The sequence below is a fragment of the Emys orbicularis genome, chromosome 16, assembly GCF_028017835.1.
Source record: "Emys orbicularis isolate rEmyOrb1 chromosome 16, rEmyOrb1.hap1, whole genome shotgun sequence".
NCBI lineage: Eukaryota > Metazoa > Chordata > Testudines > Emydidae > Emys > Emys orbicularis.
In genome coordinates, this window is record NC_088698.1 from 32844425 (window position 1) to 33421140 (window position 576716).

General features: G+C 45.4%; 5 protein-coding genes across 6 annotated transcripts; 2 read left to right on the forward strand and 3 right to left on the reverse strand.

Moving 5' to 3' along the window:
* Positions 1-1667: 1667 nt before the first annotated feature.
* TTC28 (tetratricopeptide repeat domain 28) lies at positions 1668-424122 on the reverse strand. Its single transcript, XM_065417993.1, has 23 exons — positions 424117-424122; positions 423794-424072; positions 157623-157770; positions 152959-153231; positions 149730-149860; positions 93177-93684; positions 71606-72947; positions 69520-70043; positions 67740-67849; positions 67228-67357; positions 64807-65025; positions 60754-60919; positions 44276-44416; positions 34530-34674; positions 22306-22485; positions 14064-14784; positions 12600-12724; positions 10873-11104; positions 10397-10473; positions 7682-7705; positions 6681-6810; positions 4941-5048; positions 1668-3292 (listed from the first exon to the last, which is right to left on the reverse strand). The coding sequence occupies exons 1-23, from the start codon at positions 424120-424122 to the stop codon at positions 1668-1670; spliced, it is 7344 nt and encodes a 2447-aa protein (XP_065274065.1).
* Positions 424123-448271: 24149 nt separating this feature from the next.
* On the reverse strand, positions 448272-497043 carry CHEK2 (checkpoint kinase 2). 2 transcript variants are annotated; one of them, XM_065417810.1, is made up of 16 exons: positions 496986-497043; positions 495833-495931; positions 495019-495273; positions 492678-492802; positions 483921-484068; positions 474181-474271; positions 465444-465552; positions 463975-464028; positions 462611-462672; positions 461683-461782; positions 459125-459211; positions 458118-458281; positions 457786-457901; positions 456325-456410; positions 451507-451587; positions 448272-448367 (listed from the first exon to the last, which is right to left on the reverse strand). In XM_065417810.1, the coding sequence occupies exons 1-16, from the start codon at positions 497041-497043 to the stop codon at positions 448272-448274; spliced, it is 1731 nt and encodes a 576-aa protein (XP_065273882.1). The 2 variants fall into 2 exon arrangements, with proteins under 2 accessions (XP_065273882.1, XP_065273883.1); XM_065417811.1 differs by lacking the exon at positions 495833-495931.
* Positions 497044-497104: 61 nt separating this feature from the next.
* Positions 497105-508478, forward strand: HSCB (HscB mitochondrial iron-sulfur cluster cochaperone). Its single transcript, XM_065417698.1, has 6 exons — positions 497105-497370; positions 497610-497706; positions 499592-499681; positions 500971-501115; positions 504448-504495; positions 508301-508478. Exons 1-6 carry the CDS (start codon positions 497138-497140, stop codon positions 508390-508392), a joined length of 705 nt encoding a protein of 234 aa, XP_065273770.1. The 5' UTR covers positions 497105-497137; the 3' UTR covers positions 508393-508478.
* A 2967-nt stretch (positions 508479-511445) lies between these two features.
* On the reverse strand, positions 511446-545576 carry LOC135890375 (solute carrier family 2, facilitated glucose transporter member 11-like). The gene is made up of 12 exons (XM_065417772.1): positions 545532-545576; positions 538950-539048; positions 536539-536699; positions 533592-533716; positions 531126-531255; positions 529579-529727; positions 519372-519559; positions 517134-517244; positions 516933-517034; positions 514958-515033; positions 513360-513487; positions 511446-511649 (listed from the first exon to the last, which is right to left on the reverse strand). Exons 1-12 carry the CDS (start codon positions 545574-545576, stop codon positions 511446-511448), a joined length of 1518 nt encoding a protein of 505 aa, XP_065273844.1.
* Positions 545577-555046: 9470 nt separating this feature from the next.
* On the forward strand, positions 555047-562871 carry CCDC117 (coiled-coil domain containing 117). Its single transcript, XM_065418012.1, has 5 exons — positions 555047-555407; positions 558265-558315; positions 558723-558953; positions 561133-561270; positions 562616-562871. The coding sequence occupies exons 1-5, from the start codon at positions 555049-555051 to the stop codon at positions 562869-562871; spliced, it is 1035 nt and encodes a 344-aa protein (XP_065274084.1). The 5' UTR covers positions 555047-555048.
* Positions 562872-576716: the final 13845 nt, after the last annotated feature.

Genomic DNA, 576716 nt, shown 5'->3' on the forward strand with positions numbered 1-576716 from the left:
GTAGGTAAGTATTACTACCCCCATTTGACAGATGGGGGCGCTCAGGCACAGAGGGGTGAAGTGACTAGTTCAAAGTCTCACAGTGAATTGGGGAGAGTCTAGAGCAGAAGCCAGGTGCCTTCACTTTGTTCCTTGCTCTAAGATTCTCACAGCACATTGCCTGTGTAATACTTTGCTTTGAGCTATATGTGCAGCGCGGCTGAGTTCATGTTGCTGTGTATGTCCTGGTTTCAGTGCACGTAAATTCGGTCTTCGTTACATTAATTCTGTGGTTTGTATTTAACGACCTTCTTTAAAAACCACAAGTGTCCCAGCCTGATTCCCAACTGCCTTAGCTCCGCCTCACTGTGTGATGGCTGTTGCCCAGCCTGTCTCCCCTCCTAGCTGCAGGAGTGCTCCTGGCTTTCCCACGTGGCCCAGGGAGAAGGCATTAACAGACCCAGGTGCATAGATTTTAATGTGCAGTCAGTTTGCACTTTCCATCCCACGTGCGGTCTGTTTGCACAAAGACACACACCTATTTAATTTGCATATATTGGCCCTGAAAGCAACATAACAGGGAAAGGGATTGTGGAATTCTCCATGGGAAGAGGCTTGGGAAGATCTAACAGTAATGGAGAGAGCTCCTTGAATACGTGATCACTAGATCACACGTCAATATCCGATTTCTGCATGCTGAGGAGCTGCACACTGCGTAACCCTTTCTCACATTCACTGTGCATCTGCCTCTCATTTTCAGAGTTAAACAGAGAAGTTCTGTGCTGACCAGCTACCTGCCAATATGAAAAAAGTACCCTTGTAAAATTATGTGCAACAAAGGTACCACTCTGTAAAACCAGAACTTGTATCTGTCACTCTCACGCTACTCAGATATGGGATTTTGTTCATTACTTACCAAAATGTTCTTTTGGGGTCAGACCAATCAATGGAAATTTCAGCCTAAAAGGCATTTCTTCAGAAAAAGTTAACTGAAAGTGGAATTAAGAATGGAACATCCGTTTCTACTTTATCGGCATGTCACCAGCACAGCACCAGAATGATGTGTTGACAATGTTGCCAGGGAGTTGTACATTGTTAGCGTTTTCTCACATATGCTTGCATTTGACTAACAGCAATTTCACCTAGTTACATTATCATCTACTCCCCCTGCGCAGCCCCTGGAAGCATAAAAGCAATGGCTTGTACTTCTGCTCTGTGTGCATTATCCTTGTGGCATAAAATGGAAGATTTGCCTCGTCTCGCCTCCTTCCCCAATCCCTGGATATGTATAAATTCTGTATAAAAATCCAACTGTAAACATCCTTTCAGGATAAGAAATACATGTAGGTGGTTTAAAGGCTAACATTTTGTGAACAGACATACAGATTAATTGAATTTGCTGCTGCACAGAACTAGCTGTGAACGCTACACAAAACTGTCATCAGGTGCATCTGGCCAAAGTACTGACAAGAGGAACTGAAACCTATTTGCATAAGGCCCTTGTCATACACTGTAATGCACTGCGCCAGGCTAATTTGTCTCATTACTCTGCACTGCTAATCATGGGTGTGACCATGGCTTCTCGGGTAATATTCTGTGGTTTTGTATTGATCAAGGCAAGTGGGTAGAAGCAAATACTGAGAACCTTTATGTGATTGCAAGTTGAATCAACTGGTATAAAAGACATTTCAACATTTGGAGGAAGGGAAAAATCTCCCTGGTGACAAAAATTTATAACCATTCCCAGATGGCAGCCTCAAGGGGCGTACTGTTCCCGGAATGCTATTGGAAGGTGGAGAATGGGATGAAGTCACTGCATTGGTAGTTTCAGGGCGCCTGTGTCCATTTGGAGGGTTCTTTTGTGGAGAAGCAAGGTGTTGCTGAATAGACAACTCCTTAAGTTCCAGCTTGTCTGCACTTTCATCTTTGCTGTGCCGTGGAGATAAGTTTAGCAAGCTGAGAACATCTCTCTTAGCAGTCATTGTTCCAGGAGCTCCTCGGAAAATCTTCATAGGGCCTGTGGAATGTTGGGGAGTGCTCTGCCAAAACATTTTCAGGTTGTGGATGGCCTGCACCTTTTCATCGATGGCAGCCATTTTTAATTTGTCTATATCTGGGGCATCAGCTGGGCTGGAGCGAGCAGAACCAGCTGAGGAGTAAGAGAGAGCAGGAGAGGGGGTGCTGCCCACAGGAGACTGATGCCCTGAGCTTGGGGAGATATTTCTGGGAGATTTAGAAATATGAGCGCTGTAAGGAGAGCTAGGGTACTTGAGTTTAAAGTGGGGGTGTTCAGTTAACGAGCCATGACAGTCAGAATTCGGAGAAGGCTGCCCACTGTATGGGCCTGTGCCGTCTTTGTTGGACATCTCCGATGTTGTGGGGCTGTTATATCCGGAACTCACTTTCTGAAGGGATGAGCTCCTTGTTGGAGGCTTTGGTTTAATTGTAACTGGTGAAGGATGACTCCTCTGACTAGAGCTCAGTGGCCTACTGAAGGCACTGGTCTCTGAGGCTCTGAACACAGAAGCACCAGCTGCTGCTCCATCTTCCGAGTTCTTCTTCTTGCTCATCTGACTGCCGCTTCTTTGAAGACGTTCAACAGCAATAAGGTGACTTTGAGTCTCCTCCAGAATTTTCTGGGCCAACTCTTGTGGATCGAGCTTTGGGTTGTTCTCCTCTTGGGATTTGACAGTGCTGTCAGTTTCAGTGCTAGATTGGTCAGATTCTCCAGTATCAGAACTTGCAAGTTTTCCAACTTTTTGGAAAGGTGAGTTCGGACTGGGAATAAGAGTCATTTTAACAGGGGAATTTGGGGTACTTATGCTCCCTTTGGAACTGACAGAAACTTTAATCCCTCCAGATTGACCAGTTTTGGATTGTTTGTGATCAGGGGAAAATCTTGTTTTTATATTTTCTTGATAAGTTGCCATAGGCTCATTGCTAATTATAGAAAATCCTTCATACTCCTCATTGTCTTTGCTGGCTGCAGCATTGGTCTGTGGAGACAGTTGGCTCCGTGGCACAGAGGACCTTTGCGGATAGACATTCTTAGGCCTTTCATAGTCCTGTCGCCCCCTGTGCCCTGCACCTTCTGATGTGCTCTCTGGCTTGGAAACAAAACTCATTGAAGAAGCGATAGAGCTCAGGCTGTACACAGAAATGGCGTCTGATGCAATACTGTCTGGACAAGTAGGAGAGAAGGGAGGGTTCTGATAGCCCAAAGGCATTGGGTTGGAAATGGACTGAGCAGAAGCCAGTGATTCCAGTGATGAGGAACTGTCCAGGCTAAGACGTTTGGGTAACTCTGTAGAATCTAAATAAATGAAAACAACAGCACTTATTACAATGAAAGCAAGTGGTGCAGTATGTGCACCTAGTCTCATTTGTTTAACAACTCCAGTGCTGCTTCCACTACACAATTGCTAATTATGTGAGAAACATAATGTATGCATCCCAGGAAAGGTGCATGCAGAAACTCAATGCTTCTACCAGAAAAGAACTTGGTAGAGTTGATATTTTAGTCCTCCAAATCACCTCTTTATACAAGACTCCAACTGCCAGCAGACCTGAATTCTATTCCTAACTCTGGCACTGACTGGTTATGTGACCACGGGCAAGACAAAACCTCTGTGCACCGATGTCCCTGTCTGTGAAATGAGGCTAGTATTTCCCCTTTCTTGCAGGAGTGCTGTGAGGTCTAATCCATTAACATTTAAAAAGCATTTTGAGATGCTTGGAAGGAAAGTGCTGACTCACAGAATCAGAGGGTTAGAAGAGTATTCCTGCATTGCTGAGCACTCTACAGCTGTGGTCATAGGACCATGGCTAGGGCAGGCTCATTTAGGACAAATATCTAAACATGCTGCTGGTGCAGTCACCTTACTCTAGCTGCCTCAGCCCTATATGGTACCATAAGGGAATGAGAACAAATCCAGTTTGCAGCCATCGTAGGCACACAAGGCAATAGTGTGAGAGCGACAGGACCACGGGACTGTTAAGAAATATCAAACCTTGCACTGATGGGACACCAAGTCACAGCCAGCTCAGGTCAGAAATGAGCTGGTATTTGGTGGAGCTCAATCCTGGTCCCGGTCTACAAGTATCCACAGCACAAAAAGATACGACTGCAGTTTGCACCCGTTGGCAGACTTAGCTGAGTGAAAGGCCAATTGACGGAACCTAAACTCCCCTCTCATCACTGAAGCGATCTCTCCAGATTGTAGCTGAGGCATGCTGACAGGTGACAGTCCATACTGCCCTTATGGTCTCTGTTTTATATAAATAGAGGACTTCAGTGCTGTCCCAGCACTAATTCATACGACAGAGTAGTAGAAAATGGGTGATGCCCCTGAACTGTGAAAGGGACACAATCCATATTCGCTTGACTGACAGCCGCTCTCTGTTTGTAGAGAACTGAATGCCCTTCAGTTTTACTCTAAAGGAGATTTAGCTCCAGGGGAACTAGTGACTTGATGAATCATATAAGTTAGAGATGGAAGTGACCAACCCATCTCCCAAATTTTCCTCGGAGAGACAGAAATCTCTCCAGTTTTTCTTTTGCTCATCCACACCCCCTATCCTCTGCCCAATCCTTGCCCATTAAGTGTCCCCTTCCCCCACGTTATGCCTAGTTCAGTGCACCACCCTGGGCCTCAGACACCCCACCCATAGTATTTGCCAAATAAACTCCCTCTCCTCCTTAAGTCCCCACTTCTCAATGTTTGCAGTGAGTCTTATAGTCAGAGCAGTGGTGGAGAGCTAGCTGCTCTCTGGCAGACCACTCACAGGCTTGGGAAATGCCACACACCCCGGTTCACTAGATAAGTAAAAAAAATTCACAGCAACTGTGTGAGATGCTTTCCTTTGTGCAAAAGATAATAATACTCCACCTCAATAGATACCATCATCCTCCAGCCATCAGATGGAGCAGGAGCAAATAATGTCACAGCACGTAGCCTTACCAAAAAGTGCCAGCAGGGACTGGAGAGCAAAGTGCATGGTCCTCCTATTAGCTTGTTTCCCAGTTTTCAGTATCACCTCCTCCTGCCCAACTTCACAAAGGTCAAAACCTGTAGGAGAACACAGAGCAGAAGACCATTTCTCACCCAAAGATTCTGTACCTTGAACTGGTCCCAGTAAGTGACTGATGCTGCACATAATCCCTGACACGGACCTTGCAGCGGCCTCGCTCAGTGCTGTCTCCTCTGTGCCAATGTGCTGTAGCTGCCTGGTTAGTATTTAATATTTCTATTCCAGTAAGTGCCCACGTGTCCCACTAATGACTGGGGCCTTACTGTGCTAGGTGCTGTACAGACACATAGGAAGACACAGTCCTTGCCCTGAGGACCTTACCTGGGCAGGATGGAGGGGAAAAAAATAACCAAAGGTGTTCTATTTTATAGATATATACACTAGCAAATGTTTTTCTGATATTTATAAATAGAGTCAGTGCTAATTATGCCCCATGTGCCCCCTCAAGCAGTCACTGACTGGCTGATCTTTTAGAGGGATCGTAGCAGCAGTGGGTCTATGGAGAGGGCAATGGCCTTGGGGCTCAGTGCAGGGAGGGTTCGGGGCAGTCTGGAGAAGGCATGAGAAGCTGACGCATGGAAGGATGAGGCTGGAGGGCAGATAGGAAGGCAATGACTTATCTTTGTCTTCTTTCCACTCCATTTCCTTCTAAGTGGCAGTACCCTCTCTTTGACTACCTACTTATATACCCTTGCCAGAAAATGGGGCCTGGGCAAAACTGGGCTGCTCTCAAATCAAATGGAAGTTGCCACTTGAAGTCAATAAAACCCAGGTCCTGCTGATTGAGGTGGTGTTAGGGTGCAGAAAGAAAGACACACACACAACTCTTGGGGGAATTTTGTGCCACTGCACAATGCTGAATTTTGCAGAAATTAATGTGCACGCAGAATTTCCCTTCCCCCACAGAAATGGGCTGCAGTGCTGCTAGCCACCACTAGGGGCCAGTGGACTCGGCAGACCCCAGCTGGCACATAAAAGACATTGCTGGGGAGAGGGGGAGGCAGCTAGAGTTCCCAACATGTCCTGAGAGAAGGAGAGGGTGGCATGCAGGAAACTCCGTGCAAGCCTGGAACCGAACATCAGGCTGTTTCTCCCTCTGGGTCCCTGGGCGGGGGAGAGGGTTCGGGTGTATTGACTGAGGGGGACCCCCGCAGGTGAACTCTGGGGGGAGGGGGTTTGGGTGTATTGACTGAGGGGGGCCCCCGCAGGTGGGCTCTGGGGCGGAGGGGTTGTGGGTATAGCCCCCGGCTGGGCTCGGGGGGGAGGGGAGCAGAGAAACAGGAACTGGGTTGTCATAGGAGGTTTCTTTAACTCTCTACTCCTGGGGGAATTTTTGTGTGTCTGTATTGTTATAGACATACTTGCTGACAGGCATTTTGAAATAAATTACCAAAATAATTGAATCTGGCATAATTATGTAGTGTTATTTTGACAAATAAAATTTGCAGAATTTTTAATTGTTTTGGCGCAGAATGCCCCCAGGAGTAACACACAGGGAGAGCAATCTCTGCTCACAGTGACCGGAGAAGGATTCACCGGGCCAGGTAACGAGCAGCCGGGCCATCATGTCCTACATATCAAATGATGTAAGCAACAAAGGTGCTTGTGAAGTATAAGGTGTTGGATGGCCACACAGACAGCAGCAATAAAACAAGGAAACATCATCTTACCTAAGGCTGCCAGAAACTCGTGGCAGCCAGGAAGCCTCCAGAGCTGGACACTGATGGAGACCTGGATCGGTGCAGAGGAGAAATCCTGCTCCTTCTCTCCTGCTTGGAGTTGAACCAAGACCTGATGTAGCTGAGGATGACAGAACAAACATCAGCCCTTCCATACCAACCCATTCACCTCCTGGCTGACATTCCCAGCCGGTGGGGTCACACCTAATCTGCCATTGTCCTGGATAGTCACTAGTACACTCTAGTCAAGGTGCTGCCCAGCCCTGAGAAGAGACACCCAATCAAAGATCACACTCTGCATAGAGGGAGTGGCCCTACAACTGGCCGGACATTCTGCTGGGAAGTCTCCAGCAGGGACACGTGAACCCCTGTGAGGTGAGTTAGAGTGGGGCTGTTGCCAGAGAAAGGGCAGGAGGGAAGCACAGTACGAAAACTTCAGGAAGAAAGAAAAGGAGGAGGTGCTTAGTGGCTGCTCATGGCCACTCAAAGGCTATTCTGTAACTGGGCTATTTGATCGGGCATGAAGCCAAACCCAGGAACGCCCCAGCTGCGCTAAACGAGACAAAGTCAGTCATGGGAAACAGCCAAAGGTTTCCCACGTGTTTCCAGGACCTCTAGGAAGCAGTTTGTCAGCTGAGCCCAAGAGACAGGAGTGCTGGGGTGAGAGCAAAGCACTTTGTTACCAAAACATGAGCTGGACCAAGGGGCATGTCCCCCTCTCACACCCCCACAGAACTGAATTCACACACAAAGGGGAAGGCCTGGGTGAGGAGGAGGGGGAAGGACAAACCTGCACTCCCAGCCTCACCTATACTACGCCTGCGGCACAGGCCCAACACCACAATGTCCTTTCTCCCCATTAGCAGTAATTAAGCAAATCCCAGGCCTAAAAATTTGGTGACTATTAAACCGTAACGCAGGGAAATGGTTTTCCAGAGCTCAGGGCGTGCCTCTGCAGAGGAGTAATGTTCCCTGGTATGTGGGGTACTCACCATTCCCACCATATTTTTAACAGCCTTCAGGTAGCAGATAAGAAGAGAGAAAAGGAGAGAAGGAAAGAAAGAACAAACATGGGTTATTCTGCATTATGGAGTGAGCATGGCATGAAGCCCTGTAGGGCTGAGTAGATCATCACAAGCCAGCCCCCTCCTGCAAGAGGCACAGCACAGAGCAGGGGGAGAAGGGAAAATGAGGGTAGGGAGTGAAGGGACCAAACAAGCAGGAACAGGCAGCTGGAATCTGGAAGTCCCTAAGCTGTTAAAACCAGAGCTGGCACTTCCCAGGCAGCTACAACCCTGCCAGTGAGGAGATGAGCCCCATCCATCTTTTGACAGGAGGTGGAACATAAACAACCTTCCTCTAGTTTCCTTTCAGGGGCTGTTTATTGGCATTTGATGCAATCTATACTCCCTAGCATTCCCACTGCACGTGCAAATGAAGGTTATGGCCCTTATCTCTACACACAAGCAGCCCAGAGAGAAGGGAGCACGCTCAGTGCTTTGCTAATTCGCTGTTCCCAGGAACACTTTCCCCTCCTCAGATAACTGCAGTGAACGCAAGTCAGGGATGAAGGCAGCGTGCATTACAGCAGCCTTGAAATCCACCTCCAGAGAAGCCTCCCCCCCAAAGCACCCTAGAACTGTGCAGCACCACCTAGCTCCCAAGCCAAAGGGTCTTTTCAGTGTGTGTAACTTTTAGCCCCGCGGGGTGCGCAGAGAGGAGAACGGATGCTGCAGCGGGGACTGTTTGGGCTGTTTCAAGTGCTGGAGCTGCTCTTTTAGAATTAAATAACCTGACTGAGGAGCAGAGCAACTCGCACACCAAGCAGCTTCAGCCGAGGCGCCTGGTCTCTGAACACGTAGGAGACTGGATGGAGCAGTCACCCAGTAGCAGTTTTGCAGGCCAGGTCATACTGGCCTGTGCAAAGTAGAAACCATTGTCTCCTTAATGATCATGAATGCTCAGTACTTACCAACCCCCATGGAGGGAGGCTCACTATCTCCATTCACAGATGGAGCAGCTAAGACAGAGGTCTCAGCACCACAAGGTCATAGTGAAAATGCCATGATCTGAGCCCTGGTACCAGAGGGTGGTAACTTTGGGATGTGGCTGAAGCAAGATAGCAAGAGATAGGACCCAACCTTCCTGCCCAGTTCCTGAGCCTGACAGGGAGGTTGGGGAAGTAGCATTACAAACTGGCTGCCTTCCTCTCAGATTGTGGGGGGCAGTAGGGTTCTGGGCTTTGCATTTCAAGGAGCCTAGCTTCCATCAGCCCCTGTACCCAGGCGTGGTGTCTGCTGTATTGTCACATTCATGCAAAATCCTGGGCAATGCCAGGTGTCCCCAAGGGAAAGGGATGACAGAAGCATTCGGGAGAACGAGCCCTGCTCCATCCATACTACAGAGGCACAAGCTGGAGCTGGGAAGGAAATAGTGTCCATGGGCCGTTGCTGTCAATCGTTCCCCTGTAGTTTTCATAGACCTGTAGGACTGGAAGGGACCTCGAGAGAATTTCTGGGGGGATGGGCTGCAGCAGAGGGGAGAGCTGGGCTGAACCCTAATTTCCAGCTAGCGCTATTCCTGTCTGGGGCTTGGCCTGCACAAGAACATCTGCAGAAACAATGCACATCTCTTCTGCTATTTGCTGCAGCAGGCAGCTGGGGAAATGGTGAATAAATCTTTTGTTAGCTGCATGCAGCCATCTGAAGCCTGCTTTTTCTTGGGTGATTTAATTGGCTGCGGCAAGAACACCAACAGGAAACAGTCGTGTGGACATTTTTATAGAGAATGTTAGATTGTTGTCCTTTAAACTACCTGTTCCATTTACTCTGGGCTGCCCTCCTAATGGTTGTCTGCACAGCCGCAGCACTGGCAGTGTGATTCCTGCACAGGGACTCTTGGCCTGATGATCCAAAGGAAGCCCTCTTAGCTAAAGTGGGAATGCCTGGCAGAGAGGGCACAGGTCCCAGCTGCCCACTGACTTATTTCTCTAGAAAACCTGATACAGGTGGTCAGGAAAATATCTGTGCAAGACACGGGGATGGTGAGCTACATGCCTGTTCACAATTCATTGTGCACCCACCTGCTGGGGCAGACAAATGGCCTGGTCTGAAGAGCACTCAGGAGATGAGGAACATGTTGAAGCATGCCAGCCATGCTGAGGGCACAATGATAGAGAGCTGGGTCAGGACGGACAGGGTGGAAGAGTAAGGAAGGCTAGGGTAATGGAGCTACAGGCAGTAGTGCATTCCCACACAACAGTGGATCTTACAAAGGCTGGAAACTTGTTTGGCAGAGCTGCAAGCTGCCCCAAGTAACAGCACAGGTCTGAGAGGCACTGGACGAAGCATTAGGGAATATCCTGAAGGGAACAGCCCAGTACAAGTTCTTAGGGTAATAGGCTGACTGGGACCTAATCAAGTTTTCCATCCCTCAATGCTAGGATCCCACCTTCCTCAGCTGTACTGAACAGCACGACTGGTGTGCATGTCACATGCTCTCTGTTCTGTCACTGAGCTGAGAAGTCCAGCAGCGTGCCTGCACCCATGTGCCAAGGCATTCACTCACTCAAGCAGACAAGAGAGACAGGTTTTGAACTTTGGACACAAAAGCCACTCTGTCTATTTGCTCTGCTAGTGGCTCTGGACTCCTTTACCCTAGGAAGAAGGATTTGTGGCATGGTGCTGTAGCGTCACCACCCTACTCACCCGGTTGATAAGCTGTTCTCCAGTCTCTGAAGCAGTAATAAGTTTGCAAAGTGCCTGAAGTGCCGGGTTAGGCAAACCTGAAAAAAATCAGAAACCATAAAGTTTGTTCAAACCTGCCTCTGAACTGCCTGAGAGAAACCATCCCAAAGCGACACATGGGCCCAGCTTCCCTGATGAGCGAACTCCCGTCTGGGAGCAGGGACAGAGGAACAATAATGCCCTGGCTCCTCGGGTATTGGGACCAGAGGGAAATGAATGGAATCTGTGGCTGAAGCAGCCATGTTCTCACTGCAAAGCCTGCTCTAGGGCTATGCTGGGAGCAACAGTCCCATTCTGTGATTTTACTTAGTCCCTGTAAAAGCACAGAACAACATCTGAACAGCGAGATTTCCCACTCCTCCCATCCAAGAGGCAGCAGGTGGACAAGAGCCTGCTAAGGCGGATGATGCCAGAGCCCCCTGTGGCCTTTTCCTTACCTAGGAGGGACTGGATGGTGGTGCTGCATTGCTGTAGCCGTTCACCGGGGTCTGAAGTTGGGAAGAAAACTGCAGCTGGAAGACCACTCGCAGGAGGGTCAAGTCGAAACCCCACAGCAGTGAGTAATGCCTGCCAGCCTGGAATGCCGCCAACTTTGTTCTCCACACTCTGCTGAGAGGTGTACATGGAATTGTGCTGCCCATTCTGGATTCGCTGCAGCGACTTCTCCACCTTCCGGGGCAAAAGACTGCATTAGCTTATTCTGCAGAAAGTTTATCATTAACCCTCTCCTCGTTCTGCAGTGTCAGGAGCAGAAAGGCATCTCAGGTCAAGGGGTGGGCTGGGTGACAGACTATATGGCAATCAGCCTCAGACAGGAGGTGGTCAGGGCCCTTTGGAACTAGAGGCTCCACTAATTCACGTATAGCTGTAAAATGAGAAGTCAGGCAGCCTATAGCAGCATCTTGGGCAGACGAGGGCCATGGAAAACTAGGCTACATGTTTGACTGGGAGGAGGAATCTGCCCATTTTCCAGCCTATCCTGAAGGGATGATTTCCCGTAAGCCAGGTGGCTGTATTTGTCCCCACAGAAACGCTGAGTTATGGTTTCCAGCCTCTTGGGTCTGCTGCTGACTACCAGGTTATCATGTTCCATGTGCAGACTTACCACTTGGATGGTAAATAGCAAAAGTAGAACCCTCCTCCCTTTCCAGCCTGATGCAGCTGGGATCATCATCCTCAGTCGACTAATGCTGCCATTACAACAGGACATTGCCCCTAAGGAAACTAGGAGGGTCCTTTCGGAGGAGAGGTGTTACACCGATGTGAGAGGATCATATTCTAACCATCCCAGAGTTTTACCTACAGATCACATCGGTCGCAACATTCACTGCTCCCCAGAGCTGGTTATTGGTACCTATGGGAACACCACTGTCTCGTTAAACTTCCATGTGTGCTGCTGTTTTGGGGTTAAACCCTGTGGATTTCAGTGTGGTATTTTCTGGTGAAAGCTGTCAGCTGAACAGAATGTTCTGCGTCATGCAGTATCATGGGAAGGACCCAAAGAGTCAGTTCTTCTGTCTAACAAACCTTGCTGCTTTAGAGCTTGCTCTGTTCTGAACTGCGGTGTTCATTCTTGGCTCGAAGCCATCAGTCCTTAACATCTGTACAGAGAGCGTGGTCACTTGGCTAGCAAGGAAGGAGACACACTACCAGTGTCTTCATTCTCACCTCCCTACTTCTTGTCTAGTTCACAGCAATTCTGTCATAGAAACAATTAACCTTAGTGACAATCTCATTTTCAAAGCACAGACCCGCTCAGCAGCATATGCAAATCAGCTGGGTCGGAGGGAGGGATTTTATTTGTCATGCTAGCAAGGTGAATCTCTGCCTGGTGTCCCACTCTTCTCCCAGGGACAGGGCGTAGCTGCAGGGATGACACAGGCTGAGGGAGGAGAAGGAGGGTTGGGGGTTTACTCCTGAAGTTGAATTGAAACGTTTCCCCACCCATTCAACATTCAGAGACACCTTGCCACAGATGACATCACCTTCCAAGCGTTAAGAGGAGGCGTCTGCCATACTCCAAGGCAGGGACCCACATTTCGATGGAACTTTCCAGGCTGCAGGAAGGGGCCTTCACAGCCTCTCCAAAGCAAGACTGCAAGGCTCTTATTGCCACCACTCTGGGGTGCAGGGGATACTCTTATGGCAGCTCTCTCTCGCTTACCAGATGTAACAAGACTCTCAGGGCATCTCGTGCTCTCTCCGGGTGCTGCAGAATCTCTGTCAGGGCCTGTCCAATTAGCGAGGAAGGGCTGTTCAGCTTCACATCACTCCCAATGAGCATGAAGCCTGCAGGATTCAGACGAAGAGCTTCTTAATCTCCTCTTGTCCCAGAAAAACAAATACTCTGCCTCCCTCAAGCTAACAGAAATGAATAGCTCTTGGCCCCTTGCTGAGTTATTTGCCTACCCATGGAGAAGGGAGAATCCAGAACAGCTGCCTCCATGCCACCCAGGCACCTAACTTCTAGGATGCTTCTTCAATGCTCTCTGCTCTCCCCCTTTATGAAATCAATACTGTTTTCCTGTTCACGTATGTGGAAAAATGTGGCAATGCAGAGACTTGCCCTAGCATGCTCCTCATCTCCTTTACAGGAACAGAAATCAATAAAAGCTAAACACTGTCTGAAAATGGAGAGCTGTTCCTGTCTAGGGAAAGATGTCTGCTTTGCCCAGGCCGCTAGCTTGTGCACCATGCAAATATCAGCCTCCCCCATGGCAGTACAAGGAACTCTTCCTCCTGCCCCTGTACACTCGCATCCTCAACATGGCTAGGGTCACACGTCAGCTTTTGGTGGCAGGTCCACTAGTTTGCTCCACTATGATCTAACCCAAGTGTGCAGAAGACATGCACTGAGTGAGACTGTCAGTTCTAGAGAAAAATGCTGCTGTCATGGGAATACTGCCAGTATTCTTACAAACTCCGGAAAAGCCTCATCTCTCTGGAATTCTGGGACGTTCTTAGAGGTTCCTCATAGTCTCTAGTCAAGGTACAACAAGGGTGAATAGTCTCGGTTCCTTATTTCTCATCACTGAACTATCTAGCACATTTAATTTTAAAATGTTGAATTAAATACACATCCTCCTCAGTGGATTACAGCACTGTTGTTACAGTGCCATTCAAGAAACACCCTCCACCCCATCATTACACTAATGGGAATCAAATCTTTCTGCTGTACCGTGCTAGACACATATCAGTAAGAATAATGCATCCTGATCTGTAATCTGTAGGGAGAAAAGGAATCTTGTCTGTTATCAGCTGGGGATCCTGGGTAATTTCCTGCCTGCATGGCCCTTAGCATATCAGGTCTTCCTAATGATTAAACCTGCCTGATGAGACAGGTGCATTTCATACGCTGTAAATTATGTCAAACACATGCTCTCCCCATTGTTACATTGAAGAACGAATATTTCCCACTGGCCAGCCATTCAGCAACACTCATTAGCGCAGAATCAGGTCTGATGCACAGCTTCAGGCCGCTGTAAGGGCACATGGTGTTACTCATGCACTCTGCTGCTAGCACAGCTCCTTGTTCAACTCAAACACAAACAAATTGGTGTAATTGTTTCTCCTACAAACACTTTCCTGTTTATTATGAGAACAGCCCCAAGAAGCAGATTCCTCCTACCTGCCCAGTTGGATGGATGGGAGAACTGCTTGCTGCTCTGTACTGTTTTCATGGCCTCTCCGAGGGCTGCGCTGGCTTTCATTCCATTAAGGAGGGAGGCATAGAAGGCGTGCACAAACATTTTGGAAGCAGCCACAGGAACAGGCCAGAGTGACACCAGGACACACTGAGCCCCAGCAGCCAGGAATGCCCGTGTCAAGCCAACGACCCCATCAGCAGTGACTTTGCTGTTGGACTCTTGGTAGGAGCCGAGAACCACTAATTTGACAGGAAGCCGCAGATCCAGAACGTCGGCTGCTGTGAGCAGGAACTCCTGGAGAGGAGGGCAGTCTGAGATACTCTCCACATCACTGGCATCATCCTGCATCCGGAGGGATTCTGGAATTGTGTAGGGATTCCCAAAGGAGCTCTTGCTACTGGCTGGGTTGCTATCAGTGTTGGGCGTTAGGACCAAGGCAGCCAGCTTCCAGGAAACATGGGTTGCAAAATGGACACACTCTGCCTGAGTGAGTGCGCTCATGACCCTCTCTTTCGTTGCCACGTTGCCAACCAGAGGCTGGCAGCCAAGTAATTCAGATACCATATAGGCCTCCTCTTCTGCAGAGGGCATAGGCCCCCAAAGCCATCTGTCCATCACTGCTGCAGGGAGTTTGGGATTTCCTATGACGGCTGCCATTGAGGTAGAACTGGAATAAGCAGGAGCATTCTTCTTTAAAAGGGACTAGAAAGAGAGAGAGAGAGAAAAAATAGGGGTCAAAGAACGGTCTGTTGTAGCCGTGACCCTGCAAGCGTCCTGCCTCCCCACGGAATGTCTGGGGTGGCTGGGGCTCTGTAACAGTAAGATGGTTTTATCATTAGAACAATGCCTTGCATTTCTTTAGCCCCTTCCATCCAAGCTGTGCTCATTTACATACCAACTCCATTCAGGGGCAGGGCAGGATTACTACTTCCTTTTCTGGGGAGAGGAAATGGATCCACAGAGAAGGGAAGTGACTTATCCAAGGTCACACTGGAGGTTTATGGCAGAGCCAGCAATATTAACTAAATCTCAACTTCCAGCCTTGTGCTGTAACCACAAGCCCATGCTTCCTCCTCAGTCCAGTCACTCCGTACAGCACCCCAGTAGTTTAATTATCTAGTCTGGCATTGGTGAGCTCTGGTAACGGGGATTCCACAGGATGAAAAGGTCACTTATCTGGTGCAGTAACTGGAGTTCTTAAAGATTTGTGTAGTGTGGGTGCTCCATGTTATGATATGCGCACGCCTATGTGCTCTTGTTTGGAGATTTTCATCAGCAGTGTCCGTGGGTCCATGCCTGTGCCCTAGACACCCTTGTGCCCCGATCTGAGGGGAGAGAGGGATGGGTGGACCTGCCACCACTCCCAATCCTTCTCAAGCATGGAAGTAGAAAGAGTCAGACTCCAAGGCGGGGGGGCACTCATAGGGACACACATGTCAAAGAACTCCCATTGCCATACAAGGTAAGTAACCTCTCCATCTTCGAGTAATGTCCCTATGGGTGCGCCACGTCAGGAGACTTCTGAGAAGTACTTCCATCATGGAGAAGGGTGCCAAGGACGTGGATTCAGTTCAGATTGTAGAACAGACTCGCCGAAAGCCATGTAACTGCGTCCAGACCTGACAAGAGTGTACTGCTAGGAAAACATGAACCCAGGACCAGGTGGCTGCCCTGTCAGGATAGGTATGTTTTTCAGCTTGGCTACTGTGCTAGATTGATCCCTGGTGGAATGAGCAATGACTCTTGGAAGGGGAAGCAAGGGGTGGACATGTCAACACTTTGTCATGATGAAATACCGTATATGGTGAGTCAGCCATCAAAGCTCCAAGCTCCCCTATCCTCCTCGCTGTGGTGACGGGTATGAGGAACTCAGTCTTAAGAGACAGATGAAGGCGGGAACAATTCAACATACGTTCAAAGGGGGGTTTTCTCAGGGCATTGAAGACTAAGTAGAGGTCCCGTGGTGGAGTTGGTTCCTTGATGGGAGGGAAGAGGTTGAAGAAGACTTTGATAAACCTTGTTGTGTTTGGGTGGGTGAAAACTGAAAACCCTTCCAATGTCACCTGAAAGTGAGACCAGCCATTCGCATGGCACTGTTGTAGCCGGTGTTGCAAGGTATTTACATACCAGATATGCTAAACATTTGTATGTCCCTTTATGGTTGAATCTGTATGCACTACAATTTTTACATTGTTTTGTTTCTGAGTGAAGTTATGTACAAAAAAATAATTTGTAAGTTGCACTTTCATGATAAAGGGATTGCACTACAGTACTTGTATGATGTGAATTGAAAAATACTATTTCTTTTATCTTTTTTACAGTGCAAATATTTGTAATAAAAACAATATAATAAAGTGATTATAGTACACTTTGTATTCTGTGTTGTAACTAAAATCAATATATTTGAAAATGTAGAAAAAATCCAAAAATATTTATACTAAATTTAACTTGGTTATCTATTATTGTTTAACAGTGCAATTAAAACTGCAATTTTTTTAATCGTTTCACAGTCCTAGTTGCCAGCATAACATATTATGTTGCTATGGAGGATAGCCTCCTGAGCGGTCCATCTTCCTTGAGCTGTGAGGTTCTGGGAGGTGCCTGTAGTGATGACTCTCATGGGAGAGGGTTGCAGGAACAGAACTCCTTTTGTGGATCTTCTCACCAATTGAGAGACTGAAGTACCCTCTGAAGAACCGACACTTGTTTGCACTGACTGTGCTTGTTGAGGGTATAGACAGTCATCAGCCAGGCCTGAAGACACCAAGACTGTAATCTTGCCAAGGGTGTCACAAATGTACAAGCTGCCATATGACCCAGAAGTTGTAGGCAAGGTCATCCTCTGGTTTGCGGGCTTTGAAACAAGGTTGGACATTGTGGTAAATCTGCGTTTGGGCAGGCAGGTATGCCCTGGCTGCGGAGGAGTCCAGAGTAGCCCCGATGAAGTCTCTGCACTGAGTGGGTATGAGAGTAGATTTTTCTGTGTGGAGATGGAGGCATGGAAAAGAAAAAGGGCTTTACTGTCTGAGCCTGTAGAAAATGAAAGGCCTTTCAGGAGCCAATCATCCAGGTAGGGGAAGACAATTATTCCCATCGGGCAAAGATGGGCTGTGGCGACTGATAGGACCTTGGCAAAGACTCTTAGGGTGAGGGAAAGGCTGCAGGATAGGACATGATACTGACAGTGATCCCTACCTACCACGAAATGTAGGACTCATCTGTGTGAGGGGTGCATGGCGATATGAAAATAAATATCCTGAAGGTTGAGGGAAATGAACCAATCTCCCAGATCCAGAGAAGGAATTATTATTGCTGTGGTTACCATTCTCAACTGCTGATCCTAGACGAAAGTGTTCAAAGTCCTGAGGTCCTGAATTGATCTCCATCCCCCATTGCTTTTCGGGATCAGGAAATACCTAAAGTAGAACCCTTTTTGGATGAAGTCCAGTGGAATGAGTTTGATCAGCCCACTGTTAGGAAGAATTGTATCTCCTTTCTCAAGAGATCCTTGTGAGAAGGGTCCCTGAAGGAGGACAGGGTGGGGCACAAGAGGGTGGTAAGGAGGTGAACTGAATGGAAAAGCCTGTGGAAACCACCTCCAGGATCCATCTCTCTGAGGTGATGAGCTCCCAGGAAGGTATAAAATGGGAAAGAGAGTTCCCATAAGTGTGGAGGTCGGGGAGGTGCAGCATAGACTCTGAAGCGGAAGGTAGGTTGTGACCCTTGATCAGTTTGAGGACGTCACTGGTGGGGAGGTTGCTGTAAAGGAGGGCCCTTTCTTATAGAATCTGGGCTTTTTCCTGAGGGGTTCAGCCAATCGTGTGGGTGGGTAGTGGACTGGTGGGATCGTTGAGCCATCTGCGACCTTCTGTTGTTTTCTTTTTGTCGCAGCTATATAAATGCCCAGAGATCATAGTGTCGCCTGAGAATCTTTTAGAGAATGGAGAGACCCATCTGTGGTGTCAGTAAACAACTTGGGTTCTGCAAAAGGAAGATCTTTGACAGTATTTTGGACCTCCTTGGAGAGGCCAGAGGACTGCACCCAAGAAGCTAGGTGCATGACTACTGCCATAGCCATGGGACGCGCAGCTCTGGTGAAATTGTTCTCTCTGATCCTGAGGCAAGTGTTCAGTAAAGGCTGAGAATAATTTGTGAAGACACACTTCGCCATCAGTGCTTGGTAATTGGCTACTCTGAATTGCAAAGAAGCCAAGGAGTAGCTCTTTGTCAGATGGTGCTGAATGGAATCTGTGCTGTGTGTTCCTCTTATTTGCAGCCTCAACAACCAGATTGTTGTATGTAGCCTGCGAGTAAAAATATTCTGAGCCTCTGGGTGGAACACAATATTTTTTGTCAGCCCGTTTGCATGTCGGCAGGATAGTAGCTTGATTTGCCATACCAGGCATGCTAGAGCTAACAACGTCATTGATGGGAAAGGCAATCCTGGCCGGGGGGAGATGTATGTCCACCAGGGAGTGTTGCAGTTCCTGTATCTCCTCCAACAGAATTTGTAAACTGTCCACTGTACATTTCATCAGGTCTTGAAAGGCCTTGAAATCATCAGGGTAAGATGATGGAGGAGACATGATCTCCACCTCCATCTGGTGAAAAGAAGCACTTGTGGGAGGAAGGTGTTTCTTCCTCATCAGCTGATTCCTCCTACTCAGTGAAATGCACCGGAGGGGCAAGGCTTGAGGTAGCTGGTTGTTGCTCTTGATATTTTTCTTATGAGACCGGACCGGATAGAACTGGTCGCTGTAGGGGGCCCACAGGTTCAAACATATCCTCTGAGGTGGGGCATAAGGGAAAAGGGGAGGGCCCCAAGGTTTTCCTTGCCAGAGTCTCTGGATATATTGCCTGCTGGGAGTTTCCTCCTCAGGTTGGGACCTCCAGGGAACGAGGCAGAGGACCCTACTATAGACACCTCAGAGTCAGATGAGATATCATCCCCCATGTTCATCAGAGGGGCAGAAAGTGCAGGTACCAGAAATCAAGTCAGTACTGGGCCCCAGGGAGGTACTGTACCTTTATCAGTACATACGTTTCATAGCTGGCTGGTTCATGAGGCAGCACCAGGGGAAATCATGTTGGTACCCACTGGAAATCTTTCTCAGAACCCTCAAAGAGTCTGTGTGGGGACCCTGGCATAGATAGAGGGTAAGTAGGTTCTGTAAAATGAGTTGGTGCCTGTGGAGAGTGTCTCTCAGTACTGGTCAATAGTTGTGATTCATGCTCTTCCAAGGTGGAACACAGGCCTGGACAGTCTGGGCACTGTAGATAGGGATCCTCAGGAGTCAGTATGTCAGGTGGAGACAGTATCGAAGAGTGATTGGTATGTGACGAGAATTTCGTCTGGACTCTTACGTTCTGAAGGTACCGGGTCCGGCGCCAAGATTGACGGCACTTTAGGAGGCTTCTCAGTACGCGGCTTCTTTGCCAGTGCTGTGGAATCAGTACTGGAGGGGATGGGCGCCTCACTGATGCCTGTAGTGGGATGTGAGGTCTCCTGGGGCACAGATGGGGGGTGGGGGATGAAGGGGACTTTTCCCTTCTCTGATCCTGTTCTGGAGAATGGGTCATGTCTTCTTTAAAGGTCTGGGTGGTGCTGCAGCGACTTCAGGGTCTTTGCTTACTGCCAGAACAGAGGTGGTGGGTGGGTCTGACATACAGGGGGATGATTTGGACCCTGCGGGTCTCAGCAAGCGAGCTCTCCATTAACAGGGGTTTTAGTCTATCCTCCCTCAACCTCTTAGATCTGTTCTTAAATCTTGAGCAGCTCTGACATTTGGAGGGGATGTGAGACTCCCCAAGGCAGCGGAGGCAGCTTGAATGTCTGTTGCTGCAGGGGGAAGACCTGTGGCAAGTCTGGCAGGGTTTGAAGCCTGACATGTTGGACATAAACGGCATTTCAGACCTCGGGTTGAGGCTCGAGAAAAATTGGGCAAAAGGAGTTAGGGGGACCCCTCCCCCCAACACAAACTGTGCTAAATAACAGAAAACATAAGAGACAGGAGTACCTGAGCCACATGGCCTAGCTAAGGGCAGCGCAGTGCTCCATCTCAAGCTGCAGGTGGCTTAGCAGGAACTGGAGTGGTGGCAGGTCTGTCCCCCATGAGGGGCCTGAGCGTGTCTAGGGCGCAGGTGTAGACCGCTGGACACTGCTGATGAAAATCTCCAATGAAGAGGACATGGGCACATGCGTATCTTGACGTGGAGCACCCGTAGGGACACTGCTTGAAAAAGAATCCTTTTCCCACCGACTAATCGTTTTTACAGTTAGGAAGTTCTTTTATCCCATTCAACATAGGTTTTTTCTGTTGACCTTGTTTATATTTGTCAGGTTATGAAATTTAAGGAATCTATTATGAGCTATTTCTGAAACAGTCAGTACTGTTAAGGGTGAATGAACCAATTCCTGCTTGTAAATCCCTTTGGGATGTTCAGGATAAAAAGTGCTTTACAAAGGATGAAATAAAAATCATTCCTTAGCTGGCAACAGTTGCAGATGACACAAAATTATGTAGGTTAGTCAAGACTAGAAAAGACTGTGAGGAGCTTCAGAGGGACCTAACCAAATTAGGCAATCGGGCAGAGTTCAATAAATATTTCTTTTCTGTTTTTGGAAAGAAGCAGGATGATATATCACATGAGGAGGAAATATTTTCCATTCCATTAGTAACTAAGGAGGATGTTAAACATATCTTAGGGATAAATACTTCTAAATCAAAAGGCCCAGATAACCTGCACCCAAGAGTCCTAAAAGAGTTGGCTGAGGAAATCTGTAGCCTGCTGATAATAACTTTTAACAAATCTTGCAATACAGGGGAAATTCAGGAACACTGGAAAAGTGCTAATGTTGTGGCAATATTCAAATGTGTGTAATTATAGCGTATAAGTATCTTCTTGGGGAGCAAATACCAGATACTGAAGGGATCTTTAAGCTAGCTGAGAAAGGCAGAACAAGAATAATGTCTGGAAGCTGAGGCCAGACAAATTAAAATTATAAATTAGGCTTTTTTTTTTTTTTTTAAACAGTGAGAGGGATTAACCATTGAAACAAAAAACTACCAAGGAAGTGGTAAATTTTCCATTTCTTGATGTCTTCAGACTGCCTTTCTGAAGACACGCATTGGTCAAATATAAGTTATTGGGTTCAATACAGGTGTAACTGGGTGAAATGTAATGGTCTGTGATATACAGGAAATTAGATGATTTAATGATCCCTTCTGGCCTTAAACTCTATGAATCTATATCTAGTGGCTGATGAAGTTCACTGCTGACAAACACAAAGTAATAGACACTGAAAGGAATTATGTGAATGATCCATATGCATTGCTGGGCTCTAAATTAACTGTAGCTGGGTGTCACTGCAGTCAGGTCAATGGAAACCTCTGACCAACAAATGTGCCGTGGCAGATCAAGTACTGGCCAGAGACAGAGACAGATTGACTCCTGGGGGCTAATCCAGAATAGGGAACTCCAAGTCATATACATCAACAGCAATGATAAAATCAGGCCCATCCTCCTATTTAGACAACTGTTTCACACGGCAATAATGCAGGATGTACCATGGGCAATCAGACCAAGAACTGTGGCATTCTTTGATGGTATGATGTTGGCCTTGAACTCCCCATAGACTTTTGGGCTTTTAGAAGCAGAAGGTTATTGCCATATATCAATGAAAATGGTATTTCCTCAGGATTTGCTTAAAGTATCAGCTTTGACCTGTGCCCTCAATGTCATGAGAAATCAGTGGCCAACGCCACAGGGGAACAGGCAGGCAGGCAAACGTATGAGCAGATTGCTAGGATGTGATTAATTCACCAGGGAAACTCAGTTTAAGGTCACTCAGTCTGCATGGGAGCTCAACCCACCCAGAACCTGCAGTCTAGCTAAGAAAGAAATCCCAACCACTGCCTCGCCATGATTTGTGATCTCCTTGGGGTAGGGACCGCGCCTGACTCTGCTCTGGAAAGCATCGAAGTACGCTGTTGATGCTCAGCTCATTCAGCACCAGTGCCCTGGAAGTTGGTAGGTTTGTGATTTCCATTTTTGTAGCCACTGCCGCTGGAAGAGACAATAATCCCTGCAGTTCAGTCTGGGGCCCTTGCAGGGTGAGCCTGTACGGCATGGAGCGCTTCAGCTCTCACATGGCATGGATGGGGCCCTGCATGTCTCATACCTCACAGCAGGAGCACTGGAAGCATGGGGCTGGAGCGGTACCTTGGAGTTGGGGTTCAGTGACTGGATAGATGGTACTGCGACGAGGCTGAAGCGCTCGTAGAGGTACTCATTCGAGGAACTTCCTTTCAGGAGAGCGAAGGGGATAAGGTACAGTTCTCCCTCTAGAACTAGTATCAGCTGGCGATGGCGGCCGACTGGACCACTGGAATGCATCAGACCCTGAAGAGGAAAGACACACAGGCAGCTCAGTCCCCTTGTCTATACAGCCAAAGAAACACTCCATGCTCAGGCCCTGCTGTAAGTGTCAGGCTTTCTAGCTCCCAGAACCAGCAAACCTGAAACATCGGTTTTAAAACTGCTATTCAGCAGAGCACATTTGACCTCGGATGCAACACCTATCACCCTGGCATGTTTGCACTGATAAACAATTCATTCATGAACAGAAGATCTCTAGCCAGATGCACTGGACTGGGTTCTACATCTTTGCTGCAAAGATCTCAGTAGGCACAAGCAGCTTTAGGAAAGTTAGTGAATCTCCAGCCTTGTCGTATTATAACTACCATTCCCACTTAAATTCAAACCTTCCTATCCATCGAAGGATGCAAAGGCTCACACTTGGTCTCTGCCTCATCACTAGTCTCCTAAGCCACTTCTGAAACTATTTGCTGGCTCACTAATCTGGACTTGGTCCAGAAGTTGGTCCAATAAAAAATATTACCTCTCCTACCTTGTCTCGTTAATATCTTGGGACCAATACCGCTAGAACAACATTGCATAATCTGGATCTGGTTCTTTGAAAGTTGCTAATCCCCTCTCTTGCTATGCATAAAATGACTAGCCGCCCCTCCCACCTCCACATACATTGGCCCTATGTGATGCTGTATGAAAGGACATGACCATTTATATCATTAATATTGCCACTGTTAGACAATTGCAACAAATCTTGTACAAAGTATACCATTTTAAGATGTCAATGGAAAAAGTATGATGATCGTGTTTGTATGCATATATCATCTTTGTATTTAAAGTTATGAATATTGACTATGTACCAGTATTTCAAATATGTTTGCTCCTGGGGTAACACCCACAAGGTAATTGACATCCAGTCTAGCCAGCACATTCTGAACGGCCCATTCAAATTGATGGCCCATTCCAGAACATAGTGGGCCATAGAGCTTGTTCCAGCCTGGTGAGCCTTCCTGTGGACACTTTAGCCAAAATACGGGTAATGGCTGCTCCTATGAGTCATCAAAGCACGCAAGGCCATGTGACTTGCTCATGTGACCCTGGACTCCATCTTGTGCCTATAATTTTCCACAAACTAAGACTAAGAGCAGTCCCTCCACATGGGAGAAGGTAAAAAAAATGTGTCCATTTTGCCTCTTTCCTGCTCTGATCTCTGGACTTACACTAAAAGGAGCATATTGATTATGGACTGAGGACCTTCCAATCTTTTGGAAGTTACCAGAGACTTTACAAGCCAGTGTTCTGTAACATCACTGCTTCAAACCTGATACAAACCTGCAATGATTGTATGTATTTGATTTCCTTAACCATTTTAACTCTCTCCGTATTCTTTTCTCTTATAAATAAACCTTTAGATATTAGATACTAAAGGATTGGCAACAGTGTGATTATTGGGTAAGACCTGAGTTATATATTGACCTGGGTATGTGGTTGATCTTTTGAGATCAGAAGAAACCTTTGTTTGATGAAAGTGGTTTTCAATGGCCACTCATCATTAAGTCTAGTGCCTGGGTGGGGATGCCTATGGACACTGCAGTTTGGACTTCTTTTTAACCATGTGGTGAGACAGAAGTTTACTTTAGTTTCTGGGTTGGTATATCTAGTAATAGAATAACCACCAATTTGGGGTGATTCTCCCCTATTTCTCATCAGTTTGTCCTGAATTTGGCATCTTCGGCTGTGACCCACTGAGGCACAGTGACACCCTCCACACAGAAAGAATATGTTCTTTTGTGCTGCACCACTGGAGCTTGTGAAGCACTTTGGATGAGTGAGTGGGGGCTGGGAGAGCGAAGGAGGGATCGAGGTGCACAGGGGAGAGTGGCATTGAGACAGCTGGTCAAAAAATGGAAAGGTTTTGCATAAACATGTTCCGGAAAGAATTCTTTTGCTGTCAAAGTTTGAAATTTTGATGAACATTTCAGTTCACTAGAGGGCAGCAGGTGGGCATCACCAATATTTTACAGCTGCTCATTAGTACTTCAGCTCAGTAAAACTTCTGCTTGCAGCCTGCATGCGGCAACTGGAGAGGGCACTGCATGTAATGGGAATTCTCGGTTTCTCATTCCCCTTGCTGCCCAGAGGCTGTGGCGCTCATCCTTGTTCGTTTCCTGCACATCCTCTCTGTTGCATTCTGTATGTTCCCTTAGCCTCAGTCCTCACATTTGTGACCTGTGTGCTGCAGGTTTCATCATTTACATTATTCCTCAGCCAGACGGCGACTGACACTGCCCCATGCAAGAGCCACAATGGTCTGCATTTTTAAATAGCTTTATTTTGAGAACCTTCCCATAAAGAATTGTAAAATCCATCACCCCCATAAGTGGGGGTGGATGGGTAAAATAAATCCTAGGCCTCACTTCCACATGACTGTTGTCAAGATACTCAACACTCCTCATTCTGATAGCACAAAGAAATGACACTATCAAATGCACCAGCAGTGGGACTCCCACCCAGAGATTCTGCAATTGCGTGCTTAGCAGATGTTGAAACAGTAGGAACAGAAAGTTACAAACCAAAGCACTACTAAAAATGTCAGACAGGCACTTTGCCCTTCTCCACAAAACTGGGCAAAGCTTTTCAATACTGGCTTAGAATCCAGCCCTGAAAAAATTAGTGAGGGCAGGCGCCACCTCAGTTACTGTTTCCAATGAACCCAGGTCCTCAGGGGTGCCAAGAACCTGGACAAGGCGCCCAGTTATACGTGGCCGTTAATTCATTATCCTAGTGCAGATGAGTAGAGCTGTTAGGAAGACAACTTTCTCTCCCCCACAGAGTATGGACTCAGCACATTTATCTGCTTGCTGTTAGTATCTCCTCTAATCTCCAGGTTTAAATGGAAAGAGACAGACAGGTTGTCCTCAAACATAAGAACATAAGAATGGCCCTATTGGGTCAGACCAAAGGTCCATCTAGCCCAGTATCCTGTCTTCCGATAGTGGCCAGTGCCAGGTGCCCCAGAGGGAATGAACAGAACAGGTAATCATCAAGTGATCCATCCTCTCTTGCTCATTCCCAGCTTCTGGCAAACAGAGGCTAGGGACACCAGAACAGACCAAGACACAAAGGGCACATACAGTAGCTGCTGCCTCTGGTCCTATTTAAGGATGTAAAAGTGAATTCCATTTTAATCTGTTTCATCATGTTTTATTGAACAAGACCAGAAACAGCACCCCAAAGTGAGCAGCTCTGTAGATCACATACAGCTTGGAACAAGAAGCACTGAAACAGCATCTACACCACACAAACCAAAAGCAGCAAAACTGATCTCAACCACAAAACGGACAACAAATTGCTGAGCAAACAGATGCCTCAATGTTAGAGCAGCAGGTTTAGTATGGGCCTTTAAATCAACATTTTATTTAAACTGGAGGCCTTTAGCACATGCCCAGATGGGACTTTAGCTTCAACTTGACCTGATTTTGGAATTAACCAGTTCAACATGTGTTGCTGTATTTCCCTTGAGACCTCTTGTTCTTCCCCAAGCGTGAGCCAGGTGTTCAGGATTCACTGGCAGGATGGAGACCAGGGCTCAGCACTCAGGACTATAATTTCTTTTGAGTGACACCATTTTAGCTGCCATCAGACATAGCGAACATCTGTTTTGACAGGAAAAAGACAGCTACTCATGCTGCTCAGCAAATGAAGATAAAACTGCCCCCATTCCATTCTGAGTGGAATTCTGAATTACACTCCAAGCTCTCCAAACATTTACCTCTTCCTAATGAAAATCCTGGCTCCCGCACAAGCAGCACTGGACATGGCTTTCTCAAACATTTTGACTTGATTTGTATAGGTAATAACCTAGAGAACCTCTCTGGCTCCAGACAGATATATTGTTCTTGGGAGGAATAACACTCACATTCTGCCTCTCTCTCAAATTATTGACTTACTTTGCCCCTTTTTAGATTCCTTGATTTAGAGCCAATTTCATTCTCCCATTCCCACTGAACTGGAGGATCTCCTTTCTGGAAGTGTCTCTTTCCCCTTTCTGAACAGTTCATGGCCTGACTTGTCAAATGAAAAAACAAACCCCTTTGAATAAAAAGGGGTTAGAGAAAGCAACCTGCAATGACTGGGCCTGCATGTGCTGAGTAACCAGGGAACCTGGAGGGAAAAGACTGGATGTGCGTACATTAGGAGAGATGGACTTGGTGCATTTTATTGCTTGTGCCAAGTTCTCCACAAACAGCTCGGATGATACACCTCTGTCCTGACCCACAGCTCCCCCATCCCAGGCCTGGGCCTCTTCTGAGCAGAGATTTCTAGTCATGACATGCAGCAATTTTTAATATTGATAGCTGTACTTCAGATTGAGACCCACTGATCTCACTTCATTGATGACTTGAAGAGTAACAGGAATCTCCTGTGGGATTCTCTAAGCTTAGCTCACAGACCACAGCAAAAACAGAGCAACATTAATAAGGGTCTTAAATTCCCTCTGGCCACCATCCACTGATGGAGGCAAAGCAACACCTAAGGAAGGGTAAGACACAAAGGAGGCAGGCTAGACACACAGGTAGGCGGTTAGAGAGAGAGCGAGAGCAAGAAACTTTCCCATGTGAAATGGGAATAAAACGGCAGAAGGAAAAGAAAGAGATTTTCTTTTAAGAGGAGTTAAAAATAGTCACTGACCTCGTGCTGTTTTTCCTGCCCTCCTTGCAGCTCTATAGCTCACCCTGCTCCACCGATTGGAGACAAAGATACAGGGTCAGTCACTCTGACATCCAGCTGCCTCAGGAGCCTTCCTGAGAAAAATGTCCTCTCCATTCTGACATATTGTTTACAAGCACCAACGGCTCCTTGAGGGAGGCCTCCCCCTGCACACTGCCTGTGGTGAACCAGCCTGCGTGCTCTGCAGCTAAATTTACCAGCCTCTGCTCAATCTTGCCTCTCTCTGCAGAGACCAAGTTGACAAGCAGTAGCTTCCCACCAGGGGGTTGTTGTTTTCCAGAAATGTTTTTTTTTTATATATTCCGTTTGACTTACTGCTCCGGGAGCTTTAGCTGCAGGCAACATAATGAGACTATCTAAGCCATAGTGACATGTGCCTAGCAGAATTTTCCATTTGTATGGGAAACCCCCAGGGTTTAATATTTTTTCATGATAGCTGCATGTGTGTTAGGGAAACAGAAATAAAATTATGAGGCTCATTTGCATTTCACATACCTCCAAGAGCTATTTTCAGGGGCGAGTTGAAACAAAAAGAAGCTGTTCAATGAAAGCAATAGAGGCAAAGGTTTGAACGGCAAAGCATGGGATCCCGTGCTCTGCATCAGGCCAACCTCATGAGCACCACTGGCAGCCATGGGGTTCCAGGTCCCAGCATATGACGGTGGCTGTAAAGGCCACATAATTGTTTGCCTTGGCGACTGATGAATTGCTGGGAGTATGACTGAGACATTGGGCACCGGCAGGGGGGTCAGCCGCTAAAATGCTGACAAGCTGCTGGTCTGGGTGGTCCCTCTGCTTAGCGGTCACTGCACTATGGACACCGGTGAGGCGCTGCCAGTAACAGGATTGGATAGCAGAGACGGAGCTGCCATTTGCTGAGGTGATGCATATATGGTCTGCCACCTCTGTCCATGCCCCATAGGATTAGTTATGTAATGCTGGGCAGCAGGCTCTCCAAGCCTTTATCTGCAGCCCCTAACCCCGGGGACAGCAGCCACAGGGTACCCCGAGTCAGTCCCATAAAATTACAACACAGGGCCCAGCCATGATGCTCCTCAGGCTGTAGGGAGATAGCAGGTGCCAAGAACACTGGAGATCCTGTTAGAGATCCACTCCCAGCCTAGCCCCAGTCCTTTGGACAAAAGCTGGAGTGCCGCTCCCAGATTTAGCTTATTCCAGGACCTCGCAGAAGCCAGTACAGAAAGCCTACCCAGCAAATGGCTCCTCTCAGAGCTCTCTGAAGGTTAGGAGCCTCGCACTGGAATCATCACCAGTAACGTTACTCCCCTCCATGAAAGCAGGTTCCGCCTTCCAAATTGTAGCCCATAGGGCTAGCTTGCCTTCATCATATTCTGTTTGCATTATATTCAGCGGTAATGCAAGGAATCTATAGGTCTGTACCCTGAGAGACATTACCTCCAGCAGTTAGCATAAGGCTTGGGGCCCATGAATTTTGGCACAGATAAATGATCTAATGGTCACCCCTGAGTTTTGGGGAACTGAAAATAAAGTGTGCAAGGGGGATTTTGACCATAGTGACACCTGCCAACCACAGAAACATGAGTAAACATCCGGAGATGACTAACCACAGGAGCATTAGACATGGTGGCATCAGCATAACTTATTATAAAAGTTGCATCCCAGCCTACGGGCAGTAGGAGAAAGACGTAGCCCCTGGGAGGTGCCAGAATGATGGCCGCTGATGATGAGAGGGAAGGTGATGGTGATGCGGAAGATGACGGCTGACATTTCAGGTTGTTCTACAGGAGATGGTGTGAGTATATGATGTGCAGATGGACATTCTGTAGTATCTCTATCTACCTTACTGAGTTGGGGTGTTTGTGACTGAGATAAATGTATTAATAAACTATTTGCAAATGCAGAAGAGCTCCTATAGAGAGAGTGTTGCTGCTGCTGTGCACATAGTGATTTGAATAATACTGGGCCTGATCTTGGGACAAATACCTGCCACCTTCAAAGTGATAACTCGGAATTCTTAAGTAATCAATGTAATTAGTACATAATCTATAGATCAGGCTACAGAATCCTGGCCATGTTCTCTAGGATTTACATGCATTGTTACGGGGGTACGGATGAGCTTAAAGTGGCAGGCACTGGGCCCAGGCTCATGGCAGTTACACCTCCAGCTATGAAACACTTTGTACAGGCAGGACCAATGTGCCAAAAAAGCCACTCTCTCTAAAATAACCCTGTATCCCAGAGACTCCCTAGGGGTGGCTGGGAATTGTTTCTCTTCTCAGACGGCCAGCATTGTGCTCCAGCACAATCACGTGTCTGTTCTCCCTGCTGTCCCAGCTTTAGAAAAGAGCATTAATGTCTGAAAAATTATCCTCATCTTGTCTGCTTAGAGACTCAAGAAGGGAGAGTTGGACCCTGTATTTGCCCTGTTGAGTTATTGCTTTGTGACACTGGAACCTGCTTGAGGATCTCAGACACCAGGTGGTCTGAAGTTCTGGGTATGATATAACACTTTGCACTTGGTAAAGCCTGCTATCAATTAATTACTAACTAGCTGTATAAAGAATAAAATCTACAGTTCAGACATTCCCTCCCTCTCTGTCGTGCTGCCATGCAACCAGATCCACACCTCCCTGAGGAACGTGGAATAACTGGAGTCACAGGAAAAGTAAACGACTTTGATAATCAAATACAACTTGATACAGGGACTTCCTGTGGACCACGGATGCCAGTGGACAGCGCATTTTAAGGTGCCTGAATTACAAAGGATCAGCAGCTGACCACAGTGAACTGATAGCCAGGTCTCTAGATGTCAAACAGCTCACTGGGAGTTAGTAGCTAGAGTGAGAAAGCTCTGGTGACACCTAAACCCAAACCATTGACATCTTCCCACAAGCCCTGATGGTGGCAGTGCTGGCTGCTTGGGCAGCTCCCCAGAAATGCTGTTTGGATCTTGGGAAATCTCATAGAGAATTCTTACCATTACTGTGCACCAAAGAGACAGCTTGCCAGAAATCACCTTCCCACCCCTGCCTAATCACTGCTGAGTCTGCACTCACCTCACCACAAGCATCTCAACCAGGGGCAAACCAGAAGCTTGGAGGCAGCTCCAAGCATCAGAACAGCACCCAGATACCACAGCAACTGAAAAGTGTGAGAGAGGCACAGGGTGGGTGTTCCCAGGGCTGTCAGACTGCGGCAGAGCCAGAGAATCCACTCCAGAGTTGATGTTCAGGTAGGGTAGCAGTGACCCCAGCAATCTGGAAACTCAGCAGGCCACACTGCTGCTCCTTGTAGCCTATTGTCTGTCATCAGCATTGCAGGTGCAAATGGCTCTCCAGCTCTTGTGAGGCTCAGACTGGAGCTGATGTGATGTTTCATGATGGCTGATATACGCGACTATACTATGCACTTCTTAAAGATCAGTCCAAGTGTGGCTGCCTTCCTGACAGCAAAGGACAGCATGTTTCAAGGAAGCCGCCAAGGCAGCGCTTTCCCCTTAAGCAAAAATTAAATCAAATAGCGGCGTAACGCCTAAGGTAAAATATTATTCCATTCCGCTTTTCAGATTCTCTGACCCAGGCCCTTAACAACATCACAGCTGCTAAACAAAGACAGTTGTTCAAATAATTATGAGCACTGCATAAAGGGGCTAATCTCTTTAGTCTTGAAGTGTCTGTGATTTATAATCTCAGACTTTTATTTTCAATATTTTTATTGAAAGGCTGAAAACACAATTTTGTATTCTGTCTAGGAAACCTGCAGCTGGCTTCCCAGGTCGGCTCACTTTGACAGTGCAGCACTGCCCCCTAGTGGACAGAATCACGTAGCAGCTGCACAGGGAAATCCGGGTACCAGCTAGCAAAGCTATCTCTCTGGCTTTCATATAAGGTGGGAGAACTAAGACCTGTAGGAAAAAGAAAAATGGGGAAAGAGGATTCTGACATTCACAGGCTCCCTGCATCTCTTAGGGAATAGGTGTCACTACTCTGAGTAACAAAAATACACCAATTAAATCCCTCCTGCAAGAGAGGTCAGGAATGTAGGTGAGATGACAGTGCCCCTCACTAACTCTTCCTGCAGTGAACCCCCAAAGCTTGTGCAGTCTGTCTCTCTCAGCTACTGCCCCCATCATGTACTATGCAGAATCACTGCAGACTTTCCTGATGCCTCAGCACAATTCCAGCTGGCAGATAAACCCAGACCTCTCCTCTCTGATAAGACATTGTTGTGAAATTGTTCTCAGCTCTTTAGGTCACTGTGATTCTGTCACATCTAAACACCCCACAGCAAACATCTCAGCAGGCACCTGAAGTCACTCCCTGTCTACAGCGGTGGTGTGTGCGTGATAAGTGCAGTCCTCTTCTTGAGCGATTTCTCTCCTATGCGCAGAAGCCCTGCCTTGTCCACACTCCGCATTCCCAGCAGGTGCTGCTCCCAAGCACCCCAGATTGGTTGGGCCCTTTAACAGCATGTGGCTGTAGCAATGAGACCATGTGGTGTGATTCTACTTGTCAGCTGTCTCCTGTTCTCCCCCCGCTCACCAGCACCAGCAGCTCTCCCTGCATTGTACACTCAAGATCAGCCTGACAAGAGTGCCCAGAAACCTCACAACCATGTGCCCTAAACCACCAGAGTGACAGCAATATCCTGTCTGAGCTCCAGCACAGCCAGCAACCCAACCTGTGCCCAGCAGGGAGCATGTCTCCTCACGGCCTGTGCCTAGGGCCCTGGCTAGCACTTTCCTACTGACTATGCCAGGCTCTTGTTGTAACACAGCATTGCGGGATGGGTGGGGAACGGAGAGGAGGACGAGGCTTTCGGGTCTCAGACTCACACCATTCGATATACAGAACCTGGGGTGAAAACACCCTTCACATGGCAGTGCACTGGAGAATGCAGGCTCTGGGCAGTCACTGACTCCGTCTGCACGTTGTTTAACAGCAGTAAAAGGAAATGAGAACTACCCCGTGGTGATATAACTTACATGGCTTTGCAATAGGTATGGAGTGTAAATCAGGACAAGCTAGTATGGCCTCAATAAGCCTCTAGTTAGAATGCTGTCTGCAGCTCTGGTCACCTCTTTCTCGGAAGTACAGAGCTGAGGTTGAGACGGCAGGGCAGGGGACAGCCAGGTTTGGGCTGGGGTGAGGGGAAAGGAATCAGCTTTGGTCTCTCTCAGCCTTGAGGAAGGGAATTCTGGGGGATCTAATGAGGGTGCAGGAGGAGCATCAGAAAGGAGAGTTGCAGAAAGGCTGGGGAGCAACCTTAGAGTCGGTCCTGGAAAGTACAAGGTCAGTGGGCTGACAAGCAGGAGTTAACAGCAGCGACTGGCTAGGAGTCAGCAATTCCATGGTGGCGTACTCCAGGGCTCTACAAACAGTAGCTATCCACCTGCACGGCCCAGGAGAGGGGTAAGGGAACATCCTCACTATGCAGATTGTCATTTATGTTTGAGGCAGCACCTAGACCTACCCATCCGGATGGGTGTGATACAAACACAGAGTAAAGCATGAGCCCTGCCCCACAGAGCTTATAGGCCAAATATACAACAAGCAGGCGAGGGGAGAGCAAAGATCCCGCACACATGCAAAGAGGTCAGGGAATGACTAGCAAAAGGCTTCTTTATTTCAAGCTTCTTTTACCCTTGGCCTGCTTGCTACATGTTCCGCATTTCACCTCGGGTGTCGATTCTCATCTATCACTAACTCGAGCCTCTTCACAGTTTGAAAAGGGATGGAAACCAGGAGCCCAGAGAGGGGACGTGATTTGCCCCGGTCACTCAGCAAGTCGCTGGTAGAGCTGGGATTAGAATCCCAGCCCCCGGACTCCTCACCCGGAGCTCAGGCACTAGCCCAAGTGGTGTCAGATCTGGTTAGTCTGGTAGAATTCCCTTCCATACCAATGGTGTGACATCTCATTACATCCGCTCCATGTGATGCGCTCCTGCGTATGACCACCGTGGCACTATGCTTCATGTGGCACCTTTCCGATTCTCTGCATGTGATTAACTGATACCTGGAACACCCCATCACACATCCAGCATGCAGCCAACCCCTCTGCATGAGACACTCCACACATCCCATACCTGCTGCATGGCACCCTGCCACAGAGCACCCTGGCTCTGAAAAGATGCAGCAGAAGTTCACAGGCTCAGAGATGGGCAGCAAAAACATTAAGAGCCCTGGAGAGGCTCTCTGGTAAAAACACAATATGGGGGAAAGCTGAGGAATCTAAGAAGATAGTAATAGTCAGCCCCTCTCCCGCCCCCTGCAGAGACAAGCTGCCTGGGAGTGCTCTGCACAGGACGTTCAGTCAGTCAGAGCTCAGCGGATGTCACGCTTACCAGCATCCTTAGAAAGGGGCGTGGGGACCCTCCTGGCAAGCAGGCCTGAGCTCTTGATGCTACCCACTGAGGGAGCCAGGACTGAATTCAACCTGCAGCTACTCCATTCTGCTGATCACCCTGTAGCCAGACTGCCCCCTTTTCCAGATCCCATCTCCTCGCCCAGCCCCTCTTCTGGTGGGTCAAGAAAAATGTTTCACTCTGCACACATCGCCCAAGACCCACCAGCACAGACCAAGATGAGTCAAACATGTGGGAATCCTACATGGAAACCCGCAGGCACAACCCCCACCCTCAGCATTTCAGACAGCGCCCCAGCCTGGGGTAAGTGAATGCATTAATGCAGCTGCACTCGCAGCCCCAGGCAGTGGAAAGCACAGAGAAGAGGATGGGCAGAGGGCTCTTTTATCGCTGTATGCGGGAACAGATACGCCGGTAGGGTTTGGGTTCTGTCTGGGAACAAGTCACAGGAGGAGGTAACAGTGACTGGTCCTGGACTGAGAGCCTGGGACCCAGAGGCACTCTTTATCCTAAGAATGGATACAGCATAGGCATTACCAGGGCAAGCTTCCCCACCAATGTGGCACTCCCTGAGATCCCTGTCCTAGAGGGATCTCCTTGGGGGTGAGAAGAGAGTTCACTCTTTATGAAACAATCCGCCCTTGGCCTCTCTGCTGAGGCTACCAAGTGGTGGTGCTGGACTTATGGACATGTCTCCCACTAGGAACTGGACTGAGATCCACCAAACTCATTTCACGTCGGGTCCACTGAACAGCCACCCATGGGAAGTACTTGCAGTCGCTATTTCTCTCCTGGATTCAACCCAGCAATGCTCCATATAACCAACTCCCTGAGCTATCCAGTCACCCAGCTGGCCCACGCTGGAACCAGGCACCCACCTGTGAAAGGTTCTGTGCTTTGTTCCCAAGCCATGAGTTATCTAGCCTCTTCCTTTCCAGGCCCCAGAAAGTTTTGGTAAGTTGGACTTTGCGACTTTTGCCTGTACCAAGGCACTTACCCCTTCCATGGGCCCTATCAACAGGTCGTAGAGCGCACGTAGCGGGGGTTTGGAGAAGTTGCTCTGCCTCCTAGGAAGAGAGGATGTTCCATCCTTAGCAGGGCACATGGTGCTGCTGAACAGACTGGTCATGCTCTGACAGCTCCTGCGGATAGAAGGAAAGCAAGAGGTTAACTGGAAAGGCATGGAGATCTGAAGTGGATTGCCCTGGCATCACCCTAGCTTCCCACAAGCCAGTCCCTATGCCTGCCCAGGAAAGGCTGGTATTCCAGGAGCAGCTTTCCTCCCTGGTTTGATTCTCCCATTCAGTCGCACACCACACAGAACAATGAGAGAAACCGCAGGGTGAACCAGCTGCAAACAACAGCTTACATTTCTATGGAGTTTCTCTACAGAATCAAATGTCCCAAAGTGCTGTTCAAAGCACTTAATTACATACTTGTGTGCAGGCGAACGTGAGACCCATTAAGACTCGCCTGCAGCCGCAGGAAGATTTACATTGGCGCTAGGCACCAATTAATCTGAGATGGCATCAAAAGGCAAACACGACAAAGGGAGCACTGGGCAGACACCTGTGCTTGCTGCCCTTAGTCGGCAAGGCCCCATACAGATGAACGCCTCCCTGAGGGGGCACAGCTCCCTCCCCTTGGGCTGGGAGCCAGCAAGGTGCTGACTGGGGGCTACAGCCTCAGTTAGACACAGCTGCGTCCTTCAGCCGTGAGAGTGACCCTGAGAAAGCCCAACATCCCCCTAAGCCAAGCGGACAGCACTGGGCCCAGGGTAAGTCCTGTGCACCCACGGCCAAAAGCGTCACACAGCATTTCTCCGTCGGGCCCAGTCAGAGCACTGGAATCTGACCTGAAACAGCCGCAGGATACGCACGGCCACACACACACACAAACAGCAGACCAAAGGGAATCAGGTGCTCTGGGACCCAGCCCTAGTGCCGGCAGGAGGGAGCAGACGCCGGACATGGGCATCCCGGGGATCAGTGAGTGGCCCCTCTCACACCTGTTACCCAAGCACTTTTCAGGGGGGAGTTCAGTGCTCAGCCTCCCAGCCCCAGCACTCAGACTCCAGCTTTCTCCTGAAGTGAGTGCAGGACAAAAACTCGGTGGACTCCTCAATCCATGGCCCTGCAGGTTCGTCTCCTGGCTGGTGTTCCATCTTTGCCACCTCATTTCGTTGCTGGGAGACACTCTGCTCCCTCGTTCCTACTCCCTGGGGGCAGCACAAACTGCTGCTTCTCCCAACCATCGCCTGGACATTTAGGGTACGTCTTCACTTACATCCGGGTCCGGATGTAAGCAATCGATTTTCTGAGTTCGATTTATCGCGTCTGGTTAAGACGCGATAAATCGATCCCGGATCGATCCCGGAAGTGCCCCGGATCGATCCCGGAAGTGCTCGCCTTCGACGCTGGTACTCCAGCTCGGCGAGCGGAGTACGCAGCATCGACGGGGGAGCCTTCCTGCCGCGTCTGGACCGCGGTAACTTCGGACTAAGGTACTTCGAATTCAGCTACGTTATTAACGTAGCTGAATTTGCGTACCTTAGTCCGAAGTGGGGGGGTTAGTGTAGACCAGCCCTTAGAGCTGCTCCCTCTGCACTAGCCGGCACTGCGGTTTGTGGCTGAGGTCCAGACATGAGCACTGCTAGTGCCACTGTACAATGCCCAAATACCAGCACCCAAAGCTGTGCCCCCACAATGCCCCAGTGCCACTGCACCAAACCCTTCTCCCCAGACCTGGCCCAAGAGGGGCTGCTGAGTTGGATTCCTGCCAGCCCCTTCTGCACGCAGCAAAGAGGTCAGTCGCCTCTAGCTCTGTTCTGAGTCAGCTTTCTCTGAGCATGCAGTGACCTCCAGCAGGCTGCAGCCTGACACGCTCCTCCGTGCCACTCAGACTTACAACCCGGGGCCATCCTCTGCTTCTCCCCAGCCTGCCGGGCTCTTTCCTGCACAACATGTACTAGTATTGAAAGTGAGACCCACCCCACTGTCCAACAGCTCCTGCAGTTATCCAGGCTCTAGCCATCTCCTGCCTAGACTCTCTTCCGGCCCCCCCAGAACTCAGCACATCACTCCCCCACTGAGCCCTCCACAGCCTTCCCTTTGTACCCTGAATCCAGTTCAAGATCCTCGTCTTTGTGACTCCTCCACCTCCACCTGGAGGGCATCTCTCGTCTCCCCTGGGCCTCTTCGCTCCAGCTGCACTGTTCCCGCAGTGCCTCCCCAGCTCCCATCGCTGTGGACAGAACAGCCTCCCAGCACCAGGGTGCCAGGCCCCATCCACATTCCCATCTTGGGTGAGGTTCCCCGCCCTCCGCTGCCCTCTCCTCCCCAGGATCAGCAGAAGGAAGGAAGTGGATGCCAGGGCTCCTGATGGCCAGCGGCTGGCCTGGGTGCAATCACTGGACTAGGAGTCTTTAGGGGGATATGAGCTCTGCCTGGGCCTTTACAGCACCCAACAGAGAACAAGAGGGAGGTTTTGAACTATTGGGTTCTGGCCAGGCCCGCCGGAGTCCCAGGAAGGTGTTTAAGCCGAGTGTGTGGCTCTCCCTTCCAGGCAGAGCCCAGAGACACGTCTGCCTGCAGCTGGCCAGCAGCACCTGCAGCACCCACCTAGTCCTCGGTCACTGGGAGCCGAGCCGAGCACGAACCATCCCCTTGCTGGAGTCCGGAGTGACCCCGCCCGGCGCGGCGAGTTACAACCCCAGCGAGACGCTCATGCTCCCTCTCCTGCTGGCGTTCCCACGCTGCTCCGTGCTGAGACCCTGGGGACGGACTCAACCTCCCCCGCACACGGGGCATGGCCCCTCCGCCGAACAGCCCCTCCCCCCACGTGCTGCACGGGCATACGGCCCCTCCGCCAAACACCCCTCCTGCACTTTAGGGACACACAGTATTCCTGCCAAACAAGCCTCCCCCCACCACGCCTGCAGGGCACAGGGCAGCTCTGTTGAATCCCAGTCCCCCCAGCCGTCCCCTGGGCAGGCAGCATCTCTGCCCAACAAGCCCCATAAACACCCTGTACAGGCACCCGGCGACTCCATCAAACACACCCGCATGCACCCCACGGCCATGTGGGACCTCCGCCCAAACCCACACTCCCTGGCCTCCTGCCAGCCCCCTGTGCTACATGGGCAGAGAGCACAGCTTCACACTGTTACTGTCAGGACCTGCTTTTCACAGTCATGAAACAATTGTTCTGAGGTGCTGTGAAGTCACCACTCAGCTCACCTCCACCCCTCTGACTGCTCTGGGACCCTGCCTCTCAGCCCTCTCACCCAGCCTGCCAGGCCTTTGGCGGTCTCTGGGCTGCGATAAGAAATCTGCATCCACTTATTAGGCTAAAAGTAAAACTATGCCACACACTTGGGCTGCAACGTCTTTATTCAAGCCCCTTGTGGAACAAAGAAGCTGAAGAGAGTTTGCCACCCTCTCTTCCCAGGGCTGCATGTTTCTATTCCTTGTGCTGAATGTCCCCATTTCTCTGTGCAGGTCACACCCACACCCACAGTGCTATCAACAGATGACAGAGACAAAAGCCAGAAGTGTGAAGTACTCAGAAACCCAGGAAATCAAAGCCAAAGTAAGTTCCTAATGGACAGGCCAATCAATCCAGTGAAATACATTAACAAAGCCTCTGTTATTAGCATAGATTTTTCTCAGTAGATTATATACCCTGCGAAGGGTGAAACATGCATCCCTGCTGTGTCTGTACACTTACACACTAGGCTAGTATGCTGAAGCCACAGAATCAACACATAACACTCCTTCTGCCCCTGAGAAACACCCTCCCATCTCATTGACTCTGACTAACCAGAGGTGGATTACTGCACAGGCCCATGGGGCTGTGCCCAGGGGCCCCAGGAAAAATCTCCCCCTGCTGTGGCCCCAGTGCTCTTGCTCCCCGCCGTGGCCCCGGCAGCAGCACAGAGCTTCTCCGGTCTTAGGGTCACAGTGGAGGGGGGGAAGGAGTGGGCGTGGGGCAAGGGGCAGAATGGGGCAGGGCTGTGGGTGGAATGGGGGCGAGGCTGCAGGCGGAAGGGGTGGGGTGGGGCCACAGTTCTGGCGCTGGGGGCCCCCCCAATTGCTCCGGCCCAGGACCCGAGGAGACCGTACTCCACTGTGGTGACTAACACCTCTCCCTCCCTAGCCCCCTGACTGTTGAGATCACAGCCCATGTCCTGGGGCGGGCTGCACTCCATTCCCGGAAGGAAGGAAGCTGCTCAGCATTAACTGCACTTTACATTCAGGGCCTAAAGGGGAGATGTTTCAAATGGCAATTAGGAGCCCTAATTTAGCACCCTAAGGCTCTCTGAGCCATTGAAAATTCCCCTTACATTTTTACAAAGATGAGAGGTCTGCTTGTGCCTGGAACTGCGCATGTATGCTCAGGCATCAGGACTGTGCCTGCAAGACGCTTGACTGTGCGCACAATTCCCCATTTACATGTGCAATTGCAACCACATACACAAATACAGATGCAAAACTGTGCACAGAATTGGGTCCTCAACATTCCACAGAAAGATGATCTAATTCATCCTCGCAGCCCCTGAACGAGGGAGGGAGAGATTATTCCCATCTCTGAAAGGGCCTGAGTCATGTGATGGGAGCTAACAGGAGCTATGCATGCTCAGCACATCTGATAATCTGACGGAAGTGACTTGCGCAAGGCCGCACAATAAGTCTGTGGCAGAGCTAGGACTGGCCCTAGCCCTGTGCTTGCCCCAGTGGACCAGGTTGCTCCCTGGCTCTATTGTGCTGGCTGAGAGAGCTGATCTCAATTCATGGAGTTTAACTGTTCTCATGCTTTGCAAAGTGCAGATTTTAAAATCAATTCAGGAAATCCAAGTGATATTTCCCCAGCTCCACCCAGGCCCCATCACTCCACTCCTACACCTCCAAGCTCCACAGGACTGGGATGTCCAATTGCTTCTTTGGGGTGGACGGGTGTAGAGGGCTATTCACAGGAGTAATGTCCCGGCATTGCAGAAAGCAGCTATGTGCCAGCAGGTGGCACTATTATCCTCTCTCTCTCTCACCATTAAATAATTATAACAGACATTTATTACAGGCGGCTTGATTACTCTAATCGGCAAAGTCTCCATCCTGAAAGGGTTTTGCAGCCAGGCAGACTTGGATTTATCAGTTTACCACTCAGATTTTTTTTATTAGTCCAAATCCAAAGCAGTAACATAAATTGTTCACTTTCCAAACCCTTGGAGCGGGAGGAGAACAAATCCGCACAAGGGGAGGAAGGACAAAGCTCCTTTGTGCGTGACATGCGAGACCTGGCACCTGCCAACTTCCCCCTCTCTCGAGTGCACACACTCCCCATCCCAGCAGCTCTCGGTGTCAGTGAGAAGGCCTGGCCACGGGTCCCATTTACAGGGTCCTGGGGCCGGTTTTCTGCCGATGCGCTTGCTGCTGCCTACCCGCAGGTCTGAGCCGCAGTGGTCCTGGGCTGGCTGTGTGCAGTGTGTTCTCCCCAATGCCTGGGACAATACCTCAACACTGCACAGACTCTGCAGTGTTGCTGAGCTCATCCTTTGCATGAGGGAGCTCCTGCCCAGAAAGGGTAGAGAACAGTGCAAACCAGGGTGTGGAGGTGACTGCATATCAGTGTCACTCTGCTCCCGCCCTCAAAGAGGCCCAAGAGTGACCCTGCAAGCTCCCTAGAGAAAAGGGGAGAGATCACGTGCTGCACCTCCCACTGATCTGGTCTAAGGCAGGCCCAATAGGGACTGCAGTGTGACCCTGGGTGGGGGAGAGGGTCACACAGGGAACACCAGAGACTAGGCTGCCGATCCCACCTCCATGCTTCGGGGCCTGGCACCACTCAGACAGGACTCTGGGGGCAGCAGCCAAGCTGTAGAGCTGGGTGGGAACTGATGGGAGGGAAGCTGGGAATGGGGGACAGGGGATGGATCACTTGATGATTCCCTGTTCTGTTCATTCCCTCTGGGGCACCTGGCATTGCCACTGTTAGAAGACAGGATACTGGGCTAGATGGACCTTTGGTCTGACCCAGTACGGCTGTTCTTATGTTCAGTGTAATGTTCTGTCCTTGGAAAGGTTTCTCAGGTCCAGGATGGAACTTGGGAGCAGAAGATGTGGCTGACGTCTCAGCTAGCTTAGTGCCTGCTGCTGGGTATCCTCAGGTTTTACAGCTTCCTGTTAAAAGGCATATAGTCCCCCTCACTTCTGTACAACACCCTGCCCTTTGCTTCTGCATCTCACAGGCACATACGCAACCAGCAGGGGGCGCTAACGTGCCAATGCTGCCTGGGTAGACTAGCAATCATGCCCTGGGGAAATAGACGGTGGCTTTCATTCTTGCTCGCTATTTGAGTCAGTCAGTTGATTTTAGTCTGAGAGCCTAAAATGAGAATGGACAGTGTTCCACAGTGTTCTCTGAGAGGCCAGACATCCCTTGTTCATTCTGGGCATCAGCAAGAGTGGGAACACTGTCCATTCCCATTTTCTCTCCTTCCAGCCTAATTCTTTGTCACGTAGAACTTAACCTGACTCCTTGCTCAAACTGGGGTGTGAGGAGCAAGCTCTCCCCGTTGTCCCAGGCTGTGTGTGTCACGTGGCACCAGCTGCACAGTCCACAACACACAGTACAGTAATACTGAATACAGAAAAGCATCACTGGTCTACAAAGCTCCCTCTGCCCTCCCCGCTGTGCACAACCCTTCGTTTAATTCTCTGTCAGGAGCTGACCTGAGAGAAGAGGCCTAGCCACGCCAGCACAGGGCAGTCAAACCCCAGCATTGGCTCCTACTCTCACTTCGCTTCCAAGCCTGGGCCAGGAATCAAATGGCTGTGGCAAGATTATGGCGGTCACTAAAACTCCCCTGGATTTCCCTAATTTCCAGGAAAAGTGATTCACATAGCAGGTGGGGTCTCACACAGGCCACAGAAGGGTAGTTTGCTATTCTACTGGATCTCAATATATTTAATGAGATCAGCAAGGAGATACAGATCGTTTCCAGTGCTCAAGGTGGAAACGCAGCCTCCTACTTCACATCTCTCACTAGCAGGAAGTTAGGTCAGCTCCTGGAGTCATAGAATCATAGAATATCAGGGTTGGAAGGGACCTCAGGAGGTCATCTAGTCCAACCCCCTGCTCAAAGCAGGACCAACCCCAACTAAATCATCCCAGCCAGGGCTTTGTCAAGCCTGGCCTTAAAAACCTCTAAGGATGGAGATTCCACCACCTCCCTAGGTAACCCATTCCAGTGCTTCACCACCCTCCTAGTGAAAAAGTTTTTCCTAATATCCAACCTAAACCTTCCCCACTGCAACTTGAGACCATTACTCCTTGTTCTGTCATCTGGTACCACTGAGAACAGTTTAGATCCATCCATTCAGTGCATGGGATTCTTCTGTCCTAAGTGCAGGACTCTGCACTTGTCCTTGTTGAACCTCATCAGATTTCTTTTGGCCCAATCCTCCATTTGTCTAGGCCTCTGTATCCTATCCCTACCCTCCAGCGTATCTACCACTCCTCCCAGTTTAGTGTCATCTGCAAACTTGCTGAGTGTGCAGTCCACGCCATCCTCCAGATTATTAATGAAGATATTGAACAAAACCGGCCCCAGGACCGACCCTGGGGCACTCCGCTTGATACCAGCTGCCAACTAGACATGGAGCCATTGATCACTACCCGTTGAGCCTGATGATCTAGCCAGCTTTCTATCCACCTTATAGTCCATTCATCCAGCCCATACTTCTTTAACTTGCTGGCAAGAATACTGTGGGAGACCATATCAAAAGCTTTGCTAAAGTCAAGGAGTATCATGTCCACTGCTTTCCCCTCATCCACAGAGCCAGTTATCTCATCATAGAAGGCAGTCCCCATGCCTCTCCCAGGAGACTCACTTCACACACCTGAAGATGCACTTGGCTTCCACGTGACAGAAAAGACATTGAGGTACCACATGACTGACTGGCAGTGAGCCCGGATATAGAATTGATGCGCATCGCCCTCCTGCAATCACAGGGCATAGCTAGTGTGGAAAACAGGCAAGTCCCCCAGCAGCCCCCAGGGAACGCCTTCCTGATCCCCAACTGGTGCCCTGGTCATCATTGTTGGGGAAGTTTGAATGGGAGCAAATGGAGATTCTGAGAGGGGAAACGGACCGATGCTGGTGCCAGCATTTCAGCCCCAGGCTCACACTCGGGGAGCCTCTGTCCTAGCTCACGTGCTCCAGCAGTCACATTAAACACTGCAAGCCGGCCTGACTCCTTTCCAGCTGCAAAGGTGTCGATGTACCCTGAACTCAGACTCAGTTTAATCAGCGCAGAGATGGGGCTGGCTGAGACCTGAGCTAGTTCCAAAGACGCAGAAAATGAACAAAGATTGGGCGGCTGGTGCACCGTGCTATAATTTCCCCAGCTAATTAATGACGTAGTTAAAATTAATGGGAAGCAAACATTTCCAGGAGAAACTACAGTCGGCAAACAAACAGAGAGCTCTTCACTCCATGCCTCAGGGACGAAGACACGAGCTCTATCTGCAGATTCTCCGTTAGTCCAGAACAGCGCACATGGGAGGGGATGGGGACAAAGGGCAGGGCGAGGTTATCAGAGTGCCTGCCACTGCTCCTTGGGACAGAGCCACACCTTAACCTTACTTACAATTCCCTTCTTGCTCACTCCATGAGCCTGAAAATCTCTGATCCCCTCCCAGAAACATGGTCCACAATGGCCCCAAAACCTAACTGCTCAGATGACAACAAAGCCCCGGCCAGCGTTGTATTTCTTGGTGAGCGAGGCAGTCACACGCCCCACTCACTGCCCCTCTCCTTACCTGGCTGTGCAGAGGTCTTGGGTTTCATGGGGATATGGCCATGTCACTGCCATAGCCCCTCGAGGACCTAGCAGGGCTTTCCCTCCTTTGAGTTTCTAGCAGCTATGCCAGACACCCCCCCTAAGCCGAATCTAGGATGGAAAGCAAGCCTCACGTACAATGGCCGCCTGCTCACTGACAGGCCACCAAGCACCCCTCCTTTGTGCTCCACGCTGGGCCAGCACCTCGCTGGGCATCCCTTCCCCACACGCTCCATGCTGTGCTGGCGTCTCCCCAAGCACTAGTTCCAATTCACAATTTCAGGACAAAGCACCCGAGCACCAAAGAAAACTCACTGAGCGGAACCAGCCATGGAAGCAGACTTATCCAGTCTGACCCATGTCAAGGCGCAGTGCAAGATCCTCCTCTCAGAGCAAGCCTTTCCCAGTCTAACTAAATTAACAGGGGAGGGAAAGGAAGGGTAGAAAGACAAAAAGCCAATGTGTATCCCAGGGAGGGGAGAAGAGCAGATTCCTCATGCGCACCAGGGACCTGCCATGCAGACCTAACGCACTGGGAAGCACCAGGGACTGCAGTGAAAGCTGCTTGGTGAAATGACAGACACACATGCACACTCACAGGCTGTGGAGTGCACGTAGCATTGACAAGCTCCTCTGCCACCCTTTTTAAGAGGCCTTATAGCAGAGCATCAGGGAGGTTACTGGCAGGGGCAGCACATCACAGAACATGGCTCCTACTCTGAACAGCTCTGTTCTCAGCTGCACCCCTGGGGAGCGAGTTCACATTTGTTCCATGACAGGAGGCAGAATCCTACACACCAAAGAGAAGCCCCTCAAGAAATGAAGCATCTCCCTGCTGTGCTGGCTGCACCCCTCGGCTGGCGACAGGGGCGTCCTGCTGGGTGCCGGGTCCAGCTCTCACCTGTTGAAGAGGTTATTCCTGCTGACCATTCGCAGGAAGCCGGTTGGATCAGTTACTGAGTTCAGCTTATTGTTCATCTCCTCAAACTGCTGGTCCATGATGTCCCCAGCTTCACTCTCTGTCTCGCTGCTGGCGCAGGCTCTGAGGAGGAAACAGCAGAGAAAGGTCAGTAAGGCAGAGCACAGCATCAGCTTCATTGTAAACACTGAGGGGGTGAGAGGAGAACCTGGGCCGAGGACAGGAACTCCCCAGCCTAAGGTCTGTTCTGTTCTTCCATGGCGACCCAGTGTCAAGAAGAGAATACCCCACTCCTCTGCCCTGGGGGCACTGCTCAGGGCTCTGGCTGCATGACTCCTACTGAATGGAACCCTGGAACCAAAATCCCACAGCTTGTAACAGGCACTGGGGGTTGAAGCCACAGCCTGAAACAGGAGCCTCTGCGAAACCCTGACTCACATCGGGGTGTGACTCACATCCTTGGGAGTCTTGCTGAGGCCCTCTTATCTAGCACTTCTCGTAGGCAGATCTCAAAGCACGTCATAAAGCAGGTCAGTATCATTAGCCCCGCTTTACAGATGGGGAAACTGAGGCAAAGAGCAGGGAAGGGACTTGTCCCAGGTCACCCAGCAGAACCTGGAATAGAACCAACGTCTTCGGAGTCCCAATCCAATCCTCTATCCACTAGGACACATTGCCTCACAGAAACTACAGGCAGTGCCAGTGGGACTTCAGCCTAATATTGACAGCTTGTCCACCATGTCTGCCCTGCGTGCAGAGCAATTCAGCCAGGACAGTTGGGGCAACTCCTCTCACGGCCTCTTCCTCATGTTTGGGAGGTCAAAGGTACATGCTCCGATGGAGGATTACACACAAATTATCCCTCCCCCCCACTCTCTTTCCTTCCTCCCACTCGTTCTGTAACCTCTCATGCTCCTCCCCCTCCTGGAGGATTGCCAATAGCAAGCAGAGCGTGACACACCTATGAGCCCATCCATGCCCCGGCCCTCAATCAATAATTAACAACCCGCTACCCTGGGCCAGTGACAAGCTACAACGTGGCACACGTGAAGACCTGCCGAGCGTCACACAGCTCCGCCTGCCTGCTGGTGTCAAAATTGGGCCCATCATCACTTCCTCTGGCTTTTTATTCAAAAAGACCTTTGGGTGGAAAATATGGGCACAGATGGAGGCCGATGCTGGCTGACTGGAAGACGAGAAGAGGAAGGAGTGAACTTCACCATCACGGCTGCCATCCTCCACCTCCTTCCTCCTGACCAGACCCAGATGACACTGCCACCTCCACTGGCTAGTCAGATGGGAGACTGTCTCTCTCTCCCCCAGCCCCCATGAAAGAAAAGGACTCCCCATCTTATTTCTTCTTTTTCCTATCCCTCTCCTTTTTCCTTCTAATAAGAGTCTGGCTTAGCTGGCCAAGACTGTATATTTTGCAACACTGTTGTATGCCTGTGGCTAGAAAGAGGTGGATAAAAGCAATGCCCTAAACAGCCTTATGCTGGTACAAGTTTGCCAGGTCTCGGAGTGGCTTGTAAACCATGTGGTGGGCCTGTGTTTTTCCAAGCAATGAGGTTGCAAGTGAAAGTCAACACCAGAGACAGAAACTGCATTTTCTCTTTCCCTTCCTTTCTCTTCTCTTTTGTGTGTGTTTGTATTGTTTTGTTTTCTCAGGAAACAGGATTGGACTTTAACAACAACAGCAATGATGGCAGCTCCAACCCATCTTAACTAACTTCTTCTCTTTTCTGATAAAAGAACAGTTCTTACCATCTTTGATACCACCTAAATGACTATCCAACAAGGGGGCTTTTCCTTTTAAAAACTCACTCCAGCTAAAGGGAAAGGGAACAAGGGATGCTGGTAAAATGAAAGCCTGACTTAATACTTTACATTTCAAATGTTTGAACTCTTTTTTCTGTCTTTCTTGTGTCTTTAATAAAAGTTTAAAAGAACTTTTACTGGTGTTTGCACCATGGTACCAAGCAGACTGAGGTCTCTGGATACCTCAAACCTTGTTTAGAACTGTTTAATGTTGGACAGTGACTGGGGCCATGTTAACACCTTTGGCCCATATGTTCTATCTAAATTCATTCAACACTGCATGCTGGGTAAAGCGTTGAGGAAACAAGAACCACACACAGTCCCCTGCAGCAGAGTGCACTGTGCCGAGAGGCAGGAGGGCTGAGTAGTAGCCCAGATTCTCCAGAGTGTACTGTATTTCTGTGTATTTCACCAGCCTTGTTATTAACCAAGGCCTCAAACCTGATCTCCGGAGAAGGAAACTATCACTCACCTAGTTCACAGAGAGGTCACTGTGGCTGCACAAGGACACTTAGTAGAGTTGGCAACAGAGCCCAAATCTCGCTTGACCACACTGCCTTTCAGACTGAATGTGCCAAATTCTTTATACTGGATAAACAACAGGGGCAGCAGTAATGTTCCTTACATCTGGCATTTCTTAACTTTCAAGTGTTTGACTTTGCGACCTAAATAATACTCCTTTAATATGTATTTTGGTACGTACTTTCCTAGGGTGTGTTGTGTTGGGGGGAGGGAATGGTTGAGGGGGGGTTAAGAAAAAAGGTAAAAACAAGTTATACTATGTGAAATTGTAACACCCCCTATACGTATTATATAATTTGCATAGATGTCACACAGAGAACTGCCCAAATCTTGGTAGCTATGCACACACACTCCAGAGTGGGCCTAGTCACTTGGAACACACATTGTCAGGTCACTGACGGTGGCAAACTGGATGCTGTTTGAATGCATCTGCCAGCTGGGGCTCTCCCCAGACATGAAACTGGCCATGAAAGCAGCCGGGAGGGAGGCTTTGCTAACCCATCTCACACTCATGGTACTTTGCACAGCTCTGCAAGGACCATCCTGATCTCTATGCAAAGCATTATGGCAGTCCCGACCCTCTGCCACAGATGTGCATTTGTGTGGGCACACGTGTTGTTTGTGCAAGGCATACAAGCACCCACATGGAAGGTAATTTAATGGTGCACACACATGCCTATCTGTGCAAATGTGTGCACATGTCTGCCTGTGCATGGGAATATATGTCTAATCTTGCTTTTCTTCCCCTGCCCCAATTCTCTCTCTCTGTAAAGGTTACATATTAGTGGCTTTAAGGACTAACTACAAACCAAGGAGCAAAGGCACATTGTGAAATCTGCCTGCAGTGTCAGACTCAGGGTGCCCTGCCGGGCCCAGTCACAACCGAGCAACACTATTAACAGCATCCACATGCGCCAGCAGTTAAACGGGAATTAGCTGCAGAATGCCAGCAAGAATTTTGCTATGGTTTTTGTACACTGGGCTGGCAGCAGAGAATGCATACGAAGTCTTAAGAGAGGATAAATGCTCAATAACTGACTGCTCTGAGGAGGCCAGTTATTCATCTATCCGCAGAGCAGCTGGAAGTGGCTCAGAAGGGCTGACATTAGGAAAATATTTATTGTGGCCAATAAACATGTGGAGCCAGGGCTGTAAGTTTCTGTATGCTTCTGCATCTCACTCCTGCTGCACTTTCTGAGTCTTCCCCACCAATTAGACTCCTTCATCAAGGAGCTACATGTCCCTGAAGTACTCACACTTCAAACACTGTTTTTGCAAAAACAAACCTCCTTATTCCAGAAGTGAGTGGTGTGTTTGCAGTCTACTCTCAGCTGCAGAAATAGGTGGCACTGCAGGCTCCCTAATTACTCTCCGTAAAGGTTTACTTTTAAGCAAAAGGGTGTCACACGTGCTCTCCCCCCCAGCCTGCGAAATGGCGCTTGTGCTGTTTCCAGTTCACCATTTCACTTCTGTACATCGCAACGGTGAAATGATTCCTGGATGTTTGTAGTTTTGGAAAACTGTTTTGGGCTCCACACAATGGAAGATGCTGCACAAGCACAGGAGAGTCTTATATTGTCAGGCTGATATTGCAATGACTGATTTGACTGTGTGGTCAGATGTGTTCCAAAGAATGAGAAGTGGGAGTCCCGAACCAGAGGGCTCTCTCAGCCAGTGGACTTGGAAAGACTGGAGGGTGTGAGCATGGCACAACAGCATCTCAGTAGCTTCATCCCACTCCTTAAATGCAGCCACAGCTCCTGTTTGCTCCAAAAAGACCACCCGCCCTTCCACACTTCACTCTAGTGGTCACCATGCCGCCTTTTGTCACTGAAAGTCACTTCATCAAACAACAAAGGGAAATTAATCTCACACCACGGATAGAAAAGGTTTTAGGGCAAATTTTCAAAATAAAGAGCACACAAATCCAGTTAACACATAACAGGATTTACAATGTGTGAGCGCAGGCACTGGCAGCTGGCGTCTCTCAGCATCTCTGCACTAGACAGAGGATGCCTTGTAAATACACTTCCAGGTCAATGTTCTTTCCACCAGTGAAATTCTATTTTAAGTCCAGACCAAAGCCAAAGAAACCCTTGAAGTCTAGGATGACCAAATGTCCTGATTTTATAGGGACAGTCCTGATATTCGGGGCTTTGTCTTATATAGGCTCCTATTTCCCTCCACCCCCAGTGTCAATTTTTCACACTTGCTATCTGGTTACCCTACTGAAGAATGAAGAAGAGCTGACTGAACAGCAGCACACAACTGACGAAGCTGGTTTCCCAACAGCCTCTCCTTCCTTGGGTTTTATTTCCGAGCTGTAGATAGAGGTGTTCACATCCCACAGTCCCCCAGCAGTTCTCAGTACGACTCCCAGAAAGGGGGGCAGAGCTCCTGGGAGAAGATAGAAGCCTGAATTCATTTGCCCTGCACAGCAGGCCCTGTGCATTCTTAGGAATAATCTGTCCAAACAGGAACACAAACAAATTTCAAAGTCCTTTCAACTGGATTTTTTGCTGTGAGGATCTTATTGAATGCAGAAATGATCCTCTAACGCCACAGGATTAAGGCATTTTATTCACAGAAATGCAGCTCCTTGATTAATGCACTGTGACAGTGTTTGAAGAATTATAAACACCAACAAAAGGATGTTTGGGAATCCCCTCCCAGCACAGGCAACCAGGCACTGCGCTCTGCCTTTAAACAGAATAAAATAAACATGGCCAGGGCATGAACTGGGGAGTCAAAATCAAATAGCAGTCTTTGGGTTTGTGTTAAACCCTTTGCTGTGTTTCACATTTAACCCTCTCTGCTCTTTGCTGGCAGGAAGACAGTAACTCCCAGAGAGCAGGAGCAGGGGCTCCGGGAGAGCAGATGCTCTAATCTCTTTTGGGGGCCTGGCACTCTCAGGTCTGGTGACAAAAAGCAATGGAGAACCCCACAGGGTACACGCTGGGAAGTATCTTCAATGTGGTGTATAAAGTTCCACATAAAGCCACCAAGTGAACAGAATCGGTCCATGTAATTCCCTGCAGTGTCGGGGGGGGGGGAGGAGGGAGGAAGCTTCCCCCCCTGCAAATCACACTAAGCCAGCTCTGAGACCTCAGGGCCAGACCGGGAGCTTCAGCCCCAGCCATTTGTACCTTGCTGCCCTCTCAATCCTGTAAGCCATTTAGTGACAAAGCTGCATGCCACACTAGGAACACACAGCGAGCTCACGCCTCCCTCTATGTCCCCAAATCCTGATAACTTTGTTTCTAAAGGACACTCCTTCCCAGTGACTGCAATGCGGTGCCCTGCAGCTGCCAAAGGCACTTTCTTCTGCCTCTACCTCCTAGGCACAAACGTTTTCCTTTTCAGTCATCATCAGATGCCCCCCATCAGATATCATGACCTGAGCCAGAGAGGATTATTTCCTCAGGCTCATGGCTTAGGTAAACCACTTGGCATGGTAGGGTGTGGCCCTGGGAGAGTGCTGAATGACAGCCTGGCTGCAGGAACGGCATAGCAGAGAGAGAAGCCCCTCCCTGCCCTCCAATGCGCGCAGACCCCCTGGGCTCTGACTTTAGGATGGTTTCTTTAAGCCCAACCTACTAAGAGAAAAATAGCAAGAAAAACAGAATGAAGCATAAACTCTGGCAAGTCAAGCGTAAAAGTATAATAAGGGAGGCCAAGAAAGAATTAGAAAAGCAACTAACTAAGGACACAAAAACTAACAGCAAAAGAATTTTTTAAGTGGGGTCCCAAAGGGGTCCATCTTGGGACCAGGACTATCCATTTATGACTTGATAATGGAGTGGAGAGTCTGTTTATAAAACTTGCGGGTAACATCAAGCTGGGAGAGGATGCAAGCACTTTGGAACATAGGATTAGAATTCAAAACAACCTTGACAAATTGGAGAATTGGTCTGAATTCAGCAAGATGAAATTCAATAAATGGGGAATAACTGGCTAGGTGGTGGTACTGTTGAAAAGGATCTGGGGTTATATTGGATCACCAACCGAATACGAGTCAACAATGTGATGCAGCTGTGAAAAAGGCTAATACCATTCTGGGGTGTATTAACAGGACTGTCATACATAAGTCATGGGCGCTAACTGTCCGGCTCTACTCGGCACTGGTGAGGCCTCAGCTGGAGTCCTGTGTCCAATGCTGAGTGCCACACTTTAGGAAAGACGCGGTCAAATTGAAGAGTGTCCAGAGGAGAGCAACTAAAATGATAAAAGATTTAGAAAACCTGACCTATGAGGAAAGGTTTAAAAAATTGGGCATATTTAGTGTTGAGAAGAGAAGACGGGGGACCTGAGAACACTCTTCAAATATGTTAAAGGCTGTTATAAAGAGGATGGTGATCAATTGTTCTCCATGTGCACTGAAGGCAGCACAAGTAGTAATGGGCTTTCTCTGCAGCAAATGAGATTTAGGTTAGATGTTAGGAAAAACTTTCTAACTATAAGGGTAGTTAAGCTCTGGAATAGGCTTCCAAGGGAGGTTGTGAAATCTCCATCATTTTTAAAAACAAGTTGGACAAACACCTGTCTGGGGTGGTCTACCTTTATTTGGTCCTGCCACAGAACAGGGAGCTGGACTTCATGATTTCTTAAAGTCACATCCAGACCTACATTTCTATGATTCTACTCAAGACAGTTAAGTCCAAAGCAGACTACGAAGAGTCACAAAGGAATCTCACAAAACTGGATTGACTGGGCAACAAAATGGCAGATAAAATTCAATACTGACAAATGCAAAGTAATCCACATTTGAATAAAGAATCCCAACTATACATACAATATTATGGGGTCTAAATTAGCTGTTACCACTCAAGAAGGAAACCTTGGAGTCATCATGGATAGTTCTTTGAAAACATCTGCTCAATGAGCAGTGGAGTCAAAAAAGCTAATGGAGTGTTAGGAAATATTAGGAAAGGGAAAGATAATAAAACAAAAATATCCTAATGCTGCTATATACATCCATGGTATGCCCACACCTTGAATACTGTGTGCAGTTCTCATTGCCCCATATATATATATATTGCTCCAATATATTAAAAGTGGAAAAGGTGCAGAGAAGAGCAACAAAAACTATTAGGCGTATGGGACAGCTTCTATACAAGGAGCGATTAAAAAGACCGGGATTGTTCAGTTTAGAAAAGAGATGACTAAGAGGAGATAAGATAGAAGTCTATAAAATCACGAACATGTGGAGAAAGTGAATAGGGAAGTGTTATTTAACACTTCACAGGATCAGAAAGGGTTACACAACTAGCAGGCTAACTGACCCATATTCAATCTTTAGAGACATGTAAGTAGATAATATTTGTGGTTTTGTATGTTTACATATATATTGTTAGATGTTAACAATGTAACCAAACAGTTCCTGTCTATCCCTGTATTCTGTTAATTCAGAGATCAAAAGGAGATATTAACATTTAAATGAACTGTGAATGAAGTAATATCACTGTCTTTCCATGTAGCTAATTAACGGTGATGTTTAGGAAATGGGAGGTTTCTTCAAAGACACTATTGTTCATTTGAGGACTGCATGCAGTCAAGAGGATGCCCGAATAATGTATAAAGGGCTTTTGGGACCTGATCCCTTCATCTCAAATCTGCTTATGCTTCATCAGGGGAAATTTGAGCCAAAAGATTGAGATCTCCAGTTTCATTCTGGGTCACCCTGATATCGAACACTGGATTGAACGAACCTATGGACTAATTCTGAAAGAACTCTATGCAACTCTAAAGCTCATCATCTCGACTATGAAACTGACCTAAGAACTCTTTCACGTATGTATAATGATCCTTTAACCAATAATCTCCCTCTTTTCTATTTTTAATAAATTTTAGTTTAGTTAATAAGAATTGGTTATAAGCATGTTTTTGGGTAAGATCTAAAATATTCATTGACCTGGGGAGGTAATGTGTCCTTTGGGATTGGTAGAACTTTTATATGATGAACAAGATTTTCAATAATTCTCATCATATTTGACTTGGTTGTCAGGGTGGGCGCCCAAAGGCTGGGTTGCTTTAAGGGAGCTGTGTTTTTGGCTTCTGGGTAACCAATAAGGTACTATACAAGATGTTTTGTTGGTAGCTTGGTGGATCTAAGTATTAAAATAACTACCGGTTTTTGGGATTGTCTGCCCCATTTTTTACACTTTTAGATACTGACTTTAATAGGAATCACACAGCCCAATCTCCAAGCACAGCTTGGACAACGTAACCCTAAGGGTCTGTCTGCAACCAACAGCAGCAAAAGAACTCCAGGATATATTGTCTATAAAATCTCCACAGCTCCGAAACCCTCCACACCACAGAGGATGAGGACGAGCTAGTGCCTATATTTCTTGTAAGATGCTGGTTGGGTTGGCATTAATCTAGTGATTATTTATTATTATTTGGATAGCAGGGATACCGTGGTTCAAGCTCGTCTGGGCTGTAGTGGGAAGGATGCCACCTCCACTCTTACATCTGCTCCCCTAGAGATATCTGAGCTCAGATGTACTCTCATCACTTCTGCCAGGAGCCATTTTTTTAAAAATTGCTCACATGCTGTTTGTTTCTGACAGCTGCAGCCTTCAGTGCAATGAATAACCTAATTGCGCAGCTGTGAAGAGCTCTGGATTCCCTTCAGGGAGCCATCCCTGGGTTCCTGGAAGGTCACAGCCCCTCAGCAGAATGAATTCCACTTTTATTCAAATGAGGGATAATTAAGAATTCAATAATTGTGGATTTGGGAATGTCTGGGACAGAGTCAATTGCTAGCTATAGTTTTCCTATTACTCTTCCCAATGCCAGTGTCTGTCGCTTATGTACATACAGTTCTAGCTACTTAAAAGTAGGGTGACCAGACAGCAAGTTTAAAAAATTGGGACAGGGGTCGGGGGTAATAGGAGCCTATATAAGAAAAAGCCCCCAAAATCGGGACTGTCCCTATAAAATCGGGACATCTGGTCACCCTACTTAAAAGACACCACTTTAGTTTAAAGCACTGAACTTTCATAATCCCACAACACCCCAGTGAGGTAGGTGGGTGAATATTAACCTCATTTTAGAGACAGGGAAGCTCAGAAAGAGAAAGGGGAAGTGACTTGCCCAAGGCCACATGGTGAGTTCAGTGGAAGAGACAGGATCAGAACTCAGGACTTCCCTGAATCCCAGTCCTGTGTTCCCTCCTCCAGATCATACTGGCTTCCACCATCAGCCAACTACAGGGCAAGCATGTGAACATGTGTCTGTGCACACAACACCACATGTTGCATTCACAGCCAGTATCCCAGGAAAGCATACATGATATGTACCCACAAGACACACCTGGATTTCTGCCTCATGTAGACCTGCTTCTCCTAAATGTGAACGCTCAAATCTCAATATCTGGGATCCTCCAAAGGAATTTTCCAGGCTTCTACTTTTATTTCATACAAAACATTTCACAGCTGGGAATTTCTGTAACCAGGTTTATACTCATTTTTCTTTTCTTTATAATTGTCCAGCAATATCCCAGAGCCAAACGTCTAACATTTTCTTGTATTTTGTTCCTTTACTTCTAACCCAGCCACGTTCTGGTCATGAATGAATTTACAGGTAATGGCTGCATAAGTAGCAAGGATGAGATTCCTGGTGCTGCCTCTGCACCCTCCAGGCACACAAACTGAGCCTCAGTCCCCACATGGATCACACTGACATCACCCTTCCCCCTCCCCCAGAAAACTGGGCAGCAAAGCAGAGAGTGGCAAATCTCAGTTTTCTCCTAGATACATGCAGTCCATCTCCAGCTAACTGATCCTGCCGCATGCTCGCTATTGTTCTCTTTAAAGCCTTTGAAGCCAGTTAACCTTCTTCACCCATGGGGGAGGCTACCCTCTTTGATCTGTTTCTCTTCCCAATCACCTCCCCCTCTCTCTCACACCCTGGCCAGGTAAATGTGGCTCCAGAGTTGTTTGCGTTGTGCCTGTCTGCTCCTCTTTAAAAAAAATGACGGGCTGTGAACTGCTGTATTTTTGTGCTACCGAGTCTCAGAGATTGGGCTGCAACCACCATACTCTTCAGACAGGAACACATTCCAGAGCTTGCACAGCATGTTTAGCTTTCACAGGATTAAGGTAATAATTTTCATGCTAACAAAAATGGCTGGAAAGTCTCAAGGAGGTGGAGGAACCATAAGTGATTTCTCTAGCAGAAGGGCAGGGTTTTACTTGGCAGATTTCCACTGGAAGGCAGATAGAAAGTGACTTGTTTTCACAAGGGTCCTGATATAGCAGCTATCCTGCTCAATAAGAGAAAGTTTCTTTTCTGTTTGGTAGTGCTCTGGACAGGCCCCTTCCTCATAATGCAGGTGACAAATATTTCTCTCACGCTGGACTTGATGCCAGTTATTACAGTCAGGCCGGAAGACTTTGCAAATGCAGAGAGCTGTTGAGAAAAGAATTTCATTCACAAACTGCTCATAAATTTCCAGGCAGCTTCCAAGAATCTTCTGAGCAGCCCATGAATATAAAGAGCCTGAAAGTTCCTGGGCTGTAATTTGTCTCTCTGTGTATGAGTGTTCTTGGCTGAAGTACCTGAGCTGAAGTCATTATGGGCCCAAATCGCTGTCTGTCAGGCTGGATTTCTGCAGCCCTGTAGGTTGTTTCTTGCCAGTTTTCGAAGTGTTACTACTCTCCTATCTCAGGTATTTCCAACCACTGACAAGAGCCCAGCTGCTTCTCAAGGCTTCAGACACTTGAATGGAGACACATTTTTTGTGTTCAGTTTTTCTCCTGGAGAGGACTGTTTCTTATGTTTGAACCATCATCTGAGACAGCAAAGGAAACATCCAAAGGTCTCTGGAAGTTCAACCCAGTGGTCCCCACCTTTGCAAATAACCAGCCACCACTCAAACTCTTGTCTAGAGAACAGTAGGGGAAATACACTTAGCTGATAGTTTAGTGGAATATCATGACATCCACTTGTACACCAACACTGGCGGATCCCATCAACACTGTCCCCAACCCTGAGAGGTCACTCTGGTTCACAGAAGGCCTGCAGCTGATGGAGCAATGAGGAAGAAGGCTGAAGCACCAGTGGTGCAGAACTCACTGCATGTCTGTTCATTTACCACAGAGAGCATTTCTGTCTCTCGCTACTATGGTAGGGACAGTGGCAAGGAAGCTGTTCTCTCTCTCTGGCAGAGTGTGCAACAAAGTCAGACCCAGTGGAACCATATGCCTGTTCTGTGCAGGCAGGAGAACTCCACAGCCCTCTTGCTGAGAGCAACATCCTAGCAAGTTGGCTAAGAAGACAGATTGGATTTGGGCTCTCTGGAGAATACCACCAGGCAGTATCAGGGCAAGAAGTTAAAAGTGCACCAACCTATATGGCAAACCTTCATGCTGGTGTGCTCAGTGATATGCTGGAGGAGAAGTTGTGTCCTGCCCTGCAGCAGGTTCATTATTTCCTCCCTGGTAGACCCCCACCCTGGGCCCCAGCTGCAGAGGGTTCCAGCCTTTTCAGTGCATGGGCCTGGCTACCAGGGGACACATGAGTCAATATGGCCTGCGCTGTCACTAGCTGTGAATGCCACACGACGGTGCAGACACTGAGCGGGAGTGCCTTTGGGTGTAGTGCAGGATGCCAGTCACAGCCACTGCATTTCTCGCTGCAAGGAGTTTGTATCGGGAGAGATATTATTTTGCAGGGAACTCCCTTCCCTGCATGTCTCTGATTAGCATGAGTTGGAAAACCAGCAAAGGGATAAAGGACAAAGCAATTAAGGAATGTTGCAATGAGATTGTCTTTGTGTAGCCAACACATTTTATTTGAAGTGACTGACTTTTTAAAAGCCAATTCCACCTCACATGACCTATTAAGAATCACACACTGTATTATTTGTCTGAGCTCATCAAACGCTAATAACAGGCCTTCACTGTCTGTGACAGCCCTAGAAAACCTGAGATTTTGTCACTTCAAACCCATCACCTTCATTATGCTAAATTATAGAAGTGGCTGCTGTAAGTGTTATGCCCATAGAGTTGGCTTGTGGTCCCTGAGTCCTCGCCTCTTATACCTGAACACGAAACTGGACACCAGGAGCCTTGTGGATACCTAGGGTCTTCGTAAAAGAGGCAAACCCAGCGAGGTTGGCAGTGTGGCTAGTCTAGCAGGTAAGTAAATGACATTCATCCCCTTTGCCCCACTGCCACATCTGATGTGTGGAGCTGGCTGCCGTGCACATAGGTGAAGCTTCCTCCTCCCATTACTATCTGCATAAGGAGCGCTTTGGGTCTTAGCGATAGGTCACATCTCAATACCCGAAGCAGACAGACCAGGAGGACTTTAGAATCCACACCACAGACAGATGACCAAACTAAATACATTGACTTCTGGCGGATGGAGTTTATGCTCCTGCCAACTGCCCTGCGAGTGCTCCATCTGCTAGCAGCTTCAATCTCAGCAGCTGCGTAAGGCTCCCTGGCAAAGTTTAAAAAGAAGAAGTAAAATCATTAGATTATTTTCCTCTTTCCAGCCAAGTCTGGTGCCCTCTGCTCCAGCTTGTGTTTGGAATAGTGGCCTAAACCGGGAAAACCAGAAGCAAAACCACTGAGCTATCCCCTCGATATGCCTGATGATAACAAACTGCTTCTAACCACCTCAGCAGTGTCTCTCTGTCTCCTTCTGACTAGGGAGGAGAGAACTCACTTGCTGAGGAGCCTGTCACACGTGTGTGCAGATTGAAGGGGACAGTCCCAGTAAGAAAAGGGGAAGTATGAAATCCATGGAAAGGCTGATCTAATGGGGGTTACACCTCCAAACTATGGGCAGGTGCAAACTTGACAGGCATGTCCAACGGCCTCAACTCATCCCTCCACCACAAAAGAATTGTCAGCTGCAACCCCCTGCACCCTCCGAGGGCACTGGGCCCAAAAGGGTGTTCGTCCAGGGGAGGCAAGCAGGGCTCAGGCCCCACCAAGGGCTAGAAAGAACAGTTTTTAATCTGAGTTTTGTGTGTCTCCTGCACTGCTTGGAGAAACCTCCTCTGACTCTCTGTGTCGTTGCAGCTACCATGTGTTAGATTGCCACCTCAATCTGCTATGGGCACAGAACTCCCCTCTTGTGTCTGAGCTGAGGGGTTTGTTTCATGCCTTCGGAAAGCATGACAGGAGCAATGTGGTTCAAGCAGCCTTGGATGTCACACACAAAATGAGCAATGCTGATCCCTTCCTCGTAATCCACTGCTTGCACTAAGCAGCTTGGCTGTAACTCTGAACTAATTCGTCAAGTCTGGACTGAATCCAAATTCAGGTAATCAAGAGCAGGAGGCCAATCTGCGCAGCACAGTCCATTCATTCCCCCGCCACTATGTGGCGCTCCCACGCCCAGGAGCACAGCAATGATTTAATCTTGCCTCCGTGTGGGGGAATGGTCAATGACCTCGAGGTCCCTTCCAGCTCTATATTTCTTTGGTTCTGTGACTTGTTGCCACAATTCCTGGACAAAGGTGCCTTTCCCCACTAGCTCAAAAATTAGGCATTTTTTCTAACACCTTTTAAAAAGCATTTTAGGTTGAGTTTTCTCCCCAGTCACCCGAAGAAAAAAGGTGAAGCTAAGCTAGTATACTATAGCGTCCTAGTCTGAAACTCTCTGCCTTGCAAACCTTTCCAACACACCCTCGTCTCTCTCTCTCGGACACTCACCCTTCAGTGTAGTTTGAGATCACACCAGGGTAAGTAGTTTCAGCAATGTTTAGGGCACAAGCTGAGAATTATCCAGGTCTTCCATCTTCCTTATAGATTCTGACACAGAGGGAAGAACAAGCTCCCTGCCCACACTTGGTAACAGAATCCACAGCCTCCCCAGGGATTCCTTTCTAAGCTGCTGACTGCATCTGTTCAGTAACCCCGCATGGCTTGCTAATAGCTGTCCACAGTGTGTCCCCAGGATGTCCCATCCTATCACAGGGCAGGGATGTCAGTGAGAAATCAGAGACAAAGCTGACGGGAAATTGATCACACTCCACACAGTTAAAACATCTCAGACAGAATTGCAAAAATCAGCCTGAACCTCTTAACACAATCAAATGGAAAATCCAGCTAAATCAGACTGAGGTGTGAACGCGGGGCAGAGCGAGTGCAGGCATCGCTGGGGAGAGGTCTCTGCAGCACCTCTTGGTTTTATTGCTACCTTCTGCACAGGAAGGTCTGACTCACGTTACTGCAGCATCAGGTACCCGGACTTGGCTGGTTCCTGTGGCAGGCACCAGTACAGCTATTAATAGAGATAATTTTTCTGCACCGTCCACAAAATCCTGAGCAAAATTTACTTTTTGGCTCAATTCCACAAAAATGAAATTTCTGTTTCTTTGCCAGAACTATTTGCATGAAAAATCAGTTTTCTGAGTGATGCCCCCTCAGCCGTAACTGCGCCCTGCCCCCAGAGGTCCAGGCCTGCGGCAGCTCAGTCAGAACAGAGCAGAGCCTTCCATGACCTAGCACATACTTCTGTGATGAAGGCAGCAACATAAGACTTCAAGATTACAAATGAGATCATTCCCACTGCAAGCAGATCCTGGCATGCCCCGCCCCCAGCCAGCAGGGGGCTCCCTACCTGCTAATATGAGAGTCAGACAAACAAATTGATCTTCAACACACAGTACTAATCACTGAAATCAGAAGCAAGACGAGCTCTGCAAAAAGTTTCTTATAGTGCAGCATCTGCAGTGCCCTGCATTACTGTTAGTGATCCAACCAAAGGAAAGTCACCCACAATTCTCAGTACTGCAGAAACAGTGCTATGGTTACAAGAGAATGTGGATTCAGTTTAAAGAAATTTAAAACACAATAAAACAGAACGAACCATTGCCTCCATTCCTATAGGTGTTCAGGGCCTAGGTAATGACCCAGGACAGCAAATACACTTGGCTCTTCTTTTCACCCGGGGTAAATTAGGCTTCCAAAGTGCAAGTCGGTTACTAAACTGATTCTTCTTCTGGCATATGCTTCTGACAGCACAAACAATGCATTAGATGAAACTAACCTGCTCAGAATATACAGTTTAGGACTGTACAGTGGGTTTCAATTTTAATTAGAAAATTACGTCTCCGTCTACACTAGAGAGCTTACAGTGGCACAGCGGTGCCAATGCAGCTGCACCGCTGTAAGATCTCGTGTGTACCGGCTCTGTGCCAGTGGGAGAGAGCTCTCCCGTCGACATAATTAAATCACCCTCAACGAGCAGCAGGAGCAGCTATGTTGGCAGAGCATGTCTTCTGCTGACATAGTGCTGTGCACACTACCACTTATGCTGGCGAAACTTATGTCGCTCAGGGGTGTGGTTGTTTTCATACCCCTGAGCAACGTAAGTTTTGCCGACATAAGTGGTAGTGTAGACATGGCCTAAGTGTCATCATATCCTTTATGGTAGAACCTCCTACCTGTTCAATTCACAGAGCAGGTGCAAGGATGGGGATGCCCCTAACTCCATCCTGCGGGCTTAAGTGTTTGCAGAAGACAAAGTGTATTTTGCATGTTCAAGTATCAGTACAGGAAGTACTTGAGTGCTCATCCCATCAGGGAACCAAACAATACCATGTGACTCATTAGACCAATCACAGCTAAGCGCACCGCTTGATTTTCAGATATTCATGTTCAAGCCACAGAGTAAAAATTGTGTAAAAATATTTGTGGAGTATATCTGTACAGTGGATAAACTGAAGGAAATCTCTACTTGTTTTCAGATAGCAGCTACATTAATCAGATGGATTGTTCATTGTGAGTTATTTGCTAGCCAGAAAGAGACATATTTCAAAAATGTTGTCCCCCAAGTTGCAACCGCAATTTTTCATGAGCAAATCTCTGAGGGGGAATTAATTACATGGGTACCTCTGAATAGAATCTGCCCATATATAGCAGATAATGAGACATCTAACTATCGAGTCTGTGGGTGCAAACCCCATCTGCATGCACATAATCTATTATTTGCAGCACAGATGGCTGTGGATACAAAATAGAGCAGCTTGGCTGAAGCTTATTTAAAATGTGGCCCAGAAAATCAGAGTTCTCAGCCATCAGCTCCTCCAGGCTGTTTGGATACATGACTTCCAGGTGGGAGCAAGAGAATCAGGATGTGAACTCCTAACTCACCGGGTATAGTAGGAGTCCACGCCCAGTGCCTCTCGTACACTTGAGATGTAGAGCTCCAGTGCTGAATTAGTAACCGTTTGGAAGCCCACGCTGCTTGCTTCATGGATGTCCCCGGCATTCTCTGCCATGCTGTCACCCAGATAGTATTCATGAAACTTCAGAATTCCTGCAAGGACACATTAATTGCCAGCATTATCGACTGTGTGAAGGGACTGCACTGGCAGCAACTGCCGAAGAAAGCAGTACAACTGTTACAAGTCCTGAGGGGTTGGCATCTCCAGCAGAAAAGGAGCGAAGCATGCTGTGCTGTGTCTCCAGAGGGCTTTCCAGGAGTTAGTCCAATATGCTATATTAAGATTTTGCTTTCAAAATCTGGTTTTGTACTTTGCAAATGATGGTTCAAGGGAAGAAAACTGAGCCGGGCTTTAATGAGATGTTCAGAAGGCACTTACTATCACAGCAGCCTCATATGAATCATAAAACAGATGTTTCTCGCAAGCATCTCCCAGGGAAATTCCAATAGCACATTTCAATAGCAGCATATGAAAAATGTCTATTAATAGTATCTGACCACATAAACTGGACACACAAGGGCTGAAAGGCTGAACAAAAATGTTATTCCTACAGCAGAATCTCCTTGTGTCACATGGAGATTTCTCAGTTCACCCTTACGCACAAAAATAAATACATGCAAAGAAGTAAAAGGTAGATTAATGCATATTAAAATACAAAAGCAAGAACATTACACAATGGGGCACCCAGAGAAAGGAAACATTCATATCAGGAGTGCAACATTTTGTCAAAGATTCAGCTGTTACTGCAGATAAAACCCTCCTCCAGTCAGACCAGCACACCCTTTCTGATATGATTAACCCTGCAGTGCCACAGCACCTGGTGATCACTCTTGAAAGATTACCCTGGGCACCCTGTTTGCAGTGGCAGCATAAACAACAAACGAAATTGGTGGGATGAGATGGTCAAATAAAAAGACTTAAGCAACCTATTCTGTAGCAACAGCCGCAAATGGATCCATTGAAATGGTCAAGGGGTGAGTGGGGAGCTCTGAGGGAATATTACCTATGCTAGAATGAGGAACCTGAGATGCTCTCAAAGTTTCTGCATATGTACTGGAGAAGGCAAGAAGAAAGCAGAGAGCTGGCGTGCTGGCGTCAGCGCCTGAGAACTCCCACATAAGAGCCCATAGTAAGGCAGCCAAAGGTGAAACAGCAACTAGCTACAGAATAAGGGTCTGAGAGAGGGAGACAGAGCCCAAGCAGACTGTAACCAGAACTGCCCCGCAGAGCTCGGTTACACAGAACAGCCTCCAAGGCCCTGGGCAGTTCCATACCCAAGTGCCCCAGGAGGTTGGTTGTGGCTGCTCTTCTACAAGCCCCTAACTTGTGGTGGGGATGGAGGGGCCGTGACTAAATCTTTATGAATCCCAGTGACAAACCCTGCTCTTCCAGCTGATACCATCTTACCAGGCCCAGTGCTGTCTCCAGTGTGGTAAAACCATCAACATTTTATTATGCAAAATGTCTGGTTTGAGAGGGCAGCTAGTGACCGTGTGTGTAACGGGACAGTAACCTCTCTTCACTCAGATCCATAAAGGATTTGAGTAACTCCTAGAGTAAATCATCAAAGAGATACATCTAGCGAAAAATACGTCATCCAAGCCAAAGTTGTTCATTTGTGTTTGCTTTCCTTGTTGAACCAATTAGTGCTCTTTATCTCTTTAGCTTTGTCATGGTGAAGAGTTACAATTATTAAATTATATACAAGAACTACTCCTGAAGATTTACAGTCATCACTTTATTAGATAATGAATAACAGTTGCCTGCAAAAAGGGATCCTCTTCAAATTAATCCTTCCTGCTCTGCTCATCTGTGATAAATGTTTCCACATTCATGTGAAGAAGATTCAGAGGAACAGACAGCTAGATGGCATATCAGGAAGCTGGGCTGCCCTCCTGTTATCTGGAATCCACTTCAATTAATACAGTACATGTCAAATGCGTTTGGAAGCATAAAACAGAGAAATGTAATTAAAGTGACGACTTTTTGTTACATAAAAGATTCTCTATTGGAGGTAGCGTGCTTGGAACCTCATTATCACTCTGCATTGCCCTGTGGGAAATCCAGACAGATTGGCTGTTGAAAAATGGGTAAATTAAGCACCTGAAAACTTTCCCATTTATGGGTGAATGTCTAAGCCCTGAACATGCTTCTCTGACTGAACTTTCCTTTCCTCTATTTCTGTGCATGCCACATGTGCCGGCCTATTTGGGCCCCATGAGCCAGCCTGATCCCCAAAAGGAAGATCAGTCCTCAAAACCATGAAGTCCTCCCACTCAACAGAGGGGAATGGACCAACAGAAACATGGGTATTGAGTAGTCATGGGGGACAAAGAATGAAAAATGCTGGAAGGAAGTGTAGGTCAGATGGACAAGTAAGGAACACTGAGCTGAGAAGCCCAGGTAGTGCCCACCTCTCCACAGCGGAAGCCACCCAGAGGAATCTGCCTGGATGCGCGGACAAAAAAGTTAACAGAAATTGGCTCCTCTCCACAGTCCCAGAGAATATCCCAGTCCAACTCCCTCTTTCTAGCCTGGTAAATAGCCATCTTGCCCAGCGCCAGGGGGAGGATGACAGGGAGGCGCCGAGATTTTGTGGAGCCACACATAGGAAGTACATAAATAAAAATGTGCAGGGAAAGGTGCAGCCAGAGCTTCAACAGGAGTTTCTGGAGGAGGCAGGAAACAGGCTGCAACCAAGGGTTGCCAACTCTGACTGAAGCTATTCCAGGAGATTTTCCCCCTAACATTATGTAATGTCATTAATTGTACTGTACCTATTAAAATCCCCTGGATTGCTTTCAACAGTCACTGGGCAATCAATGGCGATCCTGATAGACTCCCAGCCAGTCCAGGAGGGTTGGCAACACTACTGCAACCTGCTGCACTGAAATAAACAGGCTCTAGGGTCTCTCTCTTGCCACAGAAGTGACAGGTGTCATGGACTGCGTAAACTGCACCAACAACACATCTGTGCTCATGGCTCCATGAAGGAGCTGCCAACTTATGTTCCTAGTGGTCCCTGGAACCAAGGTGGAAAGGTGACAGACTGACAGCTCTGGGATCATGTCAAGACCTTCCCTCAAGTATGGCACCAGCACAGCAGTGTGAACCTTACACTCCCCCCACAACTGACCCACCAGCACACCTTAGCCCTGACCAGGGGAGGCTTCCCTCTCTAGGGTTACGAGAGGAGTCGAGTCTCCATGGCTGGCTCTATCCTGGCCTGCCCACAATGGTGCTATACAGCACTGGTTTCTGTAGAGAGGATATTTGTACACTAGGAACAGGACAAATCCCCCATCTCATTTTACCAGGGCCCCCAAAACAGCCGTCAGACGGAGACACCTTTTAGTTACTACCGTCTTCAGGCCAAATTCCTCCCTAGAGTAAGACCAGTGACTACAACGGATTTAGAGCAGAGATGAATTTGGCCTGTGGGTGTGCATTCAATCCAGTGCCCTCAAGGTGAAAGGCTGCATATCCAATTACCAATCCCCTGAGCCAGCCTGCCTCTTGATCCAGCTTACACGGATGATCCTATTTTCCTGCTTTCATGATAATATTAGATAAAGGATGAAAGAAAGTTCCCCCAGCAGCTGCCAATTCCCGTGTACAGGTGACAAGGGCTCCGTTCCCTCAGCACCTCTGCAGCTGAATTGCCACCAAGGCTACCAAGATTTAACTGAATTCCCAACAAGAGCTGAGTATCAGTCGCAGTAAAATGAGTTGTGGTGAGCAGCGGCAGAATAAGCACCCTGAACAGATGTCATAGCACTATCAGAGAGCAGGGAACGTAAGGATGTGGCAGCAAAGCACACTGCATAATCCAGGGCGTATTTCACATTACAAAGTGAGGCTTTGGGTGCCAGGCCCAGCCTCTGGGTGGTGGAACAGGACGAGACCCTAATGGGTCTGTCCCAACTCTGATTTCTAGGATTCCCCCTTTGCAGGCTTTTCCTACAGAAAGGAAACTTACCTGCCCCAGGAGCAAGCAACCAGCTGTACAGATAGCCGGCAGCCAGCGAGTAGTAGAGAACAAGTCCCCTCTGGCCATTCACAGTCTCCAGAACCTGGTCAATGGTGACGGGGGAATAGGGGTCAGAGTCCTGCTGTCCAGTCTGACGTTCCACCAGCAAGTCAGCGAACGCTCTCGTTCGCCCCCTTTCTGCCACAGCCAGGGCTTCGTCGTGGTGGCCTGTGAAGAAGAGCCACAAGTTAGGGAACAAAGATGTGTCTCAGGCCTGCACCAGACAGAGCATGACCAGTCCAAACCAGCACCACAGGTCACAGGGCAGCAGCACCTCTATGGGCAGACTGTCTTTGTTTCCCCAGCAACCCCAAGCATCCTGGCTGGCTGAACGTTGCTTCTTCCCAGGCTATAACCCAGTGCCCTTTGATGTGCCAGGGAGTCCCAAACATCCAAGATATCCAGTACCTCGGTCACAGATCCACAGGATCTGTGCTACACTCTGACTTGTAAGCTGTCCCTTCAGTGTGCCAGACCCCAAGAGGTCACACTTTTCCACAAGGGTAGGCCCCATGGCCTCCACACCTCTGAAATGGAGCCTCTGGGATCCTGCTTTTCACTGCGAGCTCTGCCCAGAGAGTCTGACTGAAGCAGACTGCTGTTCAGAGACTTTTATGCTCTTCAGGGATCAAAGTAGCTCAGCAAGTATCTGCAGTGACTCCAGGCAGCCTTTTCAGAACAGAGTAGGGTTCATTAGTCAACTGTAACACAGCCTCGGGAAGCCCTTCGGTGAGCTAGAGAGGCAAAGGTAAGACAGAGTTCAGACTGGCCAATGCCTGGGCTACACGGAGCCATGCTGCTCTAGAAACCATCCAGACTCTCTCTCTCTCTCTTTCTTGATCGCTTTGCCTGTCAGTCCCAGGGGAGCTTCTGTGTCTCTGAGAGCCCAGTTCTTATCACTGCCTCCTGTCACCTCTCAGTCCAGTGTCCTCCTGCTGCAAAGCCACGCTGAGTTCATGTGTTCACCTTGCCAGAACTTCCTGTTGTAAAGCGTCAATTGCTCAGCCCTCAGCATTCCCATTGTCTTTCCGGATCTGCCACCGATAAAGACTGGCTGAACCCAATCCATAACAACCCATTCCGATCACCCCAAACACATCATGTCTCCTGCTCTGCGCCAGGAGCAGAATTTTAACTCTTCTGCACCCACTGGGTAGTAATGCCAAGGCGACATGTTCAGAGTCCTACAGATAGTTCTTTAAAATATTATAGACAATTCCTACGTTCGTCACACTTGTCTCTTCTATCTAAGGTTTTAATCCCACCCTCATCTCCATGGGTCCGATCACCTTCCTGTTGTGCATTAAGCAAGGTGACTCACATCCAGTGTGTGTGGTTCACTCTCTCCCCAGGCCTCCAGAGGATTGTATGTGCTGAGAAGTGTTTTGCTTTGGCAGGGTTTTAGCCACACTGCTCTGTTTGTATTAGCAAAGGCAGCTGAAGAAGTGCACCTGGCACTGGGAGCAGAAGGTGCTGATTTGTGTACCCTGAGCAGGTAGAGTTCCTCACAGCAGGCTGGGAAGGGGAATCTCCTACCCAAGCCTGTAAGGGGTCTACACACAAATGGGAGGGAGATGAGTGCTGCTGTGGGCTCTGTGATGTGACCCAGCACAGCCCTGGGGGGCACAGGAGTGAATCATACACAAGCGAGGGGCTAAAGGAAGCGCTGCTGAGAGGGGAAAGCAATGAAATATCAGGGAAAGGACATCCTGAACTATGCCTCGTCCCAGGATCTCAGTGCTTTGTGCAAATGTTAAGTGCAGCCTCACAAGGCTCCTGTGAGGAATTAGCCTCACATTACACATGGGTAAGGCTAAGATTTTGTCATGGTTATTTTTAGTAAAAGTGACGGACAGGTCATGGGCAATAAACAAAAATTAATGGAAGCCTTGACCTGTCTGTGACTTTTGCTGCTGAGGCTCCATGGTTTCTCCTGCCACTGTGGTGGCTGGGAGCTGTGGGGTTCTCTCCCTACCCTACCCTCCCGCGAGGCTGTCGCCCATCGCTGGAACCCTGAGGAGGGCCCTCTGTCGCTGGAACCCTGCAGGTGGATCCTCCGGCAGTCCCGCAGCCCCAGGGGCTGAAGGAGAAAATGTCACAGAGGTCTCTGGAAGTCATGGATTCCATGACAAAAACGTAACCTTACACATTGGGAAACCGAGGCACGGAGCACAATGGGACTGGACCAGCTTGCCAGCAGCAGAGGCACAAAATGGCACAGAAGCCCTGATCCCGGTCTCCTGTTCGAACTACTAGACTAGAAACGCTTGAGAGGAACTGCACACCTGGAACTTGGGTCAAACCCTGGAGCCAGGGAAGAACTCAGACTCCTAGCTCCCAACAGCCACGGGCAGCACAGGTATCTCTTACCAAGGCTGACGAGCACTTGCTGCAGGGCCTGGTAGGATGATGTCTGCAGGTCGAAGAGCGATAGCTTGTAGTCGGTGCTCAGCTGCACCTCGTGGCGGATGGTTTCAAACAGTGCTGACGCCCTATAGAGCTGGGAGGGGAGAACAGCCCATGGTGACACTCAGAACTGCAGCTGGCCCAGCGTGCAGCCACTGGCACTTCAGTGAGGGGGACTGGGGAGGAGAGGGGAAGAAGCTGGGACCAAAATGCTCTCAGTTGGGGTCAGGTCTGCCCCATCCAGTCCTGGTCTGCAAGCAGCTCATCACACCCATTACTGCAGTGTCCAAGGCAGAGCGGCTGGCCACTCTGCAGGGGAAGAGACATAGCTGTGTCCAGGGAGAAGAGGTCAGGAGACTGCACCCAGGTGGGCAGTGACAAGTCATCTCTGAACAAGCACCATGTGTAAGAAGGGACCACACCCTGATGCATTACAGGGGATGAGAGATCCTACTACTACTGGAGCTGCTGCCTACCTGGTGCTGGGCCTCCTCCAGGTTCCCACTAGCCCAGAGGGAGAGGCCCAGGCCATGGCGGATTTTGGCTTCATCTTCTCTACGCCCCAGCTGTTCTGCCAGTCTCAGTCCTGAAAAAGAAGTGGAGTAAGTGAAGACAAGAGAAAAGATTCCCTGCTGCTGGATGATGGGAGGGTTGGGATGAAGGTGTTCAGGCTGCAGACAGGAGTAGGCTCACACTGGGTCCTGGCCCTGGGTAGGGCACTCATCCACGTGCAGGTGTAACTGATTTGCTGAGGCTGCACAACACCTTGAAGAGAAGTCAGCGGGTCAGCAGGAGCGGGAGTGACATTAACACAAGGGGTGCGCCAGCACAAGCGGCAGGGAGCTGGCTAGCAGGAGGGCATGGAGAGGACAGGGAGAAGGCACCAGAGCTAGGACACAGGCCCTTCCTCTGTGCCACTCCAGCCTCTCCCCACCCTCACCATAGCCGTTTGGCTTTTAACCCTTCAAACACTGCAGATGAGCAAAACTGCACTGAGCTGCCAAGTGCTGCTGGAGTCCTTCTCCCTCTCCCTCCTGACCTGAGAGGCCCTGCTAATACATCCAGCTAACCAGGACATGCTCAGCACCTCCCCTTGTCCCAGGTCTCCCAACACCTTCCTAGCAGACATGAGGGTTCTGTTGCAGCTAGAGGCGGGGCAGCGATTCTAATCTGACCTACCACAGGAACATTCATTTCAGTTCCAACAACATCCACAGGCATTTCCTACAATGCCCCAACATGTCACACCTCCATGGGCCCCAGTGATGTCAGATACATCCAAGCATCGCAGAGAATGTAAGGGAAAGGCCCAGGTGGGGTAAGGGCTGCTGGGCTCAGCTGCAGAAGAGTGGCCTGCAGGGATACCCAGCAGCTGGAGCAGCAGGAAGGTCACCTCCCATCAGGAAAGGGGGCTGCACTGATTTCCCCCCCACCAATTTAACTGAGATTCCCCCTACTATCCTGAAATCCTGCTCAGGTCAGTTTCCAGGAAATCCAGGCTAACTCGTGTAATTAATCTATCAGTCTGCAGCCCAGCTCCCCCCACACCATTCAATCCACTCAGCTTGTCCCACTCAGCTTCCTCACACTGCTGCCGCCATGCTGAACAGACGATGCTTTTATCCTGGGAGATGGTGCAGCAGCAGCAGCAAGGGTAAGGCGTGCAAGGCTGGACCAATGGGGGCCCTCCAGCTGTCCCCCGCTCCCAGCCGCTCAGAGCATCCCCCACAACACTGTCATGGTGCAAGGTTGAGAGGCCTGTTACTTTTCCAGCTCTCAGCCCCACCCCACTTTAATCTGAAGGGGAGAAACAGGTAGCTCCCAGCTGAGGCAAGCGCAGCCCAGGTGGGCTGCGGGGCTGTTTGTCCTCAGTACAAACAGGCTTTGTGGACCCAAGTCATTCCCTGGCCTGCCATGTCACCCACTGAGGAGATTTCCCTCTCCTGACTCAGGGCAGACTGGCTTTATAGAGAGACTTGGGGTGTTTGGAGTGAAGTTTAGTGATTAATCCTCCCCCCCGCAAAGCACTCACTGACCTTTAAAAGCTTTGCCATTCCCTTGTCTGTCACAATGTGCTGCTACATGAAGGTTTGGGCAGCCGGGCCGCTAATGAAGGGCACAGTGATAACTGCACAGGTCTGCAGGAGACTGTCAGAGCTAGCGAATGTCTTAGACACATACTCACATTCCTACATCTCGCTCCCTTTCACACGGACATGCCCTCTCCCCCATCCCCTGCAGAATTCATCCACTCACCTTCCTGCAAGTACATCACAGCCTGAGAGTAGTTCTGCAAGGCATGGTGTGTCCTCCCAAGGCTGCTGTAGGACACGGTTTTGGCCACCAAGTCATTCATTTGAGCTGCAATGCTGAGATGTTGCTCCTGATAAACCACTGCCCTCTCATAGGTGCCCAGCGACTCGTACGTTAATCCCAGATTCCCATAGGCCCTGCCCTGGCAGGTGGGATTGTTGGTCTCTTCGGCAATCTGCAGGTCCAGCTGGTGGTACTGCAGTGCCGTGTCGTACTCGCCCATTAGCTGATAGACTCCCCCCAGGCCGCAGGCCGCGTCGCTCTCCAAAGACCGGTCTTTCATTTCTCGGGCGATGTTGAGCTGCCGTTCCAGGCAGGAGATGGCTTGCTCATAATTTCCTAATTGGCTGTGCAGACTCCCCAGCTCCCCATAGGCTTGGGCTTTGTTGAACGCCTCCCCGAGCTCATGGGCCACCACTAGCCTCTTTTCAAAGCACACGAGAGCCTGCTGCAAACTTCCCATTGCCCTGCGTGGAGAGAAAAGGAGCATTTATCTTGCCTAGGCAGATGTAACATGAAAACCATCTTTCACTGTCACGTCCTACAGAGAACCTCTGCTCTGAAGCCGGCTCAAATCTGTCATGGCCCCGCTGCCAGATGTAGGGGAATTTCAGAGCTGCCAGTGAACCCTGGAGTCAATGGTAAGAGAGACCCTGAAGGCTACAATCAGGCCCAAAAAATTGTCCAGGCCTCCTCTGCATCCCCTGTAAAGAAGTTTCATTATTCAGGGTAATAGCACAGCCTGAATAACCTTCCCCCTCGCCATCCAGACCGCTCTGTCGTTCCACACTACCCGGTGTGTAGACACTGCCCTGCACAGCCATACACATACAGCCGTACAGCTCCCCTACAGCCGTACACCCCCACATCCCTCTCGCCATCCAGACAGCTGTTGTTCCACACCATCCGATGTGTACACCCTGCCCCACACAGCCATACACATACAGCCATACAGCCCACTACAGCCGTACACATACACCCCCACCTCCCCTTCGCCATCCAGACAGCTCTGTCATTCCACACCACCCAGTGTGTACACCCTACCGTACACATACACCTCCCACAACCATTCATCCCTCCATCCGTACACATATGCCCCACAGCCGTACATCCCCCCCACAACTGTACGCATATACTTCCACAGCCGTACACTGCCATCTGTACACATACACCTCCACAGCAATACATCCTACACACATACACTGCCAGTTTCCCATGTACCCTCCACTGCCACCCCCCAAATCTGTACACATATACCCCCCCAGTCCTCCACATACCCTTCACAGCCACTAGCCCCCACACATCCATGCACATACACCCCCACAGCCATACACCCCAGACAGATCTGTACAAATACACCCCTACAGCTTCCATGTACCCTCCACAGCCATACACCCCTGACACACGTGTACATAGACACATGCACAGCACCCCCATCTACCCTTCACAGCCACACACCCCAAATCCATACACATACACCCCCCAGTCATATACCCCCAACACACATCTGTACACACATCCCCCACAGCTCTACACCCACACATCCATACATGTAACCCCAACCCACACAAATGCATCTGTAAAGTTCCCCCTCCCCCCTGCACCCATACTCCTATCTCTCACAGACGTACACATACCCTGCCCCATACCCACCCCCACAGCTGCCCATCCACCTCTATTTACACACACACACACACACACACACACACACACACACACACACACACACACACACACACACACACACCCCTCTATCTCCTCCCAGCACACACACAACTTGCTAGCCAGTGACTGCACCATGTGAGAGAAATCCAGCATATTGTCTTGAATCTGTGTTCTCAGGTTGGTTCCCTGACACTAACCCCTGTTGGGAGCATGTGCACCCATACACTCGCTGTGACACTGCTCACCACTGAATCATGTGAATAGTGATGGTATAATCATCACTCAGGTATTTTCACTCATTCACTTTCAAGACATTTCTCATTACCAAAGGCCATGCAATACTCCAGCCTTTGGCATTTGTTACCTGTGCCCATTTCCCAGGCCCCGATAGGCCTTCGCCTGGTCTTGCATGCGATTTAAACTCTGAGCTACAGATAAGTACTGTTCATAATACTTTATGGCTTCTTCATAATCTCCTAGAGCCTCGTAACAATCCCCCAGGTTTCCGTATGCCCGGCCTCTGTCCAGCACAGCTTCGTTTCCGCTCAGCTGCTGTAGCATGGCCAGCTGCTGCTCAAAGTACCCAATAGCTTCCTCCATGACATTCATGTTCATCTTGGTGATGCCCATGTTGCCATAGACTTGGGCCTCTATACTGGGGTCCTTCAGCTTCTGTCCAAGTTCCAGCTGTTCTTCATAACACTTGAATGCCATGGTGTACTTCCCAAGGCACATGTACACTGCAGCAAGGTGGCCATGAGCTCTGCATTCACCCGGCACATCCCCTAGTTCCTGGTAAACCTCCAGTTGCTGTGTATGGTACCCCAAGGCCTTGTCATATTTCTGTATCATCTTGTACGCAGAACCCAAGGCTGCATAGGCACTGGCCTCCAATCTCCTGTCTTTGACATGATGGGCTAAGCTCAGCTGCTGCTCATAGGATTTTATTGCACCATTTACATCTTTTTTACATACAAAAATATCCCCCAGGTTCCCAAGAGCCCGGAATTTGGCTTGGGAATTGTTCAGAGCCTGGGCCAGAGACAGCAGGTACTTCTGGCACTCCTCAGCTTTGCTGAAGTCCATTAAGGCCTTGAATGCCAGGCCCAGGTTGCAGTAGGCCTTGGCTTGGCTCAACTTGTCATGTAGATCCTTTGCTAAGGCAAGATCCTGCTCGTAGTACTTTACAGCCTCCTCATAGTTTCCAAGGCAGTAATGGGCGTAGCCAAGGTTGTGGCAAACTTTCCCCTCCCCCTCCATGTCCTGCAGCTCAGGGGACAGGCGCAGGTATTGCTCATAGTAAGGGGCTGCCTGCGCGTACTCTCCTCGCGAGCAATGGAAGTTGCCCAGGTTGCTGAGGGCCCGGGCCTCGCTCTGTATGTCCCGCAGCTCCCGGGCAATGTTGAGGTGGTTTTGGTAGTGCTGCAGGGCCCGGTCATGGGCACCTAAGGCCTGATAGGCCACTGCTAAGTTCCCGTGGGTGGATGCCTGCGAGGCCCGATCATTCACTTCCATAGAAATCTGCAGCTCCTGCCGGTGGTATTTCACAGCGTGGTCATACATGCCCAGGGCATTGTACGCATTGCCCATGTTGCCGTAGGCCCTGCCCTGAGCACCATAGTCATTCAGCTCCTGGGCGATGGACAGGTGAGTCTTGTGGAGTTTCAGAGCAGAGTCATAGTCACCTTTCATCTGGTGAATGATCCCTGAGAAATAACAGAAACAGAGATTAAAGCGCTAAAACCCCACAGTGCCGCCCCCAGCCACCCCCCCAGCCGCACACGACAACCTTTCCCACACACCACCCCTCCCGCACAGCACTGCCTCTGGCCCCGACACCGCCCCTCCCCCACAGCCCTGCCCCTCTCCCACAGCGCTGCCCTCAGCTCCACACACTGACCCTTCCCCACAGCGCCCCTCCCCCACAGCCTCACACCACAACCCTTTCCCACACACCACCCCCACAGCACTGCCGCTCCCCGACAGCGCCGCCCTCAGCTCCACACACTGATCCTCCTCCACAGCGCCACCCCCAGCCCCACACGACAACCCTTCCCCACAGCGCCACCCCCAGCCGACACACTGACCATTCCCCCCAGCCCCACACACCAACCATTCCCCCCAGCCCCACACACCAACCATTCCCCCCAACCCCACAGCACTACCCCTCTCCCACAGCGCGGCCCTCAGCTCCACACAGTGACCCTTCCCCAAAGCGCCACCCCCAGCAACCCTTTTCCACAGCGCCCCTCCCCCACAGCCTCACACCACAACCCTTTCCCACACACCACCCCCACAGCACTGCCGCTCCCCCACAGCGCCGCCCCCAGCCCCACACGACAACCCTTCCCCACAGCGCCACCCCCAGCCGACAGACTGACCATTCCCCCCAGCCCCACACACCAACCATTCCCCCCAGCCCCACAGCACTGCCCCTCTCCCACAGCACTGCCCTCAGCTCCACACACTGACCCTTCCCCACAGCACTGCCCCCAGCTCCAGACACTGCCCCTCCCCCACCGCGCCGCCCCCAGCCCCACAGCGCCACCCCCAGCCTCACACTGCAACCCTCCCCTACCGCACTGGGCATGACCCCCAGCCCCACACAGGCTGGACTCGAGTCCTGGGCACGTGCAAAGAATGGATGGCAAACCCTCCACTAAGGGCTCAGGGAGCTACAGGATCCTCTGGAAAATGGACAGCACATGAAGGTGCTGGGAAATCAATAAACCAGAGACCTAGATGCCTCCATTCCCAACCCTTTAAACAAAACTAGAAGGCAAAAGCACAGCCACGAGGCCCTCACCGCTGGGTGCCTCTTCTGCTAGAAGGCGGTCTCTGCTCTCTCCAGGGGGCTCTTCCAAAGGGTGCCTGTGACTAGAGCAGGGGAGAGAACAGGCTTTCTCTGCTGGAGCTTAAGGGGTGGCTCAAGTACCCTGAATCTCTTAACACTGTCTTAGGTGAGTTCCAGGCTCAGAGTCATCGGATGCTGGGCCTGGTAAAGCAGCCTTCCCAGAAACTCTCTGAACTGCCTGGGTGCTCAGTGCCCAGGGCTGGATTTATTGTGCTATGGAGAAGAAGCAGCAATAACTGAGATGGCTCAATAAAGCAATCACAGTGATGGATGAAGCACCAGAGAAGCAGTGAAGCCATGCTACAGGGAGGGGGCCTGGCCAGCAGGGACAGCCTGGAAGCAGCAGAGAACCCCAAAAGCACAGAGAGCTTCCTCAGGCTGTCACACTAGCCATTATCCTAAGGAGCAGAAACCCACCTGCCAGTCGCAGCTCTGGCTCTTCATGAGACGGTTCCAGGGCACTAAACCCAGAGAGGCTGCCTGGAATTAGCTCTGATTTAAAACACTAATCACTGTGAAATGCCAGTTCAGTTGAGCATTTAGGACTGAGACAGCGGGGGTCTCGGTGGGGAGAGGAACCACATAGTATCATAGTATATCAGGGTTGGAAGGGACCTCAGGAGGTCATCTAGTCCAACCCCCTGCTCAAAGCAGGACCAATTCCCAACTAAATCATCCCAGCCAGGGCTTTGTCAAGCCGGGCCTTAAAAACCTCCAAGGAAGGAGACTCCACCACCTCCCTAGGTAACGCATTCCAGTGCTTCACCACCCTCCTAGTGAAATAGTGTTTCCTAATATCCAACCTAGACCTCCCCCACTGCAACTTGAGACCATTGCTCCTTGTTCTGTCATCTGCCACCATTGAGAACAGCCGAGTTCCATCCTCTTTGGAACCCCCCTTCAGGTAGTTGAAGGCTGCTATCAAATCCCCCCTCATTCTTCTCTTCTGGAGACTAAACAATCCCAGTTCCCTCAGCCTCTCCTCATAAGTCATGCGCTCCAGACCCCTAATCATTTTTGTTGCCCTCCGCTGGACTCTTTCCGATTTTTCCACATCCTTCTTGTAGTGTGGGGCCCAAAACTGGACACAGTACTCCAGATGAGGCCTCACCAATGTCGAATAAAGGGGAACGATCACATCCCTCGATCTGCTGGCAATGCCCCTACTTATACAGCCCAAAATGCCGTTAGCCTTCTTGGCAACAAGAGCACACTGTTGACTCATATCCACATTTCCTGCACCAGCTTTGATGGGCCTGCCTACATCTGTACCCCAGCAGCTTGCCCCTGAGTTCCTAACACGCTCACCCAAGGGGATGTTGCTACATTTTCAGATGTGGATTGGGAGGTTCAGACAGCCATAGGAGTTAACCCTAGCAAGTCCTGTACAGTCCATTCCCCCAACCCAGGGGCCAGTGCTGGTTTGTTCCTACAACAGACAATCAGCTTTCCAACCAATGCCCCAAACATATTGAGAATTACACAGAAACGATTTAACAATAAATCTGAACAGAAGAACTTTGACGTGCCAATGAAGTGTGCCCTACATAGCACAGCCACCCCCAGGAGCAGGTGTGGTGATGTGACTGACAATCACACCTGAGAGGCAGTGGAAGGCCATTGGCTCAATCTCCATGGGTCTGTCCTATGCCTGCAGGATAAGAAAGACGCCTCAGGTTTGAGTCTCCTTCCAACGACTGGTGCACTCTGCATTAATGGGACTAATGAGACTCTGCACTTTCTTCTAAGGAGTTCTGGGCCCTTTGCAGAAATTCACGAACAGGCCTGTGGCAGGAGATGGCAGGGCACTGCACAGCACAATATCTGGGCCAGGAGGACAAATGCAAATAGGTGGCAACTGTCAGCACCTCACCCCAAAGAGAAGTAAGCTGCTCACTCCAGAACACATGACAACAGGCATCCTGAGGGTGGAAGGAGAGAGGATGCAGTTGGAGGATGAGAGAGGGATGGGCTTCCACAAGTCCAGTAGACACTGGGAGCTACGATTAGGCAGCGCGTTTGATCCAGCTCTTGTTTTGTACTTACAAACACAAATGCGAAGACAGATGGCTTTACAAGCAGGGCTGGAATGCGATAGCTGAAATTTGCTTTCCTGAGGCAATTTGGAGCTTAACAGATTCATTTTGTAAATTCATATTGGATTGAAAACCGCAAGTCCCAATATGTACTCTGGCCAGATTAACCGTATTTCTATCAAAGCAAGTTGTTCTATAAATTCTAGTCATTTTCCTACCAACATGAGGCTTCAGGATAAGGCAATTGACAAGACGTGGGCAGAGTGAAATAGGATTTAAATAACGAGGCCTGGGCTGCTGCTGTGTGAACAAATTTAAAGTTTATGAAATTGAGGGACTGATGGGACTAGCTTGAGTGGCCAAGTGCCATGCAAGCTCCCCCCACAACTGTGCCAATGCCCCCCCAATCCTGATCTATCATACCCCTTACTGTTCCATTCCTGGGACCCACAACTGTACCGCTGCACCTCAGCTCTTCCCTCTAGCACCGCCTGTTATTCCTGTCCTGGGGCTCCTGCCCTTTAATCCTAACCTGCAGTTTCCAGCTATGCCAGTCTTGGGACAGCAGATCTGGATAAACATCACATTAAACTAGGATGGGTCTCACCTGTTTCACATGTGCCCTACGTGGGATCTGAAGCCAAGGCTCCAGAGCTCTCCCTCATTACACCCCCAAGTCCCAGAGTCTCCATTCTCACAGCCAAAGCATTGAGATGGGAAGACACCTCGAGATCCATGATAACTTGAGACTTTATAAAACAGATCTGGATCTGAGGCTCATATACTTTTAGAGACACTATCTTGCCCTCCTCCATCTGGGAGCTGGGAAGCTTTTACAAATACCAGCTAACACCTGCATAACCCCACTGAGAGGCAAGCAATGGAGACGTAAGTATCACTGAACCTACCACTGAAATGTAGCTACCTCTGGGGTGTAAGAAGGCAACTACTTAACTGCGCACAGCAGGTTATCACAGGAAGGAAAGAAGAATCACGTATCCAGCAGAAAGGGGAAGTTAGCTACTGGAGACAGTGTAACTACCAAGGTGGAATTTGACCAGGACATCACATTAATTAATATTGTGAAAGAACAATCCTTGTAAAGATACCACATTGTCCTTAGGAGCTATAAAGAGAGAAATGAACTAGGACATCTGCACGGGAAGAATAAGGGGTGGCCAGGTTGGGAATAAGTAGAGCCTCTGCTGGCTGTAAAGAGGGGCACACACTTCTCTGTTCAGTTTGTTAATCACTTTTTTTCCTTTCAGCCAGCTTTTCCATGTGCCTTGGCTCAGCAGAGCTTCCATGACATCAGTGTGAGAGCCAAGCCCATCCCAAAGTGACATAATGCAGCAGGCCCCACGTATGGAAAAGCTAAAAACACATAGCTCACTGAAAACCACAACTAAGAAAGATTTGGTTTCCAAAATAAAGGGACTGGTAAACATTTCCTAACCTGTTCCTGCTGCATGGACAGATTCCTCTGAGGTGCAAGACACGTAACCACTCTCAATCATAGGCAGTATAGTCACAGTGAACCCCACCCATCTCCTCCAAGGGAGCAACCATCAGATGGGGAGATCCTTCATATAATAGCTGCACGGAGGGCAATGGGAGCTTTGTGTGCAAAGGGTATGGGTGGGCGGAGGCTGTTCTAATGCACTGGAGAGACATTATTTGAGATGCTTTCAGTGGGGGTTATGAGTTAATGTAACTATATTTTGAAATAAAAACCAGAACCTCTGTCCTGGGTCAGGTGAAGAAGGTGGTTGGGTGTTGGCCTCATGAGGGAGAGAGGAAAAAATGCTCATTCCTCCAATGGCCTCGACCAAGAAATGATGACATCCTGAAGACATGTCTGGACATGACTCGCATGGAGGGGGGCTCACTTGAGGGCAGATTCTCAACATGCGACAGGCCTGGTGGGGGAGCTCCTTGGGGGGAGCCTGTGGACATTGCAGCGGTTCAGCCACCCACCAACTCCTGGAGGGGCCCCGAGTGCAGGGATTTTCAAAACCCAGGACAAAACTCAGAGTCACTGGAAGAGGCCATGAAAACACTCCCAGCTTTCTGGGGGACACCGTCATGAGTTACAAGTGGCTCTGAACGCTGCAGACTCAAGGGGAAACAAACTCATTCTATGGAGAGGAAACATTCCCTTGGACACCTTCTCCAGGTCAATGCAAGTTCACACTTATCCATCCAGGCAAGATCCCTTCTGTGGGATCATGGCCATCAAGACAGGAGAAGGAAGAAACAGAACCAATCACCAGGGAATTGCACCCGTCCCATATCTGCCCCAAAGCTGCAAAAAGCAACAAGCTCTCCTTTCTGTGGGATCAAGGTCAGCTGCAGGCTCCTTTGGCAGCTCTGAGCTGCCCTGGCTGTTCTGGGAGAGTAACTGCCAGTGACATTCACACCCAATGACGACTCAGTGCAGAATTTCCTAGGGACACTCACTAGAGTGTTCAGGAGATAGATGTGACTCTTCTGGCAGTTTTCTCCCCACACACCCCTACCTGCATATTCACCCCACATGTCCAAGACACTCCAAAGCCGCAAGACAATCGAATATACCTACCCACACAAACATTACAAAACCCTGACTATTCATCCACCTGAATATTCACCCACCGACAGCCTAGACCCACAGCCAACACCTCCCTCCCCCGAGCGACAGCACATGCTCTCAGATTGCTTCCCATGCACAACACACCAGCAACTTACCTGCTTGATGTATCGCATGACACCCTAGGCCATTCATTATCAGGCACTATACCAACAGCATTACGTTACCAAAGGGAAACCCTGCTCAGAAAGAGCAGCCACCAATCATTGCCCAGACTGAAGTGGCTTCTGCAGGGTGTTAATGATTTCATCAGTGAGACTTATTGGATGTAAAAGCACATTCGTAAATCGCTTCTTCACACAGCACAAATGCCTCATTAATCCTAAGGGCATCAGGCTTGGAAATAATACCAGCACCAACATTTCTGGGAGCAGAGCAAGAGCCACCAGAAAGGGGATAGGTGCTACAGCTCATCACTGTCCCGCCGAGGTTTTCAAAGGCCAGCAGTTTAGCAGCACCAGAGGGCTCGGACTGGAGATGTTTTCCAGGAAGGTAAAAGGAAGGGTAGACAGGCAGAGGGAGGAGGGGTGTGGAATGTGATCACACTCAGAGGAACTGGGAATTACATACGAATTCCAGCTTCATTTACATCACACAGATCAAAATGTTCACAAGAAACTGGACTCCATGACCCAGCACCACAGATCTTTGGAAAGAAGGTAGGGGCCTCAGATGTGCACACCCTATCAAACGTGTGCATGCACCTATGAAAAGGGACACACTTCAGCAATGGAGATCTTACAGCCTCAGCCGGGTTCAGTAACAGATCTCGTTTCGGTTCTGAACAGAAGGCCAAACTGTGCCATTTTATGCTCATTTGCTGTGTTGCCATTGGTGGTTTTGTCCCCTCCTCACACCCCTTTCCTACCACTGCAGCTCTTCAGCTGCCCAATCTGACTCCCCATACCCAATGTACTGCTCTGCCTCCTCCCTTTACCCCCCCCGTCCCCTCATAAACAAACTCCTGCTCTCCCACACTCCATCCTCAAGTGTGCCCTAAAATTAAGTTCTTCTAACAAATGGATACAGCCATGGCCCTAGCCTGCTGCCACCTGGATCACTCTGCATGGATGTCGTGTCCTGCTCCCCCTGCCCAGGGCTGCTTGATGTAGTTTTAGTTTGTGAGCAATCTGGAGCAGGGACTCTCTCACTACCTCTGTCTGTACAGTGCCCAGCACAAGGAAGCCCACTCCTGACTGGCATCTTTGGGTGCTACCACAACAATGGAACTACTCCGTAAACACCTTGGTGACAGAGGCCCATTGGTGGTTCACTACTGTGTCAGCAACTCACTACACCTAACACACTGTTTTCATAATCTGTATGTAAAAGGTGTCATGTAAGGAATCATATACAAATGCTGGTCCTGAAAATCATTGTTTGGTGTAACAAAGGGTTCTTAATAAGTGATAAAATGATGTTCTTAAAATGTCATTAGCAAGCAACGAGTAAGCACAGTCTGCCTTAGACAGAGGAATGTATATTTGCTTTTCTGACCAGCCTGCTCGCCAGGCAGAGACAATGAAGATACATTTACATACAAGGTACCAAAGCTATCAAGCTAATAAACAAGGGAGAAGACAGCATGGTGTCCACACCCCAGTAGGAGAAAAACTTTATCTGGATATACACTTCAAAGAATACATTTCAAAGTTTTACTGGGCTATAAAGGCAGGGGGTCTGAACCTCAAATGATAAGCAACTGAATCAACTGATTGTATACAATACTACCATATTATAGAAGTGTATCAAGTAAGGTCTTTTATGAAAATCGGTGACACCCTGGTGATAGGTATCATTATGAATTGTCTATTAACACTATATGAGGCATTATGGATACTCACTGATATTATGCTTTAGAGTCTGTGACCAAACACAGGGAGAAACAGGATTTCTCCCAGACAGAAGGGATGGCAGCTATCTATCTGTCTCCAACGTAAAATGAACATTATGGAATCAAAACAATGGAAGCCCCATTCACATATGAATCAGCAGGGGGATGGGAAGCCCACAGGAAGGGAAGAACAGCAGGAAACCTTTGGGCCAGAGCTCTTGCAGTCACAGAACATTTGATCCTTCAACCAAGGGGGTTGAAGTCTCTGGGAACTGAGCTTATATGAGAAACCTGCTTAGGCAAAGACAGTAACTTGCTGAAATTAAGTTTTAGTCTTAGAAGTGTAGTTTTACTTTTGTTTGCTTGTAACCCTTTATATCTTTATTCCTTATACTTGGTATCACTTAATTCTATGTCTTTTTGTTAAATGAACTTGTTTTATTTTTACTATAAATCAAATCAGTGCTATGACTGAAATACAAGGGTGTGTCAAACCTCAGGTTAAATTAATGAGCTGCAGTGTATTGTCTCTTGAAAGGAACAAGGAACTTAATAATGTCTGTCAGCGTTCCAGGAGAGGGCTGGGCACTGAGGGAGACATCTCTGGGGAACGCAGGAACTGTGTGTTACATCTAAGGTGAGGTTTGGACTGGCAGAGCCCTGAAGATTTTGCTGGCAAGGCAGACAAGCTGATGTGTCGGGGAGTTGTCACACAGTTTGGCGGTAGCAAAACTCTGATTTGCTGAAGCTGAGAGCAGAAACACAAACACAGTAACTCACAAATCTGGGAACCCCAGCAGACTGTCACAGGGCAGATGTTTTGGGGGACATTCGGGACTGGGAGAGTGTTAGGGTCACTGTACAAAAAGTAACTGGGCAGTGGATGAGTGACCTGCATGCTTGTAAGTTGACTGTTGGTGTCAGGGTTGTGAGCCACAGAGGCATAGTATTTATGGTACCCAGAGTTGCAGGGCAGGTGATGACAATGCCTTAAGTGGTCTGGGTTGACCCCAAAGCGTCACAGCCTAACAACAAAGCAGAAGCATAACGATGGGCTTTAGCACACAAATACCAGAGCGGAGAGAAGAGCTCCATGAAAGGTCCAAGCTTCAAGAAACGCTTCATGCCCAGGAGAGCTCCAAGAGAGCGTTCCAGGTACCACAGGCTCCGAACTAAGTGTGTGGGAGGTCAACACTGCTGTAGAAAAATGATGGCAAATCTAAAGGCATGGCAGTTCAGAAAGCCATTCCAAGCTGCTCTCCCGCACCTTACCCTGCCCTTGAGTCAAGCCAGCTACTGGCCCCATCACACACTGAGGAAAATGATGTTTTACTGACACATTTCAGATGGAGAGATCAGGTTCAAAATGATGGGGGTTTGTCACTGCTAAGAAATGGGTGTGGGCTTGTAGTGAGCTGTGCAGGAATGAAAGGTGTGCGGCAGCAGTATGACCAAGAGGCCCTTGTCGCCTAACTTCTGGGCTCCTGGAGTAAAGCCATCATCAGGAAGAAACTTACTCAAATATGCAGATGGCAGGAGATGCCCATCAGGCCTTTGAAGAGCAGCCAGAACTGGACAGCTGCAACTCCTGTCTCCCCTCTGCAATGTTCCTATTTCATGTACCACTGTGTGGACCGTATAAACTGCTCAGCTTCCCAGCCTTCAGCACCCGCTCTGCGGATGCAGGAAGCTGAAATTCCCCTCTGTGAATGGAGTGAGACATCACAGAGAGTTTATCTGTACACGAAAGGCTGACAAATATAAATAACATGAGATTAGGAGAGAGCTGGTTGTTCTGCGAATTCCTCCTGAGTCTGACATGTTTGAAGTTAAGTGAATGAGATAAAAGGCATCAAGGAATTTAAAAATAATTAATTCACTGTCCCCTCTCAGTCCCCCCGCCCCCACCACCACTCCTTTCCTGATCTGATGCATCCATGAGCGCCCCTCAATAACAGCCTTCGAAAAAGAGAGAGAGAGAGAGTGCGCGCGTGCGTGTGTGTGCAGGGAATGCTGGGCCATTTCAGGCCCCGTGGGATGTGCAGTCATCACTTCCTTTAACTTCCATCTCCCCAAAGCCAGATCAGCTCCTGTTTCCTGACTAAAACATCCCAGCTTCAGAACCAACGTCTGAGAAATTGCATGGGACTCCAGCAGGTCAGGTCTGTGGCCTAATGTCTCATCCACCCTTGTAGCACTGAGATGAAAAACTGAAGATTTAGACCAGACTTGCAAAGCTGGGTAACTAAGGACAGGCTCCTATTCCAGAGTGGCCAGACCATAAGGAGTGCTGAGCACCAGCAGGACACTGATTTCAGCTTCAGGTGTTTGGAAAAATCACAAGTCCAACTAGAGGCACTGTAGAAGGCTGTGGCCATGCCTCCCTGTCGGTGTCGGAGGGAGGCCATGCCCCCTTGCTACAGGCACCCATGTGTGAAAACTCTTGCCTCAGTTTACAGTTCTCAGACAGAGCAGCTCTTCTTTTACCGAAAGCTCACTTTCTCAGTGAAGACTGCTTGGAGCAGCATCCAGGTTTCTGGACCATTGCAGTGGGGCATCTACTAGCAGTGTGTCTCCTCTCACTGCTGCATGGTGACCACAAGGTTCTTAGTCAGGCTGAGATTCCTCTGGCTTCTGAAAAGCCCCTCAGGCTCGTGGTCTGAATCAGATTCATGCATTACAATTCTCCTCCCTGCTGTCCGGTTCTCCTCATTTCTCTGGCCTCACCCTGCCTTCACTCCAAAGCAGCACCACGCAAAGATCTAGTTTGTTTGCAAGGCTGGGGGGGAAATCATTCACCTTCAAGAATAAGCTCTCATAAAAAGCAACAGAGGGTCCTGTGGCACCTTTAAGACTAACAGAAGTATTGGGAGGTCCCAATACTTCTGTTAGTCTTAAAGGTACCACAGGACCCTCTGTTGCTTTTTTACAGATTCAGACTAACATGGCTACCCCTCTGATACTAAGCTCTCATAAGTAAGGCTACGTTTTAGTCATGGGTATTTTTAGTAAAAGTCATGGACAGGTCATAGGCAGTAAACAAAAATTCACGGCCCGTGACCGGTCCATGACTTTTACTATATACCCCTAACTAAAATTTGGACAAGGGCCCCCGTGTGCTCTGGGAGGGGTGGTGATCCGGGGGTGCTACGGGTGCTGGGGGAAGTGGCCCAGGACCCTGCTGGTGCTGAGGGGGGCAGGCAGTGGCGCGTGGCCCGGGACCTCCACTGCTGCTGTGGGGGGAGGATTGGCAGGGGCTCCCTACCCGGCTCTGCGTGTCCCTCCAGCTCCTAGGCGGCAGAGGGGCCCGGGGGCTCCGCACGCTGCTCCCATCATAAGCCCCAGCTGTGCAGCTCCAATTGGCCGGGAACCACAACCAATGGGAGCTGTGGGGGTGGGGCCTGTGGGCGCAGGCAGCACGTGCAGCCCCCTGGCCCCGCCTCCACCTAGGAGCTGCGGGGCCGTGCCAGTGGGAGCCAGGGAGCCCCCCACCCTGAGGTAAGTGCCCCCCCACACTCCCCAACCCCCTGCCCCAGCCCTGAGTCCCCTCCCACACACCCAACCACTGCAGAAGTCACGGAAGGTCATGGAATCCATGACAGACTCGCAGCCTTACTCATAAACCCTTTAAGGAGCGCCTGGTGCGCAGTCAGCAGGCCACAGCCCTCTAGCACCCCAATCTGGAGCTCACGCACCCCCAGAGATGCAGATTCCTTGGGAGGAATGGGAGGAATTAATTTAGATTGGTCGCCATTAAGAGTCCATGATTAGCCAGTCACCATCCCCCCCAGGCTCTGACTTTTCGCAGACTAGGAGATAGCTGGGTTCTCTCAGACACTACTGGTCAGTGCCTGTGATAGTGGCCACTGAACTGACCAAAGCTACAGGGCCTGCAAAATAATCTGCTCCTCACCCACCCCGTACCAATGGGCTCATTTGTAACTCGAAGCTGCACAAAGGCCGTGTCCAGTTTGAAGGTAAAATGTTAGCCTCCTGAATCCCCTCAACAGGCAGCAACAGGAGACATGTGGTGCTGTGTTTCAAGAAGGGAAGTAACTTCTTGATGGCAGAGTTGTTGACGAGGAGCCAGTCCTGAGCACTCTGCCCTGCGCAGGAAGGGAGGCAGAGAAGGGTGCCTGGGACTGGATTCCTAGAGCAAGGCTCTTCTGTGGGCCAGCAGAACTTGGGAACACACTGGCGAGAGCACAGTCAGAGTGGGGACACCACAGCCCAATCTAAGAAGCAGCATCCGCAGGCTCTGAAGGGAGTTTCATCCAGAGCACCATGTCCTCAGAGAAGGGCTGCTGCCTGCAATAAGGGGCCTTGAGCAGCAGAGATTCACAGAACATCACCTGGAAAACAGGCTGCTCCGGAGGAAACGGGAATTTGGCATACCCCTTCAGAGGCACAGGTGCAGCTCTTCTCCCCCTGACAGATGATGATTCCAAGGCAGAGCTTTGGGATTAAAGGCACCAGAGACACTAACAGGTTGCATTGACAGGGAACATCCTGCAACTTCTTGCTCTGCAGGTTGTAGAAAAGCCACACACTCAATGCAATTAGCAGGCTCCACAGCAAGATTAACTAAGATCAGGAAGGGGAAGTTATCACATACCAGAACAATTACATCTCTTTGCTTTCCTTAACAGCCAAAATTAAGGCTTGTAGGCAGATGGGAGATGAAGCCTGTGCAGCTTCAGATGTTCCAGTCGGTCTCTTTACTACCACCACAGGAAAAAACAAACAATGAGCAAATGTTTACAAGTGGTTACCCAAGACAAAGCTGAGAAACTGGCATAACAGAGCAGAAAATTGGAGTCTCCAATCTCCTCCTCCACAGCCCCTATCACTAAGCTAGCCTGGTGGGAGCCTGTCACCATCTGTACCTGTCACATGAGCGGGAAGGATCCAGAAACACACTGTCACTTCAAAACACAAAGCTACCGACTCATTCACACAGCTATAATTGTGTACTTCAAAAGGAAAGAAACGCTTTCTTCCAGGCAGCTAGCCAGCCGGACCCCATCCAGGAGTAGTATGCAAATGACATCAGGGAACAGAACCAAACAGAGTCTAGGGAGGAAGGGCAAGGAAAGCTAAAAAAGGCTCATTCAGCACTTGAGATCTGTGAAATTGGAGCAAAATATACACAACCTAGAAACAATGTGGACTTCTCCTTCCTTTGCTTAACAATTACTGCTAAGGGCACAGACGGATGCTAGGGAAACAGCCATCTGAAGCACCAGCTGTAGTGTAAATGCAACCTGAGCTACAAGCAGATCTTGAAGGGCACAAGCTTGAATGGGAACCATCAACCCTAAAGCAGCCAAAGTGCTGAAGCGGCACAGTGGATCAAGATCCTTCTCCACTCCCTTACCACAAAGCTAAGGGCAAGACAACCCTGAACAGGCAGCCTGCATTTCCAGAGAGCTCAGGAGACCTTACAAGTCAGCCTTCTTGGGCCTTGTCTAGTCTAGGACTGGAGGCATGATGTTTGCACAAATTAGCTAGGCTCCTGCATGGCTTTAACTGCATCATTTAGCATGTGTTAAAGGCACTGAGTGTTGTCAGCACTAGACTTTTTTAGTGCGTTAGTTAGCAAATATTAACATCACATTTTAAATCCTACTCTACACAAGACCTTAGATTGTGTTTGAACCCATCCCTGTCAGCCAGCACCCAGTCTGGTTAGCTGCATTTTATGAGTATCAGTGGAATTTTCTGTGCTATGTTTGTTATCTATTTAATTTCACATCACAGGTCTCAGTAGACTTCCTACTGGGTGTTCTGCAAACCTACAAAAATAATCCTGATGACATCAGGATGGTCATAACGAGCGGTTAAACCTCAGATGTTGAACATATAATCATGACATTTTCAGAAGCAAACTAGGGAAATGTGGTCTAGATGAAATTACTATAAGGTGGGTACACAACTGGTTGAAAGACTGTACTCAAAGAATAGTTATCTATGATTTGCTGTCAAACTGGAAGGACATATCTAGTGGGGTCCTCGAGGGGCCTCTCCTGGGTCTGGTACTATTCAATATTTTCATTAATGACTTGAATAATGGGGTGGAGAGCATGCTTATAAAATTTGCAGAGGACACCAAGCTAGGAGGGATTGGAAACTCTCTGGAGGGCACGATTAGAATTCAAAACAACCTTGACAAATTTGAGAATCGGTCTGAAATCAACAAGATGAAATTCAATAAACACAAATGCAAAGTACTTCACTTAGGAAGAAACATCAAATCCACTACTTCAAAAATGGGGAATTAGTGGCTAGGTGGTAGTACTGTTGAAAAGGATCTGTGATTATAGTGGATCACAAACTGAATATGAGTCAGCAAGGTGATGAGGCTGTGAAAAAGGCTAATATCATTCTGGGATATATTAACAGGAGTGTTGTATGTAAGACACAGGAGGTAATTGTCCTGCTCTACTCAAACACTGCTGAAGCCTCAACTGAAGTTCTGGGTGCCACACTTTAGGAAAGATGTGGACAAATTGGAGATAGTCCAGAGGAGAGCAACAGAAGCGATAAAATGTTTAGAAAACCTGACCTGTGAGGAAAGGTTAAAAAACTGGACATTTAGTCTTGAGAAGAGAAGTCTGAGGGGGGGACTGGTAACAGTCTTCAAATATGTTAAGGGCTGGTATAAAGAGGACTGTGATCAATTGTTCTCCATAGCCACTGAAGGCAGGACAAGAAATCATGGGCAGGAAGGGAGATTTAGGTTAGGTATTAGGGAAAACTTTCTAACTAAAAAGATAGTTAAGCTCCGGAACAGGCTTCCAAGGGAGACTGCGGACTCCCCATCACGGTCGATTTTTAAGAACAGGTTGGACAAAAACCTGTCAGGGATGGTGTAGGATTACTTGGTCCTACCTCAGCATGGAGGGGATGGACCAGAATGACCTCTTGAGATCCCTTCCAGCCCAAAATTTCTATGATTCTGATCATTTTGATGCGTTTCCAGGCCTTTATTATTGAACTAAATGTATTTAATGTGTGTAAATGTATTTAATTCTATTTTTAGTTACTGTATATTACACATTTTCACTATAACTGAAGTCATTCTATTGTTGAGTGTTGATCTGCAATATCAGGAAGGTCAGAAGAGTGAGAAAAATAACAGCTTAAACCACTGGCTCTTACTGAGAAGTCAGACAGTGTCAAACAAAATAAGCTGTTCTTTAGATATTTAGGTGCTAAAAAGGGGTCTGGGAAATCTCCTTAACCGGAGAGCCTTACTGGAGAACTGTTTTCATGCTTGTAAATCTCAAAAATGGTTACATGGATTTTTAACTACTTTAAAAAAATCACCATGGGCTGATGATAAACCTGAGACATTTTACCTGAGTCTTTTTTTATTTTTCCAAAAAGTTGCAAGATGCTTGAAAACATTGGGGCCTATCATTAAAGTGTCTCTTCAAATAGAGCCTCACTACCGCAACACTGTCATTACCATGCAACTTTGCCTTTATGATTAAAGACTGGGTTAGTGCATTTAGTTCTTTGGTGCAGTTACTTGTACTTACCTGGGGAAAACACTCTGCAACTCCTCAGCCTGAGACTGCACCCCGCATCCCTCTGAGAAATAGTACTTAAAATACATGCAGTACATGCACATGGGCAAAGTTCATTGCCTTCAGTGGCATCATGCCTGCTGCGTGTGCCAGTGGTATAGGTGGCATACGATGTATCTCCCATACATAATACACAACACACAATGTTCTATTGCTGAGTACATTCCATGAGGCTACTTTGGGATTTGAAATGATTCTCTCTCAAAATGAACTAAATCCCTTATAATCTTCCACTCTGTGAAAATAAAGCAGAACCCTCCAGCCCTAGCTGAGAGTGAAGTATACATTCCTCTCTCTGCTTTTGCATTTCAATACATGCAGCATATACAGGATTTAGTGGGAAGCAGATGCAGAGGGAAATAGAAGCTTAGCATCCATATGCAATTATTAGAGACTATAAACAGTCCTTTGCTCATAATATGAAGTGCCTTTTCTACATGGCAGTAAGCAGAGTTAAGAATTGCAGAGGCTGACAAGCCAGCTCTCTAGATGGGGCCTTGGAATCTGAAAACACCATCTGCTTTGCAAAGGTTGACAGTCAGAGTCCTGGTTAAACTCCACATCTCCTTGTTATGAAGGGCTTGATAACTTGCGACTTGCCCTCAGTCCATTACCTTCTGCTTACTAACGCTCAGAGCACAGCCTATCTCCCTGCAGAGCACTCCAGCAGCTGGGCTATGTTATATGCTGTCTCTGTCTCACTCGGCATTAGATAATACAGTAAGGAGAGCCTTCCATCTCAATCACTGAAACACAAACAACAATTTCTGTTGTTTCAGCAAAGAGGCCAACACTGACATTCTGGCTCAGAAACACATATTCAGATACATTTTTGGCTGTCAGTGTGGTTATTTTGATGAGGTTTTGTTTTACATGTGGCTTAGATGAAAGACAATTAAGACTTCACATTTAATTGGTACTGGATGCATTTTAAATAGCATTAATGGACTTTCTCAACAAGAACTACACATTTTGATTTCTCAAAGTAACAACTCTGGCAGAGAGGAGGACAGAGCGGTACAGCTGAAGTACCAGCTGATACGTGAGATCCTACGTTTCTCAAAGTAACAACTCTGGCAGAGAGGAGGACAGAGCGGTACAGCTGAAGGACCAGCTGATACGTGAGACCCTACATTTCTCAAAGTAACAACTCTGGCAGAGAGGAGGACAGAGAGGTACAGCTGAAGTACCAGCTGATACGTGAGACCCTACGTTTCTCAAAGTAACAACTGGCAAAGAGGAGGACAGAGCGGTACAGCTGAAGGACCAGCTGATACGTGAGATCCTACGTTTCTCAAAGTAACAACTCTGGCAGAGAGGAGGGCAGAGCGGTACAGCTGAAGGACCAGCTGATACGTGAGATCCTACGTTTCTCAAAGTAACAACTGGCAGAGAGGAGGACAGAGCGGTACAGCTGAAGGACCAGCTGATAAGTGAGATCCTACGTTTCTCAAAGTAACAACTGGCAGAGAGGAGGGCAGAGCGGTACAGCTGAAGGACCAGCTGATATGTGAGATCCTACGTTTAGACGCTAGAAAGGCTGTTTCAAAGTCAAGCGTGGAGGGGCTGAGTCAGCACTACTGACAAAGTTACATTTAGGCTTAAATCCAACTCGAGAAAAACATTTCTGCTGCACTGAAACCCCTCACAGTTCAACAGAAGAATGTCTGGAATCATGTGATGAAAGTATCACTAAATATAAAGCTGCTATAAGATTAAGAACGGTACTGAGAAGAACTTTCTAATCCAAACTTGCCTCATGGGGTTTTGAGCTGGCAAAATGGTGACAGCATTAAGAACCTAAGTGAGTTTGTGTCAGGTCTGCAGAAGAGAGAGCAAGCGTGCGTACACATGCCAATGGTGCATGGGGTCCTTCAGGGCCGAGGCTAAGCAGCCACAGTTAAAAGTTTTGCTTGCAGAGAATTGGTAAACCTGTCTCTTTGCAACATTTCTGTGCCAAGAGGGTTGTTTCATGGCTCTGACAAACAGCATCAGAATGTCTCTAAGGCTAGGTCCACACTACCTACCTGATTTGGCGGGTAGAGATCGATCTTCTGGGTTCGATTTATCGCGTCTCATCTGGACGCGATAAATCGATCCCAGAAGCGCTCCCCTGTCGACTACGGAACTCCTGCTCGCCGAGAGGAGGAAGCGCTGTCGACGGGGGAGCTTGCCTGCGCCGCATGGACCCGCAGTAAGTAAACTTAATTCGATCTAGGAAACGTCGACTTCAGCTACGCTATTCTCGTAGCTGAAGTTGCGTTTCCTAGATCGATCCCCCGCCCCAGTGTGGACCAAGCCTAAGGCACAGGCAAGTAAGAAGAAATGTTGTTCAGTTTCAGACCTGAGGTCTCCCCCCCAAGCCTACAGGGGACTCACTCTGCCCCACTGCATGTGTCACACAGGATGAGAGGGGATGCCCCCCAGCCCCCAACTGCCAACAGAGCCCAAGGCATATGCTGCCCCTGCTCATGGCCAGCAGAGCCCACAGCCGCACACCCACCAGAGCCACAGAAGCACTTCCACCCCAGTAGCTGGCAGAGCCCAGGGTGCATGCCCCAAACCCCAGCAGAGCCCAGAACATGCCTCTCCTGCCCTGTTGTCTGCCAGCAGAACCCAGAGAGCAGTTCTCATGCCCACCCACAGAAAAGACATCTCCCAGCACCTGCCAGAGACATGGGGAACGTAATTAGCTCTTTGCTAAATGTATTTGCATATGTATTTTGCTAAATCCCTTATACAAGGTCAGACTCAAAGCATCATCCTTTCCAACCCTCCTGGCCACCAGATCCCCTGTCATACTAACAGAAATGTTATCAATGCTCAGTACTGGCTCTTTAAAGGTCAACACCCCAAAGGGGTTCTTGCATCATAAACCCATTTAGCCTTACACATTTGCCATAATTTGAGTAAAGAAAAAGGAAACTCGATGCACTAATTAGAAAGCTGGGGCTGTTGTGTTTTCTCCAGTTCACCTTATCTTCTTTATTCAGCTCTTGAAGACTCAGCTATTAAAGGAAATTAAGTAATTCATCAAGCTCATTTCAATTACCTGCCACGGATAACATCAGAGTACAATTAGCATCTACAAATGAACCAAGTGCCAACTGCCAGGCAGAAACAGAAGCTAATTTACAGTGCGGGGCTGCCTGCTAGAACTGCACTTCTGGGGGCTGCCAGCATCTCATCATCCCAACAGCCCCTCTCTGTCCTTCCCACGCCCCAGCCACACCTGGCCTGCTGAAGGGAATTACAGCCAGGATACCTTCGCCTAGGACAGGAAAGTCCACAATGTCGAAAGTCACAGCAAAGGCAGCAAGAACTATCTGTGCTCTCTGAATTCCCACCTTGGGACCAGGGAAAGGGAGAAGCAGTAGAGCGGCATTCCCTCTAAACCAGGGGTGGTCAAACTATGGTCCGGGGGCGCATGCGGCTCTTCAGTCACTTTAATCCAGCCCTTGAGCACCCACTGGGGAGCAGGTTCCGGAGCTTGCCCCGCTCTGTTGCTCCAGTCGGGGAGCGGGGTTGGGGGCTTGCACCGCTCCGTGCGTACCGTGGCTCCACGCAGATCCTGGAAGTAGCGGCATGTCCCCACCCCACCCCCGGCTCCTGTACGTAGGGGAAGCCAAGGGGCTCCGCACGTTGCCCCCGCCCCAAGTGCCGCCCCTGCAGCTCCCATTGGCCGGGAATCACGGCCAATGGGAGCTGCAGGGGCAGCGCCTGGAGATGGGGCAGGATGCAGAGTTGCCTGGCTGCGCCTCCGCATAGGAGCCAGAAGGGGGACATGCCCCTGCTTCTGGGAGCTGCTTGAGGTAAGCGCCGCCCAGAGCCTGCCCCCCTCCTGTGCCCCAACCCTCCCGCCCCAGCCCTGATCCCCCACCTGCCATCTGAACCCCTTGGTCCCAGCCCAGAGCACCCTCCTGAACCCCAAACCCGCATCCCCAGAGCCCGCACCCCCAGCTGGAGCCCTCACCCCCTCTCCCACACCCCAACCCTGTGCCCCAGCCTGGAGCCCCTTCCCGCACACTGAACTCCTCATTTCTGGACCCACCACAGAGTCCGCACCCCCAGCCGGAGCCCTCACCCCCTCCCACACCCCAATCCCCAATTTTGTGAGCATTCATGGCCTGCCATACAATTTCCATACCCAGATGTGGCCCTTGGGCCAAAAAGTTTGCCCACCCCTGCTCTAAATCCTGCTTCTAGCGGTAACTGTAGGACATTAATGTCTCCTCCCCACAGGGGCAATCATCATCCAAAACTTATTGGGTTCTGTGCTTGCTTTGAAAATCAGCTCTGCCGGGATTTGGACAATGCACCCTTTGGGTTAGCGAGAAGGACGTGTGGAGTTGCATTCTGTAAGGTTAACGAGCAGAGCCACCCTTTGGTCCATGAAACGTCCCCACCCTCACACTTGAGTGCTCAGCTGGGCCCGATGTCCTGCATGGGTCCCAAACCTATGACAAGATGGCAAATCATGATGCCCTCATCCCCACTGGACATTATAATGCTGCCGCACCTGCTTTGCCCCTAAAACCTTCTCTTGGCTCAGCTTTGCAGCCCCCCCAAACTCATCTTCTTACCATTTCACTCCCTGCTCTGCAATCGCCTCATGCTTTTCACTCTGCCACTGGGACACATTAAAGGGCTGGCCCAGGGGCATATTGCTCTGGCACTTTGAACCTGCAAAGTGCCCACTTGCTGCTGGTATGAAGGCAGGGCTGCTGGAACAGTTTGTACAGTGGGGGTGCTGAGAGCCATTGAACCAAACTGTCAACCCTGGATATGATAAAAACCTCTTCAAGCCAGGGGGTGCGGCAGCCCCCCCAGCACCCCTAGCTCTAGCACCTATGGACGAAGGGGACTGAGATGAGGAGCTGGCCTAGTGGAAGCAGGGGATTTGAGAAGGTGACACAGAGCGAAGTTCCCGGCAGTAGACCACGGGGTTAGGCATTGTTACACTATTCCCCACATAGCCTGGGGCACTTACCTAGATTGGAAGAGGCTCTGCCCTCAGCGGCTCGGTCCTCCAGGCTCTCAGCAATGCCCAGCTGTTCTTCATGGTACTGCTTGGCCCTCTCCAGGTCTTGCATACACCTGGCAGCATGGCCCAGGCCAGCATAGGCCCGCATCTCAATGGCTTTCTCGGCCAGCTCCTGGGCCAGCTCCAGCACATAATTGTGGTAGGACATGGCCTTGTCGAAGTTCCTCCGGTAGTGGTAGGCGCTGCCCAGGTTGCTATAGGCTCGCGCCTCCTCCCGCTTGTTCCCCAGCTCCTTGGCAATCTTCAGGTGCTGCTCGTGGCACTGCACCGCGTTCTCAAAGTCCCCCATAGCAATGTACACTGCCCCCATGTTACCCAGCTCGCGGGCCTCCGAGAGCTCGTCTTTGGATTGCTTCGCAAGGAGGACACACTGCTTGTGACTAGCCAGTGCATTGGGGTAATCGCCAATGGCTGTATACACATGGCCCAGGCTGCTTAGAGCTGAGGAAGCTGCCTGTAAGACAAGAGAGAGAGGGTGAGAGTGAGAGCCTGTGGAAACAGAGTCAGGTCAAAGGGACACGCAACATTCACCTGTTAGCCTCTAACAAACTCTTCCAGGGAGACTCCAGCTCTGCTTCCTGGAGGGTCCAGTGGAAACCTGGCTATCTGCACATGCAACACGATACTCAGGAGAAAAATCCTCAGCTGCCGAACGGGTCATGTGCTGTTTGTGGCTCTCCAGCAGCTAGGGCATTTCTCTGAGGGCAGCTTGTGGCAATGAGGGGCTGCAGGAAGGGCACCCGCGGGCTGGCAGGGAGAACTGGACTGGGATTCTCTGATTGAGGGACAATTCCTTCCCATCCCCTGAGAGACAGAGTGGGGGAACCCCTGGCGCTGCAAAGCCCAGGGACTTTGGGGTAATACAGAATGTGGGATCTGCAGGAACTTGGCAATATCAGGAGCATGAGGTGAGACGAGGCTGTGTGAGCTGCCTGAGAGAGCTCGGTTCCCACTCTGAAGGCAGCTGTATCTCAGCCCATCTCTCACTACTACTTTAACACCTACAGTCATGCCAGTTATCACAGCAAAGTCCTGTCCACAGGGATCTTGGGCAGACAGATATGTAATGGCATTTCTCTGCAGAGTAACAACTAATGAATCGCTTGCTTCTGTGCCACTTCCCGCACAATGAGCTCCCTTCCAACAGCAGCAGAGGTCTCAGGCTCTGAATAAGGAGCCTAAGAGGATGTTCTGTGAAACTGCAGCAGCATGCAGCTCAGACTGACCATGTTCACACTGCAGAGCTTCCCAATCCCTCTGCTTACTGAGCCTGCAGCGATTCCTGCACTAGATTCATGGCATCTGCTTCGGTAGATAGTCCTTAAAACATCTGCGGTGGGAATGCTGACCCCTGCACAGGGAGCGATCGGACAGGGATACCTGCACAGTTAAGCCAGCATGCTCAGGATCACCAAGCCAGTCATGCTGTTTAGGGCAGAGATGTCACTCTCTTTGCTGCACTTAGGTCACTTTGGAGCTATGGCATTTGCTAATGATCCCCAATGGTGGCCAAACAAAGTTAGCAGGACAGCTTAGCTAAAGTGCAAGAGTTGGGCTTTCCCATACAGTGTGCAAGAAATACGTTTGTTCCAGAACAATCAACCTAGGAAATAGGTCTAGGTGCCAAGGAAGGCCATGTGCCTGGCTCAGCACTACTGAGCACACATGTATATTCATCCTGGTGCCTGTGCCATCCCCAAGCCCTCTGGGCGCAGGAGAGCAGTACCCTGCAGCTGCTATTTCTTTAGAGAAGTGTGTAAACTGTCCCCCATGCCCCAAACTCCAAGTCCAGGTACAACGATACCATACAAATAAACAGTGATCAGACTCTGCCCACCAACAGAAAGCATCAATTTCCACCCACCCACCCCTCTTGCTCCTTGAAAGCCCTGGGGAGCAGAGGGGCTTTGCAGCTCGCCCAAAAAGTCAGCTGACTCGTGCTTTGTTGGAGCAACAGGGGAAGCGAGTTCCAGAGTTAAGTGTTCAGTATGGAGACACCCTGAGACTGGCAGCTCTAGCACTCAGCCCTGCTCAATTCCCAGAGCATGAGCAAGGGAGACAAGTGTCTCCTGGACCAAACTGTTCAAGTGGTTGTAGATTAAACCCTGTCCCTTGAATTGCACTGAGCAGCTGCTGCATCAGTGAAGGCCCGAAGGACGACAGCAAGAGCCCACCGGATGGACTCACCCCAAGTGAGGTTAGGAGGAAAACCCTGATTCTTACATGTCCAAGGAGCATCATGGCGCCGAGTGTGTGCTGGGCTCTGTCCCCAGCCGCCCTGGAAACCTCTCCCACTCACCCCGCCAGCAGAGGCTGTTAGAACCTGCCATCCTCTCCCCATGGAAGCCATGTCTCCCCCAGCAGATACAGGCCTTTGCAAAGGCAGTTCCCTCCCAGCCTGGGTGCCACTTGTCCTTGATCTACTGAGATCTTCCTTATTGTTCTCTCCAACTGGGGCCCTACCTCCAGCTTGGACACATCCCGCAGGCGAGAGGGTTCAATTTCAGTCCCTGCCAGGCCATTAACCCCTTCCTGGGCACCCCATCACATGCACCCAGCTGTGAACACACAGCAGATGAGGCTTCCTCTCGAGCAGGAAATCTGGTTCAAGTCCCCTCATCGGGAGCAGCACTAGACTGTTACTACTAGCTACAGTCTCACAGCAGCAACTCATCTTTCAGGGCTTTCAACAACCGAGGCCAGAGGAGCCTTCCTAATGATTATTTTTATTAAAATTATATCACATGTGGAAGAATAATGCAGTGTCAGGAAGATCTATGGGCCTGAGCGAAGGGCAGATAGTGCAGACGATAAATTACTTCCATGCTTAGCAACATTAATGGACTAATGTTTCCAAATCAAGGATTTGTAAATGTGCTGTGCTGATGCAAATTAACAGATTAAAAAAGAAACCAGTTTTTCTGATACAAGAATCTGAGGCAACAGATTAGCTATTAAACACAATTTATAGGTCATAAGATATGAACGCTGGCCAGAAAACACTACCTTGGCCAGCTCCATAAATAGCAAAGCTGCATTTGCTTTCCCTGAGGGATCCTTGTAGGCAGCTTAATTATATCATAAAAACTGCCAGAATTTACAGTGACTTCATTTTTTTCCACTTGATGCTATTGATGAACCTCATTCAGCACAATAGGCAGCAAATATCTGAGACCAGCAGAGTTGCAGTTGATGTTAAAAACGTTATGATTTCCCTGGGAAGGCTGATGTACACTCCTGGAATAGGAAGTCAGATGATGAAACCTTCCCCCTTTCCTCGGGGTCTCTGAAGTGCTCCTGTTAAGAGTCCTGAGGATTCCCCTTCCACCGCTCCTGAGTCTTAGCCTTGGGCCTGATCCGCTAGCCAAGGAGAACAGTATGGATTGAAATTCCTGCAGTCCAACACTAGGGGCACAGCTGAGACAGGCTTTGGTACCGGTGCTGCCATCTAGGGTTCAATGCTCTCGATTCACGCTGTAAGGGAGGGAAAGTGACGTTGCTTTTCTGCTGTAACTTGCCCCAGAATGGAAAGGGTAGCAGCTAGCAGCAATTCCCCTAACCTGCTCTTACTCACACCTCTGATACTGTGGAGGTGAGGAGACTGAATGAGCTGGCCTGGGCTGGAAGTTACACTTGGCCGTGGGACATGCTGCTCCAATCCACCCTCTCCAGCTAGTGTGCACCAGAACGAGTCTAAAAGACATGCTTTGGCAGGGGGTTTGGGGCCTGACTGCACTCCTTCAAAAGTAGGTTCAAAAAGGGTTTACACTGTGCAGCAGGGAAGGCTGTTGAAAAAGGGAGAGACCATTTCTGTTGGGATCAGAAGGCTGGTGGGCTGCACCAATGCCCAGGCAGGACTGCTGGATGGACATGTTCTGCACAATGATAGGGCTTCTCTTCAGACATGAAGGCACCTGTCTCATGTGCAGAGGGAGTCTTGATAAAAAGGCAGTTACAATATTTGCTCAGAAAAATATTTTTTTATGGGGCACCCCACAGAACATTCCCGCACTGGCTCCTGGCCCCATCTCTAACTTCTCCCCACGCTGGAAAGTTTTAGGCCATTACCAACAGTTTGTCATCCAGCTAGCTGAACATAAGACGAAAGGTCTCAGCAGAATATTAATGCATCTGGGAATGGACTTGGATTTGTTGGGAACGGAAGCCCCACAACTAAGTGAGAAGGTGCAGTACCTCATTACCCTGGACATGATGGTGGACTCCCAGACACTCTTACTGACAGGCTGGCAGAGCGCTGCATGCAGGGTTATCCATCCAAGCAGAGCCCGTTTGTTTCCATACATTTAGCAGCAGCAACAAGCAGAGTTGGGAGGAGGCCCCATTCCATTCAAGTTAGTTTCACACCAGCTTGAAAGAGGTTTGGCTCTTTGGCCTGGTCCACACTAACCCCCCACTTCGAACTAAGATACACAACTTCAGCTACGTGAATAACGTAGCTGAAGTCGAAGTACCTTAGTTCGAACTTACCGCGGGTCCAGACGCGGCAGGCAGGCTCCCCCGTCAACTCCGCGTACTCCTCTCGCGGAGCAGGAGTACCGGCGTCGACGGCGAGCACTTCCGGGATCGATCCGGGATCCATTTATCGCGTCTAGACAAGACGCGATAAAATCGATCCCAGAAGATCGATTGCTTACCGCCGGACCCGGAGGTAAGTATAGACGTACCCTTTGGAAAGAGCTCTCAAGCAATTTAATGAAGTAACTATTTGGCAAACTCTAACAAGGCACTGCAGTTATTTGAGGGTGGGTCTGTCAGAGCCTGTTCTGAGGCTGCTACACAACTAGAGGTAGAAATCAGAATTTTTTGCTTTGTGAACTTTCATTAAAGTGAAAGTGGCTCAATGTTGTATTTAAATTCCCAGCCCAATGGTAAAACGTATGCACTTAGAAACCTTGTATATGCTCTATACAAAACAGTGTAAGGCCCTGCACAGGCTGTGACTCAATGAAATACACCTGGGCTCCCATCAGCTCTGGTGACATGTGACGTATCCATTACTGACCATGAGATGCTGGCAGCCTGTTCTGGACGTGGTTAAAGCCCAGTGCAGTGCAACCCCCTGCACTACTAGCACCGCAGCCTCAGTGAAGCCCAGGAGCTAGGCAACTCTCTCAGTCCCTGAGCAGCCATGACAGCAAACTGCAATGTCGCCAGAATCTCACGGTGCCACTCGGGAAAACTGACACTCGTGTGGTGGAACGAGGAGAACCGGCCTCACAAGGGTTGTTGTGGACATTTGTTTGCACATTAGTCAGCGAGAAGAGCCATGGCCAGGTAGTATCGATCACAGCTGGGAACAGACTCAAACTGTCCCAAGTGCAGTAGCTGGGGAGAAGAGGCATGACAGGGTTAAGATGAATCTCAGCACTGCTGCAACTCCAGAGACCTCTCACATTGCACACTGAGAAGCAGCATTTAGAAAGTCCCCAGATCATTACCTCAAAGAGAGATTTGGGCTATTGCAGTGATTCGTTCCCGGGGCTTGTCATCACTTAGTCCAACATTATCCCCAGGCGCAGCAAGAAGAGCTAGCCTAAGGCCTATGTGGTTTGGACAAGGCTCTTGGGGCATGGCAGAAGGGGCCTGACTTGCCCCACTGAATGCCCAGGGTTTAACTCTTCAGATAATGGAGGGGAAGAGCAGAGGAGGAAAGTCCTGGGGCGGGGAGGGAAAAAAGGAGGGAGAAATGGATGGAAGACTGGGAAGGGAAAGGATGGATTATGATCCTGTAACTTCCACAGATGTCTTTATTGCTAACTCAGGCGATTCCCTCACGCTCAGTGCAGAAGGGCGACCCCCTCACTCTCACTGCAGTGGTCACACTGGGATACTCCCCGTGTTTTATTCTGTTAAATGGAGTGATGTCTGACCCGTGTGCCTTGTGCAGTCTCAGAGGCAGATTTCGCCATCATTTTCATGGCTGCATGAGGAGAGCCCAGGGTGGTTTTGGCTTCTCCTGGGCTGGTTCCCTGCAGCATCTCTCCTGCAGTAAGAGAATTCTCAGTGCTCACACAGTACTCATGGGGGTCATTAGTGGGAAGATTGTGGAGCTTGACATAAAACTAGTGTTTGGGAACAATTTGGTGATTAAATCTGCTGAGGGACACCAGGGACATGCTGCCGGGGGCTGGTAGTAGGACTGGGGAAGATATAGTCATTGTATACTTAATAAAATCCTCCACATAATAATGTCCTCTGGGAACTCTAAGTGGCTCATGCACAGAGCTAACAGAGGAAGGGAATTCCATCTGCATTTGAAGGAGCCTCACACCACCACAAGGGGTGCATCAAGGCTGACCCCCGAGGTGTCTGCCTGAAGTGGGCTCCAGACGCACATTCAGGAGTGGCTTTGCTTTGCATCGGGGGATAGGAGACTCTGGCCTGGTATCACTGGGGTTTTGCTTCAGGAGACATGAAGAAAATTAATGCTTTATAAAGCTGACAAAGACAAATCTTACAGTGGAGGTTGCTTCCACCTGTAATCATGCAATTTATCCCTTTCATAGAAAGCAGACACTCCTGCCACCAAGCTAAGGCACAGAAGGGAGTTCTAAAGAAAAAAATAATTTCTAATTGTTCTGTGTTTCCTGAGAACAACAGCCAGATCAGCTTTTCTAGCTGAGTAAGGCAAAGAGCCCGATGCTAAACAGATGTATAATAAAGAAGCGCAGCTACAGGAGGACTTGATAACAGGAAAACACAGGGGCCTGGGCTGTTTCATCCAAGCCAGAAGGTGGCCATGTCATAGCTATACTGTTAGAAAGCAGTTATCTGTTACAGCTCAGCACCTATAAGCGTGAGAACACCATGCACATTAGCCACAAACACTGCCGTGTCTGTAGGGATTGTTAGAAGGCTCCTTCCAAGCCCGGTGCATAAGCACTCGCCAAAGATGATGTCTGGATAGCAGAAACATGGCTTCCAGCAGCGCAGACAGAAGAATTGGAAATAGATCAGGCACGCCTGGAAGTTGAGTCCCCAAGGGCAGCGCTGAGTGAGAGCCCAGCCCTCCCCCCCCAGCCAGGGGCAGCGCTTGGCAGCAGCCGGGGCTCACCCCATCCCCAGACACAGCTCTAGCAGGGAGCCAGTGGTCACAGTGGTTGAATTCCCGTGCATGGCTCAGGCAGTGGGTGATCGGGGGAGCTGTGTGGGAATGCTGGACTCAAAGAAAGCAAACCTCTCAGGACCCTGAGTTACAGAGTTACCAAGGCTCAACACCACCCTTTTAAATTGGTGGATTTCAACCGTTTTCTTGGGCTGTAAAGTACACACACGTCAGTGTGCAGCTGTCACTGGCCTCCAGGGGCCTGGATCACCTTCCTTCTCTTACTTCCCATCGAGTTCTAATGCTAAACAGAACCAAATACTGGGAGCCCTAACTATTCTGTCATCTCCCCTTCATATCAGCCCTCACCCGGGTGGCTTTGGTTCCCAAGCAGCGTGGTGGGGAGACAGGTGCTAGCTTACTTGCAAAGCCAAGAAGGTAGGAGGGGCCAGCCGAGGGGAAGAGAGGAAAATGAAATTCCCCCAACACAGGTGTCAGGTAGGCATCTGAAATGAGCCTTTCCTAGACCCTGGCGAAACAACAAACCAGGACTCTCAATTATACCTGCAAAGTCATGGTGCTGTCCACTTACCCGTCAGAACTTCCTCACCCGCCACTGTGGGCTGGCGTGTAGGGAGGGGGTTGGGATGGGCTAGGGCTAGAGACCTCTGCTACAGACTTCCTGGGCAGTCTCTCTGTGCCTTGCTTCCTCATCTGTGAAACGGCGTCAGCACTTCAAAGACTGCAAGTAAGCCAGGGCTCGTCTACCCAGGAAAGTTTTACCACTTGTATCGGTAATATACCACTATACTTAAACTGGTACAACACTCCCTGTGGACACTCTAATTTCAGAAGAAGAGTGGCTTTTTGGGGGTTAGCTTAATCCCCTTCCAAAGCAGTCTAAGGGCTTGTCTATACTGGCACTTTACAGCGCTGCAACTTTCTCGCTCAGAGGTGTGAAAAAACACCCCCCTGAGCGCTGCAAGTTTCAGCGCTGTAACGTGCCAGTATATACAGTGCACCAGCGCTGGGAGCTACTCCCCTCGTGGGGGTGGGTTTTTTTTACAGTTCGTGCCGCGACTACACAGCCACGTTAAAGCGCTGCTGTGGCAGCACTTTAACATTGCTAACGACGACATATCCTGAGTGTCTACACAGGGAGTTATACCAGTGTAGCTTCATCAGTTTAAATTCACACCTTAGCTTATACTGGCATACCTTTCCTCTGTAGACAAGCCCCCAGACAATATGGAAGGGGGGGCCATGAAGAGATATTTGTAAGGTGACCTCCTACCTACCCCCATACCAAGCAAACCAACTAGAGGAGGGGTAGGGGAAGGGGACCAGAGATAGATGAAAAGCAGGCAGAAATGGAGGAGGAGAGAGAGAGATAAATGGTTGGGGAGACTGGGACAGAGAAAACATGGCCATGACAGAAGAGAAAGGCCAAACCAGAAAAGTAAAACCTCTTGGAGAGAGAAGACTGTAAATAACAAAGTAAAATACATTTTAAAGGAATATAGGATGAGAGAAAAAATGAGGGTAAGAGACATGAATGAAATGCATCAAGATATGGAAGGAAAAGTGAAGACTGGTAAGAGAAAAGGGAAAGCAGAATAAGAAATGGGGGGAGGGCGCATATTCAAGGTGGATATTTGGGATTACCTGCAAGAAGTGAATTCTGAATTTATCCACCCGAGAGTCTATTCATCCAGTCAGGGTGCAGAAACAATACCCTAAAATGTGTATGTCTGATCAAATCGAAGCAACTGCTCATGAATGACTCTCGGGACATTTCTTAGCCTGGGAGACTTTGAGGATGTGCCAGGCTCATTGTGCAAGTTAAAGCTGCCAGTCTCCACATTAGCCCACATCTGTCAAGAGACCATCGGCTCTTGTTCTTGCACTTGTTCTCTGGGGAAGTCTCTGCCCTACACTCTATACACATCCTGCCATCTTTGTGCACCCCTTCCTCCAGTCTGTGGATCTGATTTTGAGCAGGAGGCTAGCATTCATGGCACACTCCATCCCATGCTCAAGAGCCTTCACGCCTTATTTCACCTCACCTGAATGCCCGCCCCACTCCATTTTTGTAGCCCTAATTAGCAGTGAAGGGCTTCTTTTCCCTTGTGTATCCCCCACCACAAAGGCAGCCTTAGGCAGCACCTAAGAGCAAGCCAGTCTACCCCAAGTCTTTAAAGCCTCAGAATCACTTTCTTTACATGCTTGGAGCTTTTGAAGGAGGCGATTTTGATTCTGAGATTGCACCTGTACAGAAATTCTTCCCACTGGAGTAAATTCCATAGCTGGGGGAACGGTGTCATGACCTCAGGGGATTACCCTGCTCCCCCAAGGTCCGTCTCCATTCAGCCAATCCCACAGCTTCAAACCAGTGTGTGTTTGCTTTCACTTGGGACACTTATAGTGAATCAAGTCTCAAACTCATCTGCATGAGAATTCCTCACCTGACATGGGCAAAGGCACACACCTCTCTGTGACCTTTGGTTGATTTGTAACCCACACACCTCCTGGGTGTGGTGTTCTGTCCCCTCACTTAGAGATTAATGAGTCTGCTACAGCTTTAGCTAAGGTCCGCATGGCTTTTAGCTCATGCACTAAGCTCCAGAGGTCCCAGGCTTGATCCCACCTGCCAAGACTGGGGTCTCTCGGTGTTACAGGTGTATGGTTCCTTTATGAAAGAGCTGTAGGAAAATGATATGCAGGGGGCTCAAGAGGCCACTTTTCATTACAGGCCCACTCCCTACAAACAAGCACTTAATTGGACCAGCACTAAGATGGAGAAAATATACTTCATCAACCTCCTTAACAAATCTGCCATTCCCAGGCCAAGGACCTAGGCCTGTTCACAAACACACGTCGATAAACTGAACCCAAGGGGGCAGCCGGGCTCTTCAGACAGGTTTTGAATGAAATATTATTGCAATTTGTTTTCCTTTCACATCTAACAAGTCGCAACAAACAAGGACTCTTATGTGCTGCAAGCATCGCCTTCAATGGAGGCTGTGCTAGGAAAGGGGCTGCTTTCAGGAGAGCCTACTGAGCACTAGCATTTCACACCTGTGATTGCTACACTTCTGCACCCTACATCCCTGCTCCATCTGGACAGAATGCATACCTGCTGCGCATCCACACACCTGCACACTTCACAGAAAAAAAGCAGGCAAGGCTCAAACATTCTGGGACAAGTGTGACTTTGCTGAGCAGTTGCAACATCATCTCATTTGCTGGGGCCTCAGATTTGTACAGAGTCCGAAACTTCAGGCCACAGTCACTTAAAAAAAAAAAAAATCAGGATTTTCCAATTGATCACAACACAATTCGGTGCAAATGGAGAACAATTTTAGAAGATATATGTAGCAAGAACAGGACAGATGTGGGAATGGACCACATACTAGTGGTAACTACATGAGAATAAAAATAAGAAAAAAGAAGACATCTGAACAGAGATGCTCATGTTATAATATCACCAAGCTAAAACAGATAACACAACAAGAGTTTAGAATTGTGGTAGCAAATAGCTATCATGTGCTTGAAGATGAAGATGATTGAACAGTAGACGGCAAATGGAAATGGGTAAAGGAAATTTTCACTAAAACTTGTGAAGAAGTGCTGGGATTCACGAATAAATGGTTGTCTGAGGATACATGGCAAAAAATGGAAAAAAGATGCAAAATTAAACTGAAACTAAATCAAGCAAGAAGACCATAGACACAACAACTCCAGGAGGAACATGCCATAAAAAATAAGTAGGCCAAAAAGAGTGCTAGGAAAGACAAACGAGACTTTATAGACAAAATGGCAACAGATGCACACACCACTGCAGCACACAGTGGTATGAAGACACTGTACATCATCATTAGACAGGTGTCAGGAAAAAAAACAAATATCAGCTGACCAGTTCAAGACAAAGCAGGGTGGATTTGATTTAAATCAAATTGATTTAAATCACCAGTCAGGAAGACTCGATTTAATCATGGGATTTCTACGTAAAAGTGCATTCTTTTTTGTTGTTATAACCGTAATACATATTCTTCACAACTCAGAGATAGATGTAGGTTTCATTTTTAGACGGTACACACTATACATTTTTAAAGTGATTTATTTTGAAAACTTTTCAGATTAGTTTTACAGCTATATCAGAAAATGAATGACTGTTTGGTTATTTCATTTACCCCAAGGTAATTGAAACAGATATTTATGAAGTCATTGGGAGGTGAACTATCTCCAATTCAACAGGTTAATCATTAATATTTGGAGGATTTTCTTGCCATGTTGTATTAGGAGGAGAACATCACCAGACATTTAAATTGTTTTATTTAACTAAAACAACATCATTATATATTCTTCAACAACAAACATATAATATTTTAACAAAACAAGCATATGAATTTTTGAATTTAGTTAAACAAAGTTTTTTAAAATCAGATTTGTTTTTGTTAAAATTGTTTTTAACTAAAACAGTTAAATGAAATATTTAAAAAAAATAAATAATAAAATTTAAATTGACTATGTCAGCCAGGTCAACATGAGAAACTTAAAATATTGGCTTCTGCAGTTAAGTCAGACGTCTTCACCTTCGTTTTCCTGTTTGTTCATAATTTGGAAAAGAAAAACAAGCTTTCCCACTTTTTCAGGTCCCAAACGATTTCTCAATTTGGAATGAATTAGTCCAAGAAGATATTATTGCTACACTGGCAGAAGAAGCTACTGCTGTTAAAAGTGAGATTATCACTTCAACAATCTCTGAATCCAAGTGCTTAAGTGACTTCCACCAGTTCACTGGTGTGACTTTCTTTAAAACATCATCAGCAAACATATATTTCTTGAATGGTTCACCCTTCGCTCTGAAGTTTATTATAGTTGGCATTATGGAGGGATGATTGCTGGATGTCCATGTCATAGCCAACTCCTCTTCTTCAGCAGTTAAGGTTTGACATTGGTACCGAGTATTGAGAATATTTGCAAGAAAATGAGTTGGAGATAGTGCTTGTCCTATTCGTTTTTTTAATGCTTGTAATTTAACTGTCATTGCATATTTCTCTTTTTAAGATCTCACTCAGTTCCTTCCAAATTTCAACAGCGTTAGCAATAAAACAACTATTTCCCTGCATTTTGTTCAAGGCTACAGAAATAGGCTTCAGGGCACTCAGCATGTATTCAACCTTTCTCTTAAGCCCAATGTTGAGAACTTTGGCTGTGACAGTGCCATCTATTTTTTCATGATTTTGTTCACAAACTGTCATCAGATTAGGCCAGTTCTTGATATAGTGCTCAAAACAGTCCACTACTGAGTTCCATCCCACGTCTTGTGGGAGAGTTAGCTTGGTCCTCCCACTTTTTTCAGAGCAGCTGCTATAAAGTGGTTGTTGTGGAAGTATTTTGCAATTTCAACAACATTGGCCTTTATTTCTGGAACACTGAATTCTCTGGCTAGGAGGTGCATCAAATGAGCACTGCAACCGTATGTTATCAGCTTGGGACTCTCTTCACTCTCTTCTAAATAATTTCTTCTCATTTTGAATACATTTGCAGCATTGTCTGTGACCAAGCTGCGTACTAGACATGTGAATTTTTTCCCCACAGTTTGTTATAGCTTTTGCTGCTACTTCTTGTAAGCACATACAACAGGATCATTGTGGACACTGCTCCACCCATCAAGACTCAGGTTAACAATTTCACCCTCTGGACCTTTTGCACACTGCTCAATTTCTCTTTCATACACTTTATCCAGCAATTTGTCTGCGACATCTGCTCTGTTGGGTGGACTGTATCCTGGTTTTAATGACTGAACCATGTTAATGAAGTGTGGGTTCTCAATCATACAGAAGGCAGCGTTTGTTGCATAAACAAACTGGGCAATTTTTTCATCAATTACCTCTTTCTGTAATCTGCTGGTTCTTATCACAAAGTTATCTATGGCTGTTTCTGGATGATGGAGATTTTTTTTTTCCTTTTTGCTACAGGTGATATACTGTGGCTATGTGACATACATGATGTGACTGAAACACTATCATTGGCAGATAACTCTGGAACTACAGAAAATGATGGTGATCCTGAAGGCGGATAGTCTTCAGAATCCTGTATGTTGAGCATGGATTCTCCTAAACAAAATAAGTCAATGCAGTTATTTAATTATTATTACCATACTGCTCATTTAGTATTACTCATTGCATTCACTGACACTCAGTACTACTTTAAAGGTGAAATTGTAAAAGGAAGATCTGCCTATTTCAACTATTTATTTTTTTTATCATAACTGCACCTAAAATGATAGTACCATAGAATAACAACTATATTTTTTGCTCAAATATGAGAATTCAAGAATAGTCCAGAAGGAAGACAGGCTGTTCTTACGAAAGAAGTATGAAATAAAAAAGTTTACCAACCTGAAGATCCTGCATGTTCAGACACGTTCCTTTCATCATCTTTAACGCAGCTTCCTCCTGAGAAGGAACACTTCTCATGATGCTTTTTAATTCAGGCAACCAGGCCTTGCATTTCTTTGTTGCACTGTTTGTATTTTGCACGCATGCCTGTCTTACCCACAGGTAGAGGAACTTCATTAAAATATTCCCAAACTGGGTCTCTTTTATGGCCTGCTGCCATTATAAGTTTTCTCTTCTAGTGAGAGAATGGTATGGTAGATCTCAAATCAATGAAGGCTAGACTCAGACACAGGCACCAACTTTTTTTTCCTCCAGTGGATGCTCGCACCCCCAGCCCCGCTCCCGCCCCGACTCCACCCCTGCCCCAAAGTCCCCGCCCTAACTCCGCCTCTCCCTGCCCCTATTGGACCCCTCCCCAAATCCCCGTCCCGCCTCCTCCCCCAAGCGCACTGCGTTCCCATTCCCCCTTCCCCCCCCCAGGCTTGCCACGCGAAACAGCTGTTTCGCGGCGCAAGCGCTGGGAGACAGGGAGGGAGGGGGGAGAAGCAGGATGCGGCAGCGTGCTCAGGGGAGGAGGCAGAGGTGGAGGTGAGCTGGAGTGGGGAGGGCGGGGCAGGGAGCTGCCAGTGGGTGCAGAGCACCCACCAATTTTTCCCCGTGGGTGCTCCAGCCCCAGAGCACCCATGGAGTCGGTGCCTATGGACTCAGAAAGACCTCAAGACTTCTGGAATATGCTGCTCAAACAGTTTCTACTGCCTGTCCCTCCTTTCTCACATTTATCTCCAGACTTCTTCTCCTTGTCCAGATCTATTCCACCCCCAACAATCTTCTATTCATTGAACTTTTTGAAACTTTGCACTTTTAGAGAGAGGTAAGGGATTGACTGTGTGAACGCAAATTTGCAGAGGGACAATAGGGTTGAAGTCTGTTATTTCTCACCTCTATATATTATTTATTTATTTAAAAACATTTTTGCTGTTAACAAGCATGTTATCTCTGGAGACACAAATCCACAGTTTGAGAACTGCAAAACTAAGCATCTCTGATGGTATCTTCTAGACTGAGCACTGAGTCCCATTGGGTAGATAGAAAGATTAACCTAAATAATCTATACAGAAGACCCTGGAACCCCATAAGAATGGGTCCCTAATCCATGAACTATTGGAACTCATTTACAAAACTTTTCTTAAACATTACATGAATATATTGTCTCATGCTGTAGAATTAGAATTTATAATCCCTATTCCATGATGAGAAATCTTTGAGCTATAATGTATCTTAATTAAAACTAACTTTAGATGAGCCAATCCTCCAGATAGAGGAAAGAGAAGATATGGACGTCAAACTAGGGACTATCACCAGAGCAGAAGTAGAAAGGGCAGTCAATCAGTTAAAAAGCAGAAGAGCACTAGGTCTGGATAACATGCAATGGAGGTTCTTAAGGCAGACTTGGAGAACACCATAGACATTTTGATTGACCTCTTACAAAAGATATGGGAATAATTAAAAATACCAAGTGAGTGGGGAAAGGGTCATATGGTAAAGCTGCCAAAGAAAGGAGACCTCACTCAGTGTAAAAAACGGAGACGCATTCAATTGCTGTCTATTCCAAGTAAGCTATTTACTGTTTTCTAGACAGAATAAAGAAAATGGTAGATTCAAGATTACAACAAGAACAGGCAGGGTTCAGATCGGAGAAATCAAGTATAGATCAAATAATGACCCCATGTATCATCGTAGAACTGCTGATTGAAAGGCAGTCACCACTTTATATGAATTTTATAGATTTCCAAAAAGCCTGTGATACAGTGGATAGAACAGTTTTATGGAAGTTGCTATGCCACTATGGAATCCCACAGAAATTTGTGGACATCATTCAGAGCTTCTATTAAAATACAACAGACCAAGTAATACATAACAGTGAACCAAGCCATTCAAGTTTACTACGAGCATCAGACAAGGATTCCTTATGTCACCCATAATCTTTATACTAGTGGATTGGCTAATGAGAAAAACCATAGATCAACCCGGGGCATAAAATGGATTTTCACTCAGAAGTTAGAGAGGACCTTCACACTGCTATTTCATACCTTTAGAGACCATGCATGTCAAAATAACTGATCTCCAGGCCTATACCCAACTAGTAGGGTTGAAAATCAGCATGGAAAAAGCTAAAAAAAGGAGAACTGAACATAACAAGAAATACCATAATACTTTCTGGGACTGACACAGAAGAGGTCCGATATTTCATATATCTTGGCAGTACTATAAGTACAAGAGGCGAATCAGACAAAGACATTAAAGCCAGAACAGCAAAAGCCCGACATGCCTTTGTAACTTTATAAAGGTGATCTGGAGTAACAGAAATCTTGCCTCCAAACTAAACTTTGAATATTTAACACCATTGTAAAGTCAATCTTACTACATGGCACTGAAACTAGGAGACTTATATGACACAGAAGATCCTCAGCAAAAGGGTCCCCTGTTCTTTGCAAACAACTCATCTCAGACCTCACAAATACGCTATACAAAACACGTCTTGCAGGGTATTCATCCATGAAGGGTAACATGTAAGGTATCCACAGAAAACTTGTTATTTAACAAGACTTATAATCACTGAAAGATGAATGTCCGGGTAATATTTAAGGAATAATGTGACTGTACTGAAAGCATGCTTTATGGGCTTGATGTAAAAGTCAGTCACCATGAGATAATATGGCTCAGTGATGGCCCATTCACTCAGGAGGGAGTTGTCACCCCTCCCCGCTTAGCCAGTGATGTAATGCAAGGCTCAATTGTCTAGCCTTGCTCCTCCCAAGACTATCAATAGAAAACCATCAGCGACAGCTCGAAACCACCTGGAGGTAAAAAAGGAACAAGACAAGAGACAGGTTTGCCCTGTCTATGCATAGAGACAGACTGTTTCAGTATAACAAAGGAGGGGAAGACACTTTTCAGCCTTTCACTGAGGGACACCTTGGGCAACAGGAATGGTCTCATGAAAAATCAGATCCTGGTTTGTTTGAAGCCAGCCAGCTCTATAACAGACTGAAGCTTGGGGGAGGGACCCCTTTATTAGATAGGGAAAGTAACTATTAATAAGTGTAGACCCAGGTTTGCATTTTATGATGTTTCCACCATTCTCTCATTTCTAGTTAACTCTCTATTCTTTATTAAATAAACCTACTTCTGTTTTATTGTAAAATGCTCACAAATGCTGTGTATTACACAGGAGCAATGATTTAAGCAAAAAAACTAGTAAGCCAAGATAACACTGCTTCTTTGGTGGCAGAAGATCTGGAATTTCTGTGTATAGCCAGTGACAGGGGCTAGATATCACAGGGGAGTGCTTCAAAGGGACTTGAGGACTGAGGTGCACCTCTTGTTAACCCCAAAGGAGTGTGCTTGAATGTCTAACAGGCTGGTGATGTTATGGAGCTAACACCCAGTTACCACAAGCAAGACTCTCTCAAGCTGGAGGCAAAAGGTAACAAGCAGCCTCACAGTTCCGAATACCCTGAGAACAGTCACAACCCATTAAGACCTTACTATCTAAACTCCAAGTTTTCATAAACAGCTGCCAGGAAAAAATAAAATCACAACAAATAAAAAAACCCTGGAGGAGAATGAAAGAGAAACAAACAGGACAGCAAATTATGGAATAAAAATGGAAATAGCTCGGACATATATTGAGGAAAGACCGGAATAACATAATAAGCACAATGGAAACAGAATTGAAAGCTATCACAATGACGTGGGAAGAAGCTAAGACTGCAGCAGGAGACTGGTAATGATTTGGTGAAGGTCTTATGTTCCGCGTGGAACAGAGAGGCACGGGGGAAGGAGGAGGAAGAGAGAGAGAGAGAGAGAATATCTTGCAAAATAATTTTACCCCAATGTTAGTCTCTTAGGCAGTCTGATGAGGAGGTGCAAGTCTGCAACCTGTGCACTACTGTGAAAATGTGCCCCTCCTGCTAATGAACTGGGTCTTGGAATCTTATCAAGGACAGAACATTGCCTGGGACTCTAGTTGATTGAAGAGTTTGCTAGTTTGTATTCTTACAGCAACTCCCAGGAGCAAACATGGAGGGATTATTGGTTTAACTCAACTTTGTTTGGTTCATTAAATTGAGGTAAGGGGTGGGGTAGCCACCAGCATGTGACAAGATCAAGCAACTGCTCAATGAGCTCTAGCTGCCTGGCAAGGATATCTGGTAATGGGGAAAGCACAGTTTAGTTGCCATCAAGACAAGTGAAAAAGTGCCACTAGAAAGTGCCCCAAAATGTCCCCTCTTTAGCACTTCCAGTAAAGCCCTGCCAGAGAGCAGCAAGAGGGAACTGGGACAGTGGCTGCAGAGAAATTCAGTGCCACTTTGTCCCTGCTGAGCTACACCTGCAGGTGGCGGTCACTACAACCCTTGAAATTATCAGCTCAGAGCTTTAGTTAGAGAGACACGGAAGGCTATCAAAGGCAACTGGTATTTAATGCTCACATCCACCCCTGAGCAAGGCTGCTTCCCAGGGCACAGAAGAGCAGCTCTCCACACCTGTCTGGAGACAGTATGGCATTCTCAGTGTGTCCATCACCAAACGGAAAAGTAAAATAATGAAGATGCTTAGCAGATACTCAGATCACTGGTGCTGGCCAGGGACTAAGCCGTGGGGATTAGCTAATGATGGATGCTCTCTGTTTGCTCTCCAGGCCCCGGTGGTAGTGAGAAGGGATGAGTGCTTTCAGGATTTACAGGCTCATTCAGAGAGGATTAGCGGTCAGTTCTGCCAGAAGGAGAGGACTCCCAGCGGCTGTCAGCAGCATTTTATTACACACATTTTTCCTCCAATTCTATTAAACCCGCTGATCATTTACTTAGAAATTACCAGCATTTCAGAACCAATCTCAAAGACCTGAATGTGCTCTAGGTACACATGTGAATTTAACAGACAATACACAAAAAGTGTCACCATCTCCAAAACTGCCCCCTGAAAGCCAGGCTGAAGTGCTGGTGCTAGACTTTGCGGGTTGTGTCTCATCTGAAGATGAGAAAAGACACAGCAGGCATGACTCTCCTTCCAGACATTATTTGTATGCAGAAAGGAGGAGCAGCTTTGCTTTAAGGTGATTCTATCTTGTGAAAACACACTGGAATCAATAACCCTGTCAAACCTAATTTATTTCTCAGTAGTAGGGGTTGGCCTTTTATTTCTATAGCATCCCCTAGTTTCAATGATTCTCCTTCTCAGAATCTGTATTTCATCCCTTCAGAACTGCAGGTTGTGCATTGCAGTAAATTGAACATCACTAAGGAGTAGCCGTGCCACTGAACCCAGACTTCCCAGTCTGGGATAGCATTACGCTTCCTGCGGCAGCAAGAAGGGAGTCTGCCTTACCATCAAAAAGGCATGTTCTATCACAGGTAGTGCCAACTGCAGTCTGGCTCCCAGTGTCACTGAGTGAAGCACCAACAGAGCAGACAAATGATGCATGTTTGGAGAGTTGCATCAGTTCAGTGGCAAGCGACCTGCCTAGCCAAACCTGCCCACACGTAACATCCTCATCTAGATGGGAGATAAACCTATTTTGTATTTCTATAGCATCTTCATCTGTTATGGGACAAATCCCTCACATGCCATGCCAGGTTCAGTGCCTCTCCTCCACTCCCAGGTGAGTCATTCCACTGCTACTGCAGCCTTCTGAAGCTCCAATATCTCCAGCTGCTCTGAATGCAGTGGCCCCAGCCCCCCTCCTCTCCCTGTGTGGAAGCATATGGAGAGCTCTTTGGGACCCAACTTTGCAGGCTCTTCATTCCTGCACAGCACCTCCACTACCGTGGGGAAGGTGAAGGAGAAGGACTTACCCCTGTATCCGTACAGCAGCATTGAATTGCAGCTTCCTCTGGGGTGCAGGGTGGCAGCCAAGCAGGTTCACAACATACAGCACAATGACAAGGGGAGAGGAAATTCTGGCTGAGGACACTTGGGTCAACTGTGATTAAAAGGCCCTGGCCCTGGGATGTTACTGTGCACTCAGAGCAGACAGGAGCTGCCTGTGTTAGGTCTCACTACTTGTAACTGGGGGGTGGGAGGAGAGAGACACACAGAGACACTATTTCTGAAGCTAGGGTTTTATATGGGAGTGTCCAGCCTGATGTCATTCCCTCTGCAAGTGGAATAAAGGCCACTCTCTAGATACTGGTACTTACATGGCCCCATCACCTCTGGGTTCAATGCCTTTATCCTGATAGCATGCCTGTGAGCAATGACCCCGTGTTACTGGTGGGGAACTGAGGCACAGAGAGACTTGGTGACTCGGCCGAGGTTACTCCAGAAGTCTGTGACAGAGCAGAGAATTGAACCCACGTCTATTTTCCTGGGTTACAACAGCACAGAAACAGTTCAGGAAACATCAACTTTAAAAGCAAACATAGAACAAGCCAGAGTTGTGGAACAGCAGAGCTAGTCTGTGCTAATGATTGCTGATTAAAACAGAGCAGCCCACTCCCAGGAATTAATGACACACTAGAACAATGTACAAATACAGCAGGGAGAGACAGCTCCAATTCCCAGTTGATTAATGGATTAAATTCCACAGCCATGCATGAGTAAAGGACTCTATGCTCATCAGAGGGATGCTACAAGGTGTGTTAACAATACATTTCTAGCCCTCTCTTTGTTTAATTATACAAAGGAATGACAATGCTTTAAAGCAGTGGTTCCCAAACTGGGGGCAGGGGTGGAGTGAGTGGGGATTGAGCACCCCTAGGGAAAATTAGAAGCCGGCTTGGGGGTCCGCAAAAAATTTTAAATCAAAGTTTGAGAACTGCTGCTTTAAAGCACTAATCAACTTTCCTCTTCCATGGCACCAGATGCTAATGACAGTCTAGGTATGAGTCCAGGCAAAGCTCAGCACCCACTGTCATCCGGCACCTGCTCAGCCTGTTGTTGAGCTGCTCCTTGCTGCCCCGTGAAAGGTTTCATGAACCACGGCTATAAGGAGTACGCCAGGTCTCCCAAAATCACTAGGGGCATTTAAACATCCCCCACTGTAATCTTCTGGTTTGGAAAGGAAGTCCCCGCTTGCAGCTTTCTGTAAAGGCCGGTGTTCCTGAAGATGCGTCATGCACCTTCCCAGACCACCCCACAATGATATCGGTGAAACGCCCATGGTGATCCACAAGCGCCTGCAACACCATGGAGAAGTACCTCTTCCTATTGATGTACTCTGTTGTAAGGTGGTCTGGTGCCAAAATTGGAATGTGTGCGCCATCTATCGCCACATCACAGCTAGGGAAACCGATTCTGCAAAGCCGCCCACTATTTCATGCACATTTCCCAGAGTCACGGTCCTTCGTAGCAGGATGCAATTTATTGCCCTGCACACTTGCATTAACGCAGCCCCAACAGTCGACTTTCCCCACTCCAAATTGATTCGCGACTGACCGATAGCAGTCTGGAGTCACTAGCTTCAACACAGCAATTGCCACACACTTCTTTGCTGAGAGGGCAGTTCTCATTTTGGTGTCCTTGCACCGCGGGTCTGGGGCGAGCTCTGCACACAGTTCCAGGTAGGTGGCTTTCCGCATCCAAAAGTTCTGTAGCCACTTCTCACAAAGATGCTGGGGTACACATCAAAGAAGGGCTGTTGCAAAAATGCTGCGAAAAAAAGCTGAAACCCCATGGAGTGCCGGAACAGAAACCAATACATCACGGGACATTTAGCCCGGTCCCAAGATGCATCGCGATCCACTCTGCCTTCCCACAACACCTAGCGATACAAGGTGTCGAGCTGGACTGTGGGATGGGTACAGGGTGGGTGCAAGGATGTTTCGCGCCCTAGGCGAAACTTCCACCTTGCGCCCCCCCTCCTCCCCGAGCCCTGTGGCAGCTTTCCCCCCCCGCCCCGCGGCAGCTCCCCCCCGCCCTGAGGCACCCCCCCACGGCAGCTCCCCTCGGCCCAGGGAGCCGTGTGGCAGCTCCCCGCCCCAGCTCACCTCTGCTCCGCCTCCTCCCTGAGCACGCCGTCGCTTCTCGACTTCTCCCGCCTCCCAGGCTTGTGGCGCCAATCAGCTGTTTGGCGCTGCAAGCCTGGGAGGGAGAGAAGCAGAGCGGGGCGGCGTGCTCAGGGGAGGAGGCGGAGCAGAGGTGAGCTGGGACGAGGAGTTCCCCTGCATGCTGTCCCCCCCTTACTTGCTGCAGGCGGCCCTTCCCGTGCCCCCCTGCCCCAGCTCCCTCCGCCTAAATCCGCCGAAGGACCCGAAATGCCGCCCCCCAAATGCTAGTGCCCTAGGCGACCGCCTAGGTCGCCTAATGGGTTTCACCGGCCCTGGATGGGTACCCACAATGCATTGCTCATGCTGTCGATGATGGTGCCCCCACTATAGACACAATCTGCCGACAGAGGGAGCAAGTGAGAACATAAGAGATTCCGATTTTTATTACGTCGACTTTTGGGTGTCAACATCACTTTTTTCGACAAAAATTGGTAGCGTAGACAGGGCCTTAGTCAATTCTCTCTCACAAGCTCTCATTTGGCTTAACCATTCCCAAAGTTACACATACCTGCAGAACTCTGTATTCCAAGGCCAGCTGGAAACACGCTGCTGCGTTGGTGTGAAATCTGGAGAACAGATCTGCCCCATTCTCACCTAACTTTGTCTTACCTTATTCACAGAGAGGCCCCTCTCAGAGGAGGGGTTCAGTGCCGCTGTAGATGGATCCCTCATGTACTTTGCTAAGCTGACCTGCCTGGATGGATTCTTGCAAATGGCCATTTTATCATCACTGTCTCTATTACTGTCCCATGAATCAGATCATCCTCCAGAAGGATCAAGCATGCAACCAGCCAAGGTTCTCTGAGGCACGACTTGTAACCTCCATCATCTTGGAATCTACTCATCACTTCTCAGTAGCTCTGGGGGCTGATAAAGCACCCTGAATTTAAAAGGGATTTTTCTCACTTGCGATACAAGGGAACATCCAGGCTGCAGTCAGTCTCAATACTGGATTAATGGAGTCACAGCTGTTCGGATTCCCCAACAGAGCATTGTTTGATGAATTTTCTCCTACCGCTCAGCTCACTGAGCTGCTCATTGAGAGATGTTTACACTCCAATTAGACACCCGTGGCTGGTCTGTGCCAACTGACTCCAGCTCATGGGGCTGCTGTTTAATTGCAGACTTCTGGGCTCAGGCTGGAGCCCGGGCTCTAGGTTCCTGCAAGGTGGGAGGGTCCCAGAGCTCAAGCTGCAACTGGAGCCCGGAAGTCTACACGGCAATGAAACAGCCCCATGCCCTGAGCCCGAGTCAGCTAGCATGGGCCAGCTGCAGGTTTTTAATTGCAGTGTAGACATACCTGAGAGCCCATCTGTGGCCCTTCCCTTGCAGGGTGCAACTGTAGGGAGCCTCTCAGTCTGTTCTGTCCTTGCATCAGCTCCATTTCTGATGTGCACTTCTGGAATGTCCTGGAGCTGTAGGCAGAATGATGAGTGACTCTCAGCAATCTGATCCGTATTCAAGCTGCTATTCAGTAACAATGAAAACATTAATTACAACCATCTTGAAATCAGCTAGCAGACTGTGAATCCACACTTCACAAGGCTGGGCTCACACAACAGCTTTTAAAAGAGAGATGGCGCTTTCCTTTCAAAAACCTTCAGTCCATGAAGGGCTCAGATCCTATTACCTGCCTCTGTTACATGCCTAACTTCTGCACAAATTGGTGATACCTGGTGAGATTCCACACACACCAAAAACCTCTTTCATTTCACTGCACATGTGGCTCTGGTGGAATCCTTTCCGTTGCTCACCAGGATGCCTTGGACATCTCAGGTGCATAATCTCTCCCAAGTACTCAACCACAGATCATCCATTGAATGAGGTGGACAGATCTGCAGGTTGGGATGCAGAGATTTTCCTTGCTTCTGAGACAGGATATCCTTGACTAGGGGAAAATGTATGGGTGACCGCATCCAGCTCTCACCACAGGCAGTAATAAGGAACTGAGGGGAGGTGACAGCCACACCCCTTATGCCCAGTGCACGAGGAGGGCAGGGTGCACTGTTTGTCCGCAGACAGACAAGAAGCAAAGTTCATCTAATGCACTATTAATGAGAATATATTCACCCAACTCAAACTCAAATGTAAACGTAGGGAGGCCCTTCTAATCCTGGGAAGCCACAGTATGGACCTGCAACAAACCCACATGCACCATCCAGGGAGATTGTGTTTTCCAGGGCAGTCTGTGTGAGTGTGAGCAGGGTCGCATTATTTTGCCACATTAAATTTCTGAGTCTTCAAACTGCCTCTCACTCCTTCACAAAAACTGGACCATTCCACATCAGGTGACCCACTTCTTGCTTTTAAACACCTCCTGCCACATTCTCCAGACTTTCAGGGACTCCCAGATGGAAAGTCAGAAGTTAACACTGCAGGCAGCGCTTTGCCACTTCTCCCTATTGGGCTGGAGTGGGTGAGTTTGTGTCTGTCAGGACCAGAAGCCTCCCTCCTGTTGCTCCAGCCACTTGTCAGCAGGCCAGGGGGAAAGAATAAAAACTATGAGTTATGGGGGGAATAACTTCCCTTGAAAAATAAATTCAGTTCTGAGTGTTTTCACAACACCCCATTGCTCTGCCGGAATGGGCTCTAATCCATGTTTGGATTGGGTACTGAGAAAGGGGTTTTGTTGGGTAATTTACTGACTGGATGAGTTCCCTTGGAGGCAGCCTTCAAAGAGGGGGAAAGCTGTGGCTGGTGGTCTCGAGTACTTTAGCTACAGGAAGCTTTTCTGGCTACACAGCATCTGTTACACTGAGAGCTGGCGGTTCTCCAGGGGGTCCAGGTGGAGAGGAACTCTGCCCCAGAATGCAGGGCTGGGCACAGGTATTACGGCAGCAACAATTCCTAACTTTCTGAGGCATCAACATGGAAAACTGTTAGTTTCTTGGCAAAAGAAAAGAGCCCAGAGAGCGAACGAGACTGAAAAGTGACACTAGAGCTGGGTAAGGCAGCCTTCCGTGCAGCATGGGAACAGAGCACAAAGGGCTACAAAACAGGACTCTCCAGCCAGCGCTCAAGCAGTTTCTTTGATCTCACACTATGCATCGCCCCCCCATCCACTCCACAGACCGAGATTGCGCTGATGGTTGTTTTCAGCATTCCTTGTCATCACAGCAGCCAGCCCTCCCCAAGGGAGTGAGGTCAATGGTCACCCCTAAAAAAGTAACATGGCAGGGGCAGAGCAACTCCCAGCTGAGACCAGCAGGCTCCAACCAGCTCGACCTGGGAGGAACCTTCTAACTCCCATGGCAACGCTCCCGTGGTGGTACAGCTCTCTCCCTCTGAATACAGCGGGCAGAGCTAGTGACAGAACGGCGTATGGAATCCTTGACAAACATGGTCTGGATTATGCCTGGCCATGGGCAGGCACCTTACCTGTATCCCCGGGAGTACAAGGCTGAGTGATCCTCCTCTAGCTTCTTGAAGGTTATTCAATCTAACTCTGGAGATCTAGACATAAGTTGATTAAAAGTAACTGATAGGATTGCGGCTTTAGAAGGTTGACCACTTGAGACAGGATAAGTCCTTTCTGTTTTATGCAGTCTAACTGTCCATTCTCTCCCCATCACTGGGACAATGGCCTGTAGTGAGATTATCCCACCATACTGCTTTCATCGGCTAATACTGCTAATCCAGTACTGACTACCTGTGTCTGACACACACTGTCACCTGAAAATGGGTCGGGGGGCTGTGCGTGTGAACGTCAGTGCTAGCCAGCAGAAGAGATAAACAGAGCAAGAGTGGAGGAAGCAATCTTCTGCATACACCAGTCAGACCTTTCAGGGGCATAAAGGCAGCCCTAGAACTCAGACAGCCCAGTTGCTCTGTTGTCTCACACACAGATTGTGTTTGCAATCTCTAAATATGAGGAGTTAATACATTTTCCTTACTCTGCTATGGGATTGGGCCAGAACCCAGGTTGGCTATACCTATCCCAAATTCACCCATTTAGTGAACACAGATGTAGGACTTACTCTGGGAGAAGAGAATGAAAATAGTGATGTATGAGAGGTAATGGTCTAATGAAAGGGAAAACTACTGTCAGCCTCATGCCAGCAAATCTACCACAGAAGATGTTTCTCCCACTTAACTTACATCAAAACAGCACACTCCTGTCAAGCAAACACAAGCGCAGAACTCATCCATGGACCACAGTCCTCTTGAGAAAACTGTCAAATACCAAGAAAACACAGCAACAATCCATGACACAATCACAGTGCCACTGTCAGAGAAACCACAGATCTGAAAGGGAGATGTTTTATAGCTTTAGCATCTAATCACGTATAAAACACAACAGAATAAAACAAACATTTACTGATTGCTGCTACTGCAGGAGGCAATGAACTATAATTATATCACACGTGCTCCATAAAACAATTATGTATTTATGAATCTCTCTTCTGATTGTAAGTCTGGATCTCTCCTTTTCCCTCAGCAGTTGGTATCAAGTTCCCCTCCCTTACTACAAAGAGTACCTGAAATGGAATTAGTGGGCAACTCTTCCAGTCAAGTTCCTCTTCTCAGTCAGTCAGTGCAGATGACACCTTGTCCTGCAGGAGCAGCTGTGTGAATGAGCAGGCACTTCTGCTCCCTGTGGGAGCCACAGCATGGGTCTGATGCCTAGCAGTGGCGTTTGGGGAGGTTATTTTCCAGAAGGTTAGGCAAATGCACAGCTGATTTATTATCCCACCACCAGGACTCAACCAGTGCAAACCACGGGATTTTTTTCTCTGACATTTGCTTAGGAATTCTATTTAACACACCACTTTGACAGGTGCCTTGATCTGAAGGGACATCTCAATTTTTTGTTTTATCCTTCTTGCTCCTACAGGAATGTGACACACGTCACAATCTAGAAATATCCCATCCTCTCAGCAGTGACATCGCTCCACAACCCCCGGGGGAAGGCAGAGAAAGAAACAAGTTATCACCTCTGGTAATTAACATATTGTTCAGTCTGTGAACATCTATCCACTATGAAACTGCTAAAAAAAAAAAAAGTCACAGGGTGATTCCAAAGAATGAAGACATAGCCAATTTATCATCAGTGCATCAGTCACGTGTTATTTACTGCATTACAGATTCAAACAGGACCACAGCTAATGGGCATTCTTCATCCTATTGCTTTGACTGGCTAGGTGACTGGAGAGGATCCTGCCAATTACAGGTGCTGAAAATCTCAGAATGGACAGTGCTAGGAAACAGGAATTGGACAGAGGGTATATCTATGCAGCAATTTAACACTTTGACAGATTGTATCCCTATATTCACCACTTTTACAAGTCCGTGATAAATTTTGTACGAAGTGTGCCTTGTATTATTTGAAAACTCATAATTTGCTGATCATTACTGTCATGGTAAAATATGTGTGGCAACACTGTATGTAAAGTTTTAAGATTACACTGTATGATGTTATTAAGGCATATTGTAAATCTGGAAGCAGCCCAAACCTGTTACTGGTTAAGCGGCCATTCTTTGGCAGGAAGAAGGGTGTGAGCGAGTAATTTCCATTTTGGCAAAGGAACAGGCTGGCTGTCGCCTGACCCTCAACTGGAAATGATTCTCAAAGAGGAGGAAAAGATTTTAAAATGAGGAACAGAGGCTGCAGATCACCTCTCCTCCATCAGCTCTACTCACAGCATCAACAAACGTTTGAAAGACAAAAAAGAGCACCATGGAACTAGGGGATCCAGCCAGACTGCTGTGATCATGTGGTGAGAGAAATCTTTTGCTTTAAATTCACTTAGCTTGTTAAGTTAGGTATTAGTTCGCATTTTACCTTTTATTTCTTTGTAACCAATTCTGACTTTTATGCCTCATTACTTGTAAACACTTCAAATCTCTCTTTCTGTAGTTAATAAATGTGTTTTATCTAGACCAGTGTGTTTGGACTGAAGTGTTTGGGATAGGGCTTTCAAACGATTACAAAAATTAATCGCGATTAATCGCACTGTTAAACAAAAATAGAATACCATTTATATAAATATTTTTAGATGTTTTCTACATTTTCAAATATATTAATTTAGCCTAAGCTCTCTTTCCCGTTCTCATTTGTGAGATATTTTTATCTTGTCCTTCTTTTCCCGGCTCCTTGTAAACCTAACAAGTGTAATGGGGTCAGTGGACTTTCCGGACACATTCCACCAGGAGCCTAAAGCCTAGGTTCCAAGTGGCTGGGATTCGAATTATTCCATTCTAAAAACTCCATTGCTCTGGGAGCAAACAAGCACCTTTATATGGGTCCTGCGTACATGCCCTGGGTAGAAAAATCATTAGGGGCTCCCTAGAGCTGCAGCTCTATTCCCAGGGTTGTGTGTGTGACTGATGGCGCTGAGGCACAAACAAGGAAGTAAATGAACAGCCATGTTCACTTCAGGCCCCATTAGAAACACTGGGAGATGGTGCCACTTGGCCCAGAGAGAAACTTGTACCGTAAAAGATCTGAACGGGCATTCAAGAGCAGACAGAGAAGCAATAGTCTTGTGTTGAATTTTCTGCAAACTGGTGACACAATGAATGCTCAAGACCTTTTCACCTGGATAAGACCATGCCAGCTTCCTCAAAAGTGGTCATGCTGCTCTCCTGCCCTCTCCTTAAATAGCCCAGGTGGGGAAAGTGACCTGGATGCAGGGAGCCCTGGCACTGCTCCTCACTCTCCCCCCCCCTTCCCCCACAGCTCCCTAGGGGTGCAGGGGGCAGAGGAGCAGCAATCCAGTGGGGGAATGGAGCGAGCAGGAGTGCCAGCTGCTTCATGCATCCAGGTCAGTTATCCCACATGGGAGCAGGAGGGGGATGCAGGGGTTAGGGTGCGGGAGGGAGGTGAAGGGGATAGGAGTGAAGGGGGTGCAGGGATTGGGGGCACAGGAGTTATGGGAACAGGAGGGGAGTGGAGGGGTTAGGGGCACAGGGGTTGGGGTGCAGGGGTTAGGAGTGAAGTGGTACAGGGATTGGGGTGAAGGGGGCACAGTGTAGGCGTTAGGGGTGCAGGAGGGAGGTGCAGGGATTAAGGGTGAAGGGGGTAGGGCACAGGAGGGGGCAGAGGTTAGGAGTGAAACAGGAATGCCTTTCTCCTGACAAACATGGCATTCAAGGCACCACTGTGACAGGCACAATGGAGAGTGTGGCTGTCCCATGTGCAACTGGCCATTCTCCTCCAGGATAACTGGAGCCCTGCAAAGCCCAGAAGGGCTGGGGGTGGGAGGATGGTGTATATTTCCACAGAATTGAAGCCAGAGAGTTCAGCTGTAACTGCAGAGATTAAAGCAATAAAGGCAAAAGGCTTTCCCCCGCTCCTCCCTAGGAGCATTTTATCAGCCTGGAACAGCTGAAGTCAGGAGGAGGTCACCTCCCCTTTGGAAAGCAAGGACCTGGCATCTCTGGCTGCTTCACGCTGCGGCTGGGTACAGCCCAAGCCCTTCTTCACTGCACTGCTGGACAACAGGGAGGAGACATGAGTCTGCACTGAAAGGACAAAGGACCTGGCACCAGCCTGCTGGCAATGGGGACAGACAAAACACTGGAGCCTCGGCTGTGCATGGAGCTATTCATTACACAGTTCAGTGCTTTGGGTTAGAAACACAGCAGGGGAATCACAAGCAACACAGACCCATCAAGTAACATCCTTTTGTGGGGAATGACATGCAAATTAATTGAAGCAATCGGGCGCACACAATGAGAAAAGATCCCCTGCTCCCTAAAGACAGATGGCAGCATGGAGGCCAGAGCATCTCTACTTACTCTGTAGGTCAGACAGGACTGCAATTCTGAGCTGTAAGGGAACTGTCAGCAATATAAAGCCAGGAACTGATCTCAAGAACCCTATGTCAAAGCCCAGACAGCTCCTGTGAGACACGCCCTCTCCGAGCTGAGCGCTGGCGGCAATGCAAGCTCTGACTTTACCGATGTACACCAACAGGACACGAGGTTTGGTTGCCAGGCCTCTGCTGAATGTGCTAGGAATCCCTATGGCAGGGATGGAGCTAGGAGTCTTCATCCATCAGGAGCACTGGGCAAGGTTAGCCCCTCTCCCCGATAGAGGCCACCTTTCTTACATAGGGGGCCTTGGCATCTTCCCTACTCCGTGCTCCATTTGACCAGGAAAAAGCCAGGCCTAAGCTCTTAGCAAAATCTTGTATTATACTTTATCTGGATGGTGGTAGCAGGACCCTCTTCTATTGAGTACTGCATACATAGCCCATGCCATGAAAAGCTTTTCGGGAGGGATGTTCATGAGTGTGTAGTCCACACGAACACCACGTGGCTCTGTCCCCCCAAGCTGATGGGCCACGGATAGAGGCTAATGAGCCTCCTACTGCCTCCCAGCTTAGAAACCTGGTCCTTAAGCTACTACCTGTAGATCCAGAGGCAGACTCCTAAGCAGGGGCAGTGGAGCCTTCCCAAAAGTGGGAGGGTCAGGTGCCCCTGGCTCCCCCTATTCCAGCACTCCTGCTCATAAGCCTCCCCTGTGGTCCTGCCACCAGCGGGGCACAGAGAGCCGGATTAGTTAGGATAGATCCTCACACCATTAGGCAGACAGCTACCAGCAGAGTCTCATGGGTGCTGGGGGAACATTCTTCATTTGAAAACCATTGAGGTAGTTAGGGGCCTCTCTTGGCTGGTGGGGCTCCCAGCAGCTGCCAACATGCCAGATTCCTGTGTCCGCTGACAGGGGGCCACAGCGCCAGGCATGGAGAGAACTAGCCCAGCTCTGTTAGCTCACTGCAATACCACGCGCCCGCTCCCCTCCACCAAGGAGTGTTTCAGCAAGCTGAGCCCAAGCCATCCAAAGGGCACTATAAAGTGCCTCAGCCTGCTACAGGGAGAACTGAAGTGACAGATTGGAACTGAGCTGTAGGTCCTACTTCACACAGGCACGTGCTGGAGTTCACAGACAGCTCTCACAGGCAAAGGGAGTGAGGCTAGAGTCAGAAAAACAAAGCACCTGCTTTCAGGCCTGAGTCCTGCTCCTGCGGCATTCATGGCCACACCAGGCTGGACTGGTGTAAACCTGGAGTAACTTCTGTGCAGTCAGTGGGCTGCATTTACACTAGCATAACTGAGAGCAGAATCTGGCCCCACAGCTAATCCACTGCACAAGTGTGATGAGCTCACTCCATGTTAACATGCCCCACGTTGGGCTCCCCAAGAGAGGGAGGGCCAAATATATTTCCACATCAAGCCAATTCTGCCAGTGAAGGCAGAGTGCAGGGACCCAGCAGTGGAAGAGCCTCTAGGACAGCAGTTCTCAAACTATGGGACAGGCCTCCCAAGGAAGGCGCAAGTCGGGTGCTTTTTAAGAGCTCTGGCTGTCAGCCCCAGGTGGCTGGGGCTCATGCAGAAGGGCCGTGCACACCCGGGAGGTGCGGATAAAGGGGATAGCCGGAACCCTGCTGCCCCAGGGCTGCCAGACAAAGCTCTGCCACATGGGCTCAGAGTCTCCTTTCCCCCCACCCCCAATCCCTCACTGGGAGGCAGCACAGACTCAAGCTCTCCCCCCACCCCACAATCCCTTACCTGGAGATGGGGGCGCTCCAGGTGGCAGCCCCAGGGTGGCAGCTGCAGTGCAGAAGTAAGGGTGGCACTGGAACCCTAAATCCACAGTGAAAAGTGCTATTGATGAATATCACTTTTCACATTGCCATCCTTACTTCTGTGCTACTTCTGGCGTGGCGATGCCTGCAGAGCCGGGCGCCCCAGCCAGCAGCCGCTGCTCTCTGCTCAGCAACCGCTGCTCTCCCCTCGGCCTGCAGAGCCGGGCGCCCCGGCCGGGAGTCGCTGCTCTCCCCTCAGCCTGCAGAGCCGGGCGCCCCAGCTGGGAGTCGCTGCTCTCCGGTCAGTCTTGAGAGATGGGTGGTGGTATATGTACTTTTTTTTTGGGGGGGGGGGGGAGATAAGGGGATAGGGGTGTGCATAAATGACTACAGACATAGAGGAGGAGCCCAATCAAATAAGTTTGAGAACTACTGCTCTAGGGAGAATGATGCAGAAACACAAAACAGCTGCAACGTTGCCTGTACCAGGAGCCTCCATGCAGCCAGCACAGCCCAAAAGTGAGTAGCACTGCAAGGAGGCGGTGTGGCCAGGCAGCCAGGGATGCACTGATTCAGGACATCACTGCTGAGCTCCAGGGGAGCCCCAAGTACAAACACCATCTGCTCTCTCCTAAGGATGAACTTCCCCTGGGGACAATAACTCTTGCTGGTGAAGCCTGCACTAACAGGGTGGATCTGGTGCCAGTTCAGCCTGGAGCGCTGGAAGCTACCGGACTAGGGTTCGCTCCGTAAGCAGGATCATCCTTACAGAGAGCGGCTCAGCATTCTGCAGTCACAGCTCACTAAAGAGTCCACAGAACACGTTTTGGGGAAGGGGCAATGGGAGTCGGTCCTGCAGCACCAGCAGTGGCATCTGTAACTTTGACTGGGAACTCAGTCTGGCTGTGCTCCAGCCACTTCCTTATCGAACTCAGCAGAGCAGGTATTTCTGACATGATTGGCAAGGAACACGAATAAAATATACGTTTCCTCTGAACAGGAAAACACACTGGGGGGTTCAGACGACAGGCCGAATATCTGGAGCGTTGCTATTTGTTAAAGACATTCCCCTGGCAGAGGCAGCCCAGCAGGGAGGACACCTGGAAAGCATTTCCGCTTCTCTTCAGGAAGAGACAGAGATACTCTGGTTTTGCAGAATTTACAGATTCCGGTACTAAGGCACTGACCTATCTTTCCTACGGCATCTTCTATTGGAAAGGGGAAAGTTAAATTTGATCTTTGACTTGTACAGCTGGAGCATAAGGAGCTACAGTTTGCAAAATGTAGGAAGCTAGAAACTGAGCGGCAGTGCTGGCTCAGATGTTGCTTTACAGGGGCTGGGGAAAGTACCAGCATTGCCTTATGGTGATAGTCTCAAGGAGCTCAATCTATTTAGCTTCACAAAGGGAAGATTAAGGGGTGACTATTACAGTCTATAAGTATGAAGTTTAACAAAGACAAATGCAAAGTGCTCCACTTAGGAAGGAACAATCAGTTTCACACATACAGAATGGGAAGAGACTGTCTAGGAAGGAGTATGGCAGAAAGGGATCTAGGGGTTATAGTGGACCACAAGCTAAATATGAGTCAACAGTGTGATGCTGTTGCAAAAAAAGCAAACGTGATTCTGGGATGCAATAACAGGTGTGTTGTGGACAAGACATGAGAAGTCATTCTTCCGCTCTACTCTGCGCTGGTTAGGCCTCAATTGGAGTATTGTGTCCAGTTCTGGGCACCGCATTTCAAGAAAGATGTGGAGAAATTGGAGAGGGTCCAGAGAAGAGCAACAAGAATGATTAAAGGTCTTGAGAACATGACCTATGAAGGAAGGCTGAAAGAATTGGGTTTGTTTAGTTTGGAAAAGAGAAGACAGAGGGGACATGATAGCAGTTTTCAGGTATCTAAAAGGGTGTCATAAGGAGGAGGGAGAAAACTTGTTCACCTTAGCCTCTAAGGATAGAACAAGAAGCAATGGGCTTAAACTGCAGCAAGGGAGGTTTAGGTTGGACATTAGGAAAAAGTTCCTAACTGTCAGGGTGGTTAAACACTGGAATAAATTGCCTAGAGAGGTTGTGGAATCTCCATCTCTGGAGATATTTAAGAGTAGGTTAGATAAATGTCTATCCGGGATGGTCTAGACAGTATTTGGTCCTGCCATGAGGGCAGGGGACTAGACTCGACGACCTCTCGAGATCCCTTCCAGTCCTAGAATCTATGAATCCACATGTGGCATAAATATTTAATCATGGGCTCTTCAGTTGAGTAGGCAAAGGTCTAACAGAATACAATGGCTGGAAGTTGAAGCTAGACAAAATAAAACGCACATTTTTAACAGCAAGGGTAACTAACCATTGGAACAGTTTACCAAGGGTTGTGGTGGATTCTTCATCAGTGGCAATTTTTAAATCAAGACTGGATGTTTTTCTAAAAGATCTGCTCTAGGAATTTCTCTGGCCTGGATTATTCAGGAGGTCAGACTAGAAGATCACAATGAACCCTTCTAGCCTCGGAATTTATGCATGTATTACAAAAATAAATAAGTCCCCATAGCTGTACTGTACCCGAGAATGTTCTTACAGTTGCATAATTCACAGTCCCTGTCTGAATTCAGACACACAGATTATGCCTGTTAGACAGCAGCTGTATTTCACTAACTCTCTTGCCAGCAAGTGTGATCTTTGTCACAGACTATGGACTATTATCCCTGGACAATGTTTCATCTTGACAATACTTCGATGTCAGCATGAGCCCCCGTCATTCCCTAGTGCTAGTGTCCTTTGCAGAGAAAGGTGTTCAGGTGACCTCTCTCACCTCCTGGGTAGGGAGCCAGGGAGCGTTCCTTCCTGCATTCTAAGATTCCCCAGCCTGTTGAGCCCTTTCACAGAAACCCAGAACTTTTAGGGCCTTTGGTTTTTATTGTTTAAGAAATATCCCAGACTAAATGATTAAGACTCTTCACCTGTACTATTAATCACTGTCAGTTCTGATCATCTTATTCCACATCCTCCTCCCCATATGACAGGCCACTTGCATCCCCTAATATAGTCAAGGGACTTACATAAGGGATGAATTTGGTCATGTATTTAGTTTGACTTGGAGAATCACAAGACCAGTGAGTTTCTAGTCACTTCCTGTCTACACTAGGGATGCTTTAAAAAAATGCCCACTGTTGCTAACTCTGGTTCAGCTGCTCTGGGGCTGACACGGGCTGTAAGGGCAAGTGATAAGGGAGAAGGGTCAGAGAGGAGCGAGCAGGGAGCGCAGTCTTTGGGGGAAGAGGTGTCTGGGAGCAGGGCCTTCGGGAGAAGGGGTGGGGCCACAGTTCGGGCACTGATGCCCCCCCACACACACACTTTTAGGGAGCTTCCACCATTCTTGGGCTGACAGCATTCAGCACGCCAGTGTAAGCAGAGCAGGCTGTCACAACCATTTAAGCACTGTGACACCTATGTGTAATCAGAGTAGGTCTACTTGACCTGTACTTAAATAGCAACAGTAGCCACTAGCCCAGCTACACCAAGGCACTGAATAGACCTTTGCAATGGGGAGAAAATGGGTAGAGAGGGCCTTACATGCTCTTTGTCATTGCAAGAACCCAAGGCTGCAAACAATGTGAAGCAAACACTCCTGGGGGAGATGTGAGAACCTCTTCTCTTTGCATTCTTCTCATTCACCCCCGGCCCAGCCTGAGCCCAGCCCCACTTCTCATTCATCCCCGGCCCAGCCTGAGCCCAGCCCCACTTCTCATTCATCCCTGGACGAGCCTGAGCCCAGCCCCACTTCTCATTCATCCCCGGCCCAGCCTGAACCCAGCCCCACTTCTCATTCATCCCTGGACCAGAGCCAGTCTTTTTTAAAAACAAAAACAACTAAATTTTGGTCCTAAAATGTGACTTTGCTCCTTTAAACTCATTTCACCTAAAGCTAAAAATAGAGAACTCTAATAATCACGAAGGCTAAGATTTGTCAAGGATATTTTTAGTAAAAGTCACGGACAGGTCACGGCCAATAATGAAAAATTCACAGAAGCCGTGACCTGTCCCTGACTTTTACTAAAAATATCTGTGACTAAATGGGGAGCCTGGGCAGCTGTGTCGGGGCTGGGAGCCCCTGGGGCCCCAACCACTGAAAGGCTCCCTGAGCTCCAGGGTCCTCCTCTGCTGGCGGCTCTAAGCTGTGGGGTCCCCCCTACCTCCCACGGGGGCCTGGAGCTGCAGGGGTTCACCTGTCACCAGCAGTCGCCAGGAGCTCTGGGGTTCCCCCATGCTGCCCAGGAGCTCCGGGGATTCTCCCGTGCCGAGGTTCCCCCTGAAGGTGGCAGGGGACCCTGCGATTCCCAGCCAGCGATGGCTGAAGTCACAGAGGTCTTTGGAAGTCATGGATTCCGTGACTTCCATGACTAAATCACAGCCTTAATAATCACTAATGGGCCTGAGTGCTGCCCCATGACGACACCAGACTGTTTCCTACAGAAAGGCGGGAAAAGCCTGGATGGAGGAGAATAGACTAAGCCACCAAACCATCATTTTATACTGTAGCTCTGAGCACCAGAACGCTGACTCTGGCCAGGAGGTTTGATTACGTTCAGTCAGTGATTTTGAGCACCAAGTGCTCCACAGAAGATGCTATGGTGGAGGATGACACCAACTTGGGCTTTAGCAGCCTACGTTTTTCTATAACCCCAAGAAGCAGATGTAGTACAAGGGGAACAGGGAAGGAGAGCAGCAGGTGGGAACATTAGGGTTAAAACTTTCTGCAAAGCATTAAAACATTTGGCAAAGCAAAACCAGAGGTCACCAGTTCAAGCAGAGAAGCCTCTGCAACTGCTGCTTATTACACAATGGGAGTTGTATGGCTTTGACTCTTACAATAGCTAACACTCCCTTGCAGTCATTTATATCTGACACAAATGTTTATTTAGCCCAGCTACTGACTTTGTAAATTAGGGATTTTATGCAAACAATAGTTCTGAGCCACTAAACTAGAAAAAGAGAATTTTCCACACTGCAGCAGGGCTAAATTAATGGATCCTTCAAAGTAATATGTTCATTATCCAATTTGTTTCTTTGATCTTTTCCCATTCACTTCAAAGTGTCTCTGTACTAATCTCCCACGCACACGAAGTTCCCAGTCACCCAGACGGAATGACAAGGAGCAGCCCTATGAACGCTGTGAGTTCCCTAAGCACTCTGTTTTGAGCAGTCTTTCACAGAACTTCTCTACAAACTACTGTGTGCACGAAAAGGTGCCAGATTGACAGCCGTGGAGATCCTGACCCTCTCTTTACCAACAGAGCAGCACAGACCTCAGCAATTTAGCCATCCTCCCCAGTTATTCACATCCATGCCTCAACCCCCGAGGCATGGGTCTGTGGGAGAGGGCAGGTCAGTTTCCATGGCCCCTTTAATCTGGGGCACATCTGTTGAGCATGTCAACAAAAGGGGTTCAACCGTGATGATAGTTTTACTAAACTGAACACTGGTCCATGTAAACAGATCCTAGACCCATCTACACAACACATATGGGTGCCACTGAACAGCCATCAAAGGGAAAGGACTGCTGGTCGCTACCTACCTGATCCAAATTGGCACCAGTGACCTGGAGGTGAAAGGTTCCATATGTGCCATCCCATCTCATCTTCTCTCTCTTCTTGTAAACCTAACTGGCCATATTTTGGGGATGGCAAAGCCCCAGCACCTACCCCATTCAAGCAAGCATCAGCAATCACAAGTGCGTAGCCAGACTTCTCTCTTTGACCAACAAGCACAAAGAACTATCAGTGGGAGCATGTTGATTCAACAGGCATGTGTGCAGTTTTGTGAGTGTTCCCACTGCCCCCCCATTCTGAAAATCTTGCAAATGGTATAAGAATTTTGCTGCCACATGAACTATCTGAGGCAGGTTCTGTTCTCTGGATAAATTCTCTCCCACCACTCAGGAGAGGGACTCCTATTTGCAAACATGTGGTTTGCTTTTGAACATCTGTTCCATCACAGACCAGAAGATACCATGTTTCCAACATGTGTATAATGGTCACTGGTTGTAAATTACACAAATTCTGGCATTTGAAACACATTTTGGGGCTGCTCCCCAAGGAACAAGAAAGTGTTTGACAATCCAGGATTATTTATTGTAGAACAGCATCTTGGACTGTTAAATCTAATGACAACTTGCACAAAATACACAAGAATACCACGTGCAAGAGGCAACCTCCTACACTGCACTATGGGTTTGCAAAGACAGAGTCTGCAGCAGGCTTTATTCTCTGTTTCAGTTTCACCAAGCCCCAGTGTTTGGAGATAGAACACACAGGGTGAGAGGGCAAATCCTTACACTATCATCACTGTCAGCATTGCAAAGGGGCACAGAAAAGACTGCCCTTTAGGAGTGGGCATTGCTCCCTTTCTCAGGCCTGAGGGAGTCCAGTGCACTCTGCAGTTGACTAGAACAGTGTGCAATGACCTCTGCCCTGCTTTTGGACAAATGAACAAGCAATAGAGCTGGTGAAAAACAAAGGCTCATTTGTGCACTCCCAAGGCCCCAGCTTCGCACCCATGCCTCAGGGGGTGTGCACACAAGAAGGTTTGAAAATTCAAACTAGAGCTTAGTTAATGCCCAGGATGGCCAGCACCATAGCAGAGGCCCACCAGTGCCAGCACGTTCCTTCACTACTTGCCGGCAAACTTCCTGTAGCATTTCTGAATTAACCACTTTTGCAGACGCTGGAAAGGGCAGCCTCTTGGTTCTCTGCATCTATCTGGGAATTCTACACCCTCCCCAAAAAATCATATTTGTCAAAAGCAAAGTTAAGCCCTGAGCTGGGGTTACAGGCCAAAGTGCATCACATTCTCTCTCACACACAGAAGTGATAAGCATGTTTTACAAACTGCTCCAAATGGATAAAAATATTCAATCTGAGAGGATGTGCTAAAAACAGCTGAAGAGAAGGGATTGTTCTGAGGGATATTAATCAGCAGTCAGCAATGAAAGCCCCCTAGAATCCAGCCACAGGGCTGTATTCTTGTGTGGTAATGCACATGGATCAGAGAAATGATCCAGTTCTGTGAGCAGTGTCCTGTTCTTGGGGACTACTACAAAGCAAACTGGCCCCCCGGTATGCCATCAAAAGCCAGCGGTATTACAGTGAATAGAATCCCTCTCTGTGGAAAGGTAACAACTGGAGTTTCTGCAGGTGAAACTCATCTGGCTTGTTCGGTCCTGCAACTCCTCACTATCCCCAGGTGGCTCTTCCCTATCAGGCCACATGTGCCTGCTGCCCCACCCCAGTCAGAGTGGGACACTGCAGAGGTTTCTGGCCAGGGGAGTGATGCTTCTCTGTTAAAACAGTTTCACCACCTCCTGGATTTTCAACCTCTTTGCTCCACCGCTAAAACCCAGAAAGCGCTTTCCTGCCTAACTTTGCTGTTAATGACTATGAATGTAACCTCAGCTGCGGGTGCCAAGAATAAGGCCGAGGTCTCAAAAAGCAGCTGAATTTCCCCACCAGCTCCTTGGCAAGTCCGCTTCTATGATCCAAGAATCTAATTTTGGCAAATCAAAGTAGAAAAAAATTCACTCTATAGAAAATCTGTCCAAAGGGAGTAAAATAAATAACCTGCCTCCGATCCTAATGGAGCCAGTTACCAGGGCAAGTCACACTGTAGGCACTGAGAACAGGCCCAAATGGCTCCAGAGACAGCAAACTCCAGAGCTGCATACAAGGGACTGACTGGCAGCTCCAAAATAAGCAAATCATTAGAGTGCCTCATAATTCCGTCTCCGTTACCCAGGGCATTTGGCGCGTGGCACAGAAACTCACTGGGGCACAAGGAAAACACAAGACTATCAAGATTTGCTGGGATTATGCACGTGAACGGAATGACTGGAGGCTCTGTTCAGAATGGGGCCTTTATTCCCCAAAACTTTGTAACTCAATGAAATCAGTTAGAGGGCTGCCAAATTACAATGTGTTTGTCTGGTGTGTCATTCATTACACTTGCCATCCTTCCGAAATGATCCATGTCCAACATGATCATGTAACAATGCAGGGGAGAGATCAAATCTCCGGGGGAATGAAGACTGTAATACTGTTTGCTTGGCTGCAACAAAACCCTTCCAAAATGATTCTTCTAAATTTGAGTTCTTGTATTTCATTCTGCTTGTACCAGAAAAGCTGTGTCCAATCCCAATTCCCCTCCAGAGCCCAGGGCAGACTCTGTCAGCTCAACATGTCGAAATCTACTGCACACTTTAGATATTTAGCCAGATTGGTAGGGATGACCTTTTCGGGGTGGTTTATTTCACAGGAAAGCAATGGGGAACCACTTAGTCTAAGACACAGACAAGATGTCCTTGCAATATTTTTAGCAATTAAACCCTCAAGCACATTCATTGTCTTCAAAAGACACACGCTGCAGATAAACTTGCTTCAGTATCCAGCAGGCTCAGAACAAGCACGCCCACCTCCCACCTCCAGTTGCCACCCCAGGGAGTCCAGGCTCTCTCTGGCTCAGCAACAGTCCAAGGCAAGCAGGCTCGTGACATTAGATTCTACAATGTCAGCCTGGTCACTGAAATGTGTCCATCTGGTGCAGAGGTCACTGAGAATCACAAATGGGAAGGAAGACATGTTGGCGTGGCAGCCCGTGATCACAGTAATGCATAATTAGCAACAAGAGAATGCTGATCTCCAGCTTGTTCTCTAGCCCTTTCCCTTGAAAATAGCTGCTTCTAGGGCAAACCCGGATTGAGAATGACTGGCCTCCTCCAAGGCAATGCAGGGATGAGGCGATCTATTCCCAGCCCCCAGGCCAGCCTGAAGGGGCAGATGCACTATCCTGGCATCTGGATGCTGTGTCTGCCTGGCCTCCCTCTCCTTCTCCGAATCATGCTAGGAAACCGAAGAAGTGGGTTGTAGCCCACGAAAGCTTATGCTCTAATAAATTTGTTAGTCTCTAAGGTGCCACAAGTACTCCTGTTATTTTTCTAGGAAACAGACTCTCTCAGCCAAACTTGAGCCATGTGAGCTTTTGTTTCCATTTTGCTCCCTGGGGAGAGGTCAGGTAATAAACAATCTTTTCTTCCTACCCCAGTTCCTTTCATTTCTTCACACCCAGAAGAGAGGGATACTATCGCTATAATAAAAGGCCCAATTCAGTTTTAAACGTGCTAGCCAGTAAATACACAAATGCTGCCAGCACCCAGTGGCTTTCTGGCAGCATTCTGCTGCCCCAAAGCGCTGCATTGGCAACACGCTTTCACACAAGCACTAATTTTATTATAGCTAGTTTATGATTTTGCCTCATTTCCCTTCTATTTTTAAATGCAGGGCTGTAATAGAAGGCGTCTGAAGGCCTCAGAGACAGAGGAGCGATTACACTGTGGAGCCTCTGTGGTATCAGTGGCCTTTGCAAGACAAGAATTCAAATGCCATGTCAGGCAGCATTTGAATCCTGAATCCCTGAGGGGAACTTGGCTACCCAACAAGAAACATACGGCTCCACAGTCTTCCTTTTCCTTTTAATTTCTACTTACAAGACCCTGTGGCTGCTCCACACTCTTTCCAGTCTGCTCCCGAGCAACAATTACAGACCGAACGGCTTGGAACAGACGGGCATCAGAATGGGCCCTTGAATGCAGAGCATGTGGACAGCTAGCGCAGCGCCCCAGCTTGCAGCATGACAGAGCAGCAGCAAATGCTGCCAGCAGGATTCAATCATGAGCAAAGGGAAACTGCTTCTCTGCATCACACCAAGTGCCACTCGGAGCATCAGCAGGGAAAATTCTGGATCCAGATAAGAGAGAGGCAGAGCCAGACAAACGGGGAGACACGCAGGGGAGGGGACAGTTTCCAGTGATACTTACACACCGAAGAGGGAGGGTGGAGCAGCACCAAAACCTTTCATAAGTGGTTTAGCCTACTGATCCCCAGCCCAGCTGGCCCTGGCCCTGCTTCTCACCATGATCATGTTTACGGCATGAGTGCTCAGACTGTGCCAGTGCTGCACAAACAGGGACGCACCCAGTCCATGCCCCAAAGGGCTCACAAGCCAAAGAAGAGCGGACAAAAGGAGGGGAGAAAAGGGTGCAACAAACATACATAATGGTCAGGTGATGATGGGCACACAGCTGGCTGGTTCCATGCTTTGATATGCACGGACACACACAATCAGTGGACATTGTTAACTGTAATAATTATCACTATAATTTCTTATAGGCATCACCAAAAAAGTCGATCTTAACAAGTAGATTTCAATGCGGGGCTGTTAGCGGTCTTGCGAGCCCATAAACCCGGCTGACTGTCCCAGAGCTCACCCAGTGTCATGAAAATACTCACAGCAGTTGTGTGCAGCTCCTGTTTATTATACCTCCTCCAACTGCAGTATCACAAAACAACCACCCTAGCACTTTGCATTACAGAGGCCAGCGGAGCAGGGGAAGAATTTGCTTTTCTGGTCAAGATGCAGCAGCCTGGGAGCAGGCTTCTGTTCGGTGTTAAAAATGAAGTAACCGAGGTAGTAACAGTTCAATAGGACTAATAATATGGTGAAAAGTTACAACACCACTTAAATGCGCCTCCAATCCACTCCACCAACACCCCAGTCCCACCACCCCAGGGAAGGCCCCTGCATGGCACAAGCTAGTAATAGAGGAGGTCAATTTAATTATTCTCTATCTCAAGGAAACCTGCCCCCTTCGCACTATTGGACAAATAACAAATTCAAATGCCAAACTTGGAAACCCATACTTGGAGCCCAAGCCCTGTCCACTACACCAAGCATCACACCGAGTGATACAAGCAAAACACCGACATGTCAAACACTCTGATAACCACAGGAACCCTAAATCTCTGTAGCCCACGAAAGCTGATGCTCTAATAAATTTGTTAGTCTCTAAGGTGCCAAAAGTACTCCTGTTCTTTTTGCTAAATACCTAGAGTGGACTGAAACATACTGGAAGAAAGTATTAGCTCAGAGCAGGTTAATATGCATTAACCATCACCCAACAGCAAATCCTACATGGCATGTAGTCTGAGTCAAGTATGAGAGAGCGGTACAAATGAAACAGGCAGATATGGGAGAGTACTAGCACGACCAGCACTCCTGTGATATCTCTGAATGCGGTAAGTGCATTCAACCGCATGTAACTCTAAAAGCAGCAGCCCTTGCTGCGGTTTTAAATCTGTGAAGAAACAAATGTACTAGTACAGTATAAACAATACATAACCTGTGTGCAACATTTAGAGCCAAACAAAGCCATATAAGGCACCCAGGCTGCCTTACGATTGAGGAACCAGGCTGAACTCTGGAAAGTAACATTTGTAAAACAATTCCTCCTAGCGTTAGAAACTTCAGTTGAAAACCTCCCCAATCAGCTACAGTTTTCTTAGTACAAGGTTGTATGCAGCTTGATTTATAGTCACCTTTCTCAAACCGTGTTACCTATCACAGGACATGGGAAATGGGCTTCATTAACAAACAGCCTGACTAAACATGTAGTATTTGGCTTTTCTCCTCCATAATGCCAGGCCCTGGACAGATGAGCTAGAGGTAGAAGGAGAAGCTTTGAAAGCTGAATCCATTGTTTCCACCAGCTACACTGGTCTGGGTCTTTATCTTCTTAATCCCCGGACACATATTGGCTAGTCTCTTTCATGGCTTTAACTAGACCAATTTAACGCGTGGCAATCAGTGTGCCTTATCTACCCTAAACTTTACACACGTTAGAGTGTCTTCACTGCCAAAAAAGTGTGTGTGTGTGTGGGGGGGGGGGGATCACACAAGATGAAACAATGTACATTAGCTATCTCACTGTAAAATCGTTACTGGAGACAAAATTCGGGAGGTTTTAACAACAGTGTAGCTTGGCGAGGTCAACACTATACCCCCCACCAATGGCTGACCTGGCCCAGATACACCGCAGTCATGGGCAGTGGGTGAACCCCCGCTTTGGGGAGGCTAGCCCACTGCCCCCCACTTTTGCCCGAGCGCCGCTCCCCCCACCCCTCCCCAGCGCCAGCTCGGCCCCAGCGCTTGGCCAAGCCGCCTCAATCCCCCACCAGACAACCCCCCCTCCCCACCTGCCCGCTCACCTCCTCATTCCCCTGCCAGGACCCCCCCCACCACCACCTGCCGCTGGCTTGCCGCATCCTTCCTCACTCCCCCGCCCCCAAGGAGGTGTAACGATTTTTTTTTTCCTGACCAGAAGACTTCGGGGAGCCTTACAATATAATGACTCTGAAACCTGTCATTATGCAAGGCACTGCATTTAGCCGTATGGAGTGGAAATCCATCAACTTCATGAAAAAACTCGTACAGATACAGACAGACATCATCTTCCTTTCCAAATGCAAGCAGATGGACATCATACCAAAAGGACTAAAGGTAAAAAATCCATTACAATCTACATATCACACAGACTATGCTGAGAGACTGTGTCACACACTCTCAAAGAAACTGCGAAACCACCTGATCAGCATCCTATACAACAAACAGGGAAAGATTAAGAATGAGCTCTCAAAACTGGATACTCTCATAAGAAACCAACCTTCCACACAAACTTCCTCATGGATAGACTTTACAAAAACTAGACAAGCCATTTACAAGACAAACTTTGCCTCTCTACAAAGGAAAAAGGACACTAAACTATCTAAACTGCTACATGCCACAAGGAGCCACAACAGTAGTTCCCTTAACCCACCCAGCAATATTGTTAACCTTTCCAGCTATACTCTTAGCCCAGCAGAAGAGTCTGTCCTATCTCGGGGCCTCTCCTTTTGTCCCTCCAGACCCACGAACATGATACAGTTCTGCGGTGACCTAGAATCCTACTTTCGACGTCTCCGACTCAAAGAATATTTCCAACATACCTCTGAACAGCATACTAACCCACAGAATCCCCCCTACCAGCACTACAAACAAAAGGATTCTGCGTGGACTCCTCCGGACGGTCGAAACAACAGACTGGATTTCTACATAGATTGCTTCCGTCAACGTGCAAAGGCTGAAATTGTGGATAAGCAACATCACTTGCCCCATAACCTCAGCCATGCTGAACACAACGCCATCTACAGCCTCAGAAACAACCCTGACATCATTATCAAAAAGGCTGACAAAGGAGGTGCTGTCGTCATCATGAATAAATTGGAATATGACCAAGAGGCTGCTAGACAGCTCTCTAACACCACATTCTACAGGCCATTATCCTCTGATCCCACTGAGGATTACCTAAAGAAACTACACCATCTGCTAAAAAAACTCCCTGACAAAGCAAAGGAACAAATCTGTTCAGACACATGCCTAGAACCCCGACCAGGGACATTCTATTTGCTACCCAAGATCCATAAACCTGGAAATCCTGGACGCCCCATCATCTCAGGCATTGGCACCCTAACATCAGGCTTGTCTGGTTATGTGGACTCTCTCCTCAGACCCTACGCTACCAGCACTCCTAGCTATCTTCGAGATACTACTGACTTCCTGAGGAAACTAGAATCCATCGGTGATCTTCCAGAAAACACCATCCTGGCCACTATGGACGTAGAAGCCCTCTACACCAATATTCCACACACAGATGGACTACAAGCTATCAGGAACAGTATCCCCGATAATGTCACAGCTAACCTAGTGGCTGAACTCTGTGACTTTGTCCTCACCCACAACTATTTCACATTTGGGGACAATATATACCTTCAAGTCAGCGGCACTGCTATGGGTACCCGCATGGCCCCGCAGTATGCCAACATTTTTATGGCTGACTTAGAACAACGCTTCCTTAGCTCTCGTCCCCTAACGCCCCTACTCTACTTGCGCTACATTGATGACATCTTCATCATCTGGACCCATGGAAAAGAAGCCCTTGAGGAATTCCACCATGATTTCAATAATTTCCATCCCACCATCAACCTCAGCCTAGATCAATCCACACAAGCGGTCCATTTCCTGGACACTACTGTGCTAATAAGCGATGGTCACATAAATACCACCCTGTACCGGAAACCTACTGACCGCTACACTTACCTACATGCCTCCAGCTTCCATCCAGGACACACCACACGATCCATTGTCTACAGCCAAGCTCTAAGATATAACCGCATTTGCTCCAATCCCTCAGATAGAGACAAGCACCTACAAGATCTCTATCAAGCATTCTTAAAACTACAATACCCACCTGCTGAAGTGAAAAAACAGATTGACAGAGCCAGACGAGTACCCAGAAGTCACCTCCTACAAGACAGGGCCAACAAAGAAAATAACAGAACACCACTAGCTGTCACCTTCAGCCCCCAACTAAAACCTCTCCAGCGCATCATCAGAGATCTACAACCTATCCTGAAAGATGATCCTTTACTCTCACAGATCTTGGGAGACAGACCTGTCCTCGCTTACAGACAACCCCCCAACCTAAAGCAAATACTCACCAGCAACCACACATCACTGAACAAAAACACTGACCCAGGAACCTATCCTTGTAACAAAGCCCGATGCCAACTCTGTCCACATATCTATTCAAGTGACACCATCATAGGGCCTAATCACATCAGCTATACCATCAGTGGCTCGTTCACCTGCACATCTACCAATGTGATATATGCCATCATGTGCCAGCAATGCCCCTCTGCCATGTACATTGGCCAAACCGGACAGTCTCTACGCAAAAGAATTAATGGACACAAATCTGACATCAGGAATCATAATACTCAAAAACCAGTGGGAGAACACTTTAACCTGTCTGGCCATTCTTTGACAGACCTGCGGGTGGCTATCTTAAAACAGAAAAACTTCAAAAACAGACTCCAACGAGAGACTGCTGAGCTGGAATTGATATGCAAACTAGACACAATCAACTCAGGGCTAAATAGGGATTGGGAATGGCTGAGCCATTACAAACATTGAATCTATCTCCCCTTGTAAGTATTTTCACACTTGCTTCTTATCAAACTGTCTGTACTGAACCATCTTGATTATCACTTCAAAAGTTTTTTTTCTCTTACTTAATTGGCCTCTCAGAGTTGGTAAGACAACTCCCACCTGTTCATGCTCTCTGTATGTGTGTGTATATATATCTCCTCAATATATGGTTCACTCTATATGCATCCGAAGAAGTGGGTTGTAGCCCACGAAAGCTTATGCTCTAATAAATTTGTTAGTCTCTAAGGTGCCACAAGTACTCCTGTTATTTTTACAATATACCCCCTCCCACTGGGTTCCCCCTTAAGCCCGTCTATCAGAGCTGGAACAAAAGAACCCACCACTCGAATATAAACTTACAACAATACTTTATTTACTAAAGGAGAAGGAAGGAAGTGTGTGGGTGGGGGGAACTGTATGACGGACTCTGGAGATTTGGTATAGAAAACACACACATGCACATACACTCGATAAAGCAAAGGTGTTCCTTTTCCAGGTGCTGATGACGGAGAGGCTGCAGATTCTGGATCAACGAAATCAACGATGAACACCAACGGTGGATCACAGGCGTAGAAGACAGGTCTGTAACCCTATCTCAGACCCCTCCCTATCCCTCGCTGCGTCGTCTATGGCTGTAAGTCTGAGCTAACTAACCGGACCGAGTCCGCGCATGCAGGTCTCCTTCCCAAAAGCAAACATCACACAAACCCCAAAACGTTTAGTGAGTGGCTACTGCAGTCAGTAACCAGTGTGCAAGGGGGTGCCACACCACGCAGAGAAAGCGAGCATTGGACACCTGAGCCCCCAAAGACTCAAGAGCCCTTGGCCCCTCCCCTTATCTGCCTTTATAGGAACCTGTCGCTTAGCAACAACAGATTCCTGCTCTTTCTACTTTCCTGCCCTTTCTACTTTTCCGCCTTTTGCTCAGCATAGGGGAACAAGAACCTGTCACAACATGGAGGTCACCTTGTTCTTATCCCAGACCAAGATGGCCACCTAATAAACAATACTTAAAACCCCACTTTGGTATGTATCTTTCCCAATAATTTGGCAGGGGTGAAGCTGTGACTAACAGAGGGATGCGGCAAGCAGCGGGGACCTCCAAAGGGTGGAGGGTTGGAGTGGAGGAAGATTTACCAGGCTTGGCAGTAGGGTGACCAGACAGCAAGTGTGAAAAATCAGGACAGGGGATGGGGGGTAATAAGAGCCTATATAAGAAAAAGACCCAAAAATCGGGACTGTCCCGATTGGTCACCCTACATGGCAAGCAGCAGCAGCAGTTGGTGGGGGCCTTGGGGAAGGGGCCCATGGCCCAGGTGTTTGGCGACGGCTTGGTGGCGGCTGAGCCTATTATACCTGCCACCCATGCCCACAGTAAAATCTACAGAGCCCTGTTTGCAGTAGGATTTACAGCGAGATGGTTCTGGCATGTTCAGTATCTCACTCAAAAACACACCTTTTATAGGAGTGAAGATATAGCCCTAATTAGCACACATTTAACACAGGCGAACATCACACCTGAAATCCCCGCCTAAACAAGGACTTAGAAAGTAGCAACCCTTGTTACTGCCCCTTGCCCCTGAATGCAAACAGCAGCACACCTGCTCTCCAAGGAACTACAGTGATCAAGGTCTGGTCTGCTCTACAGACTTACATTGGTGTAACTACGTTGCTCAGGGGTGTGAAAAATCCACACCCTGAGCAAGAGTTATACCAGCTTAACCCTGGTGTAGACAGCGCTATGTCAGCAGGAGAGCTTCTCACCGTGACACAGCTACCGCCTCTCATGGAGGTGGATTAACTAAGCTGACGGGAGAAGCTCTCCCACTGGCACAGGAGCGTCTTCACTTGAGCACCACAGCTACACCAATGCAGTGTCTTAAGTGTAGACCTGTCCCAAGAAACAAACAGCCTAGGAGATTTATCTATCACCTGCCTTTTCCTAAGCAGAGACCGCAGGGGATAAAGGGGGTCGGGGGCCAAATCTACCTCACCAGAGGTACACCAAAGATTAATTTAACACTTTAGTTACAAGCCTGCCTAGGCTCAGCTCCTTCCCACGTATTATCACTCCCCTAGAAAATCAGGCAGAATCATCTCCATTCAGGGTGGAAATCCATTTCAGTTCTCCCTGGGACACTGCCCCAGTCATTGCAGCTGGTCCCAGAAAATAAATTATATTATATTTCCATTAGCTAAATACGCTCAGCTATGACTGTCACAGGTAACCCCAGACGTGTATATTTAACCCTTAATTATTTCTGCCCTGGATTTTTAGGCCAGAAGGGACCATTATGATCCTCTAGTCCGACCTCCTGAAGAGCACAGGCCATAAAATTTCACAAGTCCTGCATCAAGTCCACAACTTCTGGTTGGGCTAGAGCTGATCTTTCAGAAAGATGCCTAGTCTTTAGAATCCACTTCCTTGGTAAGTTGTTCTAGTGATTAATTACCTCTTATTTCTAGCCTACATTTGTCTAATTTCAGCTTCCAGTTATTGGTGCTTCTAGTCCCTTTGTCTGCCAGATGAAACAACCCTCCTACTCTCAGATATCTTCTCCCCGGGTTCTTACAGACTGTACCCAAGTCACCTCTTAGCCATCTCTTGGATAAACTACGTAGACTGAGCTACATTAGTGTCTCACAGTATGGCAGTCCCCCTCCCCACACCACAACTTCTGTGATGTGTAACAGTCAAATTAAAATATTATTAATTTTAATGTAATAAAATAATAATAATATAGAGAGACAAGGTAGGTGGGTACGGTAATATCTTTTGCTGGACCAACTTCTTTTATTTAAGCTTAAACTTAAACTTCTTTCATATAAGCCTAAATTCATAACTTTGCTAGATACTAAAAATCATGGACTGAAAAGAGACATTGGATTTATGGCTGCTTACAACAATCCCCACCAGCTGCTTTTTTCCCCTTTCCCCTTCCCTGCCTCCCTATCACTGGGAAGGGTGTTAATGGGCCACATCACCTTGAATAGTCCCTTGAACTATGTGTTAACTACTTATGCTAAACTATCTGTTCCACTTAGCTGTGACTCTCATACACCACGCCACAGCCCACTTTGAGGAGAACAGAGGTGCTCATGAGACAGAGAAGCAACAAAAGAGGAAAGAAAGGGCACAACACTCCAGCCAACAACTATGTCTCCTCCAAGATCACACCTGTCACTTCTGTGGGAAAATCTGCAGGGCAAGAAATGGGCTCCCCAGCCACTTAAAACTCACCAATGAACCTCTTTGGCAGACATCATCCTCGCACTGAGGGATAGCCAAAGAAGACCTTTCCCAGACCTGAGGAGGAACTCTGTGTCAGCTCGAAAGCTTGTCTCTGGCTATATCTACACTACGCACCTTTTAGTGACACAGCTGTGCTGCTAAAAGGCGCACAGTATAGCCACTGTTTGTCGGCGGGAGAGAGCTCTCCCGCGGACAAAAAACTTCCACCCCCAAAGAGCAGCAGTAGCTTTGATGGCGGGAGCGCTGTTCACACCGGCGCTTTTCATCAGCAAAACTTTTGTCATTCGGAGGGGTGGGGGGGTGTTTTTTTTTACACCCCTGAATGACAAAAAGTTTTGTCATTCAGGTTCCAGAGTAGACAAAGCCTCTCTCACCAACAGAAGTTAGTCCAATAATAGATATTACCTCACCCACCTTGTCTGTCTAATATCCTAGGATGAACACAGCTACAACAACACTGCCTACAACAACAACAGACCTACATATATATGCACTGAGCTCCCCACTCAATCCAAACAAAGTGCCTGGTGCATGGAACTCCTGTTTGTAACCCTCCAGCCCTATGCAAAGAACAACACTGGAGGGCAGGGCAGGCTGGCTGGCGCTTGGTTATTTTTCTTAGCAAGACAGTCACAGTCACGGTGTGTATCCCTGCCTTACGAAGAGAAAACACAGGAGATGTGACAAAAAAGTGAAACTGTAGCCTAGGATTTGTGCAGCTACTCACCACTGAATGTTCTAACACCAAGGAAACAAATTCACGGCAGGCAGGTGGCTTAGAGACCAGTTCCTTCCTTCAGCCATTAGTGATCCCAGAAACATACAGCAGGTCATCTTTTCAAGGCAGAGGCAGTTAAACTCTAACTGCCCCCAGCTGGCTGTGAACTTGCCAGGAAATGCAAAGAAAGTCCAAAATCAACCCCCCACCATCTCAGGATGTCATATTTCATCTCTGTGGTCAATGAAACAGGTCAAGAGCTGACTAGTGCTAAAGGTGCTATCCTGAACTGAGCTCACACACTCACACGCACACACTCACACGCACACACACTAACTCAGTGCTCTGGGGCATCTGACCTTCGACACAGCCAAATGGTTCCCATGGCTGCTTGGTATTCAATGAAGCTGCACAGCCTCCGGCATGTCGGCTAGCTAAGTGGCCAAGCCATGTGCTATTTACCTAGAGTGGGATTTAAGCTAAGCTTCAGTAATTCTTCCTTTGCAGTCTCAGTGCTCACCTCCTGCGTTCATCTTTTCTCTGGAATGCGATGAAGAAAGAAATAACTGCCCTGCTAGATTATCCTGGCTGTTCTAGTTTTCCCACCCCAACTTTTCTGTACTGTGCATCTTTTTGAAGATCCAACTGATGCAGGGTGTATACTGCAGAGGCCTCTAATTCTTTATTCCAGAACCCTAAAAACACAATGCCCAAGCAGGCAAGGCAGGGTGAATAGGGTTTGCCCAGTTTCTGATTTACTGACTGTTTATACTTTTAAAATCTTTTATTCTCTTGATAAATCCTATAAAGAGTATTTCATAAGAACATAAGAATGGCCCTACTGGGTCAGACCAAAGGTCCATCTAGCCCAGTATCCTGTCTTTCGACAGTGGCCAATGCCAGGTGCCCCAGAGGGAATGAACAGAACAGGGAATCATCAAGTGATCCATCCCCTATCGCCCATTCCCAGCTTCTGGCAAACGGAGGCTAGGGACATCATTCCTGCCCATCCTGGCTAATAGCCATTGATGGACATGTACTTATCTAGTTCTTTTTTGAACCCTGTTATGGTCTTGGCCTTCACAACATCCTCTGGCAAAGAGTTCCACAGGTTGACTGTGTGTTGTGTGAAGAAATACTTCCTTTTATTTGTTTTAAACATGCTGCCTATTAATTTCATTTGATGACCCCTAATTCTTGTGTTATGAGAAGTAGTAAACCACACTTCCTTACCTACTTTCTCTACACCTGCCATGATTTTATAGGCCTCAATCGTATCTCCCCTTAGCTGTCTCTTTTCCAAGCTGAAAAGTCACAGTTTTATTAATTTCTCCTCATACGGCAGCCATTACATACGCCTAATCATTTTTGTTGCCCTTAATTCTGAACCTTTTCCAATTCCAATATATCTTTTTTGAGATGGGGCGACCACATCTGCACACAAGTATTCAAGATACCATGGATTTATATAGAGGCAACATGATATTATTTTCTGTCCTAATATCTATCCCTTTCTTAATTATTCCCAGCATTCTGTTCACTTTTTTGACTACCGCTGCACACTGAGTGGATGTTTTCAGAGAACTATCCACAATGACTCCAAGATCTCTTTCCTGAGTGGTAACAGCTAATTTAGACCCCATCATTTTATATGTATAGTTGGGATTATACTTTCCAATGTGCATTACTTTGCATTTATCAACATTAAATTTCATCTGCCATTTTGTTGACCAGTCACACAGTTTTGAGAGATCATTTTGTAGCTTTTTGCAATCTGCCTGGGTCTTAACTGATTTCACCTGATCTTGCTGGCCAACTCCAGCAGCAGAATCAGAGCCAGCAATTTTCAGGTTTATCTAACCTCACTTCACCCAGTTGCAGCCAAACCTCCCTGATGAAATTTGCTTCATCTGTGATCTCTAGTCACAGGATGTATGGCTGGCAGACTGAAGTGGAGGTCAGAAATGAACACTGAGAGGCAAACCTAACCATGCTACAGGACCAGAAGAGACTTTATAATTGTTTCTGATGATCTTGGTAAATCATGATATAATTATTGAGACCCTTAAATTACAGGGGGAGACAGATTTGTAACATCACATTTCTGAAACCCATGTCCTTTTCATCTGCAGCAGAAAGAGAGACTGTTCCTATAATCTGAGTGATTGTAATTCAGACACTTGCATCCTGTGTAATTGTCCAAATAGTGTGGGGGGGGGGGGGGATTTCTAGTTGTTAAAGAGAGTCCGTTCCTCATGAGTGGGACTCAAATTCAGATTGAGCACCATAAAGACAAATGTGGCACCTGTTTATTTATTCAACTGGAACCATGGAAACTCCAGACAACAGTCAGGACCACCCAGTGTACCTGGCTGGGGAGCCAGTGGGGCAGGCACCTGCCACCAGGGATGATGCAGTAACACAAGGCCATGCAAGAATTTCACTTCTTACCTTGGTGTCTATTCAATTGCCATAGCAGATATAATCCCTCCTCGTGAACACTAATGAGGAAAATAAACTGCTGGTAGCCAAATAGATTCTTAACCTGCTATAGATACAGTATCATTACTGGCAATGGAAAGTACTGAGCTCTACACACCACAAGCAACTCCCTCACACTTTCCATTACGTATTGCTTTTACATTGGGAATCTGAATCCTGCTAGGACAGGGTTAGTGAAACAGAGACTCCAGTCACCTGCTGCTGCTTCCATCCCAGTCACCTGAACACACAACCATGCTCACTGCTCTGGTATCTCAGGGGGAAATCCTGGAGGCATGTTAATCCCCTGCTGCTCTCTCTTCAGTTTCTGTCTGAGGGTCTACTGGAGTCATGTTAATTTCTAGTCCACTCTAATTCCTGACGTCTCTTTGGGTGCATGCTGGTGAAGACACGTTAATGCCAAGCCTTTTAAAAAAACAAAAACAAAACCACCACACACACGCACACTCTTACATGTGTCTGTTTGGGAAAACCACATTAACCCCAGCTTGTCCCTCTCCTATCACACACTGCCACCTCCAAAGGCAGAATCATCTGCTAACACATTCTCTTTGAGGGGGAAGAGGCCCTGCACTTTACGGGTCACAATATACACTGCTGTTAACAGGAGCTGCACAAACTCTCTCTCCTTCTCTAAAGAAGCTACTGTACGTTTTCCATCACCAGGGAGAAAAGTCTTTCATCCATCTCACTAGCCCACCTGTCCCCTGTCAGCTGATGGAAGTTTTCCTGACATCCAGGTTACAGGGAGAAGAGAGAGGCCCTGGATCTTGCAGATACAAAGCCCCCTGGAACTATTTTCTGGGCCGATGGGCTATTAGATCTAGCAGAAGCCTGTGGTGCACTCATTGTTACAGAGGCTTCAGAAGCCAATACTCCCTGTGAGGACAGAGGGCTCTGGTACAAAGGAGCATTTTTACCTTCTAAGCCAATTCCCTGTACAGCTGGAGGTAAAACAATTACCTCATTACAGTCACACACACAACTGCCTTCTAGTGGAATTCACAGCAACACCATTGCAACTTTAGAATAATATTCATGTTCTAAAAACGTCTGCAACGGAGGCCAAGAAAAACAGCTTTGTGTTCAGAGGAAGCTCTGTGGTCAAAATGATGTCATCAGAAAGCGCCAAATTAATTTCCTGTGGTTACATCCTACAGGAAATCCAAGAGGCTCAGCTTTCTCACAAACCCAAGTAGCCATTTGTTGTCAGTAACGGTTAATTATGTACCCAGATGTGTCATAAATTGAAAACTATTGTGAATAAGCTTCATTCCCCTGAATTCTAGAGCACAGGGTTTCAATACAAAACACTCTTGGATTCAGGGCATTAGCCTCAGACAAAATAAAACCCACCCAGCTCAGCTTCTGGGAATTGTTTCCATTACTGGTCTAATGTTAATGAAACAGAGCACTCAGCACTCGCTACTCAGGATCACTTCTCAGATGAGCTACTCTGTGTTCTAGCTCTCTCTCTAGGTTCTGACATGGCCTCCCTCACCATGGTGCCTGAGCCCTTTCCCAATATTGCAAAGTGTACACATCCGATGTAGTTCTCTTCCCCACCAGTCAGCAACGTCTGGGCTTTGCTTCTGTATTATGCCCTTTTGTTTGTTTTGGGTGGCAGTGCTCCTGGTGAGTGTCAGGGCTGGTCAGTGCGTTGCTCTGGAAGTGTGGAGGGCCCATTTCCAGCACTCAGCCAGCTACAAGACCAGCCATTAGCTCACTCGGATTCACACCATGGTCTCTGAATAGAACAAAAAACCCCAGTGAAGGAGCTGTCGTAGACCAAGAATTAGGCGGTCAAGCAAACGGTCAAAGCTGGAGTCAGTAGCCTGGGGTGGGCTGTAGAAGCAGGAAACTGAACAAGGCAGGACTCAGGAGTCAGGCGAGAAGGCAAAGTCCAGTGTAGCAGCAAGCCAGGGATCACCTAGTTACTCGGATATCTTCCCGTGCTTCCTTCTGGCTGAAAGGGTGAGTCTTAGCCAACTGGAGAGGCTGGACATCTCCAATTGGGAGCTTTGTGGGCGACACTTATGGTGAGCTAGGACCCACCAGCCCACACTCCCTGCTTGCTGCTGGGTGGTGGCTGCAGTCTGAGGACTGCCTGGGAGACCCGGGGACCCAGGTTCAAGATTTGCGATCCCTCACATGAGCTCTGCATCAGAGGCCAGGAAATCCAACCTGCCTGGCAGGCTCCCGTGTATGTGGTGAATGCAGTGCATACATTTCTAGGTAGCAGCCATTGGCTGTGTAACTCCAGATGACACCGAGCTGTCCTAGCAGCCTACCTAACATCTGGAGCATAGGTAGGCTTTGGGCGCCTGGCACTACTAGGCTGGGAGCCTGAGCTCACTCACTGGGGGAACCGTCAGAGACTTCCAACTCCAACCTCCTTTAGCACCCTCTGGCTCCATTAGCATTTACACCAGGCCCTAGACTTCCCCTTGATATCCAGGTGGCAGCTGCTTCCCTCCTCCAACAATCAGCATCACTATCTGCCCATGGTCCTCCTCACACCGCTCTTCCTTACATCTCCATCAGCTTCTGGGGTCAGCCCTGCAGAGCCCATGGGGCTGCTGAGAAATACCCCAGGAAGAGCTGCAGCTATGTAGACTGGCCACTTACAACGCACAGGGAGCCCTAGTCAGCACAGCTATAAAAAGAGGATGGGGAACAGCTTCCCAGGCATGTGTGAACGGAAACAGGGAATCAGAAAGTGATTGGGGAAATTTTCCAGATGGTAAATAATCATGAAATTATCTGGCAGCTCCCTGCTCCCAACCACAGATCCTCCATTACCCACTGCAGGATGCATTTCCTAACAGCTTACACATCAGTAAACTTGGCAGCCACCTAAAATGGGGCTTCACAGCCAAGCACTGGTATGGTCACTCTTACACCCTCAACTACATCTGGCCCCAAAGACACCCCTTTCCCCCCACTCACAGACTCAAACCTGGCCTCAAACACAATCTCACACACACTCATGCCCTCTCACCTACAATTTGCCTTCAACCATATCCACTCACCCTCAACCTCCCTTCAATTCCCCCCAATCCTACCCCCTGTAAACGCTCACTGTAAGTTCCTGAACTATTGGATACAAAATCTTTTGTTCCAGAAAGTACACTAAAATGATGCCTCTGTCCTTACAGTGAACTCTCAGAGGTTAGCTCTCGGGACATACACTCCTCAAAGATCCCTTAGCCTGCATACAGTACACTCCTCTGAGCTGGCAGAAGGCCCAGTTTAACACCTGAGAGGCTGTAGGGTAAATACCAAGGAGATTCAGATGAAGTAAATAACAGCCAGCAACACCAACACTGCAGTCATTTTATACTTTCTGGATTGCTAAATCAATCATACTTGCTTATTTACATATAACTGTTGTATGCTTTCTGTCCCCCCCTATCCCCGCGCTTTGTATGTTGCTTGTTTTATTAAGTCTGGGAGCTCCTTGGAGAAGGGAGTGTCTTGTATTGCATGGATGGAAAGCGCATAGCACATGGTGCGTGCTAGTGCACTCCAAATGAATAGTAGTAGTAGCAGCTAGAGGCCCCACCCAAGGCCAGGGCCCTTTGTGCTAGGTGCTGTGCATACACATAGTAAGAGCAGTCTCTGCCCCACAGAGTCTCCAGTCTAAACTGACAGGACAGACAAAGTGTGGGAGGGAACAGAGGCAGAGAGAGGTGACATGACTTGCCCAAGGTCACATAGCAGGTTAGAGACAGGCCGAGATGGGAACAGAACCAAAGTCTCCTGATGCCCAAGCCTATGCACTATCCACTGGACCATGCTGTCTCCATAATAGCAATCAGAGAATCACAGACTCGTAGGACTGGCAGGGACTCAAGAGGTCTCTAGTCCCGTCCCCTGCACTCAGGGCAGGATTAAGTATCATGTTACATGTCAGGTGGACAAGAAGTTACATAACTTCAAATTTCCCAGAGGGGCAAAGGGGCAGGCAGGGATTCTCGGGATCTCAAGGGGATGTTCTGTGCTTCTCCAGAAAGCCACACAGTGCCAGTTCCCAATCCAGTCTATTTAGCAAGGTTCCTACCTCTCTGTCCTTGAGTTTCATGGCGAGCACCAGCTGATGTCTGTGGTTAGTAAGGGCCTCCCGGTAATTTCCTTTGGAGAAGAATGCGGAGCCCAGATTCCCATGAGCTCGGCATTCTCCCGTCTGGTCACCTGAGTCACATGCAAACAAAACAAAAGTTAGCTAACGAAGGGTCTTTGGAAGATTCCAGCCAAGAGAGTGGAACACATCATGCAAGGGATGCTCCATTGGGAGAGCCAGGTTCAGACCAAACCTGGCCACAGACTCAGTACGCAGCCAAAGTTCTCCTCTCTTCCCAGTCCTTGAAGAGGGAAGCAGACAATTCTCCAAATTAACTCCCAGACTCCACTTTAATGTAACCTTAGACCCCTCTTTGGCTTAACACCTTGGTAACAGCCTCACTTTTTTTCATGTTTACTTGTTGTTGAAGATGTGAGCAATCTGTGTCCATGAAAATGCAGGTCTGGATTGGACAGGCTTGGTCCAGGCATAGTGCTGACAAGCACTGGGCCAGCTTTCTCAGCAAACACCCCCTGCTCACCCCCCACACACACACACACCTCTGCTAATGCCCCCAAGTCCTGCCCTGCAGCACACCTGCTATTCCATTTCGGAGTCCTCACATAGCTCGCCCAACTTCTCTAACCACTGATCTTCAGCAGTGACACCCCCAACCCCTGTGGTTCCACACCCTGCGGGCAATGCCCTCCAATCCGGGCCTATAGCACCCCTAAGTAAAGTACATCCCACCTGGCATGGTAACCTTTACCCAGGGATCTTCCCAGTCAGCCCCTCCATCTCCATCTCTGCCAATGTCCCTCCCTCGCGACCTGTTCTTTCTCTCGCTAGTCCAGTCCTGAACCACTTTGGAGAAGAGACTAACAGCCATGTCAAACTGTGCCACAGTGCTTGGCGATTTCACCATCAGACCAGTGTCTTAGCTCTGACAAGGGTCTGTGCCAGATATTTCAGAGAAATCTTTAAGAAACCACAAAAGAGGGAAATTCTATCCCTGCCAAGATTTTATGTTCAATCCAGTCCAGTGTGACTGTGGATACTCTCAGCCTTTCCTTTTCTGGGTTCTGCTAAGCTCTGTGCTTGAATTATATCTTGTAGCAGTGAGCTCAACCAGTTAAGTATACATTGTGCTAAGTAGTATTTCATTCTACCAATATTAAAGTTGTGGCTTTTCAATTTCACTGCATTTCCCTTCTTGTGTTATGGGACAGTGAATAGCAGTGTCCAATCTACCTCCTCTGCATTGTTTATTGCTCTGCACAATTCGCATCTCCCTTCTTATTTGCCCCCACTCTAACTAAACAATCCCAGTTTTTCCAATCTCTCTCCATATGACAGTCATTCTAGGCCTCTAATTATTTCTGTCATCCACCTCAGAACCCTCTCTATTTCTGCTTTATCCTTTGAGATAGGAAAACCAGGAACGAACATACTATTTCAGGTGACGGCATGCCATTGACTTACATAATGGGTTTAATTGTTATTTTCCATCAAATTCCTGTGAACACTAATATCTTGTTTGCTTTTTCGACTGCTACTGCACAGTGAGCAGTGGTTTCATTGAGCGGCCCACAATGATGCCCCAGTCTCTCTCCTGAGTTATTACAACTACTTCAAAATCCTGTGAGGTGCCGTTGGCCTAGTCCACATTACAAACTTTTGCCAGCATATGTCTATTGGGTAGGGATGGGGAGAAAACCACACCCCTAACTGACACAGCGATGCCAGCAAAAATACTAGTGCAGACCAATGTTCCCTCTAATTTTTTCCATCCCTGCGTGGAATGAATTTTATGTGCACCAATATCGAGGTAATGTGTATGTGCGCCACCAGTAGAAACAAAAAACCTAGATATAATATATATATTTTTAAAAGTTACCATAGGGATTACTCCAGCCAGGACAAGTTAGGCATTTTAGGGCTCACTACTCAAAGAATTAAATTTAAGCATAAGAAATAAAAAAAAATATGAAATGCACAGACCAGTCAAAAAACTAAAACAACAGCACTTCGAAAGAATAAAATTACAGAGAATATATGTGCATTGCAGGAAGTACCAACAACAACAACACAAGTATCTGTTGGGAGGTGAGTGTGAAAGACACTGTGTGTGAGTGCGTGTTTGTGTGTATGTGCGAGAGAGAGAGAGAGAGAGAGAGCATGCACGCGAGACAGCGAGCATGTGTGAGAGAGAGAGAGAGAGACCGAGACAGTGTGTGTGCGCGTGCGTGAGAGACAGACAGACAGACACACACACACAGAGTGTGTGTGTGTGTGTGCTGGCTTCTGGAGAAGCGTATGAGAGACCATGCGTTGTCTCTTTAAGCAGAGCGGCACTCGCCAGTCTGTAAGCTCGTTCAGACCGCAGCAGCCGCCAGCAGCTCCGTCTAACTCCCGAGCCCTGTCCGCCCCTCCCCCGTTTTGCGGAGATGGGGTACGTGGGCAAGGGGATACCCTGACATCAGCACCTCCCTTCCACCACCACCCCCTCCAGCAAGCAGGAGTGTCCCGGGAACAGCTGTCCAGGGGCTCCAAGGCAAAGGGCAGGAGCAGCAGAGCAGCGAGGGGGAGGCACCTAAACACAAGTTGCCGGATGTGCGCAGCTCAACTTGAGTGACTCTTGCGCGGCTGCGCAGCTTAGAGGGAACACTGGTGCAGACCCAGTTATACCAGCAAGATAGTCCTGCTGCCATGACACATCCTTTGGGGGATGTGGTTTCATTAAGCCAAAAGCAGAACTTTTGTCAGTATAAGCTGTGTCTCCACTAGGGCACGTTGCCAGCATAGCTACACTGGTTTAACTATGGCAGCAAAGCATTTGTAGTGTAGACAAGCCCTGAGTAGTTGAGATTATTTGAGCACACACCTCACTTTACCCTGCAAACGATATACTGTTAGGTTTATGACCTAATGAAAGTTGTGTGCCCAAGTCTCTGGAGGGGAAAAGCCAGTTCACAGACACACGATGCCACAAAGAAATCCCTTGAGTGTCCCTTTAGCACGTACCTGGGATCCCCATAACCCACCTCACACATTCTGTTGCAAGTAAGAACATTGTTTGCATGGCTCAGCAGCCTGTGAAATGGCGCAGCAGCTTCAGCACTAAAGATGCTTCCCTTCATTTATCCCACTGCCATTCCTGTTAATTTGCTCCATTTATATCAATTCAGCACTAAACCAGGGATTAAGTGAGTGAAAATGAGAACGCTACCTAATGTCTTGGCTACATCCAAGTCCTGCTGCATGTATCCGGTGCTTTTCTCTGTGTTCCCAAGAGACCAGTAAGCACTGCTCAGAGCAGAGAACACGGATCCCCTCAGCTTCAGGCTGCAAGTGCCGATCTTCAGGGCAGCTTCTAACACAACCACAGAGGCACCATGGTGGCCTGCAGTCAGGAGCTCCTGGCCAACCACCGATACCACCACAAAGGGGCTCTTGTCCAGCTTCATCTTCTGAAGTTGCTGATAAGTTGGCTCGAGTGACTCTAAAATAAGGAAGGAAAGGCAGAATTACTCCATAGGCCAAAGGTACACAAGCATCCTGAAGTCAGTCCATTAACACCCATGAGAGGCGAATGACAAAGTGACACATGAATTTTGTAACATGCAGCTATTTTGTAACATGTATTCAATGGCACATCTAGAAATATCAGCTATTTAGGTGTCACAGTCCTGCACTTTGCACATCAAGAGCAAGAGAGAAGGAGAAAATTAACTGGGATAAACCCACCGAAAAGGGAAAGCAGCAACTCAGCAACAAGGAACCCATTCAGATCGGCTTAACTGGTCACAAGAACAAGGAGGAGTATCAGGTGCCCCTGGACTGTAGGTGCTATGCTGAGTGGCCAAACTGGACCTAGGATAGCCACTGCTGCTGGAGTGCAGTTATACTAAATTGTTTTATTAGTCCCATGAAGCCTGCCATAGTATGTCCCTTAAAGGACAATAATAAAGCAGCTCTCTAGGCAACCATACGGTGTTAAAATGTAATTTTTAAAAATTAGGATGGTTGCACTTCTTGACAAGGCTGCTCTCGCCTGAATCAACATAACCATGGCAACCTGAGAAAGCCATTTGTGCCATACTTTTATTATTTCTGCCTACAATTATTAACTGTATGTACAGCAAGCAGAGAGCATTTTAACAGCCCTCTCAGGAGAGGAACAGGCTGTCTATGTTGTATATTACGAGTGACATTCCAGTCAGGGATGGGGATAAATACAGACATAAGATGATGATCTCTTCTGGTACTGCAGTTCCTGTGTAATACAGGATCCTGTCTCTGACAGTGGCCAATGGCAGACGATGCAGAGGAAGCCACAAGCATGTACAGATTAACTCTTATTTATACAGTGCTGTTGATGTGCAAGGCACTGTACAAACACGTACAAAGACAGGCCCTGCCATCAGGAGTTTACAGTTTGAGGGCTTGTCTTCGCGTGCACGTGAAGGCGCTACAATGCCAGCTGGAGAGCGTCTCCTGTCAGCATAGTTAATCCACCTCCCCGTCGACGTAGCACCGTCTGCTAGAGCGGGAGACTCTCCCCCGTCGACGCAGCACCGTCTGCACGGGGTGGGGTGGGGAGGGGATTAAATTGGTATAACTGCGTTGTTCAGGGCTGTGGATTTTTCACAACCCTGAGCGACGTAGTCATACCAATATAGGTCTGTAGTGTAGACCTGGCTTTAATTAGAAAATGTAACACACCGTGCGGGGGAGGGGTTCAGGGAGGAAAGACAATAGAAACAAAAGGAAGTGAAGACTGCTCCTGGAAAAAAAGAGTTAAGAGTGAGCATGTCATGTGAGCTGTTCCACGTGTAACATAACACTACAATCAGATGGGGGAACAGCATAGCCTGTGCTGGGTCTGTGGTGGAAAGTTGACATGAAGTACCATGCAGACTGAGAACCATTACACTGTGAAAGTAGTGCTGGAACCAGGGCTTTCCCAGCAGAGATCACCTGTCCAAGGTGTGCCACCCACTGAGGGAGGAGAGTGGTATTATTGTAGGAGGAGAGGTTTGGCCTCAGCTATCTGTATTGCAAACTTAAGTTCCACATACCCCGTCGTGAGCCAAGCTAAAGAGATTTAACTTTTAATCTTTCTTCAGAAGTCACTCAATGCTTCCAGCTCCTTTGCTCTTTGTTGCTCTTCTCTGAGCTCTGAATGAAAGAAATCCTAGCAATTACTATCCCTGTAAGTCTGACTGTAACTCCCATCTCTAGTACAATAATGGAACTGACTATGAAAGGAGAAAACTGTAACTCCATAGGGGTAACAGCACCATGACCAATGTACAGTGCCGTGGAGTTACAAGAACACATCATGTCACCTTTCGGTGACCAAATTATCAGAGTGGATGAAGGGAGTGAAGTAAATGTTACCTCTGTGGATATCCCAGGTCACAAGATCTTATCTGAAAAATTAGCTCAAAGTAGCTTGTATATAAGTACGTTTACATGGACTGAACAACTGCGGGAGGATTATAACCAATAAATAATAATAAAGGCATTGTATGAAGTTTGGGGGACACGTCCAGAAGGATACAAAAAGGATCTGTGCTCGGCTTGATCTTCTTTAATTATGTTGTTAATGATGTGAAGGGGAGGTGGGGATTAAATGACACACTAATGAACATAAACTGGGAGGTTCTGAACACCTGTGAGCAGGGAGATTTCATGTAACAGGGCCTAAAAGGGTTAGAAATGCAGTCAGGTTAACAAAGTGAGATTCAGCTTGGGAAAATGAGGTTCATATAGCCAAAAGCCTACTAGTCATTCCTTCAACTCCCTCTGCAAGACCCACCTCTGCAGCTAAGCCCATAAGAAATCACTGAGAGCCCCAGGGATGGTTGGGGTAATTGCCACTTAGGTTATTTATTACCACAGGAACAATGGCAAAAACAAAGAGGTGTGTGTGCAGGTCTATGGGTATTTATTTCCCTCCCCACCAACCCACTGCAGTTATTTCTCTCTCTCAAAGCTCTGTGGGGCAGGCACCGTACCCTGGTATGTATCTGTACCGTGCCCAGCACAAATGGGGTCACATCCTGAGCGGGGTTACTGAACATTAGCATAACAATAATTAATACTAATGAGGCAAAAATAATCCACAAGAGTCAGTGGAAGGGAGACACGTGGAAAGCAGTAATGCTGAGAGACTTAAGAGGTCAGACTGGACAGCAACAAAGACACGAAATTGCAAGACAATAAGACAGCAAGAAAGGCCGTCGCAGCTTTGGGCTGCTGACACAGAAGCATCACGTCCTGGAGCAGGGAGGGGATAGTCTCTCTGCAGTGTGATTGCTCCTAGAATATGGTACGTTCCTTTCCGGGCACTTCAACACCACAATGATATTTACAGGTTGGAGGCAGTTCACAAAAGAGCTACCAAATGTTGAAGAGCTGTAGAGTCTCCTAACTCTGAGGCACGTACAGGCACTACAGCCTGGTGAGAGCACGGTGTGCGCCATACGGACGGAAGGAGCTCACGGCTAATATCGAGGCATGCAGCAGATTGTCTCACTTATCAAAACAAATTACTACAAAGCAAAGAGAAGGATGAACCTGACGTCGTATTTATGGCAATATTCTAGGCAGCAGCAACATCGCAGGATAGAATAGGTGAAATTATCCTCATAAGGCATTTGCTACATAGAAAAAAATCCAAATTAATTCATTTTGGAAGATGACAAGAAAACACTGTGAAAGGGAAACTGCAATTTTTTTTTTCATATTTCAGCTCTGTTTGGCCCCTAAATTCCAAAGCTTCCTGCAGCGTCTGCTGAGAGTCAGAGCTGATCCGCTCCATGCTCCCCACTGGGAAATGCCATTAGACCACTCCAGCAAAGTGCATGCAACAAAACTGATTAGAAACAGTGCAGTGAGGGAGCTCCCCTTCAGGAGAGTGAAATTCCCACCCCTGGAAGTGGGGATGTTATATACAGGGCAGGCAAGACGCCATGGGGGCTGAAAGCATCAAATGCTCCAAGCCATCTCCATACTGGTCAAGGATAAAAGTGAATTAGCAGCCTGGTCATCTGCCTCTTCTGGGGCTTTGTTCTGAGAGATGTGAAAAATGAGCAAAAACTTCTGCGGAGTCCTGCTGGGTACCTAGGATTTCACAAAGCTGTTTACCCAAGTGCCAGAGCTCTTGCAGAGCTCAAGGGGCACACAGGTACCGCAGTATTGTGATCACACTGGGAGGGTCAACAGAGCCGGTGCTGCTGCGAAGCCTATGTTTCCAGTCTGCCCTTGCACTGAAACAGTTCCAGGGAGGCTGTGATCTGCTGCAGTTGTACTGGGAATACTTGCGAAACATTAGCACACTTGTGTGTGGAAAAGGAGAATTTCACAAGGGATAAGGTGTTTGACCTCTAGTAGATGAGAATGCGTGTGTTCCCCTGACTGGAGAATACCAGTTCTGGGTGGCCAGTTCAGCCTTTTCAGAGATGTTAGCCATGCATTAACTCCCAGGTAGCACAGCCGGACTTCACAGGAACACAAGAACTGCTGTTCTAGATCAGGCCATACCTATTCCAGTATCCCTGCCTCACCAGACAAGACCAAAGCCCCCCCTCTTCCAACATCCCCACCTCCCTGCCCCACTGAATCAGACAAGAGGCTCATCTAGTTTGGTTTCCCATCTGAGAGAGCCCAGCAGCAGGTGACCAAATGGAAGATGTAAAACGCCTATAATCTGCCCCTCATCACTTACACAGGTTTCCTCCTGCCTCAAGTGTGGACTCAGCATCAGCTTCCAACTGAAATCAGCTTCCTACCTTCCTCGGAAATGCTGACCCCTTAGCACTGCTGTCCATTCATGCTTGCAGCCAGCATAACTGCCGTGCCCTGGACACCGGTCACTTTGCTTACCTCGCATGGGGGATTTCATGGCGGCTTCCACCATCCCAACAAGAAGCTGCAGACTCTTGGGATCCTGAGCCAGCCCAGATGCAAATGCTGCCAGTGCGTCTGCATGGCGTCCAAGGTACTGTAGGGCAACACCCTGTCGGAAGTACGCCTGCAAGCCCAAAAGAAAGAGGCGAGTTATTGAACTGATGCGATCACAGAGCCCAAACATACATGACCAGGGAGCTAGTGCTGGGGAATATCGGGGCTGCAAGAACATGCTCAGGTTTCCCTGCTGCACTTTCAGGTCAGGTCAATATTGGCAATTCTAAAGCTGTAGTTTGGTTCCTGAATCCCCACAGAGCTGAGGAAAGGCTCACCCAGCCCACACTGACAATTCTCACATGTTCCTCTGGAGTCTAAAGCCAAAGTTACAATCATTTAAAATAAAGGTTTTCCCTCAGAACTGGCTCCCCCTCCTCCCCAAATGGCTGCTCATTTCTTTTTAATCGCCTGGCTCGCAAAGCTTGTGAGTGGAGATCCTCATCTCTCACTCCTGCCAACAAGACCCGAGCTTCACCACCCAACAAGAACTCTGTATTAACAGAGACCAAAAATCTCGAAGACACAATTGCAATAAAATCACTGCCCAGAGCATCCGATCAGAAACCTCTCCTTCCCTCTGTATGCACGTTCAGCCTACCTACTCCACCATCCCAGCTCAGTGGAGTTCAGGAGGCATGCCCTGTGTTCACTTCCCTTGCCTCCATCACCACCAGTGACATGTCAGCACTTTCATCGTTAATTATATTTTGTAATTTTCACTCATCAATGATCAGAGAATGATTCTATATTCAGATTCATTAGTAACTGACTCTGGAATTCACCCTCCTACTCCTCACCCAGCCTGGTAGCACTGGAGTCTGCTGACCTTCTGGGTGAACCTCAGTGACTACAAAAACAACGAGGAGTCCGGTGGCACCTTAAAGACTAACAGATTTATTTGGGCATAAGCTTTCGTGGGTAAAAAACCCACTTCCTCGTTGTTTTTGTGGATACAGACTACCCCTCTGACACAGTGACTACAGCATTATGCAGATGTTTTGGTAGGGGTGGGTTGAGCAGGCAGCAGAGAGCTGTGTCTGACTGCACTTAGATACTAATTCTGACAGGCACTTCCCCCCGCTGAACACAGACACTCTTCATTTTTAATATGTTTACAGACATTTTGCTTTACTTTTTCCATTTCACGTTTTCTGCAAGTCTCCCCAGAGGCTACAGTAGAAGAGTCGCAGCAAACACACCTCTGCCTCACTGACATTCAAGGGAAGTTGCAAAGCTTTAAAAATAAATCCAACACCCCCTCACCACTCATTTGCAGTCCCAAACCAACAAGTGCATCAATGTGCAGCTGCAAATAGTTCCCACTGGCAATTCCAGGTTCTGTACGTTCCCAGCCAGAGGTGCTAAGATCACAGACACACACAGTAGCAGGAAAAACCTGCCTTAACAAAGGGTTAGCAATGTCAGTGCCTCTCCCAGAGAAAACATGAAGCTCTGTGCTTGGGAGCTGGTGGGTAAGGGAACAAGGACTCTGCTGTCTAACATTCACTTATAAAATGAAAGTGTATTTGTAACTTTTATGTCTGCATGCTGATTGCGTTAATAATTCAGGAGCTTCAACTAGATTTTACAAAAGCTTCACTGTTCATGGATAACCCTTTATTGTCCTCTCCAGTAAATCTCTCCTTGCTGCAAGCTCTGCCACATTCACTGCACTGCCAAGTCTCTGGAGGGAGTTAAGCACAGTTATGGTAAGAGAAAACCCTCTTAAAAAGGCAACAACTGCTGTACGAACAGAATACTGCCCTGTCAGCTCCACTCTTGGCTTTGGCTCTTGAGGGCCTTCAGCCGCAGGCTCTCCCTGCACTCATAGGCAGGCCCCAGGCTGCTCTTCCTTCCCATTTGTAATAGAAACTAATCCTGTATTCAAGGTACATTAAGTAGACACACGTGGAAGTCTTTTTTACTTAAACTGGATAGATCTGCAATTAATATCCAAAACGACTTTTCATTAGGGCTTTCACGCACCTTCAGAACCCAGACCATGGAGGTAAAGATTAAGAAAATCAAAAATGACATGGGAAATTTATAGACATGAATATTTAATCTATTTTCCATTAGCAAGCATTGATTGGTTCTATAATTTTAAATGAATTAGATGGAGACAAAATTCATTTCATTAACCTTTAGTACAAACGTGTTCTTATTGAACCAAACAGGCAACTGTACTGGAAACCCAGTTCCGTGTTAATCAGATTACAGGCATGATGATTTAAATCAAAGAGAAACCCCAGGAACAAGGAGTGTGGGGCATGCAGTGGACACCCACTGTGTGGTCGCAGACCACTGAGTGCATTGTCTTGTGAAGCATGATGCACACTTTGGGATCTCTGTTTCCCACACTCTCATTTAGGCTTGGTCTACACCTAAAAATTAGGTCAACATGGTTATGTGCCCATCTTTAAAAAAGGGAAAAAGGAGAATCTGGGGAACTACAGACCAGCCAGCCTCATCTCAGTCCCTGGAAAAATCATGGAGCAGGTCCTGAAGCATTTGGAGGAGAGGAAGGTGATCAGGAACAGTCAACATGGATTCACCAAGGGCAAGTCATGCCTGACAAACCTGATTGCCTTCTATGATGAGATAACTGGCTCTGTGGATATGGGGAAAGTGGTGGATGTGATATATCTTGACTTTAGCAAAGCTTTTGATACGGTCTCCCACGGTATTCTTGCAAGCAGCAAGTTAAAGAAGTATGGATTGGATGAATGGACTATAAGGTGGATAGAAAGCTGGCTAGATTGTTGGGCTCAACGGGTAGTGATCAACGGCTCGATGTCTAGTTGGCAGCCGGTATCAAGCGGAGTGCCCCAGGGATCAGTCCTGGGGCCGGTTTTGTTCAACATCTTTATTAATGATCTGGATGATGGGATGGATTGCACCCTCAGCAAGTTTGCGGATGACACTAAACTGGGGGGAGAGGTAGATATGCTGGAGGGTAGGGATAGGGTCCAGAGTGACCTAGACAAATTGGAGGATTGGGCCAAAAGAAATCTGATGAGGTTCAACAAGGACAAGTGCCGAGTCCTGCACTTAGGAAGGAAGAATCCCATGCACCGCTACAGGCTAGGGACCAACTGGGTAGGCAGCAGTTCTGCAGAAAAGGACCTGGGGATTACAGTGGACGAGAAGCTGGATACGAGTCAGCAGTGTGCCCTTGTTGCCAAGAAGGCCAATGGCATATTGGGCTGTATTAGTAGGAGCATTGCCAGCAGATCGAGGGAAGTGATTATTCCCCTTTATTCGGCACTGGTGAGGCCACACCTGGAGTACTGTGTCCAGTTTTGGTCCCCCCACTACAGAAGGGATGTGGACAAATTGAAGAGAGTCCAGCGGAGGGCAACGGAAATGATTGGGGGCTGGAGCATGTGACTTATGAGGAGAGGCTGAGGGAACTGGGGTTATTTAGTCTGTAGAAGAGAAGAATGAGGGGGGATCTGATAGCAGCCTTCAACTACCTAAAAGGGGGGTTCCAAAAAGGATGGAGCTCTGGATGGTCTCAAGTTGCAGTGGGGAAGTCTAGGCTGGATATTAGGAAAAACTATTTCACTAGGAGGGTGGTGAAGCACTGGAATGAGTTACCTAGGGAGGTGGGAGAATCTACATCCTTAGAGGTTTTTAAGGTTCCGCTTGACAAAGCCCTGGCTGGGATGATTTAGTTGGGGTTGGTCCTGCTTTGAGCAGGGGGTTGGACTAGATGACCTCCGGAGGTCTCTTCCAACCCTAATCTTCTATGATTCTATGTCAGTCAAGGGTGAAGGAAAAAACACACCCCTAACCAACACTGCTATGCTGACCTAATCCGCAGCACAGATGCATTTATGTTGACAGTAGAATGCTTCTATTGATGTAGCTAATGTTCTTCAGGGAGGTGGCGTTCCTACACCAATGGAAAAACCTGTTCGGTCACTATAGGCTGCATCTACAATATGGAGTTATGCCAACATAGTCTCCATAGTATAGACACAGCCTCAGTTTCCCTTCTGTACAGCTTGATTACAGAAAGACCATGCAGGGATGGAGTCGTGCAGGAGCTTATACCTGGGCAGTTTGGCTCTGAAGGGGCACAGCAGCCAGAGACACCTTGTAAGCCAGTGTGGCTGTGTCACATCAACTGGACTGTGACCTTGCTGCATGAGTGAAGGGACCAAGAAAATGGCTTCTGTTTACACAGAAACCCTAACTATTGGCAGGGGAGAGAGGTTGTGCAGAAGAAGGGCAGATTGTTTAACAAGGTTTAGCAGAATAGTATGGTTAGACAGCTGGCCTGCGGATTCTTGTGCACAGACGTGTTTGTAGTGTGTGTGGGCTGAGGAACCCAGTAATAACTTGGGGAACAGAGTGCTGTGTGTGTTTGATAAAGAACGAGGCTGCCAGCCCAGGTCTGAATAGAATCACTTGACTTGTACTGAATTGTGATCCAGGATCTTATTGCAGTATCCACCCTCAGGACAATGGACTCACTAAATGCCTGCACACGCTCTAGCAAACATGCTGCCAGCCACAGCACTACAGCTAAATCAGGCCTCATCAACCCCCAGGCGTTCCACCTCTGCCCCACTTCTTGCTTACCATGATTTGACCCCTGGAAGGGAACCAGATGGTGCAGGACGCATGGGATCTCACACACACACAGTCGTCACACAGTTGAATTCTGTCTCAGTGAACCGACTCCTGGCTACTGTCAATCTGCAGGTGTGGCAGCCATTGTTCACGTGTCCCAGGGAGGGAAACAATGGGGAACGGAATGGGATGAACCAGACGGATGAGGCCTCAATCATTTCCAATTCTCAACTAGAAGTCCAACCGAAAACGGGATGGCCAGTGTCAAGGAACTAAGGAACCGTGGCCTCAAGGGAGAAGGACCAAGCTGCCCCGAGTGCTCCGAGAGCAACCAGGAGAAAGGAGAGTGTCCCACACTATGCTCCCCAGTGGCCTCCTCCAAGAGCTTCCGGAGCTGCTACAGTAGCAGGAAATTAGGCTGTTAAGAAGCTGCGCCTCCATTCTGCTATTTATGTTTACACGGCACTCCAGGAGAGAGAGAGTCCCTGCCAGGAGGGTCTCACGGCCCAAATGAGACAGAACACAGCAAGTGTGGACAACAGAAGAAAGTGGGGTGAGCACAAGTGTTACAAGCAATGGAGTGTAATTCAAACCATCCGTTATGAAAGTAATCCCACCTTGTCCTGTCTAGAAAGAGCTTTTTCCTAGAAGTCTTTTTGGAAGCCACTTAATTTTAGTGCCAACAGCACTCAGAGACCAGAAACAAAAACCCTATACATCATAATTTCAGAATGGTTTTCTGGATACATTACTCACTGTAACCCTCCTCCCTCGGCAGTCCCTAGCTCATACAGCACCCTTTCCACACGAAGCATTTGGCATCTTCTACTTCTTCCCTAAGCAGACACATTCAGAAGTTATTTCAGGGCTGGACTGAAGGCACCACATTGAGGGAAAATCTGCAAACAGGACATAGCATGAATCACATTTTGGGAGAGGACAGGGATGGGAAAAGCAAGGAGCCAGCAGTCACAGCTGAAGAAATGAGACAAGGGGCTATTTTCCAGTCCTCAAGCTGGAGAGAATCTTCCCATTTCTTTGTAATTGACTCATTTTTGTTAGGTTATGTGATGAGCACAAGCATGTTCTCTTTGTTACTACAAATAGGATGCTTTTATTTACCAGTGATCCAGGTGGAAATCCTATTGATTCCTTCCACCTAGCTTAAAGCAGCTACAGAATGAAGTGCTACAAAAGAATGAGTCAGTGGACAAACTGCAGGTGTTCTCGGAGCTGTGGCCCTGCTGGTCCCAACCCTGGGTGTAATACTGCTTCTGCTGCCAAGCTCAGCACCAGATTTTCTAGGAACATAGAGGCTGTCACATTGGATCAGACTAGAAGTCCATGCAATCCAAATCCCATCTCCAACAGCGGCCAGGGCCAGATGCTTCCTAGGAAGGTAAAAGAACCTGCCATAGACAAATGTGGGGTAATCTGTCCCCTGGGAAGATTCCTCCTAACGTTCAGTGGTCAGAGGGTGGCCCACGGCCTGAGCCAGGAGGGTTTAAATTCTTTCCAAAACTCACGTGTTGGTATTTTTATCATTAAAATGCTGCACACTTGTGTTACCCACATAAATGCCAATTCTTTTTTCAATCCTGCTAAGTTCTTGGCCTCAATGATATCCTGTGGCAGTGAGTTCCCTAGACTAATTGCATGTTTTTTATCTGCCACCTTTCAATGTCATTGATTGAGTCCCTGATCTTGTGCTGAGAGGCAGGATGAATACCAGCGCCTGGTCTCCCTTCTCTCTTCCATTCACTGGCTCGTATGCATTTATCATGTTCCCTTTTATTCATCTCTGAGGTAACCATTCCCAATCTTTTCAATCTCTTCACTTGAGGACTTTTTCATGGCCTTATTAGGGCCAGCCTTTGGGGTGGGCGCTCCGGGCGGCAGGGTTTGCCTGATTCCCACCTGACCTGCCGAGAGCCAGCTGGGCTGATGGAGATGGCAGGCAGGCAAGCAGCAGCATCTGGAGAGGGTGGAGGGACCGAAGCTGCAGGGGGGCAGCTGGAGGACCAGCCAGGTGACTCCTCCGGAGCGAGGGTGCCTCTCCCGGCTCCACTGCCCTGTGCAGCCGCTGCTGCTCCTGTCCCATCCCCCTCCGTTTCTCCTCGGAGCTGTCCCCGGCCATGCTGCTAAGGACTGGGAGCGTCCTCCTGTCTGCTGTGCAGGGGGTGCGGAGGCTAATGTTGGGGTGTCCCCCTCCGCCCTGCCCGTGTACCCGGTCTCCATTGAGCTGGGGTGATGGGACAGGGGGAATCGGTGTATGCTGCTGCTTCTGTGGGTCCAGGAGCTGTCAGCAATTGCTTGTGTTTGAACAAACCTTCAGGCTCCTGATCCTGAGTGCTTTCTTAAAGAGACAGTCCGCTCCTACACTCACACGCCCCCTCTCTATCTCTCACACACACACACACCAGCGCTCCCTGCATCCAGGTCACCTTCTCCACCTGGGTTGTGCTGTGAGGCGAGCATCAGGAGCTCCTGCTCTCCTGCCCTCTCCTTACCCAGCCAAGGTGGGGAAAGTGACCTGGATGCAGGGAGCGCTGATGTTGCTTCTTGGTCCCCCCATCACAGCCCCCTAGGGGTGTGCAGGGCAGAGGAGGCCAAGGGGGGAGCGGAGCGAGCAGCAATGCCAGCTGCTTCGTGAATCCAGGTCAGTTTTCCCACGTGGGTGCAGGGGGGGGGATACAGGGGTTAGGGCAAAGGGGGCACAGTGCAGTGGTTGGGGTGCAGAAGGGGGCATGGATTGGGCCACAGGAGGGGGCAGCAGTTGGGGTGAAGGGGCACAGTGCAGGGGTTGGGGTGTAGGAGGAAGGTGCAGGGATTGGGGTGATGGGGGCACAGTGTAGGGGTTAGGGACAGGAGGGAGGTGCAGGGACTGGGGTGAAGGGGGCACAGTGTAGGGGTTGGGGTGCAGGAGGGAGGTGCAGGGATGGGGTTAAGGGGGCACAGGGATTGGGGTTTGGGACGCAGGAGGGAGGTGCAGGGACTGGGGTGCAGGAGGGAGGTGCAGGGATTGGGGGTGAAGGGGGCACAGTCTGGGGGTTAAGGTACAGGAGGGGCCAGAGGTTAGGAGTGAAGGGAGTGTAGGGATTAGGGGCACAGGAGGGGGAGCAGGCATAGGGGTAGGGTGACCGGATGTCCCGATTTTATAGGGACAGTCCCGATATTTGGGGCTTTTTTTTTTTTTTTTTAAATGGGCTCATATTACCCCCCCACCCCCATCCCAATTTTTCACACTTGCTATCTGGTCACCCTATGTAGGGGCACAGTACAGGGATTAGGGGTGAAGGGAGGGTGGGGAGCCTGGGGAGCCCACAGGGCTAGGGACACCAAAATGCAAGTTTGCCCAGGGTGCCATTTTCCCTGGGGCCAGCCCTGACCCTAATCCTTGTTTCTCATCTCTGAATCCCTCTACTTCCATCATATCTTTTTGGGGTAGGGATGATTCTGCCCCCAGCCCTGCAGAGATTCCTACAGACAGCACTGTACTTTAATGGTAGCAAAACGATGAAATATTTAATAGTGAAACATTGCCTCTTTCTAGAGCTTCCCCTCAAGCAGGGCCCTGAAGTGCTTTATCAACGCTGCCTGCTGAACAAAGTCTCCCAATAGCCCTGGGAGGCTGCCCAGGTGGAGGGGCTGAGACATAGACATGATCACAGCTCCATCTCACCCCAGCTGACAGTCCTCACAGACAGAGAGGCAGGTTTTGTTCAAGACAGGATGCCCACACCAGAGGCTCGACTTCCCCACTGGGTTTGTCACACTATTTACACAACTGTCACTGTAACTAAATAGGCCAATCGGGGAATAAACCATTAGCCCATTTTCTTCTGTGTTTGGAACAAAGAGGTTTATTTCAGCACTGCGCATAACCTCGACACAGCTTGGGGTAATGATTAATTGAACAAGCCTCTCTCCTCCTCCTCCCCTGCACATTTCTTACCCCGGAGTCAACTGATTGTCTCCTGACAATTTGCACATATTTCCCTAATATCGCCTCTTACTCCAGAGTGATGCTGGAGGTCACTTGCAGCTTGCTCCTTAGTGCCTGCCCAGAGGAGAGAGGAGTGCTCATTAATCAGTGAAACAACCGACTGGCAATGCCTTCCTAGAACATCATGGATGTAGTGCTAAGGAAGCAGCAGCGACAGAGGGTAAATAAATGCTGCTTTACTAACAGGCTGAGAAGAGCTCAGTTGTCGATATAGAACTGAAACTCCATTAACAATTCAAATCTCCTTTCAGGAGATGCTGTGCTGGTAATGGAAACCAGTTTTAGAAGCTCAACACAACTAAAGATACAGACTGGACATGTCATTAGCTGATATACTAACCCCATTTTTATTGGCATCTCATGCAAGGAGTACTGATTATTTCCAAAAACATGAATTCACTTAAGTAAACACAGAAGACACACTGGATATGTTTGCAATTTCTCTGGTAAAAGTCAAATCACTTTCACCAGGTTGCAGCTGAGTCCATTAATATTCAAGACCAACTGTGCTGACTTTTTTCAAAAGTGTCCTGAACAACAGATATAATGATGTGTACAACAGCTGTGAAACATCCTACATCTCTACATTCTGATCACAAACTCCAGCAAGTCACACATGCACAGTGCTGGTGCCACAATGAACTGAGATGGAGAAGCAGAATGTGGAAATACAATGTATTCTAAAACCCCAAAACAAACTGCATTTCCACATGACTGGCTTTGGACCTTGATCTGAGGCAAAAACAAGTGCTATGCATTAACCATTTTACTTTTATTTATTTATACTTCTAATTACATACATAGACATTTTGTTAAAAGAATGTTATTTAGGTTGCAAAGTCAAGCACTTGAGAGTTAGGATGTGCTAGATTTTAGGGTTGACTGCGCAATCTTAATTCTTTGTGTGTGCACCCTGTGCACTGAATGAGGTATGGTCCCGTGGGGGAAAAAAGGTAATTGATTGTGTAATTAAAGACTGTATCATAAGATATACGCACCAGGGACAGAATTAAAATTGCATGGACAGTTATAAATCTGGTACTTCCTAACTTTCAAGTGCTTGACTTTGCAACCTAAATAATGTTCTTTTAATGTGCATTTTTAATGTAGCTTCCTAGCAGATGGGGTTTTTCGGTGGTGATGTGTGGGGTGTGTGTGTGTTTTTGAAAAGGATAAAGACTAACCCTATTATGTGGAACATCCCACCTCCCCAAATCATGCATCATCATCAGAGGTTGAACCTGGAACTTCCAACACTGAGGCACAGGCTGCTTTCACTTGAGCTAACGGACTAACAACTTGCCAAGCCAAAGCACTTCTGCCCTACCAGATAGAAAAGGCCTGTTGCAAACAATGGGGATATGAGAACTTTTTTTTTTTTTTTTTTTTTAAAGGAGGAGTGATAAAAAAATCTTTTATAATGAAAGATGTTAAGCAACCTAAATACAGGGATCGCAACCAGCTCCCTTTAGAATGAGTGACTAATTCTAATGGTTTAATTTGATTATTAGCAATTTCCTTTCCTGTATTTCTTCTGAATCTCTTATTTTAAAATATGCTGATTTTGATGAAAATAGCTACCATACACGTATGGCTAGCAGGACAAGAATACAGAAGAACAAATACTGGTCGCTAAGCAATAAACTAACAGCTAACATCTCTAATTGAAGATAAAAATCAATAGTTCTGACTGCTTCTAATATGAATGGTAGGTGAGTCTTCTAGTTTCCAATGTGAGTCATTCACACAGCAGAACAAGCGATAGCTTACATTATAAAACCAGGGGCTTGAATTTCAGTGCATGCTGCACTGTTTTCATTTGCCAGGATGTCCTTGTAAAAAAGACTCTCTTGATTGGAATGAGATTTACTAGAGAAATAGTTTAAATATAACAAGCAAGAGCCAACATAAAGAAAAACAAATCAAATTTTTAAGCAACATGAACAGTTACAGCAGCAGAACCAGCCCTACTGTTGGGAAACATAAGTTTTTTGTTTTGCTTAAAGCAAACAATTGGGATGAACAACAAAGCAGCAGACCTGACAACTGTAAATGTACCTTTAACAATAACAAAAAAGAAGCCCAGCAATTTTATCCCTTCCAGTTATTTCTGAGCCATCTGAGGGGATTACAGCACTGTTAAGTGCTTACTTTAGATCTGAATATAAACAGATATCTTAATATCCAAATATTAATGTACATCAAATCAATCTGGCAATGAGACTCCAGTATACACTTGACACATGACCCTTCATGCTGCTTTGCCTACGCACACCAGCTGCAAGAATTGTAAAAGGTGCTATTTACATTACGAAGTTAACACGTTCCTTTCTTCCTACATTTCTCAGTGGTCTAAAAGGTTCTATATGTAAACACATCTCGCAGTTAATGTGGGAAGGCTCTAACATTTGAGGGGTCTTCCTTACCCAGTCTATATTCCTGCTCTGAAATGGCTCATCCTCTGCACTGAAGAAATACAAATGAATGAAAGTGAGCCTAGCCAGTTCTCAGTGACTTCTCCATCACCTCTCCACGTGCCCTCTCAAATTTCTGTCAGGGCACCTCTCCTAACAGCACCTGCTACCATGAATAATACCCATATAACAGACCATAAAAATCCTGCTCTGGGCTGAAACTTGGCCTTGGCTTGGTTATAACTCTCCCCATATTAGCGTGGTTGGGTGCATGTTTGTTCATGGGTATCACTGCTTGCAAACACAATCCAAAAGGCTGTCACAGGGTCTTGAGACCAGGAAGAGTTTGGCGTTATTGCCTTCTTATTTGGGCAATAGTTTTTCCATCTATGGACTGGCTACTCACTGGCTGAGAAAGGATCATATGGCCCCTCCAGCCAGAGTCTGTGTTGCACATGGTGCCACTCCCCCCAACAAAGTGATGCGTGCAGGTTCAGTGTCCCAGAGATGCTGCAGCGGCATTCAGCTTAGGCACCGCATTGGGGCAAGACTACTGGAAATCAGTTTTCAACTTATAGGCAAAACTACTGGTCCTGAGTGACAGAATTTTCTTCAGTGAAATCCATGGCTTTGGGGAATCAGAGAGTATGTCCCAGTCTCACAGTGTCAGTCATTTTTCAGTCCACTGGGCAATTGTTCTCATCTCCAAAGTTCACCTCCAGTTAATGCACACATTCTATAGAGTGCAGTGGAGTTGAGCTTTGGAGACAATACAGGAGGCATTTGGTGCAACTAGTCCATAGCTGATGTTTTGTAAACAAAACAAATCAGTTAAATTCTTTCTTTTGGGGAAGCTGCTGTGGCACACGTGCCTTCAGAGAGTGGTCACTCTTTGCACAGCACTGGTCCTACAACAGAGACCACTCTCACAATGCGACACAAAGGCTCAAGACAGTATGTCGACCCTTGCTTTGTGAAATACCAACCCCACACAGAGTGAGGTAACCATCCTTCCTTCTCCACTAGGGCTTCCTCTGTGCCCTAGTGGTTCATCAGACTTGCCTTTTCTCACCCTAATCTCCACCCCAAACCCATTTTATTTTCCACCTTGGTTTGAAATTCTATGGGGTTCTTACTACAGTTTGTACATCGCTCCTTTCATCTCCCCCCCCCCCCGAAGTGAGTAAAACTGCTTTTTGCCTGACACACACAACTTTCTAACCATAGGCAAACCTGCATCTGACAAAGACTTGAGCCAGAGTCTGTTTCCTTAACATGCTAATTAACTTGTTATTGCCAAATGATGTCACCAAAGTTCCAAACTAGCAAATCCTGCTCTCCAGTGATGCAAACTGACTAAGTGCTAATTAAGGGAAACCAGATCCCAAGTCATAACTCTGTTAATTGGCTAATTACTATACTAATTACTGCTAAGTCATGTTGCCATTGGACAAAGAAAACATCAACACTGATTGACACATTTATAAACCCCTAAGAGAGAGAGCTCTGCAATCAAGGGTTTCTCTGAGGTGACTAGCATTAGTAACAGACACACATGTTCCCATTTCAGGGGTTTAAAGCTGCATCAGTATCCCCTCGTTTATTATTCTGGGCTAATCTTTCCCACAGTGTAACAGAACCTGAAATGCTGGAGCAGATACTGAGAATGATGGACAGATGAGGTTTCCATAGCACACACAATGAGCTTTTTAAAGACACACAAAGCACAACTATCCATGATACAATAAAACACGACATCTAATGATAGACACATCACGTCTGTGCCTAATGCCTTGTGCTGGACTGATGGAGTCCAAAGAATGCATCTGACTCATGGGCGAAGAACATGGCTTTTTGCTTTTTTCCTGAGCTGAACTGCTGCAATAGCACACTTTAAAGACAAGTGAGAAAGGATCCTTGTTGATCAGCAACACTAGTTCTGTGGAGAAGCCTGGCAGCTGGGCTAGAGCAGAAGCTGGAAGTCTGCCTCATGGGTTTAATGTCTCTTAATGATAATTCTACACACATACATGGCTCCTCTTTGATCTGCTCACATTATTGATTACAGTAGTTTCTATATGGGTTGGTATTTTTCAGCTTTTTGTGTTCATTACAGTCCATTTAACTGCATGCTGAGAATTTGTATCTTATTCTATTACCTATTTCTACCTGGACCAGTCACTACACCACCCAAACAATAAACACATGTATTAGGGGTTTTCTATCATTTGTTGAAATGCCCAGTGTAATAGGGATTCTGGAATTGTTCTTTACACTGATTACTTTAATGTCTATCTGCATGGATTGGTTTCAGACAGTACAGCATTAACTGGTTTATAACTTATACAAATACATGCAATAAAAGTACAATTACAGTGCAAGGAAACACAGCATTTATGAACCTGTTTGTTCTTCCTTGTCCTTCTGTTGCATAATTATACTTCCTGAGACTCCTGATGGACGGAAACTGAAGATGCCTAACAAGGGAAACTGGAGTTAATTGGGTGTTTCTCTGTCCAGACAGGTGGCCACATTAAAATTCTTAATCATCAATTTTTCTGGACCAGCGATCTAACTGTTTGGAGCAACCACCTTTGTTGTACTGGTCTCTGCAACAGGCCCTTTACTACAGCCACTTGGCCAAGTCTAAAACCTCCTCCTTTTCCACTGAAGCTTTCATGGCATTAGTTGGCGCAGGGCCTTCGCATGTCCTACATGTGACTCTTGTGAGAGTTATAAGAATGGAGCAGCTGGAAAGGTTACAATTCTTTCCTGACCTAGTTCTCCTGTTTCTTCTGGAGCACAAGCTGATGTCTGACTTGGTCATTCATTCACCAACAGGGATGACAGCCCTTCTCTGACGAGAGGGTATGTTAATTAACATGTATCCCTTGCTGGACAGGATGACTCTTACTAAGGCCTGGTCTACACTAGGAATTGACATCAGTATAGCTCCATCTCTCAGGAGTGTGAAAAATCCACATCCCTGAGCGACGTAACTGTACCAACCTAACCCTCAGTGTAGACAGCACTAATCCAAGGAAGAATTCTCCTGGTGACCTAGCTATCGCCTGTCAGAGAGGCTGAGCACCTGTGCTGATGGGAGAAGGTAGTGTCTCCACTGAAACGCTACAGTAGTGCACCTACACGCTGCTGTAGCATTTTAATTGTAGCAATGCCTTTAAGCAGCAGAGCACACGTTTGGAGGGCTAATTTAAGCAGAGACAGGGTGGCAAATTTTAAAAAATGCTCAGCAGCCAGAATACTCTTCACAGATTATAACCAGCACTCAGCAAAACAGATGGATTGCTCAGTTATAGTGAGAGCAGTGGAGGCAAACAGGAAACCTTTATTTCTCTTAGAAGCAGTTTAATCCACTTCAAGATGACAACCCGATTACTGGATTAATCCAGATGGAAACAGTTGGTTTTGAAATTTGTCTTAACGCAGAGATTTCTTTTGCTGTTGGTAGCCCTACATGATTGTTTGAAGCGCTAGTATTATACAGCTTCCAAAACCAAGCCTTTATTACGATTCATGATGTAATTTTGTCATCAAACTGCTTGCACCGGGGCTGACTCATTTACATAACTTGCTGGCCAGTTTGTAATTGGATAACAGAGACAGAAGAAGGTAACTGGAACAAGGTCAGAAGAATTTGGAGCAGAAAATAACTGTCAAACAAATCGGGGAAACTGAAAAAATGCCTCAATCCTAGACAAAGACTTTCCCTGTATGCAAGGGAGGTAAAACACCTTTATATTCATGTCAACTTCAGACCCTAGATCAGGGGTTGGCAACCTTTCAGAAGTGGTGTGCCGAGTCTTCATTTATTCACTCTAATTTAAGGTTCCGCGTGCCAGTAATACATTTTAATCTTTTCAGAAGGTCTCTTTCTATAAGTCTAGAATATATAACTAAACTATTGTTGTATGTAAAGTAAATAAGGATTTTAAAATGTTTAAGAAGCTTCATTTAAAATTAAATTAAAATGCAGAGCCCCCGGGACCGGTGGCCAGGCCCGAGAAGTGTGAGTGCCACTGAAAATCAACTCGCGTGCCGCTTTTGGCACCTGTGCCATAGGTTGCCTACCCCTGCCCTAGATAAACAGCTATTTGTGCAGAAAAGGCAAATGTATCAAAGTTTTTCTCCACAGTGCTCTCTTGATTTGCAGTATCTGGAGAGGATGCCAAAAACAGCGTGAATTATCTGTGATGCGTTTAAATCACTCTGCACCAACCCTGCAGAATACTATGATGCTAGATGTATCTGTTCTATAACAGCGTGATGTGGGTTAACGTTCATTAACCAGCTCCCTCGCAGCTTCCCAGGCAGACAAAAAGACAGCATCTGACAAACACAAGAAAGGGTGACTAAAAGAAAGGGACCAAAATTTTGAGCATCCACTAAGGCTTCTGGGACCAAACACTAGTCTGAGTCTTTCACTTCTCATCCTAACTAGTCCATAGCTTGAATTTGGAAAGAACACAGGACAAATCCCTGCGGTGGGAGTTCAGGAATGTGGGAGAAGGAGGAATGTACGTTAATGTAGAACACATGCAGCACATCTATAAATATCACCCGTAGTCCATGTAGGTTACACTACTGTTTTCACGGAGCTGTAGTTTGCACACTGGGCAACAAGTACACTTCAGAATCCAAACACGCGACTGGCACCTGAGCCACTAACTTCTACCTACTTTAAAATATAAACAGAGATTTAGCAAATCTGCTTTCTCTGTATCAGCTGCTCTCTACTCCTGTTGGCCATCAAGTTTAACTCCAGTTTCATTGGCTGTAACAATCTTCATCTCCTACAGAGACCATACTAATTAGAGATGGAAATATCCTACTAGGTCCCATTTTGTCCACTGTGTAAGGCAGAATTTCTGGCAAGATTTAACTATTAATACTGAGTGTGCTCTCACTACTTCCAATGGGAGAATATTCCACAGCCCAATTGCTCTTAGTAAGGCTTTTGATACTGATTAGGCCACATCTGGAGTAGTGTGTCCAGTTCTGGGCACCATATTTCAGGAAAGATGTGGACATATTGAGAAAGTCCAGAGAAGGGCAATAAATGATTAAAGGTCAAGAAAACATGACCTATGAGGAAAGATTGAAAAAACTGGGTTTGTTTAGTCTGGAGAAGAGAAGACTGAGAGGGGACATAACAGTTTTCAAGTACATAAAAGATTGTTACAAGGAGGAGGGAGAAAAATTGTTCTCGTTAACCTCTGAGGATAGGACAAGAAGAAATGGGCTTAAATTACAGCCAGGGCCATTTAGGTTGGCCATTAGGAAAAACTTCCTGTCAGGGTGGTTAAGCACTGGAATAAATCACCTCGGAAGGTTGTGGAATCTCCATCATTGGAGGTTTTGAAGAACAGGTTAAACAAACACCTGTCAGGGATGGGCTAGTTATTACATAGTCCTGCCTTGAGTGCAGGCGACTGGACTAAATGACCACTTGAGGTCCCTTCAAGTCCTATGCTTCTATGATTCTATCTCTGTGAGCAGATGACTTTCCCACCTGCTTTAAACATGGTTTCCACAATATATAGAGTGGAATCTCCACCTCACCCTTGGGTTGGTTTGACTAGCACAGAAATTAACAACAACACAGCTATCAGTTCAGCTCACACCTTCTGCCCCAGGCTTGCCTGCTCCTCAGATTCCTCCCTCCAGTTTGTTCAGTCCACACTCCAGATCCTCCCTCTATATAGAGCAGTGGTCTCCAACCTTTTAAAGCACAAGATCACTTTTTGAATTTAAGTTCAACCCAGGATCTACCTCAAAGAAAATGTAGAAATAACAGTAATCACACAAACCCAAACACTCTTGCCGCGCCCCTTCCCTGAGGCCACACACCTGTCCCGCCCCTTCTCTGAGGCCCCACCCCACTCCCTCCATCCCCACTCCCTCCATCACTCGCTCTCCCCCATCCTCCCTCACTTTCCCTGGGCTGGGACAGGGGGTTGGGGTGCAGGAGGGGGTTCAGAGTGTGGGCTCTGGGAGGGGGTTTGGGTGCAGGAGGGGGCTCAGGGCTGGGGCAGGAGACTGGGGTGCAGGAGGGGATGTGGGATGCTGGCTCCGGGAGGGGGCTCAGGCAGCAGGTTGGGGTGGCAGGAGGGGGTGCAGGAGTTTGGGTGCAAGGGGGCTCAGGGCTGGGGCAGGGGTGCAGGAGAGGTTCGGGCTCTGGCTCTGGCTGGGCGCCGCTTACCTCAGGCGGCTCCCAGGCAGCAGTGCAGTGGGGCTAAGACAGGCTCCCTGCCTGCCATGGCCCTGCGCCGCTCCCGGAAGCGGCCGGCATGTCCGACAGCGGCTCCTGGGGGGGGAGGGGCAGGTGGCTCCGTGCGCTGCCCTTGTCCATAGGCACCACCCCCCACAGCTCCCATGGGCCGTGGTTCCCCATTCTCTAACTCACTTCTCTTTAGCTAAAATAATGGCTGAATAATTTAACATTTTTCTTCCAAGGGGAATTTTCCTGCCAGGCAGAGAAGTATGAGCCACATCTTGGTGTGAGATTGCTGAAAACGGCTGCAATCTCAAACCCTGGAATTTAGAGTAAACAACAATAATACTGGCACCAACCACACCTGTGAGGATAAACATTTTACTAAGCCACAGAGAGGCTAAGTGACGTGGCCATGGCCACACAGGACGTTTGTGGTGGGATACGTTCCAAGTCCTCGGCAAGTGCCCAAACCACTGGACCATCGATCCTCACTCTCCATTCTGCAGCTTCATCTGTAGAGATCCCACAGCAGAGCACTAAAGGCATACCAGTCACCGCTAATGCACACACATATCCCACAGATGCTGGGTTCCTCTGTGGCAAAGAGCACAATCCTTCACTTTCATGAACATACCCCTCCAGGCAAGGAGGTAAAGGAGCAGTTCTACTAACTGTGGGTACGTCTATACTTACTTCCTGGTCCGGATGTAAGCGATCGATCCCGGATCGATCCCGGAAGTGCTCGCCGTCGACGCCGGTACTCCAGCTCAGCGAGAGGAGTACGCGGCATCGACGGGGGAGCCTGCCTGCAGCGTCTGGACCCACGGTAAGTTCGGACTAAGGTACTTCGAATTCAGCTACGTTATTAACGTAGCTGAATTTGCGTACCTTAGTCCGAAGTGGGGGGGTAGTGTGGACCAGGCCTTTGTCAGGTGAAGACTCTGGCAAGCAAATGAGACATAAAACCTCCACTAGGCTTCAGAAGTGCAGAGGCACACGACAAACCTGTAGGCGAGAGCCAGCTTTTTCACCCCGGGAACCAGTCACATATGTGAGTCAGTGACACAGTGACAAGGAAGGCAGTGGAGCCCCATCTCACAACAGTGGCCTAGCTAGGAGTGGAAATTTGTGTGGGCCCCGACTTCCGGGTGGGCAGGCAATGACAGACTGTGCTATCTCAGCTTCTCCCCTGACACCACGCCTCTTCCTAGCCCTATTGCCCCCAGACACAGGGCTTCACCTGCCGAGCTGGGGACGCACATGGGGCGGCTCAGACAGTGGCAGGGCAGAGCTGCCGGAGTGTAGCTTTCTGAAGGGCGGGCGCAGAGCTCCGTCCTGCATCTCAGGTGCCCAAGTGACGCTCCGAGCTGCTGTGGCAGCACTGCACCCCTGCTCAGATTTGGGTGGGCCTGGATGCTAAGTGGGTGGGCTGAGGCCCACCTGTGGCTACGCCCCTGGCTCACAAGTCACTGAAGTTGAGAAGGGCCCAGGGTAACATTGTCAAAAGCAACTAGCGCACTTTGGAGCCCAAGGCCCGGTCCACGCCTAGAAAATAGATCGATCTGGCTACTTCGCTCAGGGCTGTTAACAATGTTGCGCCCTGTATGACGTAGTTAGGTTGACCCAACCCCCCAGTGTAGACACAGCTAGGTTGACAGAAAAATTCTTCAGGGATTAACTACATTGATGGAAAACCCCCTGCCATAAAGGCAGGAAGTGTCGACACTACAGTGGGATGGCTGTCGTGCCATAGCTGTGCTGCTGTACTGTAGCTCTCTTGAAAATGGAACTTTTACCTCAAGTGGTTTTTACAGGCAACGCCTAGAAACTTCCCCTGACACCGCTCACCAACAAACACCTGGCTGTATCTGGGGAATGGAAACAAGGAGAGACTGGGAATATTTGTCCTGTGCATTGGATTGATATAATTGACAACTAAGGGTAGGACCTCATTGGCAGCCAATTAAAAAAAGGACATACATTTGAGCAATCCAAAGTTGTTCCATGTTATTTCCTTCAAAATTAATATACAGCCTGATCCTGCCATCTTTACCAGGCACAACTCTCACTGAAATCAGCTTAGGGACTGACTTTAGGATTGGTTGTGTGGAGAGCCATTGCTCAATGTAGTTAGGTCTGAATATCTGAGATGCACTAGGCCATGTGAAGTGCCTGTTCTAGCCAGCTTCTATTAATATTGCAGGAGCTAAAATTAAGAAGAAAAGCGTAAGAGTGGCCGCAAACACTTGGAATACTGCAGGACACAGGACAGTACTTAGAAGAGCCAGTAAAGTTTGGTTTCATCTATGCTAAACGACAGAAGTTTCAAATCAGGAACAAAACTGATTTCCACAAAGGGAGGGGCTGCCTCCCAAACACCAGTAAGATCCCTAAAATAATCTCCCTAAGTGGGGGGAGGGGCACTGAGCCCCAAATATGCTACATTTCCTACCATTCCCTGGGCAGAGCACAGCCCAGGGCAATTGCTCTGAAGGACCTTAGCTCGCTCTCTGTGCGCTCACTTGGAAGTAGCTTGGAGGGTTTGTAAAAGCAGCACATTTACAGTTCTGATTTTTTTTTTTTTTTAAGTAAACATAGTCCGAGAGACAGTGACGGCTCGGTTATACAAACATAACCTTTTCCCCAGCCATAAACTCAGTCTTAAACCATAAGCTTTAAAATAGCCAAAGCAAGAACTCTCTGAACACACAGAGCATCCTCTCCTGTGCACACTTCCTTCCAGTCCCTGTTCCAGTCTAAATAACCCCCTCCTTCCTCATTCAGTTATACAGCGCCCGAGAGACCTCACTGCTGTCTGCACGCTCCCCCTTCTGCTGTGAAGCTGGGGAAATAAAAAGGATCCCGAGTGTTGTTTTCAACAACATGCCCATTAACTGATTAACAATGCACACTACTTACCCCCCCCCACCCCACCCCGTGCTCATTAACACTACGTGACAGGGAGTAACTGCTGCCCTATACCCAGCCGGTGAAACCTAATTAAAGAAAATCAACTTTATAGTTGAAAGTGGACGTTTATTTCTGAGGATAGAACAATTTTAAATGTTCTTTGTGAAGTTTTGTCACTAGTGAAACATGCCAGAATAAATGCTCTGGAGCCAAGGCTCTTGTCTCCTCCCAATAGGTACCACAAGGCCAGCAGTAGGGCAAGCTTCCCTACGCGGTCTCCCCAGTGCACGTCAGTGCTGACTGGGAAGGGCCACCTCTATCGGTGAGGGGAGCAGGGAGCTCAATCTCCTTATCCAAGGCCATCTCACCTCTCTGCTGAGACTGCCAAGAAGGGGACCAATACGCACGCCTGTCCACCAGGTACCGGACTGAGATAAAAAAACTCTGTTCATAAGACACATGGAACATGAAGATAAGGACTTGCAAACTAGTGACCAGGAGCTGAAAAGCTCCCATCTTCTATTTTGAATCTGTGATGGATAACATGACTTTTTGCAGGAGCCCCTGGTTTCATGACTTGAGCTGTAACATTTGGACCTCTGGTTTCCTGAGTAGCCTCCTCATCAAGGGGGAATAACCACCCTCTAAGGCAGCCGCTCATCATCACCCTGCTGAAAAAGGAAGGGCATAGCGCCGTGGTCCACAAACTATGGGGCATGTGCAGAGGAACATTGGCGGTGTACATGGGAGAAGCCACCCAGCTCCAGCCCCATCTTCAGCTCCATTCCACTCCCTGCTCCGCCCCCTGCCCAGCTCCGACTCTACCAAAACAAGATTGTCTGCCCAAGCTGAGAGACTCGCTCTCAGCTGCAGTGTTGACATACCCTAAGTGTTACTAACATTTACAAACATATTCCAACAAATATCAATGGTAATAAAAAGGACAGCTTGTTCTTAGCTGAGAAGGGAGCTTCAGAGAGGAAACCCCAAGTTAGTATGGGATTTCTTTCTTAAAATTATACCAGAGAGATAATTAAGCTCCTTTAGAAACCATGCCTGCTCACCTGATCTATATGGAAACAAAAATGGCCAATAAAAGCTAGGTAAGATTTCTGACATATTACAAATGAAACATGTATGTCTATGCAATTCCACAGGAGGTCACAAAGCTGGTGGTGTGGATAGTTTGTTCCTATCACAGGACTGGATTTCAAAGTCACAGGCAGGGAACAAAGTTGCTGTGTGTTCTCTTATGTATCCCAGGAAGGTTTCTGGCTTCTTTCTGATTTGTTCATAAGAGGCGGGCAGGTTCTAGGACCCTATATGAGGATGCAGGGCTGACTTGTTGAGTTATCCTGATAACAGGGTGTTTGAACTCTGCACAAAGATGCAGAGTAATTAGTGTTGAATGGCAGGTCCATCTTGTTAGATCCAACTAGGATATGTGAAGGATGGAATCTCTCTCTGGAAAAGAGACAACAAGGAGTGGGACAAAACACACCTGCAGGGAAAATGCAAGGAACAACCAAGTTTTGGGGGGAAAGATTAAGCTAAAATTTCTGTTTTATTCATGGTTCGGTTATTAATAAAGCCAAGCCCCAGGGAGAAGAGAAGCTTGGTCTCTGGACAGTGTGTGTGCATGCTCTACTCCGAGAGGGTGGGAACCTTGCATGCTGCTGAAAGTAGCAGTTGTGCTTGAAGTTTGGTCACAATTATTCAGCAACTACAGAAGCAGATATTTAATATACTGGGGGTGACGTTCTCTGAGAATGTGCCTTCCTAAGGAAGCTGAACCAGTGCCCCTTTTCTTCTTCACTCAAGCAACTGTCTCCCATCCCCAAGCCCAGCTGCTAACCTGGAGTTTGACAAACTGCTTTTAAAACTAAGCAGGCAGCAGCTTCTGGGCCTAGAGAAGCAACACAGCTGGACCGCACAAAGCAAATGAGCAGCTCTGCAGGGAGGGGCTTGGGATATTGATACAAGAACAATGACAGATTGAGGCTCTGAAAGCTTTGACTCCGAGAAAGCTTTCTTCTCATTCAGTCTATTAAACACCACTGGCAAAAAATAATTTCTGAACAGACTGTGAACAATGAGCAACTCAACTAACAATGCTTGCTCAAGAACAGGAGAGGGGTAGGGCAGCATATTTAGGTCTGAAAAGCAGCTCTTAGATTTTATACCTCATTAGTGCTAGAATTTAATGTTGCCGCTTCTCATTTAGATACTATCTATTGAAAATGCATAACAATGATGATGTCAGACATTAATATTTTACGCTAACAGCTAAGTCAAAGAGAACGTTAAGGCTGCACAGTTAATCGTTCGGAAAATGAAAAAGCTAAGGATGCACACACAACCTAATTTGCAAATTCTCTCCAGAACCTCTAACACACTTCTCCCCAGTGAGGGATATTTCCATTGCAAACTTAGGGTATGTCTACACTACAAGCACTACCGCAGCACAGGTGCAGCGGCGCCAGTGTAGTGTAGACACTTACTACTGTGACTTTAAATAATTTTTCCATTGTTGAATCCATCCCCTTGAGAGGTAGTAGCTACGCTGAAAGAATTCTTCTGTCGATGTAGCTGCATCTACCCTGGGAGGTAGGTTGACCTAACTACGCTGCACAGAGCACCAAATTTTCTGTCGTGCTGGGTGACGTAGCTCAGTCAACCTAAGTTTTAGATATAGACCAGGCCTCACTCTTCTATCCCCACCTGCTTTGGCACTAGAGTTGCTGAAGAGCACAAACATATTTTTCATATACTAGAATGGTGAAAACCATATAGCTTTGCAAACACACATTTGGAATAGCACATCAAATCTTCACTAAATAGTGTGACATCATGCATGTTAAGGATAGACAGCTAGAGGGAGAGAGACAGACAACAGGAAGGGGACTAGAAACTGCAATGCAATGTTCATATGATTATACCAAATTGTTACAAAACATTAACACTAGCAAGACAGTCCTTGAAACCCTTGTTAAAAGTCTTTGCACTTTTATTATTCTCTTTGAAAAGAGCCCCGCTGTTTTTCCTCTTTACAATCCAGCATTCTGACTGCTGAGTGCAAGTCCTTCCATTCCCAGGGAGGAGAACACTGTTTATAAAATATAATTTCTGACTGTGCAACAGAAGATGCAACATTTTTGTCTAATTAATATCTTTCTTTGAGATTGCTGAGCTTTCTTGTTTCAAGCAGTGATTAAAGAGTTCTCTTAATACCCTACTGGCTTTTGCTAAGAATAGTTATGTTCTACAATATTCTAGTTGCATCAGGAGATTGCTTTATAACCTACAAAGCATTTTCTTCCAAAGTGTCTACTGTATAAACAACATGCCAAATCTCCATAGCAATGTGGTTTTCTTTTGTTTGTGGCAAAATTATATGCTTTCTATCTGGAATAGCGGAAAGAGTCATCGCCCCCCGCCCTCCACTACCCAATATGTCCACTTTGGGGTGTAGAATGTTAACCTGAGCTTAACCAATCAGGTTTTGAACACAGGTGACTGTCTCTCACATGTGCTGTACCTGTTACTTTCATTCTCCTTGGAATAGCTCTCAGCCTGCTCTATTCCCAAAAAGTCACTCTGTTTTCTAGATGTGAGCCAAACCAAATTTCTGCAAACTTCAAACACTGAACCACCAGACATAGAAGAAACCCAGCTTTCTGAGCCTTCAGCAGAGTGACTCCGAGTCTGGCCACTTCACCTGACAAACGTTTACACTTAACGCATATCGGACACTTAATCCAAACACATAAAAAGGAACATTAAAAGCCTGGCCCCATGACCCAATGGGGCCTACCAGTTATAGATCAAATCAGCCTATGGCCTCCAATTCCACGCCTCCTGGCTCAACTGAGCACTGAGAAACCAAATGTCAGCTTCTGTAAGCATTCCATCTGGAAATCCAAGTCAGATGCTAAAGGGGAAGTGACAGCTCAGCATTTCTCTAAAGTGCATATTTGCTGATGTTCCCAAAGCTTTCTTTGCTGACATTTCCTTCCAGAATCCAGCTACAGCATGATTTCTGAGCAATCACTGCAGAGCTGAAGAGGCACCAGGCTACTTCAAGGGGCATGTAAAGTAGCAAACAGGCCAATCATTTATCTCTCATTTCCACTTGGAAGTATTTCCTTTAAGTCTGTTGTCAGCACAGAGAGATGGGTGGATTGTTAGGTGTGTCATCCACCATAATGGAAAAGTGGAAAGAACGGACAGAAATCCTGAGAGATTTCACTAAAGCAGCCATGGCAACATATTGAAAAGAAAGGGTCACAGAATCAGAGGTCTCATCTTGCCAGTGTATTCAATTTAAGCGACTCAAAACCTCCATAATTGTATGAAGCCAGATGAACTCTGAGGTCTTGACATTTAAAGTGCTTTTTAAATTTGGTTAAAAGTCCTGATTCATGACAGCATTTTAAATAGGCATTTCACAATTTTACCACAGATTCTCTCCCCAGCAGACAACAGGCATATTCCACAGTGAAATAAAAGCACTGGATAAAATACCCCTTCCAGCAGCATGCAAAGACTTGAGCATGCACTGATGCACTCTAAGACATGTATAATTATGCTCCCATTTTGGTCCACGCAAGCTCTGATGACACTACCTCAGCATGCATTTTATATATTCTCTTTAAAGACTATCAGGAGCTCACTTGATTTATCTTCCTGCCTTATATGTTAAGTGCAGAAATGGCATTCCGCACTGTACAAGACAAATCAGAACAGTCCCAAAGCGCCAGGAGCTTAAGAGTCTAAAAGACAGAAATAAAATGAACAATTCACTGTGAGAAGCATAGGTTGGGTCCAGCCTAGAACACATTTTACATGTAGACGGGAGTAGTCCTCCATAAGAATATAATTGGTATGAATGGCTTGTGGAAGCAGCTAGTTTTCGGGAAAGATTTAAATGAAGATTGTGGAAGCCTGGGGCACTCTGCCAGGGAGGCCAAAATACATGCATTGCAAGAGCACATGCTCCCTGCCTCTGCACTCTCAGTTCCCTCCCCATCCCCTTTGAGCCAGGATGGGCAGGAATGGTGTCCCTAGCCCCTGCCAGATACTAGGAATGGGCGACAGGGAATGGATCACGATGAATAACTGCTCTGTTCATTCCCTCTGAAGCACTGTCAGAAGACAGGATACTGGGCTAGATGGACCTTTGGTCTGACCCAGTCTGGCCGTTCTTATCTATCTATGCTCATTCAGCATCATTTGCCAAAATCAACAAAGATGATGGGGAGGAGGAAGGTAGAAAAATAAATCAAACTTGCAAAAGCACTAAATTTACAAATCTCTTTGGCTAAGGTGAGCGTGGGAATAATTCTGCAAAAGGAGCTTCACACCTAGCAAGTTCTACCAGACACTCCTGCTCTATAATGCAAAGGGGGAAAAAGATCATCTCCATGTGTTTCCTTAAGATGATTTACTTCCTGTATCACAGATCTCTGAAGCACCACGTAATTTGGTAGCTTGCTATGGTAACTACTTGGGGGTTTATTTGTGTGTGTGCTATTGTTGTATGGGGGCGGGGGGGGTTAATAGCTCCGTAGAGTCAAGAAATATTGCCAGGCTGATCTTTCACAGATTCCTTACTGGCTGAAAATGTGCTTCATTTTAGCAGCCCTGTCACTTCTCTGCTTCATGATTAAAGAATATTCAGGCAGACCCCAGCCCAGGTGTCACTTTGCAGGATGCTAGTCCATAACTAGCAACTCACCGGCTTTAATTAGACACAAAATACTTCATCGTGAGAAATTCAGCCAGCTTCATTCTCACAGGCACACAGTCTGAAGGGGGGGGGGGGGGGGTCTAGTAACTACATTCTCCAAAGCATCAGTACTGAGCTTGGGCTGCTCCCTTGGAAATCAACATGTCGAGATAGTCACTGCTATGACACACGCTATCAGCAAACTGCTGCTCCCATTTATGTTGCATGGTGTGTACAGCAAGGTACCCAATAGGCTGGTCCATCTGCAGTATGGAATTCAGATCCCATGAGCTGTCATGGAGCTGACCTAGAGATTCCAGCTCCCCGCATCAGAGACACTGCCTCATACAGTAAGGCCATGTCTATACTAGGAGCACTTTAGAAGAATACCAGGGATGCTATATCTGCAAAGCGTTCCTAGAGCGGATGCCACTACACCAGCAAAGCTGCACTATGCCCCAGCATAGTAAAACCGCACCCCACGAGCAAAACAAGCTATGCTAGTAAAAGCACAGCTTTGGTGGCATAGCTGTGTCTACACTAGGGGTTTCTGCCAACACAGCTATGTCAGTCAGAGATCACAGCTCTTCACACCCGTCCGCTATAGCTAGGCCAGCAGAAGTCTGCAGCATAAAGTGCATCTCTTGTCGTGACTATATATGGACACAGTTTAGTTACAACATTTTACTGCACTACTCCCAGACAGAGCTGATGAAATCAGTGTTTCTTATTATGCAGTATCTTGGACTTTCCTGGAATATTCATGCCTACCTGCCCCCTGAGTCTCAGGGTCTGTTTAAATAGAAGCTTTAATTTTATCAAAAACTTACAAACATTTGAATGTGACTATGTGATATGGTGAGGCAGCCTGGATACAAAACTGGGCTAAACTAGGGCAAGAACAACCCACCCCTGGGTACAGCACCAGGCTAGCAAGGGGAAGAACACCCTGCTTGCTCACCCGCCCCCTCATACAGCACCAGGCTAGCAAGAGTGACTGAAATTGGTCTCATGTATTCCCCAATGGAAATTAGCATGTAAATTACATGTGCCAGGTAGTGGCACATGCTCCTCTGGGGAAAGAGAACAGCCAGGTTAGTGGCTAGACTTCTAAACTCTGGTCAGGGCCGGCTCTAACTTTTTTGCTGCCCCAAGCAGCAAAAAAAAAAAAGCGCCCCCCCCGAACCCCCCCGCCGAGCGCCGCGCCTCCCCCGAGCGCCGCGCCCCGCGCCGCCCCCCCGCCTAAGCCCGCCGAGCACTGCCGGAAACCCCCCTGAGCGCCGCGCCCCGCGCCGCCCCCCTGCCGAGCGCCGCTCCGCCGGAGCCCGCCGAAACACAGCCCCCCCCGAGCGCCGCGCCCCGCGCTGCCCCCCCGCCGAGCGCCGCGCCGCCGGAGCCCGCCCCCCTCCGCCGAGCGCCGCGCCCCGCCCCCCCCCCCCCCCGCGGAATGCCGCGCCGCGCTGCACTCCCCCCGCCGCCCCTTACCAGGTGCCGCCCCCAGCATGTGCTTGGGTGCCTGGTGCCTGCCCTGACTCTGGTAACAAACTCACCACACTTGCCCAGACCCAGGAAAGGGCCCTGTTTCCAATCAAACCCTGCATTAACCCACCTCTTTCCATGCAGCTTTCCTGACATTCCATACAGTTTTCCTTCAGAAGCTTCTCACCTGTCTCTGCTGTAAACCTACAAGCACCAGCCAAGAGTAACAGGAGAGTGTATGTGAAGCAAGGAGGTTTCCTCTCTGGAGGATAGAAGCACTTTTCCAATTCTAGGCCACTTCCTGCTTCCTTTCCAGGGACGAAAGGCAGCAGCATCTGGAAATCCCTATTCCAACACCTTGCACTTTTAAACTCTAATAGAGAAATAAAACCAATCTATTTGGGCTTGGATGGAAGGAATGTTTGAACACAGAACACACAGAAGCCCAAGAGCTTGTAGGCTCTCTGATGACAACCATGCCAAGGTCTTTTTTTGGAGCAGAGAAAGTAGAAAGGGGACACACACACACACACCTTTAAGTTGCTCCCCTCTGTATACACATGTTCTCGTCTCTCTCACATATCCTGTGAACTCCATTAGTCCTGATGTCTTAGCTTGAAATTAAATCTCCCGAAGTCTGAGGCATTTGGCATGTCTGGATATGGAGAGCCCAGCCCTTATTCAGACTTTCCATTCAAAGGGAGCCAGGGGGAAATGAAGACAGCTTTATTTCTCAGCCTGACCCTAGAGTAGCCAACATGCACAGGAAGGACGTGCCCCTTTCCTTACGTTAGTGCTGTTAATGTTGGTTCTCTTTTCTGAAATCCTCTACTGCACACCAAACCCTCCCCCCACCAAACTGCAGCACACAGGTTAACACTGCTCTGCTGGGACTCACTTGACAGGAAAGGAGGGTCAGAGTGAGCCTTTCAAGATTACTGCTGCCTGTGTCTAATGTGGGGCTGGTGATGGCCAGCGGCTGCTGCTGCTGTCATTGGGTTTTTCTGCTCAGGAAACAGGAGTCAGGATCCTTGAATGCGTTAACTCAAGATGATTTCATTTAGGTCAGACCCTAATTCCTGAGTGCGCACACTCAAATTTGTTGGTTTAGGGCTTAAAAGTGCCTTATCTAGTCCTAATGGCCATAATCTTTGCTCTGCAGAAGCAGAGGGGCTCACACAAGACCTCTAGACAGATTCTGGCCTCCCTTATTATTAACATTGCATTATCCCAGGGTTTAGAATCTCGCATTCCCTTATCTGAGGAAGTTATTTCCCTCCCCACCCAAATTTTAATTGACTGTTTCTTTAGATAGATTTGCTCAATACAGGACATTGTACGTAAAGGCCAGTGTCCCAGCTTCAGAGCTCACTAAACTCACAGGCACAACATTGCAAATGGGAACTGGAGAAAACAACTCCTAGTAGTCAGAAAGTCTCACCCACAGCTAAGTACAGAGATGATCAAATGTGAGTGCTCCAGCATACTTCTCATTTCAGCTCGTTATGCTACCTACTCCCAAGATACACAGCCTGTGTATGACAGGCATTGTCGAATTTCAGTTACACACAGAACAGGGGCTCTGTTTTAGTACCCACCAATGCAACCAGCTTCCAGTGGCCTACCTCACTTAGTGACACAGACAACACCTGGCCAATAATAAAGCAAGTTTCCCATGGAATGCCTGTCATTGGCTATGTCTACACTACAGCCAGGATCGATGCTCTGAGATCAATCCACCGGGTCTAGTGAAGAACCGCCAAATCAACAGCAGATCACTCTCCAGTCAACCCCGGTACTCTACCCCGGACAAGAAGAGTAAGGTAAGTCGATGGGGGTGTAGACCCCATGGTAACTCGACCTAAGGTACATTGACACCAGCTACATTATTCACGTAGCTGGAGTTGTGTAGCTTAGGTCGACTTACCGCGGTAGCGTAGACATAGCCATAGTCTCTCGTTCCTGGTTAAACACAGTCCATATTATCTGATCCTTTCAGATCTACCTCAATCTGAAAAGCAGATAAGGAAAAAGGAGCAACGTCTTGAGCTATCTGCTGTCTTTTATCTTGATGTACTCGGCTATTACTAGTCATTTCTGCAGTGCCTCTATCTACTGTGTCGTCTTTGCTGAGATCTCCCTGCATAAATAGCCCAACATCTGATGTAGTTATTTACCTGGAAATCATAGCGTAAGTAGGCACAGTTCTGTACAATAGCTGAACTGTTGTGAACACACAAGTCCCTGCCCTGGACAATGAGCAATATGGAACACACACTGAATCATGCATGGTCAATACAGATGATCGATCCAGGGGGAAGGTGGGTGTTTTCAAGGCAGAAAATGAGAGAGAAGGCATAGCGTGGAGCATGTATTTGCTGGGAGGCTATTCCAGGCATAAGGAGGCATACAGAAGAAAGTCAGACCTAGGGAGAACATAAGAACGGCCGTACTGGGTCAGACCAAAGGTCCATCTAGCCCAGTATCCTGTCTACTGACAGTGACCAATGCCAGGTTCCCCAGAGGGAGTGAACCTAACAGGTAATGATCAAGTGATCTCTCTCCTGCCATCCATCTCCACCCTCTGACAAACAGAGGCTAGGGACACTATTCCTTACCCATCCTGGCTAATAGCCATTAATGGACTTAACCTCCATGAATTTATCCAGTTCTCTTTTAAACGCTGTTATAGTCCTAGCCTTCACAACCTCCTCAGGCAAGGAGTTCCACAAGGAGGGACGCTAGGTGAAGCAAAGGAAGTGTGAGGGATGCAGAATGAGACAGAAGAGATTAGTTCTCCACAATTGGCCATAGAGTCACCATAGCGCAGGGGTAAATCATTCTTTAGGGCAGTGTAACAGGGCCAGCTGTTTACTGAGCACTCTCTCATGACCAGAGGGTAACTCTGCAGTGCCCTGCTACCAATTTTTCCCTCTGCAGGGCCCCTAAACTCACAGTCCAGTGATAATTACAACATTCCCTGCATGGGGTCCCTTACACACTGGCCCTCCACATCCAACCCCAGTTCAGTCACTCTCTCTCTCTCTCTCTTTCAGTAGGGAGTCCCCAACCCTTCTTCCCAAGCTGGGTCCCAATTCAAAGTCTCTCAGGCTTTACCTGGCTGGAGCTCTGCCTTCTTGAAGCCTTCTGGTTTCCTGGCCCCCAAACCCTCCTCCCAGGCAGGCTCTCTAACAGGAGCTGGGCCCAGTATTCCTGGACTTTACCTGGCTGACACTCAGCCTTCCTCAGCTCTCTGGTTCTGGCATCCAGGCCCAAACCCATCTCTCAGTCAGTCAATATCTCTAGCATGTGCCTCTTGCTCACTGCAGCTCCTCTCTGTCACAGCTTCCTTGTCTCAGGGTCTTCCTTGCAGGAACCTTTCACACTCTCTACAGTCTCTCTACCATTTCCTAGATGTCCCTCCTTCATTGCAGCCTCCTGCTGTTCTTTATAGGGTGATAACCCTGACCTTCCCGAGGTGTGGCTCATTCTGTAATCAGGGCTGGCTAGCCCCAGCCCTTAAGAGGCAAACCACCCTACTACAGGCACCATTATAAATATCAAACCCAAAGAGGATTTGATATGTTTTCCCACGCTGGTTCCAGTCATAAGAGACTCAGGCCTCCAGCTGAGCCCCCAGAGGCTCTCTCTTCCGGGACTGTTTAAACAATCTAACATCACAAACAGGGGCAGCACTAGTAATGGGAATTCATGATGCATGAATGCCAATGCAGGTCAGCTTTAGGTGACACCCTCTGCAATTTCATTGTATCAAAGTGAAATAAGCAATGGAAATAAGAACCATACACAGAGCATTTCCAGCAGCCAGGGCCATGGATGTAAGAACGCGCATCAGAGAGAATCATCCACGTTCCCCCATCAATCCCTGTCTTTTGAAGATATTCAGCAACAGGATGATCTAAAAATATTACCACTTTCCTATATATTTGGCATTTTAATTGTCCCAGTAAAGCTACCATCCATTCAGTTTTCAGTATGTGAAAATGATTCCAGCTGACATTCAGTGCCCACATACCATGTGAGGGAAAAGCTAGCAACGCAGCTGGTCCATACCTCCCTAGTAACAGTTAATAATGGAAATCTCCCACACTCCAGAGTCCATAGCTATAATCTGCAGCTATACACTAAGCAGAGCTCCCTGGGGTACGTCATTCTTTTGCCTACTTTTTGTACCTTCCTGTTTAGCTACTGCCCTGGCATTCCCATTAAGAGATTTGCTCAAAGAGAATATTTTGCCTTTGTTGCTTTCTTACTGTGCAAATATGGTCACTGCAGACAGGGCACATACTGTAAACTGGAAGGGACCTGTCTCCTTCATATCCCTATTGAGGGAATGAGCTGACAATAATTAAAGATTGTTAAAGGCATCCAGTATGTGTAGTCAATAGGGACAGATATAGCCTCATTCATTTTACTCTAACCCCAAGGATTTGGGAGCTTTGGAGGAGCAGTATGAAAAGAAAAGCTACGGAGAACAGAAAGTGGTACTTAATGCAGCCTCTTGCCTCTCATCAGCCTGGGGTCACAGGATCGCTTACAACTCCACCAGAGCTTTGAGAGGCTAACAAGCAGACTTTGTGAATAATTGAAGACAAAATAATGAAACCCCAGAATGTCAGAGACATAATATAGTTTTGTAGATTTCATCATGGAGCCTCTGAATTCCCAAATAAGACATGCTGAATAATTTACTCCCTGTGTCAATATTGGGTCAGCAGCTATTCATTTGGAGGTAATGTTAATCCAGCATGATCTGGGCCACTGAAGGGGGCTGTGAAACTTGGGGGGGGGGGGGGAGGTGGTTAACTCCATCAGGAGATGCAAAACTCCGATGTTTACACACCTGAACACCATATTCAGTGACACCACAGAAGACAGACGATGAGGCCGAAAACATGCATGGGATCTCTCACTCGCAGTCTCACACACACTCACACACACACACACACACACACACACACACACACAGGCAATTTTAGGTAATTCTCACGTTGTCAGTGTAGCACTGCTGAAGTTCCATCAGTGCCAGAGAAGTGGGAAATCCGGGTAGACACAGGCTGGTATTTTTACCACCCAGACATGTTCTGACTCACTTTCTGCATAACATTGTCACTAGGGTTCCTTCCCCCAAGTGGCCCCCAGGCAGCCCCTGCCTTCTGCTCTGCGATGGCGGCGTGTTTTCCCACGCTGGTTCCAGTCATAAGAGACTCAGGCCTCCAGCTGAGCCCCCAGAGGCTCTCTCTTCCGGGACTGTTCATGAACCAAAAAAAAGGAATTAACACAAATGAATTATCCTGCAACGGTGGTAAAGCTCTCTGCCTTCCGAGAGCCCTGATCAAGGTGAGGCTCCAACTTAGTTCACAGTCAAATACAGAGGAATAGCCCCCTCAAAAGGTGAGTTAGCATCAGGCACTCCCTTCCTTCAGGGAGGGGCAACAGCCATCAGAGGAGCTCCTGCCTTCAGTCAGCCCTCTTTCCCCGGGTCTCTCACAGGTGCGGCTTGGGGCATGCCACTTGTGCCCACATTAGCCCTATATTGCTGAGCATGGGGCCTCTGTATACCCCATCACAAACACGCCCACACTGAGTCCTAGCACCCTCTAAGTTGGGTCAGTCGCAGTGTCCTGGCAGAACACTAGAAAAATCATGCAAGTCTTTGAAAGGGGCAGCAAAGCCCTGCCTGAGGCTGCTATATGTGGGGGTCTCCCTGACCTGGGTATGAATGTGGGCTCATATCCTTCTCCATGAGATGTTTCTTCAAACCAACCTCCTGTCCCTCATGGGTTCAGGGAGGGAAAGAGAGGCAAATGCTTCACTTGGCAGCAATGGGAGCATCTCCAAGACAATAAAGGCAGTGCTAATGTTTGTTGCTGATGGAGGAGTGGGAACAGGAAATACAGTTCCTAAACCCCAGGACTCTGGGCACAAAGTCCTCACCGCGAGGAAAACTCCTGGGCGCAAGGAGAATTGAACTCACTATAAACTAAACTACTAAAACTATAAAACTATGTACAGTATATATAGTTACAGATCCGGTGAAGAACAAGGAATACTGTTCACACAGAAGATTCTGACTCAGGCGATGCGGCATAAGAAGGAACTTGGGGAGGAGTCAGTCCACATTTGCCACTCATACCCTCAGATGAAAGTATGAGGAGAACAACTGTACCGGCACAGACCAGTAGACACTGCTAGCTACAAATCTCCGATTTCAGGTGCATGGAGGTGCATACCCACCATCACGCTATCTGGAAGGGCTAATGAACGTGAGCGCCAACCTCAGGTCAGACTGTCAGGAAATAGAACACAAACCTCAAATTGGTTATATGTTCTTAGCTTTCACCAACTAAGTAATAAGTGTTAACTCCACAACCACTAAAACAGCCTTACCACGGAGTCACAGATAGTCCCCTTGGGCACTCCAGTCTATCTTACCACCCCAGGAAACCCTGCCTTTGTGATAGATAGTCCCTTATACCAAAAATCACTACAATATTTAGGTTACTCCCAGTCCCAAAGGACCAGTTCACTCACCCCAGATTAATCGTACCCTAAATCTCTCACGAAAGACAACGCTTGTAGCCAACCCTGTAATAAACTAACTAAAGATTTATTAACTAGGAAAAGGAAATAAGAGTTCTAAGGTTAAAGCAGGTAAGCATACAAATGTGTTATCTTAAATTGCAAGGGAAATAGAAGCTTCTGTGTCTTTTAGGGCTAACCCAAGCCAAACAGCTCAGGGGTCCCTCACTTATGCTTAGAAATGTTACCCTCTCCAAATTCCAAGCAGCATACTGATGACAATTTCTCCTTAACAGGCATCTTTATTCCTTTCCCCCAGCATTCAAGCTATGATGGGATGTGGGCTTGTGCATGTACCCTCTTCGGCAGGTGTGGGGGAAGCAATCAACAACGTATTTTGTCTACAATGGCTTGTCTGATGTCTGTAGGCCTCCTTTTATTGGGGAAGAGATAACACCTCTTGTGGTAAACTAGCATTTCACACTAAGTAATGCTTCTCCCATGCCTGGGGTGGCGGGGGGTGTCTACAGTCTTAGCCAACATATTCCTAGTTGCAGAGCAAACATTTAAACATTACCTTATAAAATGGGATACAGGTATTATAAGCAGGATTAATACATGCACCATCCTACAAGTATTCCATAAAGTCTCAACACTAAACATATTATTATAACTCTAATAAGTATTTTAACAATACTAACACACAGGCAAGCCAGACTGGCTTCCAGCTATGTATTTGTCAGTGCTCAGTGAGGCAGGGGCCTTGGCATGAGCTGGCATAGGGTCTGCCAGCGTTACACCCACATGTGGCATATACATAGGGACCAGCACTTGAAGAAGAACTTATGTTCACCTTACCATGTAAGCAGATTTTATGGAAAAATAAACATGACTGATAATGTGATCTGTGAATCTGCTTCTTTTAATTTACAATGGTCCCTGGAGGCTATTTGCTTCACAAAGCAACATTCGCTGACTTTTGTTTAAGCCCATCTTTCAGCTGTTTATTGACATTAGTCTCCCTCTCAGATGAACAGATAATCCTGCTGTAAGAGTGCCAATGTCTGAGATGATGGGGTGTCCAGGATTTCCAGGTTTATGGATCTTGGGTAGCAGATAAAATACTGCTCGTCGGGGCTCTAGGGGTGTGTCTGTGTAGATTTGTTCCTGTGCTATAACAGGGAGTTTCTTGAGCAGATGGTGTAGTTGCTTTTGGTACTCCTCAGTGGGATCGGAGGATCTGCGTGGACTCCTCCTGACGGTCGAAATGACAGACTGGACTTCTACATAGAGTGCTTCCGCAGACATGCGCAGGCTGAAATTGTGAACAAACAGCATCACTTGCCCCATAACCTCAGCCGTACAGAACGCAACACCATCCACAGCCTCAGAAACAACTCTGATATTATAATTAAAGGGGCTGACAAAGGAGGTGCTGTAGTCATCATGAACAGGTTGGATTATGAACAACCCTCCAACACCACATTCTACAGGCCACTATCCTCCTACAAGATCTTTATCAAGCACGCCTAAAACTACAATACCCACCTGAGGAAGCAAGGAAACAGATTGACAGAGCAAGACGGGTACCCAAAAGTCACCTACTATAGGAGAGGCCCAACAAGGAAAACAACAGAACACCACTGGCCATCACGTACAGTCCCCAGCTAAAACCTCTCCAGCACATCATCAACGATCTACAACCTATCCTGGAAAATGATCCCTCACTCTCACAGACCTTGGGAGGCAGGCCAGTCCTCGCTTACAGACAGCCCCCTAACCTGAAGCAAATACTCACCAGCAACTACACACTACACCACAGAAACACTAACCCAGGAACCAATCCCTGTAACAAACCCCGTTGCCTACTCTTTCCCCAGATCTACTCTAGCAAGTAGGACCCAACCACATGAGCCAAATCATCAGGGGCTCATTCACCTGCACATCTACTAATATGATATATGCCATCATGTGCCAGCAATCCCCCTCTGCCATGTACATTGGCCAAATCAGACAGTCTCTACGTAAAAGAATAAATGGACACAAATCAGACATCTGGAATGTAACATACAAAAGCCAGTAGGAGAACACTTCAATCTCCCTGGACATTCTATAACAGACTTAAAAGTAGCCATCCTTCAACAAAAAAACTTCAAAAACAGACTTCAAAGGGAAACTGCAGAGCTACAATTCATTTGCAAATGTAACACCATTAATTTGGGCTTGAATAGGGACTGGGAGTGGCTGGCTCACTACAAAAGCAATTTTCCCTCTCTTGGTATTGACACCTCCTCATCAATTATTGGGAGTGGACCACATCCACCCTGATTGAATTGGCCTTATCAACACTGGTTCTCCACTTGTAAGATAACTCCCTTCTCTTCATGTGCCAGTATATTTATGCCTGCATCTGTAATTTTCACTCCATGCATCTGAAGAAGTGGGTTTTTTACCCACGAAAGCTTATGCCCAAATAAATCTGTTAGTCTTTAAGGTGCCACCAGACTCCTCGTTGTTTATGTGTTTGTGTGGCGATCCTGGAGAATTTCTGCATTTTTATGAAAAATATGTGCAGCTGTTACCACTCAAGAAAGAGATCTTGGAGTCAATGTCGATAGTTCTCTGAAAACATCCATTCAATGTGCAGCGGCAGTCAAAAAAGCTAACAAAATGTTGGGAATCATTAAGAAAGGTATTGACAATAAGACAGAAAATATCATATTGCTTCTATAAATCCATGGACCGTCCACATCTTGAATACTGCATACAGATGTGGTCGCCCCATCTCAAAAAAGATATATTGGAATTGGAAAAGGTTCTGAAAAGGGCAACAAAAATGATTAGGGGTCTGGAACGGCTTTCGTATGAGGAGAAATTAATAAGACTGGGACTTCTCAGCTTGGAAAAGAGACGACTATGGGGGGATATGATAGAAGTCTATAAAATCATGACTGGTGTGGAGAAAGTAAATAAGGAAGCGTTATTTACTCCTTCTCATAACACAAGAACTAGGGGTCACCAAATGAAATTAATAGGCAGCAGGTTTAAAACAAACAAAAGGAAGTATTTCTTCACACAACACACAGTCAATCTGTGGAACTCCTTGCCAGAGGATGTTGTGAAGGACAAGACTATAACAGGGTTTAAAAAAAAAAAAAGATAAGTTCATGGGGGATAGGTTCATCAATTAGCCAGGATAGGCAGAGATGATTGATGTCCCTAGCCTCTCTTTGCCAGAAGCTGGTTATAGATCAGTTGATGATTACCTGTTCTGTTCATTCCCTCTGGGACCTGGCATTGGCCACTGGCGAAAGACAGAATACTGAGCTAGATGGACCTTTGGTCTGACCCAGTATGGCCATTCTTATGTTATTAGTTCCCCCCCCCCCCCCCCCACTCACTTTTGAACAGTAACCTATTAGGACTCAGGAGGTTATTTTCTTTCCTGGGACAGGGCAATAAGAGAGAGGCGCTGATCTCCTAGCATTTGTCTACACAGCAAAAATAAACCCATGACAGCGAGTCTCAGAGCCTGGGTCAACTTACTCAGGCTCTGAGACTTGCTGCGGCAGGTTTTTGTTTTTATCTTTTTTGCTGCGTAGATGTTCAGCTAGTCACGTCTGGGTTGGTGTGAATGAACCATCAAGAACTGTCAACATATGAACCTTGGAGAGACAATGGAAGACCAAGGACCAGCTTTTAACAACTGCCAGCCAAGGGAGGAACATGTGAAGTACCAGCAGACTGTTTTAAGGGCTGCTGCTCAGGGCAGGGGGAATGAGGGATCTGAATCCTGCTCAGTCAGTGCTGGGTGAGAGAGGCTACTGTGCTGCCAAGCATGCACAAGCACATGTAAGCTGTGCTTTTCCATTCTGTCTTAATGAGCCTAAAATATGGTATTCCAGCAGACTAGTAAGTGCTGTTTTGTTTGGGAAAGGCTGTCCTGTGCCTCTGCAAACATCTGCTGATTGCATAGCTCCCAATGGGGTAAGTCTAACGGGATTTCAAGCTCTTTTGGCCTTGCTTAAAGCCAAAGGGCCGAGTCTCAGAGAGTTGTACAGCTGCAGGGCTCACCCTTGTAAAGATATCTATATCATGCCCTGTGGAGCCATGGAAGTTAGATATCTCAGAAACAAGCATGAGAAATGGTGGCAATCAGGGCCTTATTGTGAGAGACACTGTACACACAATAAAAAAGGCAGCCCCTGGCCAACAGGTGGGTACAGCAAACAGACAGGGAGAAGTCAATGAGGAGGAGCGTACCAGTGAAACAATCATGTCTACTAGATCAAGCAGCAGTCATTGCACAACTCCTGCCAAGCAATTGTCCAGAATTTCCTAGATGTTTATTTGCACTTGGATAGTTTCTAACAGCTAATTTTATATTTTTAATTGTCATTTTCCATGTTTGTAACCTCCAGTGATGATGAGTGACATGCAGAAAGACATGTTTAGAAACAGGGACAACTGCATGCAGCTACCTGTTCCCTAACAGTAGCTATGCACAGCAGAATAGCTGAGTCCCAATGCAGGGGGGCAGCACAGGTAAAAATCTCTGCTTCAAAGGGAGAACACACCCCTCCCACAGCCCGGGCTCACCATCCCATCATGTCCAGTGGAAAGCACCACCACAGTGAAATGCTGTATAAATCGGTATAGGACAGGCCTCAGGAGAACAATGTTACTGCCTCCACGTGGTGAGTTGCACAGCACAAGGTTTTTCTTTTTGTTGAAACCTAAAAACAATGAAGGCAAAACCTGCTGAGGAAGAAAAGTTTCTCCTTTCTGAGAATAAGACACTGCTTTGATTTGGGGCTGAAACCAGGGGCCAGCCACAACACCCATGACATTGTGAACAGCATTATTCCTTATCAAACTGACAATGTTCCTGGTATAACTCACTGCTTTTTTCAGCCATGTTCCAAGTTCCTACACCTAACACAGAGGCTAACCCAGCTGTCTGCAAAGGGGAATAATACACGGATGCTGAGACCAGGGAGGGAGAAGCTGCTCAGCACCAGCTGGTACCAATATCAGGGACTGGAGCTCCCCTCCCCGTCCTATGCCAAGACGTTGTTCCTAACACACCTATAGGATTTTTGGCCAAGAAGTCGCATGCTTACAGGGGCTTGTGTAACCACAGCCATCTCCTCACAAGAAGCAAATGGCTATTTCATCCTAGTTTTCCAAGCAACCTTCACAAACGGCAAGAGAATGTTTCTGGCTGAACTAAACTGCATTTGTTCAGAAGCTTTGGGACAACGGCCTCTCACCCAGGCCAATCAGCCAGAAAACATTGAGAAAAGAAAGCTGGCTAGAAGTGAGATCTAAATAGCACAATCTTTTGGCTCACTAGAGCAGGATGTCTCCGTAATAGCCTGGTCACTGGTTGTATTACTATGGTGACCACATTTCCAAAAGGGAAAACGGGACACCGCGCAGGGCTGGCCCAAGCCACTTGCTCAAGTGCCCCTCCCCTCATGGATTTGGGGCTGCCCCGAGGGCTCTTCCTCCACCCTCCCATGCACACAGGGCAACCCAAGTCCCCTCCTCCCCCATGAAGGGTTGGCCTTAGGGCCTCCCCAACGCATGGGTCTGGCCGAAGCCGGCTGGGGTAACTGCTCACCCGAGCCCTGCCATGCAGGGATGGCGTTGCCACTCACCCCCCACCCCACCCGAACATATCTCTGTGCCCCACTTTTTTGGCAAAACTGAGCATTTGTCCCATTTGCTCGTGCCTAGTTGGCAAGAGCAAACGGGACAAATGCCCAGTTTTCCCAAAAAAGATTGGGACGCCTGGGACAGGGTTTAAAAAGGGGATGGTACCAGCCAAAACAGTCACCCTATTATTACCAACTCCTAACTCTAGGTGGGACATCAATAATTTACATAGACCATGTTCCTTGTCAGGAAAATCTAGGGGGGTTACAATTTCTGAATGTCACTGTGCCAGTGTGAACCCAACTCCTCTTTCCTCTGAATCACAGTGTTTATTTCTAAGGGAGGCAGCTTGTCAGTTCTGCATATACAAAAGAAGCTAATCAGCAAGCTGGACAGAGACAGGAACGGAATATACTGCTCTACAAACAAACGTCCCTAAAAGGACTCACAGCTAGATTAGAATGTCTCATCCCCATGCAAGTGTTCTTCTCTCCATCACAGAAAGGGAACTACTAGAGCAACCTCATCAATTTCCAGCACTAAACCTTCTACTGCACCAGCCAGTACACATCCCATCCCATCCCATCCCATCCAATAATGTGCACTCTAACCCACGACAGAACTTGGACTATTTCTGACCCTGGTCCTGCACTCATGAAACACGATGAGGTTATGAAGAACCCAGAATGAGGTGGGTTTTCCCATTTCCATTTGGAAGTTCCATTGCTGGGGGAGCCTGGGCAGGAATCGAGAAACGTGCAACCACACATTGGTAAATTATTTTTAGTGAAAAACTCACACGATTGTTATCTGGAATCACAAAGCATCCATCTTATCTCTGGTGCGAGTGTTTCCATTTGTCCTGACATTTCACAGCCTGGTTTGAGACACAGCTCTTGCTGAGGCTCAGAGCAGAGCTGTTTGGCGGCATGCAGCCACAGAATCATAGAATCCCAGGGTTAGAAGGCACTGCAAGGGTCATCTAGTCCAGTGGTTCTCAACCAGGGGTCCGGGGCCCATTGTGGGGCTGCGAGCTGGTTTCAGGGGGTCTGCCAAGGGCTGGTATTAGACTTGCTGGGGCCCAGGGAAGAAAGATGAAGCCCCCCACTGTATGGGGCTGAAGCCCAGGGCCCCAAGCCCCATCACCCGGGGCTTGACACCGAAGCCTGAGCAACTAAGCTTTGTGGGGCCGCCTATGGTGGGGGGCCCCGGGCAATTGCCCTGATTGCTACCCCCTAATCCTGGCCCTGGCTTTTATATGCAGAAAAACAGTTGCTGTGGCACAGGTGGACCATGGAGTTTTTGTAGCATGTTGGGGGGGGGAGAGGCTCAGAAAGAAAAAGGTTGAGAACCCCGATCTACTCTAACCTCCTGCCAAAATGCAGGATTTATTGTGTTAAACCATCCCAGACAGGTGGCTATCCAGGCCTCCTTTTGAAAACCTTCAGTGAAGGAGCTTCCATGACCTCCTTAGGCAGCCTGTTCCATTGTCCTACTGTTCTTACAGTTAGAAAGTTTTTCCCTAAGATTTAATTTAAGTGTACTGTGTGTCGTTTGAAAACATTGCCTCTTGTCCTGCCCTCTGCGGCAAGAGAGAACAACTTTTCTCCATCTTTTTCATGGCAGCCATTCAAGTATTTGAAGGCTGTCATCATTTCCCCCCTTAATCTTTTTTCCAAACTAAACATACCAAGTTAGAATCATAGAAGATTAGAGTTGAAAGAGACCCCCTTTCTGTATTTGTGCATTTGGTTTTTCTTCCATAAGTGTAACACCTCACACTTATCTTTGTTGAATTTATTTTTGTTGGCTATCGCCAAGTTCTCCAATTTATCAAGGTCCCTCTGAATTTTAGTTCTACCCTCCAAAATATTGGAAACCCCCTCTAGCTTTGTGTCATCTGCAAACTAGATCAGTCTGCTCTATATACCTACATCCACATCATTAATAAAGATGTTAAACAACAACAGACCCAGAACGGATCCCTGTGGAACCCCACTTAAGACCCCCCTCCAATCTGACATAATTCCATTAATAGTTACTCTTTGTTTGTGGTTGTTTAACCGATTATGTATCCACTTAATGGTAATTATGTCAAGCCCACATTTCTCCAGCTTCTTTATCAGAAAGTCATGTGGTACTGTGTCAAAAGCCTTGTTGAAGTCTAGGTATATTATGTCCACCACAGTCCCCCTATCCACCAAACCAGTTACCCCCGGTGTTTAATCAAACAAGAGAACAAAAGGAATAAAGGGACCCATGGCGCTGAGAATGTGTGTACACATGTGCTGCTCCAGCCACTGACAGATCCCACCTCTCCCCTCATTGAGTTTCTTGTATTTAGTCCATTCACTGCTACTTATTTTACTAACAATAAAATATCAGAAAATTACATCAAACTCAACCCCTACAAGACAGATGGACTTTCTGAAATCAGGAAGCAATCAGGGTGCTTGTGAGGGATAATCCTGCAACACATCCATGAACACAATGCAATATTTTGTGCAGCATGTAAAGATGCAGAGTGTGTGTCAAACACAGGGCTCATGAAATGGGCTGGGAATTAGCGCTCATCTCACATGCTTCATTTATTCCTGCTGGCATATCTGGCTACATAAAAGATTTTTCTATCTACCCATCAGACTCATTTCAGTGGCTGTGTGAGAAGAAGAAGAGCTTTAACAGGTTTTGAATCATCTCCTTTTCTGGAGACCAATAACTATTCCTGCTGTATCAGAAGCACCACCTCAATCTGCTTATAATTCAAAGATAGACAAGGCAGAGATACATAAAGCAGGAAAGAAATACAAATACAATTAATTCCAAAATATAGAAATGAGAGATGGAAAAGACATTAGGCTTAATCCATACTCTTGCCTCTGCACCAGGGCATAACTGATCCTTCTACAAGATTTGCAAGTACTTTTACAATCTATTTTTAAAAGCCTAAAGTGATGGAATTTCCATCATCTTCCTTAAGAGGTTATTCCAATTTACTAAATTGTAATGAAGAGTTTCCTGGTTATCAGACAAAAAAAATCTGTTATCATTAACTTAAAGTTGCCAGATAACTGAGAAAGATATAGCAATTTCCTGCAGTATCTTTGGGAGATCTTATTGAATTAAGTTTAAGTAGCTTTGGAGACCATTGTATTATAAATGCAAAATTTATGTCTTATTGTGGGATTGTATGTAACTTCTCTAAGGAAGAAGCATTACCAACGTAAACCCTGGGAAGTGTTACAGTAGAACCTCAGAATTACAAACACCAGAGCTATAAACTGACCAGTCAACCACACACCTCATTTGTAACCAGAAGTACACAATCAGGCAGCAGCAGAGACACACAAAAAAGCAAATACAGTACAGTACTGTGTTAAATATAAACTACTAAAAAAATAAAGGGAAAGTTTAAAAAAAAGATTTGACAAGATAAGGGAACTGTTTCTGTGCATGTTTCATTTAAATTAAGATGGTTAAAAGCAGCATTTTTCTTCTGCATAGTAAAGTTTCAAAGCTGTATTAAGTCAATGTTCAGTCATAAACTTTTGAAAGAACCATCGAGTTAAGAACATTTCAGAGTCACAAACAACCTCCATTCAGGTTGTAACTCTGAGGTTCTACTGTAAAGCTTCGAAAGACTACTTTGAACAATGTGCCAGACAAGGAGGAACTTTTGAGACAAAGTTGAGTGGGTTTCTTAGTAAATACTTGGGAGGAAGTGAATGCAAATTCCCACCACCTGACCCAACCTTTAGAAGCTATGCCCTCAGGGCCGGCTCTAACTTTTTTGCTGCCCCAAGCAGCAAAAAAAAAGCGCCGCCCCCGAGCCCCCCCGCCGAGCGCCGCGCCCCCCCCGAGCGCCGCGCCCCGCGCCGCCCCCCCGCCGAGCGCCGCCGGAGCCCGCCCCCCCCCCGCCAAGCGCCGCCGGAGCCCGCCCCCCCCCGCCAAGTGCCGCCGGAACCCCCCCCCGAGCGCCGCCGGAGCCTGCCGAAACACCCCCCCCGAGTGCCGCGCCGCCGGAGCCCGCCCCCCGCCGCCGGAACTCCCCCCAGCGCCGCGCCCGCGCCGCCCCCCCCGCCGAGCGCCGCGCCCGCGCCGCCCCCCCGCCGAGCGCCGCCGGAGCCCGCCCCCGCCCCCCCCGCAGAATGCCGCGCCGCGCTCCCCCTTACCAGGTGCCGCCCCAAGCATGTGCTTGGGTGCCTGGTGCCTGGAGCCGGCCCTGTATGCCCTAAGGAAAAACCCACTGACTGCTGATTACCTGTTCCTGGAATCAGAAGACCTCAAAGTCCCATGCTGCATTAAGGAGGGATTCACCGATTCATGGGTGTTCTTGTTCTGCGCAAAAGCTGCTATGAATTTGTGTCCACAGAAAAAATCCTTGGTGGGATCTGAAGAACTGATCACCTGCCAAAGCCCTTGCTGGAGTTAGGAGTGATCTCTGGTAAACTTATTAACATGGATATAGATTATTTTATTATTTTAATGTCTTCTCAGTAATGCTTTCACCTTAAGAATAAATGTGCTTGCTCAGAAAGGGTTGTGTGATAACTTAACTGTGGGCAATTACGCTGTTTATAGCCTCTGCAGAGAAAGCAAAGTCAGCCTGCTTAGGTAATCTGACTTGATGGGGAACTCATGGTATAGGCAGGGAACTGTGCAGCCTGGAAAAAAACCCAGTCAGGAGGGAGAAAGAAGTGGGTCTCTATCCAAGGCTACAAACTGGGGGTCTGATTCCCCTGTTCGTGTACACATACGTGAACTAGCTGAATATAAGAACATAAGAACTGCCATACTGTGTCAGACTAATGGTCCATCTTGCCCAGTATCGTTGTCTTCCAACAGTGGCCAATGCCAGGTGCCCAGAGGGAATGAACAGAACAGGCAATCATCAAGTGATCCATCAACCACCGGCTCCTCCCCAGAACTACACAGAAACCTGTCTAGATATTTCAAGAGATCTGTAATCTTCGCATCCAGCTGGCAATTTACCATGCAGTTTTCCCGGTCATTACAAACCCAGCTATCTATATTTTTAAATGATCAAATCCCCCATTACTATTACCTGTCTCTTCCTAATAACTGGGGTTCCCTCCCCCAGAGGGGTATCCTAAGAGCAAGAAGATACATGACTTCATCTGGTGGGAAGATCCCGACCATGGGATCATTTCCCTCCGCTCCACTTTGATGTTCTCCTCCCTGAGACTTTCATCCTCCTTAACAGCACAGAGGCTGTCAGACTGGGGGTAGGACTATTCTACTGTGCCCCTGAAAGTCTCCTCTATGTACCTCTCTGTCTCCCTTAGCTCCTCCAGTCAGCCACTTTGATCTCAAGAGCCTATACTCCTTCTGTGAGGGTCAGAAGCTCCTTGCCCCGAATGCACACATATACCACCCGCCACAAGGCAGGTAATCATCCATGATGCATTCAGTGCATAAACTGGATAGACCCTGCTCTGTTGCTGGACTTCTGCCGACATTCTTTTTACTCCTGCAGCCTTTTTTTTTTTTTTGGGTTGGATTTTGTTTTTCTGGGTTTTTTTTGTTTTGTTTTGTATTTTTAATCATGGCCGGGGGGGGGGGGGGGTGTTATTGCCTTAAATTTAGAGAATGTGAATCAGGTGTGTCTAGCTCCCCCACTCCCTCTCTACACTCCCGTTCGCTGCTCCTGTTCACTAGTAAATAGCAGCATCGCCATGGTAGCATGGGGAGAGGCAGCCAGCCCTGCCAAATACCCACCCACCCGTTTCAGACAGGTTTATACTCCGTTCGGCTCAGCAGCGCCGTCTCTGCCGCTGCCTGTGCTATCATGGCTACAGTGCTATTTATACAGTGCACATGAGCAGGGGAATCACACTTAGCTTGTAGTGTAGACGTAGCCCAAGAGACGGGATGGCTGAAGAGCTGGGAGCCTAGAGTGGGTACCCTTGCTGGACTAGGAGGGGGATACTGGGGCAGTAGCCCTGAGTGTGACAACAACATTAAAGTTGAAACATGCTCAGACAGCCCATGATGGGCCTCAGTATAAAACCACAAGATAGACTGGTACACCTAAGGCCGTTACAGGTGAAAAAACAAGCATTTTAAAGTATAAAAATAAAGGGTTGAGGGCAGGCAGATAAATATCCCAAAACCTTCACGGATCATACAATCTCAAATACAAGTATAAAACATCACATCGCATATAGTCCTAAATCATGAGCCCACTCCTGCCACCTCCGTCACACTCATGCACACACTAGTACTGTTACAATTGGATAAAATAACTTTGCCCTATTTACAACCTAATTTCTTCAAATTCAGATAGCTTACTAAATGAAAGGAAGGATTAACTAAGCAGACAGAAAGGGATGGTAACAAGTAAATTCTGAGACAGAGGGACCCAAAGGAACACCAGTCAAAATTTTAAATCATGGTTATTTTCTTTGTAATGGCCTGTCACTCAAACAGAGTCTGACCAATTTTCTTCTGAATTTGCACACACATTCATTTATTCACTTCAGAATAAATACGGCAATTTTCCAGACAAACCAATTTTCCTAGTCAAAATTATAGATGCTAAAGCTAAAAGTAAGGGTTATAACTGACATGGATGCAACTTTAACTATGGATCCATGATCATAGTTCCATAAGGCTTCAGTAGGTCTTTTCTTGACTTCACCTAATAACTTCTAATTACAAGGCTCCTGTGCCATGCTAAATAATTCCACACCTCGGTGTTTGCATCTTTCTAATATTTGTAGATTTGTATGTATCATGCTCCATTACTTATCACTTGTACAAGATTCTATGTCTCAATTTTTCCTTATAAATCAAGTATTTCAGTGCCCCCCTCCCCAATTATTTTTACTCTTTTCTGAACCTCTTCAATATGTCATCTCTTTTTGGCAAAGAAATTAACACAATACTCCAGGTGCTGTCACATCAGAGCCACTCAGTGTGTGTTTTTTCCCTCTACTCCCTTACACAATGGTTCTGTATATGCAACCCACAGTTGCAATGGCCTTTCAGCTGCTGAATAGCATTAAAAACTCCTATTTAGTTTGCTGTCCACATTCAGTGCTGGTGGATATGTGGAAGGTGCAGATCTGCTGCACAGGAAGGTGTTAAACAGGGTCAGGACCTTTAACATTCTCTGTTTTCAGAATCGTGAAAATATGTTTTTTAAAGGCTGAGCTCAGCCAGAGGGTCTGGGATTACAGGGCTCTCTGCCTCATGCAAAATGCCTCGGTTCAAACTCTCTGTTTAGATGCGGTTTGTTTGAGATGTGAGTCTCTGAAATTTGACGGACAAAAATCAATCCAAATCACCCCGGGAATGAAAACCAAGGTCCCAAATTCCCAGAAGGCACCCTCTAAAAACCCAGCTAAGGATTTTTGTCCTTCCATAAAAAAGAGCTCCATCCTTCATAATTCGGCTATGAAGTCACTATGCTACTAAGTGCTGGCTGACATGTATTCCTTCCTAGCAGCAGAACCCTGATATGAATGCACACAGGAAACAGGGCAAATGCCAGATGGTATTAGTGTTTGTCTTTAATGCTGATAAGAACATACATTAGCGCAGACTGGGTGCCCTAGGCACTTGCATTTTGACATAACTGAATCTAGCTCAATTTTTATATTTGTCCACAATGCCCAGTTTTAAGGTTCTCCAGAATGTACATGTAGGGTTGACATTGCCTAGGAAATCCTGCTGTCATCCATTACAGTAACTGTTCTAGCTAATCACCCACAGCACATTACTCCACATTGCTATCCCTCCTACCCTGGTCAGCACCCAACAGAGACTGCACAAGCCCTCAGCTCACTTCGGAAAAACAAAAACTGTAATGTTTCTAACTGCAAAACAGTGAGGTTTTCACAAGACACTTGAGCTCTGCCCCCACCAAGCACCTCACATGCCAGCTTAGTGGAGAAGAGTAGTTTAGTGAATATACTGATACGGGTTGGTTATACTTCTTAGGGTACATCTATACTTACTTCCTGGTCCGGATGTAAGCGATCGATCTTCTGGGATCGATCCCGGAAGTGCTTGCCGTCGACGCCGGTACTCCAGCTCAGCGAGAGGAGTACACGGCATCGACGGGGGAGCCTGCCTGCAGCGTCTGGACCCGCGGTAAGTTCGGACTAAGGTACTTCGAATTCAGCTACGTTATTAACGTAGCTGAATTTGCGTACCTTAGTCCGAAGTGGGGGGTTAGTGTGGACCAGGCCTTAGTATGGTATGCTTTGGGAGGACAAGTCATTAAGGCTTTATTCAGGAAAAATGTTGTATACCCTCATGCCAGAAGTTAAACCACTGCCCTAATTCCCCTCTGGCAGGAGCGAGACTTACTTACGTAAGCCAGCTATGGACAGACAAAGGAAGGAAATGGGAGAACAGCCATACATTTCAAAAGATGCTCAGCTCAAGCTTTAGAGCCCTCACCCAGCAGGAATGTGTCTTGGAATATGTCTAAACTGACACACACACACACACACAAAAAGAGGGAGGGATTAACTAAATTTAGCTAATTCTGGTTAAAATATAAGTGAAGACATTGTAACTCAGCTTTGAGCTCAACGAGCAGTGTAAGTTGAAGCATAAGGGCTTTAACCTGGAGTTGAACGGACACTGCTAACTAGAGTTAAAAGCTGAGCTGCCGTGTCTTCACATCTATTTTAACCAGGCTTAGCTAGCCTGAATTAAGAACGCACCTTTTACTGCTGTTTAAACATACCCTTAGGAGCTGTGGAAGCCAGACCACAGCAAGGAGGTGGCCAGACTGGGTAGAGGCTCCAGAAGTTTCTTTGGCAGTCTTGCTGCTGCTGCGTTTCAGCTTCCCTCAGTCTGGGGGTTTCCCTATTACTTACACTCCAGGACAGGATTTGAATTCAGGACTTCAGAGGCCTATAGGAAAACAGTGCACCAAGGCCCTGTACAGTGAAACCTATCAGCATGTCACCAGGTGAGAGAACATCTTGCACAGACCAAAATTAAATGAGTTCTGCCTTTCTGACGCTACTCCTGACTTTGTTCATATACGGCAGTGACTCCATGATTATGCCTCGCTTTGTCTGTGGTACCAAACTGTCCAAAGCAATTTCCCCCATCACTGGAAGATACGGCAGCTCTTTATGGAACCTTGATCTTACATGCACCGCCTCAGCAGTCTGCCAGTGTTATCATTGCTATTCACTATCCAGCACGTGTTTTGACTTTAGATTTCAAATATCATGACACCTGCTGAAGTCCAGGCTTTTGGAGGAGTGGGGGAGAGTATTGCCATTCCCGTGTGAAAGGCTAGTCGAGCATCATGTTCCAGCAGGTAACACAAGTCTGCAACATCATTTAGTACTACGATGAAAGGCCAAGTATTAATCCCAGTTCCAAGCAGACCCCGAAGGCACTCAGACAACAGTGATGGAGATGATAGAAGAACTGTAGAAAGTTAAGATTAGATTGATAGCCTTCTCTTTCACAGATTTTTGGTTCTTTATTCAGTTTAAAATTTTGGTAGTGAATTGAGTTAAAAGTTTTCCTTTCTAAAACTCCACCAGATTTACACCAGTGAGTCAATCCAAAGGGTAAGTACAGGTTAAACTATCTGCATATTTTTATACAGCAGTTGGGATTTTCAAAAGCATGTACAAGATTTAAGAGTGCAACTCCCTTGTGAGTAAATGGGATTTATGCCCTCAGGTCACTTGGTTTCTTTTGAAAATCTTCCCAGTCTCTTCAAATGTGATTTTTGGTAATGATTTCATTTTTGTTCAGCATTATGAAACAAACAGGAATTTAAAGCTCACAAAATATCATTTGGTTAGCTATCCCTCCATTTTAACACTGCTTCACTAGCCAAAGGATTTTAAATGGAGCACTGCAGCACATGAAATCAAATGAGATACATCACTTGATTTCACATTACCCTTGGTGCATTACACATTGTGATTATGAAAAGTAGATTAATTATGGGAAGCAAGCATACTTTGCATCTGATCATTACAGTAGTTGGTTTGCAAATCTCCACAATCCTAATGATAGCAATAAAGCACATAGAATGAGAGCAGAGAAGTATGTGATGTGTTATGGAATTTCACAGTGCCCAGAAGTTATACTGCTATACAACACGTTCCTCCTAGTCATAAATATTTTCTCCTATATTATATTGTATCATGGACATAGCAAAGTTTATCTGTGTATACACCTGCACATCTTCCAGTGCCTGAACCTATAAAATTATATATTTTTTTCCATTTGTGTAGATAGACGAAGGTGATTAAATGATGAGAAGAGAAAAATCAAGTGACAAATCTTTTTATCAAACATCCCACATTTACTAATTTGTTTGCTGCAAACCTACAGCTCTAATCTATACCTTCTTCCTAAATATAGTGTACGAAAAATTCATGCTATGCTACTCCCCCATGCAATGTGCATCAAATTAGTGGTCATGAACAGCGCTGCTCGATAGCACTTCAAGTTTGTGTAAATCTCAACAAGAGCAATAAATGAAAAGGGCTTTAAAAGAACAATGAACATGGATTTATGCTGAACTAGAATATTTGCAGGGCATAATCTTCAAGCAGTACTTCTAAAATAATCTGCTCTCCCCCAGCTGGTAAACACTGAGGGAAATCTATACTGGAAGAGAATTTATCTACAATGCCTATAACATATTTAGGTGCAAACAAGCTCTCATTTCAAACACATTCCTAAGAAAACAATGGAGCAAAAATTCAGAAAAAAAATTTCTAAACATCAATCTGTCTTTTTAGGGTTCTGTAAGGCACCTGTCACTGCAGTATGTAGATGCTAAAGGAAACATGAGCAATGAAGAGTCTTAGGTATGTAAGAAATAAAACACCCCAGACAACCCTGATCATTTTTTTAATAGAATACAAAATCACTGGATCGTGTGGATTAAAATTATTATTGGATAAAGGGAATGATGTGATTTATGTGGATTTTCAGCATTTACAGTCTGACAAATTCTTACTTGTAAAATTAATTCCACTGGCTTCAGCAGGAACCCTGTTACACAGACTGAAATCTGGCTGATGAACCATAACCAAAGGCTAATGATAGAATGGCACTGTGTGAGGGTGAGTGCGTCTCAGATATCACTGTTAAATTCAGCCTTACTGAACATCTTCATTAATGAGCTGGTAAAGGTAGCAACAGCCCCTTTATTATATTTGCAGATGAGACAAGATTGGGAGATGTTACGGACATGAGTGATGAGACACAAAAATACAAAAGGAGCTGGTACAGAACAGTCCTGCCACCCAGAGGGATGAGACTAGGTGACCAATAAATCTGTATCATCTCTAATTTCCATAAGTCAGTATCAGACACTGCAAAATCTCAGTTTCCATTTGCATTACTTCCAACCAAACGTCACCTAAACAGCAAAGAAGTGAACAAAGAGCATCTAATACAGCTGTATTGGTGATTTCAGCAGGTGGCTACATCCAGGATTGTTGTTAATCTGTTCTTTTTCTAGGCTCCCTCTCTGAGGCTGCAGAGTGGCATCAAAAGCAGAAGGGGTGAAGGTAACAACTTGGGCCAACAATCCCGCCCTATCAGATCCAATAACTTAATCGAGAAGAGACCATTGTGATGACCTATTCTGACCTCCTGCATGACACAAACTGTAGAATTTCACCCAGCGATTCATGCAGTGAGCCATAACTTCTGGTTGAACTAGTCTAACACACTGGTCAGTTTCACTTTTTGGTACCTCTGTCCTCTCCCACATGCCATACCCCTTACATGGGAAAAACTCCACACATTTTGATGTGAAGCCACCACCCATCTATCCCCTTTTAAATCCCTCCTTAAAACCTATTTTTTATGTGATGCCTAAAAATTGTTACTCTCTCAGATTGGTTAGGCAACTTGTGAGCTAAGACTTCGGTTCTGCTAAACTCGGTTTGTTTTATTGTTACCTCGGTGCTAAAGAAAGACTCAAAGAAGACAAGGATGTTGGAGAGAAGCTAAATTAATTTTTTGCATTGGTCTTCACTTCAGGAGATATGAGGGAGATTTCCACACCTGAGCCATTCTTTTCAGCTGACAAATATAAGGAACTGTCCCAGATTATGTTATCAGTAAAGGAGGTTTTAGAACAAATCAATAAATTAAACAGTAATAAGTCACCAGGACCAGGTGGTATTCACCCAAGCATTCTGAAGGAACTCAAAATATGAAATTGCAGAACTATTAACTGTTATGTAATCTATCGCTTAAATCAGTCTCTGTACCAGATGACTAGAGGGTAGCTAATGTAATGCCAATTTTTCAAAAAGGCTCCCGAGGCAATGTTGGCTATTACAAGTGGGCAAGTCTAACTTCAGTACCAGGCAAATTGGTTGAAACTATAATAAAGAGCAGAATTATCAGACACATAGATGAACATGATATATAGGGGAAGAATCAGCATGGGTTTTGTAAATGGAAATCATACCTCACCAATCTATTAGAATTCTTTGAAGGAGTCAATAAGCATGTGGACAAGGATGATCCAGTTTATGTAGTGGACTTGGATTTTCAGAAAGCCTTTGAGAAGGTCCCACACCAAAGGCTTTTAAGCAAACTAAGCAGATATGGGAGAAGAGGGAAGGTTCTCTCGTGAATCAGGAACTGATTAAAAGACAGGAAACAAAGGATTGGAATAAATCGGGGTGGGCAAACTTTTTGGGCCGAGGGCCACATCTGGGTGGGGAAATTGTATGCAGGGCCGGGACAGGGGGTTGGGGTGCAGGAGAGAGTGCGGGGTGTGGGAGGGGGTGCGGTGTGCAGGAAGGGGCTCAGGGCAATGGATTGGGGCAGAGGAGGGGTGTAAGATGTATGAGGGGGCTCAGGGTAGGGGGTTGGAGTGCAGGGGGTGCGGCAGGGGGCTCAGGGCAGGGAGTTCGGGTGCGAGGTGCAGTCAGGGGGCTTAGGGCAGGAAGTTGGGGGGCAGGGCTTAGGGCAGGGAGTTGGGGGGCGGGGTGAAGGCGGGGTTTGGGCTCCGGCCCGGCACCGCTTACCTAAAGCGGCTCCGGGGTGGCAGCAGCGCGCACTGGGGCCAGAGCAGGCTCTCTGCCTGCCCTGTCCCTAACCCTGCGCCGCTCCAGGAAGCACTGCGGCCCCTGGGGGAGCAGGAGCGGAGGGCTCTGCGTGCGCTGCCCTTGCCGCACCTCCAGGTACCTCCCCCAAAGCTCCCAGTGGCCACGGTTCCCCATTCCCGGCCAACAGGAGCTGCGGGGGGCGGTGCCTGGAGGCAAGGGCAACACACGGAGCCCTCTGCCCCCCCACCCGGGGGCCACAGGGACATGGTGCTGGCCGCTTCTGAGAGTGGCGCGGGGCCCGTGGCGCCATGGGGGGTAATCCCGCGGGCCAGTTCCAAAGCCCTGAGGGGCCAGATCCGGTCCGCAGCCCGTAGTTTGCCCACCCCTGGAATAAATGGTCAGTTTTCACAATGGAGAGAGGTAAATAGTGGGGTCCCACAAGGATCTGTATTGGGACCAGTGCTGTTCACCCACTTTTCCAGATCATATGAATATGTTGAACAGCGAGGCAGCAAAATTTGCAGATGATACAAAATTAATCAAGATAGTTAAGTCCAAAGCAGACTGCAAAGAGTTAAAACGGGATCTCACAAAACTGGGTGACTGGGCAACAAAATGGCAAATGAAGTTCAAAGTTGAAAATGCAAAGTAATGCACATTGGAAAACAATCCCAACTATACATACAAAATGATGTGGTCTAAATGAGCTGTTAGCACTCAAAAAAGATTTTGGGAGTTATGATACACAGTTCTCTGAAAATATCTGCTCAATGGGTAGCAGCAGTCAAAAAAGCTAACAGATGTTAGGAACCATTAGGAAAGGTATAGATAGTAAGACACAAAATATCATAATGCCACTATATAAATCCATGATATGCCCACACCTTGAATACTGCATACACTTCTGGTTGCCCCATCTCAGAAACGATATACTAGAATTGGAAAAGGTATAGGGAAGAGCAACAAAAATGAGTAGAGGTATGGAACGGCTTCCATATGAGGAGAGATTAAAAAGATTGGGACTGTTCATCTTAAAAAAAGAGATGACTAAAGGGGGATATGATAGAGATCTATAAAAATAATGAATGGCATGGAGAAAGAGTATAGGAAAGTGTTATTTATCTCTTCACATGACACACAAATCAGGAGTCTCCCAATGAAATTAATAGCCAGCAGATTTAAAACAAACATAAGGAAGTACTTCTTTATACTATTTACAATCAACCTGTGGAACTCGTTGTCAGAGAAAGTTGTGAAGGCCAAAACTATAGAGGGGTTCCACAAAGAATTAGATAAATTCATGGAGGACAGGTCCATCACTGGCCAAAATGGTTAGGGACGTAACCCCATGCTCTGGATGTCCCCGAAACTGGGACTGGACGACAGGGGCTGGATCACTCAATAATTGCCCTGTTCTGTTTATTCCCTCTGAAGCATCTGGTATTGGCCAATGTCAGAGACAGGATATTGGGATAGATGGACCACTGATCTGACTAGGTATGGATGTTCTTATGTTCTCATCTGCCACAATCCATCACTTCCACCCTGATTATTTCATGCATCACACCTTGCGACCTAAGATTTTAAGCTTTCTGGGGCAGGGACTGTCTTTTTATAGTCTTTCTGTACAGATCCTTGACTGATGTTCCTAAGCACAACTGTATCAACAAAACAACAACAAACAACAACAACAACAGAGGGCCCCTAAATGGAAACATCAGGCATTTTATTCTGACATGCCCCAGTGTCCTTTGGCCTCGACCTTCTGTCCCTTCCTTGTTCAATACCTTGTGACCTGCTCCCTGTTTTAAGAAGGGGGCAGCCAACCCCTGCCTAGAAGCAGACCTGAAATGTCCTTTCAAATTCAAAGACTCCTGTGTCCTCCTCCAGCCTCTGCAGTGTTTTGTTCCCAAGGACATAAGACATTTCTTTCCTCGGGCAAAGCTAACTAAGATCTGTGAAACAGCGGAAGTCATTGGAACCAACGTCAACATCTATCTAAATAGCAAAATTAGTCTATTATGAATAATTCCATTCAGAATTACCAAACTCTTGGGCACTTTTTCCTAGTGTCACAGGTTTCTGTTGTAATAAAGAAAAACTTGGAGCCTGAATACACTCCTCTGAGCTAAGATCACGTGTACTATGTTTCCAATATCTGAGGCATCTTCTCTAAAAGCTTCTCAAGGGATACACCTTACCTTTGCAGGGGGACAGACTTGATGATCTTGTAGGTCTTTTCCATTACTAAATTCTAGGATCCTAAACCCCTGGGGTCTCAGAATGAGGACAATTTCTGACAACAGGATGTCAACAAGAAAAAAAGCATGTAATTAGCACATTGACAAAGTTCGGAATGTTATAAATCAGCTGCTGACCTCTGGGTTTTTTTCCCTAATATATGAAGAAGTTAACAGAAATTGCTGCTCTAACCACTTCTCAGGAATAATTAGATCTAATGAGGAGACAGCCCAAGACCCAGCATGCAGCAGGAGACAATGAAGATCAATAATCTTTATGCATCAAGTTGAAGAAATTATTTTGGATTATTTGATCCCAAGCAACAAAAGACAAGGAAACTATATGAGAAACCTTAAAAAAAAATTCAATACCAAATCTAAAGCCAACCAAAGGAAGAGAATGGAGGAGCCGTCCATCATCCTGAACTGTCTGCCATTCTGCCCTGAGACTGCAGCATTGGGGGTTGGGGAGGGGAAAGAATCTGCTGTTCCCCAGTAAAATGGGCACACTCAGGCCTACTTGAATTGCCCTGGAATTCTGCTACAGGTTTATGAAATGTACTATTTCCCTCTTCTGCACACAAAAAGCTTTCAAGATTTAAGTTAGTTCTTAGCTACCAAGGACTTATCCATATATAACACACCTAAAGTTGCCCTCATCAATACTAATTCATCTGATCTGCTGGCATAAGTAATTACCTCCAAGTTCATCCCTTAAATTACAGAAGAATTCCTCTTAGCTGAGCCATTCCCCTGAGCGTCTTCTCAAAAAGAAGGGAAAGCCTGACAGGACACAGTAGGCTCACAGTATTCTCTGTGGAGAAGGACAGCACTCACCAATTAATTTTCCTTTTTAGCTATGCTTACATTCATTTTGCAAAGTGAGTTTCAATTGATTGTCTGGGGAGGAGGAGGATATTTACCATAATTCCCCCATGCATTAGTTCTTCTGGTTTCAGAGAAAGACTCTCTTTCCATTTCTGGAGGTTCCAATTTCTCCTTTTATCATTTAAATAAGAATGAAGGGAGAGGTGAAAGGTGAAATGAAAATAAGGCCAGAAGGGCTCTCAGTCCAGATGCTCTCCTCCCTCTACCCATATGATGCAGTTGGGGAAAATGCTACTGGAGCCTCATTTTCACTTGACTCGAAGCATTACCACTGTCTCTGTACAGGTCAATTGTCATGTTATAAAGACTCAAATGACACAAGAATAGGAATGTTTGTGTGACCTATAAATAAAACAGAAGGTGCACAATCAGCTCTGGACACATTTCCTAACATTGTAATTTTCATCATAGGGAGTGATTAGAAATTAGGTGATTTGGGGGGAAGGAGGGATGGTTGTTTATGTTTTTTTTACTGTGACCTGTGTCAATGGCTAAAATAAGGATTACAAAGTGATAAGCATAATCTGATAGCATCAAATTAGCACAGTTTCTGTATGGGGAAGTGATCCAAATTAACATGGCAAAGTTCTTTGAAAAATATTAATAAAATAGGTAGACAAAAGAGATACAGTGGACATAGCTTTCAAAATCAAGGCTCCTCAAAAAAAAAAAAAAACAGAGTTACATGAATAACCGATGTAAAAGGTCAATAACTAGCAATGGATTAAAAAGTGGTTAAAGAAAACAGAAAGGTGCCAGTGAATGGCTACTCGGAGCGGGAAAAGATTAATAATAGAGGAATTTCTGAGGGGTCAGGTACTTGGCCAATGTTCTTTGAATACAGCTGTTGACGATCTGGAGCAAGTGGAGACTCCATTGGTAACATTTGTCAATGACAGAATTTTTTCAGTTAATAAAGCAGAGAGGAGTATAAGACACTTCAGATGGGTTTAAATATACTGGGACTGAAGCAGAACAAGAGCCGGTGACATTCAATTTAGATACTTCAAACTAGCAAATATATTCTAGATTTTTCACATATGCTCTGTACTCATGAGATCCTCTGAGGAAAGAGACTTGGGAGGGTTAGACTAGATGACTCTTGCGGTCCTTTCTAACCCTATGGTTCTATGATCTGCACAGTTTGCAAAAGAAGTTAAACAACAAAGGGGATTCTTGGGTGCATTAAGAAGGGATAGATAGAAATACACATCCTATTATAGTGATAATACAGCAAATAATGGCTACACACTCATGGGAACTTGGTTCAATTGTTGTTGATTTATCTTTAAAATGAACAGAGTGAAAAGTCCAGAAAAGTACAAGGATAGATATGGTGGGAAATTGCAAAACTAAGTTTTAAGCCAGGAAAGGACAAAGACTTGATAGGAATTGATTGAGGAATTTAAAATTAGGATGGTTCTAGTAAAAATGTTTCTATCCTTTTTAGCCTGTTTCATAATAAAAGAATAAGGAGCCACTCAACATTAACAGACAACAAATTAAGTACAGCTGTAAGAAACCCCCCTGCCAAATGACAAACAGCCAATCTGTTCAATACACCGCCACAGGCAGCCGTGAGTGAGAACCTGGGGCTGGATCCTAAGGAGACAGAGAGAAGTTATGATCAACAACAACATTTTAACTATTCACTATGACCAGGAAAATCAAATGCAAGCTCCCAGAATAATGTCTGGGACATGCAGGGGTTATGGGGTAATGTACTCCCCCACATACAGCAAAGTACAATTGGCCAGGTGTAAAGAGGAGGGTTTTTTTAAGTTTGTCTGAAGACCTACTTATAAAGCCACTGTTTGTCTAAGTATTTATAAAGTGCTCATCACCATGGTTATCTAAGCACAGCCTCACATGAGACCAATGAACCATTGGTCTAATCTTTATGAAGTATTTGAGGGTGCTAAGTTCTAAACGGACAATTTTCTATTTAGGAAAGTCTGAGTAATTTATGTTCAGACCCCTGTTCTACAATGCCCCCTTTCTGACTAATAAAAATATAGAAGCTAGCAGTTGACATCAATAATTTAAGCAGGGTCTCTTTCCAAGCAGTCACTTCCCTTGATGAATTCCCAGAGCAGAAGCAGCCAAGGGGTAGTCCAGACTTTACCAATCAAACAGCACAGTCTCATCTTCTTGCAAAGCAGTTTTATTATTAAAAAGAGGAACACAGTCGTGGATGGAGTAACTCAGAGTAGAAAGAGTTAAACATGATCATTCACAACTGGAGAATTACAGAGCAGCTGCTCCTGAGAAGGCCTCCTTTCCCTGAAAGAATGGTAAAACATGCAACTCTTCCCAGGATGCACCAGGGCATATGTCTCTCAGAAGCTGGGTAAGTGGAGAGGAACTGCACAACAGAATGTTTTCCCTCAGCAGCAGAGTGCATAATTACAGAGATTTCAAACACACCAATTACTGGTGCATCTCAACTCTGGCATGCATCTCTCCCACTTGTTAGTTTTTCTCTCCTCTCAGAGACTGATCTGCAGCACAAATGTTCCAGCTGTGACTTCTCCTCTTACCAAGGTGAGCCTCCATTACCTGTGAGGTGTAAATTCTGAAAGAGATGTGCATTCCATATACAGTTCTTCCCCACCTGCATTTCTTAAGGAGAAGTAGTAGAAAAGGAGTTTGAGAGACTATTAAAAAAAACGAGGAGTCCTTGTGGCACCTTAGAGACTAACACATTTATTTGCGCATAAGCTTTCGTGGGCTAGAGCCCACTTCATCAGATGTATAAAGTAAAAAATACAGGAGCAGGTATAAATACATGAAAGGATGGGGGTTGCTTTACCAAGTGTTAGGTCAGTCTAACAAGATAAATTAATTAACAGCAGGATACCAAGAGAGGAAAAATAACTTTTGAAGTGGTAAGAGAGTGGCTCATTACAGACAGTTGACAAGAAGGTATGAGTAACAGTAGGGAGCAATTAGTATTGGGTAAATTAAGTTTCTTTCCACCAAGCAAAATATAATTTTTATAGGCATTTGTATGGCAGCCACTGGGACGATATCCGGGCGCACCATACTTGGTTTAGAGTGAGGCAAATACTTTTCCCATATGCCCCATTATCCCTCTCAGTATTATGACTTTGACCATACTGAGACAAGGGAGGAAATTACTTTACCAAGGATGCAAAGTGAGTCTGTTTCAGAGATGGTATTAAAGTCCAGACCTCCCAAGTCTTAGACCCCTGCACTAATGACTCAACTACACCACATCCCAAGGGAGTCAAATCTCAACACCTGACACCTCTTTTCTCCTGTCTTGACAACTGCAATGCCATCCTCCTCACAAGGCACTTTTACTTTTATATATTCAACCCCCCTGCGCTCTATTCAAAATGCAGCTGCTAAGAGCATCTTCCCTGCACATCACACTGGCCAAATCAACTCACCCTCCTCTGGCTCCCTCTCTTCAACAGCATCAAGCTCAAGTTTCTGTTCTCACATTCAGGACCCTCCATAGCTCTGCCTCCCCCTAAATAGCCACTTTATCTCTTATGTTATCTCCATCCCAACTCCTGCTAGCCTCGACCAATTGGCTGTCCACTTCTCCCACAAACATCTCTGTGCTTTCTTCTGTGCTGTTTCTTATGTACTGGACACCCTCCCGCAACACATTCTTCTTCTCCACATCCCTCCTCACAACCCACTCTACTAGGACAGCCAAAAGAAATCAGCCAATTAATGATGAGTAGGCTCAAGGAGAAAGGGAAGACATATCTGCACATTAAAAATTGTGTAGTAAAAATTTTCCCACTCTCTTTTTTGTATCATCATCCCAAAGTACATGGAGTCTATAAATAGTGGTATCTCTCCTGGAGTCCCATCCTCTGACACTGAGTAGGCAATATTCTGCTCAAGCAGACTTTCCACAAAGCCCTAGGTCCATGCTTCCAGCCACTGGCTCATTACCTTGAACTATCACCGAGCATCTACCAGCACAGATGGCTAGGGCCAGTGGACTGAGTGAAACATTGTAAATTCTCGCTCAGTATAAAATTTAAAAGATTTATAATTAAATAGACAGAATTTCTAAGATTGATTTGATCTTATCCCATTAACCTGTATACAGGAGAAAACTCAAAATGAAATCATAAAACCTGAACAATTTCACCAGAGCATTCTCTCCCTGTAATCACCAAGTCAGAGTTTAACAACTTTACCTTAAATAATTCACTTTAATATAAGATATGAAATATTCATTGATACCATTTTAAAATAATATATTCTTTCAGAGTAGCCCTGGTCAGAAACATTCTAATGAATATGAAACAGTATGAAGCAGAAATGATGAGGACAGCACAGAATTCACCACCACCAAGGTGTTGAATAAAATCCTGCAGTGAATTCCATGTGGTAGCAGTCATTTCTGTTCATTTGTAGGATACATTTGCTTTGCAAATGAGCCGTTTTGGTCTGCTCTAGTGACTAAGGATCAACGATCCTGCACTCTAGTTAAGTTCCCTTTCTTTCTCACAACTGGCTGTACTCAGAATGCTTTAGCTCCAACATACAAAGTATATTAAATGTAGCTAAATATGTCAGATGATTAAAGATGAATTACACATCAAACATCATCCCCGCTACTATTTTTAGCAAGCTAGTTCAGATGAGAACTAGCACGAGTATATCTATGGGAGCTAGGAATCACACCCCTAGCTCATAGTGTAGACGTAGCCTGAATTAGACCCTGAATGGAGTTAAAGGAGCCCAATGGAAGTGGACAAGTAGCAGTTTAGTCAGGGTAGGGAATTCTCCAGTTTATTGCACAGATGGAAGAATTTATGACGACTCAGTATTTGGTCAGTGTATATGAACAGAACCCACACCAACATAATAATTGCCACACCTGAGGAGGCCAGGGGTCCATGCCGTCCAGTATCCTGTTTCTGGCAATAGCTAGTACCAGATGAAGATGCGCTTATGCCTGTAATGTATAATTTACATCTAATCCTTTTCTGACTCCTACTATATTCTTAGCCTCTGTATTATTCCATGGCAGTGAATTCCACGGGTTAACTATGCACTGTGTAAGAAGCTTCTTTTCATTCTTACATTATGAGAGCATAAACTGGAGTACCTGACACACTACACTATTTGTTATTTTGTAGACCTTTATCAAACCACCTCTAGACTGTCTCCACTCTAAATTAAACAGCCGTAACTTTTTCACTCTCTTTATGTGGCAATCTTTCAAGGTCTCTATTCATTCTGATCACCCTCTCTAAATCTGCATCTAGTTAGGATAGGGTGATTAGACAAGGAGATCTGTATGTACAAACTATTCCAGATAAGGGTGTGACGTTGCACTCTATATGATTTTATGAAAATATGCTAATGAGTGTGAATATAATGTAACTGGAATATGCTTCATGCAAAAGGTCTCTTGTAAGGTATCGTTACAAAGCTTATAATCTACTGAGTGTGGTCATCCAATTTGTATAAATGTGTCATTCTTGTATCTGAAACTAGAAATATGAAATATAACTCTGAGGTCCTATTGTAATTATGCAAAGTATGGGCCATTAATGGTGGCTTGAAATCTTGATGGCTTCCATTAACCAGGACAATTGGTTGTAAATGGCTCTGTTTACTTGCAAGTCTTCCTGTATACCTGTGTGCTGGCAAGTGGGTAATGAAGTCTTACAGTGACATGTGATCATGTCATCTGAACTGGAATCCATCTTTAACCTGGTGCTTTTCCATTTAGAAGGAGGGGTGGGAACCCAGAGAGGGACAAAGGATTCCTGCCTTGTGCAAAAGATATAGAAGGGGGTGGAACAGAGCAAAGGGGGCTGCAGTCATGAGAAATCCCCTAACTACCACCTGAGCTGGAACAAGGACTGTACCGGGGAAGGGATTGGGCCAAGACTAGAAAGGAGTCTAGTCTGTGAAAGAAGCTTTTTGGAACATCTCTGAGGGTGAGGTTTCATCTGTAATCAGTTTCTTAGTGTATTAGACTTAGACTTGCGTGTTTTTGTTTTATTTTGCTTGGTAATTTACTTTGTTCTATTACTTGGAACCACTTAAATCCTACTTTTTATACTTAATAAAATCACTTTTTGCTTATTAATTGACCCAGAATAAGTAATTAATTCCTGGGGGAGCAAACAGCTGTGCATATCTCTCTATCAGCATTATAGAGGGCGGACAATTTAGAAGTTTACCCTGTATAAGCTTTATACAGAGTAAAACAGATTTATTTGGGGTTTGGATCCCATTGGGAACTGGGTGTCTGGGTGCTAGAGACAGGAGCACTTCTGTTTTCTGTTAAGCCTGCACTTGTGGGGGACGTGGTTCAGACCTGGGTCTGTGTTTGTACCAGGCTAGCATGTCTGGCTCAACAAGACAGGGTACTGAAGTCCCAAGCTGTCAGGGAAAACAGTCTCAGAGATAATCTCAGCACAACAGGTGGCAGTCCCAACCCAACACAAAGGGCATGCTACTGATTTATATAATGGCATAATATTATTTTCATTATTATTTTCTACCCCATTCTCATACATTTTCATATTTTGTTTGCTCTTTGGCCACTACTGCCCATATTTTACATTTTACTAAAGCTTCAGGCTCTTGGAGATTAAGTGCAGCTCTCCAAGATCAGAAATGGCAAACTGTTGGAAAAGCGAAAGGCTAACAGTTACAGGCCTGCCATTCAGGGATGTAGCTGAGTGACCCCACATTGGAACAGTCTGATCTAACACTCCCTCAACAACGAAGTCAGAGAGCTTAAGGAACAATGGACGGATAACTCCATTTCAAAAGAACTCCCTCTAATAGAGGCAGAGGGGAATCATTCCTCAGAAACTGGAGAAGTTCCTCTATGCGAATGGGTCTCTGTTGTGTTAAGTAGACAGTGGGGATCAGGGATTTATGGTTGAGCATGAATTAATCATGAGAAAAGTCAGCTGATTTGCCTACTCCATGTGAGAGTGTTGGATCTCGCAAGGTGTACAAGACAATTGGGCCATTCAATTGCTGCGTTACCATGGTTAAGTCATTTAACCCCTCTGTGCTTTGGCTGAGCCTATCTGTATTAAGTAATAATATCAAGACATCTTTGTAAAGTAGTGTAAGGTTGATGTCGGGAGAAGTGCTATACATGCTTCAGAGTATTAGTCCGTTAACAGGAGGCAGGGAGGAGCCTGTCCCTAGGTGAGAGAGGTCTTGGGAGCCAGATTTTTCTCTCAACCTCACATTAAATATGCAAAGCCTAAATTATTTTATTGAATTGAAAAATAAAGCTATTAGGAAATGCCCATTTCTGGGAACATGCTTCCTCCAATGCAGCTCTATAGAGGTTATCTTGAACTTATTACTTTTATTGGATTCAGCTGTAAGTAATTAAATTTAGTCACAGAAGCTTGATCTATAAATGGAAACTACAAAAGCAATTACCATAACTTCTATTAAACTGGTAAGTAATGGCAGCTCCATTTGATGTAAATTTAAATGAATGCTATTTATACAGTATGAAAAAATAGTAGTGCAATCCACTTGCAGAAATATTTGCTGTCAAAATCACAGTCTTCACAGAATGGAGTCATGGGATTATAATTTTAGCTATATTGTTTCCCATCTTACAGCCTCCTTGATATGAGTTTCATATCTTGAAGGATCCCAGTGATTCTCCTCTCATTATAGACCACAGAAAACCCAAGTGAAGGGGAACATTTCATTTAACTCACAAGAGATGGGATGGCTCAGCATTACACAGCCTTCCAGCCCTAATGGTTACAATTCAGTCCAGTTTGGTAGTGCTTTTCAGTCACTACTATCTAATGGATGCTCGGGACCTGCACACACAGAGTTGGTAGTTATCAGCCCAGTTCCTTGTGGGCAGGTGTCCACCTCACAAAGTCATCAGTACAAAAGCCACCCTTGTTGGGAGATGACAAGTAAAGAATAGCCCAGGGAAACTGAACTACCTACTGGGACATCCAGGAGGCCGAGCTCCTTGCTCATATGCCAGGGCATCAGAGAGAAACTTCTGGGTGCCAGCGATATCAGATACTCTCTAAAAACAATTTCTCCCATGGTTGCAAGATCATAACAATAAACACAGGTAGAGCAGGTAGCACAGTCTATAGTTCAGGTTGTCTGACACGTCTCATTATAAGAGGCTGATTTTTGTTGCTTATAACTCTGCCAAACTTTAATCATTTGGGCTGAAATTTTCTATGCTGGATGTTGGCCTCAGGCTGGCAATTTTTAGAAAGTTTTAGCTAAAATGATGTAGCTGTTTCTCAAAACAAGGCTAGGGAACACGTTTTGCCCATTGATTGGGACTGGTGCCTCCATGTTTTGGAGCAGCAGCTTCAAATTTGTCTAGGAGTTCAGCTCCGTGTCAAAAATATACCTCTGACCATCCATGTGAAAATCTGTCCCAATTTGGCCAACCTATGAACTTCTGAAAATCTCATTTCTCACATGCTGATTAGAGACTTTAAGTTAGAGTTTGGCCACTAAATTCTCCAAAGATTCCATTTGTACTGAGCATGCTTCATCCCAGGGCTACTGCCCGTAAGCAGAACTTTCCTTTGCAATTGCTCCTCCTAGCTGCCTGACACCACTGTGGTGCCGGACTCAAGAACCGAGAGCAAGGAAACAGTCAATATTCCTTTCCTGTCAGCAAATAGCCATGAAATCCACTGGCCAAATGTAGTAGGAGAACACTTCAACCTCTCTGGTCACTCAGGGTATGGCTACACTTGCAGCTGTACAGCGCTGAGTGTTAAACCTGTCTTTGTACAGCTAAGTAGGGAAAGCGCTGCAGTCTGTCCACACTGACAGCCACCAGCGCACTGTCGTAGCCACATTTGCAGCACTTGCAGCAGCATTGGGAGCGGTGCATTATGGGCAGCTATCCCACAGAGCACCTCTTCCCATTCTGGCGCCGTGGGTTGTGGGAAGGGGGCGGGGGTGTGTGGGGCATTCTAGGTCCTGTCCCAACGCCCCGTGATGCATCGCTTCACATCCCAGCAATCCCGGTGTTTCCATCCACATTTGGCGCCATCTTTCAACGGTTTCTGTGCAGCTTGGTCTGTGTTCTGTTTCGGTCTGCGGGAAATGGAGCCCGAAATGCTGAGGAGAATGCTGACGAGTCTCGCCAGCACGTCACGTTTGGCAGTCGAGCTATTCCTTAAGCTCCAAAGTGACAGTGAGGAGTCCAACGATGATATTGAGGAGTCCGACGATGATATCAAGTCGCGTAACGCGAATGACACGAAATTGCTTGTGGCATTCACGGACATGCTCAGCACCGTGGAACTCCGCTTTTGGGCTCGGGAAACAAGCACTGAGTGGTGGGATCACATTGTCATGCAAGTCTGGGATGACGAGCAGTGGCTGCAGAACTTTCGGATGAGAAAAGCCACTTTCATGGGACTGTGTGAGGAGCTCGCCCCCACCCTGCGGCGCAAGGACACGAGATTGAGAGCTGCCCTGCCGGTGGAGAAGCGGGTGGCTATTGCAATCTGGAAGCTGGCAACTCCAGACAGCTACCGATCGGTCGCTAACCAGTTTGGAGTGGGAAAGTCGACCACTGGAATCGTCTTGATGCAAGTTTGCAGGCCATTAATCGCATCCTGCTCAGAAGAACCATGACTCTGGGTAACGTGCGTGACATTGTGGCTGGCTTTGCACAAATGGGTTTTCCTAACTGTGGAAGGGCGATAGATGGGACACATATTCCAATTCTGGCACCAGCCCACCTAGCCTCCGAGTACGTTAATCGGAAGGGATATTTCGCTATGGTTCTCCAGGCGCTTGTGGATCACAGTGAGCGTTTCATTGACATTAACGCAGGCTGGCCCGGAAAGGTGCAAATCTGAGGAACTGTCACAGATTGAAGTATCACTAGAGGAGGTTTTGGAATTAATTGATAAACTCAACATTAACAAGTCACCGGGACCAGATGGCATTCACCCAAGAGTTCTGAAAGAACTCAAATGTGAAGTTGCGGAACTATTAACTAAGGTTTGTAACCTGTCCTTTAAATCGGCTTCGGTACCCAATGACTGGAAGTTAGCTAATGTAACGCCAATATTTAAAAAGGGCTCTAGGGGTGATCCCGGCAATTACAGACCGGTAAGTCTAACGTCGGTACCGGGCAAATTAGTTGAAACAATAGTAAAGAACAAAATTGTCAGACACATAGAAAAACAAACTCTTGAGCAATAGTCAACATGGTTTCTGTAAAGGGAAATCGTGTCTTACTAATCTATTAGAGTTCTTTGAAGGGGTCAACAAACATGTGGACAAGGGGGATCCAGTGGACATAGTGTACTTAGATTTCCAGAAAGCCTTTGACAAGGTCCCTCACCAAAGGCTCTTACGTAAATTAAGCTGTCATGGGATAAAAGGGAAGGTCCTTTCATGGATTGAGAACTGGTTAAAGGACAGGGAACAAAGGGTAGGAATTAATGGTAAATTCTCAGAATGGAGAGGGGTAACTAGTGGTGTTCCCCAAGGGTCAGTCCTAGGACCTATCCTATTCAATTTATTCATAAATGATCTGGAGAAAGGGGTAAACAGTGAGGTGGCAAAGTTTGCAGATGATACTAAACTACTCAAGATAGTTAAGACCAAAGCAGATTGTGAAGAACTTCAAAAAGATCTCACAAAACTAAGTGATTGGGCAACAAAATGGCAAATGAAATTTAATGTGGATAAATGTAAAGTAATGCACATTGGAAAAAATAACCCCAACTATACATACAACATGATGGGGTCTAATTTAGCTACAACGAGTCAGGAAAAAGATCTTGGCGTCATCGTGGATAGTTCTCTAAAGATGTCCACGCAGTGTGCAGAGGCGGTCAAAAAAGCAAACAGGATGTTAGGAATCATTAAAAAGGGGATAGAGAATAAGACTGAGAATATATTATTGCCCTTATATAAATCCATGGTTCGCCCACATCTCGAATACTGTGTACAGATGTGGTCTCCTCACCTCAAAAAAGATATTCTAGCACTAGAAAAGGTTCAGAAAAGAGCAACTAAAATGATTAAGGGTTTAGAGAGGGTCCCATATGAGGAAAGATTAAAGAGGCTAGGACTCTTCAGTTTGGAAAAGAGAAGACTAAGGGGGGACATGATAGAGGTATATAAAATCATGAGTGATGTTGAGAAAGTGGATAAGGAAAAGTTATTTACTTATTCCCATAATACAAGAACTAGGGGTCACCAAAAGAAATTAATAGGCAGCAGGTTTAAAACAAATAAAAGGAAGTTCTTCTTCACGCAGCGCACAGTCAACTTGTGGAACTCCTTACCTGAGGAGGTTGTGAAGGCTAGGACTATAACAATGTTTAAAAGGGGACTGGATAAATTCATGGTGGCTAAGTCCATAAATGGCTATTAGCCAGGATGGGTAAGAATGGTGTCCCTAGCCTCTGTTCGTCAGAGGATGGAGATGGATGGCAGGAGAGAGATCACTTGATCATTGCCTGTTAGGTTCACTCCCTCTGGGGCACCTGGCATTGGCCACTGTCGGTAGACAGATACTGGGCTAGATGGACCTTTGGTCTGACCCAGTACGGCCTTTCTTATGTTCTTATGTTCTTATGTGCATGACACACGCATCTTTCGAAACACTGGCCTGTTCAGGAAGCTACAGGCCATGACTTTTTCCCCCAGAGTGGAGGATCACAGTAGGGGAAGTCGAAATGCCCATTGTGATCCTTGGAGACCCTGCTTATCCGTTAATGCCATGGCTCATGAAACCCTACACAGGGAGCCTTGACAGCAGCAAGAAACGGTTCAACTACAGGCTGAGCCGGTGCCGAATGACTGTGGAGTGTGCTTTTGGCTGTTTAAAGGGCCGCTGGCGATCTCTGTATGGGAAGCTGGACTTGGCCGAAAACAGCATCCCCGCGGTTATATCCGCGTGCTGTACCCTCCATAATATTTGTGAAGGGAAGGGTGAAAGATTCAGTCAGGCATGGACCGCCGAGGTTCAACACCTGGAGGCTGAATTTGCACAGCCAGAGAGCAGGGCTATTAGAGGGGCCCAGCACGGGGCTGCAAGGATTAGGAATGCCTTGAGGGAGCAATCTGAGGCTGAAAACCAGCAGTAATGTCTGGTGCCCTGCACGGGAGTGAAGTGCAGTGGTTCCAATGTTAGTAGGAATCTGTGTTTGCTAAGCTGATTTGCAGTGCCTGTTTGTTTCCTGGGCTAAGGTATCTTTTACTTTATGCAATAATAAAGACTGTTTTCAAAGCCAAAAAATCCATTTATTGAAAAGAAATACAACTGCTTGGGAATTAGAAAGGGCAAGGGGGTGGGGTGGGGAATGGTACAATCACAGATTTGCGTATGTCCTGTCTGGAGTGCTGTGCAATGAGTGCTGCACTTCAGGATGGCTATACTGCATGGTGATGGGGGTTGAGTGCAGAGAGTAAGGGTCGTAGTTTTCAGGGCTGGGTGGTGAAGATACAGGTATTGGAGGCAGCTGGTGGCGGTAAGAACCCGGCTGTTGGGGAAAGTGGGTTGGAGGTGACATGGGGGCACAAGGGAAAGAGTTTTGGGACAAGGGCTGCAGGGGGAGGGGGGCGGGCGCGGTAGTGCTCCGCCTGCATGGCTACGAGTGCCTGGATAGGGTCCGCTTGGCGCTCCATGATGCTTATCAGCCAATCTGTGCATTGCTGCCGGTGCGCTGCGTTTTCCTGGCGAATCCTGTTTTCGCTCTTCCTCCACTCCTGCGCTTTTTGATTCTCTTTAAGAGATTGATGCATCACTTCTTGCAGCATGTCTTCTTTGCTTTTTCGCGATCTCTTCCGGAGTTTTTGCAGTCTCTCAGCCGGTGATAACACGGACGGCTGAGATCTCAAGGTTGAATCTGTAAAGGCAAAATGCAACACTTAACAGAGGCAGCATTGTTTATACCAGACAGAGTAATGATTCCCCCGCACTTAGGAAGGGCACACAGTCTACACAATAGCATACTTTTCCCGATCCAAAGAGAGAGCACATAACCCGCAGGAGCCCCAAAATGGTGAGTAAGGGGGACTGATTGTTTCAGGGCTGTACTGTCCTCTGGGTTTCTGTGCCTTGGGGAGAGTCAATAGCTGCAGGGGGCACCTACACTGAACACTGTCCCAACATTTTCCACAGGAGTTCATCCTGGAAGATATCTTGCTGCTGAGGGTGACCTGGGAAGCAAGGGAGGGTCTTCTACTGCAATGCGGCTTCCGCCCTGGCCCATATGCAGCTTGCCTGTGTGCAGCAATGGTCCCCCCGCCCCTCGCAGCACAGTGGCATGGACACGTTAGCCTGACTGGGACAAGGACCACGGTGGCTCTCCCAAGAAACCTGCGCAAGCGCATTGCCCACATTCTGGATGAGACTTTCGAAGAGATCACTGAGGCCGATTACTGCGATGTGATAGACCACATCAATGCGCTATTCCGCATCTAGGTATGCATGCAGCCCTAACCCTCCTCTCCCAAAGAGTCCGCACCAAAAAAATTTCTTCCCCAAAAAAATAAGCCGCTTACCGGGAACCTGCTCTTCTGTTTGTCCTCCACCAAGTACCGGCCGCTGCGACTGGCTACCTTCCTCCTGGCTCGAGAAGAGCTCCTGGCTGCATGCCTCCAGGGATTCCGGGGTGTCTCCCCCCACCCCAGCACCCTCACTCCTGCTTTCCTCCTCCTCCTCCTCCCCCCGCTCTGATGTGTCCATGGTGGTGCTACGAGTGGAGGTGGGGTCACCCCAAGTATCGCGTCCAGCTCTTTGTAGAAACGGCAGGTCACGGGGGGAGCACCCGAGCAGCCATGTGCCTTGCGGGCTTTGTGGTAGGCATTCTGCAGCTCCTTCACTTTAATCCTGCACTGCAGTGCGTCCCGGTCATGGCCCCTTTCCATCATGGCCCTTGATATCTGCCCACAGGTGTCATAATTCCTACGGCTGGAGCGCAGCTGGGACTGGACAGCTTCCTCCCCGCAAACACTGATGAGGTCCAGCAACTCGCCATTGCTCCATATTGGGGCTCGCTTGGCGCGTGGAGGCATGGTCACCTGGAAAGATTCGCTGATAGCACTCCACGCCTGGCTGAGCAAACAGGAAGGGGATTTTTTAAATTCCCAGGGAATATAAAGGGCGGGTCTTACAGTTGGTCACCTGAGGCCAGGGCAGTAGAGTTCGAACTGATGACCAGAGCGGCTAGAACAGGCATTGTGGGAGACTGCCAAATACTTCTGGAGGCCAATCAGAGCGCATTGGGCGACCACACTGGCACCATTTCCCCATATTAAGTATCCTCACACCTTCTTGTCAAACTGTCTGAAATTGGCCATCTTGATTATCACTACAAAAGTTTTTTTTCTCCTGCTGATAAATTGCTCATCTTAATTAATTAGCCTCTTAGAGTTGGTAGGGCAACTCCCATCTTTTCATGTTCTCTGTATGTATATATATCTCCTTACTATGTGTTCCATTCTATGCATCCGATGAAGTGGGCTGTAGCCCACATAGAATCATAGAATCATAGAATCATAGAATATCAGGGTTGGAAGGGACCTCAAGAGGTCATCTAGTCCAACCCCCTGCTCAAAGCAGGACCAATTCCCAACTAAATCATCCCAGCCAGGGCTTTGTCAAGCCGGGCCTTAAAAACCTCCAAGGAAGGAGACTCCACCACCTCCCTAGGTAACGCATTCCAGTGCTTCACCACCCTCCTAGTGAAATAGTGTTTCCTAATATCCAACCTGGACCTCCCCCACTGCAACTTGAGACCATTGCTCCTTGTTCTGTCATCTGCCACCACTGAGAACAGCCGAGCTCCATCCTCTTTGGAACCTCCCTTCAGGTAGTTGAAGGCTGCTATCAAATCCCCCCTCATTCTTCTCTTCTGGAGACTAAACAATCCCAGTTCCCTCAGCCTCTCCTCATAAGTCATGTGCTCCAGACCCCTAATCATTTTTGTTGCCCTCCGCTGGACTCTTTCCAATTTTTCCACATCCTTCTTGTAGTGTGGGGCCCAAAATTGGACACAGTATTCCAGATGAGGCCTCACCAATGTCGAATAAAGGGGAACGATCACGTTCCTCGATCTGCTGGCAATGCCCCTACTTATACAGCCCAAAATGCCGTTAGCCTTCTTGGCAACAAGAGCACACTGTTGACTCATATCCAGCTTCTCGTCCACTGTGACCCCTAGGTCCTTTTCTGCAGAACTGCTACCTAGCCATTCGGTCCCTAGTCTGTAGCAGTGCATGGGATTCTTCCGTCCTAAGTGCAGGACTCTGCACTTATCCTTGTTGAACCTCATCAGGTTTTTTTTGGCCCAATCCTCTAATTTGTCTAGGTCCCTCTGTATCCGATCCCTACCCTCTAGTGTATCTACCACGCCTCCTAGTTTAGTGTCATCTGCAAACTTGCTGAGAGTGCAGTCCACACCATCCTCCAGATCATTAATAAAGATATTAAACAAAACCGGCCCCAGGACCGACCCTTGGGGCACTCCGCTTGAAACCGGCTGCCAACTAGACATGGAGCCATTGATCACTACCCGTTGAGCCCGACGATCTAGCCAGCTTTCTATCCACCTTACAGTCCATTCATCCAGCCCATATTTCTTTAACTTGGCGGCAAGAATACTGTGGGAGACTGTATCAAAAGCTTTGCTAAAGTCAAGGAATAACACATCCACTGCTTTCCCCTCATCCACAGAGCCAGTTATCTCATCATAGAAGGTAATTAGGTTAGTCAGGCACGACTTCCCTTTGGTGAATCCATGCTGACTGTTCCTGATCACTTTCCTCTCCTCTAAGTGTTTCATAATTGATTCCTTGAGGACCTGTTCCATGATTTTTCCAGGGACTGAGGTGAGGCTGACTGGCCTGTAGTTCCCCGGATCCTCCTTCTTCCCTTTTTTAAAGATGGGCACTACATTAGCCTTTTTCCAGTCATCCGGGACCTCCCCCGATCGCCATGAGTTTTCTATGATTCTATGATGGAAAGGGGCCATGACCGGGACGCACTGCAGTGCAGGATTAAAGTGAAGGAGCTGCAGAATGCCTACCACAAAGCCCGCAAGGCACATGGCTGCTCGGGTGCTCCCCCCGTGACCTGCCGTTTCTACAAAGAGCATAAGCCCACGAAAGCTTATGCTCAAAAAAATTTGTTAGTCTCTAAGGTGCCACAAGTACTCCTGTTCTTTTTGCTGATACAGACTAACACGGCTGCTACTCTAATACTTGCTTTGGCTCATGCAGGAGAAACAGCTTAAACATTCTTCTTCCCATCAATAAGATGAAAAGCCCATGTGCTGGTGGAAGTGACATCTGCCATACACTCATCGTAAATTTGAATCCCCAGCTGGGGATTTCAATTCAAGGATTCAGATAGCAGAAGCTCATTGTACTAAACTCCCATGCACTCAGATATTAGTGCCATTACCAGCATCCCAGTGCCATAAAAGACAGAGCACTCAGAGGGATAAACGGCCCCTTTCCTGCACCCTGAACCTTTTCACCTCGCAGCAGACATCAACCTTAAGAGATTATAAGCCAGTAGCAAATATCTTGTAAAATAAAGAATCACCAGGTATTTTAAAATCTTGGCTTGGTTTTAAAGTAGGTATTTAACATATTGTGCAAGGCAGTCACTTGGGCCACAATAGAGTGAGTGGGCAAGGATTTGCTTGCATAACACATATTTGCACTAATCCATTTGGATACATATAACTGTATTTGTCCTTCAAATGTCAGTCTGGTGGGTTTCAGGTTTTGTGGGGAGTGAATGCAGACACACTCAGATTAAAAAGAATCACTAACTTTTAAATGTTCTAACTAGTTTTGCCTGTTGGACTCCAAAAAAGAATTTGATTTTTCATTTGATATAAGGTGTGTGCAAAAGACATTCCTTTATAATACTGATGCCAAAAATAAGCATTCAGATTCTATGGGCCAATTATGCCACTGCAAACAGACATGAACACACACAGCTAATCTACAAAGTGTGGCCTATGACAACATGCAGTTCTTCACACACAAAAAAGTAGCACACAGGAAGGTCAAAAATACACAGACAGGTCAAGGAATACTGGGGCCCTCTGAAGCCTGACTCCAGTCTAGAAGAACAGGATGATTTTAAGGTAAAGGATCCTACTTGATCCTTAGTGCTTGGGTTTTGCCGTTTGCATCTAAAACCTTCCTTTGCACAACCAAACTTACCTCAGCAGAGCTGTTAACTGTAAGAATACTGCCTGCTTAGTTACTCAACATTTATTCCTCTTCTACATTAACATCACTAGATAGAAATTCAGTCACTGGGCAGAATCTATATAGAAAAATCCTTGCTTTGGGGAGATGGTGAAGTGACGCATCAAACAATTATGCGTGTGTTTAATTTTGTGTTTTCATAAACAAGCTGGAGACTTTTCACTCATGCAGTAGAAACACAGCCAATGGCCATACAGTCCCCGAGAAGAACCAGGATTATCTGCTTTATGATGGGTGTAGTGCAAGACTCCTCTAGCAGCAGACAGACTTTCACTGATTACAGACACACACTGACCTACAATGTAACCTCTCTCTTTGTAACTCCCCAGCTAAGGAGGTGATGAAACCTACAGAACCTTGGAGCATTTCTTCCTTTGTAACTAGCTCCCCTTTAAAAAACCCAGTTCAGCAAGGTTTGGAGGGAAGGTGAAATTCTAATACCCTCTCCTTTGCCCTTTTACACTAACATTCCTGGAGGACTCCCTGAGTCAAAGCACTACAATTCCAATGAGGCTAGGTCTACACTCAAAAGTTAAATTGATCTAGCTACATTGCTCAGGGGCATGGAAATCCCAACCACTAAGCAATGTAGTTAAGCTGACCTACACACCGGTGTAGAAAGTGCTAGGTCAATGCAAGAATTCTTCCATCAACCTAGCTACTGCCTCTCAGGGAGAACCCCTCATGTTCCTGTTGTGAGTGTCTACGCTTAAGTGCTACAGTGGCACAGCTGTGCCTCTGTAGTGTTTCACTTGTAGACAAGCCCTAAGCCTCTGCTCTGAAATACACCATTGGAAAGAAAAATGCCCCCCTTTTGATTTAGAGTACACAGACCCTTCCTACAATGCACACAAAGCCTCTTCTCTACACACATATGTGCCTATTCCCTAAGCCCTCCCTGCATACCATATACACGTATATACATATAGGTACAAGGCCAAGAGCTGGAGTGGCACAGACTCCACCTTCAGACAGGCCTTTGGAGTAGGGAAGTTGGGGTTTTTTGTGTGTGTTTGTTTTATTTGCCATCAGTGAAGTCCGGCTCATTTCCCATCAGAATTCCTGAGCTCCTGGTGGTTCATGCTGGACTTGTAATGCAATTTTAATGTAGATTTCTGCGTGTGAATAACTGAGTAGAAATAAGTGTAGCTGTCACTCATTCTGCGAAAGCCACTGGGTAACTGGGTCAGTGCAGATGGGGATGAAGATCTGGAAAGCTAGGAACTGAATATGCCAGGAGAATGTGAGAGATCAGGAAATGAAGATAACCCTTACCAACTTCACTGTCAGACAATGAGGGAATAAGAGGGGAGGAAGAAAAAGGTCTGTACAAACTCATGGAAGGACTAGTGATGTAATATCAATATATACACACACACACACACACACACACACACACACACTTCTAATGTGCAGGAGAGCACACCCCCTCAGCACCACATAAATCTTTCAACCCTTAGTCAAAGGCAGACAGAGGGTGAGCTCAAAGGCAACTCCCAGAAAACCTGGCATCAGGAAAACAGTATCAGAGTAGAGTTGTTTGTAATCATGTGTTATAGCTCTTATTTGCTGCTGAGCCATCTGTTACCCAAGACTAAATGTGGGCTTCAATCACTGTGTGAGACTTGGAGATAGCTAGCAAGACTTCTACTTTGACTAAAAGTCAAGAATCACAGATGGTGGTGGTGGTGCCAAATTTCCACAACACTTTCTAGCAGCCAATCCATTGCTGCCCTTTCACACCCACAATACCAGAAAATTCAGGCAGAAAACGGATCTTAATTCCTGCCTCTCTTGGAACTATGCTTTGGTTTGGAGGTCCCTGCAATCTCTCCCAGCGCAGGCTTGCTGGCTGCGCATGCAGGAGCGTTTTAGGTCTAGACAGATGGCTGGATTCAACCCAGTTCACTTTCTTTGTGTAGAGGAAAGGAAGGTACAGGAGATTATTTCCTGGTTACACTAAATGCTTGACACAACCATTCGGTCAGGTAGATAATATAAAGAGATGATCTGAGGCAAGCAGGCTTACTAAGAAGGTTCTACAGCAGCAGGGATTGGTAACTATAGCCCTGTTCTTTCAAATGGTGTTTCCACTAATGGCATTTGGACCAACAGGGCCTTCAGGCTATTCTTAGGTGCCGAGTACTGATACTCAGGGCAGGAAGAGCAATGCTCCTTTACCTTGTCAGTACCTCTCCAGAGTCTTCTCCCACCCTAGCTGCCCCAGTGCAGGGAACATCATGAACCAACTGCATTATGGTTGGCGGTACTCATGGGTTACCAGTAGCTGAGTTATTAGGCTGAACTGTGTACTCCACGCAATACAGATGCTCTTTCTCCAGCACAATGTGGGGATACTGTCTCAGGCACTGTGCTGAGGGTTTACTGCCTCCCCATTCACAGACATCACCTGTTCAAAGATGTGGCTAAGTGTCCTGTCATCATGCTGTTCTTGGATTAAATTTCCCGCTCTAGGAGGGCTTTGAGATCCATGGCAGGTGCCAGCCATTCATGCATCTCCCTGGCTGGCCCTGGTCCCCAGTATGTCCCCACCTGGGGGGTCTTCAGAGTCCCCCAGGCCCACAGGCTGGGGTCTGTCACATGGCTCAGCTGCAGCATTGGTCAGTTCATTATGATTTCCTGAAAGGAGGACCAATCTCAGCTAATTATCACAGGGCATGCTAATTCAGTAGCTAGCGCTACTGTAACTGAGTCAGTGTGGGTCCCCACTGTCAGTTCCAGTCATCTACTGGGATACGGCTTCAGGTCTCCATGTACACACTGCAAGCACTGAAAATTCTCCATCAGCTGCACTGCATCCGACAACAACTCAGGGCAATGCTGGAGCACCCACTCCCAGCCCATTACTGGTGGTATGGATACAAATTGCTCAGGACCAACTCTGCAACTTGGGCTCCTTTGGGTGAAGCCGCCACCACCAGCAATGCTCTTTTAAGGATTGCGCCACTACCCAGGGAAGTGCCCTCCTGGGGTACGTTTCAGCTTTCAAGTGCTGCCGATGTGTCGCTACACTGATATCTAGGTAATGTAAAATGGCAGCGTTCATCCAATAGTCTCTAGTCTGCTCTGGATTATGGTTATGGTAGGCCAGCTGAGCCAGTCCCATCAGGTATGGTGCTAAAATCAATGTCCAATGCTCCGGAAGCTATGAGAGGCCAGCACTACCCTCTCAAAGATGGTGAGGAATGCTTCTGGATTGACCTCGGGGCCCATCTTGATTAACTTTACCGGCACAGAAGTCCCTCTGGTGAACTAGGCCCTGTTGGGCCTCCCTGTGGAGGGGCTGGGAGTCTTAGCTATTGCAGAAGGCCTCTCTGGAGTTCTTGCTGCTAGGAAACCATCTCCTTCAGCAACTGTGATGCTTGGGCCTGCTGCTGGGTCATCTACCGCTGCAACATCTGCTGCTGGTTGGCCTGCTTTTGTTTGCACTCTGCCATCCACTTACACCAGTGCTCAGGGTCCCTCTTGGCTGATGCCCTCTTGAGGAACCTGTTTCGGTCTCAATGACTATCAGGTGTAGAACTTCATGCCCGCAGTCTCCATCAATTGTAGGCAGCCAACCCCCAGCTTGGGCTCAGTCAGTGTCTTTGAAGTCTCTTGCCCCAAGTCTCCTAACGGAGCCCCCACTCCTGGGAAACCTTACCGTTCCCAGCAGGAATCCGGGTCACTCACAGAGTCTTTTCAGACCCCAATTTACAGTCCACGTTCCACCACTGGGGTGAGGGCATGTCCCATCACACTTCCCAAAACAAATTAATAGTAAAACATAAGGAGAGTCCTGTACCCTGAAATGCACCAGTACTCCTGTCACCATAGTGTTCCCAAACATCCTGTACCCAGTCCAGTGCTGCACTAATGGAAAGTAAGGCATGTGGGCGGGTTTGAGTTGCATTGGGGAAGATTTTAAAATATTTTCTTTTTTAAAGTGGGCTGTTATCTAAAGATGTCCTTCTTGCCTTCTAGTCCCAATACTGAACTGCCATCCTCCATCCCCACTCCCTCCTCCCATTCAGTAACACCATGGATGGGGGGGATTTTGTATTCTGTGTCAGTATCTGGCTGTGCACTTTTGCACTACAAAATGTTTTCATTTTGACCACGCCAAGCAAATTTCCTTCTAGCACAGACTATGTCCACGATGCTACTGCCCTAGAAAGAAGATGGCCAGTTATACTTTTTTCAGATCTCCCAGAGAACTGCTTTTGAAGCAGCACTGAGATCACCCCTACTCTCCTGAGATAAATAGCAATCATTCGACCTGACTCTTGCCTGCAAATTATCCCTAGCTTCACAAGGCAGCCTGTGTCTTCCGCTTCACATATTAACAACAAGGGCTTTGGTGATTCCAAAGCCGCACAGAAGCCTGTTGTATTAATTTAGATGGACTTCTTTCGTATGGCATTTGAAAAGCAATGAGCTGGATTATAATTGAATTTTAAGATTCTAAAGCCATTTTAATGCTTCTGGGGTAGTTAGCTGGTTACCCCTTGTACCATCATTCTAAGCATGAATGGGGCAATTGTCTGTGATGAATCTCATGATTTTGTACCTCACCACAGTCACCATTTGGTGATGCTTTGATTTTCCACTTGTGGAGGAAATATCCACCACCTTCGTGTGTTGTCCGAATGCAGCTGAGTGCAGTCCACTGCTTACAGGGAAAGCAGAATCTTGGGACTTCTTTCATTGGATCTTCATTTAGATGGACAATATAGGCCAAAGGTGTTAACAGAAACCACTTGCTGTCCAACATTAACAGTGTTGAACAAGGTTTGGGGTTTGGTATACAGGGGCCCCTGCCTGCTTAGTTCCATGGCAAACACACCCCTAAAAATCCTTCTAAAGTTTTAATTAAAGATACAGAAAAGAAAGAAAACCAGCTAAAAGCATTTGAAATGTCAAGTATTAGGTAAGGGTTTCATTTTAACTACATCCCTTGTTCCCTTTCCCTTTAGCTGGAGAGTTTCAGAAGGAAAAAAACCTTGTTTCACAGTTGGCAAAATCTTGACTTCAGCACTGAGCATCGTGTTCAATAATGGAGCAGTGCAATGGCTAGTTCAAAGGCTGGAGCTGAGCTGTGCTACTGTCTGGTCCTTGCCTTCGCCATCTCCCTTCTAGGGCAGTAGCAGCATGGACACAGTCTGTGCTAGAAGGAAATTCTATTCAGCACGGTCTTCATAGCAAACGGGAAAAGAGAAAAAGTATTTGAGATGACATGGAACTGCTATTGTTGTTGCTGCTGCTGAAGTCTAATCTCAATTCATCTCAGGTGGTGTTTGGGATTCAATTGGAGCTGGTAGGGGTGGGGATGTCAACTGGGTTCCTCCCTCTGGCTCGATCTGGTGAGGGCATCCCTCAGGATTAGGATGAAAAAAGTCTGCTAGTCCAAGGAGACAGTGAGGGTTGCAGCCACGACAGTTAAGCCTTTTCCAGTAGCTCTTCTTCCATCTTTTCCCCACAAAGTCTCTCTTTTTTAAGGACCCACAAAAGGGAATGATGGGCAGAACAGCTCATAATCTTGTCCACCAATTAGGCCTAATATCTGACATGCCAACTTTGGTTCATGAATTTCCAGTTCCACATCTTGTTTTTACCAAGCATGATTTCAGCACAGTCCTTGACATGTATCAGCAGGCCCTTTTTCTCTGGACTAATCCAGTTTCTCTGTCTAGTTCTTTTGAACTTGTTCATAACATTCATTACTGAACCCAACTTGATCTACTTTCCATCAACATTTGTTATTATAGGTTATTGTAACTTCTTCTGAACTTTCACATACTTTTTATAACTGAGTTCACAATTAGGGTAACTTTGTCGGCCCAATTATCACAACAGGCCATTAGACACTCTCTAGTCCACCTGGTGCCAGGAGAGGTAAGTGGCTTCAAGCAGTTTGTAGCTACCAAGGGGTTTTATTTCCTAAAAAAAACAATCGCTGCAATGCTTCTCAGAGAATGTCTGAGGAGCAACCAGCTGATCACATAGGGGGTTGTGCAGCAGGGACTGGTGAGAGAAAGCATTATCAGACAAGCTTGATTTCCATAAAAGCAAAAAACCATCTGACTCCATGGAGCTGACATCTCAGTAGCAGGTGTCAGTTCTGCTGTCAGTGTGACTCAGCATGCACTCCCCTCAGCCCTGAGGTTAGTATCACAGACAAACAGGACTACATAAATCCACACTGAAATTTGCAGGCTTTATGCAGTTCTGTAGTTGCTTCTAAGTCTCTTCTATTGGATACTTGAAACATGGAAATAGATCAGAGATTGAGAGATTGGCTGTGAAACCAGAACAGTCTGAGCAGTGCTTAATTTGTGCCAGGGTTTGCAAAGGTTGAGTCCCGGCACCTCTAGGCTTGGCAGTTCATAGCCATGGCATCTCTGGGCTTGCTGCATCAGTTATGAAAGTAAACAAATTGCTTCAGCCCCTGCACCTCTTTCATTACAAATGAAGCACTGAGTCTGAGTGGCATCCTGACCCAAACACACCCCACCACCTAACACAACCAAACAGCCTGTCTATTTTAGCTTTTTAGACTGCAAGTATCACTGTGGCATTTAAAAGCTGATTTAAACCTACCAATAACCAAATAGCCCCTCTGTCTTTACCAGTGAATGTAATAGCCTTACCGAAGTTAGAACTGGAAATTACCTATAGATCATCCAGTCCATCTGCTGCAGCCAGTGGAGAATTGTTTTCTAACACATTTTTTCTTGGGCTTTAGGCAGCCTAGCTTTAAAATTCCCCCCAAAATGGGACTTCTACCTCTTCCCTAAATTTTCCTTTCCTGGTTTCATCTTTAAAATCCTTGTTATACCCCATGTATCACACTAATTAATTCGTCTCCTAGTAGTTTACACCCTTCATGTGTTTGTAAGCTCAAGCTTGCCCTAACCTCCCTAGAGTGGTCTCCTGGGGACAACATATTTATCACTTTTAATCTCTCCTCTTAACCCAGTGCCTTCAAACCCAAGATCATTTTTGTTGCTCCTCTCTGAACTCCCTCCAGTTTGTTAATTTTAAATTATTTCCGCGTTGATGAGATATGAGCCCCTCACATAAGCCCATCTCCTCAACACGTTTAGAAGAGTCGTTTAGCTGTTTTAAGATCAAGTTAGTAATGAGCTGCCAATAATTGCCAGCAGACAAAGATCCCAGATCACCAACATTTAAAGAAACTCAAACAGCATCCTCAAACGTCAGTGTTTTACTGGGAATGAGCTGCTCAGAAACATATGCAAAATTCCAGGTGTGGTCATAGCAGAGCTGGACAGAGTGCCACAGTGAATGGGGAGAACCACAGTAGTATAAAAAACGAGGAGTACCTGTGGCACCTTAGAGACTAAAAAATGTATTTGGGCATAAGCTTTTGTGGGCTAAAACCCACTTCATCGGATGCATGCAGTGGAAAATACAGTAGGAAGATATATATACACACACAGAGAACATGAAAAAATGGGTTCTGCCATATCAAATCTAACAAGACTAATCAATTAAAGTGGGCTATTAGCAACAGGAGGGGGGAAAAAAAACTTTTGTAGTGATAATCAGGATGGCCCATTTCAAACAGTTGACAAGAAGGTGTGAGTAACAGTAGGAGAAAAATTAGCATGCACCTTCTTGTCAACTGTTTGAAATGGAAAAGAAGCCCTTGAGGAATTCCACCATGATTTCAATAATTTCCATCCCACCATCAACCTCAGCCTAGATCAATCCACACAAGCGGTCCATTTCCTGGACACTACTGTGCTAATAAGCGATGGTCACATAAATACCACCCTGTACCGGAAACCTACTGACCGCTACACTTACCTACATGCCTCCAGCTTCCATCCAGGACACACCACACGATCCATTGTCTACAGCCAAGCTCTAAGATATAACCGCATTTGCTCCAATCCCTCAGATAGAGACAAGCACCTACAAGATCTCTATCAAGCATTCTTAAAACTACAATACCCACCTGCTGAAGTGAAAAAACAGATTGACAGAGCCAGACGAGTACCCAGAAGTCACCTCCTACAAGACAGGGCCAACAAAGAAAATAACAGAACACCACTAGCTGTCACCTTCAGCCCCCAACTAAAACCTCTCCAGCGCATCATCAGAGATCTACAACCTATCCTGAAAGATGATCCTTTACTCTCACAGATCTTGGGAGACAGACCTGTCCTCGCTTACAGACAACCCCCCAACCTAAAGCAAATACTCACCAGCAACCACACATCACTGAACAAAAACACTGACCCAGGAACCTATCCTTGTAACAAAGCCCGATGCCAACTCTGTCCACATATCTATTCAAGTGACACCATCATAGGGCCTAATCACATCAGCTATACCATCAGTGGCTCGTTCACCTGCACATCTACCAATGTGATATATGCCATCATGTGCCAGCAATGCCCCTCTGCCATGTACATTGGCCAAACCGGACAGTCTCTACGCAAAAGAATTAATGGACACAAATCTGACATCAGGAATCATAATACTCAAAAACCAGTGGGAGAACACTTTAACCTGTCTGGCCATTCTATGACAGACCTGCGGGTGGCTATCTTAAAACAGAAAAACTTCAAAAACAGACTCCAAGGAGAGACTGCTGAGCTGGAATTGATATGCAAACTAGACACAATCAACTCAGGGCTAAATAGGGATTGGGAATGGCTGAGCCATTACAAACATTGAATCTATCTCCCCTTGTAAGTATTTTCACACTTGCTTCTTATCAAACTGTCTGTACTGAACCATCTTGATTATCACTTCAAAAGTTTTTTTTCTCTTACTTAATTGGCCTCTCAGAGTTGGTAAGACAACTCCCACCTGTTCATGCTCTCTGTATGTGTGTGTATATATATCTCCTCAATATATGGTTCACTCTATATGCATCCGAAGAAGTGGGTTGTAGCCCACGAAAGCTTATGCTCTAATAAATTTGTTAGTCTCTAAGGTGCCACAAGTACTCCTGTTATTTTTGTTTGAAATGGGCCATCCTGATTATCACTACAAAAGCTTATGCCCAAATAAATTTGTTAGTCTCTAAGGTGCCACATGTACTTCTCATTCTTTTTGCTGATACAGACTAACACAGCTACCACTCTGAAACCTGTCACAGTAGTATAGTAAACAAAGGAGCCAAGCCTCTGACTAGGATCTCATATCAATCTTTAAAGCATTCTATTTGTAAAGTGCCAAGCATACTAATGGTGTTGTACAAATGATAACTAATAATAGAGAGAATTTCTGGGAGGACAGATGATACAGGCCTTGAGGTGGAGTGGGATGGTATGTGCTGCTGTAGCAGATATTTTTCTCACTGTATTTTGCTGCTGTTGAAGTACTTTATGATTGTAAACCGCTATCGTCAGGGCTATAAAGCCTGTGTTCTTTTTTGTATTTTAATTGAAATTAATAAATAAGAGAAAGATCTCCAATTTCAGACACAAGCCAACCCAGGACACACAATCCCTTCCCCAGCCAAAGGGCAATATCCTGACGCAGGGTGAAGACACCTGGATGCCTACAAAAATGGGGTTTGCTTTATTACTTCTCATGAATTTAATGACAGAGGCTGAAAATCCTCTGCTAAACCTCCTGTCCTTTAAATCTGATGTCTATAATCCCCAAACAGTGGGAAACAAATATTTATCTTATTAACAAGACTGGAATTACTTTTATTAGTTATGTCCACATTCACCAAACTGTCCAAAGTCAGACTGGTTTGAATCAGTTGTTAATGATGAACACAGCCACCATGTCCCTGAATTTCAGGCTACATCACTGACTCAGAAAGGATAGAGTGGAACTGGAGAAGATTCAGAGAAGGGCAACAAAGATAATCAAGGGTATGGGAACAACTTGCATACGAAGAGACTAAAAAAGATTAGGGTTGTTCAGCTTAGAAAAGAGACGACTAAGGACAGATACGATAAAGGTTTATAAAATCATGAATAGTGTAGAACAAGTGAATAAAGAGGTGTTATTTACCTCTTCCCACAATACAAAAATGAGGGGTCATTCAATGAAATTAACAGGTAGTAGGTTTAATACAAACAAGAAGAAGTACTTTTTCACACATTGCACAATTAACCCGTGGAACTCATTGCCAAGGAAGGTTGTGAAGGCCAAAAGTATAACTGGGTTTAAAAAAAAAGAACTAGATAAGTTCACTGAGGATTGGTCCAATCAGTGGCTATTCGCCAAGAGGGTCAAGGATGCAACCCCATGCTTGGGGTGACGTTAAACCACTGACTGCCAGAAGGCAGGAAGGGAAGATGGGGTGGATCACTCCAACTGCCCTGTTCTGTACACTCCCCTTGAAGCTCTGGTACTGGCCACTGTCAGAGACAGGATACTGGGCTAGATGGACCATTGGGTTGACCCAATATGGCAGCTCTTACATTCTTACTAAAGCAGATGTGCAGAAGCACCTGTGTATCTAACCTCACAGTGTGCAGTACAGGGGCCAGATCCCAAGCATGGGAGGACTGTCCCCAGAAAAGCACTTCATCATTTTAAAATCGATTCCTTGGATGAAAACTTGAGTGTGTCAGAGAACTCCAAAAACGTGATCCTGGGCCCTCTGGCCCCAGCAATCTCTGACATCCATATTCCATTACTTAATGATCTTTCTACTTCTATGCAAAATTATAGCAAGAAATGTTTAAATGTATGCACTCTAAAGGGAGGCTCCATTTGGGCAAATTTATGTAATTACAAAAAATTGGCTGAAAAAGCCAAATATAATTCTGAGTTAACTCTGGTGAAGTTAGTTGGTGCTCACCATCCAGCACTGGCCCCAAGGGACATATTAGATGACCTCACAGGCCTTTTCCATCACTAATTTCTAGAATTAGGAAGAGCTGCATAACTGCCTTTTTCGGTGGGTAGCAGAGTAATGGTCCAAACCTAGCCAGTAACACCTGCCCCACCTTTCAGGGGTTCTGCACAATGGCAAGTTCTTAGTGGCTGCTTTTTTGTTTTATAAACCACAATGGCACTCAGGATTCTCTAATTGGGAGCTGGAAAGCATGCTGCAGCTCTGACAGAAAAGGGAATGTGGAGGATGAGGTGATTATCTGGTTTATTTTTATGAATATCATAATAATCAAGCAGATAAACTGAGATGTATAGCTTGCCTGACTGCAAGCAGTTAAATCAAAGGAAGCTTTTAGGAAGAAACAAATAGGAAATGAAACAATGACAGAGATAAGGTACCACCAGAGAGAATACCAAGTTTCCTTAAGACAGGTGCGGGCAAACTTTTTGGCCTGAGGGCCACATCGGGTTTCCGAAATTGTATGGAGAACCGGTTAGGGGAGGCTGTGCCTCCCCAAAGAGCCAGGCGTGGCCCGGCCCCTGCCCCCATCTGATCCCCCCCACACACACTTCTTGCCCCCTGATGGCCCCCCCGGAACCCCTGCCCCATCCATCCCTCCATGTCCCCGATCGCCCCTGGAAACCCTGCCCCTGACTGCCCCCCCCCACCCCATCCAACCCCCCTCTCCTTCCTGACTGCCCCCCCAGACCCTTGCCCCCATTCAACCCCCCTGTTCCCCACCCCCTGACAGCCACCCCGAACTCCCCTGCCCTCTATCCAACCCCCCCTCTCCCTGCCCCCTTACCGCGCTGCCTGGAGCACCGGTGGCAGGCGGCGCTACAGCCATGCCACCCAGAGCACCAGGACAGGCAGCCATGCTGCCCAGCTGGAGCCAGCCACGCCACCATGCAGCTCAGAGCACCGGGGTCAGGCTGCGGCTCTGCACCTGCACTGCCCGGCAAGAGCTCGCAGCCCCGCCGCCCAGAGCATTGCACCGGCGGCGCAGTGAGCTGAGCCTGTGGGGGAGGGGGAACAGCAGGGGAGGGGCCGAGGGCTAGCTTCCTGGGCCAGGAGCTCAGGGGCCGGGCAGGAGGGTCCTGCAGGCCGGATGTGGCCCGCGGGCCGTAATTTGCCCACCTCTGCCTTAAGGGAACAATAGGGGATTTATTAACTAGGAAACACCCACCTGCTGGGTTCCAGCCAGGCTAGCAGGTTTACTTATCCCGGGCTTGAACCTAAGATCAAAAGGGCACTAAACCATTAAAGACTCCATTCTAGAGAGGAAATGGGAGAAGGGGGTGAGTGCGCAGCAAGGACTGGAGGTGAATCTTTGTCAGACAGATATTGATGGGATGCTGAAAGGGCTGTGTGTCTCTCCTAGTACAGGAGTAGCGATGTCTGGGCTGAGTGAAACTTACCTAAACTTTATTCTTTTCTTGCAAGTTTTGGGTAAGGTGTACAGGCCTTTTGTTGTTTTATCCCTTTTCTCTGCTTGCTGTGTACCTGTGGTTGAATAAATAATATTTGGTTTTGAAGTATCTTTAATTAGCCACTGGTCACAGCCTACCAAAGGAAAAGGGCTTACAGGTGTCAAACATAGCTGGACCTGTCATAGTCTCACGTAAGCAGGGGTGCTGCAGCCCAGAGACTGAGTCTATGGCCTGGTCTACAGTGGGGGGGGGGGGAGGGGGGAGAGATCAATCTAAGTTACACAACTTCAGCTACGTGAATAACGTAGTTGAAGTCAATGTACTTAGATCTACTCACCGCGGTGTCTTCACTGCGGTGAGTCGACTGTTAATGCTTCCCCGTCGACTCCGCCTGCGCCTCTCGCTGTGGTGGAGTACCGGAGTCAACGGGAGAGTGCTTGGCAGTCGATTTATCGCATCTAGACTAGACGCGATAAATCGACCCCTGCTGCATCGATCGCTGCCCATCAATCCAGCGGGTAATGTAGACAAGCCCTAGGAGTGGTAGAACTACATGGTTCCACCCAGAGATGGGTGAAGATAGTAAAACCTGTCACCAGAGGGGTGTAATTCCAAAGGACATAAAGAGATCTAATGAGCAGCTTGTCCTGTAACTGTGACAAGGACGTATAACCTGAATGTAGCACCTTCTCTTTGAGATGTTCTTTTTCTCCATAACTGAGAGGCACTAATGAAGCTTGACTCTGATGGAGTTTGAGAGCAGCGTGTGGGAGGAAGACAATGATCAGGTCGACAGAAGCGCCACAGACAGAAGTGGTACTACGGATAGAAGGTGCAAACAATGAAACATTTCTCTCTCATATTACTCAGCTGGAAGTGGATTTGGTGCCAACCAAGTTTCAGGATGACCTTCCATATTGATATTCTACTTCTGCTAATTCCCAGCAGACACATACACATGACTTTTCTTCCTACTTATTTTAAGCATTTCCAGCCGATAGCAGCAACAAGTCCTGACAGGCAGTAAATTCCCATGTGATTATTGCAGTCTTAAGCAAACTGAAGTACCTAGAAGTTCCAGTGTGCCCCATGTGGGCTGGAACTACCAGGAATGTTCAATCGGTCTCATTTTATTGCTTGCAGAAAAATGTATCCCCACATCAAATTAAGTGACACCAGCTCCATTAGAACGTTAAGTTCATGTCATTGCAACATTATACTCATATAAAAACAACAAGGAGTCTGGTGGCACCTTAAAGACTAACAGATTTATTTGGGCATAAGCTTTCATGGGTAAAAACCTCACTTCTTCGGATGCATAGAGTGAAAGTTACAGATGCAGGCATTATATACTGACACATGGAGAGCAAGGAGTTACTTCGCAAGTGGAGAACCAGTGTTGACAGGGCCAATTTGATCAGGGTGGATGTAGACCACTCCCAATAATAGATGAGGAGGTGTCAATTCCAGGAGAGGAAAAGCTGCTTCTGTAATGAGCCAGCCACTCCCAGTCCCTATTCAAGCCCAGATTAATGGTGTTAAATTTGCAAATGAAGTTCACCCACTTCAATTTCCCTGGTCATTCTATTACAGATTTAAAAGTCACTATCATTGAACAAAAAAACTTCAGAAACAGACTTCAAAGAGAAACAGCAGAACTAAAATTCATTTGCAAATTTAACACCATTAATCTGGGCTTGAATAGGGACTGGGAGTGGCTGGCTCATTACAGAAGCAGCTTTTCCTCTCCTGGAATTGACACCTCCTCATCTATTATTGGGAGTGGACCACATCCACCCTGATTGAATTGGCCCTGTCAACACTGGTTCTCCACTTGCGAAGTAACTCCCTGCTCTCCATGTGTCAGTATATAAGGTCTGCATCTGTAACTTTCACTCTATGCATCTGAAGAAGTGAAGTTTTTACCCACAAAAGCTTATGCCCAAATAAATCTGTTAGTCTTTAAGGTGCCACCAGACTCCTTGTTGTTTTTGTAGATACAGACTAACACGGCTACCCCCTGACATTATACTCATGTGACACAATGATTACTTGCAAAAGCTGGTATATAAATTCAATTAAAAGGAGCACAAGAAATTATTATAAAGCAGTATTCCGTTTAGGCAAAGTTATTTGCATAGCATGGGCTAAAGTTTCAAATATGTTGTCTAAGTTGTGCTAGCAAAAACAAGTGTGCCCATTGTTTTATGGATTAAGAGGCCTCTGCGCACACAGCGTGGGTAACTATGCATCCAATCTCTGTTCACATCTGTGGTTCCCTAATCTAGGTGCACATTTTGTTCAGGTGTAAATTAGGTACCTAAACTCGAAAATACTGTGGATGTATATTATATATGGAGACCTGTATGTATATATGGGTGTGTGACTGCACAGTTTGATAATCCATTTAATTAGTTCACTGTTTGATTAAATGCCTCAGAGCTCTAATCCTCTTTTACAGGGCACATAGAAAGATAATTGTCCAGAGCAGCTGTAATCTCCTCAACCTGGGCAGCTGCTTCTGAGTTGTGGACTTTGTGAGTCCCATTTAGAGAGAAAAATGAGGGTAGTATGGATAGTTTATACTCACAAAAATATTATAAAGTAATATACAAGGTCTGCTTTAAACCAACAGGCCAGAAATGCAGAACTGGTTCTGGAACTCCATCCTCATCCAGCTGCTGTACCTTGCTATTTCAGTTAATTAGTATAGGAAATTACTATACCTGCCCAAAGGAGCCCAGAATAGCTGCCTTCCCCAGTCACAATGGGTGGAATTTCAGCCTTAATGTAATGCAAAAGCTCCTTATTACAGTATAAGCCAAGAACTTTTAAAATTCATTTGTTATTTTATTAACAGTTGCAGGAGGAAGATATATATCTAGCACATACATTAAAAAAATATACATCTGCATATTTCCCAGATAGTTTTTTAAAAAACAGCCAGGACGCCATGAGAATATCCTCTACTCTCTCAGAGCTGCATCCATCATTCACAGTAGCTAGCAGGTTTTTAACAAAGCAGCCCAGAAGAACTGGGCTTTCAAAGGAACCCAAAAAGCCAGAACCAAAAATTGGCAACAGATATGAAAGCAACAGAGAGCAACTTTAAAAACATCATCTTGTTGCCTGATTGGAACCTAAAAGCAGCAGTATTGTGTTCTGAGCATCAGTCCCTCATGGGGAAGTGAAGGGCATTCCAGAAGCTCAATAAAGAGATCTGGGTGACCTATAAACAAAGCAGGATGAGAACTGAGGCAGGAGACAAGTATCAGGGGGTAGCCGTGTTAGTCTGTATCTACAAAAACAAGAAGGAGTCTGGTGGCACCTTAAAGACTAACAGATTTATTTGGGCATAAGCTTTCGTGGGTAAAAACCTCACTTCTTCGGATGCATACCCACGAAAGCTTATGCCCAAATAAATCTGTTAGTCTTTAAGGTGCCACCAGACTCCTCCTTGTTTTTGAGGCAGGAGATACATACATAACCATAAGATGAAGAAAATGAACAAATGCCTTGCAGATCTCATCGTAATGCAGTGCAGCCACCCTGGTTCTGGGCCTTGCAGACTGGGCACATGAGCACAGAAGGCCTGCAAATCATACAGGGAGAAAGCTAAAACCCCATGTCTGGGTTTCTAGCTCAATATCTTCTAGGAAAGAGTCCAAATCTATGAAAAATCCAGGTCTCCTGAAAAACAGTGTCAGACACTCCCCCAGTGCAGCACTGTTAGTGGGAAACTGCCAGAATGATGGAACATTACAGACAGAAACAAGCTGATCCTGGAGGGAGGGAGGGGGGGTTCCCCACATTGTATTGCCCAGTGTTTTGTCCAGTCAATTCTACCTATACTAAGAACTATACAATGTAAACATTTGATATTTAACTGTAAACTTAAAGTCACTCTCTAATTTCCCTAAAAACCAAAGATACTGAATATGTACAACCACAGGAGTAAATTTTTCTATGGATTTTGGTATTTATACTGATATTTACATTTGGAACTTTTAAAAAATAAATAAATTTAAAAGTGATGTTGCAAGTGACAGGACTTGAACCAGGAGGAAATTCCACAGTAAAACACATCTGAATCAAGATGTTCCTGCTATTTAGGACCCATTTCCCCCTCATTAACGTAATCCCATTCCCTCCTTGTCAAATCCTGAATAATCTCTCACCCCTTTCACTGTTTACAAACTTCCAATAATTGTGAACTTTTATGTTCCCTTAGTTGTCACTTATCCAACTGACACAATTTAGCTCTTTTGATCTTTCCTCATAAATCAATCCCTCCAGCCCCTTAATCACTTTTTTTACTCTTCTCTGAACTCCCTCCAGTAATGATGTGATCATAATCCTCAAAAAGGAGAGGCTTTGGCTTTAGTTCTTCCCCACAAACGCACGCAAATTCTCAGGCATTTCACAAGCTTCATGCATACTGCTGTCACCAGCTGCCAAGCACTAGACCATGACACTGAAACAAAGATGGAATTGTCTCAAACATCAGCAATGCCAGAAGCAGAATGGCAAACAAATGCAACACAATACAAACTAAAACAATAAAGTGATCAACCTTAACCTTGTCAACAGGATACAGTGCATTAGATGTAAAGGCTAGATTCAGAACACAGACTAAACGCTGCTTGCTGGAGTTTTTGCAGAAGCTGGGGTGATAGCCCCCGTGTCCTGAACAACTGCAATTAATGTAACAATCAGCATCATTATATTCACTCTGAAGTTCAAAATGGATCTTGCAAACTATTCCATGTCCTTATCTAACTTCTTGTGCAGTGTTGTTGTGAGCTGTTTAATAGCTACCATGTTCCATCCTGTGGTGGCTGCATTTCAATGGTGAATGGCATGACCCCTGCATATACTGCTAAAGTGCTTGGCAATCCTCCAAAAGTGGAGATGGAGATGCTATTAGTATTATTATGCATTTTTTACATAAGAGTAGCACTCGAAGGCCCCAATCAGGATCAGGGCCACATTGTGTTAGGTATGGCACATAAACACAGGAAGACAGACCCTGCTCTAAAGAAAAGTGTGTTACCTTTTCCATAACTGGTGTTCTTCGAGATGTGTTGCTCATGTCCATTCCACATTAGGTGTGTGTGCTCGCCACATGCACTGGTGCCAGAAGTTTTTCCCTCAGCAGTATCCATAGGGGAGTGGCTCTGGCGCCCTCTGGAGTGCCGCCGGCTCCCCCCAACCTCAGTTCCTTCTTGCCGGAAACAGTGGGGAATGAGGGCAGGTTGTGGAATGGACATGAGCAACACATCTTGAAGAACACCAGTTACAGAAAAGGTAACTGTCTTTTCTTCTTCAAGTGCTTGCTCATGTCCATTCCATATTAGGTGACTCCAAAGCAGTACCCCTGGAGGTGGGTAGGAGTTCATGGACGTGTAAATTGCAACACAGCGCTGCCGAACCCAGCGTCCTCCCTGGCCTGCTGAGTGATGGCATAATGAGCCGTGAACGTGTGGACAGAGGACCACGTCACTGCTCTACAGCTATCCTGGATAGGGATGTGTGCCAGGAAGGCCGCCGAAGACACCTACACTCTAGTCGAGTGGGCTCTGACAATCGGCAGCAGCAGAACCCCTGCCAGGTCATAACAGGTCCTTATGCACGAGGTGATCCAATTGGAAATCCTCTGCGAGGACTCCAGAAGGCCCTTCATCCTGTCCGCTGTAGCGATAAAGAGTTGAGTTGATTTACAGAAGGGCTTGGTATGTTCTAAGTAAAGTGCCGAACCAATGCTGGCGAGGCCACGCCAGAGCAATCACGACAACCTGCGCTTTGTCTCTCTTGATCTTTGCCAGGTCCCTGCTGATGTGTAGAATTGGAGGGAACGCGTACATCAGGCTCCCTGACCACGACAGGAGGAAGGCATAGGAGAGGGAGCCCTTGCTCAGACCTTGCCAAGAACAAAACCGATGGCATTTCCTGTTCTGTCTGGTAGCGAACAGATCCACTTGGGGAGTTCCTCACCCTTGGAAGGTCATGCAGGCTACCTCTGGATGGAGTGACCACTCGTGGGTAGAGAAGTCCCTAATGAGCAGGTCAGCCAACATATTCTTAATGCCGGGAAGGCGACAAGCTTCCAGGTGGATTTCGTGGCTGATGCAGAAGTCCCACAGACGGAGTGCCTCTTGACAGAGAGCCGATGAGCGTGCTCTCCCTTGCCTGTTGAGGTAGAACGTCAAGACTGTGTTGTCCGTCAGGAATCATACCACCTTGACCATCAGATGGGGCTGGAAGATTCCACATACCTGCTGGACTGCTCAGAGCGCTTTGATGTTTATGTGCAACTTCGTCTCCTCTGGGGACCACCTCCCCTGGGTCTGGAGGTCACCGAGATGCACACCTCAGATGAGGTCTGAGGCGTCCGACACCAACTCGATGGACTGAAGGGGGTTGTAGAACAGAACCCCCACCAGGACTGTCCTGCGGTTGGTCCACCATCTCAGCAAGGTAAGTATCGCCTTGGGAATGGTACTGATCTTTTCCAGGGGGTCTCGGGACTGGGAATAGACCATTCCCAGCCATTGTTGCAGGGGTCGCATCCAGAGCCTGACATGGTGGACCATGTAAGTGCACACTGCCATGTGACCCAGCAGGCGCAGACAGACCCTGGCTGTAGTCAGAGGCAATGCAGGGACTTTCGTGATGAGGTTTGTCAATGTGTGGAACCTTTCCAATGGCATGAACGCCCTGGCGCAGGTCGAGTTGAGGACCGCGCTGATGAACTCTATCCTCTGCACCGGCAGTAACGTCGACTTTTTGTCGTTTACCAGCAGGTCCAGAGAGTGGCATGTGGCTTGAAGCACCGCGACATCCCTTTGGACTTGAGACCTGGAGCCGCCCTTGACGAGCCAGTCGTTGAGGTACGGGTAGATCTGGATATCCCGGCGCCTGAGGTAAACCGCTACCACCGACATGCACTTGGTAAACACTCTTGGTGCTGTCGCCAGGCCGAACAGGAGGACTGCAAACTTGTAGTGGTGGGGCCCCACCGTAAACCAGAGGAAGTGTCTGTGTCCTTGAAAGATCGCTATGTGGAAGTATGTGTCCTTCAAGTCAAGGGCAGCATACCAGTCTCTGGGATCCAGGGAGGGGATAACATAGAGGCCAGGGAAACCATGTGAAACTTTAACCTCTTTAGGTACTTCTTGAGGTCTCGCAGGTCAAGGATGGGCCGCAGACTGCCCTTGGGATTAAAAAGTACCGGGAATAGAACCCCTTGTTCCTGTACTCGAGAGGAACTTCTTCCACCACACCCAGCTGTAGCAACCCCTTTACCTCCTGGTGAGGAGACTCTCGTGAGAGGGGTCCCTGAAGAAGGACAGGGAAGGCGGGTGGGAAGGGGGGGGCTATAAAGGAAATGGAGGATATAACCCTGCTCCACTGTGCTGAGGACCCATCGGTCGGAATTTATAGCAGTCCAAACAGGGAGGAAAAAGGAAAGGGGGTTGGAGAACACTGGGTCAGAGGGATCCAGGGAATAGTCTGGTAGGTCACCCTTGGGCGCATCCTCAGAATGACTGTTTGGCCCCTTGCTTGGCATGGGTCGAGCCAGACTGGGCAGAGGGTGGAGGTGGGTGGCTCAGAAAGCGCTTGTAGCCCTTGGCCCGTTTGTGGGGCTGGTCCTGCCAAGGCTGGCTCCCCTCGCCCTGAGGCTGCTACGGTTTGAACTGCTTATGCATTGGGGCTGGGACGAAAAGACCCAGGGTTTTCAGGGTGCTGCGGGAGTCCTTGAGGCCATGCAACTTTCTGTCCATTTGCTCTGCAAATAGGGCTTGGCTGTCAAAGGACAAGTACTGCATTGACTGCTGGGCCTCAGAGGACAACCCAGAGAGGAGCAGCCCGGAGGCTTGCCGTATGGAGATAGCAGAAGCCATGGTGTGGCCAGCAGCGGTGTCCGATGCTGCCTGGAGGGCCACCCTGGCCGCGGACGTGCCCTCATCGAGGATCGCTCGGAACTCCTTCTTGGAAGCCTCTGGGAGCGCCCCTTTGAACTTGGCCATGGCTTGCCACATATTAAAGTCATATTGGCCAAGGAGGGCTTGGTGGTTGGCCACTCTCAGCTGAAGACTGGAAAACGAATAAATTTTATGTCCAAAGAGATCCAGTCTCCTCGAGTGTTTATTTTTGGGGGTGGCCCCGGATTGTCCTTGCCTCTCTTTGTGGTTAACTGCAAGGAAATTGGGGACAGGGTGGAAGTACAAGTACTCATGCCCTTTGGTTGGCACAAAGTACTTCCGTTTGGCCCTCTTAGAGATAGGGGCCAGGGAAGAGGGGGTCTGCCACAGGTCATTAGTGATTTTGGAAACCCCTTCCCGAAGGGGTAGGGCCATCCTGGCAGCAGCCGAGGAGCAGAGAACATCAAACAGAATCCGAGGGCTCGTCCAGTTCCTTTGCCTGAAGCCCCAGGTTGGAAGCGACCCTCTTCAAAACTTCCTGGTGCGCTTTAGCGTCATCTTGAGGAGGTGGATATGGGGACCCCGTGATAGCCTCATCTGGCACTCGCATTGCTGCAGCGCACCTGCATTCAGGAAGTTCTGGAATTTTCCTCCCTAGCACATTTGGTAGTGAGTACAGAAAAAGACTTAAATTAAAAACTCTCAGGAGTGACTGCAACTTGGAACTTAAAAAGGAAATTAGCCTCATGCTCTCAACTTCTCTGTTCATAGACATGTTGCCTGACTCCTCTTCTTACTACAGCAATAAGGTAGCTGCACTACAGTGTTGGTTGAGGAAGTACTTTTATTGTAAGCCCTCAAACTCCCTTGGCTTTGCAAAGTTTCCACACAGATCATTTTATGCAGTGAAATTACAATAGGTCTCATGAATATCAGAAATGACTGTACATCACTCCAAACAACCATGCCCCATCTGGATCCACTGTCTACATAACCCATTTTCCTCTTGTACAGAGCACGCACAGGTTCTTCCTGGAATTCACACTTCCTCACACATCATATGATGGTGTGGAGCTGCCCAATGTGACGAGATGGTACTAGACAGCTCAGAGTGCTGCATTTCAGAAATTAAAAGGTGCCCCCTTAAAGGCAGAAGAGAGAGGGGGCCTTCTTTTGGGCACAAAGCACTATGCCCAACAGGTCACTGGCTGAAAGAACACAGCGAAAACTGTTCTCTGAGCAGAGAAGACATGGAGTCCATCAAAGCAGGAGAGGAAACAGAAAATGCTGACAGACACAAAAAGATAGGAATCACAGCAGCAGCCTCAGTGCTAGTTTAATGGCCACTAGTGATGCGTCTCCATGGCAGCAAAGACTGCAATGAAACTGCTGCCTAGAAATTATAGGTCTGATCATGGGAAGACTCTCAACAACAACTGCTTCAGCTGCAGCAGTCTGGCTCCTTCCATTTTGTATTTCTAAATGATGGTCTCAAAATAAATGGAACTAAACTCCCATTGTTAGAAATCCGGCCCTCACAAAGCAGGACTGGCCCCTGAAAGCCTCACAAATTATCACTGCAGAGCAAGGCACAATGAAGAACACCAGCGAGCAGGGCTCCTTGTAGCCCAAAAGTCACTGTGACAAAAACCTCTGCAGCATACTCAGGATATTCAGGGAGCCAAGGAGTTTAAATGAAAACTTGTGTTTTTTTCCCCAGCCTGAGTGCTCAGGCTGTCACAACGGTTCAGGCAGTTCCACTCTGGGAATCCACACTGGCTCGATTTGCATACATTAGAAAATCCTCTGCTTTCAGATGAGAATACCATTTTACTACCGGAATAAGTATCATCATGTAACTAATTTTGGGCCCACTGGAACATGCACATCTCAGATGTGTTTATCTGGACAGGGTCAATCACTGCAGAAAGAGCAGCTAACATTGTTGTTGCTATGTGACATTTGCTGCCCCTACACCTCCTGAAGATTCCACTGAGGGAGGGCTGGGATGAGGCTGTTCTCTCAGGCAAAACATGCATTAGTTACTTATGTCACTGATGCAGACAGCCTTAGGTATATTCCAGCTCCAACAAAGTGATGAGGAGCATCACCACTATGGAGAGGAAGAAATACACTTGGGACCTCCCTCATAGAGCTGGGTGAAATTTTTTGACCATAACCTGGTGAAAATGCAGATGTGGCAACACTTAAACATTTTGTAAATGTGTCCGCTTCACTTTTCCCAGCCAGTTGGGGTCAGGTTGCCAGATCAATCTTTTCCAGACTTGCCAGTCCAACACTCTGTCCGTATCCACTCTGTCCTCCCATACACAATCTATCCACCTCTTGGTCATCCTCCCGTTCTCTGCCCACAAACTCTAGTCTCAAATGCCTCCTTATCAGGATTCTCTTTATCCAACCTTTGCATGTGCCCATGCCATCACAGCCTCCTCTCTTGCAACTCTTCTCCAACAGCACAAATCTTGGTCTCACTCCTGATGACATCGTTCCAGATGTGGTCCAGCAACATCGCCCCTCTGACTGCCCTCAAACATCTCATTTAAATGGCTTCAAGTCTTCTCAAGTGCTTCTCTTTGGTTGTCCTGATCTCTAATCCCTGATCATGATCATGATGATTCATGATCTGATTAGCTTCACTGGATTTTCTGGGTCAAAAAGAAAAAAACCCTAAAAATTCTGGGGGGTGGAATATAAACACTTTGTTTCAACATTTTTGAGATGAATTGTTTAGGTTTTTCTATTCAAAATTAGTTTTTGTTTCAAAATTTAAATTTTATTTTTAAAAACTGAAAAACATTAAAAATGCTTGAAATCCAAAACTTAATGTTTCATTTCAGGTGGAACAAAATGCTTTGTTTGATCTGATACAAAAATTTGTTACTTTTCAATTTCTCAAATACACCTCTTCCCTGATATAACACGAATTCGCCCACCAGAGCGCTGCTTTACCGTGTTATATCCGGCAGCGGGGCTCGGGCAGAGATTTAAAGGGCCCGGGGCTCCCCGCAGCGGCCAGAGCCCGGGGCTCTTTAAATCACCACTGGAGCCCTGCCGCTGCTACCCCTGGGCGCCGGCAGAGGGGCTTGGGCAGTGCTTTAAAGTGCCCGGGGATCCGCTACCCCGCTGCTACCCCGATATAACATGGTTTCACCTATAATACGGTACGATTTTTTGGCTCCCGAGGACCGCATATCATATCGGGGTAGAGGTGTATTTCTAAAAACTTCATTTTCAGTTCAACCGAAACTGTTTTGTTTTGTTTTGTTTAATTTTTCAGAATTACCAGTGAAACACAAAAACTTGTTGTTCACCAAGCTCTACTCCCTCCTAACAGGGCCCCAAGCTCCCTGGGCTCTGATTAATATGGAAGTTAGAAATAAGCAGCAGCAGGACCTAGCAGAAATGCTGCCGAACGTGCTGTGCCTTAACTTTATTCTTCAGTCAGATTTATGAGACCTCTGTCCCAGACAGGAATTGATCTGCTCAGGCACTGGAGCTCCTTTTATCTGAGCCTGCTGGGCTCTGATTGGCTGCTTCTGTGCAGCCTTTCTAGACAGGCCTAGAAGACCCATCTCCGCTGCTCCGCTGGGGCAGGGTGTAGTAGGACTGCAAGGCCTCCAGTAGGAGGCCTTGAAGAGCCAGATACACCCCATCACAGTGGGGAAATCACTAGAGTCAAATACTGCAAAGCTGTCTGTTCCCCTGAGCCTGCCATACTGAAAGAGGAAACCAAAAAAACCGGTTACCCACCTTTTCATAACTATGATTCTTCAAGATGCGTTGCGCATGTACATTCTAATATAGGGTGTGCGCGCGCCCACGTACGCAGCCGTCGGAGACTTTTGCCGTAGTGGTATCCATAGGGTTGGCTGTGGCGCCCTCTGGAGTGCCACACTGATGCAGCGGTATATCAGGCGCCATTGGCCCTACGTGCTCTAAGTTCCTTCTTGCCGACAACTCCAACAGAAGAGCAGGAGGGTGGGTAATGGAATGGACATGAGCAACACATCTCGAAGAACAACAGTTATGAAAAGGTGGGTAACCTTTTTTTCTTCATCGAGTGCTTGCTCATGTCCATTCCATTGTAGGTGACTCACAAGCAGAATCCTCGGAGGTGGGCTCGGAGTTCACAGTCTCACAGATTGGAGCACTGCTCTGCCAAAGGCAGTGTCATCTTGAGCTTGCTGGATCAGCACATAATGCGATGCAAACGTGTGGACAGACGACCAGCTCGCGGTCTGACAGATTTCTTGGATCGACACCTGAGCAAGGAAGGATGCTGATGACGCCTGCGCCCTATTCAAGTGAGCCGTCATGATCGCTGGCCGGGGCACCTTCGCGAGCTCATAACAGTAGTGGATGCAGACCGTGATCCAAGGTGAGATTATCTTGGCAGACACTGGGCAACCCTTCATCCTGTCTGCGACAGCAACATACAACTGCATTGATTTACAGAACAGCTTTGTTCTATCTGTATAGAAGGCCAGTGCCCATCTGATGTCCAAGGTATGCAGCCTGTGTTCCTCATCCGTCGCATGAGGCTTTAGACAAAGGACCAGCAAGTATATGTTTTGACCAGTATGAAACAGGGAGACAACCTTGGGCAGAAAAGCCTGGTACGGACACAGCTGGAGCTTGTCCTTATAGACGACCACACAAGGCGGCTTCGATGTGAGCACCCTGATCTCGGACAAGGAGACCTTTCAAGAGAGAAGCAGGAAGCCAAGGGGGGGAGGGATAGCTCAGTGGTTTGAGCATTGGTCTGCTAAACCCAGGGTTGTGAGTTCAATCCTAAAGGGGGCCACTTAGGGATCTGGGGCAAAATCAGTACTTGGTCCTGCTAGTGAAGGCAGAGGGCTGGACTCGATGACCTTTCGGGGTCCCCTTCCAGCTCTAATGAGATAGGTATATCTCCATATTATAAGGGTTCGACAGGGGGACCCATGAACCTTGACAGGCCAAGTTTCAGGTCCCAATGGGGGACCGGGTCCCAGACATGGGGTAAAGGCACTCCAAACCTTTTAGGAACCACGCTGTCATAGGATGGGCAAAGACCAACCTGCCTTGAAATGGAGGGTGGAACGCTGAAATGGCCGCCAGGTGTACCCTGACCGAAGATAGAAACAGGCCCTGGATCTTAAGGTGCAGGAAATAGTCCAGGATGTCCTGCAGCGGAGCCTCTTCAGCACAAATGTGTCGATTCAAGGCCCAACATGTGAACCGATTCCACTTCGCCACATAGGTAGCGCCAATGGAGGGTTTCCTGCTGCCCAGCAGGACCTGATGGACACCAACAGGGCACTCCCGTTTGTTCATACTTAGCCACACAGTAGCCAAGCTGTCAAGTGCAGCGTCACCAGGTTCAGATGCAGCAGATTGCCGTGGTTCTGGGACAGTAGATCCGTCCGAAGAGGCAACTCAGCGGGCTAGCTGCCAAAAGACTCAGCAGCATGCCGAACCAGTCTTGACAAGGCCAACACCTTTTGCTTCACCTTTAGCAGGACCTTGTACTGGACCATCCAAATTCATCTTAAAGAACATTGCTCATAGGCAGTCCCATATCAGACAAAGTCAGCCACACGACCCATTAGGTATAAACAATATCCTTGTTTATAGGGGTGTAGCCCAACCAGATTGCAAGGCCATTCATGGTGTGCATAGCTCGAAGACAAAATTGGTTCACTCTGTGTTCATTCCAAATGTGAACTCTGGTGACTGTATGAGGCCTGGCATCTCTTAGACTCATTTGGCACATGCACAGATGCTAAATAGCACGAGGGGCTGGTGCTTTAGCACATGCAGTCTTGGGCAATGAACATATGCCTTTTAAACAGTGTCGTCAAAGCCTCACGGCCAAGCTCCATTACAGCAGACATTTGGCTCCTGATCCAATTTCTAGCCCAGGAAAAGCCGTGGAAAGACCAGAGTCTCCTAAGCTAAGATGACAAAAGACCCAAATGAACATATCACAGCATTGATATGAGGTGTTATTTGGAATGAAAATCTAGGAATGATTGTGGCTTTGGGAATATTAGCTGTCTCTCTTTCACTGCACAGTATATATTGTGCCTATGTAAATTGCAAGAGATTTCCTCATACAGCTCCTTACCCACTAAAATATAAGTCCTACTTCACTCCTGCTGGAACCCATGTAGAACTCTTCTTACACACACACACACACACACACACACACACACACACACACACACACACACTCCAAAGCAACAGAACTTCTCAAGCTTTGTGAACAGAGGAATTATGAGGGGAAAAGCCTACAGAAGACAGTAATTAGGCCACTGGAGCTAATTCCCACATAATTATCCCAGAGTGCCTATGTAACCAAGGAGGAAAGTGTGTCAGACTTCAGCAAAGCTGTGTCTTCAGCATCTTATGGAATGCATCCCTAAGCCTCTATGCAATTAACTGCCTAAAAAATGCTGAGCAAGTAGAATTAAATAGCTATAACAAATCAAGTGCATTGACTTACTCTACCCTCACCTAAGAAGTTGAACTGCTTAGAACTCAAAATTCTGTAGTTTGTCTACAATTTTATTTTAGAACCTCAAGACATATTTGCTTCAATGAAGGGACAAAACAAAGTGTTTGATAATGCCAAAGGGAATGAAAATACACAGTCTCAAAAAACATCCCTCTAGAACTTTCTGACCCAGGCCTTAACACCTGTGGTTGAAACCAACTGTAATCTGAAGAGAGCCTGAGATATAAGCCCTTGTATCAGAAGACCAGTGTGAGGCCCGAACTAAAGTAGTGGTCTAGCCTTGCTAATATAAAGCAAAGTTAGCAAGAGACAGGCTGTGAGCAGGCTACAGAACCTGGCAAGAATAGGGCTGATATTGCAAAAACACACACATTCCTAAGAGGTACTAGGCACAGGACACGCACACAAACACATTCCAGAAGGGTGATACCAGAATCCCCTGATACCAAGTATGGTACAAACACACCCCAAAGATAATGAGAACACACTGACCCCTCCTCAAGATACAGTCAGGACGACAGAGTGATGGATAGAGATGTTTCGATCGAACCAACATGTACAAGGTAATGGGTTGTAACAAACGATGCCAGGTGGCAGTAACTAACCACGTCAGAGGGACAATATGTAACTTGTTTGTATTGATGTATAAAATGAAGCCTCAAAGGGAGTGTGTCTGGCTGGCCTAGGGGATAGTGGAAAGTCCTGCCACTAACTGAGCTAATCCATTGCAACGGCATACATGTGTTAGTGTACCTGTAACCAATGAGCAGTCCAAGGCATTAGGACCATGCTTCATTGACAATAAACCTGACCACATTCCTTCGAACAGGCCTGCGGTTATTGGGCAGTTCGATCAAGGTCAGCTGCGCCAACTATCTGTGCAGAGCTGGGACAGCACACAGAGAGGACACACATATGAAGCCAACATCTGACCACACTGGCCAACTGCTGATCTGGTAAGTAAGCGAGCTGCCCTCTGTAGGAATTGCGATCTAACATGGCAGAAAACTACATGTTAGGGAATCCCCTTAACTGCTTCCTGAAAATCCCCACAGAGTTTAATAAGCTATGGATGTCAAAGTACAGACCACAAAGGTCAGGTAGACAGGCCTTAACCTTTGCTCCATGGAGTCAAGGAAAGACCTACATAATTTTGTATCCATTTCCATAGTAGCTTTGGTGTATAAACAATATCACCTTCATGATTCAGGGCCTGACCCAATGCCCACTGAAGACAATAGAAGTATTTCCATTTACTTCAGAGGACTTTGAATCAGGTACTTGGGCTCCTGTACAGGAAATAATGGCTGAACCTGCTACTGTCCACTATTAAGAAACATTTTTTTTCAGCAACGAAGCCTGCACACAGACACTACGGTGATCAGACTTCTATCAGACATGTGAAACACATAATACATCTTCAAGAAAAAGAACAAGTTATCACTGAAATAAATCTGACACTTGTATAAAAATGAAGTCCATCTTAATATGGCCAGCATGTAATAATGTGTGTCCATAGCATAGGCCTAATGCTGCAAGAAAATGCTAACCCAAGTAGTTGATTTCAATGGCACTAGTCATAAAATCACAGAATCAGAGACTTGTAGGACTGGAAGGGACCTCGAGAGGTCATCTAGTCCAGTTCCCGGCAGTCACAGCAGGACTATGTTTAGTCACATAAGTAAGGATTGCAGGGTTAGTCCCTATTGCACCAAGTAAGTAATCTATCATCTCCTCTCTTGGAGACAGTGTAAATATCCACGTACTATACGGCGCTGCTTTACCTTCAGAGGATATACCCCCTAATTAATGGCTCTTCTCAGTCTCAGCATAAAAGGTCCTGCTCTACTTTTAACAAGAGAGAAACAGTGCGAGTCTCAGTCTATCGGGTGCTCATTTGCAGATTCATCAGGAGTTAAAGAATGACAGGGATTTGTGTTTTATAATGGGTAGATTTCTTTCTCCTAATGAAACTTTCATAAATAAATCCACCAGACCTGACATTTCTTTGCTCTGGTATAATCTGACACATGAAGGGAAAATGCCCTTTGTTTAAATTCAGCAACAATAAAAACCTGCACCTGATCAGCCTTGTTCTCACATTGCAGTTACAGCTAAAGGGAAGATGTTATGATCTCCTGGTAGTTTTCAACTCTAATCCCATACTGTGCTCCCTTCAGTTGTTATACATCTCACAAATTTATTACTACTAATCATGTTAATTATGGTAGGGCCTAAGGACCAACCAAGAATGAGACCCATTGTGCTGGACCCTGTACAGAGTATCAGACAGTCCTTGCCCCAAAGAACTTACAGTCTTAATAGACAAGACAGGGTAGAACACACATGCAGTAAGAAGTGTGCGATGGCAGCAAATAGCAGGTTAGAGTCAGTTTTGGGGGTGATGGTTTTTGTTTTAGGTGGGTTTAGTTAGGAAGAGATAAGCTAAAATAATATAAAAGTGAAGAGAGAGGGGACACTGAAAGAAAAGAGGTCTGGGGGACGGGGCAGAGAAGAAATTGTAAGAGAGGCAAGAGATCCTGGAAATTCCCCAGCAGAAGTACATGGGCAAGGAAAGTGAAACACAGTTTTAAAGGGAGACCACTTTTCCAAGCAAGGAGACCATTCCACAGCCAGAAGTAAGAAGGGAAAGAGGCACTGCCCAGACTAATGATTCTGACCAAACCCAGGACTCACAGAGGTGATGAAGTCAGGTCAAGGGGAGAGCATTCAGGAGTTTGTTGTTTTCCTATGATCTGTAACTCTGGGGCTGTTTAAAAAGTAGAAATTTGTTTGCTAAGCCTCTGTTCGTTGTCTTATTGCCATGTGGTCCCTGAAGGGTATAACTAGGAAACCAGAGCCCGCACAGGTAGGTGGAGTCCGGGGGGATGAATGTTTCTAAATAACAAAGTGGCTTGGGAGGGCTCTGGCAGAAGGAGTACTGCAGAAAGAGATCTGGGGGTCATAGTGGATCACAAGCTCAATATGAGTCAACAGTGTAACACTGTTGCAAAAAGAGCAAACATCATTCTGGGATGTATTAGCAGTAGTGTTGTAAGCAAGACACGAGAAGTAATTCTTCTGCTCTACTCCACACTGTTGTGGCCTCATCTGGAATAGTGTGTCCAGTTCTGGGCGCCACATTTCAGGAAAGATGTGGACAAACTGGAGAAATTCCAAAGAATATAGCAAAAATGATTAAAGGTCTAGAAAACATGACCTATGAGGGAAAATTGAAAAAACTGGGTTTGTTTACTCTGGAGAAGAGAAGACAGAGGGGACATGATGACAGTTTTCAAATACATAAAAGGTTGTTATAAGGAGGAGGGAGAAAAATCGTTCTCGTTAACCTCTGAGGATAGGACAAGAAGCAATGGGCTTAAATTGCAGTCAGGGCAGTTTAGGTTGGACATTAGGAAAAACTTCCCATCAGGGTGGTTAAGCACTGGAATAAATTGCCTAGGGAGGTTGTGGAATCTCCATCACCGGAGATTTTTAGGAGCAGGTTGGACAAACACGTGTCAGGGATAGTCTAGATAATACTTAGTTCTGCCTCGAGTGCAGGGTGGACTAGAAGACCTCTCTAGGTCCCTCCCAGTCCTACAATTCTCTGGTTCTAAATAACCAGACTACAGGGTCACAAGGCCCAAGGCTAGAACAGTTATTAGCCATTACCCAAACACGGAGGGTTTAGTCGCATGCAATTGGATCCAATCACATAGAGGGGTGCCAGAGAACAGGACAGGGCCAGATTTTAACAGTCCCCAGGAGGGACTGATCTGAGTCAAGGTGAACAACTCCTCACCCAGCTGGATCCTTTATGAACCAGACATAATTTTTCCACTTTTTCTTCCCCAGTAATACTGTGAATGTTTTCACTTCAGTGAAGACTTATTCATCTCTGAATAGGTGTAATTCCACATTAGGAGGAAGATGCATAACAATCCTTTGTGCTCACTGAGGTAAAGGAATATTCCATGGTGATTCATATATTCTAAAACCACAAGAGACCACTGTCATCATCTAGTCTGAACTTCCTGTACAGCACAGACCACCGGACTGCTCCAAAATAATTCCTCCAAAATATCTTTTAGAAAAACATCCGATCTTGATTTAAATATTCTCACTGATAGAGAATCCACCATGACTCTTGGTAAATTGTTCCAATGGTTAATTACACTCACTGTCAAAAATGAAAGCCTTATTTCCAGTCTGAATTTCTCTAGCTTCAACTTCAGCCATTAGATTGTTAGACCTTTCTCTGCTACACTAAAGAGCCCATTATTAAATGTGTTCCCTGCATTTACAAACTGCAATTAAGTCACCCCTAAACCTTCTCTTTGTTAAACTTAATAGATTGAGCTCTTTTCATCACTCTTGTGGCTCTTCTCTGAATCCTTATCCTGCAATTTATCAACATCCTTCTTGAATTGTGAGCACCAGAACTGAACACATTATTCCAGTAGCGGTCACACCAGTGTCAAATAAAAATGGAAAATAACTTCTCTACTCCTATTTGAGATTCCCCCATTTCTGCACCCTATGATCACATTAGTTCTTTTGGCCACAGCATCACACTGGGAGCTTATGTTCAGCAGATTATCCACCACAACCCCCAAATCTTTTTCAGAGACACTGCTTCTCAGGATAGACTCCCCCATCCAGTAAGTATGGCCTACATCTTTGTTCCCAGATGTATAGCTTTCTATTTTACCATATTAAAATGCATGTTGTTTGGTTGCACCCATCTTACCAAGCAATCTAGATTGCTCTGAATCCATTGTGCAGTGTTTGCTGTGATAAGTTACAAAACAGCATTTTAACAGAGGATTTGGAAATACTTACAGAAGCAGCCATAAAATCAACTAGCCTTTCAAACCAGGGTATTTGTAGCTCCCATTTGAAAATAACTAAGGTAATAATTACTACTGAGCTGAGAAAGTTTCTATAACAGAAGCAATTTAATTAATACAAAGTAAAAACAGAGAGGTTAAAGGGCAGGCTAGCAGAAAGTTTACAATGAGTCTCTAGACAGGTGTCCTTTTAGCCTTTGATGGGAGTACATGGCACAGGAAAGAATTCTGTATGTCTCTCAGAAAATACATAGAATCAAAACAAGTTAGAGATGAAAGAAAGATTTTATGTCTAAGATAATTACTTAAGTGGCTCCCATCAGCATAATACTCCCAACAGTCTCTTTTCATCAATCCTAAATCCTCTGATAGTGCAGGTTTTGTCTGTATTTTACAGAAGGTGCAACTGATTTGTACATCGACTGCAAAAAAATGCTCTTTTAGAACATCTCCTGCTACAATTACACTAATTATTTGCAACTGAAAACCACAAACTCAATTCTGAGTGCAGGGGTTTAAGCGAGCCAGTTCCACAAACATTTCTGCTCAGCTGAAGATGTATACCAAACTTCAGCTCCAGTTTTTATGTACTTAAGGCAAGATCATTTGTATAATGAAAATTAAACATTTAATTTCTAAATCCTGAGGGAAATTACTAAGGTGCTCTGAGAAACAACCTAGTTCATGCCCCCAGCAAAGGGAATGTAAGCGCAGTTTGCAACAAAATGACATTTAGTAGCATCTCACAATCTTCATTTACCTCAATTAAATGTAATAAGCTGTAAACAACAAAAAAGAGAATAAAAGAAACAATTGTGAGCAGCTCCAATAAAAACAGCAACATTTTTTTATAATGGAAACAAGGTATTTCTCACCTGAAAACATGACTCAACATACATTGTTAAAAACAAACCACAACAATACCAGGGCTTAATAAGTCTCTGGTTTCCGTCACTATTGTGTAGTTTTGTGAGCTAAAAGGAAATTACTGAAATGGCTTAGGTTGCCCAAACATGCACAATATATGAAGTCCAAAAAAGCTTTAAAAACATTTAAGTAGTCCATTAACTTGATGGGAAGAATCAGTTTCATTTTTACATAATTTTCTTTAAATCAATCTTTTTGGAGGTGGGTTAAGTTACAGTCTTACTCCCAAGCAAAAGAGCTACAACATTTGAGACTGTTGGGAGTATTTTACCCTTTCAAAAGGTGAAGGGATGACTCCTAAATTCCAGTGAGAGCCGAGATGTTCTTTACTCTGTCTCTTGTCATGGATGTTCCCCAGCCCCTCAAACACGAAGCTTCTAGAGAACAGGTTTTATAGTGGAGCTTCATGTCTTAGTTTGGTTTGCTGATGGAAACAAATTTATTCTGCAGTTTGCATCTCTAGTTGTCCACAATGTAATCAACTTCTCAGTGACAGTAGCAGCCATGCAGCATCTCCAGCTTCCCTTCCCCAAGCTCATGTGTTAGCTCAGTTGTGGAATGGCTCCTGGCAGATGTTTGCCATTCAGTCATGCTACCACTAAAAAATGCACACAGTTCAATGTTTAGGCTTTGCAGAAACTCTCAACAAACATTTACTCAGGGTTTTTGGATTAGAATAACATTTCTGTAGCCAAAAGGTAAATAAACCACAATACTATTCAACTAGTGATCTAAAGGCCTTTTTACATATGACTCTATTGTTTACTCAGTCATAGTTAGGATAAACAAAGAGACCATGTTCTAGAGTTTCCGCTGGTTAAATCTATCCTCCTAAAAGGTAGAGTCTCTAAGTCAGAGGGGATCTAGTTAACATCACTAGCTCAATCTTTATTTCCAGGTTTAATGAGTGTCCCAGTATAAATACCTTTAATAAATTACATCCACCAATCCGGAGATCTCCTGGGGAAAGTGTTACAAACTGATCCAGGAGTCACTTCAATGAGAGGCCAACAGTCAGAGCAGGAGCTCAGCTGCAGAGCTCAACACGTAGATAGGCAGAAAGGACTATTACCAATATATCAAAAGCACTTTGATACCATTTAGCAGCTGAAAGTTGCTCCACTTGTTTACGTAAACTCTAGAACTGCGATTCAAAACTTCTGGATGGATCCAGAATGGGTCGGGGTCTATTCTGACATCCATACCAATGCATAATTTACATTAGCATGTATACATTACATTTATAAATGGCACTGAATATTGCCTGCAAATCTTATCTGACCAGGTCTCTCATTTCATCCTGTGCCCCACCAATGAAGTCCTATTTGTCCACTTCTCCCATAACCATCTCCACACCCTTTTCCAGACTGGCCCTGTGCACTGAACTTTCTTCCTGAGTTCTCTCCTCATTCAAATCCCTCCTGAAGACCTACTTTGCCACCACATTGACAAGCATTGAGTTAAAGTCCTAAATTTTGCTCCCCCATATGCACAAATGCCTTCAATGAGTGACAACACAGCCTTCTCTTTTCATCCCACCCCGTTATTTTCTTTCCCTTGCACAAAGTCACATCTCAGCTGCATGGGGCAAGGACCATACATCATCTTAGAATCACAGAAGATAAGGGTTGGAAGAGACCTCAGGAGGTCATCTAGTCCAACCCCCGGCTCAAAGCAGGACCAACACCAACTAAATCATCCCAGCCAGGGCTTTGTCAAGCCGGGCCTTAAAAACCTCTAAGGATGGAGATTCCACCACCTCCCTAGGTAACCCATTCCAGTGCTTCACCACCCTCCTAGTGAAATACTGTTGCCTAATATCCAGCCTAGACCTCCCCCACTGCAACTTGAGACCATTGCTCCTTGTTCTGTCATCTGCCACCACTGAGAACAGCCTAGCTCCATCCTCTTTGGAACCCCCCTTCAGGTAGTTGAAGGCTGCCATCAAATCCCCCCTCACTCTTCAGTTCCCTCAGCCTCTCCTAGTAAGTCACATGCCCCGGCCCCCTAATCATTTTCGTTGCCCTCCGCTGGACTCCCTCCAATTTGTCCACATCCTTTCTGTAGCGGGGGACCCCCAAAACTGGACACAATACTCCAGATGTTTCCTGACCAGTGCTGAAAAGAGGGGAATAATCACTTCCCTCGATCTGCGGGCAATGCTCCTATTAATACAGCCCAATACGACGTTAGTCTTCTTGGCTCATATCCAGCTTCTCATCCACTGTAATCCACAGGTGCTTTTCTGCAGAACTGCTGCTTAGCCAGTCGGTCCCCAGCATGTAGCGGTACATGGGATTCTTCCGTCCTAAGTGCAGGACTCTGCACTTGTCCTTGTTGAACCTCATCAGATTTCTTTTGGCCCAATCCTCCAATTTGTCTAGGTCACTCTGGACCCCATCCCTACCCTGCAGCGTATCTACCTCTCCCCCCAGCTTAGTGTCATCTGCGAACTTGCTGAGAGTACAATCCATCCCATCATCCAGATCATTAATGAAGATGTTGAACAAAACCGGCCCCAAGACCCACCCTTGGGGCACTCCGCTTGATACCGGCTGTCAACTAGACATTGAGCCGTTGATCACTACCCGTTGAGCCCGACAATCTAGCCAGCTTTCTATCCACCTTATAGTCCATTCATCCAATCCATACTTCAGCTTGCTGGCAAGAATACTGTGGGAGACCATATCAAAAGCTTTGCTAAAGTCAAAGTATATCACATCCATCTTGAGGACCTGTTCCATGATTTTTCCAGAGGTGAGGCTGACCAGTCTGTAGTTCCCTGAATTCTCCTCCTTCCCTTTTTAAAAGATGGGTACTATATTTGCCTTTTTCCAATCGTCCAGGACCTCCCCCGATTGCCACGAGTTTTCAGAGATAATGGCCAATGGCTCTGCAATCACATCAGCCAACTCTCTCAGCACCCTCGGATGCATTAGATCCGGCCCCATGGACTTGTGCATATCCAGCTTTTTCTAAATAGTCAATCTGTTCTTTCACCACTGAGGGCTGCTCACCTCCTCCCTTAAACTGTGCTACCCAGTGCAGCAGTCTGGGAACTGACCTTGTCTGTGAAGACCGAGGCAAAAAAAGCATTGAGTACTTGAGCTTTTTCCACATCATCTGTCATTAGGTTGCTTCCCCCATTCAGCAAGGGTCCCACAATTTCCCTGACCACCTTCTTGTTGCTAACATACCTGTAGAAACCCTTCTTGTTACCCTTCACATCTCTTGCTAGCTGCAACTCCAGTTGTGCTTTGGCCTTCCTGATTACATCCCTGCATGCTCAAGCAATATTTTTATACTCCTCCCTGGTCATCTGTCCAAGTTTTCACTTCTTCTAAGCTTCCTTTTTGTGTTTAGGCTCCCCAAAGATTTCTCTTTTAAGTCAAGCTGGTCGCCTGCCATATTTGCTTCTATTTCTTCTATGCACAGATAGGAGCCACACCTCTGGACACTGGAAAGTAATAATGAATCTGAGTAGTTCAGTGAGCAGACTGCACTGCTGTGGTTCACATTTAAGTTTCAGAGCTTGCTTTCACTTCCTTGGCAGCAGCAATTTAGGGAAATGAGGCAATAGTCCCTGAAATACATCAGTTTAAGGGACTCACCTGGGCAGAAAACTATTTGACATGGGGGGTCCCTAAATTCTGCCACCAACCAGTCCAGGTACTATGCAGAATTTCCCCACCAGCACTATTAAGTTGTAAGGAGACTTACATACAACAGAAATATACCTCCCACCTTATGCTATTCAAATCAGTTTTGCCTTAGCATTAATGCTAAATTATTCTTCTGGCTCCATTGTGTGAATCTCAAATGCAAGGCAGAAAACTTACAAAGTTTGATACACTATGCTGCTCTAAACATTTGGTTTCTTTAAATGAAATCATTTAGTTAATTGTTAATTATATCAGTCATTCCTACAGCTGCTCCTTTATAGAATCTCTCCTGAGAACTGTGAAATTCTCAGAAATGATGAGAACCCAGTGGCTTTAAACCTTACCAGTTTATTTATCTACAGACATTTATTTACTGTTAGTTATCACAGCATCTGAATGCCCACATTGTTAAGCACTTTTTTTTACTGACACCAGAAACTAGTACACAAAGCCCCCATTTTTAGCAGGACACTGCAGTGCAGAGAAGCAATGCAAATAACGTAGAGCTCCTCACAACTTCCATATCCAGTGTCTAAAGCTCTGTCTACACTACAAATACCAACAAGCCAGAGAATCCCACCTGCAATACAGTTCCAATTTGCAGTATAGATGGAACATTAACCACATTGAGCTGCATAAAATGCATTGAAGACTCTAACTCAGAATGGACCATGGTTACAGTTCCATCCATATTATAAAATGGAACCTTGATGTAACTGGGTAAAAGGACAGGTCCCCCAAATCCAGAGAGTAGACAGACCCTAAACAACAAAACAAACTGAGCTGCATTTCTTATTTTAATTTGATTTGCTGGGAATCCCCATGCAGGAACTGAGAACAAACTCATAATGACAGTCAGTCCTCTCTTTGGATGTTCTTTTTCAAATCAACTGGAACAGAAGAAAATCCATATTGAGAACTCAGCTATTCTGAAAAGCTTGGGTCAGGGTTACTGAACCACAAGGTTTCCAAACATCTCTCTGAGGCATCCAGAGCTTGTGCCATTTGTTTCCATCTTGAGTTTAAGCAGTTTTTACCTATGTGCTTGGGGTCCCCTAATTCAGCAGGGATGGACAGCCAAGGTGCTGTACTGCAGTGAAGGGAAAAGAACCATTTTAAGTAGGGTGATCATTGTGATTACATAGACTTGCTTGTTTAGACAAGCTTTCCTCTTGACACTGGCACTTTGATTAAGTTGACTGTCTCTTTCCTATTATTAATGTTGTATTCTAAGCAAACTATCAACAGTACTTGAAAGAGTGCCCCCTATTCCTTTGTCTTGCATGAGGACCAAAGGCCCATTCTCTCTTAGGGATAAGCTAGGCAACCCGCTAAAACAATGACTCCTTGTTTTTGAGTTAAGGACAGTGGTATTCAGTTTGCAGAGGGGTTCTCACTTTTGCCTTGTATTCTGCTCATTGCAAGACGTGCCCATGAATCCCATACAGTTGCATATTTATTAAAAACTAATGAAAAGTAATAAAGGAATGGATGTTTCTATAAAGTAATAAACTAAATAAAAAATTATACCACTCTGATGGCATTGCAGTGCACGTACAAGCCACACTGTATTCCTATGAGTGATGCTACTACAGAAATACTGATTGTCAAAAACAGGTCTGGGGATTAAACCTCGCATTTATCATCATTTCATTTGTTATTTTGCATGTTATGAGAGTGACAAAAGGAGCAGGATGAGCTGCTTTTATTCAGTTGGATTCCAGAGCCACGGGATGGCTGCAGTTCAGCTCTATAATCTAATCCCTCATAACAGTGCAAACTAACAAACCATGAAATGTAGGGTTGCTGACAGCATATTCAGAGATTGCTTGTATCTGATTATTTTCTCTAACGTTAATATGCACAGATTCAAAGTGTTTTTAGTGGATTTGGCCATGAAGAAAGGTGCTGAATTCACAACTTTTGAGAACGAAGTCTTCTGTTTATCCCCAGGGCAGGTACAGCACAGGCAGCAGCAGGGCAAGAGAAGTGAGCTTAGACTCCATTCTCTTCCCAGAATCCAGATACTGAACCTATCTAATGTACTACATATCCATTCCCCCAACTGTTTCAAGCCAAGAAAACTTCTGAAGCTTTCCTTTCCTAAACTACAGGACTTGTCAATGCTGTGAAGCTCTACCACTGGGTGTGGTACACTACAGCTGAGAGAGGAATCTTAGGGCCAGTCTACACTAGTAGCTCGACATCGGCGCGGCTGCACCACCATAACATGACTGGAGAAGACACTCTATGACGATGGGAGAGAGCTCTCCTGTCGGCATAATTACTCCATCTTCATGAGAGGCAGTAGCTATGTTGGTGGGAGAGCATCTCCCACCGACATTACTCTGTCCACACCGGTGCTTAGGTTGGTGTAACTTGTGTTGCTCCAGGGGGTGGCTTTCCTCCCCCCTCCGGAGTGACGTAAGTTATATCGACATAAGTGGTAGTGTAGACCTGCCCTTACTCTACATTATACCTTTTAACATCTGTTCTCTTACCTAGAAGTTTACTGTTCAGTATCAGTTATCCTGGAGTGATGGTAGGAATTCAGTCTAATGGGCTTTCTGCACTTCATTAAATATTTTTTTTAATTGAAGTCTGCTGTTGGCAAAAATTCAAACTGAAGAGTAGGATTAAAGGGGCGATTTTAGATATACCAAGAGGTTACAGTGTCCATGCACAGTATCAAAGGCAAAGGGCATTAATCTCCTAAAAGGATTCATATGTTGCAACTAGAGCAATTTGGTTTCTTAGCAGGAACAAATTAAGACTATTTCCCTTGCAGACATGTCCATAATTACAAATAATTATCTTGTACTCTCTGAAACTCCCCACTACAGCACTTACTGCAAAGAGTGTTCCCTTCAAATGCTTTATTTGGAAAATAGAGAAGCAAATGTTTCTTTGTGAATAATATTTTGGCATTGCATTGATTAAATTACAGTTCTGCTGTGTGTGTGAATATGCAGCTATCAAAATTCATCCTAACAAGACAGCACGCAACTCTAACTACAACACCCATTCATAAGGTCATCACAGCAACAAAAAGTATAAATTAAAGAACATGAAAAAAATTCAGCTAGTTCCAGAAGTTAAGGCAAAGAAAGATAAAATTAAGGTAAAATTAAAACAAAATACAACATAATCCTAAGAAGTGGCTTTCTGCTGGGAAAGCTGGAGACATTATTTTGATGTGCACTTTTTCTTAGGGTAATTAGGAGAAACATGGAAACAGCTGTTGCAGTATTTGTAAAAACTGTGCAAAGCCAAACAAAATACCAGAGGTTACAAGCAACTCTGAGCTTTGCATTTGTTTTTTCTTCTTGTGCAGAAGTAAAATGTAAGCAAAACCAGTCACTCATTATTTCTTCATAAGCAAACATGTAAAACCCTAAATGCCCAATTGTCAACACTGGGGTTTGAGTCTGTTGGACTTTTGCTGTGTCTGCACATCTCCGTCGCCATCTCATATCTCAGTTTACACATTACCCTTTATTCACCACTGTTATGACACTAACAGGGGCTCCAGTTTTACAGTGAAATGTTGCATGTTTCAGGACCAAGACTAAAACAAAGCTCTTGCAGTATTCAATACAACAAAAAGAGAAATATCCAAAATATCTGAGAATTGGCTTCTGCACTGGGCCTGTTCACAGCCTATAGTCTTCAGAACATTTTAAAATAGGGATATTTGTACCAAGATTGTTAAGAGTTCATGCTCTAATCAATACTGATCTACAAGCTAGGCTGTAAAGTCTCCCCTAGAACCAGCTGCTACATTCCTTAAATAATATTAACACAGGGTCAAACATTTACCATTTTGAAAGCCTCTAAATATGCATTGACATGATTAGGTCAATAATCCTAGAGAAAAGACTCTGAAACACAAATACTAGAAGCAATAGTTTACAAAGACAACCAATAAAAATAAAATTCAAGTAACTCCATTCAAATCCTGTTCAGTGCTAGACAAGGATCATGATGTACAAGTCAGCCAAAACAGTTCCCTTCAGAACATTTGAGTCACGCTATGAAGATCTGGATATGAAAAAACAACAGGTATTCCACAATCCTATACACAGAAAGGGAATGAATAATGTTGCTAATTAGGTGCTAAAATAAGAGCACCAAATCTCATTCCTCGGAATAGCTGTTGTAAGGGTCAGGAAGGAATTTCCTCTGTGATCAGCACTGCACAGATAACCAGGCAAGTAATAATTTGCTCTGCCTCTAAACTATCAGGTATTTGCCACTGCTGCAGGATACTCAACTTGATGGACCAATAGTTTGGTTACAGAAGGGCAAATCACATGTACCCATGGATAGGACCAGGGATCTTAGGCGCTACGATAATACAAATAATAAATAATATGTTTAAAAAAAACAGCTATGGATATCTAGCATGTGAACTCAAAGTGTAATGGGTGAGATAGGGAAGTGGAAGAGTTATATGAAAGAGTTAATTAAAGATTAAGTAAAACATTTGAAGGAAACAAATATTGAGGAGTAAAAACCCACTAACCCCAAAGCCCCAGAGTTAGCCAAACGTTAAGCTGCCATCCCAACACTGCCTATGTGCCAGTCACTTCTGCAGAATCTTTAGAGCTCAGCTCAGTTACCATCTATTTCCAGACTTTAACATAGTGAAGTTGCAGAGCCTTGGAAATTAAGAACATCATCTTTAAAAATGTAAAGGGAACTTCCTCTTCCGGCTAAGAAGATACAACACATTGTCCCACCTTTACTCTTCTTGTTTAGCACACAAGACAGTTCATCCTGACTACATCCACTCTTGCTGAACTGAAAAAGAGCAGGTCCTATCCATATCAGCCAACTGAGCAATCAGTAAGAGAAGGTTACTCAACCTGTGCAGATCTTGAGCTCTGATCGATTGTACAGTGTTTTGTAAACGTATATGTGAAGGCCTAAATGGCTGCTCTACATATATCCATGATCAGAACATTGTTTAGAAAGGCTACTGAAGTTGAAAGGGATTTGGTAGAATGAGTTCTGATCTCCAATGGGGGTTGAAGGTTCTTTTGTTGATAATATGGATGGATGCATCTGGGGATCCATTTATATAGTCTTTGTGTAGAGATAGCAGAACCTTTAGAATGTTCCATAGTGGAAATTAATAACCTTGGAGATTTTCTGAAAGACTTAGTTCTACTCAGGTAGAATGCTAGTGCATGTCTGAAATCTAGAGTATGTAAATACTGAATCCTGTGTACTCCCATGTGGTTTGGGGAAGAATATGGGTAGATGGATTGGCTGATATACATGGAAGGAAGAGGATACTTTAGTTAGAAATTTTGGATGAGATCTTAGGATGACCTTGTCCTTGAAAAAAAATTGTGCAAGGTGGGTGTGCCATGAGGGCCCCTAACTTGCCCATGCGACGGGCTGATGTGATAGCCATTAGGAATTCCACCTTCATCAATAGATGTGTAAGAGAACATGTTGCTAAAGGTTCAAATAGGGGTCCAGTGAGGCCGTGTAATACTAGGTTCAAATTTTTTATTACAAATATTTGCACTGTAAAATGATTAAAAAAAATAGTATTTTTCAATTCACCTCATACAAGAACTGTAGTGCAATTTCTTTGTCGTGAAAGTGCAACTTACAAATGTAGGTATTTTTTTTGTTACATAACTACTCTCAAAAACAAAACAATGTAAAACTTCAGAGCCTAGAAGTCCACTCAGTCCTACTTCTTGTTTGTCTTAGCAACTGGCTGAACAAGTTTGTTTACATTTACAGGAGATAATGCTGCCCTCCTCTTATTTACAATATCACCAGAAAGTGAGAACTGGTATTTGCATGACACTTTTGTAGCCGGCATTGTGAGGTATTTACATGCCAGGTATGCTAAACATTCATATGCCCCTTCATGCTTCGGCCACCATTCCAGAGGACATGCTTCCTGCTCATGACACTTGTTAAAAAAATAATGTGGTCATTAAATTTGTGACTGAACTCCTTAGGAGAGAATTGTATGACCCTGCTCTGTTTTACCCGTATTCTGCCATATATTTCATGTTATAGCAGTCTCGGATGATGACCCAGCACATGTTCATTTTAAGAACCCTTTTGCTGCAGATTTCACAAAAAGCAAAGAAGGTACCAATGTGAGATTTCTAAAGATGGCTATACCACTCGATCCAAAGTTTAGGAATCTGAAGTGCCTTCCAAAAGCTGAGAGGGACGAGGTGTGGAGCATGCTTTCAGAAGTCTTAAAAGAGCAACACTCCAATGCGGAAACTACAGAACCCGAACCACCAAAAAAAGAAAATCAACCCTCTGCTGGTGGCATTTGACTCAGATAATGAAAATGAATATGCGCACTGTTTTGGATTGTTATCGAGCAGAAACCATCATCAGCATGGATGCATGTCCCCAGGAAGGGTGGTTGACGCATGAAGGAACATGTGAATCTTTAGCACATCTGGCACATCAAAATCTTGTGACGCCGGCTACAACAGTGCCATGAGAACGCCTGGCCTCACTTTCAGATGACATTGTAAACAAGAAGCAGGCAGCATTATCTCCTGCACATGTAAACAAACTTGTTTGAGCAACTGGCTGAACAAGAAGTAGGACTGAGTGGACTTGCAGGCTCTAAAATTTTACATTGTTTAAGAACATAAGAACGGCCATACTGTGTCAGACTAAAGGTCCATCTAGCCCAGTATCCTGTCTTCCGACAGTGGCCAGTGCCAGGAACCCCAGAGGAAATGAACAGAACAGGAAATCATCAAGTGATCCATCCCCTGTTGCCCATTCCCAGCCTCTGGCAAACAGAGGCTAGGGACACCATCCCTGTCCATCCTGGCTAATAGCCATTGATGGACCTATCCTCCATGAACGGATCTAGTTCTTTTTTTAACTCTGTTATAGTCTTGGCCTTCACAACCTCCTCTGGCAAGGAGTTCCACAGGTTGACTATGCATTGTGTGAAGAAATACGTCCTTTTATTTGTTTTAAATCTGCTGCCTATTAATTTCATTTGGTGGCCCCTAGTTCTTGTGTTATGAGAAGTAGGAAATAACACTTGCTTATCTACTTTCTCCACACCAGTCATGATTTTATAGACCTCTATCATATCCATCCTTAGTCGTCTCTTTTCCAAGCTGAAAAATCCCCGTCTTATGAATCTCTCCTCATAAGGAAGCTGTTGCATACCCTTACTTTTTGTTGCCCTTTTTTTAACCTTTTCCAATTCCAATATATCTTTTTTGAGATGGGGCAACCACATCTGCACGCAGTATTCAAGATGTGGGCATACCATGGATTTATATGGAGGCAATATGATATTTTCTGTCTTATTATCTATCCCTTTCTTAATGATTCCCAACATTCTGTTCGCTGTTTTGACTGCTGCTGCACACTGAGTGGATGTTTTCATAGAACTATCTACAATGACTCCAAGGTCTCTTTCTTGAGTGATAAAGCTAATTTAGACCCCATCATTTTATATGTATAGCTGGGATTATGCTTTCCAATGTGCATTACTTTGCATTTATTAACATTGAATTTCATCTGCCATTTTGTTGCCCAGTCACCCAGTTTTGAGAGATCCTTTTGTAGCTCTTCGCAGTCTGCCTGGGACTTAACTATCTTGAGCATTTTTGTATCATCTGCAAATCTGGCCACAAACTTTGAATGCAGGTGGCTTTTTTTTTTTCTTTTTTACAAAATTCTACATGTGTAAGTTCAACTTTCATGATAAAGAGATTGCACTACAGTACTTGTATTGGGTGAACTGAAAAATACTATTTCTTTTGTTTTTTGACAGTGCAAATAAGTGTAATTAAAAATAAATGTGAGCACTGTACACTTTGTATTCTGTGTTGTAATTGAAATCAATATATTTGAAAATGTAGAAAACATCCAAAAATATTTAAATAAATGGTATTCTATTATTAGCAGAGCAATTAATTGCAATTCATTTTTTAAAATCGCTTGACAGCCCTAGTTTTATGCAAGATGGGTCATGTGAGGTATCATTGGAAAGGTTATGATTTACTGAATGTGATTATCCAATTTGTATGCATGTATCATTTCTGTATCTGAAGTTAGGAATATTGACTATTGTGACAGGGCAAGGCCAGATGGCTACAGTAAAGTAGTGGGAGACAGATATATTAGCCAGAGGTTTAACAAATCCCTGCTACCAAGATAAGCAAATGGCAGCTGCTACAGGTCAATTAAGACACTTGAGGCCAATTAAGAAGATCTTTCCAGAAGGCAGGGAAGACAGTGGGTTGATTGGGACACCTGAAGCCAATCAGGGGCTGGCTGAAACTAGTTAAAAGCCTCCCAGTTAGTCAGGTGTGCGTGGGTGTCAGGAGCTGTAGGAGGAAGCTGCGCTGTTGGAGGAACTGAGCAGTACAAACCATCTCAGGCACAAGGAAGGAAACCCTGAGGTAAGGGTGAAATAGACATTGAGGAAGTGGGGGCTGCTGTGGGGAAGTGGCCCAGGGAATTGTACGCGTCCTGTTTCCAAAAACTCAGCTACTATAGCTGGTACTATTAGGGTCCCTGGACTGGAGCCCGGAGGAGAGGGCGGGCCCGGGCTCCCCTCTTTCCTCCCCCCAAATTAATCACTGAGACTGGGAGACAACAGAGACTGTGCAAGGGAGAGTAGCTTCTCCTCACTCCCTTGCTGGCTTATGCTGAAAATGGCTCAGTAGGCTGTGACCCTTGCCTCTAGAGAGAGAAGGGCTATGTGGCGGGTCACAGTGAGCCTCTGAAGCTAGCGAAATCCACTAGGAAGCACGGGACCCATGGAGACAAGGACAGAGCTTTGTCACACTATGTAACAATTACAACTGTGTGTGTTTTGGGGAATGCCCACCAAACAGCATGCAATCAGCCTGGATGGGCCATTAAGAAGGACAATAGGACTTTGAAGATACTAATCTCCCTCCTTCCTGAGAAATTTCCTGGGATACTGCTTTGACACTGCAGGGTCATGTGATCACGTCTACTGATACAGGATACCATCTTGAAATGCTGGTACTTTTCCACAGGAAGGGGGTGAGGGGTCAAACTGGGAAACAAAGGATTTCTGCCATACACAAATCCTATTTATGGCTGGGGAGTGAGTTAATCTAGGCTCTTCTCCACTACTTCCCTGCCCAAGAAGGAAGACTGCTGAAAACACCAGAAGAAACAAAGGAACTAGGCTAGGTGGGGCAGGGGCTGAGCCCAGGCTGGGAATAATGTCTGGCCAATGAAGGATACACCTGGAGTTTTAAATTGAAAGCAGTGCAGTTAACCTTCAAGAAATTCTGCAACCTGCTTAAAACAACATTTAGAGTGAGAAATTATTTGTAGCCAGTATTCTTTAGTGCATCAAGCTTAGTTTGTGTGTTTTGTTTTATTTGCTCCGTTATCTGGTTTGTTATGTTTGCTAGCCAAAATAATCACTTAAAATTTACCTTTTGTAGTTAATAAACTTGTTTTTTGTTTATTCTAAAACCCAGTTTATGCAATTCATAACTGGGGGGAGAGGGGCAAAAAGCTGTGCATATCTTCCTCCACATTGAGGGAGGGGGTGAATTTCATAAGCTTACGCGATATACAGCGCAAGACAATATAATTTTGGGTTTACACTCCAGAAGGTGTGCACTTGAGTGCTGGGCAATCCCCAACCTGAGTCCTCCCACACAGATCTGAATGCAGACTCTGTGTGATTCTACACCTATGTGTCCCTACCTGTGTGTGTGCTGGAAGGGGGCTTGACAGCCTGTCACAGCAGCACAGATTAAGGAGAACCCAGGCTGGTGGGACAGGCGGGATCAGTGGGAACCCAGCACATCAGGTGGCACCCCAGACGGGGGGTCCAACCCATCACACCCGTAAGGAAACTTTTGGTGACTGGCTGGGCAAATAGCGATGTCTCGTCGATCTTCTGGTGGAAGGCAGTAATAGCTGTGAGATGTGCTTTGATTGAACTAATGGAGAGCCCAGATTTTTTTATTTCCAAGATAGAGTCCAATATCAAGCGCATAGGTGCGGAAAAGGCACTAATTTGTTTGTTCTGGCACCACAGGTAGAAACTCTTCCATTTCTCAAGGTAAGTATTGCGCATGGTTGACCGTCTATAATCTGTTCCAAACAGTCTAGTTTTTCGTGATGGAACCATGTCACAGCCATGCTTTCAGGTGAAGTCTCTCCAGGTTCGGGTGGTGAACCCGTCTGGTGTCCTGTGATAGAAGGTCTGGCAGGAGTGAAAGAGTGCATGGTGTGCATACTGCTATCCGCAATAGGTAAGGGTACCAAGTCTGTCTGAGTCACGTTTGTGTATCAATATGATCTTGGCCTTGTTAGTATGTATTTTGTGCATCACTCTCAATAACAAAGGGATCAGGGGGAATGCATATAAGAGGGCTTCTTCCCATTTGAAGAGGAAGGCATCCCCTAGGGATTGAGGCTACAAACCTGGTCTCGAATTGAATCATGGGCATTTGTAGTCCTGGGATGTCACAAAGAGATCGATGGATGGGTGGCCCCATTGTTGGAATATGTTCTGTAGGACCGTGTTGTTTAGTTCCCATTCATGATCCTGAGAAAATTCTCTGCTTAATGTGTCCACTATAGTATTTTGAGAGCCTGGAAGTACAAGGCTGTGATGATGATATTGTGCTGGATACACAAGTTCCATAGTTTCTGGGCTTCAGTGCATAAGGAATGTGATTGGGCTCCTCTCTGTCAATTTATATAAAACATGCAGGCAATGTTGTCAGTTATTTATATATTCTCATTCCTTATCAATGGTAGGAAATGGAAGCACGCGTTGCAAACTGTGTGGAGTTCTAAGAGATTTATGTGTAGCAATATCTTGGGGGTAGACCACCTTCCCTGAATTGTGTGGTGTTGCAGATGGGCTCCCCAGCCTATCAAGAAGGCATCAGTTGTGAGTATCATTGAGAGTGGGTTCTGAATGGAAGGAACTCCCACGCACACGTTGTTGGATTGTGTCCACCAATGTAGAGTGTCTTTGACTTTGGTCAACATTGTAAGGCCTCTGCTTAGGCTGTGTTTGTGTGGTATGTAGATGGTTCTTAGCCAGCCCTGAAGGCAGCACATATGAAGACATGCATGTCATACCACAAATGTGATTGCCGCCATATGGCCTAACAATTGGAGGCAGGTTCATGCTGATACACATGGACTGTTCAGTACTGAAGAGATGAGGTTAGTCATGGTAATAAAACTGTTCAATGGTAATAATGCTTTGGCTTCCAGGGAGTCAAGATGGGCCCCAATGAAGTCCAACTTCTGTACAAGGTTTAGAGTTGATTTTTGTACGTTTATCTGTAAACCTAGTCTCAGGAAGAGGGCAAGTGTTCTGTGAGTAATGTCAAAGGCGTCTGCCTGAGTGGAAGCTGTAAGTAAACCATCGTCCAGATAGGGGAATATTATTACTCCTTGTTTGCGAAAGTGCGCTGCCACCACTGCAAGGATTTTAGAGAAAGCTCACAGTGCTGTCAAGAGATCAAAAGGCAAGACCTTGTATTGGTAATGATCTGTTCCCAGAGTAAATCTGAGAAACCTCTTGTGAGCGGGATGTATGGCTATGTGGAAATAGGCATCTTGGAGGTTAAGGGCTGAGAACCAGTCCCCTTGTTCCAGTGCTGGCATTATTGCTAGTGTGACCATCCTGAACCGTTGGACCCTTACAAAATTGTTGAGCTTTCTGAGATCTAGACTAGATCTCTGTCCTCTGTGTTTTTTCTGGGTTAAGAATTAGGGGAGTAAAACCCTACTCTCTGTGTTGTGGTGGTACCTGTTCCCCGGCACCCAGATGTAGAAGGTGGTTTACTTCTTGATGTAGAAGCTGACCATGAGAGGGGTCCCTGAAAAGGGATGGGGAGGGACTAAACTGCAGAGTTGCTGATGAGTAGGCCTTGCAGCCAAAAAGGTCCAGTCGTTTCCACTCTTTGTCATATGGAGTGGACCTATATTGATGCTGTCTACTGCACTGGTTGACCACGTCAATGACCAAAGGGTTTGGTATGGGGTGGGAGAATAAAAAGTCCGTCCGATTGAATACTTTTTAATCGGACCTCTTGCAGGTGGGTGGTATCGTTGCTGGGGTCTGCCATATGTTTTTGGCTGATTCCATGAGCATATCGTTTATTGAGAGTGGTATTTTTGAAGCCAAGGAGGTTTACAGAATGTCTAGCAGCTTATGTTGGGACTCTGGGACTTCCTTCAGAGGAATCTCTAGGCAGTCTGCCACTCTTTTGAAGAGTTCCTGAAATTGTTTGAAGTCGTCCATGGTAGATGCATTATGGCCTCGTCAGGGGAAAAGGAGGAATTCTTAGCAGGTGGTTTAGTGTCCAGTTCCAGGGTCTCCTCCTGTTCTTCAAAGGTCTCCTCGGGAGCTCTGATAGTGCAGGCACCAAAGATGGTGGTGGTGATCTAATCCCTTCCCTGTACGGACTGGGGGGGCCTGCTGTATTGCCTCTTATATACAGCCCAGGGGTTCCAATAAGTCCACTGGGTGGGGAAAGGTACAGGTGAAGGCATCCACGGGTGACTGTACCATGGCTGCATGTCGTGTCTGTGGTAAAGTCTTGATCGCATGAGTCCTAGGGTTGCCATTGGTCAGACGGAAGAAGAGTGGTATGGTGAGAAAACACCCCCCTTCTCATTATCTTCCTCCTCACTGGAAAACGGAGGGGCCAGAGGTGAAGAAGGATGGTCTGGTACCATGCATACCGGGGACACAGGGCCAAAGAGTGGGGATTCTGGTGTCCGTGATACCATTAAGGCTTTATGCTGTAGGAAGTGGTGCAGTGCCGATGGTTCCAGTGCTAAAGTGGAGTGGTGCTGATGGTTCCAGCACCAAAGTGGCATGGTGCCAATGGTTCCATTGTAGTTGCAGCCGTTGGTGTCGATATATGGGCTGGAGCAGGTGGTGGCAGCATAGCCTGTGGTGATAGTCTCAGTGTCGTGTCATTAGGTGGTTCTATTGGTACTGCGACATAGGAGATAGGCTTTTGCTTGCCTCTCAACTCCCAGTCTGCTCACTCGGGGTTGGCAGATGCTACAGTGTGGGCAGTGCCGGAGGATCCTGGTGCCTCGTACATACTCAGCCTCAGTGCAGTCAGTACCGAAGATAGAGAACGAATCGGGGCTCATTCCTTTTTTGGCAGCTCTTTGGGATGAGAAGTTGCTGCTCTTTTCCTCATAGCCTTTTTGGAAGAATGAGCCTCTCTCTGTGAAGAGGGAGAAGTCTCTGGAAATCGTTGTCCAGAGGGGGTCTCTGCTGGTTCGGATTGGATGCCAGTCACAGAGACTTCTCCATAAGGATAAGTTTAAGAAGCAGGTTTCTGTTCCTCCGGCGCAAGCCTTTAAGATGCTGTAGTGAGCACATTTTTGTGGAATATGTGATGCTCCCAAGCAGCAGATGCACTGAGAATGACCGTCCAATACCGGGATTGCCTCCTGGAATGAAAGGCAGCGCCTGAAGGCCAGTGAACCGGGCATGACTTCGAACAATGGTGGTTCACCCCGAGGGTGAAAACGAACTATTCTCAGGGGTAGGAAAAATGAATGAAGAAAAATTTTTTAACAGTAAATGGGGAAGAAAAAGGGTAAGTAATCTAACTAGTATGCAAAAACTACTCTAAAAGACTATTTTTGAAACACTAAATAAGCTAATGATTTTAAGACTGCTGGGAGCTCTGTCTTAGGCCAAAGACGGTTGAGAAGGAACTGAGGGGGGTTGGACTGCACATGCTGGATGAGGCATTGATGGCACCATGCAATAGAGACAGCACATGTGCAACCCGGACAGGTACTGCTGCTGAAATTCTCCAATCAAAGGCGCAGGGACGCACCATCACTAGAAGTGGAGCACCCACAGGAACACTCCTCGAAGAAGAATAGTAAGGCGCGCTCTCTCTCTCTCTCTTTCCCATCCTCCATATATAATCATGGATATGTTTCTTCCTAGCAGACAACAATGGACTGGATAACTGATCAGGAAAACCGTTCAGAAAAGAGCCTCTGAAATAAAGGAGACTAATTTAAAATGAAAGCCTATAAGTCTCTCTGAAAAGGAATGCAATTACATTATGATGTGTCATATTACAATAGGGCTTGCATTATTTGGTCATTTCTTCTTCTAACCTGTTTGGACTACCTCAGGCATATAATTATCATCTCACTCTCTACAAGCAGTATAGTGTCCTCCCTTCAAAAAGCATATCTGCTTTCATATACAGGATTTCTAAGGTAAGAAAATGAATTCCAGAACACTTGAATCTCACAGATGCTTTGTGAGTCAAGTACCAGGAGTTTTGAACTAGAGTCTTTTCAAGCCTCCAAGTAGCCTACAATTACTATACTACCTTACCTGACTTCACGTTCTTTGTCCTTCTCTTCCTGCATTGGACACTACGAAGAGATCTTAGCACTGATAAGTGTTCTAGTCTATTCCATATATTCCTTTGATGTTAAGCATTGCAAGTTTATACTCTTTGCCCAAAACCTTCAACAAGAGCAGTAGCCTGGATTCCACAGACCTAACCAAGTGCACATAATTTTCACGTCTTTAATCTAGGTATGTGATACCGAACAATAAAGCTGCTTCACTTAAATCTCAGGGAATTAGGTATGTAAAGTTCATCATGAGCATCTTCAAAGTAAAGATTATTAAAACTAAAGTCCCCTGAACTGCTGCATCAGTCAATTGAACCACCCATATTTCTCATTAGATTTGCCATCAGATCTGGGGGAAGCTTCTCCATTCCAGGTCTCTGGTGGAGGAATGCAGAAAAAGCAGTGCTGTCCTATCATATTAGCCAGAAAATGTATTAACAGCCTAGACAGAGCTGTGCTTTCAGGTAGGATGTCATTTCCAAAGCAAAGATTCACAATACCCATGAAAGGAAAACGTTTACAATATTTAACTGTCCAACAACACTGACTCCTTTTAATTTCTTTTAATTAAAGTAGATTAAAAATCAGACTCAGATTTGTAAATGCTCTTCAGAGACATTAAATACACCCTCTAAATATTGAATATAGGAATTTCTAGTCAAATTAATTATTCTGACCTCTGATAGGTACCAGTACTGCCTCAAAATACAAATAAAGTTTATATCTTAGCCACAACGTTAGTTACATGCCTTCTGTCATTACTCTGTCTGTCTGGATTGTTTTCACCTGGTCTGAATAAAATTTTGCCAGAGATGCTCTAGTTTGGCAAATCAAAAGCCCAGACAGTATACTTAACTTTTAATGCAATTAATTCCACCACATCCTGCAATTCACAAAAGTAACTTGCCCTTAAAGTAACCCAAGGGCCAATTAATCTTCCTGTTGCTCTGGAGAAATGATCATTTCAGTGAGTTCCTGTTCATTCTAGCTAGGAATCTCTCATAAGCTAGGAAACATCTTTCAGTTCTATAAGCAATATGGAGTGCAAAGGTTAGATTTTTACAAACATATTTTCTTCTTGCAAGGGAATCGGTCTACCCAGTTTGCTACAGAAAGGGGGAATTCTTCAGCTGGTGACATTTCACAAGTGGTGTAGATAGCATTCAAGATGTTTTCCCTGTAATGTTTCTAAGCAATATGCCACAGAAGCATGACTACTGGTAAGAAAAAAGGTCACTGAAAGATCTCATTGTTTGAATAGACTCAGTAGAGATTTCCTATAGAAAGCATTCACTTTTCACCTGGGCTCAATTCATTAACTCGGGGCCACAGGGAATAAGCAGAGTGCTCTCAACCTAGACAAGAGCGGATGTTCGTACCCCACAACAAGTGGCACTCTGCACAGAAGAGGGCTAACACTTGAACAGCAGTTTAGGACTGCCGACCATTGACATAGGTGTAAGGGGAAACCCAGAAAGGGCTTTGCCCTTCCTCAAGTATTACATTTTTAAACTGAAAACAGTATTTTAGAAGGTAGGAAAGCTAGCTGAAATCTGTTATAAACTATCATACATGTTTTAAAAATCTTTACAGAACATTCAAACAAAGCATACTACAATAGGTCCAGACTTGGTTAAAATGATAACGCTTATTGTGAAAGCAAAATAATGCACAATACAGTAAGATTTGCCTGAATCAACTGGGAGCAGATTTTCTTCTTTCCTACAAAAAGGTTGAAGTATTTATGTACAGGTGAGTTTGTACTCAGTCATACATTCTTATTAATGATTTAATGAATCCTCCATAGGAGCTATACCTGACATGGCCAGTCAGTGATTAACAGACATAAATGCAGCTGCTGCGTGCATTTCTTATACTTGGACCAACTGTATTAGCCAGGATGGGCAGGGATGCTGTCCTAGTCTCTGTTTGCCAGAAGCTGGGAATGAGCGACAGGGAATGGATCACCTGATGATTACCTGTTCATTCCCTCTAGGGCACCTGGCATTGGCCACTGTCAGAAGACAGGATACTACGCTAGATGGACCTTTAGTCTGACCCAGTATGGCCATTTTTATGTTATGTTCTTATGTATTCTGCTGCCTCTCACACTTACTACATTTATCATGGTAGTCCCTCCGTCACAAACAAGATTGTTTCTAATGGTTATTAAACCTCAGACCACCCCACTTTTCTTCCCAGCCTGCCTGCTTCAGGAGTGTTCCAGGTTTAACAGTGGTGAAAGGAGAGCTCTCACACCAATTCTAGTATGTAGTGTTGTTGTAGTGTGTGTATATTAAAGAGAGGTGGCGAGTGAAGTAATATCTTTTACTGGACAAACTTCTGTTGGTGAGAGAGACAAGTTTTCGAGCTTACACAGAGCTCTTCTTCGGGTGTAGGAAATGTACTCAGAATGTCACAGCTAAATACAAGGTGGAACAGATAGTTTAGCATAAGTAGTTAACACATATTTCAAGGGACCATTCAAGGTGAAGTGGCCCACTGAATAGAGATACCCAATTTATGGTTTACTACAAAAATCTACAACCCACTGACAATCCCCCCCCCCCAGATGCTATTCCCCCCACCCTTCCTTTCCTCACTATGACTGGTTGTAAATGGGCCATTTCACCTTGAATGATTCCTTGAAATAAGTATTAATACTTATGCTATCTATTTCATCTTCTATTTACGTGCGACACTCAGAGGTGAGGTCTACACTACAGACCTATATTGGTATAACTACTTCACTCAGGGGTGTGAAAAATCCACACCCCTGAGTGATGTAGTAATACTCATCTAACCCCTGGTGTAGACAAAGAGCTTCTCCCATTGACATAACTACCACCTCTCAGAAAGGTGTATTAACTATGCCAACAGGAGAAGCTCTCCCATCAGCATAGGAGCGTCTTCACTAAAGTGTGACAGCAGTGCATATGTGCCGATGCAGCTGTAGCGCTGTATGTGAAGACAAGTTTCCCAGACAAGCTCCGTGTAAGCTCAAAGGCTTGTCTCTCTCACCAACAGAAGTTGGTGGTCTCACCAATGATAGTGTCAGTCTGTGAAGCTACTCATTCATAGAATCATAGGCTTTGGCTACACTGGCGCTGTACAGCGCTGCAACTTGCTGCGCTCAGGGGTGTGAAAAAACACCCCCCTGAGCGCAGCGAGTACAGTGCTGTACAGCGCCAGTGTAATCAGTGCCTGCAGCGCCGCACGCTCGCTCGCAGCGCTCCAAGCTATTCCCCTCGGAGAGGTGGAGTACATACAGCGCCGCAAGAGCTCTCTCGCAGCGCTGGCGGTGTGACTACACTCGCGCTTCACAGTGCTGCCACGGCAGCGCTGTGAAGTCCTGAGTGTAGCCAAGCCCATAGAATATCAGGGTTCGAAGGGGCCTTCAGGAGGTCATCTAGTCCAACCCCCTGCTCAAAGCAGGACCAATCCCCAACTAAATCATCCCAGCCAGGGTTTCGTCAAGCCTGACCTTAAAAACCTCTAAGGAAGGAGATTCCACCACCTGCCTAGGTAACCCATTCCAGTGCTTTAACCACCCTCCTAGTGAAAAAGTTTCTCCTAATATCCAACCTAAACCCCTCCCCACTGCAACTTGAGACCATTACTCCTTGTTCTGTCATCTGCTACCACTGAGAACAGTCTAGATCCATCCTCTTTGGAACCCCCTTTCAGGTAGTTGAAAGCAGCTATCAAATCCCCCCTCATTCTTCTCTTCTGCAGACTAAACAATCCCAGTTCCCTCACCCTCTCCTCATAAGTCATGTGCTCCAGCCCCCTAATCATTTTTGTTACCCTCCACTGGACTCTTTCCAATTTTTCCACATCCTTCTTGTAGTGTGGCGCCCAAAACTGGACACAGTACTCCAGATGAGGCCTCACCAATGCCGAATAGAGGGGAGTGATCACATCCCTCAATCTGCTGGCAATGCCCCTACTTATACAGCCCAAAATGACGTTAGCCTTCTTGGCAACAAGGGCACACCATCAACTCATATCCAGCTTCTCGTCCACTGTAACCCCTAGCTCCTTTTCTGCAGAACTGCTGCCTAGCATTCGGTCCCTAGTCTGTAGCAGTGCATGGGATTCTACCATCCTAAGTGCAGAACTCTGCACTTGTCCTTGTTGAACCTCATCAGGTTTCTTTTGGCCCAATCCTCTAATTTGTGTAGGTCCCTTTGTATCCTATCCCTACCCTCCAGCGTATCTACCACTCCTCCCAGTTTGGTGTCATCTGCAAACTTGCTGAGGGTGCAGTCCACGCCATCCTCCAGATCATTAATGAAGATATTGAACAAAACCGGCCCCGGGACCAACCCTTGGGGCACTCCGCTTGATACCAGCTGCCAACTAGACATCAAGCCATTGATCACTACCCGTTGAGCCCGACGATCTAGCCAGCTTTCTATCCACCTTATAGTCCATTCATCCAGCCCATACTTCTTTAACTTGCTGGCAAGAATACTGTGGGAAGGTACATCACGTCCACTGCTTTCCCCATATCCACAGAGCCAGTTATCTCATCATTGAAGGCAATTAGGTTAGTCAGGCATGACCTGCCCTTGGTGACTCCTCTAATGGCTTCTTCTCTCTTAAGAGCCCATTTTTGTGAACAAGATAGACAGTTACAGGAGAAATAACCCCCCTTCCCGCTTCCAGGTGACTGCTGTAAGTCTCTAGGATGGCACTACTGGCCTACCAGGTGGGCTTGGAGTGGAGAGTGCAAGCGCCCAGCGGTGACGATTGTTAGACGGGATCTAACAATGAGGCCCTATGGGAAAGAGATTGTCTTCTTCATGGGGGATTTCTAAATGAGCCACTTGCCAACACCACTAGGACAGCACATGGTGCGAGATTCCCAGTATGCCATGCCTCACATAATCCTTGAGTAAGACAGAATAGATCTAGTCACCGTCCCCTTACAGTTCTTAATTGCAGTTCTGTTTACACTATTTACCCTGAAACATCTAAGATTAATTGCTTGATTACACAGAGTTTGAATCTTTCTAACTTTATGAACATACAAATAGTCTATGAGCAGAGGCTTACTTCAATCCCTTTTATATATTTATTTGCTGTGTGCAAAATTTATGGATTCAAAGTTATAGCTACACCTTAGGATCAGAAAAAAGGCTGCTTACCCTCAGTCTATTTACAGGACTATCCATGCACTAATGCAGCTGGTAAATTGCACGCTCTGTTAAACCACTCCTATGGTACTTAGCCAGGCACCTGAAAGGCACAGCCTGGGCAAAGAATATACCCCTTCAAAATCTCTAAACAAAACATGGCACAAAGGGGGCAAGTGCAAATCTAATAAATCAGAATAGAGCCCTCATTTGGTAAGTTTAAGGAAATATGCTCAGTTTGCTCATTTACAAATGTTTGCAGATCCTGGTTTTGTAACCTAACATTTGTTTAATAAGCGAGAGACAGGCAAGTCATTTCATTATCTGAACTGACCTACACCTAAATGTAGCTGGAGGCTACAGAAATGCTAGCTACTGTATCTTCTCCTTAGCTTTGTTAAAATGATATTGATCTACTGAGTAAGAGTGGTACTACTGTGCCAGCTGTTAGTGTTTTGCCTGATTTATTTTCTTGAAACTGCTTAATAAAGCACATGATCCTAACACTACAAAAGCATTAAGGTAAGGCCAGCAGAAAGCCTGGCTGTGCTCATGTGAGCACTCTGGCAACAGTGACTAAATAAACCAAATCTCTGCTAGGATTTTTATTGGTACTGTACTACAATGGAAACTATTTTCATGTTGTATTCAATCACATCACAGCAGAAGGAATTATTTTTACCCAGACTACCAGCTCAACCAGATTAATAAAATATGTGATAGTCCAGGCTGAATTAAAAAATCTCCTACCCACTCTACAGAACCAAATTTGGTTGCTTGAAGTATCATAATGTGGGATTATGAACTAGACATTAGCGCAGAGAATAAATATAGCTTCTGGTATTGTGATTTAAGCATCACCAGGGTGAGCCAATACGGTGGAATGAATCCTGACACTTGAAATAGAATCTTCTGGAGTCCAAAAGCCCAGCCAGCTGCCAAGAATAATATTTCAGTGGTTCAGTCAATACTTCTGTATGCATGGCCTAGAGGGCTTTGCACAGCCATAACCACAGGAGTTACTGTATGTTCGGTGGAATAGTAAAAACAGACATTTATGAATGTACAGTTTGTAGACATCTTAAAAGCAATTTGAGGGAGGAAGATGGAGACGGAAGCTTGATAAATGGACAGACGCTTCCAACAAGCTTACATTCCCCTCAGTTATTTCTACTTAACAGTTTTTAATCTGATACAGCAGTAGTTGGAAATATTAAAAGAACATCTCTGGGCTTCAGAATGGAGAGAAGAGACAAGGTGTCAGAGATATGGAAGCTAACCCATTACCCTGAGCTGCAGTGGGAATATGAACTCCAATCAGGCTATTCTGAAGCACTGTTCATTTCAGTGTCTAGTAACACTCAAAGCAAGAGACCCTCTCACGCATTTCACATGTGATTTCTATTTCTGCCCTGATGTAAAACACAATATCACACATCATGCTATAAAGAGAGGCAGCTCTGCTGGTTCAAGCAGGTTTTTCCAAAGAAATATAATAGCCCACAGCTGCCAGAAGCAGAGGGTCATTGCTGGAGAGGGGCACAGCACATTCGGTTTGCTAGATTTTCCTTTAAAGAATGTCAATAAAACAAACTGCCAAATGTGTTTTTTAAAAATGTCCTGCTATGCGGCAAACCACTAGGGTCACTGCATAGTTATCACAATCCAGGCAAGTTAGCAAAAATGAGTCTCCACAACACAGACAACTTGCTAACTGCATTCACAGCACACTCCTGGAGAGATCATTCCCTCATCTCACATACTATTTCTGTGGCCAATGGCAATTTATTTGTACGTAACTACTGAGCGAGCTTTGTAGACTCTGCTTCCAACACAGGAGCCATATTAGGAAATAGCCGGAAAAGAGAGATTTACTATTTACGATCCATACGCCAAACACAGTCAGACACACACAAAGGCGCAATCACTGTGGCACACAGAGGTGGAATCACAGTGGCAAATGCACACAGAGCGGCACTCATACAGGCACACTGGTCAGCACACACTCATGGCCGTAGAGGAAGAGGAATGCAATTTGTGCATGCATTCTAAGCGTGAAGCAGAGCAAATAACAAAGCTGACCTATGCACCAACACAGGCACATGCACACAGGCTGAGGCAGCTCCACCCCTTGCACCCTTGCGACCATCCCATCCCTGTTTTTGTGTGAATGTTCTGCTCGCCCCCCAGTGGGACCCCAGAGAAGCTGTTGTGGGCCTGCAAGCCTCATTAACCCCTTCAGGGCTAGGCCATTCCAAATACAATTTCAGCGCTTTCCCAACATAATGAAACTGTGAGAAGAGGTATGATAGGTTCTGCAGGCTTTTACCTTCCTCCAAAACCTGATTACACATCTCCAAAGGATTGGACCCAGGAATGAATAAAAAAGGCATTATCCCCCCCACCCCACCCACCCCCAGCGGTAATGAGCTTGTGCTTCCCTCCCCGGGGTTCAGTGCCCACTGCAAATCTACATGCCGGATCAGATTTCTGCTCCCCAGTACACAGTCACCTCCAAAGCCCCTTTTGGCACATTCTGTCAGGTTACAGCACAAGGGGGCTACATCCAGGCCAGAACCAGAGCTACAAAGCTACTAGTCCACCTTTCTCCTCTTTGTGCCTCCTACCCGTGGGCCAGTGCAGGGAACTGAGTTGAGAAATGACAAAGGAAGCGAAGAAAAATTAGTGCTCACTAATGCTGCCAGTCACAACCTAGGGAGGATAACGTAGCCCCACACAGCACCCAGCATACTTTGGGTGCTGTAAAATAATGTGATTGTGAAAACAGCAATAGAACATGTATGCTGCCCTAGCAAGGGCATGGAACTGCTCAATTCCCAGGTCACCTATAAAGGAGAAGAGGGCAAGGTCACTCCCACTCCCAGGATTTACCTGTGGGGGATAGGGAAGGGTTTGCTCAACCCTCACCATGGTCACCTGTAGAGGAGAGGGGCACAGGATGCTCCCAGGATTTATCTGTGGGGGGAACACTGGGCAGCTGATCCCACCTCCTCACCATCACTCACCTTCTTCCGGGGCTGCCATTTCATCATATTTGTAAAGCAGAAATGTTGAGCATCAAGATATTGGCTGGATGCTGGTGGCAGATGCAGGGAAGCTGCAGCTGCAAGTCATGCTGCCTCCGTCCTGCCCCTTTAAATCTTTGCCATATTCACTGGAGAAGGAAATCACAGAGCCAGAAAAGGGGGGAAAGTCTCCAGTCTCTTGGTATTTAGCTCAAGAAAAACTGGTGGAAATGCCATAAAAACCCTGCCCATCAGGAAGTCCCAGAAGCAGCAGCTCCACTGCCTGAACAGGTCATTCTCCAGGGAGACCTGCAGCCTTGTGGGTCCCTGGGATAGGGATTCTCCTTCAGGGAAGAGCCTTGGTGAAGTAGGAGCTGCAATTCTCTCTCCTGCAGGAAATTAGCGCGCACACACACACACACCCGCTGCCATCCAAGCCACTCTGCTAACAAAGATCAAACCAATGATTCCCTCACACGCAGCCTGGAAGAATTCCCAACTCCGGGATGCATTTCTGCTTCAGTCAATTTTCACGAAGTAAATTCCAAAGGTATCAGCAGAACATACCCCCACAGACCCTGCAGTGCAAGGAGCAGCCTTGGCTGGGTGCCCAACTCTGCCCACAAAACTGCCACAAGGACAAAGTTACAAACGGGTGGGGAAATCCAGCAAGAGCCCCAAACTCCACGGCTCAGCCTGCACTAATGACTTCCTTCCCTCTGTACATGCACAGCCTGCCCCGCTCCAGCCAACAAGGCAGGAGCCTCCTGGGTCTTAGTGCCTCCCATATCTCCCCTGCACAGCCAAACTTCCTCTGAGGAATTACAGTCTAACACAAGCCTTTCATTTCAAAGGAACCCAGTGAAGAAAGTACGGACAAACGAGTTAAAGGCACCCTTTCAAGCATCTGGACTGAAGCCTGTATGACAAACTCTGGACTCATGAGACAGAGATGCCCCAGATTATGGTGTTTCTGAAAGTTTCTTTAACAAGGATTGGCTGAGGCACTACATGGTCATGGAATAGAGATTTTAAAGAAGTTTTGCGCTTTGCCCTTTTCCAAATCTGAAATGCACAAATACCAACAAAAGCTCAAACACAAAGTTCTATACAGACATCTCGCAATGCTCACAATGCACAATAACAAAAGCACAGTAACAAAACCCCACTAAACCCAGAGCTTCTTGCCTGGCAGCCCTTAGCCCAGACACTAGTCAGAAAAGGAAAAGCAACCAGGTAACAACCTGTAGCCCGTATGGTCAGCTCCCTGCAGCTGGAGAAACTGCATTTCTTTGCTATTTCCTAAGGTGACTCCTCATTTTGTCTGCTTGCATTCGTGAGTTCTCTCCGTAGGAAGAATATAGATGCATGAAGCAGTATTCTATCATTTAAAGGCAGATTAATTCTGCTTTATTAACCTTTTTACATTGGGAAAAGAAAGGCAGTGCTGTAGGTAATAATCCTGAAGAAGCAGCTGTGGGGAAGGACTGCAGGCAAACAGGTCTCTCTTACTTCTATTATTCAAATGAACAGCCCCACACCAACATGCATCCCCCCAAACACAGCGCTGTAATGTAATCATCACATATTACACTGCACGTATGGAATTCTCCCTACTGCCTGCATCTGTAGGGCCCAGGCCCTCAACTGGGCAGCTCAATTCCCAGAAAATTACTAATTACAGTTGACTATTTCCAAATTCCTTTGAAGTCGATATGTGCTCATACTGTATTAATATTCAGAGACACATAGTTAGAGAGTGTAACTATCATATTAATTACAAGGTTAGAGTCCCTCTGACAAGATATTTGCTCAGCAGCGGACTTGGCTGAAATCCTGTCCTTTGATGACATCATACGGACACAGCACTTTGAAATTCCCTTTTTTCACCCCTTCAGAAAAGTTATAGCATTTTCTATTAAATCATATTTTTCTTGGCATTTATTTTGCTGATTCAAATCAGAAGAAAAATCAGAGAAGGGGAGAAAGAAAGGGAACTGGACAGCAAAGAAATGGGAGAGCAAGAAGAGGTGCAGAGAAAGGGAAGAACAAGAAGAGCAGACAATTCTCCACTGCACTGAACACTAGCTTAGTCAATAATAAAAGCAAACACATTAAACTAAGCTAAGTGTCTGAGTGGTGCCCGCCTACCTACCTGTCTGATATTCATGCTAATGTCCCTTCCCCTGGCTGGGGACCCCTAACCTCCATAGTGCCCACACCAAATCAGGCAGTTTCAAATTTCACTACAAACATTGAGCACAACATTTCCACGGTTTGTCCACCTCTGCTCTAGCTGCTTACAAAATGATTGTTTAATCATTTGTTCCAGTATCTTTACAGGTATCAAAATTAGGCTGACTAGTGTATAAATTCCTTGGGTCGTCTTTGTTCCCATTTTTGCTCTTCTCCAGTCCTCTGGGACCTCCTCAAAAATAACTGCTAGCAGTTCCAAGGATGCTTCTACTAGTTCCTTATGTATTCTAGGATTAAGTTCATCAGTCCATGGTCAGATACTGGTAAGGAAGCAGAAGCCAGGGTTATGTATGGTCTATACACTGTTTACTTTTAAGTATTGTTTTTCAAAGGTGTTTTCTAAAGTGTTTGAGACCCTCAAATGCCTCCAGGTTCCCCTAATGAGCTATGATAGTAAAGTGGCAGGTTACAGTTAAAATTATGGATTGTCTTAAATTAGAGAGAATTGCCAAAGCCGGAAATATGAAGTAGTGATGAAACATATCAATTACCACAGTCTACAGCCTTAGCTGTAATGTTTGAACCCTTTACGAGCAACAAGATGCAATGGAAGAAGTTGAGAACAAAGAAAGTAACTACAGGTTTGCTGGTCCCAGGGATGGACTGTCCTTGCCATTGCTTTGAAGACAATCCAAGATGCCCCCTTAGTTCCATATACACTGAGTTCCTTGTGCCATGTGTGGGACAGAAGGCCTGCCCCATTCACAGTAAGTTCAGAGGGCTAGTTCTATAAAAAACGAACACTGTCATTGCTTCATGCATTATGTTCCATACAAACAAAAGGCAATGTTACACTGGGCTAAATATGAAATATCTTGGTTTCATTAGTTAGTCTCTATCGGGGCATTTATACCATGCTCATGACCATGGTATGAGTGCCTTTTCTCAGGTGCTCTAGGAAGATATGATTCTCATAATGAAAACATTTCAATGGAGAACAATGCAAATATGCTGTATTCATAAGAAGGTTTTCAATAGAGTCTCCCCACTTTGGAAGAACTTCTGTGCCAAATTCCTCTGAAGGTTACTGGTCTCCTGTGCCGTTAGACACAAAGTGTGTCAAGAGCACTGTCATTTCCACAGGTTTACCATTTTTTCCTTTTGAAAGCTCTTATAAAGAAGATCAGACACTTGAATCTGATGAAAGGCAAATAAGAATCTAAGGGCTTGTCTACACTGAGACTTAGTGTGCAGCAAGCTGGGGTTAGGGGAGGGGGGTCCTGGGAGGGGTTCTTAGGGGACAAAGACCAGGGGGGTTGGATGAGGAGGGGGGCAGACAGGGGGTGGGAAGTGGGAGAGGTCAGCTTGCTGCACACTAATTGGCCATGTGGACCGTGCTGCCACACACTAAGTTTCATCAAAGTGCACTACAAAAGTTTTAGTGCACAGTAGCAGGATCCACACAGCCAGACAGAACACACCAAGCTAGTGCACTGTAGCGTGACATCCTGGCTTGCCACACAGTAAAGGTGGGTCTACACTTGGAGCTGAAGGTGTAATTTCCAGATTAAGACGACATACCTGTTCTAGCTCTTATCGAGCAAACACACTAAAAATAGAAACATGGCTGCGATGATGTGAACGGCAGAAGGGGTTAGTCACCCAAGTACATACCTAGCATCCTGGACGGGAACATACTTGATGCAGCAAGCCTTCCATGTCGTCACAGCTACACTCTATTTTTAGCGTGCCAGCTTGATCAGATCTAGCGTGGGTTTGTCTCCTCAAGGTAGAAATTACACCTTTCACCTCAAAGTGTAGACATACACTAAATATCTATGTAGACAAGCCCTACAATTCAAACCCAAATAACAGATGAGAATACTCACGTTAGCATCAGATGAAGAGCACTGTTGATAATAGTTCATCTCTAGATGGAAGGTTTTCCCCACTCCCCAGACACACACACCTCTCACTGATATGGAATTATCTCAGCATCTCCATTAGGAGATTTGGCTGATAATTGTGCTGTCTATACAATTTCTTACCTTATCTTACTATCGAAGGGCAACTTGGGCATCCAGACCTGAGCAATTCTGAATATACTATTTAAGAAAATAGAAATTATTTTATTCATTATTGTCTTCAGAAGCTTTCATTTCACAATCTTCCTACTGGCAATTTTTTTTTTTACCCCCTAAAATTTAAAGAAAGAGAACGAACTACGGCTAATTTCTAATAATTAAATCTTTCTTTTAGTAGAATCAAAGAACAAATGAAAAAGCAGATTTTGGTGACTGAGGTATATGGATCAGTGCTTGGGGCAGGATGCCAAAAAGGCAGCTGGATTGTAACTCTGCCTACAGACAGTAGATAATGTTTTCACCCCTCAGCTCATAGTTGAGAAAGAAGCCAAGGAGTTTAATCCTACAGTATCTAGTAGTGTAACGGAGATGGTGAGAGGAAAAGATAAAGAAGCTGAAATGCTCATGGAATAAACAGCCTCAGTGTTCAGTAACCAGTGGAATCTGATCATAATGATTGACAGTAATTTCAGTGATAAATTCAATAAAAGTGCCATATAAAATTGCAAACTGAAAGAGTTTGGACTGTACATGGAAAATAGAAAAAGATGGAACAGGAAGGACAGGCTGGTATTAAACTGCTCTGTCCCAGCCAGCTTTAAAGAGGAAGTGAATGTAAATGTGTTAAGTGTTTGTACAGAACTTAGCATCATGGATCCTGGTCCATGACTCGGGCTCTTAGGCACTTCAATAATACAAATAAATAAAATAAAATAAAATAAAATAAAATAAAATAAAATAAAGAATAGATTATGAACCCACAGTGCTGAGTAGGGTACACATTTTTCAGCATATGCTCACATAAACCTATTTTCTCTAGACAGGAATAAACGAATATATAGGCTGCTAAGTAGGTCCCAATGAGGTCAATGGTTTTCACTTCACATCTATTTGCCGAAACAGGCAAGGGCTTTCACTCATAGAATTCAGGGTGAAACCCATTTCACCTATGAAGGGAGTACCACTGTAGCTCTCCTTTGTCCCTAAGGATGGTCTTGTGGTCAAGACCTAGGACAGGACTCAGCAGATCTGGCTTCTGTCAAACTGCCTGTGTGACCTTGAGCAGGTTGCCTAATCTGTGCCCCCACTTCCCTCTAGGTTAATTGGGGATAACAGCACTTCCCTACCTTACAGAAGTGTTGAGAAGATAAATCCATTAGTGATGCACAGAAAAAAGAGCCAAACAAACTGCCAGCAGAAGCATTGGTTGAGGTTTGTAATCTACTATAAAACTCTCTGGAAGAAGAGCTCCAAGGGAAAAGGGTGCATGACACTGTTCTGTTCATTTGCTACACTGGAACAAATGTAACTTGCCTCTGATTTAATGGAGGCTTTCGCCTGCCTGAATTCTCGGGCAATCAATTTCTCCAGCTGACCCTGAGGTTCCATCAATGGAGGTCAAAGGTGAAACTTTGGTGAAGAAAACTAAGGAGACAAGCAGCATCTTAGTTCTCATTTACTAGTTCAAGTAATTTAACACAGAGATTTATTACTGGAACGCCCATATGATTCCAGCTGCCATGTCATGGCTAGAGTATTTGCTCTACAATGTTTTCCCCACTGCTGGCAGGATTGACTACTGAGCCACAGCTAGAAGCACGACTTTGGAAGGCTTCAGCATCCAGGTTCTTTTCTCTAGTAGACCAAGTTGCACTGAAGCTTGCAGAGCTTTAGCCAGACCTATTGGCTCTGCTCTGAGCCAGTTCTCTACAGGTTTTAGGAGAGTCAAAACTCCTGAACGCATATGAAAAGAACAAGGTTTGCCTGAGGGTCATAACCAGGCTTACTGAAATGATGTAGAACCACAGCTCCTACTGTTCCGGGGAGCATCTCGCAGGGCAACCCTCTATACAGAGGAAAGGAGCTGGGGTCCATCATCCAGTTTGTTCAGAGTGCGGTGTTCCTAACTGCAAAGTGAAAAGTCAGTTACGCACAAGATATGTAAATCTGGGCTGTATTATCAAAGCTTATTCTGCATAACAGCCTCCTCACCTTGCTCTTTCCTCACTTTGAGATGAATTAAGTCAATGTCACAGGTAAGGACAAGTATCCATTTCTGCACTCGGACTGTAAAGGATCCAGAGGACTAAGGGAAATTAAAGATCCACACCACTGTAAGACTGCATTCATGACACAGATGTGTAACCAGCTTTTCAGTACGTGCACGTACATAGTGCCTAATGCAATGAAGGCCTGGCCTGGCGCACCACCGCTGTGCAGCACTAGGAGCAAAGGCAAGCACCCTGAAATCATACCTCATGTCACAGCACTAAATAGTGTTTCAGCTCATTAAGCGAGACACTATCAAGAGAAAAGCTCTCACATGGCCCCTGATGCTCTTGTGCTCCTAGCATGCCTGTGTCACTTCACTCCCTCCCTGTCTCCCCATTGTGCTGAATGGGGATGAGACAGCACTCCATGGAGCCTCCAGCCTGACAGCACTTGGTCTGAAGATGAATACTGAAAGTCATTAGATGTTTGGGTGCTACGCAGAGGGTGGTGATGTTTTGGCACCTACTGGTTGGTCCCTTAAAGCTTCACCAGCCAACTTTAGCTACATGTAGTCCTCCTGTCCTTGAGGAGTGCACGACTCCGGCTGACTCTAATGGGAGGTGTAGACCATGTGGAAAGGAGAGCAACCCTGGGTACAGGAGTACTTGTGGCACCTTAGAGACTAACAAATTTATTAGAGCATAAGCTTTGCAGCTCAATTCCATCACACAGACTCTCAGCCTCTGCTGCTGAATGCTGCTGAACTGGCCGCCCCAGGGTCACAATCCAGTGTCTCTGAAACAAGCTCTAATGCCTCAACATCCCAAGAACAGACCCGTAAGCACTTGGAAATGTATTGTTTCTCATTCTTTGAAAAACTAGTGTACAGCTCTGTAGTGTCCAATACCAGAGAAATCTGAAAGCACAGAAAAGATATGCCCAGACATCAGATCATGTCATCCTCCATAACACTATCAGAGCAGAGCTCATTTCACAGGCAGAATGCAAAATGTGCTCTTTTGATGTCAACAGCAGAAGGCTATTGAAATTCTCCCTGAGTAAAGATAATTAATATGAAGCAAAGCAGGAGGTGTGGATGCACACTCCCACTGCACAGGGAAAGGGAGCTGGCTCACTGTTAATCTCTATTCTTAACTCGGTGATTGGCATTTCTGCTATATTTAAACGTAAACCTTTTTTCAGCAGCAGATGAAGAATTTCAATACTTATTTTCACAGCCACAGGAAATATCTGAAATAAACGTAATGCGAATGACACTAGTATCTGAAGGAAACAGCAACAATTACTTTCCTTTCCAATGTCTGAGAATTATCTGAACTCTTTATAAAGAAAAATGCAATTTAATTCAGTCCTCAATTTCTCTTCCCTACACGTACTTAGTATGGAGTCATTTCATATCCATGATCGCCCTGCCTATAATATGCCTTGGCATACAGCTACCATATTCTTCACCAGGAGAAACTGGTAAAAGTCAAGCAAGTTCAAGTACTATTCAGGTCTGTGAAGCTTAATTATATCAGTGGCCAAGTTCATTTAACAATGTGTAACCACAAAACAGAAAATAATCTTTGTCAATCAAAGGGAATGTCTCCAAGTCACTAAGACTATGTCTACACTGCAATGCAAGCCCATGCTCAGACTCAGGCTCAAGCCCTAACCCCTCTTCCATCTACATACAAATCTCTTAGGCTAGGTCTACACTACCCGCCTGAATCGGCGGGTAGAAATCGACCTCTCGGGGATCGACGCTCTTACTCCACCAGCGAAGGTGGGAGTAAGCGCCGTCGACAGGAAGCCGCAGAGGTCGATTTTGCCACCGTCCCTACAGCGGGGTAAGTCGGCTGCGATACATCGAATTCAGCTACGCTATTCGCGTAGCTGAATTTGCGTATCTTAAATCGACCCCCCCCTGTAGTGAAGACGTAGCCTTAGACTCAGACCCAGGGTCTAAGGACCCCACAGTGGTGGAGGTTCTGAAGCAGAGTCCAGTCAGACCTAGAGTTTTGCAGTGTGGATCCAGCAGTGGACTTCGCCTGGGGGGGGGGGGGGGAGGGGAGGTGTCTGCCAATGTTATCCCACAATTCCATGGGCCAGTGTCCTTTATATTCACTAGCCCATGAGTCGCCAATCAACTCCTAGAAAACTGAGGCAACCCCCTTTGTTCAAATACAGCTCAGCATTTAACCCTTCCATTTTATTCTGACCACTGAGCTGCGAACACAGTGAACCTTCTCCTGAGTCTGCAATGGCCACCACCCAAAAATCTTTTGCCAAGCATGCAGCTTCCTGGTTGCAGGAGCACAGCCAGATTTTGGTGAACCTCTGGTTTGAGGCCAGCAAAACATTCCATTTTGGTAAGAGTACTGGGAACGACTACGCCTCCCAGCAAATAGCAGAGAAACTGGCAACGTTGGAAATTTACCAGACTCATGGCCAGTGCAGGGAGAAGATTAAACCGCTCCAGACCAACTACTGAAAAGACAGGAACCAGAACCGCACCTCTGGGAACTTGTTTACAAGGACTTAAACTCGATACCATATACTACATCTAGCACTGAGTCAGCAGTGATGCACAATGATCTGGTCAGCCAGGAAAGCGACCCACTGACCCCAGAATCCAGCATGGTAGCAGATGGGAGTCAGCAACAGGCACTGATGACGCCACTGAAGTGGCTCTGGTGATTAAACTGGTCCCCAAGGAGGCTTTGCCAGGACCCCAGCTGCAGGACTGACAGCCGGAACCTGGGCGCGCCGGCGGCAGCGGGGATCCCCGGGCACAGGGGGTGGCAACGGAACCCCACATAAAACATGGGGGATCTGCAGCACCTCCTGCACCCCTAGGGAGTTGGGACAGGGAGGGATGCAGTGAGGGGGATACAGCCCCATTCCCAGCACTTGGAGACGGGGATGCATACCTCCAACTCCCAGGTTCCAGCGATGGGGCGACAGACCGCAGTTTGCAGCAGGGCACATGCCGCAGCTCAAGCCCAGCCACAGGAGGAATGCAAGGAGAAGAGGGCCGGGTAGCAGCGGGAGAAGCGCATGCCACGCGACCCCTCAACAGCCACCTGCTGACCACTCGTGAGTGGCACTAGTTCCTCCCCTGCCGTGACCCAGCCAATGGGAGCTGCGCCTGCGGGCGGGGGACAGGGCAGCACAATGGACCACCCCCACCCCCCGACAGCCCCAAAGGCTAGGAGCCTGACATGCTGGCTGCTTCCGGACCCGGGAGCTGTGCAGGCCGCGGCGCTAGCAGGGAGCCTGCCAGCCCTGCTGCGGCACTGCAAACCAGACATTCAACGGCCTGGTCAGCAGAGCCGTCAGGATTCCTTTTCGACCGGGTGTTCCTGTCCAAATCTGGACATCTGGTCACCCTAGTGCAATCACCACAGAGATGAGTTAGCACTGGAAGGAGTTTCACTCTGAATTCTCTGAGATTTGGGAGGCAACACCATGCAAGTGAGAAAACATCAAAGTACACCTCTACCCCGATATAACGCGACCCGATATAACACGAATTCGGCTGTAACGCGGTAAAGCAGTGCTCTGGGGGAGGGGGGGGCTGCACACTCCGGCGGATCAAACCAAGTTCGATATAACGCGGTTTCACCTATAACACGGTAAGATTTTTTGGCTCCCGAGGACAGCGTTAAATCGAGGTAGAGGTGTATATAATGCCAAACCAGAGAAGATCATTCAGAGCACAAATCAAACTGCAGATGCAGTCTAACACGAAGGCCCTAATAGAGCAGCAGAGTGTGTGATTAAGCCTGGAGGGCTACATTTTCATCTCTAATCTGCACATACAAATGCATATAGCCAGGTGCATTTAACCTCTGTCTTGCCTTCTTCCCTCACATCCAGGCGCTCACCAAATCCTCTCGCTTCTTTCTCTGCATCCTTGCTGGCAAGACACCTCCTGCCTCAACTACTATCAACCTCCTCCTTTCCACATGGGGAGCTTCCTGAAAAATGAGCAGCTGCCTCCTATGCTCTATATTCTCAGTAAGAGTTAAACACCGATTTAAAATATTAACCTATTTTTTATACTATACAACACACACACACACACACACACACACAAAGAGATAGACACATTTTATAGAAGAACTATTCTAGCATTTCAGAGAGTTTTAGAAGTTTTATTTGTACTATTTTTATATCCCTCCTCCTGAAAAGCCAGGCTACCTGAGCACCAGGACTCCAACTGTACAGGCCTTGGAAGAAGGGGAAAAATCTAACTATTAAATTGTAAATACCCTAAAAGTTACATAGAATAGAGTTTTTACATTAATGTCTGACATCTTGAGACATTCCAGAGCCAGTGGGAAGGGCTGTTCCCCCCATAGGAAAGCTGGGAATCTTCTGTCTCCAGTGGTATAAAACTACTGCTTCTTGCCAGGAAGAGTCATGAGATATCAGAATGTGACCCTGATATTGGTCTAGGACTGAATACTGCCTATGCTCAGAACAGAGCACCTCAGACCAATGCAATCTGAGTGTTAAAAAACAAAAAAACAACAACAAAAAACCCACTTCTCTGGCTGCTGATTTTATTTTATTATTAATTATTATTATTATAATGGCAGCTGTTTGAAGGAGTTTGGAATGTTAAACTAAGTCCTGTTGGAGATAGTTTTGTGGGCCAAGTGTCGGTAAGGCTGTCCAAGGTATATAACAAATTAAATTAATCACATAGCTCTACAATTCATCAGATAGATATCACCACTGCATCACTGGTGTTAATACAGAGTTAAATGTCAACAGCTAATGAAATTTGAATATGTATATCCTCTTGCATATTCATTAGACTAGCAGCCTGAAAAATGACAGCATTTTAAAGGTTAATACCACACTACCAGAGAAAGAAGGCTGTAGTTCACACATCTAATAGCTGGGTCCCTTGGCAAATTCAGCAAGTATATCATCAAATGCTTTGATTTCTTAATTTATTAAAGTGACTTCCAATTCATTACAATAACTCTGTGTCTATTGATCTGTCTGCTTCCCACTAACACATATACAGTACCAGGTACATATTTGAAGCTCAGATGCAGCATTCTTAATCTGAGCTGCTGTAGTTGACAAATAAGCCTGAGCTACAAAAGAAAAAATTCCTTTCAGAACACTTTCCTGGTCTTTTGGATGGGATGTCTAGTCACTGGCAAGGAAGGAGCTCCTTCGTAAAGCACACACTGTAGATAGAGAACTTAACTGGGACTCTGAGAAGAATCACAGCTCTCTGCAGCATGAGAAATTAGTGAAACACTGGCTCAGTCTTGTATCAGTCTGCTCTAACCTGACGCCTACTGTCCAGGAAATTAGGCTGTCACTACACTGCCACTTTCAGTGCTAAAACTTTAGTTGTTCAGGGGTGTGAAAAAAAACCACCCCTGAGCGACAAAAGTTTTAGCGCTAAAAAGCACCAGTATAGACAGCGCGTTATCACTGGGAGCCGCACTCCTGGCGATAAAACTACCATCACTCATTTGGGGTGGTTTTTTTTAAATTGCCGGGAGAGCTCTCCCCCCGCAATAAAGCGTGTCTACACTGCCCATGTCACAGCACTGCCGCAGCTGCGCTGTAACGTGGGCATTGCAGACATACCCTTATTTTCCCCTGTGCGCTTTGGGTACAATTTACCATTGTTTTCAGGAATAAGAACTTGTGACTAGAAACACAGCTGGGTCTTCCGCAACTAGCCTGTGAAAACGCCAGCTAAGGAACTCACTTGGGTGGCAAAACTGAAACTTGGAAGCTAATTGATGTGGAGGAAGGAAGAACAAACAAACACCATTCTCTGGGTAGTGACACCATCAATGATGCCGGTTCACAGAGAAGTAAACTGAGCTGAACAAAAGAAATCCAAACTAGGAAAGTCAGAGGATTGTGAATAAGCTACAGCATGGACATTTTCCCCCTCTAGGTCATGGGTTTGAACCCAAACTGACATCAGCAGTGAGCCCTAAATTATCAATATTTGAGTGTTGGGTAATCTGCAGTATGTGATATGAAACAGGTATAAGGAGAGGGTCTTAGTCCTTCCTAGGAGTAAAATATCACATCACAAAACCACTAGAGTCAGTGACACTAGGGCCTTGTCAACACTGGGGAAATTCAGAGGCATAGATATTCCAAAACCTTGGTTATTCTGGAAAGAGAGGACTTAAATCATGACCTGGCTGGAGGGCCAAGTCACAGAAAGAGGTGGATGACCAGTGGACCAGAGCAGCTGTCAGCATGGGGTACGAGACAGGGAGAGAACTGCTACGCCACACCTGGCCATGAGGAAGTGCTCCAGAGGTGTTCACATCCCTTCACACTGATACTTATCTATCTCTGCAAAACTGGGCTAGAAATCAAGAGTAGACACACACATACCCAATGTCAAATTCTAGGAACCTGCTCAGAGATACAGGGTAACTTCTGTTGACTCATCTTGGAAGCAGCTGATCCAGAACTCGATTAATAAAGAATTAAAGGAGGGTAATGTAATTAATGCAAATCAACATGGATATATGGAATATAGATCCTATCAAATTAACTAGATCTCTTTTTTGATGCGATTACAAGTTTGGTTGACAAAGGTAATAGTGCTGACGTAATATACTTAAACTTCTGTAAGAAAGCAGTATGATATGACATTTTGATTACAAAACTAGAATGATATAAAATTAACATTGCACACATAAAATAGATTAAAAATTAGCTAATTAGGTCTCAAAATGTAATTGGAAATCATCATCAAGCAGGTGTGTTTCTAGTGGGGTCCTGCAGGGATCATTTCTTGGCCCTACGCTATTTAACATCATCATCAATGACCTGGAAGAAAACATAAAATCATCACTGATACACTTTGCATATGACCTAAAAAAATGCAGGAGTGGTAAATAATGAAGACGATAGGTCATCGATACAGAGTGATTTGAATCGCTTGGGTAAGCTGGGTACAAGCAAACAATATGCATTTTAATGTGTAAGTGTATATATGGAAGAACAAAGAATGTAGGCCATACTTATAGGATGGGAGAAGCAATGACTGAAAAATATTTGGAGGTCGTGGTGAATAATCAGCTGAACATGAGACATTCTGTCTGAAAGAACTAACGCGATCCTGGGACACACAAACAGGGAAATCTCAAGTAGCAGTAGAGAGGATATTTTACCTCTATATTTGACACTGGTGTGACCGCTTCTGGTGTGACCGTTCTGATGCCCACAGTTCAAGAAGGATGTTGATAAACTGAAGAGGTTTCAGAGAAGAGCCATGAGAGTGATGAAAAGGTTATGGGGTGACTGGATTACAGTCTGTAAATATTTATATGGGGAACAAATATTTCATAATGGGCTCTTCAATGTAGCAGAAAAAGGGATGACACAATCCAATGGCTGGAAGTTGAAGCTAGACAAAATTCAGACTGGAAATAAGACATAAATTTTTAACAGTGAAGGTAATTAACCATGCAAACAATTTACCAGGGGCCACAGTGGATTCTCCATTACTGACAATTTTTAAATCAAAATTGGAGGTTTTTCTAAAAGTTCTGCTGTAGGGATTATTTTGGGGAAGTTCTGTGGTCTGTGTTATTCAGGAGGTCAGACTAGATTATTGTAATAAATTATCCCTTCTGGCCTTGGAATCTATTAATCTATGAATAACTATTCTGCAACAGCTATCATGGAATAACTCCCCCCTGTGGACACGCTATTCCAAAATAAAAGTGACTTTATGCCACGATAATTACTCCAGACAAGGCATCATTGACCTCCTTCCTTGTAGTCTGTACTGTGAAACACAGAACTGAATGGGCATGGAAGCTACACTCTCCACCCACCTGCACATGATGGTCCCTTCATGGGCAGTGGGTATCAAAGGCCAGGGCAGGCTAAGCCTTCTCTAACCCAGGCCGTGGCCTCGCCCATGTTCCACCCTGAAGCCCCATCTCCCTCCCCCTCTCCCCTGAAGCCAGTGGGGGCTCAGCTCCAGCAGCAGCTTGGGCCAGTGGCTCGGCCCAGAGGTTGGGTCAGCAGCTCGACGTGGGGGTTGGGCCAGCGTCTCGATCTGGGGGTCGGGTGGGCTCGGGGGTCAGGCCAGCAGTTCAGCCTGGTGCTGGGGCCGGCCAGTGGCCTGGAGCTCGAACCATTTGACGCGGCTGGGACAGGACAGCCAGTGGCTCAGGGTGTCTGGGGTGGGCGAGCCGTGGCTCCTCCAGCGGCAGGGTGGAGGGTGCAAGCGGAAGGCACAGGGCAGGCCGGTTAGGCCTCCCTGAAGGGAGCAGGGGTCACCCACCATCCCTGGTCCGGCTAAGGTGGGGGGGGGGGAGAGACTGGGAGAAGTCTGAATTGCCCCCCTTGATAAACAGAGGGCTTGTCTCCAGACCTATCAAACTAGGACATTTCACCTGTACTTGGTTTTAAAATAATTACTATAAGGAATGTTGCTGAAGAGAGGTTAGGCTATCCAGTTCACCTCGGGATTTTAAGAAGAATGAAGAGAAAAATAGGAAACTTAAGAATTATTTCAAGAGTACTTACCAATGTCCCTTTCAACTTTTTACACCCCATTTTATTTCACCTGCCTATTTCCCCTCAATTTTTTAATAAATAATCAGAAAAACAATCTTTAGGAAAATGAATTTGTGGCCTCTGATGAGAAGTAAAAGAGGAGTTTCAAGGTAAGTGGCCGGAGGCATTTGTTCAAACACACTAGACAAAAGGATGCACGGCTCAAGAAGTGCTGTCAGAGTTCTCACTGAAGCAAGCAAGTAGCACAGGAAAGCCTAGCAACATGAGAAATAGTGGCAGGACTCTGCTTACACCAGCCAAGAGCTTAACTGCAATTGCATAATGTAAATCACATTATGGGATATTTTACTTAAAGGAAATCAAAGAGAGAGGCACAGGCTGTTAGTTGGGAAGACAGAGCTACTAAATAGAAAGTAAGTTTTCTGGGGTCATTCAGTGTTGTCTTGACATGTGGCTCAGTGTGCATGTGACCATTGTAGCATCAGAAAGGGTGAATGAGACAGAAAAAAGGAGGAAGAGGACGGCAATTCAGGCCCTTTTACAAAATTCTCACAAATTATACTTTTTCCTTCCTTTTCTGTTAAATTTAGCCCACCTGCCTTTAGCTCCTGTTGTCTCTTGATGCTGGCACACATGACCCTGCTCCCTTTCTGATAAAGGTTGATTGTTCTGTACTGGGGTGTATCATGACTATCATTAGGTTACCAGGGGTATGTATTTTAGCAGCAGACTCACTTCAAAAGACTGAAAATCACTTCAGAAAATACTTTGTTTAGTCAAGCAGAAAAAGCTCTTTTCTCAGAGGTCTAATCCAGCCTGAAAAACCAAGGATGGGGCTTTGAAAAATGAGGATATGCTTATCTGGAAAATTCCCCATCTGACAGGAGGGAAGGCTGAGAAAAAACTGCCCGCTTAACACTAATTAGGGACTTGTAGTGTCATTGAGTTCAAAGAGATGCAGAGTGCCCTGAACTGGAGATAAGGGAAGTGTTTGCAGCATTTATCACTAGCAAATGGATTGGTGGGCTGGGAAGGACAAGGGAAGGAAGCAGTCACACAAGCAGGATTATCTCAGGGCTGCAGGTGCCTGTAGCTAATTACAAATTATTCAGTTGTACTGTGAAATGATCAAATAGGTTAATACAGGACTAGGGTTAATCTTGTTGTGATAGAAAATCCCCTCTCAGCCACTAAAGCCTTAGCTAGAACTTGGAATGGACTGGTGCACAGCCATCTCACCTGTGCCTGGTACAGGGCATGGGACACAGAGTTCCATGCTTCTCCCCCACAGTCTCAGGCCAGGCTTTGTTCCTCAGGGATATCACCTGGGTATAGTGCTTTTAGTTTTAGTCATTCAAATGCAAATACATTCCCTTTGGAAATCAAATAATTTTAAATACAGTTTGCAGAGTAGCAAAGCTTATGCTCAAATAAATTTGTTAGTCTCTAAGGTGCCACAAGTACTACTGTTCTTTTTAAATACAGTTTGATTAGCAAACAGGCCCTGTGAGTGGGAAGAAAAAGCAAATATTTTTTCTCTATAAAATATATACATCAGTAAATCAAAAATATTATTTTAATATACTGAGTTAGCAGCTAGTGCAAAAGGGCTGGAGACCCCCCCAGAAATCCTGCTGCACCATTTTGCAGGCAACAGGCATACTGCAGAGATGTTACCCTCAATATGCAGTGATGAACATCATCCTAGCATCTCCAAGCTACAGGATGCAAAATCATGTTGCTAGAGAGAAAACCTGGGGATCATGGTGGCACCTAAAGAGGTTCTGGATGAAAATACACAAGATCAGCTTGACAAGTCAGAATCCTGACCAAGAGAAGAGGGACACTTGAGACAATTATTAGAGAGCACATGATGGGGGCTGGGGAAGAGAGAAATTATTTCTTGTGCAATGTATCTCAGTTCATTCTCAGGACTTGTCTAACTAGCAGCATCCCCATTAAATATTTTTGGTACATTATGGGAACATACAGGAAGAGACTAAGGGCACATCTGCATGAATGGTTAGCGCATGGAAAACTGGGCTGTACATCTAGAGTACTCTAACTTGCCACACACTAATTGGCTGTATGGACCCTGTTACCACTCCCTAAAAGTTCCAAAGTGTGTTATGACCTACTGCTGTTTCATTTTTTTGTGAGACTGGATCCACATTATGCTAGACACTGTGCATATATATACTGAGACCCCGTCCCCAGAGAGTTTACAGTCTAAGTAGACAAAATAAAAAAAGGATGAGAGAAAGGGAGTATTATTGTACCCATTCTATTGAGTGGGAAACAGACACAGAGAGGGGAAGTGGCTTGGTCAAATAGGGAGTTTGTAATGGAGCTGGGAATCTCTTGAGTGCCAGACCAATGCCTTAAACTAAGACTACTATTTCTTAATTAATGTGCACAATATAATTTACAATGTCCGTGGATTCTCAGCCCAATCCAGGTGAAGACCTCAGATATATGTTTTGGATTCACAAATTGGCAAGGAAAACATTGGTGATCTCTCAACATTTTAAGTGCTTTTGACAATAATATCTAGAGGCTGTACAAGGATTATAGAAAACAGAACTGTCTAGCCTCTTTCCCATTCTCCTCATAATTAATCCTGGGTTTCTTCCTCTGCACATGCCCTGCTCTCATTCTGTAGGACTATTCCTGATTTCCTATGAGCTTACCGTCAAGAGACTTGGGCCTAATGATGAGAAGGCTCTGCCACAGTATTCTTGCCGGCAAGTTAAAGAAGTATGGGCTGGATGAATGGACTATAAAATGGATAGAAAGCTGGCTAGATCGTCTGGCTCAATGGGTATTGATCAATGGCTCCATGTCTAGTTGGCAGACGGTTTCAAGCGGCGTGCCCCAAGGGTAGGTCCTGGGGCCAGTTTTGTTCAATATCTTCATTAATGATCTGGAGGATGGCGTGGACTGCACTCTCAGCAAGTTTGCAGATGACACTAAACTGGGAGGAGTGGTAGATACGCTGGAGGGTAGGGATAGGATACAGAGGGACTTAGACAAATTAGAGGATTGGGCAAAAGAAACCTGATGAGGTTCAACAAGGACAAGTGCAGAGCCCGCACTTAGGACGGAAGAATCCCATTCACTGTTACAGACTAGGGACTGAATGGCTAGGCAGCAGTTCTGCAGAAAAGGACCTAGGGGTTACAGTGGACGAGAAGCTGGATATGAGTCGACAGTGTGCCCTTGTTGCCAAGAAGGCCAACAGCATTTTGGGCTGTATAAGTAGGGGCATTGCCAGCAGATCAAGGGACGTGATCATTCCCCTCTATTCGACATTGGTGAGGCCTCATCTGGAGTACTGTGTCCAGTTTTGGGAACCACACTACAAGAAGGATGTGGAAAAATTGGAAAGAGTCCAGCGGAGGGCAACCAAAATTATTAGGAGGCTGGAGCACATGACTTATATGAGGAGAGGCTAAGGGAACTGGGATTGTTTAGTCTGCAGAAGAGAAGAATGAGGGGGAATTTGATAGCTGCTTTCAACTACCTGAAAGGGAGTTCCAAAGAGGATGGATCTAGACTGTTCTCAGTGGTACCAGATGACAGAACAAGGAGTAATGGTCTCAAGTTGCAGTGGGGAAGGCACGTCCACACTGGCAAGGCATGTAGAGCCTGACTCTGACTCCGCAGCTACAGCGCTGCTGGTTCTCCACCTCGGCAAGAGGAATAACTTTTGCTGCGCCTTGGCTACAACGCACAGGCGTCAGTGTGAACGAGGTGTTGCATTACTGCACTCTGATTGGCCTCCGGAAACGTCCCATAATCCCCTTAAGTCAAGTGGCCACTCTTGTCACTGTTTTGAACTCCTGTAGGAATGCGGAAATGCCCTTTCAAAGCTCCATTTCTGACAGCCGGCATGCAAGCCGTTACTGTGGAATGCTGTGTGTGAGAGAGAGAGGCGGGGGGGAGCGGGAGGTCTACTGCTGTCTGAACTTACAAGACAGCATGCTGACATGCTCTCAGCACCCCAAAAACCCACTCTCTCTCCCCCCACATACACACAACACACTCCCTGTCACAATCCACTCCACCCTACCCCATTTGAAAAGCACGCTGCAGTCACTTGCATGCTGGGATAGCTGCCCATAATGCACTGCTCCCAATACTGCTGCAAGTGCTGCAAATGTGGCCATGCCAGTGTGCAAGCAGCTGTCAGTGTGGACAGACTGCAGCGCTTTCCCTACTGCGCTCTCCGAAGGCGGGTTTAACTCACAGCGCTCTACATCTGCAAGTGTAGCCATGCCCTCAGAGATTTTTAAGATCAGGCTTGACGAAGCCCTGGCTGGGATGATTTAGTTGGGGACTGGTCCTGCTTTGAGCAGAGGGTTGGACTAGATGACCTCCTGAGGTCCCTTCCAACCCTGATATTCTATGATTCTATGATTCCAGCACCCTTGACTTTGTATGTTAGCTCTGTCAGCCAAATGTGGACCCAGAAAAAAGTTGCACTCTCTGAGAAGCATGGGCCTACCCATTATGAGGCGTGGTAGGTCTACAACAGTGGTTCTCAAACTTCATTACACTGTGACCCCCTTCTGACAACAAAAATTACTACATGACCCCAAGGGGGAACTGAAGCCTGAACCAGCCCGAACCCCACCACTCAGGGCTGACACCCCAGGCCCCAGCAAGTCTAATGCCAGCCCTGGCAACCCAATTAAAACAGGGTCACTACCCACTTTGGGGTCCCGACCCACAGTTTGAGAACCATTGGTCTATAGCATTAATGCCTGGCTCTGCTTGGCCTGTCAGTGCAGAGAACAAAATAGAAAAGGAAAATCCAATAGGTCAGGACTACCTTTGCAAATATGGAAAACTGTCAGTGCAACAGAAGTGGCAAAATACAGGGAGCAGGGGATAAATTTTTATACAAGGCAAATAAAATAGTGTGCTGAAATGTCACTCATGATGCTGCTAAAGCCATTACGCTTCAGCAACTGGATGTGAGAGAGCAGTCTAACATGATGAGGTGAAAAGAAACCTGTGGAAAGAGAGTGATACACAATCTGCTTACTGTGAAGGCTGCAATGTTACCTCTTGACTGTAAGTCACATTTCAACACGTCCCTTACCAGAAAGCAAGTTCAGATAGATACATACTGCCTGCTGAGCTACTCAGTGCAAGTGTAAGGAGAGTTGGGGTTGTTGTGGCTGGTTCCCAGCAAGGTCCTCAGTTTCAAGAGATCTATCTCCATCTTCCACTCCTATTTTTTCTCCTTTAAAAAGCATTGAATCTCATGATGAAATGTTATTCATTTAATGTCCACTAGGTAAAAAACAGGCATCTATCATGTGGTTATTACATTCCACCCTTTGGTATCCTGAATGGGAGAACTTCCCCAACCCCTTTATCACCAAGGAAGAAAAGGGTGCAGAGCCCCTCCCATCCTTCTGTAGTACGGTGGGGCTCCCACCACCCAGCTGTCATCTCAGTTGCGAATGAAACTTCATTCTGAGTATCAGACTCTCCATATTTACAGAATCCCAGAGAGTAGCAAGGCAAGGATAAAGAGGGGGCAAACTCCATTCTTTACACATAAAAAGGCAGATTAGAGAGAAAATGCAAACTAACCAGGAAGCCTTGTCAATGTGCAGATTCTCCAGCCATACAGATATGGACGATGCCTCATTACCACCATCATATGACCCTCCCCTTTGGTAACCCCAAAAGAAGAGCTCTGTGTTTACAAGTTCATCCCTCTCAGGACTTCTGGAGAGGAGCTTTCATACTGGGAAAACTGTCAAATATCCCAGACTTGAAATCAAAATCCCTTCCCTCCTCTCCTGGGTTTCAGGCATTTACTTGCCACACATGCTAATTACTGAAACCTGAGCTTCACTCCAGCTTCTCCTTCTATGGGATCTTGCAGTGACTATGGCATTCTGCATGCATAACATACTAATGCCACAAGCAGCATAAACTCCATCAGAGGAGGAAAGTCTGAGCTATCAGCCCAGAGCCCTGATCCCAACATAAGTATCATTGCTAGGGCCAACAGGGAGGTTTGACGCAGACCAAGATGTCTGCGCCGATGTGTCCCCTTATTTCCAGGGCACTCTTTTCCTTTTAGGCATCTTTGTGAACAGAAAACACTTAATAAAACAAATTCTGGATCTCTAGGAACCTTCCTAAAGGTTTAGCTTCCCCCCCCCCCCACCCTTAAATCACAAAAGCAGGCCCATTAGGTCTTATTGGGCTCCCTTCCCTACAGTCAGTTTTAGTGCTTCCTTCAGGCTAGTTTTAAATTTTTCACGGGAAGAAATTTAACTGACAGATTTGTCATTACTTTATTATTATTTAATTATTAGAAGTACTAGGGTAGTACCTACTGCCCATATCCAAAGTGGGGACCCCACTGGACTATGAGCTATACATACAAATAGTAAGAAGCAGTCATTGCCACAAAAAGCTTTCAGTCTAAGTGAATAAGAGAGAAAACATGGGAGAAATAAGTATTATTACACCCAATTCACAGATGGGGAACTGAGGCACAGAAAGAATGAGTGATTTGTCAAGAATGTGCAAGTACTTCAGACAAAGGGTATGTCTACACTACAGGATTAATTCGAATTTATATAATTCGAATTTAGGAAACCGATTTTATAAATTCGAATGTATTCGGCCACACTAGGCACCATTAATTCGGTGGTTTGCGTCCAAGCTACCATAGTAGCATCGATTTCCAGAGCGTTGCATTGTGGGTAGCTTTTACATAGCTATCCCATAGTTCCCGCAGTCTCCACCCCCCTTGGAATTCTGGGTTGAGACCCCAGTGCATGATGGGGCAAAAAACATTGTCGCAGGTAGTTCTGGGTACAGCCTCCCCCTCCCTCCCTGAAAGCAACGGCAGACAACCATTTCGCGCCTTTTTTCCTGAGTGAACTCTGCAGACTCCATTCTGCATCAAGCATGGATCCCGTTGTGCTCCAGAACGCAGTCTCGAACATTATAAACACCTCGCGCTTTCTCGTGGAGTTTATGCTTACACAGGACCAGAAAAAAGAGGCGAGGAGGAGGAGGAGGCGGCGATTGCAGCGCAGCGACCAGCGTGATGAGGACATGGACACGGACACAGAATTCTCTGAGACCGCGGGCCCCGGTGCTTTGGAGATTATGATGTTAATGGGCCAGGTTATAGGCTTTGAACGCCGATTCTGGGCCCGGGAAACAAGCACAGACTGGTGGGACCGCATAGTGTTGCAGGTGTGGGACGATTCCCAGTGGCTGAGAAACTTTCGCATGCGTAAGGGCACTTTCATGGAACTTTGTGACTTGCTTTCCCCTGCCCTGAAGCGCCAGAATACCAAGATGAGAGCAGCCCTCACAGTTGAGAAGCGAGTGGCGATAGCCCTGTGGAAGCTTGCAACGCCAGACAGCTACCGGTCAGTCGGGAATCAATTTGGAGTGGGCAAATCTACTGTGGGGGCTGCTGTGATGCAAGTAGCCAAAGCAATCACGGAGGTGCTGCTACGAAAGGTAGTGACTCTGGGAAATGTGCAGGTCATAGTGGATGGCTTTGCTGCAATGGGATTCCCTAACTGTGGTGGGGCAATAGATGGAACCCATATTCCTATCTTGGCACCGGAGCACCAGGGTACCCAGTACATAAACCGCAAGGGGTACTTCTCAATGGTGCTGCAAGCACTTGTGGATCACAAGGGACGTTTCACCAACATCCATGTGGGCTGGCCGGGAAGGGTTCATGACGCTCGCGTCTTCAGGAACACCAATCTGTTTAAACGGCTGCAGCAAGGGACTTACTTTCCGGACCAGAAAATAACCGTGGGGGATGTTGAAATGCCAATTGTTATTCTTGGGGACCCAGCCTACCCCTTAATGCCATGGCTCATGAAGCCATACACAGGCAGCCTGGACAGGAGTCAGGAGTTGTTCAACTACAGGCTGAGCAAGTGCAGAATGGTGGTAGAATGTGCATTTGGCCGTTTAAAAGGTCGCTGGCGATCCTTATTGACTCGCTCAGACCTCAGCCAAACCAATATCCCCATTGTTATTACTGCTTGCTGTGTGCTTCACAATCTCTGTGAGAGCAAGGGGGAGACCTTTATGGCAGGGTGGGAGGCTGAGGCAAATCGCCTGGCTGCTGATTACTCGCAGCCAGACACCAGGGCGATTAGAAGAGCACACGATGAAGCGCTGCGCATTAGGGAAGCTTTGAAAACCAGTTTCATGACTGGCCAGGCTACAGTGTGAAATTTATGTTTGTTTATCCTTCCTGAAAACCCGCTCCCTTTATTGACTCATTCTCTGTAAGGAACCCACCCTCCTCCTTCCCCCAGCTTGCTTTCAAAGGAAATAAAGTCACCATTGTTTAAAAATCATTTATTCTTTATTAATTGATTATAAAAAGAGGGAGAGAACCTGAGTGGGGTTTGGGAGGAGGATCAGCGGGAAGGAAAAGCCCAGTAAAAAAAGGTTAAGAAAATGGCAGCCTTTTGCTTGGGCTGTCCACTGGGGTGGAATGGGAGGGTGTATGGAGCCTTCCCCCCCGTGTTCTTACACGTCTGGGTGTGGAGGCTATGGAACATGGTGAGGAGGTAGGGGGGTTATACAGGGGCTGTAGCGGCACAGAACCTGAGTGGGGTTTGGGAGGAGGATCTGCGGGAAGGAAAAGCCCAGTAAAAAAAGGTTAAAAAAATGGCAGCCTTTTGCTTGGGCTGTCCACTGGGGTGGAATGGGAGGGTGTACGGAGCCTTCCCCCCCGTGTTCTTACACGTCTGGGTGTGGAGGCTATGGAACATGGTGAGGAGGTAGGGGGGTTATACAGGGGCTGTAGCGGCACTCGGTTCTCCAGCAGCCGTTCCTGAAGCTCCACCAGACGCCGGAGCATGTCTGTTTGCTCACGCAGCAGCCCCAGCGTTGCTTCCCGACTCCTCTGATCTTCCTGCCGCCACCTCTCATCTCGAGCGTCTCTCCTCTCCTCACGTTGGTCCCTTCTGTCCTCACGTTGGTCCCTCATGTCCTCACGTTGGTCCCTCCTGTCCTCACGTTGGTCCCTCCTGTCCTCACGGTCACTGGCTTCTTTCCTATACTTGCAAACCGTCTCCTTCCACTCATTCAGATGAGCTCTTTCATTCCTGGTGGATTGCATGATTTCGGAAAACATCTCTTCTCTCGTCTTTTTTTTACGACGCCTTATCTGGGATAGCCTTCGGGAAGGAGGAGGGAGGCTTGAAACATTTGCACCTGCTGGAGGGAGTGAAAAAAGGAGAGAATTTTTTTAAAAGATACATTTTTCAGAACAATGCTTATACTCTTTCACGGTGTATACTATTCACATTACATAGCACATGTGATTTCTGTGCAAGGTCGCATTTTGCCTCTTAATATTGAGTGCCTGTGGCTTTGCTGCTAGAGATCACAGACGCAGGTCGGGGCAACAGAATTCACCTTGCATGCTGCCATGGTAAGCCACTGTCTTTAGGCTTCTGCGCCCTGCTTTCCCACATACCAAGCAAAGCCCGTTGTGCTGCAGTTTTCCTGTTAGCTTGTTTTCTGCTGCTGAAGGTTAACACCCCCCCCCCCATCCAATTCTCTGGGATGATTGCTTTCTCCCTCCCCCCACCGCGTGGCTGGTATCAGGGAAGATCCCTGCAGGAACCAAACTAACACCACCCCCCCCCCCACCCGCCATGAATTCTCTGGGATGATTGCTTTCTCCCTCCCCCCACCGCGTGGCTGGTATCAGGGAAGATCCCTGCAGGAACCAAACTAACACCACCCCCCCCCACCCGCCATGAATTCTCTGGGATGATTGCTTTCTCCCTCCCCCCACCGCGTGGCTGGTATCAGGGAAGATCCCTGCAGGAACCAAACTAACACCCCCCCACCCCCACCCGCCATGAATTCTCTGGGATGATTGCTTTCTCCCTCCCCCCCACCGCGTGGCTGGTATCAGGGAAGATCCCTGCTAGCAAAACGCGAAAAGCTCTGGGCCAATCCTCCCCCCCCCCCCTTGCACTTGGCTAAATGCAGGGAAGGATTTCTTTTCAGCCACAGGCAAACAGCCCAGTAGGAACGGCCACCTCAGTCCCCTTAATTAAATTCCCTTATTTCAACCAGGTTACCCTAAGCGATATCACTCTCCTGAGGATTACACAGCAAGATAAAGAACGGATGTTGCTTGAATGCCAGCAAACACCGGGACCATACGCTGCCAGGCTGTGTCAGGCAATGATACCAGATTACTTGCTACTAGCATGGCGTGGTCAAGTGTCCTACCATGGAGGACGGAATAAGGCTGCACTGCCCAGAAACCTTGTGGCAAGGCTTTTGGAGTACCTCCAGGAGAGCTTCATGGAGATGTCCCTGGAGGATTTCCGCTCCATCCCCAGACATGTTAACAGACTTTTCCAGTAGCTGTACTGGCTGCGAATGCATCCCAAGTGCTCAGGGCAAATTAATCATTAAAAATGCTTGCTTTTAAACCATGTTTTCTATTTTAAAAGGTAAACTCACCTGAGGTCCCTTCCATGGGGTCATGGTCTTGGGTGCTGGCTTGGGAGGCTTGGGAGGGTACTTCAGTCAGGGTGAGAAACAGTTCCTGGCTGTTGGGGAGAACGGAGAGCTGGGTGCTCTCTGCCAGCTCGTCCTTCTCCTCCTCCTCCTCTTCCCCTTCCACGGAATCATCAGGTGTACCTGATGAGATTATCCCCAGCTCGGAATCCACAGTCAGAGGTGGGGTAGTGGTGGCGGCCCCCCCTAGAAATGCATTTAGCTCAGCGTAGAAGCGGCATGTCCGCGGCTCTGACCCGGAGCGACCGTTTGCCTCCTTTGCTTTTTGATAGGCTTGTCTGAGCTCCTTGACTTTCACGCGGCACTGATCTGTGTCCCTATTGTGGCCTCTCTCCATCATGCCCTTGGAAATTTTTTCATAAGTTTTGGCATTTCGTCTTTTCGAACGCAGTTCAGCTAGCACTGAATCCTCTCCCCATATAGAGATCAAATCCAGTACCTCCTGTACGGTCCATGCTGGTGCTCTTTTTCGATTATCAGCCTGCATGGTTACCTGTGCTGATGAGCTCTCTGTGGTCACCTGTGCTCTCCACGCTGTGCAAACAGGAAATGAAATTCAAATGTTCCCGGGTCTTTTCCTGTCCACCTGGCCAGTGCATGCGAGTTCAGATTGCTGGCCAGAGCGGTCACAATGGTGCACTGTGGGATAGCTCCTGGAGGCCAATAACATCGAATTGCGGCCACACTAACGCTAATTCGAATTGACAAATTCGATTTTGGCGCTACTCCGCTCGTCGGGGTGGAGTACAGAAATCGAATTAAAGGGCTCTTTAATTCGAATTAAATGGCTTCGTTGTGTGGACGGGTCAAGCGTTAATTCGAATTAAGGCAGCTAAATCCGAATTAAAGTCGTAGTGTAGACCAGGCCAAAGAGCAGTTTAAAAAACACTACATCCAGGATGCACCAGTGAGCCACACTCTGCAGGAGAGAGAAAATTTACAGGACTCGGCTGAGTGGCCAGCTAAGCACTCAGCCCACAGAGAAGGGAACCTCACACTGAATGCAAAGGGCCCCCCAAAGGGCCTTCATTTGCAGACTCCAAAGGGAGTGCCATCCAGTCCTCTGTGGCCATGGAGTAGGAATATAGATATGGGGGTGGGGGAGAGGAGGGAACTACTCTGGACAAAATAAGAAACAGCCAAAGTCCTAGCAGGGACAAGCAGCACAGAGCTGGGGAAGAGAGGTGGCAAAATCAAATAAAAATTAAAATAAAATACATACAAATAAAATAAAGGGGCATAGCTCCTTTTTATCTAGCAACAGCACTGCTGGGTATATACTGTGCCTTAGAACAGGCATTGTGAGGATTACAGATAAAGCAGCTTAAGGATGGAGGTTTGGGTTGTAAATCAGAATTTCCTGGCTGGTGACTGTTTGCATCCAGAGCGTTACATTATTTAAATATAATGTTGTGCCTGTGAATTATTTATGTAATAGTCTCACAGCAACATGTTCATTCCTGTGGTTCACTGGGAAGAAAATGTATTTTAACTTTTGTTTTCATTTGAGGCCTTAAATAACTGTGTCTTACCAGGGAAGATGATTGTTTTGTAGATTTAAATTATGACCCTGATATTAGTTTAAGAAGTTTCAGCTATTTCATTGACCTTTTATGATTCTGAAAAGAAAATATATTGTTCAGGAACCTGCCTCTGATTGTGACCGTCCCCTCCCATTCCACAGCAAGCTCTTTTACTGCTGCTATGGAGACAAGTTTAATCTAATCAAGATGTGGGTCTAAAGCAATCTCTTTGGAAAAGATTTCCAAACAAGAATCCCCTTGGGGTTTCTGATCTCACTTGGGCAGAAGTGGCCAAATTCTCCTTTTGGTGATTTCTATCACCCTCTGCTGCTCCAGAAGACCAGATGACATTTCAGGAACTGGCAGGCAAACACTTACCTGCTGCCCAGTTGTCAGAGGGTATCCCTTCACCTAACCCAATAATGCCAACTTCAAGAGATCAAAAAATCATGAGATTGTCCCAGCAATCATGATTTTTTAAAACAGATTATATTGTGTTTTTAGGTCAGTCTCTTGATTTTTTTTTAGCTCCCTCAGCCCATCCCCAGATGTCTGCATGTGACAATTGTGTTGCCCACTTCCCACATGTACTAGATAAGGGGATTTTGGCCCTGGTGCAGGAGCTCTCACTCCCACATCTGTCCGTTGCCTTTCCAGTAATTAATCTTGTCCCCCAGACGCCCATCAGTTCTGTCCCCATCTAACCCCTCTCAATTCAGCCCCCCCAGTTACCATCACCACCCCACCAGTTCAGTCCCCCGTCCTACCGCCCTCAGTTCACCCTCCCAGCACCAACCCATCTGCTCAGAACCCATCAATACAGCCCTCCTACCCCATCAACCCTCACCCGCCTCACTTCAGCCCCCCAGCCTCACCCCTGCTCCTTAGGGTTCTTCACCCTCCCCAGGCCTGGGGGAGCTGCAGTGCGGGAGCCCTCTCTCACTTCCTAGGCTGGCAGGGGAGCAGCCACCCGGGACTGACAGCTGGAGCCCCATCCACGCCTGGGGCGGCTGACAGGATTTCTAAGTAAAATTAAACCTCACTTTTAGAGCTCTCAAATGTCAGGATTTTTTTTTTCCAGTTGATTCAGTTGCTTATTTGAGGTTTGGCCCTTACTCCCTTCTTTATATCTCAGATGAAGTTTCTCTTCCCTGCTGGGGTTTAGCCAGGCTGCCTCTTTCTCTCCTCCCCCCTCCCCCTTAGCTTGATAGCTTTGTTCATCTGATATGTAAATGAATTCTCATTGTCTTTCAAAATACTTTGAAAGTAACTGCCTCCTGGAGAAATCACATTCCTTTATTTAGGGTGGGGTAACTCCTGTTTGGCTGGAAACCCATTTCAGGAATATGCTGCTGCTGAGAAAAAAAACTCTGAAATTTGAGAGTTCTATCGCGAGATCATGAATGAGAGTTGGCATGTCTGCCTACCCTGTGAGCACTGCTGCCTCGCCTGTTCTTGTGGTCTCAGAGCCACGGATACACACAAGCTGCTCCCCTTTCACCATGTGTGCTTTTAATCTTCAGTTTCGAAGCATAACAGACAGAACCGTAGATATACAACCATAGGTAAACTTCCACACACCTTTCTCTCCTCTTCCTGGCTCACTCATTGAGCCCCCCTTTTTTACTTCTCAGTTCCTCCCAAATATATCCTCCTAATTACTGAATCAATTACCTCATTAGACAATTGCCACCCAAATGTCAGTAATCCCCAGTGGAAACTGGTTAATTAACCCCAGTTAAGCCCGCCATTTTCCCAAGGCTGCAGCAATCTCAGTGACCAGGGTGCTACATCTAGCACCCTCACACCAACCCATCCATTGGGGTAGCTGGCGCCTCCCCAGCTCTGAAATGAGAATTGAGAGAAGATCCAGGCAGATCACCAAGTGATCCTGCCAGCTGTACACAGACAGGCAAACCCAGCATCTTGCAGGAGAAGAGTTGAGCCAGCCTTCTCCTCTCTGTGTCTGATTTTCCCAGGTCCCAAAAAGACACTCCCCTCCTCAGCCTGATAGGCCATCTCGCTTGGTGAGACCCTGCCCTATGCTGCAACAGTTGCCGGGTAAGGTATGGCTGCCAATGCTACAACTACTGTATTATTATTTATTAGTGGTAGTGCCCACTGCATGTCCAGCCCTTTCCAAACATTCAAGGAGGATGGGCCCTTCTCCAAGGAGCTAACAATCTAAAAGATAGACAGACAAGAGTCAGAGATTAGAGGAAAGGGAACAACAATAAGTAAAGCATACTGCAGAGCAGCAGGCAATTGTAACAGTCTGTTTTGGGATGGCCCTGGCCTGTGTCAATCTCTAAGGCCAATAACTGAAGCAGATTTAGTTCAAGTCATTGCTATAACTCCAACCAAGGACACAATATCATAAAAATAAAATACATGATTGAAACTGTTCAATTTTGACTATGCTTAAACAGGGAGAAACCCCAGGAAGTCCAGACTTGTGCCTCATTCCCAATCAGCTGTTCTCCTTCCGGATCATTTCACTCAGTCTGATATTTCCCCCCAGAAAAGAAGCCAGTGGGAACGTCTGTCACAATTCAGTTTAGTAAAAACAGCTGGTTATGCCACGCCCTCTTGGGCTGTTTTCTCACCTCATGTGAATATTTATTAGGATGCTATGACACTTGTAATCAGTTGAGGCTCCTCTTCCCCCATATTTCCAGGGTGTGCACACTTTTCTACTGCTAGGGAGACAAGTGTAGGCTGATCAAGGTGTGTGAGAACAGAGATACCTAGTAGTAAGAGATTTTGCCTTTCAAACGAAGAATTTGGGTTTTCTGCCCTTAAAACAGAATGAATGTCCACAAATTCTCTTTTGCTGACTTCAATTTCCATCTCTTGTTTTCTAATACCTATACTGGCATATGGATCTATTCTCTAATTAGTTCAAAGCTAACAGGCCTATAAAGGGACTTTTAGCAAAAAGGAAGGGGCAGAAGAGGAGACAAAAGACTGAGTGTTATGCACAGAAAATGAGTGGTAATAAGAACTAGAAGTCCAGGAAATCATAGTAGTTTCTTCAGTGTCACTCCTCTTCATTTGGTCAAAAACACCCCACAAATCCAGTGCAGCCGCATCCCGATTAGAAGCTTCTGGGCAACTTTGGCATGTGGCACGCAGTGTTTTTGGACAACACTCTAATTCCAGAACTGTTAAAGGCAGTAAGTGCTTCAACTATTGGAATGGAACTGCTTTAATGCAATGTCAGAATGCTACTGTGAAGCTCAGTTTTCTATATGATCATTCCTGCCACATAAGTTTAAGTGATTAAGTTAAAAGCCTGAGGAAGAATTAGCTTCAATTCCCATCCCAGTTCTCCTGCTCCCTACGCTGTGAGCAATGTGGGAAAGGGAGAGCATCATGTCACTCATAACATCCTTCTGGACATTAAACACCAACATTGACTGGCTCCAAAAAACTGGCAGCTACGCTGTGGAGCCATCAACAAGGGCTGAAAGCAGAGAACAAATGGGGAGCACTGTCAGGGTCGTGGGGGGTTTCACGAAGGAGAACTCTAGAAATAATTAGTTTTTACTATTGTGGCTAAATCAGAAGACAGTTATGATCCTGTCACAGCCTCCACCTAATACTTCAGGAACCATTCCTGTCTGCTGCATGCCTATTGTGGGGTGTGATTCCCCCCACCCACATCACATGTCTCTGACTCCACAGCAGGTGCTTTTGTTCATTCATTCGGAAGCTTCTGGTTCTCCCCTCCTCCCTGCTCTCTTTCTGGTTGCCAAGCAACCCCGGCCATACAACAAGACTTGTGCTTTAACCATCAAGGGCTAGAACCATTGCCATTTCTTTAAAAATATATATTTAAGAATGAAAACAACAGATGTCACCAAAAACAGAAAAGCATACTTTCTTTCAGCCCATGGATCATTTTGTGGGAATCCTGAAGGCTGCAGACTGTCTGTAAGCAACAGACACCAACTGCAGATGGATACAGCTATCAGACATACAACAACATTCCCTCTAGCCTGCAGGGACACAACTTCTGCTTAGCATCATAAAAATAAAGTACTGAGAACCTATGTACTATCCAGTGAATTTACCTGGATAGTTCAGCAAATATATGATCAACCAAAGAGACACAGAAGCAAAATATACTAGCATTCATACACTTATCATATATGGAACACACACACACCCTGACGTCCATATATAATATTGGAGGGCCATTGGATAAGGCTGTCATTTTCAAAAGAGCCTGTGAAGTTAGATGACCAATACCCATTACATGGAAGTTGGGCCTCTAACTCCCACAGGGTCTTAAAAGATCCGAATCTAAATAGAATATCTAGAAACCTTGGTTAGATCCAAGACCAACTGAGTAGACTCCCTGGTGGATGCAGAGATGGGAGCAATGGGCAGGAAGAGAGATCTAGTCACGTTATGTCAAGTGTTAGTAGAATTGAAATGTCATTTTAACCTGAATAAAAGTGGAGTTTACAGATTGATCCATGACATTGAGATTCAGCAGGTCTCTCCTCCCAAAGCTATGGGTCAGACAAAACAGCATGATGATGGAGAGGTTAATGGCTGTACTCTTCAATTATGCTACTTGCTACTTGTCAATCACAGCGCAACCAGCTTGACACCAGCTGCTCTCCCAAGAAATTAATTCCTGTCCTGCACGCCATTCTATCCCCTGCCCTGACATTGCACTGCTAACACACGGTGCTCTCTTCTACTTCCAAATAGTGTTATGCAAGTGCCTGCCAGTGCTTAATTTGTAATAAAAGAGGTGCCGAGGCTGAAGGAATTTTTTTTACTTTCACAACTGACACAGCAAGCCCAGAAGTGCCAAGGCTATGAACTGACAAGCCTAGAGGTATCGGAACTCAGCCCTGGCAAGCCCTGGCACAAATTAAGCACTGGTGCCTGCTCTCAAATGCTTGTTTCCACCTTGCTAGAGCTCATTTTTCAATGGTTGACAATATAGATTTTAAATATGTTGTTCTGGCCAATGTAACGTGCAAAGTATATTTAATATATTGTCAGACCTATTTCAATTGCAGAACATAATGCAATACAACACACCAATGAGAAATACATTATTTTCTCTCATGTGGGTAATTACTGCAGAAAATTGGGGTTTTACTGCACTCTGTGGGCCATATCCCAAGATATTCTGAACGACTGAGATGTCACGGGGAGTTCCAGGTGCTCTACCTCTCAGAATGTAGCCCTATGGGATTACTCTTTACTTAAAAAAACCTTTTTAAAATGATCCAAACATGTTTTACAAAACCTTAGATTTCAAATCTCTCTCCATGTTCCTCTTCTTTCTGTCCACTCTTGTTTGTTGGAGTTGAGAATGGTTGGGTAACAAGTAGGGCTGTCAAGCGATTAAAAAAATTAATCGTGCAATTAAAAAAAGTAATTAATCGCACTGTTAAACAATAATAGAATACCAATTTAAATATTTTTGGGTGTTTTCTACATTTTCAAATATATTGATTTCAATTACAACAGAATACAAAGTGTACAGTGCTCACTTCATAATTATTTTTATTACAAATATTTGCATTGTAAAATGATAAAGAAATAGTATTTTTCAATTCACCTAATACAAGTACTGTAATGCAATCTCTTTATTATGAAAGTTGAACTTACAAATGTTGAATTATGTACAAAAAAATCTGCATTCAAAAATAAAACAATGTAAAACTTGAGCCTACAAGTCCACTGAGTCCTAATTCTTGTTCAGCCAAACACTCAAACAAGTTTGTTTACATTTGCAGAAGATAATGCTGCCTGCTTCTTGTTTACAATGTCATCTAAAGGTGAGAACAGGTGCTCGCATGGCACTGTTGTAACTGGTGTTGCAAGATATTTACATGCCAGATGTGCTAAAGATTCATATGTCCCTTGATGCTTCAACCACCATTCCAAAATACATGCATCCATGCCGATGACTGGTTCTGCTTGATAACAATCCAAAGCAGACCGACGCATGTTCATTTTCATCATCTGAGTCAGATGCCACCAGCAGAAGGTTGATTTTCTTTTTTGGTGGTTTGGGTTCTGTAGTTTCCGCATCAGAGTGTTGCTCTTTTAAGACTTCTGAAAGCATGCTCCACACCTCATCTCTCTCAGATGTTGGACGGCATTTCAGATTCTTAACCCTTGGGTCGAGTGGTGTAGCTATCTTTAGAAATGTAGCGTTGGTATCTTCTTTGCATTTTGTCAAATTTGCAGTGAAAGTGTTCTTAAAATGGGTAATCATCGGAAATCGCTATAACATGAAATATATGGTAGAATGTGGGTAAAACAGAGCAGGAGACATACAATTCTCCCCCAAAGAGTTCAGTCACAAATGTAATTAACACATTATTTTTTTAACGAGCATCATCAGCACGAAGCATGTCCTCTGGAAGGATGGCTGAAGCATGAAGAGGCATATGAATCTTTAGTGCATCTGGCACGTAAATATCTTCCGATGCCAGCTACAATAGTGCCATGCGAACGCCTGTTCTCACTTTCAGGCAACATTGTAATTAAGAAGTTGGCAGCATTATCTCCCGTAAATGTAAACAAACTTGTTTCTCTTAGCGATTGGCCGAACAAGAAGTAGGACTAAGTGGACTTGTAGCCTCTAAAGTTTTACATTGCTTTGTTTTTGAGTGCAGTTATGTAACAAAAAAATACATCTGTAAGTTGCACTTTCATAATAAAGAGATTGCACTACAGTACTTGTATGAGGTGAATTGAAAAATACTATTTCTTTTGTTTAACCTAAAATTTAATCTAAAAATTCTCGCTATTGTAGAACACCTATTTTGCCAGAAATGTCTGATTATGTCCAGGTTACAATTGAGACTGCCGTAGAAGAAAAGGTTTTCGACTATTAGAAATATACAAAACTAACAAGAATCCCTGGACAAACTATTAAGAACCCAAATCAGGAAGAGTATGCAAATTCTTATACTCTCGGGTAACATTTAATCAGTTCTTATTGAAAATTCATCAAAACAAAAAAAAGCAACATATTTAGGATTAAATGTTCTCATATTCCAGTATTCAGCGTAGGAAATTTACCAAAGAAGAAAACAGAGAGAGTTACTGAAAACTTAGTTCTGTTTTAACTGAGGTTGAGGTAGCAGTGTTTTCCCCCAGGAAAAATGTTAAATTGGCTGGGGAAAATATATTTTCTTGGACAATGATGAAGTGAATTTTTTACTGGATACCACATCGGCTGGAATTGTGAGGTGGGGGGTGAGAGGGGTTGAGAGGAGGCTGATAGGGATGAAATGAAAATTTCATTCTACCAGACTACTAATTAGTTTAGTCTGATGTCATGGGTTTACAAATGCTTTTCTATAGTCATTACTTCATATAATAGCAATATAATCCATGACATTCTTCCTTTTGAATTTCATACTTCTATGAAACACTCTTAAAACTGGTTTAGATTATATGCACTGGTTAACATGAGGCTTGCTTTGAAAGACAGTGTTTATTTTCTGGATCAACTGTATCTTGGCCTGAGGGGAAGCAGGAGGTACCTTAATTAAGAGTAAGATTTATCTAATGGTTTGTTTCTCCCAACTCACCCCCTCTCCCTCCAACCTTAATTGAGGACTGAAGTGGAAAATCTGAGTGCTATAGATTATTCCCCTCTGAATATTTGTCTATTGACAAATTTATTGTTTAATGAACAATAAAAACACCATCTATAGGAAAACATCAAGGATATTTAAAGGTCCCTAACAGTTCCAGAGCCTGAGAATCCAACAGCCAGCTAAGGAAATCTGTTTAATTCTAACATGAGTGTGTAGCTCAGCCCAGGCGTAATATTAAGTATATTTGATTCTCTCCTTTCTGATTATTATACATTACATTTTTCTTGATTTAGGTAAGATTACATAAAAAAGAAAAGTTATTTTGTGGCAAACTCAAAACACTCAAAAATTAGGAGATCCCAGATTTAAATCCATGTAACCCTGATTCCAATCCCTTGTATCCCTTTTAATACAATTTTTAATGACCCATTATGTGCAACTATAATAATGCCTCTCCACCAATCATGCACCAGCAACAGGGTTTGAACCCTAAACACAGACCTCTACTACTTGAGCTAAAGGACTAACTAGATTAGATGGCAGCACAAGAAAGTTGGGACCAGCCACTAGTGGACACTTAACATACTGAAACAATAGGTTACAATGCAGGAGTAGCTGTACTGTCTGAAAGTAGGGAGGTTGTTGGAGCACTTCAAAAAAGGTCAGAAGTATTTTTTATATCGGAAAGAGTTAGGCAACCTAAATGTAGGGATCGCTGCCACTCTCTACAATCAAATGCAGAATTAACAAATACCACTGGGCACATAGGGCACACCAGTCTCAGAATACCTACAATAGAAAGGGACCTTCAAATGGCACCCTAACCCTAGCCCTTCAAATGGCACAAGAGTACAAACTGCAAGGTCATGCACCTAGGTACTAATAAGAATTTCTGCTATAAGCTGGGGTTCATAAGTTGGAAATGACCGAGGTGGTGAAAGAACTGGATGTATAAGTCAATCACAGGGTGACTATGAGCCACCAATGTGATGCAACCACAAAAAGGGCACATGTGTTTCTAGGCTGTATCAGGAGAAGTATTACCAGTAGACATAGGGAAACCATTGTACAAAGCACTGGTAAGACCTCATCTGGAATACTTACAATTCTGGTCACCCAGGTTCAAGAAATTCAAATTTGAATAGGTCCAGGGAAGGGCTACTAGGATGTTCAGGGGAATGGAGAACCTATTTTACAAGGGGAGCCTAAAAACTCTGCTTGCTTAGCCTACCAAAATTGAAGCAGGTGGCAAGAAGCACACTCTTAGATCTGGTCTACACTGGGGGTGGGGATCGATCTAAGTTACGCAACTTCAGCTACGTGAATAACGTAGCTGAAGTCGACATACTTAGATCTACTCACCGCAGTGTCTTCGCTGCAGTGAGTCGACTGCTGACGCGTCCCCGTCGACTCTGCTTGTGCCTCTCGCTCCGGTGGAGTACCGGAGTCAACGGGAGAGCGCTTGGCGGTCAATTTATCGCATCTATACTAGACGCGATAAATCGACCCCCGCTGGATCGATCGCTGCCCGTCGATCCAGCGGGTACTGTAGACAAGCCAGTGCTTAAATAAAATAAAGACTGGATACCCTGCTGTACACACATCAATCAACACAAGCAAATAAGAGAAGTAAAACTGAATCATAGGTACTTCTAAAGCCCTTACTAATGTAGTTTCCTTGCATTTTCTAAGGACTTGCAGTAAAGAGAAGGGGTTACTTTGACTGGTACATAGGATTCAAATTCTATAGAAACAACCAGCTTATTATCCTCACTACCTGCTGTATATGAACAGCAAGTTCATATACAGCACAGATAATACATCATCTATTGGACAGGTGGGCTATTGTAACTTCTATAAGGATAAGTATATGAGAGAATTTGCCGGTTACTTGTTCGAACTTGTGAAGTCTATGTTGTGCCTACAGGTTGCCATACACTCAAAAAAAGGAAAGTTTTACATGATTCTCAAGTCTTATTTTGCTTATAATAATAATAATATATGGAGATATACCTATCTCATAGAGCTGGAAGGGACCCCGAAAGGTCATAGAGTCCAGCCCCCTGCCTTCACTAGCAGGACCAATTTTGCCCCAGATCCCTAAGTGGCCCCCCTCAAGGATTGAGCTCACAACCCTGGGTTTAGCAGGCCAATGCTCAAACCACTGAGCTATCCCTCCCCCAAGTACTGATTTTTGCCCCAGATCCCTAAGTGGCCCCCTCAAGGATTGAACTCACAACCCTGCTTACACCCTGCTCTCCTACTAACTGCTCATTCCATGGTACTAGGAGCAAGGTCCCTTGCAAAATATTTCTCCTGACTGCACAAGGATTCTATAGCAATGCTGAGTTATATAGGAATTGCACAACCTATAGCTATCCTGTGATCACTGGAGAGAGAAACTGGGTTTATGGCTTGCTATTAAGTATATGATTCAAAATAAATTTAACGGGGTAGCAGAAACTTAGTAAGAATGCGGAATTCTGTGTGACTGCCCAAAAAATTTACATGGGATTTGTCATTCCAAACAAGGATTTACATTTGGATAAAGTGAAGTATAGTTCCATTCAAATTACATTGATCAAAACAATACATAAACTGTTGCTAACAAGAACTGCTCTGGCAATAGTCCATAATATGCAGCCCTGCACAGCTCCAGTGGTGCTCCACTTACCTGGCAGCAGAGCCTCAAAGTCTGCAACAAGACTCACTGAAGCACAGTGATTGCTTCTCAAACATGCATTGCATTACATTCCTGGGTCTTCTGCCCAGAGGCAGCATCACATTCTCTATCACCCCAAAGCACTCAGCACACCTCCCAAGAATATGCACTGCATTTTCCATTACCCCAAAAGTGTTCTGGGTATGCCCCATCAGCCAATGCTAAAGCCTCTCACTGACTAGGATATAGGATCACTGCTCAGAACCAGTGCTGAAGTCTTCGGGGGTTTCACAGAAGTGCTTTCGCCTTCATTACCCAATGATGGAATGTCATTAATTTACTAAAAAGTGTTATAGCCAGTAAGATTTGTTTAAGTACACATACAATGCTACTGTGTCCTTGCCCACTCAAAAAAAAGCAGTTATAACATTAGACAGCAGAGGAGATTCTCAGGTGAAATGGGAGAGTTGTACTGAGAAATGAACGAAGGAATAGCTCAGAGAAGTAACGTAAGAGAGCCCAGTGCAGAATTCATCCCCAACAGGCAAATGGTAGCAATGACAAACCCAAGTATTCAGAATGCAAAACAAATTACACTTGGAGATTTATTCCAAACTAGAAACTTACCCTATTGTTTGTTATGGAGTTTCCTGCACCTTCCTCTGAAACATCTAATACTGACCACTGTCAGAGACATGACTATTTCCCCACCCTAACCCCTCACCAGTGATCATCCCTCCCAAGATATTTTTGAGAGAGAGAGAGAGAGAGAGAGAGAGAGAGAGAGAGACTGACTGACTGCAACCCAGCATTACCCTCCCTGTTTCAGTCTTTGGGGTCTCTATCTCTTCAGAAGACTGTGGCTATTGTTTTGCATTGCCATGCAAGCGCCACAGGCTTGACGCCTGATCTCTTGCATCATGGTTTAGCAAGTATGAGATGGTTGGCGAGGAAGCGTGTGTCAATTCATGGGCCTAAGGGTTAATACTGTGTACTAGCGGGCTGGAGATATGGCTTTGATTCCCAGTCCAGATGCCCCACGCTGGGGGCCATAAGAAGAACTTTTATGTTTATGATTGAAATAAAATGTTAATTTGTTAGATGTAAAGTGCCTATTGTTAAATACTTTCCCATTTTGTATCTATGTCTTAAAGTTTGGTTTCTATTGTCAAGCTGCCTTATTGTCTCTGCCACTAGGTTTCACCTCACAGTCCATTGTCACAATTAGGTCTCTTTCAGCAAAAAGGCACCACAAGCATGAGGCAAAGAAATGCCTGAACTGTAATTCAGAATTTATTTTTCTAACTACTTATACGGTTGAAGTTCATCTCCTCAAATAAGCTTATTTTTAGATGGGCTCTAATCCTTAGTTTCTGTATAGGACTATTCAACTACTATGTGTCTTACTGAACAAAATTTACTGCATAATCTTATTATACCACTGTCACACTGGAACCAGAAGCTGCTTTTCCTGCCTTTTATTGTAAATACAGCAGTCATATATCCTAGCAGGAAAAACCATCCGATTCCAACAAGATGAAGTTCTTTCTGAATTTCTGTAATCAAGCAATACAACATTAAATAATTAAAATATCGATTAGTGTATGCCTTTACACATATTGCATTATATGCATTGTATGATTAGGAGTGGCTTTTGCATTCAATCTGAATAAAAAAAACTCAGAGAAAATCCACCAGTGCTGCCTTCTTACCACAAAAAGTATATATCGGCACAGGAGCTGGAGACACACTAGTTAAATCAGAGCTAGCATTTTAAAAACAGCAGTATGGTCACAGCTACACAGGTGGCAGGATGAACTAGCTGGTCTATGTATGTAGGGTTTCAGAGGAGCTAACCACCCCGAGTACAATCCTGTCGTGCCATCTGTGCAGCCACAGCTATATTGCTATTTTTAGCAAGCTAGCTCAATCAGAATTAGCATGGATCTCTCTATCCGAGCTGGAAATTACACCTTCCACTCCAATGTAGACATACCCTAAGTTTCAGAAGACCAACTTCTCAATGAAACCCAATGCCACCAAATGATCTGGGCTCACCTACTGAACAAGCTAGAATGAAACATCCATACCACACTTAGAAGAAAAAAGGGGGGTCTCTATTTACCTAGTAGGTAACACAGACCTATTCTCAATATATTCCATGCCCAAGGCATCAACAAGCCCTCTGATTAGCACCAGCTGATAACCTCAGAAGGAAAAGGGTCACATAACTGCACTAATGTATATTCTAGGTTTGATGAACCTTTTGAAAAAGTCTAAATCCAAGAACACTGGAGTCAGGTTAATGATTTCTGCTACTGTTTCTTAACTGATCTTTTAACTGCTATAAAAGGTTGTTTATACATCCCTAAAATTCTGATTAATCCTACTGCCATCCCTCTTTTCCCCATGCCTGCTCCCATTCAATAAACTTTAAATATACTCCGGTCAATTCTTCCTGCTGTGTTCAGTAGTTATTTTAAATTTCCCTACAAACAAATAGCACAGCATGTGATCAATAATGATCCTATTCTTCTCAAGTTGATACTTTGCTGGGTCTGTAGGGCTGCAGCAACTGCCTCCAGGAACAAATGGTGATTTAAAAGAAGGCTTTCTACTGAAATGCGTGCAATCCATATTTGAATATGAAAAAAGACCAAGAAGCAAAGCAGACAGCTGCTGTACCATTAAAGAGAGGCAATCTTATTGTGGAAATAATAATAAAAACATTCAAAGAAACTGTGAACAGCCCAGCTCCTATGTCATTTTAAGGGTGTGGAGGTTGCTATCTTTTCCCAAATAGAATTTGAAAAAAAAAAAAAATATATATATATATATATATATACATACACACACACACACTCACAGAGTCTCTCTCTCTCTCTCTCTCTCTCTCTCTCACACACACACACACACACACACACACGATGCACATTCCTGACACATTTAAACTGGCAGGAAGACATTTAGATACAAATTCACAGATATAATAAATTAAAAGAATGAGCCATATTACTGGCTTTTTTATCCTGTTTGAGTGCATGCAACAGTAACCTATCTTGAGGAGAAAAAAAAACAAAGGAAAAGAAAAAAAAATGAATACATCACTAAAGGACAGGAGAATGCATCGTGTGGAATTCTTCAGCTGGCTGGAAGAAGACACAGGCAATTGTACAAAAACAAGTGAAACTACAAAACAGGAAAATTGCTTTTACTTATCAGCATTTCAGAAACACAGGAAGTTGAAAAAAGGAACCTACTGGGAAAGAAAAGCTAAGTGGGATAGTGAAGGGATAACAAAAGGAGAATAATCAGAGATACCGGGGGAAGACAAACTGCATTAATTAATTTCCTCTAAGAAATGCGAGTGGATGTACAGTGAGATGAATAGTCTCATTTGCCAAGAGCCCCGAGTGGCGAAGTCAAACAAATAACTCTGTAATTCTTCATTAGTGATTCATCAAGTTTAACCATTTACAGGGTGCTTAGAAAAACATCATATCAAATATAAATACATTCAGCATCATAAACCATCTACTTTCCAGGTTTACATTTCAATGTGACCTTCTAATGAAAAACTATCAGACAGTAAGCAAGGAGGAGCCCTAATGGAGATTATACAAAAGTCAGGGGCAAGCAGAGACTCATCAATATGTAAGTCAATATGTAAGGTATCTTGTGATGCTGTATTCATTAACCACTATCTTGTTATATTTCAGGTTTCAGAGTTATAGTCAGGAATATGACTATATTCTAGACAATACCCTTAGATTAGAACCACAGAAATAAGAGGTTAGAGAGACACGTTATATCACCAAGTCCATTTCCTTGGGGCTATCATTCTATGATCTACTTTACTGATAGGGGGCAGAAAATGGTCTCTTGGTAGCTAACACAAATGGCACTCATTGACTTTGACTACTTCAGTACTGTAGGACTAAAGTTTTCATTCTATTCTTTTATCCCCACACCTTGAAGAATCAAAATAAATCTTCTCTCCACACAAATCCAGCACTTCTGTCAAGTATAGTAAGTGTTTGGCCAAATTATGGCCCTTTCTTGTACTACAGTTGTGTATCTTAATGAAGTCTCAGAGAAGCCATGACGAAAATGACACAAATACCAGAAATGGATTCCGCAGATTCCACAGATCTGGTCCTCGTTGTCATAATCTGGAGAAATCTATGGGATATTCACACTAACACTTGTTGAAGGGTGCCTGGAACAAACGGGGCATCACCAGATGAAAAGGGTTTTTTTTAAGCAGAGTTCTCTTAAATTGTCCTGTTCATGTAATCATTGAATTGCATTTTTTTCTACTGTTATGCAAAGGTCACAGGTTTGTTTGCTTCTTCACCAATTGCAGGTCACGGGCATGTGGATATGGAGTTTCTATATATCATAAAGCATGCAAAGAAATGCAGTTCTCTCCTTTCTGCCATTACATGTTAATTAATTAGCACGAAATAAGTCTCTCTGAACCCAACTACAAACACAAACTATAATACAATCCAAACTATTTTAAATAGTAGCTCTTCGGAAGCTCACAAGGGGTGCCCTGCAACACAAAATGGGGGAGGGAGTTGCACATATCTGCAGCTCAATCTGCATATTAAGCTTCACCTAATGCTTCATGCCACAGGTGTACATGTTCTAACTTTAATGAAATCTAAGATTTATTCAGAACTCTCTCTCACTCTGAAAAGACTGCACAATAAAACTGTTGTATTGCAAAAGATCTGTTTTCTCTATTCAAAATTTTTCTTCCACACTGTGGAAACACAAGCATATTACAACATCTATCCTGTTCCTGAGTCCTTAAGGTATTCAACAAAGGATAATATAACAGTCAGGAACAGCACTTATAATTCTCAAAGGAGTCTTCTCTTACTGATTTACAATGATAGGCAGTTCTACTGCTGAACTTTTTATAAGAAAGTGGAGGAGGAATGTGGTTTGTGTCTGTTTGCATATTCAGATGGGAATATATGAATAAGATATGTGACACAATTCATCCGTATTTGGTATCATCTTTTCCCCAAACCACAGCATGTTCAAGCTATACAGCAGTCCTGTTTTTTGCTACAGCATTACAAGAAGGAATAGGAGCAAAGAATAAATTGAATCTCTGTACAATGACAAAGCACCTAGGGATGCTCAGCCAATGAGATCCTTTGACAGATTATTTAAATAAATTTTCTCCAGAAAGATGTTGCCTCTAGCACAGAACAATTCCTTCATTATTCCATTGTCTGTGGGGAGAACACTGGGGTTACCACTGCCATATCTGAAATAACTTTATTTTAAAATAGGACACAATACTAAGGGTATGTCTACACTACTGTAAAAAAAAAAAAAAAAGGTATGTTCGTTAACTTGGGTTAGCTAACCCGCATTAGCTATCTCAGGTAAAAAGAACAGTGAAGATATGGCAACTCAGCTTTGTCTCAGGTTAGCAGCATAAGTTCAACTTCAAACGCCCCATAGGTTTTAATGTGTGCTACTAACCCTGAGTTAAAAGCCAAGTTGCCATGTCTTCATTGCTATTTTAATCCGAGTTTGCTAACCTGATGCCAGGTCTACACTACACACTTACTTCGGTATAACTACAGTGAAACCCCACTATAACGTGATGATTGGGGTCCAAAAATTTCAATCGCGATAAATGCGGGGTCGCGGTATAGCGGGGTTACCAAAATTTTACCATTTCAAGCCGGTCAGTTTCAAGCCGGTCAATTTCTCTTGGGCAGAGAGCAGGGGAGAGGTGCAAGGGGCAGAGGAGGAGCAAGGAGCAACTGGGGAAGAGAATGGCTCTTCCCGGCAAAAGGAGAAGCGGGGGTAGAGGGGAAGAGGCAGTGGGGAAGGCATGTTCCTTTTTTTGTTTTTCTTTGGTGGCGCTCCGGCCGGTTTTCCTTTTTTTTTTTTGGTGTGCCTCGGCAGCGCTCCGGCCGCTTTTTCTTTTTTCTTTTTTTCTTGGTGTGCCTCGGCAGCCCTCCGATCGCATTATAGCCGTATTCGCATTATAGCGGGGTTTCCCTGTATGTTGCTCAGGGATGGAAAAAATCCACACCCCTGAGCAAAGTAGATATACTGACCTTAACCCCCTTGCGTAGACAATACTATGCTGGCGGGAGAGGCTTTCCCGACGACATAGCTACTGCTTCTCATGGAGGTGGCGTTATTAAGCCAACAGGAGAGCTCTCTCTTGTTGGCTTAGAGCATCTTCACCAGAAGTGCTGCAGCTGTGCAGATACAAGTTTGTAGTGTAGACCTGCCCTAAGTTAAGAACACATCTTTTCTTTGCAGACTAGACATACCCTAAGGGGCAGGTCTTCAGGTGCTGTTAACTGACATAGCTCCATTGAAGTCAATGGAGCTATGATAATATACACCAACTGAGGGTCTGCACCTAGGAGTCCAACACGCAGCAGGATTCGCCTAGAGTTGCATGTTCAACTTGTAGTTTCCTTGCCAGTGACTATACTATTAACTAATCCATGTGCCGTGACCACTTGTCTACCTGGTTCACAGGCCAACTCTGTGAGGTGCTGACTCCCTTTAACTCTCATAGACTTCACCCTCTCAGGACTCACCCTGTATCAAAACCTCATAACAGGTATTATCAGGTGCACCTGGTCACCTCTTTTGGAATTTCCTTTAACTTAACTCTAACCTCAGATGGGTGTCAATACAAAAACCTAGATAAACCAAATACTGTAATATGTCCTGAATTGGAAATCTGACACCCTCCTATCTGGCCATCAATGCAAAGGGGTTATTCAGTTTGAAAAATTGTTACTAAATAGTAACAGAATCAGGTAACCTGAAAACTTGAGTTCAAGAGGTCGATGAGGCTTTTTTTAAACAACTAACAAAATCATCAAAAGTACAGGACTTGTTGGTGATGGGGGACTTCAACTACCCAGACATCTGTTAGGAAAACAACACAGCAGGGCACAGATTACCCAACAAGTTATTGGAATGTATTGGAAACAATTTTTTATTTTTTATTTTAGAAGGTGGAGAAAGCTACTAGGAGAGCGGGTGTTCCAGATTTGATTTTGACAAATAGGGGGGAACTGCTTGAGAATCTGAAAGTGATCATGAAATGATAGAGTTCATGATTCTAAGGAATGGCAGAAGGGAAAATAGCACCATAAAGAATGGATTTCAAGAAGGCAGACTTTAGCAAACCCAGGGAGTTGGTAGGTAAGATCCTATGGGATGCAAGTCAAAGTAGAAAAACTATTCAAGAGGTTTGGCAGTTTTTCAAAGAGACATTATTAAGGGCACAAGAGCAAACTAACCCAATGCGTAGGAAAGATAGGAAGTATGGCAAGAGACCATCCTGGCTTAAGAGATCTTAAATGACCTGAAACTCAAAAAGAGGCATACAAGAAGTGGAAACTAGGTTAAATTATGAAGGATGAATATAAAAGACAACAACATAAGCAGAAACAAAATGAGAAAGGCCAAGGCACAAAACAAGGTTAAACTAGCTAGAGATATAAAGGGTAACAAGAAAGCATTTTACAAATACCTGAGAAGCAAGAGGAAAACCAGGGACAGGGTAGACCCATTACTAAATAAGGAAGGAAAAACAACAGAAAACGCAGCAATGGCTGAAGTGTTAAATGCCTTCTTTTGTTTCAGTTTTCAGTGATTGGCGGACTGGCATAGTGAACATCACTAAGAACATTAGGGTGCAGGGTGGTGCTTACCTAGGGCAGGCTCTCCAGAAGGGAGACAGGAACTACCCTCCCTCAGCGCCTAGCACCACGTGTTGCCTCTGGCGGCAGACACCTCCCCCGCAGCTCCCATTGGCCGCGGTTCCCAGCTAATGGGAGCTGCAGAACCAGGGCTTGGGGTGGAGCGGAGGCAGCACATGGAGCTCAGAAGTCAGGTAGGGAGCCTACCCCATGCCCGCCAACCCCCTCCCCCCCGAGCTGCCTCCCGAGCCATCCCCCCCGCCCAAGTTTTAGTCAGGGGTATATAGTAAAAGTCATGGACAGATCAGGGGCCGTCAATTTTTGTTTATTGCCCATGACCTGTCCGTGACTATTACTAAAAATACCCATGACTAAAATGTAGCCTTAAAAATAAGTAAATAAAAAGATTTTGGGGTCTGTTCAAAAGCATATGGTGGTCCGGATTTCACCTGCAGACCATCTATTGACTACCCCTGGTCTAGATAATATTTAGTCCTGCTTTGAGTGCAGGGGACTGAACTACAAGACCTCTCAAGGTCCCTTCCAGAACTACAATCCTATGATTCAGTAGCCTCAGAATCACCTTTCACTTAATCTGGCAAAAGACACATATTACATTTCACTTGAACTCAACTGGTTGCATCTAGACCTATAACAACGGGTATGAATCAGAGAGACTGCCCTGCACTACCTAACAGCTACACTCCCAGAACTTTCAATAGTAATGATTGAGGGTTTCACACATCTTCCTCAAGCCTGGCTCTGAGTCAGAGATTTGCTAATCGATACTAAATGCTGCCTTCATTGACCATTCCATCAAATGAAAGTGGTCAGAGAAAAATGGTCTGGAAAACAAGGCATTAGTCCTGTGCGCCACTGCCTGGTATTGGATGCCGGACAAATAGTTTGACTGTTTCATTAGGTTTGGGTTTATGCTTTGACACTTACAACCATGCTCAAGGTCTTTGATCAAAGTTAGTCTCAGTTGAATTTGTTTTAAAATGTACAGACCTGTATGTAATTACATCTCAAAACCCACTTTAAAACTGCTTATTAGAATGTTGCCTCGAAACATAAAGCTGTGAAAGAACGTAAGGAAAACTAGGCCAGTGGTAGCAGCTATGTTTGAGCAGCACAAGGGATTTCAATATAAAAATATTGGAGGACATTATATCTGGCATATTTCACATCCTGCGTTCAGGTATCTGAGGCTGAACAAACATGACACTTAGGAAGGTGTGTAACAAGTTTATGGGTGGTGAATCAGAAAGGGTTGATAATTCAGCTGCTTCCATTCAGAATAGACAGGAAAAAGGCTATTTTCATATTTACTTGCATTTAACTGCATACAACTGTTCTCAGAAATGCGAGAAAACACAATTCCCCCCAAATCCTTTTACCTACTCATTGTGAATGCAATAATATAAATCTAACCCCATTAAGTTTTGGCTTTGAACAGACAGCATGTACCGTTACCTTTAAGTTTTAAGGCTGTCAGTTTTGAAAATGTACTAAAAGGTTTCCCAAGTCTCTGCAATTCTAATGTAATATTAACTCAAATGCTGCTGGCCTATCTATATTTTGCAGTGATGAACAGATCCTAGTCTACATTTTCCAAGTGAAATGGAATGGAATATATATATTTTTTAATGTATTTGTTGTTGTTGTAATTTACCAAAGGTCCTTGAAAACTTGCCCAATCTCAGTCTTATAAAGCTGTGGGTATGCGATGGAGCAGAAGCCTCTGCTTGTCCTTATTCTGCAGGCTGGTCTACATGTTGTCTGCTAACCCTAAGGGAATCAACCCTATGCACATGAACACCTGCTGTTGGCTAAAAAAAACTGGATGGAGAAATGTATAGAACCAACCATTAAGGGAGTGGAATGAAAACAGGAGTGGGATTTATTTTTAATACTCTTTTGTTGCCTCAGGACTCAATAGGCAACAATGATCGCGAACCTCTACATTGATATTTTAATGCAATAACAACCTCCTTCCTCCAGTGCTTCCTAAGTTAGATACAAGTTATAGGAAGTTGCAATATTTGCAACTGCTAAGAATTGTTTATTGCAACATCGCCTCCTTGGACTGCTGGATTTAAAGAAGATTTGTCTTAAAAAAAAAAAACCTTCCAGAGATTTTTAACTCTGCTATTACAAATCTAGCCTCTCTTACCTTCTTCCCAATAAACTGCAGGCTCTCCTCTCCAAGTCCTGTACTCTAGTGAATTCTAAACATGTGGGGTTTCACTAATAGAAATTTTATTTTTCATTTTCAGCCAAAGCCCAACTGGCTCCATCTTTTTGAAATGAAGTCTTACAGCCAGTGGCTCACACCATGTGCTCACTGCTTCAAGACGAATAATACTTTGTTTTGAAAGGAGTAATTGTTTTTTAAATGGTCAATTTAATCTCCACAGTTTCAGAGCCTGGACCAAACCTACCTGGGACTCCAATACTGCGTTGACAAACAAGTTCCACTTGCATTGACAAACAAGATCACAACAGGTGAGTGCCCACTTACATAACAGACCATCCCAGGTTCAAAAAAATCCTTTCAATTTCCAAATTATACATTTTTTAAATGATCCAAATTCACAATAGGCTAGGAGGTATGACATCCCTTCACAAACCGTATTGAACAGTCCAGCAACATCCAGAGCTATCCAGGGAACTCAGAAAGGGGACTGAAATGTCCTGTAAATCCTCACCCCAACGTGCCTGAGTATTGAAGGAATGTCAGCAGAAAGGGGAATTTTATACAGTTACGATGACCTGCAATCCATAGATTAAGGTGGGGAGAGAGGAATGAAGATTAACCCATAACTTTCCTTTTCTCAATTTATGCAGGTTTAGGTGAGATTGTTTACATTACTTGAAAGTATCTTTTTATAATTTAGTTACCTTACAAATAGGATTAGGTATATCTGAATCACACACAAAGTGCATATCACAACACAGCTAAGAACAGAACTGTATATTGTGACTGAAAGTGGATGGGAACCTGCGAGGCAGTGATCATGAGATGGTCGAGTTCAGAATCCTGACAAAAGGAAGAAAGGAGAGCAGCAAAATACGGACCCTGGACTTCAGAAAAGCAGACTTTGATTCCCACAGGGAACTGATGGGCAGGATCCCCTGGGAGAATAACATGAGGGGGAAAGGAGTCCAGGAGAGCTGGCTGTATTTTAAAGAATCCTTATTGAGGTTGCAGGAACAAACCATCCCAATGTGTAGAAAGAATAGTAAATATGGCAGGCGACCAGCTTGGCTTAACAGTGAAATCCTTGCTGATTTTAAACACAAAAAAGAAGCTTACAAGAAGTGGAAGATTGGACAAATGACCAGGGAGGACTATAAAAATATTGCTCAGGCATGCAGGAGTGAAATCAGGAAGGACAAATCACACTTGGAGTTGCAGCTAGCAAGGGATGTTAAGAGTAACAAGAAGGGTTTCCTTCAGGTATGTTAGCAACAAGAAGGTGGTCAAAGAAAGTGTGGGCCCCTTACTGAAGGAGGGAGGCAACCTAGTGAGAGGATGTGGAAAAAGCTAATGTACTCAATGCTTTTTTTTTTGCATCTGTCTTCATGAACAAGGTCAGCTCCCAGACTACTGCACTGGGTAGCACAGCATGGGGAGGAGGTGACCAGCCCTCTGTGGAGAAAGAAGTGGTTCAGGACTATTTAGAAAAGCTGGATGAGCACAAGTCCATGGGGCCGGATGCTCTGCATCCGAGGGTGCTAAAGGAGTTAGCGGATGTGATTGCAGAGCCATTGGTCATTATCTTTGAAAACTCATGGCGATCGGGGAGGTACCGGATGATTGGAAAAAGGCTAATGTAGTGCCCATCTTTAAAAGAGGGAAGAAGGATCCAGGGAACTACAGGCCAGTCAGCCTCACCTCAGTCCCTGGAAAAATCATGGAGCAGGTCCTCAAGGAATCAATTCTGATGAACTTAGAGGAGAGGAAAGTGATCAGGAACAGTCAGCATGGATTCACCAAGGGCAAGACATGAAACTAATTGCCTTCTATGATGAGATAACTGGCTCTGTGGATGAGGGGAAAGCAGTGGACACGTTATTCCTTGACTTTAGCAAAGCTTTTGATACGGTCTCCCACAGTATTCTTGCCGGCAAGTTAAAGAAGTATGGGCTGGATGAATGGACTATAAGGTGGATAGAAAGCTGGCTAGATCATCGGGCTCAATGGGTAGTGATCAATGGCTCCATGTCTAGTTGGCAGCTGGTATCAAGCAGAGTGCCTCAAGAGTTGATCCTGGAGCCAGTTTTGTTCAGTATCTTCATTAATGATCTGGAGGATGGCGTGGACTGCACTCTCAGCAAGTTTGCAGATGACACTAAACGGGGAGGAGTGGTAGATACGCTGGAGGGTAGGGACCTAGACAAATTAGAGGATTGGGCCAAAAGAAATCTGATGAGGTTCAACAAGGACAAGTGCAGAGTCCTGCACTTAGGACGGAAGAATCCCATGCACTGCTACAGACTAGGGACCGAATGGCTATGCAGCAGTTCTGCAGAAAAGGACCTAGGGGTTACAGTGGACGAGAAGCTGGATATGAGTCGACAGTGTGCCCTTGTTGCCAAGAAGGCCAACGGCATTTTGGGCTGTATACATAGGGGCATTGCCAGCAGATTGAGGGACGTGATCATTCCCCTCTATTCGGCATTGGTGAGGCCCCATCTGGAGTACTGTGTCCAGTTTTGGGCCCCACACTACAAGGAGGATGTGGAAAAATTGGAAAGAGTCCAGCGGAGGGCAACAAAAATTATTAGGAGGCTGGAGCACATGACTTATGAGGAGAGGCTGAGGGATTGTTTAGTCTGCAGAAGAGAAGAATGAGGGGGGATTTGATAGCTGCTTTCAACTACCTGAAAGGGGGTTCCAAAGAGGATGGATCTAGACTGTTCTCGGTGGTACTTGCAGTGGGGGAGGTTTAGGTTGGATATTAGGAAAAACTTTTTCACTAGGTGAAGCACTGGAATGGGTTACCTAGGGAGGTGGTGGAATCTCCTTCCTTAGAGGTTTTTAAGGTCAGGCTTGACGAAACCCTGGCTGGGATGATTTAGTTGGGGATTGGTCCTGCTTTGAGCAGGGGGTTGGACTAGATGACCTCCTGAGGTCCCTTCCAACCCTGATATTCTATGAAAGTCACCAATAGGTATTCATAAAACACTTCATATCTGTGAATAAGAGCAATTCTACATAAAAATAAATACACCCTTGATTCAACCACTTCCCTACCAAGGGTTTATTATGGAAGATGGACCCCATGGCAGAGTTATGCAAGTAGCTTGCTATAGGTGGAAGTGCTCCCAACAAGCTCATAGAGCTACCTGAAAGAAACTTGGTGTTAACTTTCCAATAAATACCATCTAACTGATCTGCTCATTTGTGTAGTGATTTAGCCCTAAGATCTGCAGGGGAGACAGATGACAGTATAACAGAGTCCTATTCCAAAGCAGTGTTACTAATGCTCAAAGATTTTTCTCAAATTATTGGTTTCTCTAACAGAGTCTTGATTGATAAATAAAGCCATGGAACGCAGTCAGAGGATCACTGGAATCACCATATCAAATCAGACAAGTTGTTCACTTAGTCCAGTATCGTTCCTCCTGCCACACCCTACAAGACCAGTTTAGCCTCTCTGCCACAATGGATTAAGCTAATGGTCCGTGCAGTCTGGTAACCTACCTCCCGCGTTACCAGATCAAACAATGATCTGTAGCCTACTTTACTACCCTGTCTCCAGCGGCTTAGCATATAATGCTTCAAAGGAAGGAGAAAAAACAAATACACATGGCAAATCATGTAATCCTGCATATGGAAGAAAAAAATCCTTCCTGAGCCCACTGGTGATTGCTTTATGCCTTAAAATAGAAGGACTGAGAGCGTTTGTAATTTTTATCCTAGTTAGGTTATCATCTGCAATTGTGCTAAGTGGCTGCTGTTTCTTTTTTAAAATCATACTAAGCTACTTGCCTCTTTTGTTCTCTGATTTCACAAACCATCATCCCATTTTATGCTCCAGTTGTGGTCTCTCCTGATTCCCAGAAACACCATCAGACTCTGATTATTATTTATACTGCAGAAGTGCATGGAGGCCCACTGTGCTACCCAGTGTTCAAACACAGAGCAAAAAGATGGCTCTTACACCAAAGAGATTAAGTATAAGACAAGAGACAACAGGTGGATACAATTAACAGAGGGGGAAGCACAAGGTAACAATGATGACAATTATTAACAGCATGATAAGCAGTAGTCACAGCTCCCCATGTGGCTAACCTGTGTTAGCTTTTTTCTGCAGGTATTACATCTGAGGAGAGATTTAAAGGGGGGGGGGGACTGAGGGAAACCAGTGGGGCAGCGGGGGGAGGGGGAGAACTCTTTCCATGCACAGGGGGTGGCAAAGAAGAAGCATAAAGGTGCCTGCTGGAAAGCTCTAAAGGGGCAGTTTTCTTTTAAGTTGCCATTATGAGAGTATGGCCTAATCATACTTCAAAAGACATCCGCATGGGGTTTTAGCTGTGTGACTAAACTGGAGAGGAAGGGGGTGATTCAGCAGGAATAAACAGCATTAATCAGCAAGAATTTTTCAGCAGCAGCAATTCATCAGTGAACATCAAAAACAAATTACATTAAGCAAAAACATATATAACTAAAAGCCCCCCCAACCTGGAGATCACCCAACCCTTAGCAGCTGGGTAGGGAAGCCCCTGAGAGCCTGTGCAAGGGGAGGGGGAACGTGGATTTAACCCCTTGTATGAGAGATACCAGATGGACATGCACACTGCCAAACACTCCTACAGACCTGGAAGACTTTGAAAATTCAGGACAGGGATTGTATTTTCACCCACATGTAAAGAGATTTGTAAACCCACATTTGCTCTTATTCCACACGGAGTACTATGGAATAAGACATTCATACAACCTCTGCAATCAGGCAATTTTGCAATGGGACCAGACAGCTCACCTCTGTATGTTAGTAACTGGAACAATGGCTGGCACCAGAAGCCTCTGCTGTGATAATTTTGTGACCCATTAATATTAGGAAAGGAAAAAAAGAAAATGTGGCAAACAGACAGAATAGATTCATATGCCTCCCACCTGCTGTAAATCATTCAATAAAAAGTTCCAGTTATGTTTTTATGGACAAAATTATTTTCCCCCCCTCAGATCTCATCTCTCAGCCACAGAAAAAAACATGCTGAATAAGGTCTTCTGAATGGACTGCTCCCAGGCGCCAACTAAAGAGCGGAAACCTGAAGGTTTAGGGAGTGAGAAACCTTGCAGAGAAAATTCATACTTGGCAGGTACTGTGGATCTGACCAGGCTCTGTACAGGATATTCTTACTTCACTTCTTTGTATCTTCATAAAGATTATTTTTCCATTTCTGAAAGCGTGTTCCAGCACATACATCTGGCTGTACACTGCAGTGTGAACAGCATTTACTAGCCCTCCGTGCATATGTTATGCATTCAATGACATCATGCACCTCTCTGTTTGCCAAAGCTCAGCCCCTACAGTACAGACCACCAAAACAGAGCTTCAGAGTCCCCATGGGGAAGAGGGCTAAGTTCCAGACTAAAGGCTTTTGCAGGAAAAAAAGGTTATTTAATGCTTCATCCAGTGTATTTTATTCTCTCCCACTCATACCAAATCTAACTTCCCCATCCACTCCAAGTAACAGTTTGAAAATCTTTCCTAAATTACCTTTACTGTGTTCTGTCTGTCAACATTTCCCAGCGTACAGATTCACAGAAATTCTCTACATAGGACACACCCTTTCCCCTTTATTCACAGCACGCTTTTAACTCCTTTGCCTTAACATTGTGAGACCTGCAGACCCCACCAACAATCCAACTTATTTATTAATGAGCCTATTTTCTCTCTAGAGTTTATCTTCCCCTGCTACCCACATAAAGACCTTTCTTAACTCCTCTCTGTCCCTCATGATATTACAATTGCCATTTCTTGGAACCTGCATTCTTCTTTACCAGGTTCTGGCTTTTAATATCCCCCACTGTACATATATCTTTTTTGTATACCACTCCCTCCTGAAGACCAAGGGAAACAGTAACCCAGGAATTGCAGAGGGCCATGTTTTGACATGCTGGGCCCCACAGCTGTGCATGAACTCTCATCTCTAGCATGTTAGGGCAAGTACACACTGTTGTGTGCCATCAGGCTGCCATCTTCTTTGGGGCATTTATTTTTAATACCAAACACATCAGTGCAGAATCTGCATCAGACAGACTTTGGGTTTGGGCACCCACCCATAAAAGCATGTGGCAGAGTGCACATGCCCTGTCTCTGACTTAACCAGGAAGTTAAACCCCTTCACTGGGCCAAGGGAAGAAGCTTAGTCTATAAAGAGGAGCTGACAGCTGTGTCTTGCTAGGCTGCTGGGAGACGCAGCCCGCAGCTGTGACAGTGAGACATAAAATCAATCAGAGGCTTCCAGCAGGAATGGTTAGACAGGTTCCTGCAAAGGGAAAACAACTGCTCCCTTGTTCCTGAACCAAGCCCAGACTGGAGAGCAAGTCAAAACTGGGAAACCACCTGCCTGATTGAGAACTATTCTAGCTCCCAAGGGCTATAAATGCAGTAATATATTTTTTTCTGGACACATCATCAAAAGAGGCTGCCCTGTGCCCATCTTGTTTCCCTCTCAGCAATGCCATGGAAGCTGGGACTGTAATGTATTTCCTTCTATTTTGTACTCCTGGGGGAATTCTATGCCCAAAAAATTTAAAATTCTGCAACAAAAAACTAAAAATTCTGTGCACAATATTTTAAAATTGTGCATATTTTATTTGTCAAAATAACACAATATAATCATACCAGTTTCAATTATTTTTGATCATTTATTTCAAAATACCTATCAGCAAGTATGTCTGTAAAAATACAGACAACAAAGAAGATTCAGGAAATGTTTTTTTGAAAAACAGATTCCTTAGTAGGCATATTAATACAGAACTCTGAGTAATAATTCATTTAAACTACAATAGGGAACCGTATTTCCCGCATCCCTCAGAAGCAGTGCAAAGGCTTGGGGGTCAGGGGTAACAGAGGAGCTAAGGGAGAGGGAAGTAAATTGCTGGGAAGAAGCCTGGGTGTGAACTTGAAGGATTGTTGGGTATGGGTGGGAAAAGTATGGAACAAGTTTTTTGGGGGTGTGGGGAGGGATTGGTTAGGGAGATTCCCCCATGCAGACCCAGGCTGATCCCTAGCCTCTCCCATTCAGTCAGGCACATCTGCCTCTGTCCCCATGTGTTCCTGCACCCCCTGTCCACATGTGTCCTTCTACCCCAGAGATGGGAAAACTATGGCCCACGGGCCACATCCGGCCCACGGGACCCTCCTGCCCGGCCGCTGAGCTCCTGGCCCGGGAGGCTAGCCCCCGGCCCCTCCCCTGCTGCTCCCCCTCCCCCGCAGCCTCAGCTCGCTCTGGGCGGCGGGGCTGCGAGCTCATGGGGCACCACCGCTGCAGAGCCCAGCCTGACCCAGTGCTCTGTGCTGCACGGTGCGTGGCTGTAGCGCCACCAGCCACCAGTGCTCCAGGCAGCGCGATAAAGGGGCAGGGAGCTGGGGGGTTGGATAGAGGGCAGGAGAGTTCAGGGTGGTGGTCAGGGGGCGGGGGAGTGGATAGGAGTCTGGGCGATCAGAGGGCGGGGAACAGGGGGTTGAATGGGGGCAGAGTTCTGGGGGGGCAGTCAGGAAGGGGGGGGTTGGATGGGGCAACAGGGGGCAGTCGGGGGCAGGGGTTCCGGGGGTAGTCAGGGGACAGGGAAAAGGGGTGGTTGGATGGGGCAGGGGTCCGGGGGAGCAGTCAGGAAGGAAGGAGGGTTGGATGGGACAGCAGGGGGAAGTTAGGGGCAGGGGTTCTGGGGGCAGTCAGGGGACAGGGAGGGGGGGTTGGATGGGACAGGAGTCCCAGGGGTGGGCCATCAGGGGTGAGAAGTGGGGGGGGGGCGCGGATGGGGAGGGGCGAGCCACACCTCCCTCCCCTAACTGGCCCTCCATACAATTTCCAAAAACCGATGCCGCCCTCAGGCAAAAAAGTTTGCCCACCCCTGCTCTACCCCCACTCAGATACCCCCTCCCCCCATCCCCATGGGGCCCTGCCCCCCTGTCCCCATGCAGCTCTGTACCCCCCCCCTTGTGTGTCTGTGCCCCCTCCCAGCCACTCCCGTCCCTATGTAGCTCTGCACCCTCCCCCCCATCACCATGTGGCCCTGCACCTCCCTCCACCCTATGCCTCCACTCCCATTCAGCCCCTGCCCCAGTCTGTCTCCCCCACTAGCCCTTATGAGCCCCTGTATGGCCCCCCCCAGCACCCCATGCTGTCAGTCTCCCGACCTGGCATGACAGGCACTGTGAAGAAGGCAGGCTCTTTCTCTTCCCTTGCTGGCCAGGAGCTGCTGCTGTGTTCTATCACCACAGCGCCCTCTGGTGGGCAAAAGTCAGAACTGCAGAAGTTATTTCCTGCTGGGAGCTGCTGCTGTTCTTGTGCCACAGTGCCCTCTGGTGGGCAAAAGGTGGAACTGCACCAACATTTCAGTAGTTTTTTTCTGCGCAAAAAATTAAAACTATGTGCAGCTCATTAATTATGCACATGTGCAGTAGTGTGAAATTCCCCCAGGAGTAATTTTGGGAACTACCTTGAAGGGGAAGAGACCCTGAACTCCAAGAGCGGCAGCGGCCCCATTACAAAGCACCAAGCACTTCACTACCACCAGCAACCACACACCGCACTATAACAACTCTAACTCAGGAACCAACCCATGCAACAAACCTCGATGCCAACTCTGCCCACATATCTACACCAGCAACACCATCACAGGACCTAACCAGATCAGCTACAACTTCACCGGCTCATTCACCTGCATGTCCACCAATGTTATATGTGCCAGCAATGCCCCTCTGCTATGTACATTGGCCAAACTGGACAGTCACTACGCAAGAGGATAAATGGACACAAGTCAGATATCAGGAATGGCAATATACAAAAACCTGTAGGAGAACACTTCAACCTCCCTGGCCACACAATAGCAGATGTAAAGGTAGCCATCTTACAGCAAAAAAACTTCAGGACCAGACTCCAAAGAGAAACTGCTGAGCTCCAGTTCATTTGCAAATTTGACACCATCAGATCAGGATTAAACAAAGACTGTGAATGGCTATCCAACTACAGAAGCAGTTTCTCCTCCCTTGGTGTTCACATCTCAACTGCTATGAGAGCACCTCACCCTCCCTGATTGAACTAACCTCGTTATCTCCATACTGATTTATACCTGCCTCTGGAAATTTCCATTACTTGCATCTGAAGAAGTGAGGTTCTTACCCACGAAAGCTTATGCTCCCAATACTTCTGTTAGTGAAGTACCCCTCTGATACTTCACTACCACCATCTCTCATATTACTAAGTTATGTAAATTTCAAATTAACTCTACTTTATAACAGTCATGTAAGTTTGCCTCTCTCAATAAACACTCTCTCCTATTCCAACACAGATATTCTGCAGCATCTGTTGCTGCAATGTACCGAAATCAGGTCTCTATTTTATTGGATTCCAAAGCGTTTGGATAGAAAGGAGGAACTATTCCATAGGAATAGGTACGCAGCAGTTTTAAACTGGCAAGTAGCAGAAAGAGGAACTAAGCAGTAACATTTCCCAACAGCCAAACATCATACAGTTTGTAGGTCAGATTCCATTCCAGCAGACTGCATTGTCAACTTTAATGAAATTCATATGGTGAAAATTAATTGCAACAGATTTAAGTTCAAGATGGAAAATTCAGTTTTCCTCTCTCACACAAAAAGGTTTTAAAAGCAACACACACAGAGCCAACTAACTCATCAGGATGGGGTCACCCCAAGGTCACTAGCAGGAATATGACAGAGGCTATAAGCTAAATGTATCACAAATTGGCGAGTGTTTTGGCTTAACAGACTGCACACAACCCATAAATGCATTTCTCCCATGATTCCACTTGTATTTCTAGAAATAGTGATCCAACTGAAAACTGCTTTCCTGGCTAATGAAGTGTTTCCAGATATCAGTTTAACTTCCCAGGTGGATCAATCCTCATAACAGAGGATACAGGAATGAGGACGTTCGAGTGACTAAAGCACATAACTCTGCCAACCTTCCCAGGAAAATACAAACTTCTCCACTTTTCTGCACTGTCCAAAAGACTTGCAATCTCCTTTAGCAAATCTTTCCACACAAAAATGGACTTTCAATTTACATGAATTAATCAGTTACAAGATATATACACACACAGTATATAGAATTATAATCCCTAATATATTTAAACAGAGCAATTTCTGGACAAATGCACCACAAGCCAACAATATACCTGAGATACATCGATAATATAGACTCATAGACTTTAAGGTCAGAAGGGACCATTATGATCATCTAGTCTGACCTCCTGCACAACGCTGGCCACAGAATCTCACCCACCCACTCCTGTAACAAATCCCTAACCTATGCCTGAGCTACTGAAGTCCTCAAATACTGGTTTAAAGACCTCAAGGTGCAGAGAATCCTCCAGCAAGTGACCCGTGCCCCACGCTGCAGAGGAAGGCGAAAAACCTCCAGGGCCTCTGCCAATCTGCCCTGGAGGAAAATTCCTTCCCGACCCCAAATATGGCGATCAGCTAAACCCTCAGCATGTGGGCAAGACTCACCAGCCAGCACCCAGGAAAGAATTCTCTGTAGTAACTCAGATCCCACCCCATCTAACATCCCATCACAGACCATTGGGCATATTTACCTGCTAATAATCAAAGATCAATTAATTGCTAAAATTAAGCTATCCCATCATACCATCCCCTCCATAAACTTATCAAGCTTAGTCTTGAAGCCAGATATGTCTTTTGCCCCCACTACTCCCCTTGGAAGGCTGTTCCAGAACTTCACTCCTCTAATGGTTAGAAACTTTCGTCTAATTTCAAGTCTAAACTTCCTAATGTCCAGTTTATATCCATTTGTTCTTGTGTCCACATTGGAACTAAGCTTGAATAATTCCTCTCCTCCTTGATATTTATCCCTCTGATATATTTATAAAGAGCAATCATATCTCCCCTCAGCCTTCTTTTGGTTAGGCTAAACAAGCCAAGCTCTTTGAGTCTCCTTTCATAAGACAGGTTTTCCATTCCTCGGATCATCCTAGTAGCCCTTCTCTGTACCTGTTCCAGTTTGAATTCATCCTTCTTAAACATGGGAGACCAGAACTGCACACAATATTCCAGATGAGGTCTCACCAGTGCCTTGTATAACGGTACTAACACCTCCTTATCTTTACTGGAAATACCTTGCCTGATGCATCCCAAGACCGCATTAGCTTTTTTAACGGCCATATCACATTGGCGGCTCATAGTCATCCTGTGATCAACCAATACTCCAAGGTCCTTCTCCTCCTCTGTTACTTCCAACTGATGTGTCCCCAATTTATAACCAAAATTCTTGTTATTAATCCCTAAATGCATGACCTTGCACTTTTCACTATTAAATTTCATCCTATTACTATTACTCCAGTTTACAAGGTCATCCAGATCTTCCTGTATGATATCCCGGTCCTTCTCTGTATTAGCAATACCTCCCAGCTTTGTGTCATCCGCAAACTTTATTAGCACATTCCCACTTTTTGTGCCAAGGTCAGTAATAAAAAGATTAAATAAGATTGGTCCCAAAACCGATCCCTGAGGAACTCCACTAGTAACCTCCTTCCAGCCTGACAGTTCACCTTTCAGTATGACCCGTTGTAGTCTCCCCTTTAACCAGTTCCTTATCCACCTTTCAATTTTCATACTGATCCCCATCTTTTCCAATTTAGCTAATAATTCCCCACGTGGAACCGTATCAAATGCCTTACTGAAATCGAGGTAAATTAGATCCACTGCATTTCCTTCGTCTAAAAAGTCTGTTACCTTCTCAAAAAAGGAGATCAGGTTGTTTTGGCACGATCTACCTTTTGTAAAACCATGTTGTATTTTGTCCCAATTACCATTGACCTCAATGTCCTTAACTACTTTCTCCTTCAACATTTTTTCCAAGACCTTGCATACTACAGATGTCAAACTAACAGGCCTATAGTTACTCGGATCACTTTTTTTCCCCTTCTTAAAAATAGGAACTATGTTAGCAATTCTCCAGTCGTACGGTACAACCCCTGAGTTTACTGATTCATTCAAAATTCTTGCTAATGGGCTTGCAATTTCATGTGCCAGTTGCTTTAATCTTCTTGGATGAAGATTATCTGGGCCCCCCGATTTAGTCCCATTAAGCTGTTAGAGTTTGGCTTCTACCTCGGATGCGGTATTATCTGCCTCCATCTCCTCATTCGTCATCCTACCATTATCCCTAAGCTCCTCATTAGCCTCATTAAAGACTGAGGCAAAGTATTTGTTTAGATATTGGGCCATGCCTAGATTATCCTTAACCTCCACTCCATCCTCAGTGTTTAGTGGTCCCACTTCTTCTCTCTTTGTTTTCTTCTTATTTATATGGCTATAGAACCTTTTACTATTGGTTTTAATTCCCTTTGCAAGGTCCAACTCTACATGGCTTTTGGCCTTTCTCACTTTATCCCTGCATGTTCTGACCTCAATAAGGTAGCTTTCCTTGCTAATCCCTCCCATCTTTCACTCCTTGTAGGCTTTCTGCTTTTTCTTAATCACCTCTCTGAGATGCTTGCTCATCCAGCTTGGTCTACAACTCCTGCCTATGAATTTTTTCCCCTTTCTTGGGATGCAGGCTTCTGATAGTTTCTGCAACTTTGACCTGAAGTAATTCCAGGCCTCCTCCGCCTTTAGATCCACAAGTTCTTCAGTCCAATCCACTTCCCTAACTAATTTCCTTAATTCTTTAAAATTAGCCCTTTTAAAATCAAAAACCCTAGTCCCAGATCTATTTTTGTTTATCCTTCCATCTAGTTTGAACTGAATTAGCTCATGATCGCTCGAACCAAGGTTGTCCCCTACAACCATTTCTTCTATGAGGTCCTCGCTACTCACCAAAACCAAATCTAAAATGGCATCCCCTCTTGTTGTTCTTCAACTACTTGGTGAAGGAATCCATCAGCTATCGCATCCAGGAAAATCTGAGCCCTATTATTATTACTAGCACTTGTCCTCCAGTCTATATCTGGGAAGTTAAAGTCTCCCATGATCACACAATTCCCATTAGTGTTTACTTCATTAAAAAGATTAAAGAGGTCTCCATCCATATCCAAATTGGATCCCGGCGGTCTGTAGCACACCCCAAGCAGTATCTCAGGGGAGGCTCTAGTAGCTTTCTTTCCCAATGTGATTTTTGCCCAGACAGACTCTGTCTTCTCCTTTCCATCACTTATTTCTTTACAGTCTACCTCATCATTGATATACAATGCTACTCCACCACCTTTGCCTTTATTTCTGTCTTTCCTAAACAGCACATAGCCTTCAATACCTGTACTCCAGTCATAACTACTATTCCACCATGTTTCTGTTATCCCTATAATATCCGGTTTCACTTCCTGCACCAGTAGCTCTAGTTCCTCCATTTTGTTACCTAGGCTCTTCGCATTAGTGTACAAACAACATAATTTTTGCCGTTTGGCTTCACTGACATCCTTTACCCGATTAGGCACAGACATTCTACCGCCAGTGTCACCTATTAGACTGGTATCTACACAACCCTTCCTCCTTACATCCATTCTCATACCCACGGCTGTACCCTTTCTTACTTTGTTTTCTTCCTTCTCAATGTTAAATTCCGGCATGGAGATTACCTGGACATCTCCCAACCACCTCCCCCAAATTTCTAGTTTAAAGCTCTCTTCATCAGTTGCGCCAGCCTCCATCCTAGAAGTCTATTTCCTTCCTTACTCAGGTGAAGTCCATCCCGAGAGAACAGTCCTCTGTCCATGAATGCTTCCCAGTGGCCATACATCCCAAAGCCCTCCTTTTAGCACCACTGCCTGAGCCATCTGTTGATCACCATAATCTTGTCACACCTTTGTTGCCCTTCTCTAGGAACAGGCAGAATCCCACTGAAGCTCACCTGAGCCTCTATTTCCTTAAGCGTCTTCCCCAGCCTGGCATAGTCTCCCTTGATACGTTCCAGCGAGAATCTAGCCATATCATTTGTTCCCACATGAAGGACAATCAGCGGATTCTTTCCCACTCCTGTTAGGATCCTTTTCAGCCTCAGGTCCACATCCCTTATCTTAGCACCCGGCAGACAGCACACCCTTCTGTTCTCCGGATCAGCTCTAGTTACAGGCCTGTCTATTCTTCTCAGTAAGGAGTCACCAAGCACGTAGACCTGCCTTTTCCTGGTAATGGTGCGATTCTCCAGTCTATCCCCTGCTCCCTCTGGGTGCAAGTCCTCTCGATTTCTATTGTCCCTTGTAATCCTCCGCAACCCATCCCGTATCCTCCTGGGGCTCATATTTGGTGTTATCGCCACTGACTCTTCCCCTCTTCCTATAGGACTAGCTGCTCTTCTCTTCTTCCTTGCCCTCTCACCTTCAGCAACCACCTGCTGTGCCCCTCCTTCATTTTCCAACTCTGCAAACCTGTTCCTGAGCTCTATTTCTCCTTCACTAGCCCGTCTTTTCCTCTGCCTGGTTCTCTTAGTCACATGCTTCCACTGTCCACTTTCCTCACCCAGCAGTCTCCCCTCAGAATTCTGTGGTCCTGTTTCCATCTGCAAGTCTGAGCTTTTTCCTTCAGCCTCCTCATGTCTTTGCTCCATCATCTGCTCGAACCCCCTTCTAAACTCAACCAGAGTTTCCACCTGCATCTCCAATCCTTGGATCTTTTCTTCCATCAGCTCTATCAGGCGGCACTTCATGCAGACGAAACTCTTTTCAGATACCCCCTCCAGGATCATGTACATGCCGCAGCTTCCACATCCAGTCATCCTCATTGTGTCTTCCACAGCTACCTCTGTATCGGTCATAGCCTTCCCACCTAAAACCTGTTAGTCCGGGAAACACAAACCAAACCACCACCACCACCCACAGACAAAGGAAGGGGGAAAAAAAAAAAAAAAAACACAGCAGGCACCAAAACACTGGCACACCACCACCCACTCCCTTCACTAGCCTGTCTATTCCTCTTCCTTCCTCCCTTAGTCTCCCCCAGACATTCCCCTTGCAATATTTTCATCCTCTGGATAGACAACAAACTCCCTCACAGATTTCCACCACAACTTTAATAACCCCCACCCATCCACCAAACTCTCTCTAGAACACAGAGATACCACAGCATATGCTCTGAGAAGAAAGTTTGGGGTACTCACCTTAAACACACATAAAACCACCTTCACCAAACAAAGGCACTTCTTCAGAGAACAGGCCACCCCCATACACGATAAGAACACAGGGGGAAAAAAGACCCTCCAACTGCACACCTCTAATTGTCACCTGCCACCCCACCCTGGAACCCAAACAGGGTATTATTAAACAATTACAATTCACACTTCATGGAGACCACATCCTGAAAGAAATTTTTCCCGAAGCCCTTTTTCTGGCCTTCAAACAACCCCAACATCACCAGCTCATCATCAGAAGCAAGCCCCCCTCAGACCAGGACACACCAATTCAAAGCAGCACGAGACCCTGCCAGAACAAAAGATGTAAAATCTGCAAACATATCTCCACTACAGAGATAATCAGCACCCCCACAACACACCTTTCAAGATGCAGGAGTCCTACACATCCCTACCACAATATGTAGTGTACCTCATCCAGTGTACTAAACGTTCCAATAACGATGTATGTAAAATGAGATAATCACTACGCTCTTGAATGAAGTCACACAAAAAACAAAAAACACCAAATCACCTGTAAGTGAGCTCTTTTCAATAAACAATCACTCCATATCTGGAAAAGAAACCTGCACAACACCTTCAAAAGACAAGCCTGGGAACTCAAATTCATAACTCAGTTAGAGGTCAAAAACCATGGACTTAATAAAGACACTGGATTTATGGCTCATTAAAACAATCAGTAGCCCATTAACCCTCCTTTGACTTATGACTGTAGAGGTGTTAACTATCCACTTCACCTTGAATGGTCTCTTGAAAACACGTGTTCACGCCTTACCTGCTTCATCTTGTATTTAGCTACGAGACACTCTGAGTACCTTTCCCCATTGGCCACGGGAACTGCAGGGGTGGTACCCTGGGTAGAGGCAGTGCGCAGAACTGCCTGGCCACGCCTCCGCCTAGCAGCTGAGCAAGGGGGATGTTGCCACTTCCAGGGAAGCCCGCAAGGTAAGTGCCGCCCAGAGCCCGCCTCACCCCGTCCTGTCCCCCAATCCCCTGCCCCCCTCCCACACCCAAATTCTGCTGCTAGGGGGTGGAGGCAGGGGCCTGAGACTGCCCCAGAAGCAGTTGGTGTGCCTGGCGTAGGGGCTGCCTGAATTGCCCCTAAGCCAGGCACACCGGCCGCTGCAGAAGTCACAGAGGTCACGGAATCCATGACTTCTGTAACAAACTCGCAGCCTTAATCATAGGCGCTGACTCCATGGGTGCTCCAGCGCTCAAGGGAAAAAAAATAGGGGGTGCGCTGGACTCACTAGCTACACTGGTTCCGGTCCCAGGGCTGGCTGCAGATCAGCTGTTCGGCAGGCCCTGAGGGCTGGCTGCCCATCAGCAAGTGGCTGGCTGGAGGTGCTGAGAGAGGGAGGGGGCTGAGATGAGGGAGGAGCGAGCGGCACGCGGGGAGGGCGCCAGGGAGGGGCAGAGCGCAGGCGGGGCTCGGGACAGAGCACCCACTGGAAAAAACAAAAGTCAGTGCCTCTGCCAGGTATAATCCAGAAGCATTACCAGCATGACCCAGCAGCACTACCTGAGCATTGCACAATACACCCACAGGCATTTACCAAGAAATTAATCAGACAGACATGTCCTGTCCATAAAACTAGCGAAATAAGGAGAATGAGGGTATGTCTACACTACAGGATTAATTCGAATTTATATAATTCGAATTTAGGAAACCGATTTTGTAAATTCGAATGTATTCGGCCACACTAGGCACCATTAATTCGGTGGTGTGCGTCCAAGCTACCATAGTAGCATCGATTTCCAGAGCGTTGCATTGTGGGTAGCTTTTACATAGCTATCCCATAGTTCCCGCAGTCTCCACCCCCCTTGGAATTCTGGGTTGAGACCCCAGTGCATGATGGGGCAAAAAACATTGTCGCAGGTAGTTCTGGGTACAGCCTCCCCCTCCCTCCCTGAAAGCAACGGCAGACAACCATTTCGCGCCTTTTTTCCTGAGTGAACTCTGCAGACTCCATTCTGCATCAAGCATGGATCCCGTTGTGCTCCAGAACGCAGTCTTGAACATTATAAACACCTCGCGCTTTCTCGTGGAGTTTATGCTTACACAGTACCAGAAAAAAGAGGCGAGGAGGAGGAGAAGGCGGCGATTGCAGCGCAGCGACCAGCGTGATGAGGACATGGACACGGACACAGAATTCTCTGAGACCGCGGGCCCCGGTGCTTTGGAGATTATGATGTTAATGGGCCAGGTTATAGGCTTTGAACGCCGATTCTGGGCCCGGGAAACAAGCACAGACTGGTGGGACCGCATAGTGTTGCAGGTGTGGGACGATTCCCAGTGGCTGAGAAACTTTCGCATGCGTAAGGGCACTTTCATGGAACTTTGTGACTTGCTTTCCCCTGCCCTGAAGCGCCAGAATACCAAGATGAGAGCAGCCCTCACAGTTGAGAAGCGAGTGGCGATAGCCCTGTGGAAGCTTGCAACGCCAGACAGCTACCGGTCAGTCGGGAATCAATTTGGAGTGGGCAAATCTACTGTGGGGGCTGCTGTGATGCAAGTAGCCAAAGCAATCACGGAGGTGCTGCTACGAAAGGTAGTGACTCTGGGAAATGTGCAGGTCATAGTGGATGGCTTTGCTGCAATGGGATTCCCTAACTGTGGTGGGGCAATAGATGGAACCCATATTCCTATCTTGGCACCGGAGCACCAGGGTACCCAGTACATAAACCGCAAGGGGTACTTCTCAATGGTGCTGCAAGCACTTGTGGATCACAAGGGACGTTTCACCAACATCCATGTGGGCTGGCCGGGAAGGGTTCATGACGCTCGCGTCTTCAGGAACACCAATCTGTTTAAACGGCTGCAGCAAGGGACTTACTTTCCGGACCAGAAAATAACCGTGGGGGATGTTGAAATGCCAATTGTTATTCTTGGGGACCCAGCCTACCCCTTAATGCCATGGCTCATGAAGCCATACACAGGCAGCCTGGACAGGAGTCAGGAGTTGTTCAACTACAGGCTGAGCAAGTGCAGAATGGTGGTAGAATGTGCATTTGGCCGTTTAAAAGGTCGCTGGCGATCCTTATTGACTCGCTCAGACCTCAGCCAAACCAATATCCCCATTGTTATTACTGCTTGCTGTGTGCTTCACAATCTCTGTGAGAGCAAGGGGGAGACCTTTATGGCAGGGTGGGAGGCTGAGGCAAATCGCCTGGCTGCTGATTACTCGCAGCCAGACACCAGGGCGATTAGAAGAGCACACGATGAAGCGCTGCGCATTAGGGAAGCTTTGAAAACCAGTTTCATGACTGGCCAGGCTACAGTGTGAAATTTATGTTTGTTTATCCTTCCTGAAAACCCGCCCCCTTTATTGACTCATTCTCTGTAAGGAACCCACCCTCCCCCTTCCCCCAGCTTGCTTTCAAAGGAAATAAAGTCACCATTGTTTAAAAATCATTTATTCTTTATGAATTGATTATAAAAAGAGGGAGAGAACCTGAGTGGGGTTTGGGAGGAGGATCAGCGGGAAGGAAAAGCCCAGTAAAAAAAGGTTAAAAAAATGGCAGCCTTTTGCTTGGGCTGTCCACTGGGGTGGAATGGGAGGGTGTACGGAGCCTCCCCCCCCGTGTTCTTACACGTCTGGGTGTGGAGGCTATGGGACATGGTGAGGAGGTAGGGGGGTTATACAGGGGCTGTAGCGGCACTCTGTTCTCCAGCAGCCGTTCCTGAAGCTCCACCAGACGCCGGAGCATGTCTGTTTGCTCACGCAGCAGCCCCAGCGTTGCTTCCCGACTCCTCTGATCTTCCTGCCGCCACCTCTCATCTCGAGCGTCTCTCCTCTCCTCACGTTGGTCCCTTCTGTCCTCACGGTCACTGGCTTCTTTCCTATACTTGCAAACCGTCTCCTTCCACTCATTCAGATGAGCTCTTTCATTCCTGGTGGATTGCATGATTTCGGAAAACATCTCTTCTCTCGTTTTTTTTTTACGACGCCTTATCTGGGATAGCCTTCGGGAAGGAGGAGGGAGGCTTGAAACATTTGCACCTGCTGGAGGGAGTGAAAAAAGGAGAGAATTTTTTTAAAAGATACATTTTTCAGAACAATGCTTATACTCTTTCACGGTGTATACTATTCACATTACATAGCACATGTGATTTCTGTGCAAGGTCGCATTTTGCCTCTTAATATTGAGTGCCTGTGGCTTTGCTGCTAGAGATCACAGACGCAGGTCGGGGCAACAGAATTCACCTTGCATGCTGCCATGGTAAGCCACTGTCTTTAGGCTTCTGCGCCCTGCTTTCCCACATACCAAGCAAAGCCCGTTGTGCTGCAGTTTTCCTGTTAGCTTGTTTTCTGCTGCTGAAGGTTAACACCCCCCCCCCCCCATCCAATTCTCTGGGATGAGTGCTTTATCCCTCCCCCCACCGCGTGGCTGGTATCAGGGAAGATCCCTGCAGGAACCAAACTAACACCCCCCCCCCCCACCCGCCATGAATTCTCTGGGATGAGTGCTTTATCCCTCCCCCCACCGCGTGGCTGGTATCAGGGAAGATCCCTGCAGGAACCAAACTAACACCCCCCCCCCCACCCGCCATGAATTCTCTGGGATGAGTGCTTTATCCCTCCCCCCACCGCGTGGCTGGTATCAGGGAAGATCCCTGCAGGAACCAAACTAACACCCCCCCCCCACCCGCCATGAATTCTCTGGGATGAGTGCTTTATCCCTCCCCCCACCGCCTGGCTGGTATCAGGGAAGATCCCTGCTAGCAAAACGCGAAAAGCTCTGGGCCAATCCTCCCCCCCCCCTTGCACTTGGCTAAATGCAGGGAAGGATTTCTTTTCAGCCACAGGCAAACAGCCCAGTAGGAACGGCCACCTCAGTCCCCTTAATTAAATTCCCTTATTTCAACCAGGTTACCCTAAGCGATATCACTCTCCTGAGGATTACACAGCAAGATAAAGAACGGATGTTGCTTGAATGCCAGCAAACACCGGGACCATATGCTGCCAGGCTCTGTCAGGCAATGATACCAGATTACTTGCTACTAGCATGGCGTGGTCAAGTGTCCTACCATGGAGGACGGAATAAGGCTGCACTGCCCAGAAACCTTGTGGCAAGGCTTTTGGAGTACCTCCAGGAGAGCTTCATGGAGATGTCCCTGGAGGATTTCCGCTCCATCCCCAGACATGTTAACAGACTTTTCCAGTAGCTGTACTGGCTGCGAATGCATCCCAAGTGCTCAGGGCAAATTAATCATTAAAAATGCTTGCTTTTAAACCATGTTTTATATTTTAAAAGGTAAACTCACCTGAGGTCCCTTCCATGGGGTCATGGTCTTGGGTGCTGGCTTGGGAGGCTTGGGAGGGTACTTCAGTCAGGGTGAGAAACAGTTCCTGGCTGTTGGGGAGAACGGAGAGCTGGGTGCTCTCTGCCAGCTCGTCCTCCTCCTCCTCCTCTTCCCCTTCCGCGGAATCATCAGGTGTCCCTGATGAGATTATCCCCAGCTCGGAATCCACAGTCAGAGGTGGGGTAGTGGTGGCGGCCCCCCCTAGAAATGCATTTAGCTCAGCGTAGAAGCGGCATGTCCGCGGCTCTGACCCGGAGCGACCGTTTGCCTCCTTTGCTTTTTGATAGGCTTGTCTGAGCTCCTTGACTTTCACGCGGCACTGATCTGTGTCCCTATTGTGGCCTCTCTCCATCATGCCCTTGGAAATTTTTTCATAAGTTTTGGCATTTCGTCTTTTCGAACGCAGTTCAGCTAGCACTGAATCCTCTCCCCATATAGAGATCAAATCCAGTACCTCCTGTACGGTCCATGCTGGTGCTCTTTTTCGATTATCAGCCTGCATGGTTACCTGTGCTGATGAGCTCTCTGTGGTCACCTGTGCTCTCCACGCTGTGCAAACAGGAAATGAAATTCAAATGTTCCCGGGGCTTTTCCTGTCCACCTGGCCAGTGCATGCGAGTTCAGATTGCTGGCCAGAGCGGTCACAATGGTGCACTGTGGGATAGCTCCTGGAGGCCAATAACATCGAATTGCGGCCACACTAACGCTAATTCGAATTGACAAATTCGATTTTGGCGCTACTCCGCTCGTCGGGGTGGAGTACAGAAATCGAATTAAAGGGCCCTTTAATTCGAATTAAATGGCTTCGTTGTGTGGACGGTTCCAGAGTTAATTCGAATTAAAGCCACTAAATCCGAATTAAAGGTGTAGTGTAGACCAGGCCTAAGAAATAACTGTATTTTTTATTGTCACAGTTTGCCATGACTCCTCTTTAAGGAGGACCTAAAAGAATGCTGGTGCCCTTCACTAACCTTCCAGAGCCATGTGCCTCACTGTTGCGAAACAGTACTATCGCTGAAACAGTAAATGTAACAGTGAGTCTGCATTAGTCAAAAAATTATATTAATACGGAGCAGAATTATGGAATCCTATAAACTGCATTTATAAATACAGAAACATTTTGCACAGATGCCATTTAGCAGACCAAGAGCTGGCTGTGTGGTCAGGAAAGTAGTATTAGAAAGAAGACTAATTAGCATTTCTAAAGACTTTCCCCCCCACAATGGACAATCACCTTAAGGAGGGGAGACTGCAAATGTATACGTCTATCCTGAATCTACCTTCCAGGGACTATTTGGGGGGTGGGGGGATAAGGTAGGACACAGAGTGGGAGTCTCTGATAGAATAACGAACCAGGACTTGGGGATAAATACCTTTTGTGAAAAGTACTGGATATGATAATTAACTCAAATCTATGCGCATCAAGTGACTGCACATGGGCCTGGTGCTTGAAAAAGAGGTCTAGAGGTACTGCCTGAAGACATCTGGGAGACAAGGAAGGGAAATGAACTGCTGATAGATACCTTCTGACCCTTTGTTTTGTCAGAGGCCATGTCTAAACTAGGGGAAAAGATGATTTTTAACAAACGTTAGCTGACACAAATTAGCTAAACATGTTTTAAAACCCTAATGTAGAAGGGGCAAGTCATATTTCAACATGTGCTACCTGGTTGAGGTGAAGAAGAAAGAGGTTACTTACCTAGCATTTTCAGAGAACCCCAGTTACACAACCTCAGAGCAAAACTGTCAATTTCCCATTCATGATCCTGGCAGAAATATCTGCTCAAATCATCAGTTGTTATATTCGGGATGGCCAAGATGAGGAATCAATGCCTCTACACAAAAGAAGGGGGAACTTGTTCCTCCCTGGCAATTTATGTAGTATTTGTGGCTCTCTGTCATTATTGTGATGGAGTGACCTTCAATAATAGGTAGGATATGTTTGCAGGCATATCTGACCGCTCTGAGCTCCAAGAGGTGTATGTGGAGTATAGATTCTTGAGCGGTCCATTTCCAACCTATGAGAGATGCGTCTGTCACTATAGTGGCAATGGGGGATGATGGGAAAATATACTCTGGCCATTGTTTGTGGGCTCATTTGAACTTCAACATGCATAGGGGTCTTCAGAAGCCAACTGTCAAGGTAGGGGAAGACAACCACTCCTCACTGCCATAGTGAGAGGCTACCACTGCGAAAACTTTTGTAAAAAACTCTGGGGGTGGGGTAAAGAGTCCAAAGAGAAGCACCTGGTATTGAATGTGCTCCTGCCTGACTGTGAAGCGTAGAAACCTATTGTGAGCTGGCTGCAACAGGATATGAAACTAAGCATCTTGGAGGACCAGGGCTACAAACTAGTGACCCAGATCTGGTCAAAAAACGTCTCTCTGGCCCTTAATGTGGTAGGTAAGTTGCAGCCCAGAAAGGAGCTCTTCCAAAGCGTCTAAAAATGCTGATGACATCCGTGTTAGAGGCCATTTGTGGTGTGATAAGAGATTTCTTACCTGTAAATAAGGTTTATGGAATACTACACACAAACCCTAAGTTTGGGCCAAAGGGTAAAAGTTATTCAATTGACTGGCCCATCTGGCTCTGCCAATTATTAAATGGTTACCGTCACCTGACTGGTAGCTTCAGTTGAGACTTTTGGCTCTCTAAAAATATGAAAGTTTCTTCAGTAGCCAGCAGTGAATGAGCAAGGCCAAGATGGGTGTTTCTGTAAACCAGACAGCTTCTCATAAGTGCCTTTTATGTAAGTTGCCATGTAATGATTGCCACTACTGCAATCATACTCAGACATATTTACCAAGCAATGTGTTTACAACTCTCAGCTGTTGCACCCCATGCCAGAGGTAAATGAGATGAAGGTGCACTAATTTTCTCCTATTGTGCTGTCACATGCCACTGGATGAATAGATGTGATCCTAGCTCAGTTGCTGATAGAAGCCAGTAGCAGAGTCATATATATGCCATTTCCAGTCTTTACTATTATGGACCGTACTGTCAATTGCTGAACATGAATGAATAGATAGAAAGAAGGAAATTTAAGCTCTCCATGAGCTAGCCAAATGCACCTTGCCAGGCATCTTCTGCCAAAGGCTAAAGACAGCCTAAGGGTTAACATTCAGGAGTAGCCTTAACTGTCACACAAGCACACAAATTAGCTATGACCTTCTTTCCCAAACTCAATTTATTTCTAATAATAGGATTTAAGGGATGATTCACATTGGTATTGTGTCTATTAGGGAAATCTGTAATCAGGTCATTAGGGAATATTCACTACCAGTGAAAAATAAATTATTTTTAAACACTTCTCAAGATATTACACCATGGGATCAATTCTGAACAGCTCGGTATAGTTGCTACTGGAATATTCTTTTCCTATATAACCACAAGGGATTGCAATCTCAGACCAGCAGAAAATGAGGCTGGCCTCCTGTTTATTCCCATTTGAGCTGTAATGGGGAGGATGACATCAAGGGCAGACAGGCCCAGTTTGCAAGGCTGACTGGCTCTGGGTGTACACAGACTATACACTTAAAGTCTACAGTGAGCAGTGAGGCAGAAACAGAAATGGTAGTCTTAAAAACTGAATAATTCATTGAAATGCAAAGCACAGTTTTAAAACATGGTCTTGGAGAAGGAACACAAATGATAACATTGTATCAGGCTGATCAAAATTGAGAGAGCTTTTATCTCATCAAGCCTGCTAAGTTTGGATGTTTGTCAACCTTCAGAAATTGCACTTTACTATAATACTTCAAATAAACCTATTAGACCCCTACAATCGAGTGTGAGCTGCAAGAACCAGCATGTGAGCAAAGTATGTCAGAGGAGGGTGACAGGTATGAAAAGTTCACTGACTTAGCAAGGCAAATTGCCTTGAAAAGAGGAAACCCATTCAAATGTATCCTAGTGACTATGGGCTCAGTATGCTTGATACATGGATACAGGGGAGTCGCATCTTACATGGGGGTTAGGTTCTGAAGTCAGCACGTAAGGCGAAAATCGCGTATAGTCAAACGCTCATTGAGTGGAATGGCGGGCAGAATCGCCCGCACTACAGGTACAGTATTTAAATTGTTATTTTTCTCTTGTTTTGTTTTGTTTTGCCGAGCGCGTATAGTTAAAATCACATAAGTTAAATGTGCCTATGATGCGACTCCATTGTATTTCAGGAGATACAGAAAAGATCAACATTTACCAAGTACGAAATTGTAAATAACTTTCATAAGATAGGCAAAATGGAGATGCATTCCCTCCCCAGTATGCTGTCACCTCCAGTATGCCTAAATACCCTCACTAATTTCACTAATACCCTTAATTCACACCAATAGCCCCAGTTTGAGTTGGAGAGCTTGTGCATGCATTAAAAAAATTGGCACAACCAACTGCTATGGACCTTTCAGAGGAACAACTGGGGATTCTACTTTAAATACATTGAAATGTTATACTTTTGTGTTAACGTGTATCCAAAGACTTGAAGTGATATATTATTAGGAACATGGGAATTAGCTACCAGAGCAGAGCAGTGGCCCATCTAGTCTGTTATCCTTTTTTTGCCAGAGGACAGGAGCAGACGCTTCAGGGAGAGATGCAAAAATTCCCAGAGTGGACAATTAAAAAATAATATGCCCATAAGGGAAGTTTCTTATTAAGCCTGGCCAGTTAATGGATGGCTTATGCCCTGAAGCATCAATTTGTTCATTATAATTTTTCTTGTACAAATGCAGCTACAGAACCTCTTAGTATTCATATAAGAGTTTAATCCTTTTTGAATCACGATAAACTCAAGGCCTCAGCAGTATGCATTGAGTTTATATTGCAGAGAACAAGTATATGTTCTGTAGCAACATGGCAAAAAAATTTTTAATGATAGGCATCCATATTGAAGACACATTATCAAGAAGACAAGCATAACTATGATTCAGACTGGAAAAAAACAAGTAATCCCTTTCCAAATATGTCTGTAACATCAAAAGGACTAGCAGCCTCAAACTGAGAGTGAAAACCAAAAGTGTTTAGAATACATCTTAAATCTAGCCCATTCAAGATCCCCTCCAGTAGCTATACCTTTGTGGCTTTTTTAGGAATGCAGATGATCATGTATAATACAGTTCTAAATTTTTATTCCCAAGGATTAGGGGGATCAATTGCCTTCCCCTTTTGGAGCCCTGAGAATCCCCAATTTTACATACTCCACTCATTCCACTAGCAGGGGTACTAAACTGCAGTCTGTTCAGCGGTCAAGTAATTCCTTGTGTCTTAACCCTAAATATCCTTCTCAGTAACTTGTGCAACTTGACAAAAATCATGGCTGCCAGATTTGATGCATCTTGGTATATTCTGCATTCCCTTAAACATTCTGTGTGCCCCATTCTTGCTGAAATTCACAGCTCCTTTGCCGGAAACATACTGCTGAGAGCAACCAAAAGTAGTAGGAAAGTCGATAGCCTGTCGCTGACCCAGAGACAGCCATTTGGCTGCTGGGACTGAATCACCTGCCTCAATTTTATTTATTGTTCTAATTTACTCTATCTCCTTTACTAATAAAAACAAGAGCTTGTTTAATGTTTCAGTTGACATATAGTTCACAAAACTGGCCAGAAAATAGATTCTCCCCACACAACCCTGGCTTTTTAGGGCTTCTTTTCCCATCACTGGCTCTTGCCAATACCCAAACTAAGGCTAACAGCTGCCTTTTGCGAGTCTGCTTCATACTTGTATGGCCTGTACTTTCCCCATTTCCAGGCTGCTCCTCCTCATGCAGCAGATGCTTAGCCAGATGGTGTGAGGTGTCCAGAAGTCCAGGTGGCCAGATACCATGAGTTCAACATGTCCATCTACTCTCCTAACTGAAATAAAGGACAAGTTCATTTTCTTTTATAGTAAGACCTTTCCAACTATTTCTTCCAGCTAGAGGTATTCAAGAGAAAATGCATTTAAATTATAAAATCATGGACTATTTGGGTGTCAATGGTTCTGTTACCTTTTTCCTGATAAGTATGTGCTAGTTACATCTTTCTAGGTCAGAAACAATCATCTCTGCCAACACTTCCTTATTACCAGGAAGCATGCCATATGCAAGCTTTCCAGCCAACAGCTGCACTGCAGAATTCAACAGGACATATCTGGGGTCCAAATCATGTTATGTAGTGTACATGTAGCTGGGCCATGGGCCCGAGTAAGCAGCTGAGACAGCTTTGTTTATTGGTGCCTTGGTAAGAGTCATATGGCTCTGACCCTTGGAGTTTTGATCAATCCCACTGTTTGAAGTCTCTGAGAGGTTAATCACTCCCTGGTAGTGAGCGGTGCAGCTGTGCTGAGCTTCATGGGGAGACTTTGTATAAAAAGTCACTTGGCTAGGCAAACTTGAGAGCTGCAGACAGAAGCAGCTAACAGAGGAGTTTCTGAGGGAGTTTGGAAAAGGAAATGAGAGTTGCTTTCCTTCCAGGATCAGCTCTACATGCAATTCCACAATGGCCATCAATGGAACAGTTGTGTTTACCTGTAATGGATGTGCCATGTTTTCTTTCCAGCCTCAAGCCAAAAAGGAACTTCCTGTGTATGAAGTGCAAGTCGGCGGCTGTGTTGGAAGAAAAGTTTCTTGGATTGGAGGGACAAGTAGAGATGCTACTGAGAATCAGAGAAGCTGAGGAGATCCTAGGAAGCCAGGTTCAGGAAATATCCATACCCCAGGTTCAAGGAAGACTGGAATTGTCCACAAAGGAACCAGTGAGAGAAGTCACAGGAGGGAGTCTGGTGGTTTGTAACCACCAGAAGCAATAGGTCATGGCAGCATTCTACACGGCTGGAAACAGATGAGAATGGGTGGGTGACGGCCATAAGGGAGAAGAGAACCAGAATGAATTCTACACCATTAGAAGTTTCCAATCAAGACCAGCTCCTCAACATGGAAAATGTAGAAAATCTCTCTCAAGATCCAAATGGTCTGAGGAAATAGAGAGATGTACGGGACACTGCTGGGGGTGGCAATTTGGGTCCACTTGTAAGAAAACCAAGCTTGCCCACAAAGAGATCTCCAACCATCCACGAAAGACAGATTATCCGGCTGGAGATTCAATACTCAAAAGAATTGAAAGAACATGCTGCCAGGAGCAGGCAGACAACAGGATGTGTACCGTCTTCCTTGAGCCAAGACATGAGATGTCTTCTGAAGTCAGCAGGCAAGAATCCATTGATGATGACGCATATCAGCACAAATGACTCTGTGTTGCAGGATAGCTCACAGACAATAGATGACTCAGAAGTGTGCTGAAGAAGAAGAACGATCAATCTTCTCCAAGATCCTTCTTGTCCCACAAGCAAAGGACGACAGAAGGCTGAATATTTAGGAAGTGTGCCATCGGCCACATAAGTGATGGGGTGTTTGGGTTTTGTGTAACATTAGCCCACTTTCTCTGGAGATGGAGCTGTATAGTTTGCATGGTCGCCACCTCAGTAGAAGGGGTACCAGTCTCCTTGGGGACAGGTAGCTAGAGTAGTCCGGAGACTGTTAAACTAATGACAAAAGGGGAGAGTAAAAAGAGGGAAGATATGAACCCTCAGTACAGAAATCAAGATGCTGAGAACAAAATTAATCAAGAAACCAAAGCTCATGAAGAGAAGAAATTCTTTAATTGCCTATATAGCAATGCTAGAAGCCTGGATAACAAATATGAGGAGCGGGAATTGCTCATTTATGGGCATAAATTCGATCTCGGTGGTATTACTGAAACCTGGTGGGATGAATCTCATGACTGGAACGTTAGAATCAACGATTATAACATATTTAGGAAGGATCAAGTGAACAAAAGGGGAATGGGAGCAGTACTCCATCAAAAATGTCATTATCTGATAAGTCAGATGAAAATGATCTGGAATGTGACCTATGCTGAAGGTCTCAAGCTGCCAGTATTAAAACATCCTTGGAATTTCTAAATATTATATATGACAATTTCCTAGCTCAAAAAGTGTTGCAACCAACACTGGGGAATTCTATATTAGACCATGCCCTGACAGTTTAATGGGGAACTGATCACAGAACTAAAAATTAATGGTATAAGTGATCATGACTTGATCATATTTATAATGTGCAAACAGAATAAAGTCCAGACCAGTAATATACAAACTTCGTGCTTTATAAGGGCCAATTTCACAAAGCTGAAAATTATTATGGTTTGGTGTGAGGAAGAATTTAATTAGAATAATGTGAATGATAATAGGGAATTGTTTATTAACAGTACACTAGATGCCCAAAAAGTTACAATCCCAAAATTGAGGAAGGTGACATAGAGGTTAAAAAATGACCTGATTTGGAGGGAGAAGAAAAGGTAGCTATACAAAATAAAAAATTTATAACAAATAGAAGAAAGGGGAAGTTGACTGTAATGAATATAAATCAGAAGCTAGGAATCATAGAAAATTGATAAGGGAAAGCAGAGGTACATAAAGAAATCTATGGCCAGCAGAGTTAAGGACAATATGAATCAGTTTTTAAAGTATATTAGGAACTAAAAGAATCCTCTAACAATGGTATAGGTCTATTACTAGATGTAAATGGTAGAATTATCAATAATAATGCAGAAAAGGCAGAAGTGTTCAAGAAATATTTCTCTTCTGTGTTTTGGAAAAACAGATGATATAGTCATATCACATGATAACACTCATTCCGTTCCAACAGTATCACAGGAGGATTTTAAACAGTAGCTACTAAAGTTGTAAATTTTTAAATCAGCATGTCTGAATGAGTTCCATTCAAGAGTTTTAAAAGAGCTGGCTGAGGAGCTCACTGGACCTTAAATTTGATTTTCAATAAGTCTTGGAACACTATGGAAGATCCAGAAGACTGGAAGAAAGCTAATGTTGTGCCAATATTTTAAAAAGGGTAAACGTCATGACCCAATGAAGCAGGATTTATTTTACTGAGCAAGAAGATGAAACACTGCAGATAAATGACTTGGCAGGACACAGAGGGAGTCACTGTTGAAGCCAGGGTAAGTATAGTGACCTGTCGACTGACTCTCTCTCTCTTCCTCTGGTATTGTTAAGATGCCTTATAACTGTGGTATAAAAACCTGACCTGTGTGTACTCAAAACCGCCAGCCCCAGTGTTTCTCTGAATCTGTAGAGTCGGCGGGTCATCCAATTTGTTTTCTGATCCACCAATAAAGGACATCCCTTTTAAAGATAAAATTTCCTGTACATCCTGAGTGGGGGGCTGGTTCAATGATGATTTTAGCTAATTGGAGAAGGATAAAAACTAGACAAAATGTTTTTTTCTCTGAAATCATATATGACAATAATTGTAGACCACAGACTTTGGAATTCACAGGGGTTGAGGTGTGCACTTTTGTGGAGGATATAAATTTGATAATACCTTTCCAGTTTTGAACATGCCTGCAGTATGTGGAGCAAATCTCCTTTCTGAGTATTAAACATGTGTGTGTGACTTAGGCATGGTTGAAACAGATAGCAAATAAATAGTCCTGTAAGAACTATGTAGGCTTGCCTATATTTCATATTATTTCAAAGTATAAATCAATCCGACTTTTGTTTCTCAACATATGCCTAAAATCTACAATCCAAGCCAGGTTTATCCTGATTATTCCATTAGTGGCTGATCTAATAAAGAGCTAGCTAATTCTGGAAAGTAGGTTTTTTTTAAGATCACCTGTAAGTTTGAATATCTGTTCAAAACCTTGATTGCAAGGTAGTTATCTCTATATTAGTAAAATGGAATGTTCATATACTGTATTTGTACACAACTTGTTATATGATGAAAGACTGACTGATAGTGTTCAAACGTTAAGAGTCTTGGAGTATTGTGATATAATCCATGACTAAAATTTATGCTGTGTCCTGCTGGCCAAGATGTACTGACTGGACCTCCACATTGCTATCCAGGCCTCTTTGATGTTGCACTCCATATGTTTTATGGAAATATGTTTATAAGTGTGAATATGATGTAACTGGAATATGCTTCATGCAAAAGGTCTCTTGTAAAGTATCATTACAAAGCTTATGATCTACTGAGTGTGTTCATCCAATTTGTTTGGATGTATTATTTCTATGTCTGGAGTTAGGAGAATAAGATATAAACTTGTATTACTGATGTAAACCACGTTAAGTAGAAGCCATTAAAGATGCTTCAGAATCAATGAACTGTGAATGGGTTTGTTTACCTGCAAGCCTTCCTATGTACGCGTCTTCCAGCTACTAGGTAATGAAGGAGGAGATCTTACAGTGACAAGTGATGTCACCTGAACTGGAATCCATCTTAAACCTGGTGCTTTTCTGTTTAGAAGGAGGGGTGGGGATCCAGAGAGACAAAAGATTCCCGCCTTGTGCCAAAGCTATAAAAGGGGGTGAAAGAAGCTTATTGGAACATCTGAGGGTGAGATTTACCTGTATTCAGTTTCTTAAATGTATTAGGCTTAGACTTGCGTGTTTTGTTTTATTTTGCTTGGTAACTTATTTTGTTCTGTCTGTTATTACTCGAAACCAATTAAATCCTACTTTTTACACTTAATAAAATCACTTTTGTTTATTAATTAATCCAGAGTAAGTGATTAATACCTGGGGGAGCAAACAGCTGTGCATCTCTCTCTATCAGTGTTATAGAGGGCAGACAATTTATGAGTTTACCCTCTATAAGCTTTATAGAGAGTAAAACGGATTTATTTGGGGTTTGGATCCCATTGAGGTCTGGGTGCTGGAGACGGGAGTACTTGCTGAACTGTTTTCAGTTAAGTCTGCAGCTTTGGGGGCGTGGTTCAGACCCTGGGTCTGTGTTTGTAGCAGGCTAGCATGTCCGGCTCAACAAGACTCTGACTCAACAAGGCTAGCATGTCCGGCTCTGAGTCCCAAGCCATCAGAGAAAACGGGCTCAGAGGTAGTTTCAGCAGATCAGGTGACAGTCTCAAAGGGGTCTCTGTGACTGAACCTGTCACAGCCTCATCTCAAGACTGGATTACTGAAATGCATGCTACATTAGGCTACATATGAAGGCCATACACTTTCAGTTAGTGCAGCTGCTCTCTTCACGGTTGCTCCCAGAGGAGGCACATTTCAGCTGTTTTAGCTGTAGTGGCCCCCAGTTAGTTTCTAGACGTTCATTTTAATCTTTTTGCCCAGGCAGTTTAAGAGGCTACAGTCTGATTAGGATAACTGTTTATGACGGAAGGAAGTTTGGTGGGAAAAGTCCCACTTCTTGTGTTGCACTGGAGTTTTGTTGTAGTTTTCTTGAGTTTTTGGTTATGTTGTAGTTACTTGTTATAATGACAGAGGGACCTAGAATAACACACTGGTGCCTTTTCATCTATGGTTATAAATTACAAGAAATTAAAATAAATGAATATAAAAGCTCCTGATAGTTTGGGCAACTCAGTATTTTACAGACCAGCTATTTCACAGTTTTACCTTCTCTGCCATCCACCTGCTTCAGTGGGTGAGGGAACTTGATAGGACCAGTAGTAAAAGAGGGACAGCAGTCCCAGCAGCAAGGGAGAGAGACACTCATGCTTAGGGACACTAGGTAGCTCTTTCCTCCCCCTCCCCCCCCCCAGAGGAATCTCTGACATTCATGGGCCAGCTATGGGGGAGGGGTGCTGATTGGTCATCATTCCACAGCTCCCAGGATTTAACCCAGGGTGGGGGGCCACTTGTAGCCTCTTTCAGCTCCATTTCAGCAGTTGAGATCAGCCAGGTTGCTTAGGTTAACTGTCCCTAGATTTGTAGAGCCACCGGAGGCAGGCTGTTTCTCTCGGTTCTCAGAACTTTTTGGAAAAGATGAGTTTGTAGAGTCTGGAGTACTTTGATGTCTTTTTTGACCGGTGAAATTCAGATGATAAATTTTTATACGTGCTTTAAATTTTCTGCTTTATTGAGCACCAAGAGTGATTTAGAAAAACAAATGGGAGGAGGGAATGGTTGCATGCATTTCATAGCCATACTATTCACGATAAAATGTAACTTCCTTGAGCACATTCAGAAAGGGAGGTAAGTTAACGAAAACATAGCAGCAGAAAATAAATATGAGCATGTGGAACATTCAAATTCCCTAGAGTGAAACTAGGGCCATGTCTATATGTACAGCGCTGCAGTGGTGCAGCTGTACCGGTACAACTGCGCCACTGCAGTGCGTCTGGTGAAGATGTTCTATGCTGAGAGGAGAGAGCTTTCCCATCGGCATAATAAAACCACCTCTGCGAACGGCAGAAGCTATATGTTGACAGGAGAAACTCTCCCACTGACATAGCACTGTGCATGAGAGTGCTTCTGTCAGTGAAACTTATATTGCTCAGGGAGGTGGTTTTTTCACACCCGAGTGACATAAGTTACACTGACATAGGCTGTAGTGTAGACACAGTCTAATACAACATTTTCCTAGCAAAGATTTAGAGGAGTGGGGGACCTTGAAGCCCCACATGTCTCCAAAGACCTGGGAGAGTACTCAGAAAAACTACTGTTAATCTAAAGTGCTAATGGATCCTCCAATCAGGGGTAATGTCCATTCCATCAGGAATATTAAGATAAAACTGAACAGCTCAAGCAATGAAAAGGAAAAGAGAAAGACAAGTGAGAAGCTTGAATGTGGAATTACTTGTTATTTGAGATCTGCAAAAAGCACATGCCTGTGAGATATATAAGGGAGGTTGAAGGTTACATCTACAAGAGGGTCACCAGGAGCTCTCCTCTGCAATGCAGAATTTGATCAAAGAATACACAGAAACCAGAAAGGACAGTGTCATCCCAGACATCCAGTAGGAGAGAAAGCACAGCCTTCGCTCACAGGTCTTGGCTCTCGGAAATGGATACATGCTAGGGAAAGGGGAGGTGCCCTGTAAGAATGAAGAGGGAGATTATGTCAGATCAGAAGTGCCACTAGCATTGTTTCTCTTTAGGATGGTGCTTCAAGACAAATGGATTCTGCATACTGATCTGAATTAACAAGGTATAACCACAGATGGTAATTTACATACTGTAAGAGTATAGGAACTGCTGTACCAGAACAGATCAATGGTCCTTCCACTTTAGTATGCTGTCTCTGGCAGCAAAAAATGTAGGATGCTTCAGAGAAAGGTGTAAACCATCCAGGATGCATCTAATTTTGAAATACTACACCATGGGGGGAGGGGATGAAGCCAGTTGGTGATAAAAACCATGGCTAGAGGCATGAAGATTGATAGCCCTTGTAATTTTTATAACTAATGCAGATGCTGTTCTGTCTTATATTCAGGGCAGCCCAGAGGGGGGGGGGGGGCAAGTGGGGCAATTTGCCGCAGAGGCCCCGCGAGCCCTGGTCGAGAATCCCTTTCCTGGCTAGAGGCGCCTTTTTACTTACCCGGCAGCGGTCCAGGTCTTCAGCGGCGGGGGGCCCTTCAGTCGCTCCGGGTCTTCGGTGGCATTTCAGCAGCGGGGGGCCCTTCAGTCGCTCTGGGTCTTCGGCGGCATGTCCTTCAGTGCTGCCGAAGACACGGAGCGACTGAAGGGTCCCCCGCCACCGAAATGCCGCCACCGCAGACTCGGAGTGCCGCCCGGTGAGTACAAGCTCCCCCGCTTTGTCCCAGGCCCCCTGAATCCTCTGGGCAGCCCTGCTTATGTTGAATTCTTTTTTTAAGTTTAACTGACCATTCAAATACATTGCAACAGTGAGTTCCACTAGTTAATTATATATGGCTTAAAAGATATATAAGAACATAAGAATGGCCATACTGGGTCAGACAAAAGGTCCATCTAGCCCAGTATCCTGTCTTCTGACAGTGACCAATGCCAGGTGTCCCAGAGGGAATGAACAGAACACGTAATCATCAAGCTTCTGGCAAACAGAGGCTAGAAACACCATCTCTGCCCATCCTGGCTAATAGCCATTGATGAACCTATCCTCCATGATATATCTTGTTTAATAAATCTAAGCATTTCTGTAGAAAGCTATTTACCAGACTTTTCCCATTAAATAGTTCTCTTGAAAGACCACTGTTGCTTCCCTGTGATATCAGTCCCAAAGTTTCTTATAAAACTGCAGTACAAAATTCCATATGGCATGTTCCAGGTCTCCACAACTCAGGTCACTTCATCTGGCCATGTTAAGACTCCAACTTCCGGTTATTATGTCTGCGATTTCAGATCACATAGCACATACACATATGAAGAACAACAACCTTTGTCTATTTCCAAGCTCCTTCCTTTCCTCTAATAAAATAAAAGAGCGGGAAATAGGAGGAGACAAGGACTATATGATTTTCACTTTGGGTCAAAGCATGATGACTTGATATTCAAGAGAAATCACCATGGAGAAAGTTGTCCAGAGCACCATTCTGGGTTATTCTAATACAGGGGTCAGCAACCTTTCAGAAGTGGTGTGCCAAGTCTTCATTTATTCACTCTAATTTAAGGTATCGCGTGCCAGTAATACATTTTAATGTTTTTAGAAAGTCTCTTTCTATAAGTCTATAATATATAACTAAACTATTGTTGTATATAAAGTAAACAAGGTTTTAAAAATGTTTAAGAAGCTTCATTTAAAATTAAATTAAAATGCAGAGCTCCCCGGACCAGTGGCCATGACCCGGGAAGTGAGAGTGCGACTGAAAATCAGCTTGCGTGCCGCCTTTGGCACGCATGCCATAGGTTGCCTATCCCTGTTCTAATAGTATCTCACTTTTTAAGATCAACCATACCTGAGTTAGAGGGGCTAATGGGAGCACTTCCATAGCTGCTGTGCCCAATTCGCTGGGGAGCTGTCCACCAAAGCAAGGACTGAAAATCATCCTAACTGTGCTGAAAGCAAACCTGACACAGTGGAGTGCACCTGACAAAGCCACCAACACTTACATCTCCAAAGAGAACAAAAGACTCAAAGGAGCAGGGATGTAAAGTGAACCTTTTCCAACCTTCACTTTGCAGGTATGTTTAACGTGATTTGCTTCATTTGCAGTGACAGAAGAACCAAAGCTGTTTATGTGGGTGTCTGTATGCTCAAATGACATCTGCCAAAAAAAAATTTTTTTTTAATAAAGAGGGGGTTGGAAAAAATTGATGAAGTACTTGATAACCAAGTTGCAACAATGCACTGAGTGGGTTTTTAACAAATATTCCCAGCAAAAGGAATGTTTAGAAACCCAGCTATATTGAATCCAGTGTAGATCTTGTCCTCCACCAAAATTCAGGGCAGAACCCCGTCCCCTCCACTAAATCCAAATTTCCTCGCTCTGGCTTCCAGAAAGGACTGCTGTCTCCCAATTAGAAACAAGGCTACCACTCTGAAACCTATCAAGAATAATGATTTTCAAAACAGAGAATCTTTATTCAAGTTAAAATAATAGACTCCCCGCATTCGTAGCTGCTCCTCTTCTGCATATATACTTTTGGCAAGCTGCAAGATACAGTACATATCCAGGTAAATGCCAACTGGCAGCATAAGGAGCTGAACAAGGAGAAAGGTTTCAGCATGATTGCATATGGGCTGAAACATGGCCGCTGTTTAGTATTACACAGCAATGCTACACAAAAAAAGCTTAGATTATAATGTGACTCCTGTAGCCAGTTTGTAACTACAGTGGAAATTTAAGGGAGGCAGACTGTAGTAACTAAAGTTAGACTATGTCTACACTAGCACTTTTGTCGGTAAATCTTTTGTCAGTCAGGAATGTGAAAAAACAAACACCCTGACCTACATAAGTTTCGCCAACAAAAGCACCAGTGTGGACAGCGCTATGTCAGTGGGAGTTGCTCTCCCGCCGACATAGCTAACACCGCTCGCTGGGGGTGGTTTGATTATGCCAATAGGAGAACTCTCTGCAATCAGCATAGAGTGGCTACACAGGAGACCTTACAGTGGTCCAGCTGCAGCAGTATAGCTGTGCCACTGTAAGGTCTCTAGTCTAGACAGAGCCCCAGAATTGTGACAGAACACCAGAACTAACATTCCCACTTTTTATGGAAAGTAGCAGATATACCTCTTAACTTGCTAAGACCCAAAAGTAAGGCAAAAGACCCAAAATAACTGAGTAACTGGATGAAATTCTATGTCCTGCATTATACAGGAACATTATACATGTTCCAATGGGACCTTTTGGTTTTAATATTCATGAAAATGAGGGACACAAAGATACCCATGTAGGAAGCTTAAAATGCTGAGAGACTCAGGCCTTTAATGTAAATCACTTTTCCTATCAACTTAGCTTCAGGTTCTTTTTTTTTTTTTTAAATGTAAAAAAAAATTTCACCAGCAGGTGTGTTGGCGGAGAAGAGAGATTAAATTTGTGTGGAACACTGCTAACTTCAGGACTAAAATAAGGGACGTCTGAGAAGTATAGCACCAAGCAAGCTATAATAATCACAAAGTGGTTGGACATCAATTTTACTTCTTGTTTGAAAGACCCCCTGGCAGCACAGCACAATGCTGAGGTATTGGTTTAGTACTAAGAATGTACTAAACCTCCTTACTGAGCTACCAACACCATTTCCTGAAGCACCTAGGTTTTCTCCAGCAGTCTCTCTTGCAACAGTTTACCTACTCCAAAATTATTTAGCTATCAGACCTAACTAGATCATAGCTCAAGATATCATAGTTAGAGAAGAGTCTGGAAAAAAATTAAGTGCATCATCTTAACTTCCGCCTCTATGGAGACAGATTGGAAACAACACTGTTGGCTGACACAGGATGAGCTTGAACAAAGATGACACAGGTGTAGGACTGATGATAGCAGGGTTTTCCCCTCAAGCTTGTAGGTGGATGGATGAACTACAGTGGCAATTGTCTCGAGGAGAACTGCGAGGCAGTAAAAAGAGGAAGGATTCCCTGCTTTGATCCAGTCAGAGCCCTAAGCATAGTCCCTGGAAGTCTAGAGGAGGAGCAGTACCTCCCCACCTAACTACCACCCATGTTCTCACACACAAAGTGTTATATAATACTGCCCTAAGAACTGGCCTGAGAATGGGATTTGTTTGAATTGGAAAATGTCTTCTCTGACACACTAGCTGCATGGCTCTGTGAACTTTCATGACTTGGATGTTACAAAGCATGAGCAGGAAACCAATCCATAGAGTTCAAACTGGGCTTTGGGTGCATTCCCAGAATTGACTGAATCATATTTCTCACCCCTAGGTCATAAATAGAAGGTGACATAGAAAGATTATATTCTACTGATTGAAAAGAACATGCTCAAAGTCGGTGGGCAATATTTAACAAGTAAGTACAGGCTCCATCTCCCAACAGCTGAACACATCTGCCATGGAAAAATACCTGGTACAACGCTTTGCAAATATGTTTGGATCTCACATTAACCTATTGAAGCTAATTGTACTAGTCTCATCTTTTATACTGCCCCACATTATTCAGAGTGGCTTATTACACAGAGACATCTTATGGTTTACCCTTGTGGCCAGCCCTTTATCTAAAAGCAAATTAATTTGTTTCATGTGTTTTAATAGTCGCGTCTTTACCATTTCCTTTATCTCATATCGCTAAGGGAGTTGCCTTCACAAACATAGTCACACACAGTTTGTGCACATAACTGTGACACTAGCTGACCAGGTGGCCAGCTCTTGTCAAGGGTTTAAGCTTCTGCTGAGCACTGACAAATTCATTGCTGGAAACCAGTCTGTTTCACCTGTGTGTTAGTATGGTTAAGATGGGTACTGGACTTATAATAATGTGATTAGTGTTTAGACTTTATGAAATGCTTGTAAGTTGCTGCATGCATTAATCTCACTTATAATACCTTTATCAGATGCTATAAGATAATATTTAAGTTACTGCATTGAGAAACATCACAATACAAAGACACTGTTAATTGCCCCTTTATATCCATGAAGAGGCTACATGCAAGAGGGCTCATCCCACAAGCTCCAATTCTGGAAGAAGGAAATAAAAATGCCTGACAAGAAAATTTTTCATCTCATTTACTATTTGAACTCTCACAGGGCCAGAGCTATGAAAAAAAAGCAGAGATACCCAGAATCAACCTGCCCTAGCCCTAAAAGATATCTAGAACTGATAGATTACTACAACTCTGTCACCTTTGGGAACTATAAACTAACTCATTTGTGAATATATGCTTGCCTCCTTTAACCTTGTAATAACTCTTTTTATTTCTTAGTTAATAAATCCTTAGATAGTTTACCATAGGATTGGCATTTTCTTTGGTGTGAGATCTAAGGTCTGAATTGACCTGGGGTGAGTGACTGGTCTCTTGGGACTGGCAGCAACCTGAATATGTTGTGATCTTTGGTGAGTAGCAACCAACTATTACTATGTCCAGCTTGTCTAGATGGCAAGATAGACTGGAATACCCAAGGGCACTGTCTGTGACTCCATGGTAAGACTGTTATAGTGCTTTGGGAATTCACACTTGTCACTGAGTTGGGGAAATATACAGTAATTATAGATAAGGCTATGTTTTAGTCATGGGTATTTTTAGTAAAAGTCACGGACAGTCACGGGCAGTAAACAAAAATTCTCGGCCCGTGACCTGTCCATGATTTTTACTAAAAATACCCGTGACTAAAACTTGGCGGGGAGGCTGCCTGGGGCCCCGCAGATGCTTGGGGGGACATGAGCGGCAGCACCGCCCGGAATCCCCGGTAGTGCAGGGCGGCGAGGTTGGTGGGGCCGGCAGGTTCCCTACCTGGCTCCAGTGGCGCTTACCTGGGGGAGGAGGGGAGAGGGAGGGCTCCCTGGAAGTGGCAACATCCCCCTTGCTCAGCTGCTAGGTGGAGGCGTGGCCAGGCAGCTCTGTGCACTGCCTTTGCCTGCAGGAACTGCCCCCGCAGCTCCCATTGGCCGCCTCCCAGACAATAGCAGCTGCGCAGAGCTGCCCTGGAGGGCCGATCGCCTCCCACCACTCAGCAGCTGCGCAGAGATGCCTTGGGGGCGCATGCCTCCACCTAGCAGGCTGAGCGGCCAGCCTCCACCTAGCAGCTGCTTCGAGCCGTTTTCAGGGAGCCCCCCCCAGGTAAGTGCCGCCCAGAGCCCGCCTCACCCCGTCCCGCGCCCCAATCCCCTGCCCCCTCCCAAACCCAAACTCTTCTGCGGGGGGGAGGGGTGGGACTGCCCCAGCAGCAGCCAGTGTGCCGGGGCTGCCTGAGCTGCCTCTGAGCCAGGCGCACTGGTCGCTGCAAAAGTCACGGAAAGTCAAGGAATCCGTGACTTCCATGACAAACTCACAGCCTTAATTATAGTACATACCAGTTGGGGGTCTCTGCCCTGCTTCCTGACAGTCTGCCCTGAGGTTGGCACCCACTGTCACAAGTCACTGCCGACAGTGTGGCAATAATTTGAACCATCTGACTTCATTCAGTTTTGCATTCTTATCTCCAGCTGTAATATAATGTTCGTGTTTTGGGCAGCTGCATGTGCCTGTTAATTTGGTATCCATATTTCCTACACCCTTCAAGCATTCAGCTTCTGATACATCAGTGTTAACAAGTGTGATCAAAGGTGAAGAAGCAAGTTGCGCCAATGTGATGACTCTGTCATAGATGGTAGCTGAAACGTTAATGCTGACTAACAGCCGACCACACTGACTGTCACGATAACAGGCAGGCTTTCTTAACATACGGCACAGCTGAAGGCACCACAGAGAACAAAATATGGGCATCAGTTGTGGTTGGTGAGGGCAGACTTCTCAACCAGACACACTTAAGATGGATCTGTTCTACATTAGCTAGCACTCCAGAATGAGAAAATAGGGACTAACAAATGTATTTGAGCATAAGCTTTCGTGGGCTACGTGTAGCCCACAAAAGCTTATACTCAAATAAATTTGTTAGTCTCTAAGGTGCCACAAGTACTCCTGTTCTTTTTGCGGATACAGACTAACACGGCTGCTACTCTGAAACCTGTCAAAAATAAGGACTGAATCTCCAAATTGTCTACCAGAAACACTTAGAATGAGAGGTTTCAGAGTAGCAGCCGTGTTAGTCTGTATCCGCAAAAAGAACAGGAGTACTTGTGGCACCTTAGAGACTAACAAATTTATTAGAGCATAAGCTTTCGTGGGCTACAGCCCACTTCTTCGGATGCATATAGAGTGGAACATATACTGAGGAGATATATATACACACATACAGAGAGCATGAACAGGTGGGAGTTGTCTTACCAACTCTGAGAGGTCAATTAAGAAAGAGAAAAAAACTGGGAGCCAAAGTTTTCCAACCCCTGAAATATAGGGTCGGCTTATGGAAGGGTTATACAGTTTTTGCTATTTTTACTTATCCATCTTGGTGGGTCAGCTTGTAAACGAACGGGCTAATGAACGAATATATACGGTATATATTTATTTAAATTCTTAATTTTTAGCTTTTTTATTATGTTAGAAAATACTGAATGATGTGTTTCTTATTTATTAGATTATTAATTTTTTACTCATGACTTTGTCAAGCTATATTGGGACAGAAATTGAAATTCAATTAAAAATGCACAAAAAAGCATTTTAAATTTGTTTTTATCAGCTAAATAAAATTAGCTTAAATATGCAGGATACGTAATGGAAAAAAAAAAGTAAGTTTATCAAAACAGGTTTTGCATTTAAACCAATTGATTTATTTAACCAAAAAATATCTCTAATTAGTTAACTGAACTGATTATTTCTGGCCACCGTGTCCTTCAAGACTTTAGAACTAGTATATCATTTCACACCTAGCTTTTATTCACAGATTCGGAAAAGGAAAGCAAACTTTCCTGCTTTTTCACAACTCCCAAATGGTTTCTTAACTTTGAATGAACTAGTAATTGAACTGAAATTGGTTGAAATAACTGAAATGAAGAAAATATTCTCTGCATTTGCAAAAGACTGTCAAAAGCTGATTTAACACTTCAACAAATTCTGGTTCCAGGTGCTTAGCCAGTGACTTCCATCAGTTCAGTTGTTGGACTTTCTTTAAAACTTTGGCAACAAACATGTGCTGCTTAATATATTTTAATTTAATTGAAGCCATTTTATTATAGTAAATTAGGCCTTAGGTTATAATAATTGCAAATTTAATGTGAAAATGGTTTATTTTTTTAAATAAATGTACTTAAAATTTATCTAAATAAAAAAATCGGATTTTTATTTTTTTCTTTTCTTTTTAAAGAAAAATCAGTTATTTTTTATCAACAATAGACAACACATAAATAAGTGAAAGAGGAGGTTAAAATGCTCATTTTCTTAGACTTTCAAAGCATCGGCCTGAATTGACAGGATTGCTGCTACTGCTTCTCTATTTTGTTATTACTCACATCAGAAAAATTACACAGACCCTCATTTCTCAGAGCAAATTTCAATTTTCTTTTCTGTCTTAGGGAGTAAGCTCTAACATAAATTCTCCCAAATACAATTTAAATTAAGAGGCTTCGGTTTAAAACAGGTTTTGCACTTCCATCTGCATGATGTCAAAACCAGAACTTCCTATATCAAGTCTATCCGAGTAACCCCTTTCAGATGTGGCTTGTACTGGAAAAAAACAAACAAAAAACACCATTCCCTTTCAATCTGGGATCAAAGTACATGCAAACTTCTATTTAAATAATGATCTTCTCATACTCTCCCTTCCAAATCACTTCTCCTGCAGGGCCAGAATTTCCCCATAACACCATGCAGCAGCAGAGTCACACTATTATTCTAAAAGTTAATCCTGCTTTCAAGTAAGAGAAAGCATGCCATATCCTTTTTACCAATGGCACAGAATTTAGAACACTTGTAGGTCTTATGCAGGGACGGCCTTAGGGAAAATGGCACCCTGGGTGAATTTGTATTTTGGTGGACAAAGCTGGGGACAAAGAGCATGGCCTCCATTCTTCACAAAAAGACACTTGCTATATGGCAATTTTTTACACATTTTAGGCAATGTTTGAATATTGTAACTCTCAAAACAAAACAAAACTGGAGCTCTTCCTCATTGTGTAGACTCCTAGCCCATGAAGGTTGCTGACACAAGAGGGTCATCAATGGCTATTAACCAGGATGGTCAGGGATGCAACACAATGCTCTGTGTGTCCCTAGCCTCTGTTTGCCAGAATTTGGGAGTGGACAACAGGGGATGGATCACTCGATGATTGCCTATTCTGTTCATTCCCTCTGAAGCAGCTGGCATTGGCACTGTCAGAAGACAGGATACTGGGCTAGATGGACCATTGTCATGACCCAGTATGGCCATTCTTATGTCGGGTACGTTGTACATAATCTGAAAGGACCATTTCGCAAGTATAAGAGCAGCTTGCTGCAGCAGGCAGGTGTGCATTCCGTCTAGAGCAGCCCCTCTCCTCTGACTCAATATCAGCCTGTGAGCATCTGAATCAAAGGAACTGAAGAAGGAGACCAAGTGGTTTCTCATGAATAAACTGCTTTTGAGGAGACACTAAAAAAAGAAAGGCATGTTACCAAGAGATAAATATGTATGTAATGAGCAGGGCCGGCTCCAGGCACCAGCTTAACAAGCAGGTGCTTGGGGCAGCCAAGGGAGAGGGGCGGCACCTGCGGCAATTCGGGGCGGCAGGTCCCTCACTCCCTCTAGGAGCGAAGGACCTGCCGCTGAACTGCCGCCGCCAATCGCGGCTTTTTTTTTGCTTTTTTTTGCTTGGGGCAGCAGAAATGCTGGAGCCAGCCCTAGTAATGAGACAAGATATCAGCAGCAAAGAATCATTAGCCATTTCTTGTTCTCTCTTTTAAATTTACTGTGAGATGCTAAACTTGGATGTCTTCTGGAATACCAGCGTGCAGCTATCTGCTATCTAGACTTTTATGACCCACATCACATGCACACACCATACCTTCTGTACTGGGTTGCAACTGCCAGCAACAGTTACATTGCTCTCCAACTGTTACTGACACATGCAGAACGAGGAGTTAGGACCTGAACCTTTAGACTGAACTGAAAAGGTAGACTACATGATCGGTCACTTATTATTAGCATGCACCTATCATACAGAAGAATAATTACTCCAAATTAGTTAGCTAGGAATTAATAAAGCACTAACACTACAGTTTCCAGGTACAAGAAAATTTTTCCACAAAGGACTATCTACTACTAAATTTAGCTGCAACTACTAAGTATTCTCTCTCACCCTCTCTGCAGTCCTCAACAATTCTGCCTATGCCTTTTGTGAACTCTGCAAGTGTTTCTCTGTTTGGTATCTTACTTGAGCCAGATTTTCTGGATAAAATGTAAAAATGGCAGAAAGGGGATTTCATTTGCACCTCATTATATGCCTGGTTGAATCAGAAAAGAATCTATCATGTCAGAAGTCCTGTATGTATCAAATATACTGCTTGCAAGAGACATTCTCCCAAAATATAGCATCCTCACAAGGAAAGAAGGAGGGAAGCTGGATCTTGAATTATTTTGTTTAACTGATAAGCAATAAATTGTAATACAAGAATTAGAGCAGTAAGCAATTAACCTGAACTTCAACCATAAGCCTGTAACAGTGTCTCCAGAGCGACTAACACAGAGAATGTAACCATTGGCAAAAAATGGAATATCCTTTATCATTCTGAATGGAGGGTGGACAGTTATATACGTTGTGTATTTGCTTACTATATGGTTTTATGCAGTATTACAAGATGGCTTCTTTCTGGTTAACAACTGGGAGCAGCTTCCACTCACACAGGCCATATCAAAATATGTATCCTCTATGTTCCCATTAGGTGTAGTTGGGGCTCTATATATATTTGTAAAGTAGTCCATAAGAAATGTGCGGGGGAAATGCTGTCAGAGTTTAAACAATTATCTGAAGAAAGAAACTTCTCCAGCATGAGGAGAGGTGAGGTGAGAAAAGGTTTGTCTACATGTGACTGTGCTCCACTAGTTCTACCAGAAGAAAACTGAGAATAATTTTCATCCATTGGCATACTAGGCACGTAGAACAAGACTGGTGCCCCAAAAGAATACTAAGGAAGTCCATCACATGCAGTGATTGGTGAGAGAATTCTGACATACTGGAATAATATCAAAGAGGACGCCTTGATTATATGTTTTGACACACTCTAAGCTTGGAAGGATTAGATTTTCATGGGAAGTATTGATCAACATTGATTTCACTTTACACACACAAAACCACAAAAAATATAAGCCTGGCTGATAAAGGTAATAGTGCTGATGTAATATACTTAGACTTCTATAAGGCATTTGACTTGGTGCCCCATGACATTTTCATTAAAAAATTATAAATATATTAAATTAGCATGGCACACATTAAAATGATAGGTCTCAAAATGTAACTGTAAACAGAGAATCATCCATGAAGGGTGTTCTCCTAGTGGGGTCCCGCAGGGATCAGTTCATGGTCCTATGCTATGTAACATTTTTATTAATGTCCTGTAAGAAAAAAAATCATTGAAAGTTTACAGATAACACAAAAACTGGAGGAGTAGTAAATAATGAAGAAGACAGGTCACTGATACAGAGAGATATGGATCACTTGGCAAGCTTAGCGCAAGCAAACAATATGCACTTTAATACGGCTAAATGCAACATATATGTTTAGGAACAAATAATACTTACATAATGCGGGACTCCATCCTAGGGAGATGCGACTCTGAAAAAGATCTGGGGTTCATTGTGGATAATCATCTGAACATGAGCTCCCAATGAGAGGCTGTGGCCAAAACAGCTAATGCAATCCTTGGATGCATAAACAGAGGATTCTAGAGTAGGAGTAGAGAGGTTATTTACCTCTATATTTAGCACTGGTGCAATTGCTTCTGGAATACTCTGTCCAGTTCTGGTGCCCACAATTCAAGAATGATGTTGATAAATTGGAGAGGGTTCAGAGAAGAGCCACAAGAATGATTAAAGGATTAGAAAACAAGCATTACAGTGATAGACTCAAGGAGATCAATCTATTCCGTTTAACAAAGAGAAGGTTAAGGGGTAACTTGATTACAGTCTATAAATACCTACCTGGGGAACAAATGTTTAACAATGGGCTCTTCAATCAAGCAGAGGAAGATGTAGCATGATCCAATGGTTGGCAGCTGAAGCTAGACAAATTCAGACTGGATATAAGGCATACATTTTGACAGTGAGTGTAATTAATCACTGGAACAATTTACCAAGTGTCCTTGTAGACCCTCCATCACTGACAATTTTTAATGCAAGACTGGATGTTTTTCTAAAAAAGATATACTCTAGGAATTATTTTGGGGAAGTTGTGTGGCCTGTACTACAGCAGAAGTCAGACTAGATGATCACAATGGTCCCTTCTGGCATTGGAATCTGTGAACGTGCAATATAGGAATTTGAATGCCATAGCTAAACTTCTGGAAGTGCCATGAGAGATTATAAAAATAACTGCACTAAATAGCTTACAAATCTTGCATTTCATGTTTTGGATTTTATTATAACCCTTAATTAATTTCTAGAGAGGTTAAGTTATGTAACTTCTCAGGGCAAGTAAAACAGGTCAGAGGGGGAAAAGTACAGAACTAGCTGAAATCCAGAAAAGAAAAGCAACATGAATCTCTACCGTTCATTGTAGAGCAGAACTCATCATATTGGTCAAAGAGTTTCATAATTTACGGATTAAACTCATTTAAACACAGCCAGTAACAGATGTGTTGGCACATTCTTTCCATCTGTACTGCAAAACAGAGTAGACTACCTAATTTGCCCATCACAACAAATGAGAAAGCATTGTATAGGAAAGGCCATGATATATGAATGATCTAGTAAAAAGGCACACACCACACAAGGCAGCCTCAGTAAAACTGAAACATTTAGCTCCTAATATTTGATGCCAGAACCAGAAGACTCTTTGCTTAAGTCTGCTGTTTTTTTGCTGAAGCCAAATCCTGAGGAACTTTAATGAATATTACTCCTGGGGGAATTCTGTGTCACTGTGCAGGCACAGAATTCATGCCCCGCAAAGATTATATTTTCTCTGCAGAAAATACATCTGTTGGGAAGGTGCTACAGTTATACCTTTTGCTCACCAAGGGCTGCTGTGGCACCAAAAGAGAGGGCAGCCGGGGCCAGAGCAGCCAGCTGCAGAAAGGAAGGAGAGGCTACGTTTTTCACAGCACCCTTGCCCCTGGGGCCAGGTGAGGAGGCTTGGGGTGGGGGGGAGAGATGGACAGAGCAAGGCACACACAGGGCTGTTGGGGGGGTCACAGACTGGGGTTCAGAAGGGCTAGTGGGGGGAGACAGACTGGGGCACAGGAGCTAGTGGGGTGACAGCATTGAGCCGGGGCTGAATGGAAGTGGGGATGCAGGGCCACATAGGGACAGGAAGACGGGTGGCCAAGTAGGGGTGCAGAGACACATGAGGGAGAGGAGGTGCAGGGACACATGGGGACAGGGGCAGGTGTGAATGACTGAATGGGAGAGGCTAGGGGTCACAGCCAGGGTCCGCATGGGGGAGGCTCCCTAACTCCTTAACAATCCCTGCCCCTGCCAAAAAATAACCTGTTCCATACTTCTCCCACCCATACCCAACAACCCTCCAAGTTCACTCCCAGGATGACTTCCCTCTCCCCTGTTAACCCTGACTCCCCCAAACCTTTACACGGCTTCTGAGAGGTGCAGGAAATACGTTTCTATTATGTAGTTTAAATGAATTATTACTCAAAGTTCTGTATTAATATGCTTCAAAAGGAATCTATTTGTCAAAAAAATATTTCCTAAATCTTTTTTGTTGTCTGTATTGTTACAGACATACTTGCTGCCAGGTATTTTGAAATGAATTACCAAAATAATTGAAACTGGTGTGATTATATTGTGTTATTTTAACAAATAAAATATGAAGAATTTTTAAAATATTGTGCACAGAATTTTTAATTTTTTGGTGCAGAATTCTCCCAGGAGTAGATTATGAAGAATCCACTCCATTGCTTTGTGTAACAGTTCTGGTTACAGGCTGTGTATCTGGAGATTAGCTCTGTCTAGAAACTGAAGGTGAACATCCACTTGGAGAGAATAACATATTTAATTAGTAATGAGATTTGCCACAACATTTTTGCTATTCATTTAATGATAATTTGAAGTGTGATCACATTTTTTGGCTCAGAACAATTACTGCATTAAATACAGAAATTATCTGTGTAAAGTGTTGCATTTCCTAGCTTTACTTTATCTTCACTGTGGGTCCTACTTAATTATAGAGAAGTGAGGCGGGGCGGGGGGGGGGGGAGGGGAGAATACTGTTCTCTAAATAAACTACTGGAGAGCTCTGAAAAGCCAACAACATGAGAAAATTAAGTCAGGCACATGGCTTCCATGAGGCTGATATGGTGTAGAACTGAGAAAACCACATGGCCATGGCTAAAAAACATTTGAAATACTAATTCAGTGCAATGGGCTGCATAAATTACACACAACTTTCATGATTAAGCTCCTAATCACGATCATTTTCCACCTCTTTTTCAGTAACATTCACACACACACACACACACACACACACACACACACACACACAGAGTTTGTTTCTCAGTCACAGGTTGAGTTCTCTATCATTTGACTCTTCTTAGAGACCTTTTCCATTTCAGCAATTACCCTAGAGACTAGACTGACATATAAGGTGGGTTCTTAATATTTTAAAACTCAAAAAGGAGATAAGAATCCCAAAGTGTCCAGAGATACCTTCATGTGTTACTAAACTGTACACCTGAACAAGAAATTACAAATGTGCCTGCAAGAGCTCAGTGTTCCAGCATGCTTACCTATGTATTTATTACACAGGACTCCAGGCCCAACCTCTTGGAATCTCTCTCTCCTTAGTGCACTGCAGTCACCTGTAGGCAGGTCTCCATACAGCAAATCTCACTGCAGTCCTCTAACCTTGCAATGTCTTAGGGCTTGTCTAAACATACAGTGCTGCGGCACGTCTGGTGAAAACACTCTATGCTGACAGGAGAGAGCTCTCCCATCAGCATAATAAAACTACCTCTGCGACAGGCGGTAGCTATGTCAGCAGGAGAAGCTCTCCCGCCGACATAGCGCTGTCCACATCAGCACTTATGTCAGTGTAATTTATGTCACGCAGGAGGGTGGTTTATTCACACCACTGAGTGACATACGTTATATCAACATAAGATGTAGTGTAGACATAGCCTAACAGTTTGTCTACACAGTGCTTTAGTCTGCACCAAAAGACTGTACATTTTAGTCTGCATGAGCACGTCAGGCACGAACTAGCCCAATGTGGACAATGCCGGCAAGCACTATGAGTTGCTAGTGAGTATTAACGTGGTCCCTTTTCAAACAGTCCTACATTAACACGTATTCGGGAACTTTCAGTGTGTGCCAGCAGAGTCCACACAGGCATGCTTAGTTCATACTAGTGTGTCACACACTAAATTTATACACCTCTAGTGCAGACTAAAGTATCACAGAATCATAGAACTGGAAGGGACCTCGAGAGGTCATCTAGTCCAGTCCCCTGCACTCAAGGCAGGACTAAGTATTCTATAACATCCCTGACACGTGTTTGTCCAACCTGCTCTTAAAAATCCCCAGTCATGCAAAATCCTAAGATTCTTCCTCATGATGGCAGCAGTGTTCCTTCTGGAGCTTTCCTACTGCCCTTAACTGCATTTCTGGTCCACAGAGGATCAGAACACAATATTCCAGGAGAACGTTCTCCCTACAGCTAGGATTATATAATATACCTGTCACAGAACTTACAAAGCAGTGGTAGAAAAGAGAATATGGGGTAGGATTCTTTGTAGTACAGTTACTAAAATCAGCAAGTGGTGTAAAAGCAGAAGGAAAGAAACAGTGATACGTTGCAATCAGTGGGCATTAGGACCCCAAAGACACCAAAAGTTCTACTTATAACCATAGCAGATTGCAGAAACACAGCAGCAAAATAATTTTAGCAGATTGAACAAGAATGCAAAACAAAACAAATGTTGAAATAAATAGTTCTAACCCAGCAGTATCAGGCAGGATATGCCTTATGCATGCTATTTGTAACAACAGACCCCAGCAACACCACTAAGAACTAAAAGGCTCAGGGCCAGCTCAGTTGAGAACTAGCAAACAAAAGTCAGTCTCAGAGACTCAGATAAGAATGGGGAGGAAGTTAACTATACAGTAAATACTGGTACTTTGAAAAACAAATAATTGCTAGAAACATCCAAATCTATGTAGTGCTAAAAGTTGCTACTAAAATTGGCACTTTAAAGATAACTGAGGGCACAGCGCCCTCTCATGTCACGTTTCAGAGTAGCAGCCGTGTTAGTCTGTATCCGCAAAAAGAACAGAAGTACTTGTGGCACCTTAGAGACTAAAAAATTTATTAGAGCATAAGCTTTCGTGGGCTACAACCCACTTCTTCGGATGCATATAGAGTGAAACATATATTGAGGAGATATATATACACACATACAGAGAGCATGAACAGGTGGGAGTTGTCTTACCAACTCTGAGAGGCAGACGAGTACCCAGAAGTCACCTCCTACAAGACAAGGCCAAGAAAGAAAGAAAATAACAGAACACCACTAGCTGTCACCTTCAGCCCCCAACTAAAACCTCTCCAGCGCATCATCAGAGATCTACAACCTATCCTGAAAGATGATCCTTTACTCTCACAGATCTTGGGAGACAGACCTGTCCTCGCTTACAGACAACCCCCCAACCTAAAGCAAATACTCACCAGCAACCACACATCACTGAACAAAAACACTGACCCAGGAACCTATCCTTGTAACAAAGCCCGATGCCAACTCTGTCCACGTATCTATTCAAGTGACATCATCATAGGGCCTAATCACATCAGCCATACCATCAGGGGCTCGTTCACCTGCACATCTACCAATGTGATATATGCCATCATGTGCCAGCAATGCCCCTCTGCCATGTACATTGGCCAAACCGGACAGTCTCTACGCAAAAGAATTAATGGACACAAATCTGACATCAGGAATCATAATACTCAAAAACCAGTGGGAGAACACTTTAACCTATCTGGCCATTCAATGACAGACCTGCGGGTGGCTATCTTACAACAGAAAAACTTCAAAAACAGACTCCAACGAGAGACTGCTGAGCTGGAATTGATATGCAAACTAGACACAATCAACTCAGGATTAAATAAAGACTGGGAATGGCTGAGCCATTACAAACATTGAATCTATCTCCCCTTGTAAGTATTTTCACACTTGCTTCTTATCAAACTGTCTGTACTGAGCTATCTTGATTATCACTTCAAAAGTTTTTTTTCTCTTACTTAATTGGCCTCTCAGAGTTGGTAAGACAACTCCCACCTGTTCATGCTCTCTGTATGTGTGTATATATATCTCCTCAATATATGTTTCACTCTATATGCATCCGAAGAAGTGGGTTGTAGCCCACGAAAGCTTATGTTCTAATAACAGGAGTACTTGTGGCACCTTAGAGACTAACAAATTTATTAGAGCATAAGCTTTCGTGGGCTACAACCCACTACTCTAAGGTGCCACAAGTACTCCTGTTCTCTTATGTCATGTATGCATTCGCTCATTATAATTCTGAAGAGTGCTTCATTATCAGGCTATCAAGGACCACTGTGACGATGTTAATAAGGAAAATCATCCCCAAGATGAGGGAACTCAATCCTCCTGTGATGAGAAAAAGGATAAATAAATGTCTGGTCTTTAGAAATCACTAAACTGGAAAACAAATAAAGGAAGAGAAAAGATACTGAAGCTAAGCAGAAATCTCAACTGGCACCCCTCAGAGGGAAAAGGGGTAACAGCACATGCTTTGGTTTCTGACGATAGGTATAGAACCAAGTAGGCAGGGCCCTCAGATAACTGTAAGAGCCTGCAATAGAGTTCTCTTCTGAAAAGTGACAAAAATGGCATCCTGGGGCACCAAGTTCGACAACACGCACAAAGATTTATTTTTTCTAACTAACAGGTCTGCAGATTGAGTCTGGCTTCCAAGAGCCAAGCAGGGCCCTTTCCTTTTCACACTTCACCACCAATAACGATGGTGATGAAGAGGGATCTCCAAGACCACCAGGAATAAAAAGCAATACAAATTTTTGTTACTGCAACATAAAAAGATCTAATTCTGAATATACATGGACAAGATTTGCTGAGTAAGGAATGTGAATTTCCAGAAGAGAAATGCACTTCAGATTGTATCAACTGTAATACAGTTCCACCAGAAACATGTCACATCTTCCATCTGCCACATATCAGCAAGTATTCTCCAGAAGCTGCAGGGAAGACAAACGAAGGTTTGAAGAAAGTGCTGTGATGTTTTGTGCTGATGTTGTATAAAAAATTTAAGTGTATCAGTGAGGGTTTTCAAGCTCCATTCAGGTGACCTTTTTTCTCAAAATGGAACAGAGCTTCTTGCTGAGAACATACATTCTACTCCCTGTCTGATCTAAGGACTGGATTCTTGTACAGGGCTTCTTAGGAGTCGCATAGTTATTGTGAATCTGTTTTGTAAGGTGCAGGAAATGAAAGGCATTTTATCAGTACTTGACTTTTTAAGACAGAAGTTATACTGTAATATTTAACACAACTGCATTGTACCCTTTTCATCACCTCACACTCGGCCAAACTCTGGAGTCTGCAGGGGCACTGGACGAAAAAGAGGGTCATAGATAGCTCTTCACTATAGTTTTCCCATAATGAAAATACAACCCTCACCTTTTCTGGTCCAGGGAAAGCAGGAGAATGCTACGGAATGCCTCTGTTTAGACTGGTTTCAGAGTAGCAGCCATGTTAGTCTGTATCCGCAAAAAGAACAGGAGTACTTGTGGCACCTTAGAGACTAACAAATTTATTAGAGCATAAGCTTTCGTGGGCTACAGCCCACTTCTTCGGATGCATATAGAGTGAAACATATATTGAGGAGATATATATACACACATATAGAGAGCATGAACAGGTGGGAGTAGTCTTACCAACTCTGAGAGGCCAATTAAGTAAGAGAAAAAAACTTTTGAAGTGATAATCAAGATAGCTCAGTACAGACAGTTTGATAAGAAGTGTGAGAATACTTACAAGGGGAGATAGATTCAATGTTTGTAATGGCTCAGCCATTCCCAGTCCTTATTCAATCCTGAGTTGATTGTATCTAGTTTGCATATCAATTCCAGCTCAGCAGTCTCTCGTTGGAGTCTGTTTTTGAAGTTTTTCTGTTGTAAGATAGCCACCCGCAGGTCTGTCATTGAATGGCCAGACAGGTTAAAGTGTTCTCCCACTGGTTTTTGAGTATTATGATTCCTGATGTCAGATTTGTGTCCATTAATTCTTTTGCGTAGAGACTGTCCGGTTTGGCCAATGTACATGGCAGAGGGGCATTGCTGGCACATGATGGCATATATCACATTGGTAGATGTGCAGGTGAACGAGCCCCTGATGGTATGGCTGATGTGATTAGGCCCTATGATGATGTCACTTGAATAGATGTGTGGACAGAGTTGGCATCGGGCTTTGTTACAAGGATAGGTTCCTGGGTCAGTGTTTTTGTTCAGTGATGTGTGGTTGCTGGTGAGTATTTGCTTTAGGTTGGGGGGTTGTCTGTAAGCGAGGACAGGTCTGTCTCCCAAGATCTGGGAGAGTAAAGGATCATCTTTCAGGATAGGTTGTAGATCTCTGATGATGCGCTGGAGAGGTTTTAGTTGGGGGCTGAAGGTGATAGCTAATGGTGTTCTGTTATTTTCTTTGTTGGGCCTGTCTTGTAGGAGGTGACTTCTGGGTACTCGTCTGGCTCTGTCAATCTGTTTTTTCACTTCAGCAGGTGGGTATTGTAGTTTTAAGAATGCTTGATAGAGATCTTGTAGGTGCTTGTCTCTATGTGAGGGATTGGAGCAAATAGAGCTTGGCTGTAGACAATGGATCATGTGGTGTGTCCTGGATGGAAGCTGGAGGCATGTAGGTAAGTGTAGCGGTCAGTAGGTTTCCGGTATAGGGTGGTATTTATGTGACCATCGCTTATTAGCACAGTAGTGTCCAGGAAATGGACCGCTTGTGTGGATTGATCTAGGCTGAGGTTGATGGTGGGATTGAAATTATTGAAATCATGGTGGAATTCCTCAAGGGCTTCTTTTCCATGGGTCCAGGTGATGAAGATGTCATCAATGTAGCGCAAGTAGAGTAGGGGCGTTAGGGGACGAGAGCTAAGGAAGCGTTGTTCTAAGTCAGCCATAAAAATGTTGGCATACTGTGGGGCCATGCGGGTACCCATAGCAGTGCCGCTGACTTGAAGGTATATATTGTCCCCAAATGTGAAATAGTTGTGGGTGAGGACAAAGTCACAAAGTTCAGCCACCAGGTTAGCTGTGACATTATCGGGGATACTGTTCCTGATAGCTTGTAGTCCATCTTTGTGTGGAATATTGGTGTAGAGGGCTTCTACGTCCATAGTGGCCAGGATGGTGTTTTCTGGAAGATCACCGATGGATTGTAGTTTCCTCAGGAAGTCAGTGGTGTCTCGAAGATAGCTGGGAGTGCTGGTAGCGTAGGGTCTGAGGAGAGAGTCCACATAACCAGACAAGCCTGATGTTAGGGTGCCAATGCCTGAGATGATGGGGCATCCAGGATTTCCAGGTTTATGGATCTTGGGTAGCAAATAGAATACCCCTGGTCGGGGTTCTAGGCATGTGTCTGTACAGATTTGTTCCTGTGCTTTGTCAGGGAGTTTTTTTAGCAGATGGTGTAGTTTCTTTAGGTAATCCTCAGTGGGATCAGAGGATAATGGCCTGTAGAATGTGGTGCTAGAGAGCTGTCTAGCAGCCTCTTGGTCATATTCCAATTTATTCATGATGACGACAGCACCTCCTTTGTCAGCCTTTTTGATTATGATGTCAGGGTTGTTTCTGAGGCTGTAGATGGTGTTGTGTTCAGCATGGCTGAGGTTATGGGGCAAGTGATGTTGCTTTTCCACAATTTCAGCTTTTGCACGTTGACGGAAGCAATCTATGTAGAAATCCAGTCTGTTGTTTCGACCGTCCGGAGGAGTCCACGCAGAATCCTTTTTTTTGTAGTGCTGGCCCCCCAACCTAAAGCAAATACTCACCAGCAACCACACATCACTGAACAAAAACACTGACCCAGGAACCTATCCTTGTAACAAAGCCCGATGCCAACTCTGTCCACATATCTATTCAAGTGACATCATCATAGGGCCTAATCACATCAGCCATACCATCAGGGGCTCATTCACCTGCACATCTACCAATGTGATATATGCCATCATGTGCCAGCAATGCCCCTCTGCCATGTACATTGGCCAAACCGGACAGTCTCTACGCAAAAGAATTAATGGACACAAATCTGACATCAGGAATCATAATACTCAAAAACCAGTGGGAGAACACTTTAACCTGTCTGGCCATTCTATGACAGACCTGCGGGTGGCTATCTTACAACAGAAAAACTTCAAAAACAGACTCCGAGAGACTGCTGAGCTGGAATTGATATGCAAACTAGATACAATCAACTCAGGATTGAATAAGGACTGGGAATGGCTGAGCCATTGCAAACATTGAATCTATCTCCCCTTGTAAGTATTCTCACACTTCTTATCAAACTGTCTGTACTGAGCTATCTTGATTATCACTTCAAAAGTTTTTTTCTCTTACTTAATTGGCCTCTCAGAGTTGATAAGACTACTCCCACCTGTTCATGCTCTCTATGTGTGTGTATATATATCTCCTCAATATATGTTTCACTCTATATGCATCCGAAGAAGTGGGCTGTAGCCCACGAAAGCTTATGCTCTAATAAATTTGTTAGTCTCTAAGGTGCCACAAGTACTCCTGTTCTTTCTGTTTAGACTGCATGCTGGAACAATATAATTCTGTAAGGCTATCAAGATACTGCAGCGATAATCATGATTTAAATACACAGATAGAAAGACAGATAGACAGGAAGGATGATCCAATGGTTAGGGCATTAGCCTTGCATTCAGGAGGCCTGGGCTCAATTCCTGACTCTAACCGACTTCCTGTATGACCTTGGAAAAGTCCCTTAAGACACTTTATGCCTCAACTCCCATCTGTAAAATGGGAGTAACAGACCTGCCCTGCCTCACAGGGGTGTTGTTGGGAGGAAAACACTGAAGATTGTTTTAGAGTAGCAGCCGTGTTAGTCTGTATCCGTAAAAAGAACAGGAGTACTTGTGGCACCTTAGAGACTAACAAATTTATTAGAGCATAAGCTTTTGTGGGCTACAACCCACATCCGAAGAAGTGGGTTGTAGCCCACGAAAGCTTATGCTCCAATAAATTTGTTAGTCTCTAAGGTGCCACAAGTACTCCTGTTCTTTTTACTGAAGATTGTGAGGCACTTATATATTTTGGTAAAGACTGCCATGTAATTACCTAAGACAGACAGCAACTAGGTATTAAATTCTAACACTGCTCTTGAAGGTAAGAGTAAGAAAGAAACAAGGACCTGGAAGCAGAAACCACCATTAATCTGGAGCTCCAATCCTAAAAGTGAACCAAGAATACATTAAGTGACATTCACAAAGTAGAAGTAAACAGACTAAATGGTCCAAGATGCAGAGAATTCTTCTACTTTATTTTTAGCAGAATACCACATGGATGATGCTCCCATTGGTACAGCTCGCTACCACCAGCTGTAAAAATGGATTACTGGGAGGGAAGAAAGGTGGAGCCACTGTCTAAAAATATATCCTAAGTAGTAAATTTACATGCAAATGAGAAGGAGAAGATGGTAAGATATAGGAGCGAACATGCTAAATTTCAGGGTAACCCAACATAGCTGAAGCTGTAGCAAAGCCAAAAAAATCCATTAAACAGTTTTATGTCTCAGAAACTGGAATGCATCTTTCTACAAATTAAAGACAGATTGTAAAGAGAAGGACAGAACTGGAAAGTTCACTGCTCATCAAATTAAAAACCAGAGTCCTATTCATAAAAAATAGTTATGTGGTCAAGTCATTCTTTGCTCAAAAGTTTGTGTGTGCAACTACAGATGATTGTTCTTGGGAGCTATAGAGAAACTATCAGTTTAACATGGGCTCCCTACAGCATATGGGGTTACATTCCAGGTAAGGTGTTAGAAGTAGTACAAGAGACAGTGCAAATGCCCCCTTCTTGCGCAAAAGACTGGTCACATGATCAGCAGCTGGAGTTGTTTAACAAAATACCAGTGCAAGCAATTCTTTAGCATTCCCCATAGCTACATGACAACACATACAAAAAACCTACTCCATTTCAAATACCCAGCTGCCTTATGGCTCAATGCCCACCCACCCCTCCGTTCTGTGAAGTTTTTTTCAGCATTCTTCTCAACTTACAAAGTTCCATTTTGAGAAAGAGGAGGTGGAGAAGGAAGCAAGAGTACACTGGGAAGGTGATTACTAGGAAAAAATGTAAGTGTGTGACGTGAAATGGGAGTCATTTTACTCAGATTCTGGATGAAATATTTAAAAAAACATATGTGTACAAACACATGGTGAGGTCCCCTCCACATAAATGAAACCGCTCACTTCATCACCTTTCTTTGGAAAAGGAGCTGTTTAACTGAGAGGTAGGTTACCACCAAGGAATTTGACAGTTTTGGGAACAAAAAATTTCCACCATCTGCAGAATAAACAGCTTCATAAAATCACCACAGTCCCTTCTTACATCCTCTTTGTTTCTAAGTTTTCAGTGGATGTATTTTGTTTCTCTTGTAGCTAACTTTACTCTCTCTTTAAAGGCATAATCTGTTAAATTGTATTAAGAAGCTTGGATCCTCAAACATCAGTATCCAGAGATTAAAAAAAAATCAAAAAAATCACAGTATTAATAAATTAATAAATTATCTTATGCAAATAAGATCATGGAGTCCACATCCTTATGTATATAGTGAACAAAACAGACAACAGAGAAAGACAAATTTTTTGGAGGGGCGGGGGGGGGGGGGGTGTCAAGACACACTTTAGACTGCTGCAAACATTTGTGTCTGAAAAGTTCCTTTAAACTAAAAAGCAGACATGTTAACACAAGGGTTTTAGTGTATTATCTACCAGAATATGTTATCTCAAAGTCTTTTTTCCCCCCTTTTTTCATTTCCTGTTACTAATACAGGCAATGGCTGATTTGCTGTTGTGAGATGAAGAACACACAATAATGAAAGCAAAAAAGTTAATTCCTCTGATTCCAGATCTATCTACTCTCCTTCTCCCTCAGGTAATGATAGTTTTGCTGGGACATGACAGGATCAACCAGACTTCAATATATTTTATATGTATTCAGCAGGATAATTCCCAGCAGAATGTAAAAACACTTATTCAATAAACTACACATATACTGGGGCATATAATCAATTTTCCACTAGCATCTATAGAAGAACGGCAGGTTTAGCTACCCAGACTGAATAAGACAGAACCCTGTCATTCTCTCCCACCCATGTGTTGAAGGAGGATTGAAGGTATTTGAAAATTCACTAGCATTTCTATTAACACAAGGAATAAAAAATAAATATTCAGTTCTGAGAGAATTTCAGTAATGTTTTGATCCTGAAGAATTCTGTCAGTGGAGAACGCACATGTCCCCAAGCAAGAAATCTCCCCTCCCTGCTCCCTCACCAATCTGCCATTGACTTGTCCCAAGGGAACACTGATGTTGTTGTACAAAAATATATTCTAATTGAATATGTAAAATATAACCAAAAAAATAGCTGAAAGATTTACAATACAGCATCCCATAATGAGGCATCATATTTCCTACCACAAGAGTCCAAAACCCAATCAGTATGTTTCAATTCAACAAAAAAATAGAATGTAATATAGTTTGCCTGGACTGTGTTTAGTCTTTTCCTTCTGCTTATAAAACAAGCTCCTATTAACCAAAAGAGGCTGTTTACACTTTGCATCATCAACTTCATTTCATAATGCAAGGTCGCAGGTGATCTGTGCATAACTTTAAACATTAAATGGGATAGTGAAAACCTGCCATTAGAAACTTCAGGATGAGGGATTTCTAATTAACTTGCGTATGGATTAAATTTAAAACCCCACAAAATAGAGACTTGCTGTCTGGATATCTTTCATAACAGATTCCTAACCCGTTTCCATTCCCTTTAAGCACTTCTGTATTCAGGGATGAAGCTCCAAAACCTGTTCTTCTACTACAATAACTGCCTTTGGTGGCTTCTCTTTTTGTTGGCATTAGAAAAGTTTGCATTTTCTCTTAGGGAGAGTGCAAATAGTGTTTTATAGGACAATAATATTATTGTCTTCTCATTTTAATGTTATCTGTATTCCTATTATGCCTTAACATCATCACGGAAATGACACCAATATTCATCATTGGGGCAGAGGGGAGATCATGCAACAAGTCGAGTGCTTTGTGCAAAGCTAAGAGAGAGATTACTGCCCTCACAGTCTGAACCAACTTTTGCTCAGTGCAAACACCAGATTAACACTGCCACTGAGCTGCTTCTAACCCCATAACTGTTGAGTGAAAACATGAGATGAGGATAACACTCTGGGTGAAAACGGCAGAACCCAAGTTTCTAATATGCCTACAGAAAATCAAATCAGTGAACACAGAACAGATGCCTGGAATTTTCTTATTGGCAGAATACATAGTAAGTGCACAAAAAGCTCCTTTGTTCTCCATTTCTGTGCCAGGGCTCAGATAAATTGGCTCAGGTGCCATCATGTCTAGTATTAGTTTCATCTTACATGTAAAGGGGACATCCTATCTGGAAGGATGTGAAATGCTTTATGTACTATACCAGGGGTGGGCAAACTACGGCCCGGGGACCACAAGCGGACCTTCAGACATTTTAATCCGGCCCTCGAGCTCCCGCTCGGGAGCTGGATCCAGGGCTTGCCCTACTCCACATGTGCCATGGCTCCGCACAGCTCCCAGAATCCAACCGCCCCCTGCTCCCTGTCCCGACTGCCCCCTGGGATCCCCCGCTTCCTGTCCCGACTGCCCCCCGGCCCCCTTACCATGTCGCTCAGAGCAGCATGTCTGGCAGCCGCGCCGCCTGGCCGGAGCCAGGCACGCTTCCGCACTGCTCGGCAGGAGCGCGCAACCCCGCCGCCCAGAGCGCTGCCCGTGCGACAGCGGGGGAGGGGCTGGGGGCTAGCCTCCCCGGCAGGAGCTCAAAGGCCAGGCCGGATGTGGCCCGCGGGCCATAGTTTGCCCACCTCTGATTTAGAAAATAGGATGGCGAAAATACAACCTCTCCTTTTCATAAACTCAGAACATCCTTTTAAGTGCCTTTTATAAGCACATGTGTTTTGTTACCGCCTCATAGGTTAGACCTGGGTGAAGCAAGGAGTGAGGGCATGGGTATAAATCCCAGCAGGTAGGATGAGTTTTATAAACCCCTCCCCCTTACATTTTTACCATGCCTGGAATAGTTCCATGCACTGAATTTCCTACGCCAAATCCTTCAGAATTCAGACCTACAATGAAACAAATGCTGTGTTGTGCCTGATATCCCTTGGAAACAATTAAGATAGCAGTTATACAGAGTTAGAAAGGAGATCATTACAGAGATCAAAAATAGCAATGTTTTGCTTCAGATAAGCAACAGAATTAGGGCACCATGTACCAGTATGTGCAGGTTCATGCATCTCCCACAGAAAAGACCCTCTGCACCCAAAAGTTAAAACAACTGCTCTTCATTGACTCTACAAAGAGTTGAGTCCCATGAAGCAGAGTTCCAACCCTCTGGCATCCAGGTCATGTCAGAAGCCAGGGAGATTTTGCTTGTTTGGTTGGTGCCTGTTTTTTTTTTATTTTTTATTTTTTATTTTTAAGAGGCAACTGGGCTTCATCTCTCAATAAGAACAAAAGTTCAGTTCAAATTTGATACAGTCCTTTACGCAGCCTCACCCAGTCCACTCCCAGCAGTCTTCTGTAGCCCCCCATTGTAGCCTACAAGTAGAAATTAGAATTCTTGACTTCTGTTCTACAAGCTACAAACCCTGCCTGCTCACCAAAAGACTAGGTGTTAAAATCACTAAATATTGGCAAGCATGTTTGAGATAGATACATTTAGAGAAAGTAAACTAGAACAAACTGTTTCAGGCCAATCCTGTACTGATTAGCATACCTGCTGACAACACTGGCTTAGCAAGTGTCCAGGACCAAGTTCCAACAGATGCAATTATTCTTCTCACAGTCAAAGGAATGCTACTTAACTCCCAATACAAGGTATTGGGACACAAAAAGCTTCATTAGGAAGAAACAGAAATCACAAAAGTCAATCCTTTGGTCACAATTCTCTAACAATATTAGGATCTGGATTTAAGTAGTTATAGTTCCATCCTTCAGATACTGCTAGCATTTTCACCCCCAAATCTTGTCACTTCTTCCTTTACAATTTCTCTAACCTCTCTCCTTGCCTCTCCATGCCCCACAGTTTGAAAACCTCTGTGCTAAATAGAAGGCAGAAATCGGGAGCGGGAGTGACCCCCTCACTACCCCATTTTTCTGCCCCCACAGCTTTGTACCCTGGGTGGCTGGCCTGCTCACCTCGCCCTGGTTATGGCCCTGGCAACTGCTACCTCTCTGGCTTCTCATTTCTCCCCGTGCTACACACACCTGAGGCCTGGTGTGCACCTAAAGCCTACATTGACGTAGCTAAGTCACTCAGGGCTGTGAAAAGTTCATTAGACTGGATCAAGCCACACCTCAGCTACTACAACCGCCAGAACTGTAACAAGGCATTTTAGTGCCTGGGGTGAACGAGCATATCTGAGCCCCCTAGAGAGGATGTGGGGGGTCACGTGCCCCTTCCCCTGAAATTTCTGCCTTCCATTTAGCACTGAGGTTTTCAAACTGTGGGGCACGCCATTGCCTTGGTGCTCTTGGCTCTGGTGCTGCAGAGTGCCTTAGGGAACATTTCATGGCAGCCGGGCTCCAGGGGGCATCGCTGGCAGATGCCGGGCTCCTTCAGGGAGAGGCAAGAGCCCATCAGGGGCATAGCTCAGAGCTGTGCTGCCCAACTATGCAGAGGCGGCCGCCCGGCTTGGAGAGCAGGGCAAGGAGGGCTGCAAAGCAGCCAGCCAGAGCCCTGGCTCCCAGAGCACAGAAAGCAAGGTGCCTGAGCAGGCTGGGCGGTTCTCATCAGCTTCTGATTTGCCAACTCCTGGCAGGAGGTGATGGTTTTCAAGCTGTGGGGCATGCCCCCATAGGGCCACAGCTTGAAAACCTGTGGGCTAAATGGAAGACAGAAATCTGGGGGGGGCCTGTGACCTGCATGCCCCCCTCACCGTCCCATTTTTCTGCCCTCTTGGCTTTGTACCCTGGGTGGCTGGCCCGCTCACCCTGTCCTGGGTATGGCCCTGGCAACTGCTATCTCTCTGGCTTCTTCACATCTCACGCTGCCCCCACACCCATCCTACACATACCTGAGGCCTGGTCTACCCCTAAAACTTACATTGACCTAGCTATGTCACTCAGGGCTGTGAATAAATTTGCACTCTGAACTCCACAGTTAAATCGACCTAATCCCTTGTATAGACATGGCTAGATTTTCAATAGGAAGATTTTTCCATCAACCTAGCTACTTCCTCTCAGAGAGGTGAAAGATCCACATCAATGGAAAAACCTCTCTGTCGATACGGCAAGCACCTATGCTACACTAGCACAGCTGAAGCACCGCCACTGTAGTGTAGATGTACCCTGAGTACTGATACAAAATCCTGGTGAAAAAAATTGAGTTTAGTAATGTCTTCCGGGTCCTCTTACTGGTTATTTCCATAACATCTTAACACCTCCTGTGTAAAGGATCTATGAGAATCCAGAGCATCTTCTCAGTTTTGTTTCTAGCAGTGTCTGGGAACTTGGAATCATCTCTCAGAGCACTGTCAGTTTTAGCTTTTCACATTGCTGGGTAATGTTACTAGGGGGTCATTTTGCAGAGAAGATGGCTCCTTCTTAAATTAATTACACAATGCCAAGGGAAGTGCCCTCATTCCAAACTTTTGCATCTATGGGCTCCTGCACTATTTAAAATATTTCTGTGAAAAGTAACTGACAGATATGACAATATCCTGGATTAACTTTATTGAATTAATTTAAACCTTACTGAATTAAGTATTAGGAGTCCATTATATTAAACATGCAAATGTTTATGTATTATTGCAGGGACTGTATGGAACTTCTTTAGGAGGAAGACATGATTAATGCATCTCTGGGAAGCATTATGAACTTCAAAGAAGTGCTTGGGACAATACGTGTTAAGTGGGTTTCCTAGAAGATACTTGGAAGACCTTTTGAAGCAATGCCTTGGGGAGAAAAACCCATTGTCTAATGATTACCTGCTCTGGGAAACTCAAGATCAAACACTGCTAAGCTATATAAAGGGTCAGCTTGCCATTTCATGAGGGTTGTTCTAAGCAAAGGAGGTTATTAACTTAAATCCACAGGACAACCCCTATTAATTTCATTTGGTGACCCCTAGTTCTTGTGTTATGAGAAGGAGGAAATAACACTTATTTACTTTCTCCACACCAGTCAGGATTTTATAGATCTCAATTATATCCCCCTTTTAGTTGTCTCTTTTCCAAGTTGAAAATTCCCAGTCTTATTAATCTCTCCTCATACGGAAGCCATTCCATATTCCTAGTATTTTTTGTTGCCCTTTTCTGAACCTTTTCCAATTCCAATATATCTTTTTTGAGATGAGGCGACCACATCTGCACACAGTATTCAAGATGTGGGTGTACCATGGATTTATATGGAGGCAATATGATATTTTCTGTCTTATCATCTCTCCCTTTCTTAATGATTCCCAACATCCTGTTCGCTTTTTTTGACAGCCGCTGCACACTGAGTGGATGTTTTCAGAGAACTATCCACAATGACTCCAAGATCTCTTTCTTGAGTGGTAATAGCTAATTTAGACCCCACCATTTTATATGTATAGTTGGGGTTATGTTTTCCAATGTGCATTACTTTGCATTTATCAATATTGAATTTCATCTGCACTTTTGTTGCTGTCACCCAGTTTTGAGAGATCCTTTTGTAGCTCTTCGCAGTCTGCCTGGGACTTAACTATCTTGAGCAATTTTGTGCCTTCTGCAAATTTTGCCACCTCCCTGTTTACCCCTTTTTCCAGATCATTTATAAATATGTTGAATAGGACTGGTTCCAGTACAGACCCCTGAGAGGACACCACTATTTACCTCTCTCCATTCTAAAAACTGACCATTTATTCCTACCCTTTGTTTCCCATCTTTTAACCAGTTACCAATCCATGAGAGGACCTTCCCTCTTATTCCATGACAGCTTACTTTGCCTAAGAGCCTTTGAAGGACCTTGTTAAAGGCTCTCTGATAATCTAAGTACACTATATCCACTGGATCCCCCTTGTCAACATGCTTGTTGTCCCCCTCAAAGAATTCTAGTCGATTGGTGAGTCATGATTTCCCTTTACAAAAACCATGTTGACTCTTCCCCAACAAATTATGTTCATCTATGTGTCTGACAATTTTGTTCTTGAATATAGTTTCAACCAGTTTGCCTGATACTGAAGTCAGGCTTACAGGCCTGTAAATGCCAGGACCACCTCTGGAGCCCTTTTTAAAAATTGGTGGCACATTAGCTATCCTCCAGTCATTTGGTACAGAAACTGATTTAAATGATAGGTTACAAACTACAGTTAGTAGTCCTGCAATTTCACATTTGAGTTCCTTCAGAACTCTTAGATGAATACCATCTGGTCCTGGTGACTTATTACAGTTTAGTTTATCAATCTGTTCCAAAACCTCCTCTAATGACACCTCAATCTGGGACAGTTCCTCAGATTTGTCACCTAAAAAGAATGGCTCAGGTTTGGGAATCTCCCTTACATCCTCAGCCATGAAGACAGATGCAAGGAATTCATTTAGTTTCTCCGCAATGGTCTTATTGTTCTTAAGTGCTCCTTTAGCATCTCTATTGTCCCGCGGCCCCACTGGTTGTTTAACAGGCTTCCTGCTTCTGATGTACTTTAAAAAAAAATTGCTATTACTTTTTGGGTCTTTGGCTAGCTGTACTTCAAATTCTTTTTTGGCTTTCCTAATTATATTTTTACACTTCATTTGCCAAAGTTCATGCTCCTTTCTATTTTCCTCACTAGGATTTAACTTCCACTTTTTAAAGGATGCCTTTTTGCCTCTCACTGCTTCTTTTACTTTGTTGTTTAGCCATTGCACTTTCTTGGGTTCTCTTACTATGTTTTTTAATTTGGGGGTATATATTTAAGTTAAGCCTGTATTATGGTGTCTTTAAAAAGTTTCCATGCAGCTTGCAGGGATTTCACCTTTGGTGCTGTACCTTTTAATTTCTGTTTAACTAACCTCATTTTTGTGTCGTTCCCCTTTTGGAAATCAAATGCTACATTGTTGGGCTGCTGTGGTGTTTTCCCAACCACAGGGATGTTAAATTTAATTGTATTATGGTCACTATTACGAAGCGGTCCAGCTATATTCACCTCTTGGACCAGATCCTGTGCTCCAATGAGGACTAAATCAAGAATTGCCTCTCCTCTTGTGGGTTCCAGGACTAGCTGCTCCAAAAAGCAGTCATTTAAGGTGTCAAGAAACTATCTCTGCATCCCATCCTGAGAGGACATGTACCCAGTCAATATGTCAAGTATCAGGGGGTAGCCGTGTTAGTCTGTATCTACAAAAACAACAAGGAGTCTGGTGGCACCTTAAAGACTAACAGATTTATTTGGGCATAAGCTTTCCTGGGTAAAAACCTCACTTCTTCAGATGCATCTGATGCATCTGAAGAAGTGAGGTTTTTACCCAGGAAAGCTTATGCCCAAATAAATCTGTTAGTCTTTAAGGTGCCACCAGACTCCTTCCAGTCAATATGGGGATAGTTGAAATCCCCCGTTATTATTGAGTTTTTTATTTTAATAGCCTCTCTAATCTCCCTGAGCATTTCACAGTCACTATTACCATCCTGGTCAGGTGGTCGGTAATATACTGCTATATTCTTATTATTAGAGCATGGAATTACTATCCTTAGAATTCTATGGCACAGTTTGGTTAATTTAAGATTTTTATTTCATTTGATTCTACGCTTTCTTTCACATATAGTGCCACTCCCCCACCAGCATGACCTGTTCTTTCCTTCCGATATATTTCGTACCCTGGTATTACTGTGTCCCATTGATTATCCTCATTCCACCAAGTTTCTGTGATGCCTATTATATCAATATCCTCATTTAATATAAGGCACTCTAGTTCACCCATTTTATTATTTAGACTTCTCGCACTGATATATAAGCACTTTAAAAAATTGTCACTTTTTAGCAGTCTGCTAAAATTGATGTAACTGAATGGGACTTTTTTTCATTTGACCGTTGTCTCATCAGATCCTAGCTGTATTTTATCATCTTCCATCCTCTCCTCCTTACTAGGACATAGAGAATCTCCATTAAAAGATCCTCCGCTAAGGAATGTCTCTGGCCGAACCACATGCTCCTCCGCACCTGTCAGCTTTCCCCCCAGCCCTTAGTTTAAAAACTGCTCTACAACCTTTTTAATTTTAAGTGCCAGCAACCTGGTTCCATTTTGGTTTAGGTGGAGCCCATCTTTCCTGTATAGGCTCCCCCTTTCCCAAAAGTTTCCCCAGTTCCTAATGAATGTAAACCCCTCCTCCCTACACCATCGTCTCATCCACGCATTGAGACCCTGCAGTTCTGCCTGTCTAACTGGCCCTGCTCATGGAACTGGAAGCATTTCAGAGAATTCTACCATAGAGGTCCTGGACTTCAATCTCTTGCCTAGCAGCCTAAATTTGGCCTCCAAGACCTCTCTCCTATCCTTCCCTATGTCATTGGTACCTACATGTACCATGACCACCGGCTCCTCCTCAGCACTACACATAAACCTATCAAGATGTCTCGAGAGATCCGCAACCTTCTCACCAGGCAGGCAAGTCACCATCCAGTTCTCCCGATCATCGCAAACCCAGCTATCTATGTTTCTAATGATTGAATTGCCCATTGCTAATACCTGTCTCTTCCTAGTAACTGGAGTTCCCTCCCCTGGAGAGGTATCCTCAGTGTGAGAGGATACCACAACATCATCTGGAAGGAGGGTCCCAACTATGGGATCGTTCCCCTCAGCTCCAGTTGGATGTTCTCCTTCCCTGAGACTTTCATCCTCCTTAACAGCATAGCGGCTGTCAGACTGGGGGTGGGACAGTTCTACTGTGTCCCAGAAAGTCTCATCAAAGTTTTCTCTGTACTGTTTTCATCTTAAGAATAAAATGTGCTTCCTCGGAAAGAGTTGTGTGGTAACTTGTAACTGTTGGCAATTACTCCATTATTAGTCTCTAAAGAGAAAGCAAAGGGCAGATGCTGGTGCATTCACACTATAGTCAGGGAGCTGTGCCACCTGGAAATAGTGCAATCAGAAGAGAGACACATTTCCACCCAAGAGAGGCAATGGCTGGGGAGCCAGAAGCCTCAAATGGGTGCCCTTGCTGGATCACAGAGGGGGAATACACGTGCAGTTGCCCTGAACTGAGAGAGTAACTTGTTTTTGTGACTACATGATGCTTCTCATTGGGGATGCACACCAATATCAGGAATTCTCATTTACTAATTGTAATTATCCCCACAGGGTAAGAAGCTACAGGGGTTTAGTATTAGTCCCTTCTATTAAGGGAAGACAACCTAGGGCATTCAAAATCATATATTGACCATTTTACAGCTGAAGAAACTGAGAAACTGATGGGTTAAATTACCTGCCCAAAGACAAACATGTTGACTTAAAACGCTGCCAAGCACAACAAATGGTTTACTCCACGGAACGTGATTGTCGGGTGTTGCCAGGTATTGTTAGTAACAATGAAACAAATGCCTTTTTCAGACAGGAAGTTAAGCATTATCTTTCTGCTCACTCCAATTTATCCAGAAAGGGCTCTCCCTTTCCTTAAGCATTTTGCATATGGCATGTATCAGATGTGTGTGTTTGATATACCTATTACTGTAGCCACACCTAATCCCTATATTCCATGTAGTTTGAAGTGCTGCCTCTGGAAAGCTCAGATCAAGAGAGATCATCACCCCATCATCAACTCAGCATTCTCTGTGCTGTAACATCATCAGCTGGAGGAGGGAAAAGAGTGAAGGGACTTGGGAGGGTACCCTACATTTGGAGCTTTGATGCTTGCAAGATCAAATTATATTCTCAAAAGATGGGAACTCAAAAGATGGGTGACACATTATTGACATTAGAGAACAGAGGTCAGTACCAAAAATGAATTTCCGCTAGGGCTGTCGATTCATCGCAGTTAACTCACGCGATTAACTCAAAAAAATTAACTGCGATTAAAAAAATTAATCGCACTATTAAACAACAGAATACCAATTGAAATGTATTAAATATTTTTGGATGTTTTTCTACATTTTCAAATGTATTGATTTCTATTACAACACAGAATACAAGGTGTACAATGCTCACTTTATATTATTTTTATTACAAATATTTGCACTGTAAAATGATAAACAAATAGTATTTTTTAATTCACCTAATACAAGTACAGTAGTGCAATCTCTATTGTGAAAGTGTAACTTATAAATGTAGATTTTTTTTGTTACATAACTGCACTCAAAGACAAAACAGTGTAAAACTTTAGAGCCTACAAGTCTACTCAGTCCTACTTCTTGTTCAGCCAATTGCTAAGACAAACAAATTGGTTTACATTTACGGGAGATACTGCTGACTGCTTCTTATTTACATTGTCACCTGAAAATGAGAACAGACGTTCGCATGGCACTTTTGTAGCTGGCATTGCAAAGTATTTACATGCCAGATATGCTAAACATTCATATGCCCCTTCATGCTTCGGCCACCATGCCAGAGGACATGCTTCCATGCTGATGACGCTCGTTAAAAAAATAATGCGTTAATTAAATTTGTGACTGAACTCCTTGGGGGAGAATTGTATGACCCTGCTCTGTTTTACTCACATTCTGCCATATATTTCATGTTATAGCAGTCTCGGATGATGACCCAGCACATGTTCGTTTTAAGAACACTTTCACAGCAGATTTGACAAATGCAAAGAAGGTACCAATGTGAGATTTCTAAGGATAGATACAGCACTCGACCCAAGGTTTAAGAATCTGAAGAGCCTTCCAAAATCTCAGAGTGACAAGGTGTGGAGCATGCTTTCAGAAGTCTTAAAAGACCAACACTCTGATGCGGAAACTACAGAACCCAAACACCAAAAAAGAAAATCAACCTTCTGCTGGTGGCATCTGACTCAGATGATGAAAATGAACATGCATCAGTCCACTCTGCTTTGGATCGTTATCGAGCAGAACCCGTCATCAGCATGGACGCATGTATTCTGGAATAGTGGTTGAAGCATGATGGGACATATGAATCTTTAGCGCATCTGGCATATAAATATTTTGCGATGCCGGCTACAACAGTGCCATGCGAATGCCTGTTCTCACTTTCAGGTGACATTGTAAACAAGACATGGGCAGCATTATCTCCTGCAAATTGTAACCAAACTTGTTTGTCTGAGCGATTGGCTAAAGTAGGACTGAGTGGACTTGTAGGTTCTAAAGTTTTACATTGTTTTATTTTTGAATGCAGTTATTTTTTGTACATAATTCTACATTTGTAAGTCCCAACTTTCATTATAAAGAGATTGCACTACAGTACATGTATTAGGTGAATTGAAATATACTACTTCTTTCGTTTTTTACAGTGCAAATATTTGTAATAACAAATAAATATAAAGTGAGCACTGTACACTTTGTATTCTGTGTTGTAACTGAAATCAATATATTTGAAAATGTAGAAAACATCCAAAAATATTTAAATAAATGGTATTCTATTATTGTTTAATCGTGCAATTAATTTTTTTAATGCTTGACAGCCCTAATTTCTGCACATTATAAATTATACAACTAATCACGAACAGGTGGATGTGGGACAGATTTACAGTGTCTCTAATGTGTACAAGCATACAAACTATTTGGTACAATACTGCCTCCTGAAGGCTCATAGGAACTAGTACTGCCTGATAAAAACAAGTCTAACACAAAGCATGCTTTTTCAATATTATCTCTGGTGAATAAGGGAATGTCTATACTGCAATGTAAAGCCAGGGTTTGAACTCGGGCTCAAGCCTAATCCCCAACTTCCGTCTACACATAAATATCACTAACCCAGGGATCAGACCCAGGGTCCCAAGACCCCAGGAGGATGGAAGTTCCAAGCCTGAGTCAAGATGGGACCAAGAGTGCAAGCCCTATTACTTTGCAGTATAGATGCAGCCCTGATGGAGTTGTGCTCTGGGAGTCCACCTAAAGTATTCCACAATCCCAAGAGCCCCCTTTCTTTGTCCTCTGGACAGTCAAGTTTGGTGGATAGTCAAGTTTTCTCACACTACACCATGAACAAAGGGCTAGAGCAGCCGTCTTTTGGGAGAGCGCTAGAAGTCCGGGATATGGGTGGTTGGACTCGGGCTCACACAATGCAGAATAGATGTTGGAGTCAGGGTTCAACAATTCCTAATCCAAGGTTACAAATGAGTGTAAATGCTCAAGTCCTAGGTTAACAAACCCATGGTCTGCTAACTCAAGTTCTACTCACCCTGGGCTTACACTGCAGCATGAACATACCCCCTGTGTATAAAGAAGATCACTGGAAAGAGTGAGAAGCTTCTTCTAAACAGGTTTCAGAGTAGCAGCCGTGTTAGTCTGTATCCTCAAAAATAACAGGAGTACTTGTGGCACCTTAGAGACTAACAAATTTATTAGAGCATAAGCTTTCGTGGGCTACAACCCACTTCTTCGGATGCATGTTTCTTCTAAACAGATTATTCAGAAAGACTTTCACACCTCTTCCCTCCCTCTCTGAGCAAACAGGGGCCAATTCATTTGTTAGGTTGCTGGCAGGGTTCATGCTCACACACAGTAGTGAGAAAGCTAATGAAAGCCAATGGGCCTGCAGAAACTATGAGCCAGATCCTCAGCTGGGGGAAGTTGGTGCAATTCCATTGAAATTAATGGATCCAGAGAAGGAAGTGGCCTTCTGTTTTTCACTTTTTCATTTCAGTGTTCTGGCTCTGGATTAAATCTCTCTATTCATTTTATTGTTCTCCCTACTTTAAAATGGGAGATGTAAATACCTTGACTGAAAGACCAAGTAGTTTCCCTTCAACTTCCATAAGTGCCTCCATATCCTCTGCTGAAATGTTGTTGTGTACCTTCCTACAGCAAATACTCCTCAGTAAATCATCACGCATATCCCTATTTCTCCAGTGCCAGTGGAGGTGAGGGAAATTCTTTTCTTCTATCTAGAACACCAAATGTCACAAAACACTGTGCAAAGGTGGGGAACAATAGGTTCCTCAGCATCAAGACCAATAGAAAATACAACCTCTGAAGGCCCTAGTAATCACAGTAGGGTTTATAGTTCTATATGCAAATTTAGCAGGGTGCTTTCACTTGAAGTATTTAAAAAAAAAAAATCACAGTAGGTTTTAACAATCATTACTGAACATTAATGATGGTTAAGTATTTCCAGAGATAAAATAGAAGCACTATAACTTCCCAGGCAATAGATGGTTCTAATAAACTCAGATACTAACTACTGATTAACTTTTCAGCTTCAAGAAACTCACAAATTACCCTTGAAGGAACAGAACAGACATTTTAAAATGAACTTCTCTGTAAAAGCTGAGTAACTGCATTAAAAACTAAAAGGATCCTTTTGAAGAATATGGAGCCATCAGATTAAATCACCTCACTTCCCCACACCCTCCAGCCTAGCTAGAATATCACTCAAACTGAGGCAACAAGAATGGTGGATGATAAAATGGTGGTGGAAACCAAAAGACTGAAGGCTACATTCTTCCTCCAGAGATACATGTGCAAGTCTCCCGCAACTGATCTAATTATGTACCATAGTATATATCAGCCATAGTGTCTATTCTCACGTGTGCTGAGATGTACTTAATTATACGCTAGTGGCCTTAGAACCATGGAGTGATGGAAACATGCAGTGACTTATTTAAAAAAAAAAAAAAACTTTTTAGGAAGAGGCACACTAAATATTAAAACTAACCCTTTACCCTAATATTCCATAACCTCTTGTAGTAGAAAGAGAGAGCCTGAGACATCAGGCCTGGTAAAAGGGGACTGGTGTAAGGCCTAACGCCTGAACTAAAGTCAGCCAATGCTGAGACAAATCAAAGGTAGCAAGAGTCAAGCTCTGAGCAAAAAGTCAGGCCCTATTACAAAGCAGATGCCTGCTTGCAAGTTCGCTATCTGATACATGAACTTGACAAGAACAGGGCTGGCACTGCAAAAACACAAGCACTCCTAGGCACTAAGTATTCAGGTAAACACATTCCAAAAGGGTGGCACCAGAACACCCTGATACAATGTTATGGTGTAAACACACTCCCCAAAGATGATACACGGACACACTGACCCCTCTTAAAGATAAGGTCAGGGTGACAGGGTGATGGAGAGAGATGTTTTGATTGAACCAATAGGTATAAGCTAAAGGGTGGTAACTAACCATGTCAGCAGGGCAATACGTAACTTGTTTGCATCAGTGTATAAAAGAGGGGCCACAGACTGGGTGTCTTTGTCTGACCGGAGAGGGGAAGGGGGGGGAGGGGAGGAGAGAGAGACAAAGTCCCACTGTTCACTGAGCCTAGTCCATTGTAATGAGCAGGTATAGGATGCTAGGACCATACTTTGTTGGCAATAAACATGGCGGAGCACCTTTGCCACTGAACCGAGTCTGTGGTTTTCTTGGACCATTTGATATCTGTTGTGTCAGCTATCTGAGCGGAGCTGGGAGAGCACACAGAGAATACACACACACAGCCAACAACAGTCACCTCTAAGCCTCCTGGGCTGCTACCCACAGCTAGAGCCACTTTCTCTATTATCCATATATACCGAGGGTTGTTGCTTCTCCATTAAAAACTTTTTGAAAAGATTTTTTGCACTGGTGCATATCAAGGGTAGAAGACACCTGTGCATTTGGGAGATTTTGCAGTGCTTGATCATGGCTGGAATAGCATTTTCTGGTAGCATCTTGTGTATATAATGGTAAATAAAAGTACAAAATGAATAATATACTAACAGTTCTTTTGGTGCCAGCATCCTCTGCCCCTTGTGTACATTCAGGAACTGGAAAGCACAGACTATCCAGACAACAGGCTTAGTATGACCTCTCACATCTAGTTCTCCTGAAGAATTCTAAAATGTATATTAACAAGAAACCATGACAACTACATTTAGGTCAGTCTCCTGTATCATCTTTCTGTAGCTCCTGTACTACATGTTTCTTTGTGTGCGTTAAAAATATGTTTCCTTGAAATGTTAACTGTCTTAAAATAATCCCTACACATTAACAAGATTTTTATTAAAGCTACAATGTTGTCATTTTAAGTTTCTGCCCTACAGTCACCTGCTAGGTGAGGGCTGCTACTCACGTCATACACACCACTCACAATTGTCATTTTGAATTTATTCCTCTTACAAACTTAACCCCTTTCATAGGGCTCCCCTTCATGCTGGAAATGCCAGACCACCACTACATTCACAGAACTATTGGCAGATTCTGCTGCAGCAAAGACTCATTGCTGACATCCAAAAAATAAGAGGAAGTTACTGACACAAATTCTGGAAGTTGCAAGGTACTAGAACAGCTCCCACATGGGCCAGACCAATGCTCAAGTCAGTAATCAGGAGGTTTCTATTTTTATTTCTGCAGAAAGATTCAGAGAATTTAGATAAGCAGCACATTTGGCAGACCCCTATTTAGGTACAAGCCAGGTACTGTATCTGTGTACAAGATGCGGGACTGGAATCTGCCTTCAAAATGCTACAATCTCAAGAATAATATTGCCACACAAACCAATGTGCACAGCCGTAAGAATCAGCCATTGGTTATAGTGCAATCACCAATACTAACAGAAGAGGGCGTGCTAATGCCATGAGGATTCTGTGCATCGCAACAGGCAAGATACATTTTGGCATGGGAAGCATAAACTATAGTCTGTCCAGTTAAACTTTTTTATAATTAATTTTCAGATTATTCATACACATTTAGCTGATTTCACAACAACAGCAATCCAGTCACCTGCCTTCAACAGCCATTTGAGATCAAATGAAGATTTCTTCCTGAAGGAATAAAATACACCTCCTGCTCAAAAAAACACCATCGCCACAAAAAGAGAAAGCGAGAGAGAACGCTAAGAACAATGGTATGTATCGATTGCCACGTGCCTGCCTTAAATATGTCCATAAGAGGCATGTCGTGAAGCATAACCATATTCGATGCTTGAGCTCTTGTGGAATGGGCTCGTATCCCATGGGGTGGAGACAGCCCAGAAAACTGATAAAATGTCATGCACCCTGAAACCCACTTAGAAATCCTCTGAGTGGAAATAGCTTGCCCCTCAATCCTTTCAGCTATAGCGATAAACAGTCTGGGGGACTTCCTGAATGGTCTCGTCCTCTGCAGGTAGAAGGCCAAGACCCTGCGGACGTTGAGGGAGTGAAGGCACTGTTCCTCCGCTCAGGTGTGAGGCTTTGGAAAGAAAGCAGCTAAGTGTATGGGTTGCTTGAGATGAAAATGTGATACAATCTTTGGTAGAAACTTGGGGTGCAAGTGCAGGGAAACTTTGTTCTAATGGAATGTGGTAATCAGGGGATCCGGCCATCATGGCGCCCACTTCGCTTATCCTTCTCGCGGAAGTAATAGCTACAAGAAAGGCAACCTGCAAGGAGAGGAGAGACAGGGAGCGTGAGGCCAGAGGCTCGAAGGGTGACTTCATCAACATCATGAGGACATGGTTGAGGTCCCATAGGGGAGCAATGGATTGAATGGGAGGATAAGTTAGTAGGAGGCCCTTTCATAACCTGGTAGTCAAGGGGTGAGTAAAGACAGAGTGCTCTTCCACTAGGGGGTGGAAACACTGATAGCAGGTATGTGCACCTTGATGGAGTTGAGAGTGAGGCCTGACATCTTCAGGGAGAGGAGATAGTCCAAAAGAAGAGAAATGTCCACATCTTCAAGGGCAAGACTACTCTGTTGGGCCCCTGAGGTGAACCGCTTCCACTTGACCCTATAGGATCGCCTTGTGGACTCTTTTCTGCTACTTGAGAAGATGCCTTGTACTGCCGATGAACATTCTTGCTCTAGTGAACATGCCCATCCAAAAACCAAGCTCTGAGGTGAAGAGTCTGGGGATAAGGATGCTTAAATAAGAATATTTCTGGAAATGCCCTCTCTCAAATGGGTCAAATTCATAGTTTAACTTCTCTGCTAGGCACACTATCAAGACAAGCTTACTGTCATCAAGAAGTTTTATTCCTGTAATACAGATTACTGTGGAAGCTCTAGAGAGTCTAAGCTCTAATGCACACACCTCTCAGGGCCACTACACAGAATAATTTTCCTTTGAATTAGTGAAAATTGAACTTTTTTCAAGTGTTTTTTATTATATTTATGGTAGTTTTACAGAGTTATGTTAATCTATCATGGCTTGAATATTAGTTCCTGATCTGTGTTTTAGATCCAAATGTCTATACTACAAGCACTACAACAACTGCAGCGCTGCAGCTATGCCATTGCAGCGCAGACAACAGCAATGGAAGGTGTTTTTCCATCGCTGTAGTAAATTCACCCTGAGAGACAGGAGCTAGGTTGATAGAAGAGTTCTTCTATCAACCTAGCTGTACCTACTGTGGGGGTTAGGTTGACCTAATTACATTGTACAGGGAGTGAAATTTTTTACAGCCCTGAGTGATATAGCTAGGTTGACCTAAGTTTTGGGTGTAGACCAGGCCTAAGGTCAAAATTTAAGTTGCACAAACTTAAGCATGACTGCACTAGAGAGTAACTTCTATTCAATTTGAGAATTAAGAATTACTACCAAGAACTGAGAAGGAGACTGTTTAGCTGACAATCAGAATCACCAGTTGAATACCCCTTTATTTACATTCAGAGGGTTTAAAGCACCCAGTCTTGGGGTTGAAAGGCAACACAGGACTCAGGAACTAATAGTTTCTAGAGAATTGGACAAACTGTAAATCAAATAGAGGAAAGGAAATTGGAACAAGAGTAAGAGTTTGATTTAATCTTCCTTAAGGGAATTCCCAAAATACAGCTTAGTTCCCCTAATACTGTGCACTCTGTTGTACTTTTATTGTCCTTGTATTTTGACTAGCATCCCAACAATAAATATTTAAACAAAAAAATAGCAGGGACTAAAAGTCAACCTCGGAGACTCGAATTATAGTAAGTACTAAGTAATGGTATGATATACTGTGTACTCCCATAATAACTGCTCAAGACCTGGAGTATTTCAAGGTGAATTATACCAATCTGTAACATTAATTGGCCTATATTTACTTTCAACTCTCTTCCAGTTATTGAAGTGCAAGTTTGTGCAGCACCTTATTCCATGTCAGTGAAGGATGCAGACAGTCTGTTAAAGCAGGAATTTACAAGAAAGTCATGCTGAAAACAGAAAGGGAATTCATGTCTTTGGACCACTGTGCGAAGTCCTCAGCCTCAGATTTCCACCACTAAAGAGGTTGTTGGGTTTTTGTTAATGATCCTAGGAATCAGTGGAGCCTTTTTGTAACTTTCAGAAAACGAAAGACTTGGATCAACATGTACACAGCCAAACAAGAACTCATTTGGAGAATAGAGTCATCTCCAGTGATCCTGGTCCAGTAAAGAAAAGGAAAGAAAAGTGATAAATGTTACTCTAATGGAGTTCTGCTCAAATTTTACAAGCTTTGGATAAAGGGATCATACCAATGCTCTCACAGGAAAACTCTAAAAAATCACTTTAAAATTAACTCAAGATCCCAAACTAGAAACAATCTACAATGTGGAAGCAGGGAAAGAAAGAAAGAAAGAAAGAAAGAAAGAAAGAAAGAAAGAAAGAAAGAAAGAAAGAAAGAAAGAAAGAAAGAAAGAAAGAAAGAAAGAAAGAAAGAAAGAAAGAAAGAAAGAAAGAAAGAAAGAAAGAAAGAAAGAAAGAAAGAAAGGGTTTAAGAGCAGCCATTTAAGTGTCAGAGACAGAACAACTGTTGAGCTAAGGCTTAGCCTAATATCGCGAGACCTGTAGAAGCAAAGCTCACGTCAGAAGCGAGTGAAAAACAGCAGAATAGTTAGTGTAACCTAGCCTTGAGATAACGATGTTTTTAAGAAAAGAAAGTAAGAAAATACTGGACTAAATAGCAAATAGTCTAAATAAAATGTAGATGTTTTTAATTTCATGCACGTCACAAAGAGGTATAAATGCTTGTGTGATTTTGCTTGTACTTTGGAGAAACGGAGGCAGAGATGCTCTCTACAAGAAAACTTCAAAATAGCAAATAATTACATATTAAAAAAACAGCTTTACTTACCTCCAAGCTTCATTTCATAGATATAATCAGTTCCTGAAGGGGTGAGGGGAGATATCAAACACTACTCAAGTCAAAGCATTTTTCTGTATTCTCTGCAACTGTTTTAGATGCTTGTGGTAAAGAATGTATAAGGATTTAAAAATTAACAAGTTACATTTTGGAAAGGGAAGGAGCCAAAAGTCCAAGTTTTGTTCACACCATATTATCAGAAAAACTTGGGTTTGAACACTATTTGGATTTGTGCTCCCCAGACACACAGAAACTGAATACTGTGTAGGTAAAAAAACCTCTCAGTTCCTAAAAACACAATACTACCTCTACAACTCACAAAGTTCCCCCTTCTGGCTAATTAATGGAATTGCTTTGACTCTAAAGAAAACCTAAGCTGCTAATTTCCCAAAAGGATGTGTGTGTTCTGCCACTGAACACAAGGAAAAATTCTACTCCTATACAGCGGTGAATTGAGGAAAGATTTAAAGAAAAAAAAATGATGACATGGGATATAACACTATATCTTATATTGTGACATATACAACATCTATATTAGGTTTTTCATGGTGCCCATCATCTTATTATCAGACTGATACCACATTGACAATGAGTCTCATAACAAAGCAAGATGATTGTAATCAGTACAGTGTATTATCAGGGACAGCTTATGAGACAATCTTTTTTACACTGACAACTATATGGTGCTTTTTCTAGAATATATTAAATTGTAAAATCCATTCTGAAATTTATAGCGTTCTCAGAACACAGAGCTAGTTAAGTAGTCCCCAAACTATGGTTTCCAAATAATTTATTTCAAATTAATATCAGAGGGGTAGCCGTGTTAGTCTGGATCGGTAAAAAGCAACAAAGAGTCCTGTGGCACCTTATAGACTAACAGATGTATTGGAGCATAAGCTTTCATGGGTGAATACCTACTTTGTCAGATGCATGTTCCAATACATCTGTTAGTCTATAAGGTGCCACAGGACTCTTTGTTGCTCTTTCAGATTAGTATCCCCCATAAGCAATCAGAAATAGTTGAGAAAGTACGCCAATTTCACCAGCAGTCCTCCAGTTCCCAACAAAACACAGACTGATATTACTCAGACCAACATTTTTGGGGAACATTTTTATTAGAAAGATAAATGAAAGGCAGTAAAACAAAAAGAACAAAACCTCGCTGACCTGGTGGGAGTCTCACTTCATCCTTGGCCTGGAGAATAGCTGTCAGCAAGATGGGGTAGTGAGAAAATTCACTTGTGTTTGCGCCCTTCAAATAAACAAAGGCTCCTCCGTGCTTCCTCCATAAAGGAGGAAAAAAAGACCCAAGAGCCCCAGCCACTGCAAAGAACAAAATCCCTTTCCTTCAGTGTAGATTTCACCCAGCATTTCAAGGAAACTCCATAGAGGAAATACACAACGTACAGCTCAGCCCAGAGAGAGACAGAGCACAGCATATCAAATACACTTAAGTAAGTAGCCTATTCTCAGTAGTAAAGTAATTACAGATAATTAGTGTTTATTTTATGCCATGACCTATGTTAATGAGGCTAAGACTGCTGCTTTTGCTAGATCACTGAAAATAGCTAGCTTTAGCACTCCAACATGCAGTATCAGAAGTGAGCAAAACTTGGTCAATATATTTAGACATGGACAGACTCTCACTTTTAAGGGGACACTAGACACTGGCCCCTATCCTTGCGTACACTGGTAATTCACAGATAATAGAATATCCACTAATTTTAAGAAGTGTAACAAGTGTACAGAATTTTCTGTATATGAAATGAAAGTAACTGGTTTCATAAAGACTTTACACTTTAAGTTCCATTTTTATTAGACTGTATATTTTTAATTGACATTTTGAATATAGTCATAATGGTAAAACATACTTTTATGGTGGGGAGGGGAGGAAGGATTTGTTTGCAACTTAATAACAATAGGATGTTTCATCAGTAACAGATATAAAAACATAATGAATAGCCCCAACCTGTCACTGTGGTGCCTGTTTTTGTTTTGATAGAGGTATATAAAATCATGAGTGATGTGGAGAAAGTGGATAAGGAAAAGTTATTTACTTATTCCCATAATACAAGAACTAGAGGTCACCAAATGAAATTAATAGGCAGCAGGTTTAAAACAAATACAAGGAAGTTCTTCTTCACGCAGCGCACAGTCAACTTGTGGAACTCCTTACCTGATGAGGTTGTGAAGGCTAGGACTAGAACAGCATTTAAAAGAGAATTGGATAAATTCATGGTGGTTAAGTCCATTAATGGCTATTAGCCAGGATGGGTAAGGAACGGTGTCCCTAGCCTCTGTTTGTCAGAGGATGGAGATGGATGGCAGGAGAGAGATCAGTTGATCATTGCCTGTTAGGCCTACTCCCTCTGGGGGACCTGGCATTGGCCACTGTCGGTAGACAGGATACTGGGCTAGATGGACCTTTGGTCTGACCCGGTACAGCCGTTCTTATGTTCTTATGTCAGACCTGTACAATGATAATCATGCCTTTGGGGGGGGGGAATGTTCTACTCAAGAGAAAGGTATGGAGACTTTGTCAGGAATAAAGAACAAAACTTTGGACAAGCTTCTAGATTAAAAATAACAAAGTCAGATTTTGTTTCTTTTTATATTCTAAAACAGACATGAATATTACTATGGCCTTGGACAGCCGATAAATTTGTTTCAACCCCAAACACATGGGAGAAGAGCCCCATTACTTGACAAGCCAAATAGAAATGGCAGGAGTTGTGCAAAGAAATAAAATGTTTCGGATGATCAAATTAAACCAGTAATAAACTGGAGAAAATGGAGAAGAAATAAGGACGTGAAGTGGGGTATGTACAGAGGAATGACCAAATACAGAATGGAGGAATAACTGCAAGGCAGAAATGTCTAGAGATTACTGTGGTGCTAAACCAAGGTATTTCTGCAGGTAAATACTTCCATAGTCAGATTCAGCATCCACAGCGACTGCTTCGCCTCAGCAAAACTGACAAAGATTCAAGACCTAGAACAGACACAAACAACAAAGAAAGACGCCTTAGGCTGCTCTTGGACATCACATCAGTTTCATAGATACAAATATGTTTTATAAGCTGATACTCAAAACTGTCATTGTCCAGCTGCCAAATATGGACAAAGCAGAGTTTGGCAATACTCTCAAAATTTTCTAAAGCCAATCTAATCTGAAACAATTTCTACTAGACCAGCAATTTAAGCCAAAGAAAGATTCCTGTGTAGGAGAGTGAGAAAAATACATGGCCAGCAGCAAAACATAATGCAGAGGGTGAAAAAAAATTCAACTGTGGATTTTCGTTATCTCAATTACTGTGTTGCATGATGGCAGCTTTTTTAAAAGCCATAGAAATTTCCCTGCTGAGACATTTTCATCAGACCTCCATCCAGTATAATCATGGCTTAAAACAGCCACTGTGTTTACTTTGTTGACCAAGCTGTCTATTCAGCAAATAGAATTGCACTGTGAGTGTATTTATTTCGTATTCTTTTAGCCAATGCACACTATGTCAAGTGAACACTGAAAATCTTAAATCCTTGCATACAGAAACAGAGAAACAATTGCCATACTGACTCAGACCCGTTATCTATTTATTCCAATACAGTTTCCAACAGAGGCCAGCACCAGATACTTTAGAGGAAGGTGTAAGAAACACGGCAGTAGGTAGATACGGGACAATGTGCATCCCCACATTAGGTCTCATTCTGGTCTCTAATAGTTAGAGGGTGGCTTAGGCCCTGAAGAGTGAGGTTTTATCTCCCTTCCAAAATTTGTTAGTAGTGAACTACATCTCTAAGATATTCCTGTTTTCCATAGAGATAACCAATCCTCCTTTGAATCTTCCTCAGTTCTTGGCTTCAAAGCCTGCAGTCATTTGCAAAGGGGTATTCATTCTGTGGCTCTAACATGGGACAGATAATTCCATAGTGCTCCAACGCAGGAAGGTTCAAATCCACACAAACAGCCAGTGAGAAAGTTGTTATTTCAAGGCTTTGTAACATGGGACAGGTTGAGCTCAGGATCAGCTGGAGACAGGGGTCATTCATTAGCTCTCTACCATGAGAATGGCTGACTGCACAGGCTCATCCTATGTAGTGTAGGGATGGAAGGAGGCGGAAGAGTCATTCCACAGGTTACCTAAGAAATATTGCTTCAGGACTAGCACAGGAGGAGGTTATGTCAGAGATATGTTTGATATGGAAATTTGTGGTAATTGCAAATTAGAGGGGGGGGAAAGCATTAAAGCTGGTCAGAAAATTTCCACACAACAAAATTCACCAAAATAGAAAAAAGTTTGGTTTTTGTTTTGGGTTTTTTTGTGAGAAAAAGTCTGCTTTCCAACCAGCTCACTAGCATATTGTGATTCTGCCTCTAGAAGAAAAATATTTCTGATTGAGCTATAAACTCTCCAGTATAAACTACAGTTCAGAATGAACAGCTAGGAATGTCTTTAAATTTGGTTTGTATCTTGAGTTGATTGAGATTGTTTACAGGAATACAGCACAATTAACATGCTGCCAAGGTAGGGCCACAGAAGAATGAGGCCTTTTTCGTATTAGGCTTTATTTATTTATAGAGTGATAGTCATATCCTAGAAACAGTACTGCCAACTCTAAAGGTTCAAAAATCATGAGTGAAGCCCAGAGAAATAATTAAATTAATCCAAAAATCAGGAGATTTTTAAAGAATATGCTATACTGTGTTTTTTGGTTTGTTTTGATTTTTTAATTCTCCTACCCATCCCCAGTATGTGTGAGAGACAATTAACATTGACCAACCTCCCAAATTTATTGGTAAGGTGATTTTGGCCCCTGCTGCAGGAGCTCTCACCCCCATATATGTCCATCCCCTGCCCAGCAATGAATTCTGTCCCCCCAACCTCCAAAATCAATCCTGTCCCCCACCCAGCCCCTCATCAGTTCTAGCCCCAGAGCCTCACATCTGCTCCTCCTGGGGTTCTTCATGAGCCTCTCCCAACCTGGCCAGGAGCTGCAGCAGTGTCCCGTTCTTCCCCTTCCAGCCTTAAGGGAAGAGGGACAGCACCAGAGGTTCTTCACTTCCCTCTGCCCCTTTGCATGTTGAGGGTGGGCTGGGGGTAGCACAGAGGAGCTCTCCCTGATCAAAGGGGGAGGGGGAATAGAGCCACTCTGAGCTGCTGGGATCTTTCTGCTCCCTCTTCCCCTTCTGTGAGAGGGTGTTGGGTTGCAGAGGGGATGGGGAGAGAGCTCTGCCTGCTTCTTGGCTGCTCTACACCAGGAGGTGGGAAAGTGTCACAAACAGCCAATCAGAGGGGCTTTTCCTTCTAGGGCTGAAATTTGCTAGAAGGCTGGAGCTTCTCATCATTGCAAAATTGGCTTCAGCCCTGGCCAAAATTCCATCACTCATGAAAAAAATCACGAGAATTGACAACACCCACAGAAGCAAATTTAATCCACTGTAAAAGTGAGTGCTTTGTCAAGAGGAAAGTTAAACCAAATATAGTTCCAAACTAGACCACTGGGGGATGCTGCTCATAGTGGCTACCACTCTGGGAAGAATAAGAATAAGAGGGGGTACAGGAAAAGGACCAGCTTTGTGTAGGAAAGCCTGGAGAAGTTACTTTGACTGTTTCATTTCTTATCTCAACAAAGATCTGTTGGGCTTTCCAAGCAAGTATACATTTTATAATATAAACAACAATATGGTTCTTTGCAAATTTATCCAAAATGGAAGGAACAAACAACAACATAGTAATAGTACCAACATCTAGCTCTTATATAGTTTTTTTCACATGCAGATCTCAAATCACTTTACAAAGGAGGTAAGTGCCATTTTCCACCTGCAAAAAGGGGATAAGTGGAGGCACAGAAAATAGAAGTGGCTTGCCCAAGGTCACAGAGTGGCAGAGCTGGGATTAGAACAGAAGTTTCCGGAGGTCCAGTCTAATGCCATATCTACTGTGACACATTGCCTCCTGTGACAGCCTACATTTTTTATTTTTGTTTAACTATGCAATTTTAACATTGCATTAATAGGGGTTTCTTTGCATTTAATAGACTGATTTGATAACACAGAAAGATGCCTTCATGTAACTAGCTAATTTTTTAGCTAGTGAATTTTCTATTCCATTTTATTTTCCCTTTGATGCACAGGTCTATTCCTTTACCAGAGACTCATTTCAAAGGTCTCCCTGTATTTCTGTCTGTGATTGGCATGTGAAAAATATTCTTTTATGAGGTCCTTCCATAACTATTCATTTAAGTGGGCTCCACTGTAAATCGTTACCAGATTTCTCAGTAACAAAAAACAAAACTATCCAAAAATGTACTGGCTTTTATACTCCGTGCCTCCCAGCATTTATACAACTGAACGAACTGGAAACTTGGAGATCACTTACAACTTTATTTTACGTAGCGCCTGAAACTGTCCGAAATGTTTTATAGTATTCATTAATACTAGACAGAAGTTAGTGATGGAAGAGACCTATGAATTTCTAGTCCATCTCCCTGTCAAAGCAGGATTCTCCTTACTAATGCAGGATGTGGTACGTGGTATAAATTACAGAACCCAGTGGTGTAAATAATATGGTGAATACATTAAACCTTCAGTAAAAATAATAGAGCAAGAGGCAGGGGAGAAAAGGTGTTTTGAGATAAGATCTAGAACAGAGGTGGGCAAACTACGGCCCGTGGGCCACATCCAGCCTGCGGGGCCGTCCTCCCCTGCCCCTGAGCTCCCGGCCGGCCCCGGCCCCTCCCCTGCAGTCCCCCGTCCCCCACAGCCTCAGCTCACCGTGCCAGCAGCACGGCTCAGGGACAGATTTAACAGTGAACACAGGGTGCACGGTCACGGGGCACCCCCAACAACAGGGGGCCCCAGGGCCGAGCACGTGGGCAGCTCAGCACCAGCGCACCCCCGCGGGGGGAGGGGCTGCACTGTGGGGGCTGGGGAGCAGGCAGGCGGTGCAGGTGGCGGGAGCACAGGGAACGCGGCCAGAGAACTCAGGAGGAGAACTGAGCGGGCCGCGCAGCTGGCCGGAGAGAAGCAGCACTTTGAAGGGGAAACCACCGCTTCTCTCCGGCTGCCCCTGCTCCTCCTGAGTCCTCCACCCATGTTTGCAGGGCCACATTCCAAAAGGGGATGGGGGAGTTCCAGGGGGGCGGTTAGGGGCAGTGGGTCCCAGGAGGGGGCAGGGAGGAGGGGTTGGATGGGGGGTGGGGTCCTGGGGGGCGGTTAGGGAGGGGGCGGTCAGGTGACAAGGAGCAGGGGGGCTTGGATAGGGGGTGGGGTCCCGGGGGGGCGGTTAGGGGCAGGGATCCCGGGAGGGGGCGGTCAGGGGACAAGGAGCAGGGGTGGTTGGATGGGTCTGAGGTTCTGAGGGGGTCAGTCAGGGGGCAGGAAGTGGGAGGGGGCAGATAAGGGGCAGGGGGCAGGCATACAAACAAGTATCACTTTTCACAGATAGCTAGTAAGTCTGCTGTGAAAAGTGATACTTGCATGTTTGTTAATATCACTTTTCTCAGCAAGCCCCAGGACTCATTAAGCACTGGAGGGGGGGGACCGAAGGGAGAGGCAGCAGGGCCAGGGGCGACGGTGGGATGGATGTGAGGCCAGGAAGACAGCAGGGGCCGGGGCAATGGGGGTGGGTGATAAGCCCCACTGTCACGGGGCCAGAGCCAAGGCCTGGTGTCTGCTGCCATGCGACCAGGGCCGGGGCTCAGTGCCAGCAGCCAGAACCTGGGGACAGGAACTGCGTGGCTGGAGCCAGGGATCGGAGTCCGCTGCCACAAGCCGGAGCTGTGGGCACCCAGGGCTAGTGCCTGCCGCTACACGGCCAGAGCCAGGTGCCAGAGCCCAGGAGTGCGTGGCTGTAGCCAGCACCCACCGCTGCATGGCTGGAGCCAGCACTCGCTGCTGCAGGGCCAGGGGTCGGCCGTGTGAGTCAGCTCCTGCCACTGCGTGGCCGGAGCCTGGGACAGAGCTGTGGGCCGGCACCTGCTGCCATGCAGCTGGGGCAGGGGATCAGCACCATGGGCTAGGGTCGCGTTGCTGGAGCCTGGGGCCAGCGCCCGCCACCGCACGGCCAGAACTGGGGGCCAGAGGCCAACTGAAGCTCCACGGCCGGAGCCGGGGGTCAGAACCTGCTGCCCTGCGGCCAAAGCCAGGGGTTGGTGCCTGTTTGGAGTCTGCTGCCCCGCGGCTGGGGGTCGGTGCCTGTGGCCAGCGCCTGCCACTGTGCAGCTGGAGCCCAGGACTGCAGCCGGGAGCCAGCGCCTGCTGCCACAGAGCTGGAACCAGGGGCCAGAGGCTGAAGCCCCGCAGCCAGAGGCCAGGGCCGCGTGGCCAGAGCCGGGAGGGGGAGGAAGAGAGTCAATACTCGCTGCCCCGTGGTCGGAGCCCAGGGCCGCAAGGCCAGGCTCCTGAAGTCCCGCCACTGGAGCCTCCCACCCAAACCCCCTCCCCACAACGTGGGTCAAGAACTCACCTGGCTCCTGCACCATTGCGCCCCACCTCTCTCCAGAGGCGGTGCAGGGCAGCACATCCAGGAGCAACAAGGAGGGATGGGGAGGGGCCGATGCTATGCCCCACCCATTGCCACCTAGGAGGTGGTCGTGACCGCACGAAAAGACCCTGGTGGCCACATTTGAGAAACGTTGATCTAGACCACCATCATCATTTCTACTGAAAGCGTTCTCTCCTTTTGGCATCATGAGTGGGCAGATCTTAGGAGAATATCTCCACTAATGTTTTACCAAAGCTGCCTCTTAGCTGGCTGTACCAGAAATCTTTCCTCCATGGAGAGGGAGTGCACTGGCCCTGCTGAGGCTTCAGGCATTTGCCCTACAAGGGGTTCAGAGAGGAGGTGAATTAATGACCAAAGTAAAAGGCCAATTTGAGTTGCCCAAGGCAAAAAACAAGATTATCTTGTCTTAGACACAAGCCTTCAATTTTCAACAGCTGGGGATCCATTCCCAATTGTGGCAAGCAGGTGAGGGGAAGAGGTCCCAAAAGAAAGACAAGCTAACCCACCCCTCAAAATGATGTTATAGTGTGCACACTGACTGAAGACTGATGCATGAATGACATTACTACTGCAAGCTGCATCTATGAGAACTGACCTGCTGAGCCCAATTCCCCCATGCCCAAGTCACCTAGAAGTTGCAGCCCCTGCCATTCCTCAAGACCTAGGACAAGCAGATGAGTGCATCAGATAGGTTTAGAAGCAGCAGAAGCTTCACAGCCACTAATCCGGGACCACTTGCAGAAGGCCCATCCTCACCTCTAAAAGCAACATCCTGCTTTCTGCCTGGTGTGAACTCTCATCCCTGGGGTGCAGAAAAGGCAAAGCTCTCTTCAGAGAGGAGCTTTGCTTCCCCTTTTTAGGTATATGTCATGTTTATTTCACACTGAGCCTGCAGCATGGAGATCAGCTCCTGCAAAGGCTCAGAAAACTCAGTTCTGCACCATCACATGGACAGGATTAACTGAAGAAAGGTAATTCAATAGGCGAAATTTCCAGCTTCAGAAAGAATATTTTTGAATGGAAAGGCATTGAAATTGAGTGCTTCAAAGGTATCAGGGACAGGAATCTTCCTGTGCAGCTGTGAAGGCAGAACTGGCCACTTGGTGCAGCTTAGCACTCAGCCAAGTCAGCGTCTGCCCCCAATCTCCCTGGAGACTGGAAACCCAACTTGAAGATCCCTGGACCTGAATATGAAGAAAAGCAGCAAAAATATCACACCACACATTGTGAAAACAACAGAAGGAATGCTGAAGGGTGAGATTCAGGAAAGTCAACACTAGAGTGATCTATGAAAAATAGAACATAATGCTTTCTCTCAATGGAACACAACAGAAACCCACTGTCCAAGTAACACCGTTAAATAAAGGCAGTGCTATCTCTAGGAGTCCCTAATTTATAGAAGAGCATCCATTTACCCTTTCCATGACAGATCAACATGTAAGGTCAGACCTTTCCACGGCTTGTCAGGTCTTACTGAGGATGTTGAGCCATATGGAATTTCTTAAAAAATTATCAAGAAAATACACCAAACAGAACCAGCTCTAGAAAAAATAAATTTTAAGAAAAGGAGGTAATGATCTAAGCTGAAGTCCTTAGTTTTCTACTCTAATGCCCCATTACCAACAACAATCTCTATGCAGCATGTTCCATCCTGCACACTGCTCTCCTGAGGCTTTCAGAGCATGATACTTCGGGCTGCTGCTGAATGTTTATTAGTGTAAATGTTAAGAGAGATGTCTGATCTTCACACACTATGAACGACATTTGTTTAAAAGGCTGAATCCAAAATCTTCACAAGGATCAGCAAAAAAGAATCCCTGCCAGGCAGCTTAGGAAAAATAGGCAAATGTCTGTTTACACAGAAAATAGTTTAACTCTTAACAGGAAACTCAAATAAGTCAAGCAGCTTTTAACACAGAAAGATTTCTATTCTCCCGAGCCCCCACCAAAGTGAACCGTAAGTACAGAATGATTTATGTCCATCTCCATTACAACAAAATAATTACAGCCTTAATAATACTGCAGGAGCTGCAACTCCCATAGAAAGTCTCTTACCACAAGGGAAATGGGCTTTCCTACCTTTGGCCATTTAGGATTTAGGAGTCGTGCTTTGATTGCATCATCCAGTGCCTTATCGTACTGCTGGATTTTCATGTATGCTGCAGATCGGTTACTGTACAGGATGCAATTCTGAGGGTCGACTCCCAAGGCTTCATTGTACAGCATAATAGCTGTATGAAAATCACCATCATGACAGGCCTGGTTACTCTGACGAACTTTCTCAACAAACTCAGCCTTGCTCAACATGGGGCCGTCAGGGCTTCTTCCTCCAAAAGATTTTGAACCAAAAAGAGGAATCTGCAGACAGAAAAAGTTATTAACCAAAAGTACTGATTACTCACTTCCATATCATTTTGTTAAAGATTTTAAAAGTAGAAGAAACAGTATAGTATAAGATAAAACCATTAACATTTTAGCAATTTAAAATTTGGGACAGGGAATGAGAACTTCTTCCAGTTTTTAAATTTGTTATCTATTAGTCATTTTGTAAATTTTCTGTACCGGAGGTTGCAAAAACTTTCCCATGAAGCATGATCAGCAAACAATGTCTTCATGATCTCCTAGAAAGATGACTACCTCCCCTCCAGATATAAGACTGGTTAATACATCCTTCTAACTTACTGAACTCACTGAGTTTTTGTTTAAATACAGCTATGCTATTTGACTATCACTTCAAGCACATTCCTTGGTTAGAGTGGAAGGGAAGTGGTGTGAAGATTGGGAGAGTTCGGTAAATCAATGGGTTTGGTAGATAGGTCAGCAAATAAAAAGTGTGTGTGTGTGTGTGTGATGTGTTGAGATGTCATTAAGCAAGTGTGACTATGTGGGCATACTCATACAGGGAGGTTGGTAAGCAGATGTACACTAGTGCCTATGAAGGGTCCACACCATGTCAAGAGAAGTTTGAGAGTGAGGGTGGACCAGGATTTATTGGGGACACAGCCTAAAGAATCATCCTGTTGACTTGTTCATGAGATCAGAGGGACTACAGCACTGGCGAAGGTATGATAGTATTGGAGAGCACAGAAGTAAAAGTCTGCAATTACACTGTTTAGCATCTTTCAATTATAAGCCTCTAAGGATGCAAAGCAAGCAGTAATTTCTAATTCCAAAGGCTATTTTATGTGTTGATAACTTTGTAACAGGTATCATGCACACATGGAATATTCAAAGACTATTGTATAAATGTTATACACCTCTGCCCCGATATGACGTGACCCAATATAACACGAATTTGGATATAACGCGGTAAAGCAGTGCTCGGGAGGGAGGGGGGAGGAGAGGGGCAGGGCTGCGCACTCCGGCGGATCAAAGCAAGTTCGATATGACGCGGTTTCACCTATAACGCGGTAAGATTTTTTGGCTCCCGAGGACAGCGTTATATCGGGGTAGAGGTGTATGTATCTGTATGGGCTAGGTAGTCTATGGGGGAGTTATAGGAATTGCCTGCAGGAACTAAAGTCACTTGGGGTAAAGGTAGAGGGGGGAATCAGTGCAAATCTCTAGGCTGCTAATCAGTCTGGAGAAGCTTCATCCACACAGGAGAAACTGCATCTACTCATTTAACCAAGTTCAAGAAACCGACAAACAAAGAAAGGAAAACTGTACAAACTGACCAGCCTGATATAAAAAAGGACATCACTCTCACCTGATACAAGATTGTCATGATGCTGTGACCAAGAGGGATAGGCCCAGCAGAAAGGGCCTGAAGGACTTTGAAACTTGCCAAAATCCTTGCGAAAAAGATGGATGACTGCCTGGTAAACTAAGACATTCATGTGAGCTGTTTATTGTTTTTGAAGATATGTTTTCTCTGCTTTTGTTCTGAATACTTTATGAAGGCTGGCTGGTGATTGTTCCTGAGAAAGAGCAAAGCTGCAGGTGTTGAACTAAACTCAGCCCTGCTCAGATAATCACAGTGAATCCCCACTCTACAGAAAGTGTTGTGGAACTGAGATGTAAGTGTCTTCAAGAAGGTCACAAAGAGGTCAGAGGTGCAGTTGCCTTGAGAACTGAGACAAACTCAACAAATAGCTTTGTTTTTTAACAAACATTTTGAAAGTCATCCAGAACATGAACTAAGACCACCCAATAATCTGTGAACAGACAAACCTTCCTCATTGTTTTTATTTTCATTATTTTCATATACACTTCTACCCCAATAGAATGCTGTCCTCGGGAGTCAAAAAATCTTACCGTGTTATAGGTGAAACCGCCTTATATGGAACTTGCTTTGATCCGCCGGAGTGCACAGCCCCGCCCCCCCGGAGCACTGCTTTACTGCGTTATATCCGAATTCGTGTTATATCGGGTCGCGTTATATCGGGGTAGAGGTGTAGTTCGGTCTCAACACTGACTCAAAAGCTGTAAAACGAAGTGTTGAATGATCCTATGTCAAAGCAGTCCACCTGGGAAAAATGGTTACTTACCTGTACAGTAAGCATTGTTCTTAGAGATATGTTGTGCACATATACATTCCACAGCAGGTGTATGCACACCCAAGTCAGATATTTGCCAGCAGTACCAGTAGATAGTACGAGGAGAGCAGGGGCTCATGCACTCTCAGATGAGGGCATAAAAGGGGTGCGTCTGATGCCTCCCTCTCCTTTCCTTTGCACCGCTGTACGTAATGTCTGAAGTAGTAAGAAGGGGGAGAGTCATGGAATGTTTATGTGCACAACACATCTCTAAGAACAATGCTTACTGTACAGGTAGTGGAGTCTCCATCACTGACAATTATTAAATCAAGATTGGATGTTTTTTTCTAAAAGATCTGCTCTAGGAATTATTTTGGGGAAGTTCTATGGCCTGTGTTATACAGGATGTCAGACTAGATCACAATAGTCCCTTCTGAGCTTGGAATCTATGAATCTAGATAAGTAACCACTTTTTTTCCCTTTGAATAATTGTGCACACATATATTTCACTGCAGGTGACTCATCAGCAGTTCCCTTACAGGTGTAGAGGCTTCGGGTCATCTGAACGGAGACTGGAACACTGACTTGCCAAAGCTGGCATCGTCACAGGAGGCCTGAGTGATGGCATAATGTGTGGAAAAGATATGTACACGTAACCATGTTGCTACCTTGCAGTATCTGCTATCAGAATATTGCTCAGAAAAGCTGATGAAGTGGACTGAGCCCTGGTGAAGCGAGCCATTATTCTCAGTAGAGGAGAGACTTTAGCAAAGCTTAATGTACTCAAAAAATCCAATGTGAAATTCTCTGAGCTGACACTGATTGACCTCTAACTGTCTCAGCACAGGCTACAAAAAGCCTGGGAGAGACTCTGAAGGATCTAATGCAGTCCAAGTAGAAGGTCAAATCTCTATGAACATCTAAGCTATGAAGTCTTTCTTCAGCTTTGAAAGAATGGGGTTTCAAGAAGACGACGACTAGAAGATCAATAATTTGGTTCTGATGAAAAGCTACCCTGCACATAAAACTTCGGGTGATACCTAAGGGAAACCCTGTCTTTATGTAAGACCATGAAAGGAGGGTCAGCCAGGAGACCTGGAAGTTCTGAAACCCACCTTAAGGAAATGACTGCCACCAGAAACGTTATCTTCATAAACGATGAACGTAGTGAGACTGTCATCATAGGTTTAAATGGGGATGTTATCAGTCTGGAGAGGACCAGATTGAGATCCCATACAGCTATGGCATCAGACACAGCAGGAGAAGTGTTGAGTAGACTTTTTGATAATCAGGAAACCAAAGGGTGCAAGAAAATGGAAAACTCTTCTACTGGCAGATGTGATGCAGATATGGAAGCCAGCTGGACTCCCAAGGAATTAATTTAAAGGCCCAATGATTTCAGGTACAACAGACAGTCTAGCACATGTCTGACCTCTGTGTGATGGGGTGATACATGTTGACATTGTGCACAAATTGAAAATCTTTCACTTGGCTATATACATGGCTAATTGGATTCTTTTCTGCTGCTCACCAAGATGCCCTGAATATCTCAACAGCACAGTTTCTTGTAGGAATTCAACCAGAGATCATCCATGCCATGAGATGACGACGACTTTGGATGTTGGAATGCTGCGACTTTCCCTGGTTCTGAGACAGGAGATCCTCGACTAGAGGTAAAATGATCAGTGATTGGACAGAAAGTTGATGCATGTCTGTGAACCAATATCCTCCTGGCCACACTGGTGGAATGAGGATTATTGTTGCTTTGTCTCTTTTCATTTTCCTGAGTACTCTTGGAATGATAGGAACTGGAGGGAATGCATACAGAAGATTATTAGACCAAGGGAGAAGGAAGACTTCTGTGATGGAGCAGAGGCTGCAGCCCATCCTGGAGCAAAATCTCCAGCACTTATTGTTCAGGTTGGTCGCAAACAAGTCTATTACCAGGCACTCAAGTGGTGAAAAATCTGGAGAATGTCTTTTTGGATTGACTGTTTATGTTGATCTATGAAATCCCTGATGAGGAAAACTGCAATTGTAGCTCTCATTCCTGGAAGGTGGAACGCCTTCTGTACACATTGTATCTTATACATAGATTCCACAGGATGACTGCTTCCTAGCATAACTGAGATGATCTTGCGACTCCCTGCTTGTTTAGATACAGCATGGCAATGGTGTTGCCCACAAAAACTTGTATCACCTCATTCTTGATGGTGGACAATCATCTCACAGGCCTGACACATAGATCAGAGCTCTACCACATTAATATGGAGTATAACTTCTTGGGGTGACCAAAGAGTTGACCAGAAGCTGAACAAGATGGGGTCCCCAGCCTTTGGTAGGTGCATCCGTTACCAGAGTCACAGTCAATCTGGTGCATTAACTGCAGCAGTACGTATATGCACACAATCACTCGAAGGAAAATCATATTATTTGCCTCTGGGCTAGTGTCAAATCTCAGCATTAAAGACTGAAGGGAACTGTTTTTTTGGGCTTTGGTGGATGGGATTAGCCCTGTATTAACAAATTCCAACATGAAACATGGATAGATTGTTTTTTGTATGATAACATTAGCTACATTTAATCAATGTACTGACTGCCTGGGGCTGCTGCCATGGAGACATACCCAAACTCACCAAACTGCAAGTTCAAGAAAACATTAATACTTTCTCTTCCTTGTTTCCCAATTTACATGCAGGGGTCTCCTCCTCCCCCCAACAATTCACAGTTCAGCATGAAGTGCTGCTCTGCACAAGACAAAGTGTCAGTATCTGAACTGTTCTCATTGATCATCATTATATAAACCTTTGGGGAAAAATCAGACACTTCTTTAAGAGAGGGCTTGGATATATGGAGGCGTCACTGGACAAGTGACTTCCTCTGTTAGACATAATCAAGAGGAAATTTTTGAACATAATTCAAATAAATGAGACCTGACTGTATTTTGCTGGAAGTACACCTCTACCCCGATATAACGCGACCCGATATAACACAAATTCAGATATAACGCGGTAAAGCAGAGCTCCGGGGAGGCGGGACTGCGCACTCCGGTGGATCAAAGCAAGTTCGATATAACGCGGTTTCCCCTATAACGTGGTCAGATTTTTTGGCTCCCGAGGACAGCGTTATATTGGGATAGAGGTGTATTCCCCATTAGCTAAAAACCAATTACAAGGAGAGAAGAGCAACACGCTACTTAATTTTAAGACAAAAATATGGCCAAGCTGCATGTATTCTGAAGACAAACAATTACCCTTCACCTGTTTTAGAGCAGAGCTCGGATGTCCTCACACCAAACTGAAATCCATCAGAACTTCTGAATGCTCTCACAATAAAGCACGTTATCTTATAGGTCTGAGACAGCTCAGGATGCTGTAAGCGGAGGGAGGTTCACAACTCAAAACCAGTGGAATGCTACCAACATGTCCATGAAGGTACCTTTGTCCCAGAGATTGGAATTAAGCAGTTAATAATCCCCAAACCCACCAATTACACCTCTACCTCGATATAACGCTGTCCTCGGGAGTCAAAAAATCTTACTGTGTTATAGGTGAAATCGCGTTATATCGAACTTGCTTTGATCCACCGGAGTGCGCAGCCCCGCCCCCCCGGAGCACTGCTTTACCGTGTTATATCCGAATTCGTGTTATATCGGGTCGCGTTATATCGGGGTAGAGGTGTACCTCTTTTACCATCCACAGAACATGACACATTCATCTGCCAGATCTGCAACAGCCAGAGAAATGCATCTTCACTAAGACATTGTTAACCTCAATAAGTTCATCCAACCACTGATTACTGCTTACTATAGCCTCCTTGCCTTATCACAAAAATGACCCAGGACCAACATTCATCACTCCAGCAGAGGCTACCATCAACCCCAAAGACAGGTCAAGCATTCCCTTAAAAACACTGATGTTTTAACATGAAAGATTACTTGATACTCCAGAACAACTTCTGTCTAAAATACCCATGAGCAGCTCCTTCCCAAGTGCATTAAACAGTGTTCACTTCCCATGGCCTGCAGTTACAAATGCAAGGAACCCTGTCACTGAAATCCACAGTGAATGCAGAGAACTTTGACTGGGATAATTCCTACCAGCTGAACAGAGGGGCTGCAATTTACCATTAGAAAATATCACATACAGCAGCTCTGAAAAAAGAAAGCAAGTCCAATATTACTGATGACAACTTTATTAATGTTAATAAATACATGGAATAAGCAGACTAAAGTCCTGGAGAAATGCTTGAAGGCCCAAAATCTGATCTACATTTTTCAGTTTATACATCTGTTTTCAGATTAATTTAATTATTTTTATAGGTGGTTTCTTTTCCAAAAACCAAATGAGTCACTGTGGCCTTTCCAGATAGTGGCAAGGTCTGCATTCAAAAGGAAGGGTCATGACTTCCTAGCCCGACAGAGATGGTAAAAGGCTGACTGGGCCACATTGCAATGTGATCATCAAACAGCAGCTGGGAGGAGGCCACTAAAGTCCCCCCACAAAAAAAACCCTACTAAAAGTGGACATACTCCCTCAAAGAGACTGATGTTACCTGTGCCATTTCCTCCAGCTGCTTCCCCAATCCACATCATCACATCATTTTTGTCTGGGTTGCACTGCAGCCAGCTCACTCTTATCCATGTCCCAATTTCAACCAGACTCTGGCTGAGGCTCTAAAATGCATTATCCAAGTCGAATGAGACAGAGACACACAGATGGGTGTCAGCATACTGACAACACTGCATTCCATGCCTCCTTGCTATCACTCCTAACAGTCCCATATACACCTTGAAGAGGAGAGGTAACAGAATGTCACTCTGTGGGACTGCACAATTGACAGCCCTTTGGGAAAAAGAGCAATTGCTCATGACTATCTGCTGCTCTACCTCTCTTAAAAAAAAAAAAAAAAAGAAGAACAAAGTAATAAAAGGGAAGCCTTCTCCACACCTACCAGGGTCCACTGGCGAGTCAGCAATACCGCATAGGCAGCTGACAGATCTAATATCACCAGCATGGACACCTGATCTTCATTCATCACCCAAAGGAGACTGACTACTGCAGTCTCCCTCTGCCAAAGCCAGGCCTATATCCATACTAATAAAGGTCAAGGAGATCAAAGGCATTCTAGAGGCTGTGAGCATTGTCTCACCACAACCTTCTCCCAAATCTTACAACAAAGGGACAATGTGATACTGGTCAATAATTAACTACATTGTTAGTGTCAAGTGATGACTGCTTGAACAAAGCATGCACTGATTCTTCTTTCTAAGCATAAGGCAGCCTGCCCTTATTGAGGGGCAAACAAGGGACCCAATACTCCACACTGGCCTCCACCAAGAAGGAAATAGGTCCAAAACACTGCTTGCGGGATAAAGCTCTCATCATTTTCAGTACCTCAATGAGAATCACTGCCTGAAACTCTAGCATACAAGATGAGGCCATTGTTCCCTGAAGACCATGTTCTGCCACCAGGGAAGCAGACAGCCTATCCTTAATCTGAAATCTTGTCTGCAAAACAAAAAGAAATGTCCTCAATAGGAAGGAGTCAGACCTGCTACGACTGTCTGGGTCTACAACCCGAAACAAACCTGCTGTCCAAGATTTTGCACAAACTATGTAGGAAAAGGGTTTGTTTGGCACCTCCCAGACACGCACTGCATATTTCCCTTCACCTTGACATTTGTTATACTACATTCATTCTCTCTCACCAGAAAAAGATTAGGTTTTTTGCTTGTTTGTTCAGACAAGATAGATCTACTGTAGTACAGCAAATGCATACAGCAGGGCTTCCGGTTTTGAAGAACAACAAAACTAGCTTTCTTTAACTAATCCATTGCAACTGTAATATCACTGACAATCTTTTGCACTGACCTTCCCCTCTAAGGAACTGAATCCATTCTATCTTGCTAAATATTGCGGATTCTTATCACTTGTGGTGGGGAGGTGAGAGGGAAAGAGAGAGAGAGAGCGCAGTGTAGTCAGAAAGAGAATCCATAATATCTTATCGACTAGTCACAGGCAATAAACAGGGAGAGACACCTTAGAGTAAAAAATCAGCAGAAAGCCTGGGTGTATTCTTCAGGCCTGATTCCATCATTGAGCCTACAGCACATATCAAGGAAACAAATCAGCTGCTAGAATGAAGAGGGGAGGAGGGCCCTCACCCTCTGTTTAACCTGACTAAATGTGAGCAGTACTGGGACTTAGCCACGGTGGGCCCTGGCTTCAGTCTAACTCTGGTCATTTTAGTCATAATACAAACAATCTCAAAGGGCACAAAATTTCAGACAAGCTACATCTATTTCTCAATTGTATCTTTAACGGTGTTCTCTTAAATAAGAAGTGTCATTCTCTGGTTTGTTACAGAGAAAGATGGGGGGGGAGAGGTGATGAAACAACATAGGTCAGTGAAATTCCACATCTGTAATCATTTGTCCTTAAGTGGTGACAGATCAGAAATTCCAGAATTCCTCTTCAACTAAAATAGTGTTCAATTAAAAAAATAAACCCCCACACACCTGCCAAGACATTTAGAACAGCTGTATTTTTAACAAGTAAAAGTTCCCAATTATAAGTGTTAAAACGGTCTCCAGCAGGGAATTGTGCCCAGCTGTGAAATGACAACTAGATTTCATTCAAAGCTTAATAGGATTACTGTGAAGAAACCATCTTCAGCTCTGCACAGTTCACAGCATATACCACTTTCATTCTCATCACCTCCATTCAACCACAACAAGGAAGACAGATGCATTTAGTATCAGAGGACTATTTGCTTGGGAGCATCCTTGTTAACCTATTACAAAGTTGCTCAACACTGTGTAAACTGGTACCCTCCAACACAGGAATTCAGGCACTGCAGATCTCATCAGGCTAAACTTCAGGAATTTTAAAGTTTAAAGCAAAATACAAATTGTATCTACTGATCAGTGGCCATTATTTATCATTAGGTATGCCATAGCAACTCAAATTGATCACAGGTTTCAGCAGCCATTTAATTCTGTCCTTCCCTCCAGAGAAAGTAGAGAAATCTCAGACACACCCAAAAGTGCATTAAAGAAATTAATCTTAATTAACAACATTTTGCATTTACAGAGCAACCTTTTAGCCAAAGGACCTCAACAAACTATTAAAACATTAAGGACAACAATCATCCTGTTAGAGAACTTTGAATCACATACCTGAGAACTGAACCTTTTATCCATAATCCACCTCAAATGCAACTATAATACAGTAGTTCAAACAAATACCCCCTCTATAGATCAAATTTTGGTGGCAAGTCCATAATTAAAACTGAAAGACTGTCAAAACCCTTTCTTTAACCTCTTCACTTCCACAGAAAAGATCTTAATACCTTAAGAATGCCATGTAGGGGGGTTGTATATTTTACATCTACTGAAATACTTCCTACGATACTCATTAAAATATCAGAAAAACCATGACATGAAAGGGAAAAACCAAACAGGGAAAACTAGCATTACAGAAGGACACTGAAAAACAGTACAGTGACATTTACTCACTCTAAATATCTAAATATATGTTACCAAAAACAACTCAAATATATAATTGAAAGTTGCACTCTCTGAAGAATAACTCTGCAATATATCATACTGTACAGTTTCTTCTCAAACGTTATTACTATATTTATCTAACGTTTTCATTTATTCACCTAAATTGGAAATGTCTGCTTTTATAAAAAGCCTTGTGTTTTCCTATTCCAAACTCTGGAGGGTTATTGTTTTTGAAAAGAAAGTGCCTGGGACAAAAGTCCAAGAACAAACAAGGAAGCTGGAGTTCCTCACAAATAACTTCCATAGCCCTTGCAGCCAATACATTTTCTACAGCCAGTTCTCCACTTCTGAGCAGATATCAGATCTTGCCAAGCCACAGACATCCTTCACCCAATCAGAGTATGAGTTTTTACAGGAATAGTGTAGCGAGAGGTGACAAGCCATTGAAAATGTATGTTTAACAATATGAAGTCCTAGTTCTATTTCCCAGCCCACTGTGGCATCTGCTCAAATGAAGAACAGCAATTGCTTTAATCTGGATTTCTTCTTAGAAAATTATTATAAAATATTATACAGAGAGCATGTCACCATATCTCCAAAACAGGTAGGTTTTCATAAGAGAACAGGACAACTTTTCATAAAATATATACCAAAATACCCAAAAGTTACACTTTTTCTGTCTTGAGAATAGGATCCACCACATCTTAAAGACACCACATGCTCACTTCAAGATCATTCCCAAAATGCATAAGGTGTTGGAAGTGGTGCCCTTTTTTATATATATAGTTCAAGGAGGGATTTTTTGATGCTCATGAAAATCTATTTCTACACCTAAAAATATAAACTGTGATTTACCTAAAAATATAAATACCTTAAATCACAAGAAATACCTAAAACAGAAAGCCCTACCCATAAATTACAGGCCTGTACTGCTTTGAAAGAAAAAAACATTTTGAAACTGGATTTTCAGTTTGGGAAGCTCATTTGTAAATGTAACTTCTGCCCTAATGGATTAAAAATCAGAACCAACAAAATTTAGCTTTCTATTTCTAAGATTATACCGACCAAATTCTACACTTAGTAACATCTGTGCCATCCCTCTATCTAGTTATTCCTGTGCAACAACAAACATCAGTAAAAAAAAACCCAGTAAAATCCTACTTTTAATACTAAAGTGAGCAAGTATAGCTCACCACATACAGGAAGCAAGACTTGAGTTCAGAGTCATTTTTACCATCTCTTTTCAGACAATAACCTTCTTTTAATTCAGTTACATTCAAAAACACAACTTAGGTCACATAAGCAATGCCTGATTGTTAATCTATTTAGTTTCAAATTTAATTACTGAAAATAATTGATAGGCTTGAGCAATGTTAAGTAAGTTATGGGAAAACCTTTACTCTTAAGGTTTGTCTACACAAATACAGTTTGCAGCAAGTAGGGATGTAAATCTACCTCACACTGGCCTGCCATGCACTAAGGATATGTCTACACAGCAAAGAAAAATCCGCAGCGGCCCATGCCATCGGACTCAGGCTCCGAGGCAGTTTCACTGTTGTGTAGACTTCCGGGCTCAGGCTGCAGCCTGGGCTTTAGGACCCAGTGGGGGCTGGAAGGGTCCCAGACCCCTGAAGTCTACACAGCGATAAAACAGCCCCGCAGCCCAAGTTAGCTGGCACAGGCCTGCTGCAGGTTTTTCTTTGCTGCATAGACATACCCCAGGGTTTGTGTGGACCCTGCTGCTGCGCCCTGGAAGTCCTTTAGTGCTCTTTGTTCTACTCTCATTTCAAATAAGGGTAGATCAAAGCACACTAGGAAACTTTTAGTGTGTGGCAGCATGGTCCATGCTGACACTTAGTGTGCAGCAGGCTAACGTGAAGTAGGTTTACACCCGAATTTGCTGCAAACTAAATGTTTATGTAAGCAAGTCCTTAGCTTATATGTCTTTGTGCACTTAAGGCTTTTTCAAATCCCTCCTCACAACACATTTGGAGCATAACAAATCCAATCAATAAGGCTAAACAGATGGAGGAAAGATTACTGATATCCTTTTTATTTTAATCTTGTAATTGATATTTTTAATTTTTAGAAATGACAGATTTATGCATCCAGTTAGCCTATGTTGGTATGACCACCATCCTTTTTCTCCTCTGCCATTCTGATTATTTATTACAACCAATGTTACACTGCTTCTTAAATTAAACTGGAAGCTCTTTGGGGCATGGTCTCTTTTACTATGTGTCTGTACAGTGTTTTGCACAATCAGGTCCAAATCCTGGGGCTTCTGGATAATACCGTAATATTTAAAATAAAATAAAAAACAAGGGATACTCTCATTTTTATAAAGTGATCAAAATCTCAAACACAAAATTAATGTATTCTTTTCATTTCATTTTCTACACAGATTTAATTTAAATAAGATACAAACACTAGGGTGACAGAAGAACCTTATATATTTTGTAACTGCACAGCTTTCAATGCATCAAATTTCTGATTTAGGGTTTCATTTAGGGTTGCATTCTGAAATGCATTTAGGGTTAGATCCACTGTCTCATGCACAAACTTGTCAAAATAATAGTAATTTATATAAAACTATTTGTTTAGTGATTAAAATAGAGTTAATGTATAAACATTTATGTGCCAGAACATAAAAGACAAAACTGCACTGCGTTAAAACAAACTAGGAAATGCTTTAGCGAGCACCAGCAGGGTTTACATGGACCAATTAAGGTGCAACATGTTAATGAATTTTAGAAATCAGACCCTGAAGAGCCCAATACCCCATCACGTAGCCAAGCCCTAAGACGGATCAACCCTGATATGCCATTGATAAACAGTTAATCAACTCTAAATCTCAGTTTAGTGTCAGTGTTATCATTTCCGTGTCATCATTAACTATTCCACAGCTGATCATTTTAGCGGATGGAACAGGAAAGGGACTGAGACTAAAGCCCTTCAAACGTGGGGACTGAAGGTTACTTCAGAGAAGGAAATACAAAGGGAAAAAAGAGGTAGGAATAAACAGAGAAGACTGAGATATGTAGAAAGGAAGACTGGGAAGGATGAGAAAAAAAGGCAGAAGAGGATTTTGTCACTGAATAATAGTGAATGTGACAATAAGGCACGGAATCAATAATTAATAAATAAAAGTTTAGTTATTACCAGAAGGCTATATTCTCCCCTTCGTATCCATGCAAACCTCTCACTGACATCAGTGGGAGAGTTAATGTGGACTGGAAGGAATATGAAGTCCTGAATTTAATTATGGTACCCCTCTACCCTGATATAACGCGACCCGATATAACACGAATTCAGCTATAACTTGGTAAAGCAGCGCTCCTGGGGGGCGGGGCTGCGCGCTCCAGCGGATCAAAGCAAGTTCGATATAACGCGGTACGATTTTTTGACTCCTGAGGACAGCGTTATATCAGGGTAGAGGTGTACATGGGCTGAGATATAAACATGGCATTTAAACAATGTGCCAAAGATCGGCAGACAAGCACATCACACATTGGTGGATGAGTCAATAATTCAGTCTGAAGATTGGTCTACACTAGAAAGCTGTACTGACAAAACATTTCTTTTTTCAACACAGCCTGGTGGGTATCCACACTACATTTTGCCTCCTACTGACAAAACCCTCCACTTTTCCTGGCATCATCATTTCCATTTTCTGAATGACATAAGCTCCCTGACAGTATATTTCTATCAACACAGGCCGAGTGTGGGTGTATATATACCTGTATTGGCATAAGTATTCCAACTGCAATCCCACAGCACAACACTCCCTTCAGGAAATGGAATTACCTGCCTGCCAGCACCTTTGAACTCTTCTGCCCTGGGGTCAAAATGACCAGAGGGCCATCTCACTTTTAAATGTCCAGCACAGTGTTCATAGCTACATCTGTCCCATTATCCGCTTCCTTTTCACTGAAAGTATGGTTCCTTGATAGGGTTCCCAATTTGGGTTGGATATATTCCTGGAGGTTTCATAACATGACATAGTCTTTAATTAAAGATTCATCTTTAATTCCTGGACACTCCAGGACAATCCTGGAGGGTTGGCAACCCTATGATCCTTGCTCTTGGTCTCATGCTACACCAGGTCCAGGAAAAAGGTGCTTGGTTTCCATGCACTGTGGGAAGAGGAGCATGTGCAGGCACAGCTGTAGTATGAAAAAGAATATTTACAGTGACTTTGCCAAGGAGATGGCAAAACTCAGATATTCAAGAAAGGAATCCCATTGCCATGTCAAGGGAAAAGAGATTAAGCAGGGCTACTGAAAGGTGAAGGAGAACAACATGACTTGTGGAGCTGCCTGCATGACCTATGACTTTTATAATATTCATCAGGGACCCTACCACCACCCCTGTAGCCACCTTGGACATGGTGTCCTGTAAATGGAGGAGGAAGGCCCCCTTGGAGGGCAGGCAAGGAAGAGGTGCTCTTTATGGGTCAGGAAGGGGATGACAAGGCAAAATACAGTGAGATGGCTGTAAACCAGGAATGGATAGATATCCTGCAGGACCCCCCAGACACAGTCTGAGTGTCTCACTGATATGTTTCATCCTTAGAGACTGAGGGAGACTGACAGATGCAAGTGATGATTAGAGCCCCAATAATAAATCATAATTAGGGGCCTACCAATTTCATGGCCGAGAAAAAACATGTCACAGACTGTGAAATAAGCCCTTCCCCATTAAATCAGATCTCCCCGAAATCAGTCGGGCCGGGGGGGACAGGACTTTTCCTTCCCCTGCACGGCTGTTATCGGAGGGAGATTAGACCCACCTCCCCAGGCAGCACAGCAGTGAGGGTGTACCACTTCATATATATATATACTTCTGCTCTGCAGCAGCCCCAGAGCTGGGCTCCGGGCTTCCGCTCCCTCCCCCACCACCGTGGCTCCTACCCAAGCTCTGGGCTGCTGCCCCCCCAGTGGTTCCTGCCTGGGCTGGGGGCACCTGGGCTCCAGCCAGGACTCGGGGTTGCCACCCACCGCAGCTCCAGCCCCCGCAGCTCCTGCCAGGCTCAGGGTGCCCCCCGGTGGTTCCTGCCCGGGCTCAGGGCTGCTGCCCCTGCCCCTCGGCTCCTGACCGGTCTCAGGGACCTGGGCTGGGGGCTGCCACCCTCCACGGCTCCAGCCGGAACTCGGGGCTTTTGCCTCCCACCGCTCCTGCCTGAGCTCCAGGCTTCCACCCCCTGTGGCTCCTGCCCAGGCTCAGGGCTGTTGCCCCCGCCCCCCTGGCTCCTGTGTGGGCTCTGAACCACCCAGGCTCGGGGCTTCTGCACCCCCTCCTGGCTCCTGTCTGGGCTTGGGGCTTCAGCCCCCGCAGCTCCTGATGGTGCTCAGGGCTACCGAGCTCAGAGCTTCAGCCCCCGCAGCACCTGCTGGGGTTCGGGGCTTCCACCCCATGGCTCCTGCCAGGGCTTGGGCACCCATATTTCAAATTGTGCGGGGGCCCTGGGCACGGGCCCATGCGTTAATCCACCACTGGCCCCGACTACCAGCTAGGAGCCCCCAGCTGGGAAGATTAGACCTGCCTCCACCTCCGGGAGCCTCTTCCAGCTGCAGGAAACTCCACAGTACAGAAGTGAGTATGGTAATCCTGAAACAGCAGCTTTTCTGCCCCCTCCCCCCCATCCCCTTTTGGATCAGGACCCCCATGGTTACAGCACCATGAAATTTCAGATGTAAACATCTGAAATCGTGGAATTGACCAATTTTAAGACCCTGTGGCCTTAAATTGACCAAAGTGAACCCTGAATTTGGTAGGGCCCTAATCATAATGTAGGTTGATATGCTCTAACTCTTAGCAAATGCATGCCTGTGTGTTTACATTGGCTAGGATGCCTCCTATCATCTTTTCCATCTATCTATCCTTTCCTCCAATACATATGAAATCATCTTCCTTTACTCAACAGCACATACATCCATTTATCAGCAACCTTAATAGGAAGAATCTTGAGGAGAGCCTCACTAAAACTTGTTGAGCACTACTAGGGCCAAATGGAAGTACAAAAAGGACATGTTCTCCAAGAATGTGGAGGACTCCAAGAGAAATGAAAGGGGCCTGCATGAACAGCTGCTGGAGGAGTTCAGAAAGGACAGAGAAGTGCAGACAGCCATGCTGCAGCTACTGAAGCAGCAGACCCAGCTCTTGAACTAAGTGTTGACCAGGAAGCACCAAGGACATCACTTCAGCATTCAACCTATACCAAAGTATAACCAATACAGGTTACTCACAAGGATCCTATATCCCCTATCATATTAGTTCCCTCTATACCCTACTCCAGTAGACAAAAGCTCAGGGAACAAAGGGAACTGCTTTCATTACATGTACTGTTTGTTATCTGTGATGCACTGGCATCCAGTCTGCACATGGCACTTTTTATAAGTAACTGCATACCATAGCTAGTACAGTCAAAGTTGTTTATAAGTTACTGCCTCTTTTTTGTGATGCTGGACATACTGTGTTAATGAAGTAAATGCTGTGTGAAAGTTGGTGCATTTTTATTGTGCTTTTCAGCATTACAAAACTGCCTGCAGTGCTAGAGAGTAATTCATAAATCCAGAAAGGCTTCCCCCACCTCAATTTAAAAAATTTAGTATTTATATAGTCAGCAATCCATGTATACTACAAAAGCAATCACCTTTGCTCAATCTGGAAATACATCAGCAGTTATTTTACTGTTGCTCAAATACATACACTATTTTACATATTTCAATACAATATCCCTTAAAATTCATTAATCCAAGTCTATTGAAACACAGATTCAAGCTGCAGATAAACACAATGCACCACCAGTTACTGTACTAATGATCCAATTGAAATAGTTACATTATTGCCCACTGTCAAAGTAAGCTTACAAAACTTCTCTCACCCAAACTGTATTGGCAGTGACACTGTTAACCAGACTACTTTCAAGCTCTTTGAATTCAGCAGATAGCCTGTGATACTCACACACCCATCCTGGCAACATGATCTCACAGATATTATGCACTGCACATCAAAGAGCACTAACTTTGAGAACCTTTTCCTTGCTGAGACTGAGCCTTGTCATTGGACATCTCCATCTGCCCTTCAGTCTCCGAAGGCCACCCCATGTTAATTTAGCAACTGCTTAGGTCAGGGGTCGGCAACGTTCGGCACGCGGCTCTCCAGGGTAAGCACCCTGGCGGGCCGGGCCAGTTTTATTTACCTGCTGACGCGGCAGGTTCGGCCGATCACGGCCCCCACTGGCCGCGGTTCGCCGTCCCGGGCCGATGGGGGCGGCGAGAAGCGGCGCGGGCGAGCAATGTTCTTACCCTGGCGAGCCGCGTGCCGAACATTGCCGACCCCTGGCTTAGGTGATAGTTAAACCTTTCCATGCTTCTGTCCAGCTTGCCAGGGAAATAAAAGCTAGGTGGGATCACCAAAAATCATGACTGCTACAGAAAACATGTTAAGGACAATTGAACAGTCTGTTTTGAGATCTACACATGAAAAGCACGAGATAAGTAAGCTTTATTATTTTACTCCAAGGCTATGTCTACACTACTGCGGTAAATCAACCTATGCTACGCAACTCCAGCTACATGAGTAACATAGCTGGAGTTGACATACCTTAGTGAGTTACCGCAGGGTCTACACAGCGGGGGGTCGACAGGAGAAAATCTCCCATCGACTTACCTTACTCTTCTCCTCAGGGGTAGAGTACAGGGGTCAACTGGAGAGCGATCTGCTGTTGATTTGGTGGGTCTTTATTAAACCCACTAACTCGACCACCGGTGGCTCAATCTAAGAGTGTGGATCCCGGCAGTAGTGTAGACCTGCCCCAAGTGCCCACAATTCCCAAAGACATGTGTGGGTATCCCACAACACTTAGTGACTGCCCCACAATACACAATGACACTTTCCCACAAGATCATGTGCCTTAAAGCAGCATGGAGGACATTACAACACATTTTTTGCCAATGCAACTTTACTTGATTCTGTGTGGACACAATAAATTGGCACAAGTGGCAGAGTGTAAACATGCTCTACCCACATGCTCCAACTTCTAGTGTAGACAAGACCTATCCTAGGTATTTTTCATCACACCTAAGCCTGTGCTAAGGGCATAAAAACGACATCTGTGGCCAGAGCAGTGACTGAGTATCCCTGCAGAGCTGGAAATGAGCCATTTCCCTGCTACACAACTGTTATGGGGCAATAATAGTAAACCCCCCTATTGTCACGCTGCCCATAAGGGGAGGCCCACAATTGCACCCATCACTCTCCAGTCCCCACCCCACCTCTGTTCCCCCAAGTTCCACCCTCCCCAAGCCCAGTTCTAGCAGGGCCAGTCCCTGCTCCGGCATCAGGGAACCAGGGCTGATCAACCCGGGAGATGGGGGGTCGCTCCCGGCCGCTGAGGGGGGGGAAGGAGTAAGCGCCCGGGGGGGTCGCTCCCGGCCGCTGAGGGGGGAAAGGAGCAGGCGCCGGGGGGGGGGGGTCGCTCCCGGCCGCTGAGGGGGGAAAGGAGCAGGCGCCGGGGGGGGGGGGGTAGCTCCCGGCCGCTGAGGGGGGGGAAGGAGTAAGCACCCAGGGGGGTCGCTCCCGGCCGCTGAGGGGGGAAAGGAGCAGGCGCCGGGGGGGGGGGGTCGCTCCCGGCCGCTGAGGGGGGAAAGGAGCAGGCGCCGGGGGGGGGGGTCGCTCTCGGCCGCTGAGGGGGGAAAGGAGCAGGCGCCGGGGGGGGGGGGTCGCTCCCGGCCGCTGAGGGGGGAAAGGAGCAGGCGCCGGGGGGGGGGGGGTCGCTCTCGGCCGCTGAGGGGGGAAAGGAGCAGGCGCCGGGGGGGGGGGGGTCGCTCCCGGCCGCTGAGGGAGGAAAGGAGCAGGCGCCGGGGGGCGGGGGTCGCTCCCGGCCGCTGAGGGGCGAGAGGAAGGAGCAAGCGCCGGGGCGGGGGGGAAAGAGCAAGCGCCGGGGGCGGGGGTCGTCGCTCCCGGCCGCTGAGGAGACAGAGAAGGGATCGCTCCCGGCCAGAGACCTCCACTTCCCCTTCCCACCAAGGGGCTCCCGCCGGCCCGCCTACAACTTACTCGGGGAGGCTCCGGGTCCCGCCGCTGTTGCCGCCGCTTGCGAGCCCAGCCCCCAGTTGCGGCCCCCGGCGGGGCGGGCGGCGGCGCCTGTTGCTCCATAGAGCTCGAGCTCCGGCTCCGGCTCCGGCTCCTCCTCAGGGGGCCGCCGCCGCCACCCCCCACTCCGGGCCGGGCTGCTCCCACTCCGGCTTCCCAGCCCCCGGCGCCATGATCCGGGCTCCGGCTGCTGTGGGACCCGCGCTGCCCCGCCCCCAGAGCTGGGCTCGCGCCAGACCCCAGGCTCGCTCCGCCCCTCCCCCACGATCGAGCGCGACCCCCCTCGGGGCATCGCGGCACCAACGTCATGCCGGGGGCTCGGCCGCGGGTTGTGCGAACTCCCGCCCGGCGCCGCTGAGAGACTGGTCAGGCCGCGGGACCGGCCGCCGCTTTTCACCCCCGTGCCTGCCCCTCGCCCCACGTGCGGTTGAACCAGAGTATAGTTTTGGGACAACTTGGCTTAAAGATGCCAAGTGAGGGGGAAATTACTACGGCCCTTGGCAAGCGGGTCCCGCGGTTAATGACACACTGGTGCCATACAAAAATTGTATCCTCTACCCTGGAGTTGCCGGATGGTTTCAGGCCCTGTATTTTGTGATGCTAGGGGCTGCTATTTCAAAGAGTTAGGACTTGTCTTCTTTCTTTGACGGTACTTACAGACAGCGAGTACGTCACCTCTTAACCTCCTCCCTAATCCCCATTACACTACATCTCTCAGGAGAGAGAGAAGGTAGTTGAGATAATATCATTTTTGGACTAACTTCTGTTGGTGAGAGAGAGAGAAGCTTTCAAGCTACAGGCAGCTCTTCCTCCGGTCTGGGGACAGTACTCTGAGTACCTCAGACCTCGAGAAGAGCTGTGTGTAGCTTGAAAGCTTGTCTCTCTCTCCCCAAGAGAAGTAGGACCACTCAAAGATATTACCTCAGCCACCTTCTCTCTAATATCTTGGGATCAACAGGGCTATGAAATACTGAAGGCTTGTCTACATATAAACCCCTACAGCTGCACCACTGCAGCTAGGCCTCTCTTTTCACACCCTTGAGCAATGTAGTTATACTGACCTAATTTCCTGGTTTAGTCCAGGCCTTAGTCTCTCAGGGGAATTATTGTCCCGATGACAAGCCCTTTTTGTAGATTCTCTGTCCACTTTTTTCAGTATAATTTGTGAGGCATGAACACAGCAGTGCTTCCTCACCATCATACACTCTAGTATTACCTCTTTCATCTTACTTGATATTCCGCTTTGTACATCCAATTATCAGGTTTGGGTTTTGAATCACATAACTAACCAAACAAAAGTCCTAGTGTGATACTATCTAGCATGATCAAGGCTAAGATTTTAGCACAGGTATTTTTAGCAAAAGTCACAGACAGGATGTGGGCAATAAGTAACAAACCACTGAAGCTGGAGCCCCAGCCCTGCCGTCGGGATGAAGTTTATGTGCAGGGAAAGCATTCCTGGAACCACAGGCCCAGAGTTCCAAGGTGAGCCCCCCAACCTAGATCAGATGCATCTGAAATTAGGGATACTGAAGGCTTGTGGGTGACAAAGGGAATGCCTGTGGCCACCACTCAGGAATCCCTAAACCAGTCAAGGGAGGCGAGCACTAGGAGCACCAAGTCCATGCATTTGGTGAAAACCCAAGGGGCTGCTGACAGTCCAAAGGGCAGGACAGTGAACTGGTAATGAGTCTGGTTTATGATAAAGCTGAGGAACCTTCTGTGGCCCTGGAAGATGGAGATGTGGAAATAGGGATTTTTGAAGTTGAGGGAGGAAATAGCCGAGGCCAGGAAAACCATGCAGAACCTCACTTTCTTGAGAGAATTATTGAGGCAGCACAGATCTAGGATGGGTCAGAGACCCCCTCTGTCTTTCAGGATTAGGAAATAATGGGAATAAAATCCCTTCCCCTCTCCCATTCTGGGGCACCACATCCACAGTCCCTACCTGAAGGAGGGCTTGTGCCTTGTGGACTAGAAGTTACTTGTGAGAAAGATTCCTGAAGAGGGATGGGGTGGCGGGTGGGAGGAAGAAAACTGAAGGGGGTATCCTTCCTCTGCTGTTCTCAGCACCCAGCAGTCTGAGGTGATGAGGGACCACACCGGGCTGAAGTAGGAGAGATGGTCTGAAACCAAAAAGGGGGCGGGATCCAGTGTGGGAATTGATATAACACCCTTAGGCGTGCCTTCAAAAGTTTTGTTTGGGGTCTCCCAGGTACCTGTGTGAACCCGGTAGTGAGGTTGAAGTGGAGGGGAGTGGTTGCCTGTGCTTGTAACCCCTGCTCTGTTTTTTAAACAGCTCCTGGCAAGGCAGAGGAGCCAAGAAGTGGATTCGCTGTTGAGGCCTGAAATGCTTCCTCAAAGGTTCTAGGGATTAGAGAGCCAGGGATGTGAGGGTAGCTCTGAAGTCCTTCAGACCATGGAGCTTCGAGTCCATCTGCTCCAAGAAGGAGGAGGTACCCTCAAAGGAAAGATCATGGATGGACTGTTGGACCTCAGGTGGCAATCCTGAGAATTGGAGCCAGGAGCATCTACTCATGATCACGGCCGAAGCCACTGTTCTGGCTGCCACATCAGCTGCATCCTGGGCCACTTGGAGGAAGGCTCAGGCTATGGTCTGGTCTTCCCTTCCCTTCCTCCATCAGGGCAGAAAACTCTTGCCTGGAGTCCTGTGGCAGCAAGTCTTTAAACTTTGCCATGAAGTCCCAAATGTTGTAATCATACCTCCCAAGCAAGGCTTCTTGGTTGGAAATGCAAAGCTATAACCCAATCTTCCTACAGAACAGGTCTAGCTTCTTTAAGTCCTTTTGCTTCAGGGTCACACCTAGCTCTCCATATCTGTCCCTCTCATTGGCCACTGTGATCATAAGGGACCGGGGAGGAGGGTGGAAGTACAGGTATTCATACCCCTTGGCAGACACATAGTAGTTTTTCTCTGCCCTTGAGGTGGGGAGGGAGGGAGAGAGGATGGGGTCTGCCATAGGGACCTGACTGGACCCATAACAACCTCAGGGAGGGGTAGGGCCACCTTTGACAGGACCGCCATGGCCAAAATGTCAATAAGGCTATGTGAAGACTCTTTAAGAACCTCCACCTCTAGCCTCAGGTTAGAAGCCACCCTTTTTAATAGCTCCTGATGAGCTCTAAAGTTGTCCTGAGGCACCAAGCTGCTTGGTCCCAAGACAGCTTCATCAGGGGAGGAGGAGGAAGAGGCCTGTACTGGTGGGTGGGCCTTCCTCTTCTTCTTCAGCCCCAACTACATAAGCTAGGCCTAAGTCCTACATGTCAGTACCAGGCTCACTACTGGGTTGGTGCCGGATGGTGCAGTGGAGGAGCCCTCCTCTCGGACACCACCGAGTAGGAACAGCTGGATGGTATTTCCGGTACTGGAGTAAAACCCCACGGGGATTCCTGAATGGCCACTGGACCTGCATTGGCCACTCACCTCTGGGCCAGGTGCCATGGGGAGGGCCTGCACCAAGATCCAGTGGAACACAGGATGGGTATTGGTGGTGACCCCTTGGTTGTGTGGTGGGCTCCACCTCCAACTCTGGGAACTAGTCCTCTTAAGGAGACCATGGGGAAGAGCGGGGAAGTTTTCACTGACGACAGAAGGGCCGTTTTTCCTCTAGTCAGCATCAAAGGGCCCAGTGCTGGGTATCAGCTCGAGGCAATGTGTCCCTTCTGCTCACACTCATCAGAGCTAGTAGTTGTCCCATTGAGGTCGGAGGAACCGGGAACGTCATCAGGTCCCTGGCAGCTGCAAAGACCTCCAGGGTGGAAGGCACTGCGATCCCACTCGTTCCATGATGTCTCCCCAGCGTTGGAGGATGGTCCCGCTCTGGACTCATCAGCACCTACAAGCAGAGAGGAGTCAACGGTGGCACTAGCAGAATGGCCCAACACAGGTTGTACTCTGCTGTATTCCCCTTCCTTGGTACCAGGGAGCGCCCCCTTTTTGACCCTTATTTCTTGTGTTTCTTTCTTGGTACTGGAGCGAGGGAACAGTGCTAAGAAACACAGTGCCTGAGGGGTGCTTTGCACTAAAGCCGAGGTGCTCAGTGCTGAGTCCGACCGGCTTGGCTCTGATGCCGGCCTAAGAGCAGCTTCCATTAGGATAGCTCTTAGTCTAGCCTCCCCGTCCTTTTTTGTACAGGGCTTGTAGTTGCCGAAGATTTGGCAACGCTCTCGTACATGAGCTTCTCCCAGGCACTTCAAACAGCTGGAGTGTGAGTCGCTCACCAGCATAGGCTTGCTACAGGAGGCACAAGGTTTGAAGACCACAGACCGGGGCATGTCCCACCCCAAGGTTGAAAGGAACCCCTCTAAGCTAAGAGAGGGGGGTCTAATTATATACATTAAAAATATCTACACTATGTACACTACTACTAGAAATTAAAACTGAATATAACTAAACTAGAGAACAACAGGAAAAACCACTGAATGATCGCCTTGCAAAAGCAAGATAAGTTGTTCCAGCGACCGTCATGGGTGGTAAGAAGGAACCACAAGGGTGCGGGGCCAGCCGGGCCCCTTATATCAGTGCATGAGCGCACAGCACCAGAGGGTGCTAGAGCCAGCCCGACAGATACCACTGAAGGAAAAAATCTCTGGTGATGGTGCATGCACTACACAAACACCTAACATGAAATGGACATGAGCAAGCACTCAAAGAACTTCTCATTACCTACCTCTCTATATATCATTAAATATTTTATATACTTTTATAATGTCCCTTCTTATTCATCCCCTTTCTAAGGTAAATAATGTATACATTTGTTGAGAAGAAGACAGAACTAGATGCCAACCATATATTGATGGCATCATTTGTTTTTACAGCAGCTGCAAGCATACTAGGCAGTTTACAGAACAGAAAGCCATGGACCCTATCACCCCAGAATTTACCATCTAATTGGTAATGACCTGTGGGGGAAGAGGATCAGCTGATCATCACAAGCTCTGGGATCATTTGAATGACCCTGAAGCAAATTCCTATTATGGATTCCCATAGGGCATCTCCTTATGATAAAATGGTGTCAATGGTTGAGAAAGTCCAGCAACATTAGCATGTATATTTCACTTCTGAGCCCTGAGGTAATCCATTAGTGCTGTGAATACCATCTCTGTGCCATTCCAGCAGTATGAAACCAGAATGGCAGAGGTCTAAACTACCAGGGAGGGTCAACTGCTGATGGAGTTGGCCTGCCATCATCCTCTTGGATAACTTTTCCCCAGAAAGAAGTTTGAGGGCAGGTGGTAGTTTGCTTGGTATTTTACCTTGTACGTATGGGAATCCCCACAAGCTGTTGTCCAATTCAGTGAGTCACTCCCAGTCTTACAAAGTTATTTTTATTTATCAATGATTAGTACAGAACAATTATTCCATTATTAAGAGAAAAACATTTCTTATAAAAATCTGTATAATCCCTAGACAAAAGCAGCAATTCAAGTAAGTTTACTTTCCTTCACTTCACTTTTTTTCCTGAAATGACGTAGAAGGAACAGCGTGCTTAGAAGAGCCAGATTCCTCTTCCTTTTCATGGGGACGTTTTCGGGTTGTGGTTGGCTAGAAGAAAGAGGCAGGAGCATGACTATGCAAGTCAAAACACAAATACCTAACACCTTTAATTTTAATATATGTTCAGACTGAAGGCAGAGCCCAACTATCATGCCTACTGTGAGTTCAAGATGTTTAAGAAACTCTCCTTGCTGCCTCCCATATGACAACTGAGAGCAAAAACAGAATCAACAATGGAAAAAGATTCAGAGTCATCATCATCTGCACTCTCACCATTACCAATCCTTAAAACAATTTATCAAGTTGCCTGTCACTCCACAAAATTGATATGACTAGTTCTCCCTCTTTCTTTATCATCTGTCATTTAGTAAACACACATTTGTTCTAAGTCTTATTTGTCCTGGTTACATCAAAGCCCCCTCGTGTGTCAATTTTTCCTGGACTGACAACAACCAGATGAACACTCTGAAGGATGATGCACAAAAAATCTGATCAAGGAACTGCGACAAATAATTTCTTTCCGACTTAAACTAAATGTGATAAACAATTTAAGAACATATTAAAAGTTCTGATTACAAACAAGGCATCTGAGCTGGATTTATTTACAGCAAGGATGCAATAATAGCTACCTGTCTTAAGGATGGGATGATCCTTACGTTACCCGCACAACAGTGGGGACTGGCAATGGCCTCCCCAATCAGCAAGCATATATGATCCTCTAACGTCAGACAGCTGTTCTTAATCCCCTCTCTTACTCTCTCCATTCTTTCCCCTCAAAAAAGTAAAATAAAATCAAGCACGCACCCAGCTCCCCACTCAATCTTGCTCTTATCCTTCTTTGTTACCATCTTCCAGTGACAACCCTGCACACAATCTCGAGCCTTCACTTAATGTCAGTTCTTCCTAGGATATTAAGTATCTGGGTCCCTAAGGCTCTGATACATCAAATATACTCAAGCATATGGTTAATTTTAAGCACATGAATAGTCCTATTGAAGTCTACTGGGACTATTTATGCACTTAGAATTAAGCACATACTTAAGTGCTTTGATGAGGCCTAAATACCTACTGGTTCTACTGGTGAAAGGTATAGTAACTGGCAGAGCTAACCAGCATAGTGCTACATAACACTAGCTTGAAATTAAAAGTTTCTGCAGGGTAAATATTCAAAATCAATTTTTACTACTATCAAAGGATTTCTTTCAAATCTCAACTTCTCTGCATATAAAATATGTCATTTTATTCCTACTGTGATGCTGCATGATTGAAATATGACCATTTATATCAATAATATTGCCACTGTTAGACAATCGCAACAGATTTTGTACGAAGTATATCTTGTAAGGTGTCAATGGAAAAGTTACGATTTTCCAAATAAGATTATCCTGTTTAAATCCACGTATCATCACTGTATCTGAAGTTATGGACATATATCTCAAGTGTGTTTGTTCCTGGGGTAACACCCACAAAGTAGTTTACATCCAGTTTATCCAGCACATTGTGAATGGACTATTCAAGTTTGATGGCCCATTAAATACACTTAGCTCTCATAATGGGCCACAGAAGAAACTCATTATACCCAGAAAGATCTGACACCTCAGCACAGATATGGGCAATGGCTGCCCCTGAGAGTCATCAAGCCATGTATGGACAGACGATATGCTCATGTGATCCTGGACTCCATCTTGTGCCAGTAACTTTCCATGAACTGGGCTGTGAGCTTTGTTTGAAACAGAAAATTTCCAGGCACATGGCAAAGGGTAGAAAAGACCCCTAAGATGACTCCATTTTGCCTCTTTCCTGCTCTGATTCTCTGGACTATGGATTTACAACTAAAAGGAGGATATTGAACAATGGACTGAGGATCTTCCAATTTTTTGGAAGTTACCAGAGAGACTTTTCAAGCCAGTTCACGAGCCTCATGCAGCTCTTTTACAGCTGAAGTGTGGCTCATGGAGCTCCCACACACCCCCATTCTCCACCTACCAGACTGGGGGGAGGGAGGCTCGGGACTGCTGACCTGCGGCAGGGTGGTGGGGCTAAGAGCTTCTGCCAGAGATGACTGGTGCCTGCTGAGAGTGTGTGTGTGGGGGGGTACAGTTTAAAGATTCACACACACACACCCAACAGCTTGAGTCATACACCCCAGATTCACTCCCCTCTTACCCTCAACGGCCCCTCCCTGCAGCTCTCAGGTGTTAGCTCCATGTGGAGAGACAGCAGCAAACAGCTGGGAGCTGCAGGGCGGGGACACTGCTTTAGCTCCTCAGGGAGATGCAGCAGCAAAAGCAGCGGCTCTCCCTGTAGCTCCCAGCTGTTGCCACTCCTTCTTCCCATGGCCACAGCTCCCAGCTTGCCAGCCCCAGGAGCTGCTGTGCAGGGAGGGGACCTGGTGGCACCAGGTGACCTAGCGGGGCCAGCAAAGCTTGACAAAAATCGGGGAGGGAGAGAGGCATGTGACCCCAAATATCTCCCCAGGATCAAGGCATCAGGCCTGCAGAGTGTGCCTGCCAAGGCTTGGGGCTTCAGCAGGAGCAGGGCCGAAGCCCCAAGTCCCGGCAGGCACCTCCCGCGTGGCTGAAGACCCGAGCCCCGGCAGGTCCATCCCGGCTCTCCAACTTCTGAAGATTGTCATATGCGGCTCGGGCGTTCAGTGAATTTGGCCGCCCCTGGTCTAGAACATCACTTCTACAAACCTGATATAAGAACACTGCAATTATTGTATGCATATGATCTATTAACCATTTTAACTCTCTTCTTTTCTTAATAAACCTTTAGATTTTAGTTAAAGGATTGGCAGCGGCGTGATTACTGGGCAAGATCTGAGTTATATATTGACCCGGCTAAGTGCTGATCTCTCGAGACTGGAAGAACCCAATGTTTAATTAAATTAGTTTTCAGTAACCACTCATCAGAGTCCAGTGTCTGGATGGTGAGACAAAGGCCTGAATGCCTAAGGAGACTGCATTTTTTATTTCTTGTTAACCAGTGCAGTGAGACAGAAGTTTATTTTTGATACGGGCTTGGTATAATCTAACGATATAATAACCACCGGTTTGGGGTGAGTCTTCCCAATTTTTCAGCAGTTTGTCCTGAATCTGGCACTCTCAGCTGTGACCTACTCAAGGTAACACTTACTCAGTGTGTTTTAAATGCAAACTAAAAAACAACAAAGCAAAAAACATACCAGTCTTGATGTCTGTGGTGGATGCATAGAGACTCTTATTTGTGAGAGTAGCTCTTGAAATGTGCTCTTCATACTTTCATCCTGTGAAGAATTATAAACATTTAGTTACATGGAATGTTTGGAAAAAAATTCTAAGATATGGCTGGTCAGGTGAGTCCTGTGGTTAGGGCATTGCACTACCATGTGATCCTCAGCTTAGGTTCCCAGGACCAGTCTCCCTGGGGCTGGGAATGCTGAAGAGGCTGCACACTTAGTAGTAATTCTTACAAAAGATAGTTAGAAAGGTATTGAGAGACTCCATTCAACCCTCTTCAGCCTGTGATGGTGGGAGAGGGAATTAAAAGCTTCAATTTGAAGGGAGCTTTCAAAAGTAACATTCTTTATGAAGGGTGCAGGAAAATATACCAAGTCTTACAATTATTTATATATTTCTGCTATACCATATTTACTGATTCATCATACACCACATACAATTGACTGGGGCACCAAAGAACAATAAAAACAGACACTCTGAAAGCTGCCTGAGATTTTAAGAACTACCATATTAAAACTTTAAAGAAAAAAAAAGGGAATGGAGTAAGCAGGGTCAGTGACAAATGAACAAGGAAAAGGAAGGTTAAAAAAAGCGCGGGGGTTTAACAAGGAGTGGCCATGCATTTTTAGGGATTTGTTGTTCTTTTTTTTTTTTTTTTTTTTTTTTTTTAAGTGTCATTTAGAAGTTGGGAAAGAGGGGTTGAGAGGCAAAGTCCATACCCTAGAGGCCACTACAGCAAAGGCATGTTGGACAGACATGCCAGTCAGGATGAAGATATGGAAGCTGCTAATGAATCTACACCATTAAAAGCTTTAAAAATCAAGACTGCAAACTCAAGGCCAATGACTTTATAGAGAGCCAATATACAAAAGTCAAGGAACATGCAATACGATCACAGCAGCTCAAATACACTGTTGCATTTTAAACAAGCTGCAATCGATGAGGAAGACAGCCTGCTAAAAGGGAATTACAGTAAACAAGTCTCATAGCTACTAAGGGCACATGATGCCATTGTAAGATGGTCATAGCATAATGGGAAAATACAGTTTTGTACTATGTCTGGCACGGGGGATGCCATGGAAAGGGTGTTGTCAAGAGCTAAGAAAGTTCTTAACCTGACTCAGTGCTTCCAACAAATCCCCTCAACAAGCAAGCCACAAAGGAAACTTGCTTATGACACTCTACCTTATATTTAGAAACCATCTTGCTACAAGGCATCATATATATATATATATATATATATATATACATACATACATACATACATACATATATACACACACACACAAAGTAATACAGGGTATACGATTCTGCCTACCCAATCCCCCACTGGAGACACAATTTGCTCATAGAGAAGTTCCAAAACTGTGAACCATGAAGCACATGGTGGTGGTCTGTGGACAGGCTGATTGGTCACAGGATACTGTTCTCCTGGTTCTCAGCTCCTGCTACAGGTATCCAGGTTCCTCACTGCCTGTAAAAGTAGCTGGAAGCAAGAAGAAGCCAATCTTGCTGCTTCCACTAGGCCAGGGTTTGCTGCAGAAGAGGAAGAGGGGAGGAAAGAGGAACCAGTCAACAGCCAGAGAAAGGAAGCAAATGGCTGGGAAGCACGTGCAATGGAAATGGGGAGACTTGCACAAGTGGAAATGTAGTACGATCAGAAGGAGAGAAAGAAACAGAACTGATGGGAGATTTTATTTTAAAAAGCAGCAAAAATAACATGATTAACTTTTCCCAAAAGAGGACAGGGCACTCCCCACATTAAAAAATAAAAACACATCAAGTAATGTCTTAGTGTTAATTTTCCAGGGAAGCTACTGCTGTAGCTGCACAGATATACACCTCTACCCCGATATAACGGGACCCGATATAACACGAATTCAGATATAATGCGGTAAAGCAGTGCTCTGTGAGGGCGGGGCTGAGCACTCCGGCAGATCAAAGCAAGTTCGATATAACGCAGTTTCACCTATAACATGGTAAGATTTTTTGGCTCCAGAGGACAGCGTTATATAGGGGTAGAGATGTACCTTGCAATGGCAAATGGAAAGAGGTGGTCCACAGTCATTAATGTGAGGGGTGGTGTCCAACCGGGCAATCTCTCTATTAACATGTGATCCAGACCACATATAAATTTGAGAACCTCTGGTTTGATTCCCACCTTGTAGTTATGACTCAAACTACTACAAGACAACTCCACAATCATCTGAAAAGCACATCTCTGTTAATGAGATGAATTATTCTCTGGATGGAAGTGGGGTCAGACATGCCTCATGGCCAGTGGGAGAGGACATGCACACACCGAGTTCATCAGTGTCCAGGGCTACAAGAAAACAAACTGCTCTGGTGATAATACAGGTATGGACTATACCTTGAATGGAACTGTATGACGTGATCGTGAAACCATGCAACATAAGCTTCGCAAATAACAGACACAGTATATTCAGAGCAGACCCAGATATTAGGTTAAATATGTGGCTAGTCCTTTGGGAGCTCTTCTCTACTCCTTAGGCAAGACTTGAGTCCATCACTTCCAGGAAGACATGCGTTAGCCCACACACGCATACATGGAAATTTCGAAGGACAACATTCTGTGAGGACTGCAACAGTAACTGGCAACACTAGTTCAGCAAAATTGGCTGCACAATCCTCCATAGAATCCTGTGGTCTCTGTACCATCAGAATGATTAATTTTGGTCAGCTGGTTACTGTATGCATTACAAGAAAGAACAAAAATTATTGCTATTCTCCCATCTTTTCATTCCTCAATGGATCACCGAGTACTCGCTGAGCTAAAACTGGGCTTGCAGTATCATTCAACCAGCTTTGACTATGTAAAATTGTGGAGCATATGGGCCTTATTCACATCAAACCTGGATCACCCACCAAAAACTGAAACAGAATAGGTCACCGTGCACTTTAGGGCAAGATTTTCAGAGACACAAATAGTAGCTAACTGCCATTTTGTTAATATTAATTTCTTGAAACTAGAATACAAAGCCTGATAGAGTCCAGGTAAAAACAGTGGACACTATAAAACCTATCTTGAATGCTGCTCTTTCTGCTCTAGGTCTTGAGTAGGCCATTGGAGTTAAAAAAAAAAAATGGGGGGGGGGGCTAATTTTAGGTTAAACACCAGGAGAAATATTTCAACACTAAATTGGCGGTCTTACTGGTTAAAAAAATGTAGTGTTAAGAAATGAAAATTTGGACAGAGGGGTTGAATTATTATTAATAGCTGAAAGTTTCTCAACATTTCAAACTCTTGCGGCCTGATAGACATCATCTGTATATCCGATGCACGCATCCATCGTGCTGCTCCTACGCTAGTTTTTAAAAACAATACTTAGACAATGGCAGAGAGAGTGGAGGGTCATCAGTGCCTCACTGCACAGTTACAGGAGCTCAAGTGGCTCCTCTGGTGGTGCTCAAGTGGCCTGGCATCTAGAACTGAACATTTGGGATGCTGGCCTTCAGAGCAGCCAGGGGTACATCACCTGCAAACAACTCGTATAAGATGGCAGCCAGGCGTGTACGGAAATATTTTTAAAAAAATAGGGATTGACTGACATTTGGATTTTGATGGGTGGAGGGTAGAAACCATAGCAGTCCCATCTTAAAGTAAAGTATTCCTGCCCCCTATATTTTTGTCAGATGAAAGAAGCTTTCCCCTGCTAGTTGTGAAGTGAGCCGAGATTAAAATCCTGCATACAAAACTCTGTTTCCAAGTTATCACCAAAGACCTCTGCTGTGATGCAAATGTGCATCGTTTATTAAATGCTGAATAATTTGTCAGATTTCCTTTTGGCCAAAGCATTACTTTTCCAGGGTGACACCCCAGGCCACATCTGTCAGTTCAAGAATGGCTTGGTATGTGTGTCTTGGCAAAGCTAGTGTCTAAATTCACTGTCCCATTATGACCATTAACCCAAAGCACCATTTTTCAGCTGTGATATTCTTTTAAACTCTTTTCTGACCTGTGTGTCTGTCAGTCTCACTAAAACTACAATGTGGCAATCAGAGCCCTCCACAGAGGCGGAATACAACCAGAATTTTAAGAAATTCAACTGACTACACTTTGAAACGTCTCAAATTCTCATCTCGTCTATAATGCCACTCCCACTTATCTTTTATCCCTTGTAATTTATTGCCTCCTTTCCCATTATATCAATCATCAGTGGTTTTTAAAACCCATCTAGCAGTGTTTACTATAAAATAAACTGCACAGAACTAAAACCTAAAATGTAAATCTGTACCCAGTTAATCCACTCCAGGAGTTTCACGGGACTGCAGAGATACAGAACTGTGAGTGAACCCAGAAGAATGCAGAGTAGGAATTTTCCAATTCCAAGCACCATAGTTGGTCTGATGACAATGAAGTCACAAAAGGAACCCCTTCCACACTGTGGGCTCCATTCAAGCAAGGATCTGACATGCTGCACGGGTCCTCTAATGATCATAGCGGTTACCCTTCCCCTGCCCCACTCCGAACTCTGAGGGGTGGAGCATACTCTCTTGCTAGGCAATTGCTGGCTCACTCCTCTTCAGACATTGGTAATGTCTTGAAAAATCAAACCACTGAACAATTGTTGAATTTTCATTAAGGAAGAGCTATTAAGCCATGAGAGAGACTGTTCTAAGCCACTTTATACAGCTAGTCTAACTAGCCGTAACGTTTCTTGTGAATTAAGTCTTATATATATGCCACATGATAACAAATAGGTCATACCCCTCCCAGAATGTTATTGCTGTACTGTACTTTAAATACATGTCTCAACACATACCTGAAGCCAGGGATGTTCTAAGGCTTTTTCCGTTGTAAGACGTTTATTTGGATCCACTACTAACAGCTTCTTCACAAGATCCAAAGCTAAAATAACAAAATAAGGTGATTGGCATAAAGCCAATAACCTAATGACACCATAACTTTAAAATAAATGATCCAATGTGTTTAAGGCAGCACAAAGGATTGTAATGTACATTAATAAAATAAATCTAAATATTTCACTTTAGAGCATGGAAGCTCAGGGTTAGCAAAAGTGTTTTCTTCCATTAACAAGTAAACACTTCCTGCTTTGTAAGCCATTTCACACATTTACTGTTAAGAGACTGTTCTGAGTACACATGCTTTACTCCACTGTCCAATGAAATCCTCTTGTGTTATCAACGGTGCTCATCGGTAAATACATACTAAGGCCTAAAACTGTTATGAATGCTTGTAATACTGCAAGTGCAGTTATGTGACCACATTTCATTGTGGGTGCAAAACTGCACTCATTTAAAAACCTAACTACCTACACCAAATCAGGTTGTTAGGCTTCCAAATGGGAGCAAATGGGAGGCCAGGTTGAGACCTAGCTAAGATTTGGTGCCTGAGTCAATACAGCCTGAGTGCCTACAATTAAACAACATATTACCAGTAACACATACCTCCTGCAGATTCTTATACAAGTGTCTACTGCATTTTTAGGGCAGTTTCCTCCACTCAAGCATTTTAACCAGGACCCTAAGACTTTTGGTTTGATTGCATAATAAAAAAAGTCTTAACAGGCATTGTGAAAAAGCAATAGTTATATTGTATGCAATGACATTATTAGCCTCACCTAAAGTAGACTGACCGGATCTTGGCTCTTCACTACACCTGGTGATTCTGTTGTACTGACTGGGACTACTTATGCCCTTAGTATAACTTGCACTATTTTAAATGATGTCTAATTTATTTTCCTATTGTCTTAACTCTACTTGGACATTGGCACTATTTTGGTCAGCTTCATACCTTTCAGAACTGGGTTGAACTTGGTATGGTTATTAGAAAGAGAATAACCTCAACACTAATAAGAAACTCCTCTGATTATCCAGAGGAGTTAGTGAAAGCTGCTCAATGGAAATGTTTTGACCTCTCTTAGCCAAAGGCCGAGAAGCGAAATTATTTCATGTCTATAAAGAGCTCTGAAGACAGAAAGTGCCATGGCAATAGCTGGAATAGCCATGGTAAGCTGGGCAGCAAGCGCAGATCCCTGGGTACATACTTGGGCAACAAGCCCAAGCCAATGGTGGTGCTACTTCAGCAATGCTACTATTCTTAGTGCACTAGCTGAAGCAGAGCTAGTGCAGGTGTCTCTATGAGAACTGGGATTCACACCTCCCAGCTGAAATGTAGACGTACCCAAAGATACCAATTAAAGTACAGTAGAAACTTAGAGGGTCAGCAAAATACTTCTACAACCATTGTAATGTAAACATACCCATATCTGACACATGCTTCCATTCTCTTGGAATAAATGTGTATTCTCCACGGGTAATTTGATCTTTCAGACATAGCTGAGTGTTTTGTTCATTGAATGGTGGATATCCACACAGGCTAAATAAAAGAGAAAAAAAATATAATGGATAATGCAGCTTTTGCCACAGCAGTTGAAAGACTGACTGTCGTAGAGAATATGCATTTCACAACCTCTGTTCCAGGATTGAAAATATGACACACACACACTCATTAGCAAACGTACTTAAATGAAGGCCTAAGACCTCCACCCATGTATGACTGTTCAATTGAATTGTCAGCCATGAAGTGTCTTACCATACAAAAAGAATAACTCCTAAACTCCAGCAATCCACAGCACGGCTATACCCAGCTGTCCCAAGTGAATTGAGAACTTCAGGGGCGAGATACGTGGGAGTACCACATAACGTTCTCATAAGTGATGATTCTCCAAGAATCTTGGATTGTCCAAAATCTGTAATCTTGTATATGAGAATAACACTGTCAATTTTTATTTTAAAACATGTTAGAATACACTATACTAGACAGCATGCATCAGGAGAGAGATTTATGGCTCTAATTTCCAAGGCAATTTGCCAGTACACAACTATGTACTAAGCTCTACCCAGCAGAGGACTTCAGCAGAAAACTCAGCAGAACAAAAGATTATTTTTTTTTGCGGGGGGGGGGGGGGGGGGGGGAAGGAGAGGTTGGGGACAGAGAGATTTGAGTTTTAGTGCTAGCAAAGACTGCTGGATTGACCACCAGTCTGAAGTATTCTATTTATCCCCAGATTGGAGAATAGCATAAGTAGCAGCACTATGGATTCATGGCTACCATGGAGAGACTATTATATGTAGAGCAACGGTTCAGTCTCCAAACCTACTCAATACGTACTTAAGTCTCTCAGGCAAAAACACAAACGGACACCAAATCGCATGGATAATTACCGAAATGTTGGTCATGACTCCATGATTAAGACTACTGACATATGCAAGTGAAGCAGAGTCTTATTCCACTGATTGCTATGTGAAATACTAAATGCGAAAATTCTTATTCATACTTATGTGTATATATTGATTGAAATATGCAGGAGAGAGGAAGCAATTGATAAAGTTTGTGAAAGAACCTTAACTCAAGATGTCCTGTATTTTTAGCCTCTATTATTTAGGAATGAGCATCATCAATCTTAATGCCATGTTAATTTTTTTTTATGTTGGAATTTAATATTTAGAGAAGAATTGCTAAAGAACATTCCAAAGTTTCTGAATAAAGAACATCAAAATAAAAGAAAAAAGATCCAGAGATAGAAGCTTCTTCCTTACCTTTATAAGACAAGTTTCCTCAGAAGATGAAAGTAGCACATTCTCTGGCTTTAGATCCCGATGTATAATACCATTTTCATGAAGATACTATGCAAACACACACACACACACACACACACACAAAACACAGAATGCATGCATTAAAATGTAACTTCCAAGTCTTTCCAATGATGATGATGCAAGTAACTGAAACAGATTCATTTGAGAAGTGTGTATTTGAAGCTATATGGTTCAAAAAAAGATTTAAAGTATTTGTCAGCTGCTGCACAGCAGCTTCTAATCTCCACAGGTAGACTATGTAGAACAGGAAAGCTATGCCATCCCTGCAGTTCATCCATATGCCACATTATCAGAACAGATTCTTCATGATGACACTAAGGAATTTTGGTCCTCTATCTCTTTTTTATTGATATTAACAGCCAATATCTTTTTCTGTGTTCAAACCCTCTTAAATTAAGTACATTTCCCTGCCTTAGTTTGCCAAGGCAGACACCACTATACAGCGGCGTTGGAACAATTTGTATAGTGGAGGTGTGACATTATGCTCCATATTCTTTATGGAAATATGATTATGATATGGATATGACATAACTGTCTGTACTTTATGCAAGATGGCTCATGTAAGATATCATTGGAAAGGTACATTGAATCTATTTCCCCATGTTAAGTATTCTCACACCTCTTATCAAACTGTCTTGATTCTCACTACAAAAGTTTTTTCTCTTAATTAATTAGACTCTTAGAGTTGGTAGGACAACGCCCACCTTTTCATGTTCTCTGTATGTGTGTATATCTCTCCTGGGAGGCGTCCTGGGACATAACTGTGACACTACTAGGTCAGGTGGTCTGGTCACCTAATACACTATCTTGGACTTCTAGTAATTTTCCACTCACAGAAGGAGGAGGTTAAGTTTGGGAAACAAAAGGCTTTCCGCCTTATGTAAATTCTATTTAAGGCTGGGAGGGAAGGCATTCCAGACTCTCCTCTTTTGCCTATCCAAGAAGAAAGGCTGCTGAAAGTACTTAAGGGGACAAAGAAACCAACCTGAAGGGAAAGGCAGGGGTGAGTCCAGACTGAGACATGGGTCCAGTCTGTTACTCCTGAGGGCATTCTGCGACAAAAAAATAAAAATTCTGCACATATTTTAAAAGTCTGCAAAACTCTGCAAGCTTTATTTGTCAATAAATAAATGTAGAGGCGCCAACATGGCAGTGGGGAGCACTGGCCACTGGCTGTACGCAGGTGGGAGATCACCCTGCAGCCTCCCCACCCTCCACCCCTGGGACACAGATTGAGTGGTGAGACTGTGCCCCACCCTGATACAGCACAAGGCCTGGGCCTGCCCCAGAAACACCCTAGGGTCCTGCCCCTCTGTGCCAGGAGCACCAGGTGTGGGGCAGGCAGGCTCAACCAGGAAGGATCCAAGTGTGGAGGGGCTCAGTGTGGGGCAATCCAGGTGTGGGGTGAGAGGATTCTGTGGGAGACAATCTGGGTGCAGGCAGCTCAGTGGGGGGGGGGGGGGGGGGTTAGGTGTTGGGAGGGGGTATCTGGATGCACAGAGGCTCGCTGGGGGGGTTCCAGGAGCAGGGACAATTGGACTCTGCAGGGGTTTCCAGGTGAATGTGGTTGGGGCTCAGCAGAGGGGTCTGGGTGTGGGGGTCTCAACAGGGGGGTCTGGGTGCTGGGGGAGTGGGGCTTGGTGGGAGTCTGAATGCAGCTAATTGGGGGTCAGTGGTGTGGGGGTCTGGATGTGGGGACTCAGGGTGGTGCAGGGGGTGGGGCTCATCTGGGTGGGGGTTTGAGTGCAGGGAGTTCAGTGGGGGGTGGTGTGGATGCAGGGGTTGGGGTCTGGAGGCAGGGGGGCTCCAGATGCAGGGGTTGAGGTTCAGTGAGGTGCGGTTTGGGTATGGATAGCTAGGGGGGTTTCTGGGTGTACAGGGTGAGGCTTGGTGGGGGTGTCTGGGTATTGGAGGTCCAGATGCACAGGGGTTGGGTGGATGGGGGAGCAGCTCCCTGTACAGTGACCCCTCCCCTCCGCAACTGAGGAGCAAAGGGGGCAGGAAGCAGGAGAGGATGCTGAGCTTCCTGCAGCTGGGGGAGGTTTCTGAGGGTGGATCTGATGGCGCTTGGAGCAGAGGCAGTGTGCAGAGCCGAGCCCCCTGGCTAACCGTACGCATAGGAGCCTGAGGGGGGCCATCCCGCTGCTTCCAGGAGCCGCGTGGAGCGGTCCCCGACCCTGCTCGTCGGCTGGAGCGCCGGAGCAGGGCAAGCCTCAGACCCCACTCCCCATTGGGAACTCGATGGCCAGATTAAAATGGCTTGCGGCCCGCAGGCCGTAGTTTGCCCACCCCGTGGAAGAGAGTGGAACCTTTCCAGGTTGGTTAGCATAATAACTAAAGGAACACTGGCCTAAATCTCTTCTATGAATAAGGAGAAGAGTTCACTTACTGCTGTAAAAAACACATGCAAGCACAAATTATAGAAGTAAAGAAGTTACACTGATTGCACAGTCAGAAGAAAACCATATTTTTCTTTATACAAATTCAGGACTATTTACCTTTACAGCCAACAGCATCTGATAAAAATAGAGCTTGCAGGTAGCTTCTTTCATCTTGGTTGATCTCGACACTCTGTCATATAACTCTCCTCCTTCCATCCTGAAACAGAAGTACAGAAAGAGATTCAATATACTGGTTTCAGAAGTTAGACCTCACTGGGAAAGCCTGAGACTGAAAAGCTTCTCTAAACAAAAAGACCCCAATGAAAAGTAAAGTATATTCATTTTCTGAAATGCATCCATTGGGCACATGTTTATAAATTCTTAAACGTGACCTGCAAAGTAAAAATAAATTGGTCTTGAGCTGGCTGACACTAAACCCAGGGAAGATGGAGGTGATGTTAACAGGAAAGCAGAAGCACTATTCCAAGGAAGTTCACCACCTGGCCATTGCTTGTTAATGTAGCAAAAAGCCTTGGAACACCTTCTATCCTCTTTGGGTAGCCAGGAGACTTCACCCTTCTTATCACGCAAACCTGTAGATACAACAATCCATGCTCTCATCATCTTCAGACTGTACTACCTGGGACTGACAGTGAAGGCCATGCAGAAGCTGCAACTGGCTCATCATCTGGTCACCCACTTACCCTTCTCTGGCTCCCCAACAAGTTCCAGATCCAGGTTAAGGAGCAGATCTCGAACAGTAAAGCTCTCAATGATCCAGGCCTGTGCTCTTTTTGAGACTCTCTCTACTTATGTGATCCACCACAGCAGCTGCAGTTGATCAGGATGACAGGATAGAGAATCCTGCAGGAGTGGAGTGTCTCTGCAGCTCCAAAAGAATGACTTTCCTGTCTATCCTAACCCCCACTTTTACCAAGGTTTTGGATAGCACCTGAGATCATCATAAAGTCAGGTTCACGTTATATTATTTTATTTATGGTAGTAAAACATTTACTCTGGAACAAATTGAATACAAATTACTTACAATTCCAAAACAATGTAATAATCTTCTGCATCAAAGAAGTTTTTTATCTTGATTAAGCAGGGCTAGCAAAAGAGGAAGGAAACAACAAAATGACACAATCATTTTATGAAAACTAATATTACAAGAAAATATTACCCAAAAAATAATTTCAGAATGGTGTGCAATCCAAGGTATACACGGCAGGACACCTTGCTGATATAGGTTTCTCTTTTTAAAAAAATGCAAGTGAATTTTATATTAATCGTAGTGAGACTAATGTGACAGGTTGTCTGCTTACTGCAGACATGTGCCATGGAAGTTTTCCCCAAAAACATTTCTCTTGATTAACCTCAATCACAATCTGAAACCCCCTTTTTATTTTTATGATGAGCTCCCACACAGCTCTGCCAATGCATTCTGTCTAATCAATTATACTATTCCACTGTACTTGACTTCCCCTTTTGTGGGGGGTTTACATACAGCAAAAGGGAGAGAGAATTTTTTTTAAAAAAACAGAAAAAAGGGTAAAATTTAGTAAAACCACTAAAATTGCCAAAGGAATTCAGGAGCAGGTATAAGGCTTAATTTTTTTCCTATTAAATTTAGTCAATTTCAAATTGATGGCGTGTCTAAGATATTTGGAAGTGTACTACTTTTGTGGGGTTTATTATTTAAGTCAATGGAAAGTTTCAAACATGTTATCGAATTAACTCAGATCTGAAGATTCCCACACTGGAAGTTCTGATTGACTAGACAAGGGTAGTCAATAGGTGCACCACGGGCCTAATCTGGACCATCAGACATTTTTTAATAGACCATGAAATGTTTTTATTTACTTATGAATTTTTTTTTGTTTGTATTATTTCCTCTGGAGTCTGGACCTTGACTATACCTTGACACAAAAAAATAATAATGAACTACCCTAGATTAGGGTCTCTGTCCAGAAGCAGTTTCAACCATGTGGTTCTGGGGAGATTTGGTCTAGGCCAAAGCTAGGTCAGCAAGCTTGGCCATCTCGCAATATTCACAGAAAGATGCATCAAGGACAGTCTTATTTTCTGATGCACTGGTTCGAGCAGAGACCAAGTAAAGAAAATTTCAATCCAAATTTCAATTTCAAAGATGCAAGTTGTGGAAAAGTTACAACAAGCATGTAAAGATATGGGGTAGAACAGAAAGTGTTTTGTAACCTTATCTACAATAGTCATAATAAGTGGCCATTGCTACCCAATCAGGAAAAGACAAAATTAAAATTAAGAAGCTGTTCCTCCTAACTGTAACTGGAGTATTAGATACCAGACTACAGTAACCCCAAAAGAAGGAGAGCAAGCAAGAAAATCAGAATATACATTAAAAGATAAATCAGATTTTAAGACTATACTCACATGATTTATTTTCTTCAAAATCTCAATTTCTGTATTAACATTAAAAGCTGGATCCTATTTAAAAGAGAACTGAAGTGTCAGACAGAGCAAGCAGTAATACTGTTTATACAGGGACTTTTGCAGCAATGTACCTATGAAAACACAACATACATTTGCTCCATCCTAACAACTTAAAGGTGGCTACAATGTAAATAGCAGAGCTCATCAGAAAAAAAAAAAATCTCCTGCTGAAAATTTCAACAAAAACAGAAAAAGAATTCCTTAAATTAAAATCTTCCATGGGAAATTTTGATGTATTTGACGAAAAAAACAAAACACAAAATCTAATATTTTGGCCCAAAATTAAAATAAATTTATTCTGAAATGCTGCCACAGTACCTCATGGGAGTTATAGTTCGGGTGCCTCAGGCTCCCATTCTCCTGCATGGCTGGGCTCCCTGATTAGACTACATCTTTCACAATGCAACACGGTCTCACCTCTTGGTACATCATGGGAGATGTAGTCCTCTGATTTCTTTTTTGTATGTACCCCATAAACAAGGAGCCCTTAACAAGTAAATGACCAAGGTTTATACAAAGAAAAAAGTAACTATAAATGCAACATAATCAAAGGAGCCTTTCAAGTGCTATAGGAAGAGATTAAAATCAGACAAGCAACTGTGGTAGGATGAGGGACAGAGAGGGAAGGGAGATGATGTTTCAGTAAACGTGGTAGCTAACTGGCTATTCTTGTACCGGAGAAATGTTTCCAGAATAGCATAGCTTTACAAATCTTATTGTCAAGATGCAAATACATAGGGTATCTTCTTGGCTAGTAAGATAATAAGCACCTGGCAACATCAACAAAGCCAGGAAGGAAACTGACAGCTGTGGCTGGTCTGAGATGCACTGTGTCAGGGAGAGAGGGATGAAATAATTAGCCTGGAAGGACCTGCAGGCATAGAACTCTGAAAGTGGGATTTTTTATTTTTTTTAAATCCCCCTCTTCTGATGCTTTCAGGATTTGGGCCTACCAGAGCGAGAGAGCCTTAGACCTGTGCATATTTCTTAGAACATTTATCGTGGAGTTAACTGGAGCTTTTCTCGACTGTCTAAATAAGCTTTGATTTAAAATACTTTTGGATCTCAGGCTGTCTCTGGAAAAACTCACTTTAGTCTGTCCCAACAAGAGGTGAAGGATCCTTCCATCTCAGGGGAGAGGTAACAAAAGGAGTCTGCATCTAGCCATATTAAACACCAAGACCATTTGGACTAGACTATTAATTAATCTTAATTGTTTAATACACTTAATTTCTTACAAATAGTGTGGTTTGATTTATTTTTTTAAATATACACAAAGCTTCACACATTACAAAAATGCATCTGAATCCAGAAAACTTTAAATTATAGCGATAAACATTTATAATGTTCACAAAGGAGTACCAAATACTTCAGAACCACTGCAAGATGGTCAGAAAATAGATACTTACTGTGTCTCTCACAGCGCTTGTTATAAATCTCCGTTTATTGATTATCTTTACAGCAACTTTGTTACACGTGGTCCTCTCAAATGCCAATTTAACCTCTCCACAGGCACCACTAATATAAAAATTTAGTTATGTTAAAGCTTGCAAACACTGTTCAATATGTGGGTGACAAATAAAAATAGATCAAACACAGAAGGCATTTGGTACTTGATATTACACGTGATTAGAATGCTGCTGTCTTCTAACCCTTTGAATGCAGCAGACTGGGTGTGCAGTATTTAGACACATCAGTAGTAGGCACATTAGATCAGGATAGATGCTGGTAGCCATCAATGTTCTAATACAGAAATCAAATTACAACCAAAACTCCAAACTGAAAGCTATTAAGAGAATACCGAGGACAAGCACTGTTGGCATTTCAGCTGCACAAATGGCTAAAAACACAATAACAAACTCTCAAAACGTATCCCTACGGTTTTGACTTAAGCTCACAAAGTCCACCCAGGCCCCATTAATACAGCCCAGTGACAAAAGGACATTATAATACATGAAGTCCTGCATCACAAGGTTGCACAACTCTGAGCAACACATATAGCAAAAAAAAATATTTTTGATTATGAGATTATAGGAGGAAATCCGTACAAATCCACTCAGACTTCTGTTTTCACTTTGCTGCTCTTTTATGATCCACAAAGACTTTTTGGGAAAAATTCCACTTTAAAGACATTTTACATTAAAAATATCAGGTCACCATTTCTCTCTTTTTTGCTTGAGGACCCAAATAGTGATGTCCCACAAGGGGTTATACTCTGACCTTCAATTCTTCCCCCTGCTTGCAACCATGGGGTAGAGGAGGGATACTGATTCAGAAAATAACACGACTGCTAGCAAACTATTTCAAACCTGATTTTCTGTTCCTAAAAAACGGTTACCTACCTTTCGTAACTGTTGTTCTTCGAGATTTGTTGCTCATGTCCATTCCATTCTAGGTGTGTGCGCGCCCACGCGTGCGGTCGTTGGAGATTTTTGCCTTAGCGGTTTCCGTAGAGCCGGCCGTGGCACTCTCTGGAGTGCTGCACTCATGCATTAGTATAACAGGCGCTGCTGGCCCTACGCCCTTTCAGTTCCTTATTGCCGACAACTCCGACAGAGGGGCAGGTAAATGGACATGAGCAACACATCTCAAAGAACAACAGTTACGAAAAGTAGGTAACCGTTTTTTCTTCTTTGAGTGCTTGCTCATGTCGATTCCATTCTAGGTGACTCAAACAGTATCAATGAAGGTGGGCTCGGAGTTCCTGGTCTTGCAGCTTTCAGCACTGCTCTGCCAAAGCCAGCATCACCCCGGGCTTGCTCGGTAAGCGCATAATGAGTTGTGAATGTGTGGATGGATGACCAGGTAGCAGCCCAACAGATTTCTTGGATCGGCAACTGTGACAGGAAGGCTGCCAATTACACCTGCGCCCTAGTCAAGTGAGCCGTCACAATCGCTGGCATGAGCACCTTTGCCAACTCATAACAGTAGAGGATGCAAGCCGTGATCCATGACGATATTCTCTGGGCAGACACTGGGCAACCCTTCATCCTGTCTGCAACAGCAACAAACAACTGTGTTGACTTACGGAACAGCTTCGTTCTATCTATGTAGAAGGCCAGCGCCCGTCTGACGTCTAGGGTATGCAGCCTGCATTCAACATCCGTCACATGAGGCTTGGGACAGAAGACCAGTAAGTAAATGTCTTGACCAGTGTGAAACAACCTTGGGCAGGAAAGCTGAGTGCGGGCACAACTGGACCTTGTCCTTGTAGAAGACCATATACAGCAGCCCTGAGGTGAGTGCCCTGATCTTGGACACCCTGCGGGCTGAAGTTATAGTGACCAAGAAAGAAACCTTCCAGGAGGGAGCAGAAAACCAAGGGTTTGAAGGGGGGACCCATGAGCATTGACAGTACAAGATTCAGGTCCCAAAGGGGTCCCAGACATTTGGCTACAGACGCTTCAGACCTTTCAAGAACCGTGCCGTCATAGAATGGGCAAAGACCGTCCTGCCTTGAAATGGAGGATGGAACGCCAAAATGGCTACTAGGTGGCCCTTGACCGAAGAGAGCAACAGGCCCTGGAGCTTAAGGTGCAGCAGATAGTCTAGGATGTCCTGCAGTGGGGCCGCTTCAGCTTAAATGTGCCTATCTGAGGCCCAACACACAGACCGCTTCCACTTCACCATGTAGGTAGCCCTGGTGGAAGGTTTTCTGCTGCCCAGCAGGACCTGTTATACACCAGCAGAGCATGCCTGTTTGTCCAGACTTCGCCACGCAGTAGCCAAGCTGTCAAGTGCAGTGCCACCAGGTTCGGATGCCGCAGATTGCCGTGATCCTGGGACAGCAGGTCCAGCCGAAGACACAGCTGCAGCGGGGGTGGCGGCTGAAAGACTCCGCAGCAGGCCACACCAGTGTTGGTGAGGCCACACTGGGGCTATGAGGATGGTGTTCGCTTTGTCTTGCTTCACCTTTAGCAGTACTTTGTGGATCAACGTTACCGGTGGGAAGGAGTACATCAGGGCTCCCGACTACAGAATCAAAAAGGTGTCTGACAGGGAGCCCTTGTCCCTGCCCTGCCAAGAACAGAACACGTGGCATTTTCTGTTCTGCCTGGACGTGAACAGGTCCACCTGGGGAGTCCCACGCTGTGGAAGATTAGGCTGACCACCTCCGGATGGAGTGACCATTCGTGGCGAGACGAGAAGGTCCTGCTGAGGCGATTTGCCAAGACGTTCTTGGTTCGAGGCAGGTGGGTGGCTACTAGATGAATGGCATGCCACACACAAAAGTCCCAGAGGCTGAGCACCTCCCGACACAGGGCCAAAGACCTGGCACCGCCCTGCCTGTTCATGTAATACGTCACAGCGGTATTGTCCATCAGGACCTGCATCACCTTGCCTCTTAGGTGGGACAAGAAAGCCTGGCAGGCCAGGCGAACCGCTCTGAGCTCCCTGACATGGATGTGAAGGGCTACGTCATGTTGAAACCACCAGTGGTGGGCTCCCCAGTCCAGATCCAATGCGTCTGAAACCAGGGTAAGCGACGGGGATGGGGTCACAAAGGGAACTCCTTGCAGCACCGACTTGGTATCCAGCCACCAGTTCAGGGATGAAAGGACGTGGTTCAGCACCATGACCACTCAGTCCAGGGCGTGCCTGCTGGGGATATAGACCAAGACCAGCCACTCTTGCAGAGGCTGTAGATGAAGTCGAGCATGGCTGACCATGTGCCCATCAATTGCAGGCAGGCGTGGGCCATGGTGAGCGGATGGCTCCTTATGTGGGAGATCAGGTCCAACATGGCCTGAAAACGTGTTTCCGGGAGAAAGGCCCTGGCCCAAGTGCAGTCGAGAACTGCTCCAATAAACTCTATGCCTTGAACTAGTGTTAATGTGGACTTTTCTGTGTTTATCAACAAGCCCAGGTCATGGCAGGTAGAACGAACCAGATCAAGGCTCCTTTGCACCTGATCTGGAGACCTGCCTTTGAGGAGCCAGTCGTCGAAAATCTGGACCCCTCGACGTCTCAGGTAAGCTGCCACTGGCGCCATGCACTTCGTGAACACACTGGGTGCCGAGGATAGGCCAAAGGGCAGCGCTGTGAACTGGAAATGGTGCCTCGCCACTATAAAACACAAGAAACGCCTGTGACCTGGGTATATGGAGACATGAAAGTAAGCGTCCTTTAAGTCGAGAGTAGTGTACCAGTCTCCCGGATCCAAGGAGGGGATGGTGGAGGCCAAGGAGACCATGCAGAACTTCAACTTCTTGAGAGATTTGTTGAGGTTATGCAGGTGTAGGATGGGTCTTAGGCCCCCTTTTGCCTTTGGGATTAGGAAGTAGAGAGAGTAGAATCCTCTTCCTTCAATGTCCCAAGGAACCTCATCCACAGCCTCCAGGCACAGGAGCTTTTTGACCTCCTGAATGAGGAGTTGCTCATGAAAAGGGTCCCTGAAGAGGAGGCAGGGAGGGAGGGGCAGCTGTGAATTGCAGGATATAGCCCCGAGATATTATATCCAAGACCCTAATCAAGCCAAACGGTAGGGGCATAGACGGTCGAGGAAGAGACGGGAAGTATCAAGGTAGCTGACTGGGACGTCACTCTTGAGTGCACCCTCAAAATGAGTGGAGCCCTGTATGGATACACAAATGTGTACCGGCATCCGTTCCGCGATCCACAAAAATTATCTGTGGATATCTGCGGATTTGCAGGGCTCTACACTGGGGGCTGGGCTGTGGCTCCGAGGCATCTTCGCCAGAGCCCGGTCGGGGACAGCCGCGTGGGCAGCTGTGGGAACAGAGTCCAGCAGAGGGCAACGAAAATGATCAGGGGGTTGGGGCACATAACTTTTGTGGAGAGGCTGAAGGAACTGGGCTTATTTCGTCTGCAGAAGAGAAGGGGGGGTGGTTTGATAGCTGCTTTCAACTACCTGAAGGGGGGTTCCAAAGAGGATGGAGCTCGGCTGTTCTCAGTGGTGGCAGATGACAGAACAAGGAGTAACAGTCTCAAGTTGCAATGGGGGAGGTCTAGGTTGGATATTAGGAAAAACTATTTCACTAGGAGGGTGGTGAAGCACTTGAATGCTTTACCTAGGGAGGTGGTTTTTAAGGCCCGGCTTGACAAAGTCTTGGCTGGGATGATTTAGTTGGTGTTGGTCCTGCTTTGAGCAGGGGGCTGGACTAGATGACCTCCTGAGGTCTCTTCCAACCCTGATATTCTATGATTCTATGACAGATTGTGAAGAACTTCAAAAAGATGTCACAAAACTAAGTGATTGGGCAGCAAAATGGCAAATGAAATTTAATGTGGATAAATGTAAAGTAATGCACATTGGAAAAAATAATCCCAACTATACATACAACATGATGGGGGCTAATTTAGCTAAAACGAGTCAGGAAAAAGATCTTGGCGTCATCGTGGATAGTTCTCTAAAGATGTCCACGCAGTGTGCAGAGGCGGTCAAAAAAGCAAACAGGATGTTAGGAATCATTAAAAAGGGGATAGAGAATAAGACTGAGAATATATTATTGCCCTTATATAAATCCATGGTACGCCCACATCTCGAATACTGTGTACAGATATGGTCTCCTCACTTCAAAAAAGATATTCTAGCACTAGAAAAGGTTCAGAAAAGAGCAACTAAAATGATTAAGGGTTTAGAGAGGGTCCCATATGAGGAAAGATTAAAGAGGCTAGGACTCTCTTCAGTTTGGAAAAGAGAAGACTAAGGGGGGACATGATAGAAGTATATAAAATCATGAGTGATGTTGAGAAAGTGGATAAGGAAAAGTTATTTACTTATTCCCATAATACAAGAACTAGGGGTCACCAAATGAAATTAATAGGCAGCAGGTTTAAAACAAATAAAAGGAAGTTCTTCTTCACGCAGCGCACAGTCAACTTGTGGAATTCCTTACCTGAGGAGGTTGTGAAGGCTAGGACTATAACAATGTTTAAAAGGGGACTGGATAAATTCATGGTGGCTAAGTCCATAAATGGCTATTAGCCAGGATGGGTAAGAATGGTGTCCCTAGCCTCTGTTCGTCAGAGGATGGAGATGGATGGCAGGAGAGAGATCACTTGATCATTGCCTGTTAGGTTCACTCCCTCTGGGGCACCTGGCATTGGCCACTGTCGGTAGACAGATACTGGGCTAGATGGACCTTTGGTCTGACCCAGTACGGCCTTTCTTATGTTCTTACACAGCCAGGGGCTGCTCTCAGCCCCATCCCCCCCACACACTGCAGGCATGTGGAGGGTTCGCCACGACTCCCTGGCTGGGCTCCATGCTGGCCTGGCTGCGGGGAGGGAGAGACCTGTAGAGCTGCCCAGGGCCTGCTCAGGCCCCGCACCCAGGGCTGGTGGAGGGTCCACCGTGGCTCCCCACAGCCGCCCGCCTGGCTCTTACCATGGACAGGCTGTGGCTCCAAGCCGCCTCCCTCCCCAGCTGGAGCCGGGTCCAGGAGAGCCGCGCTGGCAACTCCACCTGCCTTGGGTGGGGGACCCAAGCAGCCCCCCGCCCAGTGTCCCTGCCCAGGGCAGGTGGAGGATCCGTGCCGCGATTCCTTACAGCTGTCCGCCCAGCTCTTACCATCAGAGCCCTGCGCAGATACAAAATTTGTATCCGCATCCGCACTGCTACCCGCAGAAATGATCCACAGATATCCGCATCTGCGGATATAAAGCGGATTTGCAGGGCTCTAAAAATGAGCGCTTTTGGCCCCCTACGTGTTTGGTGGGCCCAGGTTATACAAGTGAGGAGGAGGAAGAAAGGCGTCGACGATGGCAGCAGGGGCAGCCAGAAGGGCTTGCAAGCAGACTGCAGCGTGTGCATGCCCAACGAGCAAATGGTGGCTCTAGTATCCTTCAACCCGTGCAGCCTGACGTCCATCTGCTCGGAGAAGAGACCAACCCTCTCAAAAGGAAAGTCCTGAATCAAGGTCTGCGTCTCCTGGGAGAGGCCCGCTGTTTGGAGCCAGGAGCTGCGCAGCATAACCACCGCCGACACGACCACTCGAGTCGCCAAATCCGCCTCATCCCAGTCCATTTGCAGGGAGCATTTGGCCGCTGCGGTGCCCTCCTCCACCAGAGTGCCGAACTCCTGGGCCAAACCCTGCAGGAGCGATTCCTGGAACTTTTTGAGGCCGTCCCAGAGATTAAAATTATATCTGCCCAACAGTACTTGATGATTCGCCACCCGAAATTGTAAGCTGGTAGTCGAATAAATGTTTCTCCCAAAGAGATCGAGCTTTTTGGCCTCTTTGTTCTTCGGAGTCGAGGAGGTGTGACCCTGCTTGTGACCCTTTGGCCAGAAGAAGATACTTCTTTTCAGCCCGTAACTACTACTAACAACTACACTTAACAACTACTTAAGTAATACTATACATAAACTATTTTCAAAAGGCCCTAAGGCACGAAGTTTGTAGGAGAAAAAACTACTAGCTCTTGCTAAGCAAGAAAGGCACTCCGACTAACCATGGGTGGTAAGAAGGAACTGAGAAGGCGTAGGACTGGCAATGCCTGATATACTGCCGCATGAGTGCAGCACTCCAGAAGGTGCCACAATTGGCCCTCTGGATACCGCTAAGGCAAAAATCTCCGACGACCACGCACATGGGCACGCACACACCTAGAATGGAATCAACATGAGCAAGCACTCGAAGAAGAACTGTGAGTACTCAATCATAAATTTGAGTTTCACAATTAAAAGTATGTTTTAAACCCAAGTCAATTAGAAGCATAAGGCCCAAACCCGGCTGTTTTAAGGAAAATAGGTCTACCTGTGTGCCATAATTCAGAGTTCCAGCTTTAACTGTTTTCATCATTCAGAGCTGAAACCAGCAAATGGGCAGCTATAATCCCAGCAATCCAAGGAGCCCGTACTTGATGGCCCAGCAGTGGAATAAGAGATGTCAAAACCATATAGATTGGGAATGAATGAACAAATCTGCTAAATTTCAGATTTACTGCCAGTGCTGTTAGCTACCTATTAACAAAGAAATATAATACCTTCTATTTCACCCTTGGACATTCAGAATAGAAAGACTTATTTTACAGACAGCTCTAGGAACTTACTTTCAGGGGTACCATATTTCAAATAGGCAGTAACTAACCACTTACAAGACAGGCAACTGAAAAGAGGACTTTGCATTAAGGAGTAAGAATTCTTTGCAGTGAAAAATTAATCTGTCCTATTAACACCTCAAAAAAATCGTATGAGGAAGAACACAACAGAAAGTAAACTATTGTCCATCACTGAGGCTAAAATTTTTCCAATACTCTGTGCAAAACAAACTTCTTCAACAAGGCCTTCAAATCCTACCTCCTCCTTTTAACAGCTTTATATGCATGTACAAGTGCTCCCTGTAAAGCAGAAGGAAACTACAGTGAAGGACAGATTTAAAAAAAAAAAAAAAAAAAAAATCAAAATCACCTCAGTTACCACATTATCTTACTGCCGCAGCTTGTCATCAGTTTCTCCCCACACACATATAAAGCCACTGTTTGCCCATTTCCCTCATACACTGATCTTAATGTAAACACTGCGGGACACAAGTCCACACCCAGATTCTCTCCTGCACAGAGACACTACCTGAGCTGAGTGCATTAGGGAGCAAATTACACCTCCTTGATTCTCACAGTATATTATTAATTGATTAGAAAGTCAGAGGGACCATTGTGATCACATAGTCTGACCCCCTGTATAATTGTATTAGCATCCAGCTGCATAAGCACCAGCATTGATCTACTGATCTAAGTTAGCATAGCCTCTAAGATGCTCTAACTGGCTATGATCTCTTCTAATGGAAAACAAACAAGTTGTGAATTGACATAATTCAGGTGTGCTCCACCCAACTCCTGCCCATTTTGCCAGGCTATGGTGGGGCTGCTGACAAAGGAGAAACTTACACTGATTTATGCCAGGTAAAAACTGCCGAGAGAATTCTCAGCTGGCCAGTTAAGGCCAGATTTCACCTAAGTGGCAAAAAGTGGCTGGAGTAGGATGAGAGAACCTGGGCCTTCGTTTTTCATTCGTCTGAAAAGCACCGTGTTTTTGTTTGTATTACCATAGTGCCTAGGATGGTATTATTGAAACAGTACTAAAATAATAGCAAATAGTTAATACTAGTTACAGTTCAAACATCATCCACACAAAACTAAAGGAAAATAAGTCCTAAATATTTTACTAAGTATGGTGCTTACCTTCCCAAAGTCTTTGACATAATATATTTCTCTCTCAATTCTCTGGGATACCCCGACTGATCATCCACCATAAGATCAGAAAATACAAACACTGGGAAGATGAGTGGAGATAATTTTTTGTTACTAACTCCAAAGACTTTGTTACAAGGAGTAACTACTATTCCTAAATGTTAATATTCAACAACTAAGAGAGTGCTATACGTTAGAAATAAACATATAACTGAAACAAAATTATATTAAAAAACGGTTACCTACCTTTTTGAAACTGTTGTTCTTTAAGATGTGTTGCACATGTACATTCCACCGTAGATGCATGCATGCCCCATGCACAGATGTTGGAGATTTTTGTCCCTCAGTGGCACCAGTCAGAGTTGCTGGAGTGCCCTCTGTTGCCACACGCTACTGCATGCTGGTATAAAAGGGCAGAGCCATCCCAATCCCTCTCAGTTCCTTCATACCGGACAGACTCCAATGTGGAATGGACATGTGCAACCCATCTCAAAGAACAACAGTGACACAACAGTAGGTAATATTTTTTTCGTTGAGTGATTGCAGACATCCATTCCACTGTAGGTAACACAAGCAAACACACATGGAGGTGGGTTCAGAGTCTACCTAAACAGAGAGTGTAAGACCATTCATCCGAAACTGGCATCGTCTCTGGACTGACAGGAAATGGCATAATGAGAAGTAAAAGTGTGGACTGAAGACCCCGCTGCTTTACAAACGTCTACAATCTGCACTTGCATCAAGAAAGCTACAGAAGGTGCCTGCGCTCTGGTAGAAGGCGCCAATACTCTAGATGGAGGGATTGTATTAGCCAGTGGGTAGCATAAACAAATACATGAGATCCAAGATGAGATTTTCTGAGAGGAAACTGGTTAGCCCTTAGCTCTGTTTGCAACTGCTACAAACCACTGCATAGAGGATGTTACCTGAAATTGGGCCAGCTAGTAAGCTTAGGGAGGACTAATGACCCATCAGAGTTTGGCAGAAAGCAGCACGTTTATTATACTGATAGCTAAGCTCAAAAGAAGGCGCGGGGGGGGTGTCACACTCACACTTACACTTGCATACTCACACTCCCAGGACAGGCACGGCACTGGAGATGTCAGGGTTCTTCAAGGTAAGCGTGCCACAGCACAGCGATGGACGGTGCGATGAAGGTAAGTCTTCCCAAGGCACGATGGAATGCAACGCAGCAAACCACTGGCCAGGCGGTCCGGGCGAAGGGCCTTCACGGGAGGTACAAGCTCGTGAGTGCACTGCTGAGCACATGGCCCCTTCCCCTTTTAAGGACCTGCTCCTCATGGCCTGCGACTAGAGAGGACTTGGCCGCGTCTGGTTGGTCACACTTCATCTCGGCCAGTGTCCATGCATTTGGTGTGCGAGCGCTGCCTAATTAGAGTCCCAGACACCTTGTCTACTTGGGAGCTCTTCTGATCTTCCAGCTGTTCAAACAGCCCATTCATCCCACAAGCATTCCAGGAGGGAGGGGGAAAGCCACTTCACAGGCATTCAAAGAGGGAGAGGAGACAAAAGGGGGGGGGGGGGGGGAAGGTGTAACAGACCTTTTGAACATACAGGTTATACAGAGCATACAGATCACTGCTGCTCCAACAACAGGATCTAAAAGATTTAGTCCAGTCAGAAAGCTAAAGCCCTTCTCACATCCAAGGAGTGAAGCTTTTCCTCATCCCTAAGTGCATGGGGTTTTGGAAGGAACATGGGCAAGCAGATTGCTTGGTTAACATGAAAATTAGAGACTACTTTTGTGAGAAGTTTTGGATGAGGACGGAGATAAATTTTATCCTTATGGAAAACTGTAGGGGGGCTCTGACACCTGAGCGCTCAACTCTCCCACCCTTCTGGCTGAGTTAATTGCCACGAGAAATGCTACCTTCATGGAAAGGTGAAAGAGGGAGCAAGTTGCCAGGGGCTCAAAGCGAGGTTATCAATCCATTTTGCTAGAATTAAGTTCAGATCCCAAGGGTGGATGGGGTCTTGAATGGGGAGGTATAATCTGACCAAGCACTTTAAGAACTGGGTGATGATGGTGTGTGAAAGAAGGGATCCATCATCCACCAAGACATTGAGGGCTGAAATAGCCACTAGATACATCCTCATTGAGCTAATAGCAAACTCTGTTTTAGATCCAACAGACAGTCCAGCATGAGGCCCAAGGATGTCCACTAGGGAAATACACCTTTCACACAAGACCAGGTGGAGAAGCGCTTCCACTTCACCAGGTAAGTGCTCTTAGTTGAGGGTTTTATGCTATTCAAAAGCACTTTCTGAATATCCTTTGAGAAGGACTTTTCAAAGGGTGTCAGCCATAAAAGCATCCATGCTGCCGGGTGGAGAGCTCAGAGGTTGGGATGAAGCAGTCCCGGGAAATTACAAATGGATCCAATGGGCAGTTTGACCAACGAGGATATCAGGGTCAAATACCAGTATTAATGAGGAAACGCTGGTGCTATAAGGATGAGGTGAGCATGGTCTTGTTTCACTTTAATAAGTCTCTGGGAAGGAAAGGAATCAGAGGGAAAGCATACAGGAGAGACTTCTTCCAGGACAGAAGAAAGGCATCTGTCAGCGAGCCTTGGCTGAGTCTCCCTTGGGAACAGAGCTGCTGACATTTCCTGTCCACTTGGGAGTCCCCCAGAGTTGGAAGATGGACCTGACCACATATGGATGTAGTGACCACTGATGCTGATTGCAGAAGGATCTGCTCAGCTAATCTGCTAACATAATCTGTTTCCCTGGAAGGTAAGCAGCTCTGAAATGAACTAAGTTATCTATACAGAAGTCTCAGAAGCAAACTGCTTCCTGCCCCTCTGTTTATATAAACATGACTGTCAAACTGTCAGAATTAACAAATTTTTTCCCCACTATGTGGGGTGGGGAGGCCATGCAGGCTAGATGTACCACTCTTAATACCCTGATGTTTGAGAGTCTCTAGATCTTGAAATGATCAAAGACCTTGAGGTCCTGAAGGGACCCCATATGAGCTCCCCAACCCAGAGGAGACACGTCTGTGACTAGAGTGAAAGTTGGTAGTGGGGGAAGAAAGGGAACCCCCCCACACGCAAACTTTTAGAGGGTCCATCCACCAATCTAGAGATGACAAAACTAATGTTGGCATTCAAACCACTTTCTCTAAATGGTGGCAACTTGGGGAATGGCACTGATGCTAGCCATGCCTGCACCTTTTTGAGGTGTAATCTGGCATGCTGAACTACCTAGGTACATGGTGCCATCTGACCGAGAAGACTGAGGCAGTGGTGTACTGCTGTGACAGTGTATGCTCTCAGATATAGCACTAAGTCCGGAAGTTTCACGGACATTAACAGAGGCTGGTCCGGAAAGGTGCATGAAGCACGCATCTTTTGCAACAATGGCTTGTTCAAGAAGCTGCAAGCAGGGACATTCTTCCCGGACCAGAAGATCACTGTAGCGGAAGTCGAAATGCCCATTGTGATCCTGGGAGACCGCACCTACCCCTTAATGCCGTGGCTTATGAAGCCATACACGGGGCAACTTGACAGCAGCAAGGAGCAGTTCAACAAGCTGAGCAAGTGCAGAATGACTGTTGAGTGTGCATTTGGCCATTTAAAAGCCCGCTGGCGATGCCTGTATGGGAAAGCTGGACATGGCCGATGACAATATTCCTATGCTTATAGCCGCGTGCTATACGCTCCATACAGCGCTGGACCGCAGAGGCTCAGTGCCTGGCTGAGTTTGAACAGTCAGAGACCAGGGCTATTAGAGGGGCCATAAGGATCAGGGATGCCTTGAGGCAGCAATTTGAAGCTGAAAGCCACTAATATTTGCTGCTATGCTCGGGACTGCAGTGCTTGTAATACTAGCAGGTGACTGGTGCACATGATGCAATAAGGGGGTTTAACGTAATTGTATGTTGCTTTGCAGTGCTCTTTTTGCTTTCACTTAATACAATAAAGATTGCTTTCAAACCAACACAATTATTTTATTAAAAGACAACAACCGGAGGAGAGAGTCAAACAACAAAAATTCATCAGGCAGGGAGGGGGACGGGGGAAGGGAAGATCTCCAGAGGAGGAGAGATCCTGGGACGGCTACAGATTTGCATATGTCCAGGGATCATATCCAACATTTTCCTTTGGAGTACAATGCAGCGGGTGCTGTACTTCAGCAGGGCCAAACTGCAGAGGGCTGGGTGTTGAGTGCAGTGGGTAGTGGGAGGCCACACTGCTGGACTGTGAGGAGGGAGGAGTGGAATGCTGCGGGTAGAGAGTGGAGCCAGGAGGTTGATAACAGAGAGAGAGCGAGAGAGAGGTGTGGGGTGGGAGAGGGCACATGGGAAAGAGTTTTGTGACAGCGGCTGCAGGGGAGGGTGGGCGCGGAGCTGCTCGGTTTGAAGAGCTAGTATCATCTGGAGCATGTCCACTTGGCGCTCCATAACATCTAAGAACCGCTCCATGGCTTCTTTCTGGTGTGCCGCATTCTCTTTTTGGTCCCTCTTCTCACTGTCCCGCCACTCCTTCAATTCCTGTTTCTCAGCGGCGGAGTGCATCATAACCTCACGGAGAAAGTCCTCCTTAGTTCTTCATGACCGCTTTCTAATTCTGCACAGCCGTTCTGCCGCCGATAAGGGACGCTGGCCTCCCAAGGTCATCTCTGTGAAGTTTAAATGCAACATTTTACAGAAGCAGTATTGTTTACAACAGACAACACTGATTCAGTGCTTTAAAACACAGCCAGTACTCTCACACCTGGCACTAACTAGCTGACCCCTGGCAAGCACACATGAGCCACAAGACCCCCAAAATGGTGAGTAGCCACAGGGCCAGGGTGAATCACTCTTCCTGGACCCTGCTGTACACTGGGCACGTTGCTCTTGGGGGGAGCCAGCACTTTAGGGGGGGCTTGATAATCATTCCTGTTCCCACACTTTCCACAGGCTGTGTTCATTATGGAAGATATCTCGCTGCTGAGGGTGAGCAGGGACTCAAGGGAGGGTCTTCTCCAAGCCTGCGGCTTCCGCCCTATGCGGCTCACCTGTGTGCAGCAATAGTTCCCTCCCCCGCTCCCTCCCCGCCATGGCACAGTGGTGCGGGAAAGTTACCGTTAATGGGGCAAGAAACAAAGCAGCTCTGCTGAGGAACCTGCGGCAGCGGATTGCCCAGTATCTCCATGAGAGTTTCCTGGAAATCTCTGAGGGAGACTCCCGTGAAGTGAGGGAGTCTATCAACAGCCTGTTCCGCCACTCAGAATAGGCATGCGGTGGGAAACAAGCCTGCTTTCTGCAACCCTCCTGCCCACAACAAATCACTTTAGCAATTCCCAAAATCAGATCCACTTACCAGGGGCCTCCTCTCCTGTTTGCACTTCGCCAAGATCCGACTGCTGAGACTGGCTAGCCTCCTCCGGGGTAGAAAAGAGCTCCTGGCTGAATGCATCTCTGGCCTCCGAGCCATCCTCTGCCTCTGGGTCCTCCTCCCCCTCTTCGTCCAAGATTTCCTCCTCCTGGCTCGGACCACTCTCGACTGGCACATGAGCCAACGAAGTATCCACAGGGGCCTTCGCAATGGAGGTGGGATTGCCACCGAGTATCACGTCCAACTCTTTGTAGAACCGGCAGCTCGTTGGTGCAGCACCGGAGCGGCGGTTTGCCTCCAGCGCCTTGTGGTAGGTGTTCCGCAGCTCCTTCACTTTGACCCTGCACTGCAATGTGTCCCGGTCATGGCCCTTTTCTATCATGCATCGTGAAACCTGTCCGGAGGTGTCATAATTCCTAGGGCTGGAGCGCAGCTGGGACTGCACAGCCTCCTCTCCCAGCGGGGGATCGCCTGGTGTGTGGAGCAGGCATGTTCACCTGGAAAGATGCGCTGAGACCACTGCACGCATCACTGAGCAAACAGGAAGGGGACTTTCAAATTTGCAAAGAAATGTACGGGGTGGGGATGACGGTTGGTCACCTGAGGGCAGGGCAGTAGAGTTCAAACCGATGGCCAGAGAGGTGAGACCAGGCATTGTGGGACACCTCCCAGAGGCCAATCGCAGCACTGTAATCGACCAGGGTATCTACACTGGCACCGCAGCGCTGTAGCCCGGCACAGAAAGCTCTACGCCTCTCGTTGGGGTGGTTTTTTTAGAGCGCTACAACTGCGCAGTTTCTGCACACTAAGTGGCTTTGCAGTGTGTACACCCCAGGAGTTACAGTGCAGAAACTTGCCAGGGTAGACGGGGCCCTAAGACTGCTCCGATGAATTTTATTGTCTTTTCCAGTTTTAGGACTGATTTGTCTCAATTTACTAGGAGCCCCAGTGCGTCGAACACGGACAGGACAGTTGGTATGCTGGAAAGGACTTTAGCCTCAGACTGACCTCTGATCAACCAGTCGTCCAACCATGGGTACACATGGACACCTAATTTTCATAGGTGAGCTGCTATGACTGCCAGGCACTTTGTGAACATTCGAGGAGCAGCTGACAGACTGAATGGAAGCACTGTGAACTGATAATAGCAGCCATTCCCCATGAATCTGAGATAATTCTCATGGTCGTGGCATATTGCGACATGGAAATAAACATCCTTTAAATAAGTTGAAGGCAGTGTACCAGTCCACCCGCTCCAGGGAAGGAATAATTTAAGATAGGGTAATCATGTGGAATTTTATTTTCTTCAGGAATTTGTTCAACTCTCTTAGGTCTAAAATAGGCTGAGACCCTTTTTGTCTAGTGGATCAGGAAGTAGCAGGAATAGAAACCCTTACCTTTGAGGTTCAACAGTACTTCAGGCAGGGGCCATAGAGGAAGAAGAGATTGGACACCCTGTTGAAGGGCAATCTCATGAGAGTGGTCCCTGAAGAGGGACAGGGAAGAGGGTGGGTAGGGGAGTAGAACTGAACTGGATGGCATACCGCAGTTCCACCATGCTTTCAGACTGGTAGGTCTTACTTATGTGAGCCCAAGCACTTAGGAGGTGGGATAAGCAATTAGTAACAAACAATGGGGAACAGATGGGACTATGGTGACAGGTACACTGTCCTTGACAAACCCATCCACATGACTGTTTGTATGAGGCAGCTGGATGGGATAAGCCCACTGATGATGAAGAGGAGAGCGGTGGAGGGCGTCTCTTATAACTTCTGTCCTTTTTCCTTAGTGGATCTTGGGATTGGGGAGCAAACCCCTGCTCTCTGTATAACTATTGTGGGTGATACTGCTTTCTTTTTGCTTCCTAAGGAATAAAATTTGTGACCAAACAGATCCAGTTTCTTTGAGGCTTTGCTTTCTGGCACAGAAGCTTTTTGTCCCTTTCTATCCCGCTCATTGGCAGCTGCCACAAGAGAACACAGAGTGGGGATGAGAATAAAAATGGTCATACCCCTTACAGGAGACAAAGCACCTCCTCTCAGCTCGTTTTGCTGTGAGGTCCCAGGAGGAGGGGGCTTGCCTAAGGGCCTTGACTGGCTCCATGATGGTTTCATGGCTGCACCATGGTGCTGTCGCTGATACCAGGATGTCCAACAACTTGTGAGAGCTTTCATGCACGTCTTCTGCCTGAATGTCAAGTACAGAAGCCGCTATTTTAAAAAGATCTTGATGAGCAATGTGGTCCTCTGGCGGGGTCACTTAACCACCTCATCAGGTGACAAGGATGAAACAGACATCTGAGGTGGTGGTTAGTCTGTGACTAGTGGCAGGGGGGTGCCTGAGTGGCTTCTGGCTGCTCAGTACCAGGGAATGGTGCTCTCGGTACCAATGCCTCTGGTGCACTCTCCATGTCAGTGAGCAAGATGCTTCAAGGAAAGTTCTAGCTGTGGGGACACCAGAATGTATCCAGCATGACCATCGATACGGGCCCAAGACCCATCCTTGCCTGGGCCATTGACCCTTAGAAGGATCCCAGTGCATGGCCCATGGTCCCAACGACTCTGATGGGGAGGTATGTTCCCCATCCTGGGCGGGATACAGAGGACCTCACTTCTGAGTCCAAGGAAAAGAGTCAGATGCTTCCGACAACGGAGGTGGAAATCCAGAATGGACTGGTAAGACGTAGTCCGAGCCCGAGGACAGCAGTACCAGGGAAATCATGGGAGGCTTTCCTCTAGACAACACGGATTTCTGTGGAGGCTTGGGTAGCAGCACCACACTATCTCAATGAGGCAAGGTATGAACCACAGGCAGTACCAAGAAGCTAAGCAAGTCTCTTGCAGCTGCATACGCCTCCAGGGTTGCTGCGATCGGCACCTTCTGTTGGTGCCATAAATGTCTTTCAGGGGAAATGTCTGGCACAGGCTTCAAAGGCAGCAATCCCCTCTTGGGAAGCATTAAGCATTCTGGAGGGGATTTATCCCCCAAACGCTTCTTCTGGTCTCTGGTTCCGTCAGGGTACCGACACAGGCAAGCGAGGCACCGAACCAGAGGAATGCCTAAGCCTTTTCTTTGGTACTCGGGAACAATCCCAATGAGCCACAGACATCTCCAGCAAAGAGCTCCGTACTGAAGTAAACGTACATGGGGCACTCACCCCTGTGACGACTCTGATAGGGGTCAAAGTGCTGCATCCACGAGCAAGCACTTAAGCCTCGTCACACTATCTTTTTTCAAGCAGAGCTTGAACCCTTTGCAGATGTGACATTGTCACTAACATGGGATTCCCCCAAACATTTCTAACAGGTCAGGTGTGGGTCACTGACTGGCATGGGTTTCACAGAGGTCCAGCAGGACTTAAAACCTGGTGAACACGGCATTATTCCGGTAGCTGTACCAAAAGATAGAAAGTGTCAAGAGAGACCAAATGCAGCAACCTAGTACTAACAATTGTCCAACACTAACTATAACTGACAAATTAGTAAACAGGATCTATATACAGAAAAGGAATGAGGAAAGCACTTGAGTTAACAAGTCTGAATCACCATCAGTGGCGGTAAGGAACTGGATGGGAAGTCATGGTGGTTCCACCCTTTTATACCACCATGCAGTGGTGTGTGGCGACAGAGGGCACACCAGCCATCCCAACAGGTACTACTGAGGAAAAAAATATCACCAACACCTGTACATGGGGCGCACACACACCTACAGTAAAATGGACATATGCAAACACTTGAAAGAATACTTTTGATTAACAAGGTGATCTCATTATTGAAAGAGAACTTCCGTAATAGTAACATCTTCAATATCATCTGTTTCACAATTCTCCAGCATGACAAATCCCAACACGTCTTCATAATCTATTACCTCTGTACTCAAGAGTAAAAATACAAGGAGAGACCCGTCAGTCTTATGCTACAGATCTAAAACCCAAGAGTGAGAATCATGCATTCATTGTACCACTACAAAAAAAATCCTCTCTCTAATTTTTCAGTTTGTTTCCTTTGTACATAAGATAATGCCATATGCACAGTCATATTCACAACTTCCCCTGTATAGTAAATCAGTTTTCCCTGTTTAACAACTGTGCGAGAAAAGCATTTTTAAAAATATGTGATTTTAAAAGCACAAACTTTGGTGGTGGGTCTCCAGATCAGATGTAGTACCGGCAAATACTTTTAACTCACTTTTTAAAATTTACTAATTTCAGGTGGATATAACAATCTTCAAGATTTTGTGTACAAAAAATAGTGGGCAAATAAAAAATATTACCTTTATCCACGGTTTCCATCTATTATTTTCTCTCTAAAGCATTTAGAAGGAGCACAATTTTAAGAAAGATGCTATTCAAAATCAATTCGTCTTTGTACTTTATTTTACCTTTGTTAGTCTGTACAGACAGTGCAATTTCAGAATTGTGAGTCAATGGGAGCCTTTTCCCTTTCCCAATGAGCTCTTTATTTACAAAAGTCCCATTTGCACTGTGGTCCTCAATATAGGCAACATAGGAGTTTTTTGGTCCCATTTCCTAAAGAAAAAAAGGTAACAATACTGAAAAATGGCTTTTATCATGAGGCTGTAATGAACCATATCAGAGTTTATAACAATTTATTTATCTTCCTTTAATTAAGGAAATAATACATCATGAAAATGGTTTTAAAGAATGTGTTTGGCAACACTCTGTTAACTGGTGGTGAAGAAGAAAAGAAAGGAAGCCAATCCCTGCAGAAGAGAGAAGGAGATGATGGAGACAGCCAGGGACTGGAGCCTAAGGAAAAGTGAGGATGATGTACATGGGACTGCAAGAGAGAACATAAAACAAATTCATATCTACACCAGGATGGTCTACATGATTGGGGACTCCATACTCAGAAGAACTGACAGGCCTGTTACCAGACCAGATCTAGAGAACAGAAGAGTGTGCTGTCTGGCAGGAGCAAGGATACAAGAGTGGATGTGAGACTGGAGAGGACCTGTTGGAAGCAGGAAAAAATCCAGTGACTGTTCTGCATGTAAGGATGAATGACACTGCTAGATTCCCATTGGAATGGATCAAGGACGACTACACTCAACTGGCTAAGACATTTACAGACGTGGAAGCTCAGATGATTTTCTGTGAAATACTTCTCATCCCTAGAGAAGGAGGGTGATGGCATGACAACATAATGAAGATCAACTGAGGGCTCAAAGATTGGAGCTACAAGGCAGGTTTGGGGATGATGAATCATTAGGAGGCAACTAGGGAAGGACGACTCTTCTCAACAGATGATCTCCAGTCAAGTACCTAGGATATTAATCTTCTGGCACCAAGGCTGTCATGACTAATAAGTGGGGAGGCCTGAGGGAAACAACTGAAATGCTTGTACACAAATGAAGAGTCTAGGCAATAAAATGGAGGAACTGGAACTACTGGTGCAGGAGGTCAAACAAGATATTATAGGGATCATAGAAACATGGTGGAATAGCACTCATTACTGGAATATAGTTATTGAAGGGTATGTGCTGTTTAGAAGAGACAGGAATAAAGGTAAAGGTGCTGGGGTGGTGTTGTACATCAACAAAGCAGTAAATTGTAAAGAAATACAAAGCTATACTATAGACAAAACAGAATTTGTTTGGGTCAAAATCACTTTGGGGAAGGGTTGTAAAAGAGGTTCTGTGGGGATAGTGTTAGGGACCTGCTATATATCTGATGTGATTATTGGGCCTAAAATTTTACTTTAAGTTCAACAGTAAAAAGTAAGCGAAAGTTCACCAAATGTTACAACCTATAGCAACAAATGTTCATAGAAAATAGGTCGAGTTGTTTTTAATAATAGTTATGAATAAGTGCAAAAAGTAGACAAAAACTAGATTCGTCCAAACAAAAAAAAGCCGACTAATATAGTTTAAAAACTGTTAAAATCATGTTTAGTAAAGAAAATAAAATGTAAAGCCAGAAATGAATTAACTAAAATTAGTGTGGTAAATATTAGGCCTAGCTGGTAAACAAAATAATAAGGGGGATGAACTATGATGCCCACTTTTCCCCCTTTGGGAGTTCTTAAAAGAGACTTTAGGAGTGGGGGAGAGATCACTCTCCTGTCCCACCTTGCATCCCCACTCATCTCGTCATCTTCTCTGACCCCAAGACAGAAGGTGCAGACCAGACTGAAGGATTTTCAGCCTGAGTGGAAGGCCAGTAGGCCTTGCTCTTGTTCAAGGAACTTTTGTTTTTCACTTGAAAGTCCTAAAAATCATTAGATCATCATGACATCCAGCCCATCTGTGTGGCTACCTAATTGCCAGCACGGCACAGGCATGCAAGGATCCTGTTCCGCCTCCTTTCCTTTTGTGTTACTTTGTCCCCTTTCCTTCCTCCTAGCCTCTCTCTCATGCTCTTGGCTTTTCATCAAATCCTGAAATCAGCTGCACTGCATCAGCACAGGCAGTTGAGATGACCACAATCCTGCCCTGTCTAAGGAGAAAAACCCAATCAGATGATGTGTACCAGGATCCAAGCAAGAGGTGTCACGGTCAACCTGCCAGACAAAGCCTTCATTCATAATCGTCCAGTGTTCCAAAAACAACAAATCTGAATTTCCTCCACCTTTCTATCATCTCTCTCCCCACCACCTTGTGTCTATTTGTTAGAAACAGGAGAAGTAAATACTCTTCACACATCATAACAAAGTAAAATTACCCTTTTTTGATGGAAAGGGTTAATAAAAATAAAAAACCTATATTTTGTAAAAATTTTAATTAAGTTTTGCATAATCATTCAATTTCAGTTTCAATACAAATGCCTGTTTTCATTTCTTGTTTTTTTCTGTGTTTAAATCAATAAACTTTCAGTTTTAAAATAAATACTTTTACACGTTTGCCAAGAAACCAAGTAAAACCAAGGCCTCTGTTAAAAAACAAAAACAACTAAGTATCACTGTTTTAATGTTACACAATAAAAAGGTTAAACATCTTTAACTCTTTTTAGCCCTTAAAATCAATAGAAGAGACCCCCAGGTCAGACTCAGACATGGATAGTGATCGCTTTAATATTATTAAAGAGATAAATACTGTTGGGAATTGTGGCATAATGGGAGACTAACCTCCCGGATACAGATGGGAGAATAAATGCTATTAATACTGTTGGGGCCCAATTATTCTTGGATGTGACAGATTACAGTTTTCTTCATCAAACTGTCATGGACTAGATTTTAGTAAGTAGGAAGGACATCATAGAAGAGCTGATTGTAGGAAATAACCTTGGATAGCATGATCGCAAGTTGATTCAATTTAAATTAAATACAGTCGCTCCCCGATTTACGCAAGCGTTCCGTTCCGGAACACCTTGCATAACTCGAATTTTGCACAAGTCGGAAACGTATACCTGACCATTATGCAGAGAAAAAAACCAAAAAAACCCCACTCCTGTTTCTAGCTTACGGAACTTTTTCCATAACTGAGGATTTGCATAAATCAGGTTTGCGTAACCCGGGGGGCATCTGTAGAAGGATAATCAAAACCAGATCATCATCATTTATTTCAAAAGGGCAAAGTTTGGGAAATTAAGAGAACTAGTTTAAGAAGTCAGTTGGACCGAAAAGCTCATAGACTTAAAAATGCAGAAGAGGCATGGAATTTCTTCAAATCAACTATACAAAAACTATCTGAAATTTCCCAAGAAAGGGGAAAAAAAACTCGTAGGGAAAGGCTCAGACCCAGCTGGATGAATATCTACCTAAAAAGGTTATTAGGAGTAAGCAGAGAACATATAGAGAATGAAGAAAGGAGTTGATTAGCAAAGAAAGCTACATCATGGAGGTCAGAAAATGGAATAAAATGAGAATTGCTAAAAGTCAGGCTGAATTAGCTCTTGCCAAGGAAATTAAAATAAATAATAAAGAGGTTTTTTAGTTATACAACTAAAAAGAGATTAAGGAAGAATGAAGTTGGGCTGCTATGCAGTGTGGATGGGAAGGAGATTAAAAGATAATTTAGGTATGACCAAAAAACTAAATGAATATTTGACCTCAGCTCTCAATAACAATGATAATATAGAATGGGCATGAAGGCAGTCTGGCTGATGGAAATGAGTGACTAGAAATGGAAATTACCACATCTGATGTGGAAGAAAAACTCGTGCTCAAATCAGAGGGGCTGGATAATTTCCATCCCAGAATACTGAAAGAGCTGTCATGTGGGATGTCTAGTCCAGTAGCAAGGATTTGTAATAAACCTATCTATTCAGGGGTAGTACCATATGACTGGAGAATAGCTAATGTCAGGCTATATTTAAGAAAAGGAAAAAACAAAAACAAAAAGTGATTCGGCCAGTTACAGACCAGTTAGTTTGCCCTGTGGTATGCAAGATTTTAGAGCAAATTGTGAAGGAAAGGATAATTAAATTCATAGAAGTAAATGTAATGGGGACGTAATGCAACATGGATTAAACAAAGGTAGATCATGCCAGATTAACTGAATTTTTAGATAAGGTAAGTGCAGTAGATCTAACATACGTGGACTTCACTAAAGCATTTGACACAGTACCACATGGGCAATTAATAGTTAAATTACAGAAGATGGGGATCAGTATAAGCATGGTAAGGTGGATAAGGAAGTGGCTAAAGGGGAGACGGCAATGGGTTGTGCTGAAAGTTACATTATTGGACTAGAAAGAGGTTAATAGCAAAGTTCCTCAAGGACTGGTCTTGGGACCAATGTTGTTCTATATTTTTAATAATGACCTTGGCACAAAAAGTAGGAGTGTGCTAATTAAATATGATGATAATACAAAGTTGAGAGGCACTGTCAATACAGAGGAAGATCAGAACATTATAAAGGAAGATCTGGCTGACCTTGAAGACTGGAGTGACAGAAATGGAATAAAATTCAATACTACAAAGTGCAAGGTCATGCACTTAAAGTCTAATAATGAGAATTTCTGCAATAAGCTGGGAGCTCCTAAGTTGGAAGTGAGAGAGGAGAGACACCTGGGTGTGTGGGTCGATCGCAGGATGACTATGAACTGCTACCAGCTGTGAATAAGGCAAATGTGATCCTACAATTTATTAGGTGATTTCCAGTAGAGCTAGAGAAGTATTAGTGCCACTGTACAAGACATTCGTAAGACCTCATTTGGTCACCCATGTTCAAGAAAGATTAAAGTAGGAGAGATCCAGAGAAGAGATAATATTCTGGGAGGGTTTTTTGTTGTTTTTTTATTAATTTTCTTCCTCTGAAGCCTCAGGAATGGATATGGCTGGAGATGGGACACTTAGTGGGGTACACCGGGCTCTGAAGTGGCCCCAAGCATTCTCTCTCTCAGTTGCTTAGCTGGCTGGTTCTTGCTCACATGCTCAGGGTCTAACTTATCGCCATATGCGGAGACAGGGAAGGAATTTCCCCCCAGGTCAGATTGGCAGTGACCCTGAGGTTATTTTGCCTTCCTCTGCAGTGTGTGTGGATGGTGGTTATATAGCTCATTTAATCATTTCTCTGCCTTTGCAACGGCCTCATGTACTGGTGCACCACAGTCCCTCTTTGTTAGAGCCCTTAATGTGGGTTCTCTGACCTAGTGGTTGGAGCCAGGAGTAAACTCCAACGGACCACTCACACCAACGGACAAGCTAGAGTCAGAGCCAGAAGTCATGCCAAGGGTCAAAGCTGGAGTCAGCAACTGAGGTCTGAGTGAGGAAGCAGGAATCAAGAAACAGATCTGGTAACAGGAGCAGGGAAGAGACACAGTAGGTAGCAGGGACGAGGCATGGTAGCAGGAATAAGAAGTAGCAACCAGGAGAGGAAGCAGAGACTTGGGGTACGTCTACACTACCCGCCAGATCGGCGGGTAGTGATTGATCTATCGGGGATCAATTTATCGTGTCTACACTAGATGCAATAAAATCGATCCCCGATCGCTCTTTCATCGACCCGGAACTCCACCGCGGCAAGAGGCGGAAGCGGAGTTGATGGGGGAGCAGCAGCAGTCGACTCGCCACCGTCCTCACAGCCAGGTAAATCACCCTAAGATACGCCGACTTCAGCTACGCTATTCGCGTAGCTGAAGTTGCGTATCTTAGGTCAACCCCCCCCCCCCCCCCCCCAGTCTAGACCTAGCCTTGGTCTCAGAGGTCTGCGCAGCAACAGGCCTGGCAACTAGTCAGTAGGCATGTTGCTCAGACAAGAGATGGGACAGGAAGAGCAAACTTTATAGCGAGTGGTATCCAATCAGCAGTGTTCTGTTAGTCATCTGACCTTGTGCACTCAGTGGGTGTAACTTTTGGTGGTGGGGTTTTAGCATCAGTTCCCTCATCTCCCCTTGCAGCTCAGTGGTGCAGAGGAAAAAGCTCATGCTTTCAGCAGCCCCACTGCCCTGTGTTTGAGACCCCTGGCATCCCTATTCTCTGCATGTGGCACATAACAGTTTAGTCTCCTGGAGACTAATAGTTTGGTCTAATTTTGGTTGTTGAGTTTAGTATGTGAATGTTGAGTGATATCAGTGGTCTCTGATGTACAGGTGGTCAGACTAGATAACCGAGTGGTCCCTTCTAGCCTTAAACTCTATGACTCACGTCTATGAAAACAAGGTGGATAAAAATCAGTGATTTTTTAAAAAGAAAAAAAAAAAAAAACAGATTTTTATTTAAATTAACTACATTCTTTTAAAAAATAAACCTATTTAAAATTAAATTATGACAACCAATGTTAAGGCCTACATTTACTATAATCTATTAAAATCATGTAAATTAAATGAAAAAATATTAAGCAGTACATGTTTACTCCCAAAGTTTTATAGAAAGTCAAATCTCTGAACTGCTAGAAGTCACTGGCTAAGCATCGGAAACCAGAATTTTCTGACATGCAAACCAGCTTTTGACAGCAGTAGCCTCTTCTACATGTGCAGAGAGGATATTTTCTTCATTTCATTTTTTTCAACTTATTCAGATCAATGACTAGTTCCTTCAAAGATAAGAAAATGATTGGGAGTTGAAAAATCAGGAAAGCTTGTTTTCCTCTTCCAATCGATGTATGAAAACAGTGAGGGGATGAAATCTACTAGTTCTAAAATCCTTAAATACATAGTGACCAGAAACCATCACAGATTCATTAACTTCATATACTTCTTTTATTTAATAAATCAGTTAGTTTTAAATGCCAAGCATGTTTTGACACCTTTTACATCTTCTTGTGTATCGAGCACATTTAACGTAGTTTTATTTGACCAATAAAAACATTCATAGATTCTATGGCCAGAAGGGACCATTTTAATCATCTAGTCTGATCTCTTGTATAACCCAGAGCATAGAGCCTCCCTAAAATAATATATCTTTCAGAAAATCATCCAATCTTGATATAAAATTCTCAGTGATGAAGAATCAGCCCCAATCCTGGGTAAACTGTTCCAATGGTTAATTATTCTCACCATTAAAAATTTACACCTTATTTCCAGTCTGAATTTGACTAGCTTTAGCTTCCAGCCATTGGATCAGGTTACACCTTTCTCTGCTGGACTGAAGAACCCATTATTAAATATTTGTTCCCCATGTAGGTACTTATAGACTTATCAAGTCACCCCTTAACCTTCTCTTTGTTAAGTTTAAGAGATTGAGCTCTTTTCATCCCTCTCATGGCTCTTCTTTGAACCCTCTACAATTTATCAGCATCCTTCTTGAATTGTGGGCACCAGAACTGGACACAGTATTTCAGCAGCAGTCACACAAATGCCAAATACAGAGGTAAAATAACCTATCTACTCCTACTCAACATACCCGTTTATGCATCCTAGGATAGGATTAGTTCTTTTGGCCGCAGTATTTATATTGGGAGCTCATGTTCAGCTAATTATCCATCACATCCCTCAAATCTTTTTCAGAGTCACTGCTTCCCAGGATAGAGGCCCCCCACACTGTAAGTATGACCTACACTCTTTGTTTCTAGATGTATACATTTAAATTTAGCCATGTTAAAACATATATTGTTTTCTTGCTCGTTTACCAAGAGATCTAGGTCGCTCTGAATCAGTGATCTGTCTGTCTGCTTCACTACCTCTCCCAACTTGTGTGTCATCTGCAAACTTTACCAGTATCAGAGGGGTAGCCGTGTTAGTCTGAATCTGTAAAAAGCAACAGAGGGTCCTGTGGCACCTTTAAGACTAACAGAAGTATTGGGAGCATAAGCTTTCGTGGGTAAGAACCTCACTTCTTCAGATGCAAGTAATGGAAATCTCCAGAGGCAGGTAATCACTTTATGAGTGATGATTTTATGTTTTCTTATAGGTTATTAAACAGCGTAGGACCAAGAACTAATCCATGTAGGACCCCAGTTTAAGACTTGTAAGTTAGTTATGCTGGTTTTGCTCATTTTTAATTGAATTCCAGTTTCCATCCAAATAGAGCTTGACACAAATCACAAGTAAAAATTAAAATCACCTACTAATAAGAAATGCACCATTCACCATTTCTAACAGAATAAAAAAAATGCAAAAATTCAGAACACAAATAAATGTATGTTACGCTATATAATTGTCTAAATAAACGTGGATAAATATAGCACATTCTCCTGGTACTACATTTAGTGTAAAGGCTATATTTAGTTGCAAATCAGTATGTTTTAATGGTTACCAACCAATGAGAACCAACTTTTCGTTAAGAAAATAACTAAAAACTATGTATGCAAAGTAAGATTCGAATTGATTTTTTAAATCAGGGGTCTGCAACCTTTCAGAAACGGTGTGCCAAGTCTTCATTTATTCACTCTAATTTAAGGTTTCATGTGCCAGTAATACATTTTAATGTTTTTAGAAGGTCTCTTTCTATAAGTCTATAATATATAACTAAACTATTGTTGTATGTAAATTAAATAAGGCTTTTAAAATGTTTAAGAAGCTTCATTTAAAATTAAATTAAAATGCAGATCCTCCGGACCACTGGCCAGGACCCGGGCAGTGTGAGTGCCACTGAAAATCAGCTCGCGTGCTGCCTTTGGCACGCATGCCATAGGTTGCCTACCCCTGATTTAAATCAAGGCTTCCTGGTTGCTGATTTAAATCAATCCACCTTGTCTGAAAAGCAGTGAAGCTTTGATTTAGAATTTTTCAGTTAATCCAGTTTCCTTCTTTACAGAACAGAGGGAAAGGGGTAAAATGGCCTTTTTAGCACCTACCCTGAAGATTCGGAAGTGCTTCTTGCTGTAGTTTTGGTATAAGCCTGTCTCGGTCAACCCTAGCTTAGCAAAGCTATAATCACAGCTTCTGTCTCTGCCAAACCAACACTCGTCATTTACGCAGTCTGGGATTGGGGGGACAAGGAGGAAGGAAGAGAGAGAGAGAGAGAACACAAAATTCCAGTAAGTTAGACCTACCACTGCAAAATGGTACCAAATGATAGCACTTGGAACAGGAGACAAAGCAAGATTCATCAGACACTGCCTGAACCCTATGATACTTCTTTATTTCTAAATAAAGATAGAAAACACTTGTTTCCCACCCCCGTTCTGTCCCTTTTAACATGACTCACATTTAACATTTCTTGTATAAGAATGAAAATGTTAAGCAAAATAAAAATTGTCTCACTCCAAAAATTACAAAATCTGTTTGAGAAACACCAGAATTCATATGCATAAAGAATCAGACCCTTTTAAAATAAACTATGCGTAATCAGTCAATTTTTAAATGGTGAAAAGCTAATTTAAAGAACCAAAACATTAATATCTAGAGCAATAATAATAAACAAAACTGCAGCAACAAGAAAAAATAATGCCCAGATGTGGCAGTTAAAAGGTTCTCAAAAATCTAGTGATGTGACAATCCCAACTAATGCTTCAATCCTTACAAACATGCTTAGTTTTACTTATGTAAGTAATTGCATTGGGATCATTCATGTGCATAATTGTTTGCAGGATCAGGGCTTAAAGTTTAGTAATTTCTGTGAGTCTTTCACACAGCTACAGGGAAGATGCAAAGGTTTTTTTAAAAATAGAAAAAGCAAATTGTCAGGGAGGCTCAGGGTCAGTTGTAATGCCTGAAACTATTTAGCCTTTTTTTTTTTTTTTTTAAATTAAAGATTTACTACATTTCATGTTGAGGGTATCCCTTTAAGTTTCTAGCCCTTATAATTGTAATAATAGTTTTTCAAACATGAATCTAGTTTTATATGATGTCCCCATTTCTGCAGATAGCTCCAAGGCTTCTGCTGTTGCTCAGAACTTTGTCAGGCAACAGCAATGTAAGATAAACACAACTCTGGTCGGTTTCACTGATGGACAGGTGTGAAATTGACTAGAATAAGATTAATTTTAGATTGCTGGTGCTTGGGAGAACTTTGAGCAATAACAGAGATACTCAAATTTAGTATTGAGATGGAATGATCAATCCACTAGAGAAGTTTCAAAAATCGAAGGCTGGGGAAGAGTGACAGTAAAAGAGACTTATTCCCCTGCCCCCCACAGCACCCAGGAAGCTGAACAATGTGTAAAGTAGTGGAAACCCTTCGCCTTAACAGCAGCTAGGAGGTTTGGGGGAAGGCACTAGAAGCAGAATGCACCTTTTCCCTTCCAGCAGCTAGAAGGGAGGTAGAATTTCAAATTCAGCTAGAAGGGAGGTAGAATTTCAAATTCATTAGGCACCTCTAACACGGCTACCCCTCTGATACTTGATGTAAAAGAAAATCTTTTTGTATCGACTCTGGGCTAATAGACATGGTAATTTTTCATATCCCTTTTTAAGAGGAGTCACAGTTACCACCAGAAAAATGCAGACACTGCCTGATAGAACTGTGACAGAACTGTTATAAATTTACTCTATTAATCTATTTTTAAAAATAAGGTAACTGTGCATTATTAACAAAGGAAAACCTAATGGCAGACCGCTAACAAGCAAGTGAAGCCTGTTGTGGCTCTAAGGTCTATCTACTCCAAGTCAATACAGCAGACTGACATGAGATCATGGCAAAAGCACTGCTCCCACAGTATGTCCATCTGCACTTGACTTGCTCTGCCTAAGACCAGGAAGAGCATACAGACTGCTACTGAGTCATGCAGATTAAAACAGCTTTTTTTAGTTCTAGCAGATAGATGGCATGCATCTAGGCATCAAATTATTCTTATAGATATCATTATTCTTTTTCCCCACCTTGGGTTCAGTAATGAGACAAGTTAAAAGGTTTTGTTTCATTCTGCTCTGGGGTCAAATTTTACAAATATATGGCTATACTAACATTCAATAGCACAAAATCTTAGCCAGGCAAATAGGGAGGCAGAAAAGGAGAATTCTGAAAAAATTCTTCCTCCAGATTGGTAGATGCTGTGTATCTCAGTTCCCTATGGCAGCAATGTTTCTTACTGAATATACACTCTACAAAAATCCAAACAAAAACTGCAATCACACCATCAATTATACTTTACCATTCATTCAAAAGTGAAATATTCCATTTTATTAAACTTCTTCAGGATTTTTTGTCCTATTACACACATTGGCTTGAGAGAACCCACTATGGTATATACATACCATAATTGCAGAAACCCTTTCCAAGTGCAAAGAGTCGACCCCATGGCTGAGGAACGATTTCTTCAGGTTCCTGATCCTCAGGAATTGAAGGAAGTTCCTGAGTAGGAACTGTGTCCAAAGAACTGAGGGTCCCAGAACTGGAAGAAGACTGACTGGCACTCTGTGATCCACTGGAGGAAGAACTTGTACCACCCTGAGACTGCTGGGCACCTTGAGATTGCTGGGATTCATTTCCAGTCTCTCGAGACATCTTGGCTTCAGAACCAAAGTTTAAAACAGAGATTACTTTATATTGTATAGGATTTCTCATCACCAAAGCTAATTCAGCTGACAAATATTTAAATACAATTAAAACAGACAATGTAGTAGTTTTCCAGGTAAAATTTCTGGCCTAAAGAACTCAGCAGCCTTGTGGGTAATGTTCCGCTTGCTCTATTTTTTTTTGTAATCCACTTCCATTGAACAAGAATTTCAAAAAAATGGGTAACACTCCCTCTGCTGGTTGTACAGCAGCAGTTAAACCACAATCCCTGACTTTTGGGTAAGCTCTTCAGGGCACAGATTTCATGTGCATTTGTACAACAACAGCAATAGCTCTCCAAACAGAAAGGGACAAATTAGACAATGATTCACCTTGGCAAAAAGAATGCTACAAGTAGCAAATCCTAAGCAAAAAAACATTCAATATTATAGGAAAGCTTCTGATGCTATCCCTTCCCAATATTGGTACCGTTCTTAAAAAAGAGGACAGTCTGTGTTGTGTGTTTTTAAAAAATAAATAAATAAACTGTCAACTTCATTTTATACTACTTACTACTCTGATAAACTGCTGGACATCCCAAGAGAGGTTGTTTCTTTTGTTTTTGCCTTAGCTTTGGATACACACCTAAAGTCTCAACCTTGATTGCAGATACTCTACATAGGTACACAATGACATGAAGCTTATAAAATCAGCTGCTACACTTGCGCAAGAAATAGGCATCAGAGCACGAAATAATCTGTAAAGTAGTTAATGAAGATTATAATGATCATGTATTTCCACAGTACATTTCAGCTAAAGAGACCCCCCAAAGCACTTCTCCACAGTACTGATCATTCCAGCAGCAATTGCTTAGCCCCCATCTGAGATGCAGCTACCTTAGGGAAGATGCACAGGAGCCTTTTCACAATGTATAGTAACGTATAGCATAGGATGGAAAGTAAAAGATGTTGGATACATTTAACCCATCAGAGACAGAGAGCATTTTGGGGACTGTTGTGATAGGTACTGTAGAAGCCACTAAAACAGATAGTTATGGGAAACAAGAGGCTGTTACCCAAATTGAAACACAACAAGGACACTAGTGCAAAGGCCCCAACTCTGGCAGAGAAACACGAGGTTGCAGGAGCCAGGAGTGGGCAGTTCATGTCACCTCCAAAAAGTTCTCCTGAGGAATTTTGCACCACTGCACACGCACAGACTTCACGTCACATGCAGATTTCCTTGCTTCCCCGCAGAAAAATGACTTTCGGACAGGGAAGCCGCAAGAGTGGTCACGTGCCCTCCCCCCGCAGCACGGGCACCTTGTTTCAGGCAGCTGGCAGGGAGGTAAATCACTGCGGGGGAGAGCCTCCCTGGCTAGTGCTGAGGCAGACCCTCCCGCACCAGTTGCAGCACAGCATCCCGCCAACCAGTCTCCCCGCGCCTTGCTCCGCGGGACCCGCCCAGTGTGGCATTGGGAGGAAGGGCTCCGAGGGCCGGGCAGGCTGGGCTGCGGCCACCACGGGGCAGAGACCAGCGCACCCGGCGCCCAGTCAGCCGCGTGAACGAGTCGGCACCCAGGGGTGCCCCCGTCAGACGGCCTGGCCCCGCCCCTCGAGGGTGCAGCGCGGCGGGGGCAGGCCGCGGCCGGGCCTACCGGCGCGTGCGGACTCACGCAGAGGGCAATGGGGACTGACCACCACGCGACCCTGAGACCCGGACTCACCCGCGCGCGCGCACCTAATGAATGGTGACCCGACTCCGAGCCCGACCTCGCCGCTCATTGCGCATGCGCCCCGCGCGATTCTTCTTATAAACTCAGCCAATCCGGCGTTAGCTGGTCTCGCGGGGGCTGCTGGGAGTTGTAGTTCTGGCCCGATGTGGGTTGTGCGGAGGGGTCAGCTCTGCAGGGCGCTGTGGGGCTCTCAGGCTCCAGCCGCCTCTTCTCGGCCCCGTAGCGCAGAGCCCGGCTCTCTCCCCGCCCCACGCTGCTGGAGTTGTGGCATCCCTCTCCCCGCTCGCGGGGGGCAGGGGCTGCCTCGCTTCTGTCCGGCCTGCCAGGCCCTGCAGCCCCCGGAGTCCCAGCCTGATCTCTTCCGCCTTATGGGCTGGTGAGGGGGGCTGAGAACCAGGAGAGGGCCTCGGAGGTTAGGGGTGGGGGAGGTTAGGGCTTGAGGGGAGCCTGGGGGTGGGGGAAGGGCGGGAAGGTTGGAGTGGGGCTGAGAACCAGGAGAGGGCCTAGGAGGTTGGAGCTTGGGGTGGGGGAGGTTAGGGCTTGAGGGAGTTTGGGGGGTGGGGACAGTAGTTGGCGAGCTGTAGCTCTCATGCTTTCCCACTTCTCTCTCCCCAGCGATCGCTCATTCAGCATCAATGTGCAGCAGCTGCAGCAGCGATTCCGGAGCTTGCAGCGCTCCCTACACCCTGATTACTTCAGCCAGAGACCCCAGGTTAGGAGTGATGAAGACTTGCCATTAGGCCTCCAGGCATAGGCCTTGGTGTAGGAGAGTTGTCTCTTTTTCCAGTGAAAGTCACCCAGGCAAGGGGCATGGTGACAACTCATTGGCAGCTCAACAAGTGCATTTATTTGGGAACTAGCTCCCAAATCTGTGTATTTGCATGGTCTGAGTACAGGGGTGGGAGGTAGAACCCAGGGTTCTCTAATCACTGCCCCTGACTTGCTCAGAAGCTTCATATACATTCCTAGTTTGCACTGCAAGTTCTCTGTCTACGAAATGGAATGATTTTCGCTTGAGGTAGAGAGAGAGCTTTTTTTTTATTATTATTATTATTTGGAGGGGCTAAAGTTTTTTTTAAAAGTTGCTGTCGAATGTGACTTTAAAAAGTACTTTTTTCCATAACTGAATTTGTCCACTTCTAATAAAGTGAGATAAACAAGATTCTATTCCAAACTCAATTTCCTTTATTAATGCAATCCCTAAAATTTGGGGAAGAGGAGGAAGCCCTTCACCCTCACCCTCCCCCCAGGCTGTCTGCACCCATTCTCTCACTTGTCCAGTGCTTGAGGCTTACATCAGTGATGTATGGAGGATGTAAAGTGTACTACTTATGGTGAATCAATGTCATTATGTAATCTTCCCCTCTTCCTCTGAAATAGTGTTTCTTTTGGGTCCACCCTGCCACTGGAACCTAAGGTCCAAATTTTCAAAACACTTCCATTAATTGATTGTCTCCATTTTTGGATGTCTGAGATTCCAGGGGCCAGATTTTCAAAGGTGGTGAGAATACATACTTCACTTTGAAAATGAGGCCCCAGGAGTTTGTTTACACAGCCCACAGCAGCAAGCCTCTCAGCCTGGGTTGACAGATTCAGGTTAGCGCTCTAAAAATGTCTGTATAGTCACCACTTTGAAGTTGTGGTTCAGGCTGAAGCTCAGGCTCTGAAGCCCACCCCGCTCGCTAGCTTCAGCACTTGAGCCACAACTTCAAAGCACTGTCCACACAGCTATTTTTAGAGCACCAGTTCAAGCCCTGCTGATCCAAGTGTGAACCAGGGCTGGGAAGCTCACTGCCACGGAGTACGTAGACATACCCTGGGAGTCCCAAGTTATGGTTTTTAAGTTTGGGTCCCTTTTTTGGAAAACTTTGGCTTGGTTGTTTGGAAGCATCTTCGTAAATACAGACTATGCCCAGCCCTGCTTAGTGTGAGATTTAAGAGGTCAAATTACAAGTTGGTCTAGCTCAGGGGTTCTCAACCATTTTTTCCCTGAGGCCACCCCAACATGTTATAAAAACTCTGCAGCCCACCTGTGCCACAACAACTGCTTTTCTGCATATAAAAGCCAGGGCCAGTGCTAGAGGGTAGCAAGCAGGGCAATTGCCTAGGGCCCCACGCCACAGGGGCCCCCATGAGTCTAATGTTTCAGCGTTCTGCCCTGGGCCCCAGTGAGTCTAATGCTGGCCCTGCTTGGCAGACCCCTTGAAACCTCGCAGTCCCCCAGAGGGCCCCAGACACCTGGTTGAGAACTGCTGGTCTCGCTGAAGAAAAGCAATTGAAGTGCTGCATTTAAAAATAAAGAAAAAAATTAAACTTTGATCACAGAGGTAACAGATTTTGAACCAGTAAAGTGCTGGTATTCACTGGGTATTTCTAATGTACCCAATGTTCTTATCTAGGTCCATAACAGTTTAATTCTTTTGGCTTCCTTAAATGTTTTGGTAGATATTTTATTACAATTAAAGATTGCACTGACGTGTACTGTTCATATAGTAATTTTATTTCTTTACTGCTGATTAAATGTGGCATGATTTGGCTTTTATTGTAAATATGGCAATTCTGTGTAATAAAAATATTTCTGGATCTTCTGTTGACAGAAAGAGCGGGACTTTTCTGAACAACACTCTTCCTTGGTTAACCGAGCCTACCAAACCCTTCTAAGTCCCTTGAGACGTGGATTGTACCTAGTAAGGTGTCTAATATGTACTGCAATATCACACCATAACCATGCAGAGATGACTGTAGTTTGTTACAGTATAAAGAACCAAATCTTGTGTACTTCCTCCACTGCATTCCCACCATTCATGTGCTTTCACAAGAGAAAACAGGAATCTTTGGGTACGTCTACACTTACTTCCTGGTTCGGTGGCAGGCAATCGATCTTCTGGGATCGATTTATCGCGTCTTGTCTAGACGATAAAATCGATCCCGGATCGATCCCGGAAGTGCTCACCGTCGACGCCGGTACTCCAGCTCGGCGAGAGGAGTACGCGGCATCGACGGGGGAGCCTGCCTGCCGCGTCTGGACCCGCGGTAAGTTCAGACTAAGGTACTTCGAATTCAGCTATGTTATTAACGTAGCTGAATTTGCGTACCTTAGTCCGAAGTGGGGGGTTAGTGTGGACCAGGCCTTTGAGACTGAAGGAGGCCAAACAGCTCCTCTGTCCCACCTAGAATCATAGAATACCAGGGTTAGAAGGGACCTCAGGAGGTCATCTAGTCCAACCCCCTGCTCAATGCAGGCCCAATCCCCAGACAGATTTTTGCCCCAGATCCCTAAATGGCCCCCTCAAGGATTGAACTCCTAATCCTGGGTTTAGCAGGCCAATGCTCAAACCATTGAGCTATCTCTCCCCCTGTTAGCATCTTGACTATGGAATAACTTTTTTCTTTTATTAGTTTTATCACTGTAATCTCACTAAGGCTATGTCTACACTAGAGACTTTACAGCAGCATAGCTATACCAATGCAGCTGCATCACTGTAAGATCTCTCATGTGGCTGGTCTAAGCCGACGGAAGAGAGCTCTCCTGTCAACATATTAAACCATCCCCAATGAGCAGCAGTAGCTACGTTGGCGGGAGAAGCTCTCCAACTGACATATTGCTGTGCACACTACCACTTATGTCATTCTGGGGTGGGGTTTTTTATACCCCTGAGCAACATAAATTTTGCTGCCATAAGTGGCAGTGTAGACATGGACTAATAGTCTGTCGCTCATCCAACAGATTAATTATCTCTGAGCAAAGATGTACCTCCTATACTTACTTTAAGCCTTGCCCCTAACAACTCCCAGTGCCCATTTGTGCATTAGCCCAACTGCTAATTTTGGAGCTTGTCTACACAGGGAGTTTTTCCTGATGAACGCCACATGTAGATAAACTCTTAGTGACTTGATATTTTGGAAAGTGGTTGGGATTGAAATACAGATCTGGCAGCAGCAGATATTGTGAGCCCATTGTTTTCTTCTTCACCAGCTGGAGCTGAATGGAGTGGAACTGGCAAAAGGGACAGACAGTGACATAGATGTGGAGTTCCTCAAGGAAATCATGGAAATCAATGAGACACTGGCAGAACCTAATAATGAGGCTAAAATAGAAGAGATTGAAAGTTTCATTGAAGGTGAAGTCTAGACTTGTCTAATGTACAGAAATAAGTTACAATGCTATATTTTTCTATAATGTGAAAAAGGCTAGTCTCTCTAATTAAGGTGATGTAAAAAAGGCTGCCCCATAGCACCTCCTGCTGCCTGAGCATGGCATTGTAGATGCTCCCTGCCCAGGGCCCAGAACACCACACAGTTCAAAAGGGTCTAAAGCAAAATTCCCCTGTTAAGGTTCTACTTTATTAAATCTAAATAAACTTGAAATAAGTCCCTCCCTTTGATAGCAGGGTTTGCACAGCCCTCCCCTGTGGGGCCTGTATTTCTTAGTCTAGCCTGCGATCTCTCCACTTGGGCCCAAGAGTGCACAGCCCCTCTCCTTTGGCCCTGTAGTTCTCTGAGTCCAGTTCAGTCTCTACCTTAATCTTCTGCAGCACTTACCTGCAGCCCCTTTTCTCCAGCCACCTGCAGCCCCTGGGCTTCTGTCCTGCGGTTTCTGTTTCTAGAAGCACACCTTCCAGGCTCCTTGTTCTAGAGAGCTCTCCTGGAAGATGCTATGTCTAGGAACCCTTTATCAAGCTTATTAATAAACAGCCAGTCAGTCACCAAGGGATTTAGTTGGTTCCAGATGGGTTTGCGTTGGCTCATTCTCTCTATCACAGGTAGGCTGGTCCGTAACTCCCCTTAAAGGGCCAGCTCTGTGACAGGAGGAAGTTAAGAAAATAACTTTTCCACATTTTCCTATGTTTTTCATCATTATGTTGAATAGGACAAACTTTAGTCCATGTCCTTGTTTTTATTTTGATTGCTTTAGATCCGCTATCATTCTGTCCTTCTATTTTGCATCCCCTGCACATTTGTACACCTCTGTGTTCTTAATCTAACACTTACCCCTATAGCTTTTCACTTGTCCCCTTACCTGATCTGTATTTATCTTTTTATGTTAAGCTGCAGTGTCCAAACCCACTGAGGCCTGCAAAAGCTGTAAACACAAGAGGGCATCAAACAAGTTTAAAACCCAGCAAAACAGACAATCAACTCAAGCTTGCTTTTAGAAGTGTGTTCCTTTCCCCTCAACCCCAGACTATAGCAACATTTAGGTTGGCACAACAGCAATGGCCTTCTACAGAAAGATTTAGCAGTAAAGATGAAATTTCTAACAGAAATCTAACCTGGCCTCAGCAGACTTGCACAATATCAAATTACCAAGTTCTGCCTTCATTTCCACTGAAGGTTTCTATTGTCACGAAACTCCACAGAAAACAAGAAAACCCTCCACTTCGTCACACATGTATGTGGACTTCATACTTTATCTGCCTTAAGAATTCTGCTTACATACATTCAGCATTGCGTGACTGCTCCCCTGGTATCTATGAAATAGGACTCCTTTCGGGTTCCTCTTTTTTTATGAAAAAGAAAGAGGAGCAGTATATCGGTTTGACTGACATAGTGTCTGGTGCCTAATCTCCAATTTCTCTTTTGTCCTTTCATTGTACCAATTTTCTCTTAAACTACTGGATAGATTTTTTTATTTTTTTTTATTTTTTAAGAAGCAATTTTCCTATTGTTTTAGTCTACAGAGAACGTAAATATCATTACCTCTTCTCTATTTCTTTAATTGACCTCTCAGTTCTCCTGTCCCAGATGAATATGTATACATAGTGTACTAGAGATTGTCATGGGCGTCTGGATACCGGTTTGTGCTGGTAGATTGAGCTGCAAAACTACTTGCATTTTCTCCACCCAAACTGCAAATAAGATAACTTACACTGCTTGCCATGGTGCCCCGAGGAATAGGGTTCCTTTTTATAAGCAATCTAAAAAGGACTTTATTAGTTCAGCTTTGCTAGTCCGATGCAGGTGTGGTCACAGCTTGTTATAACAGCTACCTTTTCAAAGCAAATATTTTTTCTGTTAATGTTGTTAACAGAATTTTGCTTTTTACAGCAAAATTCCATACATGGAATATCATGAACAAAATTTTACTAATAGGAAATGTATCTAGTGCCTGTTATAATCTATTTAGCGAGCTTCTACCTAGTTTGGCAACAAATAAATATGCATATAGATTTTTGAATAATGGTTTAAACGTGTTTTAGGTCATGTTGCCTATAAAGAGAAATATATTATTCAGTGTTTGAAGTTGTCAGAATAAAGAGTAATGGGTTAGTGTGAAGGAAGTATTCAGCGTGGAGATTGAGAAAGTGTTAAGACTGATGAGGGAAGTAATTCTTGGCTCCAAAGTGATAGTGGAGCAACACAGAAGCCCAAGGAGAGCTTAGAGAAGACATTTAGGAAAATGGTGTGGGGAGCACTGCTGTGTGATGCAAGAGCTCAAACGGGAAAATCTTGGGAGTCTTTTCTTGCTTGACAATCTATCACTCTGTGACAGAGAGACTTTCACTGAACTCCAGCAAGCGTTGAAAGTTTGAGGGCTTGTCAACTGTGGAGAAGTACTAGGTGGATGATGGTTCAGAAGAAGGATAGTTAATAAATTGGAAGGTTACAGAGTGATGAACAGTCTGAACTTCAGCTGTCCACAGGAGACACCAGTGCAATCTGATGAAATGAAGATGTAGAGTTTGAGTACAGCAAGTCTCATCTACTGAACAAAGGAGAGGATAGTCTAGCATGATATGGCACATAGTAGGGAGCTGTTAAAGGTGCTCTGCTCAGAGGGACCTGAGTCACTCAGGAAACTTTTCTCTAAATATTAATGCCAGTCACCATGACAAGAGAACATATATACTATAACAACACTGTCACCAGTTTCAAAGAACGTTTTAAATCACTTTATGGTAAAGCATGTTAATATGGAGAAAATGTAGCAAAGTATTTGGTTTGAAGAGACTTACACTTTCACCCACAAAGTTTTTAATATATGGTAACTGTGTATTTGGGAGAGTGCTGTAAGCGTGTCCTCTCATCCTGCCTACTTTCTCCATGAATGTGTTCTAGGTAGTGGCCAACCATCAGTTCAATGATGAAGTATTTTCACACTTCCATTCTGCAGGGTTAATGATCCTGGCTGCAAGAAATAATAGCAATAGTCAGTATTGTGAAAGGGTAAAATAAAATTCAGAGTGCAAGCTGAACTTTTAACCAAGCTACTAGCCCTTAAAGTTTGTGATGACATTAATCTCCCTATTTACACTAAAATTCACTTGCTTGATTTGGTGCTAAACTGTTTAATAGCTAGTGACAGAACAAAACAGTTAGCAACAACGTTATTGCAAAGGTGCTGGCAGCATATCTGTTTCCCAGCATGAAGTCATAATGCAATGTTATTGAAAGTGCTCAGTGAGCATATATACAGCTTTGAATAAGACAGTGTATTTTTTGTTTTTTACAGTTAAACAAGAAGAATTGACCAAGGATGTGAGAGAAGCTTTTGAAAGAGGTAGTGATCTCAATCAGTTACTTCTTGAATGGTTTTACTGCTATAATGTCAGAGTAATGAGTGCTAAAAACAGCATGCTTTGGTATAAAGTATTTAGTGAACTACAGAATTCAAGTATCATTCACTGCCTTTAAAAATAAAAAACTTCCAGAGACCAATGGGCAAGCTAGTACAGATCCCAGAGTACTGATAACAAGCTTCTAGCAAGCTGACCTGCTCAGTGAGCAGGCTGCTGTGTTTTGCACCAGCTTGTCTCTGAATAGTTTTATGATGCATCTCCATGTAAGATGCAAACCCTAATATCCATTGTCCTTCAGTGAAAAGGACTGAAATTACCTCCACTGTCCTCACCACCTCTTTTCCTTAAGCTCACTGTCATCATGTCAGTATTGTCTGGGTTAAGTCTCGGCCATCTTACTCTCATCCATACCCCAATTTTAGACGCTGGCTGTGGCATGGAACTACATTCTCTGAGTCAAATGAGAGAATACTGACAATGTTGCATCCCATACCTCCTGGCTAACTCTCCTAACAGCCCCATGTGTACCTTGAAGGCTAGCAGGGTGACAAAATGGTACTCTTTGGGACCCCACAATTAACAGCCGTTTGAGAAGAGGAGCAATTGCGAACTTGCCACAGCAAAATGCCAGTGAGATCTCTCCAAGAAAAAAGAACAAAGCCCCTGAAGAGCAGCCTTCTCCACTCCTGCTAGGGTCTTATGATTAATGGTATCATAGGCAGCTGACCGATCGAATACCACCAGCATGAACACCTGATATTCATCCATCTCCTGGAGAAGATAATGAACCACGGCAGTCTCTGCCAAGGCCAGGTCTGTGCTCGCATTGCGAAGTGTCGAAAAGATCAAAAGCATTCTAGATAGTGTGAGCCATGTCTCGCCACAGCCTTCTCCATAATCTTACCCAACATGGAATACAGGTCAATAATTAATTAGATTGTCAGTGTCAATTGATGACTTTCTGAGCAGTGTGCACTAATGCTCCCTTCTAAGCAGGATGCTCCCTGCTCTCACAGAGAGGCAAACAAGGGACCCACTGTTTCCCCACTGGCCTCCACCTGTCAGACGCTGCTTCCCGGTAGTCAGGCCTAGTGGTTGGAGCAGAGGACAAAGCTGGATGTAGGGTTGGCACTGGGCCAAGGGTAGTACTGGAACTGAGATCTGGGGACAGCCATGGTCAGAACAGGAATCCGTGTCTGTAGATAAGTCAATCAGGTCTGTAGCCGGAGTCCAGGTATATGACAGAGGTCAAAGCCGGATGGTTCAGACTCGGGTAGGAGGGGGCCAGGAGGCAGGGTAAGAACTGGTCAGGAGCAGGCTGGGAGTCTAGAGAGTCTGATACTCTGTGAAGCAGCAGAAGTGTTCCAAACTGGGTAATGCTGTTGCACAGAGTGATTTGCAGCTCTGGTGGGGTTGGAGAAATACCTGAGCCTGGAGGTCATCTGACCCAGGCTGTGCTCAGGGATGGCTGAGTAACTGCAGGCTCTGTGGGAAAGGTAATTCACTGCAGTGTTGCCACATGCCTGAGTGATGGCTCAGTGCAGCTTTGTGGGAGGGACAGCTGAGTGAGTAGCCCTGGTTTGGCTGCAGGTTTGCCTCACATCACCTGCCAGGAAGTATGTGGATCCAAAACACTGCCTGCAAGACAAATCTCTCTCACCATCTTCAGTACCTCAGTGAGAATCATTGCCTGAAACTACCAGCCAAGATGAGGCCCTTGTTCCCTCAAGACCTTGTTCTGACACCAGGGATCAAGACCCCAGCCCTAATCTGATCAATCTTGTCTGTAAAACAACAAGAAATTTCCTCAACAGGAGAGAGTCAGACCAGCTACTGAACTCACTATCCTGATTTAGCAGACTATCTATAACCTGGAATAAACCTGCTGTCCAAGATTTTGCAGATACTCTGGTAGAAGAAAATAACTTGTTCTTTACTTCCCAAACCTTCATGAAACAGCTGTTGAGCCTCTGCATGAGATTTCCACCACTGGCATGCTAGCTGTAATCCTTTTGCTTAATTTGTTGCAGGTCCTGAGTAAATCAGGGTGACTGTGAGAATGAAGCTAGCAAAGAGGGCACCTAGAAGTATTGTCTTCCCTAATCATCAAGATTGTGGCCTAACAATGGAACAAGACTCTCTGGAACCCTTCTAGTTCCATTAATCAGTAAAGGCAGACCATTCAAAGAGGTGTCTCACCCTGACAGGAGAAATGAGCCGTAGGCAGTAACTGTTGGTCCATGATGCTAGTTTAAGATTTAATTGCTTAACTTGCAGTCCCAATCCAAAAATCCGGTCCAAAGAGTGGCCACGTCTGTGAGTTGATCCAGTTAACTACCTTCAATAGGCCCATGGCTCTCATGATGTCCAGGATCTCCTGACCACCTCTGAAGATTCATCACCTATATGAAGATTGCTCTCAGTGATTTGAATCCTTCCCTGTATTTCCATTGCCAATGGGCTGAGGCATGTAGTCCCCTTACAAAGGGACTTGACAGTGCAGCAGAGCCAGTGGTACACTAAAATCAGTCCCACCTTAATCCCATCTGGGGCTTGCATGCTAAATGGACACATACTCTGTCAGATCCAGTTTGGAGAAGACTTCCTGTAGCTCAGGTGGGATGTAATCAGCACTGCCACGCTTTCTCCCTACTGACCATCCTTGGTTCATGATATATATCTCTACCTCAATATAACGCTGTCCTCGGGAGCCAAAAAATCTTACCGCGTTATAGGTGAAACTGCGTTATATCGGGGTAGAGGTGTACCAAACATCTAACTGGTAAAAGCTGTGCCAGAACTCAGTCATCTACTCCTGTGGTCTTGCATCCCTACTCTGCCAGTCCCACTACCATGGAATCAGTGGAAAGAAGAATTCAAGATCCTCCTTATCTCAGGGCCCTCTCTCACCCCAGGGTACAAACCCTTTCATCTACCCTGTCTCAATTTTAACACTTCTCTCAATATTCTAATTTTTCTTGGTCTCTTAGACCAGAGGCTGCCCTATTTCCAATTCCACAATCCCCCATAACCAGCCTCCTTCCCACAAACATATGCCTATAGGTACCTTAATACGGGTTTCCTACTGTAATGATTACCTGCCCTGCTGGCCTCACATCAGTGGATGAAATTGCTTTAACTACAACATATTATTAAATCCTTCAACATAAAGGATCCACTATTAACACCACTTAAAAAAAATACAGAGCCTGAAGGCATGCTCCAGTGCTGGCTGAAAGAGCTCCTGTTACAGGCAGAGCCCTTCTGGCAATGGTGGTGGGATGGAGCCAGTCTTCATTGTAGCAGTGATTCCTAGCCAGGCTGCTGGGTCTTACTCCTGTTATGTCTGTTATAGTTTGTAATGGAAATAGTCCAAGCACGCCTCTGATGCCAGTCTTACAGTTTGATACCTAGTAGCCTAATGGTTCACTGGGTTTTTTTTGTTGGTCCTTCTCAGAGGAGTTATTGGAGGGCACTACTGTTGCATGTCTTTTCCCCATTCTTTGTACACCTTGTCTTTTTAGATTGTAAGCTTTTGGGACAAGCCCATTTCTTACATTTGTTTTGTAGAGTGCCTATTGCAAAGGGGCTCCAATCCTGACAGGCCTCCACTGTTGCAACATAGGTTTTACTGTGGTACTCATGGTATTTGGGTTTTTTAAATTCACGTTTAGTTTTGTTATTGATATAGCCATTTTACAACAACAAAATGTTTTAAATTTAAATTTCTAAGATGAAACAGAGACTCCATCCTAATATAAACTTCAGTTCTTTGTTTCATTTCAGATGATCTTCAAGAAGCCAAGAAACTTCTAAACAAAATGAAATACTTTGAAAACTTGGAGGACAAGGTGAAGAGCAAGAAGAACCCTTCCTGATATCACATTCTTTGCCATTAAGATCTGATCCACTTTTGATTAAAGTAGTGATTGGTAGTTTCTGATTCAGGAACTAAAAGGAGCACAACCATTGTGTGCCTCTTGATTTTTTTGGTCCTTTCTTACCTACGGAAACAGAAGAGCTGTGTAAAAGACATCCATGTACTACCCAGTGTCATTAGATGGCAGTCTTGGAAGTGGAATGTTGCTGGCAATGACCCTGTACTCTTCAATTCCAACTGCTAGCTTTGTGGCCACACTCCTTACTCTCAATATTTATACCTTCTATATCCCAAAGTGTATATCTACCTATCGCTAGTGGACAATAAATGAGTATGCAGATCACTGTTGCTATTGGGATTTAGTCAGGGCCTGATGCTGCTGTCTTTGGACAAAACTTCCACTGACATCAAAAAGTGTTGCCTAAGTAAGGCGTTAATGCCCACTTTGGTGGATTTTCCCGTCTCCTTACCAAACGCTCACAGCCGTGAGGAAAATGGTGCTTGTTTATAGGAAAAGTTTTAGCTAAGATTGCTCACTGGAGAGTTTCTTGCAGGACCTGGAGACAGATGGTAAATACTTTCTCAGTTCTACTAAGGGCAGAGATTATTCAGGGTGGGAACGCATTTGCCTCCTTCAACCAGTGTGATAGTCGCTCTTAACTTGTTTACTACCACTTTGATCAGGATGTGTTTAAGATCTTACTTTTGCATGAATCTAGCAAAAAGAACCTCATCAAACTCTCCTGCCCAAAGCTGCCCTTATTTCCTTTCACATCAGTGTGTGTTGGTGAGGCAGTTGGAAGGAGTAAGCAAAACTGGAGATTTGCGTGTACTTTGTATGTTGCCTTGTGATACTTAAACTAAATTCTTGGCCAGCTCTAGCAGTGCACTGAACAAACAGGGAGAGATGTATTTAGCCTTTTCTGAGACTCTAAACCAGATAGGACCTTATTTCACACAAGAGATGAGTTCATGGCAGGAGATATCTAGAGTAGAAACTAATTTATCTGTATATTGTTGTAAAAACAAATGATTAAATTATTAGAATAACTTCCTGACAAGCAATAAGAACACAGTGGCTTTGTCTGTTAGCCTTTTTCCCTAAAACTTCCCATTGATTTTACTCTTTAGGTCTATGTAGAGAAGAACCCAGGTGCCTGTGCTGTTTTAACCATCATGTCATCTAAGCATGTTCTGGGTAGATCTAGACAAGAGTGGTTAAAACGCTGACATCTCTACCGTAGTGCTCCTGCTATTATATCACTTGTGGAACTGCACCAGTGGTAGCATCAGTCGGAAACAGCCAGAGAGCACATAAGTTACAGCTCCTATAACAGATCCTTATAAGGTGAGGAAACAAAACAATCAAAAGGGAATGTAAATGCTGTAATAAATTAAGACTTTTGGTGTTTTAGTTTTAAGGGAAATTTAAAATGTGAGTTCACTTTTGATTCAAAATGCTAGCTGGACAGCCCTGGTGATTAAACAAAGGAGTCTTCCACACTACAGGTACAGTATTGACAATTCAAGCTAGACATCAGGGTAGTCAATAGGCAGACTGCGGGCCCAGTCTGGATCACCAGATGCTTTTGAATGGACCCCAAAATCTTTTTATTTACTTATAATTATTGTTTTCTATTATTATTATTATTATTATTTTCTTTTCTGGAGTCTGGACCTTGACCAAGAAATTTGGACCTTGGAAAAAATAATTAGCTGCTATACATGGTCTTCCTGTGCTGTCAGTGTTCCCCAGTCCTGTCTTGGAATGACCCATCTCTAGGGAATGAGAGAAATGTTCAGTTTCTATCCCAAGTTGAATTTAGGCATCTCTGCTGTAGATACCATTTGTTGCCTTTTGTGACCAGGTATTTTCATCCACCAGAAGCCAGACTCAGTGAGACTCAAATTATTTTCACACAGGTCACCAAATAACTGTTATGGTAGGGGTTTTTTTTTATAATCGAGGCTGGATTTCAACCAGTAATTTCAGGGAGGCCAGTTATATCCTGATCCCCAATACCATTCAGTCCTTGTAATTCATTTTATCATGAATCTAAAAAAGCATATATATAACTTCTTACCTACTGCCTTCATTCCAATGGGATTCATTGCTTGTGTCCATGTTCTGCTGTCACAGAAATAGGACTGTGTAGGAGAAGCCTCAAGTAGGCTGGGGCCTGTCAGAGGAATTAGTCTTGATGGCACGAGGAGGAATGTTTTTATGTAGTAACTAGAACAGGGGTTCTCAAACTGTCAGGACCCCAAACTGGGTCAGAACCCCATTTTAATGGAGCTGCCAAGGCTGGTGTTGGCCCAACAAGTCTCAAGCCCAAGCCCCACTGCCCAGGGCTAAAGTTACATGCCCCCCGCCCAAGGGCAGAAGCCCTTGGGCTTCAGGTTTGGCCCCCCAACCCCACCCAGGATGGCTCAGGCAGGTTTGGTCTTCGGTCCCCCCTCCTAGAGTCTTGTAGTAATTTTTGTTCTCAGAAGGGGGTCACGCTGTAATGAAGTTTGAGAACCGCTGAACTAGAATATTTCAATTAGCAGTAGGTTTGCGTTCACTGTGGCCCTTCTTAAATGTTCAGCATTCTAATATCACATTAAAGTTATAGCTACATTTTATTTCAAGAAGTGATGCTCCCACCCCCATCGCTGTCTCCCAAATTCTTCATATTGACACGTTATGTGGTTAGAGTGTGAGGCATGCCATGGATTCACATTGAATGTTTGCAGCAATCCCCAATGAAGTCTGTATTCCATGAGACCAGGTAATCAGCACTGTTTCTGCATGTGTACATTACCCAAATGTGTCTCAACATTTTTATTGAATTGAGTCTCTTTTGTAGGCAGTACGGTATGTGTACATAAAATACAGAATTTTGATATTCCAGCAAGATTAGTCTACCTTTTTAAATAAGTTTCACCTGCTGATATAACAAGCTATCTTTGAATACATTCCTTAACACTATTTTTCTCAATATATAGGAGTATATGTGTATAATTCCCATTAATGTGGCTGCCTTACACCTGTGAGATGTAAAGTACACTCTAACATTCATTGCAGAGCTGTCTTCTTTCACATAGCTCTGCTTCCTTCTCTTTGATTCTTCCTCTGAAGTTAAGGTGTTGAAATTCTCGCTTGATTTCCAGAAAAGTTTTGTTTTTTGTCTCAGGAATGACAAAGAAGATGAAACAGGCAACCACCAAGCTTTCCACTAAAAACACCACAAAGCAATACTGCTTCAGTCCATTCTAAAAACAAAATACAGGATGTTTGAGATTAATAAAAAAAATCATAGTAAATAATACCTAGTTAATTTTAGAAAATACTAACTCAGATACTGTTGACAGTCACTAACAGTGCCAAATCTAGGTTTTAAGTGAAAGGGTGAGCTGAAGCTCCATCTGTTCCCTATCTCTTTGTTGTATCATTAGCTGAAATGATCAATAGTATAGTTGGTGGTTTTTTATTTTAGAACACTTCAAATCTGCAGGGAGATGCCGAGCTCTACTAGCAGTCCACAACAGGAACCCCTCTCCTGGCTTAAGAGCCTACATAGTTACATAGGGAATGAATTAGGTGCCTGCCTTGCTCCACACAAAATGAGTAGGAAGTGGTGCCTACGATATAACATTTAGCCCACTGGTTAGAGCACTTAGCTGGGATGGGGGAGATCTTAGATGCAATTTGCGCTTCCCCGGATGGGCGGGTGACGGGGGGGAAGAGAATTTGAACAGGAGTCTCCTACATTTCAGGAGGGTGCGCTAACCACTGAGCTACAGGATATTTTGAGGTAAGAGTCTCTCAGTCTCTCCTGTTGAAACTGTTCCACTGTGGATTAAATAATAAAACAGTGACTGGGCGAGGGTGTGAGAGAATGACTCTAGTCCAGTGGGTTCAGGCAGCCACCTAGGAGATAGGAGACCCTCTGTCATGTCCCCCTGCTCCAATGACTCATTATTTATCCACAGTGGAACAGCTTCAACAGGAGTGTCTAAGGACCCACCCCCACCCCATCAGACTATCTGGTAGCTCACTGGTTAGCATGCTCTCCTTAGAGATGATGTGAAAGACTTTCCCTCCCCCACTGCTACAAAAGGGGGAACTGAACCTGGCTCTCCTAAACTCCAGGTGAGTACTCTAACCAGTGGGCTAAAAGATAAAATGTGAATACCACCATCACTCCCTCCTATAAACAGGACTTAGGCACCTACGTAGCTTCATAGAGTCCACCCTATGTAAATACTTATTCCGAGAACACGTCACTTATTTGATATTTTTTAGGGTTATACGCAAAGGAGTTTCTCAGTTCAGTAGGCAGTAGCCCTTTTCAGCAGTCACTCTATATATTGAATTTCTTTGCAAGAGCAAGTGGAGTAATTGAAATGATTAGACCAGAAATGGAATTTGGCAACATGTATTGTCTTCACTAAAATAATCTCTCTCTTGACCAAAGATGTTTTCCATTGTAAGTGATTGTCCCCACTGAGTTTGGACAAATAGAGGTGTGGCCTTAAACAAGAAGTAAACCATTTGTTACAGAGGCTACCTCTTTCTGATCTAACAAGCTAAGCAATAGCAAGAGATGCTGATAGGAGATGTGAGCTATGAATCTCTGAACTTGGTGAGAATTCATTATACTTTTTCTGCAGTTTTTTCTGATCATAAACCTAACCTGGAGATTAGTCCTCCCTATGCAGTCTGACTTTCTATTTATTTATTTGTCTTCTGTTGTGTGTTTTTGTATTATTTGTAGATATCTAAAATAAACTTGCCTACTAAGAGTGACTGACTCTAAAAATACCTTTGTTGAAGGAGAGTTTTCACTTATCTTAAGTCTAAGCACTATGTTCTTTATTGTATAAAGAAGAGCAATTTCTGTGTCTAGGAAAATTTCTCTGCAAGAAGTCAAGTGGACATGAGGCAACTGAGAGAAGATAGTATATATAATGGATACGTACCACTATAAAGGGGAAGAGCATTCCTATTGTGAAGAAACTCAACCAACTAACAGATCCTCCTATCATGTAAGCAGCAGGCCGTGAAGACTGTGTAAATAATTCAGCCGTCAGTGTATTTGTTATGCCACCTGGGGATCAGTTTCAGAAACAGAATCAGTTCTTAGGGTAAGTGCATTTTCAGGGAAAGTTTCAAGCAAGAAAAAGAAAATAGTTGCTTTTGAATATGCCATTAGCTGACCTTGATGTAAAAGATATAGATGTATCTATATATAAATCCCTTTTGTTAACGAAATACTTTTTTTTAAATGTTCTTTTTAGACACTTTTTGGTCTGATTCTGATAACCCCTATTCACAATAAGGTGTACCCTCTTACAGAAGTAGTCTTATTGATTTCAATGGGACTGCTCAGGGAGTAAGATACAACTTAGCATGAGTAAGGGCCCATTAAAAGTACAATGACAAGCCTCATAGAATAGTAGGACTGGAGGGGACCTCGAGAGGTCATCTAGTCCAGTCCTCTGCACTCAAGGCAGGACTAAGTATTATCTAGACCATCCCTGACAGGTGTTTGTCTATCCTGCTCTTAAAAATCTCCAGTGATGGAGATTCTACAACCTCCCTAGGCAACTTATTCCAGTGCTTAATTACCCTGACAGTTAGGAAGTTTTTCTTCTAAACTGTCCTAAACGTCCCTTGCTGCAATTTACGCCCATTGCTTCTTGTCCTCGCCTCGGAGGATAACAAGAACAAATTTTCTCCCTCCTCCTTGTAACAACTTTTTATGTACTTAAAAACTGTTATGTCCCCCTGTCTTTTCTTCTCCAGCCTAAACAAATCCAATTTTTTAATCTTCCCTCATGGGTCATGTTTTCTAGACCTTTAATCATTTTTGTTGCTCTTCTCTGGACTTTCTCCAATTTGTCCATGTCCTTCTTGAAATGTGGCATCCAGAACTGGACACACTACTCCAGTTGAGGTCTAATCAGCGTGGAGTAGAGCAGAAGAATTACTTCTACTGTCTTGCTTACAACATGCCTGCTACTACACCTCTACCCCGATAGAACGCTGTCCTCAGGAGCCAAAAAAATCTTACCGCGTTATAGGTGAAACCACATTATATCGAACCGGCTTTGATCCGCCAGAGTGCGCAGCCCCGCCCCCCAGAGCGCTGCTTTACCGCGTTATATCTGAATTTGTGTTATATCGGGTCGCGTTATATTGGGGTAGAGGTGTATATCCCAGAATATTTGCTTTTTAGCTTGTTTTTTTTAAGTGTTACACTGTTGACTCATATTTAGCTCGTGATCCTCTGACTCCCAGATCCCTTTCCACAGTACTGCATACTTGCTTCCTATGTGGTTTGGGTGCATCAAAGATACCAGACTGAAGGCCACTTCATGGCCCTGAAGAGAGCATACATTGAAGGAATGCACTGCATCAGTCATATCATCCTATGTATTTGGTTTATCTTAGCCAGAACATCAGCATCCCTAGGGGAAGTATTAGCTGACTTGCTTACACTACAGACAATATTGGCACTGTTTCAGAGATACATTTTAGGCAATTTTATAAACAAAAGTTCACTAATGTGCAATACCTGGACCTAACCCAAAGCTCAGGATGAAAGCAAATATAGACGCCATGCTCAAATAAGGCACCCAGGGGTACAGCTCCTGAAAAAAGAGCATGAAAAGTACTTAGTTCAGATTTCAGTCATCATGTCTTAACATTTGGCTTAAAGTCAAAAGTTTTTAGCATTTGAACCCATAAATGACCTTCTGAATAAATAACAGAAAATTGGTCATTGACTTAGAGTAATAATTAACATTCAATAAATCAACAAGTGTCTTTGAAGAATAAGAGTCATGTGTATTTAAGTTAATCCCTGTTCCTTAGTATACTACAGTGTATAAATTAAAAAAAAAAAAAATTAAAATCCCACAGCTACCATATTTTGTTGTAAATTGGTAAACTTCCATTTAGTCACTATCAGCCATTAATTGCTAGTAATAGCCAATTTCTTGTTGTTTTTGCTTTTAAAGCAATAAATACACTAGTCAATCAATTTCACAAATACGTATTAGCACTTGAGTCCCCATTGTTAGTAATATTTATAATTAGTAGATGCAAAACTTACCTTTGTCTGTAAAATCAAAGTAAAATTCTGTATTATTACTCGTTTAACTTTAATATAGTTTTATCACTGTTTAGCCTCCTACAGTGAAGCCCTATAATCCCGTGGGCCAGTCTATTATCTAATGTCATTAAACACATAACTAGTGTGTACAAACTTTCTAGGCCCAAATAATGAAACAACATTTATTTACATTAAAAGAGCAAAGGTTAGTGTGATGGTGAAGCAGCACACTTATCAAAAACATATGAATGAATTTAGCTGTATAAAACCAATTTTCTATTGTATGTATTTTTGATACAACACTAGCAAGGAAGGGAAGATTGGAGGCTATCTTTACAGGGGCAGAATTAAGACAGTATGAGTATCTTAGTGGTGAACTTCCATACTTACAAATGTCTGAGTTTCTTGTAAATTTAAACATACATCTGATTTGGTTGGCTTTTTAGTATTTCTTTTTATAACTACAATATTTGTATAGGACATTTACAGTTAAGTGACTGAAATGGACTCTCAAACTTAAGTTTATCTTTAGGTAGTATTTTATCTGGGAATTATTATTAATTTAAAGTTAGAAAGTATATTTTGTCATTATTTAATCCAACCAACATTAGACACAGAGCTCCAGAATTTAGATGCAGGACCAAATTTTGGATGATAGCATTGTGATGTTGTTTGCAAATACACTATTAGGTGCCAGAAACAAATTCAGAACTCTTGGGAATCCTGCAGTCAGAGGTTGGCTGCTAATCAATGGAAGCAGCCACTGTAATTCAGAACAAGGATAATCTGTATGAAAGAAACTGCTGCTATTATAAATAAAATAAATTAATGGAGGTATCCCATCTCCTAGAACTGGAAGGGACCTTGAAAGGTCATCAAGTCCAGCCCCCTGCCTTCACTAGCAGGACCAAGTACTGATTTTGCCCCAGATCCCTACGTGGTCCCCTCAAGGATTGAACTCACAACCCTGGGTTTAGCAGGCCAATGCTCAAACCACTGAGCTATCCCTCCCCCCCATTCACTGCTGTACATTTAATGTTTTCTGAAGGGTTGCTATAGAGTAATAAGATGTCATGACACCATGAGCTTTTTGGCCAATATTTCAAGTGTGACTAGTGATTTTGCATGCCTCTGTTTCTGAGTGCCCAATTTGGAACACCTAAGAAAGTTCTGATCTTCAAAGAGGAGGAACAGAGCTCTTTCTGAAAATCAGGCACCTTTAGTGATTTTTAGGTGCCCAAGCTGAGACACAATCATTTTTTTAAAGTTTGGTCATGACCTACATTGTTGTTTAAACTGTGCAACTCTTGCTCCTTCTCTGACTGCCAAGAGAGGATGTTCTCCAAAGTTAAAAGCTCTGTTGCTCTATAATCTCACAAATTTTCAAACAGAAACAGTATTGCATTTCATGGCGCACATGAGCGCTTCTTAATACCTGATACGTCAGGGAGAATGTTAACACTATGCACCAAAAGCTCATCAGGGTGTATCCTCCAATGATGAGTAGTCTTCTTCCCATGTAGTCAATCAGCAAACCCTGTGGATAGAATATCACTCTCTCAGTTAACACTGATGCCACATCTCTCTTTCTCTAATAAAAAGAACAGGTATGGTAGAAGTAAAATTTGTCACTTACACAAGTGAGGGCTGTGAGGCATTCACAAGCTCCCGTGCCCAGAGTAACATATGGAATTTTTTCTGCAGGGATCCCAGCTTGTTTAAAAATGTAACTTGCATAGAAATAAATCTACAAGAAAATATCAACAGAGCTGTGCCAATGTGCTTAAGCAGTGAAATCATCAGTAAGAGGAAGAGTCAGGCTCATACACTAAGCAGCCTTTGAATAAATTGCATCCTATAACTTACTAAAACCATTAAAACAAAAAGGGAAATCTGTAATTCAATCTCTAGGTAAATTTACTGCTAACAAAAACAAATCTGATAGTCTGAACATTATCTTGTGAACAATATAAGAAAGAGTTTATGCCTGAGCCATGATACATTCTAGTGTGTGTGAGAAAGATCCCAGCAAGTGTGCAGCCTGCACTTCCATGCAAAGTTGGAGTGAGACCAGGGCTCAGGCACATTAGTTCAGAGACCTAGAGGGAGAACTGCTTATTCTGGAATCTGAACTCCAACCCTGCTCCCAGGGGCAAATGGGTTCCTCTTACAGTGTTCACCTGGCACTGGAAGTAGACCTTAACTTAAAAAAAAAAAAATCCAAAGCATAAAGCCAAACCCAAAAGTAATTTGTCCAAGGGAAAAAAGAAACAGGAGAGATTCAGTCATGAGAAGTGAAGCAAGATGCAGTAACTTAAGTTTTGCTGTTTATGCAATATGGGAGGGGATGATGGAGCTTTAGTCATTTTGTCAGGTGCTAAAGACATAAATTCAAGCATTAGTAGGGCTCTTGCTCCAGGAAACCTACATATTATGCCGGCTTTGGATAGAGAGAGTTAAAAAACAAAGCAAAACAAACCTCCACTCTATCATCCAAATTTGGCATTAATATTTCCCACTGTTTTTAGTTGAATCAGGCTTTTCCCTATCAGCATCAGTAAAATAAAGAGCCTCTCCCTTCTCCTAGATCCCGTGTGTGATGGGTTGGATCACAGAAACCCCCTTGGGAGCTGCCACCCAATGTACCAAGACTACCTCTGTTCCCGTTTTCCCTGCCAGCTCAGGACTCCAGCACCCTGTCTTGCTGGGCCAGACATTCCCGTCTGCTCCAACACAGACCAGGGTCGGAATTACTTGTCCCAAAGCTGCAAGTTTACCTGAAAACAGCTCACAGAAGTGTGCTTGTCTTTAGCACTCAGATGCCCAACTCCCAATGGGGTCTAAACCCAAATAAATCCGTTTTACCCTGTATAAAGCTTATACAGGGTAAACTCATAAATTGTTCGCCCTCTATAACACTGATAGAGAGCTATGCACAGTTGTTTGCTCCCCCAGGTATTAATACATACTCTGAGTTAATGAATAAAAAGTGATTTTATTAAATACAGAAAATAGGATTTAAGTGGTTCCAAGTAGTAACAGACAGAACAAAGTAAGTCACCAAGCAAAATAAAATAAAATGCGCAAATCTATGTCTAATCAAACTGAATACAGATAATCTCACCCTCAGAGATGCTTCAGTAAATTTTTTCTCAGGCTGGACACCTTCCAGGCCTGGGCACAATTCTTTGCCCTGGTACAGCTCTTGTTCCAGCTCAGGTGATAGCTAGGGGATTCTTCATGATGGCTCCTCTCCCCCTTTGTTCTGTTCCACCCCTTTATATATCTTTTGCATAAGGCGGGAACCCTTTGTCCCTCTGGGTTTCCACCCCCCCCTCACTGGAAAAGCACCAGGTTAAAGATGGATTCCAGTTCAGGTGACATGATCACATGTCACTGCAAGACCTCATTGCCCACTTGCCAGCACACACATATACAGGAAGACTAACAGGTAAACACAACCATCTGCAGACAATGGTCCTGGTTAATGGGAGTCATCAAGATTCCAAACCATCATTAATGGCCCACACTTTACATAATTACAATAGTCCCTCAGAGTTATATTTTATATTTCTAGTTTTATATACAAGACTGGTACATTTCTACAAATAGGATGATCACACTCAGTAGATTATAAGCTTTGTAATGATACCTTACAAGAGACCTTTTGCATGAAGCATATCCCAGTTACATTATATTCACTTATCATCATGTTTTTATAAAACCATATAGACTGCACAACGTCACACCGTGTTTCTGCCAGTTTCTAGACAGAGTTTACTGATTTTGATGAAGGTCAAAGCCAGATGGAAATTAGACAGGCAAAACTTTAAAACAAATTGTTTGGCTTCTGAATAGTGAGGAATTCACTTACAGCATTTATCCCACTGAGCTGCTGGCCCATAGTCATCACAATCACAGTAATGAGCTGCCACTTTACACTGCGATCACCAAATAGTTGCCATGGTTTCTTGGGTTTCTCCCCATTTAAGGCAAAACATTCTCTCTGTATATCTTCCATCTCCTCCTGGTAGTGCAAGGGCCCGTGAAAACGCTTCAAAGCTAATAAGAAAAAATGATATGATATCTCCATATGCCTCACCATACCTCCAAAATGACCTTAGCTTCTGAAAACCCATCTACTCTCCTCTGTGAGCTGACCTTTGCAGAGATATGAACAGAAACTGTGATTTTCAAGGGAAGCGGGGAGACAAGCCACTACTTTTTTTGGGGGGGGCGGGGTGAGCTGTTTGGTGGAGGTTGGTGTCTTTCTTTTTGAATTTTTTTTGGTGGGGGAGTAGAGAGAGACTTAATTGAACTATTTACACAAGGAGCATAACCCATATTTTAAAGTGTTTTCCAAATAGAAACATTAGGCTCCCACTTCAATCTGTGAATAAAAAAAGTGTTCTAAATAGCTGAAAGGGAAGTACTGAGTACATCATATCTCTTGTCAGGGCCGGCTCCAGCATTTTTACCGCCCTAAGCGGGGGGGGGGGGGGGTTGAGGGGAAAGCCGCGATCGGCACTTCTACCGCCGCCGCTTGATTCTTCGGCAGCAATTCGGCAGCAGGTCCTTCCCTCCGAGAAGGACTGAGGGACCCGCTGCCGAATTGCCGCCGAAGAGCCGGACGTGCCACCCCTTCCCCTTGGCCGTCCCAAGCACCTGCTTGCTGCACTGGTGCCTGGAGCCGGCCCTGTCTCTTGTTATGCCAATTGTTATGTTATGCCAATGGAATATGTCTAATGGACTTATGTAAAGAGACAGACATTTTCCTGTGTGAGCTCTTTTGAGAATATAGTGCTTATCTGGTTTCACCCACACAGTTATTGGGGCATTTAGTGCACTGGAGGAGGTTGTGATAGGCATATGTAGGATCCATTGATCTTTAAAGGTATGTTGTATGCGGTGTAGCAGTGGAAATATGTCTGCAGATTTTGCATCTGTTGTTGTGGCAAGGTCTGGTGATGCTTTGAATTGATGTGTCCTGGTCTGTGGGAAGCTTGCTGGAGAGGTTGGGGGCTTGTTTGAAGTCCAGAAATGGGGGTTCAGGAAAGGCTTCTTTCATGAGGTGGTCCCCATCCAGTATGGGTTGTAGTTGTTTGATGAGACCCTGTGTGGGTTCCAGCGTGAGGTGGTAGGTGACTACTAGGGGTGTGTGGTCAGAGGGGGTTTTATTTCTATATTGAAGCAGGTTCTCTCGGGATATTCAGGTGGCCTGTTCCATAATGTGATCTACTTCTTTGGTGGAGTGTCTTTGGTGAAGGCAGTTTTAAGTGTGTTCAGGTGTATATCCCAGACTTTCTCCTCAGAGCATATTCTGTGGTATCTGAGTGCTTGGCTGTAGCTCACAGATTTCTTGGTGTGTTTGGGGTGGTTACTGGATCTATGAAGGTAGGTGTGGTGATCCGTGGGTTTCTTATATATGGTTGTCTGTAGGGTTCCATTGTTGAAGCGGATTGTGATGTCCAGGAAATTGAGGCTAGTGTGGGAGTGTTCCAGAGAGAGTTTAATGGACGGGTGGTGGTTGTTGAAGTTGAGGTGGAAATCTATGAGGGATTTTAACACATCTGTCCAGAGGATGAAAATATCATTGATGTATCTAAGGTATATGATTGATTTCATGGTGCATTTGTCCAGAAATTCTTCTGCAAGGTGGCCCATGAAGAGGATGGCATATTGGGGAGCCATCCTAGTACCCATGACTGTTCCCATGGTTTGGACAGAGCATTTATTGTTGAATGTAAATTGTTATGGGTGAGTATGAAATGGATGTGTTTGGGGTGGATCTCTGAGGGTTTGTCCTTTGTCTTGTAAATATTTGAGGCAGGCAGCTCTGCGTCGTTGTGAGGGATGTTGGTATATAGGGAAGTGACATCCATGGTGGTGAGGATGGTGTTCTGAGGGAGGTTATTAATATTGCACAGTCTGTGGAGGAAGTCAGCTGTACTCAGGAGAAGCTGGCCCTTTGTGTGGTGAATGGTTTGAAGATGCTTTCTTTGAGTCCCAATATTCCTTCAGTAAAAGTGCCATGGCCAGATATGATGGGTCTGCCTGGGTTCCCTTGTTTGTGTATCTTGGGAGGCATGCAGAAGATCCCTGGGAGTGGGTTTGTGGGGGATGAGTTTGTAGAGTTTCTCTTGGAGTTGTTTGAGGAAGGATTTGATTATATCCTTAAGTTCCTGGGTAAATAGTGGTGTAGGGTCTTCTTTGAGTTCTTTATAGTAGGTGATGTCGGAGAGTTGTCAGTTGGCCTCGTTAACATAGTCATCACAGTTAAGGACTATGAAGATGGCCACTTTGTCTGGGGGCTGCATTTCAGGGACTATGTGTCTGTTCTCTTCATGGTGGAGAGATGATGATGGATGTGATGTTTGTTAAGAATTTCACAGTCAATTTTTTTCCTGAAGCAATCAATTTAATGATCAAAAATGTGGTTTCATCAGCTCTGTGGTGTCCAGTCAGATTATTCTTTTTTCTTATGATTGTCAGAACTCTTCTAGTTCTCCAATATTAGGATGGTATCAGGTTCTGTGGTGGGGCAGAAGCTCAGTTTCTTAGAGAGTACTGATAAATTAGCTCCAGGATTGGGTACCTTGATAAATTGATGATGTTCGGGTGTCATGTACTGTCCATGTGGTGGGACTGGTGCCATGGTTTCTCCCAGAGGTGATTTTCTGTGGGTTGTGGAGTAGTTGTAATTGGTACCACTTTTTGGTTTTGTGTTGGATGACTGTCATCAGGGTATTTTTATAGTTGTTTTGGATTTCTCGCATGATTTCCAGGTAACTTCCCTAGTATACCTGTTGTATATCTCATCCATTGCACTAAATCCAGTAACAACAACTATGAGGGTGAAACCGGGCAATCGTTATGCTCTTGAATGAACTCACACAGAAAATTATAAAAGACAAAAACACCCTATCACCTGTGGGTGAATACTTTTCATAAAACGATCACTCTATATCTGACCTATCAGTCCTCATCCTCAAAGGAAACCTGCACAACTTTGAAAAGAGGAGCTTAAATTCATTACTCTGCTAGGCACTAAAAATCATGGACTGAAAGTGTTCTATGTCTGCAGAGGTGTTAACAGGACACTCTATCTTGAATGCTTCCTTAGAATATGTGCTAACTACTTATGCTAAACAATCTGTACCACCTTGCATTTAGCTGTGAGTGAGGCTGTCTGGGAGTACCTTTCTCAGGACCTGAAGAAGAGCTCTTTGTGGCTTGAAAGCTTGTCTCTCTCACACAAACAGAAGTTCATCCAATAACAGATATTACCTCACCCACCTTGCCTCTCTAATATCCTGGGACCAAGACTACAACACAACTACACTGCATAAGGTAAAGCAAACTGATAACTTTTCTGAAGTAATATAAATACAATCAAAAGTTGTTAGGTAGCAAGACAGAAATGTTTGTACAAAAGCTCATGTTCATCTCAGAGTCCAGAAAATCAGTTTCTTTGTATTCCTCAATATATAATATGCTATCAAGTGAAATGTTGTCTATTGAACTGAAAGAGAAGAACATTAATGATCATGCAGGGAAGAGATTTTCAATGCTATTGTCGTTATTGAACCATAACTGTGATAATTGGTTCCAAATCTCCAGCAGCTCTTTAACATTAACTGCATTCAGGAGCAATCTCTGTTCCTCCTTAGAGCCCCCAAACCAACAAATGACAATCAGTGATTATGCCATTAAAAACAATTGAAAGGAAAAGACTTGAACTTTAATAAGAAAACTGTAACCTTCAATGGAACACAAAATGCACAATTTGAAGGAATTATTGAAGCTCTTTGCCCTGGATCTATTCCTCTACAGAGTTTAAACTCACAGATCCACTACCAGCTGCTTTAAGTGAAGAAACTGAGGAAAAATTAAAGGGAGAGCTATAGCTTTTCATTTATCTATTCAGACAATGCAAATAAAATTAAAAAAGAAAGCTCAACCAAAACTTCTGAAGTATGTAGGTTCAGCAAACTAATTATGCCTCAGTGGGAAAGAAATAACTAACCAGTCCTAAAGTGGGTCATAAAATTTCAAAAATTCTTCTGCAACCACTGTTAGCCTCAGTGATTGAAGAGAGAGGTTTCGTGCTGCAGCTTCCCACTGGTACTTCAGTGAAACTCTCAGGAAAATTATGTCTCCAGAAACTGGAAATTTAAATTTGCATAGAGTACTAGGAGGATTTGGGTCAAATCATAGCACTAATTTTACACAACAAGGGACTCCACAGAGAAGCACTGTACTTACAGAACAATGAGGCTTCAAGAGGTGTCACAGTCTCCATGAAAATCTAGCTTGATTTAAATAACAAACAACTGGAACCACACAAGTAAAAATTTAGAAAAATAATTCAGCGACACTATGGAACCTGATACTTAGTCAATTTGATTGTTCCCAAATCCAAAGGTCTTCATTTGATCCCAGAACAGGAACAAAAGGCTGATGGAATGTAATCCTTCGTTCCTTGCTTCTCTTTTATCATTTTAAACTGAAGATCCAGATCCAGATCAGGCTATGTCTACACTACACAGCTTTTAGCAACATGGCTGTGTCGCTACAGCCGTGCCACTAAAAGTCATGCAGTGTAGCCGCTGTTTGTCGGCTCTCCTGCCGACAAAAAACTTCCACCCCCAATGAGCAGCGTTTGCGTTGTCAGCACCAGAGCACTCCTACTGACAACATGCTGTTCACACTGGCACTTGTCACAGCAAAACTTTTCTTTCAGGGGTGGGGGGGTTTAACACTGAAAGACAAAAGTTTTGTCATTCAATTGCCAGTGTAGACATAGCCTCAGTGTCCTTTACAAACACAGATGTGGGGCTGTGTCAGAGACATTGCATCAAAATGATGGAAAAATGTGGAAGTAAAGCCATGGAAGACAGAACAGACAAATCCTGGATTTTGTTAATTTTTTTTTAAAGCTCTGTACTCCTGCCCAGCCTGTTCAGCATCAGTTGAGGATGTTTTTATCACATGGGATTGGTGAAGTTGAAACTTCACAACAGGCTTGGTGCTAAAAAATCCAGTTAGTTGGTAAAAAATGTATAAAAGAGAGAGTGGTAAGTTAGGGTTACCATATTTCAGCAAGCAAAAAAGAGGACGGGAGGAGCCCCGCCCTAGCCCCGCCCCTGTCATGTCCTAGCCCCGCCCCATCCTGCCCTAGCCCCGCCCCTGCCCCTCCCACTTCCCCCCCTCAGAACCCCCAACCCTCCCCCCGCTCCTTGTCCCCTGACTGCCCCCTCCTGGGACCCCTGCCCCTAACTGCCCCCCAGGACTCCACCCCCTACCTAAGCCTCCCTGCCTCTTGTCCCCTGACTGCCCCCTCCTGAGACCCTCCCCCCATCCTAACTGGCCCCCTAGGACTCTACCCCCTACCTGTACCCTGACTGCCCCAACCCTTATCCACACCCCCACCCCCAGACAGACCCCTGGGACTCCCACGCCCCATCCAACCACTCTCCACCCCCTGACAGCCCCCCCCCCAGAACTCCCGACCCATCTAAACCCCTCTGCTCCCTGTCCCCTGACTGCTCCAATCCCTCTCCCCACCCCTGCCCCCTGACAGCCCCCCCCAGAACTCCCAAACACCCCCCCTGGCTCCTTGTCCCCTGACTGCCCCCTCCTGGGACCCCTGCTCCTAACTGCCCTCCAGAACCCCACCCCCTACCTAAGCCTCTCTGTTCCTTGTCCCCTAACTGCCCCCTCTTAAGACCCCCCCCAAATGCCCCCCAGCACCCTACCCCCTACCTGTACCCTGACTGCACAAAACCTTATCCACACCCCCACCCCCAGAAAGCCCCCCCCCGAACTCCCAACCCCCCCCCGTCTCTTGACTGCCCCCTCCAGAACCTCCCTGTCCCTTCTCCGACCCCCTGGCCCCCTTGTTGTTGGCCTTCGCCTAATGTCTCTGTGAGCTTGCTCAGGAACGGCCTGAGCCGTTCGTCCCGGCACTCTGGGGAGCGGGGGAGGAGCTCCAGACTGCCGGAGGCGATCTGCGAATGCGGGGAGGGAGGGAGGGAGTGATCTCTGCTGCAGGGGAGAGGAGGAGGGGCTCTCTCTGGCTGTCGGAGCCCCATGTAAGTGGCACCATCCGGCCGGCTGCCCTGTTAGCCGTGCGCGCTCTGCATGGGGGGGCGGGGGGGGAAGTCCAGACATTTACAAATTCCCCCCGGACGCTATTTTTAGCTCAAAAAGCCGGACATGTCCGGGGGAATCCGGACGAATGGTAACCCTAGGTAAGTCTAACTGGTTAGTAGAAAAGATTAACCCTATTGTGTTTGTGTTCCTCATCAGAACACTTTTGATTTTGGATAGTGAGTACTGTGACAAAGTTCCTCCTCTATCTTGGTGGGTCCTGCGCTTATTGGTGGATTTTCTTGCCTCAGAGATTCACCATGTGGGTTGGGGAACTGTGGGGATGTAAAGTTCCATGAGAGGGTAAGGGTCACGATGGGACACTTGCCTGGCAATAAATCATGGCCTTATGTAAGGCCCCCTGGTGGTTATATAAGATGAGGCCTTATGTAAGGCCCCCTGGTGGTTACATAAGATGAGGCCTTATGTAAGGCCCCCTGGTGGTTATGTAAGATGGGGCCTTATGTAAGGCCCCCTGGTGGTTATATAAGATGAGGCCTTATGTAGGGCCCCCTGGTGGTTATATAAGATGAGGCCTTATGTAAGGAACAATTGAACCAATCAGTGTGGGGCTGTACATGTGATAAACACATGATTCTCCTTCTTGTCCAATCGGTAGATGTGTAATTATAGCCTAATTGTGTTATGTAATGTCAAGAAAGACTATAAAAGAAAGCTTGTAATAAACAGACTTTGAGTCAGCTTGAGTCAGCTTGCAACCACATTGGTCGTGTGCTTTATCCGACCCGTATTGCATCCCCACAAATGGTGACCCCGATGTGATTCGGCTTGGACATCAAGGCAGCCGATTAAAGCCTAAAAAAGAAAAGGAAGGTACTGAAGATGAAAATGAGGAAACTTCCAAAAGCAATAATGCAAAGAGGAAAAAGAAGAAGAAAAAGCATGAGAGGAATAATACAGCTCGGGTGGAAATAAATGGAAATGGTAATCATAATGAAGAAGAAAAACAAACACATATAAAGAAACAAAAACGTAAACATGCAGAAGAACCTTACACCAGAACAAAAAGAATGAAATATATAAAAACATCTGCAGCCACAGAAACTGAAAAAAGTGAGGATGCAGCCATGGAAACTAAAGAAATTGGGGATGCAAATAAAGACTGTCCAAATTCTCCTATCACGTATGCAAACACAGCCAACTGAAGCGTTCGGTGAGAAAAGGCGGAGGTGGCAGCCGTGGCAGGAGGTACCGGAGGATACCGGCTCCTGGTCGTCCGAGAGAGACATTCGTGAGCTCACAGGTGAGCAGCTGCATTCGATGGCAGCCGCGGCAGGAGGTACCGGAGGATACCGGCTCCTGGTCGTCCGAGAGAGACGTTCGTGAGCTCACAGGTGAGCGGCTGCATTCGATGGCAACTGCGGCAGGAGGTACCGGAGGCGCCGCATGAGACCCCACAGGGAACAGCCCAGAGACCTTCCCCTCTGGAAGAACCCACAGTCCAGGTCAATTGGGAGGTTTGGGGGGAACTTGGGCCCACCCTCTACTCCGGGTTCCAGCCCAGGGCCCTGTGGACTGCAGCTGTCTATAGTGCCTCCTGTAACAGCTGCATGACAGCTACAACTCCCTGGGCTACTTCCCCATGGCCTCCTCCAAACACCTTCCTTATTCTCACCACAGGACCTTCCTCCTGGTGTCTGATAATGCTTGTGCTCCTCCGTCCTCCAGCAGCACACCCTCTCACTCTCAGCTCCTTGCACTTCTTGCTCCCAGCTCCTCACACTCGCACCACAAACTGAAGTGAGCTCCTTCTTAAAACCCAGGTGCCCTGATTAGCCTGCCTTAATTGATTCTAGCAGCTTCTTCTTAATTGGCTCTAGGTGTCCTAATTAGCCTGCCTGCCTTAACTGGTTCTAGCAGGTTCCTGATTACTCTAGTGCAACCCCTGTTCTGGTCACTCAGGGAACAGAAAACTACGCACCCAGTGACCAGTATATTTGCCCTCTACCAGACTCCTGTAACCCACTGGTCTGGGTCTGTCACAGTACCTTTTTATATTTGCTTTTAAAAAGAATCAGACAGGGCTATATTCTGATATCCTTACTCAACTCGGCTAGTACCCTACTCCTTAAGTGGCCCCATTATTTCCGTGGGACTGCTTGAGGAGTAAAGTACTATCCAAGGTGAGGATATCAGAATCTAGTCTGTGTTAGGTGTTTTCATTATTTAAAACCTCTATTTTTTTTTTATTTGTTTTCTTTCAAAGTAAAGAGCTGTTTTGTTACTATGTTGAGGAAAAGCACAACCACTTTGGGCCTCTGTTTCTGTGTCATGTTTTTGTTATGATGCGTGAGCTTCACCTGCACATTCGTGGGACACTTGGCACCTGTTGCATTAGGACTCCTTCATCCCTCTTTGGAATTTGAACATCAGGGAGAATAAGGTACTTCCTACTTGAGAAGAGCTATGGCTAATAATTCTGAGACCCCATATTTCGCTCACACATGAGATGTCAACAGAAAAAAAAGGTAACCAAGACTGGAGGTGTAATGGAATGCTAAAATTTGTCATATTGTTCGGCCACTAGATGGCACTGTGTGTAAAATATCTTATTTAAGCTAACCTCAGCCATACGGGGCAGAGCATGTGTATCTTGCTCAGAAGGAAGCTCTGTGACCAGTCCATATCTGGGCCAGGAGCACAACATGGTTCTCCAGGTGATAAACATCCAAACAGTTTAAAACTAGAGGCTTTGCCTCAACCCACGATCACATTCCTTTTCTTTTCTTGGGATGGCCAAAAGAAGCAATCTGCTCTCAAGATGGTTGTTTTGGTTTTGGTTTTTGTCATCGCACAATGCATACAAGATCCATTAATTAATTTCCCCATATTAACTCTTACAGCAATAGACAAGCCCCCCATGTTTGTTTGTTTTTTGGTTTGTGGAATGGCCATTTCCTAAAGTTTATCATGAGCCACCCTTGGCTGAATAGGAAGTAACAGGCCACGTTGGCAGTCATGCTTGCCCAACCCTGCAATTATTCACCTTCCCACCTCTTCTCCTCCGGCAGTTCTTGGAGTTCTTCACTCCCCTCTCTCAGGAGAGGGGTTGATAGGTGGGGTATGGTCCTCTTCTCCCCCTATCCAGGTCTAGGGGGGCAGTTCGAGGGGTCCTTTACCCTCTCCAGGATGGGAGGGAGAGGGAACAGGGAGCAGAGTGACCCATTATTCACAATGGGAGAGAGAGGAGGAGAAAGCATAGCTGTTGTGAACTGCTTAGCTCTTTCTGCTCCTCCCTCCCCTCATGTGGTAATGGTATAAATTGCTCCCTCCCCTACCCCAAAATGTCTTCTGAGCTCCTGAGGAGAGGGGAGAGCTCTGCCTGCTTCCTGCAGCAGCCCTGATTGGCTGTTCTTCCCCAGGAGGCAGGCAGGTGGGGAAGGCAGACAGACAATCAAACAGGTTTTCCCCAAGCCAGCTGAAATGCAAAGGATTGCTTCTCAGATCATCACAGACTGGCTCCAGCCAATTCCCACCTGGAAGAGTTGACAACACCAGTCCTGCCAAGAACCCATCTCCTTTGCTGGCCTGTACAACAGACACCTCCTGCCTCTCCTTCCTGCCAGTTCCTAACCCCTCGCCCAGGTAGTGCCCAATCCCTCCTGCAAGGGACAGTGGCATATATTCAGTGGTCAGGATATAGGCCCAAAGAAACTAGCATGGAGCTCAGAGAGAAATGACCTATAGCCAGGGGATGTGAGCAGGTAGATGAGGTCAGGTGAGCCAGCAGTGTCAGGGCTGTGAGCCTGCTGGGAAAGGAACATGGGCTGTAGGGTTTTAGGATTCTCTTGAGAGAGGGAAGGGAGATGGGACTTGTGCAGGGGAGATGAAGAGAAGAGAGAGGAGCGAAATATATTCATCTTGTGGTTTCAGAGGGATAGGAAGAGAGAGTAAGTGCTGTAACTTACCCTTGGTGCATTTCATCTCATCCCCTCTGTCAATAAGAAGATACCTGGGACTTTCAGGAAACCATGGGAGAAAGAATAGTTGGGCTAATGCTGGGAAACAGCTGCTGGAGAGCAAGAAAGGCCAATACTTTTCTCCACCAAGTAATTCCCTGAGTGAAAAACAAAAATAAAGTAAGTATCTGCTGATGGCCTTTCAGTGCTCTGCTAGAAATGAGATACTGATCCTATGAAAAATAGTCCAGTTCCTAGGTGAAAGGTCTCCCTGTTACAAAAGTCACCCATTTCTTGTTAGCTTCAACAGAGAGGCAAGAGAATTAATGGCATAAGGAGAATTAACTGCCTCTTCACCCCAAACTAGGTACCACCCACTAAGAGTTGGGACAAATCAACAGGGGAAACTTGCCCTGCTGTTGTCTATGCTGCACTGTTTCTAAGGACCTCTGCCTCCAGGACCTGCCAAGCCAGGACCTTCCAGTAATGTGAAATTAAATTTAGAACAAGTTAAAAACATGAGGAATTCATTCAGCTTATGTCTGGGACCTGCATCATGATGTATTTTGGGCAATGTAATCTTGTTAAAAATGCAATGGGATTTAAAATATTGATAGCTGCTTTAAACATGTTAACAGACGCTACAAGGACAAATTCTTAAAAGTGGCCACCTTACCCTTGTGATCCTTTTAACTGTGTAGTATTGGTATAGGAAAGCACTGATGACACTTCATACCTACTGATAACACTTCATGGCCAGTGCGGGAAGAGGAGTTCAAGAGTTGGGGATAAGGTAAAGGAAAAGAGACTTCAGAAGGTTCTGGGCACTGGAAGGGAGAAGCAGCAGACATTGTGCTATTATTCAGAGTACTGGAGCCAGCAGAGGCTGATATGACCGCTGGAAGCCTTTGGTAAACTCAATGAAAGAAATTTTTAATTTTGGTATCCTCAGATCAGGTTCTGTGTCCCTACCCTCTGTTTGCCAGAAGCTGGGAATGGGTGACGGGATGGATCACTCAATGATTAGCTGTTCCGTTCATTCCCTTTGGGGTATCTGGCATTGGCCACTGTCGGAAGACAGGATACTGGGCTAAATGGACCTTTGGTCTGACCCGGTATGTCTGCTCTTATGTTCTAACGTGCAGGTCCTTCTAGTTCTATCAGGATGTCATATAAACAAATATTCCTTTACTCTCAGTTCCACCCTTTTCAATTGCATGTTTCAGCTCACTTGTCTTGTTTTGCGCTAAAGCTTCAGCTAGACGCTTGCCGAAATACCATCTCAGCATATAAATGTATCTAATTTACAGCTGTCGCTATGGCTGACTCAGTTAAAGAGAGAATGATTCCACATGGAGACCCTACAGATGGATGGATACATGATGTAAGTCACCTAGTAGTTAGCTGATCAATGTGAGTATGGGAGGGATTTTCCCCCTTTCCCCCTACAGAGACAGCCACGGGAAGAAGCTGGGTGACTAATGCAGGTGACTGCTGAGTTTGGTTACCTTTTAGAAATTGGTAATTTCAAGGCACTAAAGGACTATATTTCTAACCTTAGACCAATTATTTGTCCTGTCAGAATTCCTCCAGTCAAAAATATGGAACTGCCCATGGCCATAGCACCTCGGAGATGTTTTGGGGCAACCTCCCCTATATAGAGTGGTTGCACACAGATGCCAACACCTATAAATAGAAGAGGAAACATTTTCCTGTTATAAATTAAACCTTATTAGCTTTTGACTTGGTAAATAACATTCTGTATGGACCTGTGTCCAAGGCACTTTGTCCTGTTACCATGTTCTACTTGGACAGTGACTATCAGGGGCATGTGTGCAGCTTTGAGACTCCCTTAGCAGAACATTAGCTTGTGCTGGCTCCTTGACACTTTGTAATTGCCTGTTTTAGTCATCCCTAAAACTTCAAAGGGCCTGTGAATCACTTAAAGCAATCTGACCTATTTTACCGTTGAATATGAGGGACCAAATTCATTGCTGCCAAAACAGTGAGTCATGGAACACACATTAGCCGGAGTGTCCCATGATCACTAGGATGACTTCTGGTGCATTGTGCTACCATGACATGTCTTTTCCGCAGTAGGCTGCAACGTATGATGAGGTATTTTGCCTGTCACATGATTTCCTGTTGTAGCTGTGTCGGCCCCAGGATATGAGAGAGACAAGGTGGGTGAATCTTTTATTGGATATCACCTCACCTTGGGCTTGTCTACACTACAACTTAGGTTGATGTAAGTTACGTCACTCAGGGGTGTGAAAATGACACCTTCCCCCCCCCTCAGCCCGAGCACCGTAACTTACATCAATTTAAAGCGCTGTCCACACCACGCTATGTTGGCAGGAGACGCTCTCCCATCCACATAGCTTCCGCCTCTCGTCGAGGTGGAGTAATTATGCCAACGGGAGAGTACTCTCCCATCAGCATAGCGTGTCTTCACCAGACATGCTACAGAGGCACAGCTGCATCAGTGAAGCTGCACTGATGTTGCGCAGTAATGTAGATTAGCCCCTTAACGCTCATGCTATTTCCTGACACAGGTGCCTTGCCCTGATCGTCAGAGTTTTTCCTCTCCTTGTTCTTTTGCCTCTATGCTACTGCTGCGAGAATCTACCCAGCCTGCTCTATTCCTTTCTCAGCCACCCTTACATCTTCCCTTTCTCCTCACAATCTATTGCTGATTTTTTTTGAGCTAGGGATCCCACTTCCAATACTATTGTTTAAATCATCACTCCCTGTATGTCAGAGCAGAAGTGTTTCTTGTCACAACTGCACCCGTATTTCCACTCTGTGGTTCAGCAATGGCACCCGCACTCTGGCTCCTGGCTCCCCTGGCTGCCACCTCTCTTGCGTGGAGGCACAGCCTCTCTCCCTTCTGACTGTGATGTCTCCAGGCTGACCAGTTCCTTGCCTACACTATGTTATTCCCAGCAGAGACAGACTGCTCAAGCAGGCCTGCTTGCTTTCTCTTCAGAGATGGATAATAGTGTGACTGCCCAGTTATAGTTATCACATAGCTCTTTGATATGCAAGCCTCTTTTATTCTTAAGGTAAGAGCACTACATTGAAAACCTATTAAAAACAATAAACAAACCTACATGCACGCTAATAAGCTTACCAGAGATCACCCCAACCCTAACATGGGCTCTGGCAGGAGAAGTCCTTCAACACCCTAACCAAGGGGTTTCCTTGTGATTCCAAGTTCATCACAACTTCAGTTCAAAACAAGCACTGAGTTTTACAGGGTCTCAGTAGACCAGTCCTTCCAACTCTTCTGTAAGGGACCCTTCGTGGACCAGGAGTCCTATCCATTTGCTAGATCAGGAAGAAAGCCCTGAGCCTGTTTAAAACCAGGATATTTATCCCAAAACCCTTTCTTTCTTTCTTTGTTGGTCCCTGGAGAATCCAGTTTGAAGTAGTACCTGCGAACCTCTCCAGGAAGTGGCTTCAAAGGGGCCAGAGGAATTACATTGGCACCCTCTCCACCTAGAGGAGTTACATACAATTCCACAATAACATATACACAATTGCATTTTTAAAACAATGGACCCCAAAGGTGTTAAGTTAAACCTTACTGAATTAGATTTAATTCAGTAAGGTTTAACTTATCTTAAATCCATAAGATTTGTCCAGGATATTGTCAATCTGACACAGTTCTCTTTGCTATTATTACCAGTATAATGAGTTCATATTACAACCAGGCCAATACCATAGCAGTAGGTTTGTGCTAGGCACTGGATTTTGATAGAAAAGGGATTACTGGGCAAAAAGTCTAGAAAACTAGAAACAAGTTTGTAGTAGTGATATACTATATTGTTCGAATTTAGTAGCATTTACATTACGATTGTAGGGGAACATCACTGTCTCCAAGTCTGTAAAGCAACATGTAAATTTATAGCAATATCTAAAGGATTATAATTAATAATGATAATAATAATAATTAATTGTATGTTCTAATACCATTCACCATAGTTTATTAAAGGCAAGAAGAAGATAAATGCATTTACCTGTGTTTACGCCAATCAAAAATCTGCCAACCATCAATAACTCAAACAATCCTGTTGGAAAACTGATCCCCATTAAAATGGAAGCCAGTATTGCTATGAAATTGTTCACCAGAAGAGCTCCTTTTCTAAAAGTAAAAATAACAAAGGTCACAGAAACATACTGTTATAAGAAAAATGCGTTATAATAGTATGGAGAAAAGGCTTTGCATTTCAACAATACAGTACTCACTGGAAATTGGGAGACCTGATGCCTGTCTACTTTATGTTTAAAAACAAACATGCCTAATAATGTGTGTGTATGTGATCTCTCTCATGCACATGGAGTATGTTTCTTTATTTGCATTCAAGGTGTTTATGGAATACCTGTGAAGTGTATGCATTCTGTGCAGCATGCAAGACTGGCTCAAAGGATGGGCGATCAGGGTGGCCGCCCTGGGCAGTGTTGTGATTACTGGGGCTATAAATTTACTCTAATTGTGAGCTCAACTACAAAAATATGTAAAAGTTCAGAAGATGTCACAATAACCTATAACAGGGGTCGGCAACCTTTCAGAAGTGTTGTGCCGAGTCTTCATTTATTCACTCTAATTTAAGGTTCCGCGTGCCAGTAATACATTTTAACGTTTTCAGAAGGTCTCTTTCTGTAAGTCTATAATATATAACTAAATTATTGTTGTATGCAAAGTAAATAAGGTTTTTAAAATGTTTAAGAAGCTTCATTTAAAATTAAATTAAAATGCAGAGCTCCCCGGACCGGTGGGCAGGACCCGGGCAGTGTGAGTGCCACTGAAAATCAGCTTGTGTGCCGCCTTCAGCACGCGTGCCATAGGTTGCCTACCCCTGACCTATAATAACAAACGTTGGTGGGAAAAGGTACAAAAAGCAGACAGAAAAACTCAATTAGTCTAAACAGAAAGGCCTACTGATATGGTTTAAGGACTATGTTGAAATCATGCTTGGCAAAAACAGAAGACATGGAACTGAAAATTAATTAACCAAAACTGGTATGTTGGATTTTAGGCCTAATTGGTGTAAAAAAGATAAGGGAATGGGCTGTTGCACCCATCAGTCCTTTTTGGGTCCTTAAAGAAAGAGACTTTGTGGGGAAAATAAGGAAGAACAGATGGCGGCTACTGGATAGAGCTTCCCATCATAGCTGCCACCCCTACCATCTCCTGGCAGCCCAGACCTTCTTCATACTAATCTTGAGGGGTGTCCTGACCATATCGGGCCAGAGAGAGGCACCCAGATCACATCGCCACCCCTACCAGCTCCAGCTGAACCCCAACACCCACTGAGATGAGACAGAATCACACTGTAACAGCAGCTCCAGCCCGTATCAACTAACTTATTCTCTTTCCCCAAAGGACAGGTATTACCGTCTTTGATACCATCTAAGAGACTGCCAGACAAGGGATTTTTCCTTGTAAAACTCTCTCCAGCTAAAGGGAAAGGGAACAAGGGATGTTATTAAAATGAACCCTTACTTAATACTTTACATTTCAAATGTTTTAATTGTTTTTCCTTTTTTTCTGTATCTTTAATAAAAGGTTAAAGGGATTTTTAATGGTGCGTTTGCCATGGTACTGAGCAGGCTGAGGTCTCTGTATACCAATCCTGGACCTTGTTTAACACTGTTTAGTGTTGGACAGTGACTGGGTTATGTTAGCACCTTTGGTACTACAATAGCACCAACATACAGGGAGCACCAAATCCCTAGGGATGGGAAAGAAGGGAGCAGATGATGCAGAACCTCCAGACCAGGCCTGGCTCCAGTCCCTGCCCAACCCAGGGAGAGAGGTATCTGCAAGCCAACTCCAGTGGCTCTCATTTAGTGGGTCTGGCTCCCACCAGCAGCCTCTCCTTTGAGTTGGCCACCCTGGGAAATCAGAGTTCCTACATTCCCTTCCACACACTGTTCTGCCCCTATTCCCCAGCTCTCCATGTGCAAAGCGAGCTCATCAGGACGGTGGGGCAAGGTGCCCCGTGGGATGGGGCCTGGGAGGAGACCACAGTTCTGGGACTGCAGTGGACTGGGAGGGAATGGGAAGAGCCCAAAGGGATGGGAGGGAATGGGATGCCAGGGGGGTGGGGCTGGGCAAGGTGCCCTGGGCCATGTGCTGTTGTGGGGCAGGAGGGATTGTGGCAGCCTGTGTTCCACCATTATTTATTAAGAGGCTGGCAGTCTCCCCCCACCCCCACCCCCACCCAGAGGAATGTGAGAGAGCAGGGTTGGTAAGAGCTGGACTCTAGGTCCTGGTCCCAGTCAGTCACCTGCCTTGGCCCAGTCATGTTCACAGAAGACTCCTTTCTCAGAGCATGGGACACTGTTCCTTGCTCTGGTGCCCGCTGCCTCAGCTGCCGCTTTGAAAAACCCAACACAAATAAAGCTTACCAGCCATCCTGGGCACCACATCCCTGTTGTTCTACTCCTTCCACCCCCACCCCCACCCCCACCCCTCAGACAGGCAGCGGGTGGAGGTGGGGAGGGGGTTTTCCACCCTGGCCATCAGGACACTTAGGGCCAACCCTGGCAGCATGTGTATACTAGTGTGCAGGCTGTATATCTATGCAGGGTGCGTGTGCACATGCCTACAATGTCTATGTTCTTTATGTAACTGTATGTGTTTTATGCTGCATGGAGTGCACATATGCTTAAATATAAAGGGACCTGATTTGATATGGAGAAATAAGGGTTTGATCAGAAGAACTGGACTGGCGGGTTGTAATTCAGGGCTCTTCTTCCCAGTAGAAGTCCCCTTTCCTTATTAGCTAATACTGATTTCTGTTTCTAGTTAGGTAATTGGAAGAGTCTTCTGGATAAAGCATGTTTCCTTCTGAGCTCTTTCTCCATTTGCTTTTATCACTTTCCAGTCACAAAAAAGGAAAAGAAAACAGGCCAAGCATCCATTTGCTGCCAAAGCTTCCACTGATATGTTCAACTCACCTGCCTAATCTAATCGCCATGCTGCCTCCAATGTGAGCTCCACACAGACCTCCAAGGGAAAATATGGAAGCAATGACAGACCAGAGGAGAGTTAGCAAGCTGGGATTCAGTTCCGTCTGATAGCGACTGCTCCAAGTTTCATTTAGGAATTTGTGGATGTGCTGAAAATGCAGAGTGGTGAATCAACTTGAATCTCAATAAACAATTGATCACTTAGCCCAGATGCCTGAGATCCCATCCTCAGAGCCAATATGTGTAAGGGGAAACATCTTACTGAATATCAGCCATTCCCAGTAGAGCTGTGTTACACAAAAATGCTACTAACTAGCTGCAAATTAGCAGAATCCTGACTCACTAGTGCAGCCCCAAAATAGTCTTCCTATTTCCAAAAGACTATTGTGTGCAGTGTTGCTGTCATGCTTTATCTCAGGGGTGACTGCCTTTAAGTAGTGGGTCAATGATCCTTCCATATAAAGTTCATAAAGAGCTTTCACATCCTTCTGAATGAATGGGGTGTGGGTGAGTGTTGTGGGTGTGACTCTCAATAGGTTTCATGCTCCAAAGTCATTTGTGCTCTTTTCAAAATCCCCCCCTTAATGTAGATCTCAGAGTAGGACAGGATTTCTGCACTACTCAGACAAGTGATGTGATACTAGTCTTGGAAAAGTATCAGAGGGGTAGCCGTGTTAGTCTGAATCTGTAAAAAGCAACAGAGGGTCCTGTGGCACCTTTAAGACTAACAGAAGTATTGGGAGCATAAGCTTTCGTGGGTAAGAACCTCACTTCTTCAGATGCAAGTCTTGGAAAGTTACTCAGGGGTTTTTATTAACTGAGTCTGTCAAGAAGCTCCAGACACTGGACGGAATGATGGAAGCTAAGGTGGAAAAGACCTATTAGGTCACATACAGTTCATCTCCCAAGGAGCCAATGCAGGCTTGTTCCCTTTTTAGTCTTTTAGCCTGTTTAGTTTTGAATGTCACTTCCCAGGGGTGACTATTCCACAACTCAATAAATTTCACTGTTAGGAAATTGATCCTGATAATCAGCCTAAATTTTCCTTTTCTTAATTTGATCCCAGGACTCATAGTAATGCTGTCTTAAGCCACCCTAAGTATTCTTCCTTCTTCCTTGGGACATACACCCTTCATTTATTTGTAAACTGTTAACCTACACACGGAGTGAATCCAATGGAAATTTCATTCTAAGCCCGTTTTTACTGGCTTATAGTGTTTTACCACTATCCATGTCTCAGTCCTAGATGCCCCAAATCATAGACGCCAAAAAATTGGCGTGTGCTTACCACCTCCCAGCAGCCAGCGCCTCCCCCATGCTGGCAGCCCTGCTGATCAACTTCTCCCTCTCCCTCCCATCGCCTCCTGCCTGCTGTAGATCAGCTGTTCTGCGTCATGCAGGAGGTGCTGGGAGGGAGGGGGAAGAGTGGGGAGGGGGCGCGCTCAGGGGAGGGTGTGGGAAGAGGCGGGGTGGGAGGTGTGGCCTTGGGGGAAAGGGTGGAGTGGGGGCAGAGCAAGGGCGGAAAGAGGGGGGTGGGATCAGAGTCTGGGGCGGAGGGTCGAGCACCCCCCAGGTAGAGAGGAAGTCAGTGCCTACCACTGTGAAATGACTGCAGATTTTACTTTCAGAGTCTCTGGAATCAGTGTGCTTCATAGTTTCTGGTCAGCAAAAAATCCAAAGAGCAGACAAACAGCACTATTTTCGTACCCCCTGCTCTCTTTCCAGCATACAACTTATCTTTTCATGGTTAGTGTATTTTAACCATACTAAAAGCATTACATGTTATAACAAATGAAAGCTGCATAATTTAATTGGCAAATAAGTTTGCTGTTAGCAGAAATGCACAACCATCTTTTTCACAGGGCCATTCTACCCCAATTCTCTCTGGGTCCTCTACGGTAAATATGCAGGATACTCAAGACCACTAAGAGCAGGTGCAGAAGCTAAAAGTTGGGTGACAGCTTCTGAGGGACATTTTCAGGTCTAAAGAAACCCAACATTTCTTGACCCCCTAAAAATGTCTTTTTCTATCAGCTGCCATAATCCTGCCTGTAACACTTTGTGCTAAGCCAGCCACAGAAGTTAAAGGGTGAAAAGATTTATTTTATCATCTAGGTCCTTCCCTTGAAACAGACCTCAAACGAGGATTATGTCCCTCTGATAATTGTCAGTTGGCACTCTCTGCTGTATTGATCAGACATGGACCAAATAAATGTTATATGTAACTGAAACACAAACTCACTGGAAACTTGGTATGAAACTCAGAGAATCATCCAGAATCCTACAAATGAAAGGTCTCCTGCTCCCACTGAAGTCAATGTGAGTTTTGCCATTGAGATCAGCGGAACAGGACGGGGCCCAAAATGCACAAGCATGGGAACAATAAGATGGTGCCTTACCTCGGTGGGTGCATTGATAATGGAAACATTATATCCATATTGAAATGTCCCTCCAATTCCAACAGCACAAACAGCCAGAAACAGTGTCCAGCTGGGCAGCTATAGAAAGAAACAAAGAATAACCAGGGCATGAGACATGATGGAGCCTAGACTATTAGTGTGATTTCAGTCTCTAACCAGCCTGGGAGAAAAATCCACAACACCAATTCATCATTTATGTCTGGACTCAGAGCATTTGGGTAGAGTCCTAGCAACATTTCACATAAGTCTGTGGTAGAAAATGCATTTCCCCTTGGCTTGGCAAGGAGTGTTCCCATTAGATGTGAACAGTTATCTGAGGCTCAAAAGCCTTTCTGTGTGATGTTAAGGACAATGCAGGAACAGCTTCAGTGAAACTAGAGCAGAGATGGTAACACACACTGCCTTTCAGTAACACCAAATAGTTGCACACATCTCCTAAGTGGCAAGCTGGAATTTAGGAAACAGAACAGCAGCTTTGCTTGGTACTTTGAGGGCATGTGACTGCCTAAGCTGATACAACGCCTGGTTCTCACAAAGGCATGTCTATCTATATAGGTTCTAACATATCTAATAGAGGTGAATGGCTTTTAACTACACTGGTCTACAATTTTTGAGAAGTCGTCTGCTTCAGAGATAAAATGTGCTATTTATTATGTATTTTGATGTGCTGAATTCAAATATGACAATTAAAACAACTGATTGGCTACTGTTTCTAAGATATTTAAGTTTTTACATTTTATGTCTATGTATATTGTGTAGATAGTAGAGTTTTAATCATAAATTGTAAACCTAGGTCTTTTCATGTGTTTATGGTTGCTTTACATGATAATATTTCACCTGTCCTGTTTATGTAACACTTTAAAAATCAGCAAAAGGGTTATATAAATAAAATTTATTATGAAACAAAAGGCAAAAAACTATTATGTACATAGTTTAGTCCTATTCAGTGTCTACTCGGCGCTTCTTGGCTTGTCTCTTGTATTCATTAAATGGAGCATCTCTTGTCACTGTCCAGCAATAGTCTGCAAGCATTGATGGGCTCCATTTGCCCTGATAGCGTTTCGCCATTGTTGCAATGTCCTGGTGAAATCGCTCGCCGTGCTCATTGCTCACTGCTCCGCAGTTCGGTGGAAAAAAATCTAGATGAGAGTGCAAAAAATGTATCTTTAGTGACATGTTGCAACCAAGGCTTTTGTATGCCTCGAGGAGGTTTTCCACCAACAACCTGTAGTTGTCTGCCTTGTTGTTTCTGAGAAAATTTATTGCCACTAACTGGAAGGCTTTCCATGCCGTCTTTTCCTTGCCACGCACTGCATGGTCAAATGCATCATCTCGAAGAAGTTCACCAATCTGAGGACCAACAAAGACACCTTCCTTTATCTTAGCTTCACTTAACCTTGGAAATTTTCCACGGAGGTACTTGAAAGCTGCTTGTGTTTTGTCAATGGCCTTGACAAAGTTCTTCATCAGACCCAGCTTGATGTGTAAGGGTGGTAACAAAATCTTCCTTGATTCAACAAGTGGTGGATGCTGAACACTTTTCCTCCCAGGCTCCAATGACTGTCGGAGTGGCCAATCTTTCTTGATGTAGTGGGAATCTCTTGCACGACTATCCCATTCGCAGAGAAAACAGCAGTACTTTGTGTATCCAGTCTGCAGACCAAGCAAGAGAGCAACAACCTTCAAATCGCCACAAAGCTGCCACTGATGTTGGTCATAGTTTATGCACCTCAAAAGTTGTTTTATGTTGTCATAGGTTTCCTTCATATGGACTGCATGACCAACTAGAATTGATGGCCAAATATTGCCATTATGCAGTAAAACAGCTTTAAGACTCGTCTTCGATGAATCGATGAACAGTCTCCACTCATCTGGATCGTGAACGATGTTGAGGGCTGCCATCACACCATCAATGATCTTGTAGCCTGCTACAAGATCACCTTCCATGAAGAAGAATGGGACAAGATCCTTTTGACGGTCACGGAACATGGAAACCCTAACATCACCTGCCAGGAGATTCCACTGCTGTAGTCTGGAGCCCAACAGCTCTGCCTTACTCTTGGGTAGTTCCAAATCCCTGACAAGGTCATTCAGTTCACCTTGTGTTATGAGGTGTGGTTCAGAGGAGGAGGATGGGAGAAAATGTGGGTCCTGTGACATTGATGGTTCAGGACCAGAAGTTTCATCCTCTTCCTCTTCCTCGTCTGACTCAAGTGAGAATGATTCTGGTGCATCAGGAAGCGGCAGTCCTTCTCCGTGGGGTACTGGGCATATAGCTGATGGAATGTTTGGATAATGCACAGTCCACTTTTTCTTCTTTGACACACCTTTCCCAACTGGAGGCACCATGCAGAAGTAACAATTGCTGGTATGATCTGTTGGCTCTCTCCAAATCATTGGCACTGCAAAAGGCATAGATTTTCTTTTCCTGTTCAACCACTGGCAAAGATTTGTTGCACAAGTGTTGCAGCATATGTGTGGGGCCCACCTCTTGTCCTGATCTCCAGTTCTGCAGCCAAAATAAAGGTGATAGGCTTTCTTAACCATAGTGGTTATACTGCGCTTTTGTGATGCAAAAGTCACTTCACCACAAACATAGCAGAAGTTATCTGCACTGTTCACACAAGTACGAGGCATCTCTGCTCACTTTGGCTAAACAGAAATGTGTCCCTTTGCAAAATCAAACACTGACAAATAAGAGAGCACGACACTGTATGATTTCTAGAGCTGATATAGGGCAATTTGTTCAGCAGAGTGATGTAAGCTTCGTTATGATTGCATCATCCATGACTTCTAGGAATAACATGATGCAATTCATTTCATGTATGACGCAATACCAGCTTCAGATTGCATCATTCATTGTTTTGCCTAAAAAGCAAGTACTGTCCAAACCAGTCATAGATTTATTCATAGATCCAGTCAAAGATGTATTTTAGTCATTTCTGGTTTAAATTGAGATCCCTTCCCTTTATAACTCACTTATCCTCCGCCATTCCCAAGTCAAGGGTCGTATATACTGACCCAATAGCATATCTTGAAAACTAGAGCCAATCAACAATTTTAAGCATCATTTTCGTTCTCAGGTTTCAGAGTAGCAGCCGTGTTAGTCTGTATCTGCAAAAAGAACAGGAGTACTTGTGGCACCTTAGAGACTAACAAATTTATTAGAGCATAAGCTTTCGTGGGCTACAACCCACTTCTTCGGATGCATATAGAGTGAAACATATATTGAGGAGATATATATATACACACACATACAGAGAGCATGAACAGGTGGGAGTTGTCTTACCAACTCTGAGAGGCCATTTAAGTAAGAGAAAAAAAACTTTTGAAGTGATAATCAAGATGGCTCAGTACAGACAGTTTGATAAGAAGCAAGTGTGAAAATACTTACAAGGGGAGATAGATTCAATGTTTGTAATGGCTCAGCCATTCCCAGTCTTTATTTAATCCTGTGTTGATTGTGTCTAGTTTGCATATCAATTCCAGCTCAGCAGTCTCTCGTTGGAGTCTGTTTTTTAAGTTTTTCTGTTTTAAGATAGCCACCCGCAGGTCTGTCATAGAATGGCCAGACAGGTTAAAGTGTTCTCCCACTGGTTTTTGAGTATTATGATTCCTGATGTCAGATTTGTGTCCATTAATTCTTTTGCGTAGAGACTGTCCGGTTTGGCCAATGTACATGGCAGAGGGGCATTGCTGGCACAGACTCCAACGAGAGACTGCTGAGCTGGAATTGATATGCAAACTAGACACAATCAACTCAGGGCTAAATAGGGATTGGGAATGGCTGAGCCATTACAAACATTGAATCTATCTCCCCTTATAAGTATTTTCACACTTGCTTCTTATCAAACTGTCTGTACTGAGCCATCTTGATTATCACTTCAAAAGTTTTTTTTCTCTTACTTAATTGGCCTCTCAGAGTTGGTAAGACAACTCCCACCTGTTCATGCTCTCTGTATGTGTGTGTATATATATCTCCTCAATATATGTTTCACTCTATATGCATCCGAAGAAGTGGGTTGTAGCCCACGAAAGCTTATGCTCTAATAAATTTGTTAGTCTCTAAGGTGCCACAAGTACTCCTGTTATTTTCGTTCTCAGTGACCCAGAATTAGTAAAGTTTGATTACATTTATTTCAGAAGCATTTTGGCTGTAGAGCAGTGCTATTAATGGATTAACATTAACGATATATGTAAAAAAACAACAAGGGGGCATAGAGCCATGAAAGATCAACTCATGGTCCAGAGGTTTTTCTCTTGCACTGAAATGCAGAGGCAGAAATAAGGCCCTTGTTCTGTCACTGTGACTCATGAGGCAGTTCTGTGCAAAAAGACTCTCACCAGCCATTGCAAGGTGTTTCTGTACTTTTATTTTTAATGAGAAACAATGGTTTTAGAACTGTGCCTTCATTTAACCATATGCAGAATTGTTCTGTTGCCTCTTGCCCTTCTCTTTTCACAGCTAGAAAAAAGGTCATTACTAATAGCAACTAAGAGTGCTGAAGATAGGGAGGTTGCCCACTATGGCCCATATCCGGAGGTAATGCGTGGGGGTGGACACGCGGGGCCACATGCCGCCCCCCCAGATTTCTGCCAGGGCTTATACTTTTATTTCTTTTTTTGCAGGGAGGGGGTTCAAAACATGAGTGCACAGTAGTTTATTTCAAAGCAGAGATGCCAGCAATAGCGAGCTGCTCCTTCTTTGTCCTCCCCCTTTGCAGGCTCATCTCATGCTGGCGCTGACCCACAGCGACCCTCCAGCCAGGCCAATGGGGCCATGCGTGTGGGGCAAATTCCGCATTTGCCCGAGGCTTGCAGGGCTGGGCCCACGGTGGGGTCACCGCCAGCCCATGGGGCAGGGCACCTGCCCTGGTGTTTGTTTGGGACTCACTCAGGGACCTTGTGGAATATAACCAGGGCCATAGGGTGGCTAATGCACAGGAGCCCCAGCCAGCGGGACCTTGGAAGCCAGGCTGGAAACCACCCAACCTCCAGGGGCTCCCACGTGTGGGTTTCCTATTGACTCAGAGCTGGCCCCATGCTCGGTCACATGGTGCCACCGGGCCCCTCCCTGCAGGGCAGCTGGCGGAGCTGAGCCAATAAATTGACTTCGGAGGCCGGGTGAGAGGCAGGAGCAACAGCTGGGTGCTGCAGGGAGGGGCTACTGCTTTCAGGGAAGGAAGACTGAGGGTAAGGGGAGGGGCCTGCCTATGGGGGGCCATGACGTGAGCTGTCCGGGAGGGTGGCCAAACCTTTAAATTGTGCTCCTCCCCCCACTTTCAACGGTTACGTGTCGCCTCCGTGTGACTCGCATAGTGCTGCAGCCAAATCAGACAACAACCACCAACTGTTGCTCTTGTCTCATGATTTCTTACTTGTAATTGTACAGAATTATTATTTTTATAATTAATCACTTGATGGATTAACTCATTACTGGCTTCTACTCTTAGATATGTCCCCACATTCTTCTTATGAGCACGACAAGTCTTTACAATGCTAACAACACTGTATTCACTCTAAGGCAAAAAGGTTTCTGTTAGCACCTCCCACAGCCATAGGGTCACTGTTCTGGACCTACAGCATATGGACACAAAAAAATTAAGTATAGTTGATGCTGAATAAACAACAAATAATATAGTTATGCAGACCAAGCCCTCCAAAAATGCAGCATCATTGAGGAACAGTGCAATTCAACAGTCCTGTTATGGAAATAGGAGCCAGAACTCATAGGTTCTAGTCCCTACTCTGTTACTGACTCCTTGTGTAACCTGAGTAAGCCATTTAAACGACCCTGTGCCTCAGTTTACCATCTGTAAGACAGGGATTTTAACCTTTTGTGTACTTTGAACTCTACAGACAAACTGATAAGAATTATTATTTTATTGCTATGGAAGCATATTCATTGCCTTATTTAATTTGAACTAAAGCTGTTACATTTTGGGTTGAATCCTTCTTATAATCTGCACTGAGACTCCTAGTTCAGTTCTGATTTTTTTTTCTGAAAAGATCCTAAGGGAACATCTGGTATTGGAGGCAAGGTTAAACACCACATGGGTGCGGAGCTCCATTCTTTAAAAAAAAAAGTAACAAAATCATTAAGGTACACACATGTCATACTAAGTAACTGTGTGATCTGATGATTGTCCTTCCTTTCCCATTTCTGCCCATCTCTGTCTGTTTATAACTTTCACTTGCTATGTCATGTTGAGTTTAGAGCTATGTTCTTCAAAGTAGGAACCATATCTGTACTTGTGTGAGCTGCCCAGCCATGGCATTTTGTGACATTATTACATCAATTTAGAAACAGGACACTAACCAAAAGGCTGCTCCATTTAACTTCATGGTGGGGCTAAGGAAAAGTTCCACGACAACCTCCCTTTATGTGGGAGAAAAGTCTCAAATCCATTTCCTTATAAGCCTAATTATTTCTTTTGTGAGATTCTGATTTAAAGGTACAGCACAAAACAACTGGAGGATGTTTCATTTGCAAATCATTAGTAAAGTTACAAAACTCCATACCCCGCAGGCATCTTTACCGGTAAGGATAGTTCTGCTTACCTTGCTGGGGCTTCTAGGACCTTTCAGCAGCGGCTGGCACTCCATTATTAGTATTAGGCTGGATTAGATTTCCCTTGTAAACTTTAACAAGCTACAGTACAAGAATGAGAGGTGCCATGGAAATTGAAGTTATTATTAATTATTATTATTATTATTTGCTATTAGTGCTAATGTAAGAAAATCTGGATTCTTTATTCCAGCTCTAGCACTCCAGCTTCCTCCCTTCGGAACAGTTTTTTTTTAATAAAAAAATTTTTTTTTTGCGGATACAGACTAACTCGGCTGCTACTCTGAAACCTTTTTTTTTAATGGAAATGTTCAACCCTCTCATCAAGTCACAGTTTGAAGAGCTCTCTCAATAAACCTTTTGACATTAAACTGTGAAAAATCCCTTCATTTCAGTCACTCAGGGAAACATGCACATTAGCTGCCTGTTAGTTATGGGCAATATTTTGGCCAGTAAAGAAAGCAAAAGGACAGTTACCTTGTGATTTGCTGTCAAGTCTCCCACTGTCCATGATCCTGTAATAGTTTGCTTACTGCATTCCATTGATTATAGACTGAAGAGTGGAGTTAATAAAATTAAACAGTGTGAAACCAGAAGATCTTGTCCCTAAACACAACTCTTTAATCTGCTGGCCCTTCAGGCACAAGTAGGAAGCACTGAGCTTCTCATCTGACTAGGATTTAACTCACTGCCCAGAATAACTGAGCCAGATCTGAACTAACACATGGTACCAGCTCTGAGGTAGGAGAATTAATTACTAACAGCTTCTGTAAATACTGGAAGCTTAAAAATATGGGATAAAAGCTCAAAATAATAAGGAATCTATTTAGCTATTTATTTTATTTTATTGTCCCCAAGCAACTTTGCTGAGAGGTTTCTTAGCCATGCTGGAGGATGGTGAGATTCAGCACTCAACAGACCAGTATTTCCTTTACCATTTTGTCATGTATATAGGAAGGTCACTGGAGACTGACCATTTTGAGTGAGTGTTGAATAATAAAAGCCTCAAATTCTATTTTTGGATATGCTCATGGAGTTTCCATTAATGTCAGCGGGGATTGTGGCTGCAAATCCAAGGACAGAATTTGACTCTTTGTTGTAAATAAACAATACTTTATTTATAAACAAACAAACAATTTGCTAATCTGACACCCAGTGCCTGGAACAAAAATATAACTAAACTTTCTCTATACCTCTTAATTTCACTTTTGAAATTTAGTTTAATCCAGGTTAAATTAGGCAAAATGCCTATGAAAGATCATGTGACAGTCAGCAGAGCAGCTGAACTGGGTACAGATGAGCTACAATAACATTTTATTTTCCTTTCCTTTGGTATAAGCGTGTTGCTTATGAAAGACACCAGAATGACAAGCCTGGTGCTGATGTCTTCTATTGACACACAACATTGACAGTAAAAATAACAGGAATACTTGTGGCACCTTAGAGACTAACAAATTTATTAGAGCATAAGCTTTCGTGGGCTACAACCCACTTCTTCGGATGCATATAGAGTGAATCATATATTGAGGAGATATAGATATACACACACATACAGAGAGCATGAACAGGTGGGAGTTGTCTTACCAACTCTGAGAGGCCAATTAAGTAAGAGAAAAAAAACTTTTGAAGTGATAATCAAGATGGCTCAGTACAGACAGTTTGATAAGAAGCAAGTGTGAAAATACTTACAAGGGGAGATAGATTCAATGTTTGTAATGGCTCAGCCATTCCCAATCCCTATTTAGCCCTGAGTTGATTGTGTCTAGTTTGCATATCAATTCCAGCTCAGCAGTCTCTCGTTGGAGTCTGTTTTTGAAGTTTTTCTGTTTTAAGATAGCCACCCGCAGGTCTGTCAAAGAATGGCCAGACAGGTTAAAGTGTTCTCCCACTGGTTTTTGAGTATTATGATTCCTGATGTCAGATTTGTGTCCATTAATTCTTTTGCGTAGAGACTGTCCGGTTTGGCCAATGTACATGGCAGAGGGGCATTGCTGGCACATGATGGCATATATCACATTGGTAGATGTGCAGGTGAACGAGCCACTGATGGTATGGCTGATGTGATTAGGCCCTATGATGGTGTCACTTGAATAGATATGTGGACAGAGTTGGCATCGGGCTTTGTTACAAGGATAGGTTCCTGGGTCAGTGTTTTTGTTCAGTGATGTGTGGTTGCTGGTGAGTATTTGCTTTAGGTTGGGGGGTTGTCTGTAAGCGAGGACAGGTCTGTCTCCCAAGATCTGTGAGAGTAAAGGATCATCTTTCAGGATAGGTTGTAGATCTCTGATGATGCGCTGGAGAGGTTTTAGTTGGGGGCTGAAGGTGACAGCTAGTGGTGTTCTGTTATTTTCTTTGTTGGCCCTGTCTTGTAGGAGGTGACTTCTGGGTACTCGTCTGGCTCTGTCAATCTGTTTTTTCACTTCAGCAGGTGGGTATTGTAGTTTGAACAACTCCCACCTGTTCATGCTCTCTGTATGTGTGTGTATATATATATATCCTCAATATATGGTTCACTCTATATGCATCCGAAGAAGTGGGTTGTAGCCCACGAAAGCTTATGCTCTAATAAATTTGTTAGTCTCTAAGGTGCCACAAGTACTCCTGTTATTTTTGCGAATACAGACTAACACGGCTGCTACTCTGAAACCTAACATTGACAGTGGCAGGACAAGTTTTCCTCACATTGCTTTACCAATGTGCCCTGCCCTGCCCTGCCCACAGGGGGACTCCTTCTAATGCTGAGTAGTGATTTAATTCTTCATGGACAATTAATTTTTGGCCTTTCTGCTCAGAGTGGCCAACAAATAGGCCACTTATAGTGGGGGGGTTTGGGGATTTGGAAACTTCTGCACTAGAAAACAAACTAATTTAAACTAGTCTTGATACACACCAGGCACTACAGAAAGAGAACAAGTCAAATGGTGTCTAGGACTCTTAAACAGGGCCCATACCACCAAGTACAAGTACCTGCCCACCTTCTCTCAACTCATTGGTCTTTGGAACCCATGTCCCTTGCCTAGCGAGTGCCATTTAGTTGAGGGTGAGTCCCTCCATCGGGGTATGCCAAGTACAGTTCTGCTGCCCTCGGTTCACACAACAAAGATAACAAACCTTTATTACTCCTGCCCCAATAACAAGGAGACTGGGGATCCAACACCAGCCACAAGTGATCATTTGGGGAAGCAATCCCATCATGCTGAGCACCTAGGCAGGGTGGGTGTGTCCATACAAACGAGATCAGCTTCTGAAGTCTTTTTCCACAGCTCACCATTAGATGTCAGGGGAGAGCTCATTCAGACTCTGCTTACATGTGCCAGCACCTGGCAGACTGAGATGAGGCTGAGCTCCCTACCATTGCAGTGTTGCACCCCGACAGCTCAGAGCAGTAGTGGGCAACCTGTGGCCTGCGGGCCGCACGCGGCCCATCAGGGTAATCCGCTGGCAGGCTGTGAGACAGTTTGTTTACATTGACCGTCTGCAGGCACAGACGCCCGCAGCTCCCAGTGGCCGCGGCTCACCATTCCCGGCCAATGGGAGCTGTGGGAAGCGGTGGCCAGCAAGTCCCTGCGAACTGCGCCACTTCCCGCAGCTCCCATTGCCCAGGAATGGCAAACCGTGTCCACTGGGAGCTGTGGGCGTCTGTGCCTGCAGACGGTCAATGTAAACAACCTATCTCACAACCCACTAGTGGATTACCCTGACGGGCCATGTGTGGGCCGCAGGTTGCTCACCACTGGCGCAGAGCCTCTGTACTACCCACAAGCGTGTGTCCAGAACCAGCTACCAGGGATGTGGCCTGGTCTCCTGCTCTGGTAATTGGAGCTTCCTGCTCAGGTGGTCACCATGTCTGGGCCTGGTCACTGTGGTCACCACAGAGGGGCTGAGAAACCAGCCAATAATTATTAAATATAAACCATCACCTACGATGACTCCCGGCAGGGCCATCCTTAGGCATATGCAGCATACGCGGCTGCATAGGACACCCGAAAATTTGGGGCACCCCTGGGTTTTAGTGTCCACCCTCCCACCTCTTCCTATCCCTGTTCTGACCCTTCCTGCAGGCTCCCATAGCTGGCTGCTGCAGCCTGGGGACTCTTACTCCGGAGGGGATCTAGTAACTTAAGTGAAACTCCACGCATCTGAAGAAGTGGGGTTTTTACCCATGAAAGCTTATGTCCAAATAAATCTGTCAGTCTTTAAGGTGCCACTGGACTCCTCATTGTTTTTTAAAAGTGAAAAAGCCTCCAGCCTGCCAGACCTATTAGCACAACATTGAAACTGTTAAAGAGCCATTCAAGTGGTAATGAAGCCATTGAAGAGGCATTTGCCAACCCCCAGGGATATACTGTTAGTTTCTGAATTTACTGACAAAAACAGGTGTGCGTCACTGTCATATTTACTCAGAACATATCCGTCTACAGGACCCTAGTTTAAAATTTGCTTTAAAAATATTTCATTAGTGTGTTGCTGAAGATGATAAAATCACATCTCTAAAAAATCCTTGAAGAGAGCCCTTAAAGGGACAAAACCCCTTTCTTGCCAGATAGCAGGACAAATGAGTTTCCCGTTCTTTACTTCTGACTATTTGATTAACTAGTTTTAAGAGAACCCTCTAGCAAAATCAGTACATTAGTAAGATATAAAATTCTTTGTTATGCCTAAAATCTTTGGAAACATATTTTTTAAAGTTGGTAAAATTTCATAAACATGTCTATTGTTATGGAGATCACACAAAGTAAATTAGTGTTCCCTTTTTCTAAAAGCAATGAACATTGTTATGAACACACTAAACCTCTGTGACTGATTAATTTAAAATAATGTCTTTGTTTCAGTGAGTTAAATATGTAGTAATCTGGACTGATTACTTTATGAAGGTTTAAGAGTACATTTAAAATATAAAATCAGATTAAGAACATGTAAAACAGAGAAGAGCTGCATCATGTATTCCATAATATTTAATATTGTATTCAGCAGGGCAGCTGACTTGCCCTTACTACAAAGATTTTGGAAATAAATCTCTGACAAACTTCAGGGTATATCAAAAAACCTGTGACTGACATTTTTTATTCCCAAGTTTAGTGCTTTTAATTAGGTACCTTCTGCATGTCTAGTCTTCACCTTCTGGCATGCAGTGGAAAACATGCTCCATTTTCTTTAGAAAGAAATTGCAGAAGAGTGTTTTTTTCAAATGTCATTTGCTTCATTTGTGTTCAGGGATTTGGCTGGAAAGGGGTGAGCAGAGAAGGGGGAGGGGGAGTGAAGAGAGGAGGGAGACAGTGGGGAGAGGGCGGGGCCTGGGCAGAGTGGGGGCGGGGCCTGGGGCAGAGCATGGGTGGAGTATGGGCGGGGCCACAGGCAGAAGAGTTGGGCTGGGGAGCTAGCCTCCCCGGGTGGCCGCTTCACCCAACGCCCATGACAGCAGGTAACAGCGGGTCGGCTCCCGCACACCCAGCGCGCACTGCAGTGTCCTTAGGCAGGGGCCATATTCACAGAGCCGAATGTGCCGGCGCTGTGCATTCTGCATGAGGGAGAGGGTACGGGGTCTCTGCGGGGAACTGTGACTCTGCTGCCTTGAGGTAGGTTGGGCGGCTCGGTATCCTTTGCTGCCTCGTCCCTCCCACCCCCAGGCTGCGAGCCTGGGCTGCCGGGCACAGGGGCACCAGTTTAGTAACACTGTGTAGGGCCCCATAAATCCTAAGGACGGCCCTGACTCCCAGCACGCCCCAGTATGCACATGGGTGCGAATATACACTCCGCCCCGGAACTACAACTCCCAGCATGCCCCAGCTTCGGCCATACCCTCCCACCAGAACTACGACTCCCAGCATGCCCCAGCTTCGGCCACACCCTCCCACCAGAACTACGACTCCCAGCATGCCCCAGCTTCGGCCACACCCTCCCACCGGAACTACGACTCCCAGCATGCCCCAGCTTCGGCCATACCCTCCCACCGGAACTACAACTCCCAGCATGCCCCAGCTTCGGCCGTACCCTCCCACCGGAACTACGACTCCCAGCATCCCGCGGCCGCTGTGCGTTTTCTCCGGGCGCGGAGAAAGGCCTGGAAAGGAGCGAGGCGGAGGGGTCTCGTCCGCCCCGGGGCGAGTCCGGCGCGGGGCGCAGTGTCAGAGCGCCCGGGCCCTGTGTGGGGGCGGGAGGAGAAAGCAGCGGCCTGAGGTGACGCGGTGACATTAGGCCGATTACTGCGGGGGGAGCAGGTTGCTGCGGGATGGGCCCGGGGACATGTGGGAGGGGGGTGCGGGGGGAGGGAGAGGAGAGGAGGGGGTGCGGGGTTTGTGCGGGGGGGCTGGGGAGAGAGGATGTGGGGGGTTGGATGTGGGGGATGTGCGGGGGAGATGGGTGTGGGGGGCGAGGGGACTGGGTGTGGGGGGCGAGAGGGAAGAGACTGGGTATGGGGGGAATGGGGAGAGGATGTGGGGTGGGTTTGGGGGGGCGAGGGTGTTGGGGGAAGGGACTGGGTATGGGGGGAATGGGGTGAGGATGTGGGGGGTTGGGTGTGGGGGATATGTGGGGGGGGACTGGGTGTGGGGGACTGGGGAGAGGATGTGGGGGAGGTGGGTGTGGGGCGTGAGGGGACTGGGTGTGGGGGAGGTGGGTGTGGGGGGATATGGAATGCGGGGGTGGGAAGAGGATTGGGTATGGGGGGAGGGTGGATGTGTGGGTGGAGGGGACTGGTGTGGAGGGAATGGGGAGAGGATGTGTGGGGGATGGAGAGGAATGGGGGTGTGGGGGATTTGTAGGGGGAGGTGACTGGGTGTGGGGGGGTGGGGGAGAGGACTGGGTTGGGGGGGCGAGGGTGTGGGGGGAAGGGACTGGGTGTGGGGGGAATGGGGAGAGGATGTGGGGGGTTGGGTGTGGGGGGAATGGGGAGAGGGTGTGGGGGGAAGGGAATGGGGAGGGGATGTGGGGGGAATGGGGAGAGGATGTGGGGGTTGAGTGTGGGGGGGATATGGAATGCGGGGGTGGGAAGAGGATTGGGTGTGGGGGGAGGGTGGATGTGTGGGTGGAGGGGACTGCTGTGGAGGGAATGAGGAGAGGATGTGGGGGGGTTGGGTGTGGGGGATGGAGAGGAATGGGGGTGTGGGGGATTTGTAGGGGGAGGGGACTGGGTGTGGCGGGTATGGGGAGAGAGAGGATGTCGGGGGGGGGGATGTGAGGTGTGGGGAGGCAGGGGGGTTGGGTGCAGGGAGCAGGCCAATGTGAGAGGTAATGCGGTGACATTAGGCTGGATTACTGTTGTTTATAGCGTGGAGGGGTTAAGTGGGAGCAGGTTGCTGGGGAGAGGATGGGCCTGGGGAGATGTGGGGCAGTGGCCTTAGACTGGACTATTGCTTGTACAGGGAATGTTGAGGGGCCTCACTCAAGGTCTATTTTAGTACCACCAGTGCTTCTGAAATGGGTTTTAAACTCTGGAGTGGGTAATGCCATGCCATTATTTGCTGGTGCAGTTAGGGTGACCAGATGTCCCGATTTTATAGGGACAGTCCCGATTTTTGGGTCTTTTTCTTATATAGGATCCTATTACCCCTCACCCCATCCCGATTTTTCACACTTGCTGTCTGGTCACCCTAGGTGCAGTTGCACCCTTCTGTGCTCCAGGGCACCTTTTCTGTCTCCAGTTTGCTGGAGATAGTTCCAGTGAGAGTCTGCATTTGTTTTGTGTATATTACTGCTGTAAACTGCAGCTGGCATTAAACCTCTTTACAGTGGGTCTCTTAGGTCTGGTCTTCACTAGAAACTTTTGCCAGAAAAGTAATTTCACATGTGTGTGATTTTTTGTTTGTTTTAAATGACATTCTTATACTGGCAAAAGCCCTAGTATAGACTCAGTTATGCTGGTTGAAAATGCTTTTGCCAGTATCACTTAGGGCTGGTCTGCATGGAACTGTTACATCGGCATAGCTACATCTCTCAGGGGCATGAAAAATCCACACCCTTGAGAGACTTAGGTCTTGTCTACACTGCCACTTTACAGCGCTGAAACTTGCATCAGTCAGGGGGGTGTTTTTTCACACCCCCTGAGTGAGAAATTTTCAGCACTGTAAAGTGGCAGTGTAGACAGTGCACCAGCACTGGGAGTTGCGCTTCCCGTGCTGATAGCTACTCCCCTTGTGGGGGTGGGTTGTTTTTTTTTTTTTTTTTTTTACAACGCTGGGAGAACTCTCTCCCAGCACTGGTGCCGCAACTACACAGCCAAGTTAAAGCGCTTCTTCGGCAGCGCTTTAATGTTGGTAGTGAAGACATACCCTTTGGCTTTGGCTATGTCTACACTACGCAGCTTTTAGCGACATGTCTGTGCCACTAAAAGCCGTGCAGTGTAGCTGCTGTTTGTCGGCAGGAGAGAGCTCTCCTGCTGACAAAAAACTTCCACCCCCCAGGAGCGCCAGCAGCTTTGTTGGCAGGAGAGCGCTACTGCCGACAAAGCACTGTTCACACCAGCGCTTTTCACCGGTAAAGCTTTTGTCATTCAGGGTGTGTGTTTTTTTTAACACACCTGAACGACAGAAGTTTTGCTGATGAAGTGCCAGTGTAGAAATACCCTTAGGCTTTGTCTACATTGGCAATTGAAAGACACAACTTTTGTCCTTCAGAGGTGTTAAAACACACACACACACACACACGCACTTGAAAGACAAGTTTTGTTGAGGACAAGCGCTGGTGTGAACAGTGCTTTGTTGCTCCTGCCGACAATGCTAACACCGCTGGTTGGGGGTGGAAGCTTTTTGTCGGCAGGAGAGCTCTCTCTTGCTGACAAACAGTGGCTACACTGCGCGTCTTTGCGGCACAGCTGCGTCGCTATAAGCTGCATAGTGTAAACATAGCCATAGTTAAGCAGACTTAACCCCTGTTGTAGTCAGCACTAGGTCAACAGAAAAATTCTTCCCTTGATCTATCCCTTGATCCCATCTCTGAGGGAGGTGGATTACCTACAGCGATTGGCGAACTCCTCCTGTTTCTGTAGTAGTTGTCTACAGTCAGACCATGTCTACACTGAAAAGTTAAGTCGACCCAGCTATGTCACTTAGGGGTGTGAAAAATCCACACCTGTGAGTGACATAGTTGAGGTGACCTCCCCCCCCTTACAGACAGTGGTATGTCAACGGAAGAATTCTTCCATTGACATAGCTATCATCTCTCTGGGAGGTTAATTAACTACAGCGCTGTAGCGAGTGTTTGCACTGGAGTGATAAAGTGGCACAGCTGCAGCTGTGCAATTGTAGCATTTTAAGTGTAGACATAACCTTAGTTTGTTGGAGAAACTAGTAAATGATACCAGCAAAAGAACTGTTTTGCCTGTATAACGGCATCCACACCAGGGTTCTTACTGACATAATTTTATTGTTAAAACAAAATCACACCCTAACCAACAAGGCCATGCCAGCAAAACCTCTGATTATAGACCTGGCCTTTTCCTCACTGATGCTTATGCGGCATGTTTGCTTATAGTCACAGTGTTCTGGGTTGGTTTGTCTTTTCCCCCAGGTACAGATGAAAATGGCAACCCTGGGCAGATCCTTTCAAGGAGTTCCTCCTGTTTCTTCTGTGGAGTTTCCTCAGGCTCTAGCAACTCTTCCTGACAGTACCTTCCAACCTGGAATCATACAGACTGAATCCCAGCCTGGAGTTATTGGTCATGAATATCCCCAACAAACCATGGTGGCTATGGCAGGGAACAGAAATAATATAGTAGAAGGCTCTGACCTCAGCAGCTCATACGTGCAAAGTAACCTGGACCTTGCCTCCCTAGCTGCAACTGGAAGCTATACTGAGGGCTTGACTGTTGCAACAGTTTCTTTCACAAACAGTGAAAACCCACCAGTCTTATTGCAACAGCAGAGTTGCACCCAGTAAGTACAAAAAAACCAAGGGAAAGGTGGGGGACAGCATCTCTTATCTATAGTGTATTTTTCTGAATGTCTGAGTTTTCATAAAGGATCTAATTTTTCAGATCTTGTAATTCGTTCAGTATTATACTGGGATTGAGAATTTTGTACTGTCATGTTCCCTTCCTTCTGTTTTTCTTACTTCCTACCCCACCAGTAGGATTAGGGTGTGTCGCAGTTGTCTGGGGAACAAAAGGATGTTTGCATTTACATAATTGGATGCTGAAATGTGGACTTGATTTAAAAGCTATAATGTTTTTACTGCTTTCTTTCCGTTCGATTGGTGGCTTTCGCTCTCCAGGTGTGTTTCTTGTAGCACAAGGACATCGGTGTGTTGAATCTGCAGGATCATTGTGGTGTAATCGCACTTTGTGATGGATAGGCCCTCGATGTTGAGCTGCGTAATTCGCAGTGATGGGCCTATTTGAGGTAAGGTATGGGCCATTATTGCCATTGTTTTATGACCAGGAAGTCCTTTAAATCCCAGGGTTTTGCCTTCCCTGTAGGCAATGAACTGCATTCAACCACATGTTGAGGTACAAACCCTGCGATGTATCACAGAACAATTGTCCCGTTCATGCTTACAGTGGTGGTACAAAGGGATCCACACAGATACTCTAAAAGCATTAGAATGGCTTTAGAATCTTAACATTCAATTATAATCCCAGCCCGTTGCTTCTCAAATGCCATACGAAAGAAGACGGCTGCATTCTTTTTAATGTGGATGAAAAGTGTGTGTATTCAGATCAGTAGTACACTGCAGATTTTTGATTTTTCTGTTTGTGTGATTAGTTTGATTAATGTGCCATTAAACCATGTTAAGAGACTAAAGCTGTGCAATTGGAAAAAGGCAAATACAGTGCCCATCTTTAAAAAAGGGAAGAAGGAGAATGCGGGGAGCTACAGCCTCACCTCAGTCCCTGGAAAAATCATGGAGCAGGTCCTCAGTGAGTCCATTTTGAAGCACTTGGAGGAGAGGAAGGTGATCAGGAACAGTCCACATGGATTCACCAAGGGCAAGTCATGCCTGACTAACCTGATTGCCTTCTATGATGAGATAACTGGCTCTGTGGATGAGGGGAAAGCAGTGGATGTGATATACCTTGACTTTAGCAAAGCTTTTGATATGGTCTCCCACAGTATTCTTGCCAGCAAGTTAAAGTAGTATGGATTGGATGAATGGACTATACGGTGGATAGAAAGCTGGGTAGATTGTTGGGCTCAATGGGTAGTGATCAATGGCTTGTTGTCTAGTTGGCAGCCGGTGTGAAGCGGAGTGCCCCAGGGGTTGGTCTTGGGGCCATTTTTTCCCCCCCAACATCTTCATTAATTATCTGGATTATGGGATGGATTGCACCCTCAACAAGTTCGCAGATGACACTAAGCTGGGGGGAGAGGTAGATACGCTGGAGGGTAGGGATAGGGTCCAGAGTGACCTACACAAATTGGAGGATTGGGCCAAAAGAAATCTGATGAGGTTCGACAAGGTCAAGTGCAGAGTCCTGCACTTAGGACGGAAGAATCCCGTGCACCGCTACAGGCTGGGGACCGACTGGATAAGCGGCAGTTCTGCAGAAAAGGACCTGGGGATTACAGTGGACAAGAAGCTGGATATGAGTCAACAGTGTGCCCTTGTTGCCAAGAAGGCTAACGGCATATTGGGCTGCATTATTAGGAGCATTGCCAGCAGATCGAGGGAAGTGATTATTCCTCTCTATTCGGCCCTGGTGAGGCCACAACTGGAGTGTTGCGTCCAGTTTTGCCCGCCATCCAACCCCCTCCCCCCTGGAAAGGATGTGGACTAAGTGGAGAGAGTCCAGCGGAGGGCAACGAAAATGATTAGGGGGCTGGGGCACATGACTTATGAGGAGACGCTGAGGGAACTGGGCTTATTTAGTCTGCAGAAGAGTGAGGGGGGATTTGATAGCAGCCTTCAACTACCTGAAGGGGCTTCCAAAGAGGATGTAGCGAGGCTGTTCTCAGTGGTGGCAGGTGACAGAACAAGAAGCCAATGGTCTCAAGTTGCAGAGGGGGAGGTCTAGGTGGGATATTAGGAAAAATTATTTCACTAGGAGGGTGGTGAAGCACTGGAATGGGTTCCCCCGGGAGGTGGTGGAATCTCCATCCTTAGAGGTTTTTAAGGCCTGGCTTGACAAAGCCCTGGGATGATTTAGTTGGGGTTGGTCCTGCTTTGAGCAGGGGGTTGGACTAGATGACCTCCTGAGGTCTCTTCCAACCATGATATCCTATGATTCTATGATGATTAAGCACTCACTTCAAGAAACAGGAATGCTTCAGGAAAAATACATCTATTCCTTTCCCACCTTCCCCCACAAACACAGTACAAGAAAGAAACTGTCATGGAAATCAGCAAAAGGCAGCTGAGCAAACCCAGTTTTAGAGTGTTCTGTCTTTATTTTTGGGAGCAAAAATACGTGTCATGTTTAGAATGTCATGCTTCACACTTACTTGAACTTGCCTTCTACTTTGGCCATCATGGTTGAGACTAGTTACCAGATGATCCAAACGTTGCCCTATTTCAATTATATTCAGGTAACTAATTTCAAGAAGAGATGTGTGAAGGTAAACTGCTTCCCTTTATACCCAACTGTTTTCGTTTTAACAGATTTGTTTCTAGACTAATGCATCTTTGGCTCTGTTTTTCCCCTCATCTGATTACATCAAGGTGACCCGCACACTGAAAGCCATGGAACATCACCCACCAGCAACATCTGCTTTAATTTTCTTGATCACACTCAATTCCATCCAAAGGTATAAAACACTGTTAGTAGTCAAATAACTGTTCATTCTCCCTTTCCAGAGTTTCTCTTCGCTGTGGAAAGAAGCATAAACTAGAGGAAGAGGTGGATGGGTAAGTTAAACTTGTCTTCAGTGACTTGCTTTTAGCCTGATTCACTCTCTGTCTTATGTGGTGACGGTGCGTGATCTAGGGTAGAGCTCAAAAGATTGCACTGTGCTTGGGTGAGGGAATCTTTCCCAATACTACTACTGTTTGGAACCATTCTCAATTGTTCTTTCCTGAACATAAACAGAAACCTTGAATCCAGTCCAGTTTGTATAATACAAATCTAACTGAATGTGTGATGCTGATTTTCTTGAAAAAGCATTTTTGTAATTGTACATTGAAAGTGAAGTTTTTCTCAACAGACAAAGTATGCAGCTCTGTAGAAATAGGTGTGACAGACAAAGATCTTAATAGTTTTTTTACGATGTCAGAGATTTCTCTGTTGCCAACTATAAATTTGCTTGGTTTCCTAGTTGCCCTGTGAAGAAGAAGAGACTGATTGAAACTGTTTACTACTCTCCGAATCCCAGCACTGAAGAGATTCTCTGTGCAGGTCAGCAGGCAGCTGGGGAGGTAGCAAGGCAGTGCATTGGTAGTCTTCATGAAGCTGGCTTGTTAGAAATTCCCTGTGAAGATATGGATCAGACAATGGGGGAACATCAGTGCGAGGTTGCCCGCAGGAAGCTTCAGGAAATTGAGGACAGGTAAACGCAGGGATTGAGTAGAGTGGGTTTTTTCCTAGCTTTCCCTTTATTCATAGGCATTGTTTAAGGGATAACTGAGTTTATTGTAGTAGGGTGGCAGCACCACTGTAAGTAGGGTTGAGACTAGCTTACTGTTTAACAGCTTTTTTTTTTTAAGTGCTCTAAAATCCACATGGTGACTTGGATTGTCTTGATAACAGCTTTACCTCATGGGAATCTGGAATACAGTGATTGGTCCAAATTTGAGGTAGTTGTGAGCAAGGCATTTTCAAGATAAAGCCCCCTTCAACCCTCCCCCCCCCCCCCTCCCGCCCCCCATCAAAATTTTACAGTTCTTAACTTTATTTTGACACACTGGGGGATCAAACTATGCCTCTTATCCTCCCCGAATTGGTGTTATGGGGTCAGGATTGATTTCAGCTAGTGTCCGGCACCCACTGCCCCTTTGGGGATACAGTATTACAGTTATTCAGGGTTAAAGTTAAATTTACAATGTGGCACAAGCTAGAGAAAGTTGCAAGCCAGAATTTTTGCAGGCAGCCTGTCATCATGGTAACTGGGAAGCTCAGGGTGATATCCTATAGCCACCGCACCTGAGCAACACCCATGTACTACAAATTAAAGTCCTGCCCTTGGCAGCTTGCTGAGAATGTGTTATGCCCATTAGTTGCTTTTTGCCTGCATTACCTAGGGGTTCCTTCTGGAAGATTTGTCCTTAAAGCAAAGCTTCTGGTTTGAGATCTAGTAATCTAAAGTGTTCTAAAATCCTCATGCATGCTCGGATTTTACTTAAGTATTGTCAAGGAAAATAGTATAAATTAAGAGAGGAAAGATTGAATGAATGATGGTAATAAGAAGCAGCATAAAGGTAATGTACCCATGCCACATGTTCAGGAAATGGTGAGGAACAGTGGGACTATCTGTCTTACATCCGTGACCCCCGTTATTGTACTATTTGAACATCTGTCTTTAATGTATTTATTCTCATGACACAGGGAGGGAGGTGATAATGTCTCCATTTTACAGATGTGGAACTGAGGCACAGAGATACGTAAGTGATTTGCCCCAGAGCTGAGAGTTGAACCTGGGGTCTCCCAAGTCCTAGGCTAGTATGCTAGCCAGTGAACCATTCATCCTTTTTGGCTGGGACTCTTGTCAAAGGAGTTGTTGAGCATCAGGAAGCGCATTCATAGTAGAAGGCCTTATTATAAGGACTGGTATAAGGTCGACTAATGTAGCACAGGATACTGTTGTCAATCAAAAGAGTAACAAACTTTATCATGATCTTGGAAAAATAAATACAGAAAACAAAATTGAAATTTCTGTAATTCACCCAGTCTACACAAACCAAAGATTCACACTTATTAGTTTCATCTTTCAAAGTGCTGTAGCTCTTGTGGAAAAAAGGGTCTAAAGAAAACTTAGTCATATGGTTTTTGTTTTTTTTAAAACAGTCACAGTAAACTTCAAAGTTGGTATCCCCCTATCTCATACAGAAAAATAAGCATTGCACAAACTACAGTGAACACTTTAAAATGATACTTCAACCCACAAGACAGTATTTTTTGGATTTCAGTGGCTTAAATATAGGTGCACTCTCACAGTGCTGCAGGTCAGCCTTAAGTCAGTGTTAACAAAGTTTTGTAGCAGTGAGTTATACCTTTAAAGTGATTAGTTTGTGATGTGAGATCTGACTTTTGTAACACCTCTCTGGATCTGCATTGTGAGGTCCATAGTGGACTACATACAGGATTCTTCTGTTTGCCCTTTTCTAGGATTTCAGATGCTCTGCTGGGTACATCTGTAGATATTCTTAGAAATTTATATACAAGAGCTTTACCAAAAAGGCAATTCTTGCAGTGCATCCTAAGTGGTCAAGCTTTGGGTCATTCTAATCAGTACTCTGAGCTGCTGTAGCATGGGGTCACCAAAATTCAGGACCTTTCAGAGCAGCTGAAAATAATCTTTGAAGCTAAACTACAGGGATCTGAGAAGATGAAATTGCTGCTTAACTCAATGTTGCTGTTTTATATTGTGTGGTTGAACTGCATTCTCTCCCCTGAATGGGATTCAATTAGCAGTAGGTATACATGTCTGTTAGCAGTAGGTATACATATTTGTCAGTGATATGGTCAATAATAAGATGTATTATTTCCCCCTTTCCTGCCTCCATTCTTAGGATAATTGATGAAGATGAAGACGTTCATGCCGATGGGAATACTAGCAATCTGCCCACCCTTGTCCTGTCTGATACTCTTCAGAAGGGGCTGAGGAGGGATTTTGATCAAGCCCTGACAAAAAAAATAATAGAGTCCATGTAAGTTCTTGAGGAAATGTTGGAACTACACAGATAACATACCCAAATGGAGAAAAGGGGTTTGCCTACAGAGTCCATCTCTCCTCTGTTGAGCAAGACTTGATTTTACTGTAATTCTTTATAGCATTACTGTTGGAAGATTCTTTGATAATGTGTTTGTGATGTACTGTATTGTATTGTGTAGGAGGGCATTATATGTAGTTGCTAAAAATAGGGTACTTGCAATTTACAGTAGAATTCTGAATTCATATAGACTAACATAAGGATGGCCGTACTGGGTCAGACCAAAGGTCCATCCAGCCCAGTATCCTGTCTACCGACAGTGACCAATGCCAGGTGTCCCAGAGGTAGTGAACCTAACAGGTAATGATCAAGTGATCTCTCTCCTGTCATCCATCTCTACCCTCTGACAAACAGAGGCTAGGGACACCATTCCTTACCCATCCTGGCTAATAGCCATTAATGGACTTAACCGCCATGAATTTATCTAGTTCTCTTTTAAACCCTGTTAATAGTCCTAGCCTTCACAACCTCCTCAGGCAAGGAGTTTCACAGGTTGACTGTGCGCTGTGTGAAGAAGAACTTCCTTTTATTTGTTTTAAACCTGCTGCCCATTAATTTCATTTGGTGGCCCCTAGTTCTTATATTATGGGAACAAGTAAACAACTTTTCCTTATTCACTTTCTCCACACCACTCATGATTTTATATACCTCTATCAGATCCCTCCTTAGTCTCCTCTTTTCCAAGCTGAAAAGTCCTAGCATCTTTAATCTCCCCTCAAATGGGACCCGTTCCAAACCCCTAATCATTTTAGTTGCCCTTCTCTGAATCTTTTCTAATGCCAGTATATCTTTTTTTGAGATGAGATGACATCTGTACGCAGTATTCAAAAAACTCTGTTGTATGCTCCGTCTAATACATAATGTTATATATTCTCTCAATTTCACTAACCTTATAGCCTGCTGTTCATATATGAAGGTTTCCATATCAAGGGAAAGGTCTCAGTGTGTGGTGAACAATAGTGAGCTTCATGGTTGGTGCAGTGGGAGAGAAGAATTATTTCATGTTGTACCTGGGGTTAGAATTGAGAGTAATGGAATGAATTTAAGAAAGGGGAAACTTAAGATGAAAATCAGGAAAAACTTTTGTTAGGCTGTGAAATAGTCTCCCAAGGGGAGGAATTGGAACTTTCTCCAGAAGATTGGACAAAACACTAGTGCATGTGCCTTGGGGGACTCTTCTCCACACACAGAGACTTAAGTGGATGAGGAAATTAGGTGGTTTTCATTTGTCACAACTGTGATTGAAAGAGTTTTGATTAAACTAAGACTCCATCCCTTCTAGGAGCCGTCCCTCCATGGAGCTGGTGCTCTGGAAACCTCTCCCTGAATTCCTCACAGACAAACTGAAATCTGTTTCTGTTGCTAAAAACTACAAGCAGCAGGGGACAGAAGGTTGCCAGGCCAAGCAATCAACTCTTGGAGCCGCCTTCCAACCACAAACTGAAACATTCTCTGAAGCACAACAAACTGTGATATCTCCAGGACTATATAGTAGCTTGGGAACATCTGGATGTGTGGAAGAGGAGATGGAATTATAGAAGCCAGATTTCAGGCTGAAATGGTGATTTCTGAAGGTTTCTGTGGCTGATTTTTCACTCCCTCTACCTTCCAGGTATGAGGTGTGGACCTGAAGTTATTATTATTGGGGTTTTTTGTTTTCTGGTAACAACCAGAAGAATCTGGAGTTGGGCAGTCGCAACTGTAGGAGATTGGAGAAAAGCTTTATAGTCTGTTAAAAGCAGCATCTTTTACAAGAAGTCCAGTGGCCTTTTGAGCAAGGAAGAGGTTCTCAAAATGGCTGCTTAGGCCTGTCCTCTTAGTTGCCTTTGGTAAAGAGTAAAATGCAGAGATCGAATGCAACAGTGGTTCAGACCACCCCTTATACTTGGTGAGCTATTAAGACTTTGGGGGATATGCTTGGCTCATTCTGTTAGCTTCATGAGAGGTTACTCAAATGTACTGAAAGGAGAAGATATCTCTGAAGAAAAACAATCCCTCCATCTACTTGGCTTGACCTTAAAATGTAAATATAGAAATTATCTGTGCTGCAGTGTGATGGGGGTGAGAAGTTATAACTGAACACTAGACTCGTATGGTCTAGTTTTGGTAGAAAGTTAAATCAGTGACTCAGCTGGAAGTTGGTTACTAAATTTAGCCTAAGGGCCAGTTAAAAATGTTCAGTTTTCTCTGAGCTAGTAAAGCAGAAGCCTAGAGGATGTTCTCAGCTGATTGGTTTGGCATTTTACCTTGTGCTGCAGTTTTCCCTTGGTCTGAATCAGATTGGAAAGCCAGACATGACCTTTGGTAATATTTCTGACACGGCTGGTGCTGAATTTACTGACACCTTTTGATTTTAATCTTGATAAATGATAATGTGTGAATCAGATACAGAGGAGCTGCTTTAACTGAGCCTTGGGTAAATGTTGTCTCAGTAAGGGCCAAATCCTACTTGCCATACATGACTAGTCTCAAATTGAGTGGGACTACTTGCATTAGTAAAGTGAGCAGAATTCGACTCTTAAGTAAACCTGGACTTAGTGGTTTATGTAAACCAGGAACAGTTGTGTCATTAAAACTATACTGTTTTTCTGAAGTTTCAGATTGCATCTGGATTATTAATTTATACTGCAGGCATTTATTCCAGCTAATCGTACTTCAGGAAAGGAATCCAGTTAGCTACTTATTAGAAAATAGTACAAAAATGTATTGGTATGCAGTAAACCAAGTAATCTTCTCAGTCAACAAAGAGTCAGTCCAAGGTTTCCTTGGAGACATCTGAACTGAGGTTCCCCTTGTGAAAACACTCTTCTGGGTAAAGGTGGTATTAGGATGGTAATTCCCAATCTGTTTGCCTTGACTTCCCCCATACTAGAAGGAAGCCCATGCAATGGCTCCTCAGCAAAGCAGCTTTAGATTTATTGGAAAAGCAACTATCTACACTGCTTTGCTTAGCACAACACCGTAATAATTTATGTGGGGAGACATTCTTCTAGTTAAAAACCCATCATATGTATTTTAATATCAAAGCTTTAATTTGCAGTCAGCATTTCTGCTCCTTTGGCTGGCAGTGGCATTTTATCTGAGAGGAGACATTCTTTCTGACATGGGCATTTGGGGGTAGGTAGAGAAGTTCCATTTCTGTTAACTCACTTTTCTATGCTGCTCTTCTTGCCCAAGATTCTGAAAGAGCTTTAATGTTTAATATTTAAACAAATGTTTAAGAAGTACACACTAAAATTATTCTGAAGTTTGAACCAGCATTGAAGTAGGCTGGAAACTGTTGTATAACTTGACATCTGAAACCTTGATTTCTGTACTGGGCAAATGTGTGCAGCTTTCTTCTGCTCTTGTATCTAATTTTTTATGTGAGGTTGGTGAAAGCCTCTTATATGTAGTATGTAAAACATCTCATGTGAATGTCATTAACCTACTAAACAGACTTAAATTCTACAGCATCTGAGAGGCTGCATTGTTAGTGTGTGTAAAATAAAACAATGGGATGCTGGAGGGAAGACGACATTGTCCACTTTGTGAGGTTAGAAGGTGTTGCAGTGCTTCCAAACAGATATCTGTTCTAAGCTTGTATGACTTTGGAAAAGGTTCAAAGTTCAGTTTGCGCTTATCTGATGGCTCTGGTCCTAAATTAACTGAATTAGAAGAAGGAAACATTCATACGTTTAATGGAACCATCTTGTCAATACTTAAAATTATGGTACAGAGAAACATGGAGGACATTAGAAAGCTGATAAGTGTGAAATCCAAGTAGGGCTCTTTTTTTTTTCTCTTAAAAATGTTACTTGATTTTTAAAAACTTGTTTTTTCATCAGAATTTCTAAAGGAAAAATGTGTAGATACTGTGTCTATTTCTGGTTTTAACTCCTTTGCATATCACATGTGTGCCAAAGGTGGCTATTCAGCTGTATGTTTCCTCCTTAAATTCTTTGCTGATGCAGTTTCCACTGAGCCCTAATACTACTCTACCACTTGAACTGAGATTTCTCAGTGGATTATTGGCAATGTGTTCATTGGCGTAAGCCAGGGGATGACTTTATATCTAAAGCAGTTCAGCTTTAATGAGCAAACATCTAATTTGGTTTTCAGAGGTCTTTTCTGTTTTATATTAAGGGGAAACAGTTCAAAGCTCTTCTTGTATTGATGAGGGAAAGGGAACACTGCTTCCCATCCAGAAACTAAATGGAATGCTAATTGAACTGAAATTTGCTTCAAGAAAACATTTAAGGTGTGGGCGGCTGCAGTCTTTACAGTTCAGTCTATTGTTAGCTTTCTTAAAAGTTTTTTTTGTTAGTTCTGCATGTTAAGTGAGATGGCACAAATGGTGCAGTACTGGGAAATCCTTGCTGGCTGTTTTATTTTGAAATATGAAAGATCTCATTCTGGTCTGTCTTCTGTTGGGACCAAATCACCATTTGTATGTCATAGTTTTCAATAAAAATTTTAATGTTTTTAGATTGCTATACAACGTTCTTGCTGTAAAACACACTGGAAATTAAGATGAAAGCTAGACAGGTGGAGTTCAGTTGGTTTTGAAAGAGGTGCAGAAATGAGGGTAAAGTACCCTTCGTGCCTCTGTAGCTCATTGTGCAGCCTAAATAGGAGTTCCACTTGAGACGCTGAAATCCTCCCTTCTGCCCCTTTGCTGTGTTCAAGGTATAGTGAAAAAGAGTTGGAAATAGGATTAATAACACAAGTTTCATAGTTAATCTATAATAACTTCTCACTGGGGATGTGAGAGGAAATAATACTTTACCCTTTTCTAGCACTGTCCATCTAAAGGCCTTCATCACTTCAGCAAACATTAAGGCAGGCATCCCCGTGAGCATGGTCAATATTATTTCCATTTTACAGATGAGGAAACATGAAGTATAGTGATTAAGTGATTTGCCCATGTTTTGCACTGACTAGAACCATCTACATTAAAAAATATTAATGTTCCTCCAAACTAGGTCAAACATGTGGATCACTTGCCATATACTTTGTGTCCATGCACAAGTGCTTCTAATGTCTGGCAGCCATTCCCAGTATCAGAACAATTGCACCAGATCCAGGTAATTTTTAAGACCTTCCCCACAGACTGGATCAGTTCAGACTGCTTCCATGTTAATGTAGACTGATGGTGCAGGCATTGTAGAGTTGCACCAGCTCTGTTGTTGCTCCCACCATAATCCTACAAGGTTTCTGCCTGCCATTTTGACAAGTCCTAGTGTCGGCTCTGTTTCCTGTCTGCCCTTTCATTTTCACCCATCTTGTTTCTGTGGGCTGGTCTACACTGGGGGTGGGGGGGATCGGTCTAAGATATGCTATTCGCGTAGTTGAAGTGAAAGTACCTTAGTTCGACTTACCTGGCCGTCCTCACGGTGGCAAGTTGACTGCCGCGGCTCCCCCGTCGACTCCGCTTACTCCTGCCGAGGTGGAGTACGGGTGTCGATTTGGGGATCGATTTATCGCGTCTAGACGAGACGCGATAAATCAATCCCCGATAGATCGATTACTACCCGCCGATCCGGCGGGTAGTGTAGACGTGGCCTGTGAAAGCCTGGGAGCAGCCATCTTTGCCTGGTATCCTTCTCTTGGGCAGGGCTTGCAGCAGCCAAGATGGTTCTTTTGGTTTCAGTAGTAGCCAGTCCCAGTCTTGATTTGCAATACTTTAATTTGAAATAGTAGTGCTATCCCTCTTAAACTTCATAAGCGTGCACAGGTGGCTAGGTATGACCATGACAAAATTAAAATATAGTGCACTCTTTATTACATTTAAATATTGTATTAAAAAAGCAGTACTACAAAGGATGAGATACTGGCTATTCAGCATCATGCGTAGCCCGCAAGCCTCCCTTTGCTGAGTTGACAGTTCCAGTGTTCTAATGGAGCATAGCTGTCATAAGAGGTCATGGGTATGGAGGGAGAGGCGATCTCTCATGTACCTGGAGCCAGTCCCATGGAGAGGGCAGATTGCATTTCCTGAACTGGACTCTGTGGTCAGTAGGGAGCCAGTACAAAGAGCTGAGCACTGAGGTGATGTGCTACTAAGTATATGGGCAACTCATTTGTATCAGATGGAGCTTGTAGGCATGTGGCTTTATTCCTAGATGGGAATTGCACTAATAAAGCCTGGAAGTGTCACATGTGGTTTGCTGTGTGGCTAGATTTTTGCCCAGTAGGACGGGGTGTAGTCTTCTGGTCAGAGGCAGTTGGCAGTGGACTTCCTGCTATGTGGTCTTGCAGTAGCACTGAGGAGTCCAAAAGTCCTCCAAGGCTGCAGACTGACCTAACAGTCAAAGTAGTTGTTGCAATGGAGGATGTTACAGAGAAGGTATATTCTTCAGTTTCCTTCTTCCCACCAATGCTGCCTGGGTTCAGCTTTATCCAGCTGCTTTCATCCAGGTGCAGATGTTAGGCACTCAGAATGCTGGGTGATGGTGCCATTTACATTTGATGTAAATGAAAACCAACTCCAGATCTCCTTTATGTATGGCTGGCTTATCCATGTCGCTTCACCAGCTCCCCTAATGGCTGAGGACAAGAGAAGAAATACTAGCATAGAAGTTAACGTTAGTGAATCCCCAGGAGGATGTCATCCAATATCCAATGCTTTGGAAGAACCCAACACACTTTTCATGAATAAGGCCCCAGTAGGTGGCAGTAGCCTCCAGTTCAACCTTGTCTTTTAGATTCCAGGGCAACTCTAATAGAACCCATGACCGTTGAAAAATTATTGCATAATACGTTTGTGGTAGCAAAACCGAGCAGTGCAAGGGCATTGAGAGTGCTTCTCCCTATGAACTTTTAGCCTGCTGTGCTAAATAAAATGAGGCCTTTCTTTTGAAAGCTCACAGCCCAAGGGCGAAACCTAATGGAAATGTTCCTTTAGAGGGAGGGACTATCCTGTTGGTCCCACAGATCTATTTCTAAAATGTTCACTACTTTGTCAGTAAGAAACTAACATGAAATGGCCGTTTTGTTTGAGAGACAAGCAAAGCACTACCACTTGAACACACACTACTGGAAGCTGGATACTGGATAGAGCTGTTGCTAGCACATTTATTGGTTGGTAAATAATGCCTTCAGGAGAGTTATTCAGCAGTTGAGATCCCGAGGTAACCTGCTATGAAGGTAAAATATAAAGGTGTAAACATAAATTTCTGATTAGATGATGTGCTCCATTGGGTCTTGTATGACCTCTGTAAACTCCATTCAATGCCATGTTTGTACGCGCTTCTCTACAGGGGCATAGTAAAGATCTAACATCAGTCTCTTCCCTTGTTAATACAGGATTGTTTCCTATAGCACATTACTATTTGCATTAACATAAGGTCTAGAAGCCTTAGTCATGGACCAGAACCCTACTGTGCTAGGCTGTCCCTGCCCCAAAAAGTTTACATTCTAAGCAAAAGACAAGAGACAGCAGATGGACACAGACAGATGGGATCATACAAGGAAATGTGAGACAATATTGGTCAGCATGATAGGCAGTGGTGTCTGCACACCAGCAGCCGAACTCTTGTCAAATTCTGTACAACATTCCTGAAGCTTTCTCTAATTCAAGATTAAATTTGCCAGTGTCAGGGTTTCAACTGCTTCCCTTGCAAAACTGTTTCCTAAAGCAGTGGGCGTTATTGTTAAGGAACTCATTCCTGATGTCCAGCCCAAATGTTCACTTCCTTCCTTTGACCTTATTTAGTAGCCCAAATATAAAATTGCTGTATTTTCTTGTGATTAAATGGGCTGTTATAACAGGAGGGCTGTTACAGTTGAAACCAGTCCACTTTCTCTTATAATTTCCTATCTCTAGCACTATATAGTATATTTAATATTATGATACAATGCAGAGCCCTCAGTCAGAATCAGGGCCCCGTTGCACTATGTGTGATACAGAGATAGATATGGTCTCAGCACTAAAGAGCTGATATACATAGATTTCACAGAGCTGTTGTTTCTACAGCACTTTGAACAATAGTTTAACTGATTTAAAGCAGCTTAAAGTTGCAGGACTGCTCTTTAATTAAAAAGATCACTGTGCATTTGTTAGCCAGTGGTTCAGGATAGTTGTAGTGACACAAGGGCCTTGCATGGGAGAAAGAAAATGGAGAAAATTGGCAGGATCCTTGTCTGGAGGAAGAAACCAACTTGAAATAGGTTGTAGAATAATAAATATTTCTGTTGGGTTTTGTCTGTAAGAATCCATTGAAATACTGGATTTTGCAGCTGTGCTCTTGCCTGATGCTGGAGTGCAAACGGGGCTGAAAATTTGCATATGATGTTTTTAGCCTATGATGACCTGACCCATCTCTTGAGACTCAGGTGTGTTCATGCTTCTCTGAACATGCTGTTCACTAAAATTCAAGCCCTGCTCACTGCCATGGATGAGAGAGAGCAAGTGCTTGCTTTTTGTTTTTTGTCTTCGCAAATGTAACCGTTTAATGTAGTGGACAGAGACTGTTTTCTGGGCATGGAAGTTGGACCAATTCTCATCAAGCCAATTCCATTTCTCTGTCCTTCTCTGGAATCCAGTGGCAGAAACAGGCTCCCTGCTTTGTTTGTGTTGTCTTTCTCTTATTGAATCCTTGGATCTGCTGTAAATCTCTGCTTTGCTAATGTAGTGCAGTGTTTCTTGGCTGTGTGGTGTGGGTATGTGATACTGAACAGTAGCATCCTGACATCGCAGGAAGAGGAGAAGGATGTTTGCTGATGACCCAAAGACTGAGGGAGTGGTGAATTAGACAGGGTGATAGCCATTTGGATTGCTTTGTAAGCTGGGCATAAACAATAAGCATTTTAATATGGCTAAATGTATGTATCTAGGAACAAAGCAGGTAGGCTATATTGTCAGGATCAGGGACCCAGCCTGGGAAGCAGCAACTCTCAAAAGACTGTGGGGATCATGGTGAATAATCAGTTGAACATGATCTCACAGTGTGAGGCCGGGCCCACTGATTATAAAATGGTTTAAAAAAGGTCAGCTAGTCCACATCACTGTTCACTCTTGCTAGCACTGGTGAAGTTGTACCAGTACTAGATAAACAGTGGGAGAACTGCTTGAAATTCTCAAAGTAGACAGCCTCCGTGTGCACTGTGAGAAAGTTACTGCATTAACTGAAAGGAGCTGAGTGGAAGCAGGTTTCCCTCTAATTTTTAGCTGCTTTGCAGAGAACCTGGCTTAACCTTCCCTAACATGGCTAATTAGTGTAGATCCAGTCCCTGGAGAAGAAAGAACGTAGCCCTTTAGATGAGTGCATGTTGTTCAGACATGTGTATGCTTAAGATATTGCTTTCTATATGGGCTTTAAGACACCTGTTTCATACCTTCCTGTAACTGGCTCTTGCCATCTCATTACAGTAGCTGCTCCAATTTCATAGGGAAACTCCAGTATTTCCATGTCCCCTACAGCAGCCCTGACATAAACACTTTTAAGAGACTGGAGAGGAGAAGTCTGGGGAAAGTGGGCCTAATAACTTAAAAAATAATACTGTACACTGCTGTAATGTGTCTCATCCCGAAGGCTTCCAGGTAATCAGGGCCGGCTCTAGGCACCAGCTAAACAAGCTGGTACTTGGGGCGGCACATTTTTAGGGGCGGCATGGCGGGTGCCACAGTGCCGCCCCTAAAAATGTGCCCTGGCCGCCCTAGCTCACCTCTGCTGCTGCTGCCGCTCGCGCGCCGCTACTCGTCCTCCCTCCCAGGCTTGAGAGCCTGGGAGGGAGGGAGGGGGAGAAGCGGTGCCCGCGCCGTGGCCACTCGGAGTCTCCCCCTCCCTCCCAGGCTGTCAAACCTGGGAGGGAGGGGGAGATCCCGAGCAGCCGCGGCGCGCGAAACATCCGTTTCGCGCGCCGCTGCTCTCCCTCCCAGGCTTGAGAGCCTGGGGGGAGGAGGCAGGGCTGGGGATTTGGGGAAGAGGCGGAGTTGAGGCGGGCCGGGGGGGGGGTAATTAAAAAACGGGGGGGGGGGGGGGCGGCCAAAATTGTGTTTGCCTTGGGCGGCAAAAATCCTAGAGCCGGCCCTGCAGGTAACATCACAAATGATATGTAATGCAGCTAAGTCTGGGTGCACGAGCTAATCTGAACACAAGGAGAGGGTAAGTAAACATGAGCCAAGGCAGACTGCCCTGGACTCTCCCTTATGAGTGGCTCTGTAGCAGAGGATTGGTAACTACACTAAATTGTGTCTTGGAGTAGGGTGAACAGGTTTCTACAGTTAGGGGCATCAGTTTTCTGAGGGAGGATGAACAGGCTTTCTTTGTGGGAGGCATGTTAGAGACTATGGCAGGTGTTCCGATAGCTAAAGGACTCAGCTTAAAGCTTTTTTCTCATTTTTGGCAGTTCTTTGCTGTGGTGATTAGTTAAAAAATAAATGCCTTACTTTCTAGTAAGGTGTCTAAGACAGTTATGACTTTCCCATTGTGTCCTGTGCTTTTGTCTAGTGTCTCAGCTGGTTACAAACCACTGCAGATGCATAGGAAATGCAACTTCTCAGCTAAATCACGTGAGCGAAACTTAAGTATTTTAGCTCACTCAAGATGCTATTGTAAGTAAAGGGGAATATTGTTTACCACAAAAAGTTCTACCTAAAATGGAGAGCTGTCACTAGGTTAGCAGGAAAATGAGTGAAATGGTGAGAGCTCCAGATAGTAACAGGAACTAACAGCTCTAGTCCTTGCTGGAAATCGTTTGCTGCAACTGTGTAGGGGAGGGGCATTTTCACCCAACTTTTCTATACCTCATGTTATAAGGATGTTCTGGATATAATGAGACTGTCACAATTGTATAATACTTTCCCAGAAGTGAATGCTACCGTCCCTATCAAATGTGCAAACTGCATGTGACTAATCCAGCAACTGAGCAGCAAGCAACATAGTGACACCAGTTACACGGTCTAGTATTTCAGTGCAAACAGCCCTTCAAGGGCCAGGTGTTTTTCACATACACATCTGTGCAGGAAGGGGACCGTGGCCACAAGTGCAATGGGTTGGGCTGCATGGCCTCAGTGAGTTATTCTTGATCTTACTGTACTTTTGTGGACCAGGTACAGAATTCTGGGGACTTCACATGTGCAACTTTCAGATATTGGATACTTCTGCATATAAATAATCTTTTGGCCTCAAGCTTAGGGTCTGTGGGAGTACGTTTTGAAAGGACAGAGTCTGAGGTAGGAAGGGGTATCTGTTGAGAAGATCTGAAGGTCCATTTTGTTGGGGGGAATTCTGCCCCTCTGACATACTCACAAAATTGTTCTGTGGTTTTTTGTTTTTTAAACCCACAGATCTTAAAACTTACCATGACTGTGAAAGCCTGCCCATAGCAACCCTTCTATTTTATTGCTGGGGCCCCCAGGTCCCTCATGTAATGATTGTCTATCTACAGTCACATTTTAAGATCTGATTTTTCTCTCCCCATCCTCTAGTCTGAAGGATTTGAGTGTTTGTGTTATTTTTGACATATGTGAAATAACATTTAAAATAGCTGCAACTGTTAACCCTATGGTGTAACTGATGTTGTATATGCCACATCTACCAGCTTCGGGAACTCCTGCAGCAGTGGGGATAAGGGGATCTGTGACTTCTAATGGCTGTGGAGAGAAGTAGGTGCAAGTTCTCATCTTGATGACTAAAACATCCTTCTCTCTGGCCTTCATAAATGTAACCTTCCCCTGCTCATATCCATTCAGGATGCAGCACAGCTCAGTGTTTTAACTGTTACGCCTCTTTCCATCTCTCCTCTATCATATCAAACATAAGCTACTTGTCTTCACTTTCAAGGCCTATCATTTATCTTTCAGTATCAAGATGTTGACTCCTGTCTCTGATTGGCCCATGATGGCAACCTCTGCCTACTTGTTAAAATTTCAAACAAGCACCTTTTGTGCTTTCTCCCTTGCTGCCCCTCATGGTTGGGAGGAGCTCCCTGTAAACATTTGCAAAACTAAAGCTTTATCCTCCTTTAAGCTCTTCTTTTCAGTGTTTGCTTACAAAAAAAATTGACACGGGTTAGGCTGCAGGATTGCTGAGGCTACTGCCTATCATGCTCATCAATATTGCTGCATTGTTTTTTTGAATTCCCTGGGTCTGTAGTTATCTGTCTTTTTATACAGTAATTCCTCACTTAGTCGTCCTGGTTACCGTTGTTTCGTTGCTGATCAATTGGAGAACATGCTCGTTTAAAGTTGTGCAGTGCTCCCTTATAACGTTGTTTGGCAGCCGCAGAAAGAGCAGCCTGTTGGAGCTAGCTGGTGGGGGCTTGGAACCAGGGTGGACCAGCAGCCCCCCATCAACTCCCTGCTCCCCTAAGTTCTATATGCGGTAGCTGCCCAGCAGGCTATCAATTGAAGGGCAGTTCAGCTGTCCCTCCCCCCACTGCCATGTGCTGCTCCTGCCCTCTGCCTTGGAGCTGCTCCTGGGAGCCTCCTGCTCGCTGTGCAGAGGGGGGCTAATGTCAGGTGTCCCCCTCCCCCCTGCTGCTGCCCCCCCCCCCCCGCTGCCCCCATCTCCATAGAGCGGGGAGGGGAAGGAATACAACAGGGCTCGGGACGGAGAAAGCTTGCTGGCAGCAGCTGCCGACTCAACTTGCTAATCTACTTAAAAAGGTAATGTACTTAGAGTGGGGTCAGCGTACGTAAAGGGGTAATGCACCTCTCTCTCACACAGGGTGTGTGTTTCTGTCTACCATGCTGTCTCCTCTCCCTCCATTTGTGCTGCCTTGTAGAGTATGAGGCTACATTAACAACTATGTGTTAACTCTTGAGGGCTCCGCCGAGTGCTAGTTCATCATTTAGCAGTAAGGCATTCCCTGGGAAATATCCCACTCTCTTGCACCTTCTGACTCCACCACCTCAACCAAGCTTCACAATCATCATTGCTGTGTGCAGTATTAAATTGTTTAAAACTTATACTGTGTGTGTATATAGATAGGTTCGTTTGTTCCCTGGAACCTGACCCCCCCCCCCATAATTGATGTTAATTATTATGGGGAAATTGGATTCACTTAACATTGTTTTGCTTAAAGTCGCATTTTTCAGGAACATAACTACAACGTTAAGCGAGGAGTTACTGTACTTATATTTTTATACTTTGTAAGCTCTTTTTGCTGTGTTGTACAGCACTTAGCTCAGGAGATTCTGGTCTATGAAGAGGGTCTAAATGTTATAGTAACACAAATAATTGACAGAGGATTTGTTTCTTTTGGCCTCATTCTGCCTGCTTTGTGTGGCTGCAAAAACTTCCTAAAGAAGCGATTCAGAATTTCTGCCTTCATATTCTTTCTTCTCTCCATCCTGGCTTTTTCTTCAATCAAACTGTGCTCCTCTCTTCAGCACACTAGCTGCTATCCCACATTGGCTTTCATGAACTGTTCTTCTACCTCTTTTTGTGTGTGTGTGTGTGTGTGTGTGTGTGCGCGCGTGTGGTTTCCCTACTATGTTGGGTGACCCTGGTCTTCTCCGACACCACATCTGCTTGAAAAAATAACAAACTCTACCACCTCTCACTCACAAATTTGACTTGTCTCCCTTTATCCAAGCTTCGAAAGCTTCCTCTCCCTCTAATGAATGTCAAGCCTTTATGGCTGTGGATTATGGGGTTGCCCTCCCACCTATTCATGATCACCATGTAACAGAAGCTACATGAGGGATGATTAGCTCAATTTTCCACTCGTCTCTTAAGAAATATCTTTGTATTAGAATAGGAGTTTATGTATAGTACTGCACCCACACTTATTCCTGCAGAAATAGCTCAGAACAAAAAAAAATTGAACTTTGGTAAATATATGCTCATAAAATTAATAGGCATGGACTCATTCTTTACAGTATTTAACACTGTATTGTCTACAGCTGATGGAGTTTGAAACCGAAGCCCTTGGATGTGGTATGAAGTTCGCTCCCTTAAATAGGAGAAATTAATGTTTTAATGTATTTATTGGAGTGACTTTCTCCTTGCAAGAGGAGGAGAGAGAAATCAGAGAAGACCAAATCTCTCTCAAATACAAGAGGCTCCTAGCAAGAGCACTCTAGTGCAGGGGTTCTCACAATTTTTTTTGGTAGCCTCAGAATACAGCCAGCAGGGCCGGCTCTAGGATTTTTGCCGCCCAAGGCAAAAACAATTTTGGCCGCCCCCCCCCCGTTTTTTAATTACCCCCACCCCCGGCCCGCCTCAACTCCGCCCCTTCCACAAATCCCCAGCCCTGCCTCCTCCTCCCCCCAGGCTCTCAAGCCTGGGAGGGAGAGCAGCGGCGCGCGAAACAGCTGTTTCGCGCACCGCGGCTGCTCGGGATCTCCCCCTCCCTCCCAGGTTTGAGAGCCTGGGAGGGAGGGGGAGACTCCGAGTGGCCACGGCGCGGGCGCCGCTTCTCTCCCTCCCTCCCTCCCTCCCTCCCAGGCTCTCAAGTCTGGGAGGGAGAGGGAGCAGCGGCGCGCGAAACGGCCGCTCGGGATCTCCCCCTCCCTCCCAGGTTTGAGAGCTGGGAGGGAGAGGGAGCAGCGGCGCGCGAAACGGCCGCTCGGGATTTCCCCCTCCCTCCCAGGTTTGAGAGCCTGGGAGGGAGGGGGAGACTCCGACTGGCCACGGTGCGGGCCCCGCTTCTCCCCCTCCCTCCCTCCCAGGCTCTCAAGCCTGGGAGGGAGGGCGAGTAGCGGCGCGCGAGCGGCAGCAGCAGCGGAGGTGAGCTAGGGCAGCCAGGGCACATTTTTAGGGGCGGCATTGTGGCGCCGGCCATGCCGCCCCTAAAAATGTGCCGCCCCAAGCACCAGCTTGTTTAGCTGGTGCCTAGAGCCGGCCCTGACAGCCACCAACTCTTGCTAGTGGCCACTCTGACAGTTTTTCCTAAAATACATAATAAACTTTTAGGAAAAAAAATATACACATACATGCCTAAATAATTGTAATTTATGTAGGGTTTTTATAGACTCAATCATAAAAATAATGTACAGTTATCTCTATTCTTTACTGGACCTAAACCGAATAGAAACACAAATAAGATGCTTTACAGGTTCTTGTCTTTTGTTGTTGTTTCTTTTGCTTTTTTGGTTGCCCTTTTTTTAAGACTTGCCAGCTAGCAAGTCTGCTTCTATGAAAAGTGATATTTGTATGTTTGTTAATATCACTTTTCACAGCAGCAGACTTGCTAGCTAGGTGGGAAGCAGTGAGAAGTGATATTAACAAACATACAAATATCACTTCGTAGCCCAGGAGGCTGTGGGCCCCATTTGAGAAATGCTGCTGTAGTTGATGGATAATTAAGCTAGTGTCAGCAAAAATAACGAGGAGTCCTTGTGGCCCCTTAGAGACTAACAATTTTATTTGGGCATAAGCTTAGTCTCTAAGGGGCCACAAGGACTCCTCATTATTTTTGCTCATACAGACTAATACGGCTACCACTCTGAA

Bases quoted from the DNA above. Each gene is read 5' to 3' on its own strand.
- TTC28 (XM_065417993.1), bottom strand. The intron at 157,771-423,793 runs GTAGGAAAGCCC...TTGGGCTTGCAG, and splicing joins TAAATCCTAAATGGCCAAAG to GCGTACTTCCGACAGGGTGT. The intron at 12,725-14,063 runs GTAGGAGGAATC...TGAATCCTGCAG, and splicing joins CCATCCATCCAACTGGGCAG to GCTTCATGCTCATTGGGAGT.
- CHEK2 (XM_065417810.1), bottom strand. From the start codon at position 497,043: ATGAGCGGCGAGGTCGGGCTCGGAGTCGGGTCACCATTCATTAGGTGC. The intron at 459,212-461,682 runs GTAAATAGTCCT...GTGTTTGCATAG, and splicing joins AGATGCTGTTGGCTGTAAAG to TATCTTCATGAAAATGGTAT. The intron at 448,368-451,506 runs GTATGTTTTTTG...TCTTTCTTCTAG, and splicing joins CACCACAGACATCAAGACTG to CCAACCACAACCCGAAAACG.
- HSCB (XM_065417698.1), top strand. From the start codon at position 497,138: ATGTGGGTTGTGCGGAGGGGTCAGCTCTGCAGGGCGCTGTGGGGCTCT. The intron at 497,707-499,591 runs GTTAGGAGTGAT...TTCTGTTGACAG, and splicing joins ACTTCAGCCAGAGACCCCAG to AAAGAGCGGGACTTTTCTGA. The intron at 501,116-504,447 runs GTGAAGTCTAGA...TGTTTTTTACAG, and splicing joins GATTGAAAGTTTCATTGAAG to TTAAACAAGAAGAATTGACC.
- LOC135890375 (XM_065417772.1), bottom strand. From the start codon at position 545,576: ATGGAGTGCCAGCCGCTGCTGAAAGGTCCTAGAAGCCCCAGCAAG. The intron at 515,034-516,932 runs GTATTAAGAAGC...CTCTTTTTTCAG, and splicing joins CATTCTCCCTGACGTATCAG to GAGCTGTACCCCTGGGTGCC. The intron at 513,488-514,957 runs GTATTGCACATT...ACTGATCCCCAG, and splicing joins GAGCTTTGGGTTAGGTCCAG to GTGGCATAACAAATACACTG.
- CCDC117 (XM_065418012.1), top strand. From the start codon at position 555,049: ATGAAAATGGCAACCCTGGGCAGATCCTTTCAAGGAGTTCCTCCTGTT. The intron at 558,316-558,722 runs GTAAGTTAAACT...TTGGTTTCCTAG, and splicing joins CTAGAGGAAGAGGTGGATGG to TTGCCCTGTGAAGAAGAAGA. The intron at 558,954-561,132 runs GTAAACGCAGGG...CTCCATTCTTAG, and splicing joins CTTCAGGAAATTGAGGACAG to GATAATTGATGAAGATGAAG.